This window comes from Carcharhinus amblyrhynchos, chromosome 15 (assembly GCF_965287045.1).
Source record: "Carcharhinus amblyrhynchos chromosome 15, sCarAmb.v2.hapA, whole genome shotgun sequence".
Taxonomy (NCBI): Eukaryota; Metazoa; Chordata; class Chondrichthyes; order Carcharhiniformes; family Carcharhinidae; genus Carcharhinus; species Carcharhinus amblyrhynchos.
Genome location: NC_137338.1, coordinates 38,652,110 through 39,228,825, shown reverse-complemented (window position 1 = coordinate 39,228,825; position 576,716 = coordinate 38,652,110). Strand labels below are relative to the sequence as shown.

At 40.2% G+C, this 576,716-nt stretch overlaps 5 protein-coding genes and 1 long non-coding RNA gene across 10 annotated transcripts in view; 3 read left to right on the top strand and 3 right to left on the bottom strand.

The window, feature by feature from the left end:
* bcor (BCL6 corepressor) overlaps positions 1-81,320 on the bottom strand; it is a 296,044-nt gene extending 214,724 nt beyond the window's left edge. For all 4 annotated transcript variants that reach the window (XM_080203852.1, XM_080203853.1, XM_080203855.1 and 1 more), the window contains exons 1-2: positions 81,052-81,320; positions 80,703-80,784 (exon numbers count right to left, since the gene is read on the bottom strand). In XM_080203852.1, coding sequence (XP_080059978.1) covers positions 80,703-80,784; positions 81,052-81,161 — 192 coding nt within the window. In that variant the 5' untranslated portion in view covers positions 81,162-81,320. The remainder of the gene's footprint in view (positions 1-80,702; positions 80,785-81,051) is intronic.
* On the top strand, positions 66,371-68,330 carry LOC145352967 (uncharacterized). The gene is made up of 2 exons (XR_013888627.1): positions 66,371-66,569; positions 67,133-68,330. It is a non-coding gene; the product is annotated as an uncharacterized LOC145352967 (long non-coding RNA).
* A 1,278-nt stretch (positions 81,321-82,598) lies between the features above and the next one.
* atp6ap2 (ATPase H+ transporting accessory protein 2) lies at positions 82,599-127,730 on the top strand. The gene is made up of 9 exons (XM_080203851.1): positions 82,599-82,703; positions 88,560-88,687; positions 93,388-93,516; positions 103,349-103,444; positions 104,243-104,380; positions 105,726-105,779; positions 114,340-114,489; positions 122,958-123,077; positions 126,655-127,730. Exons 1-9 carry the CDS (start codon positions 82,625-82,627, stop codon positions 126,847-126,849), a joined length of 1,089 nt encoding a protein of 362 aa, XP_080059977.1. The 5' UTR covers positions 82,599-82,624; the 3' UTR covers positions 126,850-127,730.
* Positions 127,731-150,097: 22,367 nt separating this feature from the next.
* Positions 150,098-171,793, bottom strand: LOC145353266 (uncharacterized protein CXorf38). 2 transcript variants are annotated; one of them, XM_080203849.1, is made up of 6 exons: positions 171,150-171,793; positions 166,204-166,338; positions 162,882-163,013; positions 154,035-154,184; positions 152,607-152,783; positions 150,098-152,376 (listed from the first exon to the last, which is right to left on the bottom strand). In XM_080203849.1, exons 1-6 carry the CDS (start codon positions 171,348-171,350, stop codon positions 152,182-152,184), a joined length of 990 nt encoding a protein of 329 aa, XP_080059975.1. In that variant the 5' UTR covers positions 171,351-171,793; the 3' UTR covers positions 150,098-152,181. The 2 variants fall into 2 exon arrangements, with proteins under 2 accessions (XP_080059975.1, XP_080059976.1); XM_080203850.1 differs by having other exon boundaries at positions 162,891-163,013.
* Positions 171,794-175,050: 3,257 nt separating this feature from the next.
* On the bottom strand, positions 175,051-256,678 carry med14 (mediator complex subunit 14). The gene is made up of 31 exons (XM_080203848.1): positions 256,302-256,678; positions 254,096-254,122; positions 248,134-248,239; positions 245,947-246,120; positions 245,042-245,171; positions 244,660-244,788; positions 243,405-243,512; positions 242,379-242,511; positions 236,790-236,940; positions 235,648-235,759; positions 235,162-235,287; positions 233,306-233,384; positions 232,987-233,146; positions 232,237-232,437; positions 224,456-224,590; positions 222,457-222,533; positions 217,738-217,898; positions 216,430-216,576; positions 216,259-216,350; positions 215,912-216,064; positions 212,987-213,256; positions 210,577-210,714; positions 208,489-208,597; positions 205,242-205,373; positions 203,004-203,183; positions 198,322-198,557; positions 197,769-197,948; positions 194,274-194,381; positions 188,729-188,854; positions 181,392-181,581; positions 175,051-179,596 (listed from the first exon to the last, which is right to left on the bottom strand). The coding sequence occupies exons 1-31, from the start codon at positions 256,472-256,474 to the stop codon at positions 179,523-179,525; spliced, it is 4,317 nt and encodes a 1,438-aa protein (XP_080059974.1). The 5' UTR covers positions 256,475-256,678; the 3' UTR covers positions 175,051-179,522.
* A 47,578-nt stretch (positions 256,679-304,256) lies between these two features.
* On the top strand, positions 304,257-562,596 carry usp9 (ubiquitin specific peptidase 9). The gene is made up of 45 exons (XM_080203847.1): positions 304,257-304,350; positions 356,762-357,015; positions 367,608-367,753; positions 367,836-367,915; positions 369,316-369,428; positions 375,357-375,575; positions 376,883-376,998; positions 386,017-386,268; positions 386,350-386,488; positions 387,090-387,242; positions 389,438-389,542; positions 389,624-389,830; positions 393,135-393,271; positions 401,255-401,388; positions 408,321-408,408; positions 409,891-410,233; positions 418,241-418,336; positions 418,647-418,858; positions 422,062-422,302; positions 424,306-424,455; positions 435,256-435,376; positions 442,565-442,695; positions 445,051-445,329; positions 447,945-448,070; positions 465,822-465,947; positions 468,094-468,260; positions 472,222-472,330; positions 472,544-472,690; positions 482,124-482,270; positions 491,419-491,626; positions 493,800-494,020; positions 495,794-495,981; positions 496,258-496,431; positions 501,181-501,322; positions 512,174-512,924; positions 519,728-519,851; positions 522,083-522,308; positions 525,704-525,833; positions 538,029-538,214; positions 538,906-539,126; positions 547,507-547,595; positions 549,604-549,760; positions 551,123-551,335; positions 551,655-551,750; positions 560,816-562,596. The coding sequence occupies exons 2-45, from the start codon at positions 356,920-356,922 to the stop codon at positions 560,948-560,950; spliced, it is 7,641 nt and encodes a 2,546-aa protein (XP_080059973.1). The 5' UTR covers positions 304,257-304,350; positions 356,762-356,919; the 3' UTR covers positions 560,951-562,596.
* Positions 562,597-576,716: the final 14,120 nt, after the last annotated feature.

The window sequence follows — 576,716 nt, the reverse complement described above, 5'->3', positions numbered from 1 at the left end:
TTGCACAAGCAATACAACATGTTTTTGGGTATGGTATTTTAGGTTTGCACTTCCTGTTCATTTTAACCCATATAGTAGCTGTTTTTGCTGAAAGATCTGCCATTTGTGCTGCCAGTACTTTTTTAAATTTTTCTTTGGTTGCTGCAGGCATTTAAGAGGTTCTGTGCAAAGTGCTGAGCAGTGACATTCCTTGCAAGATTCTTGCATTTGCTGAATTCTAAATTAGGAAGAGGAGTTCCTCTTTTGAGAGGAAACCAGAGTGGATGGGAGTGGGCGGGGAAAGAGGAATGGCTCTTAAGGTGCAAGGGCCTCTCCAGGCATGACTGCTAACTCCACTCTGAAAAGCCTGAATAGCAGAAGTAGGACTTGAGCTGGAAGCCCAAGTGTCTGCTTTTTTTTGTTCAATGTAAATTGTCTCCACCTGCAAGAGAAGTATGCCATCAAACTATTGCAAAATTGAAGAGTGTATTCAAAAAAATAATGGTTGTTTATAATGCTTCAAATGGCATCTTCCTATCCGGGCACAGTCCAACTATGGTTCAAGTCATGCTTGATAACTACAAAAGGAGTGTTGTTCACATGTCTCTGCTATGCCATTACAATCACTTGACTACATTTGTCTGCACCTTCTCCCTTTGTGGTGAACTGCAGTACTTTATGAGCTGCTGCTTTTGCAGCAATGTGCTACAGGCCAAACTTTACCTTCTTGTTGTAGTTTATTCAGATTGATGGAGGAGAGAAACTCGTTTGAAAATTGGATCAGGTCAGGCAACCACACTGCAACTGCAGGCAATTTAGTCCACAGAAATCCTCACTTTTATTTTGAATTTCATTTTGCAGCACTGATCATAAACTAAATGATGATAATTCCTATCATTCAATATTATGATCTTTAAAAGTAGCACTGCCTCTTCCCTCATGTTTGGCACAGTAGTCGTTTCAATAGCACATTGATAAAACACTGTTGCACTGAAAAGGTCTCGATTTCTCTTATGTGCCTGCCAGTGCCTCTACATGATTCACAACGAAAGCAAATATCCTCAAAGTTCAAGAAATCCAACTCCAAATCCTCTACTCATCATAAATTCATGTCATTGTATTCGTTTAAAATTGTTTCACACCTACTACAAATTTAGACTGCATGCCCAGTATCAAGGCACAATGGTGCTGCTGCCTCACAGAACCAGGGACCTGGCTTTGATTCCAGCCTTGGGTAACTGTCTGTATAAGTTAAGTGGATTGCCATGGTAAATGCATGGGGTTACAGGAATAGAGCAGGTGAAGGAGGCCTGGGTAAGATACTCTGTTAGAGAGTCAGTGCAGACTTGATGGACCAAATGGTCTGTTATGCACTGTAGGGATTCTACAATTCTAAAGAGATGGAGTGTGACTGCTGCCTGACTGTCTTTCAGATTATGCCATAGTGTGTAAAATAAGATCAGTCATTCATAGATACAGAATGCCATGTGGAAATATGATGTGACTATAACAGAAAACTGACTCAAAGGATAGAACTGGGTGGTAAATATTCCTGTATATTAGGTTTTCATAAAAGATAGGAAAGGAAGAAAAGGGGGAGGAATGGCAGTACTGATTAAGGAGAGCATTGCAGTGCTGGAGAAAAGGATGTCCCAGAGGGATGAAGGACAGAATCTACCTGACTAGAGCTAAATAAATTTGGTGCAATTAATTACATTGCTTGGTGTAGTCTGCATGCAACCAACTTGTGGAATAAATTTGCAAGGTAATTACAGAGAGATGCAAAAATCATAGAGTAGTTATAAAGGAGGACTTTAATTATTCAAATATAGACTGAGAAAGTAGTAATGCAAAGGAAAAATGGGGACAAGAGTTCCTAGTGTGTTCAGGAACATTTTCTTACTGCAGTAATTTTCCAATTCTATTTAAAGGGTAAGCATTGATAGACCTGGATCTTGGAAATGAGGTAGACCAAGTGGATTAAACATCAGTGGAAGGACGTTTAGGGGACAGTAAACATTGCATCAAATGGTTTAGGCTGGCAAGACAAAAGATCAATCCAGATTTAGAACAATTAACTGGGGAAAAGCCAACTTAAATGAGGTAAAAATGGATCTGGGTCAAAAAATTGAAGTTAAAGGTTAACAGGAAAAATGGTAGCTGAATAATGGGATACCTTCAAAGAGATATAGATTTCCTACAGCGCAGAAGGAGGCAATTTGGTCCACCAAGTCTGCACCAACTCTCCAAAAGAGCATCTTACCCAGCTCTACCCCTGCATCCTATCCCCATACCCCATGCATTTACCACGTCCACCTAACCTGCACATCTTTGGACTGTGCGGGGGGGAACCCATGGAGACACGGGGAGAATGTGCAAACTCTACATAGTTAGTGACCCAAAGCCAGAATTGAATATGGTCCTTGGCACTGCAAGGCAGCAATGCTAACTACTGTGCCACCATGCTGCATAGAGGACATAGTGACCAATATTAGATGTGATTCTTTGATTGGACAACACATATTAAACAATCCTGACTGTGCTAACAATTAGACTGGCAACTAATTTAAGATTAACAGTTAGGCTCGCAGTGTGGCTCACTTATGCATGCAAGAAGCTACACATATTCACACATCTTTTGTAAACAGAAGGAGCATGACTGCATATTGTGCCTTTTTCAACTGAACAAATTTTGGGAACAACCATTTACAATGGAAATGCCTTGACTAGAGCCAACCTGTCTGGTTTAAATTTAAACAAAAGCTTGCCTTTATCAGAGTCCACTTGCCAAGCAATTAGCACTTTCTTCTCAGGCAATATAAATTGTTGTGCCTTTACAACTGATATTCTTGTGAATCTGTCCTGATAAGTGCAAGATGAAAAGCTTCAACTGCATGTTTCTTTTTCATCAATATTTCAGTTCTGTATGACCAAATAGTTATTTGTATATCAGAAACAAAGGTACAACAAAAACCAGATTTGGGATATCAAAACATATTTTGACTCGTAGGTTAGTTAAAAACCGATAAGCTATCAAATTTCACAAAGAATGTATTTGACCCAAGGTTGTGCCAGTGTTCATTTTCAAGTGTATTGATAATGTTAAAGTGACACAGTCCCAGGATTGAATGAATCTTTAGGCAGGATGAGATTGAACAGAGTGGCAGCAGGATGACTAGTTTACATTGTGGCGCACACAGTTTGGTATGAGGTATACAAATTTCTTCCATTTTTTGATTTGATCCATTTGTGCTGTTATAGTGTCTCAATAAATGATGCACCATAAGCAGTACCTGCTTGAAATAGACTGGCACTGTTAACTCACTTAAGTAGAAATGGTTTGGCAGTGCAATTAATGACACTAGAAAACATGCAGTCAATCTCTCAGGCCATGTACACTCTGAAAGTGAGGCATTTGTTTTTGTATATGACTTGAATTTTGGTGTGCCTTCATCCCACATCAAAGAGATGGGCTAGAAAAAGGTATTTTCTGAGTTTGAATTCCTCTACTCCCAGTTATCCTGCTACAAACCAGCACCCTCTGAAGACACTGATTTCTTGAAAATGCGCCTAGCTGTCCCAGTGCATATATATTGTGGGATATCCAACAACCTGGCTGATTTCCTCCTGAAACATGAATATTTGGTAGTTGCAAGGCCTTAAGGCCAACCTAGAAATCCTCATCTGTAAACCTAACATAATCATTCTTAACAAGTGTGACTATATCAATAGACTGCACATTGGCATTTCTACAATTCCATGTGCAAATGATTAGCCTCATTGGCAACCTTGTAAATAAGGCTCGAGCCATTTGTCTACCAAAGAAGTTTGATGCTTAAATACATCAATCTTGGTGCATCAAAGCCATCCTGAAGGACAATGGTTACCCCGATTAGATCATTGTTCACTGTATATCATGCAAACTCATGAATGTGCCTAAAGCTGATATTTTTGGTCCTGAAAAGTGCCCAATCTACCTTGAATTACCCTAGAAGGGTAAGGTATCTAAAATACTTGAGCAATCGAGAAGCTAGCCATTTCATGCTGTTACGATGCAAACAATTACACTGACAACCAATTTAAGATCATCAGCTGGGTTCATTGTGTCACTCACTTATGCATGCCAGAAGCTACATCTATTCACAAACAGGACCTTATCCTTTGCAGACAGTGGAGCATGTCCATGCATTGTGCATCTTTCAACTAAATAAAAGCTTGGGGGAACAGTCATTGCCCATGCCAATGTCTTGATCAATCAGCATCAACCTTGCTGGTTTCAATTTAAACAAAAGCTTGACAGTTAACTGTTCCCTGGCACATTCTCCATGGCAATGGCTCTACCAGTTAGAGTTCACTTGCCAACCAATCAGCACTCTTCTTCTCACAAAGTATAAATTATTGTTCCCTTTATGTTTTGTATTCTTGCAAATCTGTCCTGGTGAGACCTAATGTACTTTTACACCCAATTCTCTCTGCTTCTGCAACCCCATTATATCTTTAATATTTTGTACATTAGGGGACAGCAGTTCTTCTTCTTCAGCATACCGAATAACGGAGAGTTTGTGCACAATCAAGGCATATTCTCTCAAAAGAGAAAGGTAGGGCAAACAAAATGACAGCTCCAGAGATGACAAAAGAAAACTAAGAAACTAAGAAAAGGAGAAAAAGTGTGCTTATCACAGAAATCAAGTAGAAAATACAACTGAAAGCAGGACAGATTCTGAGGGGAAGGTGAAAAAGCGAATAAGAAAGGCAAAGAGGAACTATGAAAAGAAACAGCCAACATAAAGGGAAATTCAACACACACACACGGAAAGAGAGAGTTAACTGAGATACTAAATTAATACTTTGCACCTGTTTTTAATGTTACCCAGACCATGGTGAAAGAAAAGCTAAATCGGGCACAAAAAGCATTTAAAATTAATAAGGAGGACATATTGGATAGGCTGTATTTACTTAAAAGTTGAAAAGGCACAAGGACTGGGTAAGATCCAAGGATACGGAATGAAGTGAGTGTGGAAATTGCATAGATACTGACCATAATTTTTCAGCCTTTCCTTAGACTTGGGATTGGTGCAAGAGGACAGGAGAATAGCAAACGCTATTTGTTCAAAAAAAAGCATAAAAACAAACCCAGCAACTAAAGGCCAATCAGTTTAACTTTGGTGTGGGAAATCTCCTAAAATTAATAAGCTGGGACAAAACCATAGTTGCTTGGACAAATGTGGATTAATTAAGGAAAGCCAACCTGGATTGCATGGAAAATTGTGTTTCACTAACTGGCTGGAGATTTCTGAAGAGGTAACAGAGAGGATTGATGAGTGTAATGCTGTTATGTGGTGTACATGGACCACAGACAATAGACTTGTGAACAAAGTTATAGCTCATGAAATAAAAGGGACAGTACCAACATGGATAAGTGAATTTGCAGAGTGACGTGAAACAGAGAGATTGGGGACATGGTGGCATAGTGGTTTTGTTACTAGCTTAGTAATCCAGGGACCAGCCCAGCATGGCAACTGGTGAAATTTGAATTCAAAAAAATTTCAGAAGAGAGTAGTGGTTAATAGATATTTTTCATACTGGAGGAAGGTTAGTAGTGGATATTAAGACTAGTAGTGGACATTAATCACCTAGCCCTTGGTGCACAGGGCACAGTTTCAAAATTTGCATTGATACAACATTTAGAAGCTTGGTGAACTGTGAATAGGATAGTCTAGAACTTCAAAAGGTAATAGACAAATTGGTGGAATGGCCGGACAGGTGGCAGATGAAGTTTAATGTCCAGAAATATGAAATGATTAATTTTGTTAGGAAAAACATGGAGTGACAATACAAAATATTAAAGGTATAATGGGGTTGCAGAAGCAGAGGGAACTGGGTATGTATGTACATTAGTTAATGAAGGTTACAGTGCAGGTTGAGAGAGCAGTTATAAAGCATATAGTATCTTAGGCTTTATATTAGGGCACAGAATACAACAGTAACTCATAAAACTATTTGGGCCTCACTAGTTCTGGGCACTGCACTTTAGGAATAATGTGAAGACATTAGAGAAAGAGCAGAAAAGAATCACAAGAAAGAGATAAGGAACTGCAACTGTACAGGGCACTGGTGAGGCCGCAGCTGGAGTACTGTGTGCAGTTTTGGTCGCCGTACTTACGCAAGGATATTTTGGCCTTGGAGGGAGTGCAGAGGAGGTTTACTAGGCTGATACCAGAGTTGAGGGGGTTGAACTATGAGGAGAGGCTGAATAAACTAGGCTTGTACTCGTTAGAGTTTAGAAGAATGAGGGGAGATCTCATTGAGACATATAAGATGATGAATGGGATGGATAGGATAGAGGTGGAGAGACTCTTCCCGCTCAGAAAGGACAGTAGGACTAGAGGGCACAGCCTCAAGATAAGGGGGGGGGCAGTTTAGAACGGAGTTGAGGAAGAACTTCTTCACTCAAAGGGTGGTGAATCTCTGGAATTCTCTGCCCGTTGAAGTGGTGGAGGCTGCCTCGCTAAATATATTTAAGACGTGGGTAGACAGGTTTTTGATAGGCAAGGGGATTAAGGGTTATGGGGAGAGGGCGGGAAAGTGGAACTGAGCCACGACAGATCAGCCATGATCTTACTGAATGGCGGGGCAGGCTCAAAGGGCTAGATGGCCTACGCCTGCTCCTATTTCTTATGTTCTTATGTTCTAACTGCAGTTGTGAAGATAACCAGAGAGAAAAACTGCAGTTGTGAAGATAACCGGAGAGAGAAACTATTCAAGCTTGTGATAGGATCAAGAACGGGGGTACAAAATTAAAGTAATTGGCATAAGAAGAAAAAGTGATATGAGGAAAAGCATTTTCATACAGCAAGTGGGTAAGATCCAAAATGAACTGTTTGAAAGTTTGGTACAGACAGATTCATTTGAAGCATGCGCCCTAAAAGGAAATCCAACCTTTATTGGAAAGGAAGAATGTCCAGTAGGGTTAAAGTGAAAAGGTGGAGAAATAGGACTGGGCGTATCGCTCATTGGGAGTGCCAGCATAGATATGACAGGCCACTTGGCCTCATTCTGCGCTGTCACAATTCTGTGATCCAACATTGCTAGAATCAGACTGCTTTTGTAGTATAACTGCAGGTTTAGTGTGAAATTAAACTGCTTCACACTAACACTACAGTTACAATGTGAATGAACCCTTAAAAGTAAAGATGGACTTGAAAAGCACAGGTAAGTAGTTTCACAATTTGCTTTATAAAATTTAATCTCAGGTTTTCCTTTCCAACAGATATTGACTGGTATCTCAGCAGCTGGGATGTATCAGTTCTCTGGACCAACTATCTCCTACCACAGAAAAGGTTAAGATTTTCATTCAACTAACAATGAATTTTTTTTGCTGAACATAATGGGAGCACAATACTGCACGCTGCCTTGAGTAAATCAAGATGCATATGTAAGGATTACTTTGGAATGGAGCGGAAAGTAAATGAGTGTGGTGTACGTGTGTGTGTGAAAGCAAGTGTGCGTCAATGTGTGAGTACGTGCATAATGCATGTGGGCATGAGTAAGTGCATGCCTGCTTGTACATGACAGTGTATGTGCTTAAGTGAGATGCGCTTCTTCCTCACATTGCTTTTTTAAAGCTGTCTACGTACTGAACTTGCAGACACAATCCTGCGCAGATGCCATGGTATTGATTACCTGGACCATAATGAGGTTAATCAAAAGTTAAAGGACATGCAAAGTGCCTACATCATTCATTGATTGCTGCACAGATAAAATTGACACTAACAAGATAAATATTTTCCATGTCAGGAATCACTGTTATTTAATGAAGTGTAAAAACGTAACATTTGTCTGTTTCCGTAATATAATGGCCTATAAGATTAGTATGAAAATAGGATCCTCCTGATTACAAGTCAAAGTTCTAAGGTGCTAGCGGGAAGAAAGAAAACACAAGAAATTATGGTAAAATACAAACAAACAATAGGAATCAGAGGCCAATTTATAATGTGTATCATTAGACTTCTGAAAATCATTACTGGTGGTCTTGAATAATCAGTTCTCATATTACATTTAGCATTCTATGTGAACAATGGAATTTCAAAATTTCCAGTAAATGCCAAGTTGTATGTGACAGCACAATGAATAATGTCGGTGGGTTTATTTAAAAGATCTGTAAAAGCCCAAAGGTATGATCAGCAAGATTTACAGTGCCATTGTGGTAGCCAGTGTGCTGCATTTCCAACACACTGCACCAAAACGGTCCCAAACATTTTTAACTCCTCCAATCAATTAACGTTAGTACCAGGAATAAATCAAAATTTACCATTCTCTCAGACCCTATTCAGCAACATATAGAAGGAAATGTCTGTTTCTATTGTCCAACTAGATCTCTTTCTTTCAATTCACATATATGTTTTACCCAGAAACAAACATATCACAGTAATAAAATTATTGAAACAGAAATAGCTTCATTACAGAAATATTTACTATAAATTTTCAATGCAAAACAATTCACAAAAATAAATGCTATCCTTTGTTTTTATTCCCTAACATTTTTCTTTCTGTCCTCATACTAAGCCAGGTGGTAAGGTAAGCTGTGGGGAGGACACAGAGGCAGCAGAAAGATATAGACAGGTTAACTGAATGGGTAACAAGATGGCATATGGAGCATAATGTAGGGAAGTCTGGAGTTAATCACTTTGGTTGTAAATTGAATAATTTTTAAAAGGCATGAAACTTTTAAGTGTTGATGTTCAAAGAAACTTGGGTGTGCTTGTATAAGAAATGGAACAAGTTAGCGTGCAAGTGCAGCAAGCAATTAGGAAGGCAAATGGCATGTTGGCCTTCATTGCAATGGGATTGGAGTATAAAAATAAAGAAACTTTGTTAGAATTGTGTAGGGTTTTGGTGAGAACACATTTCGAATATTTGGGCAGTTTTGGTCTCCACATTTAAGGGGGTTATCTTATAATAAGAAGCTAAGTAAATTGGGCTTATATTCAGAAGAATGAGAGGCAAACTAATTGAAACCTACAAAATTCTGAAGGGGTTTGATAGGGAGATGAGAGATTGTTTCTGATGGTCAGGAAGACCAAAACACGGGGACATATCCCAGCATAAAGGGCCGATTGTTTAGGACTGAGATGAAGAGAATGACTTCACTCAAAGGGTTGTGAATCTTTGGAATTCTCTATTCCAGAGGGTGTGGATACTCCATCTTTGAATACATTTAAGATTGGAATAGGCAGAATGTTGGTGCCTGCAGATCATTCTTGTGTCCTATTATGTGTTAATTGCTTCCAACTGCCTCTGATTTTTATTACAAATTGTTTTACTAGGATTTCATTTACAGCTTTCCTTCCACTGTCTGGAGGTCAGCACAAATATTTTTAAAACAGTTTTGGTTGCTTAAAAACAAGCTTAAAAGTCTAGTTTTGTTACCAACATAAAACCTATATACATCTTCCTATCAAAGATGTACCAGGTCAGTTTTTCAAATGAAAACCACAGTAATAAAGATAACAACAACTTATATTTATGTGGCACCTTTAACATAATAAAACATGCCAAGATGCTTTACAGGAGCATTAAGAAGCAAAATACTGGGCCTCATGAAGAAATATTAGGTCAGATGACTAAAATCTTGATCAGAGGGGTGGATTTTAAAAGTGGGTTAAAGAAAGAAATGAGGTAAATGGGAAGAGAGGTGTGGGGAGGATATTCCAAAGTTTGGGGCCTAAGCAACTGAAGGCATGGCCACCAATGGTGGAGTGATAATGATTGGGAAATCAAAATCTGGACGTGCTTATGGTTATACAATCATTAAGGGGGTCCCTTCAGCTCGATACTAATTGTCTGTAAGCTTCACATAGCTGCCAATCCCTATTAAGTATCCTCTTTGGGAGACTGAGCCTAATAAGGGTTTGTATAAAAGAAAGGCAATAGCAATAAAAAAAAGAAAGTTGTCAGGAAAAAAAATCAATATTGACTGCTTCAAAATATGATCATCTAAATTGAATCAATGATACAGTAAATTCTTTGACTCCCACTGATTATGGAAAGTTTCAAATGAATTGGTGGTTATCACATTACCACACTTTATGATCACCTCGGCATGTACTAAATGTGAACAAGCAATAAGCAAGAACTTTTGCCATGATTATTCATATCATGGACAAACATTGGTTGATTCAGGAAATCAAATAACAAGTTTTTGACTGAGTTAAAGGTTGGAGGGGGGTTTGTTGTGCAGTTACCTGGAAGTCAGTTATATCATAGAATCCCTACGTGCAGAAGGAGGCCATTTAACCTGTCAAGTCTATACCGACTCTCCGAAAGAGCATCTTACCCAGACCCAACCCCTTACCCATGGATTTACCCCACTAATCCCCCTAAACTACACATTTTAAATCATAGAATCCCTACAAGACAGAAGAAGGCCATTTAGCCCATCAGGCCCGCATCAACAACTACCCCACACGGTCCCTGTTAACCCCAAGTATTTACCCTACTAGTCCCTCTGACACTAAGGAGCAATTTAACATGGCCAAACAAACTAACCTGCACATTTTTGGGCCATGGGAAGCAACCTGGGCACCTGGAGGATACACAGACACATGGAGAACATGTAAACTCCACATCGATTGTCACCCAAGGCCAGACTTGAACCCAAATCCCTGGCACTGTGAGGCAGCAGTGCTAACCACTGTGCCACCCTTGAGACCCTTGCTTTTTCCAATACATATTTAGATCTAAGCCTTGGTGTACATGGCACAATTTCAAGTTTCTGGATTATGAAAAGCTTGGATGTAGTGCGAACCGTGAGGAGAATATTGTAGAACTTCAATAGAACATGAGCAAAGTTGGTGGAAAGAGTAGTCAGGTGGCAGATGAAGTTCAAAGTGGAGATGTGTGAAGTGATTAATTTTGGTGGAAACAAAATTGAAGGATGATATAAAATAAAGTGTTCTCCCACTTCCTCACTGTAAACCTGCACATTCTTCCATTTCAGATAACCATCTAGTCACATTTTGAATGCTTTGATTGAACCTGCCTCCACCGCATTCTCAGGCAGTGCATTCCAAACCTCAACCACTCACTGTGTGAAGAAGTTTTTTCTCATATCACTTTTACTTTAAGTCTGTGCACTCTTGTTCTTGATCCTTTCTTGAGTGAGAATAATTCACACATGAACATACGAATTAGGAGCAGGAGTAGGCCACTCAGCCCTATGAACCTGCTTCAATAAGAACATGACTGATGTGATTTGCAATCTCAATCCTGCATTTTACGCACAATATGCTTTTCCTTTAAATTTGGAACTGTCTTTAACCTTTTTAGTTGTTCCCAGGATGGTGCGTCCTTCCCTTGGAATTTTTCTTTATCATTTGGAATGTATCTGTTCTGTGAATTCAGAGATATCCTTTCAAATGTCTGCTACTGCATCTCTATGGACGCTATTCACTCTATCCATGTCCCTCATGATTTTGAATACCTGCAGGAGCAGACAGACCTGATTATTTATGTGCATAAGTCATTGAAGGTGGCAGGTTGAGAGAGTGGTTAATAAAGCATTCAGTTTCCCTGGCCTTATTAATAGGGTCATAGAGTACACTAGCAAGGAGGTTATTTGAATTTGTATAGGGTATAGTTCAGCCTCAGCTGGAATATTTTATCCAGTTCTGGGTGTGGCACTTTAGGAAGGGTGTGAAAACATTGTATAGATTAACAGAAAAGACTCACAACAATAGTTCCGGGGATGAGACACCTCAGTTATGAAGATAGGATTGGAATCTAAACCATTTTCCTTGCAGGATGAAAATTGTGAAGAAATTTGATAGAGGTATCAAAAATCATGAAGGGCCAGGATAGGGAAAAATGGTTCCCACTTGTGAAAGGATGGGGAATGAGAGGGCACAGAGTATGAGAGTATTTGGGAAAAGAAGCAAAAGCAATATACATGGGATTATGGGGATAGGGCCTGAGTGGGATTATGGTCGGTACAGACTCAATGGGCAGAATGGCCTCCTTCTGCACTGTAGGGATTCTATGACACGAGAGAAAACTTCTTCATGCAGCAAGTGGTTGAGATCCAAAATGCACTGCCTGACAGTGCAATGTAGGTTCAATCGAAGCATTCAAAAGGGAATTAGATTGTTAGCTAAAAAAGGAAGAATGGGCAGGGTTATGATGAAAAGGTGGGAGAATGACACTAAAGAAATTGCTCAGAGAGTTGGCGCAGACATGATGGACCGAATGGTCTCTTTCTGCACGATGACAATTTTGTGATTTGTTCTACCGATGGCCAAAGGGGAAAGAAAATCACAGAAAATGCAATCATAATTTATGAAGAAACTTCTTCAAATTGTAAAACCTGTAACATTTACAAGATACAGTGAGAACCCCATTCAAGTTGATGGGTTTTTGATAGGAGAGGGGATTAAGGGTTATGGGGAGAGGGCGGGAAAGTGGAACTGAGCAGCGACAGATCAGCCATGATCTTATTGAATGGCAGGGCAGGCTCGAAGGGCTGGATGGCCTACTCCTGCTCCTATTTCTCATGTTCTTATGTTCTTAAGTGGTAAAGGTACTCACTGCCTACCATAGTATTATCCAATAATCATCAAACAAGACCCCAGAGGTGCTGAAAAGCACCTCTGAAGTCTTCCCCTGTGGATAATTGCTTGTGAAAGATAATAAAACTTCATGTTAAGCAAATATTGAAGACATACATAGTGAGCAACACAAAATAATGCAGGACAGCCAGTGTCCAGAAGGTTAATATTTAGATTAAGTCATTAAAGACAATTGCGATGAAATCATACTGTCTAATGTTGCCTATGCAGATACTTTAGCGCAGAGAATTGCTTCATGTCAAAAGTTGATTTTAAAAATTAAAACACAGTATCCACTGACTACTCAAATTATTCAGTTAGTAGTTGAACAGCAAAAGTTAAGAAAATCTGTGCTAAGTTGGCTGATATCAGCTAACAGGGCAGGATGTTTTCTGTTTGGTAACTCCTTTCATCTCTGTGCAACTCTACCTTTCTTTTAAATTTTATTAGTCACAATGAGGCTTACGTTAACGCTACAATGAAGTTACTGTAAAAATCCTGTAGTCGCCACACTCTGGCGCCTGTTTGGATATACTGAGGGAGAATTTAGCATGGCCAATGCACCTAACCAGCACATCTTTCAGACTGTGGGAGAAAACCAGACACCCAGAGGAAACCCATGCAGACATGGGGAGAACGTGCAGACTCCACACAGACAATGACCCAAGCCGGGAATTGAACCCAGATCCCTGTCGCTGTGAGGCAGCAGTATTAACCACTGTGCCACCGTGCTGCCCTATATGTTACCATCCTTTGTCCTTTCTCCCCAATATATTGCTTAAAATCAATTTTTTGACCTAATTTTGTTTGATAACACTCCTGTGAAGCACCTTAGGACATTCCACTATGTTAAAGATTCTACACACGTTCAAGCTGTAGCTGTAATTATTCTTTGGGTTCTACATTCAATTTTTTTGTCATGGGTTAAACCTCATGTTCTTATCCTGATTGCTATCTGGGAAAGTAAATGGAACTGCACAGGTGAGGACAGATTTTCTTTGCAACATCCTTGCTATAACTGAACAGTTGGCTTAAAAATGGCCATCTGAACAAAGTACCTGATAGTGACTGACGGTATCTCAGAAATAAGTGACTGCGTTCACAAGGTAAGGCGGGGGAGATCCACAGATGCACAGGTTACATGGATAGCCATGCTAAGTTACCCTTAGTGTCCAAAGATGTGTAGGTTAGGTGGATTAGCCATGGCAAATGTGTGGGGTTACAGAGATAGGGGTGGGGGAAAGAGTGTCCGAGTAAAAAATCTGTCCAAGAGTTGGTGCAGACTCAATGGGCTGAATGGCCTCTTCTGCATTGTTGGGATTCTATGATTCTATGAAAAAAATAGTACAGTTCCCAGCAGCATTTAATTAAAATATTTTTATTGTTATTACAATGCAACTTTAGTTCAGTTCTAAACTGAGGTTTCTGGCATAGCTATAAACATTATGGAGGAAAACTGGGTGTTACAATTGGTTAGGCCCAAAATAATGAAATAAAAGTCTCCCCTATCTGTAGATGGTATGGATTTTTGTGGACAACCTCTATCCAGTTTTTTTAATGTGGGTGATTCTACAGTACAGACCAATGGGTGTTTGACACAGAGTGGGATGAAATTCAATTTTGGTAGTACATAAATTGCATGGTAGAGAATTCGCTGTTTGTTATACACCTCTTCCATTCAAGTCTCTTTACAAACTAACTGGCAGGCTAATCACCTTAAACTCAGTAATCACTTGGCTTTGAGGATTCTCTTTTGCTTAACAATAAATAAAACAATTGAAGTCAGCAGAAAGAAAAATTTAATAGTGCATATAACAGTCAACCACTTCACAACCACACATCTTGTGCCTCTGCCCACCACCCAAATACCAGTTCTCATCAATTGGCAGAAATTTCCCTGTAGATAGAAAGCAGTAAGTACATACACCAGGCATACAGGCACAAATGCAGGACCTTAAATAACATATCTCCAGCTCACAACTCAAATCACTGTTCAAATGCAAGAATGGTAATGACTGCAACCTTCAGTGTAAGTACACTTCACAAAGTACACTCTGAAACTGCCCACGTCATTGGCTAGACTAAATGATTCAACGCAGAGTACCAGAAATTGGCCAGGCTTTCCTGCTCTGTGCTTGCCAAGCTGCAATTTCTTTCTGACCATTCACTTTAATGGATTGAAAATTATGGGCTGGCAAGTGAAGAAGTGAAAAATTCCAGCCAGGAAATTCAAGGCTAATAGCAGTATTTAATTTTCCATTATGCTAAAACACTTAGGTGCTAAACTTCGCTAAAAACAGCTTTCTATTTTGACAAATGAGTGTGGGCTTAAAATAACTTGTACATATGTTACTTGTACTGTGAAAAAGTCATCAGTGGCAGAAGTAGCTTACATGACCCACAGTCTTAGGAATTCAATGCAAAAGAAAAAAATTGATACAGATGAATGGAAGTGCACCCAACTACTGAGGAGGAGTTCGGATGGTTCAGATGTACAAGTACAATAAGTAGTATCAACTAGATGGTGATTGTTATGAAGAAACCAAAACCCAGAGGTACACTCCAAAAATGCAGATTAATCTTTATTAATGATTTACAGCTAAGCAAACTAGCTTTGCCTTTGTCAAAGCAGCTGAAAAGTGTAAAAGCAGCAAAGTAATGATTCATCAACCCATCATTGATATAACAGGAGAACAATCCAGTTTGTTTGCTTTTATACTTGGAGACTTAAAGTATTGAACTAAAAAAGTTGTTGTTAACACACAATTTGCATTAATTAAACTGCCTATTGCATTATTCACCAGTAAGTCTGATATATAAATGAGCTATTGAATTGTTCTGATTTGTTTTCAGATGCAGATGGAGTGGAAAATAAATTAAGAGATGTTTTACTCCCTGCCTCTAAGTATAAAAGCACTGTTAAAAATATAAAATTGTCTTGGCCATAACTTACTGTCAAGTCCATCGTTTCTTACAAAAATATGAATGTACAAACAAGGAGCAGAAGTAATGCATCCATTATGGTTGCATGGCTCGCATGTGCTGGCTGGTTTGGAACTTATCCCAAAATTCAGTTGCATTAAGATTCCATTCATGGTTTTTGAATAACACTACAGATGAAAATATTGTACATACAGTTGTTTTATTATTGATGAATCCACATCACAGTATCTAGAGTGAATCCAGCACCTTATGGAAGCTGGTATTATTGCAGGAACATTTCCATTACAAGAAATTAGGAAGCATTAATGAAGCATTAGGCTTCATTTGGAGTACTGCTTCTAGTTCTGGATGCCACACTTAAGGAAGGGTGTGAAGGCATTGGAGAGAGTACAGAGAAGATTCACAACAATGATCCTGGAGATAAAGAACAGTGGCTGTGAGGATAGATTGAAGAGGTCAGGACTGAATTCCTTGGGGAAAAATGGGAAGGAGACCTAATAGAAGTATTCAAGATCCTGAGGAGTACTGAGAGAGTAAATAGTGAGAAACTGTTCCCAATCAAGAACTCGAGGGCACAAATTCAAATTAATTTGCAAAAGGAGTAGAAGTGATGCGAGGAAGAAAAATTTCACCCACAGTGTAACCGGAGTCTGGCATGAACTCCTCAGAATATTGTGGAGGTAGGTTTGATCAAGGTATTCAAAAGAGAATTGGGTTGCTATCCAAGAAGAAAAAATGTGCAAGTTTATTTGGATAAGGCAGAGGAGTGGGCTTTGGTTGAATACTGTTTTGGATAGCCAGAGCAGACCTGATGGGCCAAATGGCCTATTTCTGCACTGTGAAGACTCTGTTGCAATATTGTTACACAAGATAAAAGCAAAATACTGTGGATATTGGAAATCTTAAATAAAAATAGAAAATGCTGGAAAGAATCAGCAAGCCTGGCAGCATCCATGGAGAGAGAAACGGAATTAACATTTTGCATCAATTTGACTCTCTTTCAGAGTCCATGTGACTCTTCTTCCTCTGAAGGAGAGTCATACAATCTAGAAATGTTAACCCTACTTCTCTCTCTACACATGATGCCAGACCCAAAGTCTTTCCAGCATTTTTTGTTTTCATTACATAATGATGTTGGCATTAGCATTGATGTAACTGGAAGGTTGATCATATAAAACTAGCAGAATGGCAAAAGTTGGGGACAACAAGGAGTAGCAAAGTTGGCTTCTAGTTGCCCTCCAAAATGCTATTGTTATCTTAAGAAAAAGTACTCACAACAAATCACAATTCTGATGATCTGAAATATTACTCAAGATGTAAGAAAGCTGCCAATACATAAGCAGCAAACAGATAAACTACAAAAATAATCAGCAAATAACCATCAATGAACAGTTATTAACGCGGAGAAAAGGAATCAAAGGAATTACTGAAAAGTTTTACTGTCGCAGTATCTCAGGAAATAAGAAGCAATTTTACACAGGAGAAACTGAAACCTCAGGAGAAACCAGAATACTCACAATTTTAGTATCTTATTCAATCTCAGCTGAAATTCCAACTCAAGTACTTTCCATCACAAAGACTGCTTACTTCCACTTTTGTAATATCTATATCTGCAACTACTTCAGCCTAGCTTCTGCTAAAACTCTCATCCACACTGTCCTCATCTCCAGACACTACTATCCCAATGTTCTCCCTTGGCTCCCAGTGCCTTGGATTTAAATTTTTCATTTGTTGTGTTGAAAGCAATACCTATTTTTGTAATCTCTGTCAGTGATGGAATCTTCTGACAATTCTGCATTCCTCCAACTCTGGTCTCTTCAACAACCTCCATTCCCATATATCTACAACTGCCAGTTATGCATTCAGCTGTCTAGATCCTAAATTCTGGAATTCTTTTCTTGAACCAGTCTAACTTCCCATTTTGTTTGTGTTCTTAAAATTCACCTGTGACCAAGATTTTAGTCATCTCCCCTAACATCTCTTTCTTTGGCTCATTTTCAATTTTTGTTTAGTCATACTCCTATAAAGCACCTTAGGTTATTTCCTACATTACAGGTGATATTTGAACTTGTTACCAATTACAACTATATAGAGTAGCCATACATAAAAATGTTAGACCAACTGAATCTTTTGTGCTAGAAACCAGAACTTCAATTATGCAGAGATTTTTGTATTTCATTCAAAGAAATTCTTACAAGGTACAAACAGTATTTAAATAATATACTGATTGCTCCAAACTATACGCATATTGTCTTTGTGGTAATACCTACCATTTTGAAGAGACATTGTTAGGTTCACAATGAAAACAGGACAGCTGTTAATGTAGCATGTTTCCTTCCCTGTGAGGACAGAGCACTGAGAAATTACAGCATTTACACCACAAGGGACAAGAGGAAATAAAAACTCAAATTGGGACAATATCAACAAAAACACAAGACTGACATGTAATGAGCTATAGCACAAAGTAGGTCATTCTGCCAATCATGTTACTGCTGGCCCTTTACAGGTGCAATCTGAATCTCATCACCTTGTTCTACTTTCCTGTAGCTCTGTACTTTCCTATGCTTCAATAGCTTGTCTGTTCTTCCCTTAACAGATGCAATGGTCTCTGCCTCAACAATTCCCTATGGTAAAGCATTCAGTGCTCCAACAGCTCTCCGATACTGTCCCATAACTGTGTGGTCTGGATGTTGCTGTGTAATTGGTTCTATTCAACATGCTGAAAATGGTAGGATTGTTAGCCAAACAAAGACCATCAAACAATGTGACACAATGACTCTGAGTTAGTTCATTTTCTGTGTAGTTCTTGGGGTGCCACACTTTTGTTAATATAAAAGATATATGATTGGGTTTAAACATGAAATAGTTGAAGAAAAAAGAGCTTTTAACATTTTATAGGATACATTAGATGTTACAGATATTCAAAAGATGAAAATAAGTGTCTTTGGCTTGCATCTACTCCAGTTGTATAGAGGTGGCCTGATTCAATAATGGAGTATAGTTTCTACTTCGCACCATTTGAGCTGTTCACAAATATCAATGCAAGCGGAGTGGGAGGTGATTTGATTTTTCTAGAACATAGGTTATCTCATCCAACACTGTTCGGAAGTTTTTGCTTCCATGAAAATTATTACAGATTTTAATCGTTCTGCATGAATGGGGGCTTCCTGACATGAGTCGGTTTCCACCCTGACGGAACAATGCTTCTGATTAACCCTTTACATTCCATTTGGGATCTTTTTACAGAGCTTTCTTATATACTTTAAAGCCTCCTCAGTTGGAGTTTTTCGAACCTTTCTCACACTACAGTTCTCTTACACTAGGGGTTAGTCCCAACCCTTCGCTCTGCATGAATGAAGGCTTTCACTGTGCTTAGCTGACCGGAACCGAACCAGTGTTCAGGATGCAGACCAGAACTTCAAGGGTCACGGCCTACATAATGAGTTGGCCATATGGCCGATAAATATTATATAAGCTGTCATTTGTGCGAAGGGTAAGCGCCATTATCTTGCCACAGAGCATTTTTAGAAAAAAGTTACCAAGCAAAATGGGTCCCGTACTTACCTTCTAAGTTCTGGAAATGAATGACAAGCTCGATTCCTACTGGTCTTTACAAACCTCCACATTGGACTTGCTTTTCCCTTCTTAGAAATTTACCAGATTTTCGTCCCGGAGTTATGTCCCTGTTGTGTTTTCACACACAAGTTTTGCTTTTTTTAAAGTTGATACTGGACTAACCTGGATAAGCCCACGGTCTCTTTCCCACTACTGGCCCTCGGGATCCCAGTTGGAAATGTGTTGATGGGTTATTTTTGTTGTTTCAATAGGTTTGGTTTGTCCTGCGTTGCCACGTGGTTTGATGCAGTTATTCTCCTGACAGCGAAGTCAAAGCCGAGCTTTCCAGCTCTTAACAACGTGAACAGGACGTGCAGCGTTCACAGACTCGATATTGTTCTGTCAATAGCAGTGGGTCACTTGGACTCTCACCAGAGAACAGGCAATGCAGCACGGAGCCGTCACTCTGCACAAGTGCTTTTTTTTAAAAAAAAGCGATTGGACAGGCACCCTCCAAATTAAAAAAAAAACCCGCAGCTTTGGAAAAACAGATATTTTGGATTTTGCAGAAATGTCCTTTTATTGAACAGCATCCTGATAATAACGGCTGGCGGACCAGAAACACGATTTTCAAGCGTTTCAAGTCTTCATTAAAAATGATCGCCCTTTGTTTTTAACCGACTTCACAATATGCCGAATGAAACCCGGAGGCCGTTTAACAAAATACTGCTCCGGCAGCAGAGGTGAGTTGGGCACAGGGTCTATAAATCGATACAGGATGTTAAGCAAGTCCTGGGACAGTTTACCTTGTCGTTCGTTCTCTGTGATCCGACATATATCCATCGTCTCGACTCAATTCCCTTCATGTAATCTACGTGCAAGGTTGAGTGAGAGAGTACATTCGGTACACTGTTGTATGACAGGCAGCCAAAGCAGCAGCAGAATTTAAAACACTCTTTGCTGCACAGAATTGTGTGTGTGTATGTGTGTGCGGAGGGGGGAGGGGAGAGGGGTAATCACCGTTTAAATTCTGCAGATTTGAAATATTCCTCTCGACTGAGAGGACAAAGAACACTTATACCAAAACAAGTAGGTAACAATTATTTCTGTTGACAAGTAACGTGAAGAACAAAAACAAAAATCTACATAACCAAAAGAAACAGTTTGGGATGAATATAGGTGCTACTTTATGCCATCCCACTGAAACTGGCTAGATTGGGGTGGAGATAATCCCCGAGGTGATGCTGCCTGCGGTGTGCCGAGTGGATAACCTGCATTCAATAAACTTGCTCATTTGGAGACTGGCTGGCACCAGACAAAAATGACACCTAAGCGCTGTCCAATAGGTTAAAAATAAAACGAAGAAGCCTGGTTTGGTCTACACGCGACTTAAATCTCCCGCTACACGGCTGATTCACGATGACCCCTGAAATAATCTAATGAACTCTTGGTTTGTCAGAACAATCGTGTGCGGACAATAAGTGCTGCTTTGTCAACGTCCACCCATACCCCGAGAGGAACACGCAGCCTTAATTGTTTGAAGTCTTTTTTTGTTTTACAACGTTGAAGCTGTCATTCGGCGATCCCTGCCCTGCATCCTTAATGCAATGTTGATCACAAAATGACAATATTTTCCACTGAAAATAAAGAGTAACAGCATCTCTGGATATCTGCTGAAATAAGCTGAGCTTTGGAATCCTCCGCAGTTAAATGGCTTACCACAGTCGCTGTGTTGGTTCACACTTTGATGAACGGCCATGAGGAGGTACTAGAAGTCTGATAGATGCCGGGACCAGAACTTCAGAAGTGATTAAATTGAGGAATGCAACAATATATTCAACCCATAATGGAAAATACAGCAACTTGTAAAAGCAATATTTCAGCTATTGCCCATTCAGAGTTTTTTAAAAAATCGATTGCAACCCTAACATTTTAAAAGAAAAACTCAGATAGGACACAGCAACAAGAGGGAGAAATTCAGCCAAGATTCCCTGCTGGAAGTGCAGGATTGGCTGTGATGTCCTCTAAGGTTGAAAGGCCTACACAGAATCTCTGAACTCATCACTTGAGCTGGATGTGATAAATCAATCACTGGCCACAGAACTATACCCCCCATGAGGAGTCGTGACCTTAAAGAAAGGAAAAGTGGAAAGAGGAAAAATAGGAAGTGGATGGGAGGGGGTGGAGAGGAATAAATGTGAACATTCAGTACTGGGAATTGAAATAATATAAGAAGTTTACCAGCAGAATATTGTGTCAGTAAATTACTGCAATGAAGAAATGTGATCTGTTTTACTATGTGGAAGTTTGGCTAAATTTTCCTAACGGTAGACATTTGATGTATTTTGACAGCAATTGTGCACAATGTCAACATGGTAATGCTGTGATAATGCAATATTTTTAAATTTTATTACAACAGTAAATCATAATCACAACATTTTATAACTAATCATATACAAGTAATGATAGAACTAGTTAATAAGTTTTGCATCATAAATAAGTCTTTGTCATTTTGAATTGATTGTTCCATATTGGTGATTAAAATGCCAATATGAAATTGAAAGACACAACACTTACTTCCTCTTAAGGGCACAATACAGTGAAGTTAAATGATAACTATTCCAAACATACAAGTGCTGAATATTTGCAATTTCAATAATCCAATGTTCCTCCAACTACGTTGCAGCTTTAAGGAACACATTATGACTACATACACTAATACTTACAATGGGAGGTGTGTACAATAAACACAAACTGGGAGCACGTTGAAGGATTCAAGCTAATTTTCTGATGGCCCCTAGAATTCAACTCAACTCAGAGGTATGAAAAATCCAAAATTCAAATAGCAATTTCTCTGCTTATTGAATAAGGAGGCTGCCTCTGATTAGCCCACATAGTCCTTTGTAAGTTGGTGTGCTCTGAAAAGAGGAGGAATTTCCTGGAAAAAAATTCCAATATCCACCTGCTACTTCCTGATGCAACTCAAAGTTAAGAGAAGTCAATCTGAACAAGTGGTTAATTTCTTAATAGTCAGGAAGATAAGCTGGAACTCAGCTATGATGAGAGTTTGGTTGTAGCGTTACATTAAAAGTATCCAGCTCTGCCCAATGCTGTAGCTTGCCATAGGTGGTATCTAGAGATGAAAATATTTCTATTGGGTACAGAAATTCATTATCACAGAGGTCCTCTCAGGTACTCAGGCTACCACTTTCTCGACATATCCCCCCAACCAAATGAAAAGTTTCACTAAATCTATCATTCATGCAAGATCATTTATAACTGTGTTGTGTTTAATAATTTTCCCTGGTCACTCACATCTCCGTATTTCAACTTTGTATTTTACTTTACAGATTAAAGAATTAATAAAGAAAATAATTTAAAAAGAAACAAGCAAATCAGAAGAGATAAAGCAATGTTGTTAGAAAACATCTTTCCTTCACCAATGGATTTCAATTTTGCAATCATGATCCCAGTGGATTATGGCTGCATGTTCCTTTGCTCTTTATTATAAATTTTTCATTCCCCTCTTCAAAATTGCCCAAAGGTACCAATCACTTTCCATAATTTGAGAAGCAAATAAATTCTTATAATCCTAGCATGAAATCACAAGGTTATTTACTGTTTTGATAGAACTGGACTTAAATTGCCCATGGAATTTATAATGTTCTAATGATAAATGTTCAGCATTAGCACACAGAAAATCAACTAGGTGTGGAATACAGGTCTGATTTCTGCTTATTTTAAAAAAACTATTGGGATTGTTCAGGGATCACCAACAATTAAATCTGCAACAAAATCTGCATCCTGAAAAAAGCATATTTATTATTAAATCTTTTTACACGATTTCCTGTCTAAAATCTTAATTAGCAAGTTATCATATTCGCATTTTCTCAAGGTTAAATTTTTGTGTCAATTTTCCTGTGATAAATTTGTGCCTTGACATTTTGCATTAATATCTCGCATGTCAACAGTTATGATTGTAATTATAAACTTTAACCACAAGGTGGCTGTGAACTTAACTGCCATCACCATGGACTTTTCTAACTGTTCCCTCCCTGCTGCTACATTACAGCATGGAAACAGGCCCTTCAGCCCAACTTGTCCATGCCACCCTTTATTTTAAACCTCTAAACTAATCCCAATTGCCTGCATTTGGCACATATCTCTCTACACCCATCGTACCCATGTAACTATCTAAACGCTTTATAAAAAATAAAATTGCACCTACCTCTACTTCTACTTCTGGCAGTTTGTTCCAGACACTCACCACCCTCTGTGTGAAAATATTGCCCCTCTGGACACTTTTGTATCTCTCCCTTCTCACCTTAAACCTATGCCCTCTAGTTTTAGATTTCCCTACCTTTGGGAAAAGATATTGACTATCTACCTTGTCTATGCCTCTCATTATTTTATAGACCTTCTATAAGATCACCCCTCAACCTCCTACGCTCCAGAGAAAAAAAGTCCCAGTCTATTCAGCCTCTCCTTATAACTCAATCCATCAAGTCCCGGTAGCATCCTAGTAAATCTTTTCTGCACTCTTTCTAGTTTAATAATATCCTTTCAATAATAGGGTGACCAGAATTGCACACAGTATTCCAAGTGTGGCCTTACCAATGTCTTGTACAACTTTAACAAGATGTCCCAACTCCTGCATTCAAATGTTCTAACTGATGAAACCAAGTATGCCGAATGCTTTCTTCACCACTCTGTCTACCTGTGACTCCACATTCAAGGAGCTATGAACATGTATCCCTAGATCTCTTTTGTCTGTAACTCTCCCCAATGGCCTACCACACTTAATATCACACTTAATTTTCAACTTCAATTTCAAGATATTTTAGTTGTAGTTATTAATGGTGCTATGACCCTTCCCTTCAGGTGTTTTTTTTGCTCCTTCACTTTGTAATCCAAATCTGCAACAACATCAACTGTTTCATCTAACTTCTGTGGTGCCCATTGATCACCCCTGCCAGTTGATTGAAGGAGAGGAGACACAGATAAATATAAAAGCAAAAGAAGGGACGATAGGAAGGAATCCACAGAATAGGGAAGTAGTATCAAAAGTTCTTCAACTGTGCACAATTTATTGCCACACTTGCTTGCTTTGTGAAGATATTTTTGCACTTCTGCTTCAGTAATTCCTGCTTATCTATCTAAGAACCTTACATCTGTGTGCATTTTAAGTCTGGGCTACTTGACTTCCCGTTGTCAATTTTTTTTTGTCAGACTATATACCTCAACTTTTCATTTATAAATTCTTATGTCCACATTTAACACGAGTTATTCATTTCTTAATATTTTGTTTTTTTTAATCAGTACTGTTCAAAATAAGGAAGTAATAACTCCTTAAAAGAATTAAAATACAGAATTTGCAATAAATAAATTGAATTTTCCTTTGCGTTTTGTAATTATCTTTGTTGATCTCTTCAATAAATGGTCCCAGGTTCTCACACAAGCCTGTGCTTGGTTGGAGTTGTTACTTTTATCTAAACCTGTAACATGGAGCTGAATTTGGATTGTGCAGTCTGAACGTATAAATGTTGCAAATTTTCCAGGAAGCATTATCATGTGGTCAGCTCTGTTGAAGCATTTTTGTTTAGCTTCTTGTTGTCAAGACTTACTTAAAATAGTACTGAAAAAAAAGACAACTTCTAAAATCTTAATTCAATATCAATTCAAAATTAAGGGCAGATTTCTTTTATTCAATTAACTGATGTGGGCATCACTGACTGGGCCAGCATTTATTGCCCATCCCCAAGGGCATTTAAAAATCAAACATATTGTTTTGAATCTGGAGTCATATGTAGACCAAACCAGTTAAGGACAACAGATACCTGCACAAGCACTCAGGTCCTGCATGGGGTAACTGGTGAGGGTTTTTACAGACGTTCTCCATCTCTCTTTACACCACCTCAGGTTCCTATCTGCTTCAAGAAGACTACCATCATCCCGCTACCAGAGAAGTGATATCATCTGGTGGCTCTAACACCCATCATTATGAAGTGTTTCAAAAGGTTATTCATGGCACAAATCAATTCCTGCCTTTCAGACTGCCTGGATCCACTACAGTTTGCCTATTGCCACAACAGATCACAGTAGGCGCCATCTCCCTGGCCCTACACTCAACCCTGGAGCACCTCGATAACAAAGACACTTATGTCAGACTCCTATTCATAGACTACAGCTCAGCCTTTAACACCATTATTCCAGCAAAACTCCTCTCCAAACTTCGTGGCCTGGGGCTCAGCTCCTCCCTCTGCACTGGTACACCATGGTGCTGTTAGAAGGAAGTTTCAGGGTTTTGATTCAAGGCAGTGGTGATATATTTCCATGTCAGTGTGGTAAATGGCTTGGGGCGATCTTCCAGGTAGTGAGGTTCCCATGTGTCTGATGCTTTTTCCTCCTAGGCAATAATGATTGAGGGTTTGGAAGGTGTTGCCTAAGATGCCTTGGTGAGTTCCTGTGGCGCATCCTGTAAATGGTTCACATGGCTACCACTGTGCATTGGTGGTGGACAGAATGAATGTTTATGGAAGGAGTAGCTTGCCCTGGATAGTACCAAGCTTCTTGAGAGTTGATAGAGCTGTATCCATTCAGGCAATGGTAAATATTCCATCACATCCCTTCTGGGTGGTGGACAGGCTTTGGAGAGTCAGGAGATAGGTTACTTGCCACAGGATTGCTTTTCTCTGGCCTGCTGTTGTACACAGTAAAAAGTCTGACAACACCAGGTTTTAGTCCAACCTATTTATTTGATAATATACTCGCAAGCTTTCGGGTTAGCCCCTTCGTCAGGTAGTATATGGCTAATCCAGTTCCATTTCTGGTCAATGGTTACCCCCAGAGTGTTGATAGTGGGGGACTCAGTAATGATATCACTGAGTGCCAATGGATGATTGTTAGATTCTCTTGTTGGAGGTGATCATTGCCTGGCACTTGTATGGCACAAGAATTATTTGCCACTTGTCAACAAAAGCCCGAATTATGGGTAAGATGCTTTCAGAAAGTAGGGGCAGACTCAATGCGTTGAATAGAACCTTCTGCATTGCAGGGATTCTATCAATATATTTGGGAGGGAGAATGAAGAAAGGTAATTTAAACTAAATCATACACATTAAAGGACGTGCAGGAACAAGAGAGACTTAAGGGCGCATTCTCTGAAGACAAAGTTGGGTTCAAATGTAAGGACACCACAGTCAACCCATTGGCACCCAATGACTAAACTCACACACAAAGAAAAGATTCCTCGAGTGAGGCACAGGGCTCAGCGTAATTCAGCCATATCTGTGTAAGTCATCAACTGTAGAGTTAGAAAAGAAAGAAAATGGTGGGAAGCACAAGGAAATTAAAGCTGATTTGTGGCAAAAATCAGAAAGGTTTGAGCCAAAATAATTCAATTAACATTAGGGACTCATTCTAATAACTTTTGATGCTTTTAAAATGTATACAGAAGCATCAATTTAAGATAGGCAAGGCACTTGCATGATTGCACTATTGCAGATATTTAGGATATCATTAAATTCATGTAACAAACAGCTGAAACTGCAGAGCAAAAGGTTTCACTTTAGCTTGCACGTGATTTTTCATTTCACAGCCTTGGAATTAGAGGTAAAATCAGTTTCAATCTGAAGTGAAACAAGTATGTATAAACTGAGATTTTAGTTTGGATACAGTTAAAATAAACTCTTGAAACTGCAATGACTTGTACATTGAAACTTAAACTACTGAACAAAGCACATGCAGTACTGATCACCACAATTTGGATTTAATTAAAATTTCAGAAGCCCAACCTGAGAAACCTTTCCCTTTTCAGCATAAAGCCAGCAGAATTCTGAGCCAGTTCATTTGGATAAGACAAAAGTAAATAAATAATTTACTGCAGATTGTTTCATTTCCTGAAACATCTTTTGTTTTGTAACCTCTGCACATATAAACCTACATTTCTAAAGCCAATGCAACATGCAGACATGATTTTTTCTTTAAGGTGTTTAATTTTTCTCTGGTCTTTTGAGATCAGTTTTAAGTTGAGTGAAATTACCATAGTGGCAACTTTCGATAATAGTAATGTATAATAGGTTACGCGTTACATAATTTTGAAGGAGCAAGGAGAACACTGAACATCATTACTTTTAGTTTTTGAATACCTCCCCTCTTTTTCAAATTATTTGCTATTACCACCAATTGAAAAGTTATTCCCTCCAACCAAAAGGTATCTGAGGATTGCAGCGTTCTGAATAGTTCAGCAACTATCACAGCATTATTCACAACAAGATTTGTTTGATCATTTTGTTTCCTTTCCTAAAGAATAGACTGTTTCATTGTCATGCAACATATTATCTGGACAGGTGGAGAACATCCAATCAGAGCAAGATTGTGGAATTTAAAAGTCAATTGAGTAGTTTGGAAGTTAAACACTACCATCAGGGGTACTGAGTTATGATAGTTGCCCAGTTAATTGAAAGGCACTACATAAAATGAAAGTGCCTTTTTGAAATGGACACAGAATTTCTCCTGATCTACAAAAGCATTAAATATATATCGTGTTTAAGTGTTATTTTTCTGATAGCGTAGAAGAATGTTCCATCATTTTATTCACAACATATAAGTAATTCATCCAGCTTTGACAAAGGGTCAACTGGACTCAAAATGTCAGTTCTTTTCTCTCTTTACATATGCTGCCAGACCTACTGAAATTTTTCAGCATTTTCTCTCTTGGGGTTAGTAATTCATCCAGCTTTGGACAGAATAAACAGTAACATTTAACCACTCAGGAATCAGGAAATGGAGGGAAAATTGATGTCATAATATTCTGCTCACTGAAACTACTGGTATGGTGTCAGACTGCAGACCCAAGCTTAAATTTCAGGTCCCTCTGACATTTAAGCTCTGATGCTCTCTATGGCCAATTAGCAACAAGGTCATGAGAACAATCTAGTTCACTAGAACACTTCATTTGCTGGAATAGAAACCCAAGCACAAATTCCATTTGGTTGGTTGATATGTAACAGAGCTGGCAATTGTTCATGGAAAAGTCTCTCAGACCGAACTATCCTCCTCAGTCAAGGTCAAAAATATGTATGAAAAGTGAAGAGAGAGGAGTAAAGAAAGGAAAGTCTTAGTTCATTAGTTCTAAGCATCTATCACATTATACTCTAGGTTTCTTCATTGATAAACTTCTGACTCATAACCATCATTGTTTGATGGGGGACAAAGGCAGGAGTTCTATAAGAATCCAAAAGATAAGAAAAGGCTGTTCTAGCCATTAAATCTTAACCCTTTGTTATGTGAATTCTACCTTTTTCAACTTGCTGTACTTTGAGCTTTCTTAAAATGTTCAACTGTATTGCTTTGCTTGGCAATCCCTTCCAAATATTTGTTTTATTTTACAAACTGTGATTATTTTCATTTCCAAATTAATGTTTTTTTCATTAATTTATGAATTCTGGTTCTGCAGATGCTCCTTATTTTCAAGATTATAAATTTGCCATTTAATTTATCTAAGCCATTTAATAGTTTATGTACGTTGAGGTAGTCCCACATCCTCCCGGGCATTTAGTCATCACTCTCGGTTATAAAGAATAAGATTTTTTAAATTTGTCCATCTAGTTCCTCCTTTATATTTGGAATCATTGTTGCTCTTCTTTGATAATTGCACATCTTTTTCATACATTAACCACTGCTGTGTACACAGTCCTCTAGAAAAAGTTTATGTTTATACTGGGATCCTTTTTCTGAAAGAGACACTTCATGAGCTATGAATCAGACATCAGTGTCTAAAGCATGCAGAAACTGAGAGTACAAACTCAGGGGCAGCTATCAGAATTCAGCACTCCAAAATTAGCTCTTGTAATGTCTCAGACCATTCACAGATGCTCATCTTCTTGAGCCTATAAAAATCTATTAGCTTCTAAACCCTCAGTTCTATTAAAGACTGCAGTCAACAGCGGACAAATTGGGTGCCTCCTCCAGCTGCAATTTGATAGTGTAACAATATCTCAAATGTGGTTTGATCAGTGCATTATGGAGATTCATTAGAACTTCAATACACTTACGTTCCACTGTTAGAACTATAGAATCCCTATAGTGCAGATAGAGGCCATTTGGCCCATCAAGTCTGCACCAACTCTCCGACAAAGCATCTTACCTAGGGCCATCCCCCTGCCCCACCCCCATAACCCCAGGCAGTTACCATGGCTAATTCACCTTACCTACACATCTTTGGACACAAAGGGGCAATTTAGCATGACCAATCCACCTAACCTACACATCTTTGGACTGAGGTAGGAAATGGAGCACCCAGAGGAAACCCACGCAGACAGGGGAGAACGTGCAAACTTCACGTTTTGTACTCCACATGGAATCAAACCCAGGTCCCTGGCACTGTGCAGCAGCAGTGCTAACCACTGCACATTGTGACAACCTATTATAAAATAACAACTCTTACTTTTCACTTTTTAATTAGGTTGTCATATTGTCTAAATATTGACAGCAACATATACACTGTTACTCCAAGGTTATATTCAGAGTATCACTTTGTGAATTCTATTCCATTCCATCCATTACATTCTAATGTTGTAAAGTGTTTAGCTCAATGTGCAATAGGATGCCAGTTAGCACAGTGGGCTAGATGGCTATTGTGTGGTTCAAAATAGCATCAACAATATGAGTTCAAACACTTGGGATTAACTCCTTACCTTACCCTGAGTGTAGGCGGCAATGAAAAACCACCATTGACAAAATACTGCCAAGTTCAGGAACATCAGCAGATAATAATGAGCCAAGAACCTACCTTTGGGCAGAACACAGATGACATGAATGTGCAATGCCATACTTTTTATTAATATTGTATTACATTTGATTTGCCCTTTTTTACCCATTTCTGCTGGTAGGATCTCTAGAGCAAGAGGACATAACCTTAACATCAGAGTGAAGCTATTCAGGAAAGAAGTTGAGAAACATTCTAACATGGAAAGGGAAGTAGAAGTATGGAACTTTCACTTTAAAAATCAGGAGCAGTAATTCAATTTTAAATATGAGATTGATAGGTCTTTCCTAGACAAAGGTGTTGGAGGTTATGGGATCCTGGGTTTTCTGAACAGAGGCATAAGGTACAAATATTAGAAGGTTATTCTAAGTATACATAGAATATCATTTCTTCCTTGGACTACTGCATCCAATTCTGAGCACCACAATTTAGGAAGAAGATGAAATTTTCATTATGGTACAGGAGACTTACCTGAAGAGTTCAAGGGATGAAGGATTGAGTTGCGTGTTTAGACTGGAGAAGCTGGGGCTATAGTCCTTCAAACACAGAAGGCTGGTTTGATAGACTCATCTTAAATTCATTAAGGGTTTAGATAGAGTAGATAAAGAAAAAATATTTCCAATGGCTGAATGTTGAAAACTAAAAAATTAAAGGTGATCAGCAAAAGAATCAGAGGTGATGTGAAAAGTGTTTTTGTGCAATCAGTGATTTGAATTTGGAATACAATGCCTGACAGTTAAACTTTCAAAAAGGAACTGGTTAAAAGATTACAGAGATATGGAGAACGAATCAGAGAGCGGGACTACAAGATTACTCTTCAAAAGAACAGAGATTCGATGAGCAGAATGACTCCCTTCTGTGCTACGCTATTTCAAGTTTAACACAAACAATCCAGAACTTTCTCCAGATTCTTACACACACTTTTCAGCTCTCTGAATATAATCCATAAATTTGGTAATCTGGAGTTTGATTTATCCAAGCTATTTATCTAAATGTAAAACAATAAAAATCTAATATTTGCACCCAATATTTTCTCCTACTTGACATTAAATGTTCATTAGTACACTTCATTCTTTAGTTTTTAAACTAATTTGATGTAATCTTTTGAGAATCTTCACCTTAATTCGCAGTCTGTAACCAGAGAGCCCTGAAAGACCTAGTAAACTCCTTCCTTAAGAATTGTATTCTCTGATATCTGTAGCAACCTCATGAAAATTCAGGTTTAGTCTTACATTTCTAGGCTCCTCAATGTGTTGTTAGCGTTTAGGTACTCTTGTGGTTTACACCCTTTGATTAATTTACTTGGTGTAGAAATTAGGCTAGCAGGCTTGTCATTGCCTGGATTAGGTTTATCATGTTTTTATTACAAGGATTATATTTGTTGTTTGCCAATTTTGTGGTAGCGCACAAGTGTACCAAAAAGTTCATGACAGTTGGTGCCCCACAAATCTCTTCTGTGCATCCCTGAAAGAGATCTCCCAGTCCCATGCTTTTGTTCATTTTCAGCCCTTTCGCCTGTCCACTACCTCCGCCACCTCATGGATGTCACATAACAACTGAATACAGTATTTCTGTTCCTCATCAATAAATACCTCCAGAAAATATTCACTTTTTTTTGTTTTTTCTATCTCTTGACTGCAGCAGGACTTATACAAATTTGAACTGAGTTCGTCTACAACTCATTTGCCATAGTGTGACTGGAATAAGGTTTTATTATAATAGGTTATTATATCTATATATCTATTATATCTTTTAGATTGCTTTGCATGTTCTTGTGTTCAAAAGGTTCACTTTTTTAAAAAAACATGCTTTGATTTTGTGCCTAATTTGTATCAAGGGATTCAATCACAGATCATTTGATTGATGACACCAAGATCGGCAGCATTGCAAACAGAGTAAATGGAAGCACAAAATTAGAGATAATGATTGATTAAGCAAATAAATAAAATTGTAGCAAATAGATTTCAATGTAGGCATGTATGAGAGCAGCCATTTTGGACTTAACTGAATGGACAGGTACCTTCTAAATGGTGAAAAGCTAGAAACAATGGCGATCCAAAGCCACTTAGACATCCAAATACATAATTCATTAAAATGTCATGAACAGCTACTGAAAATATACTATAATAGTATAAAGGCAAAATACTGCAGGTGCCAGAATCTGAACTCAGTAGGTCTCAAAGCATCTGTGCAGAGAGAATAGAGCCTTGGTCAGAGCTGAAAATATATGCTATACTATATCTGTATGACAATATTTGTTCCACTTAATATCATGAAAACATTGATTTAATTACTCACCTTCTTAAATCCCAGGGAATAAAAAATTCATTTGTGTAATTTCTCCTTGTAATTTGAACCCTAGGAGTCAAGGTATCATTCTGTAAATCCACACGACACTCCCCGAGGCCACAATCCTTCTTCAAATGTGATGCCCAGTAATGCTCACAGCACTGCAAGTTTGGTCGAACCATGGCTAGTTCAGCAGCTGCATGATCACTATCTATTCTAGCCCTCTAGTAATAAAGCTAAAGTTCCATTATTAAGAAAAACAGATAAGGTAGCTATAGCAAAACTACTTCTTCTGGCTGGGGAGTCCAAGACAAGCGAAAAAGATCAGTCCAAAATGAGATAATAGGCCTTTCAGGAGTAAATGAGGAAACACTACTTTACACAAATGGTAATAAAATGTTTGATGACTAGCCTGGCATTGCCCACTCTGCACCAGATTCACAAGCCACTCAAGATCTCTTCAATTTTGCTTTTAAGAAACTCAGCCTGTCCTTGAAAGTTGCCAAAACAAAACTCATATCAACCCAGAAGACCATAAAATGTAGAAGCAGAAGTCGGCCAATTAACCCATCGAGTCTGCTCTGCCATTCAATGAAATCATGATTAGTCTGAAATGATATCCTCAACTCCACTTGCCCGCCTTATCCCCAAAAAGTTTGATTCCTTGACTGATTAAAAATCTGTCTAGCTCAGCCTTGAACCAAACAACCCAGCCTCCACAGCTCTCTGAAGATTCACCACACTCAGAGAAGAAATTCCTCCTCATTTCTGTCTTAAGTGGAGGGCACCTTACTCTGAAATTATGCCCTCTAGTCTTAGACTCTCCCACAAGAGAAACAACCTCAGCATCCTGTCAAGCCCCCTGAAAATCCTATGTCTCAATAAGGTCACCTCTCTTTCTTCTAAACTCCAATAAAATCAGACCGAACCTATTCAATCTCTTCTCATAAGGAAATCCTTCCATACTCAGAATCAACCAAGTGAACTTCCTCTGGAATGCATCCAAAGCCAGTATATTTTTTCTTAGATGTGGGGAATGAAATTATTCACAGTATTCCACTTTTATACTCGACACCCCATCCAACGAAGGCAAACATGCCATATGCTTTCTTCACTACCTTTTCCACCTGTGCTGCCACTTTTAAGGATCTATAGACTTGCACACCCAGATCTGTGTGTGTCTATGCTCCTGATGGTTCTGCTATTTATTTTATAGCTCCCACCTGAATTGAATATACCAAAATGCATCACCTCATATTTGTCTGGATTAAGTTCCATCTGCTACTTCTCCACCCAATTTTCCAGCCAACATCCTGCTGTATCCTCTGACAATCTTCATCACTATCTTAGTATCATCCTCAAACTTGTTAATCAGACTAGCTACATTATCTTCCAAGTCATTTATGTATATTGCAAACAGCAGATGTCCCAGCACTGATCCCTGCAGAACACCACTTGTTACAGTCCTCCATTCAAAAAAACACCATTCCACTGCTACTCTCTATCTTCTATGGCCAAGTAAGTTCTGAATCCATCTGGCTAGTTCACCCCTAATCCCATGAGATTTAATCTTCTAAACCAGCCTGCCATGAGGGAGCTTGTCAAATGCTTTACTAAAGTCCATGTAGGCAACATCCACAGCCCTTTCTCATCAATCATTTTTGTCACTTCCTCAAAAAACTCAATTAAATTAGTGAGACATGACCTCCCCCATATAAAACCATGCTTTCTGTCACTAACAAGACCATTTGGTTCCAAATGTGGCTAGATCCTAAGAATCTTCTTCAACAATTTCACTATCATTGACATCAAGTTTACTGGCCTATAATTATCTGGGTTATCCTTGCTACCCTTTTTAAATAACAGGACAACATTGGCCACCCTCCAGTCCTCTGGGACTCACCAGTGACCAACGAGGAAACAAAGATTTCTGGTATAGCCCAGCAATTTCATCCCTTGTCTCTCTCAGTGATCTGGATAGATGCCATCTAGCCCTGGGGATTTGTCTACCTTAATGCTTTTTAATTCACCTAACAACTCCTCCCTCATAATGATGAATTGTTCTAAACGGTTTACACCATCATTTTCATATTATCTGCAAACTTACTGATCACACCCTCCACATTCAGGTCTAGATCATTCATGTACACAACACGAGTCAACAAAAGTCCTAATGTACCAAGCAATTATTGTCCATCATGGTCCCGTACTGCAGTGAGACCTGGACTGTGTATCAGCAACAGACAAGGATGTTAGAGAAATTCCATCAACAATACCTCCGCTACATCCTCTAAATCCAATGGGAGGACCTTTGAACAAACACAAATGTCCGTCTTGAAGTTAAGTCCACAAACATGCAGGCAAAACTCTAGCAAAATCAATTTCAGTGAACTGGACACTGCTTCCTAGGTCCTGTTTTCTCAACTCACAAATTACCAACATTCCTTGAGAGGGTGGGGACAAAGAAAAAACTTCAGATACACTGAAGTTCTTCTTGAAGTGCAAATGCATTCACCTAGCATGACAACACTAAGCTTAGCAATTGGGAGGAGCTTACAGCCAATTATTCAGAATGGAAAAGCTGCACTACATTAGGAATCTTGACACATTAATGATGAGGCAGAGCAATGGCAAATAGAAAAAAGCCAGTAAGCACTGCACTCCAAATCCTACAACCTCATGGGATGCCCTTCTTCATGGTCCCAAAGACCTGCAGATCAAGAGTCAGTCTGTTCAGTCATGTGGCAGAAACCTATGACTCCGAATAAATAGCATCCTCAATTCAAGGGATAGCATCCAAATAAATAGAACCCTCAATTCAAGGTCTTCTACATTCAACTAAGTTCAACAATTTACATCAGAATCTCTATCTCCATGTCATTTTTGTTTTGCTGATTCAGTTTTGTCATGTTTCTTTCTTTACTGTATTTGGGTGGCTGCTATTTACACCTCATCTTGACTCATCTTTTGTTGCTTTACTATTCCCATTACTTTGATTTCTGTATCAATTAAACCTTTTGTCAGTTAATTCTTCCTGCCCTTTCCCCTATTGCAGACCTTCCCTTTTGATCTTCCTCTCCACCTCCCTACTTCAAAACCGATTACATTTCATAAGAACATAAGAAATAGGAGCAGGAGTAGGCCATCTAGCCCCTCGAGCCTGCCCCACCATTCAATAAGATCATGGCTGATCTGTCGTGTCTCAGATCCACATTCCCGCCCTCTCCCCATAACCCTTAATCCCCTTGCCTATCAAAAACCTATCAACCCGCGTCTTTCTATCTTTCCTCACTTCTGAGAGAATTATCAACCTGAAACATTAATCTTGTTTCTCACTCTACTGATGCTGCCTGACCTGCTGAATATTTCCAACACATCCCTCTTTTATTTCTTCACAATGAGTATGCTTCTAACTTGAGCATTTTATTTTTAAATCTCTCCAGTTCTCAGGATAGACACTTTTTTTTACATGATTCTCCTTTATGTTATATTCAATTTCTAGATTTAAATCAACAGTGTATATTTCCATAGGTTGATGAACTCAGATGAAATTACTCTGCTATTGTAACCAAGACATTTTTTAAAAAGTTTTAACACTATAAAGCATGATTTTAACCTATTTGTATTTATTATCCAAGTTCACTTTCTATCTTATGTTGGTCCTCCCCTTCTGCCTCAATCATACAAGCTTTAGAACTTCCTCTCCATAATTATTCATTCTTTTATGTTCCCTTTGATGTTCTATTTCCAGGTGAAGTCATCCTCCTAAAATCAGCCTGATTCTCTTAGCCTAGCGCCAAAATAGTCCCCTTGTTTATAATGGGGATTCTTAACCTAATTGTTTCTAGGGCCTCCTCATATGTAAACACACTTCTTTTTCTGTATAAAAATTAACTGAACAATTAAATATTTAAATTCATTATTTTACTTAAAACCCAGTTGCTTTCTTCCACTTTTTTTCTTTCTGGGCTGAGATTTTCACTTTTCTTTGCACACTGAATCTCACGTAATTATCTTTTCAATTTGCAAGTTGTTTGCTCAAAATTCCAGCAAGCAACTTTTTAAATTGCATATACTGCATAAATGAGATACTGGACACAGTTCTAATTCCCAGATAGAAACTCCACTGCAACTTTCCAACGCTGATAAATTCACTCAAGGAATTACAAATTCATGATATACATAAGCAATATCTGCATTAATGCATTCAAGACAATTTAGTTTTTTTTTATTATTCATTCATGGGACATAGACATCGCTGGCTGGCCAGCATTTATTGCCCATCCTTAGTTGCCCTTGGAGGACAGTTAAGAATCAACCACATTGCTGTGGCTCTGGAGTCACATGAAGGCCAGACCATGTAAGAATGGCAGATTTCCTTCCCTAAAGGACATTAGTGAACTAGATGGTTTTTCCTAAAATCGACAATGGTTTCACGTCAACAATAGATTCCTAATTCCAGATTTTTTTTATTGAATTCAAATTTCACTATTTGCTGTGGCGAAATTCAAACCGGGTTCCCCAACCATTAGCTCAGTTGATGGATTAATAATCCAGTGATAATACAATTAGGTCATCACCTTCCCTTAGCAAGACAGTTAGCTCAAGTTGAAAACAATTTGTTAAAAGCTCTGTCTTGACTAGTGTTTTTCCATTCAAATGGCACAAGTATATATTGAATCCACAAAAACACTTCTCCAAAATGTGGGCTTTAGTGCAATGGCTGTAACCATCCAGCACAGATATTATCTTTGTCAGCTTCTACTTCAGGAATAAGGATTTGTTAAATACTGCTGTTTTATTGATGATGCATCAACAAGGGGGATGGTTTCCATTAGGAAAAAAGATTTAATACACAATATACCTATATAAAGCTTTATTGCCAGATTCCTGTGTATTTTACAACAAATCTCTGGGAGCAGAAAAGATTTTATCTTGCAAACACTAATATTGTCCCGATTTGCCCAGTTTTCCGCATGACAATTCCAGCATCTGGGTCTGGCTTTCCAGGAGCAACATCACAATTATAAACACCGCAACTGCTAGAAGCTGCAAATTTGGGAAGCATAATAAATTTTTGAAGCCCATGAACTAAATTATTGAGACATAAAGCAACTGGAAGAAAATAAGAAAATCAAAGAGCTAAGAAATTGAGTGGAGATTTGGACAGTGAAATCACATGCAGCATGAAATGTTGGAGTTGAAATTGGAATCACGAAGAAAACAAGCCCACAGAATTTTGCCAAATGATTCTCCATCTAATCATGTCGCTGGGGAAATAAGACAAGACACAATCTTCCTCCCTCTTTTTGGCATTGTTTTTTAGTGCTGTTCGCCAGGCAAAGATTCAGTATCATATCTCCGTGCCCTTCCTTACAGACAGATTGGACGATGGGCAAAACCTGGCAAATAGAGCTTAATATGAGGAAGTGTGATGTCATTCACTTTGTAGGAGGAATCAAAAGGCAGATTAGCTAAATGTATTTGATTTATTATCATCACTGTATTAGTCCACAATGAAAAATATTTCTTCTTGTATGCATCCAACCCACTAAGCTGGTGTCATCAGCAAACTTGAAACTCAAGTTAGAGGCAAATTTGGCCCCACAATCATACGTGTATAAATGTATAAATGGAGAGAGAAAAAGGTCCAAGAAGCTGGTAAGAAGGTAAACAGCCTCCAAACAGCATTTTGGCCCTTATTGCAAATGTGCTGGAGTTTAAAAACAGGGAGATTTTGTTACAACTGTACAAGTGAGTCCTCACCTGGAATACTGTGTACAGTTTTGGTCCCCTTACCTTAAAAAGGATACAGTAACATTGGAAGCAGTCCAAAGGAGATTCACCAGGTTAATTCCTGGGTCGAGAAGGTTGCCCTATCAAGACAGAATTAATAGTCTGGGGTCTCTCTTCCTTGGAGTTTAGAACAACGAGGTGTGATCTTATTTGAACATATAAGATCCTAAGAGGACTCGACAGGGTAGATGGTGAGATGTTTACACTAGTGGGAGAGTCTCAAACAAAGGGACATAGCTACAAGATAAAGGGCTGTTCATTTAAAACTAAGGTGCATAGAAATTACTTCTCATAGAGGGTGGTGATTCTCTGGAATTCTCTGCCCCAAACAGTAGTGGAGGCGGGATCATTAGAGGTATTTAAAGTTGAGGTGGGTAAATATTTGAATAGATTGAGGAACAGAGGACTATGGAGACAAGGCACAGAAAAGGAGTTGAGGCTGACATAGGTCAACCATGATCATATTGAATGGCAGGATAGATTAGAATGGCCTGATGACCTATTCCTGCTTCTATTTCTTGTGTGATGGCATGCCCCCCACCCAATCCAGAGTCTTCCTCCACTCCCATCCAGGGTCTTCCTTCCACCTCCTCCTCCCCAGCCCCGCAAACAACCATGTCCAAGGTATTCCTTCCCCACCGTAGTCACCCCACCTCATCCAGGGTATTCTTCCCTCTCTATCCACTTCCAGGGTCTGCCTCCACACTCTGCGTCCAAACATCAATCGCTGCATTGCATGTGGACCAGCTTGCCTTTTCAGCACCTCCACAATTCAAAAAAAATGTGTGAATACAGAGACATTACACTTTGATTCACTCTCATTGGGTGGCATCCCTTGATTAACAAGGCATCTTAGCTTCCAGTTGTTCTGACTCAGATTCTGAATAGTCTAATATCAGGTCAGTTCATTTTCTGCCCCTCTTGCTTATTTTGCGGATCTCTTGAAACCTTTTCCTGGACCCTGGTTGAGGGCTCCTGATCTATAAATCAGTGCTGGAGAACATGTTAAAATAGGCCTATTTTTAATCCATTTTCCTGGTTCATGCGTGAAGAATGGCAATGGAGGAAGCTACCTGAAAGCTACCATTACAATTTGAACCATAACACCGGAGCACTATTGGTTTCAGAGGTGGAAACCTCGGGAGCAAAGATACTATACTCCTAATTAAACAATTTAAACCAAATTAAGTTGAACAAAATATTATAAAAGCCTTGTGCTAATAAACAATACACATACCCTTCACAACATCTCTTTCTTGATCGAATGGTAAATAATACATGAGCAACATGAACACTTCCCTTCAGAACTCGAATTGTATTGAAGATTCAAGGTATATATTTCATTTAACTTGATGATGTTTTAAAAAGTCAGACATGTACTTAATCCAAATAATTTGTGGCATATTTCAACTAGAAGTTTAATTTTATCTATTAGCATCTGAAGTAGGCTTACATTAACACAGCAATGAAGTGATTGTGAAAATCCCCTAGTCACCACACTCCAGTGGCTTTTTGGGTATCAGTCAAATGTTAATGTAATTTTGAGGCTTTCATTTAACAAAATTATTTTCTTGGGTTTAAACACTTCAGTATTTTTATGTTGTAAGTGTTACTTTCTAACATTAAAATGTAATTTAACACAGCCAATGCACCTAACCAACACGTCTTTCAGACTGTGGGAGGAAAGCAGAGCACCTGGAGGAAACCCACGCAGACATGGGGAGAATGTGCAAAGTCGCACAGACAGTGACCCAAGCTGGGAATCGAATCCGGGTCCCTGGCACTGTGAGGCAGCTATGCTAACCACTATGCTACTGTGCTGCCCAATATTACCTGAAATGTACAATCCTCTTTAACTCAGCAAAGTAACAGTAAAACAGAAATAGCAACGATGATAATAGAATTCATGTTGAAGTGAAATAAATCCCAATTTTGGTTAAGTGCCATATTTGATGCTTTAGAGTATTTTGTCTTTGCAGATACACGAAGTGAAAGAAAACATGAATTGCAGCCATAACTACGAAATTGTACAATTTAAGCCTCATCCGCTTTTGAAATGCCCGTTCCTCTATCAATCAATTATTTTCATGGATACCTGCAGGGTATAAAACAATGCCTTAATATCAAAATACCATACTGGGCCCAATAGAGTTAATTTTGGTGTGAGGATTGATACAGAAAAGATGGACAGCATTTGAATCTGACGTATATATTTACAATGGCCATGAAAAACCAGTAAGTTATTATTGTAGCTGTTTGCCAATGGCACAGATGCTCACTCTGAAGGATTGCAGGCTTAAAGATTTGAGAATAAAATAGTTGTAACCTTCACGTTAAACAACCTCATGAGTCTCTGTCTATCCTAAGTAACATTTCATCACAACATAACTTCTGTCAAGTAATTTCATAAGTGGCAACAGCAAACATGTTTCATTCTTCATAACATCTATGTCGCAAAAGGATCTTCTTGGCCTTTTATCGACTTCAAAATATATCGATGCATATAAAAGACAAAGAAAATATTGAGAATTTTAAGGTTTGTTCATCTTCAATGGCTAATTTACCTTGCGAAATTATAATTATGGTTAAATAAATGTCACAAAAGCCTAATTGGAGTTAGTACAACATAAGCAGAAGGAGAAATGCTACAGTGATATGAATTCATTGCAGATAAATTGCAGCTGCAATGTCCTTTTACAACAATTTACAGTATGAGTCAACTTCTCACAATTCACAATAATTCAACCAACAAAACTGCCTCTGGGTATTAGGGCTGAATTTAGAACAAGGTCATCAGAATAGGGGATTTCTATAACAGAGATTATGCTCTGAAAAAAAATAAACTGGGTGGACCAAACATGGAAATTTAAACAGAGCCAGTATGTTAAACTCTTTGTAGATTATAACAGAGCTTCATAAAATATCTGTTAAGATTTATTTTTAATTTTTTAGTGAGAAATTATATAGGCTCTGGTGTCTAAGAAGTAGAATCAGACTGGGTAGAAATAAAAATAGCAAGGGAAAGAAGTCCCTGGTGGGATTAGTCTATTGGTCCCCAAACAGTAGTTCTGCAGTGGCACACAGTATAAACCAAGAAATACTGAGCTTGTAAGAAAGGTACAATAATCGTGGGTGATTTTAACATGCATATTGACTAGAATAACCAAATTGGCAAGGATAGCCTTGAAAGAGAGTTCATTGAACGTATTAGAGTGTGTTTTTTTTAGAGCAATGTGTTGTGAACCAACCAGAGAGAAGGCTATTCCAGATTTGATGTTGTGTAACGAGGAGGGATTAATTAATGATCTCATAGTTAAGGATCCTCTAGGGAAGAGTGATCACAACATGCTAGAATTTCAAATTCAGTTTGAGGACAGAAACTGGAGTCTCACACTGGCATTCTGGATTTAACCAAAAGAAATTACATAGGCATAAGGACAGATTTGGTACTTGCAGACTGGCAGAAGACTACAGAGTTGGACAGTTGATGAACTGTGGTAGATATGTAAGGAGATATTCAACTCCTCCCAACTAAAATATATTCCAGAGACAGGAAAACTAGTTGGGGGTTGGGGGGGGAACTTTTATGGCTAAGCAAGGATGTTAAGAATAACAAAGACAAAAATGAAGGCATACCATATTGCAAAGGCCAGTAGCACACAGAAGATTGGGAAGCTTTTAAAGATCACAAAGGGTCACTAAAAAATAATGAAAAGAGTAAAGGTAAATTATGAAAGGAAACTAGCACAAAGTATAAACATGGGCAGCAAAAACTTCTATAAGTATATAAAGAGGAAGAGTTAATATTGGTCCCTTGAAAGATGAGGCTGGGGAGTTAATAGTGGGGAATGCAGAAATGACTGAGACGCTAAATCAATAATTCGCCTCAATTTTCACGGTGGAGGACACGAGTATTATCCGAATAGTAACAGAAAATGCAGTAACAAAAAATCAAAATGCAATCCATCAGAGTCAGTTTGGTTTTATGAAGGGCGAATCATATTTGACTAATCTGCTTGAGTTCTTCGAAAATGTAACCAGCAAGGTAGGGCATTGAGGATTCTGTATACGTAGGGCAGGGTTTTCCGACCATGCTTGCCCCGAAACCAGAAAATTCCAACCAAGGTCAACGGACCTTTCCATGGTCTGCCCCGGCCCGCTACAATTCCCATGGTGGGTGGAATGGGGAAGTTCGCCCTGGAGTATCTGTACGTCCAGAAGGCATTTGATAACGTGCCATACAAGAGGTTAATGTACAAGGTTAGTTCACATTGGGATTAGGGATAATTTATTAGCTTGGATAGAGGATTGGCTAACCAACAAAAAGTAGAAAGTCAGGATAAATGGGTATTTCTCGGGTTGTCAAGATGTAACTAGTGGGGTGCCACATGCTTCAGTCCTCAGGCCCCAACTACTTACATTCTATATTCATGACTTGAATACAAGGATAGTAGTTACCATAGCCAAATTTGCAGGTGACACTGTAACAGGTGGGATAGTGAGTTGCAAAAATGAAATAAAAAATTTATAAATGGATATGGATGGATTAAGTAAGTGACGCAAAATGTGGCTGATGGAGTTTAACAGGGAAAAGTGTGAGGTTATCCATTTTGGTAGGAAAAATGTAATAACAAATTATTATCTAAATGGAGAGAAACTTTGTAGTGCTTCGATGTGGTGGAATTTGGGTGTTCTCATGCATGAATTTCAGAAAACTAGTATGCAGGTCCAGCAGGTAATAAGAAAGACAAATGGAATCTTGGCACTTATTGCTAAAGGAATAGAATATGAAAGTAGTGATGTGTTGCTGCTACTGTACAAAGCAATAGTGAGATTGCACTTAGAATATTGCATACTGTTTTGGACCCCTTGAGGAGAGGTGTAGTTGTATTGAAGGCAGTTCAGAAGAGGTTCACCACATTGATTCCAGAGATGAGGGGTTTCTCTCATGGAGAGAGATTGAGCAGTTTAGGCCTATATTCCCTGGAGTTTAGAAGAATGAGAGGAGATCTATTTGAGGTGCACAAGATTATGCGGGGAATTGATAAAATGGACGTGCAGAGGATATTTCCTCTTGTAAGGTAATCTAGAGCAAGAGGTCATAGTTTTAGGATAAAGGGTAGCAGATTTAAAACAGAAGTGAGGAGAAATTAGTTCTGTCAAAAGGTTGAGAATCTATGGAATTTACTACCCCAGAGCATGATGGATACTGAGGCTTTGAGTAAATTTAAGGAAGAGGTGAACAGACTTTTAATTAGTGAGGGTTTGAAGGCCTATGGTGAACGGGCAGGTAAGTGGAGTTGAGGCAGAGATGAGATCAGCCATGGTCATATTAAATGGTGGAAGGGGCTCAATGGGCTGAATTGCCCACTTTTGCTCCTAGTTCTTATGATTCTAATGAAAAGATCGACTGAAATTTGTCAATCTTAATTCAATCCAATAGTTCAGAACAATTCATAATTTTCAATTTTTTCCTAAACCGATTGACATGACACTTTGAATTTTGAGACTGTGATTTTTATCAAAGCAACACTGTATTTAGTAACCTTTATTCCGTGTAATCTATTTTATCGATATTACAACAATGAAAGCTATTTCAAAGTTTCTGTTTATTCTTCCTTAGATGCAAATTCAGCACCCTGCACCTTTTTCTTCTTTGCAATAAGTGTTGAAATTAAAACTTATCATGAGGTCTCCTAATCCATTATTTAATTACTCACCTAAAACTATGAATTCCTTAACTAGGATTACAAAGAAACAGAAACAGGCCATTTGGCCACTTTTTCCTATTTTTCCTCATCTACTTTGACCATTGTAACAATTCTTTCCCTTAAAATGTCTGTCTAGCTTCCATAAAATGCATTTACAGTGTACTGTTTGCTTCAACCACCCTGTGGTATCAAGTTCCATTTTCATACCATTTTTGGGGAAAGAAGTTTCTTCTGAATTCCCCTGTTTGATTTATTGGAATTCCCCACTGGATTTCTTGGTGTTTATTTTGATGGTCCCAAGTTACTCTCTTCCCCACAAGAAGGAACATTTTCTTTCTATCCATTCAATCAAAATGCTTAATAATTTTAAAGACTGCTATAAGGTTGCCCCTCAGCCTGCTTTTTCTCAGAAGAGAAAAGATCCAAGCCTGCCAATTATTTCCTGAATGATATTCCCACTCATTTCTGTATATCTTATCTGCATTCTCTCCTGTGCTTCTACGCCCTTTGTATAATATGGTGACCAGAACTGCAGGCAATACTATTTAAGTGTAGTCTAAGCAAGCTTCAATACATCGTTAACATTAATGTCCACTAATCAAGATAAAACCCAATGCGTGGTTTGCATCTTTTTCATATCTTGCTTGTTAAATAGTGTGTCGTTTGTATTATAAAGCTTAAGTACATACAGTTGGAGGGCCATTGATTGATTCAGTACCTTGACCAGACAAAAAGAAAGATGTCTGGAACACTGGGCATTGGTTGAGAAGGCAAACATGTAACATTGCTAAAAGCAATTATTTTAGATTTATTTTAGACAGAAGACAGACACTGACAAAGCCAATAGTAAGAAGAGGAATGATAACTTACCCACATTCGAATGCAGTAAGAGAGTTAAAACACAAAACTATGATTTCAAGACAGACAAGTTGACATTCTAAATGCAATTCAAAATTTTTTACTCTGATTAAACTTTCAGTCAATGCAAGGTACTGAAAGGCATAATGGGAAAATTCAATAGTTTAGAACCAAAGGCCTTGGAATTCTTAGTTAGCATACTCATATCTGGGAGATCAGTATAAGAGTACATATTTTGCAACTTTATGAATACTTGGTTCGTAACGAGACACAGATTAGGCATGATCCTGAACCCATGAACAGCCTCAAGATAAAGGGGGCGCGGTTTAGAACAGAGTTGAGGAAGAACTTCTTCACTCAAAGGTGGTGAATCTCTGGAATTCTATGCCCGTTGAAGTGGTGGAGGCTACCTCGCTAAATATTTTTAAGACGCGGGTTGATGGGTTTTTGATAAGAGAGGGGATTAAGGGTTATGGGGAGAGGGTGGGAATGTGGAACTGAGCCACGACAGATCAGCCATGATCTTATTGAATGGCGGGGCAGGCTCGAAGGGCTAGATGGCCTACTCCTGCTCCTATTTCTTGTGTTCTTATATTCTTATGTCTGCTCAACTTGGTAGTGAGCTGGTGCGAACCTCCACTTTGATCTTTACGGTAGTATTTATCATATCCAGGCAATAGGGAAGTGGCTTTAGCCAAGATGGGATTAATGTCCGGTTAGTAATGGACAAATGAGAAACCATTATGCTGGAAATTACTAAGCAATTAGCTGAAGTAATTGACAAAGATTTATATTGATGTATGGACATTAAAGTAAATTATTTTAAACTGCTATAAGGCGGAGAATCAGATTAAGAAAACTGTCCTTTTTTTACTGATAACATTAGAACTTATTCAAGTGATCTGGATATTCTGTATCTGAGACCATGAATATAATTTTTCCCCATTGACCACTGGTTTTTAAATAAAGTTTTATCTTAATACTGTGACATTGGTTTCTTGAACATAATTGTCACGTCATTGGAAAACCCCGCTAACGTTTACATTCTGTAAATAAATCTAGCATTAAGTTTTAAAAAGGTCATTGGTTTGCTAGTTCCCCATCTGACTTCAGAATGAATTAACATGGCAGCAAAGAATGGTTACCCAATGTCAAAGATTGGACACACAGAATTTTTTTCAAACAAGACATTGTAATCGGATTACTTTCGTGAATAATAGCTGAAATAGAAAATAACGGGTGGGATTTTCCGGCCATGCTCATCCCAAGGCCGGAAATTCCCACCCGAGGTCAACGGACCTTTGCATGGTCCACCAAATTTTCTTTCCACCCAGGCAGGCAGGACAGAAAATTCCACCCTGTGGGTCTAAGACTAATATTTTAAACTTAAATAAAGGCAACTATGTGGGCATGAAAGCTGAGTTAGCTGAACTGAACTAGGATACCATGCTAGGGGCAGCATAGCCGCACAGCAATTAACACTGCTGCCTCACTGTGCCAAGGACCTGGGTTCGATTCCCAGCTTGGGTCACTGTATGTGCGGAGTCTGCACATTCTCCCTGTGGTTTTTTTAAATCATGTACTCCGCTATTGTAAACAAACTTTTTCAGATTTTGCTTTGTTTTTCTCATTGTTATTGGGCTGTCAACAAGAGTCTTTTTATTGCTGCTTAAATGGGGGTTTGTTTATTTTTACTGGGATGTCTATGACTCTGCATTGTTAGCAGAAAAACTGGTTGGCAGGTCAGGTGACAGGAGTGTTTTTTCACTTTCAGTTTGGAGCTGCAGGTTTGAGTTTAGTTTTAGAAGGGGCATCTCTCTGTCTCTCCGATTTTGGAAATTCTGCAGGTTAGATGAAAGCAAGATCTTACCTTTCTGAAGGGGGGAAATCTGCTGTTGGTGGCTTACCTAAAGTCCCTGGTGTTTTGGGAAGCTATTCTTCAAACTATTCTGAATCCATCCAGAGAACTGTAGACTTAATCCAAAGGTCTCAAGTCCAGTATCACATGAGCATTAGTCTTTGCTGTGTTAAACCTGTGAAAAGGGTCTTTTATCTACGGGATTGGTTTGATTGGAATACACTAGATACATTTAAGGTTATATATTATAGTGGTTGTTTTGTTACTTGTTTGTAATTGATAAAAGTTTTTGCTAATTTTATTATTATAGATGTTAACTATATTCTTAAATAAACTTTGTTTGATAAAAGTTCCCAAGTGGGTCATTTGAATCATACCTGAAGTGGAACATCTCATGCTTATCCTAGCCAAATTCAAGATGCAAAATTATGATCTAGACAGACCCCATGGAACACTTGAGTTTCTGACCTGAACCATAACAGCGTGCCTCAGTGGACCCTTTTCAGAGCAGCAGAATGTGACGAGTAGAGTTCTGCAGGGCTCAGCAACCTCAACTCTTTACAGTTTATATCACCGACCTAGATGGGGGAAGTGAAGGTATGGTAGGAAAGTATGTTGTGAAGCAGGCATAAGGAGGTTGCAGAGGAATATCAGTTGAGTGATTGGGCAAAAATCTGGCAGGTAGAATATTATTTGGGGAAATGTGATGTAGTTCACTTTGGCAGGAAGGAAAAAAAACAGAGCTTTACATAGAACAGCTCCAGAATTCTGATGTGCAGAGGGATCCAGGTGTTCTTGTGCATGAGTCACAAAAGGTTAGTATGCAGATACAGCAAGTAATTAAAAAGGCTAATGGAATGCTACAGTTTATTAAGAGGAATTAAAAATAAAAATAAAGATCTTATGCTTTGGTTATATAGGGCATTGGTGGGACTACATCACAAATACTGTATGCAGTTTTGGTTGCCTTATTTAAAGAAGGATGCAAATATGCTGGGAGGTGGTTCAGAAGACACTTACTGGATTGATATTAAGAATGAGCAAGTTTCTTTGGAGGATAAATTGGACAGAGTAGACTTGTTTTCACTGGATTTCAGAAGAATGAGAGTGACTTGATATGAAGTATACAAGATATTCAATGATCTTGACAAAGTGAATGTGGAAAGGATGTTTCCTCTTAGTGGACGAGTCCAGAACTAGGGGACATAATTTTAAAATTTAGGACAGAAATGAGGAGATTTCTTTTTCTCTCAGAGGGTTGTGCAACTTTGGAGGTCTGCCTCAGAAGGTGGTGGAGGCGGGGTCATTGAATATTTTTAAGGTAGTGTTAGAAAATTTCTTGTTAGCCAATGTTCTCTGAATCTGAATCTTATGACCAGTGGAAAAATGAAGTGAATAAGTGTACACAAGTTATGTTCTTACAGAAGAGAAAACAAGGTATGGTCTTGGCATTGTCACTTCCTAAAAAGTAAAATCAGTATTGTGAGCTGGTCAGTTGGATTCTGATAAAGGTTTGGATCTTCTAACAAGGTTCAAGGATAACATTTACATAACAATCTAATTAATGAATATGAGGCATGGGTTGACATCAATATATTTTGAAAGATGGACAGTCATTCCATTGATAAATACATCATAGACTTTAACAGACTGTATAAAAGATTGTAGAAATTCAACCTGGAGATTCTGTGTTCAATGCTTGCATTTAAATTACTGGATTGTGTTAACATGTCTCCAATGCGTGAGCTCCTGGTGCTAACTAGAATTCAGTTCTCATCAAATGTCTGCTACTTTAACAAATTTCCAGTCATTTTCAGAAATCTGTTAGTGCAATTCTACAGTGTCAAAGAAGGATGGAGGACTCAGTGATCGCAGCCTTTCAAGATCGTTCACATACAGGCGCAGAAGTCAGAACAAGAGAATAGTTACAAACAGAAGGAATCAGAATGTAAATGCTTTTAGCAGATCTGGTAAACAACAGGATTGAAGAACTAATGATAAATGAATGAATCCCAAAAATGCCTAGGGAATTTTTTTAGATTAATTCATGAGATGTGGACATAGCTGGCTGGACCAGCATTTGTTGCCCATTCCTAATTGCCTTTGAACTAAGTGGCTTGCTTGGTCATTTCAGAGAGCAGTTAAGATTCAACCGCATTGCTGTGGATCTGGAGTCACAAGTAGGCCACAGGCAAGGATGGCAGGTTTCCTTCCCTAAAGGAATCAGTGAAGAGTTTTTACAACAATCAGTAATAATTTTATGGTCCTCAGCAGACATTTTAATTTCATCACCTGCTGTGGTGGGATTCGAACCAGGGACCCCAGAGCAATACCCTGGCTTTCTGGATTACTAGTTCAGTGATAACGCTACTAAGCCACTGCCTCCCTATTAACAGTTCAGATGTGAGTCAAAATGCCATTGTGATTAATTACTCCAAAGAACAGAAGGCAACACATGGCGCAAGGAGAATTTAGAAATTCAAAATGATTGTAAGAATCACTCAGAGATTGTAACAGTCACAATAAACTATGGTATGGTAATGAGTGCACTAGTCCCAGGTTAATTTAGTTGTGCTTGTTGGGTTGTAGAATGTGGATCAGATTATTTAAAAAGTTATTTAGATTCACTCTGTAGTAAAGATCAAAATAAGGTTAGGGAGTATGAAAGTCAGGGAAGTTTACCAATGACGAGTTCAGAGATAAATGTGAAAATATGAATTCTGTGGTCATGAACAGAGCATCTCTAAGCCCTTTCAGCAACAGACTTGGTGAAATAAATCATGCAATGATCGATGAGATGTTTCATAAAATCTTAGCTGATCATCCAAACTCAAGCTCTGGCATAGGCAGTGCATACAAAGAATTTGCTTCAAATGATTGTCGGCTATAGTCATCAATTGGTCAATGGCATCCCAAAATATAGCAAGAACCATTTTTAGCAGCATTTTGGATCTCTCCCATTCCCTGATCCTCCCAGTTGTTGCTGACCTTCCCTCTCACTGGCCTTTATGGTTGCTGCTCAGCTTTCCTCTCACTGACCCTTCTGTTTGCTGCTGACCTTCCCCACCATGGCTGATTTCCCTCTTGCCATTCAAAGCTACTCTTCCTGCCTCTCACAAGCTCTCACTCACAGCGAGGGTTCAGGAGAGGGAGTGTCAATGAGTGTGACTGACAGGGTCAGGGAATAGAAAAGGCAGCAGGCTGAAGAATCAGGGAACAGGAAAGACAGCAAACTGGAGGGTCAGGAAGCAAGAGAGATAGTTGCTTCGCGGGAGTGATGGCGAATTGGAGAGGCCACAGCCAGAGTCAGCATGCAAGAGAGGCAGAAAGCCAACAGTAAGTAGGAAGAATAGAAACATAGAAAATAGAAGCAAGAGTAGGCCATTCAGCCCCTCAAGCCTGTGCTGCCATTCATTTTGATCAGAGCTGATCGTCAAAATCAATATCCTGATCCCCCTTGATATTGATTTTGATGATCAGCCATTAAACTGTGCAGCATATCTCTTGTATATCTAATTTATTTTATTATAAAAGTTACTTCATTTCTGAATTCAGAGGATACAGCAGGATTTAGATTGGTTGGAGACTTGGGTGGAGAGATGGCAGATGGAGTTTAATCCGGACAAATGTAAAGTAATGCATTTTGGAAGGTCTAATACAGATAGGAAATGTACATAAATGGCAAAATTCTTAAGAGATAGGCAAAGGGATCTGAGTGCACAGGTACACAGGTCACTGAAAGTGGCAACGCAGGTGGGGAAGGTAGTCAAGAAGGAATACCACATGCTTGCTTTCATCGGCCAGGGCATTGAGTTTAAAACTTGGCAAGTCATGTTGCAGCTTTATATAACCTTAGTTAGGCCACACTTGGAATATAATGTTCAATTCTAGTCGCCACACTACCAGAAAGATGTGGAGGTTTTGGAGAGGGTACAGAAAAGATTTACCAGGATGCTGCCTGCTATGGAGGGCATTAGCTATGAAGAGAAGTTGGAGAAACTTGGTTTGTTCTCACTGGAACGATGGAGGTTGAGGGGTGACCTGATAGAAGTCTACAAGATTATGAGAGGCATGGACAGAGTGGATAGTCAAAAGCTTTTTCCCAGGGCGGAAGAGTCAATTACTAGGGGGCACAGGTTTAAGGTGCGAGGGGAAGTGTTTAAAGGAGATGTATGAGGCCGATTTTTTACACAGAGGGTGGTAGGTGCCTGGAACTCGCTGCCGGGGGAGGTAATGGAAGCGGATACGGTACTGGCTTTTAAGGGGCGTCTTGACAAATACATAAAAAGGATGGGAATAGAGGGATATGGTCCCTGGAAGAGTAGGGGGTTTAGTGAAGCCGGGCAGCATGGTCAGTGCAGACTTGGAGGGCCGAAGGGCTGTTCCTTTGCTGCAATTTTCTTTGTTCTTTGAATCTAGGAATTAGCAATGTGAAGTATTGCAATTTATAGGGTAAATTTTTTTTTTAAATGTAAAATGTCCTAGAGAACCTAACATTAGTTATAATGGGAAAATCTGATTTGCTTAATGTTGTCTCATTTAAAGTTTCCCTTCTCTGGAATGCATCTGCAGAATTAAGCAAGGACTTACTATACCTTCCGTGCTGTGTGATAGTTCATGTACACTAGAAGGGACTGCAGTAAATGCCTTTTTTTTCGCAAATTTGAATGCTTCATATGGAGAGTGAAAGACATTCACCAAAGCAAAAATCTCAGAAAATTTAGACAGTTCCTCAGCATTGCAGTAAGAAGGGTCAGGAAGAGTGGAAAGGTCTGAGTAAGGTGATAAGCTGTGACGACAAGACAGCGGTTTTCCAACATGGTGACCAAAATATTAAGGTCCATTCATCCAAGTTAAGCGGAATTGATTACAAACTTTCATCATCTGAGCAATTAATAAAAGGCAGTGAGGCAACCTGTACTTTACATATGCATTTGTTTGCCAGTTATGAGAAACAGAGTACGGTACATAAGGGGTTAGCTGGCAATCGGCAGAAAGATACCAATCACAGAACAAGGTTACTGTGTCCAAAGGATAACTGCCTAGAGTGGGTTCCTGGGTGAGGTATATACCAGACAAGTCCAGTGAATGGAAGAATGCAACTATCGTAGAGATAGCGAGGAAAGCTACTGGCAGTTTAAACATTGGCTAAACATGCAAGATGATGGCCAAGTAGCAATGTCTGTGGACTGGCAAAATGAGATGAAACAGCTGGAAGCAAGAATAAGTAGTGCAAGTTCTTGTCGTGGATGTGGAAATGACTGTAGTTCTTGGACATTATCACATACCAGTGATAGCATCTCTGCACATGGGAGGGAGAGATCCTGCATCAATCCAGAAAAAATATAGGAAGGCAAGTAGAGGCTGTAGCTTAAATACATTATGCAAAAGAACAAGGACTACAGAATAAGCTAGGATCACTACTAGAAGTAGAAGCCCTTATGACTGGGCTGTTTTGGTGGTTGCTGACAAATTAGGAGATAAATTAATAAGAGAGACAAAGCAAAAAGGGTTGGATATTGGAAAGAATTTGAAATGCCAGATAAAGGACAATCAGCATTATCATCCAGGTGCCTATGAATGGAAATGTATTTCCAGACGGGACATACACGACTAAAGTGAGATTTGTGCTCAAGTTTCGAAGAAAGACTTTGAGGTCAAGATATTAAACTGGACTACCCCATGTTGAGAAAAGTAATCCTGAAAATGTTCTTAGCTCCATTGGCCACATATTGACAGGAACTTGATTGATATAAAAGCCACATTTTTGCAGAGTGAAGAATTTTAGAGAGAAATGCTTTTGAAACCAACTAAAGAAGCAGGTGATGTAGAAGAGAAGCTGCAGATATAAAACAGAAAGGTTTATGCACTGAGTCTTGGATCAAGGGTATGATATTTCTCGATTAGGTCTGTCATGCGGGAAGTTGACTCTACTCAACTGAAAGCAGATCGAGCAATATTCCGCTGGTACCACAGAGAGAATCTCTCAAGCATCTTTACATACACGTTGATTATTTTCCATGGGGAAATTCGATGGAATTTGAACAGTTTGTTATAAATAAGATTAAAGGGAATTTGAGATTGGAATTGAGGTTTGCTGGCCTTTAAATGTATAGGCTTAGCATTTAAGCAGAATAGGTCAGGAAGAAACAGAATAGTTAAGAAGCATTAAGAACATAAGAAATAGGAGCAGGAGTAGGCCATCTAGCCCTTCGAGCCTGCCCCACCATTCAATAAGATCATGGCTGAAGTGACTCAGTTCCACTTTCCCGCTTTCTCCCCATAACCCTTAATCCCCTTGCCTACCAAAAACCTATCTACCCGCGTCTTAAATATATTTAGCGAGGTAGCCTCCACCACTTCAACGGGCAGAGAATTCCAGAGATTCGCCACCCTTTGAGTGAAGAAGTTCCTCCTCAACTCCATTCTAAACTGCCCCCCCCACCTTATCTTGAGGCTGTGCCCTCTAGTCCTGCTGTCCTTTCTGAGCGGGAAGAATCTCTCTACCTCTACCCTATCCATCCCCTTCATTATCTTATACGTCTCTATAAGATCCCCCCTCATCCTTCTAAACTCCAACGAGTATAAACCCAGTCTATTCAGCCTCTCTTCATAGTTCAACCCCCTCATCTCTGGTATCAGCCTAGTAAACCTCCTCTGCACTCCTTCCAAGGCCAAAATATCCTTGTGCAAGTGCGGCGACCAAAACTGCACACAGTACTCCAGCTGCGGCCTCACCAGTGCCCTGTACAGTTGCAGCAAGACCTCCCTGCTTTTATATTCTATCCCCCTCGCTATAAAGGCCAGCATCCCATTTGCCTTCCTGATCACCTGCTGCACCTGCAGACTGGGTTTTAGCGACTCATGCACAAGGACCCCCAGGTCCCTCTGCACCATAGCATGCTGCAGCTTTTCACCCTTTAAATAGTAATCCCTCCTACTATTATTCCTGCCAAAGTGGATAACCTCACACTTGCTAACATTGTACTCCATCTGCCAGGTCCTCGCCCACTCGCTCAGCCTATCTAGATCCCTCTGCAGACTTTCCACACCCTCTGCACAATTTGCTTTTCCACTTATCTTTGTGTCATCAGCAAATTTCGACACCCTACACTCAGCCCCCTCCTCCAGATCATCTATATAAATGGCAAATAGTTGAGGCCCCAGCACCGATCCCTGCGGCACTCCACTAGTCACCAACCGCCAGTCAGAATAGCACCCATTGAAACCAACTCTCTGCCTCCTATTAGACAACCAATTCTCTATCCACGCTAACACCTTACCCCCAACTCCATGCCCCCTAACCTTCTGAAGCAACCTTTTGTGCGGCACCTTATCAAACGTCTTTTGAAAATCGAGAAACACCACGTCCACCAGTTCCCCTCTGTCTACCTCACTAGTTACATCCTCATAGAATTCCAATACATTTGTCAGACACGACTTCCCCTTAACGAATCCATGCTGCGTCTGCTCTATCAAACAATTCTTCTCAAGGTGCCTCGTTATTTCTTCTTTGATGACGGATTCAAGCATTTTTCCCACGACAGACATTAAACTAACCGGCCTATAATTCCCTGCCTTTTGCCTGCTACCCTTTTTAAACAGCGGCATAACATTAGCTGTTTTCCAATCTTCCGGCACTTCCCCGGAATCCAGCAAGGTTTGGAAAATAATCACTAAGGCATCTACTATCACCTCTGCCATTTCCTTCAGAACCCTGGGATGCATTCCATCTGGTCCTGGGGACTTGTCCACCATCAGTCCCGCTAGTCAATCAAGCACTACCTCTCTAGTGACAGTGATCGCATTCAGGCCCTCAACTCCTACCATCCTTCTATCTTTAATACCTGGCAAACTATTCGTGTCCTCCTCCGTGAAGACTGAGGCAAAAGACTTATTTAAGACCTCAGCCATTTCCTCATCCCCCACCACTAAATCTCCCCTCTCATCCTCTAAGGGTCCAACATTCACTCTAGCCAGCCTCCTCCTCTTTATATATTTATAAAAACTCTTACTATCCTTTTTTATATTTAGTGCTAGTTTAGCTTCATAGTCTATCCTTCCTTTCTTTATCATCTTCTTCGTCAATCTTTGTTGATTTTTAAACCTCTCCCAATCTTCTGCTCACCCACTACTTTTAGCCACTCTAAACACATCAGCTTTTAATTTAATATTCTCCTTTATTTCCTTCGATAACCATGGCTGATTATCCCTTCTCCTACGATCCTTCTTTACCATTGGAATAAATCATTGCATGGTTAAATTGTCTATGTACTCAGGCAAGGCCCAGTTTCAATTTTGATGTATTGGAACCAAGTATTATGATGAAACATGCTATAATTTAAGATATTTTGAAGAACATTTTAAAAAATTAAATATGGAAAATTGTAATACTCATGTTTCTAATCTTGGGTGACCCAAAGTACATGAAATTATTCCTTTTTAATCAGCACCTCCCATGTCAATCCTCTAGCAAGGTATTACAAGTACAGCTGAGTTTATAACACTAAGAATGGAAAACATTGTTCCTTGGCTGGATAAGCTAAGAAAGTAAAAAGGCTGGTTAAAAATATCTCAGCTGCAGAAACACTGGTTCTAGTGGAAACAAATACGGGATTTTACTTACCAAATAATTGAAGGGAAATCCAATGCAAGAGGTATTCTGAAATGCTTTGTTGGTAACCAATCCCTGTGAGATAATATACATTTAACAAAGATTTGATTGAAAAGAAGTTGAGGATTAACCTTGTCAAGTTAAGAAAAGATTCACCTTGCTAGTGTAAGAGGTGCTAGAAGGAAAAGAAATGTCCAAGATGAAATGGGTTGGTGCAAGTCATCAATTGTCAGATTGCTTTACAAAGAGTGCAAGCACAAAAAGTCTACGGGCAGCCCTCAAGGAGAAGTGTGTTGTGTTATGTAGTGTATAGCATATGGAAAATCATTTTTTCCTTTCTAATTTTTTTGATTTGTTTTGAAATATTATTTGTGTGTTATTAAGTGTTGTTTGTCATAAAGAAAAGGAGAGAACATGTTCATGGTGTGTGTTAAGACACAGGCCAGAAACTCCAAGGTATATTGTGCAGTTAATCTAATCCTCAACTTTTGCATTTGATTTTGGCATTAGGGTGAGCATAAGGTGTTTCACACCCGGTGTGATTCAAATGATCCACTGGGAAGCTTTTATTAAAACAAACTTAATTTAACAAACACAGTTAGAATATAACAAAAAGAATTAGCATAACTTAAACCAATTAAAATACTTAGACATGGCAAAGTATAATCCTTAATAGTTGGCTATCTCTGTTGTTCTAATTTATATCAATATCCCATAGACATATATCGTTCTTCAGAATTAGTTAACGCAAAAACAAGTGTGCTCATGTGGTGCTGGATTATCAGTCTTTTAACACTTTTGGACAGAGATCCAGACAGCAGCTTCCAAAACTGCAACTCTTGGAGAAAGATCCATTCTCATAGCAGAATCTCCAAGAAAGAAACTTATCTCCTAGCAAATTCCTGTCTCCAACTTCAGAAAGGGGAAAAGCGAGACAAAAGCATCTAAGCTTGAATATTCTATGTCAGCTCAGCTTCCCCATCACTTGACCATACCTGCCAATCATTCTAATCAAGCCCCAGTCTGCAGAATCACAGAGGAAAACAGAACAGTATTAGTTCAGATTGAAACTCACATTCTAGTCATGACAAGCAATTGTGATGCTGCAGCAATAATACAGGATGCCAGGAGACAGAGCGGCTCAGAGTACTTAAAACTGCTACAACAGACTGTGTATAAGAACATGGTTCAAAAACATTTTTTAAAGACACAGTATATTTGCAGAAGCTAGTTGTAATATGTTAAGGATATATAGGTGGAAGGCATTGTTTGATTATGTATCTTGAGCACAAATAGAGAGACACTGGATGAAGGTAAGGGAGAAGGCAGATATATGTAATGTTGTATTGTAAGTATTATATCTAGTAAAAAAAAGTCATTCAGTTTCCTACTTAATCTGGCTTCAGAACTATTTAATTTATAAATTTTAAGTTTATTTTATTAGTGTCATAAGTAGTACCGTAACAGTGCAATGAAGTTACTGTGAAAATCCCGAATCACCACACTCCAGCGCCTGTTCGGGCACGCTGAGCGAGAATTTAGCACAGCCAATACATCTAACCAGCATATCTTTTGGACTGTAGGAAGAAAGCGAAGCATCTGGAGAAAACCACACATTGTTAACCTGGGAGATAGCTTTTAGTGACTGGCATATTTGTGCTCCGAGATCTTTGTTCCTCTATCCCACCTAGACTTGCACTTTCCAAGTGGCCATCCTATTCTTCCTACCAAATATACTGCCTCACATTTATTTGTCCTGAACTTAATTTGCTGTTTTATTGCCAAGCTAGAAGTTTATGAATGCCTTCTTGTAAATTGTTGCAACCTTCTCCAGTATTGAATATTCCCCCCCATCTCCCATTTGATCTCATCGGCAAATTTAGTATTTTGAATCCAAAATCCAAATATTTATTGTAAATTGTGAACAATAGCAGTCCCAATATTGGTCCTTGTGGAACACCATTTTCCACCTTCTGCCACTCTGAATAATGACCCTTCACTCCTACTCTCTACTTTGTCTCGAAACCAGCCAGCAATCCATTCTGCTACTTGTCCTTTGGTTCCACATTCTCTTACCTTATTAATTAATGTATTATGAGGCATTTTACCCAAATCTGAATTAATTATATCTATTGCATTCCTCCTGCCTACATCACTCCTTTCTCCAATGATCCTCCCTCAATCTTGCTTTCATTTAACAACTTATAGATTTTTAAAACCAAAGTGTAGTATCACATGACATTATGTTCTGATTGGAATGGTCTTGCTTAAAAATAAATATGTATATGGACAACCATTTTGTCCATGAGTAAACATGGTTTTTAAATAATTGCAAGGGTTTCACTTCACTATTATACCTAAAAGTGCACTATGTATTGATCACTTTTGTGTGATGGGTCATCCTGGAAATCAATGATAAATCCCATTTCTTTTCTTGAATTTCCCCATTTGAACCTCATCCCTGGGTCACTGCTCGTGTGAAGTTTGCACATTCTCCCCTTGTCTACATGAGTTTCCTCCGGGTACTCCGGTTTCCTTCCACAGTCCAAAGGTGTGGGGGTTAGGTTGATTGGCCATGCTAAATTGCCCCACAGTATCAGGAGGATTAGCAGAGTAAATACGTGGGATTACAGGTATAGGGCTTTGGTGGGATTGTTGTCAGTGCAGGCTTGATGAGCCGAATGGCCTCCTTCTGCACTATAGGAATTCTATGACCAACATGAACAGCCAGGTGGTTGGTCCAGTTGAGTTTCTTGGAGCACATCAGTTCCTAAATGTCACTGTGTTTGTGTCTAAGGTAATTTTGGAAGGGAAACGTTTAAAGTTTACTTTAACCTGATAAAAATACTTATGACCTTACGACTTTCATCCCTTTTCACCATCATTTCCTCTGTAACCAAATACTTCCAACTCGTTTCTAGTGATAGTTATGATATCAATGTTTCATTTGATTCTGCTTAAGGGTTAAGAACCTGATATTGAAACATAAGTGAGAAAAACATTAATACAGCAATTTGCTAAATAGTTTTCAGAAATAGAAATCTTAATGTTCTGAAATCGAAGTGGCGACACCAGCATTAGACAAGTTTGCTTTCCTCGCTGTATGCTTACAAGCTCCAAGTAAAATTATTTTGAAAAGCTACCCAAGATACATGCATATAATAATATTTTGATGCTGACATGTTACAGAAAACATTGGGTGAAACACAGAGGGGAGCATAGAGAGGATGAAGAGAGATGAGAGAAAGGAAAAGTGGAGAAGAAAGGCAAGGTTATAGAGAAAGGAAAGGAGACTGAAGGGAAGAAAGGGAGGAAATTCAAGTCAGAGTTATTTGGGTAAATATAATGTTTTAAGTTATTGATTAGCAAGCACGGCAGGAGACATGTCCAACTGATCCTAATTCTGGGTCAGAAGCTCTGGATTTAAGTCCCACTGCATGGAAGGTGCATTCACAACATGTCAAAACAGGTTGATCATCAGCAGAACGAGCAAGAAAGTTTCCTGGTTAGCCATACCACATAAGGCAACAAAAAACTACTGAGGTACTTTGCCAAACATTATCATGGACCGACCCAATGGAAGTCTGTGATCACTGTAATAATCTTGCTGAGGCCAGCCTTCTGTCACCAACACCCTTTATTTACAATGTGCAAGAAGTACCTTTTCTGCAGCTATAGTGTATAGGTCATGACTTGGTGTCCTTCACCTGCTGGTCTGAGTGGAGGCAGCTGATTTTAAACTCTTCCCCCACTGCTACTTTCCAATGGGTGAGCTTCCAATCATTTAAATAGGGGAGGTCATACTCTACAAGGCCCAAGGGGAGATCTACTGATGGTTCCCCATCATAATGTCTCTCCTCGCAGAATTCTGTTTCTTCCCCAGCAATCCTGCCATGGGAGAGGCTTTTCTGCCACTTCGAGATCGAATTGGGGTCGACTGTAGGCCGGACCAGATCCAGGGGTATGAAATCGATCAGAGACCTTCACTTCCAAAGAGAGCACTGTAAAGTCATAGAAGCCAGTTCTTCCTGAGGTCTTGCTTCAATTGAGTGCCTGTCTCTTCCATTTTCATTTCAGGATCCATGTCCTCATCACCTAAAGGGACAGACATAGGATTGAATTCTTGTCATGACTCGATGTCGACAGTGATTGTCCCCATGGCTGGTGGTGAGGCCTGCACTGGCATGGGCTCCCTACTCCTGAGATGGTCCAGATGCTTCCTGACAATTTTGGCCTGCTCTTGGGCCTTGTAAGACATGGGCTCTGCTTTTCGTGTTATGATCCCAGGGATCCCGAGACCGTCCCTGAAGTTCCTCACATCGACTGAATTGCCGGTTCGGAACTTTTTCTGTCCTTGTAGAATCATAGCTCTCCTTCTAGTTCTCTTGTTGGATGCCATCCTTCCCATCAGGCCTGGGAACAGTAGGCTTAATATTGTCCAAAGCATCCGTTCCACTAACAATTCCGCTGGGATGCTTCCTGCCGCTGTGTGAAGGATAGTCCTATAGTCAAATAAAAATCATACCTGTTTGATCTCTGTGGATGCTGTGGGTTGCTTCTTAATGCCAAGCTTAAAAGTCTGCACTGCCCATTCAGCCAACCCATTCAATAACAGGTGATAGGGTGTTGTCCTAATGTATTTAATTCCACTGGAAAGCATGAAGGTCTGAAACTTGGGTACTAGCAAAGGCAATGCCATTGTCAGAGACCAGCACTCCAGGTATCCAGTGTGTACAGAAATGTTGTCATAGTTTCTTAATGGTAGCATGGAAAGTGGTGGAGCTCATGCAATGTGTCTCCAAACATTTGGAGTGTATATCAACCTTAATTAAGAACATGGAACCCAAAAAAGACCCGGTGGAGGCCTGGTGATGTCATTGCTTCCCAGGCCTACCAGGCCAAGCCCTTGGACGTAGGGAGGTTGAGGTTTACAATGTGTAGCTTCAGTGTACAAGTCAAGCCCTGGAATCCTTCAACTGCCAGTCTGAGTGGAGCCAGCTGGTTTTGAACCCCCTGCTGTTCCTCCCCTTTTGGGCAACCCTCCACTCACTTAATAGGGAAGCTCATACTCTACAAGGCCCACAGGGAGATCCATTGATGATTCCCTATGGCCATCATAACAATCCCAAATGCCCTCTTAGGGCATGGTAACTGAAGGACGAGGAGGCATCTGGGTAGGAGAGGATCAGAAGTTGTTGGTGCAGCTCAGGGACACAAGAAGTAATTATCCCTATCTATCTATCTAGTGATACTAAGTTCTGTTACAATCATGAGAAATGACCTTGGTTTGGAAGATCAAGATGTAAAACTAGTTTGAGTGGAGATAATAAATAGCAAGGGTAGTTTATAGATCCACCAACAGTAGCTACACTGTAGATTAGAGAAGAAGTCAAGAAATGATGGGGGTTGTAAGAAAGGAACTACAATAATTGCAGGCAATTTGAATCTTCATAAAGATTGAACAAATAAAATTTGCAATGGGAGCCCAGAGATTGAGTTCATACAATGTATTTGAGATAGTTTCTTAATATATGGAACCAACCAGGGAACATGCTATTTAAGCCAAGTAATGTGCAACGAGACAGGATTAATGAATGATCTCATTGTAAAGGATTGTCTAGTTAAGAGTGATCAGAACTTGATGGAATTTTACATTAGGTTTGAGGGTGAGAAACCTGGTTCTGAAATTAGTGAGTTGAACATAATGAAGGCATTTACAAAGATATGGAGATAAAGTTGGCTAAAGCAGATAAGTAGCGGTAGATGTTTAAGGAAATACTTCACAACTTTCAATCAAGATATATGCTGAGGTTGATCAGGAATAATTTGCAGATGGTACCTGAAAACCTGTTAACTGGGTTCAGTAGTAATAATCTCACTAATAAGCAAGGCATTTATAAATTAAAGTCCTGTTCCAAGACTTGAGTACATCATACGCAAGTGCAGGGACCGTTCTTCCGGGACACCCTGGTCCACTCCTCCATTACACCCAACACCTCACCCCCCCGCCCCCGCCCAAAGCACCTTCCCATGTAATCGTAGAAGATGGAACACCTGCCTCTTTATCTCCTTCCTGCTCACCGTCTCAAGTCCTAAACACCCTTTATAGGTGAAGCAGCGCTTCACATGCACCTCCTTCAATCTAGTCTATTCCTAGCTCTGACGAAGGATCATCTACACTCAAAATGTTGGCTCTATTTTCTCCTGACAGATGTTGTTAGACCTGCAGAGATTTTCCAGCATTTTCTGTTTTTGTTCCAGATTTCAGCATCTACAGAATTTTTTTTTTTGCTTTTATCGAGGTGTAGAGGGATCAGACATGCCCCCCCATCCCCATAGTATAATTCGCTGCTGATTCTCTTTGCTCTCAGCTCTGACAAAGGATCATCCAGACTCGAAATGTTGGCTCTACTTTCTCCCCGCTGATGCTGTTAGACCTGCAGAGATTGTCAAACATTTTCTGTTTTTGATTCAGATTCCAGCATCTGTAGTATTTTGCTTTTATCTTAGAGAAAAAGAGGCATTGCATTTTGCAGTCCTCAGAGTTCCACAGACATACATAACATTTGTTTCAATGATGAGATAACAATGAACTGAGGAAATTAAAAGACAAGTCAGCAGGACACCAAATTGACACATTTTCCTGCTTAAAGGCAACTATTATGGCACAAAAGACAGACCTGGTGATCTCCAGAGCCTCTGGTAACACTGAACTGACATCAACATAGAATTCATTTGAAATACTTGCTCAATTAGATAAGATTTTGAAGTTTCCACAAAGCGTTTACATAGTATCAAACCTTGCACTCGCTATTCACACTGCCCACATTAGGAAATGCAGTGTTCCATTTGAACAGTAAAACATATAAGCAATATTTCTCACTGGCCTCCAACTTCTGTTCTTCTTTAATACCTTCCCTCCAAAGATTCTGATTCATATTTGGGTAGAGGAACCATTGCTTTACCCAAATGGCTTTGAGTTTAGCATGTTGCTTGGCCTCAGGCATCGTTACAGCAAATTCCAAACCCATCATCATCTGATAAACATATAAACACTCATTAGAGTTTAGAAGAATGAGGGGAGATCTCATTGAGACGTATAAGATGATGAATGGGATGGATAGGATAGAGGTGGAAAGACTCTTCCCGCTCAAAAAAGACAGTAGGACTAGGGGGCACAGCCTCAAGATAAAGGGGGGGCGGTTCAGAACGGAGTTGAGGAGGAACTTCTTCACTCAAAGGGTGGTGAATCTCTGGAATTCTCTGCCCGTTGAAGTGGTGGAGGCTGCCTCGCTAAATATTTTTAAGAAGCGGGTTGATGGGTTTTTGATAAGAGAGGGGATTAAGGGTTATGGGGAGAGGGCGGGAAAGTGGAACTGAGCCACGACAGATCAGCCACGACAGATCAGCCATGATCTTATTGAATGGCGGGGCAGGCTCGAAGGGCCAGATGGCCTACTCCTGCTCCTATTTCTTATGTTCTTATGTTCTTATATGTGACAATCAACAATAACACTTGTTTAGTTTTCTTTCTCTGCGGGACAAGTAGAGTATCCCACCACTGTACTACCAGATTAGCCAACTAGACAAAGAGATCAAACTTTGACTCATGCTGATTTCTGTGATCCAGGAACACACATGATGCATTATCCATTAAACCATGTGAGGAGATGTAAAGTTCTTTCCATTTACACATTTAATACCAGCCCTGCAGATTTTTTTTCAACTTATTTAAAACAATTATTTTGTTTTTCATAAATTAACATGCAACGGTCTAAATAATGTCAACAGAACAAAATACAGTTCGTTGTGCATACTAAAATCCTACAAATACTAATTTTATTGGGAAGAGTAGTCGATCACTCATCACAGACTTCTGTTTTCTTTCTATCCATTTCTCTGACATTAGCAGAAAATTGACATCAAACATTTGATATAACTGAGGCACAAGTTTCACTGCAGAGTGGAATACACAGCAGGTTTATTTCTTTCTACGTACCTAATTTAAAGCTGTCTGTTTAAAAAGTCATGTGCAACTCACTTCCTGAAGTAGTCCAAATGTTTAACAGCAGTTACTGATTATGTAAAAAAAGGCAGGTCACATGATCAAAACTCACTTGTTAAACAAGAGTAATTGTCAGGATTAAAAACGGTCATGAAAGTCTGGGATACAGGAGTGGCACTGATGAAGCTTAAACTTACTAGATCAAACTAAAATTTAAAACCTAAATCATTATGTTACTGAGCCATTTCAACAAAATAATTTGCAGTCAAAGTTCACAAAACTTTAGTGATTAAGCAAATAAGAAGCAGGTACAGAGTTTCTCACTTTTTCCTTTCTGGCTGCATGCAAGCATAGAATCATAGAATCTTCAATGCGGAAGGAAGCCATTTGGCCCATTGAGCCTGCATCGATAACAATCCCACCCAGATCTTATCCCCATAACCCAAATACTTACCGTCCTAATCTCCTGACACTAAGGGGCAATTTTTCATGGCCAATCAACCTAACCTGCACATCTTTAGACTGAGAGAGGAAACTTACGTAGGCAAAGGAGAATGTGCAAACTCCACACAGACAGTGACCCGAGGTCGGAATTGAACCTGGATCCCTTGCACTGTGAGGCAGCAACACTAACCACCCCTTACCTTTCCTCCCCTATCCAGATTTCACTCACTTTGGCCTAAAACCATTTTATCTTTTAATAATAATGATTCTAACAGAAATGTTTTGGCTATAAGGATTTGAAGTCCTATCTGTTTCACAATTTATTCCTATAGTTTTCACAATGAAATTACACATATAGATTAAAAAGACAATCCAAATCAATTCATTAAGCTTTATTAGTTACTTGTGGTGAGGTCAATCAATTTCTTGGATTCTGTTGTAGGGAAAAGCAAAATACCTATTTTGTGTCTCCAAAGAAGGTTACACCTCATTTATATTTAGGTTAACACAAATACAAATTGGATTCCATTTCATTTCAGAGTTGTCTTCAGGTCGAAACTTGAACATGCAAACATTGCTACGGTTCAAGAAGTCGCTCTGCCTGATGGTCAAACTTGTGTGTCATTGATTGGCTTGGGATAAAGACAACAAAATCAACACATGTTTTATAGTACTTTAATATAGTGAAACATCACAAGGTGAGTCATAGAAGTGGTAATCTGGCACAATTTGACACCAAGCTGCACAAAGAAATATTAGAACAGGTTAACTAAAGCTTGGTCAAGGATGTAAGTTTTATAGAACAACTTAAAGGAAGAGGGAGGGATAAAGATGTGGAGAGGTTCATGAAGGGAATTTCAGAGGTTAGGACCTAAGCAGATGAAGGTACAGCCTCAAATGGCTATGCAAGAGACCCTCGAATCCAATTTGTTTTACATTGTCTTTTGAAAAGAGGATTTGTCATTGTAATGAGCTCATATCCACCCAGTATTTGGCCAAGAACAGCATAACTGGATTTAAAGCAGCAAATGGGGGGGGCGATGGCCGAGTGGTATTGTCACTAGACTACTAATCCAGAAAATCAGCTCATGTTCTGGGGACCTGGGTGTGAATCCTGCCATGGCAGATGGTGGAATTTGAATTCAAATTAAAAAAAAGTCTGGAATTAAGAATCTACTTATGACCATGAAACCATTGTCGATTATCAGAAAAGCCCATCTCACTCAGTAATGTCCTTTCACGAAGGAAATCTGTCATCCTTGCCCAGTCTGGCCTACATGTGACTCCAACTCTCAACTGCCCTTGAGTAACTAGGGACGGGCAATAAATGCTGATCAGCCAACAACACCCATATCTCACGAATGAACAAAAAGTGTTGAGATTTCTGATATCTCCCAGGTAAACGTATCATATGGCGTAATCCTGAGCTATCTAATCTGTCGGGGCCACAATTCAATCTCTTGCCTTTGCTGATTTCTGCTGAATTACCCAGACAACACCTAGCCTCAAATGATCTCATGCAAAGCATGGGGGTGGGGGGAACCACACACACTTTCCAATATTGTTTAGCTAACATATTCCCGGTAGAAGATTCCACATGTGGCTATTATGGGAGAAAAGTAATAAGTTTGACTATAATGATCCAGCAGAACGAATTGTTATGTGGATTTGTTATTAGAGGGACATTGTACTCACAAAACCATTCCCCACTGTACAGTACCACTTTCAGGAATGGGGGATCGAGGGAGAGAGTTAGGGTGGAAATACATGAAGGAAAATGTAATTGCTTTAGGCCCGAAACTGCTAATTGCAATGCAAGGGTGGTATGGTGGCATAGTGGTTAGCACTGCTGCCTCACGGCACCAGAGATCTGGGTTCGATTCCTGGCTTGGGTCACTGTCTGTGTGCAGTTTGCACATTCTCCCTGTCTCTGTGTGGGTTTCCGCTGGGTGCTCCAGTTTCCTCCAACAGTGTAGGTTAGGTTGATTGGCCATGCAAAATTGCCTGTTAGTGTTAGGGGGACTAGCGAGGGTAAATGCATGGGGTTGTGGGGACAGGGCTTGGGTGGGATTGGGGTTGGTGCGGGCTGAATGGCCCCCTTCTGCACTATAGGATTCTATGAGTGAAATTCCTGATTTTCATTTAAAATGAAAAAATACGGTGGATATAAACTTTATACTACGAAGTGTTGTCTATTTCATACTGGTGCCTATTATTTTGTCAAAATGAATGTGAATAGCAATCCCATCTCCAATTAGAAAGACAACAGTTTCTCTGGGTTATGTCAATGCAGTTTAAAATTACCCACAATTGTAGACACCAACAGCCTAGCAGTGAGACTGAATTAAAGCTGTCACATTTTCAGATTAAGTCACAATCCTTCAAACCAATTAGCAAGCTCAATTTGCAATTTTTAATAAATTATAGCCATTATCATAGAATCCTACAGGGCATGAGGCCATTCGGCCCATCGAGTCTGCACCAACAACCCCTATCCCCGTAACCCCACATATTTACCGCGCTAACCTACACATCCCAGGACACTAAAGGACAATTTAGCACAGCCAATGCACCTAACCCACACATCTTTGGACTGTAGGAGGAAACCGGAGCACCCGGAGGAAACCCACGCAGACAAAGGGGGAACGTGCAAACTCTACACATTATATTCTTAGTCTGGAAAAAAGTTTATATATAATAAAATTAAAAATTCTGAAGGGTCCTAGAATATAAACGCTGTTGCTCTCTCCACGGAAGTTGCCTGTTTTGTTGATCATTTCCAGCATTTTCTGTTTTTATTTCACATTTTCAGCATCCGCAGTATCCTGTTTTTGTTTAAATACGTTGCCAGTCTCCGTTTTTTACAAGAGTAAACGCAAAAGATCAGCGGATCAGGCAGCATGTGTGGGGAGAGGGTTAATATTTCAAGCCTAGACTCGTCTTCAAAACAATTAGTCAATGCTGACCACGGGTCTATATTTGAAACCTTAACTCATGTTCTTTCCACAGATACTGCCAGAGCTGCTGATCGGCCCCAGCATTTTCTGTTTTGTGTTTCAGATGTTCAGTATCTGCAGTTTCGTTTTGATGTACGGACACACTACACCGACTGCAGTTGTTCATTCTATCCTCCCGATTTGCAGGAAGGTATAGCAGCCAATTTTGAAAATTCTCAAAACAGGTTGTAGAGTAGCAAATTTATGTAATAGAACTTTTTAAAAAAATTGTAGGCTGATCAGCCAACAGCCAAAACTCATTATTAATCCTTTAGGACATGATGTAGGGAATCGTTTACTAATGTTGGTTGAAATGTTGTTGGAAATACATGTTGCAGTGGTGACAATCACTGGAAATGTGTGCACACTAACAGCACATACAGGTCACTTATTTCAAAGCAATGAGGTCTAAAAAAAAGTGCCTTGATATAGTTGTGCTCAGTAAATATGGATCGATTAAAGATGCTCATTTGACACTTTTAAATAAAGTATTAACTTGTGCCATTCACATGTAAACATGGACAGTGGTGGCGGGGGCGGGGGGGGGGGGTGGTGGGCGGTGCAGAGGAGATTGCAAGGGCCGGTCAATACCCATGGCAGCTTCAATACGGCACATCCTTCCGTCCTGCTGCACCACAAAATGATCGGCCACACGCGGGAATCATCATCAAATGATGCGTCTCACATTATTTCAACGCAACTTTGTGTTTACAGAAAATTGTTGTACAAGTCACAGAAAATGGTGCCGCGGAAAGAAGCAGTCGGGATATCACTGCAGTCAGTCTGTCTGCCAGCCGCCTATTGTTCGTATCGTTTGCTCTCGTCCTTACGGGATTCGATAACCAATTCGAGAAGGTGTAGTCCATCTCGGTGCGATAGTTTTTGAACCAATGTGGAACTTGGACAGGAAAGATTGCTTAGACATCCTAATTTCTCATTTCCCACGCCTCCAGCAACTCACCCCACCCCCCGCCCCACCACCACCATCATGATAGCGTTTGATTGGCATGTTTCTGACCCTGCTTTCCTGAAGATCTATAGGGCATTGGTCACCAATGAAAATAGCTTATGTTTATGGCGTTCGCGCATACTTCACAAGGAAATATGGATCTGTAGTTCAGAGAACGTGACTCACAGTCACTGGGTTAAATAATGCGATTTATTGCTGCGTGCTCAGGAGCCCCAAGACACAAAACGGTAACGATCGTCAGAGCACAGCACCTTGTTAAGGCTAATTGTTTCGACCATTCTAAACCCAGGGATACCTGGGTGGGTTAGCCTTCGTTGTGTAGTCTGCAGGTTAACGCGGCACATTGAATTCGCTTTAATATCGCGGCAGGTCCGCGCCTCTCTACTTGCTCCGACCCCACAAGGATGCAAAGGGCAGATATTTCCAGCACGGTGCCAATGCTGCTCCTCCCCCCCACAGTTGATGCACTTCGAATGTAAAATGCGCCAGGGAGCACAAAATCCTGCGCTGCTGAACGATCAGCACGCTTTAGGTAAAGATCGCTATTTAACCTAGGGTAGCAAGTATGATTGGCATGTGATCGGGGATGTTGTACACTGCTGCTGCCCACTCTTTTCCCGCTCCACAGTCGGAGCCATTAGCCGAAGCCATTGTCTGTGAATAGGCAGCCAAAGCTAAGTAAATATTCCATGAGCCTTAACAACAAAAGTAGCTCCTCTTCCCATCCACAATCCTCCCTCCGAGATTCGGCCTGTACAATCTATATGCACAATCCCCGATGCATACCAGGAGGAAGACATTGCCATGGGCGAGGGAGGATATGATAGCAAACTTTTTCGACTCCATTTTCGAGTGCGGTCTGTTGCGATCGACAGGAGGGTTACGATCGACATGGGAATGCCTGTCATTTGATAAGAGCAACAATACCTTTTAACCACCATACATAGTTGGGCCTGTGCAATGTGAGTTAAATACGTGAGCGATTAACGTTGTAAACACCAAACGAGAGTTTTTAAATTAAAGTCATTGGTTTCAGTGCAGAAGAGACGGCTCTGAGACGTGTTTACCACAGTTACGTAAACGATTTAAATGTTAGAGAACACATGGGCAACGTAGAACAAGATCGCAGCATGATCGAGGCATCGAGTCAAAATCAAAGCACATATTGTGAAGCCAGTTGAACTATTGCAGTTAATTTAGTAGAATAAGTCACAATTGTTTGCCACATCCATAGATTATTGTACAGATCTGCGTACAAAGTCCAGCAGGATATTTCCGCTGTTAATCCTGGAGACAAGAGTGCAACAGAACACCACTTTGCTAAGTGTCAACCCGCTTATTTAATTAATGTTCCGAATCATAGTCAAACTGCCGTAAAGCTGAATTGAGAAACCTGCCTGGAAGGGTCATCCCCACTGAGTTCTAATTATTTACCGGCAGAAACCTTTTTAAATCTGCCGAAAAACACAAGTGAAAGAAGTGAAAACTCCCTCAACAAGCCTACCACAGCACTGTGCACCGAATAAAGTTCTATTCCATAACACTTTCTAAAGCGTGACCGATCCCTCGGCAGAAAACGCTCGAACATCTCTCGGAAATCCCAGAGAAGTCTAGGTCACTATAAATCACATATTCAACGTTATAAGGCGCGAATTAATACTGTCTGCTGTGTATAGTACTGCTTTGTTCCCAAAGCGTTTTTATACAGATTTAGCGGAATTGGCAAATACAAGTGCACGACTCAAGGGGTCTAAAGCTCCCTGGTGCTTCGTGTGTGACCTTCCTGTGTGAGACTCACATGACTGCTGGCAAAGATGGCAAACCACCACCCCCCCTCAAAAAAAATCATCATTTTGTTAACAGCGTATTCACACTGTTCAAAAATTGTACACCCCTGTGTGGCCCTTACTTAAATTCTAATTTGTGGGTTTAACACATTTATCAAAAAAATGACTGCCAGTAATTCAGGTGTCAGTGAAATGCTAACGTGCTCCTACAGAACGGTATGCATTTGATCTGTTTATTCAGAATGTTGCAGAAGACTGGCGACATGACTGATACAGCGAAAGTGACACCGATATTTTTAGACACATGCCGCGGGAGAATCAATAAATGCGCCTAAAGCAATCCTTTCCGGATTTCCTACCAAACGTAATAGGTAGAAACTGGAGCAATAGGGACGGCTCGAACACAGCACTGTGTGGGAGGAAGACAATTATTTAACCAGCAATTTGGCCATGTGATGAAGGTACATAACTGGCTCTGAGTATCGTAGAAATGGTTTAAATTCTGAAACGAAAAAGGTTTCATTCAGCAGAAGGCTGACCACCAACAACTACCTTCAAAGGTTTAAGGTATCTATAAAGCACAAAGAATTTCTTAGCAGGGCTTTACGTTGCCAATGTGGTGACCTTGACCACTCATGTTTAAGATTGGCAGTAACACCCATATAAGTGGTGGTGCATATGGCGAGTGGGAGCTGAAGCAACCATGCAAGATTAAAATGCTAATTTCCCTACTAAAACATCCACCAATGTGCCATACTCGATCGCCACATTATCTGGTGAGCACTAAAACACAGCTTACTCTACATAAAACCTATGAAAACGTGTCTATTTTTCTTGCTAATTGCTCTGCTTTTAAAGTCCTGTGCATTGCTGTTACACACTGCTGTTGCTCACCTTCTCCTTGTGAATAATTGTGGCAAAGTTTACGTAACTGTTGAATGAACATTTTAAACAATATGCAGTCTATCAGATAGAAATGGCAACCATCCGGATACAGCATAAATCAGAGTATCTGGTGGACTAGTGCACTGCATGCAGAATGCTTCACCCGATATATAGCTTTCATACCAAAGAAACTGGATTTTAACCCTTTATGATTGGATACATTACAGCATGCAAGGTTACATTTTTAAAATTATATCCTTCAAAGGAAGAGTTTTTTCATCTATTTCCTAGAATCTCGAATGCTAATAATAGCTACATGCAATAACGTTACATTATTAACACAGACTGTTCATAACATATTAATCACAACGAATATGATCTGTTGTTAATAAGCTCCTCCCCCTTTCCACTACTTGATCGAATAAGTACTTTGCGGAACAGTACTTTTTAGTCTCATGTTGAGTCGATTTTTTTTTAAAAAAAGGAAATAATACACACTGCCAGTCGATTAAACCGAGGGTAAAAAAAATCAATTGTCCCGCTTTTGGTAACGTGTAGCATATTGGGCATCTGTAAGATGAGATTTGCATTTAATAAAAATGAACACTAGTCAATTATAAATCGAGTGAAGAAATTTCCGAGCAAATTGCAAGACACAGTTGCTTCATGAACTTGGGGTATTTCATATAAATGAATCTGAGCATTTTGAAAAATTAAAAGAGTTAAAGACCTACTCAGAATAACAATCACGTGAAAACGTTTTACCAAGGATGTATTTAAATGGAATATAATCACCCTACCCTACCTTTTACATTTTTGTCTTGAGTTTATATGCTCCTGTCAGGTGTCATTCCTGGGTATCAATCCATAGGAACTGATTGTCCCCTGCTACAATATTCAAGTCACCATCCTTTATGAGTCTTGACAGTGAATATTCATAAGCTATTCATCGATGGGAACACCACAGCTAAGCCAGATCTTGTCCTCATTCAGTGTGCAAATGTGCACTCGCAAGCAGAATTACTCACAAGCAGGAAAACAGTTCTATGGCTGGATATATTTCCCTTGATTTTCATTCATAATTGTAGTTAGGAATCCAACAAATGTCATGGAGCCATGAACATTTTCTGCTCCTTAACCAGGGGTGGTAAATGCAATTATAATGTCAAACTCTGGCTGAGTTGGTCAACTTAGCATTTTAATCTGGGACCATGCAGGTCTATATGTCTTAGTGTTTAGTTACGCTGACCCATCAGGAAAGCTGCGTTTTTCTTAAAAATTGTGACATTCGGTCTTACTAACAGATGATTCCTTAATCTTTCTCATAACATTTAACATATATGAATTAAATGATTTTAACAGAAAAACGGTGTTCAATTTCCTTTCATTAAATTGAATTTTGGAAGCATCAGTACGTTTAGTAGCCAGTTACGCCTTTCCCTTAAAGATTTTATAAGATATCTACCTTCTTTAAAAACAGCAGATTTCTTATAGCACCTTACTATTGCACATTCTGCATTGCACAAAGTGATCACAACTTCACACTGATAACATTTGTGATGTATAACTTCAGGGAAAAATTTGACATTGGATTTCAGACCATCTCCATAAAGTAGTCTCACATTTTCTGTTGCACTATATCTTGAATCAACTTTTTTAAAACAAACCTTTATTGTAAAGTTAAAAGAACTGTGACAAAGCTTTCTGATAACACTAGTTAGTCTCCTACATTATCACAGTGACCATACTTTGAAAAATACTTCTTTGGCTGCAAAGTGCTGAGACATCTGGTGGTTATGAATAATGCTATGTTTCTTACTATAATCATAGCTTGACAAACTTGTGGCAAAGGCTTATATTTGAATAATGGCCACCACAAAGGGACTGGAAAATGACTAACGTACAGACATATAACCTGGCAAACAACATGGAACATACAGCACAACACACGAGCAGCCTTTTCAGCCTACCAAGCCTGCACTGACACTGATGTTTTTCTAAACTAAAGACCTTTGGCTCTCTGTGGTCCGTATCCCTCTGTCCCTGCCTATTAATGTATCTGTCAGGATGCCTCTTAAATGTTGCTATTGTATCTGCTTCTACCACATCCTATGGCAGCGCATTCCAGGCGCTTACCACCCTCTGTGTAAGAAACTTGCCTCTCACATCTCCTTTAAACTTTCCCACGTTAAATCTATGTCCCCGAGTAATTGACATTTCTATCCTGGGAAATAGACTCTGACAATCCATGGCTCTTATAATTTTGTAAATTTCTATCAGGTTGCCCTAAAGCTTCTGACATTCAAGTGAAATCAAACCAAATTTGCCCAATCTCTTTTCGGAGCTAATACCCTCCAAACTTGTACCCTCTCCAAAGTCTCCACACCTTTCTGGTAGTGTGGTGACCAGAACTGTATGCAGTATTTCAAATGTGGCCTAAGTAAAGTTGTATACAACTGTAACATGACTTGCCAATACTTAGACTCTATGCCCCGACCGGTGAAGGCAAGAATACCACACACATTCTTGACCACCTTATCCACTTGTGTTGCCACTTTCAGGGAACTGTGGGATCTGTATGCCTAGATCTCTCTGTATGTTAATGCTTCTAAGGGTTCTGCTGCTTACAGTGTATACTTTCCTTCTGCATTAGACCTATCAAAATGCATCACCTTGCCTTTGTCTGGATTAAATTCCATCTACCATTTAGTCTCCATCCTATCCACCTGCCATTTCTCCACCCAAATCTCCATCCTATCTATATTCCACTGTATCCTTTAGCAGTCCTCTTCACTATCTGCAGCTCCTCCAATCTTTGTGTCATCCATAAACTTAATAACCAGACCACCTACATTCTCCTCCAAATCCTTTATGTATGTTATGAACAATAGGAGTCCCAGCACTGATCTTTGCAGAATCTCAGATCTCCAGTCAGAAAAACACCATTCCACTACTACTCTCTGTCTTCTATGACCAAGCCAATTCTCTATCCATCTTACCAGCTCACAGCAGATCCCATGTGACTTCTTCTGTATCAGTCTCGATACTTTTTTTTTGTTTCATGGGATGTGTGTGTTGTTGGCAAGGCTGGTATTTGATACTCATCCCTAAATATCCTTAAGAAAATGGCAACAAGCTACCTTCAAGTGCTGTAGACTGTCAAAATCAAAAGGAGAAAATTGGCTAGAAGGGATGGAAAAATTACCCAATTTCTCCACTAGAATGAATGAATTTTTAAATGTTTGAAAGGAGTCAACTGTCTCATCTATTCTTTCCAAACTTTAAACACTTCACGAGTGAGTGAGTTCTGTATGTTAATTTTAACATTCTTGCAGAGATCAATTTTTGATGCAAGATCAGGAAAGTATTATTAAATGTTGACCTTAAACTGGCCCTCCTGTCACAATTATATCAATTGGTCATTCCCATGGTACAATTTCATTTCTAGTGTGTCCTATTCAAAAGAAAACCTGTAATATGTTTTCCTATTTTGGAGTCCAATCAACTCTCGTAAAATCAACAAGTGATCTCCAGTCTGAAAAAGTTAGTAACATCAGTAAGTAACATGGGTGGACAATAAATGCTGGCCTAACCACAGTGCCACCACACACCCTGTGAAAGAAGTTTTTTTTTAAAAAAATCACTGGGTAGAATTTAAAATCTGAAGAAGGTAAAAGATTGTCATAATTCAGCCTTCTAAAATGAATTGAATTATAATTGGAATTTTTCCCTCTTTACTCTACAAAATAGGAGGTCTTCTGACAAATACTGTCCCTGCCTTCAAGTCAGAAGTTCTGGATTCATGTCCCACTCCAGATCTGATCGCCAAGGAAGGTGTATTCATAAATGGCCAAACAGGCTGATTATTCACCTGTAAATCCTTCTAGAATCCACAATGACAGGTGTCGTGGGAGAGATTAATGATGGATTTGTAACCTCAGTTTAATGATGGAGTTGCAGTGATATCCTGGTGAATGGCAGGACCAAAAGCTAAGTGGTCCTGCTATTGCTCCAAACCACAATGTCTATGTAAAAGTGCATGATGCCTCAGCAACTCTGACTTACACTATCGCAATACAAAATGCAACATGAAAAGTCTTTAAGTTTATTGGGATGTTAGTCAGTGAACAAATTACCATACTTGAGAGTTAAGTGAATTGCATTATGTATAAACGAAGCCTCTGTTTATTGATTCCCTCATGTAGATTAAAAAGAAAATTTATTTTAAAAGTAAATATTTCATACAGTCCAAGATGAACCAAAATCTATATTTAGAACATAAGAACATAAGAACATAAGAAATAGGAGCAGGAGTAGGCCATCTAGCCCCTCGAGCCTGCCCCGCCATTCAATAAGATCATGGCTGATCTGTCGTGGCTCAGTTCCACATTCCCGCCCTCTCCCCATAACCCTTAATCCCCTTGCCTATCAAAAACCTATCAACCCGCGTCTTAAAAATATTGAGCGAGGCAGCCTCCACCACTTCAACGGGCAGAGAATTCCAGAGATTCACCACCCTTTGAGTGAAGAAGTTCCTCCTCAACTCCATTCTAAACCACCCCCCCTTTATCCTGAGGCTGTGCCCTCTAGTCCTACTGTCCTTTCTGAGCGGGAAGAGCCTCTCCACCTCTCTCCTATCCATCCCATTCAACATCTTATACGTCTCAATGAGATCTCCCCTCATCCTTCTAAACTCTAACGAGTACAAGCCTAATTTATTCAGCCTCTCCTCATAGTTCAACCCCCTCAACTCCGGAATCAGCCTAGTAAACCTCCTCTGCACTCCCTCCAAGGCCAAAATATCCTTGCATAAGTGTGGCGACCAAAACTGCACACAGTACTGCAGCTGCGGCCTCACCAGTGCCCTATACAGCTGCAGCAAGACCTCCCTACTTTTATATTCAATCCCCCTCGCTATGAAGGCCAGCATCCCATTCGCCTTCCTGACCACCTGCTGCACCTGCAGGCTGGGTTTTTGCGACTCATGCACAAGGACCCCGAGGTCCCTCTGCACTGTCGCATGCTGCAGTTTTTCGCCATGTAAGTAATAGTCCTTCCTACCATTATTCCTACCAAAGTGGACAACCTCACATTTGCCAACATTAAATTCCATTTGCCAGTTCCTGGCCCATTCGCCTAGCCTATCTAGATCCTTCTGCAGACTCTCCACACCCTCCGCGCAATTTGCCGTTCCACCAATCTTGGTGTCATCAGCAAATTTCAACACCATACACTCGGTTCCCTCCTCCAGATCATCTATATAAATGGTGAATAGCTGAGGCCCCAGCACCGACCCCTGGGGCACTCCACTAAGTCACCGACCGCCAATCTGAATAGCACCCATTGACCTCAACTCTCTGCCTCCTATTTGACAGCCAATCCTCTATCCACGCTAACACCCTACCCCAATTCCATGCCCCCTGACCTTCTGCAATAACCTCTTGTGAGGCACCTTGTCAAACGCCTTCTGAAAATCAAGAAAGACCACATCCACCGGCTCTCCTCTATCCACATCCTCATAGAACTCCAATAAATTCGTCATACACGACTTCCCCTCAACGAAACCGTGCTGCGTCTGCTCTACCAAACAATTCTCCTCAAGATGCCTCGCTATTTTCTCCTTGATCACGGAATGATTTTGCATTGAAAGTGTGGTATTAGGCCTCCGAATTCTTGTCTGAAACTTTTTAATTACAACAGATTATTTCAAATTCTGCAACTTTAAATTAAATAACATTAAGTGTTCAAAGTCTCTTATATATAGATTATAAACTGCCTTATATACTTAAAATAATATTGAAAAATCTAATTAGTTGTTGCCCAAATTCTGTCAAATATGGACCAAACATTCTTTTCCTGTTTTAAGTTGCTTTAAAAAAAATTTGATAACATTGTCATTGAATGTAAAATATTCCAGCTATGAAGGTGTTCTCTCCGACAATAATTTGTTTAAAATTGATTGCTATAAATATATAAATCCATATCAATTTGCCTAGTATCTAACTTTCATATTGATCAGTAATGAGCACTGACACAATTATGCAATTTATAAGTGCTTAAATGTAAGTATGTACAATTTCTTTTATCACCACCTACATTCTCTTGTGACATTCCCTCTGCCACTTATAAGTCATCTACGACTGTATTTTCAAACTTCTAACGACCTAGCTTTTGGTCCTGCCATTCACCAGCGTATCACTGCAACTCACCCACTCCCTCAACTCCCCTTTTGACGTCCTTAAACCAGCAAACCTTCAAAATCCTGCTCATTCCCATCGTACAATCCCCATCTTTATTTCTTCATAGCCAATGGGCACAGGCAAGCATATCTGGCACTTGCTAATTTAACTATCCATCAACATTTCTAACTGCACTATGGAGTCTATGTATTCTATGAACATTATGCATTGCCTACATAGCACATGAGAAATACTTCTCACTGTGTCCCAACGTGACAATACTTCTCACTGTGTCCCAACGTGACAATAATAAATCAAATCAACTTTCACTGAACCTTGATCTCCTATATCACCTATTACTCAAGGATCATTCTGGAGATTTAAAATAACCCTTGACATTCCTTTTCTCACAATCAATTGCCTCCTTAACCCCATTCCCTGTCTCCTCTGTCCTCTTGTTGAAGTTGTACAAGATATTGGTAAGGCCACACATGGAATACGGTGTACAGTTCCGGTCACCCTATTATAGAAAGGATATTACTAAATTTGAAAGAGTGCAGAAAAGATTTACTAGGATGCTATGGAGACTTGATGATTTGAGTTATAAGGAGAGGCTGAATGGACTGGGATTTTTTTCCCTAGAATGTAGGAGGCTTAGGGGTGATCTATGAAATAATGAGGGGCACGGATAGGGTAGATAGTCAACAACTTTTCCCAATGGTAGGGGAGTCTAAAACTAGAGGTCATAGGTTTAAGTTGAGAGGGGGGAAATACAAAGGGCTCCAGAGGGGCAATTTTTTTCATTTACAGGGTGGTGAGTGTCTGGGACTACCTGCCAGAGGCAGTAGTAGAAGCAGGTACAATTTTGCCTTTTAAAAAGCATTTAGACAGTTATGTGGATAAAAAGATTAGTATAGAGGAATATGGCCAAACACGGGCAATTGGGACTAGCTTAATGATAAAACCTGGGCAGCATGGAAAAGTTGGGCCGAAGGGCCTGTTTCCATGCTATAAACTGCTGACTCTCACTTCAAAAAAAATGCAAGGGACTTGTGCATTTCTTTGTCAAAGATAGGATTGTGTTCAGTTGTCAATGCTGCTGCTTTGAGTACCTCTCGCCCACCAAACCAAACCTCCTCCAGCCCTGAACCCTCTCTCACTCATATCCTCCATGCCCTTTCTGATCTCACCAATGCACATACTTCCTGCTCCCTCAACCATCTCCACTTATCAGTTGAACAGTCAACTTCCCTTTCGGACCCAACATTTGCTTACGTTATATATTGTTCCCTCTCATCATACTCTCTCCCTTCAAAATCATTTGTCATCACCCTTTCACCTTTGACCCCGTTGTCATTGCAGATCACCATTCCATCTTTCCTCTCAAAGGATTTTAGTGTCAATGATCTAGGCCTAGGGGAACCAGTGGATGTGGTGTTTTTAGATTTCCAAAAGGCGTTTGATAAGGTGCCTCATAAAAGGTTGCTGCAGAAGGTTAGGGTGCATGGAGTTGGGGGTAAGGTGTTAGCGTGGATAGAGGATTGGTTGTCTAACAGGAAGCAGAGAGTTGGAATCAATGGGTGCTATTCTGGTTGGCAGTTGGTGACTAGTGGAGTGCCGCAGGGATCGGTGCTGGGGCCTCAACTGTTTACCATTTATATAGGTGATCTGGAGGAGGGGGCTGAGTGTAGGGTGATGAAATTTGCTGATGACACGATGAGTGGAAAAGCAAATTGTGCGGAGGGTGTGGAAAGTCTGCAGAGAGATCTGGATAGGCTGAGTGAGTGGGCGAGGACCTGGCAGATGGAGTACAATGTTAGCAAGTGTGAGGTTATCCACTTTGGTAGAAATAATGGTAGGAGGGATTATTATTTAAAAGGCGAAAAGCTGCAGCATGCTACAGTGCAGAGGGACCTAAGGGTCCTGTGCAGGAATCGCAAAAACTCAATCTGTAGGCGCAGCAGGTGATCAAGAAGGCAAATGGAATGTTGGCCTTTATAGCAAGGGGGATAGAATATAAAAGCAGGGAGGTCTTGCTGCAGCTGTACTGGGTACTGGTGAGGCCGCAGCTGGAGTACTGTGTGCAGTTTTGGTCGCCACACTTGCGGAAGGATATATTGGCCTTGGAGGGAGTGCAGAGAAGGTTCACTAGGCTGATACCGGAGATGAGGGGGTTAGCCTATGAAGAGAGACCGAATAGACTGGGTCTGTACTCAGAGTTTAGAAGGCTGAGGGGGGATCTTATAGAGACATATAAGATAATGAAGGGTAGAGGTAGAGAGATTCTTAGAAAGGATAGCAGGACTAGAGGGCACAGCCTCAGGATAAGGGGGGGCGCAGTTTAGATCAGAGTTGAGGAGGAACTTCTTCACTCAAAGGGTGGTGAATCTCTGGAATTCTCTGCCCGTTGAAGTGGTGGAGGCTACCTCGCTAAATATATTTAAGTCATGGGTAGATAAGTTTCTGATAGACAGGGGAATTAAGGGTTATGGGGAGAAAGCGGGAAAGTGGAACTGATCCACTTCAGATCAGCCATGATCTTATTGAATGGCGGGGCAGGCTCAAAGGGCTAGATGGCCTACTCCTACTCCTATTTCTTATGTTCTTACGTTCTCATGTGCCCTGCAACTCTCTCTTAGAATCCCTCTGCTTACAGCATCACAGAACCATAACTAAAGTCAGAAATAACATGCTGAGGGACTGAACGTGGGGCATTATATCCTCTTTAAACTCACCACAGTTTTGGCATTGAAGAGCACACAATTCTCAATTGCTTCTCTCTCATGTTCAGGTCAATTGGATTTCCTTCATTTGGCTTCACTTTTAGCTATTATAATCAGAGCACTATTTTCAACAGCTTATTTTTCTACTCACTTGAGAGTCCCTAAGGAATTGATATTCAGTCTCCTCCGTTTACACTGTCTTTTTTTATATCATTCATAAATGCAAAGTCAATTTCAATAAGATTTAACACTCCACCACCATTTCTGACCCCTTCACTGTGTTTGTAGAGCCAGTCTGTCAGTTCAGCAATGAACTTTGAATAAAGGCACAGTTGCTTCAATTTAACAATGGGTGTCAATGTCATCATCTTCAATTTTCTCCAAAAACTCCATTCCTCCACCATCTCAAGATGTACCAGCTGTTCCCAGCTTTGGTGTGCACTTTGAACATCAGCTGAGATACCAATTCCACATCCTCGCCTTCATAAAGGCTGACTTCATCCCTGTCTCAGTCCACCAGCCACTGAAGTGTTGCATTTTTACCAGAATTGTCTGATGGCTGGCCTCCTATTCACTATTTATAAACATTTGTACTTTAAAAAAAGAATGACTGTCCATATCCAATCCCATACTAAGTCTCACTCACCCATAAGCTCCATTTGGTGTTGAGCCACATTAACTCCTGATGCCACAAGGTCTCTCATTTCAAATTCCTCTCTGTGTTTATGTTCCTCTAAAACCTCCTCCAGCATGAACCACTCCCCCAGACCACCACAAATTCTGTTCCTTCGACTCTGCTCTGCATCCAATCTCACCTTATCACCAACAGCTGAGGGCATTTGGCCCACTGAGCCTGCACCAACCACAATCCCACTCAGGCCCTGTCCCCGTAACCTCATGTATTTACTCTGCTAGTCCCTCCAACACAAAGGGACAATTTATCATGGCAAATCAACTTAATCCACACATCTTGGAGTGTGGGAGAAAACTGGAGCACCCGGAGGAAATACATGCAGACACGGGGAGAACATGCAAACTCTACAGAGACAGTCATCCAAGGCCAGAATTGAACCTGGGTCCCTGGCACTGTGATGCAGCAGTGCTAACCACTGTGCCATCCTTGTACTTGAATTCCCACTGCTTCTCCTCCACTAATTCACTCTTGAGTATCCAGCTCTGGCCAAATTCTTCTGTTCATCCCACTTAATATCTCTCACGTGGCTCAGCGTCCATTTCCCCTTCCCACCTCTACGATATGTCTTGGGTGAGAAAATCTTGTATCTGAAATTGTTGTAAATGCCCTTGTGCACCTTCTATTAGTAGTGAGAAAAAGCCTAAAATTGGCTTGTGGCTGTAAGAATTAAATTACCTTCTCAGGAACCTCAAATCCATATTGTGTTTCTACTGCACAGTTAAAAAAGAGTCCCCAAGAAATCAGGCCATAATATTACTGAATCCAATCTGTATTTATTCTACCACTATATAGGGGGCATTAACACGGAGAAGAAGCTGAAGTTCACAGAAATATACTTGATCAGGTTAAACACAGCACCAGATCGTTGTGAGCAACATATAAAAGAGTGTTAATCGTTCACATTCACGAGGCTGACGGGATTTCCTTTTCAACCACCTTTAATGCAGCCTGGGGCTCACCTTTGGATGTCTTATCACCATCTCCTTGTGATGGCCTACTATGCGCTTTCGGATTGAAATGGTTAAATAATTACAAGCAGGACCCACCTTTCTCCCGTCTCCTGAACACTGCGAATCGATTACTTTAAAACTCTCGGGTCTTCCTCTGTCAATTCCTGAGTCTTCCAACCTGCAGAAGAAGATGCCAAGGATTTACAATAAATGCCATTAACAAGCAAGTTCGTGCAAAATATTGCGTGGCAAAAGATATTTAACGCGTTTATGTAACAATTTAAAAAAATATTGACTTTAACTTGGTATGTAGTTGCAGCATTTTTTTATTACGCACATTTATGTCACAATATTTGCTGTGATTACATCCGTGGATATGTATGCTGGGGAACAGTTCCCTAAATGAACCAGTATGGGTGGGGGAATAAACGGAGCTCGAACTCACTTGGTGTTGGGCTTGTCGTGATCCTCCTTGCTGCCGATATGTTCTGCGGGCACCGAACGAACATCGCCATACATTTCCTTCCAAACCTGTTTCTCTTTGGTTTTCGCCATGTGTGCTTACAGAACAGGCACTAATAAACGCCCATGAACTTTCCTTACGCGATCCAAAGACCCTTCTATTCCATTCTCTTTTGAAACTTAAAAAAAGAGGGGGGAGCAAACCCCCATAGGGAAAAAACGTATCGAAACTGATCGAGTCCTCACGGCAGCAGCGGCGGCGGCAGCAGCAGCAACAGCAGCATAATGATAAGGAGGAGGAAGAGGAGGAGGAAGAGGTAGGTGGAGGCTGCTCCTCGGCTTTCACTACTCCGGAGGCATAAAATCGAGGTCGGGTTGGGATGTTTGGCAGGGCTATTTCTCCCCAGGCACCGGGGAAAAGACGCTGCTCCTATCAATAAATCTTCCAACAACTTCAGCCCCTTCTGTCTGCCTCGCTTGCCTAAAACACACCAAGAGCTTCAAATGCAAATATTTCTACCCTCAGCCCCCACCCCCACTGGCGTTCGGGAGAGAGAAGAAAACAGGTTCCAGCCTCCCCGCTGTGTCAGTATTTAAAAAAATAAATCAGTAGTTTCTTTAAAAGATGAACAATTTATCCCAGCCTTGACTGAAATACACGGGGAGGATTTGGTGGCTTCGCCTCCGTGTTGTCACCACTTTCCTCTCTCTCGGGTTCGTTCGGATCAGTGAGGATTTCCCCTTGCCCTTCTCAGCAGCTCCTGGCCGCAGTTGGATTTTCCAATGTTTTCTCCCCGTCTGTTTTTTTTTTACTTTTTGTTTTTGAAGTTGTGGCTCGGGAAAATACAAATAAAAAGGACAACACACAGCCCAAAAAAGAAGGCACGCAGTGAAATGAGCAGGTAAATTGCCGCGTGTGGCAGGCAGGGTGACAGCAATGCTGCTTGCTGCTGCCTTGCCAGCTGGTTGGGCTGGCCTGCTTTGCTCGTCTCGGCTGGGCTGGGCTCGGGAAGGCAAGTTTGGCCGGGCTGAGCCAGGCGGGCCTGACATTGATGGACACCACAAGCTCGCTCTGAGTGAGAAAGAAATGAGTGAAATATGTCAGACTGGAGAATTCTCCTCCATGTTAACGATCTTTAGTGTATTCCTGGATGGATGTATTTATTTATTCTCTCGTTGATAAATGATTACACGAGTTCCCCCCCCCGTATATCTCGACAAGCGAGTGAACTCGATGAGAATCATCGGCCAGGCAACGGGAGGAGGCGGGACACAAACCCGCCAGCCTACTCCTCATTGGTTCGTTCTGCGGCTGGCCCCAGCAGGCCTCTCGCACTTCTGATTGGTCCTCTCCCCCGCTCTATCTTGTCAATCAGCTAAACCCGCCCCCCACATCCCGTCCTGCCCACCGGGCTTCTCCCTCGCCTTCTATTGGCCTATCTCCCCTGTCAATCATGATTCAGTTCCGGTCATCTGCCGGCAGGCGCCCGCTATCGCGTGACATTCTCGGAGGCTGTTAGCCTCGCCCCCTTCCCAGCAAGCAGTGCGGTGGGAAGATGGCGCTTGGAGGTCTGTGTCCGAGCGGCGGTGTCGGCCTTGCCCAGCTGCTTCTCATCAGTGCGGCCCTGACAACTGGTAAGCATTATCCAGATTCACCTGTCTAATCAAACCCTCCCCTCTTCCGCTGTCATAGCGCCTGATCTCGGAACATTTTCATTTAAAATTAGTTATTTTCCATCGGCAGATTAAAATGTCAGGTTTAATTATGGCAGTTAGATGACCCAAGGGAAGAAAGATACTTAAATTAAAAACTCTCCCACACTTAATTTGACATCGACTATTCCAGGTTAGTTTGCTTTTGATCTTGTACATACTGTATGTTTCTTCCACTCGCTCGTAAATACCGTCGCTCTCGAAGATCATGTGATTTTTCAGTTCCTTCTGACTCATTATGTTAAATCATAGATTTCTCCTTAAAGTAGACGTTTTAATTGAAACTAAAATAGCAACTTTTAACAAGTGTGATTGGCTTGAATATATTGAGAGATTTTAGTTGAAACGTTAAACGAAGGGTCCTATCTCTGTACGTGTTATAAATCCCCTAGTTTGAAGAGTTGTAAGTTCCCCTACAGAATGTGTTCCTTAGCCAATACGACATCAGATTACCTTCACATGTCAGACTATAACAGTGCTTGGATAACATCGAGACTTGAGCTGATAGGCGGCAGAAAACACTCGTTAAGTAATGATTAGTACCAACAAAAGCAGTGAAAAACACATTGTTTTTAGCTTTCAGTAGCACCATTGTTCGGTTCTCTATGAACATGCTAGAAGCTGCCACTAACCAGGATCATAAATGAAGCAACCACATTGATAACATGGCTAAAGAACAAGGTAGAGCCTTTGCACCACATGACCTCCCTCCTGACCCCTTGGAGCCACTGCAGTATCTAACAAGACTAATGTCAGGCGTGTAATGGAATATTCGCCAGTTACTTAGATGGGTGCAGCTGCAGTAACATCAAAGAAACTCAACAATATCTGGGTCAAAGCAATGCCCAATTGACTTTGCCTGCCAGAGGACTTGATATCTACCATTGGCACACTTTAATTGTGGTAATACAGGATGCACTCAGTAAATCAGCTTATTTTGACAACACCTTGCTGTGTTGTGACTTCTGTTAACCAGAAGTATGAATTATAAATTGACAGCAACACCATCACCTCCAAGTTACATACCACCTTAATTTAGGCACGTATTGTCATTAACCTCATATTTGCTGAGTCAAAATCTTTTAACTGCCTATTATCATTGTGGGGCATCATCAGCATAAGTTTCAAGGCAGGTCACTAAGAATGGACAGTAAATGTGACCATGCCAAAATTGTTGTCCTTCCAATTTGGTTGCTACATTTGGCAAGTAATTATGATTACACTGCAAAAGTAAGTAATTGAAAGTGGCTTGGAATGTCATGAGGATATGATAAAGCTCATATTGCTGCTGCTGTTTATTTAAATTTTAATCAGCTTCGTAACCTGTGTTACTGGTTAAAACCTGTGCTTTCTTGTTGAGGATTGTTGAATATTTGTGGTAATAATCCATCTTCTTGAGAGTCACCTTGCTGCTTCATGTTTCTTGCATCTTTGGCAATTCAGTGAAATATTGCAAGTTTAAAATACTTTAAATCAGATTGGATACCCATTGAAGTGTAAAACTGCTGTAATGAGTAGCAAGGTAACTAAAATTCTTTTTCAAAGGAAAGTTTGAATGGTTTAAGCAAGGTGCAGAAGAACTATTTGTTGTCTTTTGAGAATTTTGGTTCCAGTAAAAAAAAACTACAAGTGAATGGGAATGTTTGTGCAATTAAAATTGTTCTTCTCTGTGCTATCAGAGAATTTTCAGAGATAATCTGTATATTTTAATATTAGTATTCTGGTACAGCAAAAATGCAGCACTACTATATTTAAGGATAGAGAAAATGTTTGAAGATTCAGTCGGTTTATATTAGAGAAATTAAATCTGATTCTTGGCCGAAGAATTCAAAGGCGTCTTTGTGACCTATCCCAACTTTGGAATCCAGTTACAAGCAGTTGAGATCACTTTTCATCTCAGCTCATTGTTTGTGATGAAATGTAATCTCGTCGGTGTGAACGAACTAAGCTTGAGTGCAGAGTTGCTAAATTCAAAAATTCCGTGCAGGGGATCAGCACAGTTCTAGAAATCCACAAGTATTCCTTGATTATCATTAAACACTCACAATTCTGCTTTCATTCGTATTATTCTTTAAGAATGGCATTTTCATGATCTATGTAAATTGCTTAGTCATACAGTTTATTGGAATAGTATTCAATTTCACAGCTTGGTTCACAGTGCTCCGCTTCCCTCCCACGGTTCGAAAATGTATGGGTTAGGTTGAGTAGCCATGCTAGATTGCCTCCTTAGTGTCGGAGAGACTAGCAGGGTAAATAGGTGGGGTTATGGGAAAAGCACTGAGTGGGATTGTTGTTGGTGCAGGCTCAATGGGCTGAATGACCTCCTTCACAGTAGGAATTCTATGATTAGTGTCACCAATGGACTCTTTAGCAACAAAGTAACACTTACAATAGTAATTTCTGAAAGATGTGTAGAATATTTAAAAATGTAATAGTTGGCCTGTAAAAATGAAGCTGGTATTACCAATAGTGAATGTTGCATCCTGTCAAAGATGTGATGCTGAGAATTGGTTTAGTGCTCCATTAGCAGTCTAATCAATGTTTCCTTAAGGTTTAGCATAACCACCTTGTTTTATACTCTATGCTCCTATTTGTAAAGCCAAGAATCCCAGAGACCTTTATATTACAGCCTTCTCAATTTGTCCTGCCATCTTTAAAGATGTATACACTCTCCCAGAAGTCTCTGTTCTTGTACCTCCTAATATACTGTGTGATTCAGGTTATGGTGATCTTTCCATTCTGCCTACCAAAATTAATCACTTCACACTTTTCTGTAATATGTCTGCCCATTTAGCCAGTCTGTTCTCCTGAAGTCCATTACTATCAATGTTTGTTATTTTTGAGCTGCAAACTTAAAATTATCTGTACACCCAAGTCCAAGTGAAGAGTATATAGTAAAAAGTCTCAAAACCTGACTTTGGTTGGGGTGCCATTGCACGCTCTCCACCATTCTACACTATTCACTCTTTCACACCTTTCAGTCCCACAACCAATTTTTAATCTTGTAACCACTGCCACTTTAACCCCACAGGCTTCAATTTTACTAAGTCTATTAAGTGGCACTTTACCAAATGTTTTGAGTATCCTTACAATATCAACAGAACCCTAGTCCATCCTTTCTGGTACATAAAATAACTGAAATCAAGTTTGTTAAATACGATTTATCTTTATCAAATCAGTGCTGGCTTTCATTTATCAACCCATATTTTTTCAAAGTGTCAATTAATGTATCAGATTAATACCTCTTCATATTTAGGGGGACTAGCTTGTAGATGCCTGGACTATGTCTCTTTTTTAAAGCAAGGATGCAGCATTTGCAATCCTCCTACTCCCTGGCTGCTCTCCTATAATCCAAGGAGATTTGAAAGGTTGTCTTTATAATTTTCACCCTTATTTTCCTGAGCAGTGCAGTCTAGGATGTGTTGCATCTGGACTGGGTGACTTTGAGCACAGCCAAACTTTTCAGTACCTGTTCCTCACATGAATTTCTCTACTGTTACCTCCTTTGTTGTAATATTGACACATGCCCTGTTTTGTAGTGAAGACAAATGCAGAATATCGATTTGGTACTCAGCCATGTTCTCTGCCTTAGACATAGAGATATCCTTTTTGATTCCTAATTAGCCTCACCCTTTTTTAACTTCCCTTTCACTTAAAAGACTTTGGATTTCCTCCTGTATTACCAGCTCATCTATTTTTATGTATTATCTTTGCCTCCTTTTCAGTTCTTTCCATGCTTATGGATTTACCTTTATTCTCCAGTTAGGCACTTTTTTTCTGTTAAATTTCTATAGATGTTAGATCCTCTGGGGCTCAACCTTTGGCTCTAGCCCTTTTCCCACTCCGTGAGAATGTCAGACCTGTACTCAAACCACCTCCTCTTTGGAGGCTTCCCAGTGTTTATTTACTGTTTTACCTGACAATTTTTCCTTTCTTTCCCATAACTACTATCCAATACTATCAAGTGAAACGTGAATCACCCTCACAGAATCTATATAGTGCAGAAGGTGGCCATTCAGCCCATCAAGTCTGCACTGGTTCTCTGAATGAAAAACTTTTCTCTTGAAAAATTCTACCTAATAACTCCCACCTGACTTATCCATAGTTTTGCACATTCTTTTCAGATAGCAATTCAATCTCCTTTTGAATACTTTAATTGAACTTGCCTCCACCACCCTCACGGAAAGTTCGTGCCAGATTTCAACTATCCTCTAGGTGGGGGGAAAAAAATCCTCGCGTCACTTGTTGTTCTTCTGCTCACTATTTTGAATTTGTGTCCACAATTTTTTGATATCCTCTTGAAGGATCAGTTTCTCACTATTTGCCTTGTCCATGCCCCTCAGGATCTTGAATACTTCTATCAAGAATTCTGCCTTATTTTCTCCAAATAAAACAGACCCATCCTCTCAAGTCTATCCTCTTAGTTGTACTTGTCCCTGAAATCATTCACGTGAATCTTTTATATATTTTTATATATATGTAATTAATAATGCAATTGGCAGTTTCAAATGTTAAATTTTAACACTGATAGCAAAAACTTAACATTGTAGCAATCAACTTTCCATCTCATAAAATGTATTAATTCATAATGTGGTTCCGATCCAGAGTGCTTTTTGGTGCTTTTTCATGTACAAGGTTGAAAGAAGTATGCCAGCGGATGAAAACCATAAAGTAATTATAGCTGAGACTGGTTTAATCCTGACTTGCTATCTGTGCACATTTCACCACAAAAACAGGGAACAAGATCTGGCTTGCTTTTCATCCTCCCTAGCTCAAGGCGGTGATATCAACTATGGTACCTCAGTCGCTATCTGGATTAAGATCAGAATTCTGAATATACTAGGAATTGAAATTGCAATGTTCTGACCGATATTGCAATTTTTTGTTCAGCAATAACTTAGTCATTAGAAGCATAGCCTATCCTAGTTACATAAAATCATACAAAATTTATGACATAGGTGACCATGTGGCCCATCTTGTCTGTGCTGGTTGACAAAAAGGTACATAACCTAATCCTCCCATATTTTAGGATGATCACCTTGTGCATTGCCTTTGCCAAATGTATATTGCTTACTTTAAAAAAAAAACAAAACTGATTTGAGAACTTCTAAGGAACTCATTAAATTATTTGTCTTTCTCAGCGTCCTTTGCCCATCCTTCCTAATCAATCCAATTAGTTATGCTTATGCTGGAAAGTCATTTATGATTCATGATTAGTTGAATATTGTCCATTTTGTTTATCTAAATATTTAATGATGATTCCACATGGCCAAGTGTCTTGAGGAATGTCTTCAGAACTCCCTTACTCCCTTGGGTGACAGTGGCTGGCACTGTTGCCTCACAGTGCCACAGACCTGGGTTGATTCACTGGCTTGGGTCACTGTCTGTTTGGAGTTTGCACATTCTCCCTGCGTTGGTGTGTTTCCTCCGGGTGCTCTGGTTTCTTCCCACAGTCTGAAAGACATGCTGGTTAGGTGCATTGACCCGAACAGGTGCTGGAGTGTGGCGAGTAGGGGAATTTCACAGTAACTTCATTGCAATGTTAATGTAAGCCTTACTCGTGACTAATAAACTTTAACTTACTTTGAGATTGTTCTTCCATTTTGGTTTAACATAGACCTAATATTCCAATTCAGAAGAGTTATTTGCATAGAATTATTTGTATAGAAAATGAAATACTGTACAAAATTTAAACGTGTACTTTCCAAGTTGAATGCAGTTGGTAATGGAAAAACATCAATGTTACAAAAATCTTAACAATCTGTATCCATTTTAAAGGAGTCCTTGGTGGCCGATTCAGCATACTAAGGGCCTCGCAGTCCGTTCATTTCCGAGATGCAGGGCCTTTGCCTGGGGGCCGCATTCCAGATGTTGTATCTTTGTCTATGGGCTTTTCAGTTGAGGAGGTAACTCTCATTGTATTTCTTTCCTATACATTGATGCAGACTATGGTTTATCTATGCAGAGATACTGAAATGGAAAATTGCATTTGTGCTCAACTTTTGAATTCTTCAATTGTAAACCTTGTGTATAAGAACATAAGAAATAGGAGCAGGAGTAGGCCATCTAGCCCCTCGAGCCTGCCCCGCCATTCAATAAGATCATGGCTGATCTGTCATGGCTCAGTTCCACATTCCCGCCCTCTCCCCATAACCCTTAATCCCCTTGCCTATCAAAAACCTATCAACCTGCGTCTTAAAAATATTGAGCGAGGCAGCCTCCACCACTTCAACAGGCAGAGAATTCCAGAGATTCACCACTCTTTGAGTGAAGAAGTTCCTCCTCAACTCCGTTCAAAACCGCGCCCCCCCCTTTATCCTGAGGCTGTGCCCTCTAGTCCTACTGTCCTTTCTGAGCGGGAAGAGCCTCTCCACCTCTCTCCTATCCATCCCATTCAACATCTTATACGTCTCAATGAGATCTCCCCTCATTCTTCTAAACTCTAACGAGTACAAGCCTAGTTTATTCAGCCTCTCCTCATAGTTCAACCCCCTCAACTCCGGAATCAGCCTAGTAAACCTCCTCTGCACTCCCTCCAAGGCCAAAATATCCTTGCATAAGTGTGGCGACCAAAACTGCACACAGTACTGCAGCTGCGGCCTCACCAGTACCCGATACAGCTGCAGCAAGACCTCCCTACTTTTATATTCAATCCCCCTCGCTATGAAGGCCAGCATCCCATTCTGACCACCTGCTGCACCTGCAGGCTGGGTTTTTGTGACTCATGCACAAGGACCCCGAGGTCCCTCTGCACCGTCGCATGCTGCAGTTTTTCGCCACGTAAGTAATAGTCTTTCCTACCATTATTCCTACCAAAGTGGACAAACTCACATTTGCCAACATTAAATTCCATTTGCCAGTCCCTGGCCCATTCGCCCAGCCTATCTAGATCCTTCTGCAGACTCTCCACGCCCTCTGCATAATTTGCTGTTCCACCAATCTTGGTGTTGTCAGCAAATTTCGACACCATACACTCGGTTCCCTCCTCCAGATCATCTATATAAATGGTGAATAGCTGAGGTCCCAGCACTGACCCCTGGGGCAGTCCACTAGTTACCAACCGCCAATCCAAATAGCACCCATTGACCCCCACTCTCTGCCTCCTATTTGACAGCCAATCCTCTATCCACGCTAACACCCTACCCCCCAACTCCATGCCCCCTGACCTTCTGTAATAACCTCTTGTGAGGCACCTTGTCAAACGCCTTCTGAAAATCAAGAAACACCACATCCACTGGCTCTCCTCTATCCACCGCCCTAGACACATCCTCATAGAACTCCAATAAATTCGTCAGACACGACTTCCCCTTAACAAAACCGTGCTGCGTCTGCTCTACCAAACAATTCCCCTTAAGATGCCTCGCTATTTTCTCCTTGATCACGGATTCTAACATTTTACCTACAACAGATGTTAAACTAACCAGCCTATAATTCCCCGCCTTTTGCCTGCCACCCTTCTTAAACAACGGCATAACATTAGCTGTTTTCCAATCTTCCGGCACTTCCCCGGAATCCAGCGACGTTTGGAAAATAATCACCAAGGCATCCACTATCACCTCCGCCATTTCTTTCAGAGCCCTTGGATGCATTCCATCCGGTCCTGGGGACTTGTCCACAATCAGTCCCTCCAGTCTGTCGAGCACCATCTCTCGTAACAATAATATCATTCAGGCTCTCCACTCCTAGCATCTTTCCATCGCTAACATCCGGCAAATTATTCATGTCTTCCTCCGTGAAGACCGAAACAAAAAAGTTATTCAGGGCCTCAGCCATTTCCCCGTTCCCCCCTCTCATCCTCTAAGGGTCCAACGTTCACCCTAGCCAGCCTCTTCCTTTTTATGTATTTATAAAAACACTTGCTATCCTTTTTTATATTAAGCGCTAGCCCAGCTTCATAGTTTATCCTACCCTTTATCAACTTCTTTGTCATTCTTTGTTGACATTTAAACCTCTCCCAATCCTCTTCTCGCCCAGTACTCTTAGCTACTCTAAACGCATCCGCTTTTAATTTAACACTTTCCTTTACCTCCTTCGTTATCCACGGCTGATTATCTCTCCTCCTACAATCCTCTTTAACCATCGGAATAAATTTCTGCTGAGCACCAAGAAAGATGTCCTTAAAGGTACTCCACTGTTCCTCAGCAGACCTACCTTCCAACGTGCTCCCCCAATCAACATTCGCCAATTCCTCTGTCATCCTACCATACGCCCCTCTGCTCAAACAAAGGACACATGTCCGGGAACCCACTTTCTCCTCCTCCATCTGCATCAGAAACTCCACCATACAATGATCACTCTTCCCAAGAGGATCCTTCACCACAGGGTCCCTAATTCTACCCGCCTCATTACATAACACCAGATCCAAGATAGCTCGCTCCCTCATCGGCTCCAACACACACTGTTCGAGGAAACTATCCCGGCAGCATTCTAAGAACTCCTCCTCAAGCCCACCGCGTCCAGCATGGGTTGACCGATCAATATGTAGATTGAAATCCCCCATAATTAGCACCGTCCCATTCCTGCACGCTGCATTTATTTACGTAAATGTTATGCTTTGTAGTTTCACCTGCAGTAACTTATTGGCCAAAACTTTGTAGCAGAAATACTACTGGTGATGTTATCACCACTTGCCATTTTTAAAGCGTAAATAGCACCGCAATTTCCAGCCACTGCATAAAGACAGTTAAACGCAGAAATCAAGAAGTTGCTGTTTTTGAGTTCTCCTGAGTTGTGCCATATTGATATCGTGCAAGAGGCTCTGCATTCAAGTGCATGGAGGGTTATGCAGTTGCATGATAAATGCCCATTCAACATGCCAGAGAAATGTGGGGCTTGTCACTTTCAAGCACATACTAGTAAAAGTGAATTTCTAATTGTGTGATGAGCTTTAATATTGCCAAATGATCTGTTTAGCACTAACCATGATCACATATTTTCACGTGAAGTCTCAGTTCTTTGGTTCTTAAGATTTGAATTTTTGGAAGAAGTATTTTTTAAGTTTGTTTTTCACATCTCTCTCTCCCACATTTTGTTCCCTCTCTTTATTTTCTTTTTTAATATGATTTGACATTCAATTAATTATTTTAGCTTTCCCGAGTAACCAGGAGAGTAGAGACTAATCATTGAATCCTCATATGATCTTGACCAAAATTCTCTTTCAAAAAATAGACTTTATTCATAAAATTTGTCAAAGTACATTATGTAACAGTTCAAATTTGTCATCTTTCAGAACAGTTCATGGCACTTAGAGGTTTTTCACTATGCTTGCAATTGCACCCTGAATAAGATCTATTAACTCAGTACACCCAGGTATTGAGTTGTGACACTCCATAACTGTATATATCAACACCACATGGGTGTGATGTGTTTACAGTAAGGGAAGCCTGAACGATACTTGGCAAAGTAAATCGTACCTGTTTACAATATAATCACCCACAGTAGGTTTGGATTAGACCTGATCATGATGTTGCAAATCTATAAATATTATAACCATTCAACACATTCTTAAAACTGCTAAAGAATTTCTAAAATTGAGCAAATAGACATGAATAAAGTACTATGTTATCAGAGTGTGTTAGCTGAGTTTTATAGCACTTATATATGGATTCATATTACTAAATTGGAAATGGGAAAAGGAGCAGTCCATCCAAACTGCTCCACTGGTTAAGGTCTTGGCCTCACTCCACTTTCTTTTCCGCACTTCGTAATCATAAACTTCCTAGTCAATCAAAAATCTGTCTAACTTTAGTATATTCAATCACCTAATCACTATTGCTCTCTACGGTAGAGAATTTTAAAGATTAATGACCTTTTTGAGAACAAATTCCTCCTCATCTCCATTTTCTGAAACTGTAACCATTAGTTCTAGAAAACATCCCCTCAGTAGCTACCATCTCAAGTCCCCACAGAATCTTATGTTTCAATAAGATCCTGTCTCATTCTATAAACTCAAGTGAGTATAGGCCCAACCTGCTCAGCCTTTCATTAAATGAATCAGCCAGTTGAACTTTGAACTGGATCCAGTGCAAGTGCATTGTCACTTGAATAAAAAGTGACAAAACAAAGATAGGTGGGAAAGCAAGCTTGAGCAGGAGGAGACAGTTTGCATAGGGATGGAAAGAGGTTAAGTGAATGGGCAAAAATTTGGCAAAAAGTGTACAAAGTATTCATGTGTTGTCTCACTGCCAGCCTGAAAATGACCTATTTATTCTGATGTTGTTTCCACTTTACCATGGATAGAGCGCTGGCTAATTAAGTGGAAATAATGTGAGAATAAGCAGGTCATTTTCAGACTGGTACTTGTGTGGTATGAATGTCACTTGCCACTTATCAGGCCAGGCCTGAATGTTGTCCAGGTCTTGCTGCATATGAACACGATTTTGAACATCCCCATGTCTGACCTTATGATAGTGGGAAGGTCATTAATGAAACAGCTGAAGATGATTGGATCTACAACACTAAGCTTTATTGCAAATCTAAATAACAAATCTATAGAAGAGTTAACAAACTACAAATGTAAAAGTCAACTTTAAATGTTGTACTTGTGTTTAGCTTGTAAATAGCAGTAACAAATGATGCCTGAAGATTATGCAATTTGGTTTTCAAGGATCTTTTATGGCCTGGACTTAGTATTGGCAACTTGTTTCATCGGCCACGTGCCAACTTTTTAGTGACTGTGAGGGGAGTAGAAGAACTGGTTTTGCCCAAGAGTGAAATTTCGTACGTTGTTGAAAACGTGAGTAATTTTCCCTTTTTTTTTGTGTGTACCTCGAGAGTTAAAGGAAGGTTCTTGCACTAAAGATGACATGGAAATTGATTTATTATGTTGCAATTTAGAAGTATAATAAAACTTCCTAACCTAGATATAAAACATTGACCTGATTCTAGTTCATCACTTTGTTAGTCGTAGAAATTATTTTAAGTAATATTCCAGAATTAGTATTCTAGTTGAATCTTTCATTTACCATATCTGTTGCTTTTATACTAGTAGCTTACCCCCTGTGGCGTTACATAAGGGAAGTTGGGGCAAAGTGTAATTTTAAAGTGAAGCAGAACAAGAGAAGGGTAATCGCAGCATGACTTGCAGATGTAATTCAGTGCCTATTTTAAAATCATGCATTGTTTTTATATTACTAATTTTATATTATCAAGCTTTACAGCCCCACAGGTTGTTCTTGGTATTGATGCTGCATATCTTGATGTCTCTTTCTACCTTGTTTTGCCTAGCTCCAACACATCCTGTTATTTATTTCTCAAGTGCAGTTGTCCAGCTTATCCTTACGCCTATGTATTAATTGTCACTTTTTTATAGTTAAGTAGCAAAACTTAGAGCAACTTGGAAAGTTTAACGGAGTTGATTGGGACACAGGAGCTTTTTTGCTTTATTAACTGAAACTGGGAGATACAATGCCACTTCATGAGAGGGTATAATTGCTGTATGACAAGTTTGGATAGGCAATTTCCACTATTTTTGAGAGTACAAATTTATAATGGGAAAACATTGGGTAGAGCATAAGACTAAGGTATTGTTCTGAAGATGGAACAAGGATGCAGATGTACAAATTCTAAATATATGGCTATATCTTATGTAGTTTTGAATGCACTGGTACAATAGTGCCCTGATCCACCTTAAGTCTTGACTCTGTGCAATGCAGCATGAAATCAATTTGTAATATCAGGAAATTTAAGTCAGCGCACAGGCTTCCTGCCCTTTTTTTTCCCAATTTCTAATTCCCTGTGGTTGCAATTATAATAGGAACTGCCAGTGTAAACTTCTCACTCCATAGTTACTCTGACACCTTTCTCCCAGCGCTTTAGCCTGTATTACAAAAATAAGCTAATGCTTGTGCTCCAACAAATTCTACCCCTCATTGCTTTTTAATTACAAATGGCAAGAAATCAAATAATATACAGATCTAAGAATAGAACATATGCCTTTTTTTAAATGTCTACTTGTATCTATAGTCCTCAAACCCTGCTTCTGCTGAAGATGATGTACATAGTTTCTCTTAAGATTTCATGAGTGCCATTGAGGGCACCCTCCCTTGATCTTCACTACTAACTCATCACTTTACACTTGTCTAATTTTTATTCTGCATCTCTAAAAACTGTCCTGATAATTGAAACCAAGCATGCCATTGCACTATAAAGCTTTAGCATAACCTCTAAGTTGATTTGTTTTTATATCTGTGTTCCAATTATTGATTGTCCAGACATTCAAAATGATGAAATAAGAACGCTGGAAAAACTCGGCAGGTCTGGCTACATCTGTGGAGAGAAAAGCAGAGTTAAAGTTTTGAGTCCATTCTAGAAAAATTTTATTATTATTTCGGATTTCAAGCATATGCAGTGTTTTGCTTTACATCAAAGTGATGAGTCTATTAGTCCCATGTTCCTTTCTATGTCTGTTCTTCTCTGTCACTTTCATATTCGTTGAATAATCAGGAAAGGTGACTGAACCTGCCAATTCCATTGTCCTATCTGAAATACTATGCCCAAAGAATGACATCACCACAGTCCAGCTGAGACCAGCCAGCAGTGCACACTGGAGATTGAACCAGGATACTTTCTGGTTTGTGCCGCTCAGTCCTGTTACGTAATGCATTTATCTACTGCATTATCAGAAAAGCTCTTCTATATGAAGTTTATTCATAATCATGGGAAATTGGTGCACCCTGGTTTAACAATTGTAGCTTTTAATCCATCTTCGCTGTTTCTCAATTTTAAATAGACATTCAATAAGTGAGATTTTGAGTTGGACTTATGAATTTTCCGTGGCATGAATTTTAATGCAATCTGCAACTACACATGCAGTGCTAAATTTAAATATTTTGCATAAAGGAGCTTTATTGCACTTTAAACCAAGTTTTCCATTTTTTGCCTCACCTCAAGGGATAAATTTTAGCAAGATGAGTTTTGGCACAACTTTCAACTGAACTTTGGAAAAAATTTAAGAAAAGAAATATTTGTTCAACAAAAAGTGATGTCATAGCAGTACATTAAGTTATAAATTAAGTTTTTAAAAAGGGTAATTAACAAAAGCGCAGAATATTTATTATCTGCACTTTTTCATGGGATGTGGACATCACTGGGTGAGCCATCATTTATTGTCCATCCTTACTTGCCCTAAAACCAAGTGATTTATAAGTCCACTCATTCCCCAACCCACACCCTCACAGGCATGCTTGCTCACCCTCCTCCTCCTCCTCCTCCTCCTCGGTTCTCCGTGCCTTCCCTGGCCCAGCCATTCCAGTGCACCCACTGGGCCCATCCCGTCTGTCCCTCCCTGGCAACTAAGTGTGATGAGACCTAAAACCTTTAACCTATTAAGAAGTTTAGGCCTGTCTGACAAACATGGCACATAATCATATAAGGACATTGTAAAGAACTGGAGCTGCATTTTTTCGCTAAGCCACTTAGGAAATGAACTCAAGGCCAGGCCAAACAGCCATTAACACAGATGAATTCCAATCAGTGATGAACAAATGAGTTCTAGCAAAGTTGTGGGTTATGACCAAATCTACATGAACTTCTTAAGCACTTCAGCCAGGCGGCAACAAAATGGCTCTCTGTATTCCTAATCAGGATCGTCCAGGAGAAGCTAAGATGGTTGCAATCCCTAAACCTGGTAATTTCCAGTTAGACCAATTTCTCTTTTATCTAGGTGTTATAACCTGCTAGAGAAGATAATCTTGCACCATATCCAACCAACTGTGGCAGATGCCCTACCAATAGACCAAGCTTGATCCTAAAAAGGAGTGCAGTAAAGAAGACCAGGTACTTGCCCTCACCACCCACATCGAAAATAGCTTTCAAAAGCACCTAAAAACTGGAGTCAGCTGCCTCCTCCTCACTGCAACATACAGCACTGGCTCAAAAGCCTACTGGTCAAGCTTTCCAGGATTCTAACACTTTTTGTTGTTGACACTATCACGAAAAGCAGATTATTTTGAGTCCATTTAGTGCCCAAAGCCAGAAAATGGAAATGAAATGGCCTACTTCAAGGATCAGTACTGGCCTCTACCCTGTGCATAAATGCTAGGTACATGCAGTTGGAAGTACATCTATGCACATGTTCAGTGCATGCCATAGTAATAGTAGTGCTTATCATAGCAGGAATATTTAGGTTCCACAAAAGAAACCAAGAAATGGGAGAAACACTTGTGCAGTATGTTGTAGTACTTAAAAAGCTCACTGAACATTGAACTGACAATTTGGTGTATGGCCTTCATAATGAAGCAATCCAGAAATGCCTCCTGACTGAGACTAACCTCATCCTGCAGAAATCCATTGAGTTTGCAATCTATGGAACTGGCTGGAAAAGAGACACAGTAGCTAAATGTGTTGACTCAACTGCCTAATGTATAATTGAGCATGCACACAAGATGGAAAGTGGCTGAGTGTGCTATCATTGTTGAAAGCCTAGTCACCATCTATCTTGGTGCAGAAACTTTGAATGCCATCAGCAAGAAAAGACATTAAGAATGCATATAAAAACTAAGAAGAAAGCACTGAATTCAAAAGACAAGCAGGGAAAAAGCCATCTGCAATCAGGCATAACAAAAAATAGAACCTGTGTAATACAGCAAGTACAAGGGGACCAGAGTGATACTTGAGTCAGAAGAAAGGCACCTTCACATCTTATCAGTGGCAAGTAGTTCATAGGGCTACAGGGTAACACTGCTGTTGGAGTGCAAACCAATTGATACATGTGGAAATGGATACAGAGGCAGCAATTTCTCTGGTAAATATCCTCCCTTGATGCCTCAAAATTATTGAAAACAAATGCAGAGGAACTTACCTACGATGGGCAAAATGGAAGTTAATGTGGAAGTAAATGTGCAGACTGGTAAGCCACCACTGTTTGTGGTGAAAGGCAACCAACCTGCTTTAGTTGGATGGTCATGGCTGGATACGATCTGATTTAAATTGGGGGAAGGGGAGATGTACTTAGCATTGCAACTGAAGAAACTGGTCTTACAGCTGTTATAAAAGAATCTTCAAAGAAGATTTGGGAAGCATTAAGGGAATTTCTGTAAAATTGAATATCAAAACAGACTCTCAACCAAAATTTCTGAAGGCCAAAGCCACCCCTTGTACCATAAGACCAAAGGTCAAAGTGACCTGGAGTGCTTGGTCAAGGTAGAAGTCTTGGTATCATTTACAATATACAGGCAATACCTATTGTTCTGGTACTCATCCAATTCTGTGGGAATTTTAGGGCTACTGTTAACCCTGTGATATGTGTTGAACAACATCCACTTCTCAGATTGAGAGCCTTTTTGCTGGCTTGGTTGATGGATAGAAATTCAGCAAAATTTCTGCTGTGTTGATGGGGAGTCACAATGTGTTACCATCACAACACACATGGCACTCTACAGATATCACAAATTGCCTTTTGGAATAGCATCAGCTCCAGCCCTGTTGCAAAGGCTCATGGACCAGATTCTGAGTCGCTTGCCTGGAGTTCAGTGTTACCTTGATAACATCTTGGTACTGGGCAAAACTGATGAGCTTCACCTCCAAGAACTTGGATGGCCCCCTAATAGGACTAGATGAGTATGGCCTATATGTTCCTAAAGACACAAGTTTTTTTTCAGCCCTCTGTGAAATATTTGGGGCATTATATTAACGCTGCTGAGCTTCACAAAGCACATTCCAAAGTCAAAGGCTATTGTGGATGCTCCAGCTCCTCAGAATATTAGCCAGCTTTGCTTTTATTATGGGAAATTCATTCCACAGGTGACAACCTGCTGAAACCCCTGTGTGAGCTTCTGTATCAGAACAAAGCCTGGAAATGAACTGAAGCTGGTGATTCTATATTCAAGGAGGCTAAATCAGCACTCAAATTCTGAAGTAGACAAACTTTGGCCCCTCCTTGCCTCTGCAAAATGCATTTGATGCACCACCATATGGAGTTGAGACCTTAGGTGTGGACAGACCAGGGTGTTTGCTTTAGGACATGAAAGTTATTATTCCCCTACATTGAAATCATTGGTGAACTAACTGCTTTCAGGACACTGCAATAGTTTTGCATAAGAGATTAGCAGTGCTACTTTTGGTGGCCCGGTCTGGACAAATACACTGAAGCCAAGACAAGATCTTGTTCTTTGTATCAGAGTGTGAGAATTGATACCCTTCATCCATGGGATTGTCTTGTTAATGCATCCATGTCAATTTTGCTGGTCAGTAATGGTGTATGTTCATTCTAGATGGCCAGAAATGTCAGTCCTCTGTTACTAAGAATTCAAAGTTTTAAGAGAAATGTTCAGTTGTTATGGGTCGCCAAAACAAGTTGTGACAATGAAGCTCAATTTGTCTCTCAGGAATTTGAGAATGTTTTGAGACAGTGGAATTGATTAAATTGCCTCTATCTTATCATCCAAGTAGTCAGATTATCAGAATTGTTCAAACCACAGAACACTTTAAGGTCATTGCAAGGGCGTTCATCTATTCAAAAGCATCTAGGCACAATTCTGAATTACTGAAACACACCAAAGCATGTGCATGTCCAAAGCAATTCCAGCATTCCTACTAATGGGGTGACAATTGTGCACTTGGTAGGGAAGGTCCAGTTGGGTGCAAGAGGGGGGTCTGGATGAGCAACCTAAAACTGGGCATAAGGCAGATGTTGGCATCCTCACTCTTTTCCCCATGTGCCTGTCTGCTTCTTGTAACCTAGGGCTCCCATATCTCTCAGTCTAACGTCCCTGGGGCCTTTAAAGTCTAGTAAAGTCATTTGTGTTTACTGCTACTCCAGCCAGCGACTGTTTCTCTCCCATTTGCTAATCTGGAGTGAGCCTATGATTGGAGGGACAGCTTCTTGCAGAATCCTTCACACCAATTTATCTGTTTGACCAGTGTTTTGAAAACTGGCTCCACAGAATGGCTTTTGGGGCTGCCAATTGGACAACCCTGCCTTAAAATCTATGTTAGGCTAAATTTGGTGTCAGCAATTGTGGTTTGTCAGGTCACATTAATTATAAATTCCTTCCTTCTGTTCAGTGGTTAACTTTCAAAGTATGATCATAAGGAATTTCTAATCACTTATACAAACAGTATTTCAATTAAGTATATACCATTTCATGTTCTAAATGTATTGATTCACGTTTACAATTTTGAAAATCTGGTGGCTCCTTAGAACTGATAATTGAGCTTTGAAATAGAAGCTGAAACAAAGCTTCTCTCACAGTTGGATACTTGTATGCAATATGCAGTTGCAAAGAAGCTTCCTGAAGATCTGTTACTCTGCCTGTGAGGTTAAAGTAATCGTTAATATGGCAACTGAACATTAACCACATCCAAGCTATTTTGAGGCACAGAGCAAAGCAGTAAAAGGCAACTGTCTTTATGGTATATTTATTTTACAGAAGTAATTTAAGAAATCCATAAACTCTTTGAAAAGAGGAAACAAAAGAGGAATTCATTGAAATCGTACTGCTACAGTTCAGATATACATTCTTAGTGCAGTATATAAAGCAGGATTCTTGCTCAGCCAAGTTTTGCATCAAGTGATTTACAAATTTATGAAAGCGTCAGGAAAAGATCATCAAGCCTTTCCTATCCAGCACGTCACAACTATCCTGAGCTTTGACCCATCAGAACTTCGGGGTTTCTTAGGTGAGGCCAAGGGAAGGGAATATAATCTGTGGCTAATTTAGGGAAAAGCTCTGGAAATTCCTCTGACTTGCTCTTGCAATCCACAAAACTTCAGAGTCCATAATTCCTCAATTTCCATAATTAGGTCTCTGTAGCTGAAAATATCCTCTTTATTGAAGAACATCCCTTTTAAAGGACCCCAGCAAAACTATACAGTATGGTTTGGTAATCTGTTTTGATAGGAGAATGACTTGGAAATTAAATACTTCCTAATCCATAACATGCCCTCACCCTAGCATTTCCCAAATTGTTTCATATGCATTGTGTCTAGCATTACTACCATCTACCAATCAAGCTCAATTGAACTCCTGCATTTAAAAAAAAACTTCAACAAATGCAGTCTTGGACAAGATGAAGTTTACAGTTAGTTTGAACTCTTAAGCCTATTTAAATAATCACCACCACCTCTAAGGCCAATTATAGTTTTGGTTGCACTTCTTTGCTTTGAAATCCAACAACAGTAACTTGCATTTAGTATAATATCCAAAGGCACTTTCACAAGAGCCATTCATTGCATTTGTTGCTTCAAGTTTGGATGTATCACAACCATATGAAGCCTAAATTTTATGCTCACTGCTGTACTAATGCAGCCTGAAATCTTATTAATCTTACTGCAGCTTTCTCACAATGCTTGTGAAACTTCTTTTAAGATCTATCACCCATTGCTCAGTCTGTAATCTTTATAGTTTGCCATTTGCACATTTAGGGGTTAAGTTTCCACTAGTTATATCAGCTTAATCCAGGTGGTATTGACCATACCAAGACTGGGTAGTTTTTTTACACAAGTGAGCTATGTCCAAAACCGCTTGTTTTCATTTGTTTCCCACAACTTGTTAAACTGGCTCAAGATTCCATGTCCCAGATTAAGCACTGCCACAAGTGCCCATTAGAATTGCACGATTCCACTGATCAAGCCAGTTGGTTCAGGAAGGCTGTTCAACTTGTGCTAATTTTCTTAAACCCACATGCTTTCATAGACACAACTGACTAGCGCATACCAATTAAACTATTAAATGGTTCAATATATTTTTTAGAAGGCAATTAAATGAAGACATATGGGTGGAGAATTGGACATCCTGATTAAAATTCCTTATTTTTGATGACAAACCCATTTTCAGCTGTTTATTAAAACAGCACTGATTCATCACTCTTGGATGCATCAAGGAATATTTTCTTTTGATTTAAAGAGAATTACATTCTTTGATGCTACCCTGTTGTTGGTACATGGAAAATTGTGGTTTGTGTAAACTTGAAATGTAACCAGCATATTTCAAACATTTTTGAAATTGCACCCAAAGTTGAAGCCCTTGAGTTTTCCAACTGCAAATGCATGACATTAAAATTGTAGTTCATATTTCTCCCAACCTTGCCTCATCTTTTAACATTACATTTCTGTTCTATCCTATCTGCACCTGTCAGTCCTATGACTCTGCATTTTTTGTATCTTTCTTCCTCCCTAGATTGCCTTTACCTTTTTCAATTTTTCATTTTTAAAAATGTTCTCAACTCATCTCTCATCAAATCTTTTGATCACCTCTCCTAAATTTCTCGCCATGGCTTTGATTTGTTGTCTTATGTTTCCTTTGTGGAGGACTTTGAGGATGTTTGTTAATAGAATAAATGTTGCATAATACAAGCTGTTGGATATTTTGCTACTTATGGGCCTTATCCCTTGATTTATCTAAATTGGCACATAACCTATAGATTTGATCTAAAGTATATAAAGGGGCAGCACAGTGGTTAGCACTGCTGCTTCACAGCGCCAGGGTCCGGGGTTCAATTCTGCCTTCGGGCCACTCTGTGGAGTTTGTACATTCTCCCCGCGTTTGGGTGCTCCGGTTTCCTCCCATGGTCCAAAAATGTGTGGATTAGATAGATTGGCCATGCTAAATTGTCCTTTAGTGACAGAAGAGCTAGCTGGGGTTATGGTATTGTGGTTGGTGCAGACTCAATGGGCTGAATAGTGGCCTCCTGCACTGCAGGAATTCTATAGGTTCTATTAACACAAATTATTTGTGTCACTGATTTAACTTGTACTTCAACATGTGTATTTCCATTCTGAGACAGTGGCAGAACTAGCCTTGCAGGCTAGCTCTCAGCTTTTCTGGTTTTGGTTAGCTGAGGAGTCGGTGGTGGTGTGGCCTTTCAAGCTTTGCTTATCTTGCAGCTTTGACCAAAGTTAGACTGCCAGTGAAAAACAGGAGCACTGCAAGTCAAATGTAGTGTTAGAACAATGTCAACTTGAATTTCAAACATGGTGCTTTCAAATTCTGTATTCCTCTGTCCAGGGTTACTGTTATATCTTTCACTCCTGGTCCCAAGATGATGCTCAAGTCTGGCGAAAGCAGTTGAACTGAACACGTGTTCCCTTTTCTAAAGACTGAAGGGGAAGTGTAACTTTAGCAGTGGACTTCCTCTGAGGATTTGTGTATCCAATTTGTTTTGCAAAGAACCAACAGTGACACTTATTTCAAATTTCCATTGTTGCATAATCTGCAAACTCTGCTTCATGCATTCTTATTCTGAGCATAAGGGAGCAATTTGTAGTATTTATGATAACTCCAGTTTTCATCCAAAAATACATCATACCATAATCTAGCATTGTCTACTGCAACAATAATTACCACTTGACATTGTTCTGACGTATCATTTTGACATTGACCAATGTAAATTGAATAATTGTCAATTACTAATTCATATAAGAAACATGGTTTGTCATTTATTTTACTGATGTAAGTTACTGATTTTCCATTTCACACTTGCAAGTGACAAATATTTGTGGGATGTGAAATCCTTGTGCGAGGTGTTTGAATTTTTATGCCTTTAAATTTAAGCCATAGCATATCAAATATCACTTAATCCAAATTGAATAATTATAAAAATGACTTTACCATTTTCATTTTTTGTAGCCAATCCCCTTCACTTTGGATAGTATTTCAAATTCTATTCACTCGCTATTCTCTGAAGAAACACCAGTGATTCTACAATTAACCCCCAGTGAGGAGGTGAGTTGGGAGGATATGCCAGAAAAAAGTGGTTAGTATATTTCAACTTGCTGAGAATTTACAGATGACACAAATATTTGCATTTCCTACTTTGAGATGATGCTATAAATGAGGAATTTCCGTACAGTATCTATTCCAGCTGTTTTTTCTTTTTTTTTCTATACCAATGTTCCAAAGAAACTAATTGCAGAATTATGGTTCTAAAGTCTTGTCTGGTACTCTTTGAGTCCATTCAATAAGTATCAGCCATTTTTTTTTCAATCCTGTGGGCTATCACTGTCCGTCCAGTGTTTTCACTCAAGCACATCTGGCACGAGTAATTGAATAATGACTAGGGAGCTGGTGGAATTAAATTCAATTAATAAACCTGGAATATAAAACTAGTCTCGGTATTGATGACCATGAAACCATCATCGATTATTTTAAAAACCTGTTTGATTCATTAACATCCTTTTTGTGGAATGTAGCCAGGTTTCGTTTGTGTAACCCAGACACAGAATGTGGTTGGTTCTTAACTGCCCTCTGAAATGGGCTGTCAACCCACTCAGTTCAAGGATAATTTGAGATGGGCAACAAATGCTGCCTTTGTTAGTAATGCCATATCCAATGAAAGAATAAAGAAAAGTACCAAATTTGATTTTGGTATTTTTCTTTTGCTAGTACAGAACACACAGGCTGATTTTTATTTAGTATTTGGATAACAGCAAGTCAGCACAAATCAGTCATTGAACTTCAGAAGCTTTACGTTTTAACTCTGAAAACCGAATAATAAGATTTGACTTGTAAATTCTTTTTTAGAGACTTTACATGGTGGGAAAGGCAAACACCATTTTTGAAGATCTTCCTGTAACATTGCGACAGATGCGTAACTGTTTGTTCCAGGATGACTCTGTTCTGAATTTCCTTCCTCATAACTCGCTGAATAAAAATAACGAGGTAAGAGGAAGTAGGGGATTTCACTAGCAGGTACTTTTGACTTGTGTTAGTAATCCTACAAGACAATACCTTGACTGTGGAGCAGCTCCAGCTGGACGAATTGTGGAATGCTTACCAGTTTTTCAGTTGCTTTCTGCATGTTTCTGCAGCCCAGAGATGTGCCACTTCAGCTAGATAAGTCTCAGCGATGTTCCCTCTCTTACCCAAACTCCTTGTACTTGGGCAAGTGAAATGTGTATTATATAGAGATACGATGCAGCCAATCAAAAATGCTACATTTGTAGACTTCTTCATGGCTTGGCTCAGACTTAAACATAATATCAGAAACATGACTAAAAATTATCCATATGTAAAATTTTACCAGGAACTTGTAGTCGGACTTACTACATCTATTTCTAGAAAATATAGAATACTTATTAAATGTGTAACATTTGACCTTGATTTTGTTTGTTGCAGGGAGATGGTTTCAAATGAATAGCTATGTTTTTTTTCTTTAAACTACCTATCAGCATTTGAGTGACATCTCTTCCTAAAGAAGACAGTCAACATAAATCATTAACTGTTTTAGTCCACATTAAAGAGCTGAGCCTTTATGTATGCCTGAAGTGAACAGATCAATGCAGGTGCAAAATCTCGTGGACAAATAACTCATGGGTTCATATCATTGGATAGTTTGAGTAAATTTCAAATTTCTTTCATTGCTTCTTATCCCACCCAAAAAGAGAATCCGTGCTACATTTGTTGCACTAGTTTGATTAGATTTTCTGCCTTAGCTCAGGGCTCCTTCACATTAAATGTCATGCTTTATGGCCCTTCTACTTGATCTTAAGAAGTGGACCTCCGAGTTAAGCTACAGTTTGAGTGGGTCTGGAAAAAAGGTATGCAATTTGGAATGTATAAAGCGATGATCTGAAATATCCATGTCCCTCGTCCAAGGGCGATAATGGGTGCAATTTCAATAATGGGTAGGTAATCTAATCCAATGGTGAAACTGATACTTTGACTTGTCATAACATACCTTAATCAAGCATTTGAAACTTGCTCTATCAATTTAAGAGGCACCTGAAAAGAATCCTTGAAGCTTAGATTCAGCAATCTGAGCTATATCAGCTATATTGGCTCATATAGCATGTATGTTAATGAAGGAGTGAAACTCACAGCCCATACTTGTTGATATAACACAAGCTGCTAAAACTTGATTGCATTTAAATTGTATATATGTTAATGTAGAGTCATGCTTTATTACAATTATTCTTCTGAACCTTTTAATAAGTTTCCCTATACTGTATAACATTGCTTTTAGATTTGTTTTGTAACATTTCTAAAGACTATTTTTTATTATTAGGTCGACCTTCTATTTCTTTCAGAATTGCAAGTTCTTCATGATATTTCTGCTTTGGTAAGTTAGAAATAACTTGTCAGTGCATTAAAATGGCTCTTTCAAGCTTCTACAATCCTTTTTCCCCTCAAATCTTTTGCTTCAAATTCAATCTTTTAACTGCCGTCACTAATGCTACTTTATAAATTGAAGTCAATTCACATAAAAGATGAGTGTGACGTTTGTGAACACTATGCATTGTGAGCACATTACAGTACTTACTACACAGCAATTTTGCTGATTGTAAATAACAGGAAGCATTTTTTTGACTTGAACACAGCCATCTGGTTGTGAAGTTAGCCTTGTTTCCTATAATGTTAAGCTAATACATATTTTCAGTTTTGTTCTGACCATTTATATTTACAAGTAGCATGTCTTCAGCAGCGATTTATTTTCCTATCGTTGCTTGATGGCCGTCACAGTAATCTAACCTTACATTTTCTTATCTGCATCTGACCCATGGTGACATGCCAATGATGTCCAACTCTACCACTGCGCTAATGCTGACAATCACCTCTATCACAAGATAGGCTGACTGATGCTAATTTGTGGAATGAACAAGTTTGCTGCAATTGATCATGGAATTTAGAAGCAGGAGTATGCCATTCGGACTTTCAAGCCTGCTCTGCCATTCAATATGATCATAGTTGATCTAGTTGTGGTCTCAAGATGGCTTTCCTGTCTGCCTCCCGTTACCTTCAATTCCCTTGTCTCTCAAAAATCTATCTAACTGAGCCTTGAATAAGTGCAATGACCCAGCCTCTACTGCTTTCTGGGGGAAAAAGTTTGATAGACTAATGACCCTGAAAAAAAAAATTCCCCTCATCACCTTAAAAGAGCAATCTGTAATCCTTATATTATGTACCATAGTTCTAGTCTCCCCCACAGGAGGAAACATCCTATTGGCATTCATCCTGTCAAGTCCCCCTGTATTTCAATAAGATCACCTCTCATTCTTCTGAACTTCCAATGAGTATAGACCCAACCTGTTTGACCTATATTCATAAGAAAGATGCAGATAAAAATAAGCAGTGCAGGTGAAATGTTTTTGTGTAGTGAGCAAAGCCAATAGGGACAGCAATAGTGTGGGAGGAGAGGGAAACGGAGGGAAGTTCTCCTGTGATGATCCACTTCTGATGTGCTGGACCCTGGTGATGTCCTCAAATGTGGTATACTCAACTGCAAACTTTGTGGTAGTCAGCACTGCATTCACAGTTTCCCTTGATTACAAATCAAAATAGAATTTTGTCATCTGTCTCTTCCGCAGCAGTTACAACATATCGTCATTTCCAACATGCCTTTGCTCAGGTGAAATATGCTCTCTGCTCTGCACACAGCTTGTTGGCTTTCCAGTGCAAAGAGTTGTCCATGATCCAGCAAAACAGACTGACACATTCCAGTTCCAGTACTATGCAAGGAAGAGCAGATCAATGAATTTGAGCTTCTGCCATAAATGTGTTTTCTATTCACTTATACCAGTCATTTGCCCAGGTTGAATTATGCCAAATTAAAAACTTGTGCTCAACACACATTCAAATTTCAAACCTCATCATCTTACTTTCATCTCTGTAATATTGCCTACCTCTACTTCCTCTCAATATCTTCAGCATCCTGATTCCATAAACACTCTCTCTAGTCCTTGCTGATTTCCAGTTGTATGTTACAACAACTTTCATTTACGTCACATCTTTAACTTCATAAAACTATCCAAGGAGCTTCACGGGCATGATCGAATAAAATTTGTCATGGATGAAGCCAAGCTTCCTGAGTTGGTGGAGCTGCATTCATCCAGGCAAGGGGAGAACGTTCCATCACACTCCTGACTTGTGCATTGCAGATTGTGGGCAGGCTCCAAGAAATCAGGTGGTGAGTTACTCGCCACAGGATTCCAAGCTTCTGACCTGCTCCTGTAGCAACAGTATTAAATGGCTAGTCAAATTAATGTTCTGGTCAGTGAAAGCCCCAGGATGTTGATAGTGGGGTTTCAGTGATGGGAATGCCATTAATTGTCTCAGGGTGATGGTTAGATTTGCTCTTGTTGGAAATGGTCATTGCCTCACAGTTGTGATGTTACATGTTAGCCCAAGCTGGATATTGTCCAGGTTTTGCTGCATTTGGACATGAACTGTTTCAGTATCTGAGGACTCGTGAATGCTGCTCCACATTATGTCAACAAACATTCCTGTTTCTGACCTTATGATGGAAGGAAAGCTATTGATGAAGCAACTTCAAAACAAAGAACAAACTGAAGAGAAACCAAAGGTTCATGAATGCTGAAAGGAAAATAATGAAATGCTCAAACAGGTAAAGATTGAATGATTGACAGTTAATGGATAAAATAAATATCAAGCTGCCTTTATATCGTGAACTTGCCCAGCAACTATCCCTGAATAAAACAAAGTTCTGTTTTGTAAGTAATGAGACTGCCTATATCTTCCCCTTACCAGTAAAGGGGTGAAATTACTTTAAAGTTGAATGCTATTTGCTTCCTTTGCATAAATCCGAAATTGAATGTGGATCCACATTCTGTGACATGCAGGCAATCTCTGGATGGGCCCATAGTCTGCTGTGCATTGTGCAGTAGATGTGTACATGTAGAACAGGTATCATGCTCTGATGGGTTTATCATCATTCAATTGCTAAAGGAAGATTACTGTATACATATATTTTTCCAGTACTTCTGTTGGGTCAGTCTTTGTTATTGGGCACCAACAATGCAAAGCAACTTGTTTACAAAATCTTAAATGTATATGTTGTCTTTGACATAGAAAAGTGACCCAGTATACTTGAGACAGAGTGGATTAGGATGGTTGATTGAAAGATTAGCCAAGTAAGTGGGTTTTAAGGAAGAGCTTATAGTAGGAGAGGGAATGTAGTGAAGTGCTTAGAGAGGTGATTCTAAAGTAGTACTTTCGTCTGCCAGCAGTGAAAAGGGAAGATGATGCGGAAGAAGCTTGAGTTGGGAACAAACAACTACTTTAATGAAAAAATGTTCCTAGGTGTTTCACAGGCAAATGATAAAATAAATTTGGCACTAAGCTATGCAAAGAATAATGAAGTTAGATGACCGAAAGCTTGATCAATGAGGTAGACTTCAAGGGTGTTGTAAAGACAAAAGAGATGGAGGGGTAGGGAGGAAATTGAGAGCTTTGGACCTTGACACCTGAAAGCACAAGTGCCAATGGTAGAGCAATTTTAAAATTACAGATTAAAGAGCAGAATTAGTGCAGCAATCTGAGGGTTGTAAGGCTCGAGGAGATTGGAGAGACCATGGAGGGATTTGAAAATTATGAAATCAACATGGTTCATAATTGCAAAATAGTGTAGGTCAACCAGCATAGGGATAATGAGTAAATAGATCTTGATGCAAGTTAAGATCTGGACAGGAGAATTTTGGATGACTTCAAATTTACGCAAAGTGGTGAGGAAGGCTAGCTACTGTTGTATTAGAATAATTAAGTTTGGAGGTAAACAAGGCATGGGTGGATGTTATGGTAGTAGCTAAGGAAGTGAGTAGATTATACAGCTCCTCAAACCTGTCCTGTCATTAAATACAATTATCATTGGTCTTCTACTTCAAGTCCTTGTACCTGCCAGTTCCCATTTCCTTGATTTCTTGCCAGATCAAACATCTGTCTGCCTCAGCCTTAAAGATATGCAAAGATGGAGCATCCATGGCTTTACTGGATAGAGAATTCCAAAGATTTATAACCCTCTCAAGTGAAGAAATTTCACCTCCATCACAAATGGACAGATGCTTCTCCTGAAACAATGCCATTGTGTTTTAAATTCCCCAGCCAGGGAAAACAAACTCCTCTATCTATCCTGCCAAGTCCCTTTGAAACATACAAATTTCCAATGAGATCAACTGAGTCCAGGGAGTATATCCATAGTTTTATACAACCTATCACAAGGCAATCCCTCATCCCAGGAACAAATCTAGTGAACCACCACTACTGATCTGGCTGAATCCTAAAGGATATAGTTGCTAGACTGGGTCTTGAGACAGGTAATGAGGAGGAAAAAAAAACTTGACCAAATCTTCACCAGTCTACCTGTCATTGATGCATCTGTCCATGATAGTATTAATAAGAATGATCACCACAGTCTTGAGGGATTCCCTCCATTGTGTTGTACGGCACTACCACCATGCTAAATAAGAGAGATTTTGAACAGATATAGCAATTCAAAACTGGGCGTTCATGAAGCATTTTGGGGCATCGGCAGCAGCAGAACTGTATTGAAACACAGTCTGTACCCTCACAGTCTGGCATAGTCCCTTCTGACTCGAAGATGGCATGCCAGAAGTAGCAGCAAGCACACCTAAAAGTTGAAGTTGCAACATCGGAATGCTTGCATGCCAAACAGTAAAAGCAGCACGCAATAGAGCAAAGCGATCCCACAACCAGGTCAAATCTAGGGAGTGCTGTCCTGCCACATCCAGCTTTAATGGTGGCGGACAGTTAAACATCTAACTCGGGGGAGGCATTTGCATCTCAAGTGCCAGGTATTGACCATCTCCAACAAGAGAATTCAACCATTTTCCTTTGACAGTCAATCCTATTACCATCACTGAAGCACCATTGTCCACATCCTGGGGTTACCATTGAAACGGAACTAGACCAGCCATATAAATACTGTGGCTACGAGAGCAGGTCAGAGACTTGAAATTCTAAGGAAAGAACTCTTCTCCTGACTGCCCAAAGCCTGTTGAAGATCTACAGATATCTAGTCAGGAGTGTAATGAAATACTCTCCACTTTGCTGGAGTAGTGCTGCACCACCTGAGGCTCAACACTGTCCAGGACAAAGCAGACCACTTGATTTGCACCCATCCACATCCAACATCTGCTCCCGTAACCACTGACATAACAGTAGCAGCGCTGTCGACTCTGAAGTATACTTATCCAACCTTTCGCTCGGGCCACATTTGCATATTTTTCCTCACTCAGTGCTGATGAGCAAATTTTGGAAAGGTATGATTTATCACAACAATGAACTGAATTTTTTGAAAAGTTGAGATTTAAATCAACCCATTAGCGGCAAATGAAGGAAGGAGACTGTCTGAGTGGAGGAGCTGCTCTAAGCAGAATATTACATTGAATCTCAACTGGTTGACAGGAATTTTTGTTGTAGGGCGACTGGACAAGCCTGACTTAAAGGATGCACGACCAAAAACTTACCGACTCTCCAACTCACAAACCTGCAATCTCTACCATCTAGAAGGACAAGAACAGCCGATACATAGAAACAGCACCACACCATCCTGACTTGGAACTTTATTGCTATTCCATCCCTGTCACTGGGTCAAAACCCTGGAACTCCTTCCCTGACAGTGCTATGGATGTACCTCGAACACAATGGACAAGACCATTACCTTCTCAAGGGAAATTGGGAATGGGCAATAAAAATACTGGCCAGCCAATGATGCCCACATCGGATAAAAGAATAAAATAAATTAATGACCGTTCACTAATGACTCGCAGGCATGTATATCCTTAGATGCGGAGCTGGAGCAGGGACAGAGTTGAGTAGTGCTTATAGGGGTAGGAAATTGTTGCTGTTGTGATACTACCACAACCACTTGTAATAATGTAGCACCTCTTACCTAATTACATTTCAAGGTGCTTTACAGTAATGTTTTAAAGCAAGATTTGAAACCAAACCTTTTCATGTGATACGAGGACAGATGGCCAAAGCCTGATTTATTTTTAATGCATGTCTTAAGGAAAGCAATGTGGAAATCTGTAGCATTTTAGGAGGGAAATTCCACAGCTTTGGGCTGTGACAACTGAAGGTATGGCAATCAATGGCTGAGCAATTAAAATTCAGCATACTCGAAGGTTGTGGGTTGTGGAAGTGAAGGAGATTAGAGATAGAAGTGGGTAAGGGCAGGGATTGATTTAAAAACAAGGATGGGAATTTTAAATTCCCATTTGCAGGACTTCAGGTTTATTGGTGGTAGACTGTGGGAGGCTAGTCAGAAATGCATTGAAATAGCCTTGCGTAGAATGAGGATTTCAACAACTGATCAAGGCAGGAGTAAAACTTCACAAGTTATAAGTGGTTTTAGTGATGACATGGATATGTGGTTGAAAGCTTATGATGCCAAGGCTGTAAGCAGTCTGGTTCAATGGTAAACATTTGCCAGGGAGAAGAATGGCATTTGTGGCAGGGACTAAATTCAATAGCATCAATCTTCCTAATATTTTGCTGGAGGAAATTTCCAGCATTGTGATATGGGATCAAGCAGTCTGATCATTTAGAACCCAGTGGATGGATGGTAATGAGATAATGATGGGCCTCAGGAAACTGAGGTTCTGTATGTTGTTGCTGAAGGGCAATTTGTAAGATGAAAAATTGGAGGGAGCAAAGAATGGATCCTTTGAGGAAATAATGATGCTTGCATAGGAAGAATAGCTAGTGTAAATAATCTCTGGTTGCTTTTGGTTAAAAGTGGAACCTGTCAAATACATCCCAATCACTGAACAACATTAGGAGAAGCATAAGAAGACTGGTTAACACACAAGACTGTAGACAGGTCAAAAAAGACATGGAGGAATAGTTTACCTTTGCCATTTGTGACTTTGAGAGTTGTCTGGTACTGTGGCAATACAGAAACCTGATTGGAGGAATTCAGACATTGAGATCAGGGAAAGATTGGCATGGATTTGGGAGGTGATTGTATGTTGAGGGATTTTGAAGAAAAGAGTGGATATGGGGCAAAGACTGGGAGCTTTTAAGGAAAAGGCTGATGGTGACATATTTGAGTGAAATGGGGACAATACCTGATCAGAGAGAATGTTAACATCAGCTAATGTGGGGCCAGGAAAGATTGTCTGGATGTCAGTAGTTCAGTGGGAATAGGGTCATGGGAGCAGAATGTGGATCTCATGGACAAGTTTAACTTGGAGAGGCCCTGAGGAGAGATGGAGAAAGTAGAGAAATAAGGGTGGCGCGGTAGCACAGTGGTTAGCATTGCTGCTTCACAGCTCTAGGGACTTGGGTTTGATTCCTAGCTTGGTCACTGTGTGGAGTTTACACATTCTCCTCTTCTGTGTGGGCTTCCTCCAGGTGCTCCTGTTTTCCCCCCCATAGTCAAAAATGTGCAGGTTGGGTTGATTGGCCATGCTAACTTGCTCTTTATGTCCTGAGAAGTGTAGGTTAGAGGGAATAATGGGTAAAATATATAAGGATATGGGGGTAGGGCCTGGGTGGGATTGTGGTCAGTGCAGACTCAATGGGCCGAATGGTCTCTTTGTGTACTGTAGAAGATTTTATGATTTGATACGCATTATAAAAGCAAAATACTGTGGATGCTAGAAATTTGAAATTTTAAATGCTGGATAAACTTGGCGGATTTGGCAGCATCTGTAGAGAGAGAAACACAGTTAACAGTTCAAGTCCATATGACCCTTCTACAGATGTAGTTTATGGACTTGGGGTCACACAGTAAATGTTGTAGATGATGTCACCAAGAGGCATGAGGTAGAGCTGAGACTAATTATGGATCCCCACACAGTTGATTAGAAATAGTCCACGGAGATGCACTGGTAATAAGATGAGAATGAAATCAACCAATCTCATAGAACTGGAGATAGTGTGTTTGAGGGCTACAGAGAAGACGAGTAGGTATTGTGCATCATTGCTATAGTCAGAATGCTTTTCATGCCTGTTTTAGGTCATTTTGTTGAGGCACTCTGACAGACAGACAAACCTGATTTAGACATTCAAGTATTGAAAGATGGTCAACTAAGTTGGAGATGTAGTGGTTGCTCACTGGACCGTGGAGGCAAGGTTAAAGAGTGATAAGGTGGCAGCCTTGCAAAAGGGGCAGTCTGACAAATATTTATACATCTCCTATTCTTGTGGCACAGGCATAGTGTCCCTACCTCTGGGCCAGTAGCTTCAGGCTCCATGGTTTGATAGCCATGAAAGATATGGTCATAACATGACCAAACAGGAGGATTATCAACCTATAAAAACTTTCCAGTACGCCCGATGACAAGTGGTAAGTAGTATTGAAAGCGATGGCAAACCAATACTTTGCAAAGCATAATCTTGGACAATCCGATGTAAATCAGTGGCTGCCAATGCCCTGCTTTGAAGGAGGAGGAGAAATATGACAGCCAGGAAGAATTAAGAATCCATTTCAACAATGAGTAAAGATTGTAGTTACTTGGTAATATTATTTACCTGTCATGGTCATGAACACCAATTGGCAGTTATTCTCCAGAAATATGTTCCTTTCCAGAACGGTAGGAAGACAGTGAACAGAGGCCAAGCTCTGCATTGTAAACAAGTCTCTTTTGATTAATAGCATTAGGAACTTGGCAACATACTGATTGTTGAGAAGTTAATATTGGGAGAGTTGAAAGTGTATGCATCTCACCAGTATTTTAGGTCTGTTGCAGCTCAAATATGGATTTCCTTTAAAAATTGCTGTTAAATTCCTGTACAATGTGAAACATGTGTTAACATACTTTCAGGAACCTCAATTACTTTTTGGCTGCAATACAAAGTTACTGTAACTTCAATGGGCAATTTTTAAGAATAACCTTGGATGTAAAATATTCCCACAGCTATCCAGGCACAAACATTTGGCAAAAGACCGTTCACCTGACCTTTATTCACTGGAGCTGGCAGGTCTGGAAGAGATTATAAAACGTTATGGGCAGGACTCCCAGCAGTTTCGTGATGCTGCCCAAATCCTTGCTACAGTCATCCAAAAGGTAAAATAACATCACCTGGGTTTACAATTGACACACTAATCTTTACCCTACTACCTTCCAGACTTCTGCTGGCCTCTGTTTTACCAAGTCAAGAATGTTTTAAAGGATTTTACTCCGTACCATCTTTTTGCTTTTTGCGGTAGTAGTATTTGCTTCTATCGCTTCCCAACCTGTACTCATAAGTAGAGTATTTTTAGAGGTTTCCAACATTATACCAACATTGTATCTGAGGTGAATTTGGTATTAAGTACAATATTTCACTGGTTGTGTTCAAAATCATTGTTGCTTTGAACAAATGTTATGATTCCAGTTGATATAACTGGACGAGAAGATTCCAGAATGGAACCCTGACTCAAAAGGCCATTATTTTAACATGGAGGAACAGAGTAACAAGACTACTGATCACTTTAACAACAAGAAAAATAATTATTAAACATTAACTACAATGGCCTCAGGATAACGAGGGAGGTGAAGGAAAGTGTTAAATTAAAAGCGGAGGTGTTTAGAGTAGCTAAGAGTAGTGGGCGAGAAGAGGATTGGGAGAGGTTTAAATGTCAACAAAGACTGACAAAGAAGTTGATAAGGGTAGGAGAAACTATGAAGCTGGGCTAGCGCTTAATATAAAAAAGGATAGCAAGAGTTTTTATAAATATATAAAAAGGAAGAGGCTGGCTAGGGTGAACGTTGGACCCTTAGAGGATGAGGGGGGGACTTAGTGGTAGGGGATGGGGAAATGGCTGAGGTCTTGAATAACTTTTTTGTTTCGGTCTTCACGGAGGAAGACGTGAATAATTTGCTGGGTGTTAGCGATGGAAAGGTGGTAGGACTGGAGGGTCTCAATGACATTATTGTTACTAGAGTGGCGGTGCTTGACATACTGGAGGGACTGATTGTGGACAAGTCCCCAGGACCAGATGGAATGCATCCGAGGATTCTGAAAGAAATGGCGGAGGTGATAGTGGATGCCTTGGTGGTTATTTTCCAGACGTTGCTGGATTCCGGGGAAGTGCCGGAAGATTGGAAAGCGGCTAATGTTACGTCGTTGTTTAAGAAGGGTGGCAGGCAAAAGGCAGGGAATTATAGGCCTGTTAGTTTAACGTCTGTTGTAGGTAAAATGTTAGAATCCGTCATCAAGGCATCAAGGAGGAAATAGCGAGGCATCTTGAGGGGAATTGCTTGATAGAACAGACGCAGCACGGTTTCGTTAAGGGGAAGTCGTGTCTGACAAATTTATTGGAGTTCTATGCGGATGTGTCTAGGGCGGTGGATAGAGGAGAGCCGGTGGATGTGGTCTGTCTTGATTTTCAGAAGGTGTTTGACAAGGTACCTCAAGAGGTTATTGCAGAAGATAAGGGGGCATGGAGTTGGGGGTAGGGTGTTAGCGTGGATAGAGGGTTGATTGTCAAATAGGAGGCAGAGAGTGGGGGTTAATGGGTGCTATTCGGATTGGCGGTTGGTGACTAGTGGAGTGCCCCAGGGGTCGGTGCTGGGGCCTCAGCTATTTACCATTTATGTAGATGATCTGGAGGAGGGAACCGAGTGTATGGTGTTGAAATTTGCTGATGACACCAAGATTGGTGGAACGGCAAATTGCGCGGAGGGTGTGGAGAGTCTGCAGAAGGATCTAGATAGGCTGGGCGAACGGGCCAGGAAATGGCAAATGGAATTTAATGTTGGCAAGTGCAAGGTGGTCCACTTTGGTAGGAATAATGGTAGGAAGGACTATTACTTACGTGGCGAAAAACTGCAGCAGGTGACGGTGCAGAGGGACCTCGGGGTCCTTGTGCATGAGTCGCAAAAACCCAGCCTGCAGGTGGTCAGGAAGGCTAATGGGATGCTGGCCTTCATAACGAGGGGGATTGAATATAAAAGTAGGGAGGTCTTGCTGCAGCTGTATAGGGCATTGGTGAGGCCGCAGCTGGAGTACTGTGTGCAGTTTTGGTTGTCGTACTTACGCAAGGATATTTTGGCCTTGGAGGGAGTGCAGAGGAGGTTTACTTGGCTGATACCGGAGTTGAGGGGGTTGAGTTATGAGGAGAGGCTGAATAAACTAGGTTTGTACTCGTTAGAGTTTAGAAGAATGAGGGGAGATCTCATTGAGACGTATAAGATGATGAATGGGATGGATAGGATAGAGGTGGAGAGACTCTTCCCGCTGAGAAAGGACAGTAGGACTAGGGGGCACAGCCTTGAGATAAAGGGGGGGGCGGTTTAGAACGGAGTTGAGGAGGAACTTCTTCACTCAAAGGGTGGTGAATCTCTGGAATTCTCTGCCCGTTGAGGTGGTGGAGGCTGCCTCGCTAAATATTTTTAAGACGCGGGTTGATGGGTTTTTGATTAAGCGAGGGGATTAAGGGTTATGGGGAGAGGGCGGGAATGTGGAACTGAGCCACGACAGATCAGCCATGATCTTATTGAATGGCGGGGCAGGCTCGAAGGGCTGGATGGCCTACTCCTGTTCCTATTTCTTATGTTATGTACAACGTCATTGTAAACAGTGACTGTGGTCAAATGTGCTCTCCACTTTTGAATCCAAGTGAATTCCTGTAGATTCCTCTTCAAACTCTCTCCAGTTAATAGTCACATGAGAATTTCCAAAGTTTGCTCCAAAAAAGACTTTCAAATCTTCTTTCAGAACACTGCTTTCCAACAACAGTTCGCATTCTGAATTCCAGACCAGGTTTTCCAAATGACTCTTTTAAACAAAGTTTTTGCTCCACTTTTAACATGAAATCCTGTTTCCAAGTTTTATAACTCCCTCTTCAGGATTTCTTTGTCTTGAATGCTGTACAAACTGTTCACAATTGCTTTAGCACTCCAGTCCCAGACCCTGCCAAAATAGCATCAGACTTTTGATTTACTCAAGAAGTCAGCTTTCTGATTGCTGCAGCTGTCTCTTTAATCATAGAATCATACAGTGCAGAGAGGGCCTTTGGTTCATCGAGTCTGCACCAACGACAGTCCCACTTAACCCCCACCCTCGTAACTCCACGTATTTCTCCTGCTAAACTTCTGACGCTGGCCATGGTAAATTGCCCCTTAATCAACTTGATCCACACCATTTGAAGTGTGGGAGGAAACTCTCGCAGACGTTGGGAGAATGTGCAAACTTCACATACAGTGACCTAAGGCTGGAATTGAACCCTAGTCCCTGACAGTGAGGAGCAGTGCTAACCACTCTGCCACCATGCTGCCCTGATCACCTCAATCATCTTGCCCCCTCCTCAACAAGTGTCTTGAACACTGCCACATGTTAATCGTTGCCCTTAACTCATCCCTTTTACCTACAATACTTATGACATTTAAGTAGAGGCCATCTAGCCTTGCCTTACCCCCTTGAAACTTAATATAGCTACACTCCCTCTGACTTGATTGTCTTACTGTATGATGCTGTGCCCTTATTCTGCTAATAGTCTGTGTTCTCTCTGCTGAATTAAAACCCTCCCTCATGAACCAACTCTTAAGCCACACATTCATCTGCACTATTCTCCTATTTTTGTGCTCACTAGCTTAAGGCCCTGGGAGTAATCCAGAGATTACAACCCAAGAGGTCTTGCTTTTTAGTTTACTACCTAGCTCGTTGAATTCATGGTGTAAGGTGTCATCCATCTTTCTATCTATGTCATTGTTACCAATATGGGCCATGCCCTCTGCCTCTTTACCCTCCCAATTCAGGATGTCCTACAGCCATTCAGTGACAGCCTGGACCCTTGCACCAGGGAGGCAACATATAATCCTGGAATCACGTTGATGGCCACAGTAATGCCGATCTATTCCCCGATTTATAAAATCTCTTACTAGTATTGTCTTTCTATTGTTCTTCCCTTTCAGGGCGCTGTTTAAGCCATGCTTCTTTGTCACTTTCCAATAGTTTTGATGTTGAAATTAACTAGTGGGTTTAAAATGACTCTTTTTGCTTCTCACTGTTCCTTCCATTCCGTAGTAGAATATAGATATCTTCCCACTGCATTAATTTGGATTATATGCTAATTTACTGAAAGAAATTAAGCAGTACCAACTTGGCAAAAACTTCCTAAAGTTTTCATGCTTGTACATATATGATGACTGATTTTAGTTCCTGCAGTTCAGGAACTGTTGTCCTTCACACGTGTTGTGGTCAATGTATACCATTCAGATGTTTCAGTCAGAGCAGAGAAGGTGGTAGAAGAGGGGGAGGCGTGGCATTGTTAGTCAAGGACAGTATTACAGTGGCAGAAAGGACGTTTGATGTGGACCTGTCTATTGAGGTAGAATGGGCTGAGATTAGAAACAGGAAAGGAGAGATCACACTATTGGGAGTTTTTTATAGGCCTCCAAAAAGTTCCAGAGATGTAGAGGAAAGGATTGCAAAGATGATCGTGAATAGGTGTGAAAGTAACAGGGTAGTTGTTATGGGGGACTTTAACTTTACAAATATCAATTGGAAAAGCTATAGTTCACGTTAGAGGGGTCAGTTTTTGTCCAATGTGTGCAGGAAGGTTTCATGACACAGTATGTAGATAGGCCAACAAGAGGTGAGGCTACATTGGATTTGGTACTGCGTAATGAACCGGACCAGGTGTTAGACTTGGAAGTAGGTGAACACTTTGGTGATGGTGATCACAATTTGGTTACGTTTTACCTTGGTGATGGAAAGGGATAGGCATACTGAAGGGCAGAAGTTATAGCTGGGGGAAAGGTAATTATGAGGCTATTAGGTGAGATTTAGGATACATAGGGTGGAGTAGGAAATTGCAGGAGCTGGGAACATCTGAAATGTGGAGCTTATTCAAGGATCAGCTACTGCGAGTCCTTGATAAATATATACCTGTCAGGCAGGGAGGAAGTGGTCGAGCGAGGGAACCGTGGTGTACTAAAGAAGTTGAATCTCTGAAGAGGAAGGAGGCGGCTTATGTAAAGATGAGACGTGAAGGCTCAGTTAGGGCACTGGAGAGTTATAAATTAGCCAGGAAGGAGCTAAAGAGTTAAGAAGAGCTAGAAGAGGACATGAGAAGACTTTGGCGGATAGGATCAAGGAAAATCCTAAAGCTTTCTGCAGGTATGTCAAGAATAAAAGATTGGATAGGGCAAGATTAGGGCCAGTCAGACAGCAGTTGTGCGTGGAGCCTGAAGAGATAGGAGAGGCACTGAATGAGTATTTTTCGTCAGTATTCACGCAGGAAAAAGTCAGTGTATTCGAGAATACTGCGATACCAGGTAATAGACTAGACGGGATTGAGGTACACAAGGAGGTGGTGTTGGCAATTCTTGAGAGTATGAAAATAGATGAGTCCCCTGGGCCGGATGGGATTTACCCTAGGAATCTCTGGGAGGCTAGGGAGGAGATTGCAGGGACTTTGGCTTTGATCTTCATGTTGTCATTGGCTTCAGGTATAGCGCCGGAAGACTGGAGGATAGCAAATGTTGCCCCTTGTTCAAGAAGGGGAGTAGAGACCATCCTGGGAATTATAGACCAGTGAGCCTTACTTCTGTTGTGGGCAAAGTTTTGGGAAGAATTATAAGAGATAGGATTTGTAATCATCTAGAGGGAAATAAATTGATTAGGGATAGTCAACATGGTTTTGTGAAGGGTAAGTTGTGCCTCACAAACCTTTTGAGTTTTTTTGAAAAGGTGACCAAAGAGGTGGATAAGGGTAAGGCAGTTGACGTGGTGTATATGGATTTTAGCAAAGTGTTTGATAAGGCTCCCCATGGTAGGCTATTGAAGAAAATGCAGATGCATGGGATTGAGGGTGATTTAGCAGTTTGGATCAAGAATTGGCTAGCTGTTAGAAGACAGAGGGTGGTGGTTGATGGGAAATATTCAACCTGGAGTTCAGTTACAAGTGGTGAACCTCAGGATCTGTTTTGGGGCCACTGCTGTTTGTCATTTTTATAAGTGACCGAGATGAGGGTGTAGAAGGATGGATTAGTAAATTTGCTGACGACACCAAAGTTGGAGGAGTTGTAGACAGTGAGGATGGATGTTACAGTTGCAGAGGGACATAGATAAGCTGCAGAGGTGGCAGATGGAGTTTAATACGGAAAAGTGAGAGGTGATTCACTTTGGTAAGAGTAACAGGAGTACAGAATATAGGGCTAATGGAAGGACTCTTAGTAGTGTTGACGAGCAGAGAGATCTCGGGGTACATGTGCGTAGCTCCCTGAAAGTTGGCACCCAGGTTGTTAAGGCGTACGGTGTGTTGGCTTTTATTGGTGGAGGGATTGAATTTTGGAGCCGTGAGGTCATATTACAACTCTACAAAACTCTGGTGCAGCCGCACTTGGAGTATTGCATACAGTTCTGGTTGCCACATTATAACAAAGATGTGGAGGCACTGGAAAGGGTGCAGAGGAGGTTTACCAGGATGTTGCCTGGTATGTTGGGAAGGTCTTATGAGGAAAGGCTGAGGGACTTGAGGTTATTTTCATTAGAGAGAAGAAGGTTACGAGGTGACCTAATTGAGGCATACAAGATGATCAAAGGATTGGATAGGGTGGACAGTGAGAGCCTTTTACCTCGGATGGTGATGGCTAACACGAGGGGACATAGCTTTGAATTAAGGGGTGGTGATTATAGGACGGATGTCAGAGGTAGGTTCTTTACTCAGGGTAGTAAGGTCATGGAATGCCCTGCCTGCAGCAGTTGTGGACTCACCAACTTTAAGGGCGTTCAAATGGTCAGTGGATAGGCATATGGATAACATTGGAATAGTTTAGGTTAGAGGGTCATTAGATTGTTGCACCGACCAGTGGAACCATCGAGGGCTGAAGGGCCTGTACTGCTCTGTAATGTTCTACATTCTATTTATAACCTGTAATATTTTACATCTATTCATATTAATGGGAAGAAAACCATACTGTATCTGACACTGGCCTGTCACATTCATGACCTCATTCCCAATATATGTTCATTTTGCTCAAAGCTCTAAGGCAAGAACATTAGGTTTTAAAAGTTGCCCAGATAATTTCTGTTTTTATATCTAAAATGCACTCAATGCCCTTCAATACTAGCACTTTACAGACCAAAAATAGTAAAGTTCTTCACACCCCAAGTATTGATTGGCTCAAGCCTGATGCAATGAGCAAGTGGATTCTTTACTCTGAAACGTATCTTTCTGACCACACGATATGCCATGTGCACCTCTCCCAGCTCAAATGGTTGCATTTGTTTGTTTTCTCTTTTCACTATCAGATTGTTAACCAGAACATCTCCCAGTAATAGCTTCTGAGCCTGCCCTTACAGCAATGCCTAGGATCCCCCAAGAATCTATACTTGGCCCTAGCATCTTTGTTTTGCACGCGGTGTGTTAGTGACATTTGTGCACTAATGGTGTCAGCTTCCACATTAATGCTAATGACTCTCTATTTTATCTTCTCACCACCTTTGTTGTCGGCCTGCTTATCCAACAATCCATCTTGAATAAGATGTTATTTACTGCAGCTATTGTTATGAAGATAATCTTTGTCCCCTCAAATTCCATATTCCAACTTCTGATTCCATTTGCCATGGCCATCATCTTGAGCTGAAATATACTTTCCCCAACTAGAACACCCTATTTCCATCCTGTATCCTTTCTGTCATAAATATAGGCTACTTCCACCTTGATTGCTTTTTTTTATATTTGTTCATGAGCCGTAAGCAGGCCAGCATTTATTGCCTATTCCTAATTGCACTTGAGCATGTGATGGTAAGCACCTTTGTGAATTTTGTAGGTATACCCTGAATGCTGTTAGGTACAGAGTTCCAAGATTTTTATACACTGATTATAAAGAAATCATGATAGGTTTGTACATAGTGCATAACTTGGAGCAGAGCTTGCAGATGGTATTCCTATGTGCTCATGGCTCTGGTACTTCCAGGTGGTAGAGGTCACAGGTTTGGACTGTGCTTTTGAAGAAGCAAGCTTCCCAGAACACTCATTCCTCCAACTGTGGCTTCTCTCACATTCTACTACTTTTGGCCCATTAATATTTAAGTCCTTTAAACTTATCTAAGCTCCACATTCTGGAATTCCCTAACCACTTTTGGCATCACTTCGCTCCCATTTAAAGTGCTCTCTTGTAACCCAAATAATTTAGTACTTTTATGGTGATTCTTTCCATTACCACTTCATTTTGTTTGGTAACCTTTTTAAAATGCTTAACAAGCACATTTTAGAACATTTTCTTTTTGAAGCGTATTTCTACAATGAAGCCAATGTATAAATACAAGTTGAATTTGGAAGTGTTCTGGCTAACGTTTCATCCTTTGTAGTGATCTTTTAACTGAAGTTAAAGCAGGCTTCAGTCATTGTGTGTTTCTTTATCTTGTCACATTAAAATCTACAAAAGAAATTAAGTCTCAAGGCACACGAGATTTTCATTCTTTATTGGAGCTTGCACATAATTTGCATGACCCCACTGAATACTTTAGATGAAAGTTGTAAATACATATGTAACTCCTTATCTATGGCGAGCTCTATATGAATAGAATTTTCTTCTTTTAGTTTGCAGATGAGGTGTTTTCCATTTACAATGGAAATGCTTTGATTGAATTGTTGACGGTGAAAAATTTTGATGCCTCTCTTGTGAGGAAGACTCGATCGATTCTAGAGTCTCCATCCACAGTAAGTATGGTATATGTTCTATAGCTTAGCTCCTAGAGTCTTAAATAATTTGTCTTAATTCACATATGGCCAATTTTTATCTTTCAACCAACAACAGTGGAAACAGATTGTCTGGTCATATCATTTTGCTATTTTTGGGAGCTTGCTGTAAACATTACAACAGTGACTGCTCTTCAGTAATACCACTTGGCTGTTAAGCAAGTGCTTCAGAACACTGAGGTGGTGAAAGGCACTACACAAATGCAAGTCCTTCCCTTTGTGGACAAAGGAAGTCAGTGCAAAGTGGTGTTGTTGCTTGACTAGTAATCCAGAGATCGGGGTAATGCTCTAGGGATGCGGATTCGAATCCCACCACAGCAGATGATGGAGTTGACCATGAAACTATTGTTGTTTGTTGTAAAAACCCATCTAGTTCACTAATGTCCTTTAGGTAAGGAAAACTGCTGTCCTTACCTGGACTGGCCTACATGAGACTCCAGATCCACAGCAATGTGGTTGACTCTCAAATGCCCTCTGAAATGACCTAGCAAGCCATTCAGTTGTATTCACCTGCTACAAATGGAACAAAAAGGAATTAAACCAAACAGATTGCCTAGGCACTGGAGATGACCAGCAAACCCAGCCCTGTCGATCCTTACTGATATCTGGGAGCTTGTGCCAAAATTCGGAGAGCTGCCTCACAGACTAGTTAAGCAACAGCCTGACAGTCATACTCAGGAAATCATACCTTTCAGATATTGTCCTAGACACCACCATCACCATTCCTGGGTATGTCCTGTCTCACTGGCAGGACAGACTAGTCAAGCACAGTAGTATACAGTCAGGAGGGAGTTGCCCTGGCAGTTGTGAACATAAACTCTGGACCCCATGAAGTCTCACTGGAACCAGACCAAACATGTGCAAACAAACCTCCTGATTGCTATGTACCATCCTCCCTGAGCTGATGAATGTATTCCTCCATGTTGAACACTACTAGGAGGAAGCACTGAGTGGCAAGGGTACAAAATGTACTCTGGGTGGGGACTTCAATGTCCATCACTAAAAGTAACTTGGTAATACCACCACAGACTGAGCTGACCAGGTCCTTAAGGACATGGCTGCTATCTGGAACTGCGGAAGGTGGTGAGGAAATCAGCAAGAGGAAAAAACATATTTGACCTTATCTCTCCACCCTGCATATTGCAGATCCATCCATCCATGACAGTATTAGTAAGAGTAACCACTGCATAGTGCTTGTGGAGATAAAATTAGAAGAGCTGTCTCAGATTCATTGAACAACAACCTGATATAGTCATAATCTCAAAATTGCAGATAATGTCCCAGATACCATTCCTGAAGCAGCGGCACACTGATGTACAGTCACCCTTTAACATTCAATGACATTACTATTGCTGAATCCCCACTATCAACATCCTGGGGGTTACCGTTGATCAGAAATTGAACTGGACTAACTATATAAATACTGTGGCCATCAGAGCAGATCAAAGATGAGGAATCCTGCAGTGAGTAACTCGCCTCGATACTCCTCAAATCTGTCCACCATCTACAAGACAAGTGCATGGAATACTCTCCACTTAGCTGAATGAGTGCAGCTGCAGTATCTCATGAAGCTTGATATCATCCAGGACAAAGCAGCACACTTGATTACTACCCCTTTCACACACATTCAATCCCTCCATTACAGATGGACAGTGACAGCTGTGTACACCATCTACAAGATGCACTGCAGGAATTCATAATGGTTCCTTAAGCATCACCTTCGAAACCCAAACCCACAACCACTACCATCTAGAAGGAGAAGAGCTGCAGATACTTGGGAATGCCACCTGGAGATTCCCTCCACGTCACTCATCAGCCTGCCTTGGAAATATGTTGCCATTTCCTCCATAGTTGCTGGGTCAAAATTCTAGAACTTTGTCCCTAACAGCATTGTGAATGTACTTTACCTCCGGGGTTGCAGTGGTTCAAAATGGCAGCTCACCACCACTTTTTCCAGGGCAACTAGAGATGGGTAATAAATGCTGGCTCAACCAGCAACACCCACGTCCCATAAAAATTAATGAGGAAAATCTTAAACATCGACTAATATGGGGCAATAACTGGCCAGTGTTTCCCAACTCCTGAGAATTTGTTTGCTTGCTTTATAAAAGTAAAAATGGCATGGGAAACAGTTTGCAACTTAAGACCAGAATGAGAATAATTCAAAAAGCTCTGTATTTTGGTTTTGGATTTTTTTATGGTTTAGTTTTCCCTGTGAATACTCGACCAACACTTGGAACTGTGTTTAACATTGAAATCCTTGCAAAACTTCATGCTACAGTAAGCCTTTCAGTAGGTGGCTATCCAGGTACCAAAAAAAAACTTCCCCCTTGGCAGATTTCCTCTCGCCTTCAATTCCCCTCAAAGCATATAGTAAATGGCTGTAGACTGGTGACTAACTCATAGGTTCTGAAACTGTTTGATAGTGGTGATGTGGGAAATAATTGATAGAGACAACGGAACAATTGTTTTCATTCGTGGACAAGACCAAAACTAGTCACCACATATCAAAATCAGATAGTCGCTGATATAATTCTCAAGTGTCAGTGTTGGTTACTTTGAAATAAATAAAACTATGAGCAAGGAGGTCATATTGAACATCAATAAGACACTAGTTCACCTTTAGCTGGACAATTGCATCCAGTTCTGGATGCCATGTTTTAGGAACAATGTGAAGATATTGGCGAGAATACAGAAAAGGTTCATGAAAATGGTTTCAGGGATGAAGAACTTCAGTTTTGAAGATAGATTGGAGAAGTTGGTACTGGTTCCCTTGGAAAAGAGAGGCTGATAGGAAATTTGATGGAAATATTCAAAATCATGAGGGGGAGGCAGTCTGAACAGAAGAGGTGGGGAGAAACTATTGCCCCTTGTGAAATGATTGAGAACTAGAAAGCGCAGAATTAAAGTAATTGGCAAAAGAAACAAAAGCAACATGAGGGAAACCTTTCACATACAAGTGGTTAAGGCCTGGAATGAATCTGCCTGAGAATGAATCTGCCTCCACTTCAATCAGGAGAAAATTGGATTTTTATCTTATGAGGAAAGATGTGCAGAGTTGCAGGGAGAAAGCACAGAATGGTACTAGGTGAATTACTCAGACTGCACAGACATGATGGACCTAATGGCTGCCTCCTGAACTTCAAGTGAAGGGAATATAGTTGCCTCTTTTTTTTTAAAAACAAGGAGCTAGTAATAATCAGCCTTTTAACAAAGGACAAGGAGAAAATGCTGGAAATACTCAACAAGTATGGTAGGACCTGTGCAGAGAGAAACAGTTGCAGGGTCATCAACCCAAAATGTTGACTCTGCTAGACCTGCTGAGTACTTTCTGCCTTTTTTTTTTATTTCAGATTTCCAGCATCTGCAGTATTTTGCTTTTGACCAGTGTAAACATTTGCTTAAACATGCTCTTTGAAAAAATAATTCAACTAATCCTACAGGCAACTTAATGCATTTTTTAAATACACTGTGTAGTTACAGCTCTGCCTAATGAAGGAGCAATGACATACCGCTAACCCTTGTGTTTCCTTTATAGAGCAACCCAGCCAGTTCATATGGTTTGGCCTACCAATACAACTACAACTATGCTGTTGTGTTCAATATTGTCCTCTGGCTGATGATGGGCCTCGCTTTAGCTGTGATCATCACTGCCTACAACCTGTGGAACATGGATCCTGGTTATGACAGCATTATCTATAGAATGACTAGCCAGCGAATTAAAATGGAATAAAATGCTAGCTTTGCATTAAGTCCAAAAAACCCAGACAATGAAAATGATGTACATTTTTTTAAGTTCTAGAAAAGGTTAAAGTATCAAGAAGACGAGTGTTTTGCTTTTGATAGAGCATATTCTTTCACAACGGTGATAGTGGGAGAATAATAAAATTCACTTTTTGGTATGTAAAATTAAATATTTCCACAATACCTTGCTGAAATATATCTGTCGTGGTTATTAACTCTAACTCTGGAATGGATGAACTGATTGCCTGGTCACATATGGTTTTTTCAATTTATCGTATTGTGATAGTGGTTTAAGTACATGGAAGTAACTTGTTTTTGTATTCTAGACATGAGATAAATGGCCAAACATGAATTTAATTTTCTCTAAACTGCTCCATTAGATAAAAGCCTTGCAATTCCATTTCCAATATCTTTTAATTTTGCAATTAAATTTGTGTATGTGTTGGCACTATTTTCTGCTTTTGTAAGTCACCACTGTGTGCCGCTTACTGTTTGATTCACTGTGTCATTTTCACGTTATAATAGTGAAAATATCATGGATAGACATGGCAGCTGTGATCAAAAATGCACTGCAATAACTTATTTGACCTTTAGAACATTGATTGTGATGTGATTTGGCTTCTTTATTTTCAGAGCTAATGAATGTGGTGTAAAAGATGTAAACTGCTATGCAGACTCCTGAATGGTGGTCATGTGTTTTTGTGTGTTTCAATTGTAATATTACAGCTACGTTTAAGATGGAGTAACACTGGTACCTGACAAAATAATGGTAGAAAGTAGTGATCAATCCTGCTATTTATAAATGGTTGTATTTTACTCATGTTCAATGCAAATGTTAATAAAGAATTAAACGTAAATATTCTAGTTAAATTTACTACCAAAGTGAACTTCATTGCTGTTATGTAAATCAGCAAATGCAAACTTGTAACACAATCCAAGTTCCAAATTTCCCATCTTCAAAATTAGAAATCTATAGCAGGTACAACGTGGAAACAAATCCTTTCACTCAGCTCATTAACATTTATTCTCCACAAAAGAAAGCCATTTCAATTACATTGGTTTCAATCCCATATTTTTCCTATTTCTTTAATATAACTAATCTAATATTGGACATTGATGGTTTAACCACTAATTCCAGAAATGCATTCCCCATCCTCAACTCAACTGTCAGTTTCTTTTGCATTATGTTGTCTTCAATTACATTGTCATGTACTGTGTGTATTTTGATGATGAGTAAAATAACTTTTTTCCCTTGCTATTTGCATTATCTCATACCAGGCACAATAACATGAATCTTCATTGTGTCTTCCTTTACAGTATCAATTTAGAAAGAATGTTCCCAATGCTGGAGGAATCCAGAACTATGGTCATAGTTTGGCAATGAGGGGTGAATCTTTTAGGACTAAGGTGAGGAGAAATTTCTTCATCCAGAGTGGTGAATGTGTGGAATTTACGACCACAATGTAGTTGAGACCAAAATGTCTGATTTCAAGAAGAAAGTAGATATAGCTCTAGGGTCTCAAGGGATACGAGGGGAAGGGGTGGTGGTCAGGATATTGAATTTGATGATCAGCCATGATCAAATTGAATGGCAGAGCAGACTTAAAGGGCCAAATAGCCTACTCCTGCTTTAATTTCAATGTTAATTCCTATAGTGCAGAGCTCAGTACTGTAACTGAGGCCTTACAACTTTTTCATTATGTAGGATCATCATGGTACCCTGATTTTTATTTTCTACAACCTTCATCATCAACATTTGACAAGCTTTTTTGCAGCTCGCTGATATCACCCAGAGGTGCCACTTTGTCCTATGAACTTGTACCCACAGATTCTTAACTTCCGCAACACTGAGTTTACATCCAAAGTTCATCACTTTACATTGAATTCTATGCCAATTTTTCTGCCCATCCCCCATCTTATCAATATCTTTTAGACCATCTAAATAATTAACTACATGTTCTCTTTCAACGTAATCTGCAAATTTCAACACAATTGATCAGAGGCTTTCCTTGAACTAATATACACTTCGAACCATTATGGCCAAAACTATTTAAATTTTTAACTGCATTGCCTCCTTTTGACTAGTCTTAATTCAGTTTGCTGTCCTCCTAATCCAATAATCCTCCCTAATAACCTCTTGAGTTTTACTTCATTAAAGGTTTTCTTAAATCTCATTAGGCTATACTGCATTTTCCTCCTCTACTATGTGTTCAAGAATTGAGGGTTGGTGAGCATGATTGTCCCGTTTCAAATCCATGCTGGCTGCTTATAACTTGTCCATCAATATTGATCCTTTCAAGCAACTGAAGTAAGGATTTCTTCACAATTTGACCTCTTAAGCTTCCATGCCTGTATGCATAGCCACACAAAAATTAAACAAAAATAAATTGGCCATACACTAGCAAAAAGGGTATGTTTATTAAATTGCTAAACTGTCCCTAGTGTCAGGGAATTAGTGGGGTGAATATGAGGGGTTACAAAAATAGGGCCTGGGTGAAATTGCAGTTGGTGTAGTCTCGATGGGCTGAATGGCCTCCTGCACTGTAGGGATTCTGATTAAGATGTATGATGATTTCATTCTTGAACTCATCACATTCAATTAACTGGGCTAGAATTGTATAAATTCCCCCAAAAATGGGTACTAAGTTGGCCACTTTACTGGACACTGATATTAAACACAACAGAATCTTGAAATAATTTCTAGGACCCAAGTTATTTTCTTCACATTTTTGGAATGCTAGAGTATATCCAATTAAACTTTGGTGCTTTGTCCTTTTAGTTATATAAAATTTGACAATAGAGATGTCATGCAGCTTGCTGTCAAAACACTTGAGGCTTCCCCTCACTAAAATATCTCTTTAGTAAAAACAGATACAACAAATATTTTTGCCATTTTTTTTGATCATCTACAAATGGAATTCTCTCTGGTCCTGTCTTGCTTTTAATAATTCTAGCTTTGAAACTGTTATGTGCTGATATCTTTACTGTTTAATTCCCCTCACTATCAAAATCTCCTACAACATTGACTTTTATTTCTACTCCTCGCTTCTGATTGTATATATGTTTTCTGCATTTCAGCCTTCTAACTCCAAGGTCTGTAACACAACATACATCTAACAAGCCATTTTTTAAAAAAAAACTGTCTCCGTCTTATCTTTCCATAACTCTTTCTTATGACTACATCAACCTTCAGCATTTATTTCGTCTTTTTATCATATGGCCTATCCACCCCTCAATTCCTCTTGAACCTTGTGCATGAGTCGCAAAAACCCAGCTTGCAGGTGCAGCAGGTGGTCAGGAAGGCAAATGGGATGCTGGCCTTCATAGCGAGGGGGATTGAATATAAAAGTAGGGAGGTCTTGCTGCGGCTGTATAGGGCATTGGTGAGGCTGCAGCTGCAGTACTGTGTGCAGTTTTGGTCGCCGTACTTGCGCAAGGATATTTTGGCCTTGGAGGGAGTGCAGAGGAGGTTTACTAGGCTGATACCGGAGTTGAGGGGGTTGAGCTATGAGGAGAGGCTGAATAAACTAGGCTTGTACTCGTTAGAGTTTAGAAGAATGAGGGGAGATCTCATTGAGACGTATAAGATGATGAATGGGATGGATAGGATAGAGGTGGAGAGACTCTTCCCGCTCAGAGGACAGTAGGACTAGGGGACACAGCTTCAAGATAAAGGGGGGGCGGTTTAGAATGGAGTTGAGGAAGAACTTCTTCACTCAAAGGGTGGTGAATCTCTGGAATTCTCTGCCCGTTGAAGTGGTGGAGGCTACCTCGCAAAATATTTTTAAGACGCGGGTTGATGGGTTTTTGATGAGAGGGGATTAAGGGTGATGGGGAGAGGGCGGGAATGTGGAACTGAGCCACGACAGATCAGCCATGATCTTATTGAATGGCGGGGCAGGCTCGAAGGGCTAGATGGCCTACTCCTGCTCCTATTTCTTATGTTCTTATATATTATGTTTGCGGTAAACTTTAGTTATTTGGTTCAAATCATTCTATTATTTCTATTTTGTTTAACACTGTCCACATTAGTGCCACTTCACTGTCAATATGGTTTAAACACCCTGCTCAGACATAGCCCATTCTTGCTGAATAGCTCCTAACTGACCATTGACGCCATCTACACTTGCTGCTACCACGGGAAAGCAGCCAGCATCATGAAGGACCCCATGCACCCTGGACATTCTGTTTTCCACCTTCCGTCAGGAAAAAGATATCGAAGTCTGAAAAAACACATCAACCAACTCAAGTGCAGCTTCTTCCCTGCTGCCATCAGACTTTTGCATGGTCCTATCACACATTTCCTTCTGGATTTGAATAGTATGCTTTGTCTGTATAGTGTGCAAGAAACAATACTTTTCGCTATGCTAATATAAGTGAATATGCAAATTAAGCTGAAATACTTCTTCACCTTATTGGTAACTGCAACACTATATTCTACACCCTACCCTATTCTTTCCATCTCCCTTATGTACTCTATGAATGGTATGTTTTGTCAGTAACAGCTCACATGATATTCAATACATTAGATAATCATTCAACTCAATTGGTGCCAATACTCAAGTCAAATCCCTTTTCTGTTCGACACCATTCTTTTAATCATGCCTCATCTCCTAAGGCTTTCTGACCTATGTTCTACTGTATGACTAGGGTAGTAAACATCACCATTTGTGACGTCCTTGTTACTAAATGTTATAAAATAATTGGAAGGTGTATAAGGCCTTTCTTTACTGACATAGAATCCCACTTACATCATGGTGTCTTGAAATAAAAGGAGAAAATGCTGGAAATTCTTAGGTTATGAAAGCATCTGTGAAAAGAATCTGTTAAAGTTGCAGCTCTGACCATTCCTCAACAGGAGAAAGTTAGAGATGAAACAGGTTTTGAGCAATAAATTAGTGGGGTTAGGACAAAAGAAAGGTCTGTATTTGAGTGATTAATGACCATAGAAGCCAGCGCCAAAGGCAATGTTGATGGGACAAGCAAAAAAGCATAAGATGTGCCAGCACAAGTGTGCTGCTGACTGGGAGGAAAAAGCAAGAACAAGCAAAGATAAACAAAGCTTAGCACAGATTATTGTCTGAAAATTGCTGAACTCAATGCAGAGTCCTCTGCCAATCAAAAGTGGAGATTCTGATCCTCAAGCTAACATTGAGCTTCACTGGTGAGAGCAAGGTGGAAAATGAAATATTCCACAAACATTCACTCCCTGCACCACCAATGCAAGGTGCATTACAGAAACTCACCAAGGCTCCGTAGATAGCACATTCTGAACCCATAACCACTACCACTGAGAAGGATAAGAGCAGCAGACACATGGGAATACCACCACCTACAAGTTACTCTTCAAACCACTTACCATCCTGACTTGGAAGTATATTGTTGTTCCTTTATTGTCACTGGGTCAACATCCTGAAACTTCCTCCCAATAGCCCTGTCAGCATATGTACACCACATGGACTGCAGCAGTTCAAGAAGGCATTTCGCCACCACCTTGTTGAGGGCAATTCAGTATGGGTCGTGAATGCTAGTCTAGCCAGCAAAGCCCACTTCCCTTGAATATTTTTAAAATTTGGAATCATACTTTTGGGCATGTTCAACAAAATAGTTACGAAGATCTGTGTTTATCTCTCCTATTTAGAGACCACATTTACAGCAGCAAATCAAGTACACTAGATTGAAAGAAGTACATTGTTGCTTCACTGGGAAGGAACGTTTGGGGCCTTGGGTGGTGAGGTGGTAAACGGGCAGATGTTACACTTCCTGTGTTTGTCTTAAAGGGATGAGGTATTGGGGGACTGAGGAGTGGACCAGGTATCATGGAGGGAACAGTCCCTTTGGAATGCTGAAGGGGCAGGGAGAGAAAACTGTGTTTGGTGTTGGCACTATGCTGGAGATGGCAAAAAATTGTCCATTGAATACGGAAGCTGGTGAGGTTGAAGGTGGGGACAAGTGAAACCCCATTGTACTTCCGGAAGGGAGTGAGAATAGAAATGTGGACACAGTCAAGGGCCCTGTCAACTATGATTGGGGGAGGAGGCGCAAAATCCTTGGTTTAGGAGAAGCAGACGTTTCAGAGGTGCTGTTGCAGAATGTTGCATTATTAGAACACATGCACTAGAGACAAAGGAACTGGGAGAATGGAATGGAATCCACAGGACATGGGGTGCAAGGAATGTTGTAGTGTTGCGTGTCAGTGGGCTTATAATGAATATTAATTATTATTCTATTACTGGAAATGGAAACTGAAGAGTCAGGGTTGGACCATCTGAAACTAAGAGAGGTGTGGAAATGACAGCACCTGCCAAACCCACAAATGATAAAACCCAGAAGGGCAAAGGCAGCAAATAAATGAAAACACTGCCACCAGTGAATTTCCCTTCAAGCCACACATCTTTCCTGACTTGGAACTATATCACAATTTCTTCACTGTTCCATCAAAGTCCTGGAACTCTCTAACAGCACTGTTGGGGTACCTATACCACATGGACTGCAACTGTTCAAGAATGCAGCTCATCCCCATCTTTTCCAAGGGCAATTAGGGATGGGCAATAAATGCTGGCCTAGTCAGCGATGCCCATATCCCATGAATGTATAAAAAAGTGGAAACAAAGTTAATTAAGTTTTTCTATTCTTCAGTACCACAATGTCTGATTGCTGTCCATCTCTTCCAAAATCCTTTCCAGCCTAAGAGGCAATCAAACATTTGGCACCGCTGATCTGCATGCAAAATATTCTGTCAGGCTAACTTTCGATCATTTACCATTCAATCATTCTAGCTGTGTTTCTAATCTTGCATCATCTTCCAGCCATCTTTTGTACATTGGTGCATAAGTGAGAACTTTAAATCTGACTTAGAAAATAAGTTAGTCTGGACATTCATGTTCTAACCTCTTCACTTCCCCGAAGCACATATCTTTGGTCTTACATGGTGTCCTCCCCATCTCTCATTGAAGTAATTACCCTCTCAAATTTACTCCAAAAACTTATTTCTTTCTTGATGTCAGATTGGTTTCCTCCTCATGTCTGAGAATTTCAGCTCCTATAACATGTATTGGTGACCCTTCCAATATCTACTTGTCTGAGTCAACGACAAACGCTGGACCTATCTTTCTGTTCTTTCCTGTAAAGCTATTTTAAAATTTTGTTTGTTCTGCTTTAATGTTGATGTGACTTGCACAAAGTATCAATTTGTCTACTTTGTACTTCCTGAGCTCGCCGTAAAAGAATTTCCAATTTCACCAAATTACCATTTTTACAGTCCTTGCTTTCCCTTTGTTCCCATCTCATTCATGTCATCTGGAACTCTTGACAAATTAGTCTCAACTGGTCAATCAGTTTCTAATGAAACCTGGCTGGTGACCTACTGACTTGCAATTACACAAGTTAAAAATCAAGTTTAAATTTCAGATTGAAGGAAATTATTGATTATTAGCCTTTGAAGTTCCAAAACACTTGCATTTCATGCTTTCTCTTACTTAATAAGATTGAGATCAAATGCAATATATTGGCGCTTCCACAAATATTGTTACTAAATACACCTTTTCATAATATTAAAGTGTCGTTAAAATTGGACTCTGAAATCTTGAGGGTAAGATTCTTAATTCTCAGTCAGAATCTTATTTAGTTAAGTGTGTTATTGACTCAGTAATTAAATGCATCACATTTATGTGTGAATCCCATACTCATTCTAAGGGTAGCAGTATTGGTTGATTAAAATCAGCTTCACCAGACTTGGGCTTGGAAAGTGGAAAATTCAGCCTGGCTCCCCATCCACAAACATCCCAATGCCCTTGCTGGATACTATGAGATTTAGAAATCTGATGTGAGGACAGGGTTTGTGTCCTGTTGCAGCATTTTATAACCTAGGACTTCCAGCACTCTATCCAGCTTGAGAAAAGAATATCGATTTGGACAAGTAAAGTTACCTAATGTACTCTCATTAACCAGAAACTTTTACTGGACTAGCCATATTTGGTTACAAGAGCTGATCAGAGACTAGATATTCAGAGACTACTAAGTCACAAACTGACTCCCCAATGTCTGTCCACTATCTGCAAGGCACAAGTCCAACCGACTAACGAACAGCTTCTTTCCTGCTGCCATCAGAATTTTGAATGGATCTACCTTGCATTAACTTGACCTTCTCTACACCCTAGCTATGACTGTAATACTATGTTCTGCACTCTCACATTTCCTTCTCTATAAACAGTATGCTTTATCTGTATAATGTGCAAAAAAAACAATATTTTTCACTGTATGCTAATACATGTGACAATAATAAATCAAATCAAATCAAAAGTCAGGCACGTGATGGAATACTCACCACTTACCTGGATGAGTGCAGCTCTGTTAACAATCAAGAAGCTCAACACCATCAGGGACAAAGTAGCCCATTTGATTGGCACCTTATCCACCACCGTAAACATTCATTCCCTCCACACTGAAGGACATTGACAGCAACATGTACCATCTAGAGATGCAATGCAGCACCTTCCAAAGCAGTAATATCTACCACCTAAGGGCATGGGCATCAGATACATGGGAACACTGCCAACTAAAAGTTCCCTGCCAACTCACCCACCATTCAACTTGGAACTAAATCACTAACCTTCACCATCACTGGGCCAAAATCCTGGAACTCCCTCCTTAACAGCGCTGTGGGTGTACCAACACCACATGGATTGCAGTACTTCAAGAAGATGGCGTACCACACCCTTCTCAAGGGCAATTAATATTAGGCAATAAATATTGACCTTGCAAATGATGCTCACATCCCCTGAATAAATACAAAATAAAACCAAGTATTAGACTGCCTTCTGAAGAAGATTCTGCATGACAACTCTTAATGAAGAGAAAAAGTGTAAGAAATCGAGATGAAGCGAATGTGTCATGTAACATCGATGGTATTTTCTTTGGATTGAGTCAAGTGGGTGTGGATATGGGCACCTATAATTTAATGTAAATCGATCTTAAGCATTGACATCAAGAGACATCTTTGTGACATAAATCCAACAGTACTATTTCACGAATTTTGAACCTATCAATCCATGTGGCTAGCTGGTGTGACTTTGATATTGTACCCTGAAATGTCCATGGTCGATATATAATAAAACAGCCAGCTATCATCACTACACAGCTAGAATGTATAACACTTGGTAACTATATTGTTAAGAGTTTAACAAAAAGAATAGAATTTTTAAAAAAATCTTCAGTCCTATTGGTACAAATACCTATACAGTGAAATATAGATTTTAAGTTCTAGGAGGTGTGATGGCAAGAATTAGGAGAAGAGATTAAATTAGATATAAAGTCAATTGTATAAGTTAGATGTGTGCTATTGAAAAATATTGTAATTGAAGTTCAATTAATCTTGCAAAAGATGGAATAAAAAATCAGAAATAATCTAAAATAGTCCAATATTAGCGTAAAGAAAACCTAGTTTAAATCAAAGGTCAAAATACAACTAACTGACTCCTAGAAAAATCCGGTAAAAAGTCTGACAACACCAGGTTTTAGTCCAACCGATTTATTTGATAGTAAACTCTCAAGCTTTCGAGGTTTCCCTCTTCGTCAGGTGAATGGAGAGTTCTGGCCTCGGACAGAGCATATAAAGCACAGACAGTTTAGAGATTACTGATTTGAATGCGAATCTTTACACCCAACCTGCTGTTCAAGTCCTAAAGTGGCTGACAATGTGTGTGGAAGGAGCACTGATCACAGGTTAAAGAGATGTGTATTGTCTCCAGACAGTACAGTGAGTGAGGTTTTACAAACCCAGGCAAGTCACGGGGGTTACAGATAGAAAAATCACAAGGTAGTATAGGCCCAAATGATAGAGGAGACAAGATTAAAATTAAATAATTGCAATGAAAAAGCTCACCTCAACACAAATAAATGAATTTCTATTGATGAAGAATTGAGTTGTGTTTAGAAATAAATCAAAGTTGCTTCACTATTAATATCCTTGTTAGCAAAAAGTTATGGAAGGATAAGTTATTTTGTTTGTCCTCACATGAGAATATATAAGTTCTATACCAGAAATAGATGGTAACCTAGGGGCTAAAAAGAGTTGTGAATTAAAGAAATTAATACTAGCAGATATTAAGTATTGGAGAAATTTCTGGGACTAAATCTGACAAATCCCTGGGACCTGATGGGCTATGCTCTAGTGTTCTGAAAAAAAGAATTGCAGAGGTAGTGGATGTGCTATCTATGATCCAAAATTCTTTCAATTCTGGGATGGTCCCATTAAGATTGGAAGCTGGCATATGTTACACCACATTTCTAGAAAGGAGGTAAAGACAGGCAAGTTAGCCAAACATCAGTTGTTGGAAAATGTTGGAATCTATTAGTAAGGATATCTTAACAATGCAGTTAGAAGAGAACTGCATTGTAATGATTATGAGTTATGATTAGAACAAGTCAATATGGTTTTACTAAAGGGAAATCCTGTTTAACAAATTTATTAGAGGTTTTTTGAGGTTGAGCTAGTATGGTGGATAAAGGTGAAAACTAGATGTAGTATATCCAAAAATAATTGATAAGGTGCTGCACAAAAGGTTAATAGATGAGATAAGGGCTCATGGAGTTACACTGATTTATTAAAATGGATAGAGGATTGGTTAATGGATAGAAAACAGAGAATGGACATAAATGGAATCTTTCCAAGTTGGCAGGCAGTGACTAGCGGAGTGTTGGAAGGATCAGCTATTTACAATCTATATTAATGAGTTAAATGACGATTCAAGTGTATCAAAGTTTGCTGACAATACAAAACTGGGCGGTAAAGTAAGCATGGGGGAGGACATCAGAGTGGCTGCAGAGAGATATAGGCTGATATAGGCAGACTAAGTGAATGGGCAACAAGATGGCAGATGGAGTATAATGTAGAGAAATATGAAGTTATTCACCTTGGTTTTGTAAAAGCGAGAAACTTGTGAGTGTTGATGTTCAAAGAGACTTTGAATGTGCCTTGCTTGCCAAGGAATGCAGAAAATGAGCATGCAGGTGCAATTAGCAATTAAGAAGGCAAATTGCACATTGGCCTTTATTGCAATGGGATTAGAGAACAAAATTAAAAAGGGCTTGCTCCAGTTGTACAGGGTTTGTGTGAGACAACATTTAGAATGTTGTGTGCAATTTTGCTCTCCATGTTTAAGAAAGGATTTACTGAATTGGAAGTGGTATGGCAAAGGTTCAATACATTGTTCCCTGGAATAAAGGAGTTGTCCTATGATGAGAGGCTAAGTAAATTGGCCTTATATTCTCTGGATTTAAAAGAATGAGAGGCGATCTCATTGATACTTACAAAATTCTGAAAGGACTTCGTAGGACAGACACTGTGAGATTGGCAAAAACAAAACAGAGAGCAAGAAAAGTCCAGATTAAACTGCATTTATTTCAATGCAAGAGGCCTGATGGGCAAGGCAGATGAATTCAGGGCATGGGTGGGTTCATGGGACTGGGATGTTATAGCAATTACTGAAACATGGCCAAGGGAAGGACAGGACTGGCAGCTCAATGTTCCAGGGTACAATTGCTATAGGAAAGATAGAACAGGAGGTAAGAGAGGAGGGGGAGTTGCACTTTTGATTTGGGGAAACATCTTGGCAGTGCTGAGAGGGGATATATCAGAGGAGGACATCAGAGAGGCTGCAGAGTCTATATGAGTAGAACTAACAAATAAGGGGGAAATCACTTTGATAGGGCTGTACTGTAGGCTCCTAAATACTCAGCAGGAAATTGAGGAGCAAATATGTAAAGGAAATTACAGATAGCTCCAAGAAAAATAGGGTAATAGTAGGAGATGTTATTTTCTCAACATTGACTGGGACAGCCATAGTATTCGAGGCTTGGATGGAGAGAAATTTGTTGAGTGTATTCGGGAGGAATTTCTCATTCAGTATGTATATGGCCTGACCAGAGAGGGAGCAAAACTTGACCTCCTCTTGGGAAATAAGGACAGGTGACAGAAGTGTTAGTGAGGGATCACTTTGGGACCACTGACCATAATTCTATTAGTTTTAAGATAGCTATGGAGAATGGTAGGTCTGACCCAAAGTTAAAATTCTAAATTGGGCAAGGCCAATTTTGATGGTATCAGGTTGGAACTTTCAGAAGTTAATTGCGGGGGGTCTGTGGGAAGGCAAAAAAGTGTCTGGTAAGTGGGAGGTTTTCAAAAGTGTGTTAATCAGGGTTCAGGGTAAGCACATTCCTCTTCGAGTGAAGGGCAAAGCTGGCAGAATTAGGGATCCCTGGATGACTCGGGATATTGAGGCCCTCGTCAAGAAGAAGAAAGAGGCACATGACATGCATAGGAGGCTGGGATCAAGTGAATCCCTCAAAGAGTATGGGGGTGTAGGAATACAGTTAAGGGAGAATTCAGGAGGGCAAAAAGGCAACAAGAGATTGTTTTGACAGATAAGACAAGGGAGAATCCAAAGAGCTTCTACAAATACATAAAGGGCGATGGGTGAGATCCTAATGAATATCTCTCATCAGTATTCACTGTTAAGAAAAGCATGGATGTGAAGGAACTTGGGGAAATAAATAGTGATGTCCTGGAGAGTTATCATATTACTGAGAAGGAGATGCTTGAAGTCTTAAAGCGCATTAAGGTAGATAAATCCCTGGGACCTGATGAAGTGAATCCCAGGACCTCGTGGGAGGCTAGGGAGGAAATTATGTGTCCCCTAGCAGAGGTATTTGAATCATCGATTCTCACAGGTGAGGTGCCTGAAGATTGGAGGGTGGCAAATGTTGTGCCTTTGTTTAAAAAGAGCTGCAGGGAAAAGCCTGGGAGCTACAGGCCAGTGAACCTCACACCTGTGGTGGTAAGTTGTTGGAAGGTATTTTGAGAGACAGGGTCTACAGAAATTTAGAGATGCAAGAAGTGATTAGGAACAGTCAACACGGCTTTGTGAGTGGAAAGTCATGTCTTACAAATTTGAGTTTTTTGAAGAGGTAACTAAGAAGGTCGATGAGGACAGTGCAGTTGATGTAGCAAGGCCTTTGACAAGGTAATGCATGGTAGGTTGTTGCATAAGTTAAATCTTATGGGATCCAGGTGAGGTTGCTAAATGTATACAAAATTGGCCTGATGACAGAAGCCAGAGGGTGGTTGTAGACAGCTTTTCAAACTGGAGGCCTATGACCAGCAGTATGCCTTAGGGATCAGTGCTGGGCCCACTATTATTTGTTATTTATATTAATGATTTGGATGAGAATATAGGAGGCATGATTAGTAAGTTTGCAGATGACACCAAGATTGGTGGCGCAGTGGAAAGTGAAGAATTGGTGGCATAGTGGACAGCAACGGGATCTTGATCAATTGGGCCAGTGGGCTGACGAATGGGAAATGGTGTTTAATTTAGATAAATGTGAGGTGATGCATTTTGGTAGATTGAACCAGGGCAGGACTTACTCAGTTAATGGTAGGGCACTGGGGAGAGTTATCGAACAAAGAGATCTAGGGATACATATTTATAGCTCCTTGAAAGTGGAGAAACAGTTGGACAGAGTGGTGAAGAAGGTATTCAGCATGCTTGGTTTCATCAGTCAGATCATTGAATATAGGAGTTGGGACATCTTGTTGAAGTTGTACAAGACATTGGTAAGGCCACACTTGGAATACTGTGTAACATTCTGGTCACCTTTTTATAGAAAGGATATTATTAAACTAGAAAGACTGCAGAAAAGTTTTACTAGGATGCCACCGAGACTTGATGGTTTGAGTTATAAGGAGAGGCTGGATAGACTGGAACTTTTTTCTCTGGAGTGTAGAAGACTGAGAGGTGACCTTATAGAGGACTATTAAATAATTGAGGGCACAGATCCGCTAGATAGTCAATATATTTTCCCAAAGGTGGGGAAGTCTAAGGCTGGGGGACAAAGGTTTAAGGGGAGAGATACAAAAGTGTCCAGAGGGGCAATTATTTTATACAGAGTGTGAGTGTCTCGAACAAACTGCCAGAGGAAGTAGTAGAAGCAGGTATAATTTTGTCTTTTATAAAGCATTTAGACAGTTGCACGAGTAAGATGGGTATAGAGGGATATGGGCCAAATGCAGGCAATTGGGACTAGCTTTCGGGGTTTTACAAAAAGGGCAGCATGGACTAGTTGGGCCGAAGGGCCTGTTTCCATACTGTAAACCTCTCTGCCTCTATGACTGTGACTCTATTGTTTCTGCTGGTCAAGGAATCTAAAACACAGGCAGCACAGGCTCAGGATAATCGGGCACAGGCTCAGGATAATGGAGCACAGGCTCAGGATAATGGGTTGATCATTTAGGATTAAGATGAGGAGAAATTACTTCACTCAAAAGTTTGTGAAGCTTTGGAATTCTCCACCCCAGAGTTGTGGATTCTCCCTTCGGGAGTTAAGGGATGTGGAGAGTGGATGGCAAAATAGAGATGAAGCCTAAACTAGCCATGATTGTATTGAATATCGGAGCAGGCTCAATGGCCATGTGATTTACTCCTGTTCCTATTTCATGTGTTGTAATTTCACAACATAAAGGAAAGTAAAAATCAAGACTCGTTAAACTGATTTCTCTTCTTCCTCAGTTAGCTTTCGGCTGAATTTTCCAAACTCTCAGATCCTTTCCTGCTATCACCTTGCCTGACAGATTATTAAAAAAATGTTATCCTTAATGTGACAAATTTATGTCTTCTGGCCTTACTGTCCTGATTTATTATGAAATAATCTGTTTTATCTGAGTTACTCTACTGTGAAGTTCACCTTATCCTTCTCTTGCCTGTGGAGCTTAAACTTCCCGAGTCTTTCCTCATAATTCATTCTTTTTATACTTGAATTCTTCTTGGTGTCTCTTGAGTGTATATACATCAGATCTGTAGTTTGATTTGGCCAGTACAATACCTTAAAAAAAAACTTTAGCATAATTTCCGTAATTTATTTTACATCTGTAACGAAGGTTCAGAAGGGTACAGCATATGCCTGAATTACACTGATCTAATTTCAGACACTGTATATTTATGTAGCACACCAGAATCTTGTTGTTTTATTATTTCACAGGTTGCAAAATTGCCCTTAAGAAGTGGGGTTAATCTCATTTCTTAACCTCTGCAGTCCATGTGATGTAGTTGCATCCTCAGTGTTGCTGTTGGAGAGAGAGTTCCAGAATTTTTGACCCAGCGACCCAGGTCGATGCTGGGAGGTCCAAACGGTTTCATTCCATATTGACTTTTCTGTCGTGGTTTTGATACAAGTGAGCTGTACTTCAGTAGAGAGTTAAGACTTTGCTCAGGTAAGGGCAGCAGATTTCCTTTGAACTAGATAGCTTTTTACAACAATCGACGATTACTGAGACTAGCTTTTTTTAATTCCAGATTGATTAATTGAATTTTAATTCCAACTTTGAATCCTGCCCCCAGAGTATTAGCCTGGATTTCTCAATAGCAAGTCCAATGACATGACTGCTACACCATTGCCCCTTAAAGGTTTCCCTTTAACAGCAGCTAATCACTCACAAAGTTGGGTCAAGAGAGATCAAACTAATTAGGGCAAAGACGTGAATCACAATCATCCATTAAATAAAGCAGTTTGAAGTCTTCCTGCAGTAGGATCTGCAAAGATTGGATCTTTTTGGAGCTGAGAGTCATTACCAGGTAACAACAACATAACATTAGCTTGAAGGGAGGTTACTGCATTTTTCTCATACATGTTTGTAATCTGGAAGTGGGTAGGAAAATCATAAGTTGCTCTTGGAAAGGTTGCCAAGAAAAGTTTGTTCACAAGCTGGCTTAATTTGAATATGTTATTTTGACAGTGCATCGTCTCAGTGTAGATGTTTCACCAGAATGGTCTATTTTCTGTCATTTTTGCCTCGTGGAAAATTATTTTTTTTAAATTTGTTCAAGGGATGCGGGCTTCACCAGCTGGGCCAGTATTTATTGTTCATTCCTAATTGCCCTTGAATTCAATGACTTGCTAGGCTATTTCAAAGGCAATCTAAGAGTCAGTCACATTGACAGTCAATAAACACAGCCAATAAGGCTTCCTTCCACACTTGCACATGTTCTGGGCTAAATGGCATGTATTTTCTCTCATATTCTTATCCAAGCAACAGCTCCTACAGACCAGGGAGCAAGCTTGAAGACTCTGAGAGTTGCTCAGTGCATGGATTTTAATCGCATAGCCTGCTTTTGGAAGAGTTCAGGAGAAATCTACTAGCCTAGTATCAAATCCAAAGGGCTTCTGTGTATGGAGGGGCTGGAGAAATTGCAGTTGTTCTTAAAACAGATAAAGTTAGGAGGAGATTTGACTGAGATATATAAAATTGTAAATGGCTTTGATGCATGTCAATAAGGAAAAATTGTTTCCAATGGCCTAAGGGATCAGTAACCAAAAAGCATCAATTTAAGGTGCAAAGCAAAAGAGATGACATGAGCATTTGTTTTAACAATATAAGTTGTGACCTGAAATGCATTGTCTGAAAGGGTGGTGGACCCAGGTTTATTAGCCACTTTCAAATTTAAATTGAATAAACATATAAAAGGAGAGAAATTACATGATTATAAGAAAAGAACAGGGAACTGGAGGCTAGACAAGATAGTGGGTTAGCTTTCCTAAAGGATATTAGTGAATCAGTTGGATTTTTACAAAAATCTGACAATTGCACAGTCACTATTACGGTTTGCAAATTTTTAAAATTCCAATTCAATTCTATGTAAGGCTTGGGTTATTAGTTCAGGTCTTTGGGTTATTAGTCTGGTAATATAGCGACAAGTGGTGTACACATTTGTTAAAGATGAAGATGGGAGATCGGAAGAGTTGTGAAGTGTAACAATGCAGTCTAGAAATACATGCTTCAGTGTCACAAAGGCCTCCTTGGCCACTTACTGACCAGTGGATTGGAATGAGGGGTGGAGGTGCTGGGGGAATTAGGCAGGGTGATTGATAGATGAGGGATGGAACCCTTCTGGCACACGTGTCACAGATTAAGTCTTTCTTAGTCTCCATGGCATTAGTCACTGTAGCTGTAGTCTCTCCAGCAGAGTGGCATCCATATTGAGTGCCTCTGAAAGTATTTAGTTACTAATTCGTACTGCCATAGCACTTCCTAAACCTTGCACCTCAACTATAGACATTGTCTGAAATTGCATTGTACTGAAATACTCCAGTGATCAGCTGGCACTTACTTGACAACATTTTTCAAGCAGTCACAGAAAATGAAGGCAAAATTCACACTGTGCTTTCTTTCTCCTCTGAACCATGTGTTTTTATGGGTGTAGAATATGTCATTGTTAAAACAAATCATTATAAATTTGGGTGGAGCTCGTCTCACTTTTCTTCTATTAGTTGATAGATTGTATGATTTTGTTCTAAATTCTCCCTGCTCACATTCATTCTCGAATGCTCCAGTGTGAATTTTCCAAACACTTAGGTAATAAGGCAAGTACTAAAATGATAAAGTACTCATGCATTTTCATATCAAGCAGATACCAGAATTCTACAATTAGGAGTGCTATTTGTTTATTTCATGAGAGCTTCCAGGAGAGGGCGACAAACCACCTACTTTCCAGCATTTTAAGTTAACTTATTGGTCAGACCTTCCAAGCTCAGCAAAACAGAATTCTGCTCGTCTTTGCTGCAATGTATTGACATTACAGACAGCTAGCCTAGTTTAATTTTGCAAGGCAAGCCTTTCTGCACTTGGAGGCAAGATTGATCTGAAACTCACAACATTGAGAGGACTAGCAACTCTTAAAGAGATGGATACTCTCGGCCTTAATTACCGACAAGTGTTCTTCCTGGAACAATAGATTTGTGATCAGATTGTGAATGATCAGGACACAGCCAAAGACTATAATTAATCTTTGGAAATGGTGCTACAGGAATGTAGGGAGGAACTGGGGGAGAGCAGATCTAGGGATGTTAACTGAGCAAATAAAAGATGATTGGATGAAGGCCACAGAGTGAATGAATTATGTCTTTCAAATTTGCCATACGTTAAATTTTTCTTCCCATTTTCCAGTATCAAGAGAGGTGCCAAGGTGAGTATAGTACATTTACAAACTGTCGCTTCAGATCAGGATAGAGTAATGTAAATTCTCATCTATTGAATGCTCAGAAAGAGAACCTAAAATATATGCAAATAGCATTGACCCTTTTTTTTGCAGTGTTGATTTATTCTATAGAAGTAGTATACCACAGTGCAACAACAGCTAATATCATCTCTACAGCTCTTCACAAACTGCAAAACTGTACCATCAAGAAAAGCACACATAAGAAGGCCTGATAGAGGAATCATAATAAGAGTATAAGACATAGGAACAGAAGGAGGCCATTCAGCCCATTGGGTCTGCTCCACCATTCAATGAAATCATGACTGCTCTGATGTGATGATCCTCAATTCCTTATCCCCCTAATCTTTGATTCTCTTACTGATTCAGAATGTCTTTCTCAGCCTTGAATATGCTTAATGACCCAGCCTCTATGGCTCTCTGTGATAAAGAATTCCACAGATTCGCTACCCTCTGGAAGAAGAAGTTCCTCCTCATCTCTGTCTTAAGTGGGGGACCCTTTACTCTGAGATTATGCCCTCTGGTTCTAGATGCTCTCACAAGGGGAAACAACCACTCGACGTTGATCCTGTCAAGCTCCCTGAGAATCCTAAATGTCTCAATACGATCTCCACTTATTCTTCTAAACTCCAATAAGTACAGGCTCAACATATTCAAACTCTCCTAGTAAAGAGAGGAGAGTTTTGCAGCCCTGGCCCTCCACAATAATGCTGTGAAATTCCACCCACTATTTTCCAAAATGGCATTCAACAAATGCCTGATCACCAAGGTAGACAGATTGGGCTAAGTTGCCTGTTTCCATGTCATAATAACTATGTGCCTCTGAGTGCTATAGGAATCAGATGGTGAGATAATTTAGATAGATGCCTTAGATCCTGTTTCTGACAACTCTAGAGAAAGCCCGACCCAATGCTATGGAAGGGCTGTGCAAGTTGTTCAACAGAGTCTAACTGGCTAGGAGTCCAAACTGGATGTGAAAGAAACTACATTTACTCCAAAGGTATAAATGTATGAGATTGAAGACAGCTGAATAGACTGGAGTGTACAACAAAAGAAATGACATAAGAATGAAAGATATTGGCAATAATCCAAATGATGTGGTATTGTTTTGGTGACAAAGATTTGCTTGAAGTATGCCTTTGAATTACCCAATGAGAAAAGTTTGGTATACAAATGTTTTGCTGCTGAAGGTATTGAAATCGTTCTCTCATTCATGGGTAAACAGTCAAGGTATCTTCTTGAAAGATTGTGAACATTTCTGAGAAATGTAACACATAAAAGATATTTTTCTCTAGGGAAGCAAATTATCATTAAAGATAATTTAATGATAATATATGCATGTTTAGAATTTTAAATTTGTAAGATTTTCAAACCATTGTTAAGATTGTTTAAGGGATAGGCTATCAATTTTGACCTTAGTTCACCTGAATCTTCACTCCAATGACCCAAGGTTGCGTTTGCTGAAATTATGATGAAATGTAAAATTTAGGTTGCAAAAACTTAACCGCTCTTGCTAAAGAAATGTTTTGTATTTCCCTGTAAGAAAATTCAGTCTTATTTTTTGTCAGCCATCAGTCTTCAGCAAGACAGTTAAGTTGGACTGATAGTCCAAATACTAAAACGGACAAGACTAATCCTGGAAATTACTGCAGAGCTGACATTGTAAACTAAAATAGGATCAACCTTATATTTGAACTGCACAGTGTCTATAGGTTAAGGTCAAGATTGTAATGGTGAGTTAAGCAGAGCTAAGTGGTAATTTCTCAGATTTGGCCTTTTCTTATTCAATTATAGGATGTGGGCATCGCTGGTAAGGTCAGTATTTATTGTTCATTCTCAAATGCTCTTGAGACCGAGGTGGTGAGCTGCCTTTCTTGAATGCAACTGAGTAGCCATTTCAGAGAGCAATTAACAGTCAATCATATTGCTATGGGTTTCATAGGCCAGATAATGTAAGGAATACAGATTTCTTTCTCAGACATTATTGAACCAGATGGATTTTTATGACAATACAGTGGTTTCATAGTCACGATTGCCAATAATAGTTTTTTATTCAGGCATACTTTACTTCATTAATTGAATTGATCTTCCCCAGCTGGCGTGGAGGAATTTGAATGAATGTCTCTGGAACGTTAGTCCAGAATCTGGATTACTGGTGCAACAACATATCCACTGTGCTGCTGCACTGTTATATGATTATACAGATGGTCTGAAAATGATGTACTGTACACACTAAAATTCTGAAATATGCTTTGAGAGGACAAGGCTCCCAACTGGAAATGCAAATTCACAAATTAGTTTCCACAATCTTCCCCATTTTCACAATTAAACACACTCTACTGGCGAACTGTAGAATCCCCAACTATCCAAGGGAAAAACACCCATGGATGCTACTTAACAGCACCTCATTAACTAACATATATTTGAGGAATGGAACACCTTTCTATTCATAAAAGGCATAATTTGAATAAAAGGATTTTAGATCAGATGGTCAGATGATTCCACTGATGATGTGACCCTGAAAAAGTATTGATCCCTTTTGCAACTTTCTGCATCTAATGTTGGCAGGGTATATCAACCCAACCCTTTGGGTTGGATAAGTCAGAGCAAATCAATTCACCACAGGAGAGCTGTTCCATGTTCATTCTTGAAGAATACCACTTCATCCTCCGGCTTTGACTGCAAGAGGACTCCCAAAGGACCATTTATCCTACGTAGGGTGCTTAAGTGTATGTTTAAATATCATTCTAGCAATATGAACATTGCTGGCTAAACCACCAATTATTAACCATCCCTGTTTTCCCCTAAGAAGATGGAAGTGAGCTACTTCTTGAACAGCTGTAGACCATGTGGTGTAGGTACACCCAGTGTGCTGTAAGGAAGGGGGTTTCGGTATTTTGACCCAGCAACAGTGAAAGAACGGTGGTACAGTTCCAAGTCTGGATGGGGCTCAATTTAGAGGGGAACTTGTAGATGACCAAGCTCCCATGCATCTGCTGCCATTATCAGTCTAGGTGATAGAGATCATGGGTTTGGAAGCTGCTGTCAAAGCAGTCTTGCCAAGTTACTGCAGTGTTTCTTGTATATGTACACACTGCTGCCACCGTGGACAGGATGCTGATCAAGGAGCTGCTGTGTCTTGGATGATGTCGGCTTCTTGAGTGCTGTTGGAATTGCACATCCAGGTAAGTGAACTGCCTTCCACCACACTCCTGATTTGTACCTTGGATATGTTGAACAGGCTTTAGGAGTCAGGGGGTGAGTTATTCACCACAGACTTCCCAGCCTCTGATCTGCTTTTGTAGACAGCATATATGGATGGCTGGTGCAGTTAAGTTTCTGGTAATGCCCAAGATATTGATGATGAGGGATCCAGTAATGGTAATGCTATTGAATATGAAGGAGAAATTCTCTTTTGTTGGAGATTATCACTGCCTGCAACTTGGGTAATACAAATATTCCTTGCCACTTATCAGCCCAAGCCTGAATTGTCCAGATTTTACTACATGCAGGTGCTGACTGCATCATATCTGAGGTATTGTGAATGGTACAGAACACTGTACAATCACCAATGAACATCCCACTTTTAACCTTAATTTGGGAGGAAGACAATTAGTGAAGCAGCTAAAGATGTTTTGAGATTAAGACACTACCCTGAAAAGTTCCTATAGTGATATTCTGACATTACCATGGACTGCCAAATGGCGAACACGTTTGATGTTTGAGTTGCTCACCACAGGATTCCTAGTGTTGTCCCTGCTCTACAGTCTGTTTTAACGCTTATACGGTGGACAAAGAACTGCAAGTACGCTTCTTGTTAGTACAATATTCATTTACACACAAAATTAATAATCACCCAATAAACAATAAGTTATCTTACAGAAATACTAAATTTCAAATGCATACTAGATTTTGACTTAATTTTTGCGTGACTGGCAGGTACCCAGGCAGACATCGGCCTTTATCCACATGTTGGTCTCTGGATAATAAGAAGCATGAGGCAACAATCTCATCAATGGTATTTCCCCTGATTTATGTACATTTTGTCATGATGAACAAGCTCCTAAGACTCTTATTCTTGTTTTGGCATCCTCAGTGTTTCATTGCATTTTCATTAGATAACTCTTAAAATTAGCCCCTCTAGCTCATCCACACTGTGGTCAAAAAGGGGAGGTACAGGATGCACAAATGCTGGTTTAGAGACTTCAATACGAATGCCATTTGGTAATGCTGTGTTTTACAAATGGGATCCAAACAAATGTACAATAATATAAAACACACCAATTTGGTATTGATAGTGAACATTTGTTTACACCATGGTAAAACATGGTGTCTTAAGTGTACTTATATGATTAAGGGCCCTAAACAAGTTTTTTTTTCTAGTACCGGTTTTTTCAATTATCAGACATTCAGTTACATAGATTCTCATTTGTTAAGTTTCTAATCCTTGATCTATCATACTCTCATAATGAGATAAATAGAAGATACACACAACTGCATATGAGACATATGGAGACCCCTGTCAATCTGGAGGTTCTTGGCTGATTATAGAGATTCAGATTGAATACATGAAATGGGCAAGATGTCCACTGCCGACAAGACCGTGAAGCACGTGGGTGCTCACATTGACAAAACTTGGTTTCTGATTCATTTATTACCCCTCTCCTTAATCACACCCAACAATTTCCCGAGGAGAGATAATCTCTTTTGTGTTACATATCACACATTTGAGTGCACCACTCTTTGTGACATGAGCCACAAGTCTATTATTGGGTCCCTTTGTGAAGTAGACTCCCATCACACACTGTGCCCTGGGCTTGAGGATTCTATGTTTGAGAATCATGTAAAACCTAAACAGTTACTGATTCATGTGTCTATTCTGGGTGGCTAGCATCACAAGTGTGCCTAATCTGATTTCAGCATTTCTGCTGCTGCACACTTGTACACACGCAATTCTTTTGTGAATGGAAAGTAAATGTAATTGCCACAGTGGCTCAATGATAGCTGATGTGACAGAACGTCAATTATCCCTGCGGAGAACGTCCTGTTAATGATTTGTTCGTCTTTATTAACCCCAACACAAGATTCTGATGGAAAGTACCCTTTAAAAACACCTAAACCGTAATGGCAGCTGAACTGTATCCTGACAAATCAAATCTTAAAGCATAATTGGAATGAATAGATTGTAAGTGAAAAGAAACCAAAAGCTTTAATCATAAGGGATTAAACCAAATCATAATTCTGCATATAGGTATATACACAACTAACATATTTTACAACTGCTAGTCAGCAATCATAAAATGTTGATTGGCTGTTGTATTCTTCATTCTAGGATTACTGTACTCAAATTTTTCCACCATCATCATAGTTTTTTCCATACAAGTCCAATGTTACAATGCAATCAGTAATCTAAGTATCAGTATCATTGAAGTATCTTTGTATCTATAAATCAAGCATTGTATCTAGGTTATTTATCAGAATTTCTGACCACTCTCCACTAAACTGGTTGATGTGATGCCACGTCATGGTTTTGCATTTATTTTTTCATGTGAATTGTAAAAGGTACATGGCTGGGCTTGCCTTCCCACCCAACCAATTAATGCTCACTTAATAGCTTCATCCTGCCACCACTAGTATTAACCCAGTTGTGGGTGGGGGCTCACCATAGAGGGAGCTTGACAAACAGTGCCCAGCACTGGGAAAGTGGGACCCACTGACAACCAACTCCTGCTCCTGGCTCCTATCTTCCAATCTCCTACCCCCTGCCATCACTCAGCTTTGGGCTGGGTTCAAACAATAATCCTAGGCTTTAGGCAAGTGTGGTTCCGACAAGACACTGCCTCCCTAGTGGCATTGCCATTCAGCAGAGCTGTGGATGTCAGATCAGCTGGAGTCCTCAGTTGGTGGGATTTCTACTCTGGGCTCCTTGATCCTTGGTGAAGGCCTGTCAAGTGCCTGGCTGGCACATGGTGCAATGGGCCTTCCTGGAAAGAACGTGGCCAACTCTCCACTGGTGTATCATCTCCACAATATATTGACTCTGGCCAATATATTTAAGTAGTAGGTATTCAAAAGAATAAACAGTACAACCATTGTGTCTCTCACCGGTTACAAATATGGCTTCGTCACTGTTCCCTTCGAATCATGACTCGATACAATTTGTTAAGAAATGCTTAGGTTCTTTAGTTTGTTTCTCATGAGTATTGTCATTGATAATTATTTAAGACAAATTTTGTTAAGAACAAGAGCCCCTGGAAAGTATGTATTTTCTTCAAAGCAACATATAGTGACTTGTTTTGCATCCTTTTTTTTTTCCACTGTTCCATTTCAAACCTCCATTTCTTTAGCTTTTGCTAATTTTCAATGTGGCCATGAAACTAAAGCATGAATTTTTTTATATCTTATCATTTCAGCAAACACCTCAACCACACTATCCGAACAACTGTGTCATGACTAATCAAACACTAATCTCTCATGGGAATGACAATCTTCAACCATTTCATCAAGAAAGAACAAACCAAAAACTTTTTAATGAAATTAATTCAAACTTAGTTGTAACTCTACACATATTTGTACACATAACTGAGACATTTTACACAGAATAGGCACAGAGCAGGTATCATAAAGTCTACTTGAACTGAGTGAACACTTAATTGGTACAACAATTAAAAACAATTAGTGAATAAATATCAAGTAATAGAGTCATAGAGGTCTACAGCATGGAAACAGGCCCTTCAGTCCAACCTGTCCGTGCCACCCAGTTTTTAGTATTAAGCTAGTCCCTATTGCGTGCATTTGGCCCACACCCATCCTATCCATGTAACTGTCTAAATACTTTTTAAAAGACAAAATTGTATTCACCTCTACTACTTCCACTGGCAGCTTGTTCCTGTTACATTTACTTAGATCAATGTAAGTCCGGGTTGGGTGAAGATGCCTGTTTTGAGTTGAAGTTCCCATCACTGATCATTATTCAGCAATCTAATACTAGAAAATGTACAAATACAGCTGAATGTGAAGAGAATCATCTCCTGATGATTTGCCCTCTGTAATTGACCAGCCTGCCAAGACATACTGTTGGGTTTGCATTTGAAACATGTACAGAAACCACTTTTTAATTACAAAATAGTTTAAAAAATAAACACTATGGGTGGGATTTTCCCTTCCCGCCTGCCATGGGAATCACAGTGGGCAAGACACAAACCTTGCAAAGGTCTATTGACCTCAGGCAGGATTTTCCAGTATTGGGACAAGGGCAGCTGGAAAATCTCAGCCTATATGTCTTTGCAATTGTTATGTTCTTTTTCCTCCAGGTTCCATTCCTCTCCTCCTTGATCATTCACAGTCCTCATTCCACTTTTCAGCTTTTGTTCAAGAGAATACAGGTGTTCAACCTCCTGGTGAAGCACACTTTCAAGTTCTTTATTTTGTTTCAAAAATTCTTTGAACGTTTTCAAACTGTTTAAATGCTTTAAAAGAATAAAGAAATGAATAATTACTCTCAGTAAGCTACACAGGCAATAGAGCAAGAAGATGTTATGTACTTTAACTTAGAAACTACATGCATAGCTTTTAACAATTCGAAATATTTTCCAATGGCAACATCAAGATAAGCAAATATAAAGTTAAGCTGATGCAGTCAGGAACTTGGTATTGCTAGAATTGCTTTTTTGAAGCCATAAATAAGTAATTGCTGTACCTGTATGTGCAAAACTTCTTGTTCCTCCATTGTGAAGCATAGCTCCTTCACCCATTCTCGAATCAGTTCTAACTCAGCATTAAAGATCAGGTCAGCATTAATCTCCTCATCCGTAATCTTCAATGCATCCACTGTATCTGTTTCTGTTATCTGGACTTGCCAGTTGGATAATGCAATCTATTGATCCAACAACAGAATCTGTCTAAAATTATACATTAAACTACATATGACCCTTAGTGTCAGTTTTAATGTGAGCATGCAGTTCAAAATGACACAAGCAGAGATACAAAAGCATGTTGTTACTTGATTTTGTGGAAGTTCCCCATGTTCATCTGATCTTTCCTCATAAATTAATTTTTAAGCCTCAGCATTCATTCAGGTAAATCTATGCCACGGACCCTCAATGTTTAATGTACCCAAAAACACAAAAGAAAACAGGTGAGAAGAAAGCTGATGCTAGAGAATGAGTTTAGAGTCATCATAGTGGATGCTTGTAGAAGCATTAGCTGAATTATTGCAACATTCATCACTCCCTTTGTGCATTTAGTGTGTGGCTGTTGAACCATTGATAAGGTTTGGTGGAATATTCCATAGCAAACTTTGGGTTTGGTAATTCCAATTGGCAGCTGTTAACCACATGACAGATCAAAAGATTAGTATTGACCTTGTAAGGAAATAAAGGTTGTCCAATCATATATTTGGTCATTTGCAATGATGCAAAACTTATTAAATGCATGATTTACAATTATAGCATTTGTAAATAAAATTTTACATATTTAGAACTGATACATTTGTTGCATTTACACTATCTATAACATTCTAATTTGATATATATAAGTTATATAAATTTCTATAATTGCACACATCTCTAATTTGAACACATTACATATGTTATACATAGATTGTCATTTACATTTTGTATGTTTCTCACATGCATCTATTTCTAGTAATTTTGCAATCAGGGCCAGAAATAGAGTCAAGCACATAGATTCACCTAACTGCAAGGAGTGTGCAACACATTCATTTATTTAATTGCATCACAGATTTATTGCTGGGCTGAGGCATGCAAAGACACAAATGCATCTATTTCAAAAGAGAAAATGCTGGAAAATCTCAGCAGGTCTGGCAGCATCTATAAGGAGAGAAAAGTGCAGATGTTTCAAGTCCAGATGACCATTTGTCAAAGCTCAATGCATCTATTTACCTGCAACAATTGGAGCATTCCATTTGTTTATTTACTAATTCTCTATCCATGGGCAATGCCAAAGGAGACCATTTTTAAATTGCTCACTGTTTTCTCTTCATTTTACAACCAGATGCTTGAAGCAGAAGAAGCACTGGTTTTTTTAAGTGCACTTCAAGTAATATTCAGTAACTGCTCAGAATAAAAAAAAAACTTGTTTCACAAAAAGTATTTATAATAATTACCTCTTTTATCATTTTGTTGGCTGCTTTTGCTTCAGGGATATGTTGAAATTCTTGAAGAAATTCGAGGATCTTCCATCTATAGTTATCTAACCATTTGGCAGACACTCTCATTTCAACAGAATGCATCAGTTCATTGCGACATTTAATTATCTAAATATAACCATCAGAACCATGTGTCAATATAAATTAACTTCCAGTGTTTCTGTATTTAGTAGAACACACCACTCCATATCAACGTGTCCCTGCTGCATGAAGTTCACAATAAATCAATGGGTTAACTATACTTTTAAACCTGAACAAACTTTACTTCAGATTTACATCTGAATAACTAGTACTTGAAGAATTTAAGAGAAAGAACTGTACATCATAATATGTATGAGACTTATTTTGAAATATTCAAGTGCACATCTTCACTCTCCAAGTATATCATGTTAAACATGACATGGAACCCTGTAAGGAAACAGGATGTTAATATGAAGGTAGATTCTGAGTTGTGGAGTGAAATTGAACAAGGGAAATCTGGAAGTGAAAGAAATATACCAGAATCTATGATCGTAACTAAATTCCACCAATTCAAGATTAAAGTTTATTTATTACCGTCAAAAGTAGGCTTACATTGACACTGCAATGATGCTGCTGTGAAAATCACATTTCGGTACCTGTTTGGGGACACTGAGGGAACATTTAGCATGGCTAATGCACCTAACTAGCATATCTTTCAGACTGTGGGAGGAAACCGGAGCACCTGGGGACAAGCAGATGCAGGAAGAACATGCAGATTCCACACAGACAGTGACCCAGGCCTGGAGTCGAAACTGAGTCCCTGGCGCTGTGAGGCAACAGTGCTAACCACTGAGCCACTGTGCCGCCCCATTACGAGTCTCCAAATGGAATGATGTGTACCCTGTGTATTTAAAGGGGAGATGCACAAACAGAAATGGGGGATTAAAACATAAGTAAAATACTGGAGACATTGGGAATCTGAAATAAAAACAGAAAGTGCTGAAAATTCTCAGCAGGTCTGGCGGCATCTGTGGAGGGAGAAACAGAATTATAATTTCAGGTCAATGATCTTTCATCTGAACTGGAATAAATTAAAGATGTAAAAAATGTTAAAACTGCTGGAAAATCTCAGCAGATCTGACAGCATCTGTGGAGAGAGAATAGAGCTAACGTTTCAAGTCTAGATGACCTTTCATTGGAGAGGAGAGTCAGCAGAGATTTATATTATGGGGGTAGGGAGGGGTGGGTTGAATTGGACAAATGGAATGCAAATGAGCATGCAGAAAGCTGAGGTGGTGTTGAAAGTGTCCATTAAGTGATCAGAATGCATGAATGGCAAAACAAAAATACAGCTTGGTAAAGGACTGGCTGAGGAATGAGGCAGTTGGCCTGAAAGGGAGGGGTGGGGTGGTTGAAAGGAGAGCGATAAAATGGAGAATGGAGATGAAATGAAATGACATGAAATAAAATAAATGGAACTGGGGTGAAGGAAGAGAGAGTTCATGCTCTGAAGTTGTTGAACTCAATGTTCAGTCCAGCAGTCTGTAAAGTGCCCAGTCGGAAAACGAGATGCTGTTCCTCCAGTTTGCGTTGGGGTTCACTGGAACATTACAGGCTAAATGGTAGGACTCTGAAGAGTGCAGTTGAACAGAGGGATCTGGGAATACAGGTACAGAATTCCCTAAAAGTGATGTCACAGGTGGATAGGGTGGTAAAGAGTGCTTTTGGTACACTGGCCTTTATAAATCGGAGTATCGAGTATAAAAGTTGGAGTGTTATGGTAAGGTTATATAAGGCATTGATGAAGCCGAATTTAGAGTATTGTGTACAGTTTTGGTCACCTAGTTACAGGAAGGATGTAAATAAGGTTGAAAGAGTGCAGAGAAGGTTCACAAGGATGTTGCTGGGACTTGAGAAGCAGAGAGAGATTGAATAGGTTAGAACTTTATTCCTTGAAGCGTAGAAAAACGAGGGGAGATTTGATAGAGGTGTATAAGATTTTGATGGGTATAGATAGAGTGAACGCAAGCAGGCTTTTTCCACTGAGGCTAGAGGAGAAAAAAAGCAAACGGCATGGGTTAAGGGTGAAAGGAGAAAAGTTTAAAGGGAATACTAGGGGGGTTTTTTTCACGCAGAGAGTGCTGGGAATGTGGAATGAGCTGCCGGATAAAGTGTAAATGTGGGGTCACTTTTAACATTTAAGAAAAACTTGGACGGGTTCATGGATGAGAGGGGTGTGGAGGGAGATGGTTCAAGTGCAGGTCTGTGGGACTACACATAAAATGGTGCAGCACAGACATGAAGGGCCAAAAGGCCTGTTACTAAGCTGTAATTTTCTATGGTAAAAGGCCAAGGACTGACATGTGGGCAAGAGAACAGGGTGGTTCAAGTGGTAAGCAACAGGAAGATCTGAGTACTGCTTGCAGATGGACTGAAGATGTGCAGCAAAGATGCCCCAGCATCTGCAGTATTTTGCGTTTATTTATTATAGAGTAAAGGGGAAGCTGTGTAGTAGGGCAGGGAGATACAGTAGCAAAATATTTTATGAAGCAACAGCCAAAGCAAATGGTAATGGGTATAATAAAGAAACAAAGGTCATGTCCAAATCTTCTTTGGCAGTCCCTTGGAGTTGAGGATGACTTGCATCCACAACCAAATATGAATTCTCAGGTGACTGATGAGTCTAATCTCTGTCACAGGTGGGGCAGATAGTGGTTGGCAGAGCTGGTGGGTGGGGTGCCCAGGTTGCCACACACTCTTTTCATTGTCGACATTTGGCTTCAGCTTGCTCTTGGCCGTGAAACTCGAGTTGTTTAGCTCCTTGCCGATTGCTTTTCCTCCATTTCCTAGTGGCTTTGGGCCAGTGATTCACAGGTGTCAGCGAGGAAGTGCAACTTCCTCCCTGGAAGGAAACAAAAGGGCAAAGGTTGAGGGTGGTGGACATCAGATTATCTCTGACAACTGCAGGTGTCTGCCATCAGGACAACCTCAGCCTGTGGAAGCACTGCTCTTTTGGGATCATGGAAATTGAACCTCTGCCTGTTAATCCACTGTTATGGATTTTAAAACGTGTATATTTTCAAGGAGTGTGGGTGTCTTGGTTAGGCCAGCATTTTTACTGCTCATCCCTAATTGCCCTTGAGAAGATGATGGTGAGTTGCATTATTGAGCTGCTGCAGTTCATGTATAGTTGGTGCAGCCATAGTGCTGTCAGGGAGGGAATTTTACTGCAGGGTAATATAACCGAATAGAGACATTGAAGTTTAGCAAGGGGTATAAAATATAATATTCAAAATATAATGGTGAATTTGTATACAACCTTAACAATTGGAATACTGAGAAAAGTTTTTCTAAGGAAAATTATTTTTTAATTATTGAGATATTTGTATTGTTGGTAATGCCAGCATTCCTTGAAAATGTATTAATGAACTGCCTTCCTGAATCACTAAAACATGTGATGTATGTACATCCTCAATGCCAATAAGAAGGGAATTCCAGGATTTTGACCCAATGACAGTGAAGGAATGGTGATATAGTCAGGGTGGCATGTGGCCTGGAAGGTAACTTGCAGGTGGTGATGATCTATATATCTGCAACCCTTGTCCATCTAGGTGATAGAGGTTGCAGATTTGGAAGATGCTCATGTACGAACCTTGGCAAGTTGCTGCAGTGCATCCTGTAGATGGTACACACTCTTGCCATTGTGTGCCAGTGGTGGTGGGAGTGAAAATCTTAGGTGTTAGATGGTGTGTCAGTCAAGTAGTACTGCTTTTGTTTTGGATGGTGTCAAGCTTCTGAGTGTTGTTGGAGCTGCACTCATCCAGGCAAGTGGGGAGTATTCCATCACCTTCCTGACTATTTCTTTGTAGATAGTGGACCCGCTTTGGGGAGTCTGGAGGTGACTTACCACTGAATTTCCAGCTTCTGAACTGCTCTTGTACTCATAGTATTTACATTGTCCACTTATTTTTCTGGTAACCTCCAGGGTGCTGATGGTAGGAGCTTCAGTGATGACAATGCAGTTGAAAGGGTAGATGGTGAGATTCGCTCTTATTGGAGATGGCAATTGCCTGGCCCTTTTGTGGCACAAGTATCATTTGCTATTATCAGTCCAAGCCTGAATCCTGTCCACATTTCACTGTATGCTGACACAGACTGCTTCAATACCTGACAAGTTGTGAACTAAATGCTGTGCAATCAACAGCGAACATCGCCATTTCTGACCTTATGATGGAAGGAAGGTCATTGATGAAGCAGCCAAAAATGCTTTGGCCGAGGACAATGGTGATTCCAATTGACTTCAATTTTGTTAGGGCTCCTTGATGACACACTCAGTCAAATACTGCCTTGATATCAAGGACAGTCACTTTCATCTCATCTCTAGAATTCGGCTCTTTTTTCCCAATGTTTGAATCAAAATGTAATGAGGTCTGGAGCTGAGTGGTCCTGGTGGAACCCAAACTGAGCATCAATAAGCAGATTGTCACTGAATAAGTGCCACTTGTAGCATTGTTGACAACATCTTCTATTACTTTGCTGATGATCGAGTAGACCGACGGGTCTGTAATTAGCCGAATTGGATTTGTCCTGCTTTTTGTGGATAGGACATTGTCAGGTCGAAGACAGTGTAGTAGCTATACAGGATCAGCTTGGTTAAAACACAATAAAAGGATACAGTGCAGATTCACTTGGAAACTGCCTTTGATAATACAACAACGATAAAAGATTTGAAAACCATGGACTGTTACTTTAGAAGACAGGAGATTATGAGGTGATTTGATAATGCTGTTTAAAATGAGGAAGCAGTGGAATAGAGTAGTTAGAAACAGATTTTTCCTAGTCATCCAGGGCTTTGAAAAAGAGACACAGATATCAGGCCAAATTTAAGGCAAAGTGCAGGAGACACATTTTGCTTATGAAAGGGTTGAGAGGCTGCAGAGAATTGCTGATTGAAGTGACAAATACAGTATTTAAGATTCGATTAGATAGCTGGTTGGATGAAACATAAATAAAGGGATATGGGAACAGAGAAGGTACAGAAGTTGAGGCTGACTGTTGATGTGGCAGATTAAAGCCAGGTTGGATTAAATAGCCTGTCCTCATCACTGCTATGCAAGTATACATCAACGTTCAAATACATAATAATTAATTATAACTTACATTTCTGTAGCACCACTCATACGCAGGGAGACTACACTCAGGAGGACAAATTATGGTGCCAAGTAGGAAGGGGATAAGGAAAAACTGAAAGGTTTAGGATTCAAAAGCACAGTTGAAGCTGTCATGATTATGGAGGAAGAAAAACCACAGAATTACAACCAAAATATTAAACTATAAAAACGACCTGAGTTTTAATTTTTAAATGGACGCAAAGCCAAAACTTGGCTGAGAACGTACAGTCAATCATTGACAGAAATTAGTTCAGGGTGTTTCTCTAAGGAGTAATGGAATCCTGCCCTGTTTCCAGGCAAGGGATTTCTAAGAGCACCAAGAGACTGATTACTATCTCCAATAATGATAAAGGGACATAATGTTCTATCTTACCTCAATAAATCCCATGTGCAATACCTAGATGGACTAGTGGATTCTGTTTTCCACTTGGAATGTACAAAGAAGGGGTTGAAAGCTCGCTGAGAGAGCTGCCCCAGTGTCCGTGTCTGTCTGCTCTGTGAGGATAAACAGCTGTAAAGTTTTCCACATTGAAGGTGCGAGACATGATGACAGAAGTGGCCAGCAGTGCCCCTGCTAAATAACCATTCTTCTGCAGGTATACCTCAAATCTCTCTCTGACTGAGGTCATCCCAGCCAGAAAAAAGATTGCATCTGGAAAGAGAACTGAGATTTCTCTGCGAAACCACAGAACACTGGAATCAAAGAATCCACTAATCACCTACCAAAGTCATCTCTACTGAAATCAAATCATATTGGCTGATGCTTTATTATTTACTCCTCATGAGTCAAGAACTATTTTATTTGCCCTTTTATTTATATTGTTGGACTCAATTATTTATATTATTGGACTCAATTCTCCCCTCTAATCTGTGTGAACATACATGCACATGTTTTATCATTTTTCTCCTTACCTTTTTAGTGGTTAATAAACTCATTCTATCTTTAACTCAAGAAAGTCTGGTTAAATTTGGCTCCTTTGTAACATAATTACTGTGTCTAGAAGGTCCCCATGGGGAAGAGAACCTTGTTAAATTGAACCTTTTCACCACCAGCAGAGGAGTTTGAATAAATATGGAGTCAATCCTCACCTGGGATTTATGAAAATTTGGGGTATCCCTGTGGACAATCACAAATCAGGGAGGCTCATCTGAACCACCAAAATCAGGAACCCTCATCTGGATGTGGTCGCAACAAAACAAGGGGGTTTGTTGTGATATTTAATAACGGAAAGGCAGTGGAAAGGTGGAGAGAACAAAACAGTGAGATTCAGAAGATGGGAGAACATTTATAGAAATCCTAATTATCCAAATCCAAAATGATACACTAAATGCAAAACTGACTCACCATATATTTTCTAAAATTATACAGTAATTTTGGGAGTAAGTGAACCTAAAATAGACAAACCAGAAAGAGCCCACAATCAGTTCTTGGTTTCAGCTGAATCAAGTCAGGCTGGTGGTTCAGGAACTACAATTGACTCAGCACAGCAGAGCTGGTGAGTGAGGGAAGGGCAGTAAGCCAGGGTTACCACTCCTGATCATTTTCTAGTGACAGTAGCCATGAGTGGATATCAAGTAACACTTGGCCCACAGTCAAATAGCAAATCTCAATTTAGACCCAAATGAAAAAGAGCTGAGCAATCAGAAGGCTGCCAGCAGCCATTAATCCATATCTTTGAATGAGCTCAGGAGGCTGGGGGGAGAAAGCTAGACAAAAATTAAGATTCACAGAAGAGAAATTACAGTTACTTCAGCATTAAGTTGATTGTTAGAAAACACTGATATTGGTTCTCATGGTTTGTGGCATCAGCAAAACCTTTAATGAGGTTGTTAGCTTATCATTATATTCCTTCAAGGAAAGATGTTAAAGCATTTGGGGAAATGACAGGGAATTGGAATTTAGAAGTAGCTCTGGCTAACAAAAATTGAGAAGCAGGCTGTTCCCAATTTTTCCAATGTACATGTTGGTATCCTTGGCTAAATCAAAGAAATAGATAAATAAATTTAGTAGTTTAAGTAGGGGGACATTGAAGTGGGAATCAAATCCCAACACTGATCAACTGCTGGGCTTTGCCTTGCTACACTATCTAAAGTTTGATTTCCCCGACTCCCTGTCCCAACATCCCCCAAGAGTAAATTGCTGAAGTAACTAAGGGCTCAAAATACCCATAAACTTTGACAAGTATTAAAACCGGATCATCTTTTGATATAACTAATATTGATAAACTTTGAGATATAACACATTGAGGAATAAAAAAGTTAAAGTACCAAAGCATATTATTAGTCAGACATGTCTGCACCACCTCTCCATCTGAATCTACTCTAATCTCATTTCCCAGCCCTTTTCCAGGCTCCTTTTCGGAGAATGAAGAGGTATATTAGATGCATACAAATACATGCAAATTCCCCAAAGGCACCACAGCACCAATCCACTTATGGCAAAGCTTTCCACAGGGGAGATTTTGCCTAACATCTCATTCTGATGGAATAAAATAACCCACTTTACAGCATGTAAAAAGCAGTATTTTTAAAGGAAAATATACTTGCACAGAAACACTGTAGCAAAACAAAAAAAAATCCTCACTTATAATGAACCAGACAAAAGTCTCCAAACTCTGCTCCCCATTTCTGACCTAATTCCATCCACACACAGATGAATTAACATCCCTCCCCCGCAGACACTCTGTTGACAGGCAATCCGGACAACATGTTACCAATCACATTGCTGTATAATTCATTCATTATAACACTGATGTGTGGCAATAAAGTGCCCAGAATATTGCAAATACAAAAAGGCAACCCTCTAGCAAGCACCTTGTCAACAAACACCATCACATTGCAATTGATTCAAATCAACATCTTGCCTTGCATGTTTAACATAGAAACATATCTCAAGTGTTTGACAAATACAGCACAAAATGAACACCGACTCAGCTATGAACTTGGTCAAAGAGGTACAATTTAAGGAGCATCTTAAAGAAGGAGAGGGAAGTGAAAAGGCAGTCAGTCAGGCTAAGGGAAGGAATTCCAGAGTGTGGGGACTTGATGATTATGACATAGCTGTTAAGGCAGGGTAACAAGGTGGTTGTGGGGTGGGGACAGCAAAAGAGGCCAGATTCAGAGGAACTTAATTCTGACTTGGGAAAGGTTTTAGGGTTTGAAAATAAATAGGAAATGTCATGAAAGGATTGAAACACAGGGGTGAGAATTTAAAATTGGAGAGCATTGGGGTGCTCCAGAAATCAATATAGATCAGGAAGGATGGGGAAAATAGGAGAAAGTTGGTGACACTACAGAATTGGCCTGGAGTATCTAGGAATTGAAGATCAATAACCAGGACACTGCTGTGCACAACACTGAAAAAAAAAATCATCGGGACATTAAAAAAGATTGCTTTTTTATCATTTTCTTTGAATGTTTCTTTACCAGATATAAAAATATTGAAAAACCAGACTGTTTGGCTGACAATCAAGCATCATCCAAATAAGTCCGTTATTTTTCCAATCGGCATAGGAAGGCAGTGCATGTTATGGACATGTTGAATGATAAATGACTAGGGCATGGGGTGTATTATGTATGAAACCTCCAGGGATGCATATAATCACAGCTGGCAATTCTACTTAGAATAGAGGCAAACAAAACAATAACTTTTCTAAGTCTTTCAAACTGTTACCTTAATTACCTCAATTACTTTCTGCCGTTCAACAAAGTCAAACTGATCACAGAAATTAATAAGATTCAACAGAGCTGCCACGTCACACGTTTCTGGCCCTTGTCTGTTGCTTTGTCCACGAGGCATGTAGACCTACAGAAAACAACATTTTTGTTAGTACATGATTCAACCACAACCCAAACTAAAAATGTACCAAATGTCATTTTTTTCCAATGTAAATACAAAGTACACTTCCATAATTCAAGTATGGAATGCCCATACAGTAGTCTTAAAGTCACAATTTAAATTCTGAATTGAAATATCTTTACCATGGCTTGCATACAAAAAAGGGTACATATATGCAGCAGCACAGGTCAGGTAAAACATATTTCTCACTTAGACAATTCTAACTGTGCAATATGAGGGAGAATGGTTCCCTGGCTGATGTGTTTTCTGTGAACTGTTAAGACCAGTTTGCCTAAACTGTATTTTTTCATGAAGCAGCAGTGTTAATCATACAATGGAGTATAGTGGGAAATGCAGATTATAGCAAATAAGCTGATGTTAGGGCAGCATGGCGGCACAGTGGTTAGCACTGCTGTTGCATACCGCCAGGGACCCGGGTTCAATTCCTGGCTTGGGTCACTGTGTGCAGACTCTGTATGTGGGTTTCCTCCTGATCCTCCAGTTTCCTCACACAGTCTGAAAGACATGTTGGTTAGATGCATTGGCCATATTAAATTCTCCCTTGGTATACCTGAACAGGTGCCAGAGTGTGGCCATGAGGGGATTTTCACAGTAACTCAATTGCAATTTTAATGTAAGCTTACTTGTGACCAATAAATAAACTTTAAGTTATTTGATGCATATTTATTGACATATATATGACAAAAAGCTTATAAATTTGCAACTAATATAACGTCTTGAATTTCAGTTTATATTACAGATATCACATTGTCATCCTTTCAGTAAAACTGTGTCATGGATAGACAATATTTAGCAATGAAAACTTTAATTGGGATGGTGCATTCAACTGTTTCAAATGCTTGTGGTTTTCTGCATTGATGAAAATTAGCTTATATCAAATTGACAGTTATGCAGAATTGAAAAGTTCAACACTAGTCATTCTGGAATAATTTAATCTCCCCTTAATATGTCATTCACTCTTGTTTCACAATTATCTTTTTTACCTTTTGATACCAAAAAGACAGTTTTTTTGCAGGCAATGGTGGGCTGGGTACACTATGAATCACTCCCTCTGGGATCAATTACAGCAATTTATAGGAAATCTGCAAGGATTAGTGATCCTTTCCTATTCTAAGTGAAAAAAGTGTGTGTGTGCGTGCATGCGTGTGAATGTGCGAGTATGTGAGAGAGACACAATTTAGAAACATGCTTAACAAGTAAAAAAAGCAACATTGTTTTAAAACATTTATTTGAACAAACTGAGCAAAAATTGAGAGATTAAGTATTTCGGTTGAAATTGAAATCAGTTACTCCACCACACTCGGCTTTTATTCATGATGCCTGGCTGATGTTACATGTGGCTCACAATGGCAACAATTAATTTGATGTTAAAATACCTCTGAACGTAGGAGATGCAATCTTACCGAAATAATATTCATACTATGGTAGAATTCCTACGTTGACACAATATTACAAAAATATTTTTTTGAAAAACAGGTTGTTAAAACATTATTTATTTTGTAAACTCTGAGAACAGGTCCAGATTTTAAAAATCTAAGATTAAAATTTCTGAGGCTGGGGTTTAAGCACACTGCTTGGGCACAGGCAACCAAACATGCATTTTGCCCATGTGTTCTTAACATGGGAAAGCTTGATAGAAGTGGATCTAAAGTTTCAACTGTGTCAGAAAACAGGCAAACAGGGAACAGGACCTGCACTGTTGTTGTCCAGATAGAAGTCACATTCAGGCTGTTGTCTCATTAGAACGAATCAAGCATTCAGCCAGTGCTACCTGTGCAATTCGGTCTGTTTGGAGAGGTGAGAAGCAGAGCGCCTCTCAAACGACTTGAAAGACATGTGGAGATGCTGGCTTTGGACTGAGGTGGACACAGTGAGAAATCTCACAACACAACATTCACCTGATGAAGGAGCAGCGCTTTGAAAGCTCATGATACCAAATAAACCTGCTAGACTTTAACCTGGTGTTGTGAAACTTCTTAATGTGCCCTCTTGAATTCTTAAAAAGGGAGGTGTACTCTTGCTGCAAAAACCAGGGAATCACTTGTGAGCACAGATGGTTATAACAACTGCTGAGAAGGAACCAAGGTTTTCTAAAGCATCTTGGAAGCACTGGTGGAAATAGATGGGAGGAAAGAGATCCTGTACTCTATGAGAGATAAAAATGTTTCCATGCAAAAATGTCACTGCTGATGAGAAGTGGCTGTAGGAGGGTTGAGCTCCCACACATGGCTGAAATGCTCCAAAAAGTTCAGCCAGCAGCGTTCACATCCCATGAAACAAGTTTTAAAAATCTGTCCAGATGGGAAACAGATTTTTTTGTGCATCTACAGCTTAGCGACATTGGCCAGAATTTTATTGCCCAGCCTGCCACAGGAATTGAGCAAGCGAGGGGAGACCCATAAAAATGTCTTCTGACGTTGGGCAGGCTTTTAGGGTTTTGGGGCGAGCATGGCCTAAAATCCTGCCCATTATGTAAAAGACATTGTGAAATGAAATAAAGAATACATTATAAATTTGATTGTCAGATTTGAACTCTCTTACATGACATTATTGGGACACCACAACATAGTAAAAAAGGGGGAAAGGTGTTGGGGAAAGATATTGTCTATATATTGAAGCTTACAAAGGCGAGTCTTAGAGTGGACTGAAAACATTTAGGGAAAATGTAACAAGTACATTATATATTAGAGTGAAGGTAGTTTTCTGGTTGAGTAACAGTCTGCAGGAAGACTGGCTGATAACTGAAGTTCTTCCAGGCCTATCCATCCCTCTACAGAGAGCAAGGACAAATATTCACCTTCATTGCCCAAATCTATGACACCTCAAAGAAGCAGAATAAGTAATTGTTCATCACTAAGCATAATAAATTGTACAGCTGCGAATTTAAGCAATTTTAAACTTGTCATTGTAAACTACTTCTACAAGGTGATTTCACTGCAAGAGGCAGCATAAATATTTTAATTTGAGATCTTCAGCTTAAAAAAAAAGTCAAACAATCTGTACTTCATGCATTTTGGTTCTACTTCAATGGGTCTGCACACTAATGGCTCATATTAAATTACTACAATCTGAATATCTATCACTAATTAAAATCGTTTACCACATTTCTGTACATAAAACTTTACATGAAACATACTTTTGCTACTTCCCAGGCGTGTATAGGCCATAGTGGAGGGGAGCAGTTGCCCCAGTATATCACATTGTTCTGATTGGTATGGTGGGTCAGAATTTCCCTCTTCCATTCCTCACACAAAGAACAGGCTCTCTGAAACTAAAAGAAAATGATGTTTGTCAAGATACTGGGCAAGAAAGCAGCAAAAAGGACAGCGTATCTTTGTCAGGAATATCAATTACAACATCAAGAAATATCTAGAAGTGTAGGGGCATTCTGCAATTCAGCTTCAGGTCAAAAGGTGAAAAATTGTAACACATGAAGTAAGGTTAATGCACACAGGCATTGCATTCAACGGTATCGACAGGATTTTTAACATTACCAGCTGATGGCCGGTGATATTGCATATGGGGAATAGATTCACACCTTCACTTCATGTGAATCACACTGCTTCTTAAAAATATCATGTCAACTTGCTTTGAAACAGTGCATGACAGCTCTGGAATTCCCTCCTAACATCTGTTACCGCAATATTTCTCAGTCCTCTTTTAAGAATTTCTTAAAACCTACTCTCTTTAATTAAACTCTTGTTCATCCTGCTCTAATATCTCCCTATGTGCCTGAATATCAAATTTTGTTTGAAGACGCTTGCGTGCCATAGGACAATTTGCTATGTTAAAAGGCTCTATGTAAATATAAGTTGTTGAGTGGTCAGGTTAACAATTTGACTGCCACCAAAGGACTGGATTGGGTCAGGGATTCAGCAGTTTAAAAGGATGTTGCTCAGCTGTGTCAAGAATTTAGTCGCCATCAAAAGGATTTGGTCAGATTCAGCATTGTCTCAGATGGATGTGTTTGGTCAAAGGAAGGATTTGGCAGCTGCTCAAGGAGTAGGTGTAGTTGACAGATGAAAAGGTCAGATTGGGTTGTAAGAGAGTTTGGCAGCCAAGGAATGTAGGCAGAGAAGAGTTAAAAATTGTTCAAATGTTGGTCAAGTAATAGATTATTAGATGGCAAGAATAAAACTTAGCATAAATTTCTAACAACTTGGAATAGAGCAATTTGTGTTCACTTTGAGTTTCATGTCCCACAGACAGGGGAGACAGGAGATTGAAACTTACAGCATTGCCAATAATATCAAAGCAACATTAAGTCACAAATGGCATCAAGAACTCTAAACTGAGGTCAATGTGAGATCATAATTGTAATTCTATAATGGGGTCACATTCAACACCAAGGGAGATGGTTATTGGTGGAGGAATAATCATAGTCCCAAGATACTGCCACTGAGTTTCCACAGGCATCATCTGTGGCACCATCACCATCAGTGGTGGGTGCCTGGAACACGCTGCCAGAAGTGGTGGAAGCAGGCATTTTAGCAGCATTTAACAGGCATCTGGATGGGTACATGAATGGGGGGGGGAATAGAGGGATATGGACTGAGTAAGGGAAAAGGCTTTGTTTTTAGTGTAGTTAGGGCATCATGATCAGCATGGGCTTGGAGGGCCAAAGGGCCTGTTCCTGTGTTGTAATTTTTTTGTATTATCATGAAATTCTCAATGTAAACTTGTCACACTAATTTCATATTAAATTACTGCAATCAGAATATTTATTGCTAATTACAATTGTTTACTACATTTCTGTATTTAAAACTTTACATTCAGCATATGTTTTGCCACTGCCCAGACATATTTAGGCTATAGCGGAGGACAGCAGCTATCCCAGTAAGTCACATTGTTTTGATTTGTATGGCGGTTCAGAATTTCCCCCTTCCATTCTTCACAAAAAGAACAGGTTCTCTGAAACTAAAAAAAATGATGCTTGCCAAGACACTGGATAAAAGAACAGCAAAAAGGACAATGTACCTTCATCAGCAATATCAAGTGCAGTATCAAGAAATTTCTGAAAAGTGCTGAACCTTTCTTACAACTTGTAGAAAGGTGTAATTGCAGAATGACATGCTCAGATAAAAAGTTTTCATGATTATGATAGACATTACGATTTGTGAGGAATATGAAAGGACATGTCAATTTTAAAATAGAGACTGAATTACATCTGTACATCAGGTGCAATTGCTCACCGTCACTTTCCCTGCTTCACCTAAACTCTACATTTAGTCTTGATGCTATGGCAATGCCACAGAGGATGATGTAGCATAGAGGACATTAGTTTGCAGGTTTCATAGTGTAATTGACTGTCGTAGAAGCAACCCCTAAATAACAGGTCCACAGCAGATGCCATTTCCCTGGTCTTGCACTCACCCTGGAACACCTAGGTAACAAGGACACCTATGCCAGGCTTGATTTATTGATTACAGCTCAGCCTTCAACACTATTATTCCCATGAAACTCATTTCTTAACTCCACAGCCTGGGCCTCCGTACCTCCCTCTGCAACTGGATCCTGAACTTCCTAACTCACAGACCACAATCAGTAAGGATAGGCTACAACAACACCTCCATGGTCATCCTCAACACCGGTGCCCCACAAGGCTGTGTTTTCAGCCTCGTACTATACTCCTTATACACCTCTGACTGTGTGGCTAAATTCCCCTCCAATTCAATGTTCAAGTTTGCTGATGACACCACCGTTGTGGGTTGGATCTCAAATAATGACATGATGGGATACAGGAATGAGATAGAGAATGTGGTGAACTGGTGCGGCAACAATAATCCCTCCCTCAATGTCAACAATACGAAGGAGATTGTCATCAATTTCAGGAAGCATAAAGGAGAACATGCCCCTGTCTACATCAATGGGAACGAAGTAGAAAGGTTCAAGAGCTTAGGTGCCCAGATCACCAAAAACCTCTTCTTGTCCCCCCCATGCTGACACTACAGTTAAGAAAGCCCACCAATACCTCTACTTTCTCTGAAGACTAAGCAAATTTGGCATGTCAGTTGTGACTCTCACCAACTTTTACAGATGCATCATAGAAAGCATTCTTTCTAGTTATATCATAGCTTGGTATGGCTCCTGCTCTGCCCAAAACCGCAAGGAACTACAAAGGTTGTGAATGTAGCCCAATCCATCACGCAAACCAGCCTCCCATCCATTGATTCTGTCTACACTTTCCATTGCCTCAGCAAAGCAGCTCACATAATTAAGGATCCCACCCACCCTGGACATTCTCCCTTCCACTCAGGGCAGCTTCTTCCCTGCTGCCAGATTTTTGAATTACCATGCATTAAGGTGATCTGTCTCTACCCCCATCTATGTCTGTAATACTGTTCTGCACTCTCTCATTTCCTTCTCTATGAACAGTATGTTTTGTCTGTATAGCACACATGAAACAATACTTTTCACTGTATGTTCATATGTGATGATAATAAATCAAATCAAATACCAGTAAAAAAGCCCAGAATACCATAGAATTAAACAAATTTGATTTTCTTGGTGATTCTATTGTAATTCCCTACAGTATTTCCATTGTGTTAAAGTAACTGACTCACCATATGGGATGCCTGCTGTTGCAGAGGGACGTTTTATATAATCCAAATTTCAATTCCATTCTCTTTATTCATAATTTTCTACATTTATCTTTGATTTTCTGAACTTGTTCAGCAACAGGATTGTGCTGTTCTGCTGGACAACATGTAAACCTTGGCCCAGTGCAAATTCCCCACCCTGAGTGGTCAGCTGAGGTTCAGAGCTGTTATTCAATGCAGTACAGGTTTCTCAACTTTACCCTGCTGTTCTGTTGCAAGCTGAACAGAAACACACCGTCTCCTGGATTGAAGTCCATTTCTTCTTCAGTTTCTAGGCTTTACTGTTACCTTCGTCTTCACTGCCACTTTTTACTGACTGTATTCTCTGTTGCACTGCTTCTGTTCGTGTCTGTTCTGTTTCTTTAATGCCAGTTTTCAGCACCTCTTGCTTCCCTCCCCCATATTACAGGGTTAGCTCTAATCTGTTCTTATTGGTTGCCATCCCGATTTTTAAAATTCATTCATGGGATGTGGATATCACTGGCTAGGCCAGTATTTGTTGCCCCGTCCCAATTGCCCTTGAGAACTGCTGCAGTTCCTGAGGTACAGACACACCCACAGTGCTGTTACAGAAGGCATTCCAGGATTTGGGATTCTGCTGTCCCGAATGACCATTGCTTTACTGTTTCCTGCATGCTTGTGACCACAAACATCACTAGGCCTTTTGGCTAATATCAAATCCAAGATCAGATGCCATGGCTTTCCTTGTCAGCTTAGGTCTTGTCATCTCTCCCTTTGGCACAATGAATTAGATTAAATTTGAATTGTTTTATGGAACAAACAAGGAGATGGATCAAGGGTTTGCCCTCTCCACTCTACACAATAGCTTTGTAGCTTTAAGACTGGAGATTTTTTTTAAAAAAATCACTAATTTTATTCACCTTGTTAAATCAACTTCATTCAATCAGTGAATCAAATATACTAAATTTAAGCTTTCCAAATCATCTCCTCCCTGTGTTAGGCATCTGATCAGGTCAATATGTATTTATATTTGGTTGCTGCTGAAGCTAAACTCCTGAGCACTCTCCTCCGGCGCTGGCAGAACTGTTTCTTTAGAGTTCAACTTCCGTTTAACTTTGAAGTAGCCCTCGCCCTGTCGTAAAAGAACGACTTTGCGACTGAAGACTTTGCCTCTTCGATAATTTAATATGAAACCTCCATAGTGGCGGCTTCATCTGAACAGTCTGAGGGAGGGGGTGCCGAGGACAATCTGCGACTGTATATTCCCATCCCAAGCTAGCAATGTAACCCTGTCTCCATGGGACAATAACAGGGACAGTCAGTCTCTAGCACGGGATTATTTAAATAAAGTCTATAAACTGTATCCTTGTGAGGAAGAAAAACATCTTGCAAGGCACGGAAGGATGACGAGTAAGGCTTTCACTTCGAAAATGATGTTACAAAAGGATACTGCTGGCTGGTTCAATTACTGCCCCTTTATGTTGCCAGTGTAAAGATGTTAAGATGATGCCTCCTTACTCACTTGTGTGGCTTGAGGTCTGCAAGAATTCTTGCAGATTTTTCGTAGCAACGAGTTGGTTTGAAGAAGCCGCTGATGGAACTTCTCCATTTCTGTGTAGACGAAACCGAGTAGGCAGTCTCTGATTTTCTGCAGGCAGAATCCTGCTTTCACCCAGTTCTTGTATCCTTCCTCATTGAGACGAATACTCAGCTCCGACTGCATTATTGCTTCAAAGTAGCAAAATAATGTCGCTGCCAAAGACTTTCAAACCGTGCGCAGCTTGATTCGCCTTGGCTTTTGGGAACCTTGTCCCGGTCACATCTGGCTGCTGCTGCTGTGTGCTCAGCCTGCCTGCTGGGCGCAGAGTGCGGATGTGAGATTGCAAGCGGAACTCTGGATGTAGAGCAGAACAGGCTTCAGACAGTTCAACAAAATGTGATTCGACAGTAAAAAATTCGCGGGGCCCAAGCGCCGATACTCAAATCTACAAAAGTATTCCAACGGCTGAATCACAAATCAGAACTTGGCCCTTTTTGTATAATTGGAGGACTCCCATTCTGTCCATTTAATGGTTTTCTCCTTCCCTTCTGTTAATAAAGGTTGTTAACACTCCAGGATTGGCCTAAAGTCTCCAGGAATTGAGGATTAACATCCTGGAGAAAAGATCATCTGGACATTAAAGATGTTCTTTAAAGTTCTTTTGTCATTTTCTTTGAATATTTCTCTTTACCAATTACAAAATTATTGAAAATGGAGGGGAGGGAGAGGGTGCAGTGCAGGTGGTGAAAAGGGCTGTTTAGCTAACAGTCAAGGATCATCCAATTGGGTAATGAAACTTTTTGTTTTTCAATCAGCATAGAGCCCCACAGTGCAGAAAGAGGCCCTTCGGCCCATCAAGTCTGCACCGAACACAATCCCACCCAGGCCCTACCCCCATATCCCTACATATTATACCCACTAATCCCTCTAACCTACACATCCCTAGACACTAAGGGGCAATTTCTCAACATGGCCAATCAACCTAACCCGCACATCTTTGGACTGTGGGAGGAAACCCACGCAGACACGAGGAGAATGTGCAAACTCCACACAGACAGTGACCTGAGCTGGAATCCAACCCAGGACCCTGGAGCTGTGAAGTAGCAGTGCTAACCACTGTGCTACTGTGCTGCCCATAGGATTGGCACTGTGTCAAAGGGTGACGGTTGGGACATAGGGCAAGTCATGCAGTGATATCTCCAGGAATACTTCTAATCACAGTTGGTAATCTTAGCCTAATTTGATGTCTCTGTCTTTTCATCCTGTGCTTTTTCTGCAATATTCTTGTTCTTTCTGCCACTCACTTCTGTCACTCTTTAACTGTTCACCAAATTTCTAATTTTTATTGATACAAATGTTAACCACTGCAAGATGGCAGATGACACATACAAGGCAAGAGTTGGATGGTGTGCGCAAGCAGAGAGAAGTATTTAAAGTCTGTAATGGGGAATGGAAACTCAAAGGATAAGTCTTTTGTTATATATCAAAAATGGTCATGAGCAATAGCCTTGGCCAGTATTGGTGTGTGTGAGAACTAGAATCATCACCTTTTACAGCACCTAAGGAGGCTATACTTTCCAGTGATTTGTTGATCAAATCATACAGTATGTTCTTTTGGTTGTTTGTAATAAGCAGAGTACAGACCGTACCCAACTAGCCCTATGCTTGTATAACTCAAAACAAAATGTCTGCTGTTAAAGATGGTTCTGATTAGGCTGAACAATTCTGAATGTGCTAATAGTCACAAGACCAACCAATTTAAGATAATTGGTTAAACTTGTAACATGGCTTATTTACACTTGCTGGAAGCAATATACATTTAAATACAAGGACCCTTCTTCTGCAAACAAAGGAATATGTTCAAGCTGTGCACTTTTCTTTGAATTACCCAGGAGCTGGGGGAGTCTACAGTTTCACATTCTTCTCTTCAGCTCAATGCTTTAGCCAATCAACATCCTGTAATATAAATTGATTTTAAATGTATCTGAGGCAGTACGGTGGCACAATGGTTAGCACTGCTGCCTCACAGTCCTGTAGGACTTCAACCTGATGCTATGAAACTTCTTACTGTGCTTATCCCAGTCCAATGCTGGCATCTCCACATCATGCCTCACAGTACCAGTGATGTGGGTTTGATTCCTGGCTTGGGTCATGTGTGGAGTTTGCATGTTCTCCCTGTGTCTGCTTCCTCCAGGTGTTCTGGTTCTGCCCCCCTGCCCTGACCCAATCTGAAAGACGAGCTGGTTAGGTGCATCGATTATGCTGAATTCTCCTTCAGTGTACCCAAACAGGTGCTGGAGTATGGAGACCAGGGGATTTTCACAGTCCAAAGATATGCAGGTTAGGTGGATTGGCTTTCTAAATGGCCTCTTTGTGTCAGGGGGACTAGATAGGGTAAATGCATGGGGTAGTGGGGATAGGACCTGGTTGGGATTGTGGTCAGTGCAAATTCACTGTGCTGAATGGCCTCCTTCTGCACTGTAGGATTTAGGATTCTGTGATCTGCTTCAAACACTCCGTATGATAGCAAATTCCAGGAAGAAATCTTTATTTGATTAATTAATTGTTATATGTTTTGCTCTGTTGTCTTGGACTTACAGACAACAGTATGGTGGCACAGTGGTTAGCACTGCTACCTCACAGCTCCAGGGACCCATATTCAATTCTTGGGTGATCAACTGTGTGGAGTTTGCACAATCGCCCCGTGTCCTTTTGAGCGTGGGGTTTCCTCCCACACTCAAAAGATGTGCCGATTAGGTTAAATGGACATGCTAAATTGGCCCTTGGTGTCCAAAAAATGTGTAGATCAGATGGGTTAACCATGGTAAATGTGTGAGATTACCGGCATAGGGCAGGGGAGGGGGACTGGGTAAAATACTCTGTCAAAGAGCTGGTATACACACGATGGACCGAATGGTCTCCTTTTGTACTGGTTGTGATTGTAAGTGGCATTTTTCCCTATCTTTCAAAATCTTCAGGCGGTCTCCTTTACAGTCCCAGCCTGCTTAATTTTTACTCATTAATTGCATCTCTCAATCATAGATTTGGTTCTCAGGTATTCTCCAGTGAGAAATTTACATTAATTTGTGCATATTAGTCCATAAATGAAAGATAATCCAGCTTTTGTGTCAAAGGGTCTTTGACTTGACTGAGCAACAGTTTCCAAAGGTAATCAGTGTCAGAAAACAGCCAAAACTTTTAACAGCAGTTCTTCAGTCAGGATTGAGGCAAAGTGATACAAGCAGAACGTCATTCTGTACAGGGCTTGTACCAGGCCTTCTCTGAAAATGGGAATTCAGCTTTGACCTGAAATGAATGCAAAATTTAGAGATTTAAGAAAGTGGAATTCAGTTCCGATAATTCCAGTAGATGTAATACTTATTTAAAAGATGGTGAGGCTTTGCATTTACAGGAAGGTGAGAGACTTCTACAACAAAAGGGAAAGAAAAAGTTTGAGCCACTCATTCATCTTCTAGTTCCAATCATAGAACTCCTTTGTTTTGCAAATTCAATATTTTTAAAATATGCTCAGAGCGGGAATAAAATGACTATTCAAACGGCCATGACCTAATTTTCCCATTTCTCCTCCTCTCAAACGTGCTTCTAAAAAGATTTTAATCCATTTTAATTCAGTTTTTTGGAACTTTTTCTAAAAAAGTCAAAGCATTTCATCCATTCTGCTGCAGCGAGATTATTTAAAAAAATATGACGTCAAAGAATACTGAAGTGATTGAATGTTAAGCGGTATTTTATGTCCGATTTTATTCAATATCTTCTTAAATAGCATGTCTTTCCACCTTGGTTTTAATTGCTCCCTGTTGTTCAAAACTCATCCCGATAATATTCATAATTCCAACAACTGCACAAATAATGAGCTAGAAAATTAAACACTGAAGTATTTATTTTAAAACTGAGGCACACCAAAAGGAATAACCATACAAATAAATATGGATACTTTTTTAAAAAAAGTGATAAAAAATGAAATTCAAATGAAAACATCAAAATTCAAGAATAGCTTCTGCTTTAACATTAGCACCTATTCAAATTTAGAACTGACTGCCAAGGCTAGAAACAAGTATATAAAAATTGGAAATTACGGTTCATCAGTGGACAATGGCAAATTCAGACTGATGTCGTGAATGGGAAAATCCACACAACAGAGATTGAGAGATTTTTGTGGGCAGCTTTTGAAGTCAGCAGTGATGTGTTTGACCATGAAATCACAGCACACAAAAAATTGCTGTCCTTGATGGAGAGAAAATTGGTCAGTTTTCCCCCCAAAATATTTTATAATTTATTTGCTGTACTTAAATAATGCAATCATATATGAAGTTTTGTTTTGGAAATGATTTTAAAATGAGCGGTTTTTAAAATGGAACAAATTAATCATTAGTTAATACAAGAGTTCCGAGAACAACTCTAACGAGATTTTCTCTGTGACGTACGAAAAATTCATTGAAACAAATTTTTTGAGGAAGAGGCAAATATACAACAACACCACTTTTGACAAATGGCCACTTAATTAAATAATACTTAGGTGTTGAAACAATCCACTTAAGACTATTTTTTTCCCATGATGAGTTCTAATTGTATTCTTAAGAGCATAAATGACTGATTTCAAGTTAACAGACAGTTGGTGTGATGTGGATTTCCGCCTTTATTTGATGTCAGTTTGAATCTGGAGCCAAGTCAACAAGATCTCCTGTGATATCATTCAGCAGAATAAGTTGCCAATCACACTGAAGGGCAGTAAACCAGGAAATAAAACAAACTGAGCTTTTCACTTTTAATTTAAAAAAAAATTACAGAGAAGAATAAATGTCCGAGACATACATGTAAAAGGCAGAAGCTGAAATAGCATAAAGGAAATTTAAAATATTTTTTAACAATGTGAATTTTTGCCATAATGGAATTGACATGCCACAAATATAATCGTTTTTCAGGGACAGTGAGGCTGTTTAGCTGTAAATCATGAAATTAGTACACCATTAAAACCCTAGTGACACCTCAAACAACAAGGTGCAACTTTCAAGATTTTATTGAAACAAGACTAATAGTGTAAGAGAGTAACTTTTCATTAGTTCAGTGATTTTTACTTGATCAGTGTCTTGTGGAAGTTGAATAGTGTATTCTATAGGGAAACATCTGGATTTCTGTATTGAACTGTGCATGTACAGACTCCAGAAGTTGCTGTCAATTTCAAAGATGTATTGACAGCACAGGCTGAATTTCAGCATCAACGACATGTCTAACGACATCCTTACTTGCTGTCCAGGGCTTCAAAACAATCCTTGCATCAATCATAAAATCTGGGTCAAAATATTTAATGTTTGAAAAAATTACATGATTCATGCTTCAAATACTGCCTTTGCTGGCATCATCCCCCATCAGAAACCATAGTTCATCCAAAATGTAACAGTTTGCATTCTCATCAAAACGCACATGCCTATTGCCTTTTTTTAACTTTGCACCTAAGTTCAAATTTAGGTGCAAAGTATTTATCTTCCAGTCAAGGATTTCCCTCCAGTAAACATGGCCTGTATCACTTACTATACTTCTGCCTGTACTTTAGCACTGTAACTACAGCTCTTTCTTTTCTTCACCTTGCACCACACCATCTTCTGCATTTGATGCATCATTTCTTGGCCACTTTCACTTTAATCCCACCCACAAACAGATATTCCCTTCCCCTCTTTTCAAAGGGCGGGATTGTTCCTTCACCACCTGCTCTTCCTGTGACCTCTCTGTGTAAGGAGATGCAGCATGCCTAATGACATCCTTACATGCTGTCCAGAGCTTCAAGAGTCCTTGCAAGATGAGACAGCAATTTGCATACACTTTTTCAAACTTAGTACACTGGATTTAATCGCTGTGCTTTCCCCTACATTGGGAAGCCAAAATCAGCAAAGAATGATTATTTTGCCCAGCACCCCCATTCTCTTTGCAAATGTAGTGCTAAACTCTTGCTATTTCAATTTCCTGTCCAATTTGGTCTTTGGAATTTGTTTCTAAGGCACCTGCTCTACTTCACCAGTTTCTTATGTTTTCATTTCTATGTGATTTACAGCACCGCACCCCCCCCCCCCAAATTTGAGTATCAAATGTTAACTGTTAAATTTGATTTCTAGCATTATGCCTCCTTATGCTATCACTTCTTTCTTTTAAACAATTTTGTTAGAATTTAAGTACTTTATGAGGCATTCTTATTTCTTTGTGTATTTGCATTTCACAGTGCGTGTTGTCCCCCAAACCTGCCCACCCCTTTGTCTGTTCCTTTTTAAAGGCTATTCATCTGTAACAAATTCCATTTATGATGAAAGATTCATACCTTAAATAAAAAACATTTTGTTCTCTCTGCAAATGCTGTCTGGTCTACTGGGTGTTTCCAGCAAGGCTTTTGTTTTAACTTTAAGATCCACATCTTTATCTTCAAAGTCATCCATCAAAACCATCAATCTCCTCTATCCCAGTGACATTCTCCAGCCTTTGTATCTCCGACTTATTACCTGCTGTTCTATAGTTACCTTTAATTGTGCTTCCCCCCTCCTAACCACTTTGTCCCTTTCAAACTGGTACTTGGCATGTGCTCTGTACAAATTGCTCTGGAAAGTCAGGATTGACTTTCTACAAGAGCAGTATACTGTAGATTTCAGTTTGGTGCCAAAATCCATGGAAAGTAAAGACAGGTGAGCCACTTTCAGTGATGGGGAAAAGTGGCACGAACCATAAATCAGGTTTCTGCCACAGGCAGCACATTAATACATAGTAGGATGGCACAGTGGTTAGCACAGCTGCCTCTCAGCACCAGGGACCTGGGTTCGATTCCAGCCTTGGGTCACTATCTGTGTGGAGTTTGCACATTCTCCCCATGTCTGCATGGGTTGCCTTGCAGTGCTCTGGTTTCATCCCACAGACCAAAGATGTGAGGGTTAGGTTGGTTGGCCATGCTGAAGCCAACATCTTGCATGTGGGCTGGAAAGGAGGTTGTTGATGTCAAACTCAATAAGCATGCGATCAGAGGAGCAAAGACATGACACTAAGAATGAAAGATAGGACAATTGAGATTGCTGCTCAAGACAGCAGAAGGTGCCACAATGGGCAGAGTGCACTGAGAAGGAAAGAGAGTACAGATGAGTTTGTTCAAGAGGACTCAAGTTTGGGTCATCAAAATGAGAAGGCTGTCTGAGGACTAGTGACGGATTAGTTTGAGATGGAGAGGCAAAAAAAAACAAAAAGATTATGAAAGGCAGACGGTCAAGGGGGAGGAACAGAAAAGAAAGCAGCACGCAACGAGGGTTGGATAAAAAGAGATATACTGGATCAGGTAAATAATGGTAAGAGCGAAGAAAGCTTATCGAGAATGAAGAATAGGGCAATTAAACTTGCTGTTCAAGACAGCAACAGATACCACAATGAAAACCTGGGAATTCTGAGTCACCTATGAGGCAATATGAAACAACTTGTAAGAATGTTTAAATTCATCACTGAACAGCCAAAATATAACTTTAAAAGTACAACAAAACTCTGTTGATGTGCAGACTTCAGAACATCACCCCATCAAAATAAAGTAACTGCCTTGAAGTAGTATTGTCAAAATTGCTGTTAAACAAGGTGGCAATATAAGTAGATAAAAAATAACAGAAATACTTACCTGATTACTTGAAACATTTCAGAAAAGACAATGAGGGGGCGAGAAAAAAATCTAGTGCAATTGTGCAGCCACAGTTTTGCTGGCGCACCCAAATGTACACATTATCAATGTTTTATGAATAAGGTGTTACATGGGATGGTAGTTTTATCTGCTTGTTTATTAAATATGGTGTCTAAGGCAATATGACCAAAGAACTCAACTTTTCTGTAAAGATTTAAAGCAGTCATAATAAAAATACAGCTCCATTAAAGTTTCACAATTTACTTTACAACAACCAAATGACAAATAAGTTGAGAATGAATAAAACTCAAGCTCTTTTGTCAGAACATGTGAAAATTGACAGATTTGCATTCTCTAAAAAATATTCTTAGCATTGTCATAACCTAATGATCTTCTCCTTGTAAATATTACACAATGGTTAAATCTAACTGAACCAAACAGGAATCTTTCTGGGTTTATATTTTCCTTGAAATGCAGTTTATAAAATACACTATATAACAGCAGGTAAACAAAGTAATGAATGTATTTTTTGATGGAAGAAGTTCATCCCTGAAGAATAAATTATATCATGCTCTCAAGTCAAGTTGGAGCATGATTTTGATAATCCTTAATTTTGTTTTGCATCACACACTGTCCACCTAATTATGTTGTACTCAATCCTTTCTCCTTCACTTGAACGACTCCCTAAGGCAGGCTGTAGTGCGTTACTGTCGACCCCCAGGGGGCAGTGTTAGGTTTGCCATCAATTCCCTCACTGCTGCATAGATCGTGCAGTCACCTGAAAAAGTAACATTATTTATATTAGAAAATGTATGAAAGGTGGGGGCAAGTGACCACAGAATAAGTTTACAATAAGGTGTTTTGTTTTCATAATGAACTGGCACTGTTTGGTGAAATGTGCTCTTTAACACAACAGTTATGGTTGCTGCAGTACAAGGACAATGAAGTTTTATTTGTGCATAAACTCGAATAGAAATTGAAAACTAAAAAAAAAATGGCTGGCCTAGAAATGTGAAGCAACAAAACACTGGACTCCATTTGGACACCCAAATCTGAATTCCTCACATGGGAAAACTCCAGTAAGGTAAATTTGATAAATGGTTAAATTTAAAACCAACTACAATAATTAGTACTGCATTTTGAAAGATATATTAGTGCTTTAGACAAGCCGTTATCCAGATCAGTGAACCAATGTCAGCAAATGCTCCGAACTCAGGTACAGAATCTAATCTTCACAAAAATGTACTCTACATCAGTGTAACACTTTCTCCCACTTCTCAAATGAGTCATAAGAACATAAGAACATAAGAAATAGGAGCAGGAGTAGGCCATCTAGCCCTTCGAGCCTGCTCCGCCATTCAATAAGATCATGGCTGATCTGTCGCTGCTCAGTTCCACTTTCCCGCCCTCTCCCCATAACCCTTAATCCCCTCTCTTACCAAGAACCCATCAACCCGCTTCTTAAAAATATTTAGCGAGGCAGCCTCCACCACTTCAACGGGCAGAGAATTCCAGAGATTCACCACCCTTTGAGTGAAGAAGTTCCTCCTCAACTCCGTTCTAAACCGCCTCCCCTTTATCTTGAGGCTGTGCCCCCTAGTCCTACTGTCTTTTTTGAGCGGGAAGAGTCTCTCCACCTCTATCCTATCCATCCCATTCATCATCTTATACGTCTCAATGAGATCTCCCCTCATTCTTCTAAACTCTAACGAGTACAAGCCTAGTTTATTCAGCCTCTCCTCATAGCTCAATCCCCTCAACTCCGGTATCAGCCTAGTAAACCTCCTCTGCACTCCCTCCAGGGCCAAAATATCCTTGCGCAGGTGCGGCGCCCAAAACTGCACACAGTACTCCAGCATCTCCCATAAAGACTAATTTTAATTGCCAATTACTGCTGAATTAGGTGTAAAATATGCTATGGGTCATGCCCATCCAAAATTAAACGAACTGGTTACAAATCAAACCTTAAGCTCTGCTTAAGCTCAGCAGAGGATAGAATGAAAGATGAATATCATACATATTCATGTAAAAGTTGAGATTTTGGGACCAAATTTTTAGCCCAGAAGTAGGTGATCGACTTAGACATGAGTTGAAATCTATTCTCTCCCTGCGTCTTACTGTTTATGGCTGATTGCAGCCCTGCCATGTTGGAGACTATTTTCACCAATCCTGCCACCAGAACTAACACAAAAAGGAGCCAGAAAATATTTCTATTATTCCAAGAAGACATGAGTAGGTCATCAGATGCTTTTGAATGAAAAGATTTGCATCAGGGCAAGTTTGACTTAAATGGCAGGTGGGTGGGAAAGAAGAGTTTTGATTTTTGGCCCTAAAGTCAAACAGGGCTTGGCTTTTACACAAGATTGACCGTACATGGATTCTCAAAAAGAAGCAACATGGATATTGGAAACATGGCTGAGTTTGCATACAAAATCTAAATTTTTAACCCAAACATTCCTCCAGTGTTGCTACATCTTTAAACTTATCATGGCTTTTTATATTATTTATTACAGTATGCTGAAACTGTGATTCTGACAGACAGATTTGCTGAAAATTCACAAGTTTTGACTTACCCTGTGGTGGCTGGTGCACCTCTGAAAACCTCCTCAAGATGTTGCTAACCATCGAGGCAGCTGCTCCTGATGTGTTCTGTGGTCTTGGAATATCAGCTTGCTGTGTTGCCCCTGTTGCCATGTCATAGACAATTGGCACAATTATGCTGATCGGTTCTTGTGGAACTGTTAGTCGCTGAGTAAGTTGCAGCTTTTGAAAAGGAGAGTGGGGTGAAAGGTACAGATAGAAAAGAGAGGAAAATCTTAAATTTGGTTTAACATATACAAACTCAGTTCAAGAACAATTTTCTTCTTTTTGGTTCAATGATATAATTTGCCCCACGTTCATAATTTAAATTCTGAACTGTTTCCAGTATTGCATGATGTGATAAACAGATATTTACAGGGAAAGAAGAAAAATACTGTGGATGCTGGAATCTGAAACAAGAGCAGAGAATGCAGGAAAAACCGGCAGGATCTGAAAGGAGAGAAAGCAGAGTTAACGTTTCAAGTCCTTTTGGCTCATAACTGGAGGAATAATGTGTTAGATACTAAAGTGTAGCTGTGAGAGATTGCAACAAAAAGTAGCAACCTCGAGAACAAAAGGACAGATACTGCCTGGTGTGTGTGCATGTGTAGGTTAGGGGGGGCAGGCAATGAAGCAATACATGTATGGAATATTAAAAAGCATTTAAGATGGAGGGGAAATATTCTAATCTAAAGCTGCCGAACTCAACATTGAGTCCAAAGGTCTGCAACGTTGTTCTCCGGAGCAGTGTTCCTGGTGGCTGTGGTGAATGTTGGATTTACTTTAAAAGCTTTTGACTTCATTTCCGGTTCGCGGGGTTTCTGTGAGTACTTTTTATTTCTGAAGCGGAAGTTAGGCAAGGGGCTAGTCGGGAAGGGAGAGCGGGGGGTATAAAAAGGCAGTAATAGACAGCGGGCAGCGTCGTGAGTGGGAGCTGAGTGAGAGCTATAAGGGCTTTGGCTCGCTGGGCTTAGGCAGGGTGAGTTGCGGGTCCCATCTTTCCTGTGTTGCATTTTGGTATATAATTCCAAGGGAGGTCAGGACATGGCAGGGGCTATGGGGAGACGCTTTAGCTGTGTCAGGTGCCACGTGGGAGTTCTTGGAGGCATCACGTCTCCCGAAGGCCCACATCTGCATCAAGTGTTTAGAGCTGCAGTGTTTGAGGGCCCGGGTAGGCAACTGGAGCTGCGTTTAGAGGATGCATTTCTGGTTAGGGAGAATGAGGAGTTAATGGCTATGAATCATGAACAAGTGGAGGTCCCAGGGCCTGGGGAACAGGATGGGTGGGTAACTGTTAGGAGGAGGAGGAAGAAGAATAAGAATAGTCCTGGTCCAAAGACCACCCCAGTGGCCCCTCAAAAGGCATCGACAGGGGTAAAGGAAAGACAGGAGGGCCAGAATGACTCAGAGGGAAGGAAGGGGGCTGGCAATGAGATAGTGGTGGGGGATAGGAGGGTCAAAAGGGATTGATAGGCTGTTCTGTGGGCAAAAGCATGATTCAAGGATGGTAGTCTGCCTCCCTGGAGCAGGGGTACAGGACGTATTGGAGAGGATAGAGGGAATTTTGAAGGGTGAGGGGACCCAAGCAGAAATAATAATACACATAGGAGAAAAGGACGTAGGAAGGCAGAGCAGGGGGGATGTACGCAGGCAATTTAGGGAGTTGGGGGCCAAGCTGAAGAGCAGGGCCTCCAGGGTGGCATTCTCTGGGCTGCTGCCTAGTACCAGCAGGGCTAGGAATAATGAGATCATGCAGCTGAATGCATGGCTGAGGGATTGGTGCAAGGTAGAGGGCTTTACTTTTGTCGATCACTGGGAAATATTTGTGAGAGAAGGGCACCTGTACAGGAGGGATGGGGAGCATTTGAATGGGAGGGGGACAAATGTCTTAGCTGGGAGGTTAGCTGGAGTGTTTAGGCAGGGTTTAAACTAATATGGAGGGGGGGGGGGTGGGGATGAGACTGATAGCGCAATCGGAACTGGGATCGGGAGCGAGATGGATGACAGGGTAGATTTGGGTGAAAGGAATATTATCATGGGAAAGGAGGATCCGAGTAGGCCTGGAGGGTTGGATTGCATCTGTTTCAATGCGAGGAGTGTGACGGGTAAAATGGATGAGCTTAGGCCTTGATGTTCATGAGGAATTTAGATGCGGTGGCAGTGACGGAGACGTGGTTTAAAGGAAGGGCAGGACTGGCAGCTGAATATTCCTGGGTATAAGTGTTTTAGGTGTGACAGAGGAGGGTTGAAGAGAGGTGGAGGGGTGGCGTTGTTAGTTAAGGAGCACATCACAGCGGTGCAGAGGGAGGACAATATGGAGGAGTTAGGGATTGAATCGCTGTGGGTGGAGTTGAGGAATAGAAAGGGAGAAATTACAATGCTAGGGGTATACTATAGGCCACCCAACAGCCCGAGGGGAGTGGAGGAAGGTATTTGTAGAGACATTTTAGATAGGTGCAGAAAGAATAGGGTGGTTGTAGTGGGTGACTTTAATCTCCCTGGAGTGGATTGGAAGGTGCCTAGAGTTGGGGGTACTGATGGGGAGGAGTTTGTAAAACGTGTGTTGGAAGGGTCCCTGGAGCAGTACGTAACTAGCCCGACAAGGGAGGGGGCTATACTGGATTTAGTGTTGGGTAATGAGCTGGGGCAGGTGGTTGAGGTTGCAGTAGGCGAACATGTGGCTATCAGTGACCACAAGTCTGTCTACTTTAGGATAAAAATGGAAAGGGATGAGTGCCATCCGAAGGGGAGGGTGCTGAACTGGGGGAAGGCGAGCTATAGCCAGATTAGGAAGGAGCTGAATGATACTGATTGGGAGGGGTTGTTAGTGGGCAAGTCCACGGTTGGCAAGTGGGAAGCTTTCAAGGGCAAACTGATAATGTTGCAGGAAAGGCATGTGCTGGTAAAGAGGAAGGATGGGAAAGGCAGGATTAGAGCGCCGTGGATCACAGGGGATATTGAGGACTTGGTCAGGAAGAAGAGGGCAGCATATATTAGGTCGAAACAACTGGGAACAGAGAGAGCGCTGGAGGAATATAGAGAGAGTAGGAGGGAGCTTAAAAGGGGAGTTAAAAGGGCGAAAAGGGGGCATGAAATAGCTTTGGCTGATAGGATTAAGGATAATCCAAAGTCATTTTACTCTTATATTAGGAACAAGAGAGTGGTTAGAGGGAAAATTGGTCCTCTTAGGGACAAAGGAGGGGAGCTTTGCATCAAGTCTGAGGGAATGGGGGAGATCCTGAATGAATACTTTGCGTCGGTATTCACGAAGGAGAGGGGTTTGGTGTCTTGTAATGTCTTGGAGGGAGTTGTAGATCATTTGAGGGAAATATCGATTACGAGGGAGGAAGTGTTAGGGTTTTTAGGTACCGTAAAAACGGATAAAGCTCCAGGGCCTGATGGTATTAATCCCAGGCTGCTTAGGGAGGTGAAAGATGAAATTGCTAGGCCTCTGACGCAAATCTTTGTCTCTTCTTTGGGCACAGGTGAGGTCCCAGAGGACTGGAGGGTAGCTAATGTGGTACCGCTGTTTAAAAAGGGCAGTAGGGATAACCCTGGTAATTACAGACCAGTGAGTTTGACATCGGTGGTAGGAAAATTGTTGGAAAAAATTCTTAGGGATAGGATGTATAAGCATTTGGAGCGTTGCTATCTGATTAGGGATACGCAACATGGCTTTGTTCAGGGGAGGTCTTGCCTTACGAATCTGGTAGAATTTTTTGAGGAGGTGACAAAAACGGTTGATGATGGGCGAGCCGTTGATGTCATCTATATGGATTTCAGTAAGGCGTTGACAAAGTCCCTCATGGTCGGCTGGTAGAAAAAGTTAAGGCACATGGGATACAAGGACAGGTAGCTAGATGGATTGAAAACTGGCTAGGCAATAGGAGTAAACACAGTAAAAAGTCTGAGAACACCAGGTTTTAGTCCAACCGATTTATTTGATAGTAAACACACAAGCTTTCGAGGTTTCCCTCTTCATCAGGTGAATGGAGAGTTCTGGCCTCGGACAGAGCATATAAAGCACAGACAGTTTAGAGATTACTGATTAGAATGCGAATAGAATGCAATAGGAAGCAGAGAGTAGTAGTGGAAGGGTCCTTTTCTGGCTGGAGGTCTATCACCAGTGGTGTGCCGCAGGGCTCAGTACTGGGACCTCTTCTTTTTGTAATATATATAAACGACTTGGAAGAGGGCATACGTGGTGTGATCAGCAAGTTTGCAGATGACACCAAGATGGCAGGATTGGCGGATAGTGAGGAAGATTGTCAGGTGACACAGCAGGATATAGATAGGTTGGTATACTGGGCAGATAGATGGCAGATGGAATTTAATCCTGACAAATGCGAGGTGATGCATTTTGGAAGGAATAATGCAGGGAGGAGTTACATGATAAAAAGGTAGACCAATTAAGAGTATAGAAATGCAGAGGGACCTGGGAGTGCAAGTGCACAAGTCTCTAAAGGTGTCATCACATGTAGAGAAGGTTGCCAAGAAAGCTTATGGAATGCTAGCCTTTATAGGAAGGGGTATAGAGTTTAAGAGCTGTCATCTAATGCTTCAGTTGTACAGGACATTGGTTAGACCACATTTGGAGTACTGCGTCCAGTTCTGGTCACCTTACTACTGGAAGGACGTGGAGACCCTGGAGAGAGTGCAGAGGAGGTTTACCAGGATGCTGCCTGGTATGGAAGGACTGGGTTATGAGGAAAGATTGGGAAAACTGGGGCTCTTCTCCTTAGAAAGACGGAGATTGAGGGGGGTTCTGATAGAGGTGTATAAAATAATGAAGGGTATTGATAGAGTCAACAGTGGCAGGCTTTTCCCTAGATTGGGGACAACTATCACGAGAGGTCATGATCTAAGTGTGAGGGGGGAGAAGTATAATTTGGATACTTGAGGGAGGTTTTTCACACAGAGGGTCGTGAGGGTATGGAATGCGCTACCAAGTAAGGTGGTGGAGGCAGGCACGCTGGACTTGTTTAAGGTTTACTTAGATAGGCACATGAGTGAAACAGGGATGGAGGGTTATATAAGACAGTTTTAAAAAGGGTCAGAGCCTCGGGTCGACACTGGAAATGTATTATTACATGTTAATGTTTTTGTCTCTTTTAATCCACAGGTGTCGGTCCATCTTGTTGTCAAACGAGGGGCATGCACACGGTGGGACGTGCGTGGGCTGCTCTTGGATGTTTCGAGAGTAGCCTAGTACTTCGTGTCGTTGTGTGTGCTTAAATCTGGACCAGCAGACGGTTACCACAACAGCTCAGTGACTATCACTGCTAGCTGTGCAGATACATGGAATTGGGCCAGTGTCTGTGGGAGTTTGCTCATTCTCCCTGTGGTTGCGTGGGTTTCCTCCGGGTGCTCTGGTTTCCTCCCACACCCCAAAGATGTGCTCTTAGGCTGATTGGTGTACACTATTCTCCCCTGAATCTGGCTACAGTAGGGGTACCATTCGCATACACACGGGGCAAGGTAGGTGTAGGAAAATGCTTTAAAGTGGCAGCGCGGGCTCATTGGGCTGAAGGGCCTGTTTTCCATGCCGGGTTGTTCTTTGTTCTAACGTGCCCAATCTGAAGATGAAATTCTGCTCCTCCAGCTTGTGCCGGATTTCATTGGGACATTGCAACAGGCCAAGGACAGACACGTGGGCATGACAGCAAGGTGTTGAGTTAAAATAGCAAGGTTGGAATCATGATTGCAGACTGAGCGAAGGTGTTCTGCAAAGTGGTCACCCAGTCTGCATTTAGTTTCTTCAATCTAGAGGAGACCACATTGGGAAGTGGGAAGTGAATACAAAAGAGCAAACTGAAGGAACTGCAAGTGAAATATTGCTTTAACTGAAAGGAGTGTTTGGGGCCTTGAATGGTGGGGAGAGAGGAGATAAAGGGGCAGGTGTTGCACCTTCTGCAATTGCAAGGGGAGGTACTGTGGAAGGAGATGGGGAGTTAGGCGTGATGGAGGATGTCACCACAATCTAAAATTGCCAAACTCAATACTGTAGATATGTATGGGGCATTGTTTTATTAATTCTTCTGCCGTGACACTAGATGGAACAGTTAGAGATCTTCAAGTTGGGATTTTGGATATGAATATACACAATAGTGTAAATGTCTAATCTATCAAGACTGAATATCGATGACAATCTCTAAATGAAATTGTACATGAAATTTTACACGTTAATGACGGCGCACTTATAGCTCATTGCAAAACAGATCTTCTGCTGATGAAGAGATTTGCAGTTTTTGCTGGCAGTTACGTGGTTACCTTTGGCCTGAAGACTGAAGTATTGCATCAACCAGCACATCAAAAGTTATATGTTAGATCACCAATCACAATTGCTGAAGGCAAGAAGCTCACCTGTCTTGGAAGTGTATTAACTATTGGTGCAAGGATTGATAAGGAATTTATGGCTTTCATACAGAGAGCATACACTACTTTTGGTTGTCTTATATGGCGCATAAACACAGGCATGAATCACTTGGACCAAATGGCCTGTTGTTGTGTTGCACAAATATACATATGCACTGACAAAGAATCTGACAATGATGTAATCAGCATCAAGGCAACCACCAAACTGAAGGATTATAAGGGAGCTGTCTTTACAGATCTCCTTTTTGTGAAATGTCAACACTCTACAGAAAGCGCAACTTTCAACTATTAGAAAGCTCTCACCAAAGATACTTTTGTACGATATTTCATTTTAAGTGGACGGACAATATCACTAACAATGAATGACTGGAACTTGCTGATGGCATCAGCATTTAAGCCATCAGTGACAACTCTGTTGGGCTAGATGACGTAGAATGGATGGTGAATGTTTGCCAAACAAACTGATTTTGTGCAGAGCTGATGGTCAGTAAAAGATAGCATGGCAGACAACAAAGGCATTAATGGACACAATGAAGGTTTACTTGAAGCAGTGTAAAATGAGTTGCCAACTCATAGAAAACTTTGGCCATAGATGGTTGAAGTGCATTGAGCTAGGACACCACGCCAGTTTGAAGGTAAGGTTCAAAAGTCAGTAGGATCAGCAATGGCAGAAGAATAAACAAGAGAACCCCTCTAGGAACATGGATATTTGAAACTCAGGGTAAGACAACGCCCATCATGTGTTGGCTTTAGTCATCAACAGACCTATCATTCATGAACTTATGCTCCCTCTATTGTTGGCACCATCATCCTTGAAAATGGGGGACACAACTGCACTAAGTTTAATATTCGTATTATTGTGCCACCAATCCCAAGTCTCTCACATTTAATGAGTTATAATCTCATGACCGTCGACTGCTATAAATGCAAAAATAAACATGGTCGTTCTACTTACAAAGAACAGCATTTTGGATTTCAGCACTACTGCAGGTGTTCCTGGTGGAGCAATTGGTGGAGCACTAGGAGGAATTGTCAAACAGAACTGCACATTCCACCTTAGCTGGGTGGTCTGATCTGGAAACTGTTCACAACAAAATAAAGCTTGATTTCATGAAATGTTAAATGAAGATGACATTGGTTGAGTATTGAGATGTTCCATGTGGATCAGGTATAAACTTGTTTCTAGGAAACATTTATGTCACATAATTTCAAGTGCAAAAAACTGCATTCAATGTTTTCTTCTGCAAGTTTCAATTCAGGTGAAGTTACAAAGAACATTTTGCAATATACTCGTTTTATAAAACTAATACTGCAGTCACATCACCTTTGTAATGAAATTAAGCACAACAGAAAATAATCTGATTAAAAAAATAGGTCAGTGAGGCACAACATTAAGCTAATCTGGAAGATGGGCAATGATATTATTAACAGCATTCCACATCTCAAAGTGCACTGCCACGAACAGCATAAACTTTAAACCAGCAGCGCCAATTTTTGTAGGATCAAAAGCAGAGTGAGGGATCAAATTTGCAATCCACTAGCTTTTTCCCTAGAATTTTGTATGTTTAAACTTAACAACCAGGCTAGCAATATTTAAACAGATTATTTAGCTAATTTTAATATCTGGAATCAGATAAAGTTAAAAATGCTTTGAAGAGACCAATAATCGTAGTTACATTGAGCTACTTCCGTGTTTTGCACGATCCAAACATACAGATCAAATATTTAATAGTATTATAGAGATTTCAGCATGGAAACAGGTCCTTTGGCCCAACTTGTCCATGCCACCCAGTTTTTAACCATTAAGCTCGTCCCAATTGCTTGCGTTTGGCCCTATCCCTCTATACCAATCCTACCCATGTAATTGTCTAAATGCATTTTAAAAGACAAAATTGTACCTGCCTCTACTAACTCTGGCAGCTCATTCCAGACACACATCACCATATGAGAGAAAAATTGCGTGTCTGGACCCTTTTATATCTCTTCCATTTCACCTTAAACCCATGCCTCTAGTTTTGGACTCCTCTACCTTTGGGAAAAGATGTTGACTATCTACCTTATCTATGTCCTTCATTATTTTATAGACCTCTATAAGATCACCCCTAAGCCTCCTACTCCAGGGAAAAAAGTTCCAATCTATCCAGTCTCTCCTCATTATTCAAACTATCACGTCTCGGTAGCATCCTAGTAAATCTTTACTGCACTCTTTTCAGTTTAATAAGATCCTTTCCATAATAGGGTGACCAGAACTGTACACAGTATTCAAAGTGTGGCCGTACCAATGTCTTGTACAACTTCAACAAGATGTCCCAACTCCTGTATTCAATGTTCTGACCAATAAAACCAAGCATGCTGAATGCCTTCTTCATCACCCTGTCCACCTGTGACTCCACTTTCAAGGAGTTATGAACCGGAATGCCTAGACCTCTTTGTTCTTTAACTCTGTCCAACGCCCTACCATTAACTCAGTAAGTCCTGCCCTGGTTTGATCTGTCAAATTGCATCACCTCACCTTTATCGAAATGAAATTCCATCTGCCATTCATTGTCCCGCTGGCCCAATTGATCAAGCTCCCATTGCAATCCTAGGTAACTTTCTTCACTGTCCACTATGCTGCCAATCTTGATGTCATCTGCAAACTTATTAACCATGCCTTCTAAATTCTCATCCAAATCAATAATATAAATGACACTTAACAATGGATAAGCACCAATCCCTGAGGCACACTGCTGGTCTCAGGCCTCCAGTTTAAAAAACAACTCTCTACAACCACCCTCCAGCTTCTGTCATCAAGCCAATTTTGTAACCAATTGCCTACCTCACCCTGGATCCCGTGAGATGTAACCTAATGCAACAATCTACCATGCAGTACCTTGTCAAAGGCTTTGCTAAAGTCCATGTAGACAATGTTGACTGCACTGCTCTCATCTACCTTCTTGGTTACTTCTTCAAAAAAAAACTAATTCAGGAGACATGATTTTCCACTCAAAGCCATGCTGATTGTCCCTAATCAGTCCTTGCCTCTCTAAATGCCTGTAGATCTTGTCTCTTAGAATACCTTTTAAGAACTTACCCACTTCAGATGTTAGGCTCACCAGCCTGTAGTTCTCAGGCTTTTCCTTGTGCCCTTCTTAAACAAAGGCACAACATTTGGCACTCTCCAATCTTTAGGCTGTCAATGGTTCAAATATCTCAGCTAGGGGACACACAATTTCTTCCCTAGCCTCCCACAGTGTCCTGGGATACCCTTCATCAGGTCCTGGGGATTTATCTACGATGATGTGCTTTAAGACTTCCAGCATCTCCTTCTCTGTAACATATACACTCAAGACATCCCTATTTATTTCTCTAACATTTATGCCTTTTTCAACAGTAAATACTGATGAGAAATATTCATTTAGGATCTCATCCAGTGCTTATGGCTCCACGCAGAGATGACATTGTTGATCTTTAAGAGGCCCTATTCTCTCCCAAGTTACTCTTTTGCCTTTTGTGTATTTGTAGAAGCTCTTTGGATTCTCCTTTGCCTTATCTGCCAAAGCAATCTCATGTCCCCTTCTTGCTGTCCTGATTTCTATTCCTACATCCTCTATACTCTTCAAGGGATCCACTTGATTCCAGCTGCCTCTGCATGTCATTTACCTCTTTCTTCTTCTTGACCAGGGCCTCAATTTCCTGAGTCATCCAGGGTTTCCTACTTCTACCAGTCTTGCCCTTCACTCTAAAAGGAATCGCTTACCTGAACCCTGGTTTTGAAAGCCTCCCACTTACCAGCCGTGCCTTTACCTTCCCACAGACTCCTCCAATCAACTTTTGAAAGTTCCTGTCTAATACCGTCAAAATTGGCCTTGTCTCAATTTAGAATTTTGGGTCAGACTTATCATTCTCCATAGTTATCTTAAAACTAATAGAATTATGGTCACTAGTCCCAAAGTGATCCCTCACTAACACTTCTGTCACCTGCCCTTCCTTATTTCCCAAGTTCTGCGTCCTCTCTGGTTGGGCCATCCACATACTGAAAGAGAAATTCCTCCCGAATACACTCAACAATTTCTTCTCCATCCAAACCCCAATACTGTGGCTGTCCCAATCAATGTTAGGGAAGTTCAAGTCCCCTACCACAATCGTGCTATGTTTCTTGGAGTTGTATGTAAATTCCTTACATACTTGTTCCTCAATTTCCCACTGATTATTTGGGGACCTATAGTACAATTCTATTGAAGTGATCTCCCCCTTCTTATTTCTCAGTTCTACCCATATAGACTCAGTGGGCAAACCCTCAGAAATGTGCCCTCTCAGTACTGCTATGACATTCGCCCTAATCAAAAATGCAACTTCCCCTCCTCTCTTACCTCCTGTTCTATCTTTCCTATAGCATCTATACCCTGCAATATTGAGCTGCCAGTCCTATCCTTCCCTTAGCTATGTTTCAGTAATAGCTATAATAGCCCAGTCCCATGTACCCACCCTTGCCCTAGTCCATCTGTCTTGCCTATCAGGCCTCTTGTGTTGAAATAACGCAGTTTAATCTGGACTTCCTTTGCCGTCTGCCTTGCTGTTGCCTGTCCTGTCTAGTACCAGGATTATTGACACTGCCCTTACTACTTAACGTGCTCACTTTAACTGCCGTGCAATCGTCAACCTTCTCTTCTGAATCCCTACCTCACCCCCCCCAAACCAGTTTAAACCCTCCCAAGTGGCTCTTCAAATCTCTCTCCAAGATATTCCTCTAGTTCAGATATAACCCGTCCTTCTTGAACAGGTCACCCCTGCCCCAGAAGAGATCCCAATGATCCACAAATCTAAATCCCTGCCCCAGCTCTCAAGCCACACATTCATCTACCTAATCTTCCTACTCCTGCTCTTGCTAGCACATGGCATCACAGTAGTCCAGAAATGACTAACCTCAAGATCCTGCACTTTAGCCTTCTCTATATTCACACTTCAGGATCTCATCCCTTTTCCTACCTATGTCAATGGTACCAGTGTGTACAATGACCTCTGGCTGCCCACCCCCCCACTTAAGAATGAAAAAAACTTGGTAGAAAATATGACATGCATACAAATTACTAGAACAGATATGCCATTGAGTAAATACTATGTGCATTTAGTTTGAAAATGTCGATCATAATGCTTTTAACATGATATTTTAATTTGGGACTGCCTCCTTTTGTATTCATCCCTCAAAAAAAACTGTCCCCTAACTGACTTAGAATGTCACTTTCAAAGTCCTAATTGTTTAGCCTACAGCCCTCTCATCAAAAAACATTTCTGCATCTGATTTGTTCATCCACATCCTCTCCTCTCCACCCGAATTCCCAATTACTTAGGCCCTAAACTCCAAAATACTTTACACATATCACTGTCTCTTCAGTTCCACCTTTAACGTCACCTTCAACTGCAGCAGGCGACGGTGCAGAGGGACCTCGGGGTCCTTGTGCATGAGTTGCAAAAACCCAGCCTGCAGGTGCAGCAGGTGGTCAGGAAGGCTAATGGGATGCTGGCCTTCATAGTGAGGGGGATTGAATATAAAAGTAGGGAGGTCTTGCTGCGGCTGTATAGGGCATTGGTGAGGCCGCAGCTGGGGTACTGTGTGCAGTTTTGGTCGCTGCACTTACGCAAGGATATTTTGGCCTTGGAGGGAGTGCAGAGGTGGTTTACTAGGCTGATACCGGAGTTAAGGGGGTTGAGCTATGAGGAGAGGCTGAATAAACTAGGCTTGCACTCGTTAGAGTTTAGAAGAATGAGGGGAGATCTCATTGAGACGTATAAGATGATGAATGGGATGGATAGGATAGAGGTGGAGAGACTCTTCCCACTCAGAAAGGACAGTAGGACTAGGGGGCACAGCCTCAAGATAAAGGGGGGGGGGGGGCAGTTTAGAACGGAGTTGAGGAGGAGCTTCTTCACTCAAAGGGTGGTGAATCTCTGGAATCCTCTGCCCGTTGAGGTGGTGGAGGCTGCCTCGCTAAATATTTTTAAGACGCGGGTTGATGGGTTTTTGATAAGCGAGGGGATTAAGGGTTATGGGGAGAGGGCAGGAATGTGGAACTGAGCCACGACAGATCAGCCATGATCTTATTGAATGGCGGGGCAGGCTCGAAGGGCTAGATGGCCTACTCCTGCTCCTATTTCTTATGTTCTTATGTTCAAACACATCATTGAGTAAACCTTTTGCTCATCTGACCTAATATGAACTGAGTCACGTTTGGAGATATTTTGTTTAATGATACTCCTGTGAAGAGCCTTGCAATATTTTATGATGTTAAATATATAAATAAGTTGTTACTGTTAGAGGAAAGTTAAAGCAGGATGATAAAGATTACAAAAACAATTGCCCAGTTTTGATTTTGAATTCACAAAATTTTCTTTCAAAATAATTAGTACTGTATTTATAAATTTAGAAGCAAAGGAACTAATTTTTCAACAAAAAAAAAAATCAGTGTTTGGAGGATTAATGCAGACATTCTACCCTCTCCCTCAAAATACAGGTCACTTACCAGTTCCAATTTCATGATGCGCACACAATCCCTGAGAATGTGTGTTGGAGCTCCCAGTAGCTTAGCAAAGGCATTTAGTGTATTGGCTTTAAATGGGGGACCAGCAACCTTACCAAACCAGAAAAAGAGTAATTATTAATTATATTACTGTATAGTAATAAATGTAACCTTGTTAAATGATAGAAATTGCAGGTTTTAGATTTTATTCTGTTTGGTTCCTTTTGTATAAAAACTTAACAAACACTACATAAAAACAACTATTTAATCAGCTTTTTCAACTAACAGATACAATTCAATAAGTCCATGGCTTGATGAAAAACATAAAAACTTCATCCAAGGCTTCTTTCAACCGTTTACAATTTCCTATAAACAAAGGGTGTGAATAGCATCATGATCTGCTTCCATAATGACTTTATTGAGACTGTTTATTGGTTAAAATAGGTGGATTTGTTCAAAAAAACTTTATTTAAGAAAAACAGGGCAACTCAGCTTAAAACCGCTTAAAATTTAAAACTCACTTGTCCTACTTAAAACTACACATCAGTTAAATATCATTCCACTTCACTAATTTGTCAACAAACAACAAACCAACCAGCAAATGCCCCACAACGGAACATGAGAAACTGGTACTTCTCAATTTGTTGTACTTTGTCACGACAACACTGTTCTTGAACATGCCTGTACACTACACACCCCACAACATATGCAAGTAGCACCAGGGAAGGTCAACTAGTTGTGGAAGGGTTATTAATCACACAAGTTTATAAATTACAGGAGCTGCAAGCTGCTAGGTTCAGTTACATTGAGAAAGCTATGAGAAAACCATCAGTCTTGATTAAAGCAGACCCAGATAAGCCTCAAGAACCACAAAACGACACACAAGACCACAACTGAATTATGTGCAGCTGCAGCTTGTTAGCGTCTCTTCTAACAAGAGACAATAGGTCAGGGGAGTTAATAAACCACTGGATAGAAAGATAACTTCATAATTATATAGAAAGTCATACGTGCTTGGTGATATAATTAGGTAGAGGTGCACAAGTTGTAATTAGACAACAATACCTCTACATTATGCATGATATAAACCTAATCAATAGTTGTGAATGGATATAGATATAACTTCTGTGCAAACAGGAAGGATGTTATTAAACTGGAAAGAGTGCAAAAAAGATTTACAAAGAATAAACGGGGGGTGGAAGATTTGAATTATAAGGAGAGGCTAGGTAGACTGGAGCATAGGAGGATGAGGGGTGACCTTATAGAGGTTTATAAAATCATGAGGGGCATAGATAAGGTGAATAGCTAAAGTCTTTTACCCAGGGTAGGGGAGTTCAAAAGAGGGCATAAGTTAAGGTGAGAGGGAAAAGATTTAAGAGAGACCCGAGGGGCAACTTCTTCACACAGAGGGTGGTGCATATAAGGAATGAGCTGCCAGATGAGATGGTAGAAGCAGGTACAATTACAACATTTAAAGGACATTTGGACAGATATGTGGATGGGAAAGGTTTGGAGGGATATGGACCAAACATAGGCAAATGGAACTAGTTCAGTTTAGGAAATCTGGTCAGCATGGATGAGTTGGGCCAAAGGGCCTGTTTCTGTGCTGTAAATCTCTGTGACTCTAAATGTACATCTTTGATTGGTATATGCTAATTTCTTGAAATTAGATCTTAATGATAAATGTCTGTTTAATTTCTGGATCGAGACTCTCCCAGGCAAGCCACTAGTTGGAGCACTGAGGCCAGTCCATATGATTGGTCATAACAAAGACCTTGTCCAGAAGTTTGTCTGGTTTTCTTGACAGTAAAAAGTCTGACAACACCAGGTTTTAGTCCAACCTATTTATTTGATAATATACTCACAAGCTTTCGAGGGACACCCTCTTCGTCAGGTGAACAGCCATTCACCTGACGAAGAGGGTGTCCCTCGAAAGCTTGTGAGTATATTATCAAATAAATAGGTTGGACTAAAACCTGGTGTTGTCAGACTTTTTACTGTGTTTACGCCAGTCCAACACCGGCATACCCACATCATTTCTTGACAGTGACAGTGTGAAGTACACTATAGCCAAATAACTGTATTCTTCTCCCTAATAAGTGGCTTTTAAAATCTCAGATTGAGAACTCTAGGCTAATTAGACCCTCCATTATATAATGGTCCAAATCTTTCAGCCTCTGGAACATGGGAATTGCCCAGAAAATTTTAATTTCTGGTTGAATCTAAGAGTCAGATTCTTTGGACAGTTTTGATGTATTTGCCTGAATAGTTACCCAGGAAATGCAAGACAGATTAAAACTAGGCAAGTACAAATCTGAGCCCCTCAATCATTGACACTGACCCGATCACCAACCCAGTTGCTAACTATCCCCCCCTCCACCTCCGCATAGTGTGGTCAACTGCTTTGAATGTTGTTGATAAATTGAGAAGAATAAAGAGGAATAACTTATCACAGTCATGGTTACATTCACAACGGATGCCATTTGTGACTTTGTCAACCAGCATTTTCAGTGCTGCCAGGAATTTAATTGTAAGGATTCAAACATGGAATTGCTGGAAAGATGGAGACAGATTTAAGAAGAAACAAGGTATTCCGTGATTTTGGAGAGAAGTGCATGATAGGACTTGAGGCTGTAGATGTCTAGATTTTTGGGACAAAAATGTCCATGAACTCTCTATTGTCAGAGGTGAGGATTGTTTAAGAAGGCAGTTTGTAGTAGAGGAAAGAACTAGAGGGCACAAAGACTAGAGGGCACAGCCCCAAGATAAAGGGGGGGCAGTTTAGAATGGAGTTGAGGAGGAACTTCTTCACTCAAAGGGTGGTGAATCTCTGGAATTCTCTGCCTGTTGAAGTGGTGGAGGCTGCCTCGCTCAATATTTTTAAGACGCAGGTTGATAGGTTTTTGATAGGCAAGGGGATGAGGGTTATGGGGAGAGGGCGGGAATGTGGAACTGAGCCACGACAGATCAGCCATGATCTTATTGAATGGCGGGGCAGGCTCGAGGGGCTAGATGGCCTACTCCTGCTCCTGTTTCTTATGTTCTTATGCACTACTACCCCAAACCAACTATCACCTACCTCACCCGGCTACCCCCTAATACTTATCCGCTTCACCCACTCTAGCCCTGTACCTCAACTGCCTATCCACCCTACCCATTCACTAACATTCAAACTGGACCTTTAAACTTACCACACAGCAGCTAGTGCCATAAAAAAAAAGTGTTTTATCTTCCTCCAACTTCACTGCCTTGCAGCAGAATTCTCTGAAGGACACTGTACCCCGCATTTTTAGAAAGCCCAGCTCAGAAGGTACCGGAGAAATGTGGAGCAGCTTTGAGTCGAGAAATATTCAAGTGAAATGGTAATTTGACAATAATTGCCACTCCTTGGATGACCCAGGCCAACATTTAGAGATGCATGCAACTCCTTGTCATTAGACCTTTGGTTTGACAATAGATATTTTTATAAGATGAATTATATCACTGCATGATACTTACTCTCGTTTCAAAGAACTTTTCTAAAACTTGCAGTTCTTCTTGAGTCCATGGGTCTGGTGTTTCAGGTGTTACTTTGAACTGCAAAGTTTGATATGTCTGTGGGTTCAATGCTACTCGACACTTCAATGCTTCAGTCTTAAACATGATCACACCAGGTTCATTGGAGTTTATAAGTTGCAACTAATAATCACATAGAAAGTATAATTAAAAACTTGTTTTAAATGATCTCTTCAATAAATCATGACTGCATTATCTGAAAACCAAATGCAATGTTTTGATTCAAATTTCTACAATATATTTTGTATTGGCTCTATGAATACAGTAAAATTAGTTTTAAAAATTCTGACAAGATAACACACTGCCACAGTTTCTCTAACTTTGGCATAAAGAAATTTAGAGGGGAAGAGGAGAAAAAAATTGCAAATAATGGGAATTTTAAACAAAAATATCCAAAACATTAATTCATTTTATTCTGCCCCCCCACCACTGATGGGCCTGACATATAGTTGCAGCATTTGTCATTTTTACAGGGTAATATCATCCTTTCTTGTACCGGTTCCTGCTGTATGATCCTCTGGAGATGTCGTCTCATCATCACGGATCCTAAAAATCGCTCGAGCGGGGAACACAGGTAACTACCCGCCAATCCTGGGACAAGACCTGGTGTTGGTGACGGACAAAGTAGAATGTGCAAGGCATTGTGAGTTAAGATGGTGGGTATTGATGCAGCCCATGATCGCTGAGGTAGTGTACGAGGAGGGGGCATGTTGGTTGGCATTATTTGGGAGCCTAAAAAGAAAGAAAAAGCAACGTTATATAGTTATTAGCAGTAAATTGGCCTTTTATGGAAAGTTACCAAGTAGTGCTTATCCACCCGACTACAATATTAGAAGTTTGAATTCAAGGCTTACAGATCTCCCGAACCTTGTTAATTCTGGTAGCATTTCACAATCAGCAAACACTAAAAGGTAGCACTTTAGGGAAACAGAATAAATGAGAAGGAAAGACCATTTTGTTCTCAATCCCACCTTGCTGGATTAATATCTGTTGTTGTGTACACAGAACAGTATTCAGTCATGGAGGAGTTTATACTTAAAGACTGCCCCATCTTGTTGTGGAAAGATGTATTCAATGAATATAGAAATAAATTCAGCTGACATCACCCATTAGATCAATCCTAGTGAAGATCAATTTGACCAAAAACAATTAACAATTGTTCATGTTGCAAAGTATTTTCCTTTATTTACTGTGCAATACTTAATGTTATAGAATCATTGGATCCTTACAGTACAGAAAAAGGCCATTCGGCCCATCATGTCTGTACTGACCACCCGGAAAAACACCTCACCAAGGCCCTCCCCTCTATTCCCGTAACCTGCGCATTTACCATAGTTAATCCAACTAATCTACACACCTTTGGACACTAAATCGGCGATTTAGCATGGGCAATCCACTTAACATGCACATTTTTGGATTAATTATGATTGATTCATCTTTCAAAAAGTCAGGTACTTTCTTTTCTAAGTTTCATTTCCTTTTATTAAAATGATGATTATTCTACATGCAAGATGTTGTAATATTTGAAATGGAAGTGTATTTTTGATCTATATTATCTTGGAGTAAATGTCCAAAGAAGCTGAAATAGTAAAATGTTCATGCAATTATTTTGTCTCATTGCTGGCTGCTAATTTGATAGCCAGTGACACGTTTCATTATTGTAAAGATTCTAGTAATTTTAGCCAAGTTAATTAACTTAAAAGAACTTAGAATATTACTCTCTTCCTTTTAGCTTCAAATGTTTTGTTTCTCCAAGATAGATGGACACCCCAATTTTAGGCTTGTATCAGTATCTGCACCATTCAGAATATACAGTTCCAGCACTGACAACTAATTACGACCAAGACAGATTTAGAAGCCTGAGTCATTCTGCCGTTAAGAGACAACGAATCTGCTTTTCCACAGATCAGCCTGTGCTAATTCTGTGTCCTAACTAGCACCTTCCTGATCCTCAATGTTCGCTGGCTTAGACGTGGAGATGCTGGTGTTCGACTGGGGTAAACACAGTAAGAAGTCTCACAACACCAGGTTAAAGTCCAACCGGTTTATTTGGTAGCACAAGCCACTAGCTTTCAGAGCACTGCCCCTTCATCAGCTGAGTTCTATTCACAAACAGGGCATATAAAGGCATAAACTCAATTCACAAAATAATGGTTGGAATGCGAGTCTTTACAGGTAATCAAGTCTTAAAAAGGTACAGACAATGTGAGCAGAGAGAAGGTTAAGCACAGGTTAAAGAGATGTGTACTCTCTTTAGAGGCAGCGCTCCGAAAGCTAGTGGCATGATCTACCAAATCAACTTGTTGGATTTCAACCTGGTGTTGAGAGACTTCTTACTTCGCTGGCTTACACAGGCTCCCAGTCAAACACTGCCCTGATTTTAAAATTCTCATCCTTAATTTCAAATCTCTGTGGCCTACCCTATCCAAAAATCTGTAATCTCCCTCATTCCCACAACCCTCCCAGCATCTTAATTCTGCCCCTCTGAGCACCACCGAATTTAATTGTTCCATCGTTGGTTACTGCACCAAGTTCTAGAATTTCTTCCCTGGATATTCTCTTTCCTTCAAGATGTTCTTTAAAACCTCTTTGTCCAAGCTTTTGGTCATCTGTCCTAATATCACATTAACAGTTCAGTTTCGTACTTTGCTTTAGAACATTCCTGTGAAGCCCCACTGGATGTTTTATTTGATTAAGGGCACCACATTGGTGTATGAGATTGCAATGAAAAACTATACAAGGATCCAACCATCTTGTCAGGTGAACATACGCAAACATAAGAACATAAGAACATAAGAACATAAGAACATAAGAACATAAGAAATAGGAGCAGGAGTAGGCCATCTAGCCCTTCGAGCCTGCCCCGCCATTCAATAAGATCATGGCTGATCTGTCGTGGCTCAGTTCCACTTTCCCGCCCTCTCCCCATAACCCTTAATCCCCTCTCTTATCAAGAACCCATCAACCTGCTTCTTAAAAATATTTAGCGAGGCAGCCTCCACCACTTCAACGGGCAGAGAATTCCAGAGATTCACCACCCTTTGAGTGAAGAAGTTCCTCCTCAACTCCGTTCTAAACCGCCTCCCCTTTATCTTGAGGCTGTGCCCCCTAGTCCTACTGTCTTTTTTGAGCGGGAAGAGTCTCTCCACCTCTATCCTATCCATCCCATTCATCATCTTATACGTCTCAATGAGATCTCCCCTCATTCTTCTAAACTCTAACGAGTACAAGCCTAGTTTATTCAGCCTCTCCTCATAGCTCAATCCCCTCAACTCCGGTATCAGCCTAGTAAACCTCCTTTGCACTCCCTCCAGGGCCAAAATATCCTTGCGTAAGTACGGCGCCCAAAACTGCACACAGTACTCCAGCTGCGGCCTCACCAATGCCCTATACAGCTGCAGCAAGACCTCCCTACTTTTATATTCAATCCCCCTCGCTATGAAGGCCAGCATCCCATTCGCCTTCCTGACCACCTGCTGCACCTGCAAGCTGGGTTTTTGCGACTCATGCACAAGGACCCCGAGGTCCCTCTGCACCGTCGCCTGCTGCAGTTTTTCGCCACGTAAGTAATAGTCCTTCCTACCATTCTTCCTACCAAAGTGGACCACCTCACACTTGCCAACATTAAATTCCATTTGCCATTTCCTGGCCCATTCGCCCAGCCTATCTAGATCCTTCTGCAGACTCTCCACACCCTCCGCACAATTTGCCTTTCCCCCAATCTTGGTGTCATCAGCAAATTTCGACACCCTGCACTCGGTTCCCTCCTCCAGATCATCTATATAAATGGTAAATAGCTGAGGCCCCAGCACCGACCCCTGGGGCACCCCACTAGTCACCAACCGCCAATCCGAATAGCACCCATTGACCCCCACTCTCTGCCTCCTATTTGACAACCAATCCTCTATCCACGCTAACACCCTACCCCCAACTCCATGTCCCCTGACCTTCTGCAATAACCTCTTGTGAGGTACCTTGTCAAACGCCTTCTGAAAATCCAGAAAGACCACATCCACCGGCTCTCCTCTATCCACTGCCCTAGACACATCCTCATAGAACTCCAGTAAATTTGTCAGACACGACTTCCCTTTAATGAAACCGTGTTGCGTCTGCCCTATCAAGCAATTCCCTTCAAGATGCCTCGCAATTTCCTCCTTAATGACGGATTCCAACATTTTACCTACCACAGACGTTAAACTAACCGGCCTATAATTCCCTGCCTTTTGCCTGGCACCCTTCTTAAACAACGGCGTAACATTAGCCGTTTTCCAATCTTCCGGCACTTCCCCGGAATCCAGCGACGTCTGGAAAATAACCACCAAGGCATCCACTATAACCTCCGCCATTTCTTTCAGAACCCTCGGATGCATTCCATCCGGTCCTGGGGACTTGTCCACAATCAGCCCCTCCAGTCTGTCGAGCACCACCTCTCTAGTAACAGTAATGTCATTAAGACCCTCCAGTCCTACCACCTTTCCATCGCTAACACCCGGCAAATTATTCACGTCCTCCTCCGTGAAGACAGAAACAAAAAAGTTATTCAATACCTTAGCCATATCCCCATCCCCTACCACTAGGTCCCCTTTCTCATCCTCTAAAGGACCAACGTTCACCCTAGCCAGCCTCTTCCTTTTTATATATTTATAAAAACTCTTGCTATCCTTTTTTATATTAAGCGCTAGCCCAGCTTCATAGCTTCTCCTACCCTCCTTTATCAACTTCTTTGTCAATCTTTGTTGACATTTAAACCTTTCCCAATCCTCTTCTCGCCCACTGCTCTTAGCTACTCTAAATTCCTCCGCTTTTAATTTAACACTTTCCTTCACCTCCTTTGTTATCCACGGCTTATTACCTCTCCTCCTACTGTCCTTCACAAACCAAACACGCATTGGTTTGGTTTTCACTTGTTGAAAAGAAGATACAATATTGTGAATGCAGACAATATTTCTAATTCATCAGTATTTACTGCATGAATGTGTGGCACTCTTACCATTCTTCTGAAAATTACACTGAAACTGAAATATTGTTGAGGGGGGAGAAGAATTTATTAAATGCACAAAATTAAAAGTAAATTGCATTTCTAGCCACTTAAACAATTAAGTTGCCCCAAAGAAATCCAACTTTTGTATGAAAAATGGAATACAATTTGGAAATAAAACAATAGTTGTCGAAACCTACTTGTTCCAGCACGTGGGGAGTGAGATACATCTGGGATTGGTGAATGCAAGGATGGATTTGCTGGAGACATTCCAGGAATGCGTGCTAAAGATGGCCCCGGCAACTGTGGAGAACCAGGCCAATTTCCAGGGCGCTGACTGGGTGACATCATTGTATAAGGTGAACTTGGGTCAATTGTGCCTGAACAAATAAAAAGTCATCATAGTAGAACTCTCACTTCTCCGTCCTCATGAAGGCTGATTCATGCCATCTGCAAACAGCTCATGAAATTGCGTTGATGCAATCATGAAGTTGTCTATGTCTAACCACTATTCAGCTCTCATGAATAACAGTTATAGAGAAATATCAAATATCACAAACACAAAACAGTTGTGTGAAAATTAATTTCTTGGACTAAAAATGCAAAGGTTTTCATGCTGCAAAATATTTTTGAATTGAAACTTTTTACAATACTTACAGCGTGATTGCTGTATTTTAAAATATTAATTCCTCTAGTGTTTTTGTGCAGCTCTGAAAACAGTTCAGCAATTTTAAAATGTTATTTTTGCTCAAATTTTATCCCTAAAGAGGGATAATTGGCCAATATATACCTTACACAAATTACTGACAATTCTAATAGTTGTAACTAACATTACATTCTTTGTGTTTTCTTTTTTGTCTCTTTACTAACGAATTTCAAGATATTGTGCAGAAAGAGAATTCTCAGACTACATGACTTGTTCTCTGCTGAAAATGTCACCAGTCCAAGGAAAAATAAAAGCCTTACCCCAGGTTTTAGGGGAAACTGAGTTAACTCAGTATAAATTTCAATACAGAAGAAAACAATTCAATGAATAAATGTAATGATGTAGTTGTGAACATTTCAATTTTTTTTGTATTATTTTAGACAAAAATGACTGGAGAGAAGTGACAAAGATATTTTGGCACTACCCAAGTGGCAAAGTGCCCATGCCCAGGGGACATCTTGGCACTGCTCGGACATTAGGCATTGCCAAGGGGGCAGGGCCTCAGGGCAATCGATGGGGTTGGGGGGGTCCCACTGCCACTCTGCATTGGGATCAGTCTAGGATGGAGGGAGGGTAGTGATTGGGGTGGGCAGAGGGTGGGGAGGGGGTTGACTCCAGGGGGGTCTGCGCTGTACATCAGGGCATTCTAGAACGGGAGGAGTCGATGTGTTGTGAAGTTAGTGTTTGTAAAATTATAAAAAATTATGAAAATGCTAAGAGTTGTAAAATTGCCTGATTAAATGGTGGTCTTGTGCAACTTAAGAGTTTAAAAAAACATGCAGGTGTGCAGTATACAGCGAGCAGAGTATGAAACAAAGTATCACTAGCCTACGCAGTGCTGCTGCCAGGACGATTGGTTTTGAAGTTTAACAATCAGTTTAAATTGAGAATTTCGGTAGCAGCAGCCCAATGGATTTGAATTTGATGTTTGATAATCTGTAAACCAATCTTATTGTGGGGTTTTTGATGTGTCATTGGGAGTATAAAGGCTACAGCTCCCAACTCCAAACTGCCATAAGATCTGAGCGAGGGAGAGAAAGAGAGAGAAAAACAGACAGCAGCTCTCTAACACCAACAGCCATATTGATGTCTTAAAGGAAAGCCTCATCTCAATCTTAAAGGTACCAAAGAGGATAATGAAGGCAGAAGAAATCAGCAAAGAAGGAAAAACATTCCAGAAGATGACAAACCCGATTACATTTTGAGTGCAACTAAAATTTCCATTTTTTTATTAGTAAGTGGGAATTGTAATTATTTAAACTGCATTCCATTAGAAGTGTTTTATTCGGTTTGTTAATAATTTAGTTAACCTGCTTACCGTTAATTAGAAAAAATTTAAAAATGTTACTTGTTTATTTTACAGAGTGTGTCTCAGGTAGTTATTTTGATTTGACCACTAAAAGCTGATAAAGGTCAGATAACCCCCTTCTCGCAAGCACTTTAACAGATTATGGAGGGAGGTACTTCTGAGTGGTTGAGTGCTAGTTCTCAGAGACAAGTTCAGCAGGTCTTCGTAACAAATATGAGAAATCGGCAGAGTTAATAGGAGTCTTAACAGTAAGTGCATCTATATATGAGATTTTTATTTAAAACTGATCAAAGGATTCAAGTGCATCTGGTATTTAAGTATCCAACCTATCAACATAATTGAAGAAAGATGCTTGAGGCGACAATCCTCAAAAAATTATAACAAGCAGCTATTAATTTTAGCCAAATAAGCAGAAGAACTCACCATGTGGACTTGCAAAGTTTGGTGTCTGTCCCATTGAAATTCCAAGGGAAGACGGTGATGGAGAGGGTACAAATGATGCTGGTGATGGGGCTCGTATTGCACCACTTGGGGAATTCGCTGGATGTAAACTCCCTGCATAAAGTAGAATTTGATTAATTTTGTCCACTGCTTACAATTCATCATTTTATCTTTAGGGTGACAAGACGAACATTTTTACACAAAATAAACATCAAGAATACACCATTCCCAAATATTTAACAAGTACTAAGAATTTAATAGATACATTTTTTCTTTTAATTTCAAAACCTCAAACTAAATGAAAAGCAACACATTAAACTAAAGATCAGGAATTTGTTTAAAAAATAAATGTCCCTTTTCTAATCAAAAAAATCCTATTTTCCTTCAAATGTCAATAGAACAGATATTTAAGCTTCCCCGGAATCCAGCGACGTCTGGAAAATAACCAAGGCATCCACTATCACCTCCGCCATTTCTTTCAGAACCCTCGGATGCATTCCATCCGGTCCTGGGGACTTGTCCACAATCAGCCCCTCCAGTCTGTCGAGCACCGCCTCTCTAGTAACAGTAATGTCATTAAGACCCTCCAGTCCTACCACCTTTCCATCACTAACACCTGGCAAATTATTCATGTCCTCCTCCGTGAAGACCGAAACAAAAAAGTTATTCAATACCTTAGCCATATCCCCATCCCCTACCACTAGGTCTCCTTTCTCATCCTCTAAAGGACCAACGTTCACCCTAGCCAGCCTCTTCCTTTTTATATATTTATAAAAACTCTTGCTATCCTTTTTTATATTAAGCGCTAGCCCAGCTTCATAGTTTCTCCTACCCTTCTTTATCAACTTCTTTGTCAATCTTTGTTGACATTTAAACCTCTCCCAATCCTCTTCTCGCCCACTACTCTTAGCTACTCTAAATTCCTCCGCTTTTAATTTAACACTTTCCTTCACCTCCTTCGTTATCCACGGCTTATTACCTGTCGTAGGTAAAATGTTAGAATCCGTCATTAAGGAGGAAATTGCGAGGCATCTTGAAGGGAATTGCTTGATAGAGCAGGCGCAGCATGGTTTCATTAAAGGGAAGTCGTGTCTGACAAATTTACTGGAGTTCTATGAGGGTGTGTCTAGGGCGGTGGATAGAGGAGAGCCGGTGGATGTGGTCTTTCTTGATTTTCAGAAGACGTTTGACAAAGTACCTCACAAGAGGTTATTGCAGAAGGTCGAGGGACATGGAGTTGGGGGTAGGGTGTTAGCGTGGATAGAGGATTGGTTGTCAAATAGGAGGCAGAGAGTGGGGGTCAACGGGTGCTATTCGGATTGGCGGATGGTGACTAGTGGAGTGCCCCAGGGGTCGGTGCTGGGGCCTCAGCTTTTTACCATTTATATAGATGATCTGGAGGAGGAAACCGAGTGTAGGGTGTCGAAATTTGCTGATGACACCAAGATTGGGGGAACGGCAAATTGTGCGGAGGGTGTGGAGAGTCTGCAGAAGGATCTAGATAGGCTGGGCGAATGGGCCAGGAAATGGCAAATGGAATTTAATGTTGGCAAGTGTGAGGTGGTCCACTTTGGTAGGAAGGACTATTACTTAAGTGGCGAAAAACTGCAGCAGGCGACGGTGCAGAGAGACCTCGGGGTCCTTGTGCATGAGTCGCAAAAACCCAGCTTGCAGGTGCAGCAGGTGGTCAGAAGGGCGAATGGGATGCTGGCCTTCATAGCGAGGGGGATTGAATATAAAAGTAGGAAGGTCTTGCTGCAGCTGTATAGGGCATTGGTGAGGCCGCAGCTGGAGTACTGTGTGCAGTTTTGGGCGCCGCACCTGTGCAAACATATTTTGGCCTTGGAGGGAGTGCAGAGGAGGTTTACTTGGCTGATACCGGAGTTGAGGGGGTTGAGCTATGAGGAGAGGCTGAATAAACTAGGCTTGTACTCGTTAGAGTTTAGAAGAATGAGGGGAGATCTCATTGAGACGTATAAGATGATGAATGGGATGGATAGGATAGAGGTGGAGAGACTCTTCCCGCTCAAAAAAGACAGTAGGACTAGGGAGCACAGCCTCAAGATAAAGGGGGGGCGGTTTAGAACGGAGTTGAGGAGGAACTTCTTCACTCAAAGGGTGGTGAATCTCTGGAATTCTCTGCCCGTTGAAGTGGTGGAGGCTGCCTCGCTAAATATTTTTAAGACGCGGGTTGATGGGTTTTTGATAAGAGAGGGGATTAAGGGTTATGGGGAGAGGGCGGGAAAGTGGAACTGAGCCACGACAGATCAGCCATGATCTTATTGAATGGCGGGGCAGGCTCGAAGGGCTAGATGGCCTACTCCTGCTCCTGTTTCTTATGTTCTTATGGAAGGCAAACAATAAATTCGCAGACATCAAAATACAGAATACAGTCCATGAAATGCATTTTTGACGTTAGTGTGCCTTAAGAAATGTTTTTTAAAAATCATGTTCTCCGCAGTTAAGCAACTTTGGGTTTTTTTTCATCATTGCCGAGCTGTCTGCGAGAAGTTCTTTTATTGCTGCTTCAATGGATTAAATGGGGTTTCGTTTATTTTTGCCCTGGGTTATATAAAAACACGATGAAATATCATCCTGACTCAAAACATTGGCTCTATCCTCTCTCGACAGATGCGGTCAGACATGTTGAGTTTGTCCAGCATTTTCTATTTCTGTTTCAGATTCCAGCATCTGCAGTATTTTACCTTTATCTTAATGTTTGTTGAAGATTCAATAATTTTAAAATGCTTTTTTTTAAAAACAATTTTTTTCTCCTTTCTCTTTTACCTCCTTCTCATAATCCTATTTTTCTTGCCCTATTTCGTTTTCTGTACGTTTTTACATTAAATTAAACATTCTAACATACACTTCCTGGTTTAAAATCAGCAAGAATTCTTCAATCTGACTAGTTGAAGAGATACACTGTTGCATGCTCTATCAAAGGGTCCTAGATCTCCTGTGGAGGATGTTGCATTGTCTCAGACATCTGCTGACTGTAAATTGCCACTCAATAGTCCACGAAAAGTCTGTGGGCAGTCTGTAACAAGTGCAAAGAACAGCAACCACTCCATTTGTAGCTGAACGCAAATGCAGGACCATTTTTCTCCATCTCTCTTGAAGGTAGTAACTTACATGGTACAAAACTAAATGTTTCACTGTTCAAGTATTCTGTATTCATAAACTTTGATATTTAGAATTAAAACATTTGTAAAATATATTCATCAGTTACCTGGTGATTGTGTAGGCATCATTTGTGGCGATGGTGTCACTGTATTATGATAAGATGTAGGTGGTGATGTCAGAGGATAGTTTACTGTTGCACCAGATTTGGTGAAAGGCTGAGGGAAACAAATTTATACATCGTTTCAAGATAAATAAGAGGTTACCTTTTTGATCGGAGATATAAAAAAACCTATAAGGACTTCATATGTGATGTTTTATGAGCAATACTGACTGCCCAACAACATTCTTCATTGTAGCTGATGTTCGGAACAATAACAATAACAACTTGTAAAACTTCGATCAGATCAATCAAGGCATATCCTTCCTTCCCATCTCCTTCCTAGCGTTGCTAGGAAGTCACAACACCTTTCAAAGTCCACCTGTGATTAGCCTGGACTCTGGAAATATTGACAGTCATATCAGGAATCTCTTTTTAAATCCACTTGGTTTTCTCACACTTGTATGAATGAAAGCATTTCTTTACTGCTTTAAATGCTCTTAGGACATCCCAAAGTACTTCACAGTGAATTAATTACTTTTATGCTGCAACCAATGTTCTTCTATAGGCAAATGGAAATTCAATCTGCATGCAGCAAATGAGATAAATGACCAAGATAATGACTAGACCCAGAGAAGCAACATAGTCAATGTGAAATGTTGACTGTTTCTCTCTCCACCAATGCTGCCAGATCTGTCGAGACTTTCCAGCATACTTTTTATTTCAGATTTCTAGCATCCTCAGTATTTTATTTTTGTTTTAGAAATAAATGACCAGTTAATTAATCTGTTTTAGTGGTTGAGAGATAAATGTTCATCTGGGCATTAAAAGAACTTTTCTGGTGTTTTTCAAATAGTGGCATGGAATTATTTACAATAATCCGATTGGCAGATTAGGCTGGAGTTCAGTTTCTTATCCAAGAAACATAACATTTGACAATGTGGCACTCCCTCAGTAATGAAGTGTCAGCAAAGATTTACATGTTCAAGTCCCAGAGTGGAACATCAGTCTATGCCATTTTGAATCAGAAGCAAGAGCAAAGCACCGAGTAAAGTTGATACCTGGTTTTCCTTCAGATGTGACTTCCATTTCACGACCTTTAAAAGATTACAACACATCTCCAAGTGCCTATATCAACAGCAGCACTGGAGAAAACCCCAGAGTTTATAATCTGAACTTGGAAAAGGCTTTAATAGATGATATATAGTTTTCCCACTAAAATGTTTGATAGAGCACTGAAACTAGAAGATCTCTGACTGAATCCCTGGAATTGTGCTTAGGTAGTTGATTACTATGGGAAGGCAATTACAATGATACAATTGGATGAACTATCCTCAGGCCAGGAATGGGGAGAGAAGATAAATATTAATTAGGTCACCTGTTCTTAATTGCAAATCAGTATATTGTCAGAATTTGTGAAACTGCTCCAAGGAAAAAAAAAGAGGTTCCAAATGAGGGCACGATGTTGAACAGTAAATAGTAAATTTCAATAGATCCGTTGGTGTTATGCCATGGAGTATATGATATCTGGGCTGGTATTTAACTCATGCAAAAGACATTATCCTAAAGCAACTTCATTCATATATCAGCAGCCAGCTTGGAAAATAAACAAAACTTGAAACTGTGACTTGAATCATGTCAACCTCAAGAGTCATTTATCATCTCTGGTGACTGAGATGATGATGTATTGATGAAGAGCAAGAAAGCTAGTCACCCTTTTGCTGCTGGAATTTTTTATTCCCCATTACAATGAAAACACATGAAAGTTCATACGAGCATGGAAATGGTAACTAAATTTTGAAAACTAATTTTGGTTAGTTGATTCCTATTGTCACTTATTTGCTGACTGCAGAACATTATTAGCAAAGGTTGCCACCATCATTCCTGTCGCTTGGGAAGATTTTGCGAAGAATAAAAAATAAACAAACATATTCACGATCAAAATACCAGCTCTGACTCGAGCCATTTGTCACCAACATAGCCAAAACTGATGGGACCATTTGTTTGGCCTCCTGCACATAAATCTGCTTCCAAAAGGATACTTGAAACTATGCTATATCAATAGCTCCTAACATATAATTCAAAAGGCACAAGTACCTGTTGTGACTGTGACTGAAGCTGAGACATTAATGATTCTATCATGTCCCCACCAATTGGAGATGGTGGGTTATCGTCTTCATTTACTGACCGCCTACGTGCATCCTGGGTGCTGTCCACAAACATGTTCAAGAAAGTCTGGAATGTAATCAAAATTTAACCAAACAATTCCATTGCGTTGTATTCCTAAACACGGCAGATTATACAGATTTCTAATAAATTTGTTCAAGCTAATTCATAAATCAACAAAATCATGACTGGGGTTGTGTCAATCTCATGAGTGATTATCATTACTTATTGCTGACAAGAAATTGTATTGATGCCAAATTTAAGGCTGAAATTTTTAAAATAAGTTTGCAGTTAGATTACATCAAAATGTGTTAATAAAATATTCATATGACTATACATGTGTGAGGTAGTAGTTGTGTCAGTAGCCTGCCCTGTCATAAACTTAGCAAACACCATTGGAGAGAGATTTTCCCATCCTGCTGCGCTGCTTTTTTAGCAAAGCGGGGTGGGAGAATAGCAGCTGCTGATTTGCGCTGGGCATCCGGACCTTCGTGCGTCTCCCAGCACCAGATTTCCAGTGCCAGCACTGAGCTGCCTAATATATGCAGCAGCTCATTGTAATATAATTTAAATAGCATTAACGGGCCCGGGATTGGCGTCTCAGGGCCCGCTAGCCTCTCTTTCCCCCCACCTCACCAGGAGTATTTCACTCCACTGGGGTTTACGATAGATCCCCACTTGCAGGGAGTTTGCTGACCAACCCTGCAGAGGGTTGGGTGTTGGCAGTTCCAGCCTGGGCCCCTGGCATTGTCTAAGGGGAAAAGTGCCAATACCTAGGGGGAAGGTTGGCACTGCCCATCAGGTGAGAGGGGTCTCACTACCACTCTGCAGTCGGGGTTGGTGGGGGAGGGAGGCCAGTGACACAGGGCTGGCTGCCGAGGTGGAGAGGGGGTCGGCACTGCTGGTGTGGGTGGGAGGTGGAGGGGGGCCAGAAAACATGTCCAGGAAACTAGTGATCAGGCCACTGGAGGCTCAGAAGGCCAGCGACGTAGGGTCGAGGGGTTGACCAGCAATCGGGCTGGCCAGCACACAGGGACCACTGTGCACACGCTGGTCTCAGCACTGGCAGATCGGCACATGCACAGTGGCCTTCTCAGTGCTATGCTGCTGGCCACTCCAGTGGGAATAGATCCACCCACTGGTTTTTGGAGTGAGTCACACTCGTGTGAGAGATCCATCGTGCAACTCCCACTGAAAAAAGACAAGCGTGACTTACTCCAGTTTTTACGCAAATTCAACACCTGGAATTTTTTGGAAAAATCCCACCCATTATTTTTGTGGTCATGCCCAACCAAATTTAGGAATTTATTTTTCACAGAGAGCATGTAATAAAAAGTTAAGACTTCTAATACAAGACTGAATATAGTACACTCTAAAGGAATTACAAGTTTGCAAATAATTTTCAATTATTACAAATCTCTTAGGACATTCTAATTATTTCACTCCAAATTTAGAACATTGCTTTAACTTTTTGCATATTAGAATAGCTTGTGACATTATCATAGATCTTTACACATTAATGAAACTGGATTTCTTTTGCAATCCCACCCCTCCCTGACAAAGAGCCTGCAGAAGTTCTGCATCAAGGTCTCTCTCAATGCCATTCTAGAACTGAAGATCAGGAGGAACAACATAACCTAGTGCCACTCATCTACAGTAAATGATAATGGAAAATGCTATGTCTAGATCAAGTGATTTTTCAATTGTAAAGAACGCTTCCATTCACACTATAAAATAGTTATCATCATTTTGTTTGATAATTTTTTTAAACAAACATTAAGTTATTTATTGGATTATGTCTTCTTCCTGTCATATCAGCCTCCAATGACACTACTAGGGAGCAGATGTGGGGGGTCACAACTGAAATATGGCAGTTAAGTTGATCCAATATTGCAGAACCCTGGAAAATCATGTTATTAACTGGTTACTCTGCATTCCCGGTTGACCATAGTTCTTTTCAGTCCAAGCTCAATTAAAAAGATAAATAAAATTTCTGTAATTATGCCATTTTTGTGTATACAGTCGATAAGTAAATTGAAGTAAAGAAATTTTTGGATTACTTGTCACTTTAAATGAAACATTTTTCAGCCCCATAATGACCTGTAGCAATAACGACAAAACCACATTGGATTTTTCTGTTTACATTTATTGGTGCACATAAATGAATGATTGAATTACTATTAATGTTGCTGGAAATTTCTACCTCAAATTCTGTTGCATTATGTAGATGAGAACATATAAAATATATTAATGGAAACTAAGGTGGTTTAAATAGTCTGACAAAATACTTCTAAAGAACACTTTCAATTAGCGCTCTTTAGCAATTGTATCAATTACATACCTTTAAGCCTGGAGCTGGATGAAATCCCTCTACGATCTTACTGTTGTCAAAAAGACTGTAGGCACCATCACGTATAGCCACAACACCTCGGCTTCGACAGTATATATCAATGCAGTACATGTTACGGAAAGCCAGTCTGATGTGTGTGGGTGACTGGGGTAATATTGAAAAACACTGGTAGGCAGTATTCGTTCTATGTGTGAGACCCAACATTGGTACGGTTGGGAGTTTATTAATAGCATTCAGTGGTGCCTGTGTATCATACAATATCTATAAAAAAAATACAAGATGACTTTTATTCCAAATGTATCAAATGCGGAATTTGAACAGTTTATTTGTATACACAATCATATCATTATTTTATATTCTACTTATGGCTCAGCAAGTCACTGAGGTATCCAGACTGGGAAGGTAAATTTGCAGACCATCAACAAAAAATATAAACCAATTACCCTGATTTAATTATCACAGAATATGATATAAAACTGTGTTGTGGCTCTTTCCTCCCACATAGGATCATTTGTTTATAAGACAGTTTTTAAATACACAACCAGATAAACCGTTATATAAAACAAAGTATACAACTTGATTCTTTAAGGCATAAACTGGATTGGAAGGCAGGTTGAAGTAAAGCAAAAGTAAAATTTATTTATTAGTCATAAGCAGGCTTACATTAACACTGCAATGAAGTTACTGTGAAAATGCCTTAGTTGCCACATTCTGGCTGGCACCTGTTCTGGTACACTGAGGGAGAATTTAGCATGGCTAATTCACCTAACCTGCACATCTTTTGGACTATGGGAGGAAACCGGAGCACCCGAAGGAAACCCACACAAACACAGGGAGAACGTGTAAAGTCCACACAGGAATTGAACCTCGGTCCCTGGCGCTGTGAGGCATCAGTGTTAATCACTGTGTCACCATGCCACCCTGCACCTCATCACTTACTAGCTCAAGTTCCACATACATTTTCACAGAAATACTTGGTGAAATCCTTGAAGAAATCACATATAGCTATCTTGCTGATAGTGGTAAGGGAATCCAGTTATATAAATGGCCGATAATAATAACGACACAGGAGACTATTCTACCCAATGAGTGTATGCCAACGCTCAGCAGAGCAATTCAATCAATTCCATTCCCTCTTTTGTCAACTTTTTTCTTCAACTCCATATAGATAACACGCAGTGCATTTCTTCAATCTTATCTGATCTAATTTAAATTTTTGAAACAGCACACTCAATTTACCTTCTACAGATCCTTGATCTCCTTATTTAACTCAAATCTTTTCATGTGCCTGCTAATGTTTTCCCTGATTATTGTTTCCAAAATCTGACCCACAACTGATGTTAAACTGACCAGCCTGCAGTTGCAAGGAATATCCTTGTACCCCTTATTGAATCAGGATGTTGTATTTGTCAGTTTCAAATCCCTTGATATATCCTCCTTACCTAGGCAAGATTGGAAGATTATAGCAAGTCCTTCTGCTATTTCCATCCCGACTTCTTTGAAAAACTTGGGATGCAAGCCATCAGACCAGATGATTAATTTACTGTAAGTACAGCCAGCCTGTCCAGTACATCCTTTAGAACAATTTTCGCTCCATACATTTACATCTACCACTTTCATTTCTACTGACACTTTGTCAGCACACCTTGGGAACGATATATTGGCTTTGGAGGGTACGCAGAGTAGATTTACTGGAATCTAGAAGGTTATGCAGTGATTCAGAACCACAGAACGCTGAAGTACAGAAAGACACCATTCGGCGTATCAAGACTGCACAAACTCTCTGAAGGAGCATCCCACCCAGGCCCTCCCCTTCGCCATATCCTTGAAACCCCATGCATTTACCATGGCCAAACAACCTAACCTACACATCTCTAAACTGTGGGAGGAAACCAAAGCACCTGGATGAAACCCACGCAGACACAAGGAGAACATGCAAACTCCACACCCATCCAAAACTGAAATAGAACGCATGTCCCCTGACTCTGAGGCAGCAGTGCTAACCGCTGTGCCACCAAGCCACTCTAATCAAAGTTTACAAGACATTAAGGGAAACTGGTAAGGAACGTAAAGGAAATTATTTTGATTGTTGCAGAATTTAGGACTAGGAGAAACAGGGTTAAAATTGGAGCCAAACCCATCAAGGAGTGAAATTTGGAAATGTTTCTACAAAGATGATGGGAGAAGTTTGGAACTCTTATTTAGCAAACAATAGTCTGATGCTAAATCAATAGTTAATTTTAAAAGAGACTGTCAGATTTCTGTTAGTCAAAGGTATTAACACACATGGAATTAGGTCACAGATGAGCCATAATCTAATTTGAATGGCAGTACAGACAGCAGAGGATAAATGCCTACTCTTACTCCTATGTTCCTGCGAAGGGAAGTAATCATGCAGGGGCAGTTAAAAACTTAAACTTAATTTTCTGAGAATTATGATATTCAGGATTCTGTTTTTTTGAAGATCACTTCCTATCCAAATCTCAGGAAAATATCATGGCAATTTACTAATTCTGCAAACCAACACGAGAGCACTTCTTTTAACAGCTTTCAAAATAAGAAATTTAACAAAACAAAATCATCTTAATGCATCCTAACACATCATAAGACCAATTCAAACCTAGAGCAGGTGCAACTGACCACAAAGCAAAAAGTACCAGGTAATTATCACACAGCTTAATACTGTGGCTGAGTACCAAATGCATTCTTGGCAAGGGTCATTGATGAGCAATCAACTCTCCCAGTGCTTTATGCAGTCTAATACCAGAGTAACCTAATTATTCTCTCCATTATGGAAAACTGTGGTCAAACTGATATGGTTTCATATATTTTACCGTAAAATTCCTCACTTCTGTAAAATTGGAAAACATAATATTTTAGCAATACTTAATCAGAAAGTGTAATTTACGCATGTACCTGCAGCAATTGAACAACATTTGGTGATTTGTTGAACATTTCTTGCAGTTGATGGAGTATGATGTTGTGGCAGTTACTGCAGCCGGAATTCGGACCTACTGTTCCTAAGGAAATGTGGAATCGTTGATGACTGGGATTCCATTGGATTGTAATCTGTAACATAAAATGCATTTTTTTTTGAAAAGGAAAATTAAACATGGAGGCATCTCATTTCAATTTAACATCTTTAATTTGTTTTCTTGGAGTCCTTAAACCATATATTTACAGTGCATACTGTTTTAAGAGGTACAAAGATGTTGCATATTTGTAGGACAGATAGTAAATGAAAAGAACTGTATATAGCTTACCGAGCTGCCTTTAGTGGCTCCATAGCATATGACAAGTTTACGGTAATTGTAGACACGTATCTCGGAGAAATGATTAAGGTGGGATGGTATTTCTAGAAGGTGAAATGTTAGAAGATTATTTCTTGTTCTGCTATTGCTGTTATTGTATAATTTAAAAATCATGATTATTACCTGGCAAGGAACGTGCAAAATCTAGAACACAATCATAGAGCTTGGCTATGCTATTCAAGTCATTCAGGAATGCCTCGACCACCTTTCGACCTCCAACAGGCTCTGATAATAAACTTTCATATGTCAGATAGACATGACGTGTTGAACCTGGGGACAAAACAAAATAATTACAGACAAAAGTGATTGAAATTCATTTTACCAAGAACTACCAAGTACTTGTGTGTTATGAGAAGTATGTTATTTTCCATACTGCAGTTTCTTGACAATAATTTTAGATCTAAAATGATTACTGCAAAACATACGTGGCAAACCTTTTAATATTTTGACTGGTACTCCTTTTTGCAGAACAGGATTTCATTCCACATCAAACATGCAAAGATGAGATCCATAAAATGTCATTAATAACACATTTAGAAGTTTAGCTTTGGTGTGGTTTTGGCTTTGTACCAATGCTACATTTGTGAAGTGTAAATCAGGTGTCAAGATCCTAGTTCTTGAAACCATAGAATCTCTTCTTCGCTTTGGTGTCAGGTTGAACATAAGTCTGAACTTACACTGCATTTAAGCTATAATAGTACAAAGAGGTACAAAGATGTTGCATATTTGTAAGATAGATAGTAAATGAAAAGAACTGTATGTAGCTTACCTACTTTGTAGTGATGTTTCAGGTTTACTTTGAGTGTCCAAGTTACTTTCTAATCTAAAACTAGGTTCTACTTTCTTAAATAGGCTTTTAAAAAACTGAGTGATTGTCAAGTCCAGTGGGGGAAAAAAAAGTATACACTCTATCCCAAATTACTTATTTGAAGAATTAATATTTTTTGGCTTTTAACAAATATCATGCAGCACTTGCAAACAAAACTTATTTCTTAATATATTTTACTAATGGAATAACACATTATACTTTGGCATATAACATTTTATAAACTTTCTCGGACATGCAACGTCAATTTGGTTTGGTGTCATTTGGTTACATGGCACTCAGTGTCCCAGATCAGTATTTTGTTTTTTGAACTTCAGAAAGCTGGAGAAAAGAAATGCAACAATAGCAGTAACTTTTCCACTCATTTGGTTCAACCTAAATACTATACGTGTCTTGTACCCCATTTTGGTGGCTCAAATAGTTCTTTGCAAAGCTGTGATTTTTTTTTGTGTCCAAGACATATAAGCAAACCACTTTAGTTTCCAAGTCATGACACAACGTCATCTGAAACACTCAATGACATATCCATCACTTTAAAGAAAAACGACTCAAAATTGAAGAGTTTTGTAAGTGATGTTGACATGTCAACATGGATGTTTATCTACCTTGCTCTTTGGCAGAAGTACTATTCAGGGGGCAATTAGCAAATACCAATTCTGCCACCCAGGTCCGATTATTCCTTCCCTGTAATCGGAAAGTGCAATCCAGCAAAGATCGATCTAAGGCCTTCTGAGTCTCCTCACTGACACTTGAACATAGAGGAATCCTGTGGAGAAACAAAAATCCACTTAGTCAAAAGTGAAGACCTTTAATTGCTTAGAGATAGTGGGTCAAAAAAAGTAAAGGGGTAAGATCTTTAGCCCAATGAAATACAATCAATCATTATTTTATGCTGTGCCATAAGTCAAAGACGGTACTCCCATCTTAAGGTCCAAGAGTTCAAATTCTAGCATCAACATTTCAATTTAACCACTTCCAAGCTAATATGTTATGATAAAATGGATAGTAAAGCAGCATTTTAAGATCGATCATACATGGTACTAATGGCACAGGAAAAGATTATTCAATCCAATCCCACTGTTTATGCTACACATGAGCCTCCTCACACCAACTTTTATTTAATTCCATTAATATATCCTCCTATTCCTTTCTGTCTCATGTACTTATCTAGCTTTTTCTAAGAAAACTAGGAAATGAGTTTCACATGAAACAAATGCTGATTCTGGAATTTGATGAAATAAAATTTCTACCAAGTATTTCTCAAGCTGCAATTTAGTTTAACATCCAGGATCCGACTTGGACATCGCAAGATAGTCAAGACGCCCAAGTTAACTGCCTGGCAATGAGAGTTAACTGTAAAACAACTGAAAGTGATTGCTTGAATAAACAGCACGAAGCTGACTTAGCAGTTGTAATTTGGATGTGAATCATAAGTCTCTCGAAAAGACAGTGTTTGCTAATGCACGGAGTGGGAAAGCACAGTGATATGGGAAGAGTGCTTTGTGAACCAAATGGTAAATCAGGTGCAGAGAGGGGAGGAAATGCTGTTCATTACTCTTCCGTTTTACTCCACTACCTGGAGTGCGCTCTTTTTCCTGTAATTTAAGAGACTTCCCTAAATTAGCAACTAGTTAGCTTAATTTAAAGTAATCTAATAAATCATTAGGGTGAGACAGCCATGGTAGGGCAGCTGGTATGACATGACTGCAACATGTGGGAGTTTGAAGTACACTACTGTCCTGGAAAATCATATCAGCGATCACTCTCTGAGTCAAAGTTGCTGAAGTTGCAGAATTGTTAAGCTGGAGTCCGAATTGCAGACATGAGAATGGAGGAAAATTACTTGGATCCTTTGTTCTGGGAGAGACTTATTCTACTAAGGTTCAGTAGAACTTTAGAACTGGTAAATTGTTAGATACTGGGTGGTATAATTGAGTCTGATTGGTATGGAGATCTTACATGTGGTAATGAAGGAGGTTCAGACCTTGACTTCAGAGCAATATATCTGAGATGTTCACTGCCTGTGTAGATGAAAACAAAGACTGCAAGGTAGATAAGCAAACTGACCATGGCACTGAATGCCATTCAAACTGTGTTTGTAAAAAGGAACAATATTGATGGGGGCAGAGTGGGGGGGCGGGGTGGTGTAAAATGTGGTGGGGGTTGGGTCTGGGTGAAAGGAGATTTAGAAATTCATGAAGATGGAGAAAACAAACAGTGTAGCTACAAACAGTGGAGCAGGAAAGGAACAAAAAGTTAACGATAATAGTTCATTCACAAATGAAGTCCATGCAAAGAATACGAGCAAAAAATAAAATTAGAGGTTCTTTATTTGAATCTGCAAAGCATTCACAGTAAGATAGATCAACTAGTGGAATGAATTGTGATAAATTGTTTAGGTTTAATCATCGTTACAGAGATGTGATAACAAGGTCAAAAAGGTTGGGAAATAAATATTCCAGGGTACACAACATTTCAAAAAAAAAGGCTCAATGGAAAGGAGGGAAAATAGTCCTGATAGTAAAGAATGACATCAGGATAGCAGTAAGAAAGCAGAATCAGTATGGGTGGAGATTAGAAATAATAAAAAGTTTAAAAAATACTGATGGGAGTAGCTTCTAGTTTCCTAACAATAGTTATATCATTGACCAGAGAATTATGAAACAAATAACTAGACCTTGTAACGGAAGCAATATAATAATTATGCAGAGTTTAATCTTCTTAAGGACTGGAACAATTTGGCAAAGGCAGTCCGGAAAATAACTTTGTAGAATTGTGACAGTTTCCCAGAACAATGCATTATGGAGCCAACCAGGGAAAAACTATTTTTGATCTAGTATTGTGCAAGGAAGTGTGCTTAAATAATAAACTTATTGCAAAAGGTCTGTTGAGAAAAGTGATAATAAAATAGAATTCCATATGAAGTTTCAAAACGATATACTTTAGTCCTAACCTAGAATCTTAAAGCCAATTATATTGGGATGAGGAGAGAACTGGCTACACTGGATTGGAGAACTAGAAGAGATGGTAGTAGGTAAACATTTAAGGGAATAATTCAAAGTATTCAATAATATTTTCCAGTACTAAACAAAAACTCAGCAAGGAAGATCCATCCATAGCCTAAAAAGTAAATACAGACAGTATACGATTAAAACAGCAAGTACCACCAGATGTTGATTAAAAAGAGGAAAAAACAGATCGAAAATATGAAAATAAATAGTGAGGGATTTTACAGATATATAGAAAGGAGAATAGCTGAAGTAAATGTGGTCTGTTGGAGGTAATCACTGTAAGAAGTCTGACAACACCAAGTTTAAGTCCAACCGATTTATTTGATAGTAAACTCAAGCTTTCGAGGTTAACCTCTGTCAGGTGAATGGAGAGTTCTGGCCTCAGGCAGAGCATATAAAGGACAGACAGATTACAGATCACAGACAGTTTATGCTCTGTCTGAGGCCAGAACTCTCCATTCACCTGACGAAGAGGTTAACCTCCAAAGCTTGTGAGTTTACTATCAAATAAATCGGTTGGACTTAAACCTGGTGTTGTCAGACTTCTTACTGTGTTTACCTCAGTCCAATGCCAGCATCTCCACATCGTGACTGGTAATAACTGTGACAGAGACAAAAGAAATTATCATGATGGCGAGGAAATGGCAAAGACACTGAACAAATATTTTATGTATCCACAGCAGAAGGCACAAATTACGTACCAGAAATTGAGGGTAACTAACAGGCTAATTGGAGTGAATAACTCAAGATATTTAATAACGGCAAAGAAAAGGTTTTGGTGAAACTAAAGAGACTGAAAGCCGACAAATCCTGAGGATCCGATGGCCTACATCCTTGGGCTCCAAAAGAGGCAAGCTGTAGAGATAGTGGATATGCTGGCTATGATTTTCTTTCCTTCCCTAGAACAGTCCCAGCAGATTGGAAGCAATGCAAACATAATGCCTCTATTCAAGAAAGGAGGAAGAGAAAAAAGAAGACTGGCCAGTTATCCTGGCATTAATTGTCAGGAAAAGACTTTAATTTTATATTGAAGTCGTCTTACCATACCTGGAAAATCATAGTTTTTAAAAATTCATTAATACGACGTAGGCATCATTAGCTACATGGCCAGAATTTGCTGCCAGTCCCTGATTGTTATTAAGACAGTGGTGGTGAGCTGCCTTAAAGAACCACTACAGTTCCCTGTGGTGTGAGTACACCCACAGTGCTTTTAAGGAGGGAGCTCCACCTGAAAAAGGCAAACTTCTGAATATTCACTACATCAGACAATGCCAACATGGTTTTACAAAAGGGAAATCACGACTGACAAATTTATTAGAGTTTCTTGAAGGGATAACTAGTAGGATGGATACTTGAGGGAACAGGAAACAGGAAGGGACTTGAAAAGGACCACAACTTCTTTGCCTGGTGAAACAATAATTCCTTGAAAATTAACATAGCAGCCATTTTTGTGTTTTATCTGTTTGAAGTTTGGCTGAGAATAGCCATTTTTGGTGCGGAAGCCCCTGGAAGAATTCAAGAGACAACATCAAAGTGTGTTTTTGGCCAAGAGAGGACAAAGAGGAAGAAATCAGGCAATTAAGGTCCAAACAATCTGCAACTGCCACCACACACAATATTAGTGCATCAATGTGGGCAACATTTCCCCTGATCAGAAGTCATGCCCCTGAGTTTCCAAGGTGCATGCAGAAATGTTAATTTTGATACGCCTAAGAAGTTCTACATTATCTGCTACATAGCAAATATCTATGTGCCAGGAAAGATTGGATGACTTGGAGAACAGGGTCATCTGGCTCACCAATTGAGTTAACAGATATGTTACAGCACATTGAAATATTTAACTCCAATTTTCCCTTTGACTTAGCGCATTGCTTCCGGTTGCAAAAAAAGAGAACTGAAAGTCACAGATTTGCATTAGACTCAACTATCTGAATTAAAGCTTGATGCCAATGCACAGAATTTAGAAAGTTGGTGCTGAATCAAACAACTGAGAAATTTGTGGTCATGTGTTCTCAAGGTTGAATCTCAATCCTTCTAATACAACTAAATTTGTGAATACATTGCTTGAAGTTCACACCATGTGTGATCCAGAGTGAACAAATGTTCATCCAATTTTCAGAGTTTCCCAGTTTGCATGAACATTTCTCTAACAATTGAAATCCAACTTGCTTAGTAAGTATTTGTTGGGCTATTTATTTTGCCAGATGTAAGAAATGCTCCCTATTCTGTTGAATAATCAAAGAAAGAGAGAACCCCTTGTGAAAAAAGATAAAAAGTCTCATTGTGTCACAAGTTGGAAGAAAATAATGTTACCTTAGTATGCGTATAGCATGACTGCAACCATCACCTTCCACTTGAACTCCTTGATGAGGAATCTCCATTGCTGAAAGCTTTAAAACACATCCACTGAACAACTGAATGTTTTTGAAATAATTGCACAAAAACGGCAAATCATTTTTCTAGGTCCTAAATAAACAAACTTAGGAACATTTCATTATACAGTAATAGATACAGAAATGAACTTGGACACAGTAAGACCTCAAGTAATGTGCTGTACGCAATATTAAGCTCCACACTATTGGAAGAATACAGACGATTTGGGTAGGGTACAGAACAGAATCACTAGGACGCTGCCAAGTATGAGGAGATGCAAATACCAGAGTGCACTTGAAATACTTGATCTTATTCCAATAAAACCCCTATAGTGTTGATGTAATGTTTGTTTAAAAGTTAATAAAATGAGACAACATAGATTGAAGCAGATTCCCCCTAGTTGTTGAGTAAAGAATGAGTGAGCATTGATACAAAACTAAATCCAAGAGGTTTAGAATATACTGCATGAGAAAGTTGTGAAGATGTGGAATTCAATTCTAGGTTTACTAGTTGAAGCAGGAATGCTGCCAACATTCAAGTTTAAATTTGACAGGTGGATGAAGGAAAAGAGTTGAAGGGACAAGGTAGAACAGAGTGGATAAATATGCTTCGAATTATTTGCTCACATGGAGCGTAAACACTGACATGGAGAGGTTGAATCAAAAAGGGCTGTTTTATGTTGCAACTTCTATAAATGTACCCAATAAATGCTAATACAGAATACAAATGAAAACCTCTGTTAATGGATACAGCAAATTTAACTTTTTAAATTTCCTCCTTTTCCCACCTACTGAAAGTACGTCAGCTGCTTGGGTAGAGCTCCATTGGCATCCTCCAATACTTCATGCCAGTAGCTACTTAAGTCTGCACGGAAAGTATTAGTGGAGTTTAATCCGGACAAGTGTGAGGTAATGCATTTTGGAAGGTCTAATACAGATAGGAACTGTACAGTAAATGGCAGAACCTTTAAAGAGTATTGATAGGCAAAAGAGATCTGGGTGTGCAGGTACACAGGTCACTGGAAGTGGCAATGCAGGTGGAGAAAGAGGTCAAGAAGGCATACAGCATGCTTGCCTTCATCTGCCGGGGTACTGAGTTTAAAAATTGGCAAGTCACGTTGACACTTTATAGAACCTTAATGAGGTCGCATTTGGAATATATAGTGTTCAATTCTGGTTACCACACTACCGGAAGGACATGGAGGCTTTGAAGAGGGTACAGAAAAGATTTACCAGGATGTTGCCTGATATGGAGGGCATTAGCTATGAGGAGAGGTTGGATAAACTTGGCTTGTTCTCAATGGAGCGACAGAGGTTGAGGGGAGACCTGATAGAAGTCTACAAGATTATGAGAGGCACGGACAGAGTGGATAGTCAGAAGCTTTTTCCCAGGGTGGAAGAGTCAATTACTAGGGGCACAGGTTTAAGGTGCAAGGGGCAAGTTATAAAAAGTTTTTTTTTACACAGAGAATGGTGGACGCCTGGAACTCATTGCCGGGGGAGCTAATGGAAAGGGATACGGTAGTGACTTTTAAGAGGCATCTTACAAGTACATGAATGAGATGGGAATAGAGGGATATGGTCCTCGGAAGCGTAGGGGGTTTTTAGTTAAGTCGGGCAGCATGGTCGGTGCGGGCTTGGAGGGCCAAAGGGCGTGTCCTGTGCTGTAATTTTCTTTGTTCTTTGTTAACAGGCCACTTGATTGGAGGGACATCGCAGGTAAAATCCAACCCATACTTCACCTGATATTCACACAAGTGCATTTTCCAGCAAAGTTAAGGCGGAAGGACACAACTCAGACTAAGAACTGCAGATGGCAGACTGCAGCACGCTTCTGTTACTCCCAGCTCAGATGATACAACTTGTGCTGAGTTGTATGAAGATTGAATGATCAAAGTCATTCAAAAAAGATCACATTAAAAATTTCTAAAGCTTCTTACCTCACAACGGAGTCCAATAAATGGCATGTTTGAGTCACACATAGCGACCAGGTGCGCTAGGACCTTATTGAAGGCACACATTTCTCCCGTCCTCTTGGGTTTCTTAGGTTCTATAGGTCCTTGATCAGCAGACAACTACAAATAACACACATTTGTCAATTATCAGAGGGTTTTAAAGAAAAGCTTAGCATGTCATGATGTCTTCTAAAGCCAAATTTTGCAAAGCACTGGCATATGGCCTGAAGCATCACAGCTCCTGAACATGTCAGAAAATCAACAATGAAATTCAGCATCCTGATATATTGCACTCTATTTCAGTGCTGTAATGGCAATCAGTTCAATTCTGAGTTCATCTGATTCTGATGTCCTATGCTGCATTTAAATTTGATAAGCACAGAAACAGATCACTTAACCCAGGTCTTTTTTTGACAAGTCAGTCTAGTTTCACTAGTCTCCCTACTGTCCACATCATTCAATATTTGTTCAGCAACTATCCAAGCACTTTTATAAAGAACATTGTAACTAGACTCTTTATGTGCAGTTTACATCATCTCAGCTTCTTTAAGGGATTATCTGAAATATATGACCCTGTCACCATGTTACAAGCTAGTGGAACAATCTATAATTATTTGCTTTATAATCCTCTTGATCTTGAAGAACAATTAAGTCACTCCTTAACCTTCTAAGCAATAATGAAAGTATTTCAACTTCTCAAAAGTCTCTTCATAGCTGTAACCTTGTTTAAACTTAGTAACTCCAGAGTGAATCTATGCTGTACCTTCTTCAATTGTTTTACTAGCTTTTTACAACAGTATCAAAAAATATACACAATATTCCATCTGCAGCCCAAGATATTGTACAGATTTAACGTTATCACTTTGTTTAATGATTTGGTGCATTGAGATATGACCTTTCTACTTGCACAATCTTTTTTTTAAACTATGATCTGCTCTACCTAAGAGCATAGGAAAAAGAGAGTGAGGAGAAACACACGTTTGTGATTAAGTGAAGGACAAGGAGATAACTAAAAAAAAGGGCAATGAGAAATAAATGATTTGAGTGGTCCGAAACCAAAAGTACTTTCCATCTCCCTTTCAAAACTCCCCCATAACTCTCTTCAAACCATAAACTCTTGGCCTCTCTAACATTGCATACCACCCACCTACAACTTCCTTCGTTTTTCAAAGGTCCCAATCATGTTTTCACCTCACAAATCCAAGCCCATCATTCCTATAATTCTGTTTTGATCTTCGAGTCACATTTTTCTTCCATCATAGCAACTGAACAGCCCTAACCAAAATCAGAACATTCTTCTTTTAGAGTGAGAATGCTGCATTATCCCTCCTCATCCTCTCTGCAGAGTTTGTCATAGTCAACAATATCATCTTCTCCTGTGCACTTCTTTTCCTTACCAGCTCAGTGGATTACCTTCACTTGGTTCCACACTTCCCAATCTGATCACAACCACAGATCCATTTTCAGCAATGGATTTCCTTCTCACCCCAACATCACCCAAAGGATATAAACTCAGCTCTCACCTACATGCTGCCCTTAGGCACCCATTTACAGACTGAATGGCAGCTTCCAGATGCATACTGGCAACACTGAATGTTTTCTCTCCGCCATCTGACATATGAAAGTTAGCAATAAGGGCTGGAGTTGGTCCTTTGAACCTGTACTATCATTAAGATCATGATTGGTTTTCTACCTTAACAAGGCCTTGAAACGCACTATTCCCATACCAATTAATTCTCTTCTTAATGAAAAATCTATTGAACTTCAATATACTCAACTACAATGCACCCATAGCTATCTCGGATAGAAAAATCCAAGATTCACCATCCTTTGATTTAAGAAATTTCCCCTCATCTCAGTCCTAAATGGCCAACCCCTTATACAGATTGTGACCCGGTATTCTAGATTCCCAGCGAGGAGAAAGATTGTCTCAGCAAGTCTACCCTGTCCAGTCTCTTAAGAACATTATATGTTTTGATTAGAATACTGCTCATCCTTCTAATATCAAGGGAATATAGGCCTAGCCCACAAAATCTCTCCATACAGGACAAGCTCCTCATCCCAGGAAACAATCCAGTGAACCTTCCTTGCACTCTTTCTAGGGCAACTATGTCTTTTCTTAGGTAAGGAGAGACACACTACTCCAGCTGTGGCTTCACAAATGTCCTGTAAAATAGTAGTAAGGCTTACATATGCACATACAAAATTGAAGCAGAAGTAGACCAGTCAGTCCCACAAGTCTGCTCTGCCATACCACTGAATTCCAGAGGTGAATGAGAGTGACAGCCCTTGACATCAAGGCCACATTTAACCAAGTATGGCATCATGGAGCCCTAACCAAACTGGAATCAATGGGTATCAGGGAGCAAACTCTCCACTGGTTGGAATCATACCTGGTACATAGGAAGATGTTTGTGGTTGTGGAGGGTCAGTCATCTCAGTTCCAGGACATTTCTGCAGGAGTCCCTCAGGGTAGTGCCCTAGTTCCAACAATCTTATTCATCAATGGCCTTCCCTCTGTCATAAGGTCAGAAGTGGAGATGTTCGCCAATGACTGCACAATGTTCAGTACCATTTGCAACTTCTCGGGTACTGAAGCAGTCCATGTTCAAATGCAACAAGATCTGGACAATATCCAGGCTTGGGCTAACAAGTGGCAAGTAACATTTGCACCACACATATGCCAGGCAATGACCATCACCAATAAGAGAAACATTAACCACCACTCCTTGACATTTAAAGGTGTAAACATTACTGAAACCCCCACTGTCAACATCCTTGCGGTTACCATTGACTAGAAACTCAACCGGACTCACCACAAACAGTGGCTACAAGAGCAGGTCAGAGGCTAGGAATACTGTGGCAAGTAACTCACCTCCTGACTCCCCTGACCTATCCACCAACTACAGGGCACAAGTCAGGAATGTGATGGAATAGTCCCCACTTGCCTGGATGGGTGTAGCTCCAACCAAACTCAAGCAGCTTGATACCATCCAGGACAAAGCAGCCTGCTTGATTGGCACCACATCTACAAACATTCAATCCTTCCACCATTGACACTCAATAGCAGCAGTATGTACTACCTACAAGATGCACTGCAGAACACCACGCAAGTTCCCCTCCAAGCCACTCACCATCCTGACTTGGAAATATATCGTTGTCCCTTCACAGTTGCTGAGTCAAAATCCTGGAATTCCCTTCCTAATGCTACAGAACATGGACTGCAGCAACTCAAGGAGGCAGCTCACCAATACATTCTCAAGGGCAATTTTTAGGGACGGACAGTAAATACTGACCAGCCAGCGATGCCGATGTCTCATGAATGAATAAAAAAATCCTTTCCACATCCACCTTGTTGAGATTGAAGTATATAAGATTGAACAAACTAGTCACTCCTCGCTCTTCTAAACTCCAGCGGAAACAAGTTTAGCCTGTCCAAATTATCCCCATAAGACAACACACTCACTCCAGGTATCAATTCAGCAAACTTCCTCTGAACAGCCTCCAAAATGCTTACATCCATCCTTAAATAAAGAGACCAAAGCTACACGCTTTATTTGAGCTGTAATCTCACCAATGCCCCACATAACTGAAAAAACATCCTTACTCTTACATTCAATTCCTCTCGTAATAAATCAGTCCATTAGCTTTTTAATTCCATTAAGACTTCTTTATTCATGCACTCCAATCCCTGTGTAACAAAGCTAATGTACCATTTTATTTCCAATTGCTTGTTGTATCTGCAGATTAACTTTGTGATTCATGTACAAGGATATGTAAGTCTTTCTAAATGCATCTGAAGTCTCTCGCCATGCAAAAAATATTTTGCTTTTTATTTTTCCTGCTAAAGTGGATAACCTTCACACTTTGTCACATCACATTCCATCTACTAAGTTCCTGTCTACTTTCACAACATGTCTATATCCCTCTACAGCCTTCCTGGGTCCTCCTTAACACATATTTACTCGTCTAATAATGTATTGTCACCAAACAGTATACAAGAGTCTCAGCCCTTTATCAAACACATTAGTATTACTGTTACCTAGATGTGAGAGAGTGGGAGAGAGAGAGAGCGCGAGAGAGAGAGAGAGCGCGAGAGAGAGAAAAAAAAAACGTGCACGTCCCAGATCTCGGACGTTACAGGCAATTATGCTCCTTTTCCTTCGGTCTGCTGTCTTCTTGGTATGATGTGGAGATGCCAGCATTGGACTGGGGTAAACACAGTAAGAAGTCTCACAACACCAGGTTAAAATCCAACAGGTTTATTTGGTAGCAAACGCCACTAGCTTTTGCTGCTTCTTTGTCAGATGAGCGGGAGTTCTGTTCACGAACAGGGCATATAAAGACAAACTCGATTTACAAAATAATGGTTGGAATGCGAGTTTACAGCTAATCAAGTCTTAAACGTACAGTCAATGTGAGTGGAGAGAGAGTTAAGCACAGGTTAAAGAGATGTGTATTGTCTCCAGACAGGACAGTTAGTGAGATTTTGCAAGTCCAGAGGATTACAGATAGTGTGACATGAACCCAGATCTTGGTTATCAGTCTCTGCTCAGCAACTCTGTGCTGTCGTGTGTCATGAAGGCTGCCTTGCAGAACGCTTACCCAAAGATCAGAGGCCAAATGCCTGTGACGACTGAAGTGTTCTCTAACAGGAACTGCAGTCTTACCTGGTGATTGTTGAGCGGTGTTCATTTATCCGTTGTCGTAGTGTCTGCATGGTCTCCCCAATGTACCGTGCCTTGGGACATCTTTTTCTGCAGCGTATCAGGTAAACTATGTTGGCTGAGTTGCAAGAGTATGTACCGTGTACCTGGTGGATGGTGTTCTCACGTGAGATGATGGCAATGATCCGGCACGTCTTGCAGAAGTTGTTGCGGCAGAATTGTGTGGTGTCGTGGTCATTGTTCTCCTGAAGACTGAGTAGTTTGCTCCGGAAAATGGTCTGTTTGAGATTGTGCGGTTGTTTGAAGGCAAGAAGTGGGGGTGTGGGAATGGCCTTGCTGAGATGTTCTTCTTCTTGGTAGCTACAGTTCACCATGTTTTTTTCAGTGGGGTTTTTGTACCTCAAGTATATCTGTTGCAAATTATGTATTAATTTCTAAATGCTACCCTCTGCTTGTCTTCTATATCTTTTGGCATAGTTTCCTATAGCTTCTTAATCCTTATTCCTGCTTTAGGCAATCAACTCTTACTGTGCCACATTCCTTAAAAAATATTATCGTGGTCTGTTTAAGTCCTGCAAGAACTATTTAGACTCGAACCTGGATTGCCATCTGCTGAGGTTCACCCATGTCTTCTGGATAGAGTACCCTGGAATATCATTCTGATACAATCTCTTTACTGGCCATCAAACAGGGATTGGCCATTGTGCAGCTGCATAATACAATCCAGATAAGGTAGCATTATGGAAGGGAGGATTAAAATTGTCCCTCAAACCACTCAATTCCTTTTGCACTTTGCAGGCACAAGTGGCAATATTTTTCTTTGGAAAAGGGGGAGAAGAGGAAGAAATTTGTACTGAGGTGGTTTATAAAGACTTCCAAAGAGGTATTGATATTGGGAAGGGGAAAAAAAAATCATCATCTTTCAAACAGATACAAGTTTATGCAGGGCTCAATCTCAGTTATAAGTAATAGGCCTGAGTATTCCAAATAGTTTACTAACATAGCAATTATAGGCAACAAAGCGAGTGGAACAAGATGATACCTAACATTTTATGGCTGTCAATTAACTATTGTCGAGCTCATGGAGGTCAATTTTAACTGCAATACTCAACATTCACCACAGGATGGCAGTGTAGCAGTACACTTCTCAGAGAACGAGAGCAACGGACATCTTAGTAACAGAATCTTAAGCATGGAAGAAGGTCATTCAACCATCATGGCTGTGTCAATTCTTTAAAAAGTTAGTGAGTTTGTCACAAGCCCTAGCTCTAACTATCACGCATATCACAGAAATTGTGTTTTGTTGTCCCTGTCAACATCAATGGGAATGAAATAGAAAGGGTCGAGACTTCAGGTTTTTAGGTGTCCAGATCACCAACAACCTGTTCTGGCTCTCCCCACATCCCCCACCTCTATGCTGACACTACAGTTAGGAGAGCCCACCAACGCCTTTACTTTCTCAGAAGACAAAGGAAATTTGGCATGTCAGCTATGACTCTCACCACCTTTTACTGATGCAGCATCGAAAACATTCTCTCTGGCTGTATCACAGCTTGGTATGGCTCCTGCTCTTTCCAAAACTGCAAGGAACTACTAAAGGTCATGAATGATGCCCAATCCATCATGGAAACTAGCCTCCCATCCATTGATTCAGTCTACACTTCCCGCTGCCCTGGCAAAGTGGCCAGCGTAACAAGGACCCCACACACTCCGGACATTCTCTCTTCTACCTTCTTCTATTGAGAAAAAGATACAAAAGTCTGAGGTCACATACCAACGGACTCAAGGACAGCTTCTTCTCTGCTGTCATCAGACTTTTGAATAGACTATCTTGCATTACGCTGATCTTTCTCTACACACTAGCTATGACTATAGCACTACATTCTGCATTTTCTTGTTTCCTTCTCTATGAATGGTATGTTTTATTTGTATAGCATGCAAGAAACAATACTTTTCACTCTATGTTAATACATGTGACAGTAATAAATCAAATCAAAATCTGTTCATTAATTCCCCCCCCAGCACCACATACAGGTTGCACTTCTCGGGGTTGCTCTGCTTACCAGCCCCTTCTAGATAGTGGCAGTATCGATGCAGGTGCACCTCCTATACCTTCTGTTCAAATCCACCATAATATCCATTTTTTTCTACTGATCATACTGGTCTTCCATTGTCCTTGATTCTCAGTTTATAGCTTATGGTTTTCTCCTGATTTTCTTGTCGCTTGGCTCAGTTGACAGGATACTCAGGCCTGAGATCTTTGAGAGTTCAGGACACACTTTAATACGTAGCCTGCACTGATACTTTAATTCCACACTGAGGGAGTGCTGTTTTGTTAGAGGCACCAACATTTCAGTGAGACTTTAAACCTGGGCAAGTGGACAAGTGACAGTTCTACCGTGTGTCCAAAGTTCCTACTCTAACTACAACGAAAAATGTTAACTGACTATTGATCCTGTCGCTGTTTGCTTTAACTTGTTTTGCATAAAATGACTATCATATTCACCAATATACTACCACTGATTGCACCTGAAATAATTATATAAAAACTGCTGTGCAATATCCTGAGACACAAGTACAGCACCATCGTGAATACATCTTTTTTCTCCTTTGTCACCACTCCACTCAAGCATAAATACCTATTAACTTGACTCCCAAGCAGAATATGTAAAGTTTACAGCCTTATTATGTGATCTTTATGCTTTAAGTTACAATTCTCTCATATTATTCGAGTTGAAATTAGACACCCACTTATATAAACAATTTAGTTTGCACTGAGCACCACATTATATTCTATAATGCAGCTTTCAAAATGTGATTGTGCTGCATTCGCATCTTAAATCACACAGCTGAGTCATTCTAATATTTGTCTTTTAAAATAAAAGCAATTAAGTTTCTACTCACTGTATGTGTTTTAGTCTTTCTTCATAAGCATAACAAATTAAAATACATAGGGAACAAGCAACTTTTTCATCTCATTACTTACAGAAATACAATGCACACTAAGTTGTTTAAAAAGTCTCGCATATTAATTGCATTTAACATTCTGTAATTTTTCAGTCAAAGGTCATGGCCTTCATTTTAATACAAGATCCAAACCTTGTGCTTATCTCCAGCCTTGGCCTGCTTCCCAGTTTTTGCATCCAGTACTAGTTCCTCAATGTTTGGTTTGAACTGTTGCAAAAGTAGTGCAGTGGGAGGACAGTCGTCTGGATCTGTCAGCCCGTGACTTACAGAGAGGAAATGGTATTTATATTGTAGCTCTATGGGAAAGCCTGGCCTGTCTAACATTTCGACAACCTGAAAAAACAAAGCAAAAAAATGTTATCACTTGATATCCAATAAGTACTGCAGAGTAAAAAAAACTTGGCCCATTACATATGGTAATACATCATTTGATTGAAATAAGATACTTAATATTCACTGAGCTTAGCACTTGACAGACAGAAGTGCTTCAGGAGATGGAAGAAGATTTTTAATTGTGCTTGCTTGAATTTGCATAAGTAGTTAGAAATAATATTAAGAGAGGCCTGGAAGTACGTCAGGTCTGGAATAGGTGGGCAATGAGAGCGATTTGGAAATGAGGAGTAAACATAAGTAAAAACTGCTCAGAAGATCAGAGAACATCTGTGGCGAGAAACCAAATTATTGTCTGTGACCCTTCATCTGATCAAGCAAAAGTTAAAAATGCAATGCAGCGAAGGAAATACTTAATCGCATTAAAAAATATCCTTTACAAATAATAACACAACTGATGACTGCTAGACGCTAAACATTCGAGACCTCTGAATGATTTTGTAAACAACTTAGTTCCAACTAAACAACGCTTTATCAATGAAACAAACTTACAATATAATACTGAGGAAGGCGCGTTAGCTTGATGAATAGTTTGTGTTTTGAGAGGTTTCCAACTGGATGAGAGGAAAAGTTTGAAAGATGTAACGTCTCACTGCAGACTGTGGGAAGGTGTTTCATAGACTGCTTGCATCTTTGTTGTCCAAGCCAAAACCTGGAGGGAAATTTTTTTCTTGAAATCAAGGGTACATTTGAAATATTGCCCAGAGTTGACAGGATAAATGTGAAAGGATAGCTTTTTATTTCTTTTCTAAGCTGGTTCTTACTTCCTCCCTTTTATTACCCTGGAACAAAAATGGTATTCCATACTTACTTCAGCTGTTGAAGCCAAGGAATAATTCGCTTCATCTCATCATTGATGGTCTTTTCAATATCATCTAACGTAGTTTGGTCTGATTAAGGAAAATAGCAACACAATATTAAAATACAAATTACAAAGAATTTAGACAGCATAGGGCAACACAAGGGAAAATGGGGATCCAACATCAATACAATTTTGAATTGATGTAACATTTTATATACATGCCTCGCGGTTAACATGTTTGCTGATTTAATTCCTGCTGTGCTTGATGTGAAATCTAAATTACCTATAATGGCACCTTCATAACAAAAGTTCTAGATTGCAGCACAGACCACTAAAATCTTTATGATTAAGATGTGACATCTATGTCTTATTTTACAGCTTATAACACTGCAAAGATACGACGCATCGCTCTTGAAAGTTCACATCACTGTTGGAAGTCCATGGCAATTATTGTCAGTAACAAAATGTTAACACCGCTTAAAGTTTAAAGTTTTTATTAGTGTCACAAGTAGGTTTACATTAACACTACGATGAAGTTACTGTAAAAATCCCCTAGTCGCCACATTCCAGCTCCTGTTTGGGTACACTGAGGGAGAATTTAGCATGGCCAATGCACCTAACCAGCACGTCTTTCAGACTGTGGGAGGAAACCAGAGCACCCAGAGGAAACTCATGCAGACATGGGGAGAACATGTAATCTCCACAGAGACAGCTACCCAAGGTCAGAATCAAACCCGTGTCCCTGGTGCTGTAAGGCAGCAATGCAAATCACTGTGCCACCGTGCTGTGCACTTAATACACCACACGCAACTTTCAGGCTGATCAGTGAGATGTAGCTCATCTACCAGATAGTTCAGATAATTGACCTTTAAATTTAACTTCATAGCCTTCATAGCGAGGGGGATTGAATATAAAAGTAGGGAGGTCTTGCTGCAGCTGTATAGGGCATTGGTGAGGCCGCAGCTGGAGTACTGTGTGCAGTTTTGGGCGCCGCACCTGCGCAAGGATATTTTGGCCTTGGAGGGAGTGCAGAGGAGGTTTACTAGGCTGATACCGGAGTTGAGCTATGAGGAGAGGCTGAATAAACTAGGCTTGTACTCGTTAGAGTTTAGAAGAATGAGGGGAGATCTCATTGAGACGTATAAGATGATGAATGGGATGGATAGGATAGAGGTGGAGAGACTCTTCCCGCTCAAAAAAGACAGTAGGACTAGGGGGCACAGCCTCAAGATAAAGGGGGGGCGTTTTAGAACGGAGTTGAGGAGGAACTTCTTCACTCAAAGGGTGGTGAATCTCTGGAATTCTCTGCCCGTTGAAGTGGTGGAGGCTGCCTCGCTAAATATTTTTAAGAAGCGGGTTGATGGGTTTTTGATAAGAGAGGGGATTAAGGGTTATGGGGAGAGGGCGGGAAAGTGGAACTGAGCCACGACAGATCAGCCATGATCTTATTGAATGGCGGGGCAGGCTCGAAGGGCCAGATGGCCTACTCCTGCTCCTATTTCTTATGTTCTTATGTTAACATCATTGAAACTTGTGCCAGTTAAATAATTTTTCTAACTGAAATAATGAACTTTTGTTTGAAATAAGCATTGGGAATTTTTTTTTTTATAAACTCTTGCATGGATACTAAATCAAGTTTTCTTATTTAGCACCCATGGCATGACATTAAATTTTCATTTCTACGGCAACACCTGTCACCACACTTGTCCCTCCCCCTGCCCCCAGCCGCACACCAACAGGCAACATAAAATTCCAATCACACGTTTTATATTCCAGCTGTTTAGATCCCACCACTCAACAAAGAAAACCTTAGCATCTTAAAATTTTGTGCTCAAGTTCACAGATCACTTACAGATTGCACCTACCAATTCCATATAACATAGGTTGGAACATTCCAGAATGCAGGTCCACAAAAATGTGAAGACACTCCGATCGACCACAAGGCTCTAAGATAGGAATAACCAGTGTAGGCAAAGCTGTCTCTATAAAGGCTGTGTGGGTAGAGCAAAATAAAAGTGAACATAAAATCACAATTCATCATATTTCTTTGGTTCTCGTCCTATTCATTATTTTCACAGTTTATGTTTCTATCTTGTAATGTTGAACAGACAATATGGATATTCTCATCCATCTATCTGTCCACAGTTGAGAAGTCATCAAAGCATTATCACACAACGTTGCAAGTGTTCATCGAATTCAATCTCTTTCACATTCAACAAATTCACAGAACACAGCAGAAATTTGCAGAAGGCTCCAGTCATGCAGGAAAACAATAATTCCACTCAAACCTATGAAAAGGTAATGCTGTGAAACAATAAATTGAATATTTTTTAAAAAATTATTCAACATACAGTTATCATTTGGGTTGTAGCTCTTGAGAATTGCTTTCAGTTCCTGCAGTTTCTGATGGGAACGTGCATGGACACTGTCAATCAAAAGCTTCTCTACCGATAGGTGGTCAACCTGTGGAAACGGCAACATTGATATTAGAAACATCAACACAATACTGCTTACTGTACATCATTTGCTAAAGTTTATTTAACATCAGTACAATTACAAATGATTTAAAAGAAGTTGTTCTTCACACAAGTAACTGAAAATTGAAATGTTACTTTTTTTTAATTAAATATCACTCGACCTTTTCCCCCCAAGCCACTAAAACTCTTTTTAGACAAAGCAGTATTTCCTTGTCAAGAAGGCTCTTCAAAGCTCTGACTAACAGCACTTCAACAGGCCACTAAAGGAACAGGAACAGCTCAGGTAGCAGCAAAATATGTGAGGAAATAATCATGCCGATAATCATAGAATCCTACAATGCAGAAGGAGGCTGTTTGGCCCATCAAGACTGCACCGACCACAATCCCACCTAGGCCCTATCCCCATAATCCCATGCATTTACCCCTAGCTAGTCCCCCTGACTTTATCATGGCCGATCCACCTAACCCGCACGTCATTGGACTGTGGGAGGAAACAAACACAGACACAGGGAGAATGTGCAAACTCCACACAGACAGTTACTCAAGCCGGGAATCAAACCTGGGTCCCTGGCGCTGTGAAGCAACAGTGCTAACCACTGCAACTATGTGGTAAGGAGCATTGTATCATCAACGCAAGAATCACACTGAAAAATGTTGGGGTTTTTGACACCAAAAATATTTAAAACCTTTCCACACAACTTTCTCCCAATTCATTAAAACACAAATATGTAGTAAAAACAATCCTGAAGAACATTTACACACAGTATTAATAAAGTAAACGATATTGCCACATACTACGTTTGACCACCAGTTAAGTTTCATTTAAATGCAGATTTTCCTCAAAAGGATGTACCACAATAAATAAGTTTTCATTTGTTGACGACACAAATGAAATATAAGTACAGTAATACATATTGTATAATATCAAAGGGAATATTTATAATATGTACTAGAGCACCAGAAGATCCAAGCTGGAAAATGAACAGGAGTTTGTAGACATGTAAACATCCTTTTACCTTCATTGCACGTTCTATTAATTTAGAATCGCAAGCTGGTAATGGGGGGTCATGAGATATCTGTAGGGGTTTTGAACAGTCACTCTCATCGATCTTTATTAAGACCTTGTGTACAGAAGCACTGCCAGTCTTTCTCCCCAAGACTTGTTGGCTAGAAACAAACAAAACCAACCAGTTAATCATAGAAAACTGAAGTAAAAACAGAAGGTGCTGGAAATACTCAGCAGATCTGGCAGCATCTGTAAGAGAGAAACAGAGTTAACATTTCAGGTCTGTGACCATTCATCAGAATCATGCAAACTATTACCTTATATAATGGCCAAGATCCAAAAATTACATGCTTGATAAGTAGCCACTACAGCTAAATTGCAGTCAGAATGTGATCTTAACAAAGAAAAAAATCAATGAATTTGTGAACTACTTTTAAGTGTATCTATTGCTGTAATGAAGTCAAATATTAACAAAAAGCTTCCCAAAACAGCAATGAAATAAGGAAGTATCTCTGGGTTGTTTTAGTTGAAGTAGGGCCTTGGTTGAACACCTCCTTGGAAATATGGCATTACCTCTCCTCAGCAAGGCACGGTCAGCTTGAGTCAATGGTTCCTGATCTATGGATGGCTTAAGGAGAACAGGCTGGCCAAGAATGGAAGCCAACATAGCCAGAGAAAGTGCACTGAAAGTCTGCACTTTATTAAATTTTAGAGACTGAGTGCACTTAACATTATATTCAAAAGGGAATGTTTACAATAATTAGTTATACATCAGAGATGGATTTGATTAGTCCAGCGTTTAGTAATGAGCAAGAACTCAAATATCTGTGCTTTGCTAAGGCTGTCCTTTTGGAGATTGTGTTGCTTCATAATTTCTTTTTTGATTTATCCTTTGTCTCAGTTTCCTTGAAAATTAGAAATTTGCGTTACAGGCTGCTGTAGTAAAACAGAAAAGTGCAGTGAGGCTGTATTGGTGTAGTCGCAGGTACTCACCGGGTAATCAGCATCTTCTTACAACATCAGTCTGTTAGTAGATCAGGTAATGCTTGCCTACATATAGATATTTGCACTGACCCAAACTTCAAATTGATGTCTTCCAAAAACCAAGCTCCAGTTATTGAGCCAACATGACAATGATATTTAATGGTTGATAACGTGAAGAACTGAAGCGTATTTTTGAAGTATGAAATGATGGTTTGCCAAGTAGCAGAGATGAGTTAAGTGGGAAAAAGGACAATAAAACATTTCCAACTTGGACAGGATTTACATTTTGTGGTTCTGATAAAAATCTTTGACTGTAATGTGTTGTTTGTGCTGAAATTCTTGCTTAGGATAGCATGAAACCATGCAAACTAACATGATTGGTGGCCAAAAATTCTTCCCTCAATGAGAGGGAATCAAAACCATAAGTTTTTTTTGTTAAATGAACGTAAGCTGCCCCTTAATTTTAGTTTGACAAGAACTTGCAGGGACAAGTATATTTTTGGTCAACTCTAAGTCAACATATCACCATTATTTCCATGCACTCCCAGATTTTACTGAACTATTTAACTGACGTATTTGTTAGATTTAATGAACTTAACATGTTTCAGTAAAGTTAAAACCTGTAACATTATCATGATTCATGATAAAATATAAAACATTGCCAAAAAGCTGTTATGGAGTATACATCGTGATGCAAGACACCAACTGTACTTCTAAAATTACCTACGTTGTAAAGGATTGTATAATAAAGTTAAAAAGACAAAAAAATTGCCTAAGCATGAACTCAGCAGCTATACAAAAGAAACAAACGAACTGCAAAAATTTGTTCTGTAATTGAAATCAGGTTTCAATAGACTTTGCGGAAAATTTGATTGACAGTGCTGGGGACTGTTCAGAGACACAATTTTAAGGTCATGCCTCTTGATCAATTCTGGTCCACAATTCAAAAGAGATGTTAGGAGTCCAGGTATGTAGATTATTTCTCAAGGACAATTACAAATGGGCTACAAATGCTGGCCTTGCTAGCAACGTTCACATCGCATGACTGAATAAAGCAGGTACAGAACATAATCAAAAACATTAATGGAATGTTGGTCTCTATACCTAGAGGGCTAGGATACAAGGGGGAAGAAGTCATGCTTCAGCAACACAAAGCCCAATTTAGCCTACACCTGGAACATTGTGACTTGCTCTGGGCACCACACTCAGAATTACAATTGGAAGGAGAGATTACACAAATTCAGAGTTTAAGGCATAATTTAATCAAACTTTTCAAGAAAATAAGGGAAACAGTAAAGCCGACCAAGAGAAATTATTTCCACTGTTGGTACATATTAGGGTTCTTTCAGGAATGAAAATTGGAAATAATTCTTTGATTTGATACACACACAGTAATAAAAGTTTGAACTCTCTTCTGCAAATGGCTGCTGGTGCCAGATCAACTGTTAAATTGATAACTAAGACTGATGGATTTTAGTTAACCAAAGGTATTAAATGTATACATGACAAAAGTGGATATATGTTGAGCAGAGGTGTCATAATTTCATTGAATGGTGAAACTGAAAGTAAATGGCCTACTCCAGCCCTTAGTTCCCTGATTTGAGGGAATGAGAAATACGCGTCCAGTTTGTCTCAATGCGTGTATGTTAGACACGGTATTTTCTTTGCATCAAAGCAGGTATAGAAGCAGCTTGAATATAAAGACTAACTCACGTTCCAAAAATAAACTGAGATTTCACAAATCATGCACTACAAAAAGGGCCCATATGACTCACTGAAATAGAGGTAAGTCGTTGTCATTTTATGTGCATGTTCAGGCAGTTGCATATGGATGATACTGTGCTATTTGCTTGCTTTCTGTCTTAAGCAATATGTTTTGGAAGCTGAGAAAATAAATCCTCTTGTTCTTAGCAAAAACATAGATGTGCAGGTGAAATTAGTTGAAGACAGTAGTGCAAAGTAAGCGACACAGCAAAATCGGCAGCACATTTTGCATCAGGGCTAATTTTGTCCATTCTCGTGAATAGAAAAATACATGGGGCCCGTTTTAGCTTAGGCTGCTAATTAGCTAAATAGTCCATTTTGCGATACTATTGAAGACCAATTTCATTCCAAATTTTTCTCTAGAGTGCAACAAAAAGAAAATCTGGGAACTTCTGCCATTGATTATATGTTCAAGTCCCTAGAGTGGGATCTGACCTGATAAGCAGTTGACTGAGGTTAAAGTTGACCACTGAATCAAGCTGCCAGAACACATGAAATTTCTTGGCACTGGATTATCATTCATAAACATATGCTGGAGAAAACAAAATTCCTGTATCAAGGTTGTCTAATGATTACCATATATACTCATAAAAGTCAAGTTTCTAAAACTAAATTTTTAGCCAAAGGGTAGGGGTGGAGACATTTACAGGAACAGTAGTTATGTGGGGTTGAAACCAGGGCAAGTTTGACTTCATTAGCAAGTACAAAGAGTTTGCATTTTTTGGCTAGAAGTCAGGCATCAACTTGTACATGATAAATGAAAAACTATTGATTTTTTGGCCACAAATTGGGAGTCAACTTTTAATCGAGATTGACCATAACCCGAGTATATGTGGTAACTGACTTAGAGAAGCACAAACGCTAATGACATCAGCTTACACCATGTACGTAAGTGAAAACAAAGCAGGGTATAAATGCTGACCAACCGTGCAAGGTTTCCTTACATAAAAAAAGCAATGGAAGCATTGATTAGCTTATTAGTCCATCTAAGTTAGCGGGAAGTGCACTTCCAGTTTGTAACCAGCACTATCTAATTTATCGAAGAATCCATCATGTCGAGTAAATGCATGGCATATTCATAACTATTAAAATGTGCACTTTATCCAGCGTGGAATCTTTTGAATTGACTTTGTCCATTTTAAAAGAAAATGTACTGTGACAGAGAGTCGCCAAAGGTCAGCTGACCTAATCTCACATTCAAGAAACTGCACCACAGTCTGGCTACGCCCCAAAGCAGAAAAATGGACATTCCAAACAAAAAGAGTTAATTACATACATCTTAAAGAGCCTCAAAAGGCATTCCTGAATTTTAAGGGAAGGTTTGGTGGTATTATCATTGGACTGTTAATCCAGAAATTCAACCAATGTTCTGGGTACTCGGGTTCAAATCCCGCCACGGCAGATGGTGAAATTTTAATTCACTAAAAGATATCTGTAATTAAAAACCTACTGATGGCCATGAAACCATTGTCAATTGTCAGAGAAGCCCATTTGGTTTGGGGAAGGAAATCTGCCGCCCTCACCTGGTCTGGCCTACATGTGGCTCCACAGCCACAGCAATCTGGTTGATTTGCAACTCACCTCCAAGGGCAACTAGGGACAGGCAATAAATGCTGACCAGCCAGCAATGGCCATGTCCCACAAACAGATAAAACAAAAATGAGTCTTTTGAAGGAAAATAATTGTCATAACTCATCAAGATTGTCTTAAAATAATAAAGTGGGATGTGATGGATCAAACTTAAAAATATTATTATATTTGGTAAATAAACTACAACCCTGAGGGGTGATCTGATGGGGTAGCCTCTACCCTTTTTAATTTTTAAATGCTGTCTGCTGAAAATTCACAGAAAAAAGGTGGTATAATCTATGTCTGAGAAATATCTGAAAGCTGTAACATCTCTTAAAAACCTGTTTCATTTTCAAGTCCACCAAAACAGCAACTAACCTTCAACGAGCGACTTTGCAACCTACAAAAAGACTATCACTTCTAGAAAGTCCGTGTGCAACCTTGAAATACAACTCTGGCTGCTGAATTTACCTAAGCTGCATTTCAAGCATAAAGACAACCTTCCATCAATCCTGCACCATGCCTTCTCCAAAACAAAACAACCATTCAAATTACAAATTATTTATTTTCTACATAACTTTTGAATGTGCACCATTAACTCCAACTGTATTTCACTTGATTGTGACTAAGTGAGTGCTATAATATTAGACTTTAAGAGGGTGTAGTTAAATAAACAATCTTCTTTCTTTCTTTAAACCCACAAAAAGTTTGCTGATGGTTATTCAAATCACCTTCAGGGTTTTAAAAAACCATACACATATCTTCCTCTCAAAAAAATCACCAACAGTTGCGAAAAGGACCAAGATTTCAGTAGTTCCCTTGATCCCACCGGTAACAAATGAGGAGCAAAAATATAACAGAGGAGGGGGGATTCTCTGGCCTCCCCACGATATGATTCCCTTGACGGGAGATGCACACCATTCGCCTGTGATCAGATCAGATCTTCTGGTCCCGCTGCTGTCAATGGGATCTCCCATTGGCTGCACCCCACGCCACCAGGAAACCCGTGGTCAGGGTGTGCTGTCAGCCAGATCAGAAAATCCTGCTGGTGTGAATAGCTGTAGAATTCAGGCCAACATTTTAACAATAGTTCATTAACTACTTTGTATCTTTTCAGTTAAGACTTTATGCATTACTCAAATCTAGTTCAGTGACTAGAAATTTTTTTTAAAAATCAGGCTTAATTATCTCAATGTTTTCTTGTTTGTACCTAATAATTCATTCCATTATCTCCTGGAAACCTTATTTTGCAACATCTATAACACAACTATGATTTACTCACTTCCAAACAACCAAAGTCAGGCACTTTCCAGGTTGATACCGCTCAACTTGAACAAGATCGCCCCAACGTTCACGTATTAGCATTTGTGCCTGTGAGTGTAAAACTTCCAACTGCAGTGACAAACAGAATGAATCTGAGATCAAAGGTTAAGGAACACTAATAAGAAAAAGATAACACAGTGGAGGGGGGTGGGATAAGAGGTGCAATACCTCAATACTCTCATATTTAGTAATACTATGGAAAAAAAACACACAATATTTGTACAAATATCGCAAGTTTGCGTACAATAATGATCAACCAATGGGAGCACAGCATTTCAAAATAGAGGGGAGTAGAGAAACAAGGAGGACCATGAAATGACAACTGCAGATACTGTAATCTCAAATTTGAGTTTTATAAATACAACATTCCTATTTGTTGTCTATGAAATCAATTGAATTATATTAGTTTTTCAGTTTACAAAGATTCGCTGATTACACAATAAAAACGTGCAAATTTTGAATCTAATAAAAAAAAGCTATAGAGAATACACCTGTCAAGTCAACTAATGCTGCAGTACCTGTAAAGTCACCTACCATTGAAGGATAAGTCAGAAGTTAATGCATTTGTGTGTTTAATTCAGTAACAGCATTGAAACAGAAGAGCTCAATGCAGACAAATAAATAAATACAAATCCTGCAAAATTGCTGAATAGTTGTCAATGTTTTTGGAAAAGACACAGTCATGCAAATATACATGTGTTTTTTTTAAATGAATTTGTATAAACTTGTCTATGTGTTACTTCTGTACATAAGATCGTAACCTTCTTTGAAACAACTGTGATCAGTTGTTCACAGTCGTGGATAGATTTTGTTATGACATAGGGTGAACATTAGTAGTCACTTCATGAAAGTTTGAAAGACTTCATTGTTATCAATTTTCACCAATTCATATTACATCAATATTAACAATGTTTAGTGACAAGCACGTAGCTCATTTTTCCCTCAAATAAGTTGCTAATAACCTATCCCTTAAGAATTTGGATACGTAAACAGTTGTACATATCTTGCAGAGGTTTCTCATCAGCAAACAGTCTGGACTGCACCAGCCGGTGGATGAAGTTAACCTGCATACTATGGACCAGAGCACGACCATCTGAAATAGCAATTTTAGAAACATTAAAAACTACTAGACAGACATTGCATCAACATTAAAGCTATCTGAAGTTTTTGAAATGGCATGAGAAATTAAAGTTATTAAACCATTTGAGCTCACTGTGGTTTGTTTCAAGTCCTAATGCTGTGAATGTTCAAGAATATTTCAGAAAGTAAAGTCAGTTTTCAGCTAATCTATGAAATACAATGACAATACAATGAAATACGATGTCTAACAGCAATAAAGTATTTAACCTCAAGAGAAGTAGAAATCAAATGCCAAATCATTTTTTTGTGGTATGCAACAGGCTATCACTTACAATGTCACCAACAAGCATTAAATGAGTTTAGTGTTCAACTAAAATGATCAATTTTAAAATTGGTAGATAATCTCCATAGAAAGGAAACAATTGAACAAAGGAAATAATTGAAACATAAATTTTGAAAACTATAGATACTGACAGTGGAAGAGAAGCAGAATGGTTGTTTACCAAGAAAATTTTACGTTAATTATTGAAACCAGCACCAACCAGACCAAAAAAAAACTTTTGTTTCACAAAATCTAAACCACAAAAGGTGGGCTGCTGAACTGCAAACACTGCTGCCTCACAGCACCAGGGACTCGGATTCGATTCCTGGCTTGGGTCACTGTCTGTGAGGAGTTTGCACGCTCTCCTCATGTCTGTGTAGGTTTTTCCGGGTGCACCAGTTTCCTCCTACAGTCTGAAAGGCGTGCTGGTTAGGTGCATTAACCTGGACAGGTGCTGGAGTGTGGCGACTAGGGGAATTTCACAGTAACTTCATTGTTAATGGAAGCCTTACTTGTAATTAGTTATTAAATAAACTTTAAATAAAACTTTAAACAGTCTAGGAGGCTTTCCAGCAGATACAAGCATCGAATAAAAAAAATTATAATGCTTTGCATCTAAATTATATTGGTTTATTTGTAAAACTCATTGTTTCTAAAAAGAGTGATATGTTGGCTAGATACCAGGTAATTGTTTAATTTTACTAGAATGGAGAACAACAAAACCATGAAAATTATTAGCAAGTAATGGAGATGTTCCAGACTGTGTTTTAGTGTAAAGCTGTTATTGACAAGACTACTTTTAGTGCATATTTTTGGCTCATTCTGGAACACAAATTACCTCCCGTTTCCTTATCTTCCACTAAAATTTCCAGTTTGAGTAGCCGCCAGGGAATTTCAGGATCATCACCCATTACCGTAAGCGTGGCTTCAAATTCACCTTCAACGCGGAATTTCACACGTCCATTGGCTTTACAGAAAGGACAGGAATTTAAACATTTTGAAAAATTTCTACTATTTCACAATGTAAGCAATTTAAACTTGAATCAAAAATGAGATAATGCTTATGATCATATTGCATTTTACAATGGTAGGTTCACTGACACAAGACAGAACTTTACAAACATTTAAGGACTTAAAAGGCCAACAGCTTTGGCTGCCTACAGCAATGATTCGTCGATACTTGTACCACATAATGAAACCAAACTATACAAAATTCTTACCAACAGTAAGGTTTGCCAATTGTGGAGGCAGGTCTGTTGTCACTAGCCGGTGTCTTAGAATCTGATTAAGCTGATGAAGTGTGGATTGTTTCTCACTTTTTGTTATTGGATTTGGAGGAATGATTTTATCCTGTTGGCGATAGGAGCAACATAAATTTCAGAAATGATCATAATTTAATTAGAAGTCACATTCTAGGATTTAGAATCTAATCTTCGATATAAATGTTAAAAATTAGTTTGTTGTATATGCAAATATAACTACCCACAGAAGTGTCATCACTTAAGTTAGTTTACATAAAATATCGTACCTCTGCATACAACTGTGTGAAATGACTAAAGATTAATTCTGCCAAAATGTGCATCACCATTAATTTTACTGAATAGGTTAGCTCTGCAGAGGAATTGTTTATTTAGTTAGCTGTCATTTTTCCCAACATCATGGAATTTTATTGTCTGGAGCTTTGCATCTTGGTCTATTCCCCGTTGTTCCTTTTTTTCCTTTTTCAACTATTCATATACAGTCCTGGTAAAATCAGAGATTCTGCTTTGTGGGGTTTCTGTTAGGGTGCTTAATCTCCAAAAACATGTATAAAATATTTTTAATCTCTCTCTTCATTCTTTTAGTGCTGTTTTTAATTTATGCCCACTGTTACAAATTCATTCAGTGTAAACAGTTTTTCCCTTTTCAGTCTATCAAAATCCTTCTTTATTCTGAAGTCAAACCAATTTGACCAGCTGAGTTAAAAATATCCTTAGCTTATGAGCAGCTAGAGAAAAGCAAAACAATAAAGTTGGCTAATTTAAAGCAAATCAGAAGTCAAAACAAATGAGTTACAACACAAAAGAACTTGACTATAATAAATAAATCACAACTCTGTTCTCATGATCGTAGGCCAGTAGCTCACCCGAATACATGTAGGCAAGCGAGGATATGACCCTGTAGTTAGAACATCAATTGCAAATGGAATTGCAAAGCTTGGCAGGCGTGCATGAACCAAAGCATCTCTTGCTAATGATGCCATTCGATCAGCAGTGTCCACAAAGATGAATGCCTGCTGATCCAGGAAATTTGATATCATCTATATGCAAAAAAAGAAAAAAAAAAGTTGTGATGTGCATTGAAATTGCATAACATTGAAAATAAGTCAGTAAGTTATCTATTTGTCACAAGTAAGGTTTACATTTACACTGCAATGAAGTTACTGTGAAAATCCCCTTGTCGCCACAGTCTGGCACCTGTTCAGGTCAATACACCTTACCAGCACATCTTTCAGAGTGTGGGAGGAAACTGGAGTACTCGCAGGCACAGGGAGAACATGCAAACTCCACACGGGTACTGGCCCAGACCAGGAATCGAACCTGGTTCCCTGGTACTGTGAAGCAGCAGTGCTAACTACTGTGCTACCAAGCCGCCCACAAATATTAACAAATCTGAAGTAAGGAGCTGCTCCCATTCAATCCAATGATGTCTGAAGTCACTCAAACACAATTAATTGGGTTGTCTCAAGTAGTCTCCAGTAAGGAATTTAATAAGTATGGAACTTGAAAATTCTTTTGATATCCAAACAAGTTGCAGCCCAGTTAAACTTGAGAGAAGACAAGTAAAAAGACTCACCAAGACACTGCCCACTTGCAAGGATATTGGCCAATTTATAAACTTTCAAGGAAGTGAAGCTTTAATTCTCAGAAAATAAGGATAAAAGAAATGTTGTATTATATTGTGGCCAGGATCACGACATCACTTGTAACTGCTAACTTTGGAAGATTGGTTGGCACACAAACATAAAGTCTTGAATAAGAATGCTTAATTGACATTTTTATTCTGGTCATCCCCACACCCAAACTTACATAACTAATTTTAATACTGAAAGCTTTTAAAAATCTCAATGATCAAACTTTTTGCAATAGACTAAATATGTAAAACTAACTGACAGTACCTAATGGAATACACGTTCATTTTACCAAAATTCTTTACAGAGCAGATAATAATCTGGTATAAAAGATATTAACTATCAGAACCTGGAATTTGAAACTTTGCATTCCCATGGCAGCAAATTTAATTGGAGACTCAATCACCCAAAATTTTCTCTCACATTTTCTTCAAGTTGGTTATAGAGTGCTAGAGGAGGATAACAAAAAGGACCCAAAATGTATTCTCAGCCAAGGAGGGAAAAGACAGCCTTGTATTTATATAGTACCTTATTAGAAGTGTTGTTAACTTAGATGGATCAATGACTTTTGATCTGCTCGTCATTATTATACAAGTAAATGTCACTGCTAATTTATAAACAGCAAGGTTCTACAACAGCAATGAACTGAATGATCAATGAGCCTGTTACAGGTAACACTGTTTGAAGGACAAATATTCACCAAAACAAGATGAGAGAGTCATTGAGGCCCTACAATACAGAGGAGGCCATTTGGCCCATCAAGTCTGCATCAACTCTCTGCCAGAGTATCTTATCTAGGCCAAATCCCCAGGATTTCCCTGCTTTTCTTCAAAGTGCAATGTGGTCTTAAATATTGGTTTAATGACTCAGTTGAAAGATGGCACCTTGGATAACGCATCACTTTCTTAACATTACAGCCTCAATTGTGCATTCAATTCCTGGAGCTTGAAGCTATAACAATGAACCTTCTACCAGCTGAGCCAAGCTTACTTACAGCAACTGGATTCTAGTGCAAAGATTGAGACAATTCATAGAATCTCCACACAGCAAAAGAGTCCACTCAGTCCATCGAGTCTGTATCAACCCTCTGAAAGAACACCCACCTAGGCCCAATCCCTGCCATAACCTCATAACCCTGCACATTGATCAATCCATCTAACCGTCACATCTTTGTACTCTTTGGGATCACTCTAAGATCGTTTGGCTGTTATTAAAGAAAAGCTAAATTTAAATGGACATTAACTTGTGACGTACAAAATATGCATCCAAACATTTTGACAAATTGTGATCTTCTATATGTGATACTCAGTGAGCAAAACACAGAGTAAATTCAGACAAAATAACCATTAAAAAGCCACATGTGATTCTCCTTACTTTAAGGTAAACATCCATCTAGTAATAATTGGATCTTAGCGTTCTTACCGCACACTTTTCCACCTTTCCAGCATTACTTGCCCATTTCACCAATGCTAGCAGACGAACAAAGAGCTGACGTGTTCGACTAGCAAACTGAACAATTTCAATTTTTCTGTGAACAGAAGCAAATATACTTAAGTTTTTTTCAAATTTCTTACAAGATTAAAGCACATCTTTCATACAAGTATAAAATGTCTTTCATACAAGTATAAAATTAACTCACAATATCCCTTTCTGGATTTTTAAACCAACTGTTCGTTTTTTTTTTAAGAAGTACATTAAATTCCAATAGTTAAGCAACTTGATATTACACATCAAACATTCTGTCAATATGCAAATTGATTTACTATCAAATAAACTGGTTGAACTTTAACCTGGTGTTGTGAGATTCCTTAATACGCGAATCAACAGCAACTCCGATAGCTACTTCTCTTTTTTGGAGAGTTGTGTAGCAATCACTCCATGTCTCTTATAATAAAGATACAAGATTAGTTTCAGATCATTCTGTAACATCACACATTGAGGGTTTAAAGCAGTCGAACACTTCATCAGCCTTTAGCTAACTATTTCAATAATCACCCCTAATCTTGCAAACTGTATTGCTGAGCAGTAGCCAAGTGCTTAAGGTAGTGGACTAGTAACTCAATCTCAGCATGAAAAATTTCATAATTGCACTCAGTGAAGCTGGTAAATTGCGGGCCAGTACTTGGAAGTGGCCATTGAAACCACTAGAGTAAAATATAATTGGCTCACTAATGTTTTATCATCCTATGCGGTCTGGCTTACGTGGGACTCTTCTCCCATATCACATTTTTTAAACTTAATTCAAGGGACATGGGTTTCACTGGCTGGCTCAATATTTATTTCACATGTTTAATTGCTCTCAAGAAGTTGTTGGTGAGCTGTCTTTTTGAACTGGTTTGGTGAAGGAACCGCCACATATTTCCAGGATGGTGGATGGCTTAGAGGTGAACTTCTAGGTAATGGTGTTCCCATGTATCTGCTGCCCTTATCCTTCTAGTGGTGGTGGTCAGGGCTTTGGAAGGTGCTGCCTATGGAGCTTTGTGAGTACTTGTAGTGCATCATGTAGATGGTACACACTGCTGCCACTGTTCGTCAACAGTGGAGGGAGTGAATGTTTGTAGGTGGGGTGCAAATCAAGTGGGCTGCGTTGTCCCAAATGGTGTCAAGCTTCTTGATGTTCTTGGAAGTGCATTTGCCCAAGCAAGGGAAAAGCATTCCATCACACTCCTGACTTGTGCCTTGTAAATTATGTACAGACTGTAGGGAGTCAGGAGGCTACTCGTAACAAGATTCCTAGCCACTGACCAGCTCTTGTAGCTATGATGTGGAGATGCCGGCATTAGACTGGGGTAAACAAGTTAGAAGTCTCACAACACCAGGTTAGAGTCCTAGCTGGAGCCAATACACATCTCTTTAACCTGTGCTTAACCCTCTCTCCACTCACTTTGTCTGTACCTTTAAGACTTGATTACTTGTAAAGACTCACATTCCAACCATTATCTTGTAAACAGAGTTTGTGTCTGTATAATACCTGTTTGTGAACACAACTCCCACTCACCTAATGAAGGAGCCCGAGACTCAGAAAGCTAGTGCTGGCAAATAAACCTGTTGGACTTTAACCTGATGTTGTGAGACTTCTTACTGCTCTTGTAACCACAGTATTTATATCGCTCGTCCAGTTGAGTTTCTGGTCAACGACGACCCCCCAGGATTTTGATATCGAGGGACTCAGCAATGGTAATTCCACTGAATGTCAAGGGACAATGGTTAGCTTCTTTCTTTTTTGGGATGGTCATTGCCTGCATGAATTTTATTTGTCACTAGTCAGCACAAGCCTGGATATTTCCAGGTCTTGCTGCATTTGGATGTGGACTGCTTCAGTGTCTGAGGAGTCACGAATGATGATGAACATCATGCAATCATCAACGTCAGCGAACATCCTCACTTCTGACCTTATGATGGAAGGAAGGTCATCAAGGAAGCAATGGAAGATGGTGGGGCCGAAGACACGATCCTGAGGTACTCTTGCAGTGATTTCTTGGAAATGAGATGATTGACCTCCAACAACCACAACCATCTTCCTTTGTGCTAGTTCTGAGACCCACTGGTGAAGAATTCCACACACACACACACACACACACACACACCCACCCCACCCCCCCCGCTCCCCCCCCAATTTCTACTGGCTCCAGTTTTGCTCGGGCTCCTTGAAGCCACACTTGGTCAACTGCAGCCTGGATGCCAGTCAATCTCTCCTCAACTCTGAACTTCAGCTCTTTTGTCCACATTTGAACCAAGGCTGTATTGAGGTGAGGAGCTGAGTAGCGGAACCAAACTGAGCGCCAGTGAGTAGGTTACTGCTAAACAAACACCACTTAATTGCGCTGCTAATGAACAAAGGGGGCAGTGGCATAATGGTATTGCTGCTGAACTCGTAATCCAGAGACTGAAGATATTATTCTGGGGCTCGGGTTCAAATCTCACCACAGCAAATGATGAAATTTGAATTCAATGAAAATCTGGAAGTCTAGGGGATTTTCACAGTAACATCATTGTAGTGCTAATGTAAGCTTACTTGTGACAAAATAAACTTTAACGATGACCGTGAAACCATTATTGATTGTTGTAAAAACCCACTAATGTCCTTTTGGGAAGGAAATCTATCATCCTGACTCCAGATCACAGCAATGTGGTTGACTCTTAAAAGCCCTGGGGGATTGGCCTGGGGCAATAAATGCCAGCCCAGGCAACGATGGCCACGTTCCATGAACAAATAATTTAAAAATTACATTACTTTACTGATGACCAAGAGCAGACTGATGGGCATTAATGGTTGGATTGTTCTACTTTGTGTGTACAGGACATAATTGGATCACTTTCCACATTACTGAGTAAATGCCAGTGGAAAGGCTTGGCTAGGGGTGCAGCAAACTCTGGAGTGCAAATATTATTGCCAGATCATCATTAAAGCCTTTTTAGTGTCCAGTGCCTTTGGCCATTTCTGGCTGAAGAATGGTGTTGCTGGGGCAGAAATGGATGATCCATTTGGCACTTCTGGTTGAAGATTGTAATTGCAAATGTCTTATCTTTTGCACTAGTTTGCTGGACTCCACTCTAGACACGTGATTCAGTAACCTCAGGGCAACAAACACCGGCTTGCCAGAAGTCTCCTATTCACAAGTCCTATATAGGGAATCTTACTCAGAAAAAGATCACCAAGTAGGTGTACTTTGCAGAAAGGAACAAACAGACATATTGTCCAGGGGGAACCACTTGACAAAGGGGTGATCAATAAGTGCATATAGAAAGGTGACAAAGCAAGCCGGTGTGCTATTTTCAGCAGCTGCTGTCAGTCGTTTCAGCAATGACACCAATCCATGAAGGGAAATTTAAATATGCACAGTCAGGGTTTGAATCCAAATCGACAGCAGCGAGCCATGAGAATAGTAATTCCAGCAGGTCGAGCAAGAAAAGTTATCAAAACATGTTGCATTTGAGGTGCAACTTAATTATTTTGTAACAAGACCAAAAAGAGCAACTGCATTGTGATTTTTAGCTTTCACAATTCAACTCGTACCATAACATTACAGGACAATGTTTCTATCATTAGAAACTTGCAGTAAGCTGCACAGTCTCTAAAAAGCATTGGTCAAAAGCAGATATGCAATTTAAATTTACTCCATGTGTTTTATGTTATGTATCAATCATTTCCCAATCTTTATGGGTGCCAGTGCAATCCAATACTTTGCCTAAGTACCCATCATCATTTTTCATTGTTTCGGCAGTAAATATTGGCAAGTAATTTGAGCAGGAGAGTAGGAAAAAAAAATCAGACCCCGAGTTAGCTCCTGTCCTTCCCTACCATCCATACCTGCCAATGTTACAAAGATGAAAAGAGGAGCACAAACCTGATTTTCCCCTCCCTGACTCAAGAATTGTGAAGCCAATTGAAGCTCTCCTATTGCCAACCCTGCTGAGATTAACCAAGATGTACAGATGCCGACATTGGACTGGGGTAAACACAGTAAGAAGTCTCACAACACCAGGTTTAAGTCCAACCAGTTTATTTGATAGTAAACTCACAAGCTTTCGGAAACAGTGTTCCTTCGTCAGGGGTGTGGAGGGTTCTGGTCAGAGAAAGGCATATAAAGACACACACAGTTTACAGAATACTGATTAGAATGCAAGTCTTTGCAGCTAACCTGCTATTCAAGTCTTAGAGATGCAGACAATGTGAGTGGAGATAGTATTAGCATAGGTTAAAGAGACGTGTATTGTCTCCAGACAGGACAGTAAGTGAGATTTTACAAGCCTAGGCAAGTCATGAGGGTTACAGATAGCGTGACATGAACCCCAGATCCCGGTTGAGGCCGTCCTCATGTGCACGGAACTTGGCTATCAGTCTCTGTAGAGACTGATACACATCTTTTTAACCTATGATAATGCTATCTCCACTCACATTGTCTGTATCTCTAAGACTTGAATAGCAGGTTAGCTGTAAAGACTTGCATTCTAATCAGTATTCTGTAAACTGTGTGTGTATTTATATGCCTTTCTCTGACCAGAACCTTCCACACACCTGACAAAGGAACACCGTTTCCGAAAACTTGTGGGATTACTATCAAATAAACTGGTTGGACTTAAACCTGGTGTTGTGAAACTTCTTACTGAGATTAACCAACTCAGCAAAATCATCAATTAATCTGGGACCATCTTAATCTGAAATGGTTTAACAGACAATTGACTGAGCCACTGGGGAGTCCTTGTGTAGTATTCTGAGCACAGGATGAAGCCTCGGGATCACAAAACAACTAAAAGCGACCTTCTTCCTAACCAGTAGCTTATGTCCGATAGTGAAAACCCACATTGGTACAGTACTGTTGTTACTTGCAAGTAAATTACGAGTTCAATTAATAAAATAATAACTGGTTCCATTAACTGACAACACGATACTTTAAATTCTTTTATGAGATGTGTGCCATTGGCAAAGTATTTGTTGCCCGTCCCTAATTGCCTTTGAAGTGAGTGACTTGCTAAGCCATTTCAGAGGACAATAAGGGCTCAATTTTACCGTTGTGTGGCGCCCATTTTCAGGCACAAAAACTTTAGGTAAAGTCAGACACGAGGCAAGTAGCGCGATCCTCACTTGCCTCCACATCAGTTAAGCCTTCATCAAGGCCCGAAAATAGCCCACAACAGACGCAATGGCCATTTAAATGCAGTTGCATGCATTTAAATTGACCTAATGGGCTGCACGCCCAACTTTACCGGTACTTCCCCCTTTACCACCGTGTTTGCCCATCTGGAATCAGTGCGAAACAAACATACTCCATATAAGTCCGATTCAGGTGCTCCAGCGAGGAGGTAAGTGCCAAGCATCCGACGGCTCTCAGTTTGAGGTTGGTGGGTGGGGAGTGGGGGTTCCACTTTTGCCTGTGATCGGAGGGGTTGGAGTGGGTGTGGGGGGCAAATAAGGGAGCCAGTAATGTTGAGGGAGTGGGGCAGTGTCTGTAGGGGCCAGGGGAAGGCATTATCTGGCCCAGGAGAGATGTGGCAGGGGAACAGCATGCTATTTTTTTTTCCTGCACATGCGCAATTGACGTGATCAGAGCTGGAGAAATCCAAGTGCATTATGCCCCGCCCACAGGCTTGTACAGCATGATTTGTACTCGCTGATATTTTTATAGGCAGTGTGCATATGGGGGCGCCTCAGACCTATCTGAAACTGATCTGAAACACTCCCAGTTTCAAATCTGCCCAGCACTTCTAATCAAAATGGTAAAATAGGGCCCTAAGAATCAACCACTATAAAATAATGTAGAATCTGTAGACACATACTCAGATAGCTTTTCAGAATTGTCTATTGACTCTTTTTAAATACAAAAGCAGCATTTTTTAAAAAATGATATTGAATACGTGAAAAAAAACCTGAAAAATTACTTACCGTTCCATGTCTGTTTTTCGAGGCAGCCTAAAAACAAAAAGATCAGTTACTTACTAGTGAAAGTGAAAGCTCTGCAATGTTTTACTTAAGACAAACTTAATTTGTTTTTAAAATGTAATCTCACAGAAGGCTTCTGGCAATACTACCAAAATAAAACAAAGTTTAAATCATGCCCAATGTATTTTGAAAATTCATTTTCAGATTGTGTACATTAAATGAGTCCTTTATACCAGTACCTTGTTCAGCTGTGTACAAGATTCTGCAGGATGTTGCACTGCTACATCAATCTTAGCTATTAACTAACTAATTACACACTCCCTGTAATGCCACAATTATTGGATTTTTTTTAATTCAAGTTTAGATACATGAGTCAATGCCTGGCTCTGTTGAGCTGGTTACGTATGAATTATGTACATGGGTGGCTGAAAACACGAGAGTGAACAGCAAAGGTTCTATTTGGGCATACCTGAAGCAGGACAACAATCCTTGACACAAGGGAATAAAAAAATCAGCAAAGTAAGCAGAATTAACAAGAGAATCTCGCAGGAAGATATTTAGGGGAGGTTTAGGCTAGACAATGTTCACAGCATAATGGGCTGCATAGCTAATAGGACCTCATCACTATGATGGACTCTCCTCAGTGTTAGCACAGATATCTGTGGAGACACTTCAGCCCATTGCCGTTCTAAGTTTACATCCAATCCCTGTCGTTCTTCCACATGTTAAGAAAAAAATAAAGCACAAAAAAGTTGGACATGTATTAAAATCTTAATACTGTCTTTCTCAGTGATGTTGCTAACTCAGGAGTGCAATTTTGTTATAGACTTCTTAAATAACAGTTAATGCTCATTCTAAGTTCTTTAAAATTAGATTGCTGTCTAATGGTTGATACTCAAGTACAAATCACAAAAGGCAGATAACTACAAAAAAGCACTTGCCCCCAGGATTGCTTTACTAACAACATTAAAACGAAATTGGAGAGTACGTTAAAGATACATTCTAACAGTGAGCAATTTCAGTTAGGGCACTACGAAAATAACATCACAGACATAAACATGACAACACAGTACTTTCTACCAGCTCATAAGTTCTAAGGTAGGTCAGTTAGACGACATATTTTACGTTAAGAGCTTTCAGATTTGCAACGTAAAATATGTTACAACTGAATTGAAACAAGTGGTGGGTAATCTACAAAACGTCGTGTATGAAATCTGTTATAAACACAATTACAATAATTCAGAACTACATCCATTAAGTAGCACTGATAAATCAGAAATAGTTCTCTCCCGAACTACAATGCCCAGAACACCTCTGTCAAAGTTTTCAAACTTCTCTTCAATAAGCATAATGATACCAGCTACTCAAATCCACCCACATAATTGAAGTCCCTTGACCCCAGAACCATTCTAGTTAATCTTTTCTGTGCCCTCTCCAATGTCTCCTCATCCTATAGCATCCAGAATTAGAGACAATACGCCAGTTGAAGCCAAATCATCTAAAGTTCATCATAACTGTCTTGTTTTTGTTCTCTACATCTCTACAGAAAACATATAAAAAAGAACCTTTTTAATCAAATACAACAAAGAAACTCAGGGATTCCCCCAATTTTCTCAGCCCCGATTCAGCCACAGCCACTACTGAAAGAGCCGATCTCAAAAAAATAAACTACATTGGCTTAGAAGAAAATTCTTGCTTATTTTCTGGTATGTGGACTTGTCAGATGAAAGTATGATTAGTCATCCGTGTAGCTCTGTTCTCAATCAACATTTTGAAACTCAAAATGTCATAGTTGAGTAAGCAGAAGTTTCAAAAGAATTTTTGGAAATCTAAAAATAAATTTGGAATACAGTATTTCACTCTCCAATTCACAAAATCAATTGTAGCACTATTGCTCAGCGCAAAGGTACTTACTAAATTTCAGAAATATGTAGCTTAAATAGTACAGGCAGGAGTATCCAACTAGTAAACTCACTAAGGCTAGAAGAGATGCCGAACAGCGTTTTCGGGATCAGACATAGAGATTACACAGTATCCACAGGTGAATATAAAAGGGATAGTTACATTAAAAAGTTGATATAATTGGTTTCTAAGTTATAACAACCATTAAACCGAGTGTGTAACAAGCGGGCTGGGAAGGTGAGTGCAAGCAGACGGAGACAGTCAACTCATTCTGGACTTCCTTGGGTTCCTATTTTCTGCTACTTACAGGTCAGCCAGCACCGTAATCTCATGGTAGGTCCTCTGTAGGAGAAAGTCGATCAACATGCTGAGGCGGACGCCGGGGCTGGCGGCCACGGCTGCCGTGACCGCAGCGGCCGGGGCAGAGGTCGGGCCACCAGCAGACACCAACTGCGAACTCTCCACCTGAACCGGGGCCATTTTCAGCTCACGAATCCCACCGGCCCCGAGCGAGCGCTGAAACCTCTCCCCCGTCCGCTGCCCGTTAGCGGAAAGATTGTTCTCGCTCCATGGCCGACGGGCCGCGGTTTATTTTTCCCTCCCCCGCCTGCCCACTCCCGGCGGGTTCACCCCAATGCTACTGTTTTCCACTCCCTGAACAAACACCGCGACTACTGAACAGAACCCGCCATATTGCCGGGGACCCGGAACTAAATGTCAGTGGATGACCCGGAAGGAAACTCTGGGGAGTGGTGAGTAGGTGGAAGGACAGGGTGGTGACTTTTTCTTAGCTTCTCCCCGAGCCAGGCTTCAGTCTTAGAGTTACAAGTACCTGTTTGTGTGTGTGTGTTATATATTTGTTCCTTTTGTCTTAGAGCCCTCCTGTAGTAATGTATCTAAGGAAGTGCAATGTAAAACGCTTTAAAGTTTATTTATTAGTGTCACAAGTGGTCAATCTTACATTAACGCTGCAATGAGGTTACTGTGAAAATCCCCTAGTCGCCATACTCCGGCTGGCGCCTGTTCAGGTACACTGAGGAAGAATTTAACGTGACCAATTCACCTAAACAGCACGTCTTTTGGACTGTGGGAGGGAACCAGAGCACCCGGAGGAAACCCACGCAGACATGGGGAGAACATGCAGACTCCGCACAGACAGTGACCCAAGTCAGGAATCGAACCCAGGTCCCCAGGGCTGTGAAGCAGCTGTGTGAACCGTTTTACTGCTGTTCTGCCCAGTGGGTGACAGAAACAGCAGGTATGAGAAAGTGCACACCACCACCACAAAGTTGCAGTTGGTTTATTGAGAATTTCTGGGTGTCACTCTCCAATACGTGACAAAATTGGCGACGAGGTTAATGGATGCGTGCTTGCAAAACCATTCGGAAGAAGTTTAAACAGAGTAAAGAGGGGAAACTTTTCACATGGGCGTTGCTGCATATGGGGAGAATCAGTTGGCTAGTGCGGGCGTGAGTAGAAGACCCTCTGAGAAACAGATTCTAGAGCTGCTGTAGTAAATGACAAACTGAAGCTCAAAGGAATGCCTTGGGTAAATAAGAAAACCAAAGAAGCTGCTGGAAGCAAGGTTGCAAAAGAAGCATATAGGAAACCTGTATGAGTAAAAATGACCGGAGTGGTTGGTAGCATTGAGACTTTTGATGAGAATGTGGCAAAATGGAGCTCTTATAGCGAGTGTTTTGATTATTTTGCGCTGGTGAACAAAATAGATGAAGACATTGCGGTTTCCTGAGTGTGATGGGAAGAAAACTTTTAATCACCTCCACAATCTTATGCAACCTGATAAACCAGACACTAAAATGTACGAGCAAATTGTGGACATTTTGCGAACATATTTTTAATCTAATGATGATTGCAGAGTGCTTTAGGTTCTTTAAAAGAAACTAAAAGGAGCAGGAGTCAATTCCATAATTAGTTGCAGTGCTCAAAAGACTTGCAGAATATTGTGAATTTGGAGACATGCTTAATGACACCATTCGTGGCAGACTTGTTTGTGATCTCCACAGTGAAACAACACAAAAACGTGTTATCTGAGAGTAATCTCACTACAGAAAGCCATTGAAATCACTGTTTCTATGGAGTGGCTGCAAAGGAAGCCCAGCAGTGGAATTCATCTGCTCAGGTGTACAAAATGTCCTTTGAATCAATACCCAAAGCCACCAGGGCTCGTACATGTTATCAGTGTGCAAAGCCAGGGTGTTCAGCTGCTGAATGCTAGTGTAACGACATGAAACGTTGAAGCTGCAGAAAAAAGGGACACAGAGCATGCTTGCAGGAACAAAAAGCAAACTATAAATAAAAATAAAAAGCAAGAACAATTCAAATAAAATTAAAGGAGACACGTCCATGCTGTAGAACAGTGTTGAGAAGAGGGAAGTGACACGCAGTTAGAGGAGGAGTTGTCACTAAATGTGCTAGCAATTGTGAGTAGCACACATAGATACTGGGTTACTACACTACAAAGAAAACCATGTCAATGTCAGTTATCTTCAAAAAACCAAATTAATCTTGTTGGGGACATTCAGATTAAGAGGGAAGAAAATGTTATTTATTTGTCCTTTTTGCCCTACCGTAGAGCCAAACTATCAGAATGTATGCAAAGAAATGCCATACAATTACACAGACGTTTTAGAGAGAGAACATATGACAATAAAGTAATGTTAGTTTATTGAGTGTTCCTGAGCGTCATTCTGCAAATACACAACAGTATGGATCACAGATTATTTTAAAAAAACACACAGATTGATATTAAGTGCTAACACCAAAGTGTAAATAACTTGCAAACAATTAAGTACATTTGGTAGGTGCTTTGTTATTTTCTTTTTCTTCTCTCTCAACTGAGTACCAACAGTAGCTGTATAGTAAACCTCCTTGGATTAAAAAAAAACTTCTAAACAACAAACTTTAATCTCTTGTACTTGCAAGCCACCAACACAAGTTGAACTTTCCTCTCCAAAGTCAATGAGCATGCATTTGTCTCCCAAATCCACGTTTGAACTTCTCCAATTAGGATTCTGCCTTTGCAACCATGCTGAGTCCACTCTTATCAAAATCACAAATGAAATCCTCTGTGAATTCTTTCCCAAGTAGTCAACAGCCTTCCACGCATTTAACTATACCCATCTTGCTCAAATGCCTCTCCTCCATCTCCTTGTCGAGACTACCTGGTTCCATTCTTAATTGTCCATTTATAGATAGAGGATTTCTTGCACCATTACTCCTGGAGTCCACCAAGGGGTTATCCTTGGTACCCTTTTATTTCTCATCTACAAGCTGTCATTCCTTGACATAATCCAAATGTATCAAATTCCACATCTTCACTGACAACACACTCCTCGTCACCACCTCTCTGAACTCCTTCATGGCCTGTGATTTGTCATGCTGCTTGTCAAACATCCAGTATTGGATAAGTAGAATATTTCTTGAGTTAGATATTGAGAAGACTGAAGCTATTGTCACCGGTCCTCACCACATGTTCCTTTCCCTAACTATTGACTTGATCCCCTGTTTGATCCGGAGCTGAATTTTCAACCAATTTTCACTCCAGCACAAAGACTGCCTACTTCTGCTTCCTTTATGTTGCCCAATTCCCTCCTGCCTCAATCCATGTACTGCTGATAACTAATATGTTTTGTGAACTACTATACTAATGCTCTACTGCAAGCTTTTCAATATATACCCTTCATAAACTTAAATACGTTATCAACTCCCCATATCCTAGCTCACTTCCAGTCCTGTTCACCTACTTTATGCTGATGTATATTGACCACTGGTCCTGGCTGTAATTTAAAATTATCTGTTTGTTAAATTCCTCCAAATGCTTCACTCTTTGTCACACACTGTCTGTGTGGAGTCCGCGTGGATTTCACCTGGGTGTTCTGATTTCCTCCCACAACCTGAAAGATATGCTGGTTAGGTGCATTGACCCGAATAGGTGCCGGAGTGTGGCGTCTAGGGGAATTTCACAATAACTTCATTACAGTGTTAATGTATGCCTTACCTGTGACTAATAAATAAACTTTAACTTTTTCTCTTCATATCTTTAACTTTCGCTACACTCATCTAATTCTGGCCTCTTTGCACTCCTATTTTCCACCATTGGTGTTTGTACCTTCAGCTGTCTCAGCCCTAAGCTCATGAATTCCCTCCTTAAAGCAGTCTAACTCCCCCTTGTCTTTTAAAATGCTTCTAGGCACCTACGAATTTTACCAAAATTTTGTTTCCTTGTCCTAATATCTCCTCACATGGCTTAGTTTTATCTGACAATGCTCGTGTGAGAAGCTTTGAGACATTCTACAATTTAAATATACCATATAATGCAAGCTATTGTTACAAATTGCTGAGCTGTTGGAATTGAGTTTAATTGTGAGGAACAACCTCACTTTCAAGAGTGATTCCGCTAAACTAGAAATCCTGCAGTAAAATTGGTTTCTTTCAAATGTGCCATAGATCAGAACGAGTGTAAAATATCTATGACAATTTCTTAGAATTGTGGATTACGTTGTTGAAGATCCCTTAAAGTATTGTGTGTGGACATACAAATTTGGATTAAATGTTACACTTCGAATTTCATGAGATTTGCAATTGAATAAATTGCTTGTTAAGGTGATGAGCAAATGGCAATGGGTTTGTGCAAAACTATAACTGGAGAAGTGGCTGGGAGAGTCCAAGATAGAAAATTTCAGATTTCCATAGAGAATTAAAGCAGATGGTAACAAGTTAAATCGTACATTGTTTCTAGATTATTAAATATTATTTAATTCTTGGATTAACTGTACTGGTGCGTCAAAAATTCTGACTGGTAGAATTTTTTTGTATAAATGAACTAAAATACAGCAAAGGCTGCCATTGTATATAAAGATAGAAAGTTATGATTTTCCCTGGTTTATTAGTCGTTTGAACTATCTAACTGGAGCTAAACAGTTTCCTTTGATCTCATTGTACTTAACATCATCAAGCCAGTTGGATTAATTAAACTTAATGTTCAAAGTTTGAGAAGTTTTTGCATGTAACAAACCTACCATTGTATGATTTAATTATATATGTAAAAAAGCTAATTAATCTCCTGTGATGTTGCACACATGGAGTTGAACTCAGTATGGTCTTCAGGGAACACGGTTAGATGGTGGGGAAAAATTGGAGCAGGGCATGTAATATATAAACAAGAGTTGGTGCCCACATAAACCATCCCCCAAGAGTCAATGTCTAGAGAACCATTCCCCAGGGTGGTTGTACCCAATTGAGAGGGCACTATGTCCCAGCTGGAGGTAGTCAGAGAAATTAAAATATGCAGGTATTAATATGAAGTAATATCCTGCACCTTCCACCCTCCCATTGGTGAAAGAGCATGAAATTTTCACTAACCTAGTAAACTATAGGTTTCCAGCTAATTTATTTGTCCGTTGTCTCAAACACTGTTGTTTTCAGCGCAAGTGATCAGGGTGATAATTGTTTCCATTTTTATGAGATTGCTAACAGTCAATTGAGGTACTTGTCTCACTTTTAATCTGAGAGTCATGGAGTTCTACAGCATGGAAACAGGCCCTTTGACTCAACTTGTCCATGCTGCCCTTTTTTTAAAACCCCAAAGCTCGTCCCAATTGCCTGCATTTGGCCCTTATCCCTCTATATCTGTCTTACCCATGTAACTGTCTTAATGCTTTTTAAAAGACAAATTTGTACCTGCCTCTACTACAACATCTGGCAGCTTGTTCCAGACATTCGCCACCCTCTATGTTAAAAAATTGTCCCTCTGAGCGCTTTTGTATCTCCCCCCTCTCACCTTAAACCTATGCCCTCTAATTTTAAACTCCCCAACCTTTGGGAAAAGATATTGACTATCTCGCTGATCTATGCCCCTCATTATTTTATAGACCTCTATAAGATCACCCCTCGGCTTCCTATGCTCCTGAGAAAATAGTCCTCGTCTATCCAGCCTTTCCATATAACTCAAACCATCAAGTCCTGGTAGCATCCTAGTAAATTCTTTTCTGTTCTCTTTCTAGTTTAATAATATCCTTTCTATAATCTTGTCTCTGTTTTGCTCAATCTTATTAAATCTTTCCCTGTCTGTCTTCTCTGTTAAGCAAGCACAGTTTCAGTTTTTCTTTCTTTTCTCCTAAATGTCTTTCTTTCTTTCTGGGAAAAGAACATTGATGAGAATAGTGATGAGGTTGAACTATGTGTCATGTTATTTATTGCATTTGATTTGGAAAGAAAAAAAATGGAGATTATGGGAGACAAGGAGATGAGGCTGCATTATTAATTCATGTTGGCAGATTTTACGTGATGTTGCTCACAATGAATGAGTGTTTTGTAAGCATTGATGCGTTATGCAAAACAATATTACCAAAGACTCTGATATGTCAGCATTGAGGATAGCGCTGGAACTTGGGAGGGAAAATTGCAAAAAGGTCAGGGTTCTGGCAATACTGAGAGGGATGATCGGGGTGTAGCAATTTTGTGACGTGGGTCTCTGTGTCTAAGAGCACTGGGAGGAATGTTCCAGGATTCCAGGAACACTGGAGGTTGTTGATGGTAGATTCTAGGATTATGAAGCATTGAAAATGTAGTCATAGGATTTCTGAGTACTATCGAGGGAATATGTCTGTAGGATAGGTTCTGACTTGCAGGACTAAGGAGAGATGATTTGGAGCATTAACACAAGAATTTATCAATATTGGAGTTTGCTGGGATCTGATAGTCTGGGGAATGGTTGTTGGGGATACAATATATGCTCATGTAAAGCTTGAATTTCTGAAACCTTTTTTAGGCATAAGGTTAAAAGTTAAGGTAATGCAGGTAATATAATGTTTTTGAGGCCTTACTTTCAACTATCGATGCTCAGGGCTCACATAGCCAGCAGAGAACTGCTGGACCTTCTCTCAGTCTTAGATGTGTGTGGCATCTGGAAGGAAGCAGGAAGTGGATTGAAGGAAGCCTAAAAAGGGTTTTAACGGGAACTTTTTTTTTCCCTATGAGGCCATAGGACTGTTCAAGACAGTTCAGTGAGCTTAGTTCCATTTCTGGTAGCTTGTGGCTCTCGTACACTGATTCTCTAGCTTGTTCTAATCTTACTTCCATCATTGTAATGAGAAATTAAACTTGTACTAAAGTTGCCCGATATCTTAGTGGGCAAATTGCACTCTGTGATATCGCACTAATGCAGAAAGATCAGAAAACTGCTTCAAATCCTGGTCTCTGTGGTGCTGCTCTGAACCCAGTGGGGTAGTGAGGTGAGTTAGAATGGAGTGTCCTTGGAAAGTCGGGGGTCAACTTCTACGCAAGGTGTGTGAGAAATTAAGGATCTTTTTGGTCAGAAGTCGGGGTTGACTGTTACACAAGATCAACAGTTACTCAAGTATATATGGTAAGTGTTGAGAAGGGCAGCTAAGAAGAATGGAACCCAAATTGCCCCTTTAGAAATTTAATCTTTCCTTTTCTTTATTTCTCTTTCTGACTCTAATTCATCTCTTCATTTGTGTGTTTCCTTTTCAATCTTTCAATTTCATTGATTAAGGATCTATTGGTCCTACCAAATCCCTTCATGTCCAAACCATCATCAGTTTGCATCTATAGCAACTCAATGAGCTAAATAAAAGGGCATGTTGAAAGATACCCCTCTTCAGCAAAATCTAGGCCCTTGATCTATCTATTATGTGTCAAAAGAATGAATGAATGTAAGAGTCTAAGTACTGCACTAGAATTTGACTGTAAAAGTACAGTTGTGTGTCGCCCTGAAAACAATGGGTTGCCACCTAATGTGACATGACTGGCTCACTGAATTGCCTTAGTAATTCCAAATCAGTTCACTTGAAAATAAATCATAATTCCATTACTTTAGGAATAGATCAGATGAACACTTCATGTTTTAAGAGAATTTATGAAAGCAAAGCACAATAATAAGTAATCACTAGGCATGTAATTCTTCAAAATTAAAGAACAAAGTTAATGTTGTAGCATCACCATAAAGGAAACAAATAATAAAGAATTATAAAAATGAATTCAACACTCTGGAAAACTAAGTTTTCAAAGTAGGTCAGTGCACTTTAAACTCTTGTAATTCCAGCATGGCCCCATGAACTCTCAACTTAGCAGTTCCATCCCCATCTTTCTCATGAGCAGAGATTCCTCATCCTCCAATTGACTTGTTCACTCTTAACTACTGAGAAGAAACAATCACACCAGCTCTCCCTCACTCAGCAGCAAGTCAGCAACAGGAAAAACCCCAGTTGAGCAGAAAACAAGGTCCTTCCTCTTCCATTGAGCAGAGATTGGTACACAAACTCTTTAGTCAGGGAGAGTTTGATCTGTGCCTAACAAAGTAGAAATCCTTTGTTACACACCGTATATAAATGTTACCGTCAACCCCATCTATCTCCCGCTTAACAGAAACTCATACATTTCTCCACCCATTTGTAGGGAAAACGCAGCTTTCACTGCTCCCACTGAGGAGAAAGAGATTCTACCACACTCCATTTCTAGTGAGGAAGAGCATAACTTCCCAGCCCCAATGAGGCCAAATTCAACCTTCACCCTTCACTGAAGGTAAACAAGGCCCACTATTACTCTTGTTCTTTTGGATAAAACAATTAAACTAAATTAAACTGAGGGACAAAACAAGAAGGGCAGCCCCTTAAAGGGGTTGAAACAATCCCACTGCACTCCCACTGAGCCAATAACCTGCCCACTAACTGCTATTTAGAACAAATTCAGGCCTAATCATGTTCCTCATCACGTGCAACTCAGCATCCTCAGAAAGAAACATATTTACTCCCCACACCGACCATGCAAAGGAACTCCAACTCCGCTGCCAAAAGCAACTCAGCATCATCCCACATCTTGAGATGAAATGCTCCCTTACGTGCTGTTCATCTCAACCAGAATAAAATAAACTCCTTTCCCCTAAAGGAGATGGAAATAAACCTACTGCAGCTCCCCATACTATTGAAGAAAATTGGCCAAAACTCACTGCAATCCAATCTCCTCAATCCACAGCAGCCTCTATCCTACACCCACATCCCTTGCTCTCTTTCCCTCCCCATTTTGTCCATCTTTCCTCCTAATCCACCTCCCCAACCTCCTTTATCCCTGTCCACCCATTCTCTCAGTTCTCTTCTCCCAATCTATTTGTCCTACTCTGTATAAAAGGCTCTAGTGCCCTAATTGTTTTCTTTTGCCTACTCTTTCTCACCAATTTCCCAAGATGGGGCCTCATCTAGGCCATATATTTTATGATTGCTTTGGTTTTGCACTGAACAATCGGAGTAATACAGCCAGAACCATGTTCAGTTTGGGCAAAATAGCACTTGAAACTTTAGGAAACAGCGAATGATTCTTCCTAAGTCTCTCTCCTTTCTTGTCACATATAATCTACATCAAGTCATGCTGTACTCCTATCCAAATCCTGTTCACCGATGTACATTACTGTGTTCCTTTTGACATTGGAATATATTCACTTTTCCAATCCATTCAAATTTAGTTGCAATCTGTTATTTCTTTTTAGCCATTCTCAAGATTTTGGTACTTCTGGCAAAGTTGGAGATTATTGCCCATTCCCCTAGTAGCCCTTAGAAGGGGTTGGTTGGCCTCCTTTTTGAACCGGTGTAATCTATGTGTGGTGAATTTGGTAGGGAGTTCCAGGATCTTGTCTCAGTAATGATCAAGGAATTATGCTATATGTAGGTGATGGTGCTCCAATACATCACAGGTTGTGGGTTTAAGAAATGCTGCTGCAAGAAAGTTGCTGCAGTGCATCCTGTTGGTAGTACATGCTGCAGCACCACATGGATGTTTAAGCTAATGGATGAGGTGCTGTTCAAAGAAACAGCTCTATGCTCAAAGGTGTTGAGCTCTTTTTCCTGATGTCCTGTCTTCCCTTTGTAAAAATGTAATTGCCCTGTAACAGATTAATTCCCTTTCTGTTTATTAACAAAGAACACAATGGAACTTCAATAATGGCTAATTCTCATTAGAAAGCTACACCATTTAAAACCACATTCCATTCAGTGATAGATTTCTCAGTTCTGAGTTAAAAGGTGGTAGATTGAAATCCCACTGTGAAATTTGACCGTATAATCTATAAACTGATGCTTCAGTGCAGTGCTGATGGAGGTACTGTCAAAATCCTGTGCCATTATTCAAAAAAGAATGCTCTGTGTCCTGTCCAACAATAATAAAAATCAAAAATAGATGGAGGCAATTATTTTTATTGTTTTTTTGTGGGGGACCTTTATGTGTAAACTAGCTGCCATGTTTGCCTACAAAATGATAGTGTCTACACTTCAAAAATAGTTAATTGATTGTTTAGCACTTTGAGATAACCTGAGGACATGACAGGGTTTATATAAATGCAATTATTTTCCTTTATTTATTTAGCCAACTTGTGATCTTCCTTGCTATGTTTCCATTCATGCAGTAAGGCACATGTGTTTAGTACACGTAGTCATTGAAGCACTTAATCAGATATTCTTTACAAATCCAAACAAATGATATATACTAAATTTTGGAGATTCATCAGTCTAGTGATTTCTTAAAAAAAACTTTGAACAAGTTTGCCATAGATCACGGTGCACTAGTCAACCTTTGAAGCCTCCAAAAATCCTTCCAAGAATGGGGTTGACTGATACTCCGAATATACAATGTGAACCTCCAGTGTGGATGATGCCATTTTAAAATGTGAAAAAAGAACACCAGGAATTCATATTAAGTTAATGTGGCAGAGCTTATTGAATGAATTAATCATTCAACAATACTACTAACCACAATCAAGGCATTTTAAAAATTCCAAATTCATTGGGTGCAATTTTCCCAAAACAATTTTAAGTGTAGCCACCAGCAGGAAACATGATGTGATTCCTGCTGGGTGGATCGATGGGATCCCAACTGCAATCCACCCACACCTAGACACACTTTTTGGAGGTTAGGGCGACCTGTACCACTAAACAGATGTGCGGAACCTCAAAGATCAGGGTGCGCAGCTGCCACCCCCTCCCCTAAGGACGTCACAAGCCCCACAGACAAGGGAAACACCCTTGACCACAGAGGGCCAACCCCTCCTTCCTCCCCCTCCCCAACATTAAATGTTCAGGTCACAACCCTGAGAATGTCCCCACTGATGGACCCCTGCACTTTAATGTCTGCTTGTATTGTTAAAAACCAGCCTCCAATAAAGAAATGCTATTAAGGCACAAGTATTAGGAACAAATCCCCTATAGAACTCAGACTGCACACCTGCACTTTTTAGGAAGCACTTCAGAGTTGCAAAAAATCCTTTTATGAAATGAGCTCAGATTGAACAGCTGCTTTTGAGAAGCACTTCAGTTAATGGACCTTGAAGAGCTATATAAATAAATAATGACAATCCTTCCTTTGAAAGAACCAGCAGCTGCCACTCAAAGGGGTTGTAAAAGTTAGTGGAGCATGAAATGGAATATCAACAAAAGCATTTAAGAGCTTCAGAGAGAAGACTAACTCTGGCAGCCTCACAACTCTTAAGAAATTGAAAGCCTACAAGGTAGTTAGAGCTTTTAAAAGCTATAGAGAGAAGACTAACCATGTGAACGCTGACTAGAAACCCTCCAGCCCAAGGCCCCACAATCCCTTTGACGGAACCTCCTCTGCACCCTGGCAGCAGATGCTTTTCCCATGGAGGTGAGTGCTGAGCAATATCCACCTCCTTGCTCCACCTTGGAGCCCATGGCACCTAGTCCCTGCTTTCAGGTACCTGTAGTGATTGGTATCCAGGTGGTTTCCCATATGGGGCACTGGGCTGCTGCATTTGACTTTAATCTTGCTAATGAGATTAAAATTAATTCAGATTAATTCGGATCAGATTCTCGCCTTTTCTGCCTATCAATATTCCAATATTTTATTCGTGTGAATCCATGATCCTTGCATAGCTTGAGACACACATCCATAGGTTAAGATATGAACCTCAGACTCCTTGAGTCCAACTGCAACTTGGAATGTTATTTCTTTGCAGTTGCCTTTTGAATTCTTCAGTTACATGGATCTGTATATGTTTCACACTAATAAACTGCATTATTTACATACACCACTGGAATTGTTAGTCCATACTTCATTATGACATGAGTGTACATATAAGAAAATGTATTTTTAATCATGTTCTCTGCAGTTGTAAGCGGGCTTTTTGATTTCATTGTTGTTGGGCTCTCTGCTGGAGGTCTTTTTATTGCTGCTTCAATGGTTTAAATGGGATTTTGTTTATTTTTACTCTAGGCCTCAGGTACTTTGTGCGATTTGTTTTATGACCCTGCATTGTTAGGAGGAAGACTGGTTGGCAGGTCATGTGTTTTGGACAGTTTTTTTTCCTTCCTAGTGAATTTAAGGTTTCATTTTCGGTTTGGCTGCTGGCTGCAGTTTTAGTTTGGAAGGGGGTGGACATTAGACTAAAAAGGAGTGTTTCTTTCTCTCTCCCTGGTACTGGAAATTCTGCTGCCTAGCTTTTTGCCTTCCTGGAGTGGAAAATCTGCAGTTGGTGGTTGGCTTGCCGAGAGCCTCTCTCTCTCTCTCTCTCTCTCTTCCCCTGTTTTTTTTTGGGAAGCTGTTCTGACTTCAGATTTGTCAGTGTGTGCATTAAGACAGCTGCTGTAAATTAGAGTTCCAATTGTCCACCCAAAGAACTAAGTTCCAGCATCACGTGAGCATTCATATTTTCTGTGCTAAACCTATGACAAGGGTTTTGTATAGGGAAGTTTGTTTGGTTGGAACATTGCATATACTTATTAAGAGTTATATAATATGGTTGTTTTCTTTTTTGTTTATAACTGGTAAAAGTGATTGCTAATTTTCTTTCTATAGATATTAACTGTATTCTTTGTTTGATAAAAGCTCCCTACTGGGTCGTTTGAATCATACCTGAAGTTAAACATCTCATGCTCACCCTAGCCAAATTCAAGTTGCAAAACTTACGATCCAGGCGGACTTCATAAAACACTTTGGAGTTTCTGACCTGAATTATAACATTAGTGATCCACAACTTCACTCCATCTTCATCCGTCCAACCATTGTCATGAACAGTCACAAAAATGCCTGCAGGGAACTGGATTTTTGACATGGTTTTATGTTTGAAAATTACTATAAGTTTTAATTTTGTTTCATCGGCCATATAGGCTCATGGCACAGTGAATCTTGTCTTTTCATGTTCTGTGGTTTAACTGTTTTCAAACCTACTACTCCACAGTTTGGCTGCTAGATATGTTGAAATTCACGGGTGCTTCATTCATGTTGTCAATGTGACTTAATGGGTTTTTTTGAGCCTTTTTTGCTGCTGTCTGATGATAAATTGCTTGAAACTGTACCTTTTGCCATTGAGTTTTCCTGGTAATTTCTGAACAATCTTGGTCTCCTGTTGCAACACTAGACTGCGTTGATCCATAAAGTGGCTTCACCAACAAGCTGTTGGCCGGAAATATTTGCTGGACTCTGGGTTTTACCTGGTCCAGTTAGGTGTTATGTATGTAATGCATTTCTGGTGATGATGTTAAACAACTTTCAAGCTAAAACTCTATTGTGAGCACATAAGAACATAAGAAATAGGAGCAGGAGTAGGCCATCCAGCCCTTCGAGCCTGCCCCGCCATTCAATAAGATCATGGCTGATCTGTCATGGCTCAGTTCCACATTCCCGACCTCTCCCCATAACGCTTAATCCCCTCGCTTATCAAAAACCCATCAACCCGCGTCTTAAAAATATTTAGCGAGGCAGCCTCCACCACTTCAACAGGCAGAGAATTCCAGACATTCACCACCCTTTGAGTGAAGAAGTTCCTCCTCAACTCCGTTCTAAACCGCCCCCCCCCCCTTTATCTTGAGGCTGTGCCCCCTAGTCCTACTGTCCTTTCTGAGCGGGAATCTCAGGCATTTTGCAGAGGAGCTTCCCAGCTAATCCAGAAAGCACCCTTCAGGTATGTAGGGATGTGGACTCAGATTGTTGATAAATAACAATATTGGTAAAAAGCACAACAATAATTCGGAATGCAAATTAACAAACCTTATTGGAAATAAAGGTTGATACTTAACATTTCATTAGTCAAGGGAGGTATGGCATGATGCACAAGTTCAATGAATGTTGGTTCCTGTGGATTTTGGGATTTCTGAGATCATCTCTTGGTTTCTTGATACTGACCCTATTGACCCACAATGTATTTCGAGATTTTAGCTTAACTGACTTAACTCTAACATACATACAAATCCCTCTTCAACTTCAAGATTTCAATTATAATAGATACTTTTCCAACCCACAACTTGCCAGTTTACTTTAACTCCAAGTTCCCAGTCCACTGTAACTGCTGAAGCTACACTTTGCAGCTGCCTGCTGGACGTTCTCTTTCTCTCTTAAGGCAATTACTTTAGTCCTGGCAATCCTTTCTATACTGGAACCACTGCTGCCTAATATTGGATTTTTATGGTAATTCTTACCCCTGTGACAAATACTTTAGCCAGTAGTGAAGCCTAATACAGTGTTCTTGCAGCAACCATTCAGCCCGTGATAGGTATCCATTGACTGGCAATGATAACAAATGATAACTTTGAACAAATATCTGCACCTAACTCATCTCCCAACAAATATTTCCTAGCAAATGCCCTGTGACAAATGCTAACTTTTGGCAAGTGTGAAGGCCTCAGTGATAAACTGCTATTTTATACTCTTTCTGCAGGTAGTTTTGTAACATTTAGCCCACAATACGCCTCTTGATCAATACAACTAACAATTTCTAACCCAATAGTTGCAACTGTTGACCAATGGGAAGAGTGCCTCGAGCATCCCCACAACAATCTAACCTTAATTATATCTCTAAATGAGACCCTGGAGCATCTAATCCTCAGGCCACCTTCCCAGCCAATCAGCATTGGAGCGTTGGCTCTTTTTACTGCAAAGCTGGATTCCTGAAACCCAATTGTGCAGATGTGTCATAGTTGTAACTTTAGTTCATGTCTGTTTGTTTTTTCTTAAAGCTATACCACAGTAATTGACACTTAAAGAGATGCCAACTTTCAGACTTTCTCAATAGCATACCCCAAAATTCACAAATCAGCTCAATATTGCATACGTATTACAACTTTGAATCACAAAACTGATGTATAGTACAATTTGATAATTTAATAAATTACACAAATAAGCCAATGAGATGAAATTAACAAGTGAGTTACAAGGCATTTGTCATACACCAACTCTTGTGAAATCGCCACTGCTTCAATGGTGCAATTTCCTCCACATAGGAACATTTGAGCCATTGTTTTCAGCCTCCACCACAAATGCTTTTCCCTTGCCACACTCTCAGGTTGAAATCTCTGACTGTTTGAAATGTCAGTGTCCAATTTGACCCTTAGCAACTCCTTTTCTTCTCTGTTACAAATATTGCTGAATTCCACTTCAAAAACATCAGCTATCTCTGCCCCTACCTCAGCATATCTGTCATTGAAACATTTATCCCTTTGACATCTCTCAATGAGTATTCCAATATTCTCCTAACTAGCCTTCTAACCGCCATTCTTCATACACTTCAGATAATCCAAAACTATACTGCCCATATCGTTCTCCAAGACCCAATAGTGCATCACTCCTGGCTTGCATTTCCTCTGGTCCCACAACACCTGAAATAAAATAGAAATCCTTGCTCTTGCTCTTCTATAACCTACTCCAGTGCTACCATTCTTGAAACCAGTTCTCCTCTCATGCTCCATCTTTCCCCCAATCCATCTCTCCATTCCTTTGTCCATAACCATTTGTCCATGCAACTCCTCTGTCACTCCACTTCAGTTGCTCACGCTGTATACTCTGGAATTCCTTAAATTCCCTTCATCCTGTCACCACACTCTCTTACTTTAAGACCCTTTACAAAACTCACCATATCGATTAAACTTTTAATCATCCCTCCTCTTCTGTCTTTATTTGGCTCTATGAAGTGCTTTGAGATGTGATTGTACAATAAAGGAATCATTTAAATGCTAGTTGTTATGATTGAAAGCATTTCCTTGAACATCACTCATAACTGCTGTCATTTCCTTCAGTGTCCTAAAATAAATTAAATCTAGTTCTGGTGCTTTTCCTTCCTTGAAGCCTTTTGATTTAGCACATATCATTTCCATTTGGATGTGGAAACAACAACCCAGATAAGCTTAAAAAACATAGAAAATGCTGGAAAGATCAGTGATCTCAAAATGTTAAGATACCAAAGGAGTTGATAATCTTGTTCTCTCTCTAAAGATGCTGCCAGCAGACCTGCTAATTATTTCCAGAATTTTATTTCACATTTCATATTCCAGTACCTGTAGTCCTTTGCTCTTGTATCAGATGATCTTGAGTTTAATTTGATATGCAATAGACTAACCCCAAGTTTCCCATAGTTAAAACAGATACAAAGTGTTGATTCAACACTCATGCCCTTGTCATAATTAATAGTTTGGCCCTAATCAGTCAGCAATAGTCCTGTTTGTTCTTTGAAAAGCTTTTGACTCTGCATGCAACAAAAAAGTTTCCAAATTTTTGGTTATTTTCCACTATCCTTATGTCCAGATTTATTCAAGCATGCCAAATGTTTCTTTCTGCACATGTTTATTGCTTTTTATAATTTTCTTTCTCTGAAAGACTACTTGTTTTATATGTTTGAAATTCATTTTTTTGATTCAGACTAAACCCAACTTGCAGGTACAGCAGGTGGTCAGGAAGGCAAATGGGATGCTGGCCTTCATAGCGAGGGGGATTGAATATAAAAGTAGGGAGGTCTTGCTGCGGCTGTATAGGGCATTGGTGAGACCGCAGCAGGAGTACTGTGTGCAGTTTTGGGCGCCGTACTTACGCAAGGATATTTTGGCCTTGGAGGGAGTACAGAGGAGGTTTACTAGGCTGATGCCGGAGTTGAGGGGGTTGAGCTATGAGGACAGGCTGAATAAACTGGGCTTGTACTCGTTAGAGTTTAGAAGAATGAGGGGAGATCTCATTGAGACGTACAAGATGATGAATGGGATGGATAGGATAGAGGTGGAGAGGCTCTTCCCGCTCAGAAAGGACAGTAGGACTAGGGGGCACAGCCTCAAGATAAAGGGGGGGCGGTTTAGAATGGAGTTGAGGAGGAACTACTTCACTCAAAGGGTGGTGAATCTCTGGAATTCTCTGCCCGTTGAAGTGGTGGAGGCTGCCTCGCTAAATATTTTTAAGACGCGGGTTTTTGATAAGAGAGGGGATTAAGGGTTATGGGGAGAGGTCGGGAATGTGGAACTGAGCCACGACAGATCAGCCATGATCTTATTGAATGGCGGGGCAGGCTCGAAGGGCCAGATGGCCTACTGCTGCTCCTATTTCTTATGTTCTTATGTTTATGTAACACAAGAGCAAAATGCAATGGAGACTGGATATCTGAAATAATATTGGGAATGCACAGCAGATGGAGAGAGGAAGTTAATGTTTCAGCTCTGTGACCTTATATCAGAAATGGAAAAGGAGATGAACAACTAAAGAAGGAAACGTGGGGAAAGGAGATGAAAGTGCAAAGCAGAAGATCTGTAATAGAATGGAAGGCATACGAGATTAAATTTCAAAAGGAATAATGGTGCAAAGCAAAAGGAGTTCAGAATCCTTGATCACGCCATTGTGATTTCCTCTCATTACACACTGCTTTTCTTCTCATATATAGGTATTAGACTTCATGACCTTTCAGGATCTTTTTCAGAAGTATACCATTTTCTCCCATTTAGCTACCACTTGGTCTCATTTAATTTTTACCATCCAAGCCATTCAAATGACTGTTGTCATACTATTACTCTAAACTTAATACAGCTCCACACTTTAAATCTCATAATGGAGTTGTCATAATAAAAAGGTGCTTCTCTGTGTCGGTTATCAATAATGGCTCATTACTCAGTACTAAAGCCAAAATATTATCCCTTATGGTCTTAGTCCTAATATTCTGAATTAAAAAACAATTACTTATTAAATCAATAAATGCAATTTGTATGTATCTAATACATTTACAGTTTGCTTGCTTCCTGAAAACCCAATTGTGTTTAGTCTACATCATTTATTACTTCTGCCAGTGTTAGTAGGAGCAGGTAATGTTATCACTCTTGTTGGTTTAATTGTCTGTTTGACTGTAAACAATATTTCTCAAAAAATAATGGATGGATTTCAATGAAAGTTGTGTCATGTTCTAGTACATTCTGAACAAGAATATATACTTTATATTCTTAAAAACCACAAAAGTCGACAAAAAAGATGGCTGCCTGAAGATCACCTGATTGTGGATTGAAACACCTCCTGTCTCAAGAGGAAACAAAATGAATTTTCAGGTTGAAGCTGACTCATTGCATTTTCAATAATTCAAAAAGGTAATTTCATGTTCAATGTGTCGTTCAGGTACAAAGATTCCAAGTGTCTCAAACTCTCAAGTTGTGAAAGTTTTCACACAAGGTGTATATTTGACCTACCCTTATTTGGAAAGTGACTTTGAACTTGAAATAGCTCACATGGTGAGACAGTCATGGTTTATTATTGACTTTTAAAACAGCAAGTAACTGTTCAGCAGTGAAAATCTATCAGGCAGCCATCAAACCAGCTGTATGTCAACTAAGCAACCAAGTACAAACAGACTATATTTTGAAGGTGGGAGAAAGACTCTCCTCAACCTCTTCCAACTTTGGGTTCACCTGTGAAATAACCTGTGGAACATTGACCAGAAGAGTCTTCATGGGTTACTAAAAATTCTCTGCTGTACAAAACTTTCACTTCAATTAAAGCATCAACTCATCTAAGACACTACAGGCTTGCCATAAAAGAAAGATTGTGACAATCATGCATTGTAATTGTATTGTTTTTTTCCTCATCTGTAGCTAATCTTTGTGTGAGTTACAATATGAGTGGATCAAATGAGTAAGATGTGACGCTGTTATAAACTTCTGAGCAAATGTGTGATAATAATCATTTTTATTTTTAAATAACAAAAAACTTGCTGCTGGAATTATTTAAATTGGGACCATCACCGAGGGTAAGAAAACACACATCCTTCGATGATAATAGGCAGAAAGAAATAATAAATTATACCCTTGACAAATTGGATACTGCAGTGCAGAATCAAATCCATTGCAAACTAGCCAAATTTGGCTTAAAAAAGATTAGAAGTGAACAAGAAAAAGAAAAAAGCCAAAAATGTTGAAACGTGAAACAGAAGGTTTATAGTTGAATCTTTGTGAATACTAACAATAGAAAAAAGATGGCTTCAACATGAAAGTATTTTCACAAGAGGAGGCAAAAATTAGCGTACCTAAACAGAGAAAAGTCATAGCTAAGCAGATAGAACTTTATATCTGCCATAAGATGCAGCGATCTGAAGAATTAAAGACTCCGTCCAAGCATTGTGGCTTCACTCTAGGTTCAGAACAGATGCAGAACCTAAAAACAGACCAGGGTAACTTTAACCATACCTCACAGACCAGAAGCTAAAGTTTCTGTTTCAGGCTAGGGAGGAAAGGGATGCCCAGAAGGAAAGGAAAGAGGAAGAGAGAGGTGTAAAGGGAAACAAGAATTCCAAGAAACAGAGGGTGGGTGTGCTTTCTAGCCAGAAAAGCTCGAGAGAAAGTTACGGGCATAGAAAGATCAGGAACTGAGGCAGAAAGCGACAATTAGAGAGAACCTGAGTTAACCCAGTAGTGATTTAAATATCCTTTTGATATTGATTTCCTAACATATTCCCAATTTGTCCCCAGGTTTGATAAGGAGGTGTGGAAACTTCCTTTGCAGCCTTTGAAACAGGCAGCCTAATTAAAAGGGCCAACAGAATATTCGACAGATCTGATAAGGCAGCTAGTCTGAAAGGCCGCTGATGTTTATTCAGTGTTGCCTGCTAACAGCTCTGCCAGTTAAGGCTGCCATTCTCAGTTCCTTTGAAGTCCTACCAGTTGCATGCCACCAACAATTCTGGAACTCCTATAACAAGCCAACACAGACCTTACGTTCAGAGAATTAGCCAGCCAGCATTATACTCATGGGTCTGATCCCTAAATACTGACCACACCTATGAAGGGGTAAGAGAAACAGTGCTGCTAGAGGAATTTAAAATCTGTCTCTCAAAGAGCCTCAAAACTCACATAGAAAACAAAGAAAATCAGAGACAGTTTGGGGGACAGCCTGTTTTGAGACAGTTTCATCTCAGTCTGATGGTTTGGAAACTTCGTCCCTGTTTAAACCCAGATCTCTGGTTCAGCTGCTTAAGATGGAACTGCTGTGTTTTGTTGCCAATTTTTAACAGTAAGATAGCGAACTTACTAAAAATCCTCTGCTTTATAAGACCTTCACTTCAACCAAATCATCAACTCATCTAAGAAACTAAGGCCCATCATGAAAGAGAGATTGAGACAATCATACATTGTAATTGTACCGTTTTCCCTCAGCTGTTTTTCCCTTAGCTCTATGTAATCTTTGTGTGAGTGATTATGTGGGTAAATTGGGAGAGTGAAACATCACATTTCAAACTAATGGGGCAAGTATGTGATAACAAATAACTTTACTTAATTGTAAATGCACAAAAAGCTTGCTGCTGGAATTATTTAAATTGGGACAATCACTCTGAGAGCAAGAAAACATACATCCCTCACATACAAAATACTGTTAACAAGCAGAAGGCAGATACATACATTCCAGCTTGTGATACTTGTTATACAAGTTGAGTTTTGTCCAGGTATAACTGATAAGATTTTGATGAGGATGTTGACCCTGATTGAGATACTGGAATTTTTCAAAGGATCAATTAACATGAGAAGATGAGGTGAATTTGCATTTTTAAAAGAATATTGTGGGTTATTTGAAGTGGGAAGTTGTTGATTGTGTGACGATAATGTGCCTTTAAGAAATGTATCTAGATTATGATTCTTGTGCAGGGAATGTTTTAAACTTCGGCTCTGATTATGGTGCCAATTTGTCTAATCCAGGCAATCCATATGCTGAGAATGCAGAAGCATAATTGATCTTAGATATTGGGATATTTGTTTTAATCTGATCAAATGCAGTATAATTTTGGGTTGTCCCCTGGGGTTTCAAAGTAGTGGCTAATTAGGTTGATTGACAAGAGCATGTCATATGCTAATAGGCTTACAGAGAGAGACAAGTAGGCAGTTCTGTGCTTTGATCTGCCAGAAACAAAAAGTGTTATTTTCTCTTTCTCTCTTTCTTTAAAGACTATAGTTGGGATTTGATAGAAAATAGGTACCTCTCTCCAGAGGCTGGAGGACTAGCAGCTCACATATCAGCACGTAAACCTGTTATATGCTAACTGATTTTGAAGAGGTGTTTATGAATATGGGGAATATTACTTCACTTGGAACCAACAGAGATAGGCTAGCAGTTAAGAATTATATCTTGTCACTTTAAAATATCAAGGCAGACTTTTCATTGTGTCTGTTATGCTTATTCTTTTTGTTGCAGTTAAATTGTATTAAATAAAGGTTATTTTGATAAAAGCTTCTTAGTGGGTCAGTAGAATTGCACCTGGAGTGAAATACCTTATGCACATATGCTAATTTCATAACATACCGTGGAGTTTCTAAACTGGTCCCCAACAATTATTTTAGAATGTTGCAGATTGACTCAACGGTTGTGCTGGAACTTGTCACAGATGTCAAAATGTGAACAGAGTTTTCAGGGCCTCAGTGAGATGATGCTCTTAACAAAAATATTTAGTTTTTCACTTTTATAGTTAGAGTATTAACTAAACAGGGAAAAGCCTGAAAGAAAAGCTGCATAATTGTAATAACGTTGAGATAACACAGTGTGGCAGAGGTATGTGCTTCAATGAGTGCCATTTTCACTCAATAAGCTTATGTCTGATACTCAGTAAGTTCAGGCCAGAATGTTAATTTTTTATAAAAATATAGTTTGCCACTTCCCTTGCTTTTCATCTATGATGGCCACATTTATTATCTCCACTGCTGAATTTTGTGCTCTTGTTTGTTCGTCTGTTTGTAAACAATATATATCAAAAAGTAATGGATGTATTTCAACAAAGTTTGGTGCCCAAGGAAGAACTGAATAGTTTCTGGCAAAAATGCAGATCCTCATCCGGATCTTTGAATTTTGTAAAGGATCCTTCAACATTGGGAAATTGTGAAAACCAGCTTTTTGTTTTAGAACATTGTGGGTTATTTTATGTAGAAAGTTTTGATTGTTTTAGAGTATATCAGCTGCTGAGGAAGAATTTGTTACAACTATTAAAATGTGAGCAGAGTCTTCAGAGAAAGTTGTTGGATGTGGATTGGCCGAAAGACCCCTCCTTACTGATTATTTTAGCTTTGTGATGGAGAATTAACCAAACAAAGAAAATCCTCAAGGAAAAGCTGTGTAATTGTAATAACATTGAGCTAGCGCAGCGCAGTGAAAATATATGCTCCACTGCCCGCTTCCATTTATTTAATGTTCAGTCTTCCTTCCCCATTTGTGTCTCCTAGTGATGCTTATCTTCACTGATTCTGTGAAACCAGTAGTTTAATTTTAAGACAGATGATTGTACGTAATATGTTCAAAAGGGGTATCCATGAGCATGGCTGCATGACCATCAGGTAGGACAAATCAATGTGGCTTGATATTCCATGATATTTGGCAAGTATCGTGTACTGGAGGGATCCAAAACCAAGGTGAACGATGGGGATAAAGCTGCAGCTGGTGATGCTCTGACTCTGCAGCACCATCTGGTGATATGATAAGGATGCCATGACAGATTATTCTTCATCTTCAGTTATATGCCTGAAGGCAGTTTTAACTCATAACACCAAGACCTCTGTCATGGGTAGGACAAGGAGGCAGGCCCAGAATCCAACCCTGTTAGAATGTGGATCAGACTCTGCAGTTGGCATCAATCTGATCCACACCCAGCTAACTGACCAACTGAGCCAATTGACACCCAAAGGAGTACAAGTTGCTGTAGCAACATTCATGTATCCATGCATGTTATAGCGTGGGGTTATGGAGTGTAATCGTAGAAGCTCCAATTTTTTTCCATCATGCAGCTGACCAGGAATCTTTCCCACTTTTACCCCCTGCTATTGAGAGGTTGAAAGGATTTACATGTTAATACTCAATCTGTTTGGCCACGTTAGTGGCCATCAAGTCCTGGATTGGGATCTGCTGGCTGACAAGCAGAAAAACTGCTAGACTCCTTCTGTGATAGATCAACAAAGTTAGTTATCCAGATTTTGTGAAACACATAGCAATGGGACTATTAACACTCACCATTAATAAGGAGTAAATCAAACAGCAACTTTTGGCATTTGCAAATGCACAGTGAGCTATGGAAATCAGAATGTTTTTCCTGCTCCTCCCTAAGCTTTGCTACAAGTGCAAACAAGATAAGAGCAGGAGTGGACCATATGGCCAGCCAAGTCTGCTCCACCATTCAATACGGTCATAGCTGATCCACTTTCCCGCCCATTCAATGTAAACTTTGACTTTCTGAGGGATGAAAAATCAGTCTATCCTGGATTTAAATGTATTCAACAATGGGGAACCCACAATCCTCCAAGGTAGAGAAACCAAAAATTCACAACACAAGTGAAGTAATTTCTCCGCATCTCATTTCTGAATGATTGGCTCCTTATCCTGGGACTGTGCTCTCATGTTTTAGATTTCCTAACACAGTGCAAATAATTTGTCAATGTTTACCCTATCAAGCCCTTCCATAATCTTCTATTTTTCAATTGGATCACCTTTCATTCTCTTAATCTTAAGAGAATATAAGCTCACTTTATTCAGCCTCTCTGGATACCCATACAACAGTATCTGGCTGACGATACCTGAAAATGCTAACATAATTCTTGCTTTCAAGTATACTCTATACTCTCAATTACAATTTGACGTAAAAAGCTCTCATTTGGAATTATTTGACAGCAAATTTCATAGTGCGCTCAAAGATTTCCGGCCCTGATATTACTAACATCTGGGGGCTTGTGCCAAAATTGGGAGAGCTGTCTCACAGACTAGTCAAGCAACAGCCTGACATTGTCTACAAGGATTGATTCCATCGATATGACTATGTCCCAGACACCACTGTCACTATTCCTGGGTATGTGCTGTCCCATTGGCAGGACAGGCCCAGCAGAGGTACCAGTAAGTGGTATACAGTCAGGAGGGAGTTGCCGTGGGAATTCTCAACATCGACTCCAGACCCCATGAAGTCTCATGGCATCAGGTCAGACATATGCAAAGAACCCACCTGCTGATTACCATGTATCATTCCTTCCCCACTCTGATGATGAATCGCTACTGCTCCATGTTTGACATCATTTTGAGGAAACATGGTGAGTGGCAAGGGCTCAGACTATATACTATGGGTGGGGGACTTCAATGTCCATCACCAGGAGTGGCTTGGTAGCACCACTACAGCTGGATGGGTCCTAAAGGACATAACTGCTAGACTGGGATCACTGCAGATGGTGAGGGAACCAACAAGAGGGAATAATATTCTTAATCTCATCCCCATCAATCTGCTTGCTACAAATGCATCTGTTCATGACAGTATTAGCAGGAGTGACCATAGTGCTTGTGTAGACCAAGTCCCGTTTTCACTTTGAGGATACCCTCCATCATGTTGTATGGCATTACCATCCAAATAATTGGGATAGACTTTGAACAGAACTTCAGATAGGGAGGCGTGGCATTTAAACACATGCAGGGCATGATGTTGTGGTACATACTCATGAAACATGCCAGAAAATATTAGACTTTTCAGTAAAGTGATATTTTCATAATGTTATTAATCTTAGGTTTTAATTATACCCATTCAGTCTCTCTGGAATTGAACATTTATATTTGCAATTGTAGAATCTCAGGGCTTTAGCTTTTAGTTATAGTTCGAGATTCAAACAAAATGTGGGCAGAACTTACCCAAAGAATTTGTCGTGTCATACCAGCTTCAGAATGCTTAGCTGCCATTTTGCAAGGATGCCCAATCTCATAGTGCATTGGCAACCCCTCCCACCCCCCAGGGACATTGGACAGCCTCCTCTTCATCAAAATCATGTTCTCCCCGCAACCCTGACACAAGCCACCTGCATCGGGGCATCAGGGCCCTCCCAGTTGGTCGCCTAGCTGACCTCTGACATGACCACCCCCCTTCATGGCTCCCTTGGTGATCCCCCTCTACATGGCCCCTCTGCATATCCCCTCTCTGCATAACCCCCTTTCCACAACATTGCCCTACCTATGCCCCACCCTCCTGGCACTGCCCCTGACACATTGGCAGTGAGTGTCTGCTCCCAAAGTGTCAGGTAGACACTGATAGGGTGTGTCTAATAAGCACTGCCCAACTGGCGCTGTCCGGCCATGCCCCCAACCTCCCAGAGATTTGATGGCCGCCACCAGTGCCCCCCCCCACCCAACCCTGGTAGGACCAGCTCGGCACGTCTGCACTAGCGCAGATCAGTAGTGATTGGCACTGGAGTGATGGCTCGCTAGAGAGGTGAGAAGCATCCCTAATGATATTGAAATCCAGTCAATATCATGCTAATAAGTTTCATACCCTTTCTGGGTGCAAAGCAGTTCGTGCCATTAAAGAGGGGCTGGGAAGGTAGCAAACCATTGCGTGCTGGAAACAAATTGGATATTTAGCATCACACTATTTTCTCAGCTTGCCATGCTGATCGCTAGGTGTGGTGAGGTGGGAAAATCGCATGCTTTAATTTTCCACTTTGTCTTTTCAACACTCCTAGTAACCTCTTCTTCCTGCCCTCATGATTTCATTCTCTTTGCATGATTTTATATTGATTGAATATCCTAACTTACACTTTCTGCTTCAGATTCTGTGTATCTCAGTAAGTATTTTTTGATCTGATCGAGACACACTGTTGCTTGCCCTGTTCATACTACGTAAGTGCTTTAATACATTACAGATTGTAAGCAGGAGAACACATTCTCTGTTTTGGCTATTTTCTCTCTTTATATTCTCTGCTGTTTTTTTCTCTCCTGGTTTCTCCTGTTTCCTAGTTATCTTCCCTCTTTTCAGTTGCTTGTCTTTTTTGTGCTTTAGTGTATGGTGTGATTTTCTCAGCTTTCTAGTTTCCTTTTTGAGAAGAATATGGATGATGTTCGGTAAGGTAATTAGTATTTTGTGATGTTGGTGCAGAGCACAAGCAGTGGGAGGCATCTGGCCAGGATGCATCTGACTCTGTAAGCTGTGGCTATCCTTTAAGTTCATGGATTGGGGGAGAGACCCAGCTAGAGGCAGAATCTTCAAATGGTGAATGCAGAATGATGGGAGGCCAAGGACGACATTTGCTTAAGGTGGGAGGTGGTGAACAGAAAGAGCAAGTAGGAGAGAACACAGTGTGGCCTCAGATGGTATGGAACAAGTGGGCAGTATGTTTGCTGGGAAGCAGGTGAGTGAAGAAGTGAGAACTTCAGCCAAGAGCTGATAGAACAACAAAAGAGTAAGCAAGTGCAGTGACAAAAACAGAAAATACTGGAAAAACTCAGCACGCCTGACAGCATCTGTGGAGAGAGAATAGAGCCAAAGTTTTGAGTCTAGATGACCTTTCATCAGAGCTAAGTGTAGTGACAATGCTTAGGAGAGAAAACAGTTGAGAAGGGATACAGTTGCTCAAGGCAGAAGTGCTTAAAGGGAGAATGAAAGGGTACGTGGTTGGCTATTGTGGTAGAAGAGAAAGGAAATTCGGAATGGAGTGTGTGTTTCAGGTAGTTGGAGGAAGACAGAAGGAGTAAGAAATTGGAGCTTTGAATGAGAAACTTTTTTATTCATTCTTGGGACATGGACATCACCGGCTGACCAATAGTTATTGCCCATCCCTAGTTGCCCAAGGGCAGTTGAAAGTCAACCACATTGCTGTGGATCTGGGGTCACGTGTAGGCCAGACCAGGTAAAGATGACAGATTTCCTTCACTAAAGGACATTAATGAACCAGATGGGTTTTTTTCAACAATTGACAATGTGGTCATCAGTAGATTTTTAATTTCAGGTATTTTTACTGAATTCAAATTCCACCATCTGCAGTGTTGGAATTCGAACCAGAGTCCCAGAATGTTAGCTGAGTTTCTGGATTAATAGTTTAACGGTAATACCGCTAGGCCATTGCCTCCCTTGGAGGAACAGAGAAACAGCAAGTAGCAGGATTAGATGTAAGACGAAAATTGTTAGGGAGAACATTACATTATTTTTGCAGTTGTAGATTTGGAGAAGACCGTATCAGTTAAACTTTTATAGTTTCAATAATTGCTGCATAACATGCCAAATATTATGTGGCACCACATGTTCCAATCAGAATAGAGATGATTGGTCACTTCCTCCATTAATCACATCACTGTGATTGATTTTCTACACAAACTTTGTGTTATGTATCTATTTTCCATTAACTGCATTTTGCTGAAGAAATGATCCAGCTGTATTTGGGGACATGTTTGCTACTATTTGAGAAAATTGAAACCACGCATCCCACCCCACCTCCAGAGCAGAGACTGACACAGCAGTTTCAATATTAACTTTATTTGACATCAGCCATTTACTTAAGTGATTCACTTTATCTAATTCAAAAGCCTTCCCCATAGAATCTCTACAATGCAGAAAGAGGCCATTTGGCCCATTAAGTCTGCACCAACTTTCCGAAAGAGCATCCCATCCAGGGCCTCTCCTTTGCCCTATCCCCATAACCCCATGCATTTACCATGGCTAATCCACCTCACCATCTCTGCATGCTAAGAGGCAATTTACCATGGCCAAATACCTTTGGGCTGCGGAAGGAAACTGGAGCACCCGGAAGAAACCCAGCAAGGCAAGGGGAGGACGTGCTAACTCCAACCAGGCAGTGACCCAAGGCCAGAATCGAAACTGGGTCCGTGGTGTTATGAGGCAGCAGTGGTAACCACTGTGCCGACTTTTGAATTGAAAGATGCCATCAAAGGTCATCAGACCCAAGAGGATTTAAGGTGCAGAAGGTGAAGTTGCATGGGATCAGAGGTGAGCTGGCTACGTGGATACGAAACTGGCTCGGTCAAAGAAGACAGAAGGTAGCAGTGGAAGGGTGCATTTCTGAATGGAGGGCTGTGACAAGTGCATTCCTCAGGGATCAGTGCTGGGACCTTTGCTGTTTATAATATATATAAATTTGGAGGAAAATGTAATTGGATTGATTAGTAAGTTTGCAGATGACACAAAGATTGGTGGATTTGCAGATAGCAATGAGAATCATCAGAGGATACAGCAGGATATAGATCAGATGGAGATTATTCCAGACAAATGTGAGGTAATGCATTTTTGGAAGGTCTAAACCAAACAGGAAATATATAGTAAATGGCAGAACCCTTAACAGTATTGATAGACAAAGGGATCTGGGTGTATGGGTACACAGGTCACTGAAAGTAATGCAAGTGGAGAAAGTAGTCAAGAAGGTATTTGGCATACTTGCCTTCATTGGCCGGGCATTGAGTTTAAAAATTGTCAAGTCATGTTGCAGCTTTATAGAAGCTTAGTTAGACCACACTTGGAATATAGTGTTCAATTCTGGTTGCCACGCTGCCAGGCGGATGTGGAGGTTTTGGAGAGGGTACAGAAAAGATTTACCAGGATGTTGCCTGGTACGAAGGGCATCAACAATGAAGAGAAGTTGGAGAAACTTGGTTTGTTCTCACTGGAACGACGGAGGTTGAAGGGTGACCTGATTGAATTCTACAAGATTATGAGGGGCATGGATAGAGTGGATAGTCAGGAGCTTTTTCCCAGGGTGGAAGAGCCAATTACTAGGGGGCATAGGTTTAAAGTGTGAGGGGCAACGTTTAAAGGAGATGTACAAGGCAGATTTTTTACCGAGGGTGGTGAGTGCCTGGAACTCGTTGCCGGGGAGGTAGTGGAAGCAGATATGATACTGAATTTTAAGGGGCATCTTGACAAATACATGAATAGGATAGGAATAGAGGGATATGGTCCCAGGAAGGGTAGGGGGTTTTAGTTAAGTTGGGTAGCATGGTCGGTGCAGGTTTGGAGGGCTGAAAGGCCTGTTTCTGCACTATAATTTTCTTTGTTCTTTGACTGTGAAGCAGGGTGGTATAGTTATTGTGCCTGGGTTGGGATATTGACATAGATAAGTGCTCAGGCCACAAAACCAATAAGAAATAGGAACAGTAGTAGATTGTTCGGCCCCTCAAGTCTGTTCTGCCATTCAATAGGATCCTAGTTGATTCAACATTCCTCACATTCACTTTCCTGCCTTTTTCCCATAACTCTTACTGTCTATCTCAGCCTTTATTATACACAATGGATGGGATTTTATGGCCTCAATTGTCCTGAAACTGAAAAATCCCATCTGAGGTCAACAGACCTTTCCCCCATTCTGCCCCTTGCCCGTTCTGATCCCTGTGGCCGGTGGCGTGGTAAAATTCCAGCCTGTGACTCTTTCCCCATAGTTCTCTGGACAAGGAGTTCCAGAGACTCTCAACCTTCTGAAAGAAGAAATTTCTCCTCATCTCAGTCCGAAATTGGCACCCCTTTATTCTGAGACTATGTCCACTGGTCCTAGACGTTCCCGTGAGGGGAAATATGCTCTCAGCATTTACCCTGTCAAGCCGTCAAGAGTCCTATGTTTCAATGAGATCACCTCTCGAAGAATTCCAATGAGTAGGATCCCAACCTGTTTAGCCTTTCCTTGTAAGACAGTCCCTTCATACCAGGGATAATCCCGGTGAACCTCCTCTAAACTGTCCCCAATTAAATAATATCTTTCCCTAAATAAGCAGACCCAAAGCTTCTCACAGTACTCAGCTGAACCTTGTACAGTTGCAATAAGACTTTCCTACTCTTATACTCAAACTCTCTTGACATAAGGGTCAACATTCCATTAGCCTTCCTGATTACCTACTGCACCTGTGTGCTCAGATGCATTGATATACTCAGGAGAACACTGGGCAGGTGTTAGTGTTTGTGAAGCGGTGTTGTGTAGTTTTGAAGGGAAGGTCAGGAGTTGATCAAGAACTAGATTTGGAGAAGACATTATCATTTAAACTTTTTACAGTTTCAGTAATTGCTGAATAATTTTGAATCCTTTGCCCAGGTTTCTGCTCATTTTTATGTTATTTTTACATTAAATCGTCAATGAAACAGAAGAATCAGAAATGTAACAAAACAGAATTGTTTATTTTTGTCCAACTTTCATTAAAAAAAACATTGATATATTTAAGAGTGGTAACCCCAATGGAATTTTATTTCCACAGCTGAAAATGGATTTATCACAGAGAAAAAAATAATTTCAAAAGACCATCACTAATAAGTAATCTATTTTTTAAATAATTGAGAATTACCTTTAAAAACTGTACAGAGTGACTTGCTAGTTTCATGGTGTATAGTAGTCAGTTTCAATGTAAACTGAAGATTTTTAAAATGTTTAAAGCTGCCAATAATACCAAAGAACAAAGAACAACACAGCACGGGAAACAGGCCCTTCGGCCCAACGAGCCCGCGCCGCCGTCCCACTGTCTCAGTGTCCTATTCATGATTTTAGTCTACGCCTAATGTGCCAGGATCAGGGAGGTCCAATTTAGGGACAATTTAGTACCCAATCAATCAGCCTAAAAGCACATCTTTGGGGATGTGGGAGGAAACCGGAGCACCCGGAGGAAACCCACGCAACCACGGGGAGAACGTGCAAACTCCCACAGACACAGGCCCAAATCCATGTGTCCGCACAGCAACAGAGATAGTCTCTGAGCTGTCATGTTGCCCTCGAGATGGTCCAGTTTAAGCACACTAACGACATGAAGCAATAGGCAACTCCCGAAGCAACGTCCAAGAGCAGCCCACTACAACCTGCCGCATGCATGCCCCTTGCTGGACTTAAATGCCTGTGGAGACAAAAAATTCATTATTAAACAGGCAAAGACTGTAACATCCCTGAGGCAAAACGTATTCCCAAGCCTACAATGTTTAGTAAGGCCTACTATATCCCCCTATATGTAGCCCGCTCATGTGGCTGTCTAAGTGACTCTTAAACAACCCTAGCGTGCCTGCTTCCACCACCTTACTCGGCAGTGCATTCCACACCCCCACTACCCTTTGCGTGAAAAACTGCCCTCTAATATTTGTCTTATACCTAGCCCCCCTCACCCTAAGCTCGTGACCCCTCGTTCTATCCATTTCTAATAACGGAAAAAGCTTACCACCATTTACTCTATCTATCCCCTTCATAATCTTATAAACCTCTATTAGATCCCCCCTCAGTCGACGTGTCTCAAGGGAAAACAGCCCAAGTTCATTCAATCTTTCCTCGTAAGACAGCCCTTCCATACCAGGCAGCGTCCTGGTAAATCTCCTCTGCACTCTCTCCAGGATCTCTACATCCTTCCGGTAGTACGGCGACCAGAACTGGACGCAGTACTCCAAGTGAGGCCTAACCAACGTTCTATACAACTGCAACATCAGACTCCTACTCTTACATTCTATACCTCTTCCTATGAAGGCTAACATACCATACGCTTTCCTCATCACATTCTGCACCTGCACCGACACCTTCAGGGACTTGTGCACTTGCACCCCCAGGTCTCTCTGCGTATCTATACTCCGGATAGTTCTACCTTTTATCGTATAACTCCCCTCCACATTACCCTTGCATGTAAACAAAAAAATTAATTTTAAGAAACTCGTCAAAGACCCCAAATGTGCACAATTTTGCAAAAACTTGACATGGTGACGAATTCATTCAATGGGTCTGGCCAGTTTGTGGTTGAGGTCATCTTCCAACATAGTACTTTTTGACACCAGTGTAAAATAAACTTTATTTGCACTGGACACAACTGGCTGGGCAGCTCGGTGCACAGTGGTTGGCACTGTTGCTTCACAGCTCTAGGGACCTGGGTTTGATTCCCGGCTTGCGTCACTGTCTGTGTGGAGTTTGCATGTTCTCCCCATGTCTGTGTGTGTTTCTTCTGGGTGCTCCGGTTTCCTCCCACATTTTGAAAGACGTACTGGTTAGGTGCATTGACCTGAACAGGCGCCGGACAGTGGTAACTAGGGGAATTTCACAGTAACTTCATTGCAGTGCTAATGTCTTACTTGTGACTAAAAAATAAACTTTACATAACCTCATAACCTGCACTTGAATGTTTTTGATATTTTGTACCATTTTGACCTATTCTGGGAAATTTGTATTGAAAGAGAACGGTGCAACTTAGAAAGAACTCCAGGCCTCAAAAACACATTGTCTATTTTTGTGTCTAACAGCTGTTAGTAATTTGAATGTTTACATTTTCTGACTGTCAAACGAAAGCGGGTGTTAATCAGGCTGTTCTAACTGTCAATACAATCCCTGTGATAATCAGGTGAGATGGTCAGAGGGTGTTTCCTTCAAACTTCAATCATTGTTTGAAAAATTAACTCTGTTACAGTAAGGAATGACCAAGTGGTGTGATTTTTAACATTGTGAAAGTAGGTGGGTTTTGAATGAGTTAAAATTTCATCCTATGTCTCTGAGGTTAGTGCACCTTCTGATGTTTACAGAACACAATGGGCTGATTGTGGATCAGGAAGTGGACACCACTTCTTTTCTCTTCCTTTTCTTCCATTTCCCATGTGATTAAAAGTAAAATTTAAAGTGCCTGAGGCATGCACGGGAGGCATGTGCAATCACGTGGGGGAAGCTCTTCAGTGGTGAAACCCATTGACAACTGATGATGTAGCAGGTACAGGCAGGCTATAAAAGAAACAAAAACAGAAAATGCTAGAAAATCATCTGTGGAGAGGGAATAGAGCCAACGTTTCGAGTCTGGATGACCTTTCGACCTGCTGGACAAATAGGGAGACTCTTTATCATGGGCACAATTTTCTGGCCTAATTCCATTGCTTTGAACAAAAGAACAATTGAGAGTACAAAGGTGGCATGGGTATTTTCAAATTTAAATTTCACTGGTAAATATTTCACATGGCATTCATTTCACTTTATTCATGTGTACATAATAGTATAAGGATGGCATGGTGGCAAAGTGGTTAGCACTGCTGTCTCACAGTGCTAGGCCTCAGGTCACTGATTGAAGTTTGCACATTCTCCCCGTGTCTGCATGGGTTTCCTCCGCGTGCTCCGGTTTCCTCCCACAGTCCAAAGATGTGCAGGTTAGGTTGATTGGCCATGCTAAATTGTCCATTAATATCAGGGGAATTAACAAGATAAATATGTGGCATTATGGGAATAGGGTCTGGGTGGGATTGTGGTCAGTGCAGACTTGATGGGCCGAATGCCTCCCCCTTCACAGTAGGGATTCTATGATTCTATAAGGGTATTTAGCATTTTAAGGTTTAATATGGGATTGGGAAACAGTATCACCCATAGTGTGTTATAAAGAGATATATGTCCTCAGACTAGAATCAGTTGTGGACTGACAAGAGATCTGTTTAGAAGCAATAATGGAATTAGCTCATAGTTTGGGCTATACCGTGTATGTATATACATAGCTATGTGTTACCATTAACACTTAAATATTCAATTATACAAGACTCATAACCTCATCATAAGGCCTACTGAACAGACATACAACATGCATCATCATTTGTTGAGCCCAACTTAGTCAGAGAGCTAAATGTAATGGCAGTCATTGATGTTACAGGGACATTTCTTGTGGATGAAACAAATGAATTTTCTTTTGCATTCACTTTTTATTGAATGTTCATGTTAGTGTTCAATGTTGTACTCCCCACAGTATGGGACATGGCTACTTTTCAGGTTCAGCTGGCCCCTATCTCTATGCATTGTAGAGGACATTGTTTGAGATCATTCTCAGCAAGGATAATTGAAATGTTATAGGTGAACATAAAGCCTTGTAAAGAACTCTGCCAGCAAACACCCTGAAATGGACATTTGTCTAGGCAATATTGACACTACCCTTTTAAACTCTTCACTTTCTTTCCCTGACTGACTGTTCTCTCTAGCCCCCACCACACCAGAATGCCAGGTCCTTTCCTCCTCCACTCTTTCATGCCCCCAACTCCAATGTTGCTAGCTTGGTTTCTGCAGAGGGTGGTTGTAGAGGGTTGTGACCAGTGGTGTGCCTCAGGGATCAATGCTGGGTCCACTGTTATGTAGGAGGCAGGGTTAGTAAGTTTGCAGATGATACTAAGATTGGTGGCATAGCGGACAGTGAAGAAAGCTATCTCCAATTGCAATGGGATCTTGATGAATTGGGCCAGTGGGCTGACGAATAGCAGATGGAGTTAAATTTAGACAAATGCGAGGTGATGCATTTTGGTAGATTGAACCAGGACAGGGCTTAGTCAGTTGATGGTAGGACACTGGGGAGAGTTACAGAATAGAGAGATCTTTGGGTACGTGTTCATAGCTCCTTGAAAGTGGAGTCACAGGTGGACAGAGTGGTGAAGAAGGCATGCTTGGTTTCATCAGTCAGAGCATTGAATACAGGAGTGGAAAGGTCTTGTTGAAGATATTGGTAAGACCACACTTGGAATACTGTGTGCAATTCTGGTCACCCTATTATAGAAAGGATATTTTTGAACTAGAAAGAGTGCAGAAAAGATTTACTAGGATGCTACCCGAACTTGATGGATTGAGTTATAAGGAGAGGCTGGATAGTCTGGGACTTTTTTCTCTAGAGCATAGGAGGCTGAGGGGTGATCTTATAGCGGTCTACAAAATAATGAGGGCCATAGATCAGCTAGATCATCAACATCTTTTCCCAAAGGCAGGGGAGTCTAAAACTAGAGGGCATAGGTTTAAGGTGAGAGGGGAGAGATACAAAAGACTCCAGAGGGGCAATTTTTTCACACACAGGGTGGTGAGTATCTAGAACAAGCTGCCAGAGGTAGTAGTAGAGGAGGGTACAATTGTGTCTTTTAAAAAGCATTTAGATAGTTACATGGGTATAATGAGTATAGAGAGATATGGGCCAAATGCGGGCAATTCGGATTAGCTTAGGGGTTTTAAAAAAGAAAGGGTGGCATGGAGAAATTGGGTTGAAAGGCCTGTTTCCATGCTGTAAACCTCTATGACTCTATCTCAATCTGTTGTAGAAAAATCAAAATGTTACCTTCCTAATTCTGTCACCCTACATGCCATATTTCCTGCTCTTGCAAGCTCCATAAAATTCTCCTAAATACGTGAAGAGGGCACTCAGCAGTGTGCATATCTGGGCACACTATGTTAACTCAATATTACTATAATGATGCAGCTCTTGAGACATTTCCCTGCCTGATTCATACTCTAACTAGTTGAAAAGAACTTCCATTTCAGTGATGCTATGGCCCATATGCTTTTGGGGGGAAAACTATAATTTATGTTGGGCTGATGGTCACTTTAAGAACTAGGTTTCTCTAGATTTCTTGTAAAAGACAACTTGCTTCCAATAACTGATCACATAACCAAGTAGCTTGTAGATAAAAATAGTTTAAAAAGAGTAAAGAAGGGGTTATGGGAGGAGTAGATTGCTGTACGTGGTTCTGTTTTCAAGCAGTTTGGTAGAACAAGCTGACTGCAAGGAACAGTTCTTTCAAGCAGAATTCAGTTTATGTATTGGCTAAACATGTTTAAACCCTTTGGTAACTGAAGGTCTTGACTAACAAAATTGGATTTCTGCGATAGTTAAGATGAGAGAGAAATAAACTTCCCAGATACAAGATTCCAGATTTAAAGAATAGTTCATTAACAGCACACTGTGGTTTTTAGACTTTTATGACACTTAGGATATTTTTGGAAAGATTGTGCCCAGACTGTAATTATTAATATTTGTGTTTGATATTTGTAGAGTAAAATTAGTTTGTTTTAAATGGTGACTTTGTGGCTTCATTTTTTTTAGTAATTATCTGGGTTTTTGGATTTCCGAAACAAAGTTAATTGTCTCTATTGAGGAGGCTTCAGCCCAATTCATATCCAACAATATGCTTTGCTCACATTTTGACTGCTGTCACAAATTTCACAACAGCAGCTGAGACTTTTTAAAGCCATCAAAACATTCCAAATAAAACACCCACAGCATTCTTCAGCAGAAATCAATTCACTATCTCTCAATGTTAATGGATCCTTTAACAAAATCCAGCATCCGGATCTACATCGTTGCCAAATTCTTTGTTGAAACATGTCTGTGTACCATGTTTCATTTAAATCCATCCATTTAGCTTCTGAGACATATTGGCCAAGATTCTCTAATCTTTTTCACCCTGCCATGTCTGCTAGCGAGAATGGAGAATTTGGCATTCAGCTAAATCTTCTTTTACAACGGCGAGACTGAAGAATCCCAGCTGCTGGTAGGTTGGAGATTTCTGGCCGTTTTTTTACAGACTATCAGGGTGAAAACATTTTTTCTGCCCACCTTCAGTGAGGAAGATAAAAATGGTGCAACAAATCTCTGAACTACTTACAGTACAACAGCAACTTCATTTCAGCTCTTCATTGGTTGTGAAGTGATTTGGGACATACAGAGATGTCAAGCAGCACTAAAAAATACTCAATTTTTTTTTAATCAGTAGTCTATGTTTTTTTCTCATTGGCATTCATATAGAATCATGGAGCCATATAGCACAGAAGAACCCCATTGGACCCATCATATCTGTGTTGACTCTTTGAAAAAAACTATCCAATTATGTAGCCTCTTTATTTAAAGCGAACATATAATTAGTTTCCCTGAGCTCGAATCTAAATTTTACCTTAATAGAGATTTTCTCTTTTGGCTTCTGATTTTTCTTCAAATAATATTGAAAACTTTCAATCAAAAGTTGATAAAAGATGAAGAAAAATATTCCAGCAGTACGACTGACTGAACAGTTCTGATTCATTTAGGGAAATTAACTACAATGCAAATGTTCACATTTAAAGGCCATCTTGTTTAAAATTTAAAGCTTATTTATTAGTGTCACAAGTAGGCTTACATTAAAACTGCAATGAAGTTACTGTGAAAATCTTCTAGTTGCTACACTCTCACGCCTGTTCCAGTGCACTGAGGGAGAATTTAGCATGGCCAATGCACCTAACCAGCACGTCTTTTGGACTGTGGAAGGAAACCGGAGCATCCAGAAAAAACTCATGCAATCACAGGGAGAACGTGCAGACTCCGCACAGACAGTGACCCAAGCTGGGATTCGAACCCAGGTCCCTGGCACTGTGAGGCAGCAGTGCTAATCATTGTGCCATCCAAAGTTTTTAATGAAGACATTAAAAGGTACAAGGATAACTTAATGGATAAATTTAATCATATTATTTTGAAATGTGCAGTTTGTTTTTCAACAAATAAAAACTTAGTTTGGAGATTAAAATTTCAAGAGCAGTTAAAGCATTTTCAGACAGCATTTTAAATGACTCATAGATATCTGTTAGTCAGATTGATAAGGGTGATGATTTCACATGGCAAAAACCCATTACAAATGCAAATAAAAGCTGGAATTCTCTGGCTGTTCAAGCCCTGCTGCTACTGCCAGCAAGGATGGAGAATTTAGTGCTCAGCCAAGTCTCCATTCACTGCAGCAGTGCCGGAGAATCCCAGCTGAGGGCAAGGTTGGAGAATCCAGTCCAAATGAATTGATTATGGGGAAGAAGTTGACAAAAAAGTGTGTTGAAACAGGATAATTACAGACAAAAGGTATGATAAAATACAGATCCAATCAAATTAATAATCTTTTTGATTGTAAAATGCTTTAATTTTCATTGTTCTTTCACATTACCTGCATTACAGTTATAATGAATTATTGTGGCTGTTAATGGGCATGATTCACAAAAATTGGTTCTGAGTGTTACCACCAGTGCAAAAACTGGACTGTTTCCCACTGGTGTCAATTGGGATTCACTCATCTTTGGTATTTTAAAATTTTCATCGAACTAAACATGCCAGCCAGCCTGCCTCCACAGAGATCACAGTGCCATTTTTAAAGGGTGTCCTGATCTTAGCATTGGCAGACAGGTCCCCTTTGTGCACGAGTCTCAGACTCATATGCAGTGCAGAATTTTATAAGGAATGCAAATAGAATCATGACATTTATTGCAAAGGGTATAGAGTATCAAAGTAGAGAAGTATTGTTACAATTGTATAAGGCATTGGTGACTTGGAGTATTGTATTTAGTTTTAGTCACCACCTTTGAGAAAGGATGTGGTGGCACTGGAGGCAGTTCAGAAGAGAATCACTTGATTGATTCCAATTGTGAAGTGGCTGTCGTATGAGGAATGGTTGAGTAGCTTGGGCTTGTACACACTGGAGTACAGAAGAATGAGGGGGGCTTTGATTGAGGAATATAAAATATTCAACGGGATTGGTAAGTTGACCAAACGTAACCCTTCTAGAGCAGTCTAGGACAAGAAAACATAGTTGTCGAGTTAGAGAGTGGAGGGTCAGGACAGAGATAAGCATTAGCTACTTCTCACAGAGGATTGTGAATTGATGGAACTTACTGCCCCAGAGTGCAGTGGATGCAGAATCAATCAATGGATTCAAGAAAGAGATAGATAAATATTTGATCAAAAGCGGGATAAACAGCTGTAAGGAAAAGGCAGGGAAGTGGAGGTAAGATGAGATGGAGAACAACTTTGATCATATAGAATGGTGGGACTGGGCTTGAAGGGCTGAATTGCCTACTCTTGTTCCTAATTCAATGTTCTCCCTGCATTGCAGAAATGGTGAGCTCCCACCTTGGTGACAATGGGAGTGCCCGCAACCCCTCAGCACAGAGAGACATCCTCCTCTCCACCAATAAAAGAACAGGTCACCACCCCACACCATGTAGGTAGGCATAGGGTGACCAAACCCCCTCTACCGCCAGCCAGAGGGCTCAGCCTCCCATGCCCACAAGAGAGATATTTTGAGACATGGTCTCCTCAGATCTTGCACCTCAGTCTCTGCCCCTTGGCAATGCCCACCTTGTACTGTCACCAGCACCCTGGCAGTCTCAAGTGCCTGCTTTTGTTCCTAACCGCAATGTTTATAAACATTCTGCCTTTAATTGACAGTTTGGATCAATTTCGCACTGAACTTTGAGGATTCATTTCCTCTTTTCTAGCTGCAATGTTTAGAATGCACTTGAGATGCATTCAACCATGAAGGGAAAGAAAAACAAACAAAGCTGTTGGTTAGTAGGCAATTGATCCAATCTGTCAATCAAAGTCTAGTTAAAGGCAATGGAGCATGATATTGAATGAACACAATACTTTTTGAGGTCTTTGAGCCCCATTCTTTAAGGGTACTTCAAGGGTTTCACAGTACACAGAGAAAAATGAAGATTTTGAACTGAAAGCTGGGAGTCACCACTTTTCTCAAGGTTAGAAGGGGCAGTCCAGCCATGAACCCCCCCATCTGGGGAGAGTCCCAAGTTAACTCCTTCCCCCAGTGATTTCCCATTGTGGGGAGAGGAATGGTGAAAGCATCCCAGGAGGCTGGAACATCCAGCCTCAGACCCAGTAATGACATTGAAATGTCTACTTCTGAATATCAATTAGGTCCCCACACACTCTGGGTGGAAACGGATTGGAGCCAGCAGAACAAACCAAGAGGATGGCAATGAGTTTGCCGCACAGCAGGAACCCCATTTTAGCATTGACGCCTGATTCAATGGGCCACCGGGATTCCTGCCACATGATGCCGGGCACACTGAGCTCCCCCTCTCCCCAATACCTAGGATTTGGTGCAGTTTTGCATGATGTAAATGACCTGGTATTAGTATTTAAAGCTATGTAGCTTGGGTGAAATAAAGTCAAAATTTTGTGCATGTGTCTCTTCCTAGGTTATTTACTTCAAACAAACTGAATTGACTTACCAGAGCAAAACAAAATGGTTTATTCAGTGCAATCACAGACTAGTTTCAAATGATATCCACCAAGTAACTACTATGAATATGCCGAAAGAGCCTTAGCAGAGTCAGCGTTGGTAGTCTAACAATATTTGTGAATTCACTTTACAAGTGGAGGCGGACTTACTCTCTACCCTTCATCAATTGAGATTTCAAATTCACTTTATTTTGTGCAATGGCAGGATGAAATTTTGGCAACCTTCTAATTGTCATAAACTGCAAACAGGCAGGACATGACAACAGCTCTTGAAATTCTACTGAAAACCTTGTAGTATTCCAGGTCCAGAGGCCAGTTTGAAGGAATGTTAATGTAGGATTTTCTTAGCAAAGCGTACTTAAATTAATTTGACATTGTTTAATCTGTTGATGTATCAATTGTAAATTATTTCCAGATATATTTGAAGAGATTAAAATGTGTCTATCTAAAGAAGCTAGAACAATATCTTTTGGCTTTCTGATACTTGTTGGTTCATCAATGGCAGTTGTAAGAACAAATTAAGGATTTAATATTGCAGTTTTGTGTTGGTTATTTGATTGCTTTTGCTACCTTCCTTGTAAATTGAACTACTTTTCATTGGTTCATATTTAGGCAAATGGATATTTGAGACAATCAGCACAGTTTATTTCACATGTCATAGCTTGTCCCTGTCTTGCTGGGAAAAGATTGTCACTGGCCACATGCCAATTCCTTGGCCCTATTTCATTCCTGGGTCATTTTCCTGGAATGGGGGTTGATGGAGGAGTGGCAGGTCTACCGACTGCATACAGTGGGAAGACAATTAAGCCATTTAAGGGCCTAATAAAGCATGTTAATCGAGGCTGAGTGGGATTTTCCAGTCGACCTCCAGGCTTCTAATGGTAGTGGAAGCCTGTTTAATAATCTGGAAGCCAAGTCTGCCTCCTGGGTGCAGTAGGGGTTAATTTCCTGTCACTTCACCCAGCTGCTGTTTTCAACTTGGACAATCCCTGATTGGGCTCTCCAGCTTCATGATGCTGCTCTCTGCCCTTAAATGAATGGCAAATCTTCCCTCAATCCATTAATTGGCCAGTTTGCAGAAAATCACATTGAGTGACTATTTCCACACAATGCAAAGTTTTGATGTACATTTGAGCCTGATAGCTATGTTCAGAAGCCCATCGGGAAAATGCAGCCCATCATGTTTTTGAAAGAGCTATATGATGCAACATAGAGTATCTGTTTAAAATGTAGGACAATGTAGTTCATTAAAATGTGTGCTTAAAATGCAGGACGGTAGAGTTTCAAGTCCCCTACCAATTGAGGTAATTCTCGGGGCTTGCCTCTTTTCCTTGTGGTATTATTAGCATTGTGGAGCCATAACTAGCAACCTTTGAACCATTGTGGACCTTACAAGAGACAGGACAGTACTTGATGTAATTTTAGGGAATGAAGCCAGACAGGTAACGGAGGTGTCAGTGGGGAAGCATTTTAGAACATAGAACACTACAGCACAAACAGGCCCTTCGGCCCACTAGTTGCGCTGATCACTTCTTTATCTACTAAGCCATAGACCTATCTATAACCCCCAATCCCATTAGATCCCATATATTCATCCAGAAGTCTTTTAAAAGACCCCAGCAAGTTTGCCTCCACCACCACCGACGGCAGCCGATTCCATTCACTCACCACCCTCTGAGTGAAAAACTTACCCCTAACATCTCCTCTGTACTTGCTTCTCTGCACCTTAAATTTGTGTCCTCTCGTAGCGACCATTTCAGCCCTGGGAAGTAGCCTCTGAGAATCCACTCTATCTGTTCCTCTCAACATCTTATAAACGTCTATCAGATCGCCTCTCAACCTTCGTCTCTCCAGGGAGAAGAGTCCCAGCTCCCTCAACCTATCTTCATAAGGCATGCCTCCCAATCCAGGCAACATCCTTGTAAATCTCCTCTGTACCCTTTCAATAGCTTCCACATCCTTCCTATAGTGAGGCAACCAGAACTGCGCACAGTACTCCAAGTGGGGCCTGACAAGGGTATTATCATTTTGGTGATAGTGACCATGACTCAGTAAGGTAGTTATCGAAAAGGACAAAGATGGACCAGAAATAAGATTTCTGAATTGGGTGAAGGAGGATTTGAATAGAATAAGACAGGATGTGGCCAAAGTGAATTGGGAGCAGCTACATGTAGGATAATTCATATCAGAATAGTGGGAATCATTCAAAAAAAAGAGAAAATACAATACCAACATGTTCCCATAAAGGAAAGGTAACCCTGGATGTCAAGGGATAAACACAGTTAGAAGTCTCATAACACCAGGTTAAGTCCAACAGATTTATTTGGTAGCAAAAGCCACTAGCTTTCGAAGCGCTGCTCCATCATCAGGTGAGTGGGATTTCAGTTCACAAACAGGGCATATAGAGATACAATTTACAAAATAATGGTTGGAATGTGAGTCTTTACAGGTAATCAAATCTTAAAGGTACAGACAATGTGAGTGGAGAGAGGGTTAAGCACATATTAAAGAGATGTGTATTGTCTCCAGCCAGGACAATTAGTGAGATTTTGCAAGCCCAGGCAAGTTGTGGGGGTTACAGATAGTGTGACATGAACCCAAGATCCTGGTTGAGGTCATCATCGTATGCAGAACTTGGTTATCAGTCTCTGCTCAGCAACTCTGCACTGTTATTTGTCGTGAAGGTTGCCTTGGAGAACCCTTACCTGCAGATCAATGGCTGAATGCCCATGACCACTGATGTGTTTCCCAACAGGAAGAGAACACTCTTGCCTGGTGATTGTCGAGCGGTGTTCATTCATCTGCTGTCATAGCATCTGCATGGTCTCCTCAATGTACCATGCCTTGGGACATCCTTTCCTGCAGCGTATCAGGTAGACAACGTTGACCGAGTTGCAAGTGTATGTATCATATATCTGGTGGATGGTGTTCTCATGTGAGATGATGGCATCCGTGTCGATGATCCAGCATATCTTGCAGAGGTTGCTGTGGCAGGGTTGTGTGGTGTTGTGGTCACTGTTCTCCTGAAGGCTGGGTAGTTTGCTGAACTGAAATCCCACTCGCCTGATGAAGGAGCAGCACTTCGAAAGCTAATGGCTTTTGCTACCAAATAAACACCTTTAACCTGGTGTTGTGAGACTTCTTACTGTGTTTACTCCAGTCCAATGCTGGCATCTCCACATCATGTCAAGAGATATACAACATTGGGTAAGGAAAAACAGCAAGACTTATGGTAGGCTCAGGGGGCTCAAAAAAAAGGGTACCCTAGAGGAGTATAGAAAATACATGGGTACTTAAAAAAAGAAATGAGGAGTGTGAAGGGAGGCCATGAAGAAATACTGGTGGGCAAAAATTAAGGAAAATCCTGAAGTATTTTATAAGTATATTGAAGGCTAGGGCCCATTTGGGAGCAAAGTGACAAACTGTGTGTGGAGCTGAAAGTCATGGGAGATGTGTTAAATGAGTAATTTGCATCTGTGTTTGCTATGGAGAAAGACAATGTTGGTATGGAAAACAGGGAGGGGAACTGTGATATAATTGTATAGATTAGCTTTGAAAAGGAGGAAGTATTATCAGTTTTAAAACGGATAAATCCAAAGGCGCAGATGAAATGTATCTTAGGCTGCTGTGTGTAGTAAGGGAGGAGATTGCAGGGACTTAAACACTAATGTTTAAATTCTCACTGGCACAGGAGAGGTGCCAGAGGAAAGGAGAGCAGTTAATGTGGTACTATTATTTAAAAAGAGAAGTAAGGAAAAACCAGGTAATTAATTACAGGCTAGTGAGTCTAACATCAGTGGTGGGGAATTATTAGAAAAAAATTCTCAGGGACAAAATTAATCTTCACTTGGAGAGGTAAGGATCAATCAAGGATAGACAGCACAGCTTCATCAGGGAGCATTATTGTCTAACAAATTTGATTTAATTTTCCAAGGAGGTAAATAGATGAAGGCAGTGCAGTTGATATAGTCTATGTGGACTTCAGTAGGCTTTTGACAAGGTCCCGTGTGGGAGACTGATCAAGAAGAGGCTACGAGATCTAGGATAATTTGGCAAATTGGATTCAAAATTGGCTTAGTGGCAGGAGGCAGTTGGTAATGTTCAAAGGTTGGTTTTGTGACTGGAAGCTTGTGTCCAGTGGTGTAATGCAAGAATTGGTGCTAGGTACCTTGCTGTTTGTCGGATACATTAATGATCTAGATAGAAAAGTGTGGGTTATGATCAGTAAGTTCATGGATAACAGAAAAATTGGTAGTGTGGTACATAGCATGGAGGAAAGCTTTAGATTACTGCATGATATCAATGGGCTGGTCAGATGAGCTGAACAATGGCAAATGAAATTTAACCTTGAAAAGTGTGTGAGATGATGCATTTTGGAAGGACTGGCAAGATAGGGAATGAACAGTCGGATACTGGGAAGTACAGAGAACCAGAAAGACCTTAGGGTGCATGTTCATGGGTCCCTGAAAGCAGCAGGAAATGTGGATAAGGTGCTTAAGGAAACATATTGGATACTTGGCTTTATTGGCCAAGGCACAGAAGATGAGAATAGGGAGATTATGCTGGTTATGATGTTATGATGGAGTTGCCTCAAACGTTTGTCAGGCCATGGTGTACTGTGTGCAATTCTGGGCGCCACACTAAAAGAAGGATTTGATTGTACTAGAAAAGGTGCAGAAGATATTCAGCAGGATGTTGCTTGCGCTGGAGTCATTTTAGCCAAGAAGAGAGATTGGAGTTGGAATTGTTCTCTGTAGAACAGAGGCAGAGCTGGGGGGGGGGCGGGTGGTGGGGTGGAACCTGATTGAGGTGTACAAAGGTATGAAGGAAAGACATAGAGTAGATAGGCAGAAACCTTAGTATTATAGAATTAGTACAGTGCAGAAGGAGGCCATTCGGCCCATTGATTCTGCATCAACTCTGACAGACTGTCTTACCCAAGTCCTCTCCCTTGCCCTTTCCCTGTAACCCTATGCATTTGTCATGGCTAATCTATCTAACCTAGACATGATGGGACAGTAAGGGGCAATTTTGCATGACCAATCCACCTAACCTGCACATCTTTGCAGTGTGGGTGGAAACCGGAGCACCTGGAGCAAAGCCATGCAGACATAGGAAGAATGTACAAACTCCACACAGACAGTCAACTGAGGCTGGAATCAATCCCTGGTGCTGTGAGGCAGCAGTGCCAACCATTGTGCTGCCCAGAGTAGAGGGATCAATAACTAGGGGCATAGCTTTAAGGTATGATATAGAGGGGATTTAAGGAAAACCCTTTTCACCCAGAGGGTGGTGGGAATCTGGAACTCACTGTTTGAAAGGGTGGTAGATATGGCAACCCTCACAACATTTAAGTTGCATTTAGATGAGGGAGGCAATAGTCTAATAGTATTATCACCGGACTATTAATCCAGAAACTAAGTTCTGGGGACCTGAGTTTGAATCCTGCCACAGCAAAGGGTGGAATCTGAATTCAGTAAAAGAAATATCTGGAATTAAGAATCTATTGATGGCCGTGAAACTATTGTTGATTGTCAGAAAAACCCATCAGGTTCACTAATGACCTTTAGGGAAGGAAATCTGCCATCTTTACATGATTTGGCATACATGTGACTCCAGAGCCACAGCAATGTGGCTGACTCTCAACTGCCCTCCAAGGCAACTAGGGATGGACAATAAATGCTAGCCAGCCAGTAACATCCATGTCCCATTAATGAATTAACAAAAACTTGAACAACCAGAGCATACAAAGCCAAGTGCTGCAAAATGGGTTCAGGATAGGTGTTTGACGGTAGGCACAGAAATGATGGGCCGAAGGATCTCTTGCTGTGCTGCAGGGGTGGCACAGTGTCACAGTAGTTATCACTGCTGCTTCACAGCACCAGGGACCTGGGTTTGATTCCTGGCTTGGGTCACTGTGCAGAGTCTGCACATTCTCCCCGTGTCTACATGGGTTTCTTCCGTTGCTGCCATTTCCTCCCACAGTCCAAAAGGCATGCTGGTTAAGTGCGTTGGCCATGTTAATTTCTCCCTCAGTGTACCTGAACAGGTGCTAGAGTGTGACGACTAGTGGATTTTCACAGTAACTTCATTGTGGTGTTAATGTCAGCCTACTTGTGACACTAATAAGTAAACTTAAAACGTTCTTACATTTGGAATGTCTGCTACAACTCACCAATTTTTACAGATGCACCATAGAAAGCATTCTTTCTGGTTGTATCACAGCTTATGCGCTGCCCAAAATCACAAAAAATTACATGTATGCCAAATCATGTAAAGATGGCAGATTTCCTTCCCTAAAGGACATTAGTGAACCTGATGGGTTTTTCTGACAATCAACAATAGTTTCACGGCCATCAGTAGATTCTTGAATGAAAACCCAATCTATCACACAAACCAGCCTCCCATCCATTGACTCTGTCTACACTTCCTGTTGCCTCGGAAAAGCAGCCAGCATAATCATGTACCCCAGATATACTCTCTTCCACCTTCTTCTGTCGGGAAAAAGATACAGAAGTCTGAAGTCACACACCAACCAACTCAAGAACTGCTTCTTCTCTGCTGCCATCAGACTTTTGAATGGACCTACCTCATAGTAAGTTGATCTTTCTCTACAATCTAACTATGACTGTAACACTACATTCTGCACTCTCTCCTTTCCTTCTCTATGTACAGTGTCCATGATGTGGAGATGCTGGCGATGGACTTGGGTGGGGCACAGTAAGATGTCTCACAACACCAGTTAAAGTCCAACAGGTTTATTTGGAGTCATGAGCTTCCGGAGTGCTGCTCCTCCATCAGGTGAGCGCTCACCTGATTCCAAATAAACCTGTTGGACTTTAACCTAGTGTTGTGAGACTTCTTACTGGGTATGGTGTGTTTTGCCTGTGTAACACGCAAGAAAGAATACCTTTCACATAGAAACCCTACACTACAGAAAGAGGCCATTTGACCCATTGAGTCTGCACTGACCACAATCCCACCCAGGCCCTACCCCCATATCCTTACATATTTACCCACTAATTCCCCCTAACCTACACATTTCAGGACACTAAGGGCAATTTTTTAGCATAGCCAATCAACCTAACCCGCACATCTTTGGACTGTGGGAGGAAACCCACACAAACGTGAGGAGAGTGTGCAAATTCCACACAGATGATGACCCAAGTGGGAATTGAACCTATGTCCTCGAAGCTGTGAAGCAGTAGTGCTAACCACTGTGCTACCGTGCCACCCTACCCAGGTCCACTGCTTGGGAAGCAGCGATGCTCACCAATACACTTTATACCAATATGTGACAATAATAAGTCAAACAATAAATCAGATCAAACATATGAAAAGAGAGAACGACTGTTTTTAATACATCTAACGGTGACACACAAAAAAAATCTTCCCCAACTAGAAACTAGAACTAGAAACAGATCCAAGAGATAAGCTTTTTGTCGTGTTATTTCTCTCAATGCCAGAGTGGTGAAGTGAACTTCAAACTTTCTTCACTCTGAGCTGGGCTTGGTTGGGGGGGGGGGGGAACGCTGGGGATGAGGTCGAGACAGTAAGAAGTCTTCACAACACCAGGTTAAAGTCCAACAGGTTTATTTGGCAGCAAACGCCACTAGCTTTAGTAGCGCTGGCTGCCCCTTCATCAGGTGAGGTCGAGAAGCAATGTTGCGATTTGGTCAAGAGGTGGCGCAGGCGGCTGGGTGACATCATCATCATCATCATCATCCGGGGCTACGGGGGGAGCTGTCGGGCCGGCCCCGTGTTGAGCGGGTCTGAGTGGAGACGGAGGAGAGTCAGAGAGAGAGAGAGACACCAGAACTCCCGGCAGCGGGGCGGGGGAAGGGTGGGAGGAGGGGAAAAAATCCAAATAGTCATGGAATAAGAGGGGAGGGAAAAAAAACAGGCAGCAACAATACCTCTCTCCCTTACATTTAAAAAAAATCCAAAGACGAGGAGCCGGTGGAACTAGGGCTCATATATATATTTTTAACTTAATAACAAGACTGATTTTTTTTTGTTTTCCGGGCTGGGATTTAAAATATATATGTTGTGGGGGGGAGGGCCTTAACCAGAAGGGGACAAAATTCCCCGAATAACTGGCACGTCCCCGCCCGTCCGCCCGCTCCGTGAAGAAGACCTTTAATTTATTTTCTCTTTTTTTAAACCCCGCTCCTCCTGACTATTTTCTTCCTCCTGTGCGTCCCGGTGTCGTCGCAGGCCATTGCGTCTGCTCTGTTTGTGCAGTTTTTTTTATTAACCAACGCGCACCGCCGCCATATTGTTGTGTGGCTCGGTCTTGGTGCGAGCGGGGCTGGCTGGCTGGTGTGGATTCACTTAAAAAGGGGGGGTGGAGTGACAGGAAGGACTAAAACCGGAGGGGGAAGAAAGAAGAGAAGAGGAGGGGGGAAAAAAAGGAAAAAAGAAACGATCAGAAAGAGGGAGAGGAAAAATTAAAAGCCGATTTCACCCCCCCTCCTCTCTCTCCCCTCCCCCCCAATCCCCGCACCCACCCGCCCCCTCCTCCTCCTCCTCCCCTGTTCACACTCACCCTCCCTACGCACCCCAGGCTTACAGTCCTGGAAAAGGAGACCTAATTCCTGGTAAGGCACAGAGCTTCTCGAGTTGTTATAAATTTATTTTAAAAAAACGGTGTGGTGGGGGGGATGTTGAGAGTTTAGTTGCTGAGCGGATGCTATTTTGTTTTTCACGGTGATAACTGGAAAGGGCTGAGTTGGGGACGGCGGGGGGGTGGTGTTGTGTTGAAAGCGCCGTGAATAACGAAAATAAGCTGTTTACATGTCTGAGGGTTTCTGACGGCGATGGTGGAGCCGGCTTGCTTGCTGCCTGCGTGAGGAGGAAAATGGCTGACAGGCTCCCCTGATCGGCCTGTATGTGAGGGGGGAAAGCGCCCGTTTTTTTTTCGTGCAGAAAGCTTGCATTGGGTTGATGTGTCATTGGGCTGAAATCAAGGTGGCGAGTCTTTTCTCTCTTCACCCTTAAAATTGAACCTTCGGTTACTTGAACGAGCTGGAAATTGAATATTTCTCCTTTCCTGTCTGGGACTGTTAAACGCCATTTCTGAGGTGGAGTGATTTTTGGTGGTGGTGAATGTAGGCCTCGAATACGCCTGAAATATCAGGCCTAGTCTACAATTGGGTTTTAAGACAGTAATTTTGTAGCGAATCGTGTCTATGATCATAATATATGATTTATTTTGAAATGGCAAATTTTGAATAACTGATTTGAACACATATTGGGCGTTTACAACTGTGGTTTGTCATTCGACATAAATGTAAAGTCATTCACTTGCACAAAACCTTAATTTGAAGTTGAAATGTCACTGTGGTACAGAAATAGTGTGCTAAGTTGTTACATAAGTTAACATTTCAAGAAAAATAGTTTGCAAACCCACGATTGTAATGAAACTGTCCTCTTTTTACAGGTAACTTGCTCTATACATAATGGTTTACTTCTAATTGGATTTGAGCAGTCTGAACTTGTAGAAATCATTATACATATAATTATAAAACTGCTTCCAGTAACAAGGAATGATCTGTCTTTCTGCCATAACTTTAGGTTAAACATACACAGTAGGATGATTTATTTTAGTCATTTATAAAGGTATTGCAGTTGTGAGAATCCCATTATAAAAATTGCATGGTTACATCTGTGCATGCTTATAAGTAATAGATGACATTAAATTTCCCAGTAACTGTAAACTGAAAGAAAGTATAATATTTTTGAAAGCAGATGGTTACTTGCATTCTTAGGAGGTAAGATCTCTGACATTGATTATGTTGACATGAAGTAAGATGATTTCAGCAGAAGACTCTCAAACTCTAATTGCTTTTATTAAAAAAAATTGGCGTCTTATAATACAAATTGCTCCCCATGCACCATCTTTTGAAAAGGTATAAGTCTGTCATTTTTGTTGCATTGCCTGTCTTGAATATCAAAAGAAGCTGTGGATTTCCCAAGATGTTGTCTAGTTTAGAAAATTTATGGATAATGTGTACATTGTTTGAAAATCTTTGAATTCCCCAAAGGGGCAGGTGTCTTCTGGCCTAGCAAGACTATGGGCAGTAAACCACCTGAAGCTGAATCTGATTTACATCGTTCAGTGATGTGTGCATACAGTTTCTCTCATCAAGGTAGAGTTGTGTTATTTCCATTGGATGCTCAATTTGGCAGACTAAAGACAGAAACATGTTCATTGTAATGGAGAGCAGCTTTGAATGACAGCGTTAGGGTTTAAATTTAGACTAGTTAAGGAGGTAGATTTTCAGCATATTACTGATTCATCCAGGTTATCAGTTGAAATCATGTTGCAGGATATTCTAGAGCTGCTGTATGGAAAACTTGGAAAAGTCATGGAATTTGTAAATCACAAAAGTCATAGACGTTTCCAAAAAAGGCTTCAAGTCGTTGAAGAGTTGAGAAATTTGAGATGGATGAGAATTTTCTGACTGGGCAAAATTGCAACCTTTTCCAACATTTTTCTGATGCCCACCTTGCCCTCTTTAATCATTTGCTTTGTTTTGCATGCCTGGTGCATGTTTTGTTGTCTTGCCTGATTTTGCCTGTTGCCCTTGCTGCTTGGTTGCTTTGGACCCTCCTAGAACAACAGTAATCATTGACCAAGTAGTATCTGCCAGATTCCCCAGTCCTCCTTTCCTTGCTTGTCTTTTGTTGGGAGTGGTGTGTTTGGTGGTGTCAGTTGCAGATATTTGTTGTGTGGAGGACTTCCTTTGGAACTGGAACATGGTAAACAAGGTAAGTTGGAACAGGAACAGCATCTGCTGGAGGAGATGATATCTAAAATGCTGCAGTAAATTGAAAAGTCACGGAATTTTAATTTACTGATAGAACAGGAACTCTGAAAATAGACGATCTAGACTGTTATTAGTATAGTGTCGATTTACCTTTTACTTTCACCCCATTCTTTTCTGTAGGTGCTGAGTTACGGAATATTATTTCACGGATGCCAGCAATCTTCTGTATTTTGCCCAAGTAACCATTCATGATGTTACAGTTTTGGCAGTGAATGTTGGCAACTATTTGACTGTTAGTGGTATTGCAACCAAGACATATCCTAACCTTGCCTAGTGTTAAGCATGTAGACTTTGCAGCATGAGTCACTCAGTAATGTCCAGGAGTAGAAATCCTCCTTGGCTGATTTTCTCCACCAGTCTTGTCTCAACTGGTTGAGGTCAATTGTAGCATCTCAACAGGTGGTTATCTAGCCTGACACATGGAAATTCCTATTCCTAATGTAGCACATCTTTGTCTTTGATAGTGTTATACCAGGTGGTGCTTTTATCTACCAAGTAATTGAAAGAGTGCTTTTAGGATTTCTTATTCTGTCGATTTGTTTTCAGGTCTTATTTGGCCTTTCACTCATTGAATTGTGCTGCAACTACTTCAAATATAATCTTAAAAGTATTTTTTTGAATTAATGCAGTCTTTTGATTGTGCTAAAAGAGTTGGGAAGCTTTTACATTTGGGTCAGGATTATATAGATTTATCCCTGGATTTAAAATTTTATGCAGTGGTGCATTGGAGTTCTGTTGTAGCATCAGCAATATATTTATCTGGCAACATACAACATTTAAATTTAGAAACCAAAAATACAGTTGTTAAAAGTGGGGCAAGATGAACTTAAAGTGGGTCAACCAAAAGAAATGTTGCTTACTCTTTATAATGAAGACTGTAAATCTGTTGGAGTGGGGGGGCAAGATGCAGTGTGTTAGATGGTGTTTCTCCTCTGAGCTGATATCCATCTGTTAAATTTTCCTCATGCTAGATTTATTGCTTGCGTAAAATGAAGTTGGATAGTGTCAACCTTTTCTGTTAGTTATCAGTGTAAGGAATTCATTAAAAGGCAGTACTGTTGAAACGTCGGTTTGGTTTATATGGGAATTGGAGAAGAATCATAGTTTCGGAGTATGATGATCATTTAATGAGGTTAATATATTAGGGCGGGATAATAAATGCTGTTTTGCCTGAGGCCTAGGTTTTGAAAAACCTGATTCTTGATGCACGTAATTGAAGGATGCTTGATCATGAAAATTTGTTCCTCAGGTTGGAAATGTTTTTGCATGAACTCTACATTGTCTATTTTAAAGCTTAGACTGCAGATATTCTCTTGTGTATATTTGTGCATGGATATATAGTGCTGATCCAATATTATCATTTGGAGTATTTTAAAATTTCTTAAATGAAGGTCACATTAATTAAGAAATTCAACCTTTGTTTTAAAACGTCAAATAATTTCTTAAAGATTTAAGACCACAGTGCTACTAGACAGTGCATCCTGTCCACAGTAACATTTCCTGCTTGTCTAAGGGTCAGTACATGAGGCAGATTTTGATCGTCCATTTTTAGTTGTTCATTGATTCCCCTCAATATGGGATCTAGTGATAAACTTGATTTAGTTTAGAAGAACAGTGTTTGCAGTTTGGTTTTATAAATTTATTTGTGGGTTGTGTTGCTGGCAAGGCTCACCCATTCTTAATTGGTTTGAGAATAACAACTTGTATGGCACCTTTAACTGAATGAAGCACCCAACTTTGTAGGAGCATAGGAGAGCAAAGTATGACACTGACTTGCACAAGAACACAATAGGAACAGGGGTATACCATATGGCTCGTTGCGTCTGCCCCATCATTCAATGCAATCACGACTGATGTTGGGCTTCAATTCAATTCTCTTGCCTGCTGCCATATTCCTTAATTCCCTGCAGGATTAAAAATCTGTCTATCCCAGCCTTCAATGTTTTCAATGATGCAGCACCCACCACCCTCTGGGGTAGAGAATTTCAAGGATTCACAACCTTATAAGTGAAATAATTTCATCTCGGTCCTAAATGATAGGTCCCTTACCCCGAGTCTGTCCCTGTATTTTAGAGTCCAACTAGTGGAAACAATCTATCAGCGTCAACCTTATCAAGCTCCCTCAAACCTTTGTAGGTTTCATTGAAATCACCTGTGTTCTAAATTCCATATCTTATCATAAGACAACACCCTGAACCCAGGGACCAATCTAGTGAACCTTTGCTGTACTGCCTCCAGTGCAAATGTATCCTTTCATAAATATGGAGACCAGAACTGCATATAGTATTCCAAACGTGGTCTCACATTTGAACTATAGCTGACTTTTTTTTATCCTTCAGTCTAGTCTCCTTGCAATAGAAGCCAACGTGCCATTTGCTTTCTCAGTTGGCTGCTGCCCCTCTAGGGTAACTTTCTGTATTCCTTCCTATTCCTGACACCAACACACCCAAGTGTCTTTGAAAACTTACAAGTTTTGTACCTTTTTTAAATATTCTGATTTTCTATTATTCTGACCAAAATGAACAACGTTATACTTCCTTACATTAAACTCCCATCTGCCATCTTGTAACACACCTGTTAATATCTCTTTGCAGCCCCTGTCCTTTCCACGATTTGCTTTTCAACTGAGCATGGTATCATCAGCGAACTTTGATAGATTACTCACTGATTCTTCATCTAAGTCATTAATATATATTGTGAATGGCTGAGGCACCAGCACTGATCCATGTGGCACCCCATCATTCACTCTGTGAATTTGAAAAAGCCATGTTTATGTCCATTCTTGCTTTCTGTCCATTAACCAATCCTCGATGTTAATATTACCCACAACCCCGTGAGTCCTCATCATGCCCGTTAACATTTTGTGTGACACCTTACTAAATTCTGTTTGGAAATCCAGGTGTATTACACCTACTGGTTGCCCTTTATAGATCTCACTCAAAAAACTCTTAATAAAATTTTAAACTGAATTTCTCCTTTGTAAAACCATATTGATTTGTTCTAATCACACACTTCTTTTCTAAGTGCGTTGTTAAGACATCCTTATTAATAGGTTCCAGCATTTTTCTAACAACTGATGTTTAGCTAACTGGCCTGACTTTCCTGGCTAGAAAAGTGGTTTAATATTTGCCAACTTCCAATCTAATGGGACCAGTCCTGAAGCTAAGAAATTTTAGATCATAGCCGTACACTATTTTTGCTGTTATCTCTTTTTAGAACCCTAGGGTGTAGCCCATCAGGTACTGGGATTTGTCAGACTTTAGTTCTTCAAGTTTCACTAATACTGCTCTGCTGATAATTTTCTTAATTTCTTCATTTTTTAATCCCTTGGTTATCATCTATTTCTGGTATAAAATTTATGTCTTCCATTATGAAGACAGGCACACAAAATATATGCTCAGTGTCTGTTATTTCCTCATTACTCCCAACAATTTTTCCTGTTGTTGCTTCTGTCTTGCTCTTTATATACTTATAAAAGCTCTTACAATCTGTGTTTATACTGCTTGCTATTTTTCTTTCATTCTACTTTTTCGCTTTTTAGTGATCCTCTGCAGTTTCTAAAACTCTACCTTTCCACAGACTTGCTACTGTTTGCTGCAACATCTTTACATGTTTCCCACTGTTCATTTACCACCATGCATTGAAGTCTTACTTATCCGATTAACTGGAGCCAGTTCTTCCCTATTCAGTTGGCTTTATATTTAAGATGCCTGTTTGTGATTGGATTATGTCACTTTCAACCTTAACAGCGGTACTATGATCACTATTTCCCTGAGGATATTTTGCCATGGCATTATTAATTAACTCTGTTTAATTACACAATGCTAGCTGTAAGAAAGCTTTTAACCCTGGTTGATTCCATAACATATTGCTGTCGCACAAATATTCCATGAACTCATCGTCTACATTGTTCCAGGCTATATGAAGATTTAAATCCCATGCAAATATTACGTTGCCTTTGTTACATGCTGCAATAATGTCTTGCTTAATGCTCTTCCTGGCAGTATAACTACTTTTAGGGGGCATATAAATTACTCCCATCACTGTTTTCTGACTCTTGACATCCCTGGTTTCCATCTGTACTGAATCTACTTCATGATCATCTGCCATGATCGTCTAACTGCTCCTTGTGTGATCACTTGCTATCACCTCCTTTGCCATTCTGTTTGTGTTACCTAAATGTTATGCACCCTGGAATATTTATTTTGCACCTTTAATCATCATGTAACCATGTTTTTGTAATGGCAATTGAATTTATATAATGTATCTCTGTGCCGCAAACAGAATGCTTCGCATATACAAATGAAGAGCCTTTAATTTCAATTCTTCTATTCCATGCAATGTTCTTATTCGCTGATGTAAAATTTTGTTAAATACTCTGTCCTATCCTGACTCACTCTGCTTGACTTTACCGAGATAGCTTCCTCTTTGGATTTTCAAATCTTTCGCCCTAGTCTTTTTCCCCACACATGCACACGCATCCCATTAGTTTATAGTCCTGCCTACAGCCTTAGTTAAAGGATTGGCGAGGATACTGGTTTCAGTGGAATAGCCCACTCTTCCCTGAGTACTGATGCCAATGTGCCATCAATCAAAAATCCTTCTTCCCACACCACTCCTTGAGCTATGGATTTAATTCTGTTATCTACTTGACCCTATGTCAATTTGTGTGGCTCAGGTAATGAACTAGTAATGAATATCTTTAATGTTCTATGTTTTAATTTGGTCCTGAACGCCTTAAATTCTCTCACATAGAACTAGGAGTGCTGTTCTGCTATGCCATTCGGCCCATTGAGTCCGCTCTGCCAATTGATCATGGCTGATAAACTCCTCATCCCCATTTTCCTGCCTTCTCCGTGTAGCCCTTCAACCCATTACCAACTAAAAATCTGTCCAACTCCTCAAATTTATTGTCTGTCCCAGCATCCACTGCACTTTGGGGTAGCAAGTATTAGATAGGCAGCAAGAGAAATCATTGGTGATTTTCTGGCTATGGTTAGGTAATAACTATAGGAGCATCCACAACGGTGGAGAGGCATTGATGGAGGATGCTGTGATCAGCTGTTGTCAAAGGCTGCAGATGGGTTGAGAAGGACGAGAAGGGAAAGTTTACTTTTGTCACATTCAGGTCATAGTCAAAAATTATATCCTTTAGAGGCTGTTTTAGTACTATGGAAAAGTCGAAAATCTGAACGAAGAAATTTAAACATGGAACTCTGGGAAAGATAGGTTCGGATTGGAAAGTGACAACACCTTCAATGACTTTGGAGAGGAAAAGGAGGTTGGAGATGGAGTGGTAGTTTGCAAGAATGGTGGGGTCAGAGGTTTTTTTGAGCAGAGGGTGATGATCAATTTAAATGAGAGAGAGCCAACACCTGAAGCATGAGAAGCTACAATATTACCTAAAGTGATTTTGGAGAGAAAAGTAGAGTGGCCAATTTAATGGGGATAGGATTGAGGGAGACAGGAGGGCAAATGAGCTTAGATAAATCATGAGAGAAACTAGAGTATGAGACAAGTTTTGAGCTAGAGCAGAGATCAGCATTAAAGAAAATTTGCTGGTGGAAGGGAGGCATGTGGCTTAATGACAAAGATGTCCATGTGTTCCAGGCATTTGATGGAAGTGAGGGTGGAGCGGTGAGGGGTTTAAGAGGAAAATTTGCAGTTGAGATAAAAAGGCATGGTTGTCTTTGCATTCTTGAATAATGATGGGCAAACTAGGCTAATGTGTGGGCTGCATGAGAGGCCCTCCATCTCCATTGGCCACAAGAATGAAATCAGTCCTGTTCACTAACCATAACTATATGAATAAGATTAAATACATTTAATGCATGCTGACTATTTCATGAGTTACAGGATATGCTTAATCATTGATATTCTAAGAGAACTATCACTAATTGTAAATGGTAAAAACAAAATAAATATTTACACTTTGGATGTGGAGGGCAGGCACAACTCTGAATGTTGTGTGCAATCAGCATGTGTCTCACTTAATTGCCCTTAGTTTATGTGTATACCACTTCACTGATGGAAATCAGCGGAATGTAGCAACTGTGTTGGCAACGATCAACGAAGTGTTTTGTGGGTCAGACTCAGAATCCAGATGGGCTCCATGTGGCCTCCAAGTCGCAGGTTGCTGGACACTGTTCCTGAACAATCGATTCTAGCCAGATCCGGTCACGGATGGCTAAACCAACTGCCTTACCTTTTCAGTTCTGCAGCCTTGGGCTAGACAGCACAGAAACGAAGGCCATATCTGGAGAATGTCCAGAGTAGCAGCAAATAATGGCTTCACTGGGGCAATGAACTGTCTTCTTGAGCCACGGCAGTTTAAAGCCTTGTCTACAATCTACATTTTTAGGTTCAGCCACAGTGCTGTTAGGGGAGGAATTCCACGATTTTGACTCAGTTACAGTGAAGGAGCAGCGATTATGGTTAAAGTCAGGATGGTGTGTAGCTTGCAGGTGGTGGTGTTCCCATGTGTCTGCTATCCTTATACTTGGTCAAGCATAGGGATTGCAGTGCAGAACAGGCCATTTGTCTTATCAAGTCTGTACTGACTCTTTGACATTTACCTAGGCTCTGCCCCCCACTCTATCCCGGTAACCTCATGCATTTACCATGGGCAATCCACCTAACCATGTTTTTGTCAAAGCCTGTGTGAATTATTGCTGTGAACTTGTCCATGGTACACACTTTTGCTACAGTGTGCTGATTGTGGAAGGAGCACATGTTTGGGATGGTGAACAGAGTGCAGATTAAGCAGCTGCTTTGTCTTGGATGGTGTCAAGCTTCTTGAGTATTGTTGGAAATGTACTCAGAGAATAGAATCCCTGCAGTGCAGGAGGCAGCCACCCAGCTCATTGAGTCTGCTCCAATTCTCCGGCAGAGTATGTTGTCCAGGCCAACAACTCTTCCTATCCCCGTAACCCTCTGCATTTATATGCCTAGAGAGGGGTGTATTAGACAATAAGGGGCAACTTAGCATGGCCAATCCACCTAATTTGCATATATTTGGAATGTCGGAAGAAACCCATGCAGTACGGGTGAATGTGCAAACTCCGCACAGTCACTCAAGGCCAAAATTGAACCTTGGTCCCCGGCACTATGAGATAGCAACACTTGTCACTGTGCTGCCCCTCTCATCCAGGCAAGAATGACTAGTAGATCGTGGACTGGCTTTCAGAAATCTGGAAGACGAGTTATTCAGTGCAGAATTTGAAGCATTTGATATGCTTTTGTGGCTGGTCTAGTTAAATTTCTGGTCAAGAGCCACTCCTGGATGTTGATATTGATGATAATACCATTGAACTTCAAGGGAAAGTGGTTAGGTATTCTCTTGTTGGAAATGGTCATTGTTTGACACTTCTGCATGTTGCCCAGAACTTGCTGCGTTTAAACATGGAGTGCTACAGTATCTGAGGAGTTGTGACTGGCATCGAACACAGTACAATCACCAGTGAATATTACCATTTCTAATCTGAAGGAAACGTCATTGATAATGCAGCTGTCCTGACAAACTCCTGTGGCGATGTCCTAAGGCTGAGATGATTGGCCTCCAATAAGTGCCATCTTTGAGCAAGGTAATTAGCCAGTGAGTGAAGTTTCCCTCAATCTCTTTGGCTTCAGTTCTGCCAGGACCCCTTGTTGCCACTCTCACCTCACCTCCGTAATTTGACTCTTTTCTTTCTATGTACTGAGATTTGGAGCTGAGTGGCTCTGCCGGAACCCACACTAAGCATTAGTGAACAGGCTATTGCTGATGGTGTTACCAAGCGGCCGTTAACACACCCCATCATTTTACTGATGATTGAGTGTAGACTGGGCAGATAATTGGCTGGGTTAGTTTTAACCAAAATGCTGCGATGGTAGGTTTAATTTTGTTGAGATTATATGGCTGTAACCTCCAAACTTCCCAATGTTGGATTTGGTGGGTACCCCAAAGATGTGTTAGGGAGTCCTCCTTTGAACTTTACAGGTAAGAGTCTGTCAGCTTCGCTGGGTCATTTAAACTTAACTTGGTTTATGGCAGCTTGTGCATTAAAATAAAGACATGACTTTCTTGAATCCATTGGAATTGGACTATGCTGTGGTCTGTCGGGATTCTTTCAATTCAGACCCCAAGCAGATGCGGCCATCTGTGGTTTGAGTGCAGTTTTCAAGACAAGTCAAGTGCACATTAAAGTCTTCTGATTCCAGTGGGCATCACTTTACAAGCTTGTCTGAAGTTATGGCCTATGTATTTTGGAGATTTAATTGAAAAAACAGCTTGAGACTTTAAAATGCTGGTTTCATGCAGGATGGAGTTAAATTTAAGATCGTTTTTTGCAAATATTGCAGTGTATTGCTTAGGGCTTGAATGGAGTGGATTTCTTTGAAATGTGTACAGGAAAACTTTTTAGGGCAATATGTAGAAAGCCCAGCAAGGGACTGTGCTGTGCCGAATCTAATACTAGGGAATGAAGTTGGACTGGTGGTTCAGGTAGCGTTGGAGGAGCATTTAGCAATAGCAACTATGACATTGTACAATTTAAGCTTGTTATCAGCAAAGAAATGGACAAGTTACGGGGGAGAGCAGACCTTAATAAAATAAGGTAGGATCTAGCTAAGATATGCAGGGAACAGCTATTAGTGCGGAAATCTGCAAAAGGATGGGGGGGGTGGTGACATTCAAAAAGAAAATGGGGAGGATAGGCCCAACATGTTCCCTCTAGGGTGGTAGGAACGAATATCAAGCTCAGAAAAAAATGGGTGACCAGAGATACGATGACAAGAAAGAGAGATTCTTAGCAGGTACAAGGGAAGCAAAACAGTGGAGACATTAGTGGAATGCAGAAAGTGCAGAGAGGAACTTAAAGCAATGTCTAAAATGTTGTACAGATTGGGATGAAAAGCCATTCTGATGAGAACCACTTTAGACTTAATGGGCTGCACAATTTTAACTTTTAGCAATGGAATGATTTAAGATGTGAAACAAAATTAAGCTCCACCTCCAATGGTATTTACCATGTATAAAGATTGTTGTTATGTTTGCTATTTGTGATGTCACTGGAGTGGAACTTTGTGATGTCAGCTGATGGAGTTCTTTACAAAATGTCTGTTCCCAGATTTGCCTCTAATCGACAGCTTTAAAACCATAAAACATAGAAACAAGAGTCCACTGTAAAGTGGGTACAATTAACTGCTTTATATTTTTCAGGATTATGTGATATTTATAATCTGAATAATTCAAGGTAACTGGCTGAAGTTGTTTATTGAGGACTGAGTGTGAGATGTGATAGCATGGTTGAGCATTTACAGCCAGATTTTTGTTCTTGGTAGAAATTACATGCTTTTGAAAGATTTGTGTTCTCTGATCATTGTCTATTCATGACATTGATTTTATTAAAAGATCTTGTGTAATCAGAGGTTTTGCAACTAGGAACCCTCTGAACTGGGTTAGATTAATCGTTTTGCAATTAGCCATTCTGAGAGCAAAATGTCTTATTTATGCTCCTCAGAATTGAAGGGTAATGTAAAAGGGCAGGTGATTAAACTAGAGTTGAAACTGTCATTTTCTCCCAAGTCAAGTCAAGTGGTGAGTCATTTTCTCTCAAGTCAGTAACGTGATATTGGTCAATTTGGTTTTACTTCATATTCTGCAAATCTGATGGGATTAAAATGAAAACACGGAAGTTGAAGAAGCCTATTTGTTGCCTGAGGAATAATAATCCTTGGTTGTAGGCCTAATCCTGTTCTCAGATGAACTCTGTTTACTTTCTGGGCACAAATGTTTTGGCAGTGACAGGATAATTGAATGTAAATTTAATAGTACCGTAAACATTACTCCAGAATATAAATGTCAGTGGTTATTACACTAATATCTGTTTCTGCAGTAATTCAGAACTATAAATTTGGAAAAGAGAAACATTTCTTCAAACATAAACATGTAAAAATTACATTTAATTCATGAAAAAAGTTAAAATATTTTCATAATAGATTTTCAGTGACAAAATTTATAATCACAGGGCCAGCAAACGCCACCTTTCCTTGTGTTTTATAGAAGATTTTGTGACCAAACACTGATGATTTTCATAACCAAATGATATAACTTCTCGTCAAGATTTTTGTATAGCTTGTGAGAGTAACTTGAGTGTTTTGCTCAAAGCAACAACTGAAGTGACTTCGGTATTTCAACATTCAATCCAGTTAGTATAATGTATTAGACATGTAACACTGAGGTTTTGTTTGTGTTGATGACCTGTTCATCTGATCGTGCAAGAGTCTATTTGGAGGCGTTAGGGCAAGAAGCTGCTGAGGGTGCCCATGCAAAACTTCTGTTTTTAGGCTTTGAGGAGGATAGCACATGCCTTTGAGAACTAGGACAAAACCCTTTAAATCACCTGTTGAAGTTATATCCTCCATCGCCAGGTGGTTCCACTGATGCCATCAAACAGATCTCTCACATGAGGTCACTGAGGAATGATAATTGGGAATTTCTGTTTGACAAGCTGGTTAGCCAGTCACTGCTGTGGATCTGGCAGACCAGCCTTGAATGCAGCAAATCAACAGTGATAGTGAGTGAGATCAAACAGGATGAGAACAAAACTTGTGCTGGATTGCATACATTGTGCCAAAACTTTGATAACTATGTTGTGCTGGGGTTAAAAATTAGTGTTTTGTTTTTAAACTGTTAATTTTGGTCAAGTCAAGTGACAAGTCAAGAAAAAATTGATGTATCAGACTGTGTCCAAGTTACTGAATAGAGCCAACAACTCTACATGAAGCAGCCATTGCTATTTTTAATATCTTTAACTCATTCAGAAAACCAAGTTTGAAATGCTGTACATTTCAATATTAATCCATGCAACCTGTTGTAGTTATAGATTCATCAAATAGCACTGAAGAAGCCCTTTAAAGATCGTGCTGGCTCTGTGAAAAGGCAGTTCAGCTACTTCCACTCCCCTATCCTTTTCCTGTAACTGCGCAGTTTGTTTTATGTTCAGGTGCTCATTCAATTCCTTGAGAAAGTCATAATTGAATTTGCCATCACCACCTTGTCAGGTCGTGTATTCCAGATCCTAATTGTGCTGTATTTAAAAAATCAAATTGCTTTTGGCTGTTTTTGCCAATCACCTTCAATCTGTCACCTGGTTCTCGACCTCACTACCAAAGGGAGCAATTACCCTTTGGATTCTTCGTGATTTTGATCCCCAGTTCTACAGTCCATCCTCATAACTGAAGTAATTTAGTTCTGGAACCTCAAATCTTTTCTGCACCTGTTCAAAACTTGTGAATATGGTTTCCAAAATTTGCTATTGTACTCCAACTGAGACCAAACCAGCAATTAATAAAAGTTCACCATAACTCTCTTGCTTTTATGCTTACTGCTTGAGGTATAAAACCCAGGATCCCACTGTTAGCTGTTTTCTCAACATAACCTGACACATTGAACATCTTGTCCCTTACTGCACCCCTTTTAGATTGTAACTATCTGTTCATATTGCCATCCCTCATTCTTCTCAGAAAACTTTTCACTTTATATTTTATGTATTGAATCATTTGCTACGTATATGCCTATTCCATCAACCTGTGTCATCTTGAATTCTATCACTATCCTTTGCACTGTTAACAATACTTCAAAGTTTTATGTGAACTGTAATGTTTTAAATTGAACCTTATGAACCCAAATCATCTGTCAACATATATCAAGGAAGTTCATGGTCCTCGTGTTAATAGTTTGTTAATTATATTAAGGCCAAGAGATGAAGGGTATTGTTTTATTAAGTACTTTGAGCAGCTGGGACACTGGGTGTGTGAAGCAGAACTGTGCGACTGAACAGTCATAGAATCCCCACAGTGCAAGAGACAGCCATTTGGCCCATTGAATCTGCACTGAACGATCCCATCCAGACCCTATCCCCATAACCCCACGTATTCACTCTCCTAATTGGCACTAAGGGTCAATTTATCATAGCCAATCCACTGAACTGTCCATCTGTAGATATTAAAGTCTCTTGAAAAAGTCTTGGTTTTGGCTTCATAAAACAGCTTGGATCTGGCTACCGTTAGTGCTAACCTTGGAGAGTCCGACTGTATACTTTTGGCCAATCTGAAAAACTACGGTTCGCCATTGCTGTTTCCTGTCACTGTCCTTCTTGTTTCATGGAGTTCAATTTGCAGAAAATGTGGCAAGTCCATGTATACCACATCAGCTGCATTATCTTCATGAACTCTGTTTCCTTATCAAGTTAAGCACAATCTGCCTTTAACAATTCCACATTGGCTCTCTTTAATTCATTCTTGTCTGAGTGGCTTAATTTTTGTCCCAGATTATATTTTCTAAAAGCTTTCCCACTACCTTCCAAGGAAACTTGAAGTAGGCTGGCCAATTCTTGTGTCAAAGTGGGCCATTGCCCATTGACAAGTATGCACGGCGCAGGGCAGCATATTTAGAGGTTTCACAGGCATTTCAGATTTGAGCAACAAGTGAAGCTAGCCACACTGCTGCTATGTACTAGCAACATGAGTTATTTTCCTGGAATAGGATGCTGTAATCAAGCCAAAAGGATCTTCTGCTTATCACACATGAGTATCGTGGTATATGAATTACAACCCTGGTGCGATGCCAGATGTGTAGGCTGTACATCCCAACTACTATTGGATTGTCTCAAACAGTACTTCCCTTTGGCCAATTGCAGTAGGCAGAGTACTGACATCATTCAACCTGTTCTTGCACAGCTCAGACTATAATGTCTAATATTAGTTGAGATCCCATGATTGGACAACACTTGCAGAATAATCCCGAGTGTGCTAAGAATGACACTGACAACCAGTTTAAGACTCAGTCAGGCTTGCAATGTGGCTAACTTGCCTTGTCAGAAACGTAATGTCCAGGGACATTAATTCTTTTAATGCCAATTATGAAGGCTGCATTTGTGATTCTGTTTAATTGCATCAATAGAATTTATTTATCCTTTACCCGTTTTGGGCTTCGGTAAAATATTGGAACTAAAGTTTATTTGTCACAAGTAGTGAAGTTACTGTGAAATTCCCCTGGTCACCACACTATATGGTACCTGTTTGGGTCAGTACACTTAACTAATGCAATGTTAGTGCACACATCTGGAAATGGGGAGATTTGATTGAATGCTTTGTCATTTTTGAAATTAGTTTTGAATAAGCCTTCACAGAAAAAAAGCTTTCTCTTATGCACTATCACCAGTCCCACTTTGCAATGGATCTTGGAGAAACCTACAGATGAGGCTACTGAAACAATTCGCAGAATCCTTGGAGATGACCAAGGGAGAAGTTTCATCCTGAAAATATAGGTACAACGGAAACATTTACTTGCCTTTAATGTTGGGGAAGCATTGCAAGTTGCTTTGAAAACTTGCAGAAGGTGGATGCCTAGCTAAGAAAAAGGAGATTGAATGAGGTACATGAAAAGCCTTCGCTGGAGTTATATTCTAAATCAGGCTTGTCTATAGGCTAATTGCAGCCCTGGGGCATTTTCTTTTGGCATGCCATGTCCTTGGAGATAACCATCCAAATCTCGAAGACTTAGGGCAGATTTTTTAAAATGCTCAGTGACTGTTCATCCAATCACAGGTTGGTTTCTCCATGTATTGCATTGGTTGTTGATTGGCTGTTCAGTGTGTTGTTCTGGTCACTACAGTATAGGAAGGATGTGATTGCTTTGGAGAGGGTGCAGAGGAGATTCACCAAGATGCTGTCTGGGATGGAGCATTTAAGTTATAATAGAGGTTTGGTAGGCTTGGGTTATTTTTGTTCAGTCAGAGAAGACTGAGGGGCAACCTGATGGAGGTGTACAAGATTGAGGAGCTTGGACAGAATGTGTGAGGAGCAGCTGTTCCCCTTGGTTGAAGGGTCATCCACAAAGGGAATTGGGTTCAAGGAGATGGGCAGGAAATTTAGGGGGATCTGAGGACAAGGTTTTTGCCCAGAGATGATGGTTGGATTGTGCTGCCTGGGAGGGTGGTAGAGACAGATCGCCTCACATCCTTCCTTCATAAAGAACCTGGGTGGTCATAACATTTGAGGGTCAAGTGTTGGTACATGGGATTAGGTGGGAAGTCAAATGTATTTTGCGTTTCAGTGCAGACTGGATGGGTTGAAGAGAGTGAGAGGCATGTGGTGTGAGGGCTGAGGTGATGGGCAGGAAGGGGAGAGTGTGAGAGACGTGAGGGAGAGTGTGAAGCATATGAGAAGGGAGACATGAGGTGGCTGGGATGGAGAGGGGGCATGAGGAGGAGGAGGGCGGGAAAGAGAGAATATGAAGGATTGAGGAGGGTAGGTGGGAGAGAGAAAGAGGTGTGCGAGTATTTGCCCACAAGTCTGTGTCTCTCCCCAGCTCAGGATTCTCATTTACCCTTGGCCAAACACTCCATCATTCACTTTCACAAGGGCGTGGGTGATTGAATGAACACCCTAAGACTGGGAATAAGCCAGACAAACAAGTCTTTTTCAAAACTTATAAATAGTTTAATTTTGCATTGGCCCCTTGAGTTAAAATGTTTTGAAATGTTGTCCCCATCCAAGCTAGAAGGTTTGACAAGCCTGTTCTAAATGGTGATGACAAGAGTAGCAGGGGCCCATTTGCATTAAAACAAGACTATCTTTACATCAACGAGAGTCATGTATGCAGGAAATATTTCCTGGAATGTGTTAAATGTTCAAATCACTTTGACAAACCTAGTGTCGATATTTCATTCAGTTTTTAAGCTGGAAAATTAATGTGCCCAGTTATTTGAATTAAATGGAGTGAATAAGTGCAAGTTTAGTGGGCCTGTCTTTTAAGAAGCTCCTTAAACCCCTTTGATCATCCTCCTGGTATTATGTGACTTGGTGTTATTATTGTGAAGCACTTTCAGACATTTTACGTTGAAGATGTTGACAAATGCAAGTGAATTATCAGAATGGTTGAATTCAGTGACTTTGCAATGAGTGGAGCAGCTTGTCTCTAGGTCATTCCAATGAAGTAAATCAACTTTTGGGTGAGCTACGTGACCAATTGGTCATTCTAGCTGTCATTCAGCTCTTGACTTTTGCACCAGTACACCATGATGAACTATTTTAAATTTGCTTGAAGCTTTTTCTTTCTTCTTCATAAATGATTGTAATTTACAATCCTGTTCCATTGAGAAAATAAACTATTTGCAATAAAATATCTTCAATATGGCAGCCACTAATTAAATGCCACTAATTGGAATTCTGGAAGTAGTGAATTGCATTTCTGATGTGTAAATAACAAATGAGTAATTCACTGCCCTTTATAATGTGATCACAGTGCTCATGTTCACAAGGTGTATGTATGTCTATTTTAACTGTATCTTGGGGAATGGAAAGGTGGAAAGCAGCACATTAGTTCTTTCAGTATTTAGTTATCAAAGTTAATCCTAACACTTGCCTTTTTCAAAGGCTAATTTTTGTAGTCTGTTTATAAGCCCTTTATTGGGAGAACTATGTTCAGGCTGATTGTGATGGACCACATTTCAACGTAGAGCAATTAAATGTAGACATGTGAAGTAAACTTACTCTTATTGAGAATGTGTTTGTGTGTATGTATATATATATATATATATATATATATATATGTAGTGTTTGTATGTATATAGTGTTTGCTGCTAAAATTATTACTATGGTTAAAACAATGTTGCTGAAGTCACTGATTCAAAATTATAATTGAATAGCACTGTTCTGAGAAAGGAACTAGTCTGGGATTGTACTAATAGAAGACCAATTTTGTGGCTCAGCCTGTATTGCATTTTATCTCTTACGAACCTATATCAAAATAGGGAACGGGGTAGGTCTTTTAACCCATTGAGCCAGTTGTGCCATTCAATAAGATTGTTGACTGATCTGATTATGGCCTTGACTCCCCTTTACTCCATATTCCTGATACCCTTTAAACACCTGGTTAGTCAAGAATCTTCCACCTGTGCCTTAAAAATATTCAATGATCCAGCCTCCTCCTCCTCCTCCTCTCTGGGATGAGAGTTCTACAGACTCGTGGCCTTCAGAGTATTAGGTATGCAGCTTTGCTCAAACTCCTCCACTTTGCTCCTCTAATCTTATCAGTTTTCTTTTGCTTCTGACCCCAACTCTAGGATCACAAAATAGGAGCCTATTCTGAGAGCCTATTCCTAAAAAGTTGGAAATGTTCAAACTGGTTTTACCATATGATGCCAATTGTTAGCCATTTAAAGTAGTGGCTTCAAGTTATCACCTTAAGTTCACGCTCCAAAGGACATTCGAATAAACGTACCCAGAAAAACCTATTGGCTTAAAAATGAGGGCAGTTCAATTTGGCAAAAATTGCCAAAATCAATTTCAACTGTGCATCTTTTCCAAGTCTTGCTGCCAACGCAAGACCTAAAATTCGAGCAAAGCATTATTCACTTTGTCTCCAATTCCAAATGATTACTCATCTTCAGTTTGAATTTTCCAAGCCTTCTTCACACCCTTTTGATTTTGTATATTAACTTTTGATAACATGGCATTAAGTGTGTATTATTTGTGCACTTGCCCATCTCTTATGACTCTTGCATTGCATTTCTGATTTACTCAAACTTGAGCATTACATTTTTGTTGATGTTCATCATCCAAATAAATCTCAAATTTCTTACTAAACAAATTTACTTAACTAAAATTAATTTGAAACAGAGCTCGAACCAATTAAATACCATAAAACTCAAATTAAATTGCCATGTTCTTTAGTCTTCCGACAAGGCTGTTTTAACTTTTAAGCCTTGCATTTTGTGTTTGCAGTTTGTACTTGTAGGCCTTAACCTTTCAGAAGCTGAAAGTTCAAATGAATAGCTTTTCCAGAGCAAAGGAAACTGGAGAAAAATCAAATGTTGCCAAAGTGCATAATTTTTCAGCATGCAGTAATAGAATTTGTTGCAAGTGGAAAGGTATAGTAAATACCTTTGGTATAAAACAATTTGAGAGTTAGAAATTTTTAATTCAGTGCTTTGAATGGCTAGCTGCCTTAGAGAGCAAGAGTAGGTTTTCACCACTTTGTTCTGGTTGTTATCTTCGTCAAATTATGTTGAACTTTTCCCTCAACACAGCCTATTGGAATCAAATTGTACAAGAATTTCAGGACAGTGTTACTATGGATAGAATTGTTTGCTTTGTTCTTCGAGATTAAAGGCAGTCTTAAAGATACTCCATTGAAAAAAGGTGGAAAGAATTTTGGAAGCTTAGTGAACGGAGACTTTCATACAAAATGTAGTGTCGATCAGTGCAGTGCAAAATTGTAGAATTCCTACCTCAGTTCTGCCCAACCCATTTAATCTCATACTATATTCCAGTAAAATTAGTTTGATTTAGCTGATCTCAAAATCAGTGACCCTGATATATTAAGTGTCACATGTCAAAGCATCTTTTTTAAAACTATAGTGTCACTTCTGATTGACTGACTCTGTCCAACTTATAACCATGTGGGCCACATAGCTACTTTTGAGCTTCAGAGCTACATATAAATTTTATTTTCCATGTTTAATGTAATTCAATTTGTTGGTCACTGATGTTGGAATTCTAATTGAACTTTTATCTAACTATATAGCTGTTTTTAAGCGTTTAAGCATTCATCTTTCAATCTTGGATTTAGACTTTTTCTGTAGTGCCTTGATTCTCAATTCAAAACAGCTAGCACATAATTTTCAGTAATGCATCAATAACACCCCATTCTGTTGCCAGAATGTTTGACTGCAGTTTTTGGAATTATTTGCTTTGTTATTTTTAAGGTAATTTTAAATAAACAAGATAAATTCTGAAAACTTTATTCAGCTAGGGTTTTGATTTTCGTTGATATTTCAAATGAATGTGTGAAAACATAAGGCAAAACAGATCTGCCCCGAAATGGCACACTGTGTGAATTAAAGTTACATTTAGCAACTTTGAATCATGAATATGATTTTTTTTAGTTGGAAATGTCCAGTTGCTTTTAACAGTATTTAAGCTGGTGTATTTCTGAAAATTATTTGAAAATAAGCTGTTCACTTCTCGCTTCCAAAAATGTATCAAACTAAAACCTGAGTTTTTGGCCATCCCAATTTGAGTTCTTTTAATAAAAACAAATAGAAGTTTGAATGCTTTTCAGGTCAATACACCACCATCACCCACCCAAACCCCACACCTCCTTTGGTACATGTTTTGTTCTGTCTTCAATTTTAAAAATGGCAATGGAAAAAAAATTGAATACTTGACAAAGCAATATGTATGTTTTTTACATATTAATCAACAAAGTTGTGGAATTTGAACACTAAGCTGCTGGTCAGTATCCAAAAGTATCCCATAATTGCAAATGCAATTTTAGTCACTGTGAATTAGTGGCTTTTATTAGCTAGAATGGACACAAACTGGCCCAACATTTGGTGTAAAAAAAAATGGAGACACCAGTTGCACTTGTGTGCACTTGTAGCCATTTGTGCATAAATCTTGCAGCAACTTGGCGACAAATGGGTTTTCTGGTAGGCAAGATGTAATAAGTGGTGTGCTACAGGGATCAGTGCTGGAACCTCAATTTTTTTACAATTAATTCATATAACCAACTTGGATGAAGGGACTAGAGGTATGGTTGCTAAATTTGCTAACAATGCATAGGACAGCAAGATGTGATGGGGATGCAAGGAGGCTACAGGTTAAATACTGTTAAAAGGAGTATAATGTAAGATGGGTGTTTAAACCATGTAAAAATAATAGTGATAAATGTATCTGGATACACGTAGCACTCAAAGCATAACTGAGAACGCAACTATAAATATGTATGATCTGATTGCCATTACATACACATGGCTGCAGGATGACATTGTTTGGGATCTGAATATAAAAAGGGATTGTGACATTTAGGAAGTCATGATGTGGATATGCTGGCATTGGACTGGGGTAAACACAGTAAAAAGTCTGACAACACCAGGTTTAAGTCCAACCGATTTATTTGATAGTACACTCGCTAGCTTTCGGGGTTAGTCCCTTCGTCAGGTGAATGGAGAGTTCTGGCTTCAGACAGAGCATATAAAGCACAGACAGTTTACAGATTATGATATTGGTACTTTAAAGAGGATTAGGGGTGACTGAAATTCAGAGAACCAGCATTAAATGTGAGGAAACATCAGAAATGATAAAGATGAGAAGTCACTAGTGGGAGTGCTGGACATGCTCCAGAATAGTAACCAAACAGAGTGGTTTAAAAGAAGACATAATGGGAATTTATAAGAGAAGTGCTGCAATAATCAGAGGGGATTTTAATTCGCATGTACACTGGAAAAATCAGATTTGCAAAGGTAGACTTGATGAGAAATTCATGAAATATTTTTGTGATAGTTTCTTAGAGCATGTTTTGACACTAACCAAAGAGCACACTATGTTGGATCTGGTATGAGGAGAGAAGAATGGGTCAAGGCTAGGATTTTGAACTTGGAAAAAGGGCAATTATAAGGGCATGAAAGTTGAACTAGCCAAAGTGAACTGGCAAATTAGCTAAGGGGTAGATGACTAGAGATGCAGTAATGGACATGGAGAGGAATATTTCAGAATGCACGGAATAGCTACGTTTAAACAAAGAAAAATTCCAAGAGGACTGCCCCCACATCTGTGTTAACTAAAAAAGTTAAAAAATATTAACAAAGAAAAAGCATATATTTGTATAAGGATGGGTGGCAGCTCAGAAGATTGGATGAAATATGAAAGCCAAAAAATGGCTAATATTAATAAGGAAAAGTTGAGAGCAGAAGAGAAAGTTAGCTAGAAATGTAAGTCTGAGTTTCTATAGATATTTAAATGAGTTAATAAAGTGAGTGGTTCATAGGAAGTGAGTCAGGAAAGTTGTTAATAGAAAACAAGGTGATGTCATAAGAGTTCAATAGGTATTTTGCATTGGTCTTCAGTATAGAATGCAAGTAGTATCCTGAAATTAACTACAAGTTGGCTATTAGTGAAGACAAACTGGGAAAATAAAATAACCAGTGAAGTGGTACTGAGCACATTGTTGGAATTGCAGGCTGACAAGTCCAGGGGGTCTGGAGGATTTTTTAGCTTAGAGTCCTAAAAGAAGTGGCTTGTGAGACAATTAATGGATTGTTTATGATTTTCAACAATTTTCTAGTTTTGGGCGAGGTTCCATTGGATCGGAAAATAGTGAATGTAATTCCTTTATTCAAAAGGAAGACGGAAAGAGGAAACTACCGGACAGTCATTATCTCAACACCTGTTTTAGGGGAAATGTTGGGGACTATTCTTAAAGATGTTAAATTGTTAAAGATTCTTAAAGCAGGGCACTTGGAAATCAGGCAGAGTCAACATAGTTTTGCAAGGGAAGTCGTGTTTAGTCAGTTTATTGGAAGCTCTTTAAAGAGATAACATATGCAAAGAAGAGCCGAAGGTGGTTCTGTACTTGATTTCCAAAAGGCACCTGATACGGTGCCATATCAAAGGTTATTGTGTAAAATAAAAGCTCATGGTGTTGGGTGTAACATAATAGCATGGATAGCTAACAGGAACAGGGAATGGCAACAAATGGGTTTTTCTGGTAGGCAAGATGTATCAAGTGGTGTGCTGCGGGGATCAGTTCTGGAACCTCAATTTTTTTTAACAATTTACATAACCAACTTGGATGAAGGGACTAGAGATATGGTTGCTAAATTTGCTGATGACACAAAGTTAGGACAGCAAGGTGTGATGGAGGTGCGAGGAGGCTACAGGTTGAGAGTGGGTAAGAATCTGTCAAATGGAGTATCATGTAAGCAAGTGTGAAATGGTCCATTTGAAAGGAAGAATAAAGAAACTTATTAAATGGCGAGAGATTGCAGAGCTCAGTTTCAAAGGGATCTGAGTGTCTAATGCATGAGTTACAAATAGCATGCAGATACACAAAGTAATTAGGAAAGCTAAGAAATGCTATTGTTTATTGCAAAGGAAATTGAATTTAAAAGTAGGGAGGTTATGTTTCAGTGATACAGGGCATTGATGAGACCACCTTGGGAATATTGAATATTAGCCTCCTAAGGTAAGGAAGGATGTAAGTGTATTGGAAGCATTTCAGAGAAGGATCAGCAGCAGTTTAGAAGACTAAGAGGCAACTTGATTGAAAAGTATATGATCTTGGGAGGTTTTTCTGGAGGATAATTTCTCCCGTGGGAGAATCGAGTACTCAGGGTCACTTTTAAAAATAAGGGGTCACCCATTTAGGATGTTTTCTGAGTGTTCAGAACCTTTGGAACTCTTTTTTGAAAGGTGTTGGAAGTAGATTATTTGGATGTTTTTAAGGCAGAGTTTGATAGGTCCTTGACAAGCAAAGAGAGTGCAAGATTATTATAGGTGGGTATAGTTGAGGTTATAATCTGTTCAGCAATGATGTCATTGATGGAGAGGCATGAAGGAGAGCACGCCCCCCACACCAAAGAATTGTGATTTTAAAAAATCCAATTGTTCCCTTTGTTCATTCAGATTCTGAGTTCTCTGGAGGGTGCTGTGCCATTTCCATCTCCTACCCCCCAGCAATTTAGTGCAAAATATCACAATTGTTTTGGTGCAGAAGGAGGCCATTTGGCCCATCGTGTCTGCACTGGCTCAGCAAATGAACATCATGACCTAGTGGCATTCTCCAACATTTTCCTCATACCCCTGCACAACTTGGCAATTAAATGGGCAATTTATTTTCCAGCAGATTTTGAATGCTATATCCTCAGAGGCATTTGTTGGTATATAAAGTCACCTATTTTCTGCCAGCCTCACTTCATGCTCAAGAAGAAAAAAATCAGCAAAGATTAAAAGAAAAAAATATTGGAACAGGAGTGTCGATAGTCTTTTGATTCTGGTTGAATCCATGGAGTTTACATAATCAAACTTTTTAAGGTCTTAAAGGAACATGTTTCTGTACTTAAAATGTTTTGTCTTGTATCAGAATTTGTTCCTATCCATATAATGCAGAACATTCTCTGGCTGCAGTGCTAAGGGATTTTTCTTGGAATTTTAAAAAGAACTGCCTACTGCTGATTTCCAGATGACATTAAAAATATCATTTTCATGGACTTGAGAATAAAATAAAGACTTATCATTTGGAAATGGAGTTCTTTAGTAATTGAAAAGATTGACACAGGTAGACTGACCTTAACAATTAGATTTTCAAAAATGAAATCCAAGGATCTGATTAGTGTGAAGAGCCATAAATAGCCCTGAGTTGGAGCAAAAGGATATTATACCTCTTTTTTTCTGAAAAACTTTCAAATTGGAGATTGATTGAGTTTAGACAAGTTTCATTTACAGCATCTGTTAAATAGTGTTCAGTTACAGACCACTGGTGATCTGCAATGACTTTTCACTTTCCAATAGGGAGCAGGATGGTTCATTAATTATATTTGTTCCTTGGTTGAAAAGTTGATATTTATGCAAAATCTTCAACCATTGGGAGGAAGAGTTAAGGAAATATAATGAAAACTAGTTGAACCATGAACCTTGGAGAATTTTGAGGTTACTTTGCAATTTTTATCAAAGGATAAGTTACCAAAATCAATAATTTCTTGAAGGCAGAATACAAAAATGGAAACAGGCTGACAACAAAGGAGGAAATGCCTAATGATACACAAGGTGTTGCTGACAACTTGGGGGTTAGGCCCTGATGATCTGAGAAGGGCCAAAAAATTCTCCTGAGCTAACACTTCCATTCAGTTGCCCCATCTTTAAACACTGCTAAACCTTATCAACACTGTTTAGCTCCCCATCCAAGGTACCAAACCAGCTTAACCATGCAACTGAATCCCAGGAACTTCTGTCATAAGTTCTTAATTAAAAACACTGTTCTGGCCAGAATTATGCAGTATTCTGAGTGTTCACCTGCAAAATGGCAGGATTAGATTGGCAACCGGAAAAGACACATTTATAATTTACCATGCACATTATTTCCTTTCCATTTAAGTAATTAAAAGAACAGCATAGTGGTAATCTTAATGGACTAAAAATGCAAGAGCCTGTACTGATGCTTCAGAGACCTGAGATCAATTCCCACACGGCAGTTGGTAGAATTTAAAGTAAATTAACAAATATGTCTGAATTGAAAATACTTGTCTCAATAGTAATGATTATGAAACCATTAGATGTTTGTAAAAATCTATCTAATTCACAAATATCCTTTTGCGGAAGGAAACTGCTGTCCTTATCTGGTCTGGCTGGTGTTATTTCAGATGCAGAATACATAGAAACATACAAACTAGGAGCAGGCCTGTCCCACCATTCAATCAGATCATGGCTGATCTGACTTTAATTTCATACCCCCCCCCCCCCCCCCCCCACCACACACACACACACACACACACACACACACACACACACACACACCTTGTAACTTTTCACTCTTGTTCAACAAGAATTTATCTATCTACCTATGCCTTGAAAGCATTCAAAGATTTGTCTTCCATTGTCTTTTGAGGAATGGAGTTTCAAAGACTCATTCAAATCCCACATCTCATCCCCCTTTCTGTTTTAAATGAGTTCTCCTTATTTTTAATTCCTGACCCCTAGTTCTAGTCTCTCCCACATGAGCCAATGGTGCAAGTAATCCAATCGAGATCCAGGCTAACCACAGCAGATGGTGAAATTTGAATTCAGTAGAAGTCTGGAATTAAAAGTCTTAGGATGACCAAGCATGATCTCAGTTGTGATGCGCATGAAACTACTTTTGATTGTTGTAAAGACCCGTCTGATTCACTTGTCCCTTAAGGAAAGAAATCTGCCATCCCTACCTGGTCTAGTTTGCAGCAATGTGATTGACTCTTAAATGGGCATTAAATGTGGTCGCAGCCCGTGACTCGCTCATCCTATGAAAGAATAAAAACAAGGAAACATCCCTGCTGTGACCCCTGTGGACCTTGCATCTTCTAAACTCGTGGGTATAAGATCAGCCTGTCCCACCTTTACTGATTGTAATTTTCTGAGTGCTTCCCTCCCTTCCAGTTCCTGATTTACAGTTATTTCTGCGATATTACTTACCTCAGTAGTGAAGACGAGTGTAAAAATACCTGTTCAATTCATCTGCCTTGGTAATGTGGTTAACTGACTTCCTTCTGAAATTGTCTAGCAAGCCACTGAATTGAATCAAACCTCTACAGAAAAGTGAAGGAAGAATAAAACCACACAAACCACCCAGCATTAACCTAGGCACAAAACCAACTCTGGGAGCTCTCCTCATTAACATCTGGGAACTTGTGCCAGAGTTGGGAGAGTTGTCCCACAGGCTGTTCAAGCAGTGGGAAAGCACATATCCACTGATGGTGACTGATACATTTGGGACATTGTAAGGTATGAGACTCTGAGCATGACTATGTTGGGCTAATGCTTGAACAGTCAGTGGGACAACTCTCATATCCACTACATGGGTGGCATCGTACCACACTGGATAACACTGCCGCCTTCCAGCATCAGGGACCCGGTTACAATTCTGGCTGTGGGTTGCTGTTTGTGTGGAGTTTGCATGTTCTCCCCATGTCTGTATGGGTTTCCTCTGGTTTCCCCCTCAGTCCAAAAATGTGCAAGTTAGGTGGATTGGCCATGCTAAATTGCCCCCTAGTATGCAAAGATGTGTAGGTCAGGTGAATTAACCATGGTATATGTGTGGGGTTACAGGGATAGAGTGAATGGGAGGGCATGGATGAAATGCTCTTTTGGAGAGTCGGTGCAGACTCAATGGACTGGATGACCTCTTTCTACATTTCACATTAGGGATTCTGTGATTAAGTCTGGAATGCATTAATTCTCACAGCATGAGGCCAAACATGGGCGAGGAAACCACCTGATTACCAATTACTGCCGTCGTTCAGCAGATGAATCAATGCTGCTCTATTTTGAGCGCAAGGGTAGTAAGGACACAGGCTATACTCTGAGTGAGCAACTTCAATGTCTGTCCCAAAGATGACTTGGTAGCACCTGAACTGATCAAGCTGACCAAATTCTGAAAGCCGTATCTGCCAAACTGGTCGTCCAGCAAGTGGTGAGACAGAAAATGAGAAGTCAAGTTGCCGTTGTCCTCATCAGCCTAGTTGTCACAGATGCCTCTATTGATAGAAGTGACTGCAGCACAGTTCTTGTGTAAACACAGTCATGTCTTCATATTGAAAGTTCTCTGTTCTGTGGCACTGCCAAAGTGCTAAATGGGTTAGGTTCAGAACATATCTAGCAAATGGGCATCTATAAAATGCTTTGTGTTATCATTTACAGCAGCCATTGTATTCAGCCACAATCTGTAACTTCATGGCATGCGTTATCTCTTGCTGTGCCATTATCATCAAGTCAGGGGACCAACCCTGGTTCAGTGAAGAGTGCAGGAGAATATGCCAAGAGCAGAGACTGGAGTCACTTGTGAACCAGATCTCATACTAATGGGCAGATTTCCTTCTCCAGATTAGCACCTCATTTCTAGGGAAAGGATCTAGTGAAGCTACAACATAGCATGCTGTTTAACGTGCTAGAAATCCTAAGTCATTCTATGTCAGTGGATCAGATCAAAGTTCTGCTATAGCTAGTCGTGAATAGTGGTGGACAATTCAACATCTCAAAGGAAAGATGCTTAGTAAAAATCCCTATACTCAGTGATAGGGGAGCAAAACACATTTAATGCTAAAGACATACTAAAGCATCTGCAGCCACCTTGAGCAAAAAGTGTTGAGTGGAAGCTCAAGCTTGACCTCTTGAGGTCCCTAGAATAAAAGGTGTCAGTCTTTGGCGAGTTTGATTTGCTCCATGTGAAGTCATGGAGACTTACAGCATGGAAACAGGCCCTTTGGCCCAACTTGTGCATGTGCTCAGTTTTTACCACTAAGCTAGCCCCAATTGCCTGCATTTTACCCATATCCCTCTATACCCATATAACTGTTTAAATACTTTTTGAAAAACAAAATTGTACCTGACTCAATTACTGCCGCTGGCAGCTTCTTTCAGACACTCACCACCCTCTGAGGAAAAATTGCCCTCTGGATCCTTTTGCATCACTCTCCTCACCTTAAACCCATGCCCTGTAGTTTTGGAGACTCCTACCTTTGGGAAAAGATGTTGACCATCTACCTTATCTGCCCCTCATTCATTTATAGACCTCTAAGTGGTTGAAGGCACTGGATGCAGGAAAGGCTCTGGGCCCTGAAAACATCCAAGCTGTCATATTGAAGACTACTTCTTCAGAAGTAGATGTGCTGCTAACCAAGCTGCTCCATACACAAACATAGGGCCAAAACAGAATTGTAAAAAATAAGAATGGTGCCACAAAGCATGTTTGTTATTGGGGACCAATCACCTCAGCCCCAGGAAATTGTTGCAAGAATTCCTCCTAGTATCCTATGCATAACCATCTCCAGTTGCTTCATCAGTGATTTCCATCCAACATAAAGTCAGAAATGGAGATGTTCCATGCACATTCAGTATTAATTGCAACTCCACAGATACTGAAGAAATCGGTGCCTTATATGCAGAAAGACCTGGAAAATATTCAGGCTTGGGCTGGTAATGTGGCAAATAATTGTACTACACAAGTCCCAGGCAATGACCATATCCAACGAGAGAGAATCTAAGCATTGGCCCCGATGACATTCGATAGCAATAACATAGCTGAATTCACCATCATTAACATTTTGGGACTGTCAGCATCCTGGGGCAGCCATTGATAAGATACTGAACTGGACCAGCAATATAAGTACTTCAGGTGCAAGTGCTAATCAAGAGGAACTTGCCTTGCTTATCTAATTTTGGCCTCCTTTAGCACCCTCAATTTTAATTGCTTTGTTATTGTTGGCTTTGCTCTTAAGTTCTGAAATTCTCTCCCTATTCCACTTTGACTATTTACTTGGAAATATTGTGAACTGAGAAGAATAGTGAAAAATTAATAATATAGCAGTGGGTGGATAAATAACAGATGAAATTTAATGCATGTGAAGAGATTCATTTTAATAGACTATGGAGAGACAGTGTAAAATAAAGGGTATGTTTCTCAACCACTTACAAGAACAGAGGGACCTGGCTGTTATATGCATAAGTGATTGAAGATGTCCAGATAAGTTGAGAGAGTAGTTCTAAAGCATGCAGCGTTCTAGGCTTTATCAATAGAGGCATAGAGTACGAGAGCAGGAAAGGTATGTAAAACCTGTATAAAGCACTGGTTCAGCATTTTCGTCCAGATTGGAGAACAATAATTTTTACGAGAAATGCAGAAAATATTCTCAAGAATGGTTCCAGAGATGAGGAATTTTAATTATATAGGTAGATCGGAGAAGTTGGGAATCCTTTTCTTGAAGGGAAACAATTATTATCGTTGTTCGTGGCTTGCTGTTTGTTTAATTGCTTGTATGAAATCTTAAGACATTTTCTACGTCAAAGGCTGTTGTGAAAACATACTTTTTTTATGCTCAAGATGAAGATAGTGAACAGAAGAAATCCTAAAACTCCTGTACAATCCCTCTGGGATTTATTGGTCAACCAATTTTGCATTCTAGTCATAGTCCCAGTGATGGGCTTCCATCACAGTGCTTGCAGATCTGTGACTTTGTTCCTTGCTTCTGCCCAATCCCTGTCAGCAATCTCAGGATCTTCAGTTTACCCAATGTTTTTCTTCCACAATGTTTCCAGAGTCGTGGATATGTCTCCTATTTCCTGGTATTCCTTTCAAATTATTGCTATACTTGTAGATGCCTGGCCCTTTCCTGTCAGATTTCAGGCACTTTCTCCATCCCAAGATGACTTATATTTAATAATGGTCTTTTGTACTATGCTGAGGATCCCTGTTCTCAAAAAACCTCTGCCTGTATGTCAGCAACACTGAATCTTCAGTAGCTATACCTCAAGTCTGGTGATGCATCTTTCATAAAACTAGAGAGGGAAATTTTATTACAAAACAAACTTAAAAGAAAGCCAAGATAAAAATAAAAGCATGGAAATATTCCACAGGTCTGGTAGGATCTGTGGAAAGAACAACAGTTGACATTTTAGGTCTTCAGTTGGTAATTTTTTTTTGTTGAAAAGAAAGCCAGCCATTGACTTAAAACCTAAAACATTAGTAACTGCCTTCTGATTGCAACAGTTTGCAAACAGCTACAATTGTAAGAATTTGACGACAGCAAGCGGAACCAACCTGGTTGACACTAAGCACAGTTATGTGTCATAGCTTGGGCGCCCAGTTAGAAATACAGGAAGATCAACTAGTACAGCATAGATATAGCAGTTTGTAACTGGGATTTGTATTTTATGATGTACTGGTGATTGAACCATGAACTTAGAGTCATGATACAAAATGCAGTATGCTGTTTATATTTGTGTTTTTTTTAGCTCAAATCTGAGGCTGTATGTTCCATATAATTCAGTTATATGTAGTTTTGATATACATGACACCTCTTATCTGGCTGTTGTCCTGCATTATATTGAGTGTTGATGCTCTGTTTTCAATCTGAGGTGTGAAATGATGGATCACGAAGATTTGATTTTCTTTCCACTGGAAGCTATGCAGCAATCCTTGTAGACCTGCTTGGTTTCTGGTATAGAAACTGTGGGGAGAAATTGTAGTCAATATGGTTGAAGGTATGGTGGATTTATTTACATCTGCCCGAAGTCTTCTGGTTAATTTGACCCCTGGCAGAGAACTTAAGGATAATTGGTTTATGTGATTCCATTTCTTGAGGATTCATTACTGTTGAGTATGACTTCTTTCAATTTTGGGTGCCCTGAATGCAAAAAAGACATCTGCTCATGGAGAGGCTGTGTGGTGTGGGCTGCATGTTGCACCAAGCACACATGTAAGATGTTGGGATCTGCTCTCCTTTGTTGCTCAGTGCATGTGCATATGGGTACTCACCTAGATATTTGCCCACTTATGAGTTGCAGGAGTCAGGAGAAATAGGTGTTTATGCTCGACTTAATTATTTCTTAAAGGGCACATAGATTGGGTGCCATTTTGAACCATTTCTCTGTGGTGGATATGACATCATTAAGTGGGGTGAGGTTTTCTCATTTCAGCGGGAGGGTGAGAGTTTACAGTAAGTATCCTTTTTCTGGACAAGGCTGTGTATTTCTGCCAAAATACTTATCCATACCTTTGTTACCCCGAGAATTGATTTTGCAATACTGTCCTGACCAGCTGCTGCCTTTTTTTTGAGCCAGAATTTTCTGTTATACTGAAGTTATCCAAAATTCTGCTTTCATCCATCATTGCTATACATTATTATAATTGAAGTTTATAAGATTTTGGTACTGCCTTTGGGATAAAATGGAGGGGGTCATGTGACCTGTTCTGAAGTCTCAAGAACAACAGGCTTGTGTGACATGACTTTTGAAGATTAATGGAGGCTCATTGTTTTGCTTGAAAGAAGATGCAAGGTATTCGTGCTTTGAGATAATGGCAGCACAATCGGTTGATACTGTGCCTTTAAGAAATGTATTTGTCATGTTTTTGTTCAGGATTTGTTGTAGCTTTTTTTATCAGAGCCATTCTGTCTATATACATCAGCATAATGGTTCTTAATTGTTGCAATGTTTGTTTTAATCTGGACTAACATAGGCTTCAGCTGATTGCCCAGGGATATTGCCGAGTAGGGCTTGATTAGGTTGATTGACAGATAAGATCGTATGACTGGTCGCAGCCAGACTTTCTCAGAACTTCAGGCAGTATGCTTTTAAGGTCTTTAGAGAGAGAGGTTTTCTCTGTATCTCCTGATCTCACTGAAGTTTGAAGTCTAGAATTTATCAGGAAATAAACCTTTTTCTGATTTTATTGTTTGGGGGTGGTGCTTTCTCAGGAGGTTGCTGCATGAGAATTAGAAGACAACTGTCTGTCTGGATTCCAGAGGTGTAAAAAGGCCGGAAATTGAGTAGCCATATAAGCATATTTGTTTTCTGTGCTAACTTGTTTTAAAGAAGGAATTTGTCTGTGTGGGGATACAGCTAAATTGGAACAGCAGGGATAGCTAGCTGTTAAGAATTATATTTTGTCATGTTTAAGCCTTTTAATTGGTTACAGTTATGCTAATTCTGTTTGTTATATTCTAACTGTGTTCTTAAATAAAGTTTGTTTTGTTAAGTGCTTTCAAGTGAGTCACTTGAATCATACCTGGAGTGAAACACCTGCTCATTCTAATGCCAAAATCAAATGTAAAAAGTAGGGTTTAGGCTACCAATTGCACTAGTAGTCTTGAATCCCAGAAATTAGTTAAGACTGTCTGTTTGTAAAGTGTTGTGCTTTGAACAGTTAATTGACTTGCAAAGTATGAGAATTGGGTGCTCAAGGGTAGCAGGCTTTTCAGGTGGGGAAGGTTTCTCAGATACCCCGCAAACACTCGGACACAGTCTATTTAGATCCAGAAGAGAGTGCAACTAGAGACTGAAAGTCTGTATGCAGGAAGCTCGTGGTTGGATTGAAAAGACCTAATTGATGAGAATTTGAAACGGAATTGGAAGATTGGCCTCCCTATGCTATGTTCATTTTTGTGAGACTCTTCTGTCCTTGACACAAAGGCAAACATCAACCACTGTCCGATCCAAAAGTTCTTTATTCTTCTTGCGTATGTAAGCTGGCAAGCCTTTGCTACCCAACTTTCATTCAGTGCTGGGAGTCAATTAGCAAAGGTGCCTCGAACAATAGAGCACTCCCCCTTTATGTAGCTTTTACAATCGTTATGATCGCGTGTGGTCTGATACAATATAGCTAATCACAGGACACCCTTTGCTCTAGTAAGGTTAACCATATCTAAGGTCGTAATATGGTTATGTTGAAAGAAAGAGAACTGTTAATGAGTAAGTTCGTTAATCGCAAATGTCTTAAGCTTGTCATTTTGAAATCAACTCTCAGCAGTATGCGATATTTAACCCCATAATATCTTATTTCCCTCCTTGCTTTAGAGAGGAGTTTGGGCTCTCTTATAGGCCAGGCATTGACAAACACATTGTAGCTAGAACAATAATAAGCAAACCACCAGAATAATGAGTCCCAAATGTATTATCATTTCTCCCCAGTCCCCAAAGAGGTTACCAAAAGGCCACCAGCCAGGGGGATTGTAGAACTGAAATTAGAACTGCCCCTCAGTTCTAATTTTGTCAGTCGTCTTTTTAATATGCTCAGCTAAATCAGTGATATTGTTGGAGGAGTCTGGAATGTATGTAGAGCACTCGGAGCCTGTTAGGGCACAGGTGTCAGTAAAAGTTGTTATTGACAAATAATATCGAGATTTGGGGTACCCCAAAAAGATTAGCTCGGACAATGGCCCCCATTTTGGTAGCCACCAACAAGTAATCTAAAGCCATTAGATTTTGGAGTGCCACCGTCCGTATAGTTACGACTTCAGCTGAAACTTCAGAGATGGCAGTGCTCACATCCTTTAATCCATCTGCAGTATCATTAGCTATTTTCTCAAGAGCAGATGCCATATTGATGCTGTCTTTGCTGTCAAAGGCTATCATCCAAAACTGTTGCGCTTTGGTGATGGCCCGTTTAGATCTTAACAGGTATATCTTGGGGTGGAGGTGCAGGGAGCCGTAATGCTGGACGTAGGGGACCACGTATGCACGATAGCAAGATCCAGACCAGGTAAGCCAAGGATAGGCACTATCTCCACAGGCAAAATAGATGCCATTGTACGCCACCATGTCATTTAATAGAACTGGGTCGAGTTGGAATGAAGCCCCCACAATAGTCCAGAATGATTTGGCTGTAGGGCAATGGACTTTAGGCCTCAGATTTACCATACTACTATTGGGACTGGCAGCTGGACCTGGGAATGCAAGCGCACAAGTCTTTGAAGGTGGCAGTACAAGTGGAGAAGGCTGTGAAGAAAGCTTATGGTATGTTAGCCTTTATAGGAAGGGGTATAGACTATAAGAGCTGGAGTCTAATGTTGTATAGAATGTTGGTTAGGCCGCATTTGGAGTACTGTGTCCAGTTCTGGTCGCCTTACTACCAGAAAGATGTGGAGACCCTGGAGAGAGTGCAGAGGAGGTTTACCAGGATGCTGCTTGGTATGGAAAGACTGGGTTATGAAGAAAAATTGAGCAAATTGGGGCTGTTTTCCCTTGAAAGCCAGTGACTGAGGGGAGATCTAATTGAGGTATATAAGATTATGAAGAGTGTAGATAAACAATGGTAAGCTTTTTCCTATGTTAGAAACGCACAGTACGAGGGGCCACGGGCTTAGGGTGAGGGGGGAGAGGTATAACATGGATGTTAGAGGGAAGTTTTTCACACGTAGGGTAGTGGGGGTATGGAATGCTCTGCCAAGCAAGGTGGTGGAGGCAGGCACGCTGGAGTTGTTTAAGAGTTACTTAGACAGGCACATGAGTGGGTTGGAGATGGAAGGATATAGGAGATTGTTTTAAATAAGGTTTAGTAGCCTTGGGACGTCCCTGGTAATGTATAAGGATGTGGAATGATACTAATGTTTTTCTCTTTTAATTCACAGGTTTTAAATCGGTCCGCCTTGTTGCCCAATGAGGGGCATACACGCGATGGGTCGTACAAGGGCTGCTCTTGGATGTTCGAGAATAGCCTAGTACGTCATGTCGTTAGTGTACGCTTAAACTGGACCAGATGCTGAGCAACACGACAGCTCAGTGACCATCACTGTTTGCTGTGCAGACACGTGGATTTGGGCCAGTGTCTGTGGGAGTTTGCGCATTCTCCCTGTGCTTGCGTGGGTTTTCTCTGGGTGCTCCGGTTTCCTCCTACACTCTAAAGATGTGCTATTAGGCTGATAGGAGGTAATCAATTGTCCCTAAATTAGTTTTCCCTCAATGTGGAATGCCATAAGCGTAGATAAGGGTCATGGGTGGAGGGGGGGGGACTGGTAATGTTAAAATGGCGGCGTGGGCTCGTTAGGCCGAAGGGCCTGTTTCCCGGGCTGTTTTTGTTCTTTGACATTACACTGCTGAACTCAGTAGCTATGGCCAACAGATTTGGTTCTGTTTCTTATCAGGCAGATGGATCCCCTTTGTTTACAACAAAGTGGGGTGGAGAGTCTGACCTATTATAGTTGGGCTGGTAATGTTTCTTAAAAGTTGATAGAGTGCACCCCTTCTTTGTATAGACATCACTGTTGATGTCAATTAGCCAATTTCCTTCTTGGTCCGGGCCCCTTTTTCTTATTCCGTCCTTAGTCCCGTTTTGATACAAAATCCACTCTATCGTTTCCTTGGTTTTGAGAGGAATAGCAAACGGGGATCTCCTCTTTGGCCTGTGGTGGTATGTGTGAGCAGACCCAACATCTGCTTATATCAAACTTTACATGTACTAAAAGGTGTTAAAGTGAAATTGTCCAATAGTCAGTCCATCTTTCAGGCTTCCTTTCTGTTGATGTGTTGTCCTGGTGCCAGGAAAATAGCTGAAAGGCTGAATATGATCCTCATTTATTAGCAGATGTTGGTGTCCACTGTTTACAGTCACTCGGATGTAACTAGTGAGTTTGTCCTTGAACCTTGATTGGAGTTGGAGTCTGGAAGAGAACTTGGAACGGTCCTTTCCACTGTGGCCCCTGTTCTTTATTAGCACGAGGTCTCCTATCTGTGGTCCAGGAAAGTAGTCCTGAAGGTCAGAATCTTGATCCAGTGTATGTGAAGTTGATCCAAAGGTGCACTGTACCTTTGAATGAAGAAACTTTAAAGACGATGTTAGCTGTCGGTAGTACTTTGACATCTTGTTTCCCATAACGTGTAAGTCTATCTGGGTGGGCGCGCTTGTATTTGCATCCCAGGGCATCATGCTTGGTTCACCATAGATTATTTCTGCAGCTGATAGTCCAGTGGTAGAGGGCTAAGGGAAAGACTTTTAGCCAGTTTAGACCGGCTCCAGATGTTAGCTTGGTGAGCTTAGCTTTAAGGGCCCTATTAACTCTTTCCACTATCCCTGCTGCTTGGGCGTGGTAGGCACAGTGAAACTGCTGCTGAATGTGTAATTTGTCACATAGTTCCTTATTAATTTTTCCCTACAAAATGGGGGCCATTGTCCGAGCTAATCTTTTTTTGGGTACCCCAAATCTCGGTATTGTTTCTTTCAAGGACAACTTTACTACTGTCGGGGCTTTATTATTTGTAGTTGGGAAAGCCTCAATCCATCTACTAAACATCAACAATTACAAGACAATACTTATAACATTGCACGTGCAGTAATTCGTGTGTGCCATGTTATAAGTGTTGTCTTGTAATTGTAAAATCCAACTGAATACAATCAAATGGACTGCCCGGCAAGGCTGTTTTCTCTGGTGAGCACTTTATGCCTTGACCAGTGTTACTTTGTTGGCAGGTTCAGCATGATGCTATGCGAGACTGTGCAGCCTCAGCTAGTTGGAGTGCCACCAGGTACGAAGCAATATTCCACTCATTCCTCCTTCCCTAGGTTGTATCAGAGTGGAGACAATCAAGCAATAAAGGTAGTAATGCATCTGGTTTACCAACTTGGCCCGCTAGAGTTATCCAGAGGTCTTTCGACACAGCGCGGAACAACTATGCATCTTCCAAAGATCGTGTTCAGAAGCAAAGGCATCCCCCTGAAAGCTCTGAATAGTGACTATATCTGGCGTGCCCTGTGTGTTCAAAGAAGATGAGCGATTTATCGTCTGCTTACTCATGGAGGGCACTGTTTTAGTTTGGGTTGTTGCAGTCATTTTGGCAGTATAATCAGCCCTGGCATTACCCTTGGTCACCGCCGAGTCATTGGCAGTGTGGCTTGGAGAAGATTGCAAACATAAGGAGAGTTTTGGATGGGAGTCCCTGAAGAGGTAAGGAAACCTCTTTGGGCCCATAATTGGCCGAAATTGTGGGTGACCCCAAAAGCTTAAAGGGAGTCGGTATAAATGTTTGCAGATTTGTTGCAGTGAGGATGCAGGAACGAGTGAGCACAAATAGTTTGGCTTTTTGGGCGGAGGTGGAAGGTTCGAATACAGCCAATTCTGGTGTTGAAGTAGTGCCCACAATTGCATAGCCAGAAAGGGGCCTCCCTGAGGGCGAGAGGGAGGAACTGTGTCAACAAACATGGTAAGGTCAGGGGAAGGGAGGGGAAAGTCTGTAAGATCCGGACGAGGGGAGGTTAGAAAATGATTTCCAAGTAAGCAATCATGTAGGGGCTCCGGATTTTGGGGTATAAGACGAAGGAGGGGAAGGTGGAGTTGGTTGGACCTGGACAGGCTGGGCTTGAAATTGGGGGAGCACTAGGCTGGCTTCCCCAATCCTTCTCCTCCTTGTTTTGTCAGTATTGGTATTTTGGGACAACGTTGGCGAGCCAGATATGTCAGGAGGTATCCCCAGTTTTTTAATCTTTCCTTTGTTTGGCTTGCTGTTCTAATCCTTTTTCTCGGATCCCTTTCCAACCTCTCTTGTTTCGCTCTGTCTCTTTTGTCCTTCTCATACTTCTCACATTCCCACTTCAACGTTTTCCAAGTTCTGGGTTTCCCTTCATCACATTCACTGATCCCTCTCCTACATGCATTATCCTCCCAGCTGGCCAGTTTTGATTTTACGGTTAGTTCATCGGTTTTCTTTCTCCATCAAGACATTAAAACTTTCCAACTACTTCCCTCATTACGTCTCCAAATAGCCGCCTCTGCTTTAAAACGCTTATCCAAATCCCAAGTTCCCCCTAATGGCCAATTGTCATTTCCCAACATTTTGTTTAAACACACTGACATATGTCTGAGTCGCTCCTCGTCCTTTGGATTTTCCCGACACGTTTTATATAATGGGGCCCCATCCCCTGACTTAACCAAAATTTGACCCATTGTTAAGAGAGTTTGACCACTTGTGCTTCGTGATCCTCAGTGCCTTATTGTCTCTGTGCCCACTTCAGGGTCTTGACCGTCACTTGGGGGAATTTCCCCTCTTAACAACCGATCTAAGGCTGTGTGTTTGAGACAGGCACTTCCTTTGATCGGCACAAGTAGTCATGTCTCCAACTTCAATTCCCACCCTCTAGTGTTTTTTCTGAAAACAATTTAATAAATAAGAACAAAGAACAGTATAGCACATGAAGGAGGCCCTTCAGCCCTCCAAGCCTGTGCCGCGCATTAGTCCATCTAGACCCATTTGTTTGTATCCCTCCATTCCCAGGCTGCTCATGTGACTATCCAGGTAATTCTTAAACGATGCCAGTGTGTCTGCCTCTGCCACCTACTTGGCAGCGCGTTCCAGGCCCCCACCACCCTCTGCATAAAACACGTCCCTCTATCGGAATTATACCTCGTCCCTCAACTTGAGCTTGTGACCCCTCGTGATTGTCACCTCCAACCTAGGAAAAGGCTTCCCACTATTCACCCTATCTATACCCTTCATAATTTTGTACACCTCTATTAGGTCTCCCTCATTCTGTCTTTCCAGGGAGAACAACTCCAGTCTACTCAATCCTTCCTCATAGCTAAGACCCTCCATACCAGGCAACATCCTGGTAAACCTTCTCTGCACTGTCTCTACAGCCTGCATGTCCTTCTGGTAGCACGGTGACCAGAATTGGATGCAGTATTCCAAATGTGGCCTAACCAGCATTCTATACAGCTGCAACATCAGACTCTAGCTTTTATACTCTATACCCAGTCCTATAAAGGCAAGCATACCATATGCTGCTGCCTTCACCTTCTTCATCACCTTCTCCACCTGTGCTGCCACCTTCAGAGATTTGTGGACTTGCACACCTAGGTCCCTCTGTTTGTATACTCCTGATGGCCCTGCCATTTATTGTATAGCTCCCCCCTACATTAGTTCTTCCAAAATGCATCACCTCGCATTTGTCTGGATTAAATTCCATCTGTCATTTCTCCGCCCAATTTTCCAGCCTATCTATATCGAGATTAATAAATACTCCACAACAACCCCTACTCTCAATCTAATGCAACAACAACCACCTATATTTGACAGCAACCAGATCACACAAACACACTGAAATACAAAAACTACTCAAATTATTAAGTCAGCCTTAGATTTTCTCTGATCAATTTTCCATCTTGCCAATTAATTACGTTATTTCCCTAGTAAGTCACACCTGTTACTACGCCTCAGAGGACTCGAACCTCAAATTTGAGTGACCTAGGGACTTGAACCCCCTCCTGGATTTAATATACCAAAACCCTGGGGACTCTAACCTTCAGGTGTATGTGGAGGACTTGAACCCTCCATTTTCTTACTGAATAAACCTGGGGACTCTAACCACCAGGCCACTCGGGGGACTCTAACCACCCGGTGTCTTAACAAATAAACCTGGGGACTCTCACCACCAGGGCAACTGGGGGACTCGAACCTCCCAGTGTAGGACTAGTCAGTGTTCAAGGACATAAGCTGTTTCCAGGTTTCATCAGTACAGGGCCTTGGGGGGTGAGGGGTTGACTGAGTATTAGTTCAGTGAGAGAGAGAGAGACCAAGGTTAGTCTTACCTTGTGGGCCCGTCTGTCTCACGTTACCGACACCCAGACAATCGCTTATGCAGTCCACCTCAGAGAACATCTGTATATGTTGGAACCCTGCATGCAGCGCCAATTGTTATGTTTGTTTTTGCGAGACTCTTCTGTCCTTGATACAAAGGCAAACACAAAGTAGAGAACAAAAATTCTTTATTCTTCTTACACATGTAACCTGGCAAGTTTAATACTTGCTACCCAACTTCCACTCAGTGCTGGGAGTCAGTTAGCAAAGGCGACCTGAACAATGGGACAGTCCCTCTTTATTTAGCTTTTACAATCCTTATGATCACATACAGTCTGATACAATATAGCTAAACACAAAACACCCTTTGTTCTGGTCAGGTTAACCATATCTAAGGTTGTAATATGTTACATTGAAAGAAAGAGAACTGTTAATGAGTAAGTTCATTAATCATAGATGTCTTAAGCTTGTCATTTCGAAATCAGCTCACAGCAGCATGCGATATTTAACCCCGTAATATCTCACCTATGCTGGAATGAAAAGGCCAAGAAAAATCCCCACGTGAAAGAAAGTTATGGGGTTAAAACTTACCTGGAAGGTAAAGGAAAGGATTGGAAGTAAACTCTTTTGAGAGCTAAGAATCTCTTTCTGGGGAAATTGAGTGAATACTTGACTTAGTGTGTTTTTCAGTTGTGTTAAAAGAGGGCATGTTCTGTTCTGTACTTTGCCGGCAACAAGAATGTTCAGTCAGCAGTGTTTTTAATAATCTTAACAGTCTGTCATGGTAGAAGTATTAAAACATGAAATCCTGTCATCTTTTCAGTTTGGATTTCTTTGAGATCTCTCTCTGTGGGGATCGTAACAGCATGCTGATGTACATTGGTCCCAGGTTTGGCAACACAGGTTTAAAATCCTCATCCTTGCATTCAAACTCCTCTGGCCTCATCCCTCCCTGCCTCTGTAACCCTTTTCAGCTCTACAATCATCATCTCTGTCCTCCAATTTTGGCCACTTTACCATTGATGGCTCTGTTTTCATCTTCCTAAGCTCTGGACACCTAACTTCCTCATTTTCCTTGCTGAAGATGCTCCTCTAAAATCTATCTCTCACCAGGTTTGTGATCATCTGTTCTAATACTTCTGTGTGGCTCAGTATGAGATTTTGTTTTATAATAGTCTGTGGAATGCTTTACTGTATTAAAGATGCTATATCAGTCCAAGTTATTGTTGACTATTGTGGTACTGTCTAGCTACTTGAAATGGAGATGCTGGTGTTGGGGTAAGCACAGTAAGAAGTCAAGTCCAACAGGTTTATTTGGTAGCACAAGCCAGAAGCTTTTAGAGCTCTGCTCCTTCATCAGGTGAGTGGGAGTTCTCACCGTATAAAGGCATATAAAGACACAGACTCAATTTACAAAATAATGGTTGGAAGACCCATTATTTTGTAAATTGAGTTATTTGTAAATTGATTATATTTTGTAAATTATTTGTAAATTGAGTTTGACTCTCAAATGCCCTGTTTGTGAACAGAACTCCCACTCACCTGATGAAGGAGCAGTGCTCTGACACCTTGTGCAATCAAATAACCTGTTGGATTTAACCTGGTGTTATGAGACTTCTTACTGCAGCCACTTGAAGGCAGGGGAAGGGTGGTGATGAGAGTTATTGACTTGAGGGTGCTCAGTGTACGTGGAGAGTGGTTTTCTGGTTGACATTTTGACTTGGAGCTTGTTGCAGATCTGAATGGCCTCTCAGTAGGATGGTGCTTGCATTTGTGGGGTAGTAGGTGTATGTTCAACAACTTGCACTTACATGGTGGATAGTTTAACACCCCCAGATGTTTAATGGGAGCATTATTTTTGCCTGGTGTGGAAGGTATTTAGCAATGAGGAGAGATTGAATAAACTGGGATTGTTCTCCCTGGAGATGTGTTGGGGAGGGAGAAGTTTTTTTACACAAGGTGGCGGGGGCCTGGAATGCAGCACCAAATGAGGTGGTTGAGGCAGTTACATTAGCCACATTTAAGACTTATCTTGACAGGCATATGAACAACAGGCAATAGAGGGATATAAGCAGTTAGTTAGGTAAACGTGATTGGCACATGCTTGTTCCTGTGCTGTAGTATTTTGTATTATAAAACTTAATTTGATATTAGATATTAAAACCAATGACAAAAAACTTGATCAAAGATGGGTTTTAACACACTCTCAAAGGTGGTGTGAGAGAGGCGCAAGGAGACTTGGGGGAGAATGCCAGAACTTAGTGCAAAGGACAAACGTACCAATGTGGAGGTGTTAAAATCAAGATGAGCAAGAGACCAAAACTGAAGGGGTGCAGATATCTTGATTACAGAGACAGGATTAGGCAATGGAGTGATTTGAAAACAAGAATGCAAGTTTTAAAATTGAGGTGTTGCCAGAAGAAAGGCAGTGTGGAACAGTGAACACAGCTGATGAGTGAACGGGATTTGGTGCATATTCAGATACGGATCTCAGAATTTTCGGTGAGTTCATTGTGATCTAATTTTAACATGCAGTTTATTTATCACGTGTTGTTTGCAAGGGCATTTGTGACGTTTCGTTGAGTGGTTATGCACTGAGGATCTGAGTATAATGCCTCTGATTCCCTTGATGCTGATTTCTGAATGCACTTTTGGAGTTATAGGGTCTGAATGGGGAGAAGTATTTTATTTGGAGTTACAGGGTCAAGATGGAAAAATATATTTGGAATTATGTCACTCCTGGTTTCATCCTGTGTTCATTTCTGTGATTCCTCTTCAGTGTGGGGTGAAATGTTCAATAATTTCATGTTTCTAGCATTTTGTGTTTACTGTCAAGTCTTTTTTCCATGTGGGAACCCTTGTCTGTGTTCATTTTGGAACTGTACAGTCAATGAGTATTGGTGGAAGATTGTTTTCCTGATCTCTAATTCAGTACGAAGCATCGGTTTCTATTAGCTTTCTTATTTTAGGCCTAGGGATGTATGCACATATACTTGGGACTTAGTTGCATTTTGTCTAGAATTGATTGGGATTTGAGTGTTGAGTAAAGTGTTGCTATGCAATATTGGGTCTTGTTGCATTGTAATCAAGTCTTCCTTGTCATCGTTCATTGTGTTCCCTTTTATTGTGTTTTTTCAGATTTTGATTGTCCTCTTCTCACAAACCTACATTCATATTATGGCCCGAAATTTGTGTTTGTAACAGTGACAATACTCTCAACGTATGCCTTTACCTCTGAAACTGACAGCAACTTTTGGCAACCATACATGCAGAGTTAAAAGTATCAATCCAGAAGTTTCTGCTTTGATTCTTCACTAGTCCATGGAATGTGCTTTCAGTATCCTTAAAATTGGAAATCTTGGCAATCAATTGAATTAATGTGAACTCAATTGTTATTCAAGTAGTCTACCCTTAAAACCCACGGACAAAGTTACATCACATTGAGTGATGTAATTGGATTTTTAACTGTTGCCTATATCATTATTGCCGAACAATCTCTCCAACCCTAAAAAGTTAATTTTATGTTTGGAATGTCATAGTTCTCCATAATGTATGTTCTATAGATTTATTTTTAAATGTTGAATTTGATACATCAGTTTCTACTATAATCCCATGCGTGTCCCCTAACCTTTATTTCACTAAGATCCAGCAATCTCTGTGACGTGGATTCCCCAGTGTTAAGTTCATTCTGGCACCAATTGGAGACAGGTATCCTCATTCCCCAGCATATTAATGTTAATAATCAGGTAATATTGCATTTTGTAGGCTGTTATTTCCTCAAATAGGTCAACATTAAATTTGCCAGAAACAGTTGACCTTTTACAAATCTATACTCATTTCTCTTCAGTGCATTCATTTTGTCCTGAATTATCTTGTGAAACTTAGCCACTATAAATGACAACCCAACAAATCTAGTTACCCATGTAACACTTTTTACCCTTTTAGAACGGAAGTGTTATATTTGTACTTCTGTGGCATGATTTCAATAGATATCAATGTTTTGAAAGATTGTTGAGAACCTCAATTTGGCATTAGCATTCTAAAATCTGACCACTGATTTTTTTTTGATATATGTTAAGTATCTGGACTTTGGAATACAGGGCTATATTTTCAAGTTTGTGGATAACATGAAACTTGAAAATCTTGCAAATAGCGAAGGGCGGTAATAGATTTCAAGAGGATATAGACTATGAAATGGGCACACTTGATAAAATTGAAGGAAGACAAATGTGAAGTGATACGTTTTGCTAGGAAGAATGAGGTGAGGCAGTTTGGACTAAAGAACTAAATGAGTCTAAAGATGTGTGGGTTTGGTGGATTGGCCTTGCTAAATTGCTCCTTGGTGTCGGGGGGCTAGCTAAGGTAAACGAATGGGGTATGGGGTTAGTGCCTGGGTGGGATTGTGGTCGGTGCAGACTCGGTGCCGTACGGTGGCCTCCTGCATTGTAGAGTTCTATGATTCTATGAAAATGCATCTTTAAAATTTGAATTAAAGCAATTTTCCTTCAATTGCTATATAACCTTTCGTTATCCTATTAAAACATTTCACTACTTATTTAACTTGCAGATTTATACTGGAAACCAAAGCAAACCAACTACTCATTTAATATCTCTGCTATATCTTGGCACTACTTTAGATTTTCTTTTCGCTAATAAGTGATCTTTATTTTGCTTTTTATGTACCTAAAATAATACCATTCTTTTTGATTAACTGCAAACCTACCTTCAACCTCATTTTGTTGTTGTTTTCCCTTTGTTTCTTCCTGTACAAACTTTGATTTGAAATCTACATCTTTGCGAATCGCTGCAATTTCCCTGAACCACAGGATCCAAGCCTTTTCTGTACCTATTGGAATCTGTTTCTGAACTAATTGATTATTTGACTACTTAACATTTTGTCCATTCTTTTTTGAATGGTCACTTAATCTATTCTTGGTGATTGAAGGCACAATGTTTGACCAACAGGAGAACTGAGAGGTTATATTCTGAACAATGCCATGGTTTCCATTATATCCACCTGAAGTATTACCGCTTTAATTCCACATGCCCAGTAAAGCGTATTGCACCTTGAGAAGCACCCCAGATTGATACGGATGCATTTTCAACTCTTAACGGCATTGTGATGAAATTTGTAGTTTCAAAGCTTGTATTTTTTGAGACAGAAGCTAATTGGAAAACAAAATCAGAAAGGCAATCTAAATGAGGAAACTAATACCGAAGCTATAATTGAAAATCGAAATTTGAGGAGATGCCAGCTTGGAACCATAGTGAAAGGGCACAGTCAACAGAGCTTAGATGATGATGGTCCCAGTGGTGAAGTATAGACAAGGTGAAGAAAAGGCTAGATACAAGAGAATGTGAAAATATACAGTTGCTGAGCTGTTTCTGTTACTTAAATAAACATTGGTGGATCTACATCACCCAGACCATTGTAAGTAGAATTTAGGAAGTTCTGTAGGCCACTTTTGGTGAAGACTCTGCACTACTGTTGACTGGGGATTAGGCTAAGACTAAGAGGAGCTGAAATCCTTTGAGGACAGTTTCGAAGGGATGTGTGACTGAGATTGATGCCATAAAATTTCTACAGTGTGATAGGAGGCCATTCGGCCCATCGAGTCTGCTGCAACTCACTGACAAAGCATCTTACCTAGGTCTCCTGCCTTATCCCCATAACCCCACACGTTTGCCGTACACATCTTTGGACACTATGGAGCAAATTAGCATGGCCAATCCACCTAACCTGCACGTCTTTGGATTGTGGGAGGAAACCGGAGCACCCAGAAGAATGTGCAAACTCTACACGGTCACCCAAGGCCGGAATTGAACCCTGGTCCCTGGCACTGAGAAGCAGTAGTGTTAACTGCTGTGCCGCCATATCTGCTGAGTTGACAATGAGTAATTTATAGTTTATAAACAATTGCAATTTGCCTGTTATTTGATGTTGAATTTGTTAATTGAGTTTTAAGTAGTGGTACTTAATAGTACTAAGTAGTAGTAACACTTATCCAAGATAGTATTGTTTGCTTTATTTGACTATCCTGTAATAAAAATTATTTTGTTTTAAGCCATGAAATCTTATGACCTAATTTTTCAGTAATTAATTGGGATTTTGTATTTAAAAATAAGTTTCATTTAGACCAAGGTCATAATTATATCTTGAAGTTTAAGTAGTGCCGTTAGGGTAGTAAATGCCCCTAGGGCCTACGTAGAATGCAAAAGTGGAATCAACTTTCCACTATCCTTCTATTTAAAAGAAGAACTAAATAAACTGCAGTAATTATCAGCCAATATGTGCAAACAACTGGATTATTGGAGATATTTAAAATTTATGCAGGAAGGCAAGCAAGATCAACCTGTTGCTGTACTTGTCTGCTTGTTGACATAGTCTGACAGTCCTTTTTAACGGTCCTTTATAAGCAAAGTAATATTTATACAGGATACATCCTAATGTTTAAAGCACATCTGAATAATGCTAAATCAAGCATAACATTGTTAGGTATCTTTCTTGGTGCTCAGCGGAAATTTATTCCGATGGTCAAAAAGGACCGTAGGAGGAGAGGTAATAAGCCGTGGATAACGAAGGAGGTGAAGGAAAGTGTTAAATTAAAAGCAGAGGAATTTAGAGTAGCTAAGAGTAGTGGGCGAGAAGAGGATTGGGAGAGGTTTAAATGTCAACAAAGATTGACAAAGAAGTTGATAAAGAAGGGTAGGAGAAACTATGAAGCTGGGCTAGCGCTTAATATAAAAAAGGATAGCAAGAGTTCTTATATAAAAAGGAAGAGGCTGGCTAGGGTAAACGTTGGTCCTTTAGAGGATGAGAAAGGGGACCTAGTGGTAGGGGATGGGGATATGGCTAAGGTATTGAATAACTTTTTTGTTTCTGTCTTCACGGAGGAGGACGTGAATAATTTGCCGGGTGTTAGCGATGGAAAGGTGGTAGGACTGGAGGGTCTTAATGACATTACTGTTACTAGAGAGGCGGTGCTCGACAGACTGGAGGGGCTGATTGTGGACAAGTCCCCAGGACCGGATGGAATGCATCCGAGGGTTCTGAAAGAAATGGCGGAGGTGATAGTGGATGCCTTGGTGGTTATTTTCCAGACGTCGCTGGATTCCGGGGAAGTGCCGGATGATTGGAAAACGGCTAATGTTACGCCGTTGTTTAAGAAGGGTGCCAGGCAGAAGGCAGGGAATTATAGGCCGGTTAGTTTAACGTCTGTGGTAGGTAAAATGTTAGAATCTGTCATTGAGGAGGAAATTGCGAGGCATCTTGAAGGGAATTGCTTGATAGAGCAGACGCAGCATGGTTTCATTAAAGGGAAGTCGTGTCTGACAAATTTACTGGAGTTCTATGAGGATGTGTCTAGGGCAGTGGATAGAGGAGAGCCGGTGGATGTGGTCTGTCTTGATTTTCAGAAGGCGTTTGACAAAGTACCTCAAGAGGTTATTGCAGAAGGTCGAGGGACATGGAGTTGGGGGTAGGGTGTTAGCGTGGATAGAGGATTGGTTGTCAAATAGGAGGCAGAGAGTGGGGGTCAACGGGTGCTATTCGGATTGGCGGATGGTGACTAGTGGAGTGCCCCAGGGGTCGGTGCTGGGGCCTCGGCTTTTTACCATTTATATAGATGATCTGGAGGAGGGAACCGAGTGTATGGTGTCGAAATTTGCTGATGACACCAAGATTGGGGGAACGGCAAATTGTGCGGAGGGTGTGGAGAGTCTGCAGAAGGATCTAGATAGGCTGGGCGAATGGGCCAGGAAATGGCAAATGGAATTTAATGTTGGCAAGTGTGAGGTGGTCCACTTTGGTAGGAATAATGGTAGGAAGGACTATTACTTACGTGGAGAAAAACTGCAGCAGGCGACGGTGCAGAGGGACCTCGGGGCCCTTGTGCATGAGTCGCAAAAACCCAGCTTGCAGGTGCAGCAGGTGGTCAGGAAGGCAAATGGGATGCTGGCCTTCATAGCGAGGGGGATTGAATATAAAAGTAGGGAGGTCTTGCTGCAGCTGTATAGGGCATTGGTGAGGCCGCAGCTGGAGTACTGTGTGCAGTTTTGGGCGCCGCACCTGCGCAAAGATATTTTGGCCTTGGAGGGAGTGCAGAGGAGGTTTACTAGGCTGATACCGGAGTTGAGGGGGTTGAGCTATGAGGAGAGGCTGAATAAACTGGGCTTGTACTCGTCAGAGTTTAGAAGAATGAGGGGAGATCTCATTGAGACGTATAAGATGATGAATGGGATGGATAGGATAGAGGTGGAGAGACTCTTCCCGCTCAGAAATGACAGTAGGACTAGGGGGCACAGCCTCAAGATAAAGGGGGGGTGGTTTAGAACGGAGTTGAGGAGGAACTTCTTCACTCAAAGGGTGGTGAATCTCTGGAATTCCCTGCCCGTTGAAGTGGTGGAGGCTGCCTCGCTAAATATTTTTAAGAAGCGGGTTGATGGGTTTTTGATAAGAGAGGGGATTAAGGGTTATGGGGAGAGGGCGGGAAAGTGGAACTGAGCCACAACAGATCAGCCATGATCTTATTGAATGGCGGGGCAGGCTCGAAGGGCTAGATGGCCTACTCCTGCTCCTATTTCTTATGTTCTTATGTAAGTTCAAATGAACTTGAAATGACAGGCGTCCAAATGGTTCAGATTTTGAAATTACAGCTAAACAGTTTTGCTATTTTCAGTTGCTAGGTAAAGGGATGCCTGGGAATTTGTCTAGATTTGCATGGATAGTTTGAAAATGACCAAGTGTTGTAGTGCGCTGTCGGGCTGAGACATCTGAATGACAAAGAATGAGGTGGGGGTGTGGTGAGGGGAGGAAATACTAATTTCAGAATTTGAAGAATGGAGGGCAGAAAGAGGGTACGGAGGCCTTTAAGTCAGAACTTGCACACGTTTGAATTTTGGATGTGCTCTAATGAGGTCTAGTTATTTAACCATGATTAAGTATGGCATCACAGCTGAGCAAAACATCCACATGTGCGTGCTTTATCAATCAGCCAGAATATTGCACTTTGATTTTAATATGCAGTTCTCTTCCGCTTGGCATTAAATCTGTAACAAAAACGAAATAAAGTGGGTGCTGGAAATCAGAAATAAAAGCAGAAAATTTTGGTAAAGCTTGACAGGACTGGCAACAACATGGGAGTCCTTTCAGATCTGGAATGAAGTTTTAAAATACTTCAGATGAAACTGTTAATATATTACATACAAGCCAAGATTGACAAAATATTTGTGTTGAAATTATCATCTTTATTGCAACACTACAACACACACAAGACATTGTACTGTGTACAGTTTTTGTCTCCTTATTTGAGGAAAGATGTAGTGACATCAAAAGTTCAGAGAAGATTCACTTGGTTGATTCCAGAGGTATGGAGCTTGTCTTAGAAAAGATATTGAGCAGTTGAGGCCTAGTCTCTCTCAAGGAGATCTAAGTGAGGTATATCAGATGATAAAATGTATTGACGAAGTAGATATGGAGCAGATGCTTCCTCTTGTGGGGGAGAAGTTGGAGACAGAGTGGCGGTTTGCACGAATAAATTGAGGCTGACGGTTTTGGGAAGAATCATGATAGCAAGACTTTAAAGGTGGGAATGGGGAAATAGTATCAGTTAACATGAGGAAATGGATGCTTCTCTTGTGGGGCAATCTAGAACAAGAGGTCGAGAGGCCACACTTGGAAAACCATGTGCAATTCTGGTCACCCTATTATGGAAAAGATATTATTAAACCAAAAACAGTGCAGAAGAAGTTTACTAGGATGCTACCGGGACTTGATGGATTGAGTTATGAGAAGAGGCTGAATAGACAGGAACTTTCTCTCTGAACACAGGAGGCTGAGGGATGACCTTGGAGGTCTATAAAATAACGAGGGGCATAGACAAGGTAGATGGTCAATATCTTTTCTCAAAGGTAGGGGAGTCTAAAACTAGAGGGCATAGGTTTAAGGTGAGAGGGGAGAGATACAAAAGTGTCCAAAGGGGCAATTTTTTCACACAGCGTGGTGAGTATCTGGAACAAGCTGCCAGAGGTGGTGGTAGAGGCAGGTACAATTTTATCTTTTAAAAAGCACTTAGATATTTACATGGGTATGATGGGTATGTGGGGTATGGGCCAAATACAGGTAATTGGGATTAGTTTAGGGGGATTAAAAAAAGGGCGGCATAGACAAGTTGGGCTGAAGTGCCTGTTTCCATGCTGTAAATCTGTGTGACACTGAGGTCATAGTTTTAGGGTAAGGGATAGCAGGTTTAAAACAAATGAGGAGAAACTACTTCTGAGTTGTGAATCTGTGTAATTCACTACCCGAGTGCAATGAATGCTAGGACATTGAGTAAATTAGAGGAAATTAATTTTTAATTAGCAATGGGTTGAAGGGGAGTGGAGTTGAGGCCAAGACAAGATCAGCCATGATTATATTGTATAGTGGAGCAGGCTGAGGGGCTGAATTGCCTATTTTTGCTCCTTGTTCTTATGCACACTTGATGATATTTGAGTCTTCCCTTGCCAACTGCCTTATGCCATACCATCACATTTCTTCCATCTCTTTCATATCTCTCCATCCCACCCCTTTCTATGCCATCCATATTGCATGTTCCATCTGTCCTGTGTCATTTCAATGCCCATTACTCCCCTTCATTGCCTCCCTCCCCTAGATGCCATTCCCCTTCCCACTCAGTGCCATTTCTCCAACTCATCACTCACAAAATAAATCCACCAACAGTTGCTCCTGTTACAGTAACGTTTTGTTGTAACATTGAGGTATCGAGTTGTCTAAATACAACAATTTTTAATCTATTTGGTATGAGTTAGCTGGAACAAAGGGCGAATAATCCTAAACCAGCAAATGCATGGACCCCTTGAACTAACAGTTCAGATGAGTTTGGATAGACAACTGCATGTTATTATACAATGGGAGCCGTTTTTATATAAACTGGTCCTGCACTTGTGTAATGTCCTAAATGATGTAAGGAAAGCTGAATTAGTTTAACAGCTATTGTGTAAGCCCTTACCTCACAATTGCTTGTAATTATATATGATTCTATATTTTGATACGTCATGAAGTTCATGGACTATTAGTTGGTTTTAATTATTCCTGACTCACTAGATGCTGATGGCTGATTTATTTCCTTGTCTATCTGGTGGTCAAATTGAAGTGTTAATGACTAAAGTAATTGCAGTTTTTTTTTAAACTCTGCCCTGGTTTACCATTTTAGCCACTGCTGTAACCAGTTTTTCCTTCCTGTTACTTAGTTTATTACTTGTTTTCCCTGAAAATCTTTCATCACATTTTGACCCACTAGTTAAATTGTACATTCACAAAATTTGCCTTGACTTGTAAAAGCAGTTGGACACTCAGTTTGAGTGATTTAGGCAGTAATCTGATAGATTTATGGAAGTATAAACACATATGAACAAGCGAGTTTAAGGTTATGGGTGACAGACGGGAAAGTGGGGTTTAAGCTGCATTACGTCAGCCATGATCTTTTTGACTGGTGGAGATAGGCTCAAGGAGCCTAATTCACTTATTTATTTGGTTCTTGCAAAGGCATCACTGGTGGCACTTCCCCGTGCTTTGAAATGTCTATTATAGTTTGTCCAAGCCTTGGAAGCATATGTGAGCATAGGGTTCATTCTGCCTGATGAATAGATCTGTATGTCAAGTTTGAGATCCTGGTTCTCATATACTCTCAATTGGCTGAAAGCTGTGGGCACATTAGAGGCTATGGTGAATTTTGTTGTCTATGACTGCCTTCATTGAGAGGAGTGTACTAAGATGCGCAAACTGGTGCACATTTCCAGAATCTTGCCACTAATCTTCCTATCAGTTGGTCAGCATTGAAAAGTTTCCAGCAGGATTTCTTTGGTGAGGAGACATATGCTTTAAACATTCTTTGGTGTCCAATGCATCTATGTTTTGGAGATAGAACTTAACCAATTTCTCCTAGTTATATTTAATTATACTGGATTACGAGGTCAAGAATGATCATATGTGGTCATGTCAAGCATGACCTTGTAGAATGAAGTTGAAATATGAAATAAAATAGTTTGTACTCTGCCTGAAGACTTGTCTTGTCTGATCATCCCGAGATTTTACTTAGTTTTGTAAAATCATTGGTGGCTTGCTGTTGTCTTCAGAGTGACGATGCAGGTCCCCTTATTTCTTGGGGCTGTTCTCAATAGCCCTGTTCAAGCTACCATTTTTGAGAAATAACCCTTGACTATGTGCTTGAGTTGAGGGCACAGACTGTGAAAGCCAAGCCTATTAATGTTCTCACTTGATACTAGGGTTAATTGACACTAATCAGGAATAGGTTACCTGGGTCGTTGAAATTAATGTGTCCCGACTATTGTACCTGCTGACCTTGGCTAACTTAACACCAAATTTGGGGTTATGGTTTTTGTATCTTAGTACCATCCACATGTTGACATTGTTAGCTCCAAACCATTTAAATGTTGATATCTTTAAGATTAATCTTTATCAGAACCTTATATTGTAGGCACTTCCCATATATTTTCAGGGAGAATGGTACATTTTTTTCCAATGACACTCAATCATTCTTAATCATTGGCGTAGTTGTTAATGCGTATTTATTAGCAGTTTTGTTGGATTGCCATAATGTGACAGTAGTACTGATGGTCTCTACCTCTTCACTAGTTGATTTTTAGCTTTTGTGTATGAATATACCTGTGAAAAGCACCAAAGATCCAAATTATTGGTTAAGTTCTGTTATTGATGGTTGACATCTATTTCAAAATATGTACAATATTTTTCAGTGTTGGAACTTAATGAATTCTACAAATTAATTTATTTGCTTTGTTTCAGGCTGTGCAATGGTCTCTGCAAAACAACCTGGGCTCGAGGTGGTGCTTTTATGTACAGATCTAAATTGGTTTCTCATTTTCATTGAGGAGGCAGTTTATTTTTCTCTTTCAACAACCACATAGCCAGACAAAATTGCAAAGATCTGTCCTGTGTCGAGTATGACAGCCACGACCCGTGGCTCTCCTGTAGGAGGGAATGACAACCAGGGCCAGGCGCCTGATGGACAGTCCCAGCCTCCTCTCCCACAGAATCAGGTAAGCATTTAACCTTGAGTATTTCACATTTGTCTATTCGTAGGCAGAGAATTTTTTTGTATCACCAATACATGTCTAATTGAAACGTTATGCACAATAAATCCATTTCTGAAAAGTTCTCTTGCATCAAAGCCACCCCCTCAAAACAAAAGTTTGAATTAAGAACGGTAAATGCTAGTTCCATTGCAAGGACTTTGAATTACAATGTTAGCTCTGCCTTTATTTTTCACCGATATCTAACCAGTTGAGTGTTTCCATGATCTTATAATTTGTATGCTGCGTTGAGGCCAATTGGAGTGTGGAAGTATTTTATATATTTGAAGGGAGCAATAGTGTGTAGGTCAGATGTTCCTGGAATTTATTTTCAGAAATGTATTTGACACAAAAACAATGCATTGTGGGAATGATGCTGGACTGCAATTATAATAAGTAGGATTTGAGGCGGAAGGATAATCTAAGGGAAGCAAGGAGGTAATTGAGCTTGTGCGGGACATGAGTTCAGCCATAAGTTTGGCCGCAGCTAGAATATTGTGTCCAGTTCTGGGCACTGCATTTTAGGAAGGATGTGAAGGCACTGGAGAGAGTGGAGTATAGATTCATGAGCATAATTCCAGATATGAAGATAGTTTGGAGAAATTAGAACTGTTTTCCTTGGAAAAATAAAGATTGAGAGGTTTAATAGAGGTATTCAAAATCATAAGGGGAATGACAGAGTAAATTGGAAGAAACTGTTCTCACTCATGAAAAAATTAAGAAAGAAGGCACGGATTTAGAGTAATTGGTAAAAGAAGCAAAATGAAAAACTTTTCACATGGCAGGTCGTTAATATCTGGAATACATTGCCTGAGTGTGGAGGAGGCAGAACCGGTTGAAGCATTCAAAAGGGAATCAGACTTTCCTTTTGAAAGGAAGAATGTGCAGGGTTATGAGGAGAAGGTGGAAGGATACAAAGTGAATTGCTCATTAGAAAGTTAGTGCCCTCCTGTGCTGTAACAATGCTGATTCAAAGCACATGCTCATTTTGGGAGTGCAGCAGGAATCCCAAGTTATCTTCTCTGACTGAAAGAAATTCGTCTTGACCTATTATAACATCCCAGTAAATGAAGGCAAAGCACACTTCTTTTGTCTTTATATTCCTCTTAATGAGGGGAAGTGACGCTGGCTTGGTGCTGCTGCAGCCTTTCCCATATATCATTGCTCCCTCTAGATGTTACTATTTGTTCTTTCTCCACTGTTTTTTCTCTCTCATCCACCTCTGAACTTATTTTTTCTTCATGGGAAAAGAGCATTTATTACCCTTGTCAGTGTCTTCGAACAGATGGTGGGAACTGTCTCCATTCCATGTAGTGTAGATACATGGTGTTATTAGGTAGTGATTTTCATCTGGAAAATTAGATGAAGAACAGCAATACGTTTCCAAATCAGGTGTTGTGTATCTTTGGAGGGGAACCTGAATGTGATACTCCTATCCACATATCCCCTTCTAATTCTCCTCTACAGAGAACTGAGGCCTGAGCTCATTGAATATCCCCCATTCTCTCCCCTGCCTACTCTGTCCCTTGCCTTTCTCGATATCTGTCTCTACTCTTTCCCCACCAGCCCCCAGTCTGTCATTACCAATCCTTTCTGTCATTTCCCCTCCCAAAACATACAAATCCCATAATCACATGGGTATTGTACCTGCTTTATATGAATACTGGACTTGCTCTTGAAGTCAATGTGTGAACCATGAGGGATATTTAAAAGTTTATTTGGGTCACACGCTGCTTTTCTGAACAACTTTAAATTCTTTTTTTTTAATTTTGATCGCAGTTTGTCAACTTCTTGTGTTAATAATTTCCCATTCAATTTTCATGACAATATGACATGTTATAATCAGCTTTGACTATAAAGTGACTGGAGTTTTTTCCCCCTCCGTCAAATAATCTTTTGGGCATGAGACAACTTCAATGATTCTCTTGCCAAATAACATTTTTCGGATCAAAGGAGCTGGACATTTTGAGGACTCAGCAGCAGCAAGTTGCTCCTGGAGGTGATGGTTACAAGGAGGAAAATTTAGAAGGCAATATTGCAGAGTTGGAAATTTTCCCTGCCTAAATTGGCAAAAGACTATGTTAGTGGCAGACGTGGATATTGGCAAGCTAGGAGGTAAGATAGTGATATTTTGTGACAGGATGCATGTAGATGGACAGGATCAGATCTTAAAACACAAGCTGTAAGGATCAAGGGGGCAATATGATGGGTAAATGTTTGGAAAGGAAGGGGAGGCGGTTATTTTCTTTAGAGAAGGAGGATGTGAAGAGCAGCCTACGTTTATGTAACTCCTTATACAGAACAAGTTCTAAATTGCTTACTATAAATTTAGTGCCTGAATCCAAAGAAGAAAGTTTGTTAACTCAGCAGTGTCCTGAGCTTGTTATTATCCATCAACTCTGCTGAAAGTCCACGTCATTCAGGGGAATGGGCAACATCTGTGCAATTGTATTTATATTTGTTTTATTGTTTGTCTTATGCACTGTATGCTAGTGGAGAGCTGGGCTGGTAATCTGTCTCCATAAACCTGCTGACCTCTTCCTAAATCTTTTGTGATGAGAGCAGAGTGTTCATTGGCATTCCACCCCAAGATCTTGACTGAGTCACATCACATTGGAATCTGCACTTTACATTGATATTAAGGAACAGTGAATTGGGCGCATTTATCTGACTACCTGCGTTTCTCAAATAATTTTGTCTCCCTCTGTAGTATTTAGAGGTGCAAGGTAAAGAAGTTTGAATATAATCTCATATATTTTGAAAAGCCTATCATGGGTCAAGTTGCATGACTTGTCATGTTGGAAAACTCTGGCATTTTAAATTCACTAAGTTTTATTTTGCTTTGGTTGCAGTTTGAATTATTGATGTATATGTTCCATCCAATTTGTAAAACTGCCCATGTCATGAAATGGCAAACGATCTGGCCAGTTCATGAAACTGGCATTTTGACCACCCAGTTCATGAAATGACCAACTTTTGTGAACACAAAATTTCATTCACAAATGTATAATAATTCTGTTTATTGTCCCTTTCATCCAGTATTATATCTGAGCCATTTAGATGGAGCTTATATTCATCAATGCTTACAATATAGCAAGAGCAAATAAACCTTCATGCATAATGTATTTTTATTCAATTGCACATTCATTGAGACAACTAAACATTTCAAATTCATTGGTTTGTGTTCTGTTATATTGCATTCAAGATCAAACCTAAAACATTCAGATAGCTAATATACCATGTTTATAAAAACAGCATGAATGCAATTTATGCATATGTAGCATTTCAGTACTGTCCACACAACATTTGTGGCTGAGACAGGTACTGTTGCAGCAGAGACCTGCTTTCAAGAAGCAACATTGTCTTGACAACAGTTACTCTTGCAGTCTCATAGATGATCTGGAGGAGGGGGCTGAGTGTAGGGTAATGAAATTTGCTGATGGCACGAAGATGAGTGGAAAAGCAAATTGTGTGGAAGGTGCGGAAAGTCTGCAGAGAGATCTGGATAGGCTGAGTAAGTGGGCGAGGACCTGGCAGATGGAGTATAATGTTAGCAAATGTGAGGTTATCCACTTTAGTAGAAATAATAGGAGGGACTATTATTTCAAGGGCGAAAAGCTGCAGCATGTTATGGTGCAGAGGGACCTGGGGGTCCTTGTGCACGAATCGCAAAAACCCAGTCTGCAGGTGCAGCAGGTGATCAAGAAGGCAAATGGAATGTTGGCCTTTATAGCGAGGGGGATAGAATATAAAAGCAAGGAGGTCTTGCTGCAACTGTTCAGGGCACTGGTGAGGCCGCAGCTGGAGTACTGTGTGCAGTTTTGGTCGCCGCATTTGTGAAAGGATATATTGGCCTTGGAGGGAGTCCAGAGAAGTTTCACTAGGCTGATAGCGGAGATGAGGGGGTTAGCCTATGAGGAGAGATTGAATAGAATGGGCCTGCACTCGTTGGAGTTTAGAAGACTGAGGGGGGATCTTATAGAAACATATAAGATAATGAAGGGGCTAGATAGGGTAGAGGTAGAGAGATTCTTCCCGCTTAGAAAGGATAGCTGGACTAGAGGGTACAGCCTCAAGATAAGGGGGGGAGGGTGCAGTTTAGTTCGGAGTTGAGGAGGAACTTCTTCACTCGAAGGGTGGTGAATCTCTGGAATTCTCTGCCCGTTGAAGTGGTGGAGGCTACCTCGCTGAATATATTTAAGTCATGGGTAGATAGGTTTCTGATAGACAAGGGAATTAAGGGTTATGGGGAGAAAGCAGGAAAGTGGAACTGATCCACTTCAGATCAGCCATGATCTTGTTGAATGGCGGGGCAGGCTCAAGGGGCTAGATGGCCTACTCCTCCTATTTCTCATGACACATCTGGAGGCCTTACCCATTGTAGAAAACTTTGAGCATATACAATCTTGCAACGACTGAGCTGTACTGGTGGAACATCTTCTGCACTTAGTCCACTGTACTGCCCAAATTCAGAATGATTCCTGGCAAATTGGACTGAAAATTTGCTTAGTGGCAGGACATAGGCAGAGGGTGATGGTTGCAGGTTGATTTTGTGACTGGAAGCCAATCCAGTGGTGTACTGCAGTGATTGATGTTTCATCCTTTGCTGTTATTAATGTACACAAATGATCTAGTCGTGATTATGGAGCTGTGATCAGTAAATTTGCAGGTGACACTAAAATTGGTGGTGTGGGAAATAGTGAGCAGGAAAGCTTTAGATTATAGGCTGTATAGATGGGCTGGTCATGTGGACAGAACAGTGGCAAATGGAGCTTAACCCTGAAAAGTGAGATGTAATACATTTTGGGATGACTAACAAGGCAAGTGAATATACAACAAACAGTCAGATGCTAGAAAGTACAGAGGACCAGAGGGACCCTTGGGTGGGGGGTGGGGTGTGTGTGTGTGTGTGTGTGTGTCCAGTGGTCCCTGAAGGCAGCAGGGCAGGTAGATAAGGTGGTTAAAAAGGCATATGGGATTCTTGCCTTTTATTAGCCAAGACACAGAATATCAGAACAAGGAGATTATGATGAAGCTATATAAAATGCATGTTAGGCCACAGCTAAAGTACTGTGCACAGTTCTGACTGCTACACTATAGGAAAGATGTGATTGCACTAGAAGGGGTGCAGAGGAAATTCACCAGGATGTTGCCTGGACTGGCATGTTTCAGCTATGAAGAAAGGCTAGTTAAGCTGGGGTTGTTTTCCTTTGAGTAGAGAAGGCTGAGGTAGGACCTGACTGAGGTGTATAAAATTGAGGGATACAGAAAGGAAGAAACATTTCCCTTAGTGGAGGGATCAAAAACCAGGGGGCATAGATTTAAGGTGAAGTGCTTGAGATATAAAGGGGGTTTGAGGAAAAACTTTTTTCATCCAGAGGGTGGTGGAAATTTGGATTCACTACCTGAAAGGATGATGATGGTAGGGGAGGGCCCTTACAACATTCAAGAAGCATTTAAATGAGCCCTTGAAATACTAAAGCTGGAAAATGAGATTAGAGTACTTAGGTGTTTGGCTGGTGTGGACACGATGGGCACAAAGTCCTTCTGCTGTGCTGTAAAATTCTGACTGTTTGTCTTTTAGCTGTTCCAGTGTGTAACTAGTCCCATCTGATGCCAGCACCACATCTATAATATTTGGTGGGTCACCTCGACTGTGGTCAAATGATGACACTGGGACTGGAGACTTCCTCAGCACTGACCACGTTTGGTGGCCCAGGGGCCAAATTAAGGTCACCTATGGTGATGGTTCTGGGATTCACTCAATCGTCCATGTTGGATGGCCCAGATGCTGACTTTTTATGAGTCGTGGTGGATGGTTCTGAGGCCAGCTCAGAATTGTTCCAGGAGGATGGTTCAGGGGTCAGCTCAGGGTCAGGATTTTCCAGATACTCATTTAGAAGTCTTTCCAGATCATTGGCTGTGGAGATTCTGTAGAAGTCATCTTGCAAAATTTATGAGGCTGCACCTTGGTTTGTTTCCATAGAGTGCTTGGTAAAGAATCATCTTTATAGCCTTGTGGTAACTGCTGTTCGTTGCCCACTGAACAAAATGAACACCATAGCTCCATTGGACAGAGCCAGACCATTAGTTTCAGCTTCACATCACCACTGAGCCTTAACTGAGGTTGTCTGGGATGCCCATTCTTCCCAGAGCATTGCTAGTTTATAAAAACATAACATAAGAACATAAGAAATAGGAGCAGGAGCAGGCCACCTAGCCCTTCGAGCCTGCTCCGCCATTCAATAAGATCATGGCTGATCTGTCGTGGCTCAGTTCCACATTCATGCCCTCTCCCCATAACCCTTAATCCCCTCGCTTATCAAAAACCCATCAACCCGCGTCTTAAAAATATTAAGCGAGGCAGCCTCCATCACTTCAACGGGCAGAGAATTCCAGAGATTCACCACCCTTTGAGTGAAGAAGTTCCTCCTCAACTCCGTTCTAAACCGTTCCCCCTCCCCTTATCCTGAGGCTGTGCCGCCTAGTCCTACTGTCCTTTCTGAGCGGGAAGAGTCTCTCCACCTCTATCCTATCCATCCCATTCATCATCTTATATGCCTCAATGAGATCTCCCCTCATTCTTCTAAACTCTTAACGAGTACAAGCCTAGTTTATTCAGCCTCTCCTCATAGCTCAACCCCCTCAACTCCAGTATCAGCCTAGTAAACCTCCTCTGCACTCCCTCCAAGGCCAAAATATCCTTGCGTAAGTGCGGCGACCAAAACTGCACACAGTACTCCAGCTGCGGCCTCACCGGTGCCCTATACAGCTGCAGCAAGACCTCCCTACTTTTATATTCAATCCCCCTCACTATGAAGGCCAGCATCCCATTAGCCTTCCTGACCACCTGCTGCACCTGCAAGCTGGGTTTTTGCGACTCATGCACAAGGACCCCGAGGTCCCTCTGCACCGTCGCCTGCTGCAGTTTTTCGCCACGTAAGTAATAGTCCTTCCTACCATTCTTCCTACCAAAGTGGACCACCTCACACTTGCCAACATTAAATTCCATTTGCCATTTCCTGGCCCATTCGCCCAGCCTATCTAGATCCTTCTGCAGACTCTCCACACCCTCCGCACAATTTGCCGTTCCACCAATCTTGGTGTCATCAGCAAATTTCGACACCGTACACTCAGTTCCCTCCTCCAGATCATCTATATAAATGGTAAATAGCTGAGGCCCCAGCACCGACCCCTGGGGCACTCCACTAGTCACCAACCGCCAATCCGAATAGCACCCATTGACCCCCACACACTGTCTCCTATTTGACAACCAATCCTCTATCCATGCTAACACCCTACCCCCAACTCCATGCCCCCTTACCTTCTGCAATAACCTCTTGTGAGGTACCTTGTCAAACGCCTTCTGAAAATCAAGAAAGACCACATCCACCGGCTCTCCTTTATCCACCGCCCTAGACACATCCTCAGAACTCCAATAAATTTGTCAGACACGACTTCCCCTTAACGAAACCGTGCTGCGTCTGCTCTATCAAGCAATTCCCCTCAAGATGCCTCGCTATTTCCTCCTTGATGACGGATTCTAACATTTTACCTACAACAGACATTAAACTAACCGGCCTATAATTCCCTGCCTTTTGCCTGGCACCCTTAAACAACGGTGTAACAGTAGCCGTTTTCCAATCTTCCGGCACTTCCCCGGAATCCAGCGATGTTTGGAAAATAACCACCAAGGCATCCACTATCACCTCCGCCATTTCTTTCAGAACCCTCGGATGCATTCCATCCGGCCCTGGTGACTTGTCCACAATCAGTCCCTCCAGTCTGTCGAGCACCGCCTCTCTAGTAACAATAATGTCATTGAGACCCTCCAGTCCTACCACCTTTCCATCACTAACACCCGGCAAATTATTCACGTCTTCCTCCGTGAAGACCGAAACAAAAAAGTTATTCAGGACCTCAGCCATTTCCCCACCCCCTACCACTAAGTCCCCCCTCTCATCCTCTAAGGGTCCAACGTTCACCCTAGCCAGCCTCTTCCTTTTTATATATTTATAAAAACTCTTGCTATTCTTTTTTATATTAAGCGCTAGCCCAGCTTCATAGTTTCTCCTACCCTTCTTTATCAACTTCTTTGTCAATCTTTGACATTTAAACCTCTCCCAATCCTCTTCTCACCCACTACTCTTAGCTACTCTAAATTCCTCCGCTTTTAACACTTTCCTTCACCTCCTTCGTTATCCACGGCTTATTACCTCTCCTGAACGACCTGTGCTGTGAACTTCCTTCTGTTGTCTGACTGAAGAATACATGGAGGTGTAGTGTCTAGAAATGTGAGATGCATCTCGGGCAACCTCAGCTGTTGCTTTGGATTTCAGAAGATGATTGATGTGGAACATGATCAGGTATTCTATGTAATGCAGTATGAAACAATAACTTCCATCCTTCATAGTCTGCATACCAACTAGGTCTATTAGTCCACGTTCATTCAAGTTGTTGACAGACAGCTTTTTCATAGCCATTCTAGCTGCTGTCTCCTGACTGCAATGCTTCACTCAGTCTCTCACAGAAACTGATGTACTGGCCTAGAAGAGACCCTGGGGTGTTTGCTTACTTTTCAGAAAGTTTCTTGGTTTTTACTATCATCGTCAGTTACAATATGGGGTTTATGTGATGCCTAGGAATGCGTCCTTGATAGCCATGTACTTAGCATTGATCTGGGTAATCTTGCCCACACCACAGAGAGATGCAGAGTTTCTGTCTAGTTTTCCAATGTACAGCAATAACCTTCTGTTCATAGTCAGCACGCCAGAAAGCAGCACTGCCCTCAATTCAGCCATCCATCTTCAGCGTTTGCAGGGATTGTGCTAGCTTGTGTAGATTTTTGTGCTTATGAAATGGCTTTCAAGAGATGCTGTCACATTTTTATCTGGGTACAACAAAGGAAAAGTGAACTTGTTACCAATGAACTGTTAACACTTAACACTTGAAATCAGTGTTCTGTCACTATGCACTGCTGTAAAGAAAGCAATTTCAGCATCTCTGGGCTCTCCAGATAACTGAAATGTTTCCTTTCGTAAATCTCCTCTCCACCTTTCCCAAAGCTGTGAATATTCTTCCTAAAGTGTGAAGCCCAGAATTGGACATCAGGCTGGAATTGAAGGCTAGCTAGTGATCTATTAAAGTTGACCATAAATTCAGTGCTTATGTCATGGCAGAGGAGGTAAGGAGAGTGCTGGTAAAGGCACTTAAGAGATCAGAATGTGGAAATCCTTGTCATTGCTGTATATCGAAAAGAGCAATGATGACCCATGTGGTGAAACCATGACATACATCCCTTCAGTCAATGAAACACCTATTTAGTGTTGCTGTCTATTTATTGTCCACCCTGCCACTACCCCTTCAGTACCACAGGCTCCAAAATTGTGCAGCAGATTTAGTCCTATTTTGAAAATGTGATGAGGGATTGATTGTCTCAAATTCACAATGAAAATTCTTTTAGCCAGGCTACTAAGAAAGGCTTTGGAATTATATGCATCGTTTACAACCATGTGGCTCCCCAAATTGCTTTGCAGCTGGTGAAATGTATTTGCTGTTGTAACTTGGGGGACATACCAGGTAATTTGCACATGGCAAGGCCTCAAAACATTGGCAATCATGTTTTGTGCTGTTGTTTGAGAGATAAGTACTTGTGATGTGGAGATGCTGGCGTTGGACTGAGTTAAACATAGTAAGACATCTCAACACCAGATTAAAGTCCAACAGGTTTATTTGGTAGCAAAAACCACTAGCTTTCGGAGCACTTGCTGCTCTTTCATCAGATGAGTGGGATTTCAGTTCACAAACAGGGCATATAAAGACACAGCCTCAATGTACATAAATATAAAAAGATAAGTACTTGTCAGGGCATAGAGGTCTATGGTTCTGCACTTTCTCGAATAGTTTTTATATCCACCAAAGATATGTTCCTCATCTAAAAAGTGGCAGTTCTGATTGCAGCGTTTGTTCAGTACTGCACCAAGTGTCAACTTAGATTTTTGTGCTCGTGTCTTGGATTGGGGTTTGAACCTCACTCTTAAGACAGCATTGTTATCACTGAGCTAAAGCTGTCACTAAATGTTACTTCTGCATTGAAATTCATGATATGAAAGTTGAGTTATGGTTTGTGCTATTTAGTGTTTTACTAAATGGCAATATCGAACCCATTGATGGACCTGCTTTTCGTTAAGAAAATTTGACAAAACACTGTTCTCTAATCTTGTTGGAATATTAATTAGATCATCGCAAGGTTTTATTTGAGAGATGTTGGTCACTATTAATTTAGTAATTTTTCTGTCTCTAAATCCAGTTGTGATCATAACGTACTGTAGAATTATAAGCACCCCAATCATTGGAATAAAGTGGACTTGGGGAAAGAAAAGTGTAGGAAAGATTAATTTCCTTAGCTGACTGGATCAAACTCTTTGGAAAATTTTAAAATATGGATTTGATCCTTAATTGAAACATTTAATGGATTGAGCATAGACCACAGTTTATGGATTGCAATAAAATCATGTTGATTGATTAAACATTGAATGTATGTTTTTCCTTTGCAACAGACCTCTTCTCCCAATACATCAAGTGAGAACTCACCAGTGAGCCCTCCTGATGAACAAGGTCAGGGTGATGCACCTCCTCAGCTTGAGGAGGAAGAGCCGGCATTTCCTCATACTGATTTGGCAAAGCTGGATGATATGATTAATAGGTGAGTGCAGCTAGATTGACAAATTAAATAAATTGCTAATTCTTGTGCATGTTATTCTAACTTGCCTTTTTGCTTCCTTTAGACCTCGTTGGGTAGTTCCAGTGTTGCCTAAAGGTGAATTAGAAGTTCTTCTAGAAGCTGCTATAGATCTTAGTAAAAAAAGTAAGTTTTGAAATGATGTTATGTATACTGAAGAAATTAGTGACTTGGATTTTAGAATACAAACAGGCAGACTTGTTGAAATATTACAAGAATTGAGGAAAATGCCTTAGTTTTAATCATGTGAGGAAAAACTGTAGTTTTTATTTTGGAGAAATAATGTTATTCGGAGAGCCATCTATAAGCAATGGTTTACTTTTGGTTAACTGTTGCTCCTGCCTTATGGTGTTTGATCTAGAATGATTCATTTTCTTGGAAGCTATGAATTATAATATTTTCAAAGGGAAGATAGAATTTTTCTATTCAAAGTCTTGCACGATGTAGGTGATATCTTCTTCGTAAGAGATTTTTCATTTATCTGGCTCAAAAGCATATCCATGCACTCTTGACCTAGCTTGAGAAAGCTATTATATATTTTGTTTTGCATATAATTGCATGATCTATAAAGCACAGAAACAGGCCATATGGCTCAACTGGCCCTGGCTGGTCTTTATGCTCTGCATTAGTTTTCCCTTAGACGCATCTGTGCTTGTAACCTTAGTTGGGCGCAAGTTCTGTATTTTAACTACTTTGGGCAAGGAAGTCTGTCCTGAATTCCCTATTGGGCTACCTTAAATGTACCACCTGAGTTTTGCTCCCCAACACACTAGCTAAAACAGTTTCTCTACTTGTATTCTCTCTCACAAATTTTTTTCCAGGTCAATCCGTGATTTAGTGCCATTAACTTTCATGGGCTCAGCAGTCTTCCAGTTCTTGGAAACTGATCATGGCACTTGGTGAATTTCCTTGGTCAGTATCAGCTGCATTTATGCTTGTGTGGTCGGACTGCAATGAAGAATGATGAGTCAGTGTTCAGGCAAACTAGTATCAACTAGTCAAAAATGAATCCACCAGATGTCTGAACAAAAATTTTTCGTTTTGAAGATCTGATATGATGCATCGCAGTGGAACAGCTTCTGCAGTAAAACACAATGTCTTATCTCAGATGTGGCATTCTTTCTCATTATTTGATAATATTTGTGATCACTCTAAAAGTACTCTGTGCTCCCTGGCTGCACTAATCGTCATATCAGTTGGAAGATTTAATTTGAAGCAAGTAATGCTATGCTGAATGTGTTTTTTCCTATTTGGAGGGTTTATAAAACCATCCAGTTCATCAAACTTGAAAACTTGCATAAATCCTCAGTGTCTTGAAAAGTAAGTTTTCTGTAAAGTACTGCAGCTGAGGGGGACATTGTTAACTCTCTTCTGCAGGAATATTATGGAAATTATAATGTATGGTAATTACATTATACAGTTTAATTATAATAACATTTGTTTCTAAGGCATTTGACTATTGTTGGGGAATTGATCATTCAGATGGCCAGTAGTTTTGATGAGATGTAATTTTTTTCATTTTCAAGGTCTTGATATCAAAAGTGAAGCATGTCAGCGCTTTTTTCGTGATGGCCTCACAATTTCCTTCACAAAAATTCTAACTGACGAGGCTGTGAGTGGTTGGAAATTTGAGATCCATGTAAGTATTTTGCTTGAGGTATAGTTCATTTAAATTAATGAAGCTTGTATTTATTTTAGAACAGAGTATCAGGCCCTTAGCATTTCATGCTAAATTAAACGTTACTTAAGTAAATGCTGTCTTTTTAAGCATCTATACAATTGAACTGTCACAAATATTTTCTTCAACTTCACATACACATTCATAATATGGTTTTTGTTTTGAAAAAGGCAACCCTTGCAGCAACTATCAGAAGTTTTTTTTCTCTATTCTCACAAATGTGGCATTTTAAATAAAGATTTTGCTGTGTGGATCAGCATTGTCCACTGTTTAATTTCACAAAAAATTAGCAGGTTTAACTGTTGGCTTTTGAGTTTACAAATGTGAGGCAATGTATTTTAAGAAGATAATCAAAGAGTGTGTAGATCAATTTAGGTACCAAAGGATGTGCAGGGACTAATGCAGATATGTAGATTCGAAATTCTTTGGAGATGCAGGTAGATAAAGCCTCAAGATATCATTTTGGGCCTAATGAATAGGGACAAACAGTAAGACAAATAGATTCCACGCAAGGCAGTGTTTGGATCATAGTTAGTCTCATAATGGTTTTGCATGATGGAAAGAATGTTTAAAAACTATTCCCTGGTTCACTAATGTATGTTATGGAAGAAATCTATTGTCCTTACCTGGTCTGGCCTATATGTGGCTCCAGAGTCACAGCAATGTGGTTGACTCCCAACTGCCTGCCAAAATGGCCTAGCAAGCCACTCAGTTCAAGGGCAACTAGGGATGGGCAAAAAATGCTGACCAGCCAGCAATACCCATGTGTCTCAAATGAATTAAAGTCCTATTAAATTCATTGAGTTATGTTTATTCTAGATCGAGTGCCTAAAAGATTTTTAATGATTTCCTTGGTGATGACATAGAAAGTCTTTTGATTTTGGTGTTGCAGCTTAATAGGAGGAAGATCAAGGCACATAGCCTGGATGATGACCTAATCCAACACTTAAAACCTGTTAGTGAATCATTTCTTGAATTTTGCAGAAAAGTTTTTATCTTGCTGGGTGGGTGAACAGAAGTAAGATTTTTGATTCCCCTAACACATGAGCTGTTGCTAAATTATCAGGCATCTGGTGCTGGATGAACTAAAATTTCCCCCAGTTAAATATTGAGAAGCATGCAGCCCGTTATTTTTAGACCGGCTTCAGTCTTGTTTCCTAACAATTGATTTCATCCCCCTCCCTGGTAACAATTCGAGATCAAGCCAGCATGTTTGCAATTTCAGTGTCACGTTTGATCCTCTGACTTCTTAATTGTGGCACTACGAAGGTTACTCATCTCCACCTGCATAATACCACCTTGCCGTATCTTATCTGCTGCTGAAACCATCATGCATGCTTTTGTTACCCTCTGAACTTGTATTCCAACACACACATGGCTGCTCTTCTACTTTCTACCCCCTCCATACACTCTGCTGCCCGTGTCTTAACTTACAAGTCCCCCATCACCCATGTGCTCACTGACCTTATATTGGCTTCTGGCCAAATCACATTGTGATCTTAAAATTCGAATCAATGTTTTCAAGTCCCTTCATGGCCTTGTCCTGCCTTATCTCTCTAGTCTCTTCCAATCCCACAATTTTGAGATATCTGCACTCTAATTTTCAGATGTGTTTGACACTCAAATTGCCTCTGCATGGCTTAGGAAGCCATTCAGTTCAAGGACAAATGAAATGAACAACAAATGCTTGCTCTGCCATAATGTCAAATCCTATGAAAGAATAAAGGGAAAAAGAACCTCCCTAATATCTGCATTCCTCTGATCTTGGCTTTTTGAACAACCCTTTCATTATTGCTCCAGTATGGCCTCTGGCTTGAGTTACCAAAGGTCCCAGCTTCTGGAATTCCCTTCTTACAACTCTATCACGCTACCTGATCTTTATTGAAAACTGGTTCCAATTCTTTGTCTCACTCAGTAACTACTTTTAACCCTGTCTTTACTTTCTTTTTGTAGCAGCTTGCTACCCATTCTGCTATTTTCACATGTTCCAACTTTAGTCATGCATCTGCTTTGCAGCACCATACTGAAGGTGCTTTGAGAATTCAAATATGTTACGTACGTTATGTTTGTCTACCCTGGTACTTGAAGTTTTATACTTTGTTCAATTGCAGCTAAGTATATTGAGGCTGGAAAAGTGGAAAGAACTTTCAAAGATTCTATTTAATCAGTGCTGCACTGTCAAAATTAATAAAGAAATTTGCTGTCCTATTGAAAACTAGTGCATTCACATTTTGTTCTGTCTGAGATTAAAGCTAACACATTTAAGTTGTTGCCAGAATTTTGCATTGCATAATTTGATTATTTTGCACTGTAGCAAACTTCTGCAGCAACTTCAAGATTGCATTCATCACTACAAGAAATAGGGATTGGTGTTACTATTTTGTCTAAATTATTAAGAATTCCTAACTTGCTTGAATTGTTCATATAAACAGAAAAGTAGTTTTCATAGAATCAGATTCCTAATTTGGTGTTGTTAAAAAATTTGTTAATTGTTAAACGATTTGCTATTGAAGTCATTCTTCTTGCAATGGATGCTAATGTATCATAAGAACATAGAAATATTAGCTGATGTTGACTGCATGACCTGAATCTGCTTCACGATTCAATAGGATCATGACTGATCATTGGCCTTAACTTCTCTTTCCTGCCTGCTCCTCATCTTTCTTGCTACCCTGAATCCAGAAAATCTGTTTATTTTTGCCTTAAGTATATTCACCAAGGAGCGTTCACCACTATTTGGGGGTAGAAAATCCCCAAGGTTGACCACCCTTTGAAGAAATTTCTTCTTATTGCTTTGGCTCCTTTTCCTGACACCCTGGCCGCATGTTCAAGATTCCCTGCCATGGGAAACACCCCCTGTCAAACCCCTGCAGAATCTGTATGTTTCAATGAGATTGCCTCTTATTTTTCTTCACTTTAGAAAGTATAGGCCCAATTACTCAGCTACTCTGCATAAGGCATCTCGCTCATTTCAGGAACCAACTCTTGAATCTTTGTTGCACCAAGTTCACTGAAAATATAACATTCCTTAAGAGAACAAACTGAATGTAGTGCTCCAGTGAGAACTAACCAAAGACCTGTATAGTTATAGCAAGAATACAAGCCTTGTATTCCAGTTTTCCTTGTAATCAAGTTTATTTCTCAGCGTCACAAGTAAGCTTACATTAACGCTGCAATGAAGTTGCTATTAAAATCCTCTAGTTGCCACACTCGGTGCCTGTTCGGGTACACTGAGGGGGAATTTAGCATGGCTAATGCACCTAACCAGCACACCTGTCAGACTGTGGGAGGAAACCAGAGCATTAGAGGAAACCCATGCAGACACAGCAAGAACATGCAAACTCCACACAGACAGTAACGCAAGCTGGGAGTTCAACCCGGGTCCCTGGAACTAAGAGGCAGCAGTGTTAGCCATGGTGCTGTCCTAATTGCTTGTCGAGTATGTAGACTAACATTTCGTTCCTTGCATGATTACACTCAACATCAACATTTATGGGTTTCATGTCTTTTTATAAAATATTTTGTTTTTCTGTTCTTAGAACCAAAGTGAATAACTTAATACTTACCCACATTACATGATATGCCACTTTGCTGCCCAATCACTAAGCCTGTCTATATGTCTTTATGGTCTTGTGTGTCTTCCTTGTGGCTTATGTTTCCAGTAAGCTTTGTGTTGTCAGCATAGCTAGATACTTGTCTCTTCTATCTAATGTAGCACCAAGAGCCGTTTAAGAAGTACATTTTTGAAAATATTTAGTAAAAATATTTAGAATATTCACATCTGCATCGAGGAATTAAAATCTATTTTGCTGTTGGTTTATTTCAATTACCTTTACCAGGTCTAAACAATTTAAATTTTCACAAGTTCAATTTGAGAAAAAATGAGCCTGATATAAGCATATATTATTTTTTGATCTAGACATGCTGATCTTGAATTGATCAGGCTTGGGCTGACATTTGTGCCATACAAATGCCATGCAATGACTGTCTCCAACGAGAGAAGATCTATGCATCATCCCTTGACATTCAGTAACACAATCATGCTCAACCTCTGTATAAACATCCTCGGGGTTACCATTGACCAGAAGCTGAACTGGGATAACCATAATAAATGCTGTGATTAAAAGCAGAGCAAAAGCTAGGAATTCTGTAGTAATTAACCTCACCAACTGACTTCCCAAAGCTATTCTCTATCTACAAGGCAAGTATGATGGAACACACTCTCCTTGCTGCATGAGTGCAGCTCCAATAACATTCAAGAAGCTTGACATCATTCAGGACAAAGCAGTCAACTTGACTGTTGCCCCTTCCTCAAACATTCAATCCTCCCTACTACTGGTGATGCACTGCAGAAACTCACCCAGGTTCCTTAAGCAGCACCGTCCAAACCCATGATCACTACCATCTAGAAGTACCAGGGCAGCAGATACCTGGGAACCTGACCACCAGGAGATTTTCCCTCAAAGTCGCTCACCGTCTTGATGTGGAAATATATTTGTTCCTTCACTGTCACTAACAACACTGTGGCTGTGCCTACACCTCTGGGACTGCAGCTGTTCAAGAAGGCAGCTTACCACCACCTCAAGGGCAATTAGTGATGAGCAATAAATGTTTGCCTAGCCAGTGATACCCACATCCTGTAAAATGGATAAAATATAAAGACAGGCCTAGAATAGAATTTAAAGCAAAATAAATTCTCATTCTCACTCCATCGCAGCTCTGCTATTAATTAAATCAAATGCTATCAGCTAGATTAATTTTAAATGACTGTCCTTTCTCTTTGTCCTCATTCATGATGCTACATGAATCTGGATGTACCAATCCTCACCAATAAAGATCACACCAGAGGATGATGTGCACCCTGAAGAGTACCCCACCCTCATCATCTTTGTGAAGTCGATAGAAAAAGCTATGGGTCTGAAAAATAATGTTGGAGTGGAGGAATGCAAAATTTATTGGCTCCACTTTGCTTTATTAAAAAGCTTCTTGTGATCAGCAATAACATACTTGCCAGTACTTCAACAAAAGAGTGCCTGAATGGATTAATTTCATCAGTTCTTTTCAATTACTTGGAGAAGCACACAAAAAGAATTGTACACTGGGCTTTAAAATTTATCTTTATTTCGCCAAAAAAATAAATATACTATTATTGCATTGAGGACAGTAATACCTATACTGTTTGAGCTTTCAATCTGTAGCTGAGAATGGGGTATTGTTCTGAAGTAATTTGTGATGTTAGTAGATGTTCTTCTGTGATCCTTCTGGTTTTTGCATGCCTAATTATTTGTACTATTACATCTTTTAGTTCATCTTGCTGAAAAAGTGTGACTTGATTTTTAAGTGAGGCTAGCATTAACACGACCCACAGGCATCTCCCTTGTAAGAGAATTAATTGTGAAAACTTTTCTGCTTTTCCCTGCAGACAAAAACTATGCAGTCCTAAATTGGAACCAAGTTCAAAACCTTACTTGGGGTTTGTTCTCAATCTGGGACTGGTTTGGATACTCGTCACAGAAACATAGAAGATAGGAGCAGGAGGAGGCCATTTGGCCCCTCGAGCCTTCTCCGCAATTCATTACGATCATGGCTGAAATCCAACTCAATAGCCTATATCAGTATGAAGTAGGAGCCAGGCTGAGCAGCTAAATATTTAATGGCTCAATTTCAGCAATAATACCGTGAAAAAAGTGAATTGGTAGCACAGTACATTAGCCAAATTGGGCTACGTTTTATTATTAATGGAATATTTTTCACCAGTGTTTTATGTTGCTCAGACTGAGTTTGTATATCTGACCAGAGTTGGAATTGAATTACTGTTTCACTGATATTATCCATCATGAATACTTTACATGCTAAAAGTATAACTAATATTTTTTCTTCCCTTTTAAGAGATGTATTATAAATAATACTCATCGCCTCATAGAACTGTGTGTGGCCAAGCTGTCCCAGGATTGGTTTCCCCTTCTTGAACTCCTTGCTATGGCCTTAAATCCTCATTGCAAATTTCATATCTACAATGGTACACGCCCGTCTGAGACTGTTCCTGCAGGAGTCCAGCTGGCTGAAGATGAACTCTTTGCTCGACCACCTGACCCACGCTCGCCAAAGGTTTGGAGAATCTGTCATTTTTATGGTGCTTAATGGACTTCACTATTATAAACTAATGGGCAATTGTTGCAGTTGATTGAGTTTTAATATAATTGTGTACTTGGTTATAACTGTGCATCTCAGGACTATAGTGTTGGATTAATTTGTGCCATTTACTTTGGTCCAAGTGTACAATCTTAGTCACTTATTTTACTGTTAATCTGAATTATTATACTGAACAAGTGAAATTTTAAAGATCAAATAAACATTCAGTCTAGTTTCGTGGGAGTCTCTGCAGGTTTATACACTAAACAGCTGAGCCCAAATATTTCGGATCTCTGCTGAATTAGCTTCGTAAAGCAGCAGCTGGAATTCTGAAGTTCACCTGAGTGCCTTTGGGTTAGAGAGGAAACAATTCTGCAGGATTCCCAATCCTATTAATTTATAATTCTGGCTGGTGCTTTGTGTCTGTGGGCATTGAATTCAGGGCAGGAAAGGCTTAGCTGCTACTTCCATATGAACTAACATCCTAATCAGAGCTTTCTACAAGATTGTGCCCATATCTGACGCAAAGCAATTATGTGGAACCAAACCTCAGTGAAGAGGTAGGAAAGGTGTTAAGGACAAAAACAATGATAAAATTGGTTAATACAGTTTATTAGCATGCTGTTTAGAAGTCAACAAGCTAATTTCTGAGCTAGTCATCTCCACTGCCCCCACACACACACAGTATATCCTTGCAGCATTTGGGCCTTCAAAGTTCCAAGTCGGTGTCAGCTTGACACAAATGGTTAAATTTGGCATTCACAGCTCCAAAGTTAGTGATCCAGGAAGTTGGTAATTAATATACTATGAATGCACTTCAGGGATTGGAGTGAAAGCTTGTTAAAGCTAAATAAACTGTTGGCCAATGGTATTTCGCTTGGTGGTCAGTGTGGAAATATCTCTCACCTCGTTTTTCCAAAAAAAAAGTCTTCAGTTGATTTTGATGATTCTAATATTTTCATCTAATTAAGTTGAGAAATTGGTCAGCATTTCTTTGAAGAGGGATTGCTTTGAGCAAAATGCTTTCTCTCGAGTCAACCTTGAAAGTACAAGTTGACAAGTATTGCGCTTCTATAACAATTTGATCACAATGACAGAGGATCAAGTCATTTACTCTTGTCTTCATAAATCAGGAATTGGTACTGCATTTTTGAAGTTTGATCTAACGCTACAAGTTATAGAAAGACAAGCTTTCAATGATTTCTCATAACTGCCAAAACCCTGTTACGATGAGTTTAAATGTATATAGATAACTTGGATTTTGACTTCTAACTTCTCTATAGGGTTGGCTTGTGGATCTTATAAACAAGTTTGGGACATTGAATGGATTTCAGATTCTACATGATCGATTTGTCAGTGGTTCTGCATTAAATGTTCAGATAATTGCAGCACTAATCAAGTAAGCAGTTTTTTTGATATTTTAATATGTAAATTTGTCAAGGATTGGTGGCAAAATGTTCTGGTATTTCCCATTGTTGTCTGGTATGGATAATCAGATATGTATAATGAGGACAAATTAAATGTCTGATTTGGATGCTAACTTGAAATAGAAGAGTTGCTTATGAGGGAAACATGCTTTGGCATGACAAACAAATTTAAAATATTTTTACTATCTAGTGCAGAATTCATGATATCAAAGGGTTCAGTAGGCAACAAAAATGCTAAGTCCTTTTTTTAATTAAGAATCTTAAAATGCAGCAATAACATCTTTTGTAAACTCTCTCAATTGCAAACAGCATTTCTGGTACTGCGATTATAGTGAAGAATGCTAACAAGGGGATTAATCTGTTATTAAATATGGAATTTATCAATATGAGGAGAATTCTCAAACCGTCCGCCTTGCCTTGGACTGTACTCTGCCCATACAAGCAAAAATGGGATGATCTGTAGGGCAGAGAAAAAATAGGTGGAGATTGTTTGTAATGTTTCGATTGCCCATCAGTTGAAATTTGGCTTTCTATAAGATAAAATTGAGTTGCTACTCCAAATCATTGAGATGTATGGGACATTGCATCTGTTTTGAACTGCTGAGAACACCATTTAAACTTTCAAGAGCTGGACCACCCTTTCAGAACACAAGAAACCCAAACCATCCAGCTACATGCCTCATTGAGGCGTACAAGATGATGAATGGGATGGATAGGATAGAGGTGGAGAGACTCTTCCTGCTCAAAAAAGACAGTAGGACGAGGGGGCACAGCCTCAAGATAAAAGGGGGGTGGTTTAGAACGGAGTTGAGGAGGAACTTCTTCACTCAAAGGGTGGTGAATCTCTGGAATTCTCTGCCCGTTGAAGTGGTGGAGGCTGTCTCGCTAAATATTTTTAAGACGCGGGTTGATGGGTTTTTGATAAGAGAGGGGATTAAGGGTTATGGGGAGAGGGCGGGAAAGTGGAACTGAGCCACGACAGATCAGCCATGATCTTATTGAATGGCGGGGCAGGCTCGAGGGGCTAGATGGCCTACTCCTGCTCCTATTTCTTATTATGTTCAATGCATAATGACCTCAAAACCAACCTTTGTATCCCCTTAAACAAAAATCCTTATTGCCAATACTTTTGCACCCAGGGCCTACCTTTGCTGCTGCACCAAATCTTTTACAGCAATCTAGTTTCAATAGTCCACATAAAAAAAAATGCTCTTTTCCCATAGCTCCCAGTCTGTGATATCTCACTTCCAGTTTCAGGACTCCAGTGATCACCCCATAATTCTGTCCCTCAACAGCCTCGTTTTGCTGTTGATATTCTTGAAACACCTACCTGGTTTTTGTAACCCCTCCCAGTCTTTCAACACCCACTGCATTTACCCCTCAGTGCATTTAAGCCACCTGTACACCGTTGCCACATCCGCAGGACGAACTTTGTATTTTCATGCAATTGCAGGAACACTGTCTTAGAACTGCATTCATAACTAGCATTCCGTTCCTATTACGTTGCATCTAATATTCCCACACACTGGGATTCCCCTACATTACCAAATCAGGTTTTTTCTGCTCCCCATTTTCACAGATCCTTCCCCACTCCCAGGTGCTGCTGCATATCTAAAATTTATAGATTAAATTAAGATACAAGTAAATTACTACTTTACTGTTACTGCCGTTATTGTATAGTACAATCCCAAATGAGTTGCTGACACCCATACTACTATATAATGAGTCAGTTTATTTCACTCATCATAAATCACTGGTCTTGAGTATGTTGAATGTTAAATGGATTCAGCAGCAGATATTGTGAAATGCATTTTTATCAAAAAAATCCTACTCAGTGATGCAACTGTTACAATGAGTAATACTTGACGTATGTCTGTAACCTAAAGGCTATCATTAGATATTGTTTCTAAAAGCTTTCCTACCATTGAAGTTAAACTGACTTCTGGTTGCTGGGTTTATCCTTATAACCTTTTTTGAGCACATAAGCACCATTTGCAATTCTTTAGTCCTCTGCACTGCCCTAAAATTGCACAATTGTGACAGTACCTCTGAATTTCTGCCTTTGCTTCCCTCACCTTAGCATGCTTGGATGTATCCCATTTCGCCCTGGTGACTTACCAACTTAACTCCAGACTGCCTTTCTAAAACCTCTTTGATCAATTTTTAACACATTTGGTATCTCAATTATCTCCCCCTTCATTGTACTTTTGATAGCATCTTCCTTGGTAAAGGCAGTTGTAAAGTACTCATTTAGCACCTCAGCCATGTGTTTTGCCTTCATCCCCTTTTTTGAATTCTACTTGGCTCCACCCCTCATCTTTGCACCTGTGACTCATATGGTGATAGATTTTTGGTTTTTCCCTTTTGTTTCCAGTTGCATATCATACTCAAACCTCTCATTTCTTTTTTCACTTCCCACCCAAAATTTCTATAGTTTTCATTCAGAAAATAAAGAATTAGTAGTATATATCACAAATAGAGTCTCATATGTTTGCAAGGTCTAAGTGGCTTACGATAGTGTAGCTGAAAATTTTTGTAGCTACGTTTGCATGAATGGGAAACCAAATAGTCATAAATTTGGCTTTTCAAGGTTTTGGTCCAGCGTTAAATTAACTAAAGAGTGTAAGCCCTCTGACACATGGAAATACAAAGAAAAAAATATAGCATAGTGGATAAGCACAAGGGAACCGGGATCAATTGTCAGCTTTATGTGACTGCCTGCCTGGGTTTCCTCTACGTGCTCCAGTTTCCTCCCACAGCCAAAAGACATGCAGGTTAGGTTAATTGGCAATGATAAACTGCCCCTTAGTGTCCCAATGTGTAAGGGGAATGGTAGGGTAAATACATGGGATTGTGGGGATAGGGTTTGGGTAAGATGCTCTGTCAGAGTTGGTGCAGACTTGATTGACTGAATGGCCTCCTGCACTGTAGGATCCTATGGTTCTAGTATTAGTAGCCCACTGAACCACTAAGAAACTAAGGTGTCACAAACCTTTTTTTCCATAATTGCTACACTGTGTTTTTAATTTTTAGAAAGTGTATTTGTCATATCTCTAGCCTATGTTTTCCTTAGGAACTACAACCAAATTCGAAGGGCTCATAGCAATCAGGAGAGTGGTTTGGGAGTAACTGTTTATGTTAGGATCATGAATGTTTGTTAGCTTTTGTCAGCTGGCTTACAAATGACGTAAGAAGTCTCACAACACCAGGTTAAAGTCCAACAGGTTTATTTGGTGGCAAACACCACTAGCTTTCAGGGCTCTGCTCCTTTGTCAGGTGAGTGGGGAGTTCTGATCACAAACAGGGCATATAAAGGCGCACACTCAGTTCACAGAATACTGATTCAAATGCGAGTCTTCACCTTTAAGACTTGATTAACTGTAAAAACTCGCATTCTAATCAGTATTCTGTAAACTGAGTGTGTGCCTTTAAATGCCCTGTTTGTGATCAGAATTCCCCACTCACCTGACGAAGGGGCAGACCCCCGAAAACTAGTGGCGTTTGCTACCAAATAACCCTGTTGAACTTTAACCTGGTGTTGAGAGATTTCTTACTGTGTTTACCCCAGTCCAACGCTGGCATCTCCACATTATAAATGACGACCATAGTGATTTATAATAAATTTTTCTCCAGTGTAACGAGGAGATAATTTTTTGGGTGGTTACTTAATAAAACTGGAAAAAATGTTTGTGTTGACCCTGAGACCATGAGCTTTTTGACATCCACGTATTTATTTCTAAATGCCATAATCAAGGTATCAATTAATCAGAAACTTTAGAGAAGGTACTTAATAAAAAAGGGACTAATTTGTCAGTATGACTTAGCAAATTTCAACTTTGGCTCTTAAACAGGACTAAATATAGAGTTAATGTTTTTCTGTAAAATCCTTGATACAATTGGCATGGATATGTTGGGCTGAGTGGCCTCCTTCTGTACCGTTAATGACTGACATGAATATTTTTGTGTCTTTGACTATGACTATACTTCAATTTTCCAAATCCTTTTATGAACTCTGAAACTCCCCTATATAGTCTTTAGAAGAATACTTTCTCATGACTTGTCAGTTCACTCGCGCATCTCGCTGCCTAACATGTAACCACAGTCCTTTGAGTTTTTTTCCTCTCATTGCAATTTCCATTATTTGTGTGACTTCAGTTTGAAAGTCTGCACATACTATCTGCATTTCTGTTCACTGCTGTTTTGTAGTCAGTACCTGAAAGTGCCAAATGCTTTATTTTTATAGTAACTATATTGCATGACTTACTCTTCATCTTGTAACTGAACACAACCCTGTCAGCACAATTAAGCAGCTAGTGCATGCTCATTGTGTTGGAGGAAACTGCATAGTGAATTTGTCTTCCCTAATTTATAGCTACAGTTTTTTTCAACATAATATAAAACTCCCTGTATTCCTTAATTCAGTATTTGAAAGTTGACATCAATGATGGTAACAAGCTTTTTAGGAAATTACATGTATAGATGTCATTGAAAATATTTGACAGGTTTGCATATTCTTGTGCTCTTCATATCTTTGTGTTGACCAGTGAACTTCATTTGTTCATTCTGCATATAACTTGAGTTATTTTGTTCTGGATGTTGGAATCTATCTGCACTAAGGCAACTCAAAATTGGTGACTTCATAAGAACATAAGAACATAAGAAATAGGAGCAGGAGTAGGCCATCTAGCCCTTCGAGCCTGCCCCGCCATTCAATAAGATCATGGCTGATCTGTTGTGGCTCAGTTCCACTTTCCCGCCCTCTCCCCATAACCCTTAATCCCCTCTCTTATCAAGAACCCATCAACCCGCTTCTTAAAAATATTTAGCGAGGCAGCCTCCACCACTTCAACGGGCAGAGAATTCCAGAGATTCACCACCCTTTGAGCGAAGAAGTTCCTCCTCAACTCCGTTCTAAACCGCCTCCCCTTTATCTTGAGGCTGTGCCCCCTAGTCCTACTGTCTTTTTTGAGCGGGAAGAGTCTCTCCACCTCTATCCTATCCATCCCATTCATCATCTTATACGTCTCAATGAGATCTCCCCTCATTCTTCTAAACTCTAACGAGTACAAGCCTAGTTTATTCAGCCTCTCCTCATAGCTCAATCCCCTCAACTCCGGAATCAGCCTAGTAAACCTCCTCTGCACTCCCTCCAGGGCCAAAATATCCTTGCGCAGGTGCGGCACCCAAAACTGCACACAGTACTCCAGCTGCGGCCTCACCAATGCCCTATACAGCTGCAGCAAGACCTCCCTACTTTTATATTCAATCCCCCTCGCTATGAAGGCCAGCATCCCATTCGCCTTCCTGACCACCTGCTGCACCTGCAAGCTGGGTTTCTGCGACACATGCACAAGGACCCCGAGGTCCCTCTGCACCGTCGCCTGCTGCAGTTTTTCGCCACGTAAGTAATAGTCCTTCCTACCATTCTTCCTACCAAAGTGGACCACCTCACACTTGCCAACATTAAATTCCATTTGCCATTTCCTGGCCCATTCGCCCAGCCTATCTAGATCCTTCTGCAGACTCTCCACACCCTCCGCACAATTTGCCTTTCCCCCAATCTTGGTGTCATCAGCAAATTTCGACACCCTGCACTCGGTTCCCTCCTCCAGATCATCTATATAAATGGTAAATAGCTGAGGCCCCAGCACCGACCCCTGGGGCACCCCACTGGTCACCAACCGCCAATCCGAATAGCACCCATTGACCCCCACTCTCTGCCTCCTATTTGACAACCAATCCTCTATCCACGCTAATACCCTACCCCCAACTCCATGTCCCCTGACCTTCTGCAATAACCTCTTGTGACTTCCCCCTTCAGTTGTTGTGCATGCTTTCAGTTTCCTTGCTCAACTGCTTAATTTGGATCATCCCTGCTTAATGCATTTCAGAGCTCTCAGCTCAACAATTTGTACCTCCCGTGTTGCTTTCAATCTGGCGTGCAATAAGTCTGATGCATACAGTGGGGATTAGAGTTTTGCATAACGCACAGTTGAGATAATTCATCCTGGTGTTGTTGATATGAACTTAACAAATTAAGACACATTCTAATGCTTCTTTACTGTCAAGGGGGTATAAACATCCGGATCGCCAAAGAAAACCATAAGTGTATATTTTGCAGGGTGATATCTGGAATGGTTATCAAGGTAGAAGTGTACATTAAAATACTTCAGAATAACTCTTGTGGGATGTTGTGATGAGGGAGGTGGTGTGAATTGGGAGGGGGTTATTAGATTTCTCAAGAATGTTGAGCAGAGCCATCCTTGTTTGTTTTTCCCATTGGTTTATGATCGTGTGACAGGATGATTCTTTTTAAAGTGCTGGTACTCATCTTGGAGTAGTTGTGGATGAATTATAGATTTATGACAGTATCAGTGTGAGTTGACTTTCAATGGCAAGCCAAGTTGTTGGCACAAAATGCTGAGTAAAGATCAAACATAGGCAGTCCTTACAAATTATTCTTGAGTCGGTTGGTACGTGACCTCAGATTTTTGTATCTTTTTCCCTATGAAAGAAGGTAGAAGAGTGTGTGTCTGGGATGCGTGGGGTCCTTGTTTATGCTGGCTTTGTACTGAGGCAGCAGGAGCTGTAGACAGAGTCAATGGATGGGAGGTTGGTTCATAAATGTCAGGATTGGTTACCCATGCAGTATTGAAAGCAGAGTAAATTTTAGGTCTTATATTCCATCTGCATTCTACCCATGTCTGTTTCCCCCTCTTAAATATGGTTTTTTTATTTGAGTGATCAGTTTAAGTCAATATACTTGTCTGCCTGCATAAAGTTGTTTAAAACTGCATCTGTCTTGCTGTTTCAAGAGCTTTTCTAGTTCGAGTCTGTTGCAGTTGAATTGTTTTGTCTGGCAAGCTACAGCAGATTATATAACCACCTTGAAATGATCTGGGATTTTCTAGCCATGAGAAAATGTAGTTCACCTGTGTGACTTTGCTTCTAAAAATTCTACCAACTTGAACATACTTTCTCCTGTACTGGTGCACTTATTCTCCATTATATCATTTGTTCCCTTGTGATACTTCAAGTTTAAATGATGTTTACAGGGAAATACCTGAGACTTTTCAAGGGAGTAGATGCTTGTGATAAAACAAGATACAATAAAGCACTTTGTGATTGGAATTGGTTTTTCTTCATGTAGATTTGTCCTTTTTTAATCAGAAAGGAATGAGGCAAAGTTCTTCTATCCATCTCCACATCCTCAATGTAACATTGTTATTTTGGTCCCAATAGGCATATCCTACTAATCCCCCTACCCCACACACCTTATTGACAATACATGTTGATGAACAATTGTGGGTGGCAGTTTACAGTTGTATTCTTGGATGGGTAAATAAAGGAAGCTAGATTCTATTTTACAGGACTTCTTTTAAAAATCAGATTTGACCTGAGCTAGAGAAATTGGAAAACCATACATCTTTGGACTGGGAGGAAACTGCAACACCCAGAGGAAACCCATGCAGAGACTGGGAAAACATGCAAAGTCCACACAGTCATCTAAGGCCAGAATTGAACCCGTGTCCCTGGTGCTGTGATGCAGTAGCGGCAACCACCATGCCACCCGACGATGCGGAAAAAGGCCATTTGGCCCCTCGAGTCTACATCAACTCTCAGAGCACCCCACCTAAGCCCTCCTAGAAGTCTAGAAGCTTCTTCCCTAAGCTACACAACAAGACCGTGGTAGCTTAAAGAAATTTTAAACAGGAAGATAACTTGCGTTACAAGTCTCGTTGGTGGCTGTAGTTTCAAAACTGTTTACAAACCCCACAAAAATAATTGAGTATTAAGGGAGTCAACATGAAATTGTCTTGTTGGTCCTTATCAGCATCCAGCATGTGTGAAATTTGTTTGTAGAATTTCAAGATTAAGCATCTTCATGCTTAAGTCTCTGTGCTCATCAGAGCTTCTAAAGCCAAGCAATGATTTACTAGGGCACAAATGCACTGAAACAGTTGCAAATGTATCATTACTCATCTAACTTGGGTGAAAAATTTTTTGGCAAGTACCGGTGAAATGCAACTTGACGAGACATCAAATCTTCATATGACATTCTAATTTCAAGGAGATATTAACTCTTGTTTTGAACAAACCTGCAGACTATTGCCCATTAAGTTAAAGCTGAAGGTTTTGAAAGTTCCAATCTCTACTGATTGTGGTTTGTCACAAAAAATTTATCCCATTTCAAGAAATTATGTTCAATGTGTAACTGCACAGCACTTAAAAGTTCACATGAGTTGGATGTTGTATGATGTCAGTTGTTCAAACAAAAGGAACGTGCAGTTGAATTGGTGCTCTATCCACTTCCTGTATCAGTGTGAATAGCTTTGGGAGGAACAGTATCTGAGACCACTGTGTGGAGTAACTTGCAGATAAAACATTATAATTTTTATCTGATGGATTAAGCTGAGAGCACTAGTTACTAGTCTCAGTAGTTAACTCTTTATACCCACCATCAATATTCTGCTAATTTGCCATAATTCTGTTTTGTGTGTTTAATGTTAGTTACCTCCTATAGGTAGAATGTGCCTTATTTTGAATATAGTTTACCCGTAGTATACAAAGATACTCAACTCATTTTTGGTTCTTATTTTGATTTGATACAATTTGGCACTTATTTTCTCATCTCCTGGTTGAGTTTGTTTGGTTTTACTTTCCAGTCAGAAATTTAAATGTAGTTCAGAGTGAGCCTTTTGTACATAATAGAGAAAGCTATCATTTCTTTACTCCTAATTCTTGAAGGAATTGGGCTTCATTAATTCAGCTATAATGCTTGATCTTGACTTAAACTAATCTTAGCTAACATAGCTGAAATTTTGCTGATTTAGTTATTTATTATTGGTGAATTTGATGTTTATGATATGCAAAATTGCTTGAAGCTTTTTGGTATTAGAGTTTTTGTTTTGCATAAAGGCGTTTATTTAATAGAAGCATAGAATGGTGATAACTTAAATGCTAATATCTGTATTTTTTATGCTCTACAGACCTTTTGGACAGTGTTATGAATTTCTTACCTTACACACAGTGAAGAAATACTTCCTTCCAATAATAGAAATGGTTCCGCAGTTTCTAGAAAATCTAACAGATGAGGAACTAAAAAAAGAAGCAAAGAACGAAGCCAAAAATGATGCGTTATCTATGATAATTAAATCACTAAAAAACTTAGCTTCTCGAGTCCCTGGGCAGGAGGAAACGGTCAAAAATTTAGAAATATTTAGGTTAAAAATGATACTAAGGTAATTATACACTACCATTTTTTGGATTTTTACTGAAGTTGGTTGTGGTTCTTTATCATTATTTAAGTTTATTATTTATAGGTTGTTACAAATTTCATCTTTTAATGGAAAAATGAATGCACTAAATGAAGTTAACAAGGTGATTTCCAGTGTCTCTTATTATACGCATCGCCATGGCAGTCCTGAAGAAGAAGAATGGTTGACAGCAGAGAGAATGGCAGTAAGTTGTAAATTTCCTACAAGGAACGATATAATTTTATGTATGAATTTTACAGTAGGATCTTGAATGTCTTATCAGGTCAATTAACTGTAAGCATATTGTGTGCTATGTTTGTGTTAATCTCTGGAAATGATAGAAATTTCTTCTAAAATTTAGTCTCAAATGTCCAGACAGCAGAGCAATGTTGACTTAAGATAGTAGTGGGCATATGGATTGGTAAATTGGAGACAAATGTAATAAACTGTAGAATACAGCTTTTTTAAATCACTTTAACGAATTAAACCCTGCAATAAATCATATCTTTGCTTTTCCACATTCAGCTAGTACTTTGTCCATTTCAGTGTTCAAAAGCACTTCAACATGCACCTTTTAACAAGTGTTGCATATGTATTCTCTGCTGCAATTTTCTCTGGGTGATGAGCGATCTTTTTCAGTGTTCAAATTTGTTGAAATCTTGAAAATGTTCACTGGTGTGGCTATATTTTCAGTTTAGAAAAGCAAATTTTCATACTTTGAAAAATCTCAGTTTTAGAAATAGTGTCCTTGTTATTCATGTTTGAAAGAATATTACTTGATTTTTATGTTCCTTTACTATTTGTAGGAGTGGATTCAACAAAATAACATCCTGTCAATTGTGTTGCGTGACAGTCTACATCAACCACAATATGTTGAAAAACTAGAGAAGATACTTCGCTTTGTTATCAAAGAAAAAGCACTCACCCTCCAAGATCTTGACAACATTTGGGCAGCACAGGTGAGGAAATAAGTAACGTTCTATCAGTTTATCTTGTGCTATGCTGTTTACATTTGTGCAAAAATGCAGTAGATTCATTGAAGAAATTTAAAATGATTTGCACTTTCAGATGGTGAAACTTGGATTTTAGTGTAAAGAATAATTGAACAAACTTGGCTTTGAAAAGAGAATTCCATTGCCAAAAATCTTCCTCAAATGCTTGTATTTATTTTGGCATTTATACATATTAACAATGTTACTGTTGTGAAACTTGACAAGTGGTTCAAACATTTCCATTGTCTTAAATAGGTAGGGATCCTATCCTGACATCTATTGGCTTGGTGTCTCATTGCACTCATGAAGCACGTTCGGACGTTCGTCTATATTAAATGCAAATATAAATGCAGTTGCTGTTGTAATTTGATTTTTCTTTCAGATTCGAGATAGTATATGGTGTTTCTTTGGAATCAGTGGTTTCAATGACATGTCTGGCAATGGAAATTTGAAGGCCCTATAGATCCAATATTTGGAAGTTGGCTCATCAACAGTATTCCAAGGAAGTCTTGTTTTGTGAAAGATCCTGGAAGGATTGATTTACTATGCGTGGTTAGGTTTCTTCCCAGAAGGTTCTTGAATACTTGTAAAGCTAATGTTGCAAAAATCGCTAGGAGTGGATAAGGTGTACTGTTTCAGTGGTAGTAACTTTGAAATCCTGTTATCGTGTAGCAATGCATAAACTTTGACTTTACAAACCTGTAGATAAAGCTTTGGATTAAAAACAGGAAATGTTGAAAAGACTCAGCAGGTCTGGCAGCATTTGTGGAGACAAAGAGAATTAAGGTTTCAAATTCCATATGATTCTTGTTTGGAACTGGAGTGAAGTAGGAATGTGATGTGTTTTATTGTTGAAAAAGGGCAAGGGAGAGATGCAGGAAAAGGTTAGGAGAAGTTACATGACCAAAGATGTCACCGAATACAAAGACAAAATGGTTATGTTAAATTCTAAAGCTTTGATCCAGAGTAATTGTTATATCAGAATAAAAGTCCGCCCTGCCTGATTTAAAAAAAAAGGCAGAATGTGTTAATAGCAGAGAATGGGTCTGTGCTGTCACAAAGCAAAAACATAAGAAAAGGGTGTGGAAGAGTGGGAGCCTGTGGTTGGAGGAACTAGAGCAGTGAGCATGGGAGAGGCAAAAATCTGTACAGTGAGAATAGCATGAGACACGAAATCTGTCATTGGAGCAGCAGCTCCTGCCTCTTCCACAAACAGGAATAGCATTTCTTCCATTTGGCACCCCATCATTGATTATTTGTAGACTTTCAAGTGACCCCTCCCACCCTGTGTCTTTTGAACCTTGGTTGATATGTAGGGCAGTAGGTAAGAAAATTAGCATACTTACAATGCTTTGCATGTTGGCACATTTTGACAGACATGGGATAACTTTGAAGTGGAATTGTTGCTGTGTTGGTATGTTGGACATGATTTCTTAAATAGCCGATTAAAATTTTGCTGATTCAAGCTTTGGTTAAGAATCTTTACCAAAAAGACAGGGCCTCCAACATTGGAACAGCCCATTGATGCTGTACTGAAACATTAGTAAAAGGATTCGCCTTTGGTAATGTCATGATGCCTGAAAAAACTCCAGTCAGAGGTACTTGTTGAAATTTTGCCTCTTCAAATGTGTGAAACGCAGCAGCCAATTGAAAACAGCAGAGGTAAATGAGCAAATAATTAGTTTGTGGTTGAATGATAAATGTTGGCTAGTATATTACTGAACTGCATGCTGTGTTTGAATACTGTGCAATCTTTCATGTCCAGGTGACAGGAATGACTCATCTGAAAAACAACACCTCTGACCATTTTTTTTTCAGTTCCGCACTAGTTAGTTCACGCTGAGCTCAAGACTCCAGAATGGGGCTTGAACTCTCGTCTAAGTTAAATCACCACTGAGTGAAGGCAGATGCTAGGTTTAACTGAGTTTAGTGTAAAATTTAGCTGTTCCAGCTGAAGTTCAGGTTTGTGATGTTCAAATATGTAACGACCATGTTTAGTAATTTTTTAAATTTCTGTATATCGTACAATCCTCCAAGCCCTGGCCAAGTTTTCTAGAGGGGAAAATGCATTTTGTCATGAATTGGGCTATTTTTAAAAGGTTGTTCCACCAGAATTCTGCACCTTAATATGTGTTGTCTGTTGCTGTGTTTTTTATTTGTAGGCTGGTAAACATGAGGCAATTGTGAAGAATGTCCACGATCTTCTTGCAAAATTGGCTTGGGATTTCTCTCCTGAACAGCTTGATCACCTTTTTGATTGCTTTAAGGTAGATCTTCGTTAAACTTAAATAAATTGATGGACAGAATGAAATATATATTCATTTACTTCTCACAATTTTAACTTCAAGGCAAGTTGGACTAATGCAAGTAAAAAGCAACGTGAAAAGCTACTAGAGTTAATCCGTCGCCTTGCTGAGGATGACAAAGATGGTGTGATGGCACATAAGGTGTTAAACCTCCTGTGGAATTTAGCACATAGTGATGACGTACCAGTTGACATCATGGACCAGGCTTTAAGCGCACACATCAAAATCCTGGATTATAGCTGCTCTCAGGTAAGAGCTGCATTTTATCAAAGCGTATACAGATTAAGTGGTTTACGTTCTTTTGATAAGGGATTGCATATGGTGCATGTAAAAAAAAAATTTAAATCTCAACATGTTTTTCCTTTTCAGAGAGGTTTTTTTCCTATTAAGAATATTTATTTACCACTTTTTCAAGATAATTTGTGCAAATATACACTTCGGTACCTTTGCATCTCAGGAGAATTGGGTCTTCCGTATTCTCTTGTCTTTTTTGTGCCTTTCCTTGTCCCTCCTACCAAAACGTATCTCCAACACTTGTCTGCAATAAATTTCATCTGCCGCTTGTCCACTAACCTACGTCCCCTTGAAATGTCATTGCCTTCGTTTCTTTACAGTTTGTAATACTTACAAATACTTACAAACTTCAACATTTGAAATTGTGCCTTGTACACCCAAGTCTAGGTCACTAATATAGATTTTGAAAATCTGTGCTTGACCTCTAATTGCTGGGCTTAACTGTGCAGCCTTTTTTTGGGACCAAAATGTAACATTTGTAATTCTCCCGTTCTCTCTCAACCTGTGTGTCAAAGGAAGATTGGACAATTACGACTGGTGTCTCTGCGATTTATCACCTTTCACTTCCTTTAATATCCTCTGAGGCACCTGATCTGATCCTGGTAACTTCATATGCAGCTAGGTTTTCTAATATGTTATCTTCATTTATAGCTCATCCACAGTCTGGACTAAGTCTTTCATTACGACTTTGACAGCATCCTCCTTCGGAACGACGAATGCAAAGTGATCATTTTACTACCTTAGCTATGATCTTTAACTCTATATAAATCCCTGTTATGGTCCTCAGTTGGTCCCCACCCCTTTACTTTTCTTTTACTATTTTGTTATTCAAATAAACTTCTGGATTCCCTTTTATGTTAGCTGCCAATTTCTTTTCATACTCTTCAGTTATTTCTTAATTTCGGTCTGAGCTTTCCGTATCAGCCTGGTTGCCTCTTGAATTATCAACTTGACATCTGTCCTACAAAACCTTTTTGTGCTTCATCTTTTCTCATCACCCAGAGAACTCTGATTTTGTTTGCCATGGACCTTCCTCGTGGAAATATGTAATGGACAGTGTTGTTGCTTGTGAAATATTCTATACAGACACTTTGACCAATTTAGTACTCAAAAACATATTGCACTTGTGCTGTTACTTTATGAAACAAACAAAGGACTGTGTTTCAAACTTAGTTTTATGAAAACACTTGCAATTTAAAGAAGCAATTCATTAAAAAAAATTGTTAAGCACTCCTCAATCAAAGCTGACTGCCTGAAAAACATACATCATAACTGTTCTGATGAACTTGACCTAACTGTTGGATTCAACTCACTGACCTCACGACGACAGACGAACTCAGGACTATCTTAGTGTGAAGATGGAGTACACAAAGAAAATATGGGCGATTCTCCCAAAAGAATTCTAAGTGTCAAGTTCACACAAAAATTGGAGTAAATCCTGCTGGCTTTTTCAGTGGGACTTTCAAAATGGATCTCCCACACTCTGTGCATGGAACAGTGCACTAGCATGATTCGTGTGAAAAATCGGGGGGCAAGGTCTTTACTGATGGAGAAACTGGCAGCATGGCAGTGAATGCGCCGATGTGTCAAAGGACACACAACAAAAGAACAAAGAAAATTACAGCATAGGAACGGGCCCTTCAACCCTCCAAGCCTGCATTGGCCATGTGCTCAACTGAATTAAAACCTCCTACCTTCCAGGGACCAAAACCCTCTATTCCCATCAAAGAACAGTGCCGAGATCAGTGCATGTGCAGCAGCCCTGCATTGCTGGCCTCCCCATTGCTGCCCCTCTGACCAGGATCCCCTCCCTGATGGCCAGCCCTGATAGCTGGCCTCCCTCCCTCTGTCATGATGGCACAAGGGGTGGCATGCTGACAGTGGTTAGCACTGCTACCTCACAGTGCCAAGGGACAAGGGTCACTTTCTATGTGGAGTTTGCACGTTCTCCCTGTGTCTTTGCATTTTTTTCCAGGTGCCGTGGTTTCGTCCCATAGTCTGAACGACATGCTGGTTAGGTACATTGGCTATGCTAAATTCTCCCTCCTGTATATCCAAACAAGCGCTAGACTGTGGTGACTAGGGCATTTTTGCAGTAACTTCATTGCAATGTTAATGTAAGCCTACTTGTGACTAATAAATTTAAAAAATCTTTAAAACTTTAAATATTGATCCCAGTGCAAAGTGGCAATGATCTCCTCCCGCCCCCTCATTGCCCAATGCCACATGGGCAATGCCTCTGTGCATTGCCACTTTGTCCCTTGAGCTGTGCTTGGGGTCCAGGCTGGCAATGCCCAGGGACACCCTCTTAGTCCCACCTCCTGGTGAGGGGCCTCAATAGCCCTCCTTCACTCCAGGGTCAGGCTGCCAGCTCTGCACAAGTGGGTAGCGATTGTAATGCCCAATGGAGTTAAATCCTCCTGGGGGGAGGGGGTGGGGGAAGGAGGTGGCACAGTCAGGCTGCTGGTCCCAGTTAAATTTTGACTCGTGGTAACCTTGGTTTGTCCAAGTATGATTAGGCTTTTGCTTGCAGAAGCTATTCAGCTGTAGATTATTCAGTGCCCAATTTTATGTTGGGCACAGTTGCTTGGGCTGTGGCCACTTAGCCAGAGTACCCAAACCAACTCCTCTAAAAGGCAGTCCATTGCTCCATTACTAGTTTGCCTACCAATCTTTAGCCAGGAAAGGACCAATCTTGCCCCACTGAAATTGGGGCATCCCCGGTTAATTATTTTACTCCTTGTCATTTTCGATATCTAACATAAGCTATATGGTACCATGATAACGATCCACTAAATGTTCTCCTATTGACCGTTAATTCACTTAACGCACCTCAGTCCTCAGATCCAAAAATGTCACCTCCTTTATCAGGCAAAAAACATACTAATCAGAAAATTTTTCTTAAGTATCAAACTCTTTCCACTTCTCTGTCCTTTAAACAATTATTACGTCCAGTCTGTGTTAGGGAAAATTATCTTGTTGTTATCACTGCTTTTTAGGTTTTGACCCTCTGTAATTTACACACATTTGTTTCTCTATCTTGCCTACACAGCTTTTGGATGCATCCAATAATATAATATTATTGTTTCTTCATTGTAACCAAACAGATTCTGTCCTTGATTTCTCGTGGACCTCTTCTATTTCCAGTACTGTAGTATTCTCAATGTTGCAAACAGAATAATCACTGAGCGTTAGTGGCGTTTAGCTTAACTTTCTGTAATGTTTATTGAATTATTCATTCCAATTACTGTTCAAATAGGACCGAGATACACAGAAGATCCAGTGGATAGATCGTTTTGTGGAGGAATTACGTACTAATGACAAATGGGTCATTCCTGCTTTGAAACAAATTAGGGAAATCTGTAGTCTTTTTGGAGAAGCACCACAGAATTTAAGGTAAGGTGAATGATATAACTTCCGGTAAGAAGTGAAGCAGGCAGTCATCTCCCAAAAGGATTACATTAGGAGTATCAATCTTGGGTTTCATCGTTTAAAGAGATTATTTTGATCATTTCATTTTTAAAGGTAAAGGTGTGTCAAAAATTATTTCAAAAATATGTTGTGTAATGCAAATTAAGACGAGCTAGTTCTGCTTCTAGACATCAAGAAGTGATGCTTTTAAATTGACTGTAGATGTGTGATGTTGCTCAAGATAAATTGGCGGATATGCTGTTCTAGTTTATAAGGAAAAGGTATAATAGGGTATGACTATCAAATGCAAGACTTGAAATATTTCCTAGGTTCTTGCTGTTGCATTAATTTATACAGTAAATAGAAAGACTTCAGAGGAAGTACATTGAACAAAGTTAAATATCTGGATTTGGTGGGGATGCAGTAGCAACGAAAGATGGTCAAGGGTAGACAAGTAAGTTAGAGACATTTAGGTACTTGGCTTTTGAAATGTAAATTTAATCAAACAAGTTAAAATTGCAAGTTACTGATCTGCATTCAAGTCAGCAGATCCTTGTATTTAAGTATGCCATGCTGAAAGCCATATTGTCTGTATCTGCATATTCTGTAAGAGGCCCACTTGTGATCTTTTTTTTTACCCCTTCAACAGCAGTGTCTCATTTCAATTTCCCAGCCTATTGAGATTTTTGTTCATTTAATTTCCTCTGCGTTCTTGAGCAAGTTTTCAAAAACATTTGTTAATGTAGTTTTTAAATGTTTGTACCTTTTCTGGTAATACATCCTGAACTACTTAATTGGTGTGACTCTTTGATCTACACTTTGATTGAATTCAAATCCTTGTTTTTAAATGTTATGACTTTTGTCTCTGCTTAATATCTCTGATTTAAAGTGAGATTTTGTCTCTTCAAAAGGGCTCCAATTGTTGTCAGCTTTGCTTAGTGGTAGTTCTCCCTACTGAGTTTAGAATGTTGTGGGTTCAAGCCCCAAAGAGACATTTAAAAAAAGAGGGAGACACTGCATCATGCTGAGAAAAAACTACTAGTGGAAGAGCCATCTTTTAGATAAGATTTTAAACTAAGTCTATCCTCTTGCTGTTTATGAAGGATCCCATAACCTAATGATGATGATTGGATTATTCATTGTTGTTTGTGGGAGGATAGTGTGTAAATCAGCTATTGCATTTCCTACATAACACTGTACACTTCAGTAGCCTTTACTTGGTTGTAAAGCCTTCATGAAAGGAGCTACATATATGTAAGCCATTTGTTATTTATTGAGAAAGTATTTCATGCAGTAAAGGAAAAAGAGATGTTTAGACCATATTTTTCAAAACTCTCAAATGATAAATTTGTTAATTTAAAATTTGTTTCTTGTGCTCCCATCATGATTCAGAACTAAATCAACCAATTTAATAAAATGTAGATTGTTATTGCAACTAAAACTGGTGGAACATTTGGCAGCTCTAATGCTATTTTAAGATTTTCACTGAATTAATAAGCCAGTGTTATTTTAGAAGGACCTCTTCATAGTGCTTGAGTGAGATTTGGGGGTAGTGATCTCATTCAAGACATGGCCACTCTTCAACTTACAAGACTTTTTTATGATTCTTGCTCATAGTCGGCCATTATGAATTTTGTATCAATTGAGGGTGTATAGATCTAGAAAAGCCTCAACTTTTTTTAACGCACTTCCATAATGTGAATCATTGGAATAAACTGGCAGGGGAAAGAGAGAATTTTGAGAACCCCTTATTCAGAACAGACCTGGCCCTTGACACTTAGAACTTCACCCTGAATCATCAAGGTCAATGACTGCAACTTGAATGGATTTTCAGATATTAAAGTGATCTGTTTTTGTCACCAGCAAGAAGTTTCACAACACCAAGTTAAAGTCCAACCGGTTTATTCAGTAGCAAACGCCACTAGCTTTCGGGGCTCTGCCCCTTCACCTGACGAAGGGGCAGTGTCCTGAAAGCTAGTGGTGTTTGCTACTAAATAAACCTGTTGGATTTTAACTTGGTGTTGTTAAACTTCTTACTGTGTTCACCCCACTCCAACGCCAATATCTCCACATCATCTTTATCATTAGCACCAGTGTATTAGCTTTATATAACATTCATTGGAAAGTGTGAGTTTTCATCGTTTGAGGAAAGAAAGAAAATGAAACCCATGTTACGTTGCTTTATTTAAACTAACATACTTACATTCATACCACCCTGATGTGAGGCAATAACCGTCTTATAAAGTAATAAATAAACTTAAAAATAAATTAACTTTAAATCTTAAACAAGAGAGAATCTAATTGTTGCCTGTTGACATTGAATGGCTTTACCATCATTGAGTCCCCCCCATCAACATCCTATGGATTATCATTGACCAGCTGAAATGGCCAGAAAATATTGTGCCCTCGAGCAATCAGAGGCTAAGAACCTGTGTTGAGTAATTCAACTCACTGGTTCTCCAAAGCCTGTTGACAATCTACAAGGCATAAGTAAGAAGTGTGATGGAATAGTCTTCCCTTTGCCTGGATGAATGCACCTGCAATAACACTTAAGCTTGATGTCTTCTTGCTCAAAGCAGCCTGCTTGATTGGCATTCCTTCCACAAACATTTACTCCCTCCACCACCAGTGCAAATAGCAGCAGCTTGAAGCATCTGCAAGATGCACTGCAAGAACTCTCCAAGGTTCCTTAGCATCTTCCAAAACCATGACCACTACCATCTAGAAGAACAAGAGCAGCAGGTATATGGGAACACCACCTGGAATTTCCCTCCAAGCCCCACACCATCCTGATTTGGAAATATGGAAATTTATGCTGACAGTATAAATACAGTCGCTGGGTCAAAATTCCAGAACTACCTATCTAACAGCACTGTTGGTGCAGTTCAAGAAGGCAGTTCGCCACCAACTTCTCTAAGGCAGTTAAGGGTCGACAATGAATGCTGGCCTTGACAGCAAGGCCCACGTCCTTTGACTGACTAATAAAAAAAAAATTTTTAAAAAAGCTGTGAACTTGGTGATGCCAAGGCGATAATACAACCTTCGACTAAATTCCTGATCAATCAATCTCTCTCTGGAGCATGGTTGGTCAGATATTACAAGCATTTACAAAAAAAAATTATAGTGCAGAAGACTGACAAATAGGTGTCGTTGTATTTGAAAAGAGAAATAGAACAGATTCAGAGGACTTTAGATAGATGAATTTCCTTAATATCATAGATATCAGAGAGAGTGGGAGTCTTGCCTCAGTGGGAACTGTCAGCGTAAATTTCAAAAGGGAAAAATTATGCATCATCAATTTCAATGCATATTTTCAAGTAGTAACAGTGTGAGCAAATGTTACAGTATATTTATTGGATTTTCAAAAGATCTTGGATAAGATACTGCAGATTAGATTTTTATTTATATTCAGAGATTGCTGTGAGAGGGAATGTAGAAAAATGGATATCAAGTTGGTGACACAACAGAAAGTAGGTTAATGGTTGCAGCTCAGACTAACCAGTAAGTTGTGTTTCATAAGTATCAGTGCTGAGGCTATTAACAATTTGTACAAAATATTTTGACTGTGAAATTGGAGGCATCGTTTGGAAAGTTATGGATTATACCAAATTTGAGTATAGTGAAATGGAATAGAAAATGTAAACTTGCCAATCATTTGGTAAATCAATCTCAATAGTGATATGCAAGACGGATATGTTGCAGAGTATCTAAAAGGCAATCAATGCAGACAGTTGTAGATAAAAACAAATGGCAGTTTATTCAGTACCAGTACGCACACAAAGCAAACAATCTCTCATACCACTAAAAGGCAATTCAAAGTTGCGTTGCTTTTGTCGATTACTTGCACCATCTTTGGGGCATCTCATTAAAACTCAATGTTCTCATCTTGTAGGTCTAGTTTGGTATATTTGGAATTACAAATGAGTTTATAACACAAATACAGAATGATCTATTTGCTGCATCTGTAATCACACAAGAAACAATTATGGAATGATCTAACCCATAGCACGAACCATGACTGCAGGTTATTCCAAAGCATGAACTTTGCTTACTATCCTGATGTTTTGCTGTAGTAGTGCCAAGTCATCTAGAGATTTTAGCTTGATCCTGTGGTCAAGCAATCAGTTTTATTACATAACTCATAGATCATTCATCAACTTATTTTATCTTGACCCAAAGGTCACCTTCCCTTGTTTAGCATGGCCTGGCCAAAAGATCATATTCCCTTCTACATCCATTCTAATTTTTGTTAACTGCAAGCGCTTTTAAAATTTATATCCACAACTTGGGCCAAGTCTGAAGAAACCATGATATATCCTGATGTGTCACTTCAGATAATTATCTGAATAGAAAAAAATTGGCATAACTTTGGGTGAAATAGGATTAGCTGAGTAGCTCTTGCATTCTATTGATGCAGACGCGATGAGCTGAATGCCTACTGTGTGATAACCATTGCATGATTTTCAAACACTGTGAAAGAAAAATTAAGAAGGTTGCATAATTCTTGGGTCATAGTCTAAACAGGATGGAGGCAAAGGGATGCGGGTATGCAAATCATTAAAATTTGCAGCACTGACCATGAAAAAGGACAAACAGAAAACATCTGGGATTCATTTGTAGAGGGCTGGAATTGAAACGTGCAGAAGTTATACTCAGCATGGATTGAACCTGACTGGATCATCTGGAGCATTGTGCACAAGACAGGTCTCCAAGTTGTAGGTTTTTGGGGAAATGGAGAAAGTGCAGAAATTATTCACCAGAATAATCCCAGAACTAAGAGGATATACATATCAACAAGGCTGTGGCTCTATTTTCTATAAAAGACGAGGCTTGAGGGTTGATCCAATGAAGATCTACAGGTTTGAAACAATTGTATAGTGAAAGCATAAGAATTTTTTCCTTTTGTGGGAGAGATCGAAAGTGATGCCATAAATACGAGATAATTGCAAATAAATGAGAGAATTCGGGAGTGACTTCTAATCCGGAGAGTGCAACCTGTTACCATAATGAATAGTTGAACTGACGAGTAGAGATGGGTTGAAGGGAAACTGGAAAAGCACACAAGGTAGTTAGATTGATAAAGCAATACTGATGGAATTCGATGAAGGTGGAGAAGGAGGAGGCTCATGCAAAGCATAAACGCTGGTGTGGATCAATTAGTTAGATAACCTGCTGACCTACCTTCAGCTCTTTTCTAAGATCCTGAGCATCACCACTTCCATTGCTATCAATGTACAGACATGCAAAGGCCAGTTGGTATTGCAAGTCTGTTCTGTTATTCAGTCTGTTCTGTTATTCAGTCAGCTCACAACCAATCTCTGCCTCATTCTGTTTACTTGCATTTGTTCTACAGGATATAGGTGTTGCTGGCTACACCAGCATTTATTGCCCATCCCTAGCTGCTCCAGAAGGTGGTGGTGAACTGCCTTCTTGAATCATTTGAAGTCCCTGGGGTATAGGTACACACACAATGCTATTAGAGAGGGAATTCCAAGATTTTGACCCATCGACAGTGAAGGACGGCGACACATTTCCAAGTCAGGGCGGTGAGTGACTTGGAGGGGAACCACCAGATGGTGGTGATCCTAGGTATCTGCTGCTCTTGTCTTTCTAGATGGGAGTGGTTATGAGTTTGAAAGGTGCTGCCGAAGGAACCTTGGTGAGTTCCTGTAATGCATCAGCAATGATAACATCACGGGACATTGATTAGACCCTCCCTTGGGGATTGTCATTGCCTGGCACTTATGTGGTGTGATTGCCACTTGCCACCTGACGGCTCAATCCTGGATATTGTCCAGATCTTGATGCATTTTGACATGGACTGCTTCAGTATCTGAGGAGCTGCAAATGGTGCTGCACACTTCACAGTCAGCAGTGAACATCCTACTTCTGACATTATGATGGAGGGAAGGTGATTGAAGCAGCCAAAGATGGTTGGGCCTGGGACTCCATCCTGAAATTCTTACCCCTTGATGCCCTTACCTGAGAAAAATCTATCCATCATAGTTAATTCCATATTCGCAGCTGATTGCAGGAGGAACTTCCAGAATTTCACTACCCTTGTGTGTTTAAAAAAAAAGGTAGATCTCACTCCTAAATGACCAAGCTCTTTTGTGTTCCCCTTGTTCTGGATTCCATTACCAGAGGAAGTAGTTTTTAAAATAGCCCTCAACCATTATACAATTTGCATTCTTTGTAACTGTGACCACGCCGTTCTCCTCCAATGTCTCTTTCATTGCCTAGCTTTGGGCCCCCTAGCAACTACTTTAATGTAGTTCATGCATCGCAATCACTGCATCTTTTCCCTCCTGCACAGTAGCTTTTGAGGTACAAAGCCCTAAAAAAAAATTTGGTCCGTCCAACCTGTTGCAGCACACTTTCTTTTTAAAGGCAATGCTGCTTTTTCCCTTCATTTACCTGCCCTTACTCCAGCACTAGTACTCCATGCTAACAAAGGTTTGGTGTCAATATTAACAGTTTCAATTGATCCAGCATCACCAGCTTTTTGAGTCAACATATTCTGGATATCCATAATTCTGAGAGAGAAAAATGCAATGGTTAGCGCTGCTGCCTCGTTGTGCCAGGGACCAGGTTCAATTCTGCCATATCGGCATGGGTTTCCTCCGGGTGCCCGGTTTACTCCCACACAACAAAGATGTGTTGGTTAGATTCATTGAACCATGCTAAATTGCCTCTTGGTGTCAGGGGGAATTAGCAGGGTAAAATATGTGGGGCTGTAGGGATAGGGATTGTTGTTGGCATTGGCTTGCTGGGCTAAATGGCGGCCTCTTGCATTGTCAGGATTTTATAGAATGCATACACTAGATTTTAGGATCTATCCTTGGCTATCTCTAAAAAGTATCATCCATTGGCAAACAGTCAATTTTCACATGTATTCTTATGTCCAATTCTATTTCACTCCCACTTTTCAACTGCTTCTCTGCTGCTAGTCAGTTGGCCAACATTAAATCCTAACTTTCATCTAGTTAGATCTGTGCTAACAGCTCCACCCCGTGCAACTAATGAGACAATTTGCAATAGAAAGTGTTGGAAAAACTCAGCAAGTTTGGCAGCAACTGTGTGGAAAGAGAAACAACTAATTTTTCAAATCCAGTGTGACTTTTTGGAACAAACTGATAATTTGCAATTATGATATATTTAGTCAGAATAATGCTTTCAACCTCCCCACCTGTCGAACACCTGGACATGATGTGGAGATGCAGGATCATCTGCACAACAGAGTTAGATTTTTCAACATGTTGGATGTCTCAGCTACTTTCCAGTGAAATGCTTAGGCATGCTCTTGTACCTCTGAACTGGACTAATATGTTTTGTTCTTGCTAGCTTCCCATCCTTCACGCCCAGCCTGTCTTAAACTATCATGCTTAATTCTTCCATGCTAGGTCTTGTTTGTCCTTACTTTAACTGTTTGATTTCCCAAGTATTAAATTCAAAAATGTTTCCTCCGCATCCTTTTGTGATGGTATTGATGGTATCCTCCAAAACGTAAGGTTCCTTGGGAGCAATTTTTCCATCTCGCTTCTTTGGCTTAAAATTGGATGCCTTAGCCTTGCTCTCCGGAAGTCTCCCAAGTTAAATTTAGTATTTCCATCCCTTCAAAAACTTAATGTTTTGCAAACCTTTTTGTTCTAAATTTTTAGTCGTATCTTCTAATTTTTCTTCTCGTTCAGTGTATGTTTTCCGTATTCATTATGAAGCACTTTGTTAAATGGGTCTGACGTGCAGCCATGAGTTTTGTTTGCAAAAATATATTTTTGTTAGGAAGATTAGTGTCCCCAAAATATAGATAGTAGTTACACTATAAAATATTATGAAGTTGTCGTCATTATGGCACAGAAAGAGGCCATTTGGTCCATTGAGTCCCGCTCTCTCATCAGTTAGTACCATAATGGATTAATTTCTGAATGTCATCAGGGCTATTGATTAACATAAATGTTTTCTTTATAGCCAGACCCAAAGAAGTCCTCACGTATTTTATCGGCATGATTTGATTAACCAGCTTCAACACAATCATTCATTAGTCACCTTGGTAGCTGAAAACCTCTCCGCCTATATGGAGAATATCCGGCAATTTCACAAAGGTAAAGAGTATGACTTATTTCTTGAAATCAAACCATTCAAATTTAACTACAGTTCAAAATGTTCACAATGAATTTGGTTCCTATCCCAGAGTATCACCAGTTTGAATCTATTGTTTTTTAATTTGCATGAGATTTAAGATTTTTATCAGAATAATGGGCTACATTGGTGGAGGAACATGCTAAAGAATAGCAAAGCGAAAGGATGCAATGAATTAGTAGATGCTTGGAAATAAATAGTTCACTTCGAAAATGTCTTCCCAGTTTTCTCATTTAGGCTTTGTGGAGTACTGTGCAAACAAATGTGTTGGAGAAAACTGATGAGGGGAGAATGAATAAATTTGTTATCGAAGTTATTCAAGTTGTTACTAGCCACAGGGGGAATATGTAATGGAAATTATTTTCTCTACCAACTGAGGATTTCAACAAGGCAGTGCTGTTCAATGCTTCAACAGGGTGAATGAGCTTGGAGAATTTCCCCAAAATTTGAATTTGTGGCATCGGTTACTGTAGTTGATAGGAAGAAAGAACCTATCTCTAAAATTGAAAGTCTTATGCCTAGCTTTTAGAAAGGTGCTGCACTTGATTGTGTTGCACTTCAGGGCATCATACTTGGAGTGATGGATTAAAATGAGGACTTAGCTGTGCAGTTATCAAGCAAGTATATGATTAAATATTAGCAAATATCTGTTTAATTCCATTTTTAATAAGGAAAAAATAAGCAGTAAAACACTGAGCAGTTGAATAAATCAATTTTTTTGTCGATCCCATTGGCATGTTGCAAGAAATATTCATCTTAAACAATAAGCCACAGAAAATAACTGATATTACTTCAGTAATGTTCTTAATTTGATCTGAACTGCCCTCATTCCTCCATCACGTCCTAGAGAAATGTGCTGATAGCAACACACAGCTCAAAAATTATGCAAATTTAAACATTTCTCATTTTCTTGTAATTACAATGTGATGGTGTAAATTTCTGTATATTGTTTTCAGCGTTGTGCTCATTGAGAACCTGAGGCTTTTGGCATATTTGGACCTGTTGCCTGTTTTCCTGTCCTGGTTTCTCAAAATGTTTACCCGCCATGTTTATGCATTTTGATAATTTCCTAAAGTTCCTATTTGTCTGTTTCAGTGATGCCATGTGCTAATTATTGTACACTTAATGAATGTAAAATTTGGAATGAGAAGATGTCATTTGGTCCATTGGACTGTCCACTCCTGAATCATGGACTGCTTCACCAAGATCTCTATATTCACTCTTCCCAGTTTATGTGCTGTGTTGTTGACTAATCTCAAACTTTTTTCTCAAATATTAATTTAGATTTTTAAGTTAATTCATGATCAGCAGTTAGTTATTTTGTCTCGCAGTTGGTTTCCCCATTGAAACTTGTTAATTTTGTAGTAATTTTGTAATATTGCAAAATTTTGTAATTTTTTGTATTTGCTGTTCATGGTAAATAGTTTACTTACCTGTAACGTTAGTTCTTTTCACAACCTGTTTCATTTATCCTTTAAATATTTAGTTATCAGCAAAATGGATAGTTTTAAAGGATTTATATTTATATTTGTATTGTTAAATATTAAAAATAAGGTACAGATTTAAGTGGATTTAATTTAAGAAGAGTAAAACTTTAATTAGATTCATGATACGCAAAAGAGCTTGGATGTATGGTGATTTTGGTCAGTTCAAACTGTGCTTCTATTGTGCTTAGAGAAGTTAGGCCTGAAAAATAAATAAATTTGAGAAGTAAAATGTCATTGCTTAGCAACCAGGAGCACTTTTTGTGTGTAATTTTAACTAAATTCATTGCAGTTGGGGCTGTGAAGCAAGAGCGAATAACTCTCACTCCTCTAGGAGTAGGAAAACCAAACAATGGAATAAGGTGTGTGAAAGCAAGCTTCATAGGAATTAAAGGACAGTTAGTTTTAGAAACCAGGGAATGGAAAAGAAACTCTAGGAATATTGAAGAAAGGATCAAAAAGGAAGTGCCTTTTAAACAGGATGCTTATGGAAGTTAGTCAGACTTGGGAAGAATAGAGCTGATAAGGTTAGCTACAGGGAAACCACATATCTGAAGCAGTTAGGTTTGGTGCTCTTATTACTAGTTTTTGAAGCAACTATACTCCGGGGACTGAATACCTGATTTTGTGCACAATTTTGGATGTATGTTGCAATTCAAGACAAAGGAATTCTGAAAGGAGTTGGAAAACACGGAACTGAATTCTTATTAAAACAGTGGAATGGTGTCCTCATAGAATCCCTACAGTGCAGAAGCAGGCCACTCAGTCCGTAGAATCCGCTCGACTACAATTCCACCCAGGCCCAATTCCATGACCCTACATATTTAGCCTGCTAATCCCCTACCACTAGGATCAACTTAGCATGGCCAATCAACCTAATCCACACGTTTTTGGGAAGTGGGAGGAAACTGCAGCATAGAGTCATAGAGAAACAGCCCAACTTATCCGTGCAGCCCTTTTTTTAAACTTCTAAGATAGTTCCAGTCGCCCACATTTGGTCCATATCCCGCTACACCCATCTTACCCATGTAATTGCCTAAACACTTTTTAAAAGACAAAACTGTATCCGCCTCTCCTACTACCTCTGGCAGCTTGTTTTAGACACTCACCACCCTCTGTGTGAAAAAAATTGCCCCTCTGGACCCTTTTGTATCTCTCCTTTCCTCTCAGCTTAAACCTATGCCCTCTAATTTTAGACCCCCCAACCTTTGGGAAAAGATATTGCCCCTCGTTATTCTATAAGATCACCCCTCGGCCTCTTATGCTCCAGAGAAAGTAGTCCCAGTCTATCCAGTCTCTACTTATAATTCAAACCATCAAGTTCCGGCAAACATCGTAGTAAATCTTTTCTGCACTCTTTCTAGTTTAATAATATCCTTTCTATAATAGGGTGATCAGAACTGTACACAGTATTCCAAGCACCCAGAGGAAACCCATGCAGACACAGGGAGGATGTGCAAACAGACAGAGGCTGGAATTGAATCCCAGTCCCTGGTGCTCTGAGGCAGCAGTGCTAACCACTGCACCATTGTGCTGCCTGGTGTTTGTTTGAAAAGACAGTTGGAAAACCTGGAGCTTGATTCTTAATGGAAACAGCTGATGGAAAACATTGTTTGAAAGAACATTTTAAAGTGCATGTTTGTGTGATTGGAGTGTGGAAGAAGTCCTAAGAATGATCTGGGGAATTCTGAGGAGAAAATCACAGGTGGTCAGTTGAATGACATTGGCCATTTGGTTAGAGAGTGGGGTATTATCTTTTAAAACTTTACGTTTATGCAGCAAGGGGGTGGGGGGGGGGGGGTGTAGAGTAAAGTAACATTATATCTGTAATTAAACTTTTCGTGTTTAATGAATTGAATATTACGGTCTTCTGAGCCAGCGGTCCATTCTGGAATTTTCCTGTGCAGTTATAACATCAGCAGGGATTGTAACATATAGTCCAACAAAAAAATAATTTCAACACCCAAATTCCACATAATTTTTACCCATTAAGTTCAGAATTATGTTAGTTTACAGTGCCAAAGCTGACCCCAATCATTGGATTGTAAAACAGATCCATTCCGAATTCGGTTTCAATAACCTTATATTCAGATTCAAATTTAATTTGCTGCTTCTCACTGTTTATGGGATAATGGGTCCTTTAATACTTGGTCTCCTTTCTGCAAATTAGCTGTCCACATACAATTCCTAAACATGGACAGAAATTTATGAACAGAGAAGACTCAAAACAAGTTTTGATGGAACAGTAAAAGCAAAATACTGCAGATGTTGGAATCTGAAACAAAAACAGAAAATGCTGGAGAATCTCAGCAGGTCTGACAGCATTTGTGGAGAGAGAGTAGAGCCAACCGTTTGAGTTTCAGACTCAAAACGTTGGCTGTATTCTCTCTCCAATGGTGCCAAAAGAGTAACTGGGAAAAGAGTTGGGCCTCTTAAAGATCAGCAAGGTCATTTATGTGTGGATTCACAAGAGATGGGTGAATTAAATCTCATGAGTATTTACTGTTGAGAAAAGCATGAATGTTAGGGAACTTGGGGAAATAAATAGTGATGGCTTGAGAAGTGTACATATTACAGAGAAGATGGTGCTGGAAGTCGTAAAGCACACCAAGATAGATAAATCCCTGGGGCCTGATGAAATGTATCCCAGGATATTATGGGGGGCTAGGGAGGAAATTGTGGGCCTCTTAGCATCGATAGTCACAGGTGAGGTGACTGAACATTGGAGGGTGGTAAATGTCGTGCCTTTGTTTAAAAAAGGCTGCAGGGAAAAGCTTGATCTACAGGCCCGTGAGTCTCGTCTGTGGTGGTAAGTTGTTGGAGGGTATTTTGAGACCCAGGATTTACAGGCATTTCAGAGACACAAGGACTCATTAGGGACAGTCAGCATGGCTTTGTGAGTGGAAAATCATGTCTCACAAATTTGAGCTTTTTGTAGGGGTAACTAAAAAGGTAGATGAGGGCAGTGCAGTTGATGTCTACGTGGACTTTAGCAAGGCCTTTTATAAGGTATCACATGGTCAGTTGTTGCATAAGGTTAAATCTTTCAGGATCCAGGGTGAGATAGCTAAATGGATACAAAATTGGCTTGATGACAGAATGTGGATATGCCGGCGTTGGACTGGCGTAAACACAGTAAAAAGTCTGACAACACCAGGTTTTAGTCCAACCTATTTATTTGATAATATACTCATTTATCAAATAAATAGGTTGGACTAAAACCTGGTGTTGTCAGACTTTTTACTGTGTTGATGACAGAAGCCAGAGGGGTGGTTGTAGAGGGTTGTTTTTCAAACTGGAGGCCTGTGACCAGTAGTGTGCCTCAGGGATCGGTGCTGGGTCCACTGTTTGTCATTTATATTAATGATTTGGATGAGAATATAGGAGGCTTTGCAGATGGCACCAAGATTGGTGGCATAGCGGACAGTGAAGAAGGTTATCTGATTGCAATGGAATCTTGACCAATTGGGCCAGTGGGCTGATGAATGGCAGATGGAGTTGAGGTAAATGCGAGGTGATGCATTTTTGGTAGATTGAACCAGGCAGGACTTAGTTAATGAAGGGTGTTGGGGAGAGTTACAGAACAAAGATCTAGGAGTACGGGTACATAGCTCCTTGAAAGTGGAGTCGCTGGTGGACAGAGTGGTGAAGAAGGCATTCAGTGTGTTTGGTTCCATTGGTCAGACCATTGAATACAGGAGTTGGAACATGTTGTTGAAGTTGTACAAGACATTGGTAAGGCCACACTTGGAATAAGAAGGTGAATGGAATGTTGGCCTTTATAGCGAGGGGGATAGAATATAAAACTAGTGAGGTCTTGCTGCAACTGTATAGGGTACTGGTGAGGCCGCAGCTGGAGTACTATGTGCAGTTTTGGTCGCCGCACTTGCGGAAGGATATATTGGCTTTGGAGGGAGTGCAGAGGAGGTTCACTAGGCTGATACCGGAGATGAGGGTGTTGGTCTATGACGAGAGACTAAATAGACTGAGTCTGTACTCGGAGTTTAGAAGGATGAGGGGGGATCTTATAGACATATAAGATAATGAAGGGGATGGATAGGGTAGTAGTAGAGAGATTCTTCCCGCTTAGAAAGGATAGCTGGACTAGAGGACACAGCCTCAAGATAAGGTTTGGGGGGGGGGGGGGGAGGGACGCAGTTTAGATCGGAGTTGAGGAGGAACTTCTTCACTCAAAGGGTGGCGAATCTCTGGAATTCTCTGCCTGTTGAAGTGGTGGAGGCTACCTTGCTAAATATATTTAAGTCATGGGTAAATAGGTTTCTGATAGACAGGGGAATTGAGGGTTATGGGGAGAAAGCAGGAAAGTGGAACTGGTCCACTTGAGATCAGCCATGATCTTACTGAATGGCGGGGCAGGCTCAAAGGGCTAGATGGCCTACTCCTGCTCCTATTTCTTATGTTCTTATGAATACAGTGTACAGTTCTGGTCATCCTATTGTAGAAAAGGATATTATTGAATTAGAAAGCGTGCAGAAAAGATTTAGTAGGATGCTACCGAGACTTAATGGTTTGAGTTATAAGGAGAGGCTGGATAGACTGGGACTTTTTTCTCTGGAGCATAGAAGTCTGAGGGGTGATCTTATGGAGATCTGTGAATAATGAGGAGCATCAGTTAGGTTGTCAACATATTTTCCCAAAGATAAGGGAATCTAAAACTAAAGGGCATAGGTTTAAGATGAGGGGGAGAGATACAAAAGGATCTAGAGGAGCAGTGTTTTCATCGAGGGTGGTGAGTGTCTGGAGCAAGCTGCCAGAGGCAGTAGTAGAGGCCAGTACAATTTTGTCTTCTAAAAAACATTTAGAGAATTACATGGGTAAGATGGGTGTAGAGGGAAATGGGTCAAATGTGGGCAATTGGGACTAGCTTAAGAGCTTTAAAACAAAAGGACAGCATGGACAAGTCAGGCTGAAAGGCCTGTTTCCATGCTGTAAACCTCTATCTCTAAACCTCTACAACTCTAAACCTGTTGAGTTTGTCCAGCATTTTCCGTTTTTGTATTGATGGAATGACATTGGTTACTGCTTCATAGGCACAATATTTTACTGTTAATACTGCCTGGCCTTTGTTGCCAAGCTAGTTTTGTACATATTTGAATAATACAATATATTTCTTAAGACACAGCCAGTTTTAGCTCTGTGACAGCACTCTTTGCCTCAGCCAGAAGGTGGTTAGCTCTGTCGTCATTACATGTACTTTACATTGTCTAGGCTGATCCTTGGAGACAGAGTGTCTGTTCCCTGTCCTAATCCTATTTAACTCTGAATTGTTTGGCTGTTTTGAAATGGGCATATGGTGCCAAATGTTGTGCTGCAACTTTTCCACTTAGAATTTTGTAACTAAATGTACAGCAAGTTTCATATGCATTAATGAGGAATTTTGTAACTTGCAGAGAATCCAGAGTACGATCCACAGACTGTAAGGACAGGGAGTCGATATAGCCATGTACAAGAAGTCCAAGAGAGACTGAATTTCTTAAGGTGAGTTGATTTGTGAATGAAAATTGATTTTATGGTTTAGAAAGCAAACTGATCAGGATTTCTCTTGCTGATGGCTCATAATGTAGAAATTGCACTGCAGCTAGGAGCATGGTAGTAAACTTGCAAGCTTTTGAGGTTCCCATCTTCGTCAGGTGAATGGAGAGTTCTGGCCTCAGACAGAGCTAAGAGCATGGAACATGGTTTCCAACCAGAAAGATGCGGCTTCAAATTCTAAGGCTGCATGTACATCTAATTTTTTCAGCCTTGCAAAATGTGAAATGGAGGATGCATGAGGATCAGGCTTCTAAAAGCACCATTAAGCTCGTAGAAAAATCTGCTTCCATCTGACTGGATGCTAATATGTAAATGATTTCAGAGGATGAAAAATTGTGCAATCAAACTTTATTTGATTAAGGCTAGCATATTTGTAATAGGAAACATAGTTTATTAAATTAAAACTTATCTTTCAATAATACTTTGCCAAGAATTCACATTTGAGTTTTGATCCTATACTAAGTGCTAACCTGTTCACAAGAACCATTCACTCTTGAAAGATGACAATAAGTTATAATTGAAAGATTATATAGCGAATGTAAGCGATTCATTCTTTGAATACAGAACTGCCTCTATGTATCACGCATCCATGTGACTAACCACTGCTTGTTGGCCTAAATGGTAGGTATTTGGATGAACCTGTACAAGCAGTGTTTGACTTTATGATGTTCAAGTTACGACACTTCTTTATAAATTGACACCCTGTTTCAAATTTACAATGTTGCTTTTGACTTAGCAACGCTATGCCAGAAAACCAGTCCAAACATTCATTCATACATATCGACGTTCTGCACTGCCTGTATCCCTGACTTACGTCACTCTAATGTTGTTCTGGCACTTTTTTCTTGGTGAGTCTTCGTTTCCAAACATGTTTTTATGAGAAAATCTATTCCGATTCATAATGTTTTGATCCAAGAACCATTTTTCGGGAACCAATAGTGTTTCAAGTCCAAAGACTGCCTGTATTTGTAACTTTCTTTGCCACGTATTGTTTGCAACTCGTTCAAAAATAATCTTTTGTGTGCCACTGGTTACAGGTAAATTATTGTTGCATGTTAGCTTTTCAGTGTGATATAAAGTGCAAAAGGGGTTGATGTTTATGGTTGTCCTCTGCTCCAAATTGCTCTGCATACTTATTGTTTTGAGGTACAAATAAAGGTTGTGCTTTTTCTTGGGGTTGGAGGCAAGGGATGTGGACTGGTAAGTATTGCTGGTGGTGAAAAGAACAAAGATAAGATTAAAAGCAAAATTGCACAGTCATGTTTCTGTAATTCTAAAGCAATGTTTCAGACTAGTGATGGCATGGGAAAACCGTTATCTGTCCTTTTGGCCATTGACAATATGCTGATTGTGGACGTGAGTCCATAAGTGACTTGTTACTTTAAGAAGTAATTCTATCATAAATGTTAACCTGTATTTATTCCTTAGATTTTTATTGAAGGATGGCCAGCTGTGGTTGTGTGCTCCTCAAGCCAAGCAAATCTGGAAATGTTTGGCTGAGAATGCTGTCTACCTTTGTGATCGTGAGGCCTGTTTCAAGTGGTTTTCCAAGTTGATGGGGGATGAGCCTGACTTAGACCCAGATATAAACAAAGACTTCTTTGAAAATAATGTTCTGCAACTGGATCCTTCTCTCTTAACTGAAAATGGAATGAAGTGCTTTGAACGGTTTTTCAAAGCTGTGAACTGTCGCGAAGGGAAACTTGTAGCAAAACGGCGTGCTTATATGATGGATGATCTTGAGTTAATAGGACTGGAGTATCTGTGGAGGGTAAGAAAATAAACCAATTTCAATTTATTATTAAGATTATTAGTGGCATTTCAGTTGCACTAATTGTTTTGTAAAATTGTGTGGTAGTTTGGAAGGTGAAAGCTGTTGGTGCTCCAGATCGTTCTTTTAAAAAAAAGGCAACTGTGTGTTGACCAAAGCAGTGGAAAACAACAAATATGATCGTTTGTGGATGAACTGATAGCAAGTAAATGACCTTTGTAGATGCGAACAGTCTGAATTTGCTCACTTAAATGAGAAGAATTTTGAACAAATTGGGGAGGTGGTGACACGACCACAGCACAAGTGGAATTTAAAATCAATTAATAAATTTGCAATTTAAAAGCTGTCTTTCATCACAATGACTATGAAGCCATTAATTCTTGTCATAAAAGCTTATCTGATTCACTAATGCCTGGGATGGTTTGTTGTCCTGACCGCCACACTCAGCATTGTCAGCTCTGCAAAGTCTAACTTTACTAACATCTGGGAGCTTGTAGCAAAATTGGGAGAGCTGTTCCACAGGCTTGATAAGTCATATTCAAAGTCATACCTTGCAAACAATGACCCAGACAACACCATCCCTAGATATCTCCTATCTATTGACAGGACAGACCCACCAGACATGGTTGTACAGTTGGGAGGAAAGTGCCGTGGAGTCTTCAACATTGACATTAAGTGAAACATTGGCAGGAAATCCTCCTGTTGATGTGGTCTTCCCATCTCAGCAGACGAATCAGTACACATCCATATTAAACACCACGGGAAGAACCACTGAGGATCGCAAGGGCACAATATACTCTTGATAGGGGACTTCATTGTCTGTCATCAAGAGTTGCATCATCATTAACTGAGCTGACTGAGTTCTAAAGGACATATCTGCTAGGCTGCATCTGTAGTAAGTGGTGAAGCAAACAACAAAAGGGAAAAATCTGCTTGATGTGTGCTCAACAGTCTAACTTTCACTGCACTACTCAGTGACCGTGTTGGTAGGAATGATCAGTGCACTGTTCACTTAGGGAAAAGTCCCGTCTTCATATTGAGGATGTTCTCCAACGTGTTGTGTGGCACTACCCCCGTGCTAAATGAGATATTTCAAACAGATTTAGCAGATCACAACTGGGCATCCATGAGGTGCTGTTGGCCACCAACAGCAGTAGAATTGTATTCAGCCACAATCTGTAACCTGAAGGCTTGACATGTCCCCACTCTAATAGTACCATCAAGCTGGGCAGGGCGTGGTGGTGGGGAGGATCAACCCGAGTTCAATGAAGAGCATGCTGGAAGTAGCACCAAGTACCTAAAAGAGAGATGTCACCTTGTTGAACTACAACACAGATTGACTTGCATGCCAAACAGCACGTGATATATGAAGCTAAGTGATCCCACCACCAATGGAGCAAATCTAAGCCCTGCATACCACATTCAGGTGGTGGTTGCCTCAGGTCTACAACATGATGCAGGAGTTCCCCAGGGTAGTGTCCTTGGCTTAATCATCCGTCAGCTGCATTATCATGGTCTTTAAGCTCTCCTGGCACCCCATTATAAGGTTAGAAGTGGAGATATCTATTGATGAATGTTCACTGTTCATCACTACTTCAACGCTGCAGATACTGAAGCATTTTATGTCCAAATGTAGCAAGACCTGATAAGCATTTAGGCTTAGGCTGCTAAGTGGTAAGTAACATTTGGTTCATACAAGCATCAGGTAAAGACCATCTTCAACAAGAGAGTCCAACCATCTCCCTTGACATTCAATTGCATTACCAATAACACAATTTCCCACGATTAACTTCTTGGAGGTTACAATGGATCAGAGACTGAACTCAACCAGTCACTGTAACTCACTTCTTGACTTCCTAAAGCCTGTCCACCAACGACAAGGCACAAGTTAGTATGTGATGGTGCAGTCTTCACTTGCATGGATGTGTGTAATTCCAATAATACCAGAAATATAGAAAATAGGAGCAGGAAGAAGCCCTTCAAGCCTGCTCTACCATTCATTATGATTGTGGCTGATCATCCAGTTCAATAGTCTGATCCTACATCCTGCCAACCCTCCCCCCCGCCCCAATCCTCTGATCCCCTTCATCTCAAATACTGTATCTAACTGCCTCTTGAAAATATTCAACATCTTGGCCTTAAGTACTACTTGTGATAGTGAATTCCATAGGCTGACGGCTCTCTCGGTGAAGAAATTACTTCTCACCTCTGTCGTAACGCATCTACTGTGTATTATCAGACTGTGACCTGTGGTTCTAGACACCCCAACCATCAGGAACATCCTTCTTGCATCAACCCTGTTAGAATTTTATAGGCTTCTATGAGACCCCCCTCATTCTTAAGTCCACCGAATTCAATCCTAACTGACTCAATCTCTCCTCGTACGCCAATCCTGCCATCCCAGGAATCAGTCTAGTAAACCTTCTGTGCATTCCTTGTACAGCAACAAGATCCTTCTTCCTCAAATAAGGAGACGAAAACTGCACACACTTATCCAGGTGTGGCTTCACCAAGGCCCTATATAACTGCATCAAAATATCCCTGCTCCTGTGCATGAATCCTCTCAATGCAGGCCAACATACCATTTGCCTTTTTTACTGCCTGCTACACCTGCATGCTTACCTTCATTGACTGGTGTGAGAGGACATCTGGGTCTCGTTGCAATGCTGCTCTCCTAATTTATGACCATTCAGATCGTAATCTGCCTTCCTGCTTTTGCTTCCAAAGTTGGTAACCTAATTTCTCCAAATTATACTTCATTTGCCCACTCGCTTAACTTGTCCAAATCGTTCTGAAGGAAGCTTGACACAAGACGAAGCTGCCCACTTAATTTGCACTCCATTTACCACCATTCACTCCCCCCACCACTTTGCACAGTGGCAGCAGTGTGTACCATCTCTACAATATACACTGTAAGGATCCTTCGACAATACATTCAAAACCTACAACCTGTACCACCTGTAAGGAAGGACAAGAGCAGCATATGCTCAAGAACACCTGCAAGCTTCCCTCCAAGTCCCACACCATCCTGTCTTGGAACTATATCTTTGTCCCTTTGCTGTTGTTGGGCCAAAATCCTGGAACTCCTTTCCTGACAGCACTATGGGTGTAACTGCACTACATGGATCAAGAATGCAGTTTTTCACCATTTCAAGGTCAGTTAAGGATGTGCAGTAAATGCTGGCCTAGCCAGCGATGCCCACATCCTGTGAAAACAAATAAAAATAAACCTCAAACTTGTTTTGTATATGTTAGCTGTTGATAAATGATTTATGATCTTGAATTTGTGTAAATTTTCCTTTCAACCCCTCTCAAATTAAATGAAAAACCTGGCTAAACCTTTAAAGGCTTGGAGTATGTAGTGTATGTGTATTGAAAAGAATCTCTTGATTGTAAAAAAAAAAATGCTTGATGTCATTGATTTGAGTAATAACTAGATATATAGGCATATGAGTTTACAGCCCAACTCTCTTTAAACTACAACAGTATATTGCAGTACAAAAGTCAATGGTGTTAAGAGTCAGACTCAATTTTTCACTTCAGAAATGTATGTTTTTTACTTAGCTGATAAACCAGCGCATGGGATCAAGCAGGCAATATGGGCTGTGTTGCCAAAAGGACAGTAAGAAATCTCTCAATACCAGGTTAAAGCCCAGCAGGTTTATTTGGTAGCAAAAGCCACCAAAACTTGAACTTTAACCTGATGTTTTAAGACTTCTTATTGCGTTTACCCCAGTCCAACGTCAGCATCTCCACATCATGCCAAAAGAACCCACAGGATGCCCGCACAGCAAACCTTGCCAAAATGGGCCTTTCAGCAGAAACAAAGTACAAAGCTGATTTCAAGCCAAAAACCATAGCGTTTGCTCGCTCGTCACACAACTTGTGCTAATGCAAGTGAAATTGGTACAAGTGAAAACTGGCATGAGAACGGAAGAAGGAATCCACCCTGAAGAAGATGCCAAAGTCCAAATGTGCTATGAGATCCAGTACTAGCCATTGGCCTCATCTTGAGAAGCATATATTGAAATGGCGGCTCAAAAATTGTCAGTTATAGCACCAAAAATGTAGTGCATATATATAGCTAGTGGTTGTAGCCAACTTATGTGGCACAAAGCCAAGACCACTGAGACTACAAAAAGATATCTATGCCAATATTACCAGTTTTCAGCAATTCATCAGACAACAACAAAAACATGAGTGCCCATTGTATTACATTGACAACATGGATGAAACGCACATGAATTTTGTTTGGTGCAGCAGCCGAATTGTGGATTGGAAAAGTTCAAAAGTGATTGTAGTGAAAACCACAAGGCAAGTAGATAAAGCTTCACAGCTTCATGACTGATGGAATGAAATTAAAGCTGCTGGTAATTTTCAGTGTAAAACCATGCTGAAAATTCCCTGCAGGTGTTTTTGTCTGCCCTTGGCAGAAGGTTGGGTGGATGAGGATGGAGTGAAGTTAGGGATTGATGATGTGTGGATTAAGCATCCTGGTGGCTTATACAAATAACATAGCTTCCTAGTGGAATCTGTTCAGATCCCAAGGAGCTGATGACATTGACATGAAATCACACCCAAATTGCAGTTATATCAGGGTGTCTAATGTCTGCACCTCAAAAGTGGCTTTCGCTACCAGATAAACCTGTTGAACTTTAACCTGGTGTTGTGAGACTTCTTACTGTGTTTACCCCAGTCCAACGTCGGCATCTCCACATCATGCCAAAAGGACCCACAGGATGCCTGCACAGCAAACCTTGCCAAAACGGGTCTTTCAGCAAAAACAAAGTACAAAGCTGATTTCAAGCTAAAAACCCACTCGTCACACAACTTGTGCTAATGCAAGTGAAATTGGTGCAAGTGAAAACTGGCATGAGAACGGAAGAAGGAGTCCACCCTGAAGAAGATGCCAAAGTCTAAATGTGCTATGAGATCAGGTATTAGCCATTGGCCTCATCTTGAGAAGCATATATTGAAATATAATTGCTTCAACAAGCAATGAAATGATCATGTTTGATCTGAAAGGAATGTGTTGATGGCCAATGGAGAATAAACCCTTCACAGATTGGAAATGTGCTTCTTGCCCCACTTGACGTTTTGTTGAGTCGTTAAATTGTCAAATGCTATTCATGAACAAACTCATCAGATTGACGTGGAATATCAAATTCAATGAATGGAGAGAAAGATGAATTGTGGAAGGATGATTCTGAAACCGACAGCACCAAATCTGATCCAAAATGAGATCTTTGCACTGATGTCTAGCCAAAGTGACTCTGAATTTGAACATTTTGTGTTGGATGCCGAAGACCATGAATTTGACCAAGTTTAAAACATTTCATTGTGGTTAAAGATATGCCTATAACTAATGTCAGATTGATTTAATTTGCATTACCAGTCTTACTTCTAACATTTTAAAACACTTTTGGGAGTGATTTATAACTTAACAACTACACAGTAGGACAGAGAATACATGAGAAGTGTGGAGGCTTGTGAGAAAGCTGCTGCAATAATCATGGGCTATTTTCATCCTCATAAGGATTATTTTTGGGTTGGCAAACTAATGGAATGCCACAGGGATCAGTGCTAGGACTTCAATGATTTAAAATTCATTTTATTGATTTGGACCATGCTGGCTAAATTTGCTCATGACGCAAAGTTGGAAAGCACATTATGAAGAGGGCAAATGAGTCTGTGAAAGGATGCAGATAGATTAAGTGAGCAGGCAAAAAGTTGATAGGTGGAGCATAATTTGGGGAATGAGAGATTGTCCATTTTGGGAGGAAGAATAGCAAAGAACTTTATTTAAATGGAGGTGAGAAACCTGGTATAGAGGGATCTGTGTGCTTTGGAATTTGAATTGTAAAAAAACTAGCATGCACGTACACCAAGTGATTGGGAGGGTAAATGAAATGTTCGCCTTCAATGCAAGGGGAATAGAGTATGAAAGTCAGTCAGTCTTGCTACATCTATAGAAGGCCTTAGTGAACCACATGTGCAGTACAGTTTCTGATCCCTTACTTGAGGGGTATAATTGCATTGGAAGTCGTTCAGCCAAGCATCACTTGGCTGATTCCCATGATAGAGATTGAGCAGGTTAGGCCTGTACTATTTCAAGTTAAGAAGAATGAGAGGTGACCTTATTGAATTACAGTTTCTGAGGGGACCTAGAATGGTGGATGCTGGGAGGATATTTCTCCTTGTGGAGATGTTTAGAACTCGAGGGCACAGTTTCAAACTAAGAGGTCTCCCATTTAAAGCAAAAGATTATTTTCTGAGTGGTAGACTTTGCAATTCTTTGCCTAGAGAAAGTGGAGGTTGGACCATTGAATATGTTCAAGACTGAGTTGAACAAATATTTAACAGACAAGGAAGTCTAGTGTTTTGGAGGATAAGCACGGAAGTAAAGTTAAAATGATAATCGTATCAGCCACAATCTTGTTGAATGTCAGAGCAGGCTGGAAAGGCCATATAGCTGACCTCTTTTTATTTTTTAAGATCTCGTGTGCGTTGTACTCCAGAATAATTTCTCTCCCAGCTCCACTGTCCTTGTGCCTTTGCAAAATAACATTGTACAAACAGGATACTGTGTAGAAACTGGAATAGATGTGATGGATGTCTGAGGAAAACCGAGTGCAAAGCTCAAAGTAACATTCCAGAAATTCTCAATGTAGTTGTGGTATTCTGATTATTAAATGTTGGTGTGTTGTGAAAAAAAATAGTAAATGAGAATTGTGCGTAGAAAAATACTTGAATGGTCAGTGTACTTGACAGTGAATTTTGGCTATCTTCCAATTTGTAGACAGTGCTGTTTCTTTTATTGCTGGCTACCTATTGAAGCGTCATGGTTTGGTGCATTCAGATGTATGATGGGAACAGTGGATATTAATGTGATCCATGAGGATAACTGCTTTATTTTCCTGGTACTGCTTGAACAGTGTCTGCACATTTGAAGTATAGCATGTTTAAATTGACTTATTTCCTGCTTATTGTCCATTGTTCAAAAATAAACAGGAGATTGAATGCAGTAATCCCACCTGTACGACATAGCTTATGATGATTACCAATGATTTTGCATTCTGCCACATCATCCACAGTGTGAAAGATTTCTCCAGCAATGGATTACTAAATATCCCCTGGAGTCTAAACTCATCTTTAAGAACACATATTTCATGCATAAATGTTCAAATGCCAGAACCTGACCAGTGAAAATTCCCCAGTCACCACACACCGGCACCTGTTTGAGTACACTGGAAGAATTCAACACAGCCAATGCACTTAACCAGCATGTCTTTCCAACTGTGGAGAAAACTGGAGCACCTGGAGGAAACCCATGCAGACACGGAGAATGTCCAGACTCCACACAGTGACTAAAGCCGGGAATCAAACCCGGCTAAACACTGTGCCACGATGCCACCCTAATAGTAAATTGATGGTAGTTGTCGCACATTTCATAACTGGAAATATTTATTGAACATGTATTTGTTACATTTTGATAGCAGCTGGCCTAAGTCATAGGGCTAAACTGGTGTTTGAAGATTCTCTTTTGTGCAGTTTGAACAATAGGTCTTAGAAAATTAAGTTACTACAGTATATAATTCAATTGAATCTGATATCTCCAATATTTCACAATATCCGGTATACTTCAGGTATCCTGGTTAACTGTGTATGGTTCGTTGCTTTGGAGAAAGGGTTATCTATTTTAGATGTAACTATAGGCTGGTTTTTACCTTCCAAGAATTGGTGAAAAAATTCTCATTACAGAAATGAAATCTAAACATATGAAACCAGTTTATTTTATGATGCCAGGCTTTCCATTGAGCTGTGCTGTTCCTCTGGATGGTTAAATTTGCAAAAATTTAGGCAACACCCGAGGACACGCCTGAGTGCGATTTGGAAGAATTTTGTATCGTTATTTGAAGTTATATATTTAATATAATTGTGAAGTTGGATTGAGTTCATGCTTTTTGCTTAGAGATTTTAATGTCTTGACTTGCCTGTGTTCAACAGGTTGTAATTCAAGGAAGTGATGACATTGCCAGTAGAGCGATAGACCTGCTAAAAGAAATATACACAAACCTTGGCCCAAGATTGCAGGTTAACCAGGTAGGCGTTCCACTCTGAAGATTATGCCTGCTCAGTGTAAACTTTTATGAACTTGGAAGGCCATGTGTGCTCTTTGTTATTTAGCGATTTTCTTGCTGAACGAATTCGCAATTGCAAGTTTCTACTTTACAATTCTTGCTATCTCCCAATATTTCCAAGTGATGTACCTTTGGATGTATGATGAGTAATGGAGGAAAGCGAGGCACGGTATGTGGGAAAGAAAAATAAGTTATTGCTTAAGGGAGTTGAAGATTTTGTAAATTCATATCTGTTTGCAATGCCTAAGTGATACCGATATTTTCACAACTAGGTAGAGATTCATGAAGACTTCATTCAGTCATGTTTTGATCGATTGAAGGCCTCTTATGATACGCTGTGTGTATTAGACGGTGACAAAGACAGTATTAATTGTGCAAGGCAAGAGGCAATACGGATGGTACGTGTGTTGACAGTTTTGCGTGAGTACATAAACGAATGCGACAGCGACTACCATGAAGAACGGACTATTCTACCAATGTCTAGGTAGGTGCATTAGAAGTACTGCTTTCAATTTAAGATAGAATAATTTCAGCTCAAACTAAGGTTTTGTAATGAGCAGTTTTTGTTCATTTTTTACTTTCAAAATTCTTTGAGATCATACTTGAATTTCTATTCATGTTTATCATGCAACTAAATGTTACAGAATATTCAGGATACAGCTAAGTTTTTATAATTCATGATGTACAGGGCAATATTGGACGGCCGTAGTTATGGGGGATTTCAATCTGCATATTGATTGGTCAACCCATGTTGGACGCGGGGGGCTCGAGGAAGAGTTCTTGGAATGCTGCCGGGATAGTTTCCTCGAACAGTGTGTGTTGGAGCCGACGAGGGAGCGAGCTATCTTGGATCTGGTGCTATGTAATGAGGCTGGTAGAATTAGGGACCTTGTGGTGAAGGATCCTCTTGGGGAGAGTGATCATTGTATGGTGGAGTTTCTGATGCAGATGGAGGAGGAGAAAGTGGGTTCCCGGACACACGTCCTCTGTTTGAATAGAGGGGAGTACGGTAGGATGAGAGAAGAATTGGCGAATGTGGACTGGGGGAGCACGTTGGAGGGAGGGTCTGTTGAGGAGCAGTGGAGGATCTTTAAGGAGATCTTTCTTGGTGCTCAGCGGAAATTTATTCCGATGGCCAAAAAGGATAGTAGGAAGAGAGGTAATAAGCCGTGGATAACGAAGGAGGTGAAGGAAAGTGTTAAATTAAAAGCGGAGGAATTTAGAGTAGCTAAGAGTAGTGGGCGAGAAGAGGATTGGGAGAGGTTTAAATGTCAACAAAGATTGACAAAGAAGTTGATAAAGAAGGGTAGGAGAAACTATGAAGCTGGGCTAGCGCTTAATATAAAAAAGAATAGCAAGAGTTTTTATAAATATATAAAAAGGAAGAGGCTGGCTAGGGTGAACGTTGGTCCTTTAGAGGATGAGAAGGGGGACCTAGTGGTAGGGGATGAGGATATGGCTAAGGTATTGAATAACTTTTTTGTTTCTGTCTTCACGGAGGAGGACGTGAATAATTTGCCGGGTGTTAGCGATGGAAAGGTGGTAGGACTGGAGGGTCTTAATGACGTTACTGTTACTAGAGAGGTGGTGCTCGACAGACTGGAGGGGCTGATTGTGGACGTCCCCAGGACCGGATGGAATGCATCCGAGGGTTCTGAAAGAAATGGCGGAGGTGATAGTGGATGCCTTGGTGGTTATTTTCCAGACGTCGCTGGATTCCGGGGAAGTGCCGGATGATTGGAAAACGGCTAATGTTACGCCGTTGTTTAAGAAGGGTGCCAGGCAAAAGGCAGGGAATTATAGGCCGGTTAGTTTAACGTCTGTGGTAGGTAAAATGTTAGAATCTGTCATTAAGGAGGAAATTGCGAGGCATCTTGAAGGGAATTGCTTGATAGAGCAGACGCAGCACGGTTTCGTTAAAGGGAAGTCGTGTCTGACAAATTTACTGGAGTTCTATGAGGATGTGTCTAGGGCGGTGGATAGAGGAGAGCCGGTGGATGTGGTCTTTCTAGATTTTCAGAAGGCGTTTGACAAAGTACCTCAAGAGGATATTGCAGAAGGTCGAGGGACATGGAGTTGGGGGTAGGGTGTTAGCGTGGATAGAGGATTGGTTGTCAAATAGGAGGCAGAGAGTGGGGGGTCAACGGGTGCTATTCGGATTGGCGGATGGTGACTAGTGGAGTGCCCCAGGGGTCGGTGCTGGGGCCTCAGCTTTTTACCATTTATATAGATGATCTGGAGGAGGGAACCGAGTATAGGGTGTCGAAATTTGCTGATGACACCAAGATTGGTGGAACAGCAAATTGCGCGGAGGGTGTGGAGAGTCTGCAGAAGGATCTAGATAGGCTGGGCGAATGGGCCAGGAAATGGCAAATGGAATTTAATGTTGGCAAGTGTGAGGTGGTCCACTTTGGTAGGAAGAATGGTAGGAAGGACTATTACTTACGGGGCGAAAAACTGCAGCAGGCGACGGTGCAGAGGGACCTCGGGGTCCTTGTGCATGAGTCGCAAAAACCCAGCTTGCAGGTGCAGCAGGTGGTCAGGAAGGCGAATGGGATGCTGGCCTTCATAGCGAGGGGGATTGAATATAAAAGTAGGGAGGTCTTGCTGCAGCTGTATAGGGCATTGGTGAGGCCGCAGCTGGAGTACTGTGTGCAGTTTTGGGCGCCGCACCTGCGCAAGGATATTTTGGCCTTGGAGGGAGTGCAGAGGAGGTTTACTAGGCTGATACCGGAGTTGAGGGGGTTGAGCTATGAGGAGAGGCTGAATAAACTAGGCTTGTACTCGTTAGAGTTTAGAAGAATGAGGGGAGATCTCATTGAGACATATAAGATGTTGAATGGGATGGATAGGATAGAGGTGGAGAGACTCTTCCCACTCAAAAAAGACAGTAGGACTAGGGGGCACAGCCTCAAGATAAAAGGGGGGCGGTTTAGAACGGAGTTGAGGAGGAACTTCTTCACTCAAAGGGTGGTGAATCTCTGGAATTCTCTGCCCGTTGAAGTGGTGGAGGCTGCCTCGCTAAATATTTTTAAGACGCGGGTTGATGGGTTTTTGATAAGAGAGGGGATTAAGGGTTATGGGGAGAAAGCGGGAAAGTGGAACTGAGCAGCGACAGATCAGCCATGATCTTATTGAATGGCGGGGCAGGCTCGAAGGGCTAGATGGCCTACTCCTGCTCCTATTTCTTATGTTCTTAGTTTTAGGTGGCCTGTTAGTTTGCATTTCATTTTGGATTGATCTTTTTAAAGGATCTATTTACCTTTGTTGAATTATGTCCTCTGATTGGATCTTCTCATGTTGAACTATATAAAGTTTTTAAACAGTTTAGCTATGGAGAAATATACTTCCTATTGATCAGTCATTTAATTGCAATGACAGTGGTTTTGAAGAAGATTACTGCAGTTTCTTCCTAGGCAGAAGAAGGCAGTACCACAAATCAGAAAACCTAAACAAGTGTTCTGCCTGAAATGTTTTAATTTCATAACAGATAAAAGAATCTTGAGTCAGTTCACAAAATGCCATACTTTAATTGTGATGAAGTGAGACCATGATTACTCAAGTAAAATTTCATTTTGGAGTAACACCCAAGTTACTGAATTGATCTCTTGGATATGTTGGAAGTTTTCTTAATGGAGTGGTTTTCCACTGTTTCATATAGTTAAAATAAGAACTTTCTATTTTCAGAGCTTTTCGTGGAAAGCATGTATCACTTGTTGTACGGTTTCCAAATCAAGGACGCCAAGTGGAAGATTTGGACATTTGGTCTCATACAAATGACACCATTGGGTCTGTTAGGCGCTGTATCCTTAGTAGAATAAAAGCAAACAGTGCACATACAAAAGTAGAACTCTTTATTGGTGGTGAACTTGTGGACCCTGCTGATGATCGGAAATTAATCGGGCAGTTAAATCTTAAAGATAAAACGGTAAGTATGTAATAAAAATATATATTCATTGTCAACAATGACTAAAATCAATGAAGCTAGACCGAAATAGCCCAATGTTCAAGTGCCACTGATCCCTGTTTGGCAATAATCAGCTGTCTTTTCCTTTAATTTTCATACGTTAATAATCAGATTTGTTTATTGTATTGAAGATTCATCATATGTTACTTCAAATTGATTTCATCTTCGGAGTAGTACTGAAAATCCGCAAGATACAAGGAAGGCATGATGTTGGTTTATTGGCAGATTAGTTTTCTGCTAATTTAAGTCAGGGTTTTTTCAAGTTATGCCGTCTTTCTCATAGATCAGTGCAAGAATGGTGCCTGCCCAGCTGATTAAATACAGCTGATCTGAATCTTCCTACCAGTGAGATACTGGGCAGGAACATTAGGTACCTTCAGGAAATCTAGTTACAAACAATTTGAACATAATGTGTTAGCTTTCGTGCACGTGTGACAACTAATTGGCCTGAATGCAAAACATTTCTGCTGCATTGGTGGTTGAATTTGCAACTAAATGCTTGACTTGTGATGTTTCAATTCTCATAAGGCAAGGAATTGATCTCAGTTGGTGGCGTGGTAGCACAGTGGTTAGCACTGCTGCTTCACAGCTCCAGGGTCCTGGGTTCGATTCCCGGCTTGGGCCACTGTCTTTGTGGAGTTTGCACATTCTCCTCGTGTCTGTGTGGGTTTCCTCCAGGCATTCTGATTTTCTCCCACAGTCCAAAGATGTGCGGGTTAGGTTGATTGGCCACGCTAAGAAATTATCCCTTAGTGTCCAGGGATGTGTAGGTTTGAGGGATTAGTGTGTATAATATGTGGGGATATGAGGGTAGGGCCTGGGTAGGATTGTGGTCAGTGCAGACTTGATGGGCCAAAGGGCCTCTCTGCACTGGAGGGTTCTATGATTTCTAGAAACTCTAAGTGTTGGTGGTTTTGATTAAACCTTTTATCACCTGTATCCAGGCCAAATGGTTCTTAGGAGTTTCCATTAAAATGGCAGCCAAAGGTCTGGAGAGGCATCATATTTCATGTTGTTGTGGTGGAAGTGGGGCTGGGAGATGTGCAGCAGAAACCAGACCTTTAATCAGTAGATAGGGGGACGAAACTTCTTATATTGTGAGTAATTCTTGCAGATGCTTGCCATATTGTAAATAATAGAACATGCAAATTGTGGGATAATGGAGAAGAGGAGTTTCATGCTCTTGGCTATTTATTTTGAAAAAAGGATTGGATAGGTTCACCATCAACTCTTGCGTAAGTTTGATTACAGTAATCACTCAGATAATGCTCCCAGTCCCCTCAAAAATTAGACCTGTGAGTCAAAGCCTACTTTTAGATCATGTCTTTGGTTTGGATTTTCAAGATTGTCTATACCTGTTAGAATACAATATGTTATTCTTCCTGGCCCTTACTTTCCTGTGAATGTTTCTGCAACAATCTCTCATTTAAAACACAATCCCCATCTGAAAACTTAGTTGCATCTCTCCTGTTCCAAGTATTAAGTTTAGTTGCAATCCGGGTGGCATAGTAATTATTAATGCTACCTCACAGCACCAGGGACCTGGGTTCAATTCCAGCTTTGGGTGACTGTCTGTGTGGAGTTCCTCCCACAGTCCAAGGATGTGTGGGTTAGGTTGATTGGCCATGCTAAATTGCCACTTAGTGTCAGGGGAATGTGCAGGATAAATATGGGGGTGCAGTGATCGGGCCTGGGTGGGATTGTTGGTGCAGGCTTGGTGGGTTGAATGGCCTCCTTCTGCACTATTGAGATTCTATGATTCTAAATGCATGGTTTGAGGAGTGATGAAGGAGGCTTAAGATTCATCAGAATTGGGACTAGTTACAGAGCCATACAGTTGGCCCATTGAGTTTGTCTCGGATGCCCTTTGTAATACGGGTGTGATTTTCTCCATATCTTATTGATGATCTAATAAAGTGTTAAATTTCTATTACATCAGTACTAATGGGAGGATTATTTTTCAGCTTATTACAGCCAAGCTAACACAGATAAGTTCGAATATGCCTTCAAGTCCCGATAGCTCTTCTGATTCTTCAACGGGCTCCCCTGGAAACCATGGTAACCACTACAGCGATGGTCCGAATCCTGAAGTAGAAAGCTGTTTGCCTGGAGTGGTAAGAATATTGCGATGTTCCCTTAATATGTACGTTATGTAAATATTTTTGGAAATTATATATTGTATATACATTTTTTATAACATCAGGAAGGGTGCTGTTTAACTTGTTGCTGTACAAATTCCACTAATTCGTATAGTAAAACAAATGCTTCAAAACTGAGCTAAGTGATGCAAAATCAAAATTTCCCTGAATATTTAATTTATAGGCTGCATTCATTGTCACTTTCATTTGGGTAACTTTTGTGAGGATCAATTTTTTTTGACTTTCTGAACATAAATTCAAATTAGGGCGACACAGTGGTTAGCACTGCTGCCTCTCAGTCCCAAGGATCTAGGTTCAATTCTGGCCTCAGGTCGCTGTCTGTGTGGAGTTTGTACTTTCTCCTTGTGTCTGCGTGGGTTCCTTCCGGGTGCTCGGGTTTCCCCCCACAGTCCAAAGATGTGTGTGTTAGGTTGATTGGCCATGCTAAATTGACCCTAGTGTCAGGGGGATTAGCAGGGTAAATGTGAGAGGTAATGGGAATAGGCCTGGTTGGGATTGTGGCTGGTACAGATTTGATGGGTCAGATGACCTCCTTCTGTACTGTAGGGATTCTGTGATTCTAAATGCATGGTTTGAGGAGTGATGTAGGAGGCTTAAGATTCTTTGGCCATTGGGGCCAGTTGTAGAGTCAGACAGTTGGCCCATCGAGTTTGTACTGATGAAAACTAAATTAAGTCTGTAATCCCACTTTCCAGCATTTGACCATAATCTTGAATGTTGTGACATTTCAAGTGCTCATCCATGTAGCTTTTAATGGTTGTAAGGTTTCCTGCCTCTTCTACCTCCCAGGTAGTGCATTCCAGACTTCCACCACTCCCTGGGTGAAAAAAATCTTTCCTCAAATTCCTTGTAAACCACCTAGCCCTCACCCTAATGTTGTCTCCTTGTTATTAATGCTTAACTAAGGGGAACAGCTGTTTCCTGCCTACACACCTCAAACCCCCAATCTGCTTTTTTTACTTTAAAGAAAATCCGAGTCTTTCTGGCCTCTCTTCATAATACAAATGCTCCATTCCAGGCAACATGCCTATGAATCTCCTCTGCATCCCAGTACAGTCACATCCTTCCTATAGTGATGTGACTCGAGCTGCACACAATACTCCAGCTTTGGCCTAACTAAAAGTTTTGTAAAGCTGCAATGTAGCCTCCCTGGTCTTAATAGTCATGGTTGACAAAGTGAAGTGTCCCGTATGTCTTCTTAACTACCCTATTAATCTGTCCTGTTGCATTCAGGGATCTGTGGACAAGAACTCCAAGATTTCTCTGTTCCTCGGAGCTTCATGGTGTCCTGCCATTCATTTGAGTACTCCCTGGTCTTGTTGTTCCTTCCTTAGATCATCACCCCTGCAATTTTCAGTGTTAAATTCCATCCACCCATCTGACCAACCTGTGCAACTTAAGACTTCCTTTCAAGCTGTTCATGAACCTCATAGTATCTTTCCCTGAATTCTGTACCTAGATCATCCTCCTCCGAAGTGAAGACGGATGTGAAGTACTTGTTGTCTTCTGGCTCCAGGCACAGATTGCCCCTAGTGGGCCCTACACTTAATTGGTTATCCTCTTCTTAATATGTTTACAGAATAACTTGGGATTCTTCCTAATGTTAACCCTTCAGTGCTTTTTCATGTCCTCCCTTTGCTCTCCTAATTACTTTCTTGAGTTCCCCCTGCACTTTCTATACTCCACTCAGTTACTCCCTTTGTACCTGTCAAAGCCTCTTTTCTTCCTTATCCAGTACTGAATATCCCTCGACATCCAGGGTTCTCTGTACTTGTTGCTCCTACGTTTAATTCTGAAAGGACCTCTACTTTCCCCATTTCCTTTATGAATGCTCTCCATTGTTCTGCTGTTTTCCCACAAAAAGCTGTTGCCAGTGTACTTTGCCCAGATTCTGCCTTATTTTAATAAAATCTGCCATTTCCCAGTCCAAAACCAGTTTTGCAGACATCCTTTTCCTTTTCCATGATAAACTTATATCATGTGTTTATGGTTGTTCCCCTACTGCCAGTTCAAATATTTGTCTGGCTTTGTTTCCCATAATTAGATCCAGCATTGTGCTGCCCCTTCGTTGGACCTTCTACATTTTGACAAGTTCTGTGGCACAAAGCTGTTGTTCAAAAGGGGCTATTGTACTGCAAAAGGACTGGAGCCAATACTTTTGTGAGGAGGTTTACTTATGTGATCAGGAAGGGTTTAAACTAAATTGACGGTGAAATGCGCACAAACACATGGAAATGAAAAGAATAAGATGCACGTATAAGGTGTGTTGGATTGAACTAGGGAAAGACAATAATATTGTAAGAGATAAGAGCAGCCTAAGAAGGATCATGAGGAATAAAAAGGCAGGTTCCACGTATGTAGATACACAGTGGGGTGAAGAGGGTTGGTAAGCCACAAACAGAAAAGCTGTATGGGAACATACTGTAGTGATAACAGAAATATGACTTATAATGATGAGAATTGGATGCTTAATGAAGGGTATGAGGCCTTCAGAATAAATTAGAAGGTGAAAATAGAGGTGGGGAAGGTATTGATGTTGCCAGTAGGACATCCTTGAGGGGTAAAGATTAAATCCATTTAGTTGAGAAGCAAAAAAAATACTATTGGGAGTGTGATGCAGACCTCCAAATGGTGAAGGATAGAGAGCAAATCCACAGGGAAATCAGTTGCGGAAGAACCATGGAGTGGTGATATTGGGATTATTATTAATTGGATAATGTTTTGAGTAAAGGGTAAGGGTGGGAGAATTTCTGAAATGTGGTCAGGAGAACTTTCATGACCAGTATGTTCATGGTATAGCTTAGTCATAGAGTCAAACAGTGCAGAAAAGGTTCTACGGCCCACTGAATTGGGAAGAAGGTGGTATTGGGGGCGGGGGACCAAAGATTTTACTTTTCTCTAGCATTTTGTTACTGAGCACTGAGGCTCCGTTTCCTTCAGCAGTAATGGCTTTGCTGAAACAAGTATATTAGTTTACAGGCAGTTGTGCTTAAGCAATGTTTATGCTTTAAATTCACTTCATATTGAAAATATTCAAGTTTTTTACTATACAGCATTTATGAGAATACTATAGTAATCTTGATATTGTAATCAGAGATATTAAAAATAAGCCACCTAAACATAAAATTTGTTACAATGGGAAGAGCAAACTTACAAAATATTACAACTGAACAAAAAGTTGCACAGATGGCAAACCCATTTACTGAACCACAAGAATTACAAAGATACAAGCCCATGATTCATGGTGCTTCCATGCACAATTACAGTACTTGAAATCAGTTCTAACGTTACCAAGTCATTCCAACCTTTGCGTGTAACAGGCATATTGCTTTTCTACTGAATGTTAGTTGGATACCATTTTGTTTGGCACTTTCAAGGATTCTGGTTTTCAGGTTCCAATGAAGAGTCAGATTGGACTTAAAACAATTACTCTATCTCTTTCTCCACAGATGAAAGCAGACTTGCTGAGTATTTCCAGCACTTTTTTGTTTCAGGTTTTCTTAATTCTTCCATGATGCCTTGTCAGGTGTTTGTTACGATTTATGATTTAACATGCATAACAGGGTGAGATTGTGGCTCAGTTTATATGTGGAAATCTAACAGACAAATCTAGAAAACATAAATGCTTAATTACCAAGGGTAATTAAGCATTTATGCATTTACCAAGCATTTACCAAGGGTAATTAAGGTCAAGTGTAAGGACATGTCAGATTTAATTTGGGGGCTTGGACACAAACTGCTTTCAAAAGCTTCAGTATTATTTCATTTCTAGGCTAATTTACATTGCATCTTTCTAAACCAATTCTTATGCCTTTACTATTGGATGATTTGACAGAATGCAGCCATTCTGCATTGTGGTGGTGGTTGCTGGATGATCAATTGCTGTTTCATAATATTGCCAGAGAACTGGACAATTACAACTTTACACCCATGGTTCAAAAGATGCAAGAATAAGCCTAGCAATTACAAACCTGTCCGTTTAACCTGTAGTGGGAAAGATTTTAGAAATGATAATTTGGAAAAATGTTGTCAGTTGCTTAGACAAATCTAAATTAATTAAGGAAAGTGAAAACGCATTTAAGAGCAGTGTTCAACTACTTGCCTGAATTTTTGACAATGAGGCCAACACAGTTGATATAGGCTTCTGAAAGACATTTAGGCATCCTGATCAACAGTACCCTGTCCGGATCCCTCATGCAGATACTATAGTTAAGAAAGCCCACGAATGCCTCTACTTTCTCAGGAGACTAAGGAAGTTTGGCATGACCGTTACCTACTCAACAACTTGTACGGATGCACTATAGAAAGCATTCTTTGTGGCTGTATCACAGCTTGCTATGGCTCCTGCCCTGCCCAAAATCACAATAAACTACAAAGGGCTGTGAACAAAGCTCAGTCCGCCTCCCATCCATTCATAAGAATACAAGAAATAGGAGCAGGAGTAGGCCATCTAGCCCTTCGAGCCTGCCCCGCCATTCAATAAGATCATGGCTGATCTGTCGTGGCTCAGTTCCACATTCCCGCCCTCTCCCCATAACCCTTAATCCCCTCGCTTATCAAAAACCCATCAACCCGCGTCTTAAAAATATTTAGCGAGGCAGCCTCCACCACCTCAACGGGCAGAGAATTCCAGAGATTCACCACCCTTTGAGTGAAGAAGTTCCTCCTCAACTCCGTTCTAAACCGCCCCCCCTTTATCTTGAGGCTGTGCCCCCTAGTCCTACTGTCCTTTCTGAGCGGGAAGAGTCTCTCCACCTCTATCCTATCCATCCCATTCATCATCTTATACGTCTCAATGAGATCTCCCCTAAACTCTAACAAGTACAAGCCTAGTTTATTCAGCCTCTCCTCATAGCTCAACCCCCTCAACTCCGGTATCAGCCTAGTAAACCTCCTCTGCACTCCCTCCAAGGCCAGAATATCCTTGCGTAAGTGCGGCGACCAAAACTGCACACAGTACTCCAGCTGCGGCCTCACCAATGCCCTATACAGCCGCAGCAAGACCTCCCTACTTTTATATTCAATCCCCCTCACTATGAAGGCCAGCATCCCATTAGCCTTCCTGACCACCTGCTGCCCCTGCAGGCTGGGTTTTTGCGACTCATGCACAAGGACCCCGAGGTCCCTCTGCACCGTCGCCTGCTGCAGTTTTTCACCATGTAAGTAATAGTCCTTCCTACCATTATTCCTACCAAAGTGAACCACCTCGGACTTGCCAACATTAAATTCCATTTGCCATTTCCTGGCCCATTCGCCCAGCCTATCTAGATCCTTCTGCAGACTCTCCACACCCTCCGCGCAATTTGCTGTTCCACCAATCTTGGTGTCATCAGCAAATTTTGACACCATACACCCGGTTCCCTCCTCCAGATCATCTATATAAATGGTAAATAGCATTCACACTGTCTACACTTCCTGCTGCCTCCGAGAAGCAGCCAGCGTAATCAAGGACCCTACGCACCCCAGGCATACTCTCTTCCACCTTGTTCCGTCAGAAAAAAAATACAAAAGCCTGAGATCACGTATCAACTGACTCAAAAACAGCTTCTTCCATGCTGCCGTAAGACTTTTGAATGGATTTATCTCGCATTAATTTGATCTTTCTCTACACCCTAGCTATGACTGTAACGCTACATTCTCTACATAAGAACATAAGAAATAGGAGCAGGAGTAGGTCATCTAGCCCTTCGAGTCTGCCCCGCCATTCAGTAAGATCATGGCTGATCTGAAGTGGATCAGCTCCACTTTGCCGCTTTCTCCCCATAACCCTTAATTCCTGTCTATCAGAAACCTATGTACCCGTGACTTAAATATATTCAGCGAGGTAGCCGCCACCACTTCAACGGGCAGAGAATTCCAGAGATTCACCACCCTTTGAGTGAAGAAGTTCCTCCTCAACTCTGATCTAAACTGCCCCCCCTTATCTTGAGGCTGTGCCCTCTAGTCCAGCTATCCTTTCTAAGCGTGAAGAATCTCTATACCTTTAACCAATCTATCCCCTTCATTATCTTATATGTCTCTATAAGATCCCCCCTCAGCCTTCTAAACTCCGAGTACAGACCCAGTCTATTTAGTCTCTCTTCATAATCTAACCCCCTCGTCTCCGGTATCAGCCTAGTGAACCTTCTCTGCACTCCCTCCAAGGCCAATATATCCTTCTGCAAATGCAGTGACCAAAACTGCACACAGTATTCCAGCTGCGGCCTCGTCAGTACCCTGTACAGTTGCAGCAAGACCTCCCTACTTTTATATTCTATCCCCCTCGCTATAAAGGCCAACATTCCATTTGCCGCCTTGATCACCTGCTGCACCTGCAGACTGGGTTTTTGCGACTCGTGCACAAGTACCCCCAGGTCCCTCTGCACCGTAGCATGCTGCAGTTTTTTGCTTTTAAATAATAATCCCTCCTATTATTTCTGCCAAAGTGGATAACCTCACACTTGCTAACATTATACTCCATCTGCCAGGTCCTCGCCCACTCGCTCAGCCTATCCAGATCTCTCTGCAGACTTTCCACACCCTTCACGCAATTTGCTTCTCCATTCATCTTCATGTCATCGGCAAATTTCGTCATCCTACACTCAACCCCCTCCTCCAGATCATCTATATAAATGGTAAACAGTTGAGGCCCCAGCACCGATCCCTGCAGCACTCCACTAGTCACCAACTGCCAACCAGAATAGCACCCATTGATACCAACTCTCTGCTTCTTATTAGACAACCAATCCTCTATCCATGCGAACACCTTACCCCCAACTCCGTGCATCCTAACCTTCTGTAGCAATCTTTTGTGAGGCACCTTATCCACTCCCTCCTCTATGCGCAGTATGCTTTGTCTGAATAGTGCGCAAGAAACTATACTTTTCACTGTACACTAATGTGAAAATAAAACATGAAATCAGAATTAAAACCATATAATAAAACAAATAAAAGTAGCCTGGGTATGAAATTGGCTGAGAAATGAGGAATAGAGAGTAGCTGTGAATGATTGATTCTTAGACTGGGGAAAGATATTTGAACATCTGCTGTTGTTGGTGTATATTAATGGATGTTAGTCAGCTCAGTTGGCTGGTTCATGACGCTAACAGCACGGTTCAGTTCCTATACCAAGGTTATTCATGAAGGCCTGCTTTCCAAACCTTGCCCCTAGTCTGAGGTGCAGTGATCCTCAAGTTAAAATCACCACCAGTCAGTCCTCCCCCACAAAGGAGAGAGCAGTCTGTGGTCATCTGGCACAACACTAATTTTATTAGTTACCTAGGCTTTTAGTGTAGAGGCTGTACAATTTCAATATTTGTGAGTGACACACAGCTTGGGAGTATTGTGATCTGATAAAACTTAGAGGATACTGCAACATGGTGGAAATGGAGAAACAAGTGGTAGATTGAACTTAATGTAGAGAATTATGAAGTAATTCATTTTGGTAAGGTGAGAATACGCAATGTAACTTAATATAACAATTTTCAAAGGTTGCAGGAAAAGAGACTTACTGAAGGTACACTTATTGAAGTTTGCAGGGCAGGTTGGGAAAGTGGTTCCTAAAATATATGGAATCCTGGACTTTCTAGAACAGGCCATGGAGTACAAAAATAAGTCTTGTCTAAAATACTGATTTGTGTTTATCTCTGAGCACCACACCTTAGGAAGGATGTGAAGTTGAGAGGGTGCAGTAATGATTCACAAGAATGGCTCCAGTGGTGAAGAAATTCAGTTAAATGTGGATAGATTAGAGAAGCTGTGGCTGCTCATCTTAGACAATATTAAGATGATGAGGTATCTGGACAGAGTAGATAGAGAAAAACTGTTCAGTTGGTGAAAAGATCCAGAAGCTGACCCTGATTTGAAGTGATTGGCAAAAGAAGCAGCAACAAAATGAGAAAAATGTACTGCCTGAGAATGTGATAAATCCAAAATCAGTTCAGCCTTCAAAAAGAAAATTTGAAATTATCTGAACAGAAAAAATTGCAGGGTTACGGGGAAAATATTGTTTGACTAGGTAAGTTGCTCTTAGAGAGGCACATTGAAGCCTCCTGTGCTGTAACTGTTCGATGATTATAAGTCCAGACTAGAACCAGGGAAGTGCAATAGGAGCCAGTATTAAAGTTGCACCAAAATAGCAATGAGAATCAGATATAGAGTGGAAGAGAGCACTAGGCGACAGTATGAGTGTTGTGTGGAAGAACCAGTACAGTACTAAATTGGAAGAGGACAATTACTAAAGATGAAATGAGCTATCTTTATTTTAGTGGACTTGAATCATCTGCTTGGTTGAACTCGTTTGCAGATTGATTGCAATTCAGTTGAGATAGGGAGAGGAGAAGATGATAGAACAGAGATTTAATCCTTCAGTCTTAATCATTGGGAAACATAATTTTCAGAGTATTTAGTCAAATGTTTCTAGACAGATCACTAATCATTCTAATATCTGTGTTGTCAAAAGAATTGTATATTCAGTTCACAACTTTGTCAAAAGCCATCTTTATAATGCAGAACAGATTGTTAGATTTAGATGTTGGAACAAATCATTTTTTGACTTTGGTAATTTTTTTATTTTAGCAGCAGGGATAATCCCTAATAGTGATTTTTTTGATAGCTAGTTTGGGCTTAGTGTTTAACGTGATATTTTCCTGCTCCAAGTGAAATGAATTGAACTCAAAAATAGCTGGCTGCTTTGAGAATCCAGGCACCTAAATCACCAGGCTGGAAGCCAAGTTTTAGTTGATTAGACTACTTACAGTTGAGATGAAGGATGTATTTCCAAGAGGCTCTTAAGGTGAAGAAAGCTATAAATGTGTACACTGGGTAAAATTTAGGTATTGTATGACCAGGCTTGTTTAGGCATCTGAGGAAATGCCTGGTTGGTTTGATTAGTTGCTATGAATATAGCTGTTGATATTGCTGAGGTGGAAACTTGGACCAGTTCTCCAGATATGCATGCCTGTCAAATTAGAATTTTTTTTAAAAAAAATTGGCTATTTACAATGAATGTTGAAAAGGGTAAGCTGTAAGAAGTGTAGGCAGAAACATGGTTGCCTCAGGTATTGCATTACAAAGACCAGTAGCCAAAATAGTTTCTGTAAACTAAAAAGCAAGTGTCCTGGCCAGGGGAAGTGGTAGGACAAATTTCAAAAGTACACTTTAGTGATAATGAATGACATCGTTTTCAACTTTTCCAGTGGTTTTGACTTGCAACTTACTGTCTTCCCCCTCAACCCTCGGCTACCAGTACCCCATTCCCCACTGATCTTGATCTACCAGCAAAAGCAGCTTTGCGGAAGATCCCTCCCACCATGTCCCCAATAGACTTCTGACATACTTACCATAACCTACTTGTTGTATTAAACTGCTTTTAAGCGTAATTAAGGCCCTGAGATACTTGGTGCTCATGTTTGTGTTTTGGTAGAAAATACATCGCCCAGCTTTTGTATGTGAGATTATTTTGAATAAAGCATAATTTGTTGACTTCACTGCCAGAGCTATTCACGTTGTAGTGATTGCACTTCAGCATCATCGATCTAGAATACTTAAGAATACGGTATACAATTCTGATGTTCATGGTACAAAACTGATACAACACATTGGAGACACAAACAAGATTTGTAAGGATGATGCAAGACAACAATATTACAATGATTGGAGAAGGCTGAACAGACAGGAGCTCTTTCCCCTAGAAAAGAGAAACTGTGGCATGACATACTTAAAAATGATGGTGTTTGATCTGGTAGATGTAGAGATGTTCTCTCTCACAGAAAAAAATAAAAAAACTATGCATCATTGCTATGAAATTAACTACAGAATTTTCTTAAACAGTATAAACTACTAATGTTTACAGTGTGGAACATAGTACCACATGGAATAGTTGGGGTGAATAATAGAGAATCTCTAAGTATAGAAGGAGGCCATTCAGCTCATTGAGTCTGCACTGACATTCCAACAGAGCATCCCACTTCGGTCCTATCCCTGTAACCTCACATATTTGCTCCACTAATTCCCCTAACCTCCACATCTTTGGGTACTAAGGGACAATTTAACATGACCAATCCACCTGACTTGCTTATCATTGGACTTTGGATACTGATGAGGCGAAATAAAGACACAAAGGATAGAAGGGAATTATATTGTCAGATGGAAGCAACTTTTGTAGTTGCTAGTAATTGACCCTTCGACTCTGGGGGGAAAAAGCTTCTGACTATCCACTCTGCCTCTCATAATCTTGTAGACTTGTATCAGGTCGCCCCTCAACCTCCATTGTTTGTGAGAACAAACCAAGTTTCTCCAACCTCTTCTCATAGCTAATGCCCTCCATGCCAGGCAACATCTTGTAAATCTTTTCTGTGGCCTCTCCAAAGCCTCCACATCCCTTTGGTAATGTGGGGACTAGAATTGACCACTATATTCCAAGTGCAGCCTAACTAAGGTTCTGTAAAGCTGCAACATGACTTGCCAGTTTTTAAACTCAATGCCTCAGCTGATGAAGGCAAGCATACCATATGCTTTCTCTACCTGCGATGCCACTTCCAGTGACTTATGTACCTGTATACCCAGATCCCTTTGCCTATCAATACTATTAAGGGTTCTGCCATTTACTGTATTATTCCAAAATATCAAATCAAGGTATATCAAATTGCACCTTTTTCAAATAAATTAATCCAGTTTTGGCTAGTTTTTAGTTACGTACAGACAGATTTCTCCAAAGACCTGTAATTATGTTATAATTCAGATTATTTGGTTATTCCTAATCTGTTTCTTCCTTAGATAATGTCCCTACATCCCCGATACATTTCCTTTCTTTGGCAAGTTGCAGACCTGGGCAGTAGCCTAAACATGCCACAGCTGAGAGATGGTGCTCGAATTCTTATGAAGCTCATGCCTCCTGGTAAGGTACTTAAAAAAATAATACAGGTGAAACTGATATATTTCTGCCAGTGTTTATTTAAATGAGTGCATGTATGGTGTGGTGTTGTCAACCAAAAATCAAAGCTGGTTTGAATTTTGAATGAAGATGGTAATAATTGCTGCTATTTGCAGAAAATTAACTAAGGTGACCACTATTGCAAATTGTTCATTTTGGAAAACTGATCAGTCATTGGCTGAACTGCCACTGAGGACCAAGCATGCATACATACTTGATGAATCCATGTTAGTACAACTTCATTTAAAATTGTGCTTGATATTTTGAATCTGCCAGCAATATGGTTCAGGGGACAATGAATGAACTTTTGTGTGTGTCAAGGAGGGTAACTTTGGAATCAGATCTCATGTTGAAGCTTGGATTCACCTTTGAGTTTGGTGATGTTTGAGGTGAAACGTGTGAGGAGGAGTGACATTGGCTGTGCATGGATGTTGAAGTGGATTACTTGATCCTTGTGAATTCATAGTATGGGTATACAATTTCAATTTTGCTTGCTAACATTTGGGTAGGAGGCTGTAATGACCACTTTTACTTTACAAGTTAACTAAATCAGGCAGTTGTTCATGTGATGATTATAGACCGGTGGCTCACTACTTTGGACGGTCAGTTCGTGATGCAGAATGATATCGACAGCATGGGTTCAATTCTCATACCGGCTGGGGTTATTCATGAAGGTTCAAACTTGTCCTCCCCTGAGGTGGTGATCCTCAGGCTAATACAACAACCTGTCAGCTCTCCCCCTTAAAGAGGAGAGCAGCCTATGGTCATCTGGAACTATGGCAACTTCACCTTTAATTGTAGACATAAAAATGCAAGATGTTAAATATGATTCTCTGGAATGGTTTCTTTTCAGGACTCATTTTTCAATATACTAGTAAATTGACTTATCAAATGGACACCTGTGCAGAGCTTCCATATGAAAACTCCAGATTTCCAGCTGGTGGAAACTTGTCAGTTTGTTTCCTTGTGTAATGTTTGCCATTTTAAGTTCTATTTCTTCTTTCATCGGACGTGGGCGTCACTGGTGTTACAATCCCAGTCGGTGTTACTACTGAATGGGAAGTTCTGGCTCAAAAGACTGCAACTTTTACTTTTTTTTGTTAGAAAGCATGGTGGAAGAGATTCACAGGACTGCCATTTAGCTTTTAACAAGGAAAAAAAATTTGTTAAACATCAGAGGTTTGACTATAATACAATGCTCCTTCTATCCACACCTGTCTCTATAAATATATACCAGGATTCAAGACTAACACAGGTTACACAGTCTATCTTATACCATACTGTCCTCGCTAAATATACAGACTCTAATTGAACAGGCAAATTGTGGTCAGACAACTTCCCATCCTGAAATCCAAGTGGTAGATGTCACTTGATCAATCTTCCGTGAATCTCTCTCAGTGGCATAGTGATTAGCACTGCTGCCTCTCAGCACCAGGGACCCGGGTATGTGTGGAGTCTGCACATTCTCCCCGTGCCTGTGTGGGTATCCTTCAGGTGTTCCAGTTTCCTCCCACAGTCCAAAAGACGTGCTGCTTAGATGTGTTGGCCATGATAAATTCTCCCTCAGTGTACACATGCAGGTGCCAGAATATGGCGACTTGGGGATTTTCACAGTAACTTTATTTATTGCAGTGTTAATGTAAAATTACTTGTGATGCAAATAAATAAACTTTAAACAAGTCCCCCCGACCAGATGATTGTCACACGATTGTTTCATAACTCCAATTTCAAAATAGCATGCTTTAAAATCTTCGTTCAGGCAATGCTATCCCTCAGCTATTTTCATAAGAATCCACCTCCAGGGTTTTCAACTCTCCTTTCAAACTAAGCTTTCAGCTGTTTTAACAAGAATCTGCCTCCAGGTTTTTCTCCTTTCAGTACTGCTTTATCTTGAATTGTCAGATGCATCCAAATGTCCATACATTCTCAGGCATTCAGTCCCTAATGGAATTCAAAAATGAGAAATAAAGACATCAGATATGCGGCTATTCTTGAGTCAGCCTCGTCAGTTCTGCTCTTCCCAGGCCTGAGTTTAACTTCAAATAACAATTGCTGTTCCTCTTTGTTCCTTTTTAATTCAGTCTTTTTGGAAACTTCTCTTAATTCTCTGGTTCCTGGAACTAACTGCTCTTTAGCTTCTCTGGATTTCCTTTCATAGAATACAAGAATTGCTACAGATGAGGAGAGCCAATTGACCCCTAAAGTCTGCACCAACTGTCTTGACAGAGTACCTGAGCCAGACCCTCGCCCCCACCCTATTCCTGTAACCCCACACATTTCCCATGGCTTATCTATCTAACCTATAAATCTTAGGATATTAAGGAGCAATTTAGCATGGTCAATCAACCTAACCTGCACGTCTTTTGACTGTGGAAAGGAACCAGAGCACCCGGAGCAAACCCACGCAATGTGGCACGGTGGTTAGCACTGCTCTCTCAACACCAGAGACCCAGGTTCAATTCCATTTTTGGGTGTCTATCTGTGTGGAGTTTATGTTCTCTGTGTATCTATGTGGGTTTCCTCTGGGTGCTCTGGTTTCTACCAAGAGTCCAGAGATGTGTGGGTTAGGTGGATTGGCCAAACGAAACTTCCCTTGGTGTCAGTGAGATTAGCAAAATAAATATGTGGGGTTATGGGGATAGGGCCTGGGTGGGATTGCAGTTGGTGTAGACTCAATGGGCTGAATGTCCTCTTTCTGCACTGTAGGGATTCTTTGATTCAGACATGGGCAGAATGTGTCAACTGCGTTCTCCAAAGGCAGCCTTCATGACACATGATCATATAAAATCACTCAGCAGAAACTGACAGCCAAGTTCTGCATACAAGAGGACAGCCTCAACTGTCATCTTGGGTTCATGTCACACTATCTAGACAACTCCACAACTTGTCTGGGCTTGCAACATCTCACTAACTGTCCTGGCTGGAGACAGTGCACATCTCTTTAACCTGTGCTTAACCTGCTCTCCACTCACATTGTCTATATGTTTAATACTTGATTACCTCTAAGGACTCACATTCCAACCATTATTTTGTAAATTGAGCTTGTGTCTATATATGCCTTGTTTGTGAACACAACTCCTGCTCACTTGATGAAGGGCAGTGCAACAAAAGCTTGTGACTTGTGCTACCAAATAAACCTGTTGGACTTCACCCTGGTGTTGTGAGACTTCTAAGTGTGTTTCCCCCAGTCCAATGCCGGCATCTCCACATCCTGTACTTCATTCACAAGGGGACTCTACTACATTCAAAGATTTTAACCCTTCAGTGAGCTGGATAGGTTTTTGTGACAACCAACAGTTTCATGGTCACCATTGCTGAGACTAGCTCTATATTCCATAATTATTAATTGAATTTAAATTAAAAGTAGTGGTCTTTTAGTCCACCAAATAACTTGTCATGTTTTATGCAAATGTTATTTCTGTGAATTCCTTTTGGTTTCAGAGATTACATCTCAAAAAATTACTGGTAGACCTTGCAAAGAAGCACTCTACTTAGTTGCTTTAACTCCTCTCAGTTTCTTGGCACCTTTGCCTCAATAGCTGCGCAGCAAAAGCGGTTGACATTGTTACAAAAACATTCTTTGATTTCAGTATTGTGTTAGAGCATCTGCTTCTAAGCACTCTTGAGCAAAGTTGTAGTGTCATTTTGGAACTTTTCTCAAGTTGCTGCGAAGGCTATTTTGGTCAGTATCGTCTCTGCCAACATGCAAACCTTAACTATAATTTGTCCAGTCAGCACTTGAAGTTGTAAACAAACTTATGTTTTTGTTCTGATTGGAGAAGTTTCTGTGTTCATGAGGCTAGTGTTCATGAGGCTAGTGTTCATGAGGCTAGTGTTCATGAGGCTAGTGTTCATGAGGCTAGTGTTCATGAGGCTAGTGTTCATGAGGCTAGTGTTCATGAGGCTAGTGTTCATGAGGCTAGTGTTCATGAGGCTAGTGTTCATGAGGCTAGTGTTCATGAGGCTAGTGTTCATGAGGCTAGTGTTCATGAGGCTAGTGTTCATGAGGCTAGTGTTCATGAGGCTAGTGTTCATGAGGCTAGTGTTCATGAGGCTAGTGTTCATGAGGCTAGTGTTCATGAGGCTAGTGTTCATGAGGCTCATTAACCTTATAATCTTACATATCGTAACTGTCCTTATATTCGATTCATAGGGGTTATAAATAGGAGCTTATCTTGTTTTTGCAAGGAAGTTTGCAGGGAAGTCATATAATTACCTTACAGACTCAAGTGAGAAAACCCTCTTGTCTTGATGTACAATGATTCTAATATTCTTGATAGTTCTTGTTTTCATATCATCTGTTTTCCACCATATTAACTCTGTTGCTACCATGACAAATCAATGGCATACCTAGTCTTTGTCAAAAGGTGTCAGACTAACATAAGACAGCAGTCCATACTAGATTTGTGAATTTTTTTTGAATAATACTGATTAGCTCAAAGCAAAAAAACTGGATTTTGAAGCATCCATGTTACTAGTGGTTCAGAATAAAAGCTGAGCATATATGGAAGCTTTTGTCGAGCAGCAATCTGCACTGTTGGAAAACATCTCAGTCACCTTTTCATTTCAAGGAACCTATCTTGTTAACCAAGCTAATGCAAAAGAAGGTATTAAGAACTATAATTCTGGATCACCTACTAATTAAGTTCTGTTTGAAAACTGTGAGGCAGGCAAAAGTTAATGTAGCAAGAAATATGACAAAGATATTGAGGCAATCTTCCATTGTCATATTTCTTTAACTAATCAATTTTCAGCTTAGGCATACTCAGATCCATCCACTGTACTGTGGTTCAGTTCTGTATGTACTTCAGGCCCTCAAAGTTTATTTTCCCTATTCAATCTTGAGTATTTGAGTCCCATTTCCTGGTATTTCTATACCACTATCACACAAATACTTTGATAGTGTTGTCCTACTGAGGTGTCATATCCCATACTATTCCCCCAGTTGCCTGCTTATTCTTCTTTAATACAAAATTGATCTGCAGCATTAACTTTGTTTCTCACTACAGTTGCTTCTAGACCTGCTGAATTTATTCAGCATTTTCTGTTGACATCTAATGCTAACACGAGGGGACACAGTTTTAAATTAAGGGGTGGTAATTATAGGACGGATGTCAGAGGTAGGTTCTTTACTCAGAGGATAGTAAGAATGCCCTGCCTGCAGCAGTTGTGGACTTGCCAACTTTAATGGCATTCAAATGGTCAGTGGATAGGCATATGGATAACATTGGAATTGTTTAGGTTAGAGGGTCATTAGATTGGTTCCACTGGTTGGCGCAACATCGAGGGCCGAAGGGCCTGTACTGCGCTGTAATGTTCTATGTCCTGTATTTATTTCATAATACAAATATTATGTAATACTCCTGACCTAAAATAGTTCAATTTTCCAAAATCAGCTGGTGTTTAATAGGCACAGTGGTTAGCACTGCTGCCTCTCAGCACTAGGGACCTGGTTTGATTTCTGACTTAGAATATAAGAACATATGAAATAGGAGCAGGAGTAGGCCATCAAGCCCCTCGAGCCTAGCCTGCCATTCAGTAAGATCTTCGGTGATCTGATAGTGGTTTAGTTCCACTTAGCTGCCTGCTCCCCATAACCCTTAATTCCCTTATTGGTCAAAAGTCTATCTATCTGTGACTTAAACACATTTAACAAGGTAGCCTCCACTGCTACAATGGGCAGAGAATTCCAAAGATTCACTACCCTCTGGGAGACAAAGTTCCTCCTCAACTCTATTCTAAATTGACTCCCCCCTTCGAGGCTGTGCCCTCTAGTTCTTGTTTCCATTCTAAGTGGAAATAATCCCTCTGCTTCTACCTTGTCTAGCCCCTTCATTATCTTGTATGTCTCCATAAGATCTCCCCTCTGTCTTCTAAACTCCAATGTGTACAGGCCCAGTCTACTCAACCTCTCCTCATAAGCGAACCCCTTCATCTCCAGAATCAACCTGGTGAACCTTCTTTGCACTCCCTCCAAAGCTAATATGTCCCTCCTCGAATAAGGGCACCAAAATTGCACACAGTGCTCCAGGTGCAGCCTCACCAGTACCTCGTACAATTGCAGCAAGACCTCCCTGCTTTTATACTCCATCCCCCTCGCAATAAAGACAGTGACTTGTGCCACTGTCTGTGTAGTCTGTACATTCTTCTCATGTCTGTGTGGGTTTCCTCTAGGTGCCCTTGTTTTCTCCCACAGTCTGAAAAATGTGGTTAGGTGCATTGACCTGAACAGGCATTGATGTGTGCCAACTAAGAGATTTTCACAGTAACTTCATTGCAGTAATATAAGTGACTAATAAATAAACTAACTTTAAAAATTAATTTGATCAGTTTGCATATCGTTGCTCGTTATTTCATGGGATCTTATAAAGTAGAAGGTTATTCATTTCGTCATGTCTGTGCTAGCTCTTGGCAAGAGGTTTCCAATTAATCCCACTCATTTGCATTTTTCAGATATTTAATTCCCTTTTGAAAGTTATTGTTGAATCTATTTCCTCCATCTCTTTGAGCAGTGCATTTCTGATCATAACTTCCAAGATAAAACAGATTCTTAACTTCTCTCTGATTCTTGCTGACATGCAGCAATGGATGATAAATGGATCCAAGCCAGCTGATTTTCTAATCTTTTTGCTTGTTAGGTTTGTTCATGGGATGTAGCATTACAGATGTTTGCCTCGTAACTAACCCAATGCCCCAACTGATTCTCTGTGTGCACTCTGTAGTTAATCAAACAGTGCAGTGTATCTTTAACAATATAATCAACCAATCATTAAAGGTGGAAACAATTTTCTCCCGAACTACTCCATTAAAACTTTGCATGGTTTTTAACAACTCTTAAATATCCTCTCCTGTAAGAACTATTCCAGTTTCTCTCAGCTTTCCTCATCACAAAATTTATTTCACGACATTAGTGTTTTCTCCCCTTCATAAATAATTTGTTTTATATTTAATTGACGATGAAAACCTGTAAGTGTGTTTCTAAAAGTATTCTGTATTAACAGTTTTTTTAATGGATCAGATAAATTTGCTGCAGTGTGAGTGATTAATTGATATGGAATAATAGATCTTAAATCGTAAATCGGTTGTCATTTGCAGTACCTGATAATTGTAATTTTTGTGTTTGTAATCTGACATTCTTTTTATTTGTTTCAGATAACACTACAGTAGAAAAACTTCGTGCTATTTGCTTGGATCATGCAAAGCTTGGTGAGAGCAGCCTCAGTCCAAACCTTGACTCACTTTTTTTTGGGCAATCTGCCTCACAGGTGTTGTACCTAACTGAGGTATGTAACGCATCAATCTCCTATCATGATACAGCGTTGTGCAAAAAGCTCATTTTTTTAAAGCAAAGAGATTGGAGGAAAGAATAAAGACTTGGAATTTGAGTGTCCCTCCTTTGAGTTCCTTCAAGTTACACTTTGCCTCAAAAGCTGTAGATTTTGGGGTGTATGACTGATTTCTGTTGCTTTTCAGCCCAGCTTCATTGTATTATTGAAATCACACAATTCTGATTCCCCATTCTGATGCAAGTTCTTTGGATACAATGTTCATGGAAAAACAAAGTTATTGCTTGTGTTGATTCTTCAAAGCATTAGTCCTCGCTAGAGAGTGCTTTACTTGCAAGTATGCTAAAGAAATTACTTGGACACCAGTAGGTCTTCATTAGCAGTGGTAAAGGAGCCATCTTTTTAAAGAATGTTAGCTTCTTGGGGGAAATTCTCCTGTAATGTAATGTATGCATGAGGTACCACGTATATTAGAAGTTTCTGGGGTACAGTTCATTTCCAGAATGGTTTGGTGTGTACAGCAATATTAGGCATAATTAAAGATGAACTATTGCATTCTAATTGTTATGTTTCCATCAGGATGCCCCAACAGGTAAAACCATAAATATCGTAAGTTCTTAAAGTTGCATGATTGCATTTCTCTTCCTGTTGCTGATGACAATGGCTCTTTAACCACAGTTACAATGGATCTTGTTAACCTTTAAATCTGCTGCCTTGGGTGCAAAAGCTGTAACTTGACTTTGAATAATACCTCCTTTTGGAAATGGGAAACAAAAACAAAATATGAAGACACAAAGTGCTTTAAAGTACTCAATAGATCTGGCAGCATCTGTGGGGGAAAAAAAAGCAAAGTTAACATTTCAGGTTGATGATCTTTGATCAGAACAGGGAAAAGTTCAAAATGCAATAGGCTTTTTGAGTACATGGAAGGTGTGTAAAGAACAGAAGAGAAGGTCTTTGATCGACTGGAAGGAAGGAGAGATTAAATGATGAAGGAATTAGTCATGCAAGGATGTGGGGATGGGGCAGAGCAGTGAAGCAGTGTCCTGCTGCACAAAAATAAAATTAAGAAGAAAAACTGAATCATGCAAAGGAATGGAAATAAGCAATTCCAGTCTCCAATTGCTGAAAATATTTGAGTCCAGAAGGCTGTCAAATCCCCAGTTGAAAATTGCAGAGCTGTTTCTTGAGTTTAAATTGAACACCATTGGAACACTGCTGGTAGACCTATTGAATATGGAGGCTTTTCCAGGGGGAAGAAGAGCATGTGGAACTATCATAGTTCTGGGAGGTAGGGGAAAGGGCAGAGCAGAAGTGTGGGAAATGTGATGGACTTCTTAGAGGACCCTTTCAACTGCAGTGGGGTGAATCCATCATCAAGACAGAAACTGGCAAATAGAATGCAGCATTTATAGGAAGTCAACTACAAGGAATTCTAATCTAGGTAACTGTGCAAGTTGGTGGGCTTACAGTGAATATTTGTTGGCCTATCCCCAGAATGAATGCACAGAAGCCGTGGAAGGGAGAGCCAGGAATGGAGCATTTGAAGGTCAGAAGAAATTGGAAGTAAAGTTGAAATTTTTCTAAAAATTGGAAGCAAGAACAGGAAGCAGCACTGATACAATTGTCATTGTGCCAGAAAAAGAGGCAAGGGAGGGGGCCCAAGTAGAACTGGAACAAGAAATATTCCATATATTTGACAAAAATGACAAGTATGGCTTGGACCAATGTGGGTACCTATGCCAATACTTTTATTTGGAGGTGGATTGCGTTAAAAGAGAACTTGTTCAATGTCAGAATGTTTAATCTGATGGAGGGCAGTGGTAGTGGATAGTGACTGACTGGGCCTGTGTTCAAGGAAGAACACATTTGCTTAAGATTAACCTGGTGGGAGATGGAGGTATGGAGAGGTTGGGCATCCACAGTGATGAGTTAGCATCAAGAATTCATCGAAATGAATGAGAATATTGGAAGAATCATGAATGTGGTGGCAGAGGGAGAAAATTGGAGTCCATATAGGAAGCAATAAATTCAGTGGGATAGGCTATGCTGAAACAATGGGTCTATAACAGCACTTCTGTTTGTGAATCTTGGGAATGAGGTAAAAGTGGACTGTCAGGTGCTGAGGACAAAAATTATAATGTTGAATATTAACAGCAGATTTTGAAAGAATAATTTGTTCATAAATGCAATCTTTGACTGAAGTAATTATTTCACTATGGGCAAATGAAACTAGCTTACACAGTGTTCATGAGGTAAAAATGGATTTCCGCTTTGGAGCCTAAGACTGGCTTAATATTCATTAAAATAATGAATGATGTGTATTAAAATATTCTTTCTCTTAACATGCAGGTAGTATATGCTTTATTAATGCCTGCCAGTGCACCTCTGGGAGAAGATGCAAGTGATTTCCAGTATAACTTCTTAAAAAGTGGTGGTGTATCCCTTGTCCTGGGCATACTAACCAGGAACAACTTCTTACTAAATGCAGACATGGAGACGCGAAGGGCTGCATATCTGAATGCACTAAAAATAGCCAAATTATTGCTCACAGCAGTTGGGTTTGGTCATGTTCGAGCTGTGGCAGAAGCATTTCAGCCGGTGGTGGAAGGTTCAAGCACTGTTTCACCAGTACGTATCCATTTTTTCTTATGTACCTCCCTGTTAAACAACTGTATGATGCTTTGATATCAGTGGCATTTCTGAACATTAAGGACATGGAAGAGGTTGGCAGTTTGCGTTAGATTGCTTCATTTGATAATGAAAGTAAATTAAACATGTGGTTTGAGAGTTGGAAATTGTAAAGTTAGGTAAATTTAGCTGATTATGACAGATTAACCTCATCTGAATTCCTTTAAAAATGTGGACTTGAGTTTCTTGCAGACCTCATCGAATCTGGTTTTAAATGTGCAGTTCTTTGTTAGAATCGTAGAACAATTACAACAAAGAAAGAGGTCATTTGGCTTGTTGTTTTGTGCCTGCTCTCTGTCAAAGGTAGTCAGGTAGGCCCACTCCGCTGCCTTTTCCTTTATAGCCCTGCAATTCTTTCCTCTTAAAATTATATAATTCTGTCCTGAAAGCCATGATTGGTTCTGCCTGTACCACACTATCAGGCAGTGTATTCCAGATTCTAAACATTTGCTGCATGGAAAACATTTTCCTCACGTTGCATCTGATTCTTGACCCTTGAAACAGGAGCAATTATTCACAATTTACAGATCTGTCATGATTTTGAACATATATCAGAACTCTTTTCTGAGGAGAATAGTACCAGCTTCATTCATCCAGCCTCATAACTGAAGTCTCTCATCCCAGTCTTTCTCTTAAGATCTTTACTGCAGCCTCACATTCTCCTTAGTGTGGTACCCAGAAATGAACACAGTGCCCCAAACTCATGTTTAATAAAGGTTCATAACTTTCTTGCTTGTATGCACTTTGTCCCTAAGGACAGGATCCCATATACCTTATAACCACTTTCTCAATGTTCCCTGCAAACTTAAACAATGTGTACACGTATAACCTTCCCTCTTCCCTTGCATCCCCTTTAAAATTGTACTCTTTAATTCCAGTTGCCTTTCCTTGTGCTTCCTCTGCAAATGTATCACGTCATACTTTGCTGTGTTAAATTTCATTTCCCTGTGTTTGTCCATTCCTGATGTGGAGATGCCGGTGTTGGACTGGAGTAAACACAGTAAGAAGTCTCAACACCAGGTTAAAGTCCGACAATTTTATTTGTACCAAACACCTTAGCTTTTGGAACTGGTTGTTCCTTTGTCAGGGGGTAGGAGTTCCACCCACCTGACCAAGGAACAGCCAGTTCTGAAAGCTAGTGGCGTTTGCTACAGATAAACCTGTTGGACTTTAACCTGGTATTGTGAGACTACTTACTTTGTCCATTTCATCAGCCTGTGTTCTCTTGAGTTCCATCAATGTCCTTTCTCGTAGTTCACAGTACTTCCAAATTGTGTTATCTGCAAATTTTGAAATTGTTTGCTATACACCTATGCATAGATATCAAGAAAAACAGTTGTCCGAATGCTTAACCTGGGGATCCCCACGACGACATCTTGCAAACCAAAAAAGATTGATTGACCATGACTGATTCCTGTCACTCAGCCAGTTTGATACCATGCTGTCAGTGTACCTTCTATTTTATTGGCTTCAACTTTGCTGATAAGCTTGTTAATAGTACTTCACACTGCTTTTGGAAATTCATATACATCACATTAACTATTACCTTTTACAACTCTTTGTTACTTCATCAAAGCATTCAATCAAGCACAATTTGCCTGTAATAAATCCACTGACTTTCTTGAAACTAATCCATTTGGGTCCAAGTGACAAGTAATTTTGCTCTGGATTATCATTTCTAAAACCTTTCTCAACATGGAGATTAAACTGACTGGCCTGTAGTTGTTGAGTTTATCCTTGCATCATTTTCGAACAAGGATGTAGCATTTGCATTTCTCTGGTCATTTGCAGCCTTGCATCTGAGGATGGAAGATTCTAGCCAATGCCTCTACGATTTCCACTCTTTATTCATTCAGCAATTTCTGATGCATCTCATCTAATTTGATGACATATGAACTTTAAGTACAATCAGTCTTTCTAATAAACTCCTTTTCAACAATTTTTTGCCCATCTAATACCTTATTGCCTCTCATTCACAATGACTTTGACAACAACTTTTCTGGTAAAGATGCAAAATAGTCATTTAGTACCTCAGTGATGCTTTCTGCACCTATGCATAAAATCTTTTTCTGTTCTTTAATTGTCCCAACTCCACTATCTACCCTCTTTTTTTATTATTTAAATGCCCATAGAAGATATTTTAGATTTTTTCCTGTTGGTTAACTACCTCCTCTTTAGCGCTCTCTCCACTGCTGCTCTTGTTTCTTTTCCCATTTCGCTTCTGAACTACTCATGATCAGCCTGGTTCTCAGTTGTATTGTCAACCTGATATCTGTCATGTACATGCACCTTTCTCTGCTATATAGATAGCAAAATTCTATACAGATAATTGTTTTATCTTTTGGTGTAATGCAACTAATAAATTTTGTTCCTATTTGCATTTTATGAGGGATTGTAATATTTACGGCTGTGAATAGTTTTGCATTTAATGTCTACATTTTGGGAACAAAGATTGAGGTAATTGCCTCTTTAGTTACATAAGCTTTGATTTTTTTTGTTTCAAGATATCTAAATGTGCTTATACCATTTTTTTGGTTTTTTTTATGTTTAAACAGATAAATCATGCTACTCATAGCCAGGCTGTAGTTCTACAGAATGCTTTGCATAACATTCCTAATCCTACTTCAGAATGTATGTTGCGAAATGTAGCCATTCGCCTGGCACAGCAAATTTCAGATGAGGTTAGTGCTTTTTTGTTTTAAGGTTATGGGTTACAATTGTCAAATGTATGCAACAAGAATCTTCATTGTTATACTCTTCTCTACAGTTGGGTAACGTAAATGAATCATATTAGAAGGATCAAAGGATACCATCTAACTTCAAAGAAAAACACTATACTTTGTAAATATAGCTCCTATATTGAATTAGTATTCAGACCAGTGAGAAATCAAACCTGCCAACGAAGACTGACCACCAAATCGATGCCCTGCTCAACATCAGTCTTTGCCAATCTATGGTCACAGATTCACCTGAGCCATTTGCCCATCCCAGCATACAGAAAATGGGATCCATTAATTAATTTGGTGTTTGTGTTTCTGTCAATGTTCTGTACTACAGTGCAACTTTCCCTTGGCTCCCAGAAGTAATTACATTGGGAAATAGCAGTAGTACCATTGGAATAATATGGTTCTGTATGTTTCATTTGAGCTTCAGCCAAAGATTACAACTGGTTGTCACAAAGTTTAATATATTACCATCTGATTGCCAGAATCCATTAGTGGTTTTGTTACTTAAGCATGATGGAGCAAGTGCGGTTGAGATGGAAGAAGCAGTTTTGATTTCCAGCTAAGTCTAGACCATCACTTTTAACAGAAAAAAACAGCCATTGATTAGAGTGATTCTTTACATTGCAAACAGAAAAAAGTCATTTTGTTGAGAAAGGAACTAATTGAAGGCAAATGCAATTTTGCACTTAACATTGTTATGCCATTGAGGAAGGCGCGAGCAGAACCTCCTTTAGATGACTGCGTGAGAAACTAATGGAGTCAGTTTCTTAAGTTTGGAGTAACTTTATCAGAGCGAACATGCATCTCAAAGTTTTCTTGAGCAACAAAAGAATGCTGGCAAAGCTAGTACAAACTTAAAAATCTGCTCCATTAGTTTCCCTCATTTAGCCACCTAAAGAATGTTTCACTCTCACTTTCCTAGACAGTACAACAAAAGTATGTGATTCGTCTCACATATTTTCGTCTCAAAAATGTTCGAAGTTTTAAGCCATAATGGATCCAAGATCTTGAATGCTTACCATGCAATTCAAATTATCCCACAAAATATAAATCATAAGATTGATTATTGTTGATTCAAGGGCTGACAGCAGTAGCAAGATACAAGCTTATTGTAGCTAAATTGTTTGTCGTCCTAATGTTGTTCAAACGTTAGCAATTGCCTCAGGTTGTCAGTTACCGGCAGCAACGGTTTGCAGTGTTCTTAATTACGGCTGATAAGTGCTTTTTTTTTTCAGTTCTTATTAGATTTAGGAGCATGGACCCAGATTATCCTATGCTATCTACATTTCTCCTTGCATATAATTAGTGTCAGCATTTTACTTGGCAAGTCTGCAGCAGTTTGGCGAGAGTTTGAATAGGCCATCGCAGTGGGGTGGCACAGTGGTTAACATTGCTGCATCATAGCACCAGAGACCCAGGGTCAATTCCAGCCTCGGGTCACTCTGTGTGGTGTTTTCAAGTTCTTCCTGCGTCTGTGTGGGTTTCCTCTGGGTATTCAGGTTTCTCCCCACAGTCCAAAGATGTGTGGGTTAGATGCATTGGTCATGCTAAATTGACCCTAGTGTTAGGAAATTAACTGGGTAAACATGTGGCGTTATGAGAATAGGGCCTGGGTGGGATTGTGGTTGGTGTAAACCGGATGGGCCAAATGACCACCTCCACTGTAGGAATTCTGTGAATCATGTGGTCTGTGCTCCTTGATTAGTTGCAGAAGATGAAGGTTAGGTGCCGATCTTATAAAACTTTCTCATCATCCTCATTTAACATTGCCTCACTTAATGTTGCTTTACTTCAACATTGCACCATAGCGTCAGTATATATATCCCCATTGCAGCTGACTTGCCTGTGTATCCTCATTACCTCCCAGGCTTCACCTCGCCACCTGCCCTTGCCTCCCCCATCTCCTTGCTCCTGGGCCCTGAAGCGCCTCCACCTCCCCATGCTCCCGAGCTGCTCCAAGCCCGACCCTCTGCCCGGATTGCACCAGGGCCCACCTCTTTCCCTTGCTTCAGTGCCATGCCTTGTCCCATCCATGTTTGCTGCCAGGTCAATCTAAAAATACTGTACATATACCGGTACTTGTATGATGCATGTGTTTTTAATTGACAATTGTATTTCTTTGGTCATGTGTTTTATTTTGCAAATTATTTTAGCTCAGAATACACATTGCTGTACATGGTACAGTATTTCAACTTGCACATCATTTTTTTCTGGGCAAGAAATGTTGGAAGAAACGTATCTCTGACCTTTAACGAGAACATATGAAAGTTTTGACTTAACGTTGTATCGTAGTATTGGTTATACTGAACGGAAGCGTTATTCTTTTCGCTTATTGATGATCAATTTTTGGCAAGTGACTGGTGCCACAGATTCTGTTTATCTGTTATCAGTGTTTACTCTTTTCATCTACAGTTGAAACCAAAAGAGATTTGAATGGTCTCAACCCAGTTTCTTTTGGACATCAGGCTGTCTTGTAGAATTGATCCTAACTTGGGAGTCAATGGCACTGAATTGACAATTTTGTGCAGAATCACTGCTGTTGAAAATGGGGACAAATATGTCAGACTAGTTCAGGTTGTAGATCCTCTTTTTGGAAGGGAACTTTACTTGAAGTTAAACACTAATGTATTTTGTGAGTCTTAATGTTAATATCAATAACATTTCTCAAAATTCTCCCGAGAATTCAACTTTTTTTGGTTCCTGAATCTTGGAACAACTATAGAGTGGTTGGCCTCTTCAAAAGAAATTGCCTGAGATTTTATAACTGATGACACTTGAGAAGATATATTGCAGTTCTTTATATGAGGATTTGGATGAAGCATTTTAACAGAAGACCTTTCACTTTGCAGTAGCATAGGTTTCATGTAACTGATGTAACTTTGAGGTTAGGGATGAGAGCTGCTGTAAGCTGAGTGTTTGATAATATGCTTGTATGTTTATGGTTTAATGCATGGCTTTTATGGTTCTCAGTAAAACGTGCTTTTGTTGTTAGATCTGCTCTTGCAGTGGTGGAACCACTGCATTAAGACATATAGTTGTGTTGATACCATGGTAAGGAAGATGGTCATGCATCCACAAGTATTATGCAAAGTTATTCTGGCAGGGATCTGTGGCTGCTGCTTAACAAGAACTCTGATAGATACATGCTAGTTACTTCCAAATAGGTCATTATCTTTCTTGAGAAGTGGTAGTCTGGGTGCCAATTGTCTCAAAGGTAATATACTTGCTAATGAAAGGTTGAAATTGGTCAGGTTTCTTGGTGGCAAAATTTGAAACGTTTAACTGAGTGAGCCAGATCTTCAGTATCCCAATTCATTCTTAATTGTAAGTGTAGATGTAGAATGTGTTGAAACTCTGAGCGTAGATAATTGGTGAGTGTGATTGCATGTGTTCCTAAAATTTTAAGTCACGTATCTTTGCATAAGTTATGTCTTCTCAAAAGATTGTGTTCTCACCATCAGATGAGTTCAGACTGTCCAAATCCCTTTTTAGGTGCCATTTAGATAGAAAATACAGGCAAAATTTGAGCAATTTCCATAGTTTCCCTTTAGAAATACAGTCAGTATTTACAAGAGGTTATTTTCTGAGTTAATCCCACTCTGCTAGAGTGCAGGAATGGAGCAGCACTGCTGCTCATTGTAGTGGACTTGATCTATCTGATGCTGTGAATGTGTGGAATGATTTAGATAATATGGCTTAATATATATAATTACAATGTGTTCTGAAGAAAGGGGATTGCAAAGTAAGGTGATGTGGCTGTACTGATAAAGAAAGACATTATTTCATTGGAAAAGAGAGGGCAATGACCAGATCCTTTTGTTTAGAGAAGTAAAGTAGGGTATGATCATGCTATTTGGGTTTTTTTTAAACAGACCTTCGAATAATGAGAAAAAGATGACAAAACATATTTGAAGAAAAATCACAGATGTCCAAGCATTGTAGAGTGGTGATATTAGGGGATTGTCAGTACCCAAATATTGATTGGGAAATCTTAAATTCAAGATAAGGGGGAAGGTGTCAAGGAGAATTTCTCAATTGTGCTCTTGGTCCAGATCACAAGGAGGCATTACTGTAACTGGTAGCGGGGAATAAGATGGACCATGTGTCTGTGGGAAGAGAGTGATAATTATGTCATAAGATTTAGATTGGGAGTGAAGAGGAGTAAGGAGCAATTCCAAGTAAAATGTCTCGTTATATATTTGGGGCTATTATTGTGTTGTCACCTTTTCACTCGTTTAACCATGTGTTTAGTTTATGCCATCATCGGCTGCTTTGCAGACTGTTGCTTAGTCTACATCGAGCCTCTATGGGGTCAACACAGTAAGAAGTCTCAACATCAGGTTAAAGTCCAACAGGTTTATTTGGTAGCAAAAGCTGAGACTTCCTAGTGTTTACTGCAGTCCAAAGCCGGCATGCCCACCTTTATGGGGTCAACAGCTTACCAATAAACTTGCAATGTTTTCATCCAACCTATGTGCTGTCACTTTACATGCTTTTATCCAACAAGTGGACTTATAACAAGAATACTGGCAGTGAGGAACAGATGAAATTCTTTGAGTAAAAGACGGAAATGAAAATTGGAGCTGTGCTGACCAACTGAAAGTTCAATACTTTTGACATTGGGACAGAATCAACAGCAAGTTGGCTGATTGCACCTGGCAGTGGCTTGGTAAGATTGTTGGGCAAAAAAGAAAGTAACTGGTCGATACCAAAAAATAAAATGGGTGCCTTGAGGAGTTCAAGCTGCAGAGCTCACCACAAGCGCAGTTGGATGAGGCAGAGGGGTAGAGTGAAATAGTGAGATTCTGTGCATAGCATTAAATCTAAGAAAAAATGCTAGAATTGACATGGGGACTAATTGTCTCCCCAAGTCCTGAGACCACCTATAAGCAAAAATTGCATTACCTATCATTCGAAGCAGCATCCTGAGGACCTACATCAAGGAACTAGTGCCTTGAAGAGGCCACATCATAGTCAAAGTAGAGATAAGTGGGCAAATGGCAGGACTGCCACTTCGTGTTGTCCAGAAAAGTTTTCCAACTCTTTGGCTGCTCTTGGTTAGAAAAGATAAAAATTGAACTGGACTGCTGTGAACAGGGTAGTCAATTTTAAAACAGATCTACAGAGCAACTTGGAGAAATACAGAAGAGACACCATGAAAGGAATACAGATGACAATTAAGATCAGACACAATAGTCCGCCTGTGTCTCAAGGCAAGAGCAGTAACTTACGTCTGAGGTCCAAAGATGGAATCTGAATTAATGACAATTTGTAACTACAGGATTCTCGGAACCTGTCGTGACTAGTGGCTAGGCAGTCCCAAGTGTGCTTGTAATGAAGCAGGACGGGTCTATATTTGCAGAGACTTCAAAATGACCATCAGTCCAGCGCTTTGCGGATAAATACCCAACTCTTTTGACTGAGGATTTGTTTCTTGGCCTAGCAAGAGGACAGAGGTTCAGCAAAATAAACCTATTGCTGGCCTATCAGCAAGTGAATATTGTAGCTGAATCTCAAACATTGGGTCACCGTTGTAGCATACAGACTCACATATATAGGCCTATTCTCCTATAAGAGATTGCCTTTTGGGATAGCTTAAGCACCTGCTTTATTCCAACAGTCCATGAACTATATCTTAAGCTGTCTACAGGGTGTACAATGTTGCCATGATGATGTATTGATCACTGATACCAATGAACAGGAATGCTTACATCACATAGAAGCCACATTGAAATGACTTCCACCACATTGTCTTTGTGTCAGGGAAAGTAAGTGTGACTTCTTTCAAACATCAATGTAATTTATAGGCGATGTAATTGAAAACAAGACTCTATCCACAGCACCTCAGCATACGGAAGCTCAATGACCAATGAATGTAACACAATTAAGATCATTCCAAGGATTAATTATTACAAATCTAGCAAACCTACTTGAGCCATTGCATAATTTGTTGTACACAAAATAAGCATGGCAATGGACACCTGAGTGCAGAAAAACATTTGTCAGTTAAAGAAGCCCTGAAGAAGTCAGGAGTGTAATTATGTTTCAACCCTAAGTTACTATTACAGCTTGCTTGTGAAATCTTGCCATACAAAGTTGGAACAGTGGTGTCATACATACTGCTATTGTGAAGAATGACAATGGTATTCACATCACGCATTTTGATAAGTGCTGAATCAAATTATGCCCAGTTGGAGAAAGAGGTACTGAGCATTATCTTCGGACTGCACAAATTTGACTGACACCTCGATGGTTGCCACTTCATAATATTGATGGGCCATCAACCCTTAACTATTTTTGGGCCACATAAAGGTATTTCAGTGCTTTCTACAAGCAGACTTGTATGATGGTCTGTAATATTATACTCACATTCCAATTTGAAATATTATCAGGCTGGAGACCATGCTTATACTGATGTATTGTAACAATGATCTTTGACTGCTGGTCAAGAATCACCCAGTAGTGTTTCAATATCTTCTATTTTTTTACAGCTAGAACTTGTCCCAGTGACTGCACCTCAAGTGCAATGAACTAGAAATGATCCCATAATGAAGAAACTACTGGAAATGGTGTTAAAACAAAATATATTGGGATCGCATCCAAAACTAAAGTCACATGTTTTCAGAAACTTGAGTTGTCAGTACATGGCAAGTGCTTGTTGTGTGTTATGAGGGTAATGGTTCCTCCAAACTTGCGACAGACTGTATTGGAACAATTACATGAAGGGCACCCAGGTACAGTTCAAATGTAAGAATTTGCGAGGAGCTATTTCCAGTGCCTGGACTTCATGCTCAGATGAGGGAAAAGCAGAGCTCTGTCATGAGCACGACTAAGGAATGCATTGCTATTGTCTCCATTTGTATCTGTGCGAATGGCCTAAAATGCCTTGGCAAAGTTTTCGCATGGACTTCACAGGCTCATACAAGTGGCACGTGTCGAATTGTCATTGATGCACATTCTTGTGGCTGGAAATTGTGCTAATGAAGTCAACAATTGAAAAAACAAGCCAGTGAAAAGCTTGATGAAATTTTCGCCAGACTTAGGAAACCAGAGCAAATTGTGAGTGTGAATTGTGAATTCCACAATTCACGGCTCAAGATTATCTGAAGGTGGGTGATATCCAAAACACACAATCAGCACCTTATCGCCCATCAATAAATGAATTAGCAGAAAAGTTTGTCCTGCCCTGAGATATTCACCGAAAGCCTGTAAGGATCAAGGTTCATTAAATCACCATCTAAACAGTTTCTTGATGTATGGTAATACCACATGCAGTCACGAAGTTTGCCAGCTTTGCTATTAATGTAAAGGAAGCGAGCTTTCATTTACTCTTCCTACAGAAGGCACCAGAGAGAACATAAATCAGCAGTTGCAACTCTTAAGAGAAAGTAATTCCAAAAGACGGTTGTTTCGACAAGGAGAGCAAGTTTTGGCACACAGATGTGCGATAAGTGTGTTCTTGTGATTGTATTGGCTCGAACTGTCCCTTTCTGCTATACAGACTGTCTCTTTATGCTATACTAAAACTGAAGATTAACTAATGTGAAGCTAACATACGGATCAGCTGTTGGCTACATGTACGAATGTGCCAGTATCATGTATGCCAGAAGTATCTCTGGATGAACCACCATCCATGCCATTGGGTACTGTGACTGCAACCTTGGTTCGATCAGCAGAAACCGAGATTGCTGAGGAATCCCATGCTGATACTAACCTTCCTTCTGCAAAAGAGACTGTTAGCCCTTTCAGGATGGAGGCATCCTGTAAAGAACTGGAGAATACCTCGAAGGTTAAGAACAACCAAATCATTGAAGTGTGCAGGCAGTCAGTGCGGAGTAGATGTCCTTGGTCTGTTGCAATGTTCTAGTGAAGTTCAATGCAAACTGGAAGAACAGATCCTCATCTTCTGGCTAGGCACATTACAGCTTCAACATCGCGTTCAACAACTTCAGATGAATAGCTCTACCCCACCTTGACCCCTTTGTTTTCATTTTATTTAGTTTTTAACCACCCACACGTGCGCACCCTACAAATGTCATAGCGTAACCTCTGATTTCAGCTTCTCTGCCGTTTGGCCACTCACACCTTTTATTCTCTCAGTGGACCGCCTTTCTCTTTGTTTGTGTGGTTATGACTCATGTTTCATTCCCTCACCCGACAGTATAAATACCTCCCACTTGCTATGCCTTTTAGCTTTGCCAAAGGGCCATGTGGACTCAAAACATCAGCCCGTGTCTCTCCTTACAGACGCTGCCAGACCAGCTGAGATTTTCCAACATTTTCTCTTTTGGTTTCAGATTCCAGTATCTCCAGTAATTTGCTTTTATTATGGAGTAAGTGCCCACTTGATCATCCTTCCTGTTGACTATTATTATTGTGTAACAGTAAATTGCCTGCCTTGTATATATGTTTTGATGACTAAGTAAAATACAATGGCTATTGTTGTGGGACCTTAGAAGTAAAACGGGATGAGTGTTATAAATTTGGGGCTGGTACACTAACCACATGTATAATTGGTGCCATCATCATGGTGCTTTTGGAGGCTTTTGCCAAGTCTAGATCAAGCCTCTGTGGACTCAACAACTTATTGATAAATATGCGATTTTGTTTTCACCCAAACCCATGTGCTATCATTTTACATTCTTTTATCCAACAAGTGCAGAATATAGCAATTTTAAGTTGGAATAGGACTAATTTCAGTGAGGCAGGAGGGGATCTAGTCAGAATAAAATGAAACCAGAGTCATAGGAACATCTGTAAAATAACAATGGGGTGATCTTTAAGGAGATGTTTCAGGTGCAAACTGAGATACTAGTACATTTCAACCAGAGGCAAAGTCCGGATGTGAAGCAAGGGCTGCGTGAATAATGAAGGCATGGGAATTATGATGAAACAAAAAGGAGGGTGCATTCTGTATGTTAGGTGAATTCAAGTGAGAACCAAGCCAAATATGAGTAGTTACAGTAGGATTTGGAGAGGTAAATAAATATGCTGGTAGAATGGTCATTAAAATAAACCCAAAAATCTTCTGTTAGTATGAAAATAATAAGTGGACAATAAGAGGTCTGGTGGTGTCTGTTACAGACAGAGAGGGTGATGTATGCTTAGAGCCATAGACAAGGCCTGAATATTTGGGTACTGTGTATTGTTTACTGAGGAAGGATGCTGACAAAATTTCGATAGAAGCAACATTGGTAGAGATCATGGATGGGTGAAAATGAATATGAAAAAGCTTGTTATGTTTGGAGTAAATAAGTCAGCTGGCCTGGATAGCTTGTATCCCAGAATTCTCAGGAAAGTGGATTTGGTGAAAACAGAAGGGCTTGCCATAATAGAACAATCTTGCTCAGATATGGGGGAGCTGTCAGGATTGGAGAATAGCAAAGGTGACACTTATTCAAGAAAGGTTACAAAGTGGTTGATAACTTTAATGTCAGTGGTGGGCAAGATTTTGGAAGTGATCATAGAATTGCAGTGCAGAAGAGACCCTTCGGCCCATTGAGGTCTCATCGACACATTAGAAACACGTTAATTCCCACCTAATCCATCTGTCAGCACTTGGCTCATAGCTTGAATGTTACGATGTGCCAAGTGCTCATCCAGATACATTTTAAAGGATGTGAGGCCTTCACCACCACTGCCACCCCCGCCCCGCCCCCCGTCCATGTCTCTCATAATCTTGTACACCTCCATCAGATCGCCCCTTAGTATACGCACCCTCTCTTCCTATCTTAAATGTTCCATCCCAGACAGCATCCTGGTAAATCCTCCAGGAGCATCCACTGAATTTCCTTTATCAAACTGTTCTGCTAGATCTAGAAATTTGCTTTGATTAGTCAACATCAATCTGCCTTTTACAAATCTGTGTTGGATTTCTTTAATTAGCTCAAATCTCTCCAAGTACCTGTTAATTTTTCTTTGATAGCATGTCTTTGTCAGGGGGAAGTCATGCCTAATAAATTTGATTGAATTTTTGGAGATGGTGACCACATGTGTAGATGAGGGTAGCACAGTTTCTAGTTTATGTGGACGTCAGTGAAGCCTTTGACAAGGTCCCACATGGGAGACTTGTAAAAAAAGATAAATTCACATGTGATGCAGGGTTATTTGATAAAGTTATCAATCACATCCTTCCGATACAGTTTATGGTACTCTAGCTGTGGCCTGACCAAAGTTCTATACAAGTCCAACATGATTTCCTTGCTTTTGTAATCGATTGATACAGGCAGGTGCCCCCATTTTTTTTTTTCACCACTCTACTGACATGCTCTTCTGCTTTCAGAGATCTGTCAGCAAACACGCCAAGGTCCCTTTGTTCCACAGAACTTGCTGTTCTACCATTCATTGATTGCAAATTTACTAATTCTATGCCCCCCCCCCCCCCCCCACACACACACACACACACACACACACACACACACACACACACACCTGGGCCAATAACTTTATCAAATTACCCCGTATCACATGTGAATTTATCTCCTTTACAAGTCTCCCATGTGGGACCTTGTCAAAGGCTTGACTGACATCCATATAAACTATCGACTGTGCAACCCTTGTCTACACATGTGGTCACCACCTCAAAAAATTCAATCAAATTTGTTAGGCATGATCTCCCTCTGACAAAGACATGCTGACTATCAAAGAAAAATTAACAGGTACTTGAAGAGATTTGAGTTAATTAAAGAAACTCAGCACAGATTTGTAAAAGGCAGATTGAGGTTGACTAATCGAAACAAACTTCTAGATCTAGCAGAACAGTTTGATAAAGGAAATTCAGTGGATGCTGTTTATATGGATTTTAAGAAAGGGTTTTAATAAAGTACTGCATAAAAGGCTGGTTGAAAAATTGAAACTTGGGAATAGGAGTGTCAATATCAACCTGGGTAAAAATTGGCTTAAGAACAGAAAACACCAAGTTATGATAAATAGTTATTTTTCAGTCTGGAGATATATAGCAGTGTTCCCCAAAAGTCAGCTTTTATTTTATTTTGAATATAGAAATTACTTGGACACTGAAATAAATAGTAAACTTTCAAGATATTCTCAGGTACCAAACTTGACGGTATGGCAAATAGTGACAATACTAATCGACTGCAGCAGGACATAGGCCAGTGTAATGGATAGAAAAATGTCAGATGGAGAAGTGTGCCATGATGCATTTTGGCAGAACAGATATGGAGAGACAAAATAGACTTAATGGCACACTGTGTGCAGAAGCAAAAGAATCTGCCTGTTCATAAGTATAGATCTTTGAAGATGACAGGACATGAGAGAGGGACCTGAGTTTTATAGCAGCATTGAGTACGTGAGAAGGGAAGTTATGCTGAATCTTTAAAACACTCTGGTTAGGCAAATCTAGTTATCACAGTTTATGGAGGTTATGAAGGTTCTTAAGGATGATCAAGGAGATTTACCAGAATGGTTCCATGGTTGAAGGACTTTGGCCACAAGATAAGTTTGAGAAGCTGGCATTCCTTTTGGAGAAAAAAAGGTTGCAGGGATATTTGGTATAGCTGTGCAAGATTGTGACAGGTTTATTTAAGGTAGAAACAAAGCTATTCCCATCAGCTGATGGTTTGAGGTCCAGGGGGGCACAAATGGAGGGATATGAGGCAAGCATTTTATTCTGAGTGGGAATGAACTGGAACATTCTGCTTACAAGGCTGGTGAAATCAGAGCTAATGAATACAATTATCTTTTAAGATCATAGGTGCAAGAAAAATAAACCTTCAGGATTACAACAAGCCCACCTCGGCCCCATCCCCATAACCCAAGTACTTGCTAATTCCTCTGACACTTTTGGGGCGGCATGGTGAATAGAGGGGTAGAGTGAGGAAATGGGCTGAATGGATTGCTCTGTTGAGAGCAGACATAGGACTCTGGACAAAATGTCTTCCATCTGTACCATAATGAATCTGTTTCTAGTTCAAATGTATACCAAATAATCTGATCTCGCCTGAACTTTGCTTCAGTGCGTACAGAGCAATGACTGGTATGTCAAAATGAATTAGGGTGACTATATGTCTGTTGTCCACTGACACAGATTTTAAAAAGGTGAGTTTGAAGCTAGCCTTTCACCCTGAACCCATGTTCAATCTAGTTCAGAATGCGGTGTTCAAGATTTCATTTGTTACATAGCTTTTAGATATTTTTGTGAAATGAGTCCAGAGAGCATCAATTCAGCTACAATCGGACTTTTATTTCAGCACATAATTACCTTCAATTCTATCCTAATTGATAGTGTTAGTCAGGCCTCCGGACATTTGATGGAAGAAATTGAAAATTACTCCTCCAGGGCTGCTTCCAAGATCGAACTTGAAGCAGATAGCATTTTACTCTGCAACTCATCGTACTAGACCTGATCTCCTTTGCGGAATTGTATAAGTGACTGAAAAAATACTTCTAACCAGGTTAGGGTGGCACAGTAGCACTGTGGTTAGCACTGCTGCCTCATGGTATCAGGGACCGGGGTTCAATTCCAACTTTGGGTGCCTGTATCGAGTTTGCACATTCTCCCTGTGTCTGCGTGGGTTTCCTGCAGGTGCTCTGGTTTCGTCCTACACTCCAGAGTTGAGCAGGTTAAGTTGATTGACCATTCTAAAATGCCCCTTAGCTTTTAGTTTGTTTATTAGTGTCATAAGTAAGCTTACATTCACACTGCAATGAAGTTACTTTGAAAATCCCCTAGTTGCTGCAGTCCAGCATTTGGGTACACGGAGGGAGAATTTAGCATGGACAGTGCACCTAATCGGCACATCTTTCAGAGTGTGGGAGGAAACTGGAGCACCCAGAGGAAACCTACACAGACACAGGAAGATTGTCTGTGCGGAGTTTGCATGGTGATTCATGCTGGGAATCAAACCCAGGTCCCTGGCCTGTGAGGCAGCAGTGCGAACGATTGTGCTGCCATGCCACCCCAAAGGTATCGGGGAGTGAGCAGTGTAAATACATGAATTATGGGGATAAGGCCTGGGTGGGATTGTTGTTGCTGCAGGCTTGATGGGCTGAATGGCTTCCTTCTGCACTGTAGGGATTCTATGATTATTGAGTAGTTCAGCAGTTGCTAACGTGCTGGATTAGCGATCCTGCCAAAGCTTTAAATGTGTATATATTAGCTAGCACCAGAGATGAAACGACAATGAAATCTGTTCCACTGTCTAATTTCAAAATGTTCTTCAGAAAAGGGGAACCTTTTGAAGATGGAGAGATGTATCTCAGCTGAAAGGGTTGCCAGCGGGGTTGCTACTCTTGCCAACAATCTTCTTCCCATCCCTCTCATTGCTCCTAGATCTGATCTGCTATTCTGAATATCACTGCCCCTCTCCACATCTCCCTCCAGGATGTGTGCTCCCTTACAAAAGGACCTATCCATCCATGAGCTTATTGTACAGATGATGTGACATTCTGGCCTTGAAGGAGATGTGGGTGATGGACAGTGGCACTTTTTCCCCTTAAAGAAACTCCCCCCTCCTGGCTGTACTTTCTTTTAACTAGCTGCTGAAACTGTCATGTTGTAGTCCTCACCTCTGAATCCTCTGGCAACCTCTCAACCTGCCAGCAGCTTGCTTTGTTTCGCCCTCTACCTCCCTCTTAAAATTGTTGTTTTCTTCTGCCCACCCAAGTATCTCTCTTTGTGATTGAGGTTGCTTCTGTTTTCTTCCCTTTGCATTTGCACCATGACTTTTCATCTCTGGTAATTTCAGCCTCTGTCTTAACTCTTCCTGCTCACTATGCAAAATCTTTTTTTGCACATCACACAAAGCTTTATCAGGTCCTACACTTCATCTCCAGAACTGCAGTGTTCACAGATCATCCAAAGAAAAAGGTTGCATGTGGCTTCTCTTCAAAGTCTTAAATCACTCTTTGTGCCTGCACCTTCGTCTCTAACAATCAGTGCAAGGAGCTCATGCACATTTTTGTTCAAAGACAGTGACTAAATCTTAAACTGCTTCTTCTCCCTTTCCTTCTCCAGCCCACCAGGCCTGACATGCTTGAAGATGACTTCTCCCAGCCCCTGCTTTAACTCTGAATTTGAATATTTATCTAGCTTTGTTCTTATTTCCCCCACATAATGTCCTCTAACTCATCTTGCCAATGAGACTCTTCTCTAGATCTGGTTTCTACTTGAACTGCCGACCACCTAACTTCCATTCCTGATTAGATAAAAACCAAAAGTGCTTGAACCCTATGTTAGCTAAGATTAATAATTCCTTCTCCTTTATATCTGCCATCATTAGTCCCTTAGCAAAATGCTAACTCTTAACCCCACAGTTCTTGCCACCTCAGTTTCCTTTCCAAAGCCCTTGAATGTGTATGCCTATCTTTCTCTTTTTGTTTGGTTCCTTCGTGACAAAAGTAACCTATTTCTCCTTGTTCTTTGTGCCTGACAGTTAAGCATGTAGATAAGCTCCAAAACTTCTCCATTGTCATCTAGCTGAGTGCATTGCATTTACCTGGTTCAATTCTTACCTATACAGTCGTAACTAGAGAATACCTACGATGGTGTTTTTCCCCTGTTCTACTTCTGGTGTCCCCTAAGGATCTAATCTTGGCTCCCCTATTTCTTATCTACGTGCTGCCCTTCAACAACACCATCTGAAACGACTCAGTTTCTACATGTACGCTGATTTAAAAAAAAGTTCTACCTCATTTCCACCTTCGATGCCTCCCCTTTGTAACTATCAGACTTTTTTCCTGATGTCCTGATGACCAGAATGCATCTCCGGCTAAATATTGGGCAGACAGAAGTTATTGTTTTGGGTTACTGTTGCAAACTCCATTCTCTAGCCACTGTCTTCATTCTTCTTCCTGCCAAACAGATTATCATAGAACCATAGAAAATTACAACTCATTATCAGTTAGGCTTCTTACCAATTGGCTGCACAATCGCAAAGGCTGCCTCTTACTTCATCTGTAATATTTCTGACTCTGCCTTTGTTTCATCGTAACAGCTGCTGAAATCCTAAGACTTTCTTACCTCCTTGATTTGACGATTCCAATGCACTTCTGGCTGACCTCAGTAGCTATACCCCCTCAAACCTGAGGCCATTCAAAACTGCTGTTCACGCCTTAATTTTAATTCAAATCTTGCTCTACCCTCCGTTTTCTGACCAGTAGCTCCTAGTTTATCGATGCCTCAGTTTTTGGAATTATCATTCACGTTTGTAAATTCCTCCATAGCCTCGATTCTCCCCTATCTGTAAACTACTTCTGATCTATGGTGGCGTGAGATCTCTGCGCACTGCTCATTCTGGTCTCTTGAATGTTCCCAATACTTTAATGCTCCACCAATGGTGATTATGTTGTCAGCTGCCAAGGCCCTGTGCTCTGGAATTCCTTTCTATGCATGCACAGCGTTGTTTGGTCTCTTTCCTCTTAAGATGCTCCTTAAAATTTACCTCTTTGACTAAGTTTTTGATTATTTATCTGAATATCTCAAGTGATTTGGTGGTTTTATAAATGCAAATGCAGTTTTTTAAAATTGGAAATGATTTAAATCATTAGGCTGTGGTAACTTACTGTTCATCAGCCAATTGATAGTAGTGGAAGGGATTAATTCCAATTTCAGATTGTGATTGTAGAGTTACTTCACTTTTATAAAATTATATAAATAAACTTTGCTTCCAGTACATAAGTATAACTTTGTCAATAGAGGTAAACAAAAGGAAATTGTAACATAGGAGAATAATGACTAACAAGCAGAGCAAATAGTATATATGTTCCAGAGCAACAATAGAAGAAACATAAGGAACAATAAAATAAATGTTTCAGGGCCATGGGGTGGAATTTCTGCTGTCATTTACATATTGGATGAATTGGTTGAAAATATGGTAGGTTAGGAAAGTAAAAGAGCACAAGCTATTGAGATTTGGATGGAGGACTGTGTCAGTAGAAATTGGTTGGACCAAATGTAATTTTTATGTGGGGCATTTTGGGATACTTAAGATGTTGCACAAAATCAAGTTTTTTTTTGCCGAAATATAGCTATAAATAACATTCCCCTTTTTGGATTTTGTGCTTAGCTGCATTGTGCTGGTGGGATCTTTGTGCAAATAATAAAAGTTTGGCCCTTTTTAAAGTGTCAAGTATATTTAGAGCAGTTATACCAGTGAGATACCTTACTCTGATGGCTTCAAACATTTTTCAGATTTCTTTTGACTCGATGATTAATCTAAGTTTAATAAATATAAGCAATTAATGCTATTCAAATGCTGTTACTGAGATTTTTACTGCGTTTTACTTCCTCCAATTTTCTTCATTCGTCCTGTCCTGCAGGTATTAACACATGCTGAGGTATGGTTCATTAGGTTCTGGAAACTCTGTAACCTTGTTTCAGTGCTCATTCTTCACATGGGCCTAGATAGTGCTGTCAGATTAATTGACCTTAGAGGGCATCTCAGCTGACTAATCCTGTCCTCTTCCAATATATTCTTTGCACGTTTTCCAGCAAGGGATTGCTATGGGTAGCAATCAGAAGCAGGAACTCTGCCCAATTCTCCTCTTCCTTCTCTAGACTGTGGTGCTGAGACCAACTATAATGCCCTTACTGCCCCTGTTTATCAGCTAACTCAGCATAGACTGGGACCTTCCTGATCTGTCTGGCAGAATACCATACAAGGTAGTGTACTTACAAAAAGCTTGTAAATTTTTTTGTTCAATTTTTGACTGTGGTTCTCCAGTGCTTTATTGAAAAGAAACATATCAAACGAAACAGGAATTTTAGGTTTTTAAATTGGCTCAGTTGGTAAATTTTCACAATTGTGTGATTATTGAGATGGACAGACCAGAAAGGTCCCAGGCTTGATCACTGGTCTATTAAGTTACCTGACCTCAAATGCAGCACTAGTTGATTTGCTGTGCTGACTTTCGTGACCCTTAATATTGGGGGCGAAAAGTCTTTCTGATCCTGATTGCCATCTAGTGATCACTTATAGAAGTATCTGAATATTATTTCATGATCGGTACAGAAAACCAAGAATGAAGTTCATTGCAAGTGACGAGAAAAATATTTTTGCAACATTATGCAGCAAAACAAGCTGCTCTGACAAGCAGTGACAAAGGAAATGGGAGCACAGAAGAGGCCCAATGTATAAATGTTTGGGGCAGCTAAAATTTAGCTTATTTTGGAGAATTATTTTGCTAGTTTTATTTGCTAATGGTAGGGTGTTAATTTGTCCTGAGATTTGGTTTTGAATCTTATGAACTACTGAAATTGTGAAGCGTGTAGTAGGTTGATGCATCATGTTTCCATGTCCTCTACATTTTAATCTCAAGTGGTTGAAATTTTTGTGACCCAAGATAATGTAAAGATAATGTAAAAAATTTGGGAAATCTTGACCTTATTCTCATAGGTATAAACTCCCAACACACAAGTTTCCTCAAATGACATTAAATTGACAACTGTTTTTCTATTAGGTCAGCATGGTGCTTAGACCTATGTTAGGTTAATTGACAGTTCTCGATAAAACAGGGGAGCATTATACTTTGCCACTTGATGTTTAGTATCCTAAATGGTGAAATATTGAATTTCCCACTAATGTCTTTTATTATGATCAGTTAAGGGAATGACCAGACTTAGGAACATTTTACAAGTTTGCTTTGATACTTATTATTGTTATTTACATATAGACTAAAGAAAATGAGACCATTTCAATGTTGTCTTGTGTAAGCTTATTTTGTTAATTTTGCTGTTTTCTTTTCAAGGCTTCAAAATACATCCCAGACATTTGCGTTATTAGAGCAGTGCAGAAGATTATCTGGGCCTCGGGTTGTGGTTCAATACAGCTTGTTTTCAGTTCAAGTGAAGAGATTAGCAAGATATATGAAAAAGTAAGTTCATTGTACAGTTTTTGAATAATTCAGTCTTGTGTTAAGTATTCAGTGGGAATCCTAGACCATAGATAACTGATTTATGTGTGAATCTCTTGGAAGTTTTTCTCACCCTGTTGCTGTAACTTGTGAAACCATCTTTATGCATGCAAACAGAGTTTCTGCAGAAGTTGCAGTGGTGTATTTGGAGGAACTCCAAACAAGGTCACCCTTTTGGTGTTTGGCAGAAAATGTACATGTTAACCATAATGCTGTTCTCTGGTTTACCTACTCTCTGCAACAAGAATCTGACATTGATTTTTTTAAAAAGTTTAATTTTACTTTCCTTCAGCACTTAATTTATTGAATGTATTTGTTCAGTGGCAAAGTAGGACTTTGGTACCAAACCCATTTTGCACTGCATATTTATTTCATCTGCCCACTAAATTTTTGTGTACAGCTTTGGTGAAAAGCTATTTATAATCATCTGTTGTGTGATTCCAGTTATTATTTTTGTAGATATAAGTAAGAAAACTATGAATGGATTTCAAATTGAGAAAAATCATCAGTCTTCAATTTGACCAACAATGGAGTCAAGAAAACTAGTGAAATTCTTCAAGTAGAGCAGTGTGTCCTTAGGAGAAGAGATGAGCAAGGCAGCCAGATATTTCTGCTGGTAGTTGTGGAAGAGTGGAAGACTCTAACTCTCCACTTAAGTTTGTAGCATTATTAGCTTAAGTTAGAAGTTTGAGCATGCCTGCTGGATTCCAGGACTTGATCACATAATCTAGACAGACATTTCAGTGCTATGCTGCAGTGTTGAAGGTCTTGCCCTTTGGATGGAATGCAAAGTTGAGCTTTGGGCTTCATGTTCAGATAGATACTAAAGAAATCTAGTGTCTAAATTGCCTGACATTGATGGCAGATTTTGTTCCCCCCCACCTTCTCTACCCCTCATCCACCCAAGTTGAGTTCCAAGTCTCTTCCAGGCAAAGACAATTCTAAGTAAATATGGTTCAAGCTCCAGCTAGGCATATGCACAGCCACAAGTGAGGCATGTGTAACCCGTGCTATGCCGGGGTAGTCTTCAGACTCTGCTCCGATTTGAGTCTGCATTGCAGGAAAAAGATTGATATAACTTAAAGCAATTGGTGCAACTTTCTATGTCACAAAATTAAGCTTTGTAATTCTTAAGTAAAACACAGTGTTTGGAAGAGGCACTAAGAAACTGTAGATTATTTATTTCAAGATGCAGAAGAGGCAGTGCAAATGGTTATTTTCCAAGTCTCCAAAGATAAAATAAGTCCATTATTACTTGTCTGAGACAAACCTCCGTTCACTGTTGAGATAGCAATTTCCACCTCCAGTGTCAGTGACGTCAGCTTAAACATTTGAAACTTGCTTTAATGGGTGTTAGACCTTTGGCATGAAGAGAAAAAAATATTCACAACAAAGTGGATTTTACATGTGGAGTTAATGCAGCTTGAAGAATACTTGAGTAATTGAATGTAAGAGATAATTTTGTTCTCTAAATTTGTTAATTAAGTATTACATATACAAAATGATTTGGCAGCACAATAGTGTGAACATTAATTGCATTAAACTTCTCTGTGCAATTGCTTGGGCATTTCAAAACAGGTTGTTGTGACTAAAATAGATTTTGTCCTGTCTTATGTTAAAAGATATCCAACTTTTGCCCTTGTGCTGTAATCAATCAGTCAGTGAAATATGTATACTGAAATAAGTAATCCAACAAAGGTCATGAAAATATTTCTTAAACAGAGGGTACTTCAAATTTTTGATTTTTTTTATATGAGCTAATTGTGAGAAAAATTCAGACATCTGGCGGTGTGAATTTAATCAGTATGCGCTTAATTGTATTCCACTGTAGTTACAGGGAAATAGGACTGAATAATTTTTTTCCTTTCTGAAGTAATTGTAATTGTTTCAACATTGGAGTAGGTAACCCTCAGTATTTTATTTTTTCCTACTGCCTTGCTCTTTCAGTGCCTGTCCTTTATCTTTGCAGGAAATGAGTGCAGTTAAATTTGTGAGCATTATCTTGTCTCTTTTTGAATAGTAAAAAGTATAGGAAACATTGAATATGCTACGTGTTCAGTTGTGGACTCTTGCTATAAATTACACTTTTGTGTCATTGTCATTGAAGACAAATGCAGGAAATGAACCAGATTCTGAAGATGAACATGTTTGCTGTGAAGCATTGGAGGTGATGACACTGTGCTTTGCACTGGTTCCAACAGCATTGGATACACTCAGTAAAGAAAAGGCATGGCAGACCTTCATAATTGATTTGCTCCTGCATTGTCACAGCAAGTAAGTAATTTGTTCATGGCAGTTTGCGTTTGGAACACTAAGTATTATAAACCAGTTAATCCAACATCATGTTTTGATTAACCTTTTGCTTCATGTCCTGTTATGAAATTTGTCTTTGGTTTTGTGTGTGTGTGTGGGGGGGTCAGAAAAAAAGGGGTATATTTTGCTGTTGCATAATTTTATCAACTGGTCTGAACATCAAAGACAAGAAGCTTTTCATCTGCCTAAACTGCGTCATTGCAAAAGTACAAGAGAACCATGACAATGAAATGTTTTAAAGCATGCAAAAGTGCAGGTAGGCAGTTTAAATGTTGAATTCAATAGCCAATTTGAAATTGAACATGGCATCTGGGATTTGAAGGGCTGATCTTATTAATTTTCAAATAGTTTGGCATTCCAAAATCAGGTTATACTTAAATAAATTTGAAAAGCATGGTAAATAAAAATGCTCTTGGTTTTTCATGCTAGTGATGCTCAAAATTAAGTACTTGCAACCCTGCTACTATCTGTTAACAGTCAAAGGCTTTTGGATTTTCACAGTTTGGTCAGTCATTTCCCGACAATTGCCATTCAGCTACTGTTAGGATCACACACTTGTGCAATACATTTAGAAACCTAAGTGAAAAACGATCTTTGTATCTCCAGTTAATATAACTTCTGTTGCTGAAGTTGGTAGGTAGGAAGATTTACATGATGTTAAAAGGACAGTACGAAATGGCCATTTTTAGTTCATTTTTTATCTATTTCCTGTTAGCTGTTGTTAAGGACCTAACTCCCTCTAATCCGCCTCTTCCCTTTCCTGGTCACAATCATTAGCACACTTCTTCCATGCCTGCTTCCCCTGCACCCGCATTTAGTTAAGGAGATGGATACTGTTCTTGGCAACTGAGAGTGAGAGTCCCAAAGACTCTGTTGCCTGTCCTCAGAATTGGAGAGGAATTTGGAATGGGAGTGGAGTGCATCCAGTTATAGTTGATTGGTTATACGCGAGATATAGGCAAAACTAAGAAAGCATCTACGGACTAAATTAAAGAGCAGAACCACAAAGGGTAATAATTTTCGTATTACTACCTGAGCCATATGCAAATTTGCACAGGATAAATAAGATTAGCAAGCTGAATGTGTTGTACCAAGATTGCGGTGGAAGAAATGTGTTTTGATTCAAGGGGCACTGGGGAACCAGTACTAGGGAAAAAGAGATTGTAATATTGGGAGAGACTTCACTTGAACTAAGATGGGATCAGTGTACTAGCAAATTATATAACTAGGGCTGTAGAGAAGGCTTTAAATTGGAAGTAAGAGGAAGGTTTTATCTGAAGGGAAATTTGGAAAGTTAGAGAAAATAGACACAGCAGAGTAATGATGCGGATAGATAACTGTGACAGAAGGATGCAGTGTACAAACAAAAGAGTGTACCAGCAAGTAAGATCAAAGGAGGGAAAAGGGCTGAAGCATCAGAACTAAAGGCTCTTTATTGGAATGCATGCAGCATTCGTAACGTGATAGATAAATTGATTGCACAAGAGTATGATATGGTAGACATTACAGAAAACATTAGTGACCACAGTTGGGACCTGAATATTCAAGAGTTTTTGTCCTTTTGGAAGGACAAGAAGAAAGGAAGAGGTGGTGTGTTGACTCTGTTAATAAAGTTTGAGGTCAGTACTGTGGTGAGAAATGATCTTAGTTCAGAAGGTCAAAATCTAGAATCAGTTTGGGTGCAGATAAGAAATAACAAAGAGAGAGTGGTTGATAGGCCTTCTGACATTGTTGGACAGAGCATAAATCAAGAAATAATGGATGCTTGTAAGAAAGGTACTGCATTAATCATGAGAAACTTTAATTTTCATATGGATTGAACAGAGGAGGAGCAGTTTCTTGGAACAATCATTCTGGTACCAACCAGGGACTAAGCTATATTTAACTGGTGATTTGTAGTGACAGTAAAAAGTCTGACAACACCAGGTTTATAAATAGGTTGGACTAAAACCTGGTGTTGTCAGACTTTTTACTGTGTTTACGCCAGTCCAACGCCGGCATACCCACATCATGATTTGTAGTGAGACAGGATTAATTAATGACTTCATAATAAAGGATCTCCTTGGTAAAAGTGATCATAGCGTGATAGAATTTAACATGGTTTGATGTGAGAAATCTGTGTCTGAAATCACTAGCTTAAACTTAAATATAGGCAGCTGCAAGAATACGAAGACAGTTGATTAAAGTGGAATGGAAAAATAAGTTAAAAGGTAAGATGGTGGCGAATCAGAGGAAAATATTTGAGGAAGTTCATAACTCTCAACAGAAGTATATTCCACTGATAAAGCTGCTAGAAAAAGGATGTATCGTCAGTAGTTAAGGATGATATCAGATTGAAAAAAAATTTACAATTCTGCAAAGATTAGTGGTAATCCAGGAAATTGGGAAAACTTTCAAAACCAGCAGAGGGTGACAAACAAAACAAAAGGAAGAAATTGGAATATGAATGAAAACTAGCAAGAAATGTAAAAACAATTAAAACTCATATAAATATAAAAAGCAAGAGAGTAGCTAAAGGAGCCATTGGTCCCTTGGAGGCTAATAATGGGAAACAAGGAAATGGCAGAGTCTTTGAAAAGTCTTTTGTATCTGTCATCACAAAAGAAGGTGCAACAAGGATCCCAAGAATAGTGGGAAGTCAAGACAAAATGGAAGAAGGAATGTAAAACGATTGCTAGAGAAAAAGTAGTAAGGAAACTCATTTCGCAAAAGGCAGACCAAATGGCCTGCGACTTAGGGTCTTAAAAGAAGTGGTGGCTACGGAAATAGCGGTTGCATTGGTTGCAATATTCTAAAATTCCCTAGATTCTGGTCCCAGGAGATTGGCAAACCAGAAATTAACACGACTCAAAGGAGAAAGACAAAGCAGGAAGCTCTAGGCCAGTTAGTTTACCACTTCATTGGGAAAATGCTAAAATCCGTTAGTAAGGAGAGACATTCAGAATCCATTGGCAGCAGGACAGTTAGAAAAACATAATACTATTGGACAGAGCAAATATGGTTTTGTGAAAGAGAAATCATGTTTGGCAACTTTGTTAAAATTCTGAGGAAGTAACAAGTAGAGTGGATAAAGGCGAAGTAGTAGATATAACGTAATTGAATTTCCGAAAGGCTTTTAAAGTTACTGTTACTCCAGTGTGTTATGTTCCAATCTTTAGTTTACTCTTGAAAGATATAAATGAATATTCATGAATGATTTTTTATCTCTTGGGTTGCTGTCCAATAAGAGGGGTTGCTTATCCTGCCTAATGACATCACTGTTGCTGATCCCTGGAAGCCCCTTAGAATCAACACCAGATTGTGCTAACATTAGGAAATGGGGAAAGCCATGCCAAGGAGATTGCAGATCTTTGTGGGCAGCTTTCTTCAGAATTAGCAAGTGCCTCAGCTTGCTGCTGACTGCATAATCTAGACCAAAGATTTATTCCAGTGTTTGATTATGTAAAACTAAAACTGTTCATTACAGTCATGAAGAATGGTTAGTTTTTGATGTAGTACCTTGTGGATGAGATATTAAACTGTACTACATTTGGCTGTTGAGGTGGATGTAAAGGATCCCACAATTTTTTTTTGCTAAGAGCAGGAGTTCTCATAATGTTTTAGTGAAAAATCATCCCACAACATGAACAAAAAACGGAGGAACCAGGTTCACAAATTGATATGTGTGGCTAATACAATGACTACACTTCACAGTTATTGGCTATAAAACATTTTGGGTCTTGAGGCTATGAAAGGTACCATATAAATGCAGCTGGACAGATATATGGGAACAGTTAATTATAGCTGCGATGCAAAGTCAATTTAAATATGAAGAAATGAAAATTGAACATAAAAATGTCAACACCTTTTATTACGTTAACATGCAAAATATACAATTGTGATGGCAGTTAAAACTAAAGGCTTAATACTTTCTTTTTAACAGAGCAGTTAGACAAATGGCCCAAGAGCAGTTCTTCCTGATGGCTACCAGATGCTGTATGGGACATCGACCTTTACTATTTTTCATCACTCTACTCTTCACAGTATTAGCAGTAAGATTTTTAAAAATTTATTATAATACTGATTACATTAGGTTTCGTTTTTTTAGAAGTTTAAGGTTGAGGTGACAAACAGGAATGAGTAATCAATGAACTGAATAGTCAATAAAAATTGTATGCGTTGTGAATTGTTAGCATTTTGATTTTATTCAGATGTTTTAATGCTATTGACTATATTGGTTGAGTTACTTGTTTTCCTGTTGTCAGAGTACTGCGAGAGAGAGAGCAAAACATTCAGCAGATTACTTCACACTATTGAGGCATCTGCTTAACTACGCGTACAACAGTAACATTAACCTACCCAATGCAGAAGTTCTGCTCAACAACGAAATTGACTGGCTCAAGAGGATTAGAGTAAGTAAAGTTCTGTAATTTAGAAAATTAAGTCATTCACTTGAGTAAAGTGAAGGGTTAGTATTTGATGCACGTCAGCAGTGTGCAGAACCTTTTTGTTTAAAGGTATTTTGCAGTTTATCTGTGGCTAGTCCAGTTCAGTAAGTTTATTTATTAATCATAAGTCTGCTTACCTTCTCATTGTAATGAAATTACAGTGAAAATCCCCTAGTTGCTGCACCTGTTGGGTAAACCTGTTGGGAGAATTTAGCACGGCCAATGCACCTGATCTGCACGTCTTTGAAGTGTGGTAGGAAATCGGAGCACCCAGAAGAAACATAGGGAGAACGTGCAAACTCCACACAGATAGTGACCCAAGCCGTGAATCAAATCCAAGTCCCTGGTGCTGTGAGGCAGCAGTGCTAACCACTGTGCCATCTTGCTTTTACCCACCTAAAGCCTGGTCAATGAATAACCTGCTCCTCATTCATTATGAGCACACAAAGGTATTGAAGTGGCTCAGGGATGAACCGCTGTGACTTTTCTCTAATCATGTTGCCCACATGATTGCAAAATATGCAATTTTTGCTTGGTATTTTCCCAAGTTCACAGGGCTGAGATGGAAACATCTTGTGTCAAGAATCAAAGGTGCAGATACTCATGCTGTCACTAAAGTGGTAACTTGCTGCCCCATTGTGATGCACAACGTAGCAATGCTTACGTTTGGCTTCTGCATCTCTATTAAGCAGATTGTGTCCATGACAAATGCATGTAAATTGGTGACCTATATTCAAACTATAATGCTGTTTCAAGTGCGGCGTTTGCATTTCATGGTGTACAAGGATATTGGATGACAGTTTGTGAGAATCTTCCGTGGGTTAGTGAAATCCTTAGAGTTGCACTCATTTCCTATTTGTTGACATTTTCAAATTCAATCCTAAGCAAATAACATCCCTCCATCCAATCTACCTCGCTCAGTCAAAATTTTGTAAGTTTCAATTAAATCCACACTCCTCCTTCTAAATTCCAGTAAATACATAAGGACCAGTCAACCCAACTTCAGAATATTAAAACTTTTGGTCCTACAAAAATAAGCTACTGATCCAATTCTTGTGTTAAGCATTCTAGGCTGTAATTTGTTCTCTGCAATTTGCTAAAGCAATTAGCCATAAAACTTCTAATCCTGTGTCTAGCATCAAAGGATAAAGTAAATAATCCATCAAAGCAGAAGTTTCATTTGTATCACAAAATCAGTTGAATTGACTTGGCATCAGGAATTGAAGTGTCAAATACTGAGGAACCAAAGTGATTTACGTGTCTACACAGATCAGGATTTGATATTTATTTGCAACAAAGGGCTTTGCTGTGAACTCAATTTCAAGGTACTTGAGCAGTCATTTGCTTTAACACTAACATGGCCTCTTCCTTCACCCTGTCCCTGTGCAAACACTCTCCATATCCCTTTTGCTGCACTCTTCACTTAGGTATGATCTGAAAATGTGTTGGTTAGCAGGCCACGTTTGGACAGATCAGAGGTACAGACTTGATTCTTGGAGATGGGCTCAAGTTCTTGTTTAGGAGAAGCCTTATTGCAATGCATTTGCAGTTCGGCAGTGTGTGGATAAAACTTGTTCAAGGGGAGGACAGATCAGAGAAGCTAATCAGCATGGCAAGGAATATGGATGACCACTTGTTTAAGGATTGTGGAAAGAAGCTGAAAAATTGCTCGGTTGGGGAAGTCAAAGTGGAGGCTGCAAACTGGTGGTGTGTGGCTGCCAAATAGTAACTTTATGGGAGGAAGTGACAAAGATTTTGCACTGTTTCCTCTTCATTCTTTTTGCCAGTGTTGGTTCACCAACATGAGACATTCATCTTCAGCTGAAATACTTCAACTCCCACCACGTTAACTTTCTTCACAGATTTTAAATGATATGTCCACTTGGTTGTTATATCAGTTCGGTTCAGGATCTCTTCAGACTGGTAACAGATATTTGTAGGTAAATCTGAAATGAAACAGTGGGACGTAAAAAGAGTATAAAGCCAACATGCTCCAATAAAGAGAAAAGGTGGCACAGATGAATCCTCTGAGTCCAGGATATCGAGTGATATACAGTTTTGGATGATGAAAAAAAGGAGGCTCAAAACAGCAGAAGCCCGGAGCATGTAATGTGCAAGAGGGAATTTAAAAAAAATTAGGAGAGCAAAAAGAGGACATGAAAAGATACTGGTACGTAGAATAAAGGAAAATCCTAAGTTATTTCACAAGTACATTATGGGCAAAAGGATAATTAGGAAAAGAGTCGGGCCAATTATGGACCACAGTGGTAATTTGTGTGTGGCGCCAGAGGACCAGTGAGCGAGATGATGTGGGTATAGAAATCAAGGAGATAGTTTGTGATACAATTGAAGAAATTCACATTCCATCACCTGTTGGGTAAAAGATACAAAAGTCATGTACCAACTTAATTGAGTGGACCTACCTTGCATTAAGTTAAAAGCAAATTACTGCAGATGCTGGAATCTTGCATTAAGATGACCTTTTTCTACAGCCTAGCTATGACTGCAACACTACATTCTGCAGTGTCTCCTTTCCTTCTCTATGAACAGTATTTTTTGTCTGTGTAGCATGCAAGAAACAATACTTTTCACTATACTAATACATGTGATAATAAATCAAATCATAGACAGAGAAGACATTGAGTGGTCTGGCTGCAAAGAGGTAGATAAATCTCCAGGGCCGGACGAAATGTATCCCAGGCTATCAAGTGAGGCAAGGAAGGAAATAGCAGAGGTGCTGGCGATTTTCAATTCCCCTCTGGCCATGGGAGAGCTACCAGGGGCCTGGAGGACACCCAGTGTGGTACCATTATTTAAGAAGCAAGGAAGAGATAAGCCAGGAAAGTACGGGCCAGTCTGTCTAACCCCAATGGTGGGGAAACTACTGGAAGCAATTCTGAGAAATAGAATGAATCTCGCTTGTCGAGGCAGAATTAATCAAGAACATTCAACGTAGTTTTATGAAAGAAAGGTCATGTCTGACCAAAGTAATTGAATCTTTTGAAGAGGTGGCTAGATGAGGACAGTGCATTTGATGTAGTAGTCTTGGACTTTAGCAAGGCTTTTGACAAGGTCATGGGAGACTGATAGCAAAGGTAAGAGCCCATGGGCTTCAAAGAAATTTGGCAAAATGGATCCAGAATCGGCTGAGTGGCAGGAAGCAGAGGGTGATGGTCCAAGGGTGTTTTTCAGACTGGAAGATTGTGTCCAGTGGAGTATTGCAGGAATTAGTGTTGGAACCCTTGCTGTTTGTGCTTTATGTAAATGATTTAGACTTGAATGTAGAAGGATTGATCCTTAAGTTTGTGGATGATACAAAAATTGTTAGGGTGGTTAAAAATGGGGAGAATAGCCTTACGATATACTGTGGCTGGTCAGTGACAAATGGAATTCAATCCAGATAAGTGAGAGTAGATGTACTTGGGCAGGAGAAACAAGAAAAAGAAATACATGGTGAACATCAGGACCCTGGGAAAAACCAAGAATCAGAGGGACCTACGTGGAGAAATTTGATAAATTGGGTTGTTTTCCTTGGAGCAGAGGAAAGGTGGTGGTGGGGGGGGGCGGGGGGTGACGGGACAGGTAAGGCAAAGTTAAAATACGTCCCTCTGATTTAAAGCAGAGCGTGATGGGGGCCTGGAATGCACTGCCAAGCAGGGTGGTGGAGGTGGACACGCTGGGATCGTTGAAGACTTATCTGGATAGTCACATGAGCAGACTGGGAATGGAGGGATACCGAAGAATGGTCGAGTTGGACCAATGAGAGGCGCAGGCATGGAGGGCCAAAGGCCCTATTTCCTGTGCTGTACTGTTCTTTGCTCTTTGTTTTTTTTTTGAAACCGAGGGGGCATTTTTGAAATGCGTAAGATTATGAGGGCCATAGGTAAGCAGGAAGAAAATTTTTCACTTGGCGGAGGGATCAATGGGCATTAACTTCAGCAAAATTCTGCAGGTGCTGAACTATTAAACAAAAACAGAAAATGCTGGAAAATCTTAACAGGCCTGACATCATCTGTGGAGAGAGAATAGAACCAATGTTTTGAGTCTGGGTGACTCTTCGTCAGAGCTAAGAACTCCTTTGCTGTTAGCTCTGATTAAAGGGTCATCCAGAGTCGAAACGTTGGCCCTATTTTCTCTCCACAGATGCTGTCAGACCTGCTGAGATTTTCCAGCATTTTCTTTGTGGCATTGATTCAAGGTAAGGGGCAGGAAGTTGAGAGGGGATGTGAGGAAAAACTTTTTTCACCCAGAGTCTGATGGGAACCTGGAACACTCTGCCTGACAAGGTGGAGGCAGAGACCCTGAACATTCAAGACGTATTTAGATGTGCACTTGCCATGCCAAGGCACACAAGGCTGTGAGCCAAGTGCTGGGAAATGGGATGAGAATAGTCGGGTGGTTTGTTTCTGACCAGTGCAGACATGATGGGCCGAAAGGCCTTTTTCTGTGTTGTAAACCTCTGTGACACTTGAGTATAGTTTGGGTTGGCACGTAATGCTTCACTAAGGTCCTTTCCTTCCGATTTAGAATGAAAGGTTATAAATGAGTAAAAAAGGAACAACTGATCAAATTACAGAATTATTATGGAACACAAGGAGACCCTTCATCCCATTGGTATCCATAATGTCTATCCAAATGAGCATTATGACTTGATGCCATTCCCCTTCCATTTCCCTGTGCTCTTGCACATTGTTTCTATTCAGATAACCATCTAGTGTCCTCATGAGTGCTTTGAAGTTGCCGGCACCACACTTCCAGGCAATGCATTCCAGACCTGAATAACTTGCTGTATGAAGAGGTTCTTTCTCACATCACATTTATTTCTTTTGCAAATAACTTTCAACATATGCTATCTTTTTCTTGACCCTTTTGTGAGCATGAATAATTTCTCCCCATCTACTCTGCCTAGCCCCCTCATGATTTTGAAGACCTCTGTCAAATCTACCCTTAGCCTTCCTCTCCAAGACAAACTGTCCTAACCACTTCAATCTAGCCTCAACTGAAGTTTCTCATTCCCAGAACTATTCTTGTAAACCCCTTCTGCAGTCTCTCCAGGGCATTCACATCCTTCCTATAGTGTGGCACCCCGAACTATATATAGACTAGATCTAACTAGTACCTTGTATATGTTCAGCATAACCTCCTCGTTCTAATGCTCTTGTGTCTCTAATTAATAAAGCCCAGGATACTTGTATGCTTAATTAACCGTTCTGTCCACGTGTCTTGCTACCATCAGTAATCTATGCACATATACACATTGGTACCTCTGCTCTTGCATCTTTTTAAGAGTTTTGCACCTTTTGTTGTCTGATCCTGTTCTTCCTGCCCAAATACATCACTTCTCACTTCTCTGAATTAAATTTCACCTACTAATTTGCCCAATCCACCAACTTGTCAATGTCCTTTTGAAATTCCGTAATGTTCTCCATTTACCACTTACAATGCTTCCAAGTTTCTTGTCATCCGCAAACTTGGAAATTGTCCCCTGCAAATTGAGATCTAGATCATTAATATATGTCAGGAAAAGCAAAGCTTCTAATACTAAGGAGTGGGGAACTCCAACACAAACGTTCTTCAAGCCTGAAAGCTGTTAATTGTGCGGAGGGTGTGGAGAGTCTGCAGAAGGATCTAGATAGGCTGGGCGAATGGGCCAGGAAATGGCAAATGGAATTTAATGTTGGCAAGTGTGAGGTGGTCCACTTTGGTAGGAAGAGTGGTAGGAAGGACTATTACTTACGTGGCGAAAAACTGCAGCAGGCGACGGTGCAGAGGGACCTCGGGGTCCTTGTGCATGAGTCGCAAAAACCCAGCTTGCAGGTGCAGCAGGTGGTCAGGAAGGCGAATGGGATGCTGGCCTTCATAGCGAGGGGGATTGAATATAAAAGTAGGGAGGTCTTGCTGCAGCTGTATAGGGCATTGGTGAGGCCGCAGCTGGAGTACTGTGTGCAGTTTTGGGCGCCGCACCTGCGCAAGGATATTTTGGCCCTGGAGGGAGTGCAGAGGAGGTTTACTAGGCTGATACCGGAGTTGAGGGGATTGAGCTATGAGGAGAGGCTGAATAAACTAGGCTTGTACTCGTTAGAGTTTAGAAGAATGAGGGGAGATCTCATTGAGACGTATAAGATGATGAATGGGATGGATAGGATAGAGGTGGAGAGACTCTTCCCGCTCAAAAAAGACAGTAGGACTAGGGGGCACAGCCTCAAGATAAAGGGGAGGCGGTTTAGAACGGAGTTGAGGAGGAACTTCTTCACTCAAAGGGTGGTGAATCTCTGGAATTCTCTGCCCGTTGAAGTGGTGGAGGCTGCCTCGCTAAATATTTTTAAGAAGCGGGTTGATGGGTTTTTGATAAGAGAAGGGATTAAGGGTTATGGGGAGAGGGCGGGAAAGTGGAACTGAGCCACGACAGATCAGCCATGATCTTATTGAATGGCGGGGCAGGCTCGAAGGGCTAGATGGCCTACTCCTGCTCCTATTTCTTATGTTCTTATGTTCTTATGTTATGTTCTTATTTACTCTGTTTCCTATTTCTCAGACAATTTTGTATCCAAATTGATACTGTCCCTTTTTTCCCATGAGTTACAAACTTTTCACACACATCTGTGGCACTATAATGAATGCCTTTGGAAGTCCATGTCTATCACATCAATAGCATTACCCTCAGTGACCCTTTGTGTTATCTCTTCAAAAAAACACTGCAAGTTGAACACTTCCCTATTAGAAATTCATGCTGGCTCTCCCTAATCAACTCACATTTTTCTATGTGACAACTAATTCTATCCCAAATAATTGTTTCTAGAAGCTGCTCCACCACTGTAGTTAAACTAATCGGTCTGAAATTGCTAGGCTTATCCTTGCAATCTGTTTTGAACAAGGTGTAATGTTTCCTCTTTGGCACATCTTCTGAGTTTAGGGAAGATTGAAAGATTATGGCCAGCTTCCCTGCAATTTCCATTCTCACTTCCTTCAAGATGCATGTAATCAGTGCGTGTCTACTAAGTACTGACAGTCTATCGAATGTTATCTCCTTGTCAAATTAAAACTCTTCTAGTGACAGAATTTCCCCATGTCATCATGGCCTTGGTAGCATCTGTTTGTTGGTGTAAATACAGATGCAAAGTATTCATTTAATTTGTGCTCCATGCCTCCATGTGTAAATTCCCTTTTAGGCCCTGAATCATTGTAGTCGTCCTATTACTATCCTTCCAACTATTTCCATGTCTGCAGAACACTCTTTTTTATGTTGGCTGCCAGACTTTTCTCATAATTCCTCTTTGCTTCTGTAATATTACAGATGGGTGGTTCACTTCCCATCTGAACCTCTCTATTCCTTTTGGTTCCCAATTGTATCTTTTATCTGATACCTGTAATAAGCATACCTATCCTCAATTTCTAACTACTTTTTCATTCAGGGGACTCTGACTTTGCGTGCTCAGTCGTTGCCTTTTGAGGGAATGTACTTTGACTGTGCTCAAACCATTTATTTTTTTGAAGGTAGCCCATTGCACAGCTATAGTTTCTCCTGCCAGCCTTTAATTCCAGTCTGTACAGCCCAGCTTTATTCTTGCCCCGTTGAAGCCAGCTCTCCCCCAGTTCATTATTCTTATTCTGGATTGTCCTTTGTCCTTTTCTATCATAATGAAATACATTGTAAAGTTTGGGATTATGTAATATGTTTTGCATCCACATGTACCTAAACATTGGATTACATTGAAGCATAGTTGTTTAATGTTAAATATGACAGCTAATTTTCAGAGTAAAATTTTTATATTGTTTTAAACGGTGTCTGGGGAAAAATGTTGACAAGAGCACAGGGCAAATTCTGTTATGTGCTTATTTAGTGCCATAGAGTTGTTATCCACTTGAGCAAAATAGATAGGACCTCCCTTTGATATCTCATCCATAAAATGCAGCTTCTAACAAGTGTTTCTTCAGCATTGTATTTAAGCACTGTTAGATTATGTGTGCATATACATGATTGGGCTTGAACCCAGATGCATTTAAATCAGCTGCCTACTTTGGGCAATTGGTGGGATGACTCCACATATGGAAAACAAACAATTTCTAAGTTCATTTTTTTGTGAATTTTTAATGATTCTATATTATGAAGGGGAAAGTGTTAGGACTTGTGCTTCAGCTTACACTAAGCTTCCAAAAACAAAACTTGGTGCATTTAAGATGTTGCCAAAAATAGGCACACTTTTCCTTCTAAAAACAAAACACAGATATACTCCACATATGCTATATTACACTCCTCTTTGTGGAAGCTAAACTTCATTATACAGTAACGTATTTATACAGTTCCCTTAACACAATGAAGTGTCCTAAGGTACTTACAAGCATTATAAGACAGGTCTCTTGCAGTCTTAGAGCAGTTGATCAAGTTTGGTCAAAGAGGTAAGTTTTTAAGGCGTGTCTTCAAAAGGTAAATTGAAGCAGAGATGTAGTGAGATGTTTTGAGGGTTTTCCAGAGCTTAGGCCCTATGCAGGCAAAGGCATGGTCACCAATGGTGGAATGATTAAAATCAGGAATTTTTATGAATTCAGAATTAAGAGAAGTTGAAGCATCTTGAAGGGATCTAGGATGCGAGGAGATCAGAGATACAGGGTTTTGAAACCTGAAGATTTTAAAGTAGGAATGTTTCTTGGCGGGGAGCCACTGTACGTCAGCGAGCTCAGGGCTGATAAGGGAATGGGACTTTCCAAGAGTTAAGACATGGGCAGCAGAGTTTTGGATAAATCAAGTTCATAGAGGGTTAAATGTGTGAATCCACTGGAGTAATTGAGTCAAGTGGTAAGAGGTATGATTTGAGAGCCTCTGCAACAGATAAATTGAGATGGGCAAAATTGGACAATAAGAGGTTGAAACAAGCTGCCTTCGTGATGATGTGAATATGTGGTTGGATGCTCAACTTGGGATCAAATGTGACACCAAGGTTGTGAACACTGACTTAATGTCAGACTGCACCAGGATGAAGTTGGTAGCTAAGGAACCAAGTTTGAAGTGGGAGTCCAGAAGCAATGGGTTCAGTCTTTCCAGTATTTAATTAGAGGAAATATCTGCTCATCTGGTACTGAATGTCATCTGATGAGCAGTCTGATAACTTGAGTGGAGTTGTCGAGTGAGATGGTTGTGAGGTAGAGCTGGGAATGGTTAGCATACGTGTGAAAAATAATACTGTGCTTTCAGATTATGTCACCAAAGGGCAGTATGTAGAAGGAAAATAGGAGAAATTGCAAGAATAAAAATAGTTTGTAATTTTAAACTTTGCCAATACTCCAGTGAGATGTTCCAAATGCAGTTGTTATTATTGTGGCACATTTGTGACTTACTTAACCTTAACGATGCAAAGCTTTTAATTTCCTTTCATGGCAAAACTTTTTTCCTCAACATTAGGATGAAGTGAAAAGAACAAGTGAAACTGGTGTTGAAGAAACAATTCTCGAGGGTCATCTTGGAGTCACAAAAGAGCTACTGGCATTCCAGACACCTGAAAAGAAATACCATATAGGCTCGGAGAAAGGCGGGGCCAACCTCATCAAGGTATTTCCTAGTATTGGACTTCAAATTAGTTTTGTTTGTGGTATGCTTGCAGTATTTTGTTCATATGCATGTTATGAACACTGTTGATGTTCAGTATGAGGGTTTCACAAATGCTAGAAGGGAAACTTGAAACTGCCAAGATAAAAAAACCTGTCACTGATTATAGCTCATGCTCAGGGGCTGTAAAGTACTCCCCTGCCCCAATTGGTGAGAAAGTGACTAATGTGACAAATTTACATATGTTTACATTTATAATGGATCTAAAGTATTAAAACAAATAGTTTAATAGGAAGCGCAAGTAGATTTGTTTGTGCTTCAGATCTCTTATGCTCCTAATTTCTTCAAGAACAGTGTGTGATCTATGTATATATCCATTCCTACGCCACATTACTTACTTATGTAATAAGCAAGAGTGTGACTTTAACTTGATGGCAGCATTCTGTTGATGGCGAACAGCACTCTTGTTGCTATCGCTTGGTAGCAGCATGAAACATTGAGACAGAAGTGTTCTGTTTGTTACACAAATGAGCAATATGGTATATAATTTTCAATGCCAGTGTGATGCAAGATATATAGGCCATACATCCCAAAAATTCGCAGATCATATTGAATAGCATAACTTAGTTGCTGGTTTGAGTGAGCAAGATACGGACCATACCCAACCAGCTCATGCTTTGAAAACTCAAAATGAAGTGTCCCAACATTAGATGTGATTATGCAATTGAACAACATCTTTTAAAATAATCAGTGTTATAAGAATTGTGCTGGCGATCAATTTAAGATTGAGCACTCTGCTGACAATGTGGCCCACTTGTGTATTAGAAGCTACATATGTTAATGCGCAAGGCCGTGTTCTTTGCAGACAATAAGAACATATACACACATTACACCTGTTTCAGCCAAATAAACAAAATCACAGTCATTCATTGATTCAGTCCCCAGGACAATGCCTTGACCAATCAGGGTCGAGCTCTCTCGATCCAGTGACAGTAAAGGAATGGTGATATGTTTCCAAGTCAGGTTGGTGAGTGTCTTGGCAGGGAACTTCCATGTGGTGGTGTTCCCAGCTATCTGCTGCTGTTGTCCTTCTAGATGATAGTGGTCATGAGTTTGGAAGATGTGCCTAAATAACCTTAGTGAATTCCTGCAATGCATCTTGTAGAAAATACTCATAACTGCTACTGTTTGTCAGTGATGGATTTGATTTATTACTGTCACATGTATTAATATACAGTGAAAAGTATTGTTTCTTGCGCACTATATGTTGGCAAAGCATACCATTCACAGAAGGAAATGAGAGAGTGCAGAATGCAGTGTTACAGTCATAGCTAGGGTGTAGAGAAAGATCAACTTAATGCAAGGTAGGTCCATTTAAAAGTCGATGGCAGTAGGGAAGAAGCTGTTTTTGAATCAGTTGATAGGTGTCCTCAGACTTCTGTATCTTTTTCCTGACATAAGATAATGAAATAGAGAATGGCCAGGGTACGTGGGGTCCCTAATTATGTTGGCTGCTTTGCCGAGGCAGCAGGAAATGTAGACAGAATCAATGGATGGGAGGCTGGTTTGTGTGATGGATTAGGCTATGTTCACTACTTTTCATAGTTTCTTGCAGTCTTGGGCAGAGCAGGAGCCTTACCAAGCTGTGATACAACCAGAAAGAATGTTTTCTATGGTGCACCTGTAAAAGTTGGTGAGAGTCGTTGCTGACATGCCAAATTTCCTTTGTCTTCTGAGAAAGTAGAGGCATTAATGGGCTTTCTTAACTATAGTGTTGGCATGGGGGGGGACCAAGACAGGTGGTTGGTGATCTGGAGACCTAAAACCTTGAAGCTTTCAGCCATTTCTACTACTTCCTCACTGATGTAGACAGGCCTGTTCTCCACTATTCTTCCTGAAGTCAATGACAATCTCCTTCATTTTGTTGACAGTGGGAGAGAGATTATTGTTGCTGCACCAGTTCACCAGATTCTTTATCTCATTCCTGTATTCTCTCTTCATTTGAGATCTGACCCACTACAGTGGTGATGTCAGCAAATTTGAAAATTGAGTTGGAGGGGAATTTGGCCACATGGTCATAAGGAGTACAGCTGGGGGCTGAGAACACAGACTTGTGGGCACCAATATTGAGAATCTTTGTGGAGAAGGTGTTGTTGCCTATTCTTACTGATTGTGGTCTGTGGGTTAGGAAGTTCAGGATCCATTCGTAGAGGGAGTTGCTGAGGCATAGGCCATGGAATTTGGATGAGTTTCATTAGAATAATGGTATTGAAAGCTGAGCTGTAGTCAACAAATAGGAGTCTGACATAAGTGTATTTGTTATATAGGTGTTCCAGGCTTGAGTGCAGGGCCAGGGAGATAGCATCTGTTGAGGATCTATTGCAGCAGTAGGCAAACTGTAGTGGATCCAGGAGACTGGAATTGATTTAAGAACATAACATAAATAGGAGCAGGAGTAGGCCATCTAGCCCCTCGAGCTTGCCCTGCCATTCAACAAGATCATGGCTGATCTGTTGTGGCTCAGTTGCACATTCCTGCCCTCTCCCCATAACCCTTAATCCCCCTGCCTATCAAAAACCTATCAACCCGCGTCTTAAAAATATTAAGCGAGGCAGCCTCCACCACTTCAACGGGCAGAGAATTCCAGAGATTCACCACCCTTTGAGTGAAGAAGTTCCTCCTCAACTCCGTTCTAAACCACCCCCCCTTTATCTTGAGGCTGTGCCCTCTAGTCCTACTGTCCTTTCTGAGCGGGAAGAGCCTCTCCACCTCTATCCTATCCATCCCATTCAACATCTTATACGTCTCAATGAGATCTCCCCTCATTCTTCTAAACTCTAACGAGTACAAGCCTAGTTTATTCAGCCTCTCCTCATAGTTCAACCCCCCCAACTCCGGCATCAGCCTAGTAAACCTCCTCTGCACTCCCTCCAAGGCCAAAATATCCTCGCGTAAGTGCGGCGACCAAAACTGCACACAGTACTCCAGCCGCGGCCTCACCAATGCCCTATACAGCTGCAGCAAGACCTCCCTACTTTTATATTCAATCCCCCTCGCTATGAAGGCCAGCATCCCATTTGCCTTCCTGACCACCTGCTGCACCTGCAGGCTGGGTTTTTGCTACTCATGCACAAGGTCCCCGAGGTCCCTCTGCACCGTCGCATGCTGGCAGTTTTTCGCCACATAAGTAATAGTCCTTCCTACCATTATTCCTACCAAAGTGGACAACCTCACATTTGCCAACATTAAATTCCATTTGCCAGTTCCTGGCCCATTCGCCCAGCCTATCTAGATCCTTCTGCAGACTCTCCACACCCTCCACGCAATTTGCCGTTCTACCAATCTTGGTGTCATCAGCAAATTTTGACACCATACACTCAGTTCCCTCCTCCAGATCATCTATATAAATGGTAAATAGCTGAGGCCCCAGCACCGACCCCTGGGGCACCTTATAACAAACCGTTGTTATAAGGCATGCTGCTTGACCTTTTCTCTGGTACTGGGATGATGGTCGTCATCTTGAAGCACATAGGACCTCCGATTGTAGTAAAGAGAGGTTGAAGATGTCTGCGGATACCCCTGTCAGCTGATCAGTGCAGGATCTGAGTCATTTTCCATGGGTTGACCTTCCAGAAGGCTGCTCTGACATCTGCAATGGTGACCTCAGATACAGGTTTATCCAAAGCTTCCAGGATGGAGGGGATGCTCTCTTGCTCAAAACAGCTGGAGAATGCATTGATCTTATCAGGGAGAGATGCATTGGAGCCGGCAATTTTACATGCCTTCATCTTGTAGCCAGTTACATCTTGCAGACCTTGCCATAATCGGCAGGGGTCTGTGTGGCTAGCTTGGGATTCTAGCTTGGTCCGGTACTGTCTTTTGGCATCTTTGATGGATCCTAAGATCGTATCTGCCTTTTTTAGGTCAGGGTAGCCTGACTTGAACGCCTCAAGCCTAGACTTTAGCAAGCAATGGATACCCCTGTTCATCCGTGGCTTCCAGTTGGGAAACATATGAGAAAGTCAAACCCCTAGACTGACTAACTAAGGGTCAGGAGCAGGAGGGTGTTGCTGAGGGGAGGAAGGGTGAGAGTGTGGGAAAGAAGGGTGAGAGAAAGGGGGGGGTTGTGGGGAGGAAGGGTGAGGGGAAGGAGGTGGGGGTGTGTGGGGAGGAAGGGTGAGGGGACGCAAAAGCCTCAGCTCCTGAATCTGCACAACAGGTTTGAGATTCTTGCTCCCAGTGTGGACAAGAACGAGGGCTGCAAGGTTGACGAGCAAACTGCCCACAGTAGAGTGGTGCAGACACGGGTCAAAGAGGGAGAAGTAAAGAGGAATGTAGTGGTAATTGGGGATAGTGTAGTTAGGGGCATAGACACTGTCTTTGTGACAATGATAAAGAATACCAAAGGGTGTGTTGTCTGCCTGGTGCTCGGGTCCAGGATGTCTCATCTGGGCTGCAGAGGAACCTGAAGTGGGAAGGTGAGAATCCAGTTGTTGTGGTTCATGTGGGTGCCAATGACAAAGGTAAAATAGGAACTAAGGATCTGCAGAGGGGTATGCAAAGCTGGGAATCAAATTAAAAAGCAGAACCGACAAGGTGGTTATCTCTGGATTACTACCTGAACCACATGCAGATGGGTGCAGGGTAAATAAGATTAAGGAGATGAATGGGTGGCTCAGGGATTGGTGTGGGAGGAATGGGTTTGAATTTATGGGGCATTGGCACCGGTACTGGGGTAGATGGGACCTGTTCAGATGGGATGGTCTCAGTCTGAATCGTGCCGGGCCCAGAGTCCTGGCGAATCGTACAACTGGGACTGTAGATAGGGCTTTAAACTAATTAAGGGGGGTGGGGGAAGTTACAAAATCTGAAGTAAAGGAGAGGGTACGGGTGTGGGAAAATGTAGAGGATGTCCCAATAATAAAAGGAGTAGGGGTCATGAGAGGGGTTAGTAACGTTTCTACAAATAAGGTCCAGATAAAGGCTGGTATAAAGACACTTTACCTGAATGCATGAAGCATTCAGAACAAAGTGAATGAGCTGATGGCACAGATCAACACAAATGGATATGATCTAGTGGCCATTACGGAAATGTGGTTGCAAGGTGACAGGGACTGGGAGCTGAATGTCCAGGGGAATCAAGTGTTTAGGAAGGATAGACGGGAGGAAAAAGGAGGTGGGGTAGCTCTGTTAATTAAGGATAATATCAGGGCGATAGTAAGGGAAGATATAGGCTCCAAAGAGCAAAAGGTGGAATCGTTGTGGGAGGAGATAAGGAATAGTAAGGGGAGGAAGACACTGATAGGTGTGGTGTACAGGCCCCCAAATAATAACTTTGAGGTGGGGCAGGCTATAAACAAGCAAATAATTGATGCGTGCAGAAATGGAACGGTGATAATTATGGGGGATTTTAATCAGCATATTGATTCGATGACCCAAATCGGACACGGTGGGCTTGAGGAAGAGTTCTTGGAATGCTCTCGGGATTGTTTCCTTGAACAGTATGTGACGGAACCTACAAGGGAGCAAGCTATCTTAGATCTGGTGTTATGTAACGAGGCAGGTAGAATTAGGGATGATCTTGTAAGGGATCCTCTTGGATCAAGTGATCATAGTATGGTTGAATTTTTGATGCAGGTGGAGGATGAGAAAGTAGGGTCCCAAACCTGTGCCCTCTGGGCAGAGGGGAGTATGATGGGCAGAGGGGGGAATTGGCGAATGTAGATTGGGGGTGCAATTTGGTTGGTAGGACAGCTGAGGAACATTGGAGGATTTTTAAGGAGATCTTTTTCGGTACTCAGCAGAAATATATTCGGATGGTAAAGAAAGACTGTAGGAGAAGGGATAACCAGCCGTGGTTATCGAAAGAAATAAAGGAGAGTATTAAATTAAAAGCTGATGCATTCAGAGTGGCTAAAAATAGTGGGCAATTAAAAGATTGGGAAAGATTTAAAAATCAACAAAGAATGACTAAGAAGGTGATAAAGAAAGGAAAGATAGAGTATGAAGCTAAACTAGCACTAAATATAAAAAATGACAGTAAAAGTTTTTACAAATATATAAAGAGGAGGAGGCTGGCTAGAGTGAATGGTGGACCCTTGGAGGATGAGGGGGGATTTAGCAGTGGGCGATGAGGAAATGGCTGAGGCTTTAAATAAGTTTTTTTGCCTCGGTCTTCACAGAGGAGAACACGAATAGTTTGCTGGATATTAAAGATAGAAGGATGGTAGGAGTTGAGGGCCTGAATGCGATTACTGTCACTAGAGAGGTAGTGCTTGATAGACTAATGGGACTGAAGGTGGACAAGTCCCCAGGACCGGGTGGAGTGCATTCCCAGGACCGGGTGGAGTGCATTCCCAGGACCCTGAAAGAAATGGCAGAGGTGATAGCAGATGCCTTCGTAGTTATTGATCAAAATTCGCTGGACTCCGGGGAAGTGCCGGAAGATTGAAAAACGGCTAATGTTTCGCCGCTGTTTAAAAAAGGTAGCAGGCAAAAGGCAGGGAATTATAGGCCAGTTAGTTTAACGTCTGTAGTTGGAAAAATGCTTGAATCCGTCATCAAAGAAGAAATAGCGAGGCACCTAGAAAAGAGTGCTTTGATCAAGCAGACGCAGCATTGATTCGTTAAGGGGAAGTCGTCTTTGACAAATTTATTGGATTTCTGTGAGGATGTGACTAGTGCGGTAGACAGAAGGGAACCGGTGGATGTGGTGCTTTTAGATTTCCAAAAGGCATTTGATAAGGTGCCTCATAAAAGGTTGCTACAGAAGGTTAGGGTGCACAGAGTTGGGGGTAAGGTGTTAACATGGCTGTCTCCTAATAGGAAGCAGAGAGTTGGTATCAATGAGTGCTATTCTGATTGGCAGTTGGTGACTAGTGGAGTGCCGCAGGGATTGGTGCTGGGGCCTCAACGATTTACCATTTATATAGATGATCTGGAGGAGGGGGCTGAGTGTAGGGTGATGAAATTTGCTGATGACACGAAGATGAGTGGAAAAGCAAATTGCGTGGAGGGTGTGGAAAGTCTGCAGAGAGATCTGGATAGGCTGAGCGAGTGGGCGAGGACCTGGCAGATGGAGGATAATGTTAGCAAGTGTGAGGTTATCCACTTTGGCAGAAATAATAGTAGGAGGGATTACTACTTAAAAGGCGAAAAACTGCAGCATGCTACGGTGCAGAGGGACCTGGGGGTCCTTGTGCACGAGTTGCAAAAACCCAGTCTGCAGGAGATCAAGAAGGCGAATGGAATGTTGGCCTTTATAGCGAGGGGGATAGAATATAAAAGTAGGGAGGTCTTGCTGCAACTGTACAGGTACTGGTGAGGCCGCAGCTGGAGTACTGTGTGCAGTTTTGGTCACTGCACTTGCAGAAGGATATATTGGCCTTGGAGGGAGTGCAGAAGAGGTTCAATAGGCTGATACTGGAGATGAGGGGGTTAGACTATGAAGAGAGCCTAAGTAGACTAGGTCTGAACTCGTTGGAGTTTAGAAGGATGAGGGGGGATCTTATAGAGACTTACAAGATAATGAAGGGGATGGATAGGGTAGAGGTAGAGAGATTCTTCCTGCTTAGAAAGGATAGCAGCACTAGAGGACACAGCCTCAAGATAAGTGGGGGGGGCGGGGTTGCAGTTTAAATCAGAGTTGAGGAGGAACTTCACTCAAAGGGTGGTGAATCTCTGGAATTCCCTGCCCGTTGAAGTGGTGGAGGCTATTTCATTGAATATATTTAAGTCACGGGTAGATAGGTTTTTGATAGGGGAATTGAGGGTTATGGGGAGAAAGCGGGAAAGTGGAACTGATCCACCATGATCTTATTGAATGGCAGGGCAGGCTTGAAGGGCTAGATGGCCTTCTCCTGCTCCTATTTCTTATGTTCTATGGATTTGCTTCTTTGGCACTTGGTCTTCTACACACTAACTAATGAAGTCACTTATTATAGTGGCATACTTGTTCGGGCTGGCCACAGAGTTTTTAAATACTGACCAGTGCACTAAGCAGCCCCTCAGGAGGAATTGAATGATTGTGAAAGGGACACCATTCGAGCAGACTGCTTTGTTCCGGATGTTGTCGGGCTTCCTGAGTGTTACAGAATTTTTATATAGTAATCTATTTTGCTTATTGCCAGCATGCCAAATCTGGATCTCATCTGAAACCAGTCATACAGTTTAATTTCTATTTATGATTATGTACTTTCAGCCTGTTATTTCTAATTAGGTCATAATTGGTGAACTCTGCATTACACCACCCAATCTCAGTCCTTACCAAGCAACTTATTTGCCAAATTCTTGTAATTAATTCCATGGGTGTGTGCATTTATTGGCATGTTTATATTAAATATGTACATATAATACAAATATTTCACTGGTAATAAACCAGGTTTCCACCTGAGAAACTATAAACCACAATTATAAATAGCAAATCAATTAAATTATGACTGCTTGTAGGATCTGGGGCAAGGTGCTGATTCAAAATGTTGGTAGATCAAGTAAAATCAATTCAATGTCCTCTGAGCTTGAGGAGTAAAATTGTACTGATTTACCATTCTGCATTGCCATCTATCAAGTTGACATTTTATGCAGTTAGAATTTGGCTTTGTGTTGGAGAGAATTAAAGAATAGATGGTCTGAGGCTGATATCTTATTTTGCCCAAGGAAAATTAGATTCCGGGGGTGTTTGTTAGCCAGCATCTTAAGTTGGGAAGAGCAGGGAACTGATGACAAACTTTCATGTCACCTTCTGTGCATACTGTTTTGTATGTCCAAATTGTAACATTTTTCCTGTGTTTTTAGTGTGCAGTACTGATTTGTTCGGCTTTGACTATTCTAATCTTTGACTTTTTGTGATGCTTGCAAAAGTTAAGCCATTGCACAAACTCGTACAACATTTCAAAAATGTCTAGTATTCAGTTTCATGCCTGAAACTCTTAAAGGAATGTAGAGGATTTTGAAAACTTGAATTTTTATAAATAGTTAACTTAATTATTTTACTTTTCTTCATTTCCATTTAGCTGTTGTATAATCTCTGAAAATTCTAAAAGTGGATTGATATTTTTGACTCCAAGACTAATGTTTATTGCTCGTGCACTGCAGGAGATGAAAATGAATTAACATCAAGTAACTGGAAAATCTTTCTGATTTGATTCTATAGGAGCTGATAGATGATTTCATCTTCCCAGCATCTAATGTTTACCTGCAGTATAAGAAGAGTGGAGAATTACCATCTGAGCAAGCCATTCCTGTCTGTAGTGCACCTGCTGCAGTTAATGCCAGCTTTGAGTTGTTAGTGGCATTGGCTGTTGGCTGTGTGCAAAACCTCAAGCAAATAGTGGACACCATGACAGATATGTATTATGCAGGTATTTAAAAACTGTTCGTTTGATAATATGGTAAAACTGAAGACGAACTGAGAGAAATACAGGGCAGGAGTTTATTTGAAGATGGTCAGATTTATTTCTTAGTTTGTTAACTGTGGCTCAGTTGATAACACTTTTGCCTCAGAGTCAGAAGGTTGTGGATTCAAGTCCCACTCCATAGACTTGAACACAAACATCGAGGATAAACCGTTATTCAGGCTAAACGTTAATACCGAGGTGTTATCTGCTCCCTCAGATAGATGTAAAAGATTTTGTGGCTGTATTTTGAATAAGAGTCGTTGTCCTGTTCATGGTGTCCTGGCTAATATTTGTCCCTCAACCTGCAGCATTGAAACAAATTTTCTGAAGATGATCATTTGCTGTTTGAGAGCTTCCTGCACATAAACTAGCTGGATGTTTTCTATGTTCCACATTGTTGGTAAAAGGCTTGGTAAAATGCCTTAAGGTGCTTCTGAGACTTTAATAAAGTATGAAAGAACAGAATTCCAAACTGAGCATCACCGCTACAAGAATTGCGACTCAAAAGTGTAGCACCCCCCAGGCATCCTTGAATGGGTAGTTAGTGTGGCTGTCATAAGAACATAAGAAATAGGAGTCAGTCCATAAGCCTATCTGCCTGTCAATAAAATAATGGCTGATCTGATACTGATCTTAACTCCACTTTCCTGCTTGTGCCCCAGCTTTGAATCCATTGTCAGTCGAAAATCTGTTTAACTCATTCATTGACCCAGCTTCCACTGCTTGCTGGGAAAAAGAATTTCAAACTCTCAACAACTCTCAGAAGAAATTCTAACTCATCTCCATCTGAAATGCCTTAAGGCCTTTAGTGCCTTTAGAGAAACGTCCTCCGATCGTGAACCCTGCCAAGTCTGTTCAGGATCTTAAGTGAATTTCCTCTGACCCGCTTCCAGTACAAATATATTCCTCCTTACGTCAGGTAACCAAAACTGTACAAGAATCCCAGATGTGATCTCACTAATGCACAGTTGCAGCAGGATTTCCCGATTTTTAGACTGCACCGCCCCCCCCTTGAAATAAAGGCTGATATTCTGTTTGCTTCCTGTTTACTTGCTGTTGCTGCATGCTAACTTTGTGATTCATGTACAAGGATGTGCAGTTCTATCTATGCTACAGCATTCTGCAGTTTCTTTCCAGTTAAATAATACTCTGCTTTTCTATTCTTCCTGTCAAAATGGACTTTCACTCATTTTCTGCAGTACACTTCAGTTGTCAATTTTTTTCCCCTCATTTAACTTATCTACATTCCTTTGTTGGCTCTGTGCCCTCTCCCAATTTGCTTTCTTCCTATCTTTTAATCACAACACATTTGGCTGCAAAATACTCGATCCCTTAATTCTAGGCATTAACATAGACTGTAAATAGTTGAGGCCCTGGCACTGATTGTGTGGAACCCTGAGTTATATTTTCATCTTTAAAATGACTCATTTATCCTTACTTAGTTTCCTGCTCGCTCGTCAGTCCTATATCTATGCTAATATATCACCTACAATTCCATATGCTTGTCTAAGCTATTATGTGGCACCTTATCAAATACCTTCAGGAAATCCAAATGCTGTACATCTACAGATTTCCCTTTATCCATCCTCCAAGAGCTCTAACAAATTGGTCATACTATTTCCCTTTCACAAAACCATGTTGACTTTGCCTGATGGTATTTTCTAAATATCCTATAGATTCTAGCATTTTGCCAAAGTCAGACAGAAGGCTAACTGACTTATAGTTTCCTGCTTTCTGTCGCACTCCTTTTTGAACAGAGCTATTATATTTGCAATTTTCCAATTTGCTGGGACCAGTCCAGATTTTGGAAGATTAAAGGTCTTGTTTTTAGATTCCTCAAAAGCAAAGACTAGTAGTATAAATTATGTACAATATATCGCCAGTAGAAGCCTGAACATTATCTATCACCTAGAATATCCCATATGAAAGTGATCACTGCACAAGGCATGTTAGGCCAATGCTTATTTTTCTACTCTGGTGATAGTAGTTTGACCTGTTTTAATTTTATTAGTTGAAGTGAGAAGTCCATACTGTAAACTGCTTCTAAAAGTGGCCCTGAAAATAGCTGAAATGTTGTGGTATTTAGAAATGTCTGAAATTTTAATTGCTGATTTGTAAGGTTTATATTTTTATTTAGGTTGTGAAGCACTGACAGAGTGGGAATACTTGCCACCAGTAGGACCACGTCCATCAAAAGGATTTGTAGGATTAAAGAATGCTGGTGCTACCTGTTACATGAATTCTGTTATTCAGCAGCTGTACATGATCCCAGCTATTAGGAATGGTATCCTTACTATTGAAGGCACTGGTAGTGATGTTGATGATGATACATCTGGTGATGAGAAGCAAGATAATGAGGTGAACACAAGTTATAATTATTTTTGTGTTTTAACTTAAGGATTTCATGCTTTGGTGTCAGTGTGAAAGCTTGAATCTTGAGCTCAGCTGATCAATTTTTTATACCTAAGTTGGTGGTAAAGTCAAGGCCAACAGTAATGTGCTGAAGTGTTTAGATTTATTTTGCTAATGTAATGAAATCTGCTGAATGTACAAGCTTTTGAGTTTTGGATTTAGATTAAAACTTGTTTTGGAAACCAATCCTCAGTAATACTTCATAAAGTAAATTATTATACAGCTGTGTAATTTTTATGCTGTAATTAACTTGCTGTCATTGCAAAAATCTTCGTAACTTTACACATGGATCACTGACCAAATTTTAATTGAGCTAGGTTTTGTTTACAAAATAATGGTAAAGCAAATGGCACTGTTTCACGTAAATAGTGAGTCAACTTCAGATGTGCAATTAAACACGAATATCAAAAAAATTGCTGTCCACCACTGGCTTCACGAAAACAGTATTTTGCTGCCTGTCAATCCATTGACATGCATTGAATATCACAAAGTACCTGTATTTGTGTGGTAGGGCAAACTAAACTTTCTTTTTTGATATTTAATATATGAAACGTATTATAATGCTGTTTTGCATTTGCTTAGCAAGCCTGGCACTCAATCATCTGGGCCTGTCCCTGCTTTGTGGCCTCACTAGGAAAGGTTCACGTCGGCAAGGAATAATCATGCTCCCTATGAACAGGGATCAGTCGACTTGGCCTCACGGTTGGAACCGGAGACGATCGAGGAGGCCGAGGGTTTCCTCTTGTCAGTGCCAGACTGGTGGTGCAGTCTGACACCTGGGCAGTGTCGGGGTAGGGGGGAGAGGGGGCAGCAGGTCCACGATTGGTTGCTTGGCAGAGACTGTATCTTGGGAGCTGCTTCAGGCAGCCCGCAGTAGCAGTGGCTTGACGGCTTTCTTTCCTGTCAGACCCTTGCTACTGCTAATGCAGATGTGCAGCATCAGAGGCCTGCACATATGCATTACCACCCTCTGCAGGGTTTTGAGTACATTAAGCCCCACCCACAGGCTTCTGCAGTGAGCAACAGGCTTGTTAATATTTTTGCAGGCAGTGTATGTATGGGGGGAGCTTGAAAACACTTAAAAGATGAATCTGAAGCTCTTTCAGTTTCATGTCTGCCCAGTGCTCGGAAAAATATCGATAAAATCACCCCCTTAATGTTGTGAATAGTTTCAGAAGATTTTTTTGAAGCCAAGTTTTAAAGCAAAATGTGTTATTTTTCTGTGTTTTTAGTCTTTCTCAATCAAAGTATTCCCCTTCCCACCCTCCCCAAAAATAATCTGGTTTGCCACCCTCTTCAATTCACTTTCCTACTCAATCCTTCCACTGTTCCTTTCCCAATCCTAAAATTTCACTCGTTAAAGAAGCATCATTTTCATTTCCTCGTTGTCTTCATTGCACTGAGAGTAGCTGATGCTTTGCAACTTTGTGGGCAAAACACTAAGCAAAATAGAGTGAAAAATGTTTTTGAGTTACAAGATACAAATTTAATTAACAGCAGATATTGAATGCCCTGCTGCAGTAAAGACCGGTCTTGTATGTTTTTGTATATACAGAAGTTCATGCACACTTGAATAACTTTGGAAACTTTCTTGTTATATTGATAGTATGACTGCTTGTACTAAAAATTAATAATTGTAAGTTTGTTGCAAAGTACAGCTAGATTCTGTTGAGAATCATTTAAATCTAATTGAATTTAGTTTTGAATGTATTTTTGCAGAGCAATGTTGATCCTAGGGATGATGTATTTAGCTACCACCACCATTATGACAAACCTGTAATTGGAAAAACTGAAGATCGTAAGGAATACAATATTGGGGTCCTGAGACATCTGCAGGTCATTTTTGGACATCTAGCTGCCTCCAGGTTGCAATACTATGTGCCTAGGGGTTTCTGGAAGCAGTTCAGGTTTGTAGTTTCAAAATTGAGAATTATTTTTATTTCCAAGGCGGGTGGGATGCATGACAATTTGCATTTGTATTTTGGGATGTTGAGAATGTATTGATGTGGAACTGAGTTTTCTTTCAACCGTTTGAATAGTTCTATACATAACTTTAAGCAGATTATTGATAGTCTGGGTACAGATTAAGATTGAGATGAGTTTAAGATTAGTAGAGCAAGCAAGATTTGAGGCTACTCAAGGCCATGTGTTTGAATGCAAAACGTTACTTTCTCTTCCCCTAGGCTTTGGGGTGAGCCAGTCAACCTTCGAGAGCAACATGATGCTTTGGAATTCTTCAACTCTTTAGTGGACAGCCTGGATGAAGCTTTGAAAGCGCTTGGACATGCAACAATGCTCAGCAAAGTTCTTGGGGGTTCCTTTGCTGACCAAAAGATTTGTCAAGGCTGTCCTCACAGGTGAATGCAACTAATGTTTAACATTGAATTATATTATTCCACTCCTATAGAGAACTGATGAACTTTGTGGTTAAAATAAATAATTTCACCTTTTGTAACTACAGTTGCCAATCAGAGTAGCCATACTATTTTTATCCCCAAGTTATTGCATTTCTTCATCAAGACAAAAGGTTCGTTCAGATTCGCAGTTAGTTAAAATAATAACAAATGAAAACTGGCAGATGAGTGAAGAGTCCCCAAATTTTAGTCCTAAATGCATAGTGTGGAAAAGCATCGACAAGAAAAGGGGAGTTAGAGAATATAAATATTTTTTGCGCTGCAACTTTTGAATTTGCCAGTCAGGAGTTTGATGGGCTGTATAACAAGGATTCACCTTGGAAAAATTGTCACACAATTTCTAGCAGATATGGAAGTCAATTTTTAAAGCTTTTTAAGTTCCAGTTATGCTTCAGGAACCATTATGTTTGAAGCACCTTCAAAAGTTTGACCATTTAAATTTTGAGACAGTGAATAAGCAACATGTCATAAGCATGGACGTCATTTGTGAATTACATTTGAATTGTTCCTGAATATATACAAAATTGGGTGGTTTGAAAATTGCAAATGGTATATAATTTCCCAGAATTACTGGAGCACTTCTTCCAGTTGTTCAATCTGATCAATTTTTTTTCCCAGTCTTCTGCTCCTGAATCTTGTGTGTTGGAAAGTGAGAGTTAACAATTGAGCGATCAGATCAGCAGAGCACCTGGGACCAAGTGACGATCATAACAATTAAATATAAGTCCTGCCTCTCAAATTTGATTGAATTCTTGAGGACGTAACTAAGTGTGTAGACGAAGGTAGAGCAGTTGATGTTGTATACATGGATTTTAGTGAGGCGTTTGATAAGGTTCCCCATGGTCGGCTCATGAAGAAGATAAAGAGGTGCGGGGTAGAAGGAAATTTGGCCAATTGGATAAGTAACTGGCTGTCTCATAGCAGACAGACGGTGGTGGAAGGAAAATTTTCAGACTGGAGGCCAGTTACCAGCGGTGTACCACAGGGGTCAGTGCTGGGTCCTCTGCTATTTGTGATTTTTATCAATGACTTGGAAGAGGGGGCTGAAGGGTGGGTTAGTACATTTGCTGTTGACACCAAGATTGGTGGAGTATTGGATGAGGTGGAGGGCTCTTGTAGGCTGCAAAGAGACATTGATAAGATGCAGAGCTGGGCAGAAAAGTAGCAGATGGAGGTTAACCCTGATGAGTATGAGGTGATTCATTTTGGTAGGACGAACTTGAATGCGGATTACAGGGTCAACAGCAGGGTTATGAGGAATGTGGAGGAATAGAAATCTTGGGGTTCATATCCACAGACCTCTGAAGGTCGCCACTCAAGTGGATAGAGCCATGAAGACGGCTTATAGTGTGGTAGCGTTTATTAACGGGGGGCTTGAGTTTGAGCCGTGGGGTTATGCTGCAACTATAACGGACGTTGGTGAGACCACATTTGGAATATTATGTTCAGTTCTGGTCACCTCACTATAAGAAGGATGTGGAAGCATTGGAGAAAGTGCAGAGGTGATTTACCAGGATGCTGCCTGGTTTGGAGGGTCGATCTTTTGAGAAAAGGTTGAGGGAGCTTAGGGCTTTTCTCTTTCGAGCAGAGGGGGATGGGAGGCAACTTAATAGAGGTTTATAAGATGATGAGGGGGATAGATAGAGTGGATGTGCAGAGACTATTTCCTTGCGTGGATGTAGCTGTTACTAGGGGGCACAACTATAAGGTTCATGGTGGGAGATGTAGGAGCAATGTCTGAGGTAATTTTTCAGAGAGTGGTTAAAGTGTGGAATATGCTGCTTGCTGGGATAGTGGAGCTGGACACTTTAGGACCTTTCAAACAGTTAATGCATAGGCATATAAAGCACACCAGAATGATAGGGAGTGGGATAGCTTGATCTTGGGCTTAGACATAGCTCGGCACAACATCGAGGGCCGAAGGGCCTGTACTGTTCTATGTTCTGTAAGGGTAAGGGAGAAAGAGAGTAGAGAAAGAAGTGTGGTGAATTGTTATTAAACACAAGAAGTGGGAAAAAAAGATTATTCTAAGAGAAGGAAGAAAAAGAAGCAGTGAAAAATTAAATCCTTGAGGAGCAATTTAACACCTTCAGAGCTAAGATACTGGAGTTTGAATTGTTCCCTTTTGAGGACATGGATTGAGTAGCATGGCAGGGATGTAAATCTTGTGAATGATACTTTGTTATTAACTATCAGATCTAATTTTCTGTGTTTGAGTTTAATTGTTTGAACAGTGCAAATGCACAATTTTTTTGAAACTTAATAAGAGACTGACCATGAACTTCCAAATTTTCCATTGCTAATGGCAGTGGGTTTCAGTAACGAATGTGCCTTTAATTCTTTTTTCCCTTTAATTCTATATCAGTGGTTCCCAACTGCTGTGCTATGGCACATTGTTAGACTGTGTGGTTGCTGCACATTTCAGCCGAAGCTGTGGGGCAAACTCTGAGCCCTGGCTTTATTTCATTTTAGAACAGCACTGATTGTGTTTCCATTGAAATAATCAGCTAATAGGTTTTTGAATGTCAGGAAGCACATATTCCTCTGTGATTAATTATGCCCTTTACCACTGATTCGCCCAATGCAATCTTAAGGTGACTGTTGGTGTAGATCAAATGCACAGTTTTCTCTGGGAAGCTGCAGACTGAGTGTTGTTAGAGCTGCACCTATATAAGAAACTGACAAGATCCATTGCATTCTGAACCTTAATTGCAATTAGTACGCAGGGTTTCAAGTGTCAACAGATGAGGTGTCTGCCACATAATAAGAATCCTTGACCTGTTCTAAAAACACAATTATATGAACAATATAATTAATTTTCTTAATGGTAATAATGAGGTAGTAAAGAGTGGCATAGCCAGCAATGATTAAATTTCAAAATGATGAGACTGTCTTTTGGTGGAAATAATCATTTCCTCACTTCTGTGTGGCATGGCCAACATTTGCCATTTAAATTTACCTGGTCCTTATGTGGCGGACATGCACTGTTTGATTATTTGACAAGCTATGGACAGGACTGAACAATATAATCATCGGTGAGCTTCTCCATATGATGAAGGAAAGGTAATTGATGAAGCAGTTGATTATGATTGTGTCTAGCTCTTGAAAATCAGAAACTCCTGCAATGATATATTTGGCTGAAAAGTATGATATTCAAGAACAATTGCGTTCTCCCTTTGTGCTCCATGTGACTGCAACGAAATGGGCATTCACCTTGTTCCAATTTACTTCATGGTTTCCATTTTTCTACAATATTCTACAGTGCATCAGTCTGTTCTGTACCATAAATATTCAGAGTCTTTATTCTTCACCTCCATTTAAATATATATTTTCTCTAAGTCTGTGTTAATACACCCAGCATGGTTTGTTCTGTTCTTATTCACTCAAGCTGTTTAGACTCGGTCTGTGCTAATGCAGTCTATGTCCGTAGTGTTGGTACTCAGACTATCTCAGTTTGTCTGCTCATTGAATCTCCATTATCTCAGTTTTTGCATTCTGTGTCATCTCAGTCTGTTTTTCATTGTTATTGTGGTCCATCACCTTGACTGCTTTCTGTCCTGTTCTGAAGTAGAAAGTTGTGCTTTCTGAGCTGGTACACTTTCAATTTGTGCTGTAATTGCTACAACTATGCTCCAATTGGTCCCCCACCCACCCAAGGTGCTAGGGACGAAAGAAATCAATCTATAATTGTTGAAAACGTATTAGCAAATGGATATTGCTGGAAAAAAAGTGGGTGTGCCATGGAATTGTCTCATTGAAGTTTGCCATCTTACTGAAAAGATTGGGAACTGTTGTTCTAGGTTATTGGTGGATGGATAGCAATGAAGCTGGGATAAATAATGGAGAGTGTGGTTCACTTCCCATTTTGTTACCTGCAAAGTGAGTCTAGATTCAGTAAGGTTTTTTGAAAAAGTACTAGTGGAAATTTTTAAACTCAGGAATTAAATGTCAAACTGCAAGAGAAACTCAGCTAGCACCCCCCCCCCACCCCCCAATTCCTGGCCCGGTTTTCTTTATAGTCCTGTTTTCTATTCCTCTAGATAATTATCCAATTCTCCTTTGAAAGCCAAGTTCAAAGTCTGCCCCACATGTCAATAGTACATTTCAGATGCCAACCACTTGCTGTGTACAAGATCTTTTCCTCTTGTCAGCGTTGCTTCTTTTGCCAATCATCTTTAATCATATCATCTGCTACATAACCCTTCTGCCAACAAGAACAGTTTCTTCCTATCTATTATGTAATTTTCAACATTTGTATCAAATCTTACCTCAATCATCACTCAGGAGAATGTCCCCAGCTTTTCTACAGTCTTTGAATCTGGAGTCTCTTGCATCCTGAACGGTTTGCGTACATGTTTATTGCATCTTCTCAAATGTGTAGCATCCAGCGTTCGGCACAATTCTCCAATTGAGGTGGAAAAAAATGTCATAAAAGTTCATCATAACTCTCTAGCTTTTGTAATCTGAGCCTTTGTTTATAAAACCCGGTATATCCAATGCTTCATCAACCTGCCCTTCCACCTTTAACACTTCTCTGCATTAAATTTCATCTGCCATGAGCTGCCCATTCCACTAGCCTGTCATTACTCCTGAACTCTGTCACCATGCTCCTCAAAATTCACAGTATTTGTAAGTTTTGTAACTTAATATGGATCTAGTTTAATGGTCATAACGTATTTTTACTTGTTTTAGGTATGAATGTGAGGAATCCTTCACAACGCTGAATGTTGACATTAGAAATCATCAAAATCTGCTTGATTCGCTTGAGCAGTATGTCAAAGGAGACTTATTGGAGGGCGCCAATGCATACCATTGTGAGAAATGCAACAAAAAGGTAATTATCTTAGACTTTCTTTTCAAATTCTTTCAGTTGGAAGAATTTTCAATTTTGTAACCAGTATCATAACCATCACTCTCTGTCAGCTCTTGTTGCTGCATAATCACTGGCCCATTAAGTTAGCCTTCGACAACTCCGGTCTTTAATCTTAGGTTTTCCATGTGTCTTTTCTAAATTAACGTATACTACCATGTAGTAATCAAATAAAAGTATATAATGGTATGAGCCCATTTTTTGTGCTTGAAAATTTAGAAGATTATAATATAAATAGTCATTTGATGGTACAGAACTTATGTGTTTCTGAAAAGAGAAGCATTTTGAAGCTTTTCACCTTTCGCTCATCGGGACATCTCACAAGATTACCAATATAAGCGGAAAACAGCAATTTATACTCCCTGAAAAGAAAATACTGATTGGTTGGCAAATAGGGTCAGACTGGTAGAGGCATTGTCATAGAGAATGCACCAGGTGATAGACAGTTAACTGCCGAGTTTTGATTGAAATTTAAATTGGGCAGTTTGACACTGGTCAAGGCTTTGACTTGTGCAATGAGTCAATGAATGGCTATCATTCAGTTTGTTTATCTGAAACAGGTGCAGTGTGTATACGTGCTCTTTCTGTCTCCAAAGACCCAGGGCCCTGTGTACTAATATATAGCTTCTAGTACATGCAAATGTGCCACATTGTGACTCAAATGACCATCTTAAATAGTTTGTCAGTATAATTCTTAACACACTTTTATTTATTAAATGTGTTTCTAATGTAATGCGTCTAATGTGTTTTGACTTTTATACACATGGGATGGTTGTGTATGGGCTGTATCTTGCCCATTGTTAGCAGCAGCTGGGACATGCTGTTGATGCAGTTCACCAGTCTTTGGAACGTAGGCCTACATGCCTAACATCACAGCGGCACTGAAGTTCAAATGCCAGATTACCCATCAGTGTGTTTGGAAGAGCGTCTTTTTGCCTTGACAGCAGGATTCTGTTCGTGGTAATGGTAGGAAGGACTATTACTTACGTGGCGAAAAATTGCAGCAGGCGACGGTGCAGAGGGACCTCGGGGTCCTTGTGCATGAGTCGCAAAAACCCAGCCTGCAGGTGGTCAGGAAGGCTAATGGGATGCTGGCCTTCATAGCGAGGGGGATTGAATATAAAAGTAAGGGGGTCTTGCTGCGGCTGTATAGGGCATTGGTGAGGCCGCAGCTGGAGTTCTTTGTGCAGTTTTGGTCGCCGCACTTACGCAAGGATATTTTGGCCTTGGAGGGAGTGCAGAGGAGGTTTACTTGGCTGATACCGGAGTTGAGGGGGTTGAGCTATGAGGAGAGGCTGAATGAACTAGGCTTGTACTCGTTAGAGTTTAGAAGAATGAGGGGAGATCTCATTGAGACGTATAAGATGATGAATGGGATGGATAGGATAGAGGTGGAGAGACTCTTCCCACTCAGAAAGGACAGTAGGACTAGGGGGCACAGCCTCAAGATAAAGGGGGGGCGGTTTAGAACGAAGTTGAGGAAGAACTTCTTCACTCAAAGGGTGGTGAATCTCTGGAATTCTCTGCCCGTTGAAGTGGTGGAGGCTACCTCGCTAAATATTTTTAAGACGCGGGTTGATGGGTTTTTGATAAGAGAGGGGATTAAGGGTTATGGGGAGAGGGCGGGAATGTGGAACTGAGCCACGACAGATCAGCCATGATCTTATTGAATGGCGGGGCAGGCTCGAAGGGCTAGATGGCCTACTCCTGCTCCTGTTTCTTATGTTATATACCACTTGTGTTGCTTCTGTATGGTCACAATGTGAAACAGCTAACTTGACCTGTTGCTCAAATTTGTGCAATACTTTGCCCATCTAAGGTAGACAGGGCACTTTTCAGAGCCGAATATAACGGCTATCACTCCATTCATGAGTTTGCATGATATACAGCACAGAATGATCTCAAGGTAGCCATTGTCCCTCAAGATGCCTTTGATACGCCGTATTTTAGCAAATGGCTTGAGCCCTATTTACATCCTGATAAGACCAATTTTATGGTATGTAGAACTGAACCAATCAGCAATTTCATCTCGTATAACATAAATAGTTGTTTTTTCCCTTTGTATCAGTATTCTTCAGAAGTGTCCTAATTAGTGCAAGATGAAACACTTCGATTTTTTTTCAGTAATACTCAGGATGCTTTCTTTCATTCAATATCTGTATACATTTGAATTATAACCTGTTTTCCACCAGGCAGCAACCACTTTAGAATGCACCCCTTCAGGAAATTTTTCTTTAAAGATGTTATTCTTCCTTACTAGTCCGAACAATTTCACTGTATGCTAGGGTAAAGCAAGTTGTCAGCTATTGGTTCCTTTTTTCTTCCTTTTACAATAACCACAAATGGCTGTTCTCCAATTATCTTGTTTCCAATTATTGTTAAATTGTTCTCTGTTTTATAGTAACTTACAATTAAATTTATGCTTTTTTTTGTTTCTTCTATATTTGGGTTGATTTCTGCTGTTCATTCTCCTCTGGCTGCAAATCTCCATTCAATTCGAATTGCTAGAAATCTCTCCTATACAATTCTGTCTTCTGTGATGTTGTTTATAGAGTTAATAAAACACAATTTTTTTCAGACCAAACAGCTTTAGAGACTAGACCCAAGGCAGTAAAAGAGCATGTTGTTGGTAGGTAGGGAAAATTTGGGGACGCAAGTGCAGTCGGTCAGATGGAGAGGGCAAGGAGGGAAGTAGGGAGAGCAGGAAAGGAGGTAGGTAAAATGAGAGGGGAGTGGAAACAAGTGGAATGAGGAAATAACCAACATTTATCTTTTCAGGAAAGCAGTGATTCCTCCAGAAATGGTTAGGAGGTGCCTGTGGTAAGATTAATGTAGTCCATAACTGTCTCAGAACTGTTGCAGTGTTCCTCAGTGAAATTTCACACTTGGAATGGTGAGAAGCGCTACAAGGATCCTTATGGAAGGAGTGGTAGAAACCAAAGTTTCTGAAAAAGCCTGTTGGAAAGTATATGTGTAGATATCAACAGCTTTGTCAGGGAGATCAGGCTGCAACACTGGAACCGGCCACTGGAACTCAGTTTACAAAAATGTAGGAACAAAATTAGGGGAAGGCCAATTTTAATATGGTAAGCGCTGGCCAAACTTGAAAGTCCAACAAGTTTATTTGGTAGCACAAGCCACCAACTTTTGGAGCGCTGCCCCTTCATCACGTAAGTAGGAGTTCTGCTCATAAGTCTGTGAGGAGGGCAGGAAGTAGGGGGAGGAGGGTAGCAAACCGGGGTAGGAGGCCAGCAAGAGGTTGCAGAACTGTGACAAAACTCCCACTTACTTGATGAAAGGGCAGTGCTCCAACAGCTAGTGGCTTGTGCTACCAAATAAACCTGTTGGACTTCAACCTGGTATTGTGAGATTTCTTACTGTGTTTACCCCAATCCAGTGCCGGCATCTGCACATCATGTCAAGGGATATATAGTAAAAAGATAACTTACAGCAAATATAAGGGGCTTGAAACATTAGATGCCCAAAAGAAGTATAGAAATTGCAAGGGAATACGTTTTTTTAACTTAAGAGAATGAAGAGGAGGTATGATTCAAACCAAGATCAAGTTTAGAAAAGCCAAACCAATGGAATACAGGACCAGAGGGGGTTTGGGTGCATGTCCAGTGATCCCTGAAAGCAACAGGGCAGGTAGAAAAAGTTAAGAAGCCACATGAGATGCTTGCTTTTATTAGCCAAGGCATAGAATATAAGAGTAGAAAGGTTATGTTGGAGCTGTATAAATTATCCATTAGGCCACAGCTGGTCATCACACTGTAGGAACAATGTGATTGCATTGTAAAAGGAGCAGAGGAGATTCACCAGGATATTGTCTGGGCTGGAGTGTTTCAGCTTTGAACAGGGGCTGGTTAGACTGCAGTTGCTTTCTTTAGAGCAGAGAAGGCTGAGGGTGGACCTGACTGAGGTGTACAAAATTATGAGGGATACAGGTCAGGTAGATGGGAAGAAACTTGTCCCCTTAATGAGGGATTGCTAACCAGGATAAAAGCTAAGGAGCAGGAGATTTAGAGGGGAATTCAGAAAAACCTTTTTTTCACCCAGGGGGTGGTAGGAATCTGCAAATTGCTGCCTGAATGGATGGTAGAAGCAGAGACCCTCAACATTTAAGAAAAATTTAGATGAATACTTTAGTTGCCATAGCATACAAGGCTATGGACCAAAACTGGAAATTTGATTAGAATAGGTAAGTGCATGATGCTGGCACAGACATATGGGCCAAAGGGCCTCTTTCTGTGCTGTAAAACTCTGGCTGTATCTGTAGATTAACGGCATCAGATCAAAGCTGCAAAATCAACCACAATACAAATCTGTTACTAAAGTTGGTTGGGTAAAGAGGAGAATGGCTAAACCTCCAGGTTAGCTGATTAAAGTGGACAATCTTTCCAAGTGCTGCTGGTTCCAGTTTCTATCTGATTTGTTTAGGCTGTCAACTACTTGCCTGAAGTTTTGTTTGGCAGAGTATTTCTTCATTCTGTGTGTTGACTTCAACTTCATTGCAAAAGTAAGTTGAAATTTCAAAGTTGGTAAAACCATGTCACTTCAATGTATGATGGGGGTAGGGGGCGGTTTGAGTATGTTGTCACAATGTTAGTTGACCCCTTTTTATTTGAGATATTGCATAATGTGCTCATAACATTTATCAACAGGTGCAGTGCTATTATTTTATTCCTCTGCAGTTATAAGAACATAAGAACATAAGAAATAGGAGCAGGAGTAGGCCATCTGGCCCTTCGAGCCTGCCCCGCCATTCAATAAGATCATGGCTGATCTGTCGTGGCTCAGTTCCACTTTCCGGCCCTCTCCCCATAACCCTTAATCCCCTCTCTTATCAAAAACCCATCAACCCGCTTCTTGAAAATATTTAGCGAGGTAGCTTCCACCACTTCAACGGGTAGAGAATTCCAGAGATTCACCACCCTTTGAGTGAAGAAGTTCCTCCTCAACTCCGTTCTAAAACGCCCCCCCCCCCCCCTTTATCTTGAGGCTGTGCCCCCTAGTCCTAGTGTCTTTTTTGAGCAGGAAGAGTCTCTCCACCTCTATCCTATCTATCCCATTCATCATCTTATACGTCTCAATGAGATCTCCCCTCATTCTTCTAAACTCCAACGAGTACAAGCCTAGTTTATTCAGCCTCTCCTCATAGTTCAACCCCCTCAACTCCGGCATCAGCCTAGTAAACCTCCTCTGCACTCCCTCCAAGGCCAAAATATCTTTGCGCAGGTGCGGCGCCCAAAACTGCACACAGTACTCCAGCTGCGGCCTCACCAATGCCCTATACAGCTGCAGCAAGACCTCCCTACTTTTATATTCAATCCCCTTCGCTATGAAGGCCAGCATCCCATTTGCCTTCCTGACCACCTGCTGCACCTGCAAGCTGGGTTTTTGCGACTCATGCACAAGGACCCCGAGGTCCCTCTGCACCGTCGCCTGCTGCAGTTTTTCGCCACGTAAGTAATAGTCCTTCCTACCATTCTTCCTACCAAAGTGGACCACCTCACACTTGCCAACATTAAATTCCATTTGCCATTTCCTGGCGCATTCGCCCAGCCTATCTAGATCCTTCTGCAGACTCTCCACACCCTCCGCACAATTTGCCGTTCCCCCAATCTTGGTGTCATCTGCAAATTTCGACACCCTGCACTCGGTTCCCTCCTCCAGATCATCTATATAAATGGTAAAAAGCTGAGGCCCCAGCACCGACCCCTGGGGCACTCCACTAGTCACCATCCGAATAGCACCTGTTGACCCCCACTCTCTGCCTCCTATTTGACAACCAATCCTCTATCCACGCTAACACCCTACCCCCAACTCCAAGTCCCCTGACCTTCTGCAATAACCTCTTATGAGGTACTTTGTCAAACGCCTTCTGAAAATCCAGAAAGACCACATCCACCGGCTCTCCTCTATCGACCGCCCTAGACACATCCTCATAGAACTCCAGTAAATTTGTCAGACACAACTTCCCTTTAATGAAACCGTGCTGCGTCTGCTCTATCAAGCAATTCCCTTCAAGATGCCTCGCAATTTCCTCCTTAATGACGGATTCTAACATTTTACCTACCACAGACGTTAAACTAACCGGCCTATAATTCCCTGCCTTTTGCCTGGCACCCTTCTTAAACAACGGCGTAACATTAGCCGTTTTCCAATCCTCCGGCACTTCCCCGGAATCCAGCGACGTCTGGAAAATAACCACCAATGCATCCACTATAACCTCCGCCATTTCTTTCAGAACCCTCGGATGCATTCCATCCGGCCCTGGGGACTTGTCCACAATCAGCCCCTCCAGTCTGTTATAGCTATCCCTCTGGAGTCTAAGTCTGGAACTTAGACTCCAGAGGGAGAGACAAGGAATTTGTAACTCTTCGTCTCCTGTTGGGTAGTTTGTGCCTCTTGCCTTGCTTGGTAGCTGCACATTTATTCAATGCTTGGCTACTTCATTTTATTCTTTTGTTGATAGCGTAGCAAAATATTTTCTCATATTCCTCAACTTGCCATTTCATTTGAAATTTGGTATGGAGGAGACAGCCTCACATAATCATTCTTTCTTTAGCTTTGGCTTGGCAGAACATGGTTTCAAGCCCATTCTGTATTATTCTGTTATTAATATTAATCTTAAAGCACATGTATTCGTTGTGTTTTCTTCAACAAAATCGCAATTTTATTGGAAGTGTCGGTTTTAAAGATTTAATTATATTTGCTTTTGATGGCCCTATCATTTGATCATTATACATTAATTCTTCACTTAATATCATTATGTTCCTGAAAAGTGCAACTTTGCGTGAAACAACATTTAAGTGAATCAGTTTCCCAGGAGAACGCATATATAAACAGGATTTAAGTTCTTCTGGACATCTCTTATCAGGGAAAAATACAATTTGATATACCTGTACAGTTCATTCCTAAACAAAATATTTAAAAGAAATTTAATATCTCAATGTAAAATATAAACTATTCAGAGGTTTCATCTTTTGAGCCAACTGACAATGAAATTGGAATAATTGAACAAGGGGCTGGTGAATGGAATGCAGGCACTAGATGGTGGCGTAAAATCAGATGGGAAAAGGGTAATTGAGCAGGTGAGCAGTGATTGAAACGACAAAGCATAATTAATTCTTGAGGATAAACAGGATGAATTTTATTGTTGCATTGTTGCCTTATGTTTATCCCCATCAGGTCTTCATTCTGTTTTGGAGAACGTCCCTTTTCTTCACAGACTGAATAAATAAATAGAATCAGTTATTCACTGATTTATTGTTTGAATAATGTGTTTTAAAATCTCTGACCATAAATTTCGTAGTGAGGCTGACTTCATCAGTGTTCTCCTTGTTGTGATCTGCTGTCAAACAACACAATAACAAACATCATGTTAAAGGGATATATTTTCCCTATTGTGTCAGCGTCTTACAACAAAACAGCATTAACTGAATCAACATTAAGGAAGCTCTATATTGTTACGCTTATAACACTGCAGATAGCTTAAAGATGTTAAATTTTAAAATTTTGTTTAATGGGAGACAGATGAGGCATTTGGGCGTTTGTAGGGTGATTAACCCTGCATTCAGTCTTTGTGCGCATTTTATTTATCAGCCTCTTGTATTGCATAGGAGGCAGCTTGCTACTACATTGCTGTGGGGTATCAGATGAAAATTAGGATCTCATAAAAGAATAATAACTTTCAAACCAAGATTAGACAACTTACATTTGAATGGCTGCAAGTACTCTGAAAAACAGTGGAATCAGGAGTGTGATGAACACAGACACCAGCAAATGAAACCCATTACTTATAATGAGGCTATATCAATGCAAATGCGCATTCGCTGCTTTGGCAGCAAATGCAACTGGATTTAAAAGATGCCAAGACACACTTTCAAAGAACAACAGGGGATTTATCTCTGATGCCCTGCCAATACTTATTCCTCAATCGGCACCGCAAAAAAATTCATCTGGTAATTCTCCCAAGTTGCTGTTTGTGGGAGCTTTCTGTGTACAAATGGGTTGCCATGTTTCCTACATTGCAACAGCGGCTACACTTCAAAAGTACTTCATCAACTGAAATGCTTTGAGGTATCTGGTGATCTTATAAAATCCTATATAAATGTAAGTAGTTTCCCCTTTATTCCATTAGTTGCTGTTTCCTGTGGTCTTAATTTAATTCAAAACAAACTAAAATCAAAATCATTCTTTCAAGCTTGAATTTAGTTTGCTCGACACAATTCAAGGTGTCTGCTTGATGGGTTAATCAGCTGTGTGCCTTGATGGATTGTTTAAATCCTAAGCCTTATGAATAGGGTTATCCTCTGATAGCAATTTTCAATCCACATAAGATTGTTGAACTATTTATTCCAGAAAAGGTTCCACCAAATTTATATTTCTACTAAAAGGGAAATAACCTGTTGGTTATTTGTAAGGCTGTTTGCGATATAGTGTCTTTCAATTTGAACAGTTAGTTTCTGAACAGTGTGCAAGACCACAACTTTGGAAAAAATCTGTGCATAAACTGAGGTTAATGTGCTGGGGATCATGAATGTATGTCTACTAAGTCATTACTTGACAGGTTTGAAGTGACCAAGGTGAGTGGAAAGTAAGCTACTTGTGTAGAGGCTGCTACTTGAAGCAAAATACAAATTATTTAAAATGCACAATCTGGAGTAGTGCATATCACAAATAGCTTTAAATTGGTGGTCCAGTCAGGATGCACAGTAGTACTCCGAAGCTGACCTGACGTGTACCTTAAAGAAAATCACTGCCAGAGTTCTGTTTTGTACGCTAAAGATTCACACAGGATTAGAATAAATAATGAATAACATACCATTCAGCAAGTAGTAATCTTGTTTATTTTGAAGGTAGGCTGTCGCATATGGATCTCAGCCATTGGTCCTCCACTTTTTTGATGAGATGTTTTGAAACTCTGTGTGTGCGAGGTGTTTTCATTCAATTGTTGAACATTCCATACCCTTGCTGTACGAACTTGCATTTTTATGATGGCAGCACTCTACAGGCAGCAGCAATTAATTAATTTGAAGTGTAATGTTATGCAGCTAGACATGGTAACTATTTCGTAGTGCAAGATCCCATGGACTGCCACAACATCAGTGAGAAGTTAATTTATTCTTGATGTTTGATCATACATGTTGGCCAGATCACATGGTGAACTCACTGGTTCACTGAACTGTTATGCAAATGTTATGTGTTAACATTCTACCTGACAAGTTCACCATCACATCTGAAAAATGGCAATTGGGATTCTTTTCATCACATTTTAACCTGGCACATGAAAACAGTAGTCAACTATTTAGCCATTTATTGAGCTCATTATTGACCTGTGACCTTACACTACATGCCCATCTTTGCCCATTTCCCTTAATACTTTCATTTAACAAAAACCCATCAATCTCAGTTTTAAAATTAACAGTTGCATTTGCATGAAATATGCTCTCAGGTAGAGTTCTAAACATCTAGTACTCTTTGTATGCAGTTTTACTGATTTCATTCCTTGTAGGTTTCTAGTTAACAATTTAATGTTGGCAAGTGTGAGGTGGTCCACTTTGGTAGGAAGAATGGTAGGAAGGACTATTACTTACGTGGCGAAAAACTGCAGCAGGCGACGGTGCAGAGGGACCTCGGGGTCCTTGTGCATGAGTCGCAAAAACCCAGCTTGCAGGTGCAGCAGGTGGTCAGGAAGGCGAATGGGATGCTGGCCTTCATAGCGAAGGGGATTGAATATAAAAGTAGGGAGGTCTTGCTGCAGCTGTATAGGGCATTGGTGAGGCCGCAGCTGGAGTACTGTGTGCAGTTTTGGGCGCCGCACCTGCGCAAGGATATTTTGGCCCTGGAGGGAGTGCAGAGGAGGTTTACTAGGCTGATACCGGAGTTGAGGGGATTGAGCTATGAGAAGAGGCTGAATAAACTAGGCTTGTACTCGTTAGAGTTTAGAAGAATGAGGGGAGATCTCATTGAGACGTATAAGATGATGAATGGGATGGATAGGATAGAGGTGGAGAGACTCTTCCCGCTCAAAAAAGACACTAGGACTAGGGGGCACAGCCTCAAGATAAAGGGGAAGCGGTTTAGAACGGAGTTGAGGAGGAACTTCTTCACTCAAAGGGTGGTGAATCTCTGGAATTCTCTGCCCGTTGAAGTGGTGGAGGCTGCCTCGCTAAATATTTTTAAGAAGCGGGTTGATGGGTTCTTGATAAGAGAGGGGATTAAGGGTTATGGGGAGAGGGCGGGAAAGTGGAACTGAGCCACAACAGATCAGCCATGATCTTATTGAATGGCGGGGCAGGCTCGAAGGGCTAGATGGCCTACTCCTGCTCCTATTTCTTATGTTCTTATGTTCTTAACTTGGAATTGTGTAGCTACTTGAACGAAGTTGCTTAAAAACATAAGTTGCATGGAATTCAAATCGCTGCAGCTTTTTTCAGATTAACATAATTTGATATTTAAGGCTCATTTGCTGACCAGCATTTTGAAATCCGTGCCCATGTTTGAACCTTTGTTCACAAGATTAAAGTAATATTGAATCCAATAAATGTTGCTAAAACTCAATTCAGTAATGCGTATGTGTGCTCATTGAGGTTGGCTTTTGTGCATCTCAGGAGAATGTAAGACAGATGTTAGCGACTGTGCCTAATATTTAGCCTCTGCTTTAGGAGTGAAGAAAAGTGGTGGGAAACGCAGATAAGAAACTTGATGTAAAACTTGTATTTTCTAATTTCTTTAGGCTAAGGTTATGTTTACAATAGCAAAGTTTTTCTAAACTTGATTATGCCTTTGATGTGTTCTGTCTTGCAGGTCGACACAGTGAAACGTTTGCTAATAAAGAAGTTGCCACCAGTTTTAGCAATTCAACTGAAGCGATTTGACTATGACTGGGAGAGGGAATGTGCAATTAAATTCAATGACTATTTTGAGTTTCCACGAGAGCTGGATATGGAGCCTTATACTGTGGCCGGCGTAGCCAAGTTGGAAGGGGATGACATCAACCCAGAAAATCAGTTGATCCAAAATGACCAGCCAGATAATGAACAGCCTGGTAGCACTAAATATAGACTAGTTGGTGTGTTGGTGCATAGTGGTCAGGCCAGTGGTGGACATTACTATTCGTACATCATTCAACGAAATGGTGGAGATGGTGAGAAAAATAAATGGTATAAGTTTGATGATGGTGATGTAACTGAGTGTAAAATGGATGATGACGAAGAGATGAAAAACCAGTGCTTTGGTGGTGAATACATGGGTGAGGTCTTTGACCATATGATGAAACGTATGTCATATAGGCGGCAAAAACGATGGTGGAACGCCTATATACTTTTTTATGAACGAATGGACACAATAGATAAAGATAATGAATTAATTAAGTACATTTCTGAGCTGGAGATTAGCATAAAACCGCACCAGATAAAGATGCCAAGTGTCATTGAACGAAGTGTACGGAAACAGAATGTGCAGTTCATGCACAACAGAATGCAGTATAGCCTGGAGTATTTTCAATTCATTAAGAAACTACTGACTTGTAACAGCGTCTACCTGAATCCCCCACCTGGTGAGTATACTTGTATCTTTGATAACATTGCATCCAGAGAAACATGAGGGTTTTTTTGTTATCTCATTGTTAAATCCTTATTGATATATTTATGTAAGACTAGATCTATATTCTGAGGTAAAAGTTAATGAAAATATCATGCAGTCTGCTGATGTGCTTCTGTTGAGAATTCCAGCTTCCTTGTAAATGTGTATAAATATACTGGACAAGAAGCTGAGTTTAATTATTTTAAAGTGGGTTTTTAAAAAACACCCAAAATCCAGTGTATTATGTTACAAGTTTTCAGGCTGTACAAAATGCTCTCATCTCATACAGAGGCACTCTGCATTGTCTTTAATCTGGATAATATCTTTAATACCCATAACCTAAACAATAGTAACCCAGCAGCACTTAGCACCAAGACCATTTGTTAAGTGACTTTAACGCGAGTATAGAAGCTTACTGTATGGGTGACCATTTAGCCATTGTTTCTGTGCAAGCTCTTAATGGAACAATTCAGATTCAATGCCACTGGTCCACTGTTTGAGAAACTGAACAGAAGAGCATTCTGCTGAGACGAAGCACAATTGCAAACCACAATTTGGTTCATTTTCCATTAAATAGGTTTATCACAATGTGCACTACAGTGAAATGCATCTAGAGTACCTTTGTCTCTTTCTGGCTGATTAGAAAGCAATTAAGCACTATCTAGCATGCATCTTTCTGATGTGGGAGGCACGATAACAGAGATGTCTGTGTTAACTGTTTTCCACTGTCAACATCTTAAATAGAAACTATAGTTACATTAGTGGTACAAGTGCTCTGGAATTCCTTTACACACCCTCTCCTTGCTGAGTCCTGACATCTCAAAATGTTGGGAGGTTAACAGATTAAACAGCCAACTGATCTTCCCTTGGATTGCCGTGTGTAAATTCCAAACTTTCCTTTCTTTTACTGTCTCCCCTTTTTTCTGCTTAGCTAGAACTCGGGAATTAACATTTTGGCCTAAATCTGACTTGCTTTTAGGAATGCAACATAAACTAAAGGATCTTTTTAAGCCAAATAAATAAAATCTGTGTAATAAGTGCATTATTGGACACTAACTAATTCCATAATATTTAATTATATTCTATGAACATTTCACTGTTTAGTATGGTGTTGTTTCTGAAGATGAAATGCATATTTAAATGGTGTTTTACTTGTATTTTTCTATTGAACACCGATCCAGTAACCTAAATCATTTAAGTTACAATTTATTACGGTGAAACCAAAACCTATGCAAGTATGTAACTTTGCTCTGCACTGAGGATATGTGGCCCAAGATTGCTTCCAGGCTATGTAAAATTTCAGGAGTTGCAGGACAATACCAGTTTGTTTTGTACAACTGAAGTTGACATTTGTTGTTTCATGCATTGCACATCACATTGTTATTTTATTTTTTATTTATTAGTGTCACACATAAGCTTACATTAACACTGCTATTGTGAAAATCCCCTTGATGCCACATCTGGCGCCTGTTCAGGTATGCTGAGGGAGAATTTAGCATGGCCAATTCACCTAATCAGCACGTCTTTCGGATTGTGGGAGGAAACCGGAGCATCCGAAGGAAACCTGCTTAGACACAGGGAGAATGTGCAGACCCCATACAAACAGTGACCCAAGCTAGAGTTTCAGTATATCCAACCAAAAATGGCTGGTAGTTGATTTTTTTTTAAATTTTCCCTGTAAACAGCAGCATCAGTTCCAGCCCTGACCAATATCAAAGAACATGGAAAATAAATTATACAAAGCCATCCTTATTGGTATAGATACGTTGAAAATAAATTAAATAGCACATTGAAGCCTAGCAAAAGAAAGCAGAGCTATACTTGTAAAAATCTGTGGTTATGATCCAGTCAGGGACCAGTAACTTTTTTTTCTAAAATAAACAAAGCTTGAATCCCTACCTACTCGCTTGGAGATTAAAGTCACAAGATTCCACAGTTCTAAATTAATTACTATACAAAGTCAACAAATTTATGCCAACATTTAAGATTAACATGAGGTAAATATGAATTAACAGGATTGAACACACCACACTGTACATTAAATGGCAGGTGCAACTAAGACTGGTCCCATGGATTTCTCAGCAACCTATCCAGATTTTGCTAATTACTGTGAATCATAATCTCATTAAAATTCTGTGTCAAAGATCTCGCTTCTGAATTCCCTCAAAAAGCTGTTCCATCTTGAGCTGCCTTAACAGCTGCTCACCACCTTATGTTTCAATCTCTCGTTCTGAGATTGAGCTCCACAGGATTCACAAAGCTGCCCTTCTGTCTCTAATTACCAGGTTTTTTCAATTTTTCCACAGACCACGAGCTTCACTAAGCTGGCATTGCCGCTCAGTTTCTCCAAACTCCATTCTCTGGTTGCGCAGTGCTCTAAGTAGATCCCGTTGTTTTTCTGAGCCCTAACAGCAGCAAACAGTTCCCAAGACCTTTTTCAACGTCCACAACTGCAGCCAAACATCTCTCCCAGTAAACACATGTATAAATTAAAACCAGAGACTCTCTTTAAGCTCCACACGTTTCTGTATTGATGTTAGCTTTTGGGGTTCATTGAATCAATGCTTTTAAACTAATTTAACTCTACCTCCCAAAAATGAGACATCTGTCGAGACTGCACATTTTTGTGAGCAGTGTGGATGTCATGTTTCCTATTCTCCAACTAAGAAAGCCCACCTGCTGTTTTATGGCACCATCTTTTCTATTCTGACTTTATTAAACAAGCATGGGTAACCTTCAGAACTGTCATCTTTTAGGTGTTCTGTCAGTCTCAAAAGCCCAGCATTTAAGCTGCCTTACCTTCACAGCAATCTCCCCAGAACCAAACATTATCTCTAAAATATTAACATGAACTCCGTATTAGATATTCGTCCTAAATCAAATTGGTAGATTTTATACTCAACTACATAGTGATTTGCTAAAATTGCCAAAAGCCAAGTTTTATTACCATACAAAATGGGAAATATCTCAAATTAGTAATTTACACACTCGTAAATTGCCTCCATCAAAATGCCTGCACAAGTTGAAAACTGGAACTTAGATTAGTAACCGTGGATAAAGCATCCTGTTGCACTAATGTTTGCAAAATATATCAAGATTTGGTGCATGTGCCTTTGGTTCAGAGAAGAATTGCATAAGGATTAGGGACACCATTTTATGTACTGTTCAGAACAAAATTAGCCAGCCTAAGAAACCCAGCAAGCCCAAGTATTGAAAACTGCTGATTAGTATCAAGGGCTCAATTCAAGCAGTTGATATTGGAAATTTACTAATGTTGGATCATATTGAGCATGTACTATTGTTAATTGATGCGAAGGAACCCCTTGGTTGCATTATGTTTTTGACGAGCTAAAAAAAAAACTATCCTTTCAAGAAACAATCATCATCAGTGTAATAACATGAGACTTTCTTTGTTCCAAGGTCTCTAACAATGAAAATAACAACTGCCTTTAAATAAGATTTTCTTGAGACAAATGGAGAAACTTTTTTAAGAACAAAATTTTAACAGCAGTGATGGAATTTGGGATGGTTGTTGAGGTGGTTTGTTTTTCATAAGTGGTATCTTTACCTGAGTCAAGAGCCATTGCAACACAGAAGGCGATAATTCAGCCCATCAAGTCCCTGCTGCTTCCCTACACCAATCCAATAGGCAGGATTTAATGTAGACGATGGGGTTCTTGCCTGTTGGCTGGATAGCTGGCAAGTGTACTGTGCCTCTTTTCGGGAAAGCCTGCCATACTTAGTGCCAATGAGGCACTTAGCTGGATGGTGGGCCTTCTCCTGGGATTAGGGATCCCAGGGAACTAAATCCTTCTTCCCAATAGTTACCATTGCCTGAGAAACCGCCTGAGAAGGAGATGAAATCAATAGGAAAGGTACAGAGTTGGTCATGAGGGCAGAAGGCAGTGATGGAAATTAAGATTCAAAAGTTAAATGTTGGACAATCTGACAACACAAGTGGTTAGAGTTTGAGAGAAATGATTGATAGGTGAGGGCTGTTTGTTATTAGTATTCACGTGCAAGCTTCCAATCATACATTTAACACCAAGGCCATATCTTTCAACCTTGGTAACATGACTTAATGTTGCCGGTTTCAGTCCATCTGCTGCTGAATCACTCATCTATGCCTCAATTACCTCTGGATTTGCATATTTCCATGCAATCCTGGTTGGTCTCCCATCATTCAAAGCGTTGCATGTGTCCTAACTTGCATGAAGCCCACGTTCCCCTATCACCTTTGTGCTGGCTGATCAACGTTGGCACTTGAACTGGTAACGTGTTCTCAAATCCCTCCATGGCCTGCCCTTCCTTGTCTCTGTTATCTCCTCCAGCTTCCTCAAAGATATTTGCATTCCTTATTCTGGCCTCGTGCATACCTGAAAAGCTTGGAGAATTGAGGCCAGAGACTCTGTAAAATGGAAAACTCTGCAGCCCATGAGGCTCCAAATACATATGAGACTGACTATCACAGGATTGTTAAAATGTGGGAGGTGATCATTCAGGCCATTGTATCACCACCAACTCTCCGATTGAGCATTCTACCTATTGCCTTCCCCGCAACTTTCTTCTAATAGCCCTGAACATTTGAATGCCTCAGTTGAACTGGCCTCGACTCCACTCTCCGGCTGTGCGTTCCAGACCCTAATCACACATCATGTTTTACTAGTTACCTTAAATTTGTGCCACCTCATTCTTGATGCTTCGCAGTTGGGAACAATGGGACAGCGTGCTGGCACAATGGTTAGCACTGCTGTCTCAAAGCTTTTGGGAGCCTGTGTTAGATTCCTGGCTTGCGCCGCTGTCAGTGTGGAGTTTGCATGTTCTCCCTGTGTCTGTGTGGGTTTCCTCTGGTTTCCCTTCTCAGTGGCCATGCTAAATTGCCCGTTAATGTCAGGGGGACTCGTTTGGGTAAATGCATGGGTTTTGGGATAGGGCCTGGGTGGAATTGTGGTTGGTGCAGACGTGATGGACCAAATGGTGGCCTCCTGCACTATAGGGATTCTATGTTTCTATTTGTTCAGACCCCTCATGATTTTGAATACCTCTATCAGATTCCCTCCCCCTCAGCCTTCTCCAATGGAAACAGTCTCAACTTCAGTCTATCTTCATAGCTGGTTCTAGGGCTGAAGAACTTCATTCTCGTGAACTTTTTCTGTTTTCTCCCCACTGCCTTCATGTCTTTCTGAAAGTGCAGTGTCTAGAATGGAGCATAATACTCCTGCTGAGGCTAAACTAGTGTCTTATATAAGTTCAACATAATCTCCTTGCCCTTGTACTCCAAGACCCTATTAATAAAGACTGTATAATGTATGCTTTATTAACCATTCTCTCAACATGTCCTGCCACCTCCAAAAACTTGTATACACGGATCCCTCTGCATCTGCATCTCCTTTGGAGTTGTATCCTTTAATTTGTATTCCACATTCTTCCTACCAAAATGAATTTCTTCACATTTCTCCATTTGAACTTCATCTGCCACATGTCGGCCCATACTACTAACTTGTCTGTGACCCTTCAAAATTCTACCACTAGCCTCTCTGTTCACTATGCACCCAAGTTCCATATCATTCACAAATTTTGAAATTATACCCTATACACTTTGGACTAAGTCATCAGTATATATCAGAAATAACAAGGAGCTCAAGAAATGGATTTTCTTTTTTAAATGTTTTGTTCTGGAAAATTACCCTCAATTGCAGAAAGAGAACACTAAACTCTTGTCCTCCAACTACATCAGTGCAGATATCAAGATCTGGTCCAGTGGTATAGAGTCATAGAAGCCTGCAGCATGGAAACAAGCCCTTTGGACGTGTCCATGCCCCAATTACCCATATTTGGCCCAAATCCCTCTATACCAATCTTACCCATGTAACTGTCTAAATGCTTTTAAAAGACAAAATTGTACCCACCTCTACAACTACCTCTGGCAGCTTGTTCCAGACACTCGCCACTCTGTAAAAAAAAAATTGCCCCTCTGGACACTTTTGTACCTCTCCCCTCTCACTGTAAACCTATGCCTTCTAGTTTTAGACCACCCCTACCTTTGGGAAAATATATTGACAATATAGCTGATGTATGCCCCTCAATATTTTTAGACCACTAATAAGATCACCTCTCAGCCTCCTGTGCTCCAGAGAAAGAAGCCCCAGTCAACCCAGGCTCTCCTTATAACTCAAACCATCCCAAGTCCTGGTAGCATCCTAGTAAATCTTTTCTGCACTCTTTTTAGTTTAATAATATCCTTTCCAGAACTGTACACGGTATTCCAAGTGTAGCCTTACCAATGTCTTGTACGACTTCAACAAGACGTCTCGACCCCTGTATTCAATATTGTGACCAATGAAACCAAGCATGCTGAATGCCACCTTCATCACTTTGTCCTCCTGTGATTCCACTTTCAAGGTGCTATGAACCTGTACCCCTAGATCTGTTTGCTTTGTAGCCCTCCCCAAAGCCCTACCATTAACTCTGTAAATCCTGCCCTGGTTCAGTCTACCAAAATACATCATCTTGCATTTATCTAAATTAAACTCCATCTGTCATTCATCAGCCCATTGGCCCAATTGATCAAGATCCCATTGCAATCCGAGATGATCTTCACTGTCAGCTATGCCACCAAAGCATGTTTGAATTCCACAAAGTCAATCTCAAGCTAGAAATCTTAGTTCATCATTGAAATTTTCATTCAAGATCATTTCAGATAATTTCAAATGAAAAGGCAGTTACGGTTGTCTTCTTGGGTAGAACCTTGTTTCTTAGTATTACTGTCTTACACAGGGCAAGATCATCTGTTACCAGAAGCTGAAGAACTGGCTATGATAAGTATTCAACTTGCTGCTAGATTCCTGTTTAATACTGGGTTTCACACAAAGAAAATAGTCCGTGGTCCAGCAAGTGAATGGTGAGTGTCTTTCTTTATAGATGTATTTTTTGTGCTTTTCTTTCCAAGCTGACTATGTAACTTAAGCCAAGAACCAAGTGTAACATCATTGATTATTTAAAATAGAAATTTGACTGTTAAATGTAAAACTTTAGAAAAATACTTGTATTGCAATAAGTGTATATTAGAACCATAGAAAATTACAGCTCAGAAACAGGCCTTTTGGCCCTTCTTGTCTTTGCCTAACTGTTTTTTGCCTAGTCCCACTGACCTGCACTTGAACCATATCCCTCCACACTCCTCTCATCCATGGACCTGTCCAAGTTAAAAGTGACCCCGCGTTTACCACTATATCCGGCAGCTCATTCCACACTCCCACCGCTCTGCATGAAGAAGCCCCCCCCCTAATATTCTCTTTAAACTTTTCTCCTTTCACCCTTAACCCATGCCCTCTGGGGTTTTTTTTCTCCTCTAGCCTCAGTGGAAAAAGCCTGCTTGCGTTCACTCTATCTATACCCATCAAAATCTTATACACCTCTATCAAATCTCCCTTCATTCTTCTACGCTCCAGGGAATAAAGTCCTAACCTATTCAATCTCTCTGTAGCTCAGCTTCTCAAATCCCAGCAACATCCTGGTGAACCTTCTCTGCACTCTTTCAACCTTATTTACATCCTTCCTGTAACTAGGTGACCAGAACTGTACACAGTACTCTAAATTCAGCCTCACCAATGCCTTATATAACCTTACCATAACACTCCAACTCTTATACTCAATACTCCGATTTATAAAGGCCAGTGTACCAAAAGCACTCTTTACGACCCTATCCATCTGTGATGTCACTTGTAGGGAATTCTGTATCTGTATTCCCAGATCCCTCTGTTCAACTGCAGTCTTCAGAGTCCTACCATTTAGCCTGTACGTTCTACTTTGGTTTGCCCTTCCAAAGTGCAATACTTCACACTTATCTGCATTAAGTTCCATTGACCATTTTTCAGCCCATTTTTGTAGTTGGTCCAAGTCCCTCTGCAAGCTTTGAAAATTTCCTCACTGTCCACTACACCTCCAATCTTTATCATCAGCAAATTTGCTGATCCAATTTACCACATTATCATCCAGATCATTGATATAGATGATAAACAGCAATGGACCCAACACCGATCCCTGCGGCACTCCACTAGTCACAGGCCTCCACTCAGAGAAGCAATCCTTCACAAACACTCTCTGGCTTCTTCCATTGAGCCAGAGTCTAATCCAATTTACAACCTCCCCGTCTATACCTAGTGACTGAACCTTCCTAACTAACCTCCCACGAGGAACCTTGTCAAGTTTGTCACGTTTATTTTATGCATAAGCTAAATACTCATGCAGGTGACATTATTATTCCATAGGCATTACTGTCATTGAATGTGATGAGATAATTATTTTTTACCAAAATTTTCAATGGGTTAATTTTAAAACACAAACTTTTCAAGCACTTGCATCTTGCTTGTAGTGTGAGGTAAATTGTGATAAAGCCTGAAAGTGACTGTGTAGTGAATCCAATTGAAGAGAAAAACTTGATATTTTGGGTGAGGTGGTTACTTTCTAAGATGCAATGTCATCTGGAGATATTTTCTACTGCCAAATCACCCGTACCCTCCCCCTCCTCCTCCTATGGGCTGATGGGTAATGCTATGTCAGAATTCTTGCTGCTGACCTTTGAGAAACTGTGTGGGTCGAAATGCCAGCTTGTACGTATGGGCATAAAGTAAAAGATTTCAGTGACTGTTGCCTGCGGGGCCAAATTCTTGCAAATGTTAGGTCCGTAAGTGTTAAAGAAAAATAAAATATACTGTGCGCACTTTTTAAAATTTATTTTTTCCACTCTCTCTCTTGGAAGTAATTGCTTTAGGAAGCATTGTTACCTTTCTCATATTTGGGCTCCAAGTTGCTATTCATCTGTGAACCTAGACAGATTGCCTGACTGTTTTACCACAGAATGTAATCTTAGCTGATCCCATTCTCGACTGACAGCCACAGAAGTTTTTCCCAAAGGTTTTCTGGGCAGCAGTCAAACCAGAACTTTTTTCCTTCCGTGCCCTGGCTCTTGCACCTAAATCTGAGCATTAAGACCCCATAATGCCTCAGCTGAGTTAATAGAATAGGGACTGCATCTAACTACTGTATTTGTGAGAACAAATTTACCGTTCTGCTTTTGCATTTTAGCTATTGTACACCGTTTGTGAGAAATGGTCTTTCTTTCCCCAACAGGTATGATGCATTGTGTATCCTGCTCCGTCACAGCAAGAATGTACGCTGTTGGTTTGCACACAGTGTTCTTTTTGCCTACCCTAATCGCTTCTCTGAATACCTTTTGGAATGCCCTAGCACAGAAGTGAGGAGTGCTTTTGCTAAGCTCATTGTATTTATTGCACATTTCTCATTGCAAGATGGACCATGCCCTTCCCCTTTTGCATCTCCAGGACCCTCCACTCAGGTAAGAATGTTATGTAAGATGGGAGAATGCCAGTTTTTACATTTGTTTTATAATATCATTTTACAGGGAAAACATTTTAATTGTTTTGATTATTAGCCTCGAGTCTTATGGTTCACACCTGCAATGGTGTAATCTGTCCTTGATCGTTTCTAATGCTGAATGACCTGCTGTTGTAGCCAGAAATTTCTGTTTTCTTGAGTTCGATCATTTGCAGTTTTTCCTTTTTGTTCACATATTTCAGTATGTTGTATGCTCATTTGCAAATCTCCCTATTGTACTTTGAAGCAACAGTGGTATTCAGTGGTTTTTATATTGCAATGTGTAAGATTTTTTTCTGGATTATTTGATGAAGTAAGTCATGTTTATGAAACCTGGAGTATATAATCAAACCAATGAATATTGAGACTTGTTTGGAAATTTAGCATCAAACAGCAGGTTTTTTTGTCATAATATTATTGGTAACTACTATTGTACTGATTTATATAATTGGTTGAGGAGCAAAAGACTAAGCATAGGAATCAAGGGCATGCACTCTGGCAAGATATGACTATTGGTGTTGGAGCTTCAAGTATTTATTATTTATTAATTTAGTTGGTGGATAGAAAGCCAAATATCCAAGTTTGTTGATCACACATAAATGGACAGCAGTGTAGCTGGAAGTGTAAATTATAGTGAGATATTGATAAATTAAGTGATCAAAAATAAATTTCAGTGAGGAAATCAGAAAAAATCTTAGTCACCCAAAGAATTGTGAGAATGTGGAACTTGCTGCTGCAGGTTGAAGCAAATTGTATGGATGTATTTAAGGAGCAGCTAGATAAGCCTGTGGGGAACAAGGAAATAGAGGGTTACAATGAGAGATGTGAGGAAAAGAAGGACGAGGTTCAAGTGGAACATATAAGCCTGCATAGACTGATTGGACAGAATGTTTCTGTTTGTGCTGTGTATTATATGAGATCATGTGTAACTAACTTGGGGATCAACTTCCTACTGCATGTCTGTACTTTAAGGCTATTTATTTCCACCTCTGCAACATCTGCCCTTGCTTCAGCTTACCTGCTGTCAAAACACTCATACATGCCGTTATCAAAAAAACTGACTACCTTGGGTCTGGAGTCATTCCTTGGTGGCATCCCACATTCTAATCTCTTTGGACTTCTCAGTGCTCAATTCAATTTTGAGCATACTGAGTTTTATAAGGTGGAGAATGGTGTTCTACAGGACCACTGCTATTCAGAAATCTGCTATGGGTATTGTGCACGACCAAAAGAGAAATGACTTGCATCAGCAGTCTGCAACCTATGTCAATACAGTGCAGCATCAACATCACAGCTAAAATAGAATAAAGAGAGAAAGAAAATTGAAAAACAGTCTTATGTCTCCATACTCCCTCCCAGCCCAGGTGCATATAAAACTAATAGTCTGATATGTCCACCAAACACACACCTGTAATGGGCACTGCTCATGTATTGAGGGGAATGGAGATGAGGTAAATGTGGAGTTTTGGGAAGCTCTCCAATCCTGGGCAGTCACAGTCCATTAGTAAAACACTTGGCCATCCTTGCAATTCTGCTGTTCGGGATCCAAGATTCTGCGTATATCCTAACTAATACCAAGTGCCACTTATCTATCAGCCTGCACACCCTGATCTACAATGGCTCCTGGTTAAGCAATGCCTTCATTTTTAAACTGTCATTCTTAGTTTGAAATTCCTCCATGGCCTCACTGTTCCTATGCTTTCTAATCTCGCCCTGCCCACAACATCCTGAGACCTGTGCTCTGCTAATTCTCAATGTTGAGCATCCCTTATTTTAATCTCAATCATTTGAATGTTTGGGCCCTAACATCTAGAACTCCTTCCGAAATCTCCCATCTCTCTACCTTACTTTCCTTAAAGATGTTCCTTAAAACCTACTGCTTGAATCATCTTTTTGAAAATCTGTCTTTAAGTCTCCTTATGTGGCTCAGTGTCAGTTTTGTTTGATAAGACCTTGGGATGCTTGTTACATTAAAGGTGCAATATAAATACAAATTGCTAGTCCTAGAATCCCTACAATCCAGAAGGAGGCCATTCAGCCCAGCGATTCTGCACCAACTACAATTCTACCCAGGCCCAATTCCCGTAACCCCACATATTTACCATGCTAATCCCCCTGACATTAGGGTTAATTTAGTTTAATGTGGCCAATCAACCTAACCCGCACATCTTTGGACCGTGGGAGGAAACCAAAACACCTGGAGGAAACCCATGCAAACATGGGGAGAATGTGCAAACTCCACACAGACAGTGGCCTGAGTTGGAATTGAACCTGGGTCCCTGGCACTGAGGCAGCAGTGCTAACCATTGTGCCTCCATGTTGAGTGTTGTTGAGATTTTTTAAGTGCTTTTGAATCTAGGTAAGTAAAGCTCTTCTGATTTGTACCATGGAGATGATGGTAAAAAAGTTTTTGGGAGTGGGGAGGAGGTGAGACATTGCAGTAAATTGAACCTCTGATTTTCTCGGGTAGCCACAGGATTTATGTAGCTAATCAGCTTAAGCTTCTGTTTAGTAATGTCCCATGGGATGTTGATGTGTGGAATTCAGCGATGCTGATGCTGTTACATGTCAAGGAGGGCTGGTTAGGCTGTCCTTTGTTGGAACTGCTCATTTCCTGGCCCTTGTGTAGCATAATGTTTCTTGCCATGTATCAGCCCAAATTCCAATGTTGTCCACAACTTGCTGCATGCAATTACCAACTTCATTGTGAGGAGTTACCAAATAGAACGGAACGCTGCAATCATCAACGGACATCATTGTGTCTGACCATAGGGGTGTCTGTGGGTTTATATACATGCATAGTAAACCTTATCTTAATTGCATTCCTCATTGTGTTGACCCCACCTACTTATTGTTTATTCTTATTGTATCTGCTTCTCCCATTCCTTCGTGGACCTTGTTTCTCTCTCCCAATGTGACTCCTGGTTTCTATACCCCTGCCAGTTTAGTTTAAATCCTCCCAAACAGCTCTTGTAAACTACCTACTATGACTAGATCCCTGCCTTGTTGCAACCTGTTCAGCCTGTATAGGTCCCACCTCCCCCAGAAGCAATTCAACAATGTTCCAAGAATCAAGCAATTTTCCCATGCAATATTACATCTTGTACAGATTGAATTTTCATCAAGCAGGATCTTCATATTGGAGATGGATAATCCAACATTTTTAGTGCATGATTTAGCCAAATAGATTGTTGATGATCATGAATTAATAATCAATTCAGGTAAGGTGAACCATGTTGCAGCTAAAGTCAATGCCTTTAAAATAGGTGAGAAAAGTAGTGTTTAAAGAAGTGCCTAATCCATACTTGTGTATTATTATGAATTGGGCTAATTTTTTTTGCTATTTATGCTTAACAGGCTTTTGATAATTTAAGTCTAAGTGACCACCTTCTCAGAGCTGTTCTGAACCTACTACGACGGGAAGTATCTGAGCATGGGCGGCATTTGACACAGTACTTCAACCTCTTTGTTATGTACGCCAATCTGGGTAAGGATATAACTAAAAGCTTCACGTTAATAACTGGATTTCATTTTTATGCTGTAATTCCTAAAAACAAAATTTGCATCATTTTCTACTGAAAATACAGAAAGTTAGATTTTTATTCAGATACACAAAGGAAACTTTTTGGAAGTTTGCTATAAGCAGCAATCATTCAACCCTTTGTAATCACGAAATATATCTGCCCTACTATTCCAAAAGCAACTTTGTTTTCATTATTTTTAAAAAATAATTAAACATAGCCTAGTTTTACATTTTGAGAATCAGTGCTCTTAAGATATTGTGGTTTGGATAGTTCATTCTCCCATCTATTATTTCAAGGTTTGTGTTTTAAAATCGTTCTCTCAAACTTTTGTCATCATGATCTTCTCTGCTCTTTTTAGCCAAGGGCTGATAATCACAATGGGCTCATCAACTTGCTTTCTTGTCTCTTGTGCCTTCCCTGTCAGTTTCTACAACAGCACGTGCCTCTACAATAGAGCAGACAGCTTGGCAATTCTTATAATGTTGAATGTCACAAATACTGTTGTAATTGGGTACAGACTTGTGTGTTCTTAAAAATCACAAAATTGGGCAATTGATTTTTCATCTGTTCGCCTGATGCAGTAATTTAAAGAATTGTAGTAAGAGGATGAGGATGACTAAGAGGGTGATCAGTAAGGAGACCTCTAGGAATGGGTGCAACCAGATTTGGCAAGCCTAAATAGATCTAGTTAATGAGATGGCTCATGAAATTTCTATCCCTGCCATACTTGAGTTTCTTGCATCAGTTGTAGATATTTTATTACATTGATTTCAAAAATGTATAGTGTGATGTGGAAACTAAAAGATACTGGAATAATGAATGCCGGCAACTTATTGTACTAACTTACCTGTTCTGAAGTAATTTTCAGTTGTTTCTGGCTTTGGCCCTTTGCCCACTTCATTGAAAGCTCGTTTCAGCTTGATACCCACTGCAAATTCACCTGAAGAGCCTGGACCTAGATTGATTCTTGTCATTTTTTTAAAAATTAAGGACTTTAATTTCAGTGGCATGGTGATACAGTGATTAGCACTGGTGCCTCAGCACCCAGGAATGTGGGCTTAGGTGACTGTGAAGTTTGCATGTTCTGCCTGTTTCTGCATGGGTTTTCTCCAGGTGCTCTGGTTTCCCCTCGCAGTCCAAAGATGTGCACATTAGGTGAATTAGCCATGTTAAATTGTCTGTTAATGTCCAAACATGTGTAGGCTAGGTGGATTAGCATTGGTGAATGGGGGTGAAGGGGAGTGGGGAATGGGGGATCCTTGGTAAGATGCTCTTTCAGAGATTTGATACTGACTTGGGGGGCTGAATGGCCGTCTCCTGCACTGTAGGGATTCTATCAACCCAACTTGGCATTCTTTCTATTCCACACATCTTAATGGTGCAGAACATTCTGGCAGTGCTGTTTTATTTTTAGTGTATATGGGAGTTCTCTATCTTCCCCCTCCTTTTACTGCCCATCCTTAATGTTTATGCAACTGGGGGTATTTACTTTTTTAAAATCACTCTAATTTGACTGAGTTACAAGCAAAGGCAGAAGAACTGAGGATCCGAGCACAAATGTAAAGATACCAAGAAAAGAAGCTCTGCTGGGAATGAATTATGATCCTTGGATGTGAGGGATGAACTGAGTCATCAGCTTAGATACTTAAGATGTTTTGCTAAAAAAAGAAATTTTCATCCTGCACTCATCTGGACAATTGCAAGAATACCAATGAATTTTCATTAATAACATAGTAACTGAATAACATAATATCTGTAACAAATGAAGCAGTTTAACTACTAACAGTTGAACAATACTTAAACATAAAAGGAAATGATTTCTAACTTATCACTGTTTCAGTTCACAATAAGCAACATTATGCCACATTCAATACGGTAAGCGCGTATAAATATACTTGCTATGAATATAGTCAGGCTTGAAGCTTTGAGAGAGAAACAGTTGGTTTTAGCACAGCTTGTAGAACTCTGTCTTCAAACAAACCCAACCAGAACTGAGAAGATGTTTTTCTCTATGACAGATTTATCTACCTCCCATTAACTACATCATTATCATGACCCTGCCTATCTAAACCCAAATTCCATTCTTTTAATCAAGACCCCCCTGGTGAACACTCCATCCATAGACAAAAATCCAATAGCTCTATCCTCAGTAAACACTACATGGCTAAAATGAGTAATTATCCTGTTATAGAACATAGAACCCTTCAGCACAGACAGGCCCTACAAGTTGCGGTGATCATATCCCTACCTACCAGGCCTATCTATAACCCTCAACTCCTTTAAATCCCATGTACTCATCCAGAAGTCTCTTAAGAGACCCCCAACGAGTTCGCCGCTGCCTCCACCACCACCTCAGAGCTAAAAGTTTACGACATGCTGACTGCCTGCAAAATTGAGTTGAATTGGCATGTTGGCATCAAAATAGCATCCTGTAAACACAAAACGAAATCATTCATACAACAGCAGGACACTACGGTATTACAGAGCAAACGCCAGTGGCCAGCTCCTCTCCAACTGCAGCGAGTATTCCAGCAATCAGACAAATTATGGAGACACCCCAGATCCAAACACCAGCATGTGTTACTTTGTGGCAAAGAGATCTCGAGGACTTGTGATGTGACTGCTACCTTAGAGTTTCAGAATGCTGGTCTGACCATTGACTTGCCAGGAATATTGAGCTTCTGATGATAAAATCTTACGTGCTTCAATACAGTCAAGTCACAAGAAAACTTGCTGTAACTGTTCTTAAAGACATAGCTAAGAGAAAAGCTGGAAAACAAACTAGCCAGAGGAATTGTTGATTTCCCGATGGTAAATTTGCACATTTGCACTCTTGAAAGAGCTTTCTCTAGGGGACATCCATAGTTTGGAGACTCTCTAGTTTATTCTGCCTAATAGGAAACTAGGGCACCGTGTCCTAAGATTACAAACATCTTGCCACAGCTTCTGTCTAGAAATGGAAAGGGAGCAAGTTCTTTTGTCACAGTCATCATCATGGAATATTGCTTCCTTCAACAGCAGGAAACGTTTTGGCAAGAGTTCTGAGAGTCTCACTCACTTATTACCATCCCAGCTTATGATACTATTGGATAGTTAGGTCCAAGAATGGAACCCTGGCTCAATAGACCCTAACTATTTTTAAAAGAGGGGGATGAACAGAGTCACAGGACTGCCAATTAACTTTTAACAAAATAATGAAGCATTTATTAAACGTGAAAAGATTGACTATCATAGAATATGCCTTCAGCCAACTTATTCATAGATGTACACAGATATTTAAGGATAATGCAAGTTACAGAATATATTTTGATCTCAGTCTCAGCAAATACACAGTCACTGTAAACCAACAGGCCAACTTGTGGCCAGATACTCTACTCTGAAGCCAAGTGGCAAATGCCACCCAATGCAATTTACGTGGATGTCTCATAACTAACTAACTAACCAACCAACCAACCCCCACCCACCCAGCTGCTTATTACACTGCAAACTATCTGACCTCACTGAAATCTGATATCTGCATAAAGGTTTCCAATCACCACAATAACACGCTTTTAAATCTCCTCCCATACAAGACTCTCAATCTTTCATCAAGAATCCATATCCAGGATTTCAAATTCTCCTTTCAGTATCCCTTTGCATTGGATTTCCACATGCCTTCATTCTCCAACAGAATCTCTTCGGTAGCCAGTCATGCAAACAGAACACCACTGCTTCACATGTTGTGCTAAGGGATCACAAAACTTTTGAATTTGAATTATTATTGTCACAGGTACTGACATACAGTGAAAAGTATTGTTTCTTGCATGGTACACAGGCAAAACACACAGTTCATAAAGTACATAGGGGAAAAGGACAAGGTGCAGAATCCAGTGTTAGTTACAGGTAGAAAGAAAAAAGGGCAGCGCAGTAGCATAGTGGTTGGCATAGCTGCCTCGCGGTGCCGGGGACCCGGGTTCGGTTCCCAGCTTGGGTCACTGTCTGTGCGACTTTGCACATTCTCCCCATGTCTGCGTGGGTTTCCTCCAGGTGCTCCGCTTTCCTCCCACAGTCTGAAAGACGTGTTGGTTAGGTGCATTGGCTGTGTTAAATTACATTTTAATGTTAGAAAGTAACACTTACAACATAGAAGTACTGAAGTGTTTAAACCCAAGAAAATAATTTTGTTAAATGAAAGCCTCAAAATTACATCAACATTTGACTGATACCCAAAAAGCCACTGGAGTGTGGTGACTAGGGGATTTTCACAATCACTTCATTGCTGTGTTAATGTAAGCCTACTTCAGATGCTAATAGATAAAATAAACTTCTAGTTGAAATATGCCACAAATTATTTGGATTAAGTACATGTCTGACTTTTTAAAACATCATCAAGTTAAATGAAATATATACCTTGAATCTTCAATACAATTCGAGTTCTGAAGGGAAGTGTTCATGTTGCTCGTGTATTATTTACCATTTGATCAAGAAAGAGATGTTGTGAAGGGTATGTGTATTGTTTACTAGCACAAGGCTTTTATAATATTTTGTTCAACTTAATTTGGTTTAAATTGTTTAATTAGGAGTATGGTATCTTTGCTCCCGAGTTTTCCACCTCTGAAACCAATAGTGCTCCGGTGTTATGGTTCAAATTGTAATGGTAGCTTTCAGGTAGCTTCCTCCATTGCCATTCTTCACGCATGAACCAGGAAAATGGATTAAAAATAGGCCTATTTTAACATGTTCTCCAGCACTGATTTATAGATCAGGAGCCCTCAACCAGGGTCCACGAAAAGGTTTCAAGAGATCCGCAAAATAAGCAAGAGGGGCAGAAAATGAACTGACCTGATATTAGACTATTCAGAATCTGAGTCAGAACAACTGGAAGCTAAGATGCCTTGTTAATCAAGGGATGCCACCCAATGAGAGTGAATCAAAGTGTAATGTCTCTGTATTCACACATTTTTTTTGAATTGTGGAGGTGCTGAAAAGGCAAGCTGGTCCACATGCAATGCAGCGATTGATGTTTGGACGCAGAGTGTGGAGGCAGACCCTGGAAGTGGATAGAGAGGGAAGAATACCCTGGATGAGGTGGGGTGACTACGGTGGGGAAGGAATACCTTGGACATGGTTGTTTGCGGGGCTGGGGAGGAGGAGGTGGAAGGAACTCCCTGGATGGGAGTGGAGGAAGACTCTGGATTGGGTGGGGGGGCATGCCATCACACAAGAAATAGAAGCAGGAATAGGTCATCAGGCTATTCTAATCTATCCTGCCATTCAATATGATCATGGTTGACCTATGTCAGCCTCAACTCCTTTTCTGTGCCTTGTCTCCATAGTCCTCTGTTCCTCAATCTATTCAAATATTTACCCACCTCAACTTTAAATACCTCTAATGATCCCGCCTCCACTACTGTTTGGGGCAGAGAATTCCAGAGAATCACCACCCTCTATGAGAAGTAATTTCTATGCACCTTAGTTTTAAATGAACAGCCCTTTATCTTGTAGCTATGTCCCTTTGTTTGAGACTCTCCCACTAGTGTAAACATCTCACCATCTACCCTGTCGAGTCCTCTTAGGATCTTATATGTTCAAATAAGATCACACCTCGTTGTTCTAAACTCCAAGGAAGAGAGACCCCAGACTATTAATTCTGTCTTGATAGGGCAACCTTCTCGACCCAGGAATTAACCTGGTGAATCTCCTTTGGACTGCTTCCAATGTTACTGTATCCTTTTTAAGGTAAGGGGACCAAAACTGTACACAGTATTCCAGGTGAGGACTCACTTGTACAGTTGTAACAAAATCTCCCTGTTTTTAAACTCCAGCACATTTGCAATAAGGGCCAAAATGCTGTTTGGAGGCTGTTTACCTTCTTACCAGCTTCTTGGACCTTTTTCTCTCTCCATTTATACATTTATACACGTATGATTGTGGGGCCAAATTTGCCTCTAACTTGAGTTTCAAGTTTGCTGATGACACCAGCTTCGTGGGTTGGATGCATACAAGAAGAAATATTTTTCATTGTGGACTAATACAGTGATGATAATAAATCAAATACATTTAGTTAATCTGCCTTTTGATTCCTCCTACAAAGTGAATGACATCACACTTCCTCATATTAAGCTCTATTTGCCAGGTTTTGCCCATCGTCCAATCTGTCTGTAAGGAAGGGCACGGAGATATGATACTGAATCTTTGCCTGGCGAACAGCACTAAAAAACAATGCCAAAAAGAGGGAGCGAGATTGTGTCTTGTCTTATTTCCCCAGCGACATGATTAGATGGAGAATCATTTGGCAAAATTCTGTGGGCTTGTTTTCTTCGTGATTCCAATTTCAACTCCAACATTTCTGCTGCATGTGATTTCACTGTCCAAATCTCCACTCAATTTCTTAGCTCTTTGATTTTCTTATTTTCTTCCAGTTGCTTTATGTCTCAATAATTTAGTTCATGGGCTTCAAAAATTTATTATGCTGCCCAAATTTGCAGCTTCTAGCAGTTGCGGTGTTTATAATTGTGATGTTGCTCCTGGAAAGCCAGACCCAGATGCTGGAATTGTCATGCGGAAAACTGGGCAAATCGGGACAATATTAGTGTTTGCAAGATAAAATCTTTTCTGCTCCCAGAGATTTGTTGTAAAATACACAGGAACCTGGCAATAAAGCTTTGTATAGGTATATTGTGTATTAAATCTTTTTTCCTAATGGAAACCATCCCCCTTGTTGATGTATCATCAATAAAACAGCAGTATTTAACAAATCCTTATTCCTGAAGTAGAAGCTGACAAAGGTAATATCTGTGCTGGATGGTTACAGCCATTGCACTAAAGCCCACATTTTGGAGAAGTGTTTTTGTGGATTCAGTATATACTTGTGCCATTTGAATGGAAAAACACTAGTCAAGACAGAGCTTTTAACAAATTGTTTTCAACTTGAGCTAACTGTCTTGCTAAGGGAAGGTGATGACCTAATTGTATTATCACTGGATTATTAATCCATCAACTCAGCTAATGGTTGGGGAACCCGGTTTGAATTTCGCCACAGCAAATAGTGAAATTTGAATTCAATAAAAAAAATCTGGAATTAGGAATCTATTGTTGACGTGAAACCATTGTCGATTTTAGGAAAAACTATCTAGTTCACTAATGTCCTTTAGGGAAGGAAATCTGCCATTCTTACACGGTCTGGCCTTCATGTGACTCCAGAGCCACAGCAATGTGGTTGATTCTTAACTGTCCTCCAAGGGCAACTAAGGATGGGCAATAAATGCTGGCCAGCCAGCGATGCCTATGTCCCATGAATGAATAATAAAAAAAACTAAATTGTCTTGAATGCGTTAATGCAGATATTGCTTATGTATATCATGAATTTGTAATTCCTTGAGTGAATTTATCAGCGTTGGAAAGTTGCAGTGGAGTTTCTATCTGGGAATTAGAACTGTGTCCAGTATCTCATTTATGCAGTATATGCAATTTAAAAAGTTGCTTGCTGGAATTTTGAGCAAACAACTTGCAAATTGAAAAGATAATTACGTGAGATTCAGTGTGCAGAGAGAAGTGAAAATCTCAGCCCAGAAAGAAAAAAAGTGGAAGAAAGCAACTGGGTTTTAAGTAAAATAATGAATTTAAATATTTAATTGTTCAGTTAATTTTTATACAGAAAAAGAAGTGTGTTTACATGTGAGGAGGCCCTAGAAGCAATTAGGTTAAGAATCCCCATTATAAACAAGGGGACTATTTTGGCGCTAGGCTAAGAGAATCAGGCTGATTTTAGGAGGATGACTTCACCTGGAAATAGAACATCAAAGGGAACATAAAAGAATGAATAATTATGGAGAGGAAATTCTAAAGCTTGTATGATTGAGGCAGAAGGGGAGGACCAACATAAAATAGAAAGTGAACTTGGATATAATAAATACAAATAGGTTAAAATCATGCTTTATAGTGTTAAAACTTTTTTTAAAAATGTCTTGGTTACAATAGCAGAGTAATTTCATCTGAGTTCATCAACCTATGGAAATATACACTGTTGATTTAAATCTCCTAGAAATTGAATATAATATAAAAGAGAATCATGTTAAAAAAAAAGTGTCTATCCTGAGAACTGGAAAGATTTAAAAATAAAATGCTCAAGTTAGAAGCATACTCATTGTGAAGAAATAAAAGAGGGATGTGTTGGAAATATTCAGCAGGTCAGGCAGCATCAGTAGAGTGAGAAACAAGATTAATGTTTCAGGTTGATAATTCTCTCAGAAGTGAGGAAAGATAGAAAGACGCAGGTTGATAGGTTTTTGATAGGCAAGGGGATTAAGGGTTATGGGGAGAGGGCGGGAATGTGGATCTGAGACACGACAGATCAGCCATGATCTTATTGAATGGCGGGGCAGGCTCGAGGGGCTAGATGGCCTACTCCTGCTCCTGTTTCTTATGTTCTTAATATATGATGTATGATCATTCAAGAATCTAATGACAGCTGTTGCATCTGTTGGTATGTGTTTTCAGACTTTTGTATCTTTTTCATGATAGAAAATGTATTTTTTGCCTCTGATGTCTGGTTTCCCACTTCAAATCTGATGACTGCAGTTGTTTCTTTAACGCAAAACTTTTTTTTTTTTACTTTAGCTTTGCCAACAGGATCTTGTTCACCTTCTTGTATTTTGTCCCTTTAACTTGTCTTTTTCTGGAACGTTCTTTTTGTTCCAACTCATTGGCTCCTAGACTTTCTTCTTTCAGCAGCCTGTTTCTCCCAGATCCCTGGTCCTGTCCAGCTTAAAAGTAAAGGCAGATATTCTTTCTAAGCTAAGGTAGCCCCTAGTTGTTAAGCAACACCTAGTCTTTCCTTAGACTCTTTTTGTTTTCACATCCTCAACCCTTTAATTACAATGTAGGCTCAGTTTGAAATGAAACCAAACCCCACAGAAGTATTACCATTTCTTACACAGAAACACACAATTAAATTGAAGCTGTGCCTTGTTTCTACTATCTATAAATACAAATATTGTTTGCTTAAAACTACCTCTGTCTGTCTGCTTAAAACTACCTCTGTCTGTCTGCTTAAAACTACCTCTGTCTGTCTGCTTAAAACTACCTCTGTCTGTCTGCTTAAAACTACCTCTGTCTGTCTGCTTAAAACTACCTCTGTCTGCCTGCTTAAAACTACCTCTGTCTGTCTGCTTAAAACTACCTCTGTCTGTCTGCTTAAAACTACCTCTGTCTGTCTGCTTAAAACTACCTCTGTCTGTCTGCTTAAAACTACCTCTGTCTGTCTGCTTAAAACTACCTCTGTCTGTCTGCTTAAAACTACCTCTGTCTGTCTGCTTAAAACTACCTCTGTCTGTCTGCTTAAAACTACCTCTGTCTGTCTGCTTAAAACTACCTCTGTCTGTCTGCTTAAAACTACCTCTGGCAGAATCAGGATGGTTTTGTGAAAGGCAAATCATGTTTGATCAATTGTCTTTAAATGGGTCACTTGTACTGTAGATAATGGGGAGCTTCAAGGTTCATGATGGGAGATATAGGACGGATGTCCAAGGTAGATTCTTCACTCAGAGTAATTGGTGTGTGGAATAGACTGCCTGCTGTGATAGTAGAGTCGTACACTTTAGGAACTTTCAAGCGCTTATTTGATAGGCACATGGAGCACACCAGAATTATAGGGAGTGGGATAGCTTGATCTTGGGATTGGACGTAGCTCGGCACAACGTTGAGGACCGAAGGGCCTGTATTGTGCTGTTATGTTCTGTGAACTAGTGAATGTAATGCTCTTAGATTTTCAGAAGACATTTGATAAGGTGCCATATCAAAGGTTATTGTGGAAAATAAAAGCTCCTGGTGTAGGGAGCATTGATAGAAGATTGGCTCGCTAATATGAAAAAATTTGGCTGTAACTAATGGCGTGCCAGAAATTTTTAGAATTTATATGAATTACTTGGATGAAGTGACCAGATATGGTTGTGAAATTTGCTAACAACACAAAAGCAGATAAGCTCATTGCGAAAAGGGCATAAAGAGGCTATGAAGGGACATGGAAAGGTTAATATTTAGTGAATGGAGTAGTGAGAAAATGTGAAATGCTCCATTTTGACAGAATAAAGAAGAAACTTAGTTAACTGGTGAGAGAATGCAGATCTCAGATTTACAGGGATCTGGATGCCTTAGTACATGAATTACAAAAGGTGAGAATACTACAGCAAATAGGAAATTGAACAGAATTTTGTTGTTTATTGTGAGGGGAATGGATTACAAAAATTCAGTTATATAGGGCACAGGTGAGACCACATCTGGAATACATAATGATCTCCATTTTTAAGGCAATGTGTTGGAAGCAGTGGCAAGAGGAGACTGAACTGTCTCCTTGGCTACCATTTATCAGAATCCAGGACAAATGATGTCCCGGAAAGCACGTGCACAGGACATGAGACAGGAAGGCAAATTCCAGGGCATCAGTCACCCTATCAAAAATGTACTTCTACTGGGTCACTTAAGTAAATTTTTGTGATGTCTTTAGATCCAGAAGAAGTGCACAGTAAGGAAAGATTGTAATTTCTTTAAAAAGGTTTGTGGAATCTGTAATTTTTAAGAATAATTGAAAAGGACTTGTCATAATTTGCAGCAGTTATAAAGGCATCAGTTGTAATTTTCTTTAAGAATTATTGTGGGTTTGTGTGAACTGATGACCCTTGACCTGGAAACAGTACAAACAGGAAGTAAGTGCGAAGGACGTAATGGCTGGCAGACAGAGGAGAGCTACAAGCAGAGAAACTGGAGGATAAAGTTGTTTGATGCTCAGATGCAGACACAAAGAGGAAGCAAACTGATGTAGAAACAAACCCAGGGAATACTCAAGGAGAAGCAATTGCTGTCAGGAAGAGCTTTATTAGCTCTTCTGTTTGGCACATTGTGGGGATTGAGCAGTTAGTTACGCTTCTTGAGTCTATTAATTTGCTGAGGGCTTCCCGTTCAATGAGTGTGACCTAGAAAATGCAAGGGAAAGGCATGAGACCCCGGCTGGAGGCAAAAACACAGTTGATTTTATTATCGTTGCAACAAGAGATGTTGGTTCCACCAGATTAACATCTATTGAACGCAAGCATGTATCCAGTTTTTCACGTAACAGTTTCATTCTTTGCTATGTCTAACAACATAGTGGAGATAGTAAATGATATGCAGAAATTGTTTCCCATCTCTCATTAACAATTGCACACAGTCAAGTTCATGTTACAATGCAGCGGAGGTAAACTCTGGTCAGTATTGATAGCCTGTTAATGATTGAAGATGAACTCCAGTGAATATTGATAGGCTCAGACATTCCTCTCTCTTTAACTGTCCTCAGTTACCAAGGTTATGAGTGTTCACAAGGCCCAGGTGATTCTGACTGCTTGGCACATACAGTACACAAACAGCCCATGTCAACGTCTGTCCCTATTTTACACAGATTAAGGATGTTAACTAGCTCAGCCTGTTATCTGAACTGACGCAGGTTGTCTCATGGGCAGCAGCAGAGGTCCTTGATAGAACATTCCTCATAACAGGCAAGACGAGACAGGAGCTCCTGGGATTACTATGCATCTGATCAAAACAATTTAAAACCTAGAAATCTCTATAGACAGTTCAGAGGTGCTAAAGAACTTAGTGCTTTCCTAGAAGTGGCCAAACTGAATTGGGGTGTTGGTCTGTTGATAAGGAGCCTGGGAAAACTACATTGCCAGAACTATTATACCTTGAAGGAGAGAGAACTTCGAAGCATAGTTTGCTGCTGCTGATCGTACCCATGAAACTCATTGATAAAAGCTGTTGTCAGAGAGGACATCTAATCAACCTTGCATGAATGAAGAATGACACATTATTGGGTTGTGGCTATATTGTGACGCACATTGTGCAGGAAGTGGTGCAAATGATTTTGATTGCATAAGACACATTTTTGTTGTGTCAACTATTTGAGATGGAATTTACATTTTTATTAGCAAAGTCATTTACTTGTTAATTTGTGTAATTTGCATTGTCATTATTTTAATGAATCTGAACAATGTGGAAACTAGTTGGTAATCTGTTCATTTTGGAGTTATTCAGTAAATTTGGTTATTTTGCTTTACAGGTTCTCCATGGGTAATGCAACAATTCTTTTATGATACCAAAGGTGGTTGTTTTCAAATTATAATTGTTTCATGAATCTTTTTCACCAGGTGTGGCTGAGAAGACACAGTTACTAAAACTGAATGTGCCTGCAACATTTATGCTTGTAGCTTTGGATGAAGGCCCAGGACCACCTATCAAATACCAGTATGCTGAACTGGGCAAACTCTACGCTGTGGTGTCACAGTTAGTTCGTTGCTGTGATGTATCATCACGCATGCAGTCCTCAATTAATGGTAAAGAATGCAGATTTTTCAAACCTGGATGTTCGTGAGTGGAATGGAAAAAATTAACTGTTGTTTGCAGAAAAAGCTCTGTGATGTGCACATTTGAAGTTAATGTATGTTTAGATAGTTGTCCAAAATTGAGTCATATTTGCCATATACTGAGTTACTAAATGAATCAGCATCACATACAGTGCTTGTGTAACAGAACAAGTAGGATTTGAAGCCTCAATTTGGCAATCCATCATGCTGTGGTAGAAATTGTATAATGGTGGGATAAAAGGTGGCACCTTCCAAGAAAAGGTTCACGTAAATTTAAGTAGTTTTAGTTTGTCTTGCAGTACCTAAGTATTATTTATGAAATAAAAATCAATAACAAAAACCAATGGTTTGCTTATGTTGGATTGGAGTTGAAAATTCCAAATGTGTTGCAATGGGCATAAACTGATCATGCACAGACCCATTTTTTATTTTAGCTGACGAAAGAACACTGTTAGAATTTTGTATTTGTCGACTTGCAATCCTCCCAACCCTTTGTCTTGAAGGAAAGGAATACTTGGGAGGGGAAAAAATAAACTCCCTCCATCTAGAAAGGAGTAACAGTCAAATTTGAAAGCTTACTAACTTATGCTATAAAAATTATTTTTAATAGTTAGAAATTTTTAAAGATGAATAGTAATAAACAATGTTGTGTTTTTTTTAGGAAATCCACCTTTATCAAATCCCTATGGTGATCCCAACTTGTCCCAACCTATAATGACTATCCAGCAGAGTGTGGCAGACATCCTATTGGTACGAACTAGTTATGTGAAAAAGATTATTGAAGACTGCAGCAATTCTGAAGAAACGATCAAACTACTTCGCTTCTGTTGCTGGGAAAATCCACAGTTCTCTTCCACTGTGCTCAGTGAACTCCTCTGGCAGGTGTGGAAATGTTTATTTGGGGATTGCAGACTTTTGGGGAGAAAGAAGACTACTTAATGAAAATAAAATCAGTAAACATAAGCATTGCACAATCCTGGAATTGTAAGCAGAAAATACTGAAATCATTCAGCAGGTTAGGCAACATCAGTAGGGAGCCACAGTGGGATGAATGTTTTAGGTCCAAAGCCTTTAGTTAGAACTGGATACGACAGTGTTCTTTCATTTAAATGCAACAATCAAATTTATAAATAGATGACAATTTGTGTCTTCACTATTTCCAAAATTGCCGAAACTGGCAAAAATAATTTAATAATTCTGACTTGTTTGCATAAAGGCAAATTTCATTGCAGATACAAAAACAAAATCTTGAAATAAAAGCAGAAAATGCTGGAATTGCTCAGCAGGGCTAGTGGCACCTCTGGAGAGAACACATTTAATATTTTAGATCTGTGGCACTTGATCAAAACACAAATGTAATAAGATCTTGAAGTGAAAAGGGGGAATGTTGGAGGAACAAGAAAATAAAATGCCTGAGATAGGCTGTGGGGGATTAAATGGTGGGATTTCAAAATGTAAGACCAAAGGGGATGGTAAGAGGGTAGTTAAAAAATTAAAAGATGTGTAGAGGAAATGTGAGTGGCATGATCCTGAACAACTGCCACCTGAAAGGAAATGAAATAAGGGAAAAAAACAAAATAGGGATAGTAAGTTTGTGTTGTGCTTCCTTGGAACACTGCAGCAGACCAAGGGCACAAAGGTTTGTTCCAACAAACTCAAAACATTGGCTCTATTCTCTCTCCACAGATTCTATCAGACCTGCTGAGATTTTCCAGCATTTTCTGTTTGTGTGTTGATGCAAAGGTCAGAATGGGTGCATGGTAGAGAATTCTGGACTGAATGGTGATGTTTTGTAAAGCAGTTACTGATTCTGCATTTGGTCTCCCTAATGTCCAGGAGGTCACATTGTGAACAGCAAAATATGACATACTAACTTGAAAGAATTACATGTAAATCTGTATCACCTGGAAGATGTATTTAGGTTTTTGGATAGTGGAAAGTGGGGTGTTGCATCAACTGTGCTTTTACAGAATAGTGCGGAAAAGGAGCGAGGTGCTATGAGATGGGAGTGGACCAGGGAATGGTTCTGTTAAAATGCTGAAAGAGATCGGGTAGATGTGTGTGGTGCTGGCATCATGTTGGAGGTGTGACAGAGGATGATCCATTGAATAAGGAGACTGGGGAGATGTGAGGTGAGCAGAAGGTGATCCCTTTCCATAGTTCTATGAGGGAGTGAAAGGGATAAGAACAGTAGTGTCTGAGATGGGAGCTGAATGTCCAGGGGTATCAAGTGTTTAGGAAGGATAGGCGGGAGGGAAAAGGGGGGAGCGTAGCTCTGCTGATTAAGGATAGCATCAGGGTGGTAGCAAGGGATGATATTGGAGCCAAGGAGCAGAAAGCAGAATCGTTGTGGGTAGAGATTAGGAACAGCAAAGGGAGGAAGACGCTGGTGGGTGTCGTCTATAGGCCCCCGAATAATGATCTGGAGGTGGGGCGGGCTGTTAACGTGCAAGTAAGTGCGGTGTGCAGGAATGGGACGGCCGTAGTTATGGGGGATTTCAATCTACATATAGATTGGTCGACCCATGTTGGACGCGGTGGGCTCGAGGACGAGTTCTTGGAATGCTGCCGGGATAGTTTCCTGGAACAGTGTGTGTTGGAGCCGACGAGGGATCGAGCTATCTTGGATCTGGTGTTATGTAATGAGGCGGGTAGAATTAGGGACCAAATTAAAAGTGGAGGCGTTTAGAGTAGCTAAGTAGTGGGCGAGAAGAGGATTGGGAGAGGTTTAAATGTCAACAAAGATTGACAAAGAAGTTGATAAAGAAGGGTAAGAGAAACTGTGAAGCTGGGCTAGCGCTTAATATAAAAAAGGATAGCAAGAGTTTTTATAAATATATAAAAAGGAAGAGGCTGGCTAGGGTGAACGTTGGTCCCTTAGAGGATGAGAAGGGGGACTTAGTGGTAGGGGATGGGGATATGGCTGAAGTCCTGAATAACTTTTTTGTTTCTGTCTTCACGGAGGAGGACGTGAATAATTTGCCGGGTGTTAGAGATGGAAAGGTGGTAGGACTGGAGGGTCTTAATGACATTACTGTTACTAGAGAGGAGGTGCTCGACAGACTGGAGGGGCTGATTGTGGACAAGTCGCCAGGACCAGATGGAATGCATCTGAGGGTTCTGAAAGAAATGGTGGAGGTGATAGTGGATGCCTTGGTGGTTATTTTCCAGACATCGCTGGATTCTGGGGAAGTGCCGGAAGATTGGAAAGCGGCTAATGTTACGCTGTTGTTTAAGAAGGGTGCCAGGCAAAAGGCAGGGAATTATAGGCTGGTTAGTTTAACTTACGCAAGGATATTTTGGCCTTGGAGGGAGTGCAGAGGAGGTTTACTAGGCTGATGCCGGGGTTGAGCTATGAGGAGAGGCTGAATAAACTAGGCTTGTGCTCGTTAGAGTTTAGAAGAATGAGGGGAGATCTCATTGAGACGTATAAGATGATGAATGGGATGGATAGGTTAGAGGTGGAGAGACTCTTCCTGCTCAGAAAGGATAGTAGGACTAGGGGGCACAGCCTCAAGATAAAGGGGGGGCGGTTTAGAACAGAGTTGAGGAGGAACTTCTTCACTCAAAGGGTGGTGAATCTCTGGAATTCTCTGCCCATTGAAGTGGTGGAGGCTACCTCACTAAATATTTTTAAGACGAGGGTTGATGGATTTTTGATAAGAGAGGGGATTAAGGGTTATGGGGAGAGGGCGGGAATGTGGAACTGAGCCACGACAGATCAGCCATGATCTTATTGAATGGCGGGGCAGGCTCGAAGGGCTAGATGGCCTACTCCTGCTCCTATTTCTTATGTTCTGTTATGATAGAGCAGACACAATCAAAGACCACTCAGTCAGGGTTGCTCTGTGTTGACATCAGATCTCAGTTCATCTCTGTGAAGGTTGGCAAAGTATCCTTGGGCCTGTGTGTAAAAGATGCTCATTTCTAGTGAACAATTTGATATTGACAATATAAACACATTCCTGAATGCAAGACCTGCATGTTTGTGGGAATCATCATTGCACTTATTACAAGAGAGAATATCCAAGGAAGATTTAAAACCTGCAACACTTAGTTACATACTAATTTTATCAATAGAGGGATTAAATACATTGAATGTCATTATAACCATTTCTTTGAGTGTCTACTTGTGTGCTCTAGTGCAGTTGGTTCCATTGAAGGTAAAAGAATCTCTACTCACACAGTAGAACTGTTGTTATTCTGAGGAAAATTCAACATATTTTGTTCTTTTTGGACTTCCAGAAGTTCAGCATGTTAACAAATATGCAATTTGTAGTCTCTGCTGCAGTTTGTACTGCACACGTGCCTCTTCTCATCTTCCTTACGCTCATCTGATCACCCTATATTTCAGTTCCTTTCTCCCTCAAATTTATTTAGCTTCCTCTTAAATGCTGCCTGAGCATAGTTCCCCCTGAATTCTTGTCTGGATCTGATGATGATTGTCTTGTATTTTTAGCCACTACTTTTTGTATTCCTCACAAATAGAAAACCTCTATATTGATCCTATCCAACTCCTTCCTAATTTTAAAAGACCTCAATCAGGTCATCTCTCTTGTCTAGAAAAAAGAACTTCAATCTGTTCAATCTTTGCTGCATTCTGTTATCATCTTTGCTGAGCTTTTTTGCACTTTCTTCTGTGCCCTTGTATCATATTTGTAAAATAGAGCAATTGACTGCAGAACTCTGTGCAGTCTTAACATATTTTTGTTCCTCTAGAAATGAACTCGGATGTTTGGTTTGTCTTTTTTATGCTTTTATGCCACACCTCAGTCTCCTATTTAAAATTTGACCAAAGGTTCATGTATTTCTTTCCAGTTTCCAACAAGTGGGAGAATTTTCTGTCTGATTTGTTCCTGTTCTGTAATCTGCCAGTGATGAGTCTGAAATATAAAACAAATGATGTCTCCTACACTCTTGAAGTGTCTGTATTTTAAAGAAGCACTTCTGGCTATTCTCAAAACAGAACCTAAGATAGTTCTGTGATTTGTTGTGTTGGTCTGAAGGCAGTGAATCATGATTTCCACAAAACAGCTTCTTCAGTTTAACACACTCTGATCAAGCAATCAATAAATCCCTTGTCTCTGTTGCAACAGCCTGCATTTTCTTGAACTTGTGAATATACTGTTTAGCACAGTTAAGGAATGACTTGTGTTTAGATTTCATGCAAGCGGTGGGAGGGTGATAAAGCAAAGGTCATGGTATTTGTTGATATCAATGACATTGGTAGAAAGAGAGATGAGGTCTTGCACCAAGAATTCAGGGAGCTAGGGAGTAGACAAAACCTCTCGGATTGTAATCTCTATTACTCCCAGTGGCACATGCTAGCAAGCATAGAAATAGGAAAATAGTTCAGATGAATGCGTAGCTTGAGTTGGTGCAGGAGGGAGGGTTTTAGCTTCCTGGATCACTGAGACCATTTCTGGGAGAGGTGGGCCCTGTACAAGCGGGGACGGTCATCCATAGAAAATTACAGCTCAGAAACAGGCCTTTTGGTCCTCCTTGTCTGTGCCGAACCATTTTTTGCCTAGTCCCACTGACCTGCACTTGGACCATCTCCCTCCACACCCCTCTCATCCATGAACCCGTCCAAGTTTTTCTTAAAGGTTAAAAGTGACCCTGCGTTTACCACTTTATCCAGCAGCTCATTCCACACCCTGACCACTCTCTGCATGAAGAAGCCCCCAGCTAATATTCCCTTTAATCTTTTCTCCTTTCACCCTTAACCCATGCCCTCTGGTTTTTTTCTCCTCTAGCCTCAGTGGAAAAAGCCTGCTTGCACTCACTCTATCTATACCCATCAAAATCTTATACATCTCTATCAAATCTCCCCTCATTCTTCTACGCTCCAGGGAATAAAGTCCCAACCTATTCAATCTCTGTAACTCAGCTTCTCAAGTCCCGGCAACATCCTTGTGAACCTTCTCTGCACTCTTTCAAACTTATTTACATCCTTTCTGTAACTAGGTGACTAAAACTGTACACAATACTCTAAATTCAGCCTCACCAATGCCTTATATGACCTTACCATAACACTTATCATTGCAGAATGTTTTGCTAGTGCTGTTGGGAGAAGTTTAAACTAATTCAGCAGGGGTAGAGGACACAGACTGTTAGCAAGTAAAACAGTCAAGTCTGAGGGAGTACAGCTGTATTAAGTTTCAAGGAAGTAAGGTGACGAAGGATGGCCTGTAATGCTAGGTGTATTGCAGGTAAAACTGATGAGTCAAGGGCGATGGTTGATGCATGGAATTGTGATATCATGACCATCACAGAGACATGGTTGAGGGAGGGAAAGATTGGCAAGTCAACATATAGAATCTTTAGGGGAGATGGTGGAGAGGGTCAAAGAGGAGGAGGCATTGCATTATTAATTAAGAAATCGATTACTGCAGTAAGGAGAGATGATATCTTGGAGAGGTAATCAACACTTTGTGGGTGGAGTTTAGAAATAGAAAAGGGGCAGCCACATTGTTGGGTGTTTATTATAGACTCCCAGATTGTCAGTAGGAAATTGAGGAGAAAATATGTACATAATTTGTGGAGGTGCGGAAAAATAATAACATTAGGGTAATTACAACTGATGATTTCAACTTTCCCAACAGTAACTGGGATAGGCATAGTGTTAAGGGCTTGGATGGAGTGGATTTCTTGAAATGTGTGCAAGAGAACTTTTTAGGCCAGTATGCAGAGTCCAACAAAAGAGAGTGCCGTGCTAGATTAATTCTGGGCAGTGAAGCTGGACAGGTGGTTGAGGTAATGGTAGAGGAGCATTTTAATGATTGTGATCACGCATGGCACAATTTAAGCTTGCTCTGGACAAAGAAATAGACAAGTTGCAAAAAAATGTTTGGATTGGGGGCTGGCAAGCCGATTTTAGTAGGGCAGGATCTGGCCAAAGTAGACTGGAAACAGCTACTAATAGGGAAAGCTACAGAAGAACAGCAGTGGGGATGGGGCGGGGGGTGGTATTCAAAAAGGAAATGGGAAGGGTACAAGCTTAATGTTTCCTCTAGTTTGTTGTGAAGGAGTAACAAACCTAGAGAACCATGGATGAACATATACATTCAGGATACGAAGAAATAGAAAAGAAATGCTTTTTGCAGGTATAAAGAGAGCAAATCAGCGGAGGCATTAGTGAAGTACAGAAAGTGCAAGGTTGAGCTTAAGAGAACAATTAGGAAAGCAAAGGGGATATTAGAGAGCTCTGGCTGGTAAAATCCCAAGATATTGTATGAGTATGTCAAGGGAAAGAGTAGGGACCAATCTATGAATAGTATGTTGAATCTTCACCCCAGAGAATGAAGATGAAGGTATGGAATTAAAGAAGAGAGACTATGGTGTTCTTGAGCAAATTGACAGCAAGAAAGACAAGATATTGGAGGTGTTGGCAGGCTTAAAAGTGGACCAATTTCTAGGTCCCAATAAATTGTCCCAGTCTGCTTCGGGAGGCAAGGGAGGAGATTGCAGAGGCTCTGACCCGAACTTTTAATTCCTATCTGGCCATGGAGAGATGTCAGGTGACTGAAGAATGGCTAATGTGGTTCCACGATTTAAGAAGGATTGTAGAAGTAAGCTGGGGAACCATAAACCAGCGAGTCTCACTTAAGTGGTAGGAAAAGTATTGAAGAAAATTCTGAAGGAGACCACCTATCTCCACTTGGAAAGGCAAGACTTGATCAGGAATAGTCAGCACGGCTTCGTCAGAGGGATATCATGCCTAACAAATTTGTTTGAATTTTTTGAGGTGGTTACCAGGTGTGTCGATGAGGTAGTGCAGTTGATGGTAGTTCATAAGGATTTCAGTAAAGCTTTTGACAAGGTCCCACATGGGCAACTGATAAAGGTGGAAAATGCACATGGAGTACAGGGTAATTTGATTCAAATTTGTCTGCATTGTAGGGTGATGATAAAAGGCTGCTTCAGTGACTGGAAATCGGTGTCCAGTGGTACACTGCAGGGATTTGTGCTGAATCCCTTATTGTTCATCATTTATATAAGCAGCATGGATGATTATGCGAGGGATAGCATTAGTAAGTTTGCAGATGACACAAAGATTGGACAGGTGATTAACAGTAAGTTTGACTGTCTTGAGCTACAAGAAAATACAGGCAGGATAGTCAATTGGGCAGATAAATGGCAGATGGAATTTAACCTTGAAAAATGTGAGGTGATGCATTTTGGAAAAAGTAATTTAACAAGGAAGTATTCAATGAACAGCATGACACTAGGAAGTTCATTGGAACAAAGGGTCATTGGCATGTTTGTCCATAGGTCTCTGAAGATGGAAGGACACATTAATAGTGTGGTGAAAAGGCATATGGGACACATGCTTACATCAATTGAGGCATAGACTACAAAAGCAGGGAAGTCATGTTGGAGTTGTCTAAAAGTTTGATGAGGCTACAATTAGAGCACTTTGCAGTTCTGGTCACCACATTATAGGAAGGATGTGATTGCAATCACACAATGTAGAAGAGGCCCTTATGTCCATCAGGTCTGCACCAACACCTGACCTCCCACCTAATCCCATTTACCATAGGAGAGGATGCAGAGTAGATTCATCAGAATGCTGCCTGGGGTGGAACATTCAAGTTATGCAAAGAGGTTGAATAAGCTTGGTTGTTTTCGTTTGAGCAGAGAAGACTGAGGAGCACCTGATTGAAGTGTACAGGATTATGAGGGGCATAGACAATGTGGATAAGGAACAGCTGTTCCCATCACTGAAGAATCAGATGTGAAGGGACATAGGTTCAAGGTGAGGAGCAGGAGGTTTTTACCAGTGGATGGTGAAGGTCTGCAGTGTGCTGTCTCTGAGGGTGGCGAAGACAAGTTGCCCTGTCCTTTAAAAAGTACCTAGATGAGCTTCTCGCATTATAACATTCAAGGGTGTGGCCAAGTGTTGGTAAATGGGATTAGGTGGGAGATCAGGTGTTTCTCATGTGTCGGTGCAGACTTGATGGCCTCTTCTGCTTTGTATGATTCTAAGGCGTATCCTGACTAGAGAATAAGATGCACTTTGAAGCTTAGATTATAAAATGTTTGTGTACTGCATAAAAGCAGAACTCATTTACTATTATGTTCTCTGCTCTGGCAAAATTGAATTTATTCATTTTGTCTGATCCATTTTATGCAGAAATTCACGTCTTTAAAATCAAGCTTGAGAGGATTCTTTGAAAGGATTATCTTGAACATGAGGTATATGCAGTCACTTTATTGAAACCGCTGTTGCACATTTAACATTTAACATTTTCTTTCCCAGGTGGCATATTCTTATACCTATGAACTTAGGCCTTACTTAGATCTTCTACTGCAAATCTTGCTTATTGAAGACTCTTGGCAAACCCACAGGTGAGTGTCACTTTTGGTGTGTAATGAGGCTGCAAAATTCTTTTAATAAAGTGTCTTACAGTAGTGTTGCAAAAGATGTTTTGTGGTTTGGGAAAATAATAGTTGTAATTGAGCATGCAATAGCTGAATAAAGTTTTTTTTTAATTTCTTCCACCTTTGTCATTTGCTCTCACTACCACAACCAACCACCCACCCATCAACATTTTCTCTTCCCTGATGAAAACATTAAGCCATGATGAAGCACAGATACTCAGCGGTTGCTGCCTTTTATTGCCTCGCCAAAATGTATTCTTCGTTTGTGAGCCTTGGTTGAGCTTTTGACAATGGGGCTGGACCATCATAGCATTTGAACCAGTGTAGATCACAAGATTTGTGATCAGGACTTGAAACATTAGCTCTTTCTTCACAGATGCTGTTGGACCTGCTGTGATTTTTCCAGCATTTGTTCCAGTTTACAACATCTGCAATAATTTGTTTTTACCTTAGCTTTTTTCTTTCTAGCCCAGAGATAGTGACCATTAAAGTGTGACCGCTGTTGGCCAGGCTAAGCTAGGTTTGTCACAGAAAAGGGATATTTTACTCTGGTACAAGGTATATACTACCTTTGCCAAGTACACCATTAGAGTGCACTCGGAATCAGTTTAGGTTTGGGCATGCAAACGAGCTGCCCCTCCATACATTCAGATTCTCGAGTCATTGTGTGTTCGTAATAGTTGTGTCAAGTATTCAATTGATCATTTTGGAAAACTAATTTTAGCTGCTAATGTCCATTGGTTGATGACCTTGTACAAAATGGTTTCTTTTGCGCATCTATGTACTTCAGCCAAGCAGATTGTTCACTTCAAATTGTCGTCTGTAATTTACTATACCCAGAATTGCTGGAGATTTGTGCCCTTTTAGCCACATATTTTTCCAAGGCTTTTACTGCTAGATTTTTGTTTATCTGAAAACTCAGATCACTTTCAAGTTTCCTTAAATCTTTAGACAATAAATGATGATTTAAGGGGGTTGCTTAAAAAAAACTTATCTGAATCTCAGAAGGTTAATTCTTCTGGATGTATCTGGAATGTTGTGTGTTATGGGTGCCACATTAATAGAATCCCTACAGTGTAGAAGAGGCCATTCAGCCTCTTGAGTCTGCACCAACTCTCTGACAGATTGTCTTACCCAGCCCCCTTTTCCCCCACCCTATCCCCATAGCTCTATACGTTCCTTGTGGCCAATCCACCTTACTTGCACATCTTTGGTACCCTGGGAGAAAACAGGAGCACCCGAAGGAAATCCACGCAGCCATTGGGAGCATAAGCTCCACGCAGGCAGTCACCCGAGGCCAGAATTGAACCCAGGTCTCTGGAGCTGTGAGACACTGTGCTAACCACTGTGCCATCATGGCACCCCTGTATTGCTGTGTTGAAGATGGATTGAAGAAAAGTAGTATGAATCTTAAGATAGAGAGAACTCAGAATATCTAATATCTGGGAGGTGGGAATAATGTAGATGTGAGCAGATTTCTTTGCCTTGAAATATAACCATGGAGCAACAGGCATAAATGTAAAATTGATGAATAGGATCTGAGTAGGAGGGGGAATTTATTTATATGAAGCTCTTTCTACTATATTGAACTAAAATAGTTACAGTCAACTTACTTTCCAAATTGTATAGAGCATGTTAATTATGTACTTGTACCTAGGATTGGAGGCTAAACACTTGCATTAGCACTTCGCATATACAAAAGTTGGAGTTTAAACTTTGTGAAAGTGGGAAGTCAGCTCCTGGAGGAAGGGGGCTAGTGTGTGGGGAAGATTACCTTTAGTGCTCCATTACATTTCTCAGCATTGATATATGGCAGGTCCGGCTGGTCTTGGAATAGATTATGTCCTTGTCTGTTTAGTTAAGGCCAGAGACCTGAAATAATGAGTTGAAGGATACAAATGTGTGTTTGAATGCCTCAAACGTCCCAAGTCTCTGTTCAGATCCTAAAACTTTAAAATTTCATCTTTTCCTGCAGAATACATAATGCCTTGAAAGGGATTCCTGATGACAGAGACGGATTGTTTGACACCATCCAGCGTTCTAAAAACCACTATCAGAAAAGAGCATACCAGTGTATTAAATGCATGGTTGCTCTCTTCAGCTCATGTCCTGTAGCCTACCAGATCCTCCAGGTAATTTTTTTTAATAAATGAAATCCCAGGAGCAATGACATATGTTTCCCTGAGAGTTTGGCTCAACTTTTCTAGCTTGTGTCTCTGACAAACAATTCAGCCCCATATATAAATTGTTCTTTAGCAAAGAAAAAATATTATTTTATTCAGTAATTTGCAAGATTAAGTTGTAGTAATCAGTGTTGTGAAATCATGTCCCTCTCCAGAGGGTCTTAATTTATGTGAGAATTATAGATTTGTTGCCCTTTTGGATTCCTGTAGTTCTTTAATGATTTTTTTGGGTGAGAAGATCATGTGACTTAGCAAGCTTGGTCTGTCGTTGATGGCTATTAAATCTAATTTTTAAAATGGAAAAATGCTTAAATTAATATCAGTATGTCATGCCATCAGAGGAAAATAACTGGGGCAGTTGGGAAAGAACTTTGACCCTGCACGTCCCCCACACAAGAAACCTAAAGCTATTTTTTGTCTTTCTATGGGTGGTTATTGCAGAACAAACTGATGATGAAAGCTTGAATTTTCCTGAAATATGTGGATAAGTGTAGTATTTAATGATGATTATTCATTCACACAAGTTGTTCGAGAAAATTGGTTGACCTACTTTGCCTTTCCTTCCTAGTCTGGAGACTACTTATACATCTGTTGCTGAAAAAAATGTAACTACATGTAACAAAGGAGCCAAACATAGACCTTTCACAAACTAAACAACGCAGTGTCATACATGATTCTGTCATGCAGAATCTTAAGAAAATAAAGATGTGCATTTGTGATAGTGCCTTTCATCAACTATTGAGCTATGAGGAGAGGCTGAATAAACTAGGCTTGTACTCGTTAGAGTTTAGAAGAATGAGGGGAGATCTCATTGAGACGTATAAGATGATGAATGGGATGGATAGGATAGAGGTGGAAAGACTCTTCCCGCTCAAAAAAGACAGTAGGACTAGGGGGCACAGCCTCAAGATAAAGGGGGGGCGGTTCAGAACGGAGTTGAGGAGGAACTTCTTCACTCAAAGGGTGGTGAATCTCTGGAATTCTCTGCCCGTTGAAGTGGTGGAGGCTGCCTCGCTAAATATTTTTAAGAAGCGGGTTGATGGGTTTTTGATAAGAGAGGGGATTAAGGGTTATGGGGAGAGGGCGGGAAAGTGGAACTGAGCCACGACAGATCAGCCATGATCTTATTGAATGGCGGGGCAGGCTCGAAGGGCCAGATGGCCTACTCCTGCTCCTATTTCTTATGTTCTTATGTTCTTAACTCTGGCATGTCAAAGCGTTTACGGCCAATAAAACACTTGTGAATTGTGGTGATTGTTGTAGAGAATCTGTGTAAGTTTTAAATATACATTTATTGTAATGATCATACAGAGTAATGGGGATCTGAAAAGGAAGTGGACCTGGGCGGTGGAGTGGCTTGGAGAAGAGCTGGAACGAAGGCCATACCCTGGAAATCCACAATATACCTATAACAACTGGTCACCCCCTGTACAGAGCAATGAAACTTCAAATGGTTACTTTCTGGAGAGGTCGCACAGTGCCAGGATGACTCTTGCAAAAGCATGTGAGCTATGTCCCGAAGAGGTAAGGACTTGAGCAGTTTCTATCTTGGATTGTGAAATCTGCCCTGCAGCTAAATTTCAAATATAAAGATGGACCACCCCCCGCGGCCACTTCTCAGCCTCCTTTTCTGCCTCGGCCACCACTTCCCCCTCCATTGGCCTCGGCCACCTCTTGACCCCCCTCGACCTCTTCTGCCCACTCAAAACTCATGTTTAAACCCCATCAGTATACAGGTTTATATTCTACTTTCCTTCTCATTCTGCATCCAATTTTGCTTTAATATATATTTAAACATCCTGTGCATGCTTCTATTTGCTTAGTAAATGTATTTACGTTTTAGGAGCCAGATGATCAGGATGCACCAGATGATCATGATTCTTCACCACCAGAAGATGCTCCTTTATACCCTCATTCACCAAACTCCCAGTATCAGCAGGTAAGTTTTCTGTCTTTAGAATCATAGAATCCCTAAAGTGCGGAAGGAGGCCATTAGGCCTGTTGAGTCTGCACCTTTTCTTACCCAGGCTTTCCCCATAACCCCACATATTTAGCCCGCTAATACCCCTAACCCATATATCTTGGGACATTAAAGGTCAATTTAGTATGATAAATCCACTTAACCACATCTTTGGGGTGTGTGAGGAAACTGCAGCCCCTGGAGGACATGGGGAGAATGTGCAAACTCCACACAGACAGTGACCCAAGGCTTGAATTGAACCTGGGACCCTGGCGCTGTGAGGCAGCAGTGCTAAGCACTGTGTTGCCCTTGTACTGCCCTGTTTTTCTTCAGCTTGTGCATGCCAAATTAACTCATTGTTACTGTGTATTAGATCTGCAGGACCACTTTGATTTTTGCAAAATGAAAATAGGCAATGTACAATCTTTGAAGTTCCATGCAAAACATGATAGCAGTATAACACGTTCTTACCATGGGTGTCTATTTAAGTAAGAATTTGGAGATTTAAACTTCTTGAAATATGGTTTAAAAACCCATTTGAGATAAATTGCCAGTCTTAATTTGAGAAGAAAACTTATGTTTGTAATTACATCTAGCAACATAAATGGTACGTCATTTCTATTCACCAGCTTTCAGGTAAAGAAAATAGTGACTTTGCGTAATTTAAAAGCATTGTTCCACATCCAAGTGAATTGGGTTATATATGAATCAAACAGCATTTCATTTTTATTTTTTATTTTGACTTTTGAAGAAAACTTCCTTATCTTTATATTCAATTCAGCAATGTATCAAGATTGCAGCATTGTATTTGAGTACTACTTTGTTCTCTCCTGAAGTTGTCAGTTACTTTTCAAGTAAGTTGAAGTGATGAATCACAACTTGGGCTAAAGTTGTGTACGTCTCATCAAACTCTGCTTCCTGAATAATTTATGTTGATGCCTTGCACTAGCACCCTTTTCTTCTCACTTGCTGAGAGTTTCCTGCTGGTAAAGGACAGAGGAGCCTAGTGATTAATTACACAAACTGTATTCATAAAATTATTTTCACTGTAAAAACTTGATTTTTTTTTTGCCTCCTCTTCCCTTTTTGAGTATTCTTGACGCAGACCCTGACCTATTTAAATGATTAGTCCCAGACCATCACCTGCCACTGTTTTGCAATTAGGAGTTGTGTAAGAGTGACTGATTTATCACATTTTGAAGAAAAGCCTTTGGTTTGCATTTACTATTTACATTTCCATGGTATTATTGGATTGGGCGTTGATCATTCCACTCTGATGGTCTGTCGGTGCTCCATATATTTTGTTTTGCTTAATGATGACGTGAGAAAAATGGAAGGGCTTGTACAAATCACGACTTTTTTGTGAAAGAGAACAGGACTGGAACATTGAAGTTAAAGCAATATTTTCTATTTAACATAGAGTTTTCATAGCTATGAATGAAAAGGGAAGGGGAGTTATAGAATCCCTACAGCTCAGAAGGAGGCCATTCAACCTATCAAGTGCATGACTCTCTGACAGAGTATCTTACCAGGTCCTTTTCCCCACCCAATCCCTATAACTCCATACGTTTACAATGGCTAATCCATCTAACCTACACATCTTGGAACTGTGGAAGGAAACCCATGCAGACACGAGGAGAATGTACAAGCTGCACAGTCACCCAAGGCCATAATTGAACCTGTCTCTGCGCTGAGGCAGCAGTGCTAACCATTGTGTTCCAAACAATTATTCTAAGTGACAAATTCTACTATTGCCATTCAAACATGTGTTTTTAGTAAATATTTGTCATATTTCATGTTAATTTTAGAAACAGTCCAGTCATTGATTCTAAAGCATATCCAGTAGATGTTGCCTTTTTGCTTTGCTGACTGGGATGAAAAGTCATCTTTGACTACTTTGAAAAGCCTCCTTATGCTTGCTAAAGGAGCATTGGTCATAGCCTGAGTACAGACTGTCTATCCATGATTAAATGTTAGAGCACTCAATTTTGGAAAAGTTATTAAAAATGAGAGTTCTAAGAACATTTATAGCCATCCCTGTAAGGCATGGCTGAATTTGATGAACTCTGTGTAGAAATTGAAAGTGCAAACTTTCTGTTGTGAATGAATCAGTTCAATGTGTTGTGGCATCTTTACCTGTTGAGATATTGGGAAGCCCTATTTCATTCACACAAAATTAAAATGCTTCATCGTACAAGGTACATTTTAATATCTGAAGCTGCCATGGTTGAAAGACTTCAGGTTTCTCCCATACAAAAACTAATTATTTTTATATAACCCCTTCAACACACAGAAAGCTCCAGAACATTTCCGAGAGGCATAATCAAGTCCAGTTGCTAATTGGACTAGGGCACTCACATTATTCATGCTTGTTTTTGAAGTCGTATGCCATAATTTTGCAGAATTAATGACACTGAAACAGCAACTTCTCAAGTCCATGCACAGTTGAAGCAGAAATGCACAAGTGACTATTAGTGATTTGAGGCTTTGCCCATAGTGCATTGTTGAAGTCCCCACAAGTGACAATCAATTCAAAATCACAGAACTGATGAGACTTTTTCCTATTAAGCTGAAATATCACTATTCAAAGTCACCAAATGGTTGTGCCTTGTTAATGAGATACAACTGGGTTTTGAAACTTCATACGAAGTCAAAACTACTGCTGAGAAACCTCTTCAGCCCTGGAAAACATTGATTTGATTTGAAAACTGTCAAATTTTCCCACTATGATGCATATAGGGAATTTTCACGGTAACTTAATTGCACTGTTAATGTAAGCTGACTTGTGACGAATAAACAAACTTTGAGTTTTAATATTTTTGAAGTCTCTATAAAATCTATTTAACTAAAGGTTAATCAGTGTACTTTACTACAGTAAAACAGAAAATGCTCCAAAATTCTCAGCATATCTGGTAGCATCTATAGAGAGTTAAAAATAGAATTAACATTTCAGGTTGATGACATTTCAGAAGTTCATTTTACATCCTGTTTTGCTGTCTGAGAAGTTTACATGATTGGTTGTTCGCACTGTTTAATAAACTCACTGTTGATGAATGCATGAAGATCCTCCATGACTTTGCGCAAGATTCAAATTAATGTTGGGAAATCAAGCCACAGAGATTGCTAGATCATTGTGGGCAGCTTTCTTTAAAGATGAATGGCAAGCATTATCACTACAAAATCTGGGCAATTTGTTGTCTTTTTTTGGTATATTAGTTCACCAAAAAAATGAACAGTAGGTTTTTTTAATATAAATGGCTTCTGGAACTTCACACTCCTGCCACTGGTAGTGATATAATGCCTCATTTGAAAGAAGGTTCTAATTAACTATATGAAAAATGTATGAACTTTTTGCAACCTAAATGTAGGCATTGTGATTTATAAAAGAAATTGTTCGTGGGTAGTATGCATTGAGACAATATTTTAATATATTTCAACAGTACCTACTTGCATTTGAATCTTTTTTATTCATTCACGGGATTTAGCCACTGCTGAAGTCCATATGGTGTAGGTACATCTATGATGCTGTTAGGGAGGAAGTTCTAGGACTTTGACCCAGCAATAATGAAGGGATGAGTGATGTAGTGGTGGAGAGGGTGGTGGATTGATAGCTCAGTCACATATGATGCGGGTTGCGAACACTTTTAATTTATCTCCAGCGCTGTTGCACATGATAAGTTGAGACAATTTGCATTTTGCAGGTAAAGCGTGGATAGAGGACATAACTAAGAAAAGCCCATTTTAAAATAATGCATTTTGCCTTTGTTGTAATACCTTGAGGATTGTGATGTGAAGAGGAATTGAGATGGAGGTAAAGGCAATGAGTGCAAGTCATGTAAAATCAAAGAAAATTGGCTTAGAGATGGCAGAAAGGTTAGAATAGATGGCAAGAAACAGCATTCTGAGATTGTCTTATTATCTAAGAATGTTAATGTTATTTAATTCACTGGTGAGGGGTGTTGCTGACAAGGATTGAAACATGGCTGAAGTTTCAAATTAGCTTTTAATTTTGAAAACCTAGGGTAACAATTAAAAGTTAACCACGGGAAAATCAAGACATCTGTGAGCTAGCAGGCCATTAAGACAATTTCTCTTAGATATGAAAAAGGGCGGCACAGTGGTTAGCACTGCTGCCTCTCAATGCCAGGGATCCGGGTTCAATCCCCGGCTTGGGTCACTGTCTATGTGGAGTTTACACATTCTCCCCATGTCTGCGTGGGTTTCCTCCGGGTGCTCCGGTGTCCTCCCGCAATCCAAAAGAACTGCTGGTTAGGTACATTGGCCATGCCAAAGTCTCCCTCAGTGTACCCAAGCAGACGCCAAAGTGTGGCGACTGGGGGATTTTCACAGTAACTTCACTGCAGTGTTGATGTAAACCTAATTGTGACTAATAGTCATAGAATAGAAATTATATTGTGAAAAGTTGACAAATTATGACAATAGAAATGTCTAATGGTACAGTTTTAAATAAAGATAACCATGACAGCTTCAACAGCTTACATTTATCAGTCTTATGAGGCTGCTGATGTAAACTTATCATACTGTAGTTATGCCTTTCACCCAGTGGTGACAAGACAGCACTTCAGTTCTGTGTTCCTGAGTTTCAACCAACTGTTTTTTGCATGCCAAAGAGCCTTGATTTTTTTCTATTTATAAGTAACATCCAAGAATTAAAATAATCAGGACAGAATGTGTAATTTCAAATGGAGAATGAATTATATCTACATACCTTGATCCAATTATCTGCAATTCCATTTCATTTTAACACAACACTTCATTTTTACCAATGGTGTACAACACTAAAGGAGATGTTATGTGCCATATGGAGTTGTCCTAAGTTGGCCATTGGTAGCATTGTGGACCAAATCTGATTTGTTTAACCATGTTTCAGTGCCATCTTGATTTTTTTTTTATTAATGTAATTTGTCACTTGAGGTAAGTTAAAATCGCTTCTCAGCTTTTTGACTAAGATCAAGTGTAGTATCAACATGCTGTGCTTGGTTGAAGCGATTTTTTTAAAAGTGGCATCTTGGCCTTTTGGCTAAAATGCAAATAAGATCAAGCCTTGGAGGAGGAGATATTCCTACTCCAATCAGCTTGGATCATGTAGATCAAGCCCAAGACAGGAGGTGAGAGTCCTGTCTTGTCAGCTTGGATCAGGAATGTCTCAACTTGTTGAGACTCTGAATTGGACTTGATTGGATTGAATTGGAATAAAAAGAAAAAAATAATTAACTATTTAACCTTTAAAACCCCAGGTTAAGTTTTTGTTGTTCAATATCAATGACCATTTTCATTAACTTTTGTCTTATGTCTATTGCCTGTTCCTGTTAAACCCAATCTGCCATACCCCTGTCCCCACTGTTTCACTGGACTGGCAATTCAACCCCCCCATGATACTTCATCAGCCTGGAGACTTGTTCTCGAATGCCTTTGAAAGGCTATCTTAAATCTGATTAGATTGCTGAAATATTTTTAGTCGCTACAGGCCCTTGCTCATCAATACTTCAACAAATCATCCAAAGCAATCATTGTGGGATTGTTATTTATCAGCTGCTTTCCCTCAACTATGCAAATTATACATGAAAGTGAACAACCTCTTTGTATGATGGGTAACCATTCACTCTGAACAGTGTTTTGTTGATTGTTGGCTGCTGCAATTTCTGCTGATACTTTTGAGTCAAGATGCTTAAGTCTAGACACTGCTGATCTTATTTGTCGCTCAGAACCAGACTTCACAAGCAGCAACACATGACTACCTGCTTTTTTATAAAATAAATCTGCTCTCACCATGCCCTAATTGCCCTTCTCTTTCCCTCCTTATTCCCCTTCAGTTCTCTCCAGCCTTTTCCTCCTTCTCCTCAATTTCCCTATCTGCTGTCCTTCCACAACCTTCCCTCCTCTCCAACTTGTTCTCAAGTCCCTTTGAGCCCTCCCCAAATGTCCCCCATCTTGCCAGGCTCCCAACCTTCTTCCTGATTTTCTCCCTGCTCCAAAGCGTCAGTGGTTGGTGTATCCGTTAATGTAACCAATTCCTCTGTCATTTATTCCTCTTTTCTCTCAGCTTTCTCCCCAGCCCACACCAGACTAAAACAATCAGGTTTGTTAGTAGGCACTGCAGTTTTTCAGTTTCTAATCTTATGTAACCTTTATCCTCCTTCATCACCTTTAATCAACATATCATCTAAATTTTTTTCTTGCCTACTTATTCCAGTGTGTGAGTCTTTTAAATTTTTATATTTGACTGTCTGCTCATGACAAGTTAGAGACTCTTGTGTGGCCTACTTGTGAACTTCCAGATAGCTGTGCAGCAGAGGGGGAGCACTACTATGAGTGTTCCTCCAGCAGACTTTTAACTTTGCTTCCTCCTCATTCCATCCTGCTCTATCTTCTGATCTCAGCTCTTTTGCCTCCAGCATCACAGTCCCTCAGATGCAGTCAACATCTTTTTCAATCAAACTTAAAACGCACAATCTCAGTTCCTTGTGTGCAATGTTTTGGGAGATGGAAAAAGGAATAAAAGGTTTTGTGTAATGCCTTTTTCCTGACTGTAAACCTCCTGTCATGAATCTGAGTAATGCTTTTTATGTCAAAATTTAGGAATGCTTTGTTTATTTTTAAAAACTGTTTAGCATTGCCCATTTAAGGGGGTGAGTATACTAATACAAATGCCACTGTGCTTTATTTGTCTCAGTTGATAGCACAATTGAGCACACACATTCTTGGCTGATACCTCAGTGAAGTACCGAGGGAGTTTTGGTCTGTCAAAAGGAATGAGACATTAAACCAAGCCCCTGTTACATTCTCAGATCAACATGAAAACTTTTGTACTATTCAAAGAACAGCGAATTCTTCCATTGTTCCAACTACCATTCTTCCCCAACCAAACTGGATTATCTGACCCATTTTGCTGTTTATGGGGTTTTGTGTACAAATCAACTGCTGCATTTAACTACAAAACAGTAGTGACTGCTTCAAAAAATTCATTGATTCTGACATGCTTTGGACCATCCTGAAGATGTAGTAAAATGCTGCATGAACACAGCTTTAAGTTGCAAGACAGGAATATGAGAAATAGGGAGTGCAGTAAGCCATTTGGCCCTTCAAACCCATTTCACTATTGAATGCCAAGATGGCTAATCTACCTCAAGTCCAGCTTCCTACGATATTTCCACATCCCACAAATCTGTTGTACTTCAAAAATCTATCTTGACACTTCTGAACAATCCAGAGATCTTCAACCTAGAGAATTTCAAATATTCAGAATCCTTTGAAATAAATTTCTCCACATCTCAGTCCTAAATGACTGAGACCTTATTCTGATAGTGGGGACCTGCATTCTAGATTATCTAGCGAGGGGAAACATTTTTTAGCATCTACCCTGTATAGTCCTTTAAGAAGCTTGTGTTTAAATTAGATGACCCCTCATCCTTCTAAACTCCAGGGGGTTTGGGCCTAGTCTACTTGATCTCTGCTCAGGATAATCCCTTTACCAAGGAAACAGTCTAGTGAACCTGTGTTACACTCCCTCTAGGGCAAGAATGTCCTTCCTTGGGTAAGGAGACCAAAACTGCACAAGTACTCCAGGTATGGCCTTGCCAGTGCCCTGTATAATGTAGTAAAACCTCTTAACTCTTATATGCCAATTCCTTTGTAGTAAATACTAACATACCATTTGTCTTTCTAATTACATTCTGTACATGCATGTTATATTTCTGTGATGCTGGATTCTTGGGTACATTTAATTGTGGGAGTGGGTGTATTGTACATCCATTGGCTGGAACATAGGAACAGGAGTAGGTCATTTAGCCTCCTCTTGCATTAAATAGGATTTGGCCGATCTGCAAAGTAACTCTATTGTGGCCTATCCCCATTACTTCTCCCTACCTTGGGATAACAAAAATTCATCAATCTCACATTAAAAATCAAAAATAGATCTAGCATCAGTTGCCATTTGCAAAAGAATAATTTTAAGTTTCTACCACTATTTTGGGTTTCTTAATTTTGTTCCAGAAAGACCGGACTCTAACTTTTAGGCCCACCAGTCCTGGCCTCAAGCCGTGAGGAATATTTTGAAAACTTGGATCTGTTCACTCTTAACTTCAATTCCAGGAGTATATCACCAGTTTCCAAGCTTTGGTGCCCAGAATAGCATTCTGTATTCAAGGTGTTGTCAAACTGGGGCTTTCTTTAGTTGAAGCATGACTTCTCATCTTTAGTATCTAGTCATCTTGGTATAAAGGCAATACTGGAAATCATATAAAGAGAACTAAATGGAATGTTTTTTTAAGAAACAAAGATTTTTAAAATTTTAATTACTAATTTATTTGCACACAAGTTGGTGACAAGTACATGTCTCTCACAGTCTGAAGGCATCTCTACCAAGAGAGAAATGTGGCTTTCAGAATCTCTGGATGTTCCAAATGCATTAACTCCTTGGATTGTCTTTGAAAAGTGCCTTGAGATCTGGCAGGTGTGGGGCCTTGGTTTAACATCTCATCTGAAAGATGGCTGCTCAAAGACGCAGCACTCTTTCCATTCTTCACTGAGGTGCCAGTCTAGGTTATGTGTTCAAATCTCAGGTTTTAGAATGAAGACACACTCCAAATAGACCATCATGTTAAGTTATTCTGAGGGTTGTTTTACCTGAAAGATCACTTCCAAAAGACAAGGATAGCAATGGACCTTGCATGCTGAATGTGTTATCTCTCTTTTTTCCCACTGTGCACCAATATAGCATGGATCAATTTTCATTATTTTTATTTTCCTTTCTTAATTTTATACCCCCTTTACTCTCTTCCCTTTTCCTTCCACCTGCGAGAAAGTGAACAGCTGTGCTATATGGCTTCCCAACCATCCAGTTGTGATTGGGAACTTGCACAGTGCGCATCACACTGACATTCTGTGCCATTGTATTTCTTTGCCGACTGATTTATTTAAAAATGTTCTGCATTTTATTTTGCTTAGACTTGCATACAAAATGTACAAACTTGATTTAATTTTGCTGCTAAAGCATTTTCAATTTATCTTCTTTTAATTCACAGAATAACCATTTGCATGGTCAGCCATATACCGGCCCAGTGGCACACCATATGAACAACCCTCAGCGAACAGGTCAGCGAGCACAAGAAAATTGGGAAGGCAGTGAAGACATTCCTGCATCACAGGCAAAAGATTAACTTGCAGATAATTCTCCAGTGTACCTGATAAAGACACTGGCTCTAGCACATGCCCAGGCCTTACACTTCAACCTTCTCTGGGTCTGTCTACACCAGTGCAAGAAACACCTTTTTAAAAAAGAAACTGTCCAATCTGGAGTGGAGAGAGTCTATTCACTGTCTGCCCTGCAGAGCAATGCTGTTGACATATAACCTGCCTGCAGTGGAAAAGTGTATAGTGTTTTGTAATAAATGGCCTGATGCTAATGTATAAATGGCAAGGTGTATATAGTATATTAATGTTTGACTGTTAATTCCTCAGCAATGCTGATTTGCTTGAGGAGTGTTGCAGACCTACAAAACACACAAAATCTAATCTTTGCTTTATCAGCTGTGCTCAGCTTTGAGGGTTACCTGCCTGAAGGCAGTGTGAATCAGATTATTTTCAAAATACATGTCCATGTCAACCAGACAAAAAAAATTAACTCATGCCACCGGAGTTGCTTTTACTTTGAGTTATTTGATGGTGACTTTTTAACATTTGGTTGATGTGGGACAATGGTGATGTAACGTTGATCTGGAACTCTTTTTCATTGCCTTTTTTCATTCTGGTATTAGTTGAATCATTTTGAAGCTCTAGTTATGCTGTAACATTTAGCATGGCTTCACATCAAATTAGTGTAGCCAATGAGAAAAGATGATTCTAATGACAGCAGTTTTTTAATCCCTGAGCAACAAATGCTCTGCTCAGAGCTTTTTCTTTTTTGTTACACCTTGATGGTTCAATTGGAGAAAAATGTGAGTATAAGTGGCTTTCAATTGCACATATATTCAAATCTAATATTTGACAGTCTATGGGTGGGAAAAAGGATTATTAGTTTTGAATTATAGGAATTTAAAGGAAAAAATATATGCAACAGTTGCTATGCCAGGATGCCTGGAGCATAATAGACAGTACTTTGTGTGCTTGTTTTATTTCCTTGGTAGAGCTTACTTAGATTAACTTCTAAACTTCCCTCCTACTGCAGCCCAGTGAAGTAGAAGTCAAGGTGTACATGACTGCCACTGTGGGGGCAGCTTGCTAGTGTGTTGCATTCACAATTCTACTTGAAAGCAAGAAATTGTCTTAGCTCCTTGTCCATCCTGTCAACTTAATTCAGATATAAGCAGGGTTGTAATTTTAAGAAAAACTGCTGGTTAGTCATGATTCTTGCAGGATTCTCAATTCCAGAACTAGTCTTTTGTTTATGGATTTTGAGGAAATCATCAGTAAATACTGTATTTAAAAAGGAAAAAAAAAATTGGTAACTTGAATGTGTATTTTTTGGAATTTGTCTCAAACCAAATACCCCCTGCAAAACAGACTCAACCCACCCTATTATATTTAAATATTTTGCAGTTTTATTTTATAGAAATTATTTTGCTGAATTCAAAAAAGAACATGAATTAAAAGGAACATTTTTTCCTGTGTTCTTATTTAAAAAAAATAAAAAAATGACTGTGCAGAGTTCCATGCCAAGTTTTGCTGCTTTTGTTTTGGCCATGACGTGGCGTTGAATTCTGAAACTACAGTCGCACTGTGACCTTTCACCTGGTATTTTTTTGTGCACAGAGGTATACTTACAACTAAACTCCCCCTAGCAACAATAAAGAAATTGAAATATTGACACAGTGAACATTTTGTCTGTCATTTCATTGATAAATATGCTGAATTTCTGAAGCTTCAGTCAGCCTGAAGAATTAAATTGTAATGGATTTTATAAGGACAACAATGCCAACCATAGGTATATGGGTTCTTGTACGTTATTTAAATAATTCCTAAAATTTCTAAGCAAGCTGAAACAAGGACAGAGTTTTAGTATTAAAATATAGCCAACACATTCTCTGTAGGAACCTGAGATGAGACGTGGTGATCATTGTATGAAATAATATGAATGTTATGACTTCTGGATATTTATGTCCCCAGTTGAGGTGAGTGCAAGCGTCAATGTTTCCATTTAATTTAAACCGAGGAAAATATATTTTCCTAATTTTTCTCATCCTACTTATCTGGATACATGGTTCAATACATGGCATGACTCTTTGTGACAATTCTTTGTGACCCTGAACACTAACTGGTTTGTTATTTGACTTTGAAGCACATCTGAACCTGGCACCATGATGGTCTATTATCCATCAATGTGTATTTCAGCAAAGATTGCTGGATGAACGTCAGAGGGAAGAACACTGGATGATGTCACCCAGTCCCCTTTGTTGGTATCTGAGGGTCATAGCCCAACAATGTCTTCGAATTCTCAGCTCAGACAAAGATATTGAATTTAATGACAGAACTATGTGGCACAATTATTAACTGAGTCAATTGAATAGCTTTTTAACAGGCTATGTAGTTGACCGCCACACTGCTGGGTTAATGACAGGAGAAAAATAGCTTGATTCTGACTCTTGATTGCTTCCAATGATCTTGCTGGAAATGTACTATTGGATGGAGTTATGTTCTGATGGCACTACTGTCAAGACTCTTACGAATGGTAGTACTAGAAAGCACTAGGTTCAAACAACAAAGGCACAAAATTCCAGTTGGAAGGTAAGGAAAATTGACAAGATTGCGTATCTGTTGTGATTTTTAATTATCAGTGGTAATTCTATTTAAATTTAAATGGAAAGCGTAAAGCTTTGATACTGCTTTCTTAGGACAATCAAATCTTGAAATCTAGAGGAGTTAGTGCAAAAACACTAACTCCTAATATAAAAACAAAAATGCTGGAAATACTTGGGTCAGGCTTCATCTGTGGAGAGAAACAGGAGCACTAGCAGAAGCTCAGTGCAAGCCACAGGAACAGCACTTCTTTCATCTTAGCAGTCTACATCTTTCTGGACTCAATATTGAGTTGAACAACTTTAGATTGTAACCTCTACCTCCATCTTGTTCCTTGTGTTTATCTTTGGGTGTTTTTGTTGGCTTGTTTCTTTATTTCCACTTCGCATTCAGATAGCTGCAAAAGAGCCATTCACACTTACAAAGATGTGACAGAGGCAGAGGAGCTGAGAAAATGGGATGGAGTCAAGTTGTGAGGAGCTGCAGGCTTGTGAAGAACATTGGTAGACTGCCTGTCATGAGAAATGAGGCCATAAAATCATAGAATCCTACAGTGCAGAAGGATGCCATTTGGCCCATTGAGCCTGCACTGAGGACAATCCCACCCAGGTCCTATCCCCGTAACCCCACATATTTACCCTCGTCATTCCCCTGACACTAAGGGCAATTTATCGTGGCCAATCAACCTATTTCGCATGTCTTTGGGAGGAAACCAGAGCACCTGGAGAAAACCCATGGAGACATGGAGAACATGCAAACTCCACAAAATGACCCAAGGCAGGAATTGAACCTGGGATCCTGATGCTGTGAAGCAGCAGTGTGTCACTGTGCCACCATGCCACCCGGAAAGTGAAGGTTTGAGAGATTGGTTTTTGGGGTCACAAACTCTGATGCAGCAATGGTTGTTGTGGAGCTCAGACTGTTAACTGACAGGGCCCTTTTAATTCCATATGTTTTTTATATTTGTGGATTTGCCTAACCAATCTTTTAAGACCTGATTGCTGCTGAATGAAAAGGTCGGTGTTCATATATTTTTTAAAGTAGCCCTACAGATTAAACAATTCTCACCATGCTGAACAACTTCTCCTTCCCCCACCCCAGCATAACATGAAGTCTGAAGTATTAAAATGAGACTACACTGGAAAATTGTTTGGAATTAATCTAATTGAATTTCTTGAAGTAACAGAGAAGGTTGATGGAGACAATGCAGTGGATGTTGTCCATATGGACTTTAAGAAAGGGTTTGTCAAAGTTGTTATTGTCGGCGGCCCATTGGTTTAAGGATGTCTTCTCATGGTTTCTACCATGGATAGTTATGTATTGAGACCAGTTCTTTGGGCCCATAGGATCAGACATGCCTAGAGGTGGCAGGATCTGGAGTGGAGAATTTGCTTCTTTGTCTTAACTTCTCTGCCACCCCTCTACCTCATGGTTCATGTGTTTGAACTTGATGCATCTTGATGGACAAGTTGTCACCATTTTGAACAATGTGTCACCGGCACTTTTCAATTATTAATGTTAATGCTGCCGCGCTTCAGGGAGAGCTTCAGAGCGTTTACAAAGAGCTTTCTTTGCCCTACCTTAGAACACTGGTCATGTCAGAGTTGAGAAAATGGGACCTAACGGTGGAGACGCTTTTCAGCGATCAGGACATAGTGGCTGATCCATTGTGATTGATTTTGCAAGTGTTTTGCCTGAATGCTTATGGATTTGTCTTCATGAAGGACAGTACATTTGTTTGAATCTCCCAATAATTTATTGAGTCAAATGCTTTTGTCAGATCACTGAATGAATTGAGGAGTTCCTAGTATTATTCTCAACATTTTTCTAAGGTATATCTGGCAACAAAGACCATATCAAAGGTTCCCCTGGAAGATCTAAAGCTGTTTCTCTAAAATTGACTGAGATGTAGATGATTCAGGAGATTTTGTGTTGGGGTTGTCCCTAATGTGGACAAGTGGGAAATAGCTCAATAGTTTCACAGTATGGTTTATTTTCCTCCTTGAGGCTGGTCACAACTGTCACAGTCTTGGTGGGGAGGTGATCTTTTCCTCCATCTAGAATGAATGCATGGAGAATGATACCAATCAACTGCAGTAAGACAGGGTAGTAAAATGGGCAAACAAATGACAGACAAAATTTAATATTTATTTGTGAAGTGATGTATTTTGTAAGAAGGGAGAGGCTATCAAGACTTAATTGCACAATTCGAGAGTGTGCAAGGACAACAGGACCTGGGTGTTTGTGTGCATCAATGTTTGAAGGTGGCAGATATATTGAGAGTTGTTCACAAAGCATAATGATTCTGAGGATTTCATCAATAGAAGCATTGAGTATGAAACCAGAAAGTTATGCTGATCCTTTATAAAGCTCTGGATAGGCCACAGTTGTAGCAATGGGTGCATTTAAGGAAGCATGTAAAGGTCCTTAAGAAGGTACAGAGGAACCAGAATGGTTCCAAGGATGAAGGAATTCACCTACAAGATCAGGTTGGAGAAGCTGGTGTTATTCTAGGAGTAAGGGGTCATAGGATCATAGAAACCTTATAGTGCAGAAAGAGGCCATTTTGGCCCATGGAGTCTGCACCGACCACAATCCCAACCAGGGCCTATCCCCAAATCCCTATGTATTTACCCACTAATCCCTCTAACCTACGCATGTCAGGACAGTAAGGGGCAATTATAGCATGGCCAATCAACCTAACCTGCACATCTTTGGACTGTGGGAAGAAACCAGAGGAAACCCACGCAGACACGAGGAGAATGTGCAAACTGCGCACAGACAGTGACCCAAACAAGGAGTCGAACCCAGGTCCCTGGAGCTGTGAAGCAGCAGTGCTAACCATTGTGCTACCATCCACCTTAATATTGTGGGAAGATTTGATAAAGATATACAAAAATATGGCAGGTTTAGATCAAGTCGACAAGGAAAAGCTGATGGTACAAGGACCGGGGGGGGGGCACAAGTTGAAGGTTTTGGGAAATAGATGTAGAGTGAATGTGAGAACGTTTTTATGCACTTTAATGATCTGTAACTGCTACCATGAAGAGGGGATAGCAGGAGTGACCATTGTTTTCAAAAACAAATTAGCTGGGCACTTGAATTAAATAAACTTTCAAGGCTGCATGAGTAGGGTAGAAAAATGGGACAGGTTGAATTGTTGCACAGCTGACGTGCACTCAATGGGCATGTACCACATGAGATGGTATGAATATGGGTGACGAAAATTGAATTTAGCTATCACCTGGATCTTCACACAGAAGGAACAAATATATTTTCAAACAAGATGGTGCATGTTTATAGGATTTTATCATTACTTCCCCAGTTGATTAATCTAGTAAATGACTAAGCTGTACAGTTCATCCAAAAAGGAAATGGTGTGAAGAATTTATTAGAATTTTTTAAGGATGTAGATAAAGTGGAACCAGTGGATATATAGTTTGATTTCCAAAAGACATTCCATAAGGTGCACCGCAAAATGTAAATAGGCGGGATGCAGACTCAATTAGTTGAGGGTAATATATTAATGGATTGGTTAATGGACAGGAAAAAAAGGGTAGGCATGATTGGAACATTCTCACATTAGCAGGCTGTGACATGTGAAGTGTCACAAGGATTACAGATGGAGAGAGTCGGGGTAATATATCCAAGTTTTCTGACGATACAGAGATATAGTCAGGATAGGTGATGGAGAAGATGGCAAATGGAGTATAATGAGGGGAAGTGTGAAATTATTCACTTTGGTGGTGAGAATAGAAAAGCAGATTTTTATTTTAAAATGTGAAACTTGTAGATGTTCGTAAAATTTATACAAAGTTGGTATACAGATACTTCAAGAATTTGAAAAACAAATGGCATGTATGCCTTTATTGCAAGGAATATGCAAGAAGAAGAAAGTCTGCAATTGTGCAAGGCTTGGGTGAGACCAGACCTTCAGTACCATGGAGTTTTTGGTCTCCATATTTAAGGAAGGGTGTACTTGAATTAGAGGCTGTACAGTGAAGGTTCATTACTTAATCAGATCTAAGCTCTGCAGTCCTGCCACATCTGGTTGTGAATGGTGGTGGACAATTGAATAACTAACTGGAGGGGGGTCTCCACAAATATTCCCAACCCCAGTGACAGAGTGCAACACATCAGTAAAAAGAAAAATGCAGCTGAAATTTATACAACAATCTTCAACCGGGAGTGATGTTTGGATGATCCATCTCTGCCTCCTCCTGAGGTCCCCAGCCAGCAGATGCCAATCATCAGTCAATTTGATTCTCTCCACATAATATCAAGAAAATGGCTGAAGACGCTAGACATTGCAAAGGCTATGGTCCTGACGATATTTATGTTATGTTATGTTAATAATTATGAAGACTTGTGTTCCAGAACTAGGCACATCCCTAATCAAATAGTTCCAGTACAGCTACTGACATCTACCTGAAAATGTAGAATATTGTTCAGGTATGTCCTGTAAACAAAAAGCAAGACAAATTGAATCCAGCCAATTACCACCCGTCAGTCTGCCCTCCATCAACAAAGTGATGGGAAGTGTTGTTGCCCTTGATATCAGGTAGCATGTAGTCAGCAGTAACTGATTTTTTGCTAGTAGATCATGTGTCTGTGACTGCTTCTCAAGTTCAGAGACATTCCAGAAATGATCCTGTGATGGGGAAGGTGATGCCTGTTGGGGTCCTGCCTGGGCCACAGCTTCTGAACTCATTACTGCCTTAGTTCAAGCATGAACAAAAAAGCTGCATTTCAGAGCTGACGTGAAAGTGACAGCCCTTGACATCAAGGCAGCATTTGACCGAGTGTGACATCAGGAGCCCTAGCAAAACTAGTGTCAGTGGGAATCAGGAAAATTTCTCCACTGGTGGAGTCATACCTGATACAAGGAAATTGTTGTGGTTGTTGGGGGTCAATCATTTGAGCCCCAGTTCACAATTGCAGGAGTTTTTTATGGTGGTGTCCTTGGTTCAACCATCTTCAGCTACTTCATCAGCAACTTGGTGTTCACGGATGATTGTACATTTTTCATCACCATTTGGAATTCCATGTCCGTATGGTGCAATACCTGGACAACATTCCAGGTTTGAGTTGATAAGTAACTTGCATGCTATGTGACTGGTAGGGTGGCACTGTGATTAACACTGCAGCCCCACAGTGTCAAGAATCCTGGTTTGATTCCAGCCACGGGTGACTGTTTGGAGCTTGCATGTTCTTGTTTGCGTGGGTTTCCTCTGGATACTTCAGTTTCCTCCCACAGTCCAAAGATTTGTAGGTTAGCTGGATTGACCATGCTGAGTTGTCCTTTAGTATACAAAGATTATAAATAAAACTATATAAACTTTAGATGTATCGACCATAGTCGATGTGCACGGTTGGCCTGGTTGGAGAATTAGCAGATTTGATAGGCTGGATGGCCTCTTGTTGCACTGTAGGGATTATGGTTCATAAAATTGTGATACCATGACCAAATACAGCAGGAGCAAATAAGTAATATTAACCATTGATGAATCCCTCACCATCAACATGCTTGGATACCATTAATAAGAAACTGAACTGCATCAGCCATATAAATATTCTGGCTACAAGAGCAGGTCTGAGGCTGGGAATTCTACAAAGAGTAACTTACTTCCTGATTCCCAAAACTCGTCCACCATCCACAAGGCATAAGTCAGGAATGTGATGGAATACACTCCACCTGCCTGGGTGAGTTCAACTCTTATGAAGCTTGACATCATCCAAAACAAATCATCTGCTTGATTGACTCTCTTTCCACCACAGTAAATGTTCATTGCTTTTATCACAGATGCAAATGGTAGCAGTGTGTACAGTCTACAAGATGCACTGCAGTAACTCACCAAGATTCCTTCAACAGCACCTTCCAAACCTTTGATCTCTACCACATTGAAGGCCAAGGACAGCGGATCTGTGGGAACACTAATACCTGCAAGTTCCCCTTTAGTCACACACCATTGTGACTCAGAACTATATTGCCATCCTTCACTGTCACTGGGTTAAAGTCCTGAAACTCCCTCCTGAAAAGCACTGTAGGTATCCCTACAACACTGCAGCAATTCAAGAAGGTAGCACATTGCCATCTTTTGAAGAGCAATTAGGGATGGTAGTAATGCTAGCCTAGCCAGCAAAGTCCACGCCCTGTAAATTAATATAAAACAAAAGTAGAGTTGAAATCCAAGATCGGCTATGAGCATATTGAATGGCAGAGCAAGCTCTACAGACTGGTTTCTACCATTTTTGTTGAAAGATGCTTATGATAGGAGAAGGCTGTGCAGCTGTCTTAATTCATCGATCTAATTGAACACTCAAGTCTTAGGATATGCAATCAATCCGTAATAAAATTGACAATTGATCTAGCATCAAATGCTGTTTGTCGAAGAGAGTTACAAACTTCTACCTCCCTTTGCAGAAAATACTAATTCCAAGTTTCACTCTTGAAAGGTCTGGTTCTAACATTAAACTTTAACTCACTTCATCAACTATAGTCTATTTATTCCATTTAATACCTTTAAAAACTTAAATCACAAATGTCACACCTTACCTTCTAAATTCCAGCAAATACAAACCCAAATTTATTTAATCTTCTCTTGTAGCTTAATCCTCGGAGTCCAGCATTATTCCAGCAAATTTACACCAAACTCCCTCTTGAGACCAGTATGTCCTTTTTGATGTCTTGTGCCCATATCTGCAACAAAGGTGTGTTCTAACCAGGGCTTTGTGTAGCTGAAACATGACATCTAACCACTTTCCTAGTCCTCCCGACATAAAGACCACCATTCTATTAGCTGGTTATTTTTGGTTATTTTATGTAATTGTCCATGACATTTCAACATTTGTGTATCTGGACACACGAATAATTTTGGACCTTTACTTTTCCTAGCTTTTCACTATTAAGGATATAACCCTGTTTTGTTTCATAGTGGGTGACCACAGATTTGCCTCCATTGAAATCTATTTGCCTTAACTTTACTCATTCAATTAATGTGTCAGTATCTCTGTAATTTTATGCTTTCATTTACATGAAATTTGCATGAGCGCTATTCTCATTGGCGGTTGGTAACTAGTGGAGTGCCACAGGGATCAATGCTGGGGCATCAGCTTGTTATACGCACCATTTATATAGATGATCTGGAGGAGGGGGCTGAGTGTAGGGTGTCGAAATGTGCGGAGGGTGTGGCAAGTCTGCAGAGGGATCTAGATAGGCTGAGCGAGTGGGCGAGGACCTGGCAGATGGAGTACAATGTTAGCAAGTGTGAGGTTATCCACTTTGGCAGGAATAATAGTAGGAGGGATTACTATTTAAAGGGTGAAAAGCTGCAGCATGCTACGGTGCAGGGGAACCTGGAGGTCCTTGTGCACAAGTTGCAAAGACCCAGTCTGCAGGTGCAGCAGGTGATCAAGAAGGCAAATGGGATGCTGGCCTTTATAGCGAGGGGGATAGAATATAAAAGCAGGGAGGTCTTGCTGCAACTGTACAGGGCACTGGTGAGGCCGCAGCTGGAGTACTGTGTGCAGTTTTGGTCGCCGCACGCGCAAGGATATTTTGGCCTTGGAGGGAGTGCAGAGGAGGTTCACTAGGCTGATACCGGAGATGAGGGGGTTAGACTATGAAGAGAGACTAAATAGACTGGGTCTGTACTCATTGGAGTTTAGAAGGATGAGGGGGGATCTTATAGAGACATATAAGATAATGAAGGGGATGGATAGGGTAGAGGCAGAGAGATTCTTCCCGCTCAAAGGACAGCAGGACTAGAGGGCACAGCCTCAAGATAAGGGTGGGGGGAGGGCGGGGGGTGCTGCAGTTTAGAACGGAGTTGAGGAGGAACTTCTTCACTCAAAGGGTGGTGAATCTCTGGAATTCTCTGCCCGTTGAAGTGGTGGAGGCAACCTCACTAAACATGTTTAAGTCACGGGTAGATAGGTTTTTGGTAGGCAAGGGAATTGAGGGTTATGGGGAGAAAGCAGGAAAGTGGAACTGAGCCACTTCAGATCAGCTGTGATCTTATTGAATAGCGGGGCAGGCTCGAAGGGCTAGATGGCCTACTCCTGCTCCTACTACTTATGTTCTTATGTTCTTACTACATGGATTACAGTGCAATTTATCTATGTGTCATTAGCAAATTTGATTGTAGCCTTCTACCCCATCATCCAAATCATTTGTAAATGCAGTGAATAATTGAGGCTCAATATAAGAACGGTTTGATAAGCAGATGCAGTACGGATTTTTGAGGGGGAAGTCATGTTTAAGAAATTTACTGGATTTTTATGAAGATGTGACTAGTGCGTAAGACAGAGGGGAACTGGTGGATGTGTGTTTTTAGATTTCCAGAAGGCGTTCGATAAGGTGCCTCAGAAAAGGTTGCTGCAGAAGGTTAGGGTACACAGAGTTGGGGGTAAAGTGTTAGTGTGGATTGAGGATTGGTTATCTAACAGGAAGCAGAGAGTTGGAATCAATGGATGCTTTTCTGGTTGGCAGTTGGTGATTAGGTGAGTGCTGCAGGGATCAGTGCTGGGGCCTCAACTGTTTACCATTTACATAGACGATCTGGAGGAGGGGGCTGAGTGTAGGGTAACAAAATTTGCTGATGACACGAAGATGAGTGGAAAAGCGAGTTGCGTGAAGGGCGTGGAAAGTCTGCAGAGAGATCTGGATAGGCTGAGTGAGTGGCAAGGACCTAGCAGATGGAGTATAATGTTAGCAAATGTGAGGTTATCCACTTTGGTAGAAATAACAGGAGGGATTATTATTTAAAGGGTGAAAAGCTGCAGCATGCTACTGTGCAGAGGGACCTGGGGGTCCTTGTGCACGAATCGCAAAAACTCAGTCTGCAGGTGCAGCAGGTGATCAAGAAGGCGAATGGCATGTTGGCCTTTATAGCGAGGGGGATAGAATATAAAAGCAGGGAGGTCTTGCTGCAACTGTACAAGGCACTGGTGAGGCTGCAACTGGAGTACTGTGTGCAGTTTTGGTCCCCTTATTTGCGAAAGGATATATTGGCCTTGGAGGGAGTACAGAGAAGGTTCACCAGGCTGATACCAGAGATGAGGGGGTTAGCTTATGAGGAGAGATTGAATAGACTGGACCTGTACTCGTTAGAGTTTAGAAGGCTGAGGGGGGGTCTTGTTGAGACTTACAAGATAATGAAGGGGCTAGATAGGGTAGAAGTAGAGAAATTCTTTCCACTTAGAAAGGAAAACAGAACTAGAGGGCACAGCCTCAAAATAAAGGGGGTGGCGGGGGGGTGCAGGTAGGGGCAGTTTAGAACGGAGTTGAGGAGGAACTTCTTCACTCAGAGTGGTGAATCTCTGGAATTTTCTGCCCCTTGATGTGGTGGAGGCTACCTCGTTGAATATATTTAAGCCACAGGTAGGTAGATTTTTGATAGCCAAGAGAATTAAGGGTTATGGGGAGAAAGCAGAAAAGTGGAACTGACCCACTTAAGATCAGCTATGATCTTATTGAATGGCGGGGTAGGCTCGAAGGGCTAGATGGCCTACTCCTGCTCCTATTTCTTATGTTCTTAGATCCTTGGTGGATTCTACTACTACTCATCCTGTCAGTTAAAGTACACGGCATTTATTTGTACCACTGTTTCCTTTTGCTCAGTTAAATTCTTAGCCAAGATGTTAATTTGCCTTCAATTCCATTAGTTTCATATGAGATTTTATCAACAGCATTCTGCAAGTCTATATAAATAGCATCCATATGCATTCCCCTGTCCACTACTAACCTCTTTTTAAAAAAAAGTCAATCATTCATCAGGCACTTTACAAATGCATGCAGTTTCTCTCTGATAACTTTGAAGGCCTGGAGTAAACTTATCCTTAATTATATTGACTTAAACGATTCCCAGCAACAGATGTTAGGACATCAGTTTCTTCCATTACCTTTTTTAAACCGCAGTTTTCCAAAACAAAGAATAGTTCACAAATTGAGAGAGTTTTGCAAGGTTACAGTTAGGCTATCTGCAGTATTCTCACCTTTTAAAACTCTGAAATGGAAACCATTGTTGACATAGGGATTTGTTGCTTTTTAGTGCCGTGTATTTCTCCACGAGTCATATTGCTTGTATGCATGTTATTGAGACCCTGCCCCTGATTCAGTAATCAACTCAGTGTTATAAGAGCACATTGAATCCATCCTGATAGCCTTTCAAATTTAATTCCGTCAAGTGCCAATCCAATTATCTTTTTAAATAACCGCTTGTTTCCACTTCAATCTAGCTCACCAAGAGTTGGTCACATTGAATTTGAGAGTATGGTCGGGGTTCTTTAAGTAGCAGAACCCTCAATGGGGCATAGGGTGTCTGAGTAGGAGGGATTCCAGCCACTGGAACTCGTATGCAAACTGGGGCATCACCATAAGACAGGAGCCTTCCCTTGCTGCTGGTGAAATGCCAGCAGTGGGAAAAAAAAATAAAGGCAGGACATCTGCCATCTACCTGTTTGCTCATAAATAGTAGTAGAGGGAGGTAGGTGACAGGCATGACTTGCTTGCCATCCCACTTGATTTTACATTTCCCCCACGTACCAACTCTTTCTCGGGGTGAGGTGCAGTCAATCCTGTATCTGTGTACCCCTAGTTCCATCAATTAATGTGAGGTTTTTTTTGTGTTCTCTAAATCTATCATAGTCTTGTTCACCACCCCTTAATTGCCCCTTAATCCTCTTTGCTGTAAGGAAAACACCTAACCACTTTATCTTGTAGCTGAATTCCCTCAATCCTGAACTATCTTGGTAAATCTCCTCTGTACCCTTTCAAGGACATTCACATTCTTCTGAAAGTCTGGTGACTAGAATTGGTGCAATGTTTGAGATGTAGCCAAACTAAAGTTTTATAAAGATTCAACATAACATCCCTAATTTTGTGTTCAATACTTTATTTATGAAGCTAAGACCTGTTAGCGACTGTGATATAGATGAACTTTTGGAGTGGCATGAGTAGCATTGCTATAAGTTGCAAAGAGCTATTCACACAATGTGAAAATGATCTTTTGAAGTGTTTAAAGAATGTTTCTAGAATTGTACCAATCTTTCAGTGTATCCATTGGTTGATGGATGAAACAGCACAGATTTTATATGATGCTTACAACTTACATCAAGACAATCAAACTCTTGTGAAGTAAACTGAACAATTATCACTAATCATCTGTTCTGGTTTACTACATCTTACAAAATGTTGTTGAGTTTATCAATGGTTTGTTCAGATGTAGTAGATCTCATGATAACATCTGCCTATTTTGAGTGTGCATCAGTTGTGACTAAAAGCATGTAACCTTCAAACAGATCAACAAAATCTACATGAAGTTGTTGCCATGCTACTCCCAAGGATGTGAAACAGACATTGGTGATGTATTTCTTATTCATGTACAGGATTGACACTGTCCCACTTTTTCTTCGCTCTAAGCATCCAGACTCAACCACTAAAACTAATTAGGTGCTAATTCCTTCATCTAGGCGGCTAGGACATCCTTCATATGGTTGTGAAAGAGCTCTTCCATGCAGACTAGGAGGAATGATCATTTGGATTCCCCACAATAGACACCTATCTTGGACAGTCAACTCAGCTTTCTTGATATGTATGGTTTTAAATCAGGATATGTGTGATGCATTCCAGGTATCATTCCTTTCTATACCATATCCATCACCTTCCCCATCACGGGATCATTTCTGGAATGTCTCTGAACTTGAGGAGTAGTCAGCAATAGATGATCTGCTAGCAAAAAATAAAGAATACCAACAAGACTATTTGGCATTTGTTCAATAGGTAAAAGTGAGTGTGGTAATGCATCAGCATTAATATGGCATTCTAATTCAAGTTTATATTGTAGGAGTGTGCAGATAAGATCAATGACCAGCTTTGCAATCGGTGAGCAGTTAATGACATTCTGCATTTGTATGCCCTAAAAATAATGGTTAGGGGTCAATGATCAGCCAGTAAGGTGAAATGATAACCATATCAATAATAATGAAACCTTCGAACCCCCAAAATTATACTCAATGCTGCTTTCTCTAGCTGAGCATAGTTAGATTCAGCACTAGTCAGAGTACACAAAACAAAAACTATTAGCTGTTCTTCTCCCATTGGCATGGTGTGTGAAACTCCTGTCCCTACTCCATATGGTGAAGCAAGCAGTAGTAGTAGCTTTGGATTAAAATGAACCAATACTTCAGACTTCTACAATGCATCTTTGACATCCTTGTGTGCTTTCTCACATTCTCTTGTCCAGTCCCATGACTGTTTCTCACAGTAAATTATGCAATGCCTTCAACAATGTAGCTAAATTAGGAACAAATTTGCGGTAATATTTTACTAATCCTAGAAAGGACCTCAATTGCATTACATTCATCTGATGCAGTGCTTCTAATAAAGTGTCCATATTTTTAGGTACTTTATGTAGGCCTTTACTATCAGTAACATGACCCAAACATTAGACTGGCATGTGGGGGGAAAAAAAACATACTTTTCTTCCTTGAAGGCCATATGCTTGAAGACATTCCAGTGTTTCTTCTAAATTATTCAAATGCTCTTGTTCACTGGATCATGTAGTTAGAATATCATCCAGGTAACATTGTATACCAGAGAGACCACTTAAAATCTGATTCACGATGTTTGAAATAGAGCTCGTGCAAATGTTATTGCAAAAGACAAATTTTTAGTGGCAAAGACATAGATGATTAACAATGGTGAGCAATGTTGAGATTCAGCAGTAAAATTCATCTGTTTAAAAAAAAAATCAATCTTTTTGAATTTCTGCCCACGTGATAACTCAGCAAATAAATCTTCAATTAAAGGAAGTGGGTATTGATCAGCATGCAACACAAGATTAGTGGATGTTATAAAATCACCACAAATATGAACTGAACCATCTGGTTTCATGGTGGGTAGGTGGGGGGCTCAGTCATTCATTGTGAACAGCTATAACACCAGTGTTAACAAATTGTATTAATCCTCCTTTGACCCTGGGACAAATTGCATATGGCATCACTCTTTGTTTTAGACTTTTTGGTTGATTATTAGGATTTATCTTGAATTTCACTTGAACTCCCTTCTCTTCAAATATACTCTTGTATTTATCCATAAGGTGCAGTACATCTGTTTTGGCAACAATCAATGACAGTGTACTCCAGTTAACTTTGTCTTCTCTAACCATGATCTTCCAAATAGAACTGGAA

Bases quoted from the DNA above. Each gene is read 5' to 3' on its own strand.
- LOC145353266 (XM_080203849.1), bottom strand. From the start codon at position 171,350: ATGCAGTCGGAGCTGAGTATTCGTCTCAATGAGGAAGGATACAAGAAC. The intron at 166,339-171,149 runs GTGAGTAAGGAG...ATTTTCTTTTAG, and splicing joins GCAGACCTCAAGCCACACAA to TTTCAGAGAGCCTGTTCTTT. The intron at 154,185-162,881 runs GTAACAGTTTGA...GGTTATATTTAG, and splicing joins AAGTAATTGAGGTAATTAAG to ATAATTAAATGTCGCAATGA.
- med14 (XM_080203848.1), bottom strand. From the start codon at position 256,474: ATGGCCCCGGTTCAGGTGGAGAGTTCGCAGTTGGTGTCTGCTGGTGGC. The intron at 236,941-242,378 runs GTGAGTAAATCA...GTTTGTTTCTAG, and splicing joins CTGACTTTGGTTGTTTGGAA to CCAACAAGTCTTGGGGAGAA. The intron at 233,385-235,161 runs GTAGGTGCAATC...TTCCTTAATCAG, and splicing joins ACCTATGTTATATGGAATTG to ACCAAACTACGTTAGATGAT.
- usp9 (XM_080203847.1), top strand. From the start codon at position 356,920: ATGACAGCCACGACCCGTGGCTCTCCTGTAGGAGGGAATGACAACCAG. The intron at 496,432-501,180 runs GTGAATGCAACT...TACTTGTTTTAG, and splicing joins TGTCAAGGCTGTCCTCACAG to GTATGAATGTGAGGAATCCT. The intron at 547,596-549,603 runs GTGAGTGTCACT...CTTTTCCTGCAG, and splicing joins GACTCTTGGCAAACCCACAG to AATACATAATGCCTTGAAAG.
- atp6ap2 (XM_080203851.1), top strand. From the start codon at position 82,625: ATGGCGCTTGGAGGTCTGTGTCCGAGCGGCGGTGTCGGCCTTGCCCAG. The intron at 104,381-105,725 runs GTAAGAGGAAGT...TTTTATTATTAG, and splicing joins CGCTGAATAAAAATAACGAG to GTCGACCTTCTATTTCTTTC. The intron at 105,780-114,339 runs GTAAGTTAGAAA...ATATTCCCACAG, and splicing joins TTCATGATATTTCTGCTTTG to CTATCCAGGCACAAACATTT.